Source organism: Dipodomys spectabilis, unplaced genomic scaffold (assembly GCF_019054845.1).
Source record: "Dipodomys spectabilis isolate Male_0828 unplaced genomic scaffold, ASM1905484v1 ptg000178l, whole genome shotgun sequence".
Taxonomy (NCBI): Eukaryota; Metazoa; Chordata; class Mammalia; order Rodentia; family Heteromyidae; genus Dipodomys; species Dipodomys spectabilis.
This window is the reverse complement of record NW_024870855.1, coordinates 6388329-6965044: the sequence shown is the minus strand read 5'-3', so window position 1 is coordinate 6965044 and position 576716 is coordinate 6388329. Positions and strand designations below refer to the sequence as shown.

The window sequence follows — 576716 nt, the reverse complement described above, 5'->3', positions numbered from 1 at the left end:
GAGATATAAACGTGAAAATAAATGCTTATTACACCGGGGAAAGGTCCATGAAAAAGTCACTAGAAGACACTAGGCTTCGCTCTTGAGTGCCAAAGCCGGGCAGACTGATCCTTAGTGCTTCGTCCCAAATGATCAGAGACTATGAATAATCCAGGTAGGTTGCTATGGAGACAGGCAGCATGGCACACACAGACTCTCAGGGCACCGCCTGGCACAGAACTGGCAATTTGCATAGTAGTACATTTATGTTATAAGTACATTATATATGTACATTATAAGTCAATGTACATATACGAGGGTAGATCTAAAACCTTTTATGTAGACAGAGTGTAGTAACCATGTTGTACCAAGCCACTGAGAAGTTCTAAGTAAGAAATTAATCTGCATAGTTTGGGGTTAGCTGGTGGATCTCTCTCAGAGTTGGGCAGAACAAAAACTGGAACATGGCAAAAACAAAGGCAAGCCCTGCCAGTAGAATAACTTTTCCAAATTCTCAATAAACGAGATTTTAAAACAAGAAAGCAGAATTTTCTGGGCTTTTCATAAATTCTTCATAAGCTATTCTTTATTTTTTCCCCAACATAGTCTAGCTGTGTGCTTTAACTTATGACCATAAGAATAAATCATTTATAGTTTTAAGTCAATGGTCATCTTATTAGGCCAGTGCTTGTTATGGAGTTTTATTCCCTACAAACACTGCAAAATGTCCCCCATCCAGAATGTTCTCTACTGATCTGAAACAGACAACTTCCTCTTCTTCCAGTTTTTTTCTTTTTTCCTTTTCTTTCTTTTGCCCCCCCCCCCCTTCCCTTCCTATTGTTGCCAAGACTTGAACATAGGCCTCTTGCTCTTGCTTAACTTTTCTGCTCAAGGCTAACACTCTACTACTTGAGCCACATCTTCTTTTTCAGCTTTTTGCTGATTAATGCCAATTCTGTCCAGTGGCTATTGTGATGGCATGCAGCAATATTCATGTATTTACATATATTCATACTTCCAGGAGAGCAAGGAAGAGTTTGAAAAATTTCATTAAAATATAGAATCCTCCTCCTCCTTCATTAAACTGTAGATCAGAGACTAATGTTAGCTTGAGGTGGTTTCAGTTTGGGAGCACAATCCCAGGGTGGATAACAAGGGCATCAGGAGGCAGTAAAGTAAGATAAGTACACACAGGCAGGCACTTTCCCTGTCTTTGGAGAATAACTGTGGAATGTCAACACTCAGAATCTTGTGTGCTTGCTCAAACATAAGAAAGGCAAACACACAAACCAGTAGTTTCCTGTTAATATCAGGCTTTCTCCATACATGCTGTCTACTCACACTGCCTGCACCCAGTCATAGCTCCCATGCAGTTTTAGGGTCTCCCTAGTTTATTGAAGATACCTGAGTCTCACTGACTTTTCTGCCTGAATTGGCTTTGAATTGCAATCCTCAGATCTCAGCCTCCTGAACAGCTAGATAGGCTTGGGCCTCTGGCACCCAGCTCCTATTTCTATCAGACTGATCAGATCCTTAGAAGATTTCTTTTAAGAAAATAAGATCAGTCAGGCACTGGTGGCTCGTGCCTGTAATCTTAGCTACTCAGGTGGCTGAGATCTGAGGATTGCAATTCAAAGCCAGCCCAGGCAGGAAAAGTATGTGAGACTCTTTTTTTTTTTGTCGGTCATGGGGCTTGAACTCTGGGCCTGAGCGCTGTCCCTCAGCTCTTCAGCTCAAGGCGAGCACTCTACCACTTGAGCTACAGCGCCACTTCCTATGTGAGACTCTTATTGCCAATTAACGACCTGAAAACTGGAAGTGGCACTGTGGCTCAATGTGATAGAACACTAATAACCTTGAGCAAAAGAGCTCAGGGACAGCACCCATGTGCTGAGTGCAAACCCCATTAACGTCCTTCCTGCCCCCCCCAAAAAAATATCAGATCCTGGCTGATTATGAAATTTTCTGAATTATCTTTTTAATTGAAATATGCTTTATTCCTTCTGTCTTCATTAAGCATTAAATGAAAATAGGTGTTTAAAATAAAGCATTTGATGTTACCTACTTTCCCAACATCCCCACACTGGTCACAAGATGCACAGATTGAAAGAAAAAAAATCACGCCTCTCCAAAGAAAGCAAGCCAAATTTTGCTGCTTTCTCAGAAAAAAGTACATCACCCACAGCTTGATAATGGATAACATGCAGTTTAGGGTTGGCTCTGAAAAAATACATTAGAAGAGTCAGTCTAAATTTGTATTATAAGCTGGGCACCAGTGGTTCATGGCTCTAATCCTAGCTACTCAGGAGACTGAGATCTGAGGATTGCAATTCGAAGCCACCTGAGGCAGTAAAGTCTGTGAGACTCTTACTAATTCACTACCAAAAAGCTGGAAGTGGAGGTGTGGCCCAAGGGGCAAACTGGGAGCCTTGACCAAAAAAGCTCAGGGACAGAGCCCAGTGTCTGAGTTGAAGCCCGAGGTCCAGCAAATAAAAGGAAGGAAGGAAGGAAGGAAGGAAGGAAGGAAGGAAGGAAGGAAGGAAGAGAGGGAGGGAGGGAGAGAGGGAGGGAGGGAGGGAGGGAGGAAGTAAGGAAGGGAGGGAGGGAGGGAAGGAGGGAGGGAGGAAACACCATGATCTTCTTGTGCAGGAGCACCCAGTCATCATGGTACCTAAGACATAAACACAGTTTTTGATCTGAATGCTTGCCTTTGGTGTCGTTAAGAAATGCCCCAACAAGTGACCCAGTCAGCATATCTCCAAAGCAAGATTAACTTGGGAAGTTACTGGTAGACAAATGGTGCAAGACCATTTTATTCTTTTCATTAAGCAAAACACTAGGGAACAACGATCAATTTGAAGCTTGGAAACCGTAGGAACTATTTACTGCTAAGAAGGAAAGAACTTGTCTAGACAGAAGCTCCTTATTGAGAGGACCTTGATAACTCAGCCCTTCTGTGAATGCTCCTTTTAATAGATTTATATTATTTGCCAAGTAATATAGAAATATTTTCTTTCTTTTCTCAGCTTTTTCACTGTGGCTGATAATCTACCACTTCAGACATACTTTCACTTCTGGCTTTTTGCTGGTTAAGTGAAGAAAAGTATCAAGGATTTGTCTTCCTGGTTTGCTTCAAACTGTGGCCTTCATAACTCGGACACCTGAGTAGCTAAAATTATAGGCATGGGTCACTGGTACCTGAGCCCACTGGGAGGACTCTCATTCATAGTAGTCAAGACAACAGTGTTCCAACAGACAGTGTCAGCAGAAGTTCCATTAAGAAAATATAGGCAGAAGTGAACAAAACCTATTCCTCTTTTTCCCATCTTTTCCCTTTGCTTCTCAATTCACAGGAAACTTACTCCTGTTACTTTTAATCATTATATCCCCACTAATGCATCAACTAGCTTATATCCACAACCAAACATGATTGTTTTGGTAACTTACACATCAGTTCAATTTGGTATGTTATGGTATGATATGAGCCATTTCAATATACTATTATGTAACTTGCTGATTCACTTCACTGTGCCTTGATCCATTTTAGTACTTTAGAATTTCCTAGCAGAATCCTGGCTCTGAAGGCTTTCACTCCTTTGCTTTCACAATGCTCATTGCTGGCCAGGCTTCTCTGCACACGTGTGAAAAGTTCTCTAGGGTAGATCTCCACAAGTAAAATTCCAGAGGTAAGGCTATGTGTATTTTTAAATTTTAATTAAAATTGCCAAGTTACTTTGCAAAAGCTGTGACCAATTTACACTTGCAACTGACATCATAGAAGTGTATCTGAGCTCTGTCCTCCTGCCCATTGCTGAATCATATTTAGTCGTATTTCCTAAGTGTTAGTGAGGTTGAACTTTTTGTTAGTTGGCCATTTGCTTTTGCTTTTCAGTGAATTTTTTTCCCACCTATTCCATGGATTATTTAATTCCTTTGCTGCTCCTAGCTCACTTTCTTTTCTTTCTAAAGTTGATCATATTTGCTTGTGTTGGAGAAGCTTTTAAACTTCTAGAAGGTAGGTGTCACTTTTAACCTTACCTTTTTCCTTTTCTTCCTTTCCTTTTTGTATTTCTTCTTCAGATTTTATATTGTGTTAAAAATATTTTTATTGTGTTAAAAATTAAAGACTACATGTGGTCAAGCTTCACCTACATGTGAGAGTGCAAACTGACACATACACAAAATAGATACAATAAATAGGTGAAATTCTGACACTCATCCTGGCAAGAACTACCAATGTAAGTCATTTTCATTTTTGACTAGTAATGAACAAGACTTACAGATTCCTTTCTGAAGATACTGGCACATCTTTAAAACATTAAGACATTCTTGCAGGGGCAAGGCGAAAACCCTGAAAGATACTCGTGTTCAAATACAGACTGACAGATTGACTTGTGCCACCCAGAAGGCTGAGCAAACTTGAGCACACTGGGAAGACTCTCATTCATGGCAGTCAAGCCAACAGTGTTCCCACAGAAGGTGTCAGCAAGAAGTCTTTAACGCTTTGTGCCCTCCCACGGCTTACAAAGGTCTCTGTTGGACTTTTACTGTCTCCCTGTTCAAATAGAAAAGCATAGAAAATTACTGAAGGCACGATAGAAAGAAAATGTGTACATTTTAGTTTGATAAAAGAACCTTTCACATCGTGATAGTTGTGTGTAGATTGGCCAGGTTTCTTCCATGTGTTTTATACCAAAAAGGAATTGATAAAACCATTTTCTACAAAACTAAAAAAAAAAAAAAAAAAGATTCCAAGCTTACAAAGTCCACAGAACCCCTCCAATTCACAAGGCACATCTCCCACTCTCCTAATGTCCTCTTCCCTCTCTCCCTCCCTCCCTCCCTTCCTTTCCTTTTCTCCTTCCCTCCTTCCTTCCTCTCTGATATCTCTAGCTTCTCTATCAGTCCAATTTCCATTCCTGTAACAGAACGTCTTCATCTGCGTACTTCTTTTAACCTAACTGCTCAGGACAATACCTGCACGGGACATAATGGTCTAGGTCTATGTTTACCTTACTTTGCTCTTGAATTTCAGCCTTTTCACTCAGGCTGTGGGCTGGGGTGGGAGTGAAAGTCTCCAGGTGTGTGCATGTGAACTAAGTTGGCAAGTTGGGCCATTCACAGTAAATGTAAAGAATTTTCTGAAACTGAGCAATTGGCTTCCTGTCCCTGAGCTCTGCTTTGAATAAGCTGTAAATGCACTTCTAGGAAAAGCCTTGAGGCTAATATGTCTTTTCCATTCAAGAACATCACCACTTGTTACTGAAAAAAAAAAAGAAAAATTTTCCATTATTTTTGTGGACACAAAGAATTATATTCATAAAATCCTACTTGTGGATCTGGCCGCTTTGTGGATCCCACCAGTGAGCAGCCTGCTGAGGTTATTGAATTCATTTTTCTATATTAACTGAATATAAAAAATTGTGGGCACTTGGGAAGGAAACTACAATCCAATATGTTCCCAGTCATCAGGAAGGAGTGGTTTAAATATGTATTATGGGTACAACCTTGAATCTCGGGTCATCTAAAGGTTATGTAACAGAGAACCAGAGATACTGCATACAGGACTCAGGTGGGTTATTGGGAGTGGAAGAAAGAAATAGGATGAAAAGTCAAGCAATAATTCCTTTCCTTTGTGGATCTGTTACACTGTACATCAAACAAAATGGCATCCCCTGGGAAATGGACAGTATCTTGGGATCACGAGGCTGAATCTTTCACTGTATGGCTCCACTCTTGAACCTGGTTAGAAAATGAAAGGACTAGGAATGGTCAGTTTAGCTAAGTTGTATCATGTCTTTTTGAGAACATTAAATGAACAATATACATTAGGAGCCTACTGTCTACAATGAACTTTGTTAGGAGCTAAAGAACAAAGCGCCTTTAAACTTTGTGTGTGTGTGTGCACTCACGTGCACACACACACACACACAAAACCAGTCCTGGGGCTTTATTTTAGAGCCTCAGCGCTGTCTCTGAGCTTTTATTTCCAAGGCTAGCACTCTACCACTTAAGCTACAGCTCCACTTTCCCTCCTCGTACCTTTTTGGCAGCTAATTGGATAAGAGTCTCACAGAATTTCCTGCTCTGGCTGGCTTTGAACTGTGATCCTCAGATCTCAGCCTCCTGAGTAGCTAGGATTACAGGCACAAACTGCCAGCACCTGGCTCACTTTTTAGCTTTTATTCTTCACTGTATTCCTATGATAGGATGGAATGCTGTATGAAAATGTAGGGAAAATGTAATTGTAACCCCTCTGTACAGTATGTTCTCAAATAAAATAAAATTAAATTAAAAAAAAAAAAAAGAAAATGTAGGGAAAAGGGCTGGGAAGGTGGCTCAGTGGTAGAGTGTTTGTCTTGCATGCATGAGGTCCTAGGTTCGATTCCTCAGCATCACATAAGCAGAAAAAGCTGGAAGTGGTTCTGTGGCTTACAAGAGCTGAGGGAAAGTGCCCAGGCCAGAGTTCAAGCCCCACCACCACCACCACCACCACCACCAACAAAAATAGAAAAGAAAAAAAAAGAAAATGTAGGGACTGAAATGATTAAGAAAAACAATAAGAGCCATACATATCTGCTTATGACTTCTTTTTATAATTCATTTACTTTATTGTTATTATAAAGGTGAAGCACACAGGATTACAATTATATGAGTCAGTTAAGGAGTATATTTCCTTTTGTACAGTGTCGTCCGTTTCTTCACTCTCTCCCAGTCCCTCCCTCCCATCTGCGTCCCCAAGTTGTACAGTTCACTTCCATCTGTGTCCATTAAGCCCTACTGCTGCACTTTTTCACCTGTTTTTCCTCGAGTTCTGTACCCTTCTCCCCATCCTCTTGAAGATGTAAACGTGAATACACCATACATTAAGAAGATAGAAGCATCAAGGTATAAAAAATTTTAGGGCTGGGAAAGTGACTCAGTGGTAAGAGTGCTTGCCTCGCATGCATGAGGCCCTGGGTTCAATTCCTCAGCACCACATAAGCAGAAAAAAGCTGGAAATGGTGCTGTGGCTCAAGGGCACTAGCCTTGAGCTAAAGAGCTGAGGGACAGTGTTCAGGCCTAGAGTTTAAGTCCCCATGACTGACAAACAAACGTACAAAAATATAAAAAAAAAATTTAGAAAGGAGCAGTCTTATTTCCGTATCTTGGAGTTCATTTTGATATATACATATTATATTATATAAATGTGAAGAGGCACATAGGCATTGGCGTCTTTTTGTTTCTCTCCTAAGAGTATCCTTTTTAAGTCTCAAAAGAGTATGTGGGTATTTAGAATCCTGTATCAATTTATGCTTATGACTCCTAACTCTAAATCCCATTACTTCATGTCTTTGACAAATGAGAACCTCATAGGATTATTATTGTAAAAATGACACATGATGGGCTGGGAAGGCACACACACACACACACACACACACACACACACACACACACACCCCTGGGCTGGGAAGGCACACACACACACACACACACACACACACACACACACACACACACACACACACACACACACACACACACACACACACACACACACACACACACACACACACACACCTAAATGACAGAAGATAATTATTGTTGTAACAACTACATGAGACTATCTGTGTATGTGGAAGGTAGAGGTGTCTGGGAAGGAGTTCTATATTCTAACTGCATGGGGAATGTGGGTTTGCAGTCATCTAAAAGCAGACAGCACATAGTTGGCTTCCTGTGGTACCTCACTACACAGTGGGCTCAACAATACTCGGTGTGCAAGAATTTCAAGCACTGATCCTTGCAGCAGAGAGCAGCACTCCATTGGCAGAAAAAGGAGTGACTATATTGTCCTATTTTCTAGGGCAGCATACCCAGACTGGATGGCTTTTAACGATAAAATGTGCATTCTCAACATGCTAGAGACTAGCAGTTCAGAATCAAGGTTTTCATAGGTTTGCTTCTGAGATCTTTGTCCTTGTTTGCGGATGACTGTCTTCTTCGGGTATCCTGATAAAGTCCTCCCTCCATGTGTATGCATGCCAGTTAGTATGCATGCCAAACTTCCCCTTCTTGGAAGGGTACCAGTTCTGCTGGATTGGCGCCCATTCGTAAGACCTCAGTTTACCATCACTACCTTATTTGAAGGTCTGATTTTTAAATATAGTCCCATTCTAAGGTAGGAGAGTTAGGACTTCAACATGGGAGCTTTTAGAAGCCACAATTCCACTAACAACATATGTAGAAACATACTCATTTTCCTTTTAGAAAACAATTAAATTTGCAAGATAACACATCTAGAAAAGATATTAGGAGTTATTGGCTTCTCTGTAACAACTATCCAGCATTATGATGAGTGGGAAAATCTGAGCAGAAAGGAAAGAAAGCTTTACAGTGGATCTTGTCTAAGGGTGGGGGGGGGGGGGGGGAGAAAAAGCCCACAGTGACAGTGAATTAATGAGCTGGCCCTATTCAGACACATGACAGATGGGCACAGGATCCAAGTACAAAGATAACAGGGTACAGAATATCTGATTAATTTGGCCAGGGCTGATGAAGGGATTGAGGCATAACTGGAGTGGAACGGAGCCAGATGGACTTCCTTGGGCTGCTAAGAGGTCAGTAGCTGGAGAGATGGTCCCCCAAAACCTAGCTCAAGCTACCTCTCTTTCTGAGGCCCCAAACCAAGAGGACTTACTCATGCCTAGAGGGACATATCCAAATGTCAGTCCCTTCATGTCAGGCCTGTACTTCTCTTATAATAGCTTGCACTGGTGAACCTTAGCAGCTGGACTTCTGGAATGATACGAGAGCTGCCCTTTCCCCTTCACACCACCTACTGTTCAACGTGGAGGACTCGGCATGCTCCTGTTTCTGAAACTTTGAAATTCTGCACTACCCGATTCTTCACTTGCTCCCTAATGATAGGATTTCAAAGTCTATCCTTCATCTGACTATCCTAATTTGGGCAAAATAAGTTTAGAAAATGCACTAAGGAAACCACTCTCATATGCAGAATGCAACTTGGGATACACAGGAAAAATAACCCCTTACCATCATTCAGTAGATGTTTCTAGATGTTTCACTGATGGTCCCTTCCTATTTTTGCCGAGTAATGGCAATCAAGATAGTTGCTATTACTAAGCACTTGTGTGAATTTTAAGTATATAACAAATTACCCACAAGGTTAGCAACTTAACACATGACACTTTTACCTCAGATGGTTTCCAAGGATCAGGAATCCAGGAGCAACTTGGTGGTTCCACCTTAGTCTCTCATGAAGTTGCAGTGAACTTGTTGGCTTCAACTGTGGGCCTGGAAGGACTGCTCCTCGACTCCATGAGATGGCTGTCTGTGGGGGCTTAGCTCCTCACTAAGGGCACTGTCCATCTACCATTTGGCTTCCCTTTCCTTCTTTATTACCTAATCTGGGGAATAATGTAGTACTAATGGTGCTGTTGATCCTGTTGTTCACCAGTGGACACTGGTATAGGTGGGGGAATCGCCACTCAAATGCTCTCAGACGCAGATCAAACAAGTACTTGCGCCATGCTACTCTTCCTTTATTAGTACTAGCTAAGGGTTTTCCAGGCACCACCACACTGAATGACATCAGCATCTTCCCAAGGAGGTGCTACAACCATTTGCTTGTTTTATACATAGGGCAAAGTCTGCAAGAAAGCTAAGTAATTTGCCAGAATTGTTGTTCAGTTAAAGGACAGAGCAGATACATAATGCAGGTGTAATGTCAGAGCCTAGTGCAAGTGTTCCTGCTTTCTAATGTAAGATTTCTCTTCATTGGATGGCTAACCCATCTCAGCCTCCTGAGGAGCTAGGATTAAAGCTGTGAGCCATGGTGCCCAGCTGAGGAGCGTGTGTGTGTGTGTGTGTGTGTGTGTGTGTGTATGTGTGTGTGTGTGTGTGACAGAGACAGAGATAGACAGAGATGAGAGAGAGAGAGAGAGAGAGAGAGAGAGAGAGAGAGAGAATGCACATATTTGTGTGTTGGTTTTGGATCTTAAACTCAGGGCCTGGAGACGGTTCCTGAGCTTTTGTGCGCAAGGCTAGCACTCTTCCACCTGAGCCATAGAACCACTTCCAACTTTTCTGGTGGCTAATCAGAGTTAAGAGTCTTATGGATTTTTCTGCCTGGCTGGCTTCGAGCCTCAATCTCAGCTTCCTGAGTAGCTAGGATTACAGGCCTGAGCCACCGGTGCCTGGCCAGCGTAGTCTGATATTGCTTTTATTTTTTGACTACAAGAATTCTCACTTGGGGGTAGGTGGGGAGGGAGGAGGTGGGGAGGGAAGGGATAGCAGGGGAAAAACAGAGGGGGAGGAAACAATGCTTGATAGGAAATGTACTCATAACCCCTCTGTACAGTATCTTTCCAATAAAAAAATTAAGAAAAAAGAATTCTCAACCCACAGATGTTGACAAGTTTCCTGTTTGCAGCAAATTTTTAGTTAATTTGGTTGTGATGGTGTTAAAGTACATATTTTAGTATAATGAAAGAGAGAATGCAAATTGGTCTGTAAGAGTGAGTCTCTGGTACTAACCATTGTCAGGTTCTTTTTCCACATCCTTCCTAGTGGAGTGACTGTAATCTGGTTTATAGTAGACCTAGATAAATCAGGCTCTTCTTGATGGGCCCGGGGACTCCTTTCTCTCCTAATTGCCTCTAATGTGTGTGTGTGTGTGTGTGTGTATGTGTGTGTGCATGCATGTGTGTGTGCGCGCATGCTGTGGTAGGGGCAGTCTCACTGTACAGAAAACAACTGTGCTTATTGTTTGTGAAGGATGGGTTCCTATAGCAAACAAAATAACGCAGTCTTGGAATCGTCATGTCGAAAAACGAACTTTACAACTTTGGTGAGGGTGGGGGGGGTGGGGGGGGGCCGGGGGAGGGGGGGAGATGGGAAGGGATGGGAAGGAGGAGGCAACAATGCTTGATAAGAAATGTACTCATTATCTTGCCCATGTAATTGTAACGCCTCTGTACGGTATTTTTACAATTAAAAAAAAAAAAAAAAGAATGCAGTCTTGGGATGAGAAGGCAGAGGGGGCCACTCAACAGTAACAGAGCTTGGTCCTCAATTTTCATGACTAACAAATCAGTTGTAACTATTGCAAAGAGATGTGCTGTGCCTCTCTTCTGCATCACGCTCTAGACCTAAGGGACAGGGAGCTCGCTCTGTGGTCAGGCACTCTCCTCTGAGACTCCAGTCACACTTCTGTGTTTTGTTTCTTTACCTTAAATGAATGAATAGCATCTTCCTGGGGATGGGAGTGCTCATAAGAAGCAGCTCAGGGGAATGGCGGATGCAGCCTGGGTCTGCAGTGCTCATCTGCATTCTGCCTTCTCTCCAAAGAGAGCACAGCGCTGCTCTATTCCTATCCATGTGACCAACAACAGGAATGGGTGTGTGTCCTCAAGCTTCGACAGCCTACAGGACAACCGTGAGGCCATGTGACCCATCAGTGACTGGAAGACACAGTGACACATTTGAACTTTGTGTTCTATTAAAAGGCTTCATGGAAGGCCCATCCTCTGCCATTTCTGCCATCCGGCTATCCCTTCTGGGAACCTTGCTCTGATTAACAGGCTACTCCTGTGCTCCTTGGTGACAAAATCCATCCACAAGTCTTCAGACAAATCTGTGCCTCATAAGGAATAGATTTCATGACAGCTGTTGGCCGCAGTCAGTATCTTTCACAATGAGAAGAGCAAACATTTATTCAAACAACAAACACAGAGAACTGGGGAGGGCCAGACACTCACTAGTCAGAACATACAGCACACAGGATCAGTATACAGCAGGTTGCAGACATCAGCCTGCTCGTTGTTCCCACGAGTCACCGAATGGTGACAATTTGCAGAGTTTCATTAAAAGCCTATCAGGAAGATAACCACAGATCATGAGATAAAAGAGCCAGGCCAGAATGCCAGAACTGATGTTGGTAGAGCATAGGGAAACAAGGTGTGAGCTGTGGGAGGAGCTTGCTAGGTGCCTGTGGTGGGTGACACAAGTCTCAGCAGACCACTTCATTTACAAGGACTTACAAGGTCTGCAATATTTATATCTAACTCCAAGTCTCATGTGTTTGCTTGCTAGATGGTGACAAGCCAAAATGAGTAAATGCTGAAATCTTGACCCTGAACCCAAGACCTAGGGAAAACCCCCAATTCATTCAACAGCCTGGAGGAACCTGGAAAAGGCAGGAGCAGATGGAGAAACTGCTTGGAGCTCAGCCTAAGAGGGCAGGAATAAGGCTCTGAACAGCCTGCTGCAAACACGCGTCTGTGGTGCTAAGATGCACGGGCACCAGCTACTTCTTCATCTCCAAAACCACGCCACCTGGCCCATGGTTCTTAGCGCTGCAGATGCTGCAGTGCTGGGTTGGAGAGTTCTGAAATGGAATTTAAAACACAGCTTAGAAACGTGTCTTCTCTCTCCTTTTGCAATCGTAATGTTACTGTAGTGCTGGCTAGGAGGGGGACGACTCTGAAGTGGTGAAATGTCTCTCCTCCGGAGGTTATGTTTGGTTCATGCTGCAACTCAAGGACCCCCCCGCCTCCCCCCCCCCCCCCCCCCCCCCACAGCAAGACCAGTGTGTCGTGGCTCAGGACTGTGACCTCATGGTGAAGGACAGCAACAGGAACTAAAATGATTGTTTGCACAGTACTGAGGCTCAGCCTGAGCCTCCAATGTCCCCCGGTTAATCCACTTGATTGGGTATGCTTTTATGCTTTCTACAGCACACTATACATGCTAGCACCTATAGGTCTATGAATTAACTTCTGTCCTGGAATGTGACAGCACTGCCACCCCTGGGTATCTGAAGGAGACTGGTTCCAGGACTCCTCAGAGACACCCCAACCACAGATGCTGAGCCCCTTATAGAAAATGGCGTAACATCCACTAGTCCTCCACACACTTTAAATCACATTTCGGGACTAATGAGGAAAATCATGGTCTGCACATAGCACAGACACAATGTTTCACTCATTGTTCTTTCTGTTCTGGGGTTTCTGAACCAGGACCTCATGCTTCCTAGGCAGGCAGCAGGCAATCTACCAAGTGAACCATGTCTCTAGCCCTTTGCATTTCTCCATATGGGTTATTATGAGGCCGGTTGTCTGGGCTGCCATGGACCACAATTCCATCTCTGCTTTCTGTGTAGCTAGGATCACAGATGAACACCACTAGGCCTACCTTTTTTTTTTTTTTTTGTGATGGGGTCTTACTAACTCTATAATTCTTTGTATCTCTACCTCCTGTCTTCCAAAATGTTTGCTGGATGTCAGCTGAATGCTGACAGCTGGCAGAGAAACCATAGCGTACAATTCTCCAAGGCCAAAGCCATGAGTGAGTGGTGATGGCAGTGCACACCTCTCCCAGACCGCCCCCGCATGTCTCTGATTGGCAGGTGCCAGCAGCCACTCACCATGGTGGGCACAGGCAGGCACTCCCTGTGGAACATGTGTCGGCAGTGGAAGACCACCACGCTGAAAGGCCGGGCCGCATCTGGGAGGGGGATGAGTGGGCAGAAGAAAGGACAGGTCAGTGCAAGCAGAGAATGGAAGGGCCATGCAAACCTGACTAAGTGAAGTCCTGGCTTACAGGGGCAGCCTTTGGGCTGAGGTGACCAGATGCAAAGCAGGCACTGTAATTGTGCTGCATGATCCAGAGGCAGAGGCTCGCTGCTTGGCCTCTGTGCCACTCACCAAAATAAGAAAAGGAGACAGTTTCATGGCAAATGCAGCAGTAGTCATTAGAAAAGAAAAAAATAGAGAAAATACTCATACCCAGTATGTGCGTGATCCTTTGTGCAACCCAACTCAACCTAACCCACACATAACCACTATGCCCTACACTGTGGTTTATAAAAATGGGTCCCAGGCCAGCTGGGGCTGCCAAGCCAGGGTTGGAAGCCCAGGCTAGGAGCCTATATTCTACCACACCCCTATTTGGACAGCACCTCACCCTGCTTCCTGAGCCCAGCTCAGATCTGAGAGGGCTTAGTGCCCTGGGCAGGGAAAGTAAGAAAGTGAGTGAACACATGGTGCTGAGGGACACACAGGGCCCATCTATTAGAACATGACCTAAAACACTATGAGAGCCCACACCTTCCCCTAAAGCAGTGAAAATTCAAACCTGCTTCCTTTAGAAAAGCTAAACGGAATTACTTTTCCTGTCATTAGTAAAGAATCTTGTAATGTCAAGTAAATGCAGGTCAGTGGAGTCTTCTTGTTTTATTTTTGGTGATACTAAGGTTTGAACGCAAGGACTTGCAATTGTTAGGCTTGCTTGCTATGCTGATATGCCATCAATTAAGCCACACAACTAGCATGTGGTTGGTTACTTTGGAGATGGGAGTCTATGGACTATCTGCTCAGGCTGGCTTGGAACTGTGATCCTTCTGATCTCAGCCTTGTGAGTAGTGAGAATTACAGGTGTGAACCAATGGCCTATAGCTCAGCTGAATCGTTAGCACATCTCCATGCCAAGTTTGCATTTAGACAGCATTTTAATATATCAATTATTCTTCAATTTCTAATTATGTAAGTTCCTGTTCTCACATCCTAATGATCCTTAAGTAAGAGGCTTTTTCATTATGCATGACACAAATAAGCAAACAACAGCTTCTATCTTTTAAAGAGTTGTTGTCCAATTAGATATCGAGTTTGGTAGCCCCTTGACATTGGTGGGTATAAAGCTGCATAGAGGCCATCACTGAGGAAAACCGCAGGCACTCAGGACACAGACGCAGTACTCTACCACGGACGTGTAGGCTGTTCTCTTCCCTCATGCTGTCCAGCTCGGCTATGGACATGCTTTCCACCTTTCAACAAATCCCAACAGCTTAGCACTTCAATTAGCAAATCATGTTATTTCTGGCTTGGAGGAGCTATCATCACTTTTCCCTTGGTTTTGGCCACTGTCTGCTTTGTGGGAGACATATTTTCACAAAATCAAAGCCGGAGGGCACCCAGTAGATCAGACATGATGAGACACCCCTGAGAGCAGCACAGGAGTGAAGTGCCTCCATTCTTTACTTTTTTTTTTATGATTATGAGGGAAATCATGTCCATAAGAACTTGGGTGAATAAAGTACAACTCAGTTGTACTTTATTGTTGTATACAGTATGTATGGGAATGTCACATTTTGATCTGAAAAAAAAAAAAATGTGCTATAGATATATTTTTTGACCACTGGTGGTCAAAACCATGAGTAATGAATCCATCAACAGGTGGCTTACACTCTGTCTCCTGAGCTATGCGACCATCTGTGCCCTGTCCCCACACAGCTACGAGACGATTAAGGAAAAGCACCTGTGAGATATCTCCCAGACACATGCACGGCTCTATGGCTCTTCCACCTGGGATGTAAGTGTGGGCAATGTTTGTTCTACTGTGGAACTATCTTTCTCAAAGAATGGCCTCTAAGCCAGCACACTGGCATTGATGGGAGCTTGTGAGGAGGGCGCATTGTCAGGTCCTGCTTGGGCTCAGAGCAGGCCCTGAGTGGAGTCGCCTTGTGGGCTCCCAGGCTCTGCACACTGCACATGGTGGTTTAGCCCGGCACACTGGGGTGCACTGGGATATAAGCAGAGCCTTTTTTGAAGCTGTGTGAAGCAATAGAGTTCCATATATAGGAACTAGCTAATTTCAAAGTCTGAATGGCAGCCATCACTCACATCTGAGAAGTGAGCTTCCTTACCTGTGGGAAGGATGGGGGACAGGCACGATTCACAGATATTCTCCTCTGCAAGAAAACACACGTGCTTGGGATTAAGCAGGGTCAGTGTGGGTTTGGCATCTTCTGAAAGCGGGACACATGGTGCCATGTGAGTTGTTAAACCTTACCTACCATCAACCAGGACGCCTTTCATTTGAGTTCGGTGCATTTTCTTCAACAATGACAAAGAGTCAGCTACAAGAATCTTCTTGCAGCCTTCACGAAGCAGAATCTAATGCACACATTAAAAAAAAAAAGCAATCTTAAATAGACTCAAATACAGTGGGGAGGGGAGTCTGTAGATAAACTGGAAAATTTGCACACTTGAAATACTCCTAGGGGCTCTCTGGGTCCCCTGCCTCAGTATACACTCTTCTGTTTCAACTGTCACCAGACAGATCTCTGAAGGCCTGACTCAGTCATTACTCACTGCAATTTACTTAGGTAGCTTTTATGATCATACAATGTTTCTGTGGTAATTGTAAAATGGAGTACAAATTCTGAAGTCTAGCCAGAGATCTTTGCCCAGGATAGGAAAACTGCCACTCCTAAAACCCCTAAATTATCCACTAATCTCATAAACCCATCTATTTGCCAAACACATATGTTCCAGGTCCACATGGCACAATGCACTGTGTGTGGGTAGGAAACTGAACAGAAAAACACATGACTGTGAGTGGCTGTGCATCTGGGCAGGATTGTGCTTTGGCTGTAGGACCAATTTGCTTGTGCAGGTGTGCATTCACACCCTGGGGAAGGGAAGGGAAAGAGCAGCCAATCTTGGTCATCTAGGGTAGTCATCTATAGCAACTTCATTTCCCTAAAACCCTGAGGGCAGTGGCCTTGGGAGAATCCAGCCAGAACTGTACCACATCCTAATTATATCAAGGCAAACACTTAGGAAATGTAACTGATGTCTACAATACAGTTCTACACTGGCCTTCTCTAGTCCTGACGAGCAAGAGATTACATGATTTGAGAATGCTTGCATTTATTGAGAAATTGCTTTTGACATCTGTTCCTTCTTCTTTCCCTACCTTTTCAATGACACAGTCTCACTATGTAGCCCAAGCTGCCCTGAAACCATATATATGTATATATGTACACACACACACACACACACACACACACACACACACACGAACAATCACCCTGACTAAAACATAGTATTTGCAAGTGCCAAGCATCATGGTGAAATGCCTTTGTTACAACAATTAGCAAGCAAGTGACAATAACAATTTTAAGAACTTGAAACATGTATGGACTGGGGTGGGGGAAGCAATGGGTGGGTGGTAAGAAGGATGGAGGGCAGTACAGTCCTAAGAATCTATACACACATCTGAAAATGGAATGAGCAAGCTCAATGTGACTGACTGGAGGAGAGGGGGGAGAAGTGAGGTAACATTGATCAAGATGCTTTGAATCCATAAATAGGTACATTAAGTTACTATGATTTTATGAAGCATAAACAAAGACAAAACAACATCAAATAATAACATGTATGTGGAACCCTCTTGGAACTGTATGTCTTTTTTTTTTTTTTTTTTTTTTTACCATACAGAGGGGTTACAATTACATGGGCAAGGTAATGAGTACATTTCTTATCAAGCATTGTTGCATCCTCCTTTGTTTCCCCTTCCCATCTCCCCCACCAGCCTCCTTCAACCTCCCCCGCCCTCCCCACGGCCAAAGTTGTAAAGTTCGTTTTTTGACATAACCACTTGTACATCTCATTGTTACAATGGGTCCACCTTATAATGGTCTCTAAAAGAAGCTTTGAGAAAGAGAATAAACAACCACCAGTGTGAAAGAGCAGCCTTTCTCACAGGAAAAAACAAAAATCCCAAATCTTTTCTTTTATCCTCAAGAGGGAAGCAGCCCAGGGAATCTTCTGAGCAGCCTTCCCAATAGACCAACCTTTCATAGAGGCCTCTGACCCCAGTGGGAACAACAGATGTGTTGTCTTCAGTCTCTGCTACCTTCCCTCTGGGCCTCTCTTCTCTCTTGCAAAGCTACTCCTTGGTTGGAGGTTTATAGGCAGCAATGGATCTCTGGACCTGCTGGCTAAGTAACTCTGGGCCGCCTAGACTATCAGCCAACAGCTTACATAGTATAAGGGGAAGCTCTAGGTATATTTTAAAATACAGTTAGGAGGATAAAATACTTATTTAACAGCAGTTGTAGTGGCTCGTTTTTATGCGTATACGTTCGTTTTTAATATGTTTTTTATTGTAAAGATACTGTACAGGGGGGTTACAGTTATATGACTAAGGTAATGAGTACATTTCCTATTGAGCATTGTTGCCTCCTCCTTTGTTTTTCCCCTACCATTCCTTCCCCACCTCCTCAACTGCTCCTCTCTCACACCAAAGTGGTAAAGTTTGCTTTCAACAGTATCTTGTACATCTCATCGTTACAATGGGTCAACCTGTATCCCTATTTAAGCATTTTGTTTTTTCCCTTACCCTCCCCAAATTAGAAAAGTGTATATATACAAGATGTAGGGCACCAGAATTAAATACAGTGAAAATAGGGGTTATACCGTGGAGGAGGAACATACCAAAGAAACAAAAAAATAAATCACATAGTACATTATAAGTACGTTAAAAACAATAGCAACAAAGAAAAAACCACTTGTGTCCCTGTCTTGGGGTTCATTTCACTTAGCTTCATCTTATATGGTCATACATACATAGCTTTTGACCTTTTCTGCTTGTCCCAGACATATACTAGTTATTGCAAATAAGGGAAACCATGGGACCTATGTTTCTTTGGGCCTGGCTTACTTCACTTAATATAATTTTTCCCAAGTCTTTCCATTTCCTAACAAATCGGGCAATGTAATTCTTTCTGATGGAGGGACAGAATTGCACATTTTCTTGATCCATTCATCTACTTAGGGGCATCTGGGTTGGTTCCATATTTTACCTATGGTAAATAATGCTGCAATAAACATAGTTGTGCTGGTAGACTTGTGCTGTATGGCCTTGTTTGTGATCATTTGGGTAAATGCCCCAAAGTGGGATTGCTGGGTCATAGGGGAGCTCTATGTGGAGTCTTTTGAGGAACCTCCATACTGCTTTCCAAAGTGATTGCACAAGTTTATACTCTCACCAACAATGCAACAGAGTTCCCTTTTGGCCACATCTCCAGATTCTAACTGGGGTGAGGTGGAATCTCAATGTTGTTTTGATTTGCATTTCTTTTATGGCTAGAGAGGCCGAGCATTTCTTCATGTATCTATTGGCCATTCTTATTTCCTCTTCAGAGAAGTTTCTCTTTAAGTCTTTAGCCCACTTATTTATTGGGCAGTTGTTTCTTTGTGGATTTGTTGTTGGGAGATTTATTTTATTTTATTTTTTGGTTGGTCGTGGGGCTTGAACTTTGTGCTTGGGCGCTATCCCTGCACTCTTCAGCTCAAGGTAAGTGTTCTACCACTTGAGCCACAGCGCCACTTCCTGAGATTTAATTTTTTGAGTTCCTAGTATATTTTAGATAGGAGACCCTTGTCTGTTGTATGGCTAGTGAAGATCTTCTCCCAATCCGTGGACTTTCTATTGATCTTGCTAGCTATGTCCTTTGCCATGCAGAAGCTCTGCAGTTTCATGCAATCCCATTTGTACAACCTTTCTTTGATTTGTTGTGTTTCTCGGTCTCTATTAAGAAAATTTTGGCCTGTGCCAAGGAGCCCTAGAGTTTCTCTTATTCCTTCCTGTAATGTTTTCAGGATGCCTGCTTTGACTTCGAGGTCTTTGATCCATTTGGAGTTGATTCTGTTGTAGGGTGATATATAAGGATCTAGCTTTACTTTTCCACAGGTGAGTAACCAATTTTGCCAGTATCATTTACTGAAGAGGCTGTCTTTCTTCTATTCTATGTTTTTAGCTCCTTTATCAAAGATTAGGTGGCTATAAGTCTGTGGGTTCATTTCTGAGTTTTCAGTTCTATACCATTGGTCCTCAGGTCTGTTCTTGTGCCAATACCAAGCTGTTTTGATTACTATGGCTTTGTAGTAGAGTTTGAGATTTGGTGTTGATATTCATCTAGCACTGTTCTTTCTGTTAAGGATTATTTTTGCTATTTGGAGTCTTTTATTGTTCCATATGAATTTTTTGGATTGTTTCTATTTCATTGAAGAATGAGATTGGAATATTGATAGGTACTGCATTAAGTTTGTAGGTAGTCTTTGGAAGTATTGCCATTTTCACGATGTTGATCCTTCTAATCCAGGAGCATGGGAGGTTTTTCCATTTCCTAAGTTCTGCTTTAATTTCCTTCTTCAGGTTTTTAAAGTTTTCATTATAGAGGTCCTTCACTTCTTTAGTTAACTCCTAGGTATTTTATTTTTTGTGGGGCTATTACAAAAGGAGTTGCTTTCTTGATTTCAGCCACATTCTTCTCATTGTTGGCATACAGAAAAGCCACTGATTTTTGAGGGTTAATTTTATACCCTGCTACTTTGTTAGGCATTCATTTTGCATCTACTATTTTTATTAAGAGCCAACTCAGAGCCATGCAGATTTGCTCATGAAGAATGATCAGCGAGCCCAGGATGGTGTCCAAGGCTTGGCTCTGCGGGTGAGCGTGCAAGCACTGTGGAGGTTGGGAAAGACCAGTGCTGACTTGTTGGAGAGGACAAAATGACTTCTCAAAGTGGCTCTCTGAGCATACCTTGCCTGCCCCAGGAGGGAAGGACCAAAGTGCTGGCTGCTGTTCGGGACACATGCCCTGAGCTTTATAACATCCACACTGAAGCCTGATTCAAGCCTAAGTGAGGGGCTTCCAGGCCAGGATGGAGGTCCCCAGAGCAGCGCATGGCACTGTGCCACTCAGGTCTCCCCCTTGCCTATGAATTTGCTCCCAAGCTCCTACTGCCTTCTGGCCTTTCTCCTTCTAGCTTAGTAAAGTTCCCCCTGGGTCATCTGCAGATCTCCAAGTCCCACTGGTTTGGCTTTCTGCAGAACAGGTCCTCCATGTCTTTGGCTTAAGTGCCTCTCACTAAGCCATTTCCCATAAAATTTCCTTAGCAAAGGCTCCAAGATCATTCACGCCCACAGGCAGGGAAAACTTCTCACTACAAGTTCTGTCTGTCACCCAGCACCACACAGTCCTCCATGGACTAGACACTGCTAACATTCTAGTTCACAGGAGATGCTGGAGCCCCCATCCTCATGGTCAATATGGCTGTGGCCTCCGGTTTCCTGAGCAATTCTACTCCAAAACTGTGCCCTATTCCCGAACATGTTTAAAGTGAGTTTCACACTCCTTGGCAACAACTTCTCATCTTCCAGCTCTGGCCTCTTCAGGTGTCACGCATCTTCCTTCTATGTCTGCCTTTCATCCAGCCACACAGGTTGTGGCCTGAGGCAGGCATCCTTCTACTCTGCAGTCTTTATACTGATTGTGGGCCCAAAAACCATGCATCAGAATGTTCCGCTTACAATGCTATCTTCTCATTTTACCTGCAAAATTGAACTGTTCCCAGAAAGCAACTGCATCTATTGTAATCTATTATAAGCCAAACTCATTTTCAAGTAAACTAGCCTGAATATTTAAGATAATGTGTGCAAAATAGTTCCAAGTACTACAGAAAGTACCAACATTCTGAAAAAAAAAGTAATTTCTCAAATCTTTTAAGAAAAAGATTAGGATGCCTGATAATTAAGCCTCTTATTTATATGACAATAATGAGTTTCATTTTTCTTATCACAAATTCTGAATTAATTCAGATAATAAGGGCTCTATTATTTTAGAAACCAAAGGTTGAACAGAAAGTTTCAAAATTGAACACGTTTCAGGTGTGACTGAATGACTTCAACCAAAGGTATTAAACTTTTGAAACACGGTTTTTTGTTCCCTCCAAGTGGACACAAGAGTGATTTTCCCTATAAACAGGGGAGTGGTCAGACCTAACAGCTAGTCAACTCCTCTCTTACCCTCCTCAGCACACTTGCTACATTCATTCCTCAAATGTAAACATGCCTTTTCAACACGCACAGAAAATGCGGAGATAGGTGAAGAATAGTGTGTTTTGATAAGCAGTAAGGTTTCTATGTTCTCTCTTGCAATGCTTTTCCAAATGAAATATAGCTACCATACTGAAAATGTCTGACAGACATCTAATATCAATCTGAGAAGTGTCCAGAGTGAGTCCATTCATTCAGCATACTCATTTGACAAGAAAGGATGCTTACTTGCAAATTGTAGTCTTGCAGAATTTTAACCAAAGAATCTCTCAGACTGGGGATCTCCATCCCTTCCTTAATGCGGTGAATCAGGAGAATGGGGTCAACATGTGTGCCAATGTTGTTTAACAAGCCAGTGATAAATGCTGTCAAATATCACAGAAAATAGTTAACATGAAGGTGACTTTAGAATGCATTCGGAACTAAAAACCCTGTTTCTTTCAACTAAGTGTTAAAAACCACTGGATTTCTGAACCCTGAAGAACCAATTTTTCTTTGTTTCATCTTGGTTCTGAAGAACAGTCTAGGGCTGGAGGTAATGCTCAAGTGGAAGAGTGCTTGTCTAGCAAAGTCCAGACCCTTGATTCAATCTCCAGTGTAAGAGAGAGGAGGCAATTTAAAATAGTTGAAGAAAGCCTTAGATTTATTCATATCTTCAAAATATCATTTATATTGCCAAAGGGGTACAACTAATATAACGGAGAGTTTCCTGTGGTTGAGCTATCACATACTTCTCTTCAATACTGTGCAAGGCTGGAATGTGCAATGTTTACATTTTAAAAACAAGGGAAACAGTGTTTAATTTAGTCAGAGCCATAAAATCAGAAGCAGGCAATCCAGACTCACACCCAGGCCAGAGCAGGTTCAAAATGTATTTTAATATTCTCAGTGGCTATTACTCTATCATGGTAAGTTACATTCTTTGTTACCAAAGAGGGAAAAGTCAGTGTCAATGTCAGATCAAGGCGTTTACATTTGCACCAAGCCTTCCTAACTTAGAAAAGATAGCAAGAAGATTTTAAACCACTCTTGCTAGTCTCTGAATTATTTCTAGGTCTTCCAAAGAGAACTTGGGTGGCTTTAAGGTTATTGCTTTTGTTTATTTTCCCAAATAAACAAAATGGGATACCAAGTGGTCAACCTTATGCAAATGGTCAACCAAATGTAAATGGTCAACCTTAAAACCAACAAATACAGTCGGTCAACCTTAAGACCAACGAATACTTTTGGGACTGTGTTAGTAAAACTCTGCCAGAAAGCCGGGCGCTGGTGGCTCACGCCTGTAATCCTAGCTACTCAGGAGGCTGAAATCTGAGGATCACGGTTCAAAGCCAGCCCGGGCAGGAGAGACCGTGAGACTTCTATCTCCAATAAACCACCAGAAATCCGGAAGTGGCGCTGTAGCTCAAGTGGTAGAGCGCTCGCCTTGAGCTGAAGAGCTGAGGGACAGCACCCAGGCCCAGAGTTCAAGCCCCACGGCCGACAAAAAAAAAAAAAAAAAACTCTGCCAGAAAACAAAAAACAAAAAACACCTAAATACTATAATGAAAATATCTAGTCATGGTCAGAATCCAGGAACAGTTATATATTTCCATGAAAGGAAAACAGCAAGGACTTTATATATTCACAATAAAGGCCTCAGTATACAAATGAAAACACCCACTCCACCCCAACCTTATCTATGCACTTATCCAGTGTGGCTACAGCACGTAATGTCTGCCTCCTGGGGACACAGCCAATACGCTGTGTAGCACCCGTTCTTTATCTCCCTCAGGCAACATAAAGGGGTGAAGCTCCAATCCTCTCACTATGAAGGAACTGGCCTGTTACTGCATACATGTCGCCACATTTTCAATCCAGTGCAACCTGAGATAACTCTTACTCTAGATACAACTGGCTGTGTTGAAAGAAAAGCAGATTCACAGATGACTTCTACTTACGTGGTTTGTCGATGGAATATAAAATCAGATCTTCCCAGAGTTCCGCATCGTCTTGCTCCTTGGCAAATTCAATAGCTTTATCAACGTTGTGCAATTCCTCCATAATCATCTTCAGGGCACTTCGACTGTTACCCATCCGGCCTAGCAGGGGGAAGAAGCATGAGAAAGATACCATTAGTTAAAAAAAAAGAAAAGAGCCTATCTTTGTTTACACCCCCCTTTCTACCCCCCTCCTCCCAACACAATAAGAGAACAAACCCTATTTAGTAAGTGCAGTTGTGGCCATTTAGGTGCTTCATATCAAAGTACCATTCAATGGGCACTCTCGCCCTATGAGGGACCGTCTATCAATGCTCCTATTTAACAGAAGGCAAACAGAAATGGCAGTAACCAAGATCACATAGTGACTAAATGGTAGTTTGAATCTGAGCCCAGGTCTATTGGATTTCTTTTAGATTTTAATCCTATTCAGATAATAGTTCAGTCTCAAAGGCCCTGAGAATCATTCTGCCTCTTGAAGGTGGCTTTGCACATCACTCTTCTGATGTAACTACAGACTGACTTATCAGAGGTTCCCTAATTCCCTCCTCTTCCAAGTTCAACAATCTTGATGAGATGAAGTATTTACTAACTATGCTTCCTTTAGCTCATATACACTTTTCTCACTGATCTACTGGCATTTGGATGGTTTTTTAATAATTTAATAATAATGTAACAGTTCAGCTGTTAGTACAACTTATGCTGAAGGCTTTACGTAGGAGAGGGCTGGCTGTGGGCTTCTCTCGCCCCTGTCCCTGTCCCTTGTCTTAAACAAGGTCTAGTTAGGGATCTTGGACCTTCCCTCTGTGAGCCACCATTATCTTCTGTAATGTCAGAGACAACAGCTGCATCTTATTTTGCTGAGCAACACTGACTTAACCTGGACCCACAAGTTAATTAGAAAAGGATAAAGGTTAGGCATCCCAGACTTCTGTATTTTTGTCCCTACAACCTCTGTCCTGAGCCACTCTCTCCTGAAGTCACTTTGCAGCCATCTTGGGATCCAGCAAGTGTGGGACCACATGCCAGCTGTCAACCCCTACTGTAACAAAGCCCCATCTGCCTAATTCTGACACCACCGGACCTTAGCTATGGCTCTCTGACTGGCTTTTGACTTCGGACTGCTTTGATTATGCATACGTTTCTCACTTTCTCCCCCCAATTCTCCCTAAGGAGTCTCATATCTGTGATCCTGGAAGATAGCTGAAGATGTACTGAAGTACGGTCTTCCTGTGGCTGATTATAATTTTAAATGAAATTATTACTCCACCTATAATTTTAATCTATGTTGTGAGGTGTGAATTTTGTGTGTCTCTTTGTTCTTTTTGTTGTTGTTGTTGTGCTGGTACTGGAGTTTGATCTCAGAGCCTTACACTCTCACCTAGTTTTTTCATTTTTTTTGTTCAAACTTGGTGCTTTACCATTTGAGCCACACCTCCACTTCTGGCTTTTTGCTGGCTAACTGGGGATAAGAGTCTCATGGACTCTTCTGCTTAAGCTATCTTCAAACTGAGATCCTCAGATCTCAGTCTTCAAAACAGCTAGGATTAGAAGGGTGAGCCACAGTGCCTGGCTGTCTCTTTTGTTTAGTCTACATTACCAGTATGTTCTTTCAACAGTATTTCTTCAGTAACTCTTCTTTCTCTATTGTGCCAGAAATGTTCTCTCTTCATATCTTAAATTTTTATGCAATCTAGGCTTGAATGTCTGATACTTTGCTCTGAAACCTACACCCATCCTTACAGAGTTTATATCACACTACCATTCCACTTGTTTATGGGGACCAAAAGAAATAAAAGTACTTACTCAGAAGATAAACCGTCTCTTCTACAAAGTTCCTCTGTTGACAGATCTCCAGAGCCTTCAATAAAAGCAGGTAAAAATATCAGCAGAGACCACCAAACAAGAACAAACCGAGGCTTACCAACTTGGCAGAATGTTTCCATTGCTTTTTCTTTATCAACGTGACAAAGTGGACAATCAAAAGAGAATTTTGCATCTTGATAGCAACCACACTTGGCTGCCTCAGAGAGAGTCAGGGTGCCTGCACGGTTTCACTGAGAGCAGAAGTGAGGCACTCATCACCCTTGCAGAAGGCAGGAGCAAGCCCTTCCGGTGGAGCTCTCTTTATGCTCGGTTATGCGTCTTTTTTCTTACGTTTTTGACTGTACCTGGGGCCTCGTGCTTGCTGGCTTGTTGTTCCACCACTTGGCCACTCCCTTAACCCTTCCTTTCTTCTTCAATTTTCAGTGATATTTTGGACAGGGTCTCCGTTTTTACCCAGGTCTGACCCTGGACTACAAGCCTCCTACTTATGTTTCAAAAGTGGCTGGAATTCCAAGAGGAGCCATACTTACCTGGCTTGCTAACTTTGCCCAGGTTGACCTCAAGCCATGAACCTCCCCCTCTCTGCTTCCCACAAGGCTGGGATTAGGGCATGCACCATCATCTGTTTCTTTTCTGTACTACTTTTCACTACAGTCATTTGTTTAAACCGTCTCCTGCCTCTAGAACATATCCTGTAGTGGCGCTCCAGTGCAGACATGCTGCTCACTGCTATATTTTCCTGGTACTGAGCAATACCAGATGTGCTTGCTGCAGGAGGGAGGGAAGGAGGGAGGGGGGAGAAAATGAAGAAGGGAGGGAAGGGGCACACACTGAGAATACTTCTATGTCTAGCTCACAGAGTTTAAGAGAACACACACACGTGATGATGAAGGAGGATGCAAGAGGAGATCAAGTACAGAGAGGCGGGACTGCACAGACGCAGGAAGCCCCCTGGTATTGAAAGGACACACCACGTAAGGGTAAACAAGCCAGCAATCCTAACTGCATGGGATGCATCACTCTGCTCTGTGCTGGGTGCTGGAGGGTGAGGTTGACAGAGGAGCAACAGTGATGACAAAAGTACACACACACGATGGCCTGAGAGAGCAGAGGGGGAGGGGATCTGGGAGGCTGGCAGACAGGGTGCCCCACTGACCTGCACCTGTTTCAGGTGTCACTTCTTCTGGGAGCTTGGTGCAAGGGATCACGCGAGGCCAAGGTACTTCCCTGTGAGGCATCTCACGCTCTGCCAGTCATGGAGTCACAAGTGATCATGTCTCTATTACTCTCCCTGTATCCCATGTTCCTGTGGATGAACTGTCTGCCTCTGCTCCCAGTATGTTAAAGTGTAACCTAAAGGTTCCCAAAACACCCCCTTTTCCTTGGGAAGGAAACAAGACTACTTGAGGACAGGCTTGTCTGGCACCCAGGAGCGTTTGCAGTCTGAAGCCTATCTGAGGTGTCTGACACAGTGGCCACCTGCTCTATGCAGATAGACAAACTCAACTGGATTGAAGTAAAATTACAGTGCAGGTCCTAGGCACAGTGCAGTACTCAGGAGTGGCTTCCACAGTGTAGAGCAGATTAGCACACATATCCCTCCCTGCAGACATTCTACAGAACAGAGGTGTTCTGAGTTATTGCTGTGACACACCAAAAGGGAAATGTGTCATCGAGTTTAAGGATAACTAGAGCCTCAGACATTAGACTTTCCAATCATGCACTGGTAGCTCCTGATGGTAATCCTAGCTACTCAGGAGGCTGAGAACTGAGGACTGAGGCTCAAAGCAGGCCTGGGCAGAAAAGTCCCTGTGAGACTCTTATCTCCAATAAACTACTTGAAAAAGCTGGAAGTGGCGCTGTAGCTCAAGTGGTGGAGTGCTAGCCTTATAGCACAAAGAGCCTTGGGACAGTGTGCAGCCCCTGTATTCAAGCCCCTGGACTGGTCAAAAAAAAAAAAAAATTGGGGCTGGGAAGGTGGTTCAGTGGGAGAGTGCTTGCCTTGCATGCCTGAGGCCCTGGGTTCCATTCCTCAGCACCACATAAGCAGAAAAAATTGGAAGTGGCGCTGTGGCTCAAGTGGTAGAGCGCTTGCCTTGAGCGAAGAGCTGAGGGACAGCGCCCAGGCCTATGGTTTAGGCCCCATGACCAACAAAAACAAAAACAAAACAAAACCAAAAAAGAAATTAGAATTTACTGGATTATTAAATGTTGTATGAATAGCTGCTTATCACACCTTAAAATATCATCTAATAAGGAATGTAGACTCTAGAAATCTCTAGTAATATTTTGTGTAAAAAAAATTTCTAGAGCTCAATTTTTCTGCTATGGACCAATGGGACCTGTGCCATACTGGAGTGTTCGCGGGAATCTTGTGCTCCCTCTAGTGGCAACAGAATGCAATCTCAGGTTCCTACACCACAGACACACAAATGCAAACCTATAGCAAAGGAACAAAAATAAAAGCAAAAAAAAAAAAAGCAGAATCATGACAAACTGAGTAAAAAGTTATGTGAAAGAAATGTTTTAATACTCTTTTCCCCTAATTAACATAAAGGTGCGAATGAGACTTGGAAGTCTGAGTAATAACCTTATCACGTATAAATTCAGTCATTACTTTAACCTAGCCTTGACTTTGTTAGCCAAACATTTTTTAAAATTCTTTAGTGAAAATCTGTGAATAGGAATTTTTAACTTCCATTTTCCACAAGTGAAGGAGGAAATGTATCTTTCTCTTTTTCCTATTTCTCCCTACTTTAATCTTGTTCCTCTAAAGTAAATCCTCGTTTAAGCTTTAAAAAAACAGAGAAAGAAAATCTGTGAATACTGTTTTCCAGAGTATTACTCCAAATTCATAAAAGCTGCTACCTTGTGAATGTGGCTAGACACAGAGAGAAGTCATACTTTCAGGAATAAATTTGCCAAGGCTTTTAGAAAGTTGGTGCTCTGCTGTTAATGATTCTCAGGCATAATCAAATCAGATTCACAAATGCAGGATTTGAGCCTGAGAACCAAATCTATATGGCAGGAGAAAGGACAGTAATGCATTTCCCACAATGCTTGCAGTATTAAGTAATACTTTAATTCCTACTATCCTACTAAAATTTCAAGCTTGAAAAAAATAATTCTTCCCTTTAATGGAAAGACAAGACCTCAATTTACAAGATCAAAGATCCTTGTTGTGGCCCCTTGACTTCTCAGCTTTAGGCTGAGGGCTGTTTCATTCAGCAACCCAAGATTCACCTTGGTCATGAAAACCACTCTACCTCCTGTCTGCACTTTTGTAGAGATTAAATGAAATCAGGTACATAAAAGAGCACATATGTTATAAATTTCCACAAACTCTGCATCATTCTCAAATGAACAAGAACCAGGTAACTTGAGAAGCTGTGTGAGGTAGGAATCTTAACATTTTTGTACAACTACTCAATAATAACAATTTTTTTTAAATGAGAAAAAAAACTGAAAAAAAAAAAGAAAACAACAAAAAGCACTCACTTAAAAACACAAAACTGTGGGTGATTTTAAATTTAAGAATTGTGGTGATTTTAATTCTCAAGACTCTGGTGCTAGGTAATTGTCCCTTTGATAGGATATCAGGGTATCTATCAGTTTCTGACTCATTCCTGTTGACTCAGAGTTTCATCAGTTCAAAGTAAGGTCAATCTGGTTCTTGAAGATTTCAACCAGTTGCCAATTTGCAATCACTCCTCCTTTTAACCATTACTCAACTCCAGCAAAGACAAATAACTAATAAAAGAGGAAGACAGACTCTTCTAATGCAGAAATATCTGAGAGAATAAATGATGTTACTATTTTAATATTCAAAAGAAAAGATTACATTTGCTGTGCATCTATCTTTATAGAACAGGTGAACCTCTCTCTATTCTATGACTTCCACTTAATGTTAGGTTGAATGCTATCTGCTGGTCAATCCACTTTGTCGTTCATGAACTGCTTACAAGGGTAGCATTCTATTGTTACAACTAAACCTAAATGGAAATAGTTCCTAGGATGATTAAATGTACATAGAATTCTTTTAAGAAAAAAATGGAATAAGATCCATTTAAGAGTCAGGAAATCCTGAGCATCTCTGGGTGTCTGCAGAAAGGGGCAGTGAGCTGTTTTTGACATTCACAAACTTCCCATCGTGAACAATGACAAAGAATATTCTCTAATGAAGACATCAGTGACCCTATACATTCTTCCTCTGTACATTCTTCTGTACATTACCCTGTACAATGTACAGGTAAATGGGAAAGAGGGACTAGTAAGCAGACAATCACAATGCAACAGAGAGTGTTAGAGAAATACAGAAACAGGCAGATGTGTAGAGCAGACAGTGTGCAGGACCAAAGTTATCAGCTCTGGCTTAGAAAACCCGACGCCTGGCTGGAGTGACTGCTGCTGGCTTTGGACAGTCCGCGTTGCTCAAGACTCAGCTGGAGATGCCTCCCAGGCCCTGGAAGACTGACCCAATGCTCCCAATTCTGCTGTCGCTTCAGCTTAGGGTTGCCAGGGCCTGGATCCTGGACTAAACCGTTATTCCTGGGCTCTTCATCAACATCAAATCCATTTCTTGTCAGAATGGCTCACTCACACCTAGCAGAACCAGCTGCAGTGTGAGCAGCAGTCTTCCTCTTGAACAGGGATGGAAAAGGGAGGGAAAGCCAAGGATGACAAATGACTTAGCCCTGATGACAGCTACTTACAAAGTTCACAAATGGGAAAGTCTCCACCTTACCTTTTCCAGTGGGCAGTGAGTACTATCTCGCAGAAACGGAAGTAAGTTTGGTCGGTCATACTCAGCGTAAAGACTGATCTGTTTTTCATGGTAGCGCTGGCCCTTATGGTGGTCTCTCTTGAAGAGCTTATGCAAATACTACAAGGACAAGATAAGCCATAAATACTAATGGGAGAAAAAAATGCTCTATCCCCTACCTCTGCCCTAGCCTCCTCCTGGAATGAAGGAAATGGGGGAAGAAAGGAATGTGTCATGTAGCTGATATCCCTGTTCCTACCATTAGACTTTCCTCGGCCACTGTAAACTTTTCTTCTACAAGTTTAAAGGGCATAGAAAATAGCTGCTCCTGCTTTATTCCCTGATAGTACAGTATATGGGATTGAAGTGGTCATAAGGATATCTAGACTCACAAGCCTTCACAGCAGAGCCCCCAAGACTGCAGGGGACATGGGTTAGCCACTGTCAAATGTGTGAGGATGAAATGAGGATCTGCTCTTTGACCACTCCGCGGCACTGAGTGCAGAACAGCTCTGTGTGTTTCCTTGGCAGGAGGACTCAACATCCACAGAGTATACTTGGCTTTTGCAGTAATTCATGACCTGATTATATTTAATGGCCCTTATGGGGGAAGTAGCCTACTTCTAGATTCCTAATATGAAGCACTAAAATGACCATATTCGATAATAAACCAAAGTTCACATGCCTGTCCTGCAATTAAGCCTTGGATTCTTAGTATTTGTCACACTTTAGCAATTTCAGCGGATTGCTTGCAGTCAGACTGCCGATCTGCACAGTGACCTTTGTGAGAAGTTCCCATTGTAACACCCACCAGTACTGAAAGGTGCTGTGTTCTACTGTTCCATGAAAAGGGAGGAAGACAGTACTGCAGTCCACATGGCTGCAAGTGCCTCTAAGTCTGCACACTTACAATTCTTCAGCTATATACTCAAGAGGGGGTAGTTCTATTTGTAGTCTTCACTGACTTCCTTAGAAGCCGCACTAATTTGTGTTCCCACAACTAGGTATAAAGGTTCTTTTCTCCCCACTCCCTGCATCCTTACCAATACTTCTGCACAATTAATATATACTAATTTAAAATAGAAAAAAATCTTTAAAACAAAGACAAAGAAGACAATAACACTTACTACATGTTGCAACTCTGGCCTGTCTTCTAATTCTTCCACTACCTTTTTAATCTGAAGAAAACAAAGATTAAATGTAGTTGGGAAGACACAAACACAGTGGTAAAATTACCCAATGAACATCTCTTTTCCTTCTAGCTCAAGTAGTTTCAGATGTTCATTCATGAATTGCATGCCATGATTTAAGTGTCATTTATTCCCTGTGGAGGCTTGGTTCCCTAATATGATGGTCCTGAAAGGTGGAGGAACCCTTCTGAAGTAGAAAAAGGATTAATGTTAATCCCAGAGTAGAGTAGATGCAACAAGAGGAGATGGTTGTAAAAAGACCGAGGGTCTTTTGTAGATAAAAGATACAGATAGTTTCCCCTCCTAGTTATCTTCCATGCGACTTCTCTCTTTTACAAGAGCACTGCTGGGCCTCGTATGTGTCTCTCCCTTGCTGCTCCCCCCCCCCCACACCCCATCTCTTGCCATGGGCTGTTCTGCAGGGCCTTGTGACAGCAAGAAGGCATCACCAGATGCACTTGGACCAGTGCACTGAGTCAAAAGAAACATCCTACCTCTCGAAGTTATCCAGTATGTATTATGGTGTTACTAGCAACAAAAAATGGACTTCCAGATATAAAAATAACAAGATACTTACAGAAATTTTATCTTCATTGTCCAAAAGCATGTCAACAGCTTTCTGAAATATAAGAAAATAGTCACTGAAAAACTGCTACATGAAAAACACAATGCAGTGCATACACAACTGCAGTTAACAGTGAGGGCTTGTGGAGGAGCACCTAGCTTTACAATAGCTCTTATATATGACATTTACAGAGATACGTATTTCCGAATATGTTTCACTCTGAGGTCTGAGCAATTTGCATATACTAAGATGATGTTTGGCTGTAACTTGCTAAATAAAAGCATCCTGATATATTCGAAACATCTGCCACATTCTAGCCTCCTCAGGTACCTTTGCCAGTTCTCTTGTGACTCTCAATAGTATCTCATCACTGTAAACACAAAATGAGCTTCTCTTCCAATGACTCAAACCTTCACTGAGTTGTCTGAACAGATGACTACAACTATACATCACAGTCCTGGTAGTGTAACTGAAACATGCAATAAGCCTCTTGGAACTTTTGGGCTTCTGCTTCTAGATTTATTTAAAACTTCTATTTCAGCAGAAAAAGCTGGAAGTGGCACTGTAGCTCAAGTGGTAGAGCACTAGCCTTGAGCTGAAGAGCTGAGGGACAGTGCCTAGGCCCAGAGTTCAGGCCCTACAACGGGCAAAACAAAAACAAAACTTCTATTTCCTCAATAAGATAGACTATGAGGAGAAGTGCGGGGGTGGGGGAAGGAGTGTGTGTGTGGGGGAGAAGATGGATAAGGGAATGAGAGGGGCTGAGAGAGACTATCACTTGGTAAGAACCACTGTGAACTATGAAGGGTGGAGTGGAGTTCCACTGTTCAATCTAAACTATGACAAAATAACACATTCTATATTTCCTGGGCCTAAGTATCACTGAGACCAATGGACACACACATGCTGGATCTGTGAGTGCCAGAAAAGAAAACAGTAACAAGAGGATCTAAACAGAAGTTCACTTAAATTTAAATTCTGGGACATGGAACAAGAGGGTTAAATGACCCAAAGCATATACCAAGTTTCTTAGTTTCTATGAAACATATAGAATGTTTTACTAAAAATTACTTTGGGAATTTTTAGGAGGTACTAGGTTTTGACTCAGGGTGTTATGCTTGCTAGATAGAGATTTTACTGTCCCAGCATATCTCTGGCTAAAAAGTACTTCAGACAGACAGACAGACAGACATCTTTGCAAGTTCTACACCAAAAGGTAATTGTTTTTAAAGAATAATCATATCAAACAAAGGATGCCTGAATACAAGTAATAAACTAACTTATAACACCGAGCATGGGAAGACAAGTCCCAGCTATGATCAGTGAGCATATAGAGGCCAAGCTAAGCGGTCCATAGAGATGTCTAATGATGAGACAGAGTTTATCACTACTAATCAGCACCTTACCTCTGAATCAAAGTCCATTAATAAGACAATTTTGTCCTTGATAGAACTGAAAAGATTATGTTTGTGGATCAACTGGAAAACATCTTTATGTCTTAATGTTAAGTATATTTCCAGAGCATTGCTGTAGTTTTTATCATACGTATACCTGGCAATAGAAAAACTTTTCATTAATATTCACTAGTTCTGGGAAACAGTTTCACCCACCGTCCTTATCTTCTAATTGTTTGAGATTTATAAAAAACTTTTTTAAATTAGGAGTACATGTAGAAAAATGGTAACAAAAAGCACCCTCACCCTTCAGTTTGCCAAATGTTAAGCATGAGAAACTTTTCAATATATATTGATCTGGGGGTGGGAGGAGGGAGAAAGCAGGAAAACATACTCACAATTCTGCCAGAGTTTTAAGCAATGTCTTGTTCTGACTGTCTTTCTTCAGGTGATCCCGAACTGCTTGGACTATTACAGAATTGTTATACAGATCTCCAGGCCATTCTCTGATGAGTGTGGCAAAACCCTAACCAAAGTAAACAACAGAAGAAAAGAACACTACAATCAGGCATGATGGGATGGAGTACACACTTTGGTTTTCACCTTGTCAGTCCAGGATACATATAGAAACTCAGTCACCATAGTCCCTCCTCATTCCAGGGGGTGGAGTTTCCTATCAACACCCAGAGGAAGGCATGGCATGCTGAGAAGTCTCACCAGGTAGGCCTCCTGGGGTTTTGCTCTATAGGCTGGTAGCCAGTGTATTCATGCAAAGAAGGCTCCAAAAACCTCATGTATAGCAGAGCCTGTGGAAGTTTCTGGATCAGCAAAGATGATACATTCTCAGAGGGCAGTGCCCTCAGAGAGGGTGCAGGAACACTGTTCCATGCACGCCTTGACCTGCGCATCTCTTTTCCTTATCTGTGGTGTTGAACATGCTGGCCTGAGTTAATCAAACCTGAGGAAGTTTGTGGAAACCTCCATGGATAGCCAATCAAGATGCACAGATAAAGAACTTGGAGCTTGACCTAGCAGGGGAAGGTACTGGGGGTCAATCTATGGGATGGAACATCAATCCAGATTATGTCAGAACTGAAGTGGACTGCGGATGCCTATCTAGTGTTTGCTGCAAAATAGATGGCCTGCTTGCTGGTAAAACCTTATACTTCTGAGTCGCAGAAGTCCTCCGCTCTGGGATGGTGTGAGAACAGAGGAAAACGGTGTTTTTCCAACACAAAAATACGATAACCCAAATAAACAATGCTTAGATGTGAATGTATGATTACAACTTTGGTCAATAAAGAGCTCAGTTAGCTTTTAGACTGTGAGCTTGCAGGAAGTGAAAAGAGGGCTGGACAATCACTGTATAGTCCTCCACTTACTGTTCCTGGAAGGCAGGCATCCACTTGTGCCTGATGAAATATACGACAAAGCAATGTACCTATTCCTTCCACAGGTGCCACAGCCCACACAAAGGTTAGCTCTGCTGTAGACTACCACATCTGGATGACATCACTAACATCTTCCAGATATGATCTAAGTCACCTTCACTCCTACCGCTCTCTATACACTTTAGGTCTGGGCTGCTGGGTGTTCCCACTTGGGACAGACTCCTCCCACAGTGGCTCTAAACCTGTAACAAGTTAGTCTTTGTTTTCCTTCTACTGTGGCTTCTAACTTTGGTTTGTGTTGGGTTTTAGGACTATGGCTTAAGTCTTAATCCCTAGCTCTATCTTTGGATCCCAAATTTTATGACTCAGAGAGAAACCCCAGCTTTCCTGATTTGACACTGTTTGCCACCCATGGCTGATTCTTGGCCAGTAGCCTAGCCTAAACTGCCTATGTCTTCTGCTTCTCAACTTCTGTGCTCATAAGTTAAAATTTGTGTAGTTAACTTATTGGTTTTGTTTGGTAAAAAAATTAGACTTATTTAGACGTCAGCAAAGAAAGGGGTAAAAATGTCCAAGTTACTAAACAGAGCCATATTATTAATATTAACTAACTCCACTAATTCTTTAGTAGACAACTAGTGAATTAGTTTAAATATTTGAAAGTGAATACAATCTGGCAAAAGTTGTTTCTGTATAATACCAGGATTTGGTAAGAAGAAAATAAAAGGACCAGTAATAGTGTTTTCACTGAAATGTCACTCAATTTCAACTAAGATAACCCTTGAAAAGGATGAAGAGAAACAGTAATAGACATGCATTTGCCATTTAAACCACAACCTTTCTGCATGTTAGCATGATTGCAATTTGACTCTATGGATTTGGGGAGGAAATGCAAACAGAACATAAAATATTAATTAACTAAAAGATTACTTTGGATGAAATTTCTCTTAAGACTTTGCAATGTATGAGAAGAAACAGCCTGTAAAGACTCTACCAAATGGGCAACTATCAGTAGTCCTGAAATAGAAACAATTCTGGTCAAGCAAAGAAAAAAGCATGGCCCTGCTTTCCCTCCTTCCTATCCAAACAAAACCCTCATCATATGACCTACTTCTAATACAAGACAAGCCAGGTGCTGGTGGCTCATGCCTATTAATCCAAGCTGCATGGGAGGAGAGGTCTGAGAATCGGAGTTCAAAGCCAGTCTGGACAGGAGAGTCTGTGAGACTTTTATCTCCAATTAACCACCAAAAGGCTGGATGTAGAGCTCAAGTGGTAGAGCCCTATCTTGGTCACAAACGCTCAGAGACAGCACCCAGGGCCTGTGTTCAAGCCCCAGGAACAGGGGAAAAAAAAAAAAGACAAAATGAATAAGGAGTATGGTGATTGTGATTTAAAGGATGAGTCCATGGCAACCATTCCACACTAAGCTTCTGTCTGCTTGATTGGCTTCATGCACCTTGAATAAAAGTGAAAAAGCACTGCCACCATCGACCTGTGGCCATAATGAGTATTTGAAGGACATAGCCAGAGAACTAACTGTAAGGACAGAGCAAGCAGGGGATAGAACAACGCCTGCCACAGTAAGTCAAAGGTGAAGAAGTGTGCATTGAAGGAAATGCCACAGGCCTGGGAAGGTGGCTCAGTGGTAGAGCGCTTGCCTTGCATGCATGAGGCCCTGGGTTCGATTCCTCAGCACCACATAAGCAAAAAGAAAAAAGCCGGAAGTGGCGCTGTGGCTCAAGTGGTAGAGCGCTAGCCTTGAGCTGAAGAGCTGAGGGACAGCGCCCAGGCCCAGAGTTCAGGCTCCACGACCGAACCACCCCCCCCCCCCCCAAAAAAAAGAAATGCCACAGAAATCATGCCATTTTTAACCTCACACATATTTCACTAATACTATGAAAACAAAACAAGAATTTAATACACTTCTGCTTGGTTATAAATTAATAGGCAAAGACTGGAAACTAGCTATATGGCTGGAAACACAATACAAACACATTATGGGGCATCATTACCTGCAAGAAAAGCATATTGCTTCTTATCTTTTTTAGGAAGAAAATATTTTAGAGAAGTATCTTTATTTCAGGGGAATGGGCAGGTTCAGGGAGATTTGGGATGAGTGGCTGGGAAAGTCTTGCTAATTTTCTCAGGTTGGCTTCAAATTCATATTCTTCCTGCCTTAGCCTCCCAAGTATGGGATTATAGATGTATTCTACTGTACCCAGCTTGGTTTGTTTTCTAATTACTTATATATTGTTAGTAAACTGACTTTTAATGCTATTAGCAGCACAAAATTCTCATCCACATACTATCAAAAATAGAATACTGCTTGTTTATTTCTTGGGGGTAATTTAATTCAAAATCAAACTGTAAGTTGAGACTAATGGAAGCTAAAGTATGAATTATTTATAAGACCTTAAACAATAAAAAGTATCTGTAACTTTCTTAATAGTCTTAACAAGACAGATACTCTAAAATATTCAGGAGCAAAATACTACAAGCCTGAGGTTGAAATTATACTTATTTCTTTTACTTTGGCTAAAAAGTTTTCCAGAGATGATAGCAATCTGTAGGATAACTTTGGTGAAGGGGATTTAAAACAGCCTAAGAGTCAAATCATATGAAAGAACTGTGACAAAATCATGTAAGTCAAATCTCTACATTTTTAAACATCTTCCATATACCACACCTCATAATCACTTTCCAAAAACTCATGTAAGATCATTTCATAGATGAGTGGTTTCAGAACCGGATCTCCTCTGGGCAAATAAGGACTAATGGCCTAGGGGAAGAAAGATAAAAAGTTCCTTTAAAAAGTGCCACGACAAAACTGTTTCCAATCATGCAGAAAACATAAAAGCAGAATTTTCTTTGGGAAACTGTTAAGAAAAGATCCAAAAGAATTCTTATTTTCTAACAACAAATTACAATATATTTTCAAAAGTATACACACACACACACACACACACACACACACACACACACACAGAGATACCTACATGTATGTAAGTATACACCAATGAATAAAAAACAGCCAAGGCTAGCCTTTATTTTTCTTTTTCCTGATCAATGGATAAAACATAGCCAAAGTCAGTGTCTATTTTTTTTTTTTCTTACTGAAAATCTTCAGTAAGAGGAGACTGAGGGCCATGAAGGTTACAACTCAGTAATCAGAGCAGGGGTCATCTTTTCTCTCCTCAGTGACTTGGTGTATCAGTCTTCAACAACTCAATTTTATCTTTTGAAATTAAGAAAAATACATCTGTGTCCTCAAATATTTCCAATGTTGTGTCCAAATTCTGCCTAATGATCCTCTCGTGCCTTACACGTCACCCATCGCTATGCATGGTACTGGGGATGGGAGCTCACAGCTCCTGAGGGAAAACTTGCAGATCCTTAAGTAGATAATGGCAATAGGATGTGGTGAGCAATGCCATAGGGCTAAATAACTGCTACAGAGGAGGATTCTATGGACCAAGGCCTGACTCTACTGGGCAAAGAAATTAGAGGAAGGCACATGGCAGGAGCCACAGGAGCACATGAACACACATGTGTTCAGGGAGGCCCAAGGGGCCCAGACTTGCCAGAGGAGGTCACTGACGGGACAAGAGGCTAGGGAGGAAGGGATGTGAGGCCATGGGAGGAATTCCAATTTTATCCTGTAGGTAGGAGTGAAGTAACAGCCAACAGAAGTCAGAGTCCGAATTTATATTCTGAACAGTGAGTGATCTCTGGACTAGGACTGTCCCTAGATTTCTCAGGAGATCTTGCAATGGCCCCCACAAGGGTGGGAGCAGTGGTTCCCAAGGGAATAGGAGGGGCCCATTGGGACTGATGTGCTAAAACTTTCAAGAACTGGAGAGTAGGTAGCGAGAGTGACAAATTCTCATCAACAGCAGCGGCTTGGAGCTATTACATTGGGAGAATGAGCATACAGCATGTCATAAGCACAGGTTCACAGGAGAAGGACCAAATCTTGACAGAATATGGACTTACTCTAATCTGAGTTAGCAACATCTGCAGTCTATCTACAAGGAAAATCAAAGTCTGGGTCCTGAAGCCCAATGACTAGATAGTCTCTCAGCAGAAGCTGAGAGCAGAAGCTGAGGAGAGATGCTGAGAACGTTTATGTGGCATATATAGATGAAGCAATAACTGGGACTTTCAAAAAAAGTACATATATAATCATGACAGAATATGCAAAAGGCTCACATGCCTATTATATCACAAAAGTTTTGTTTTGAATAAACATAGGAAAAAAGCTTTTTCAGCTTTTTGTTGGTACTGGTATTTGAACTCAGGGCCTCATGTTTGCTAGGCAGGTACTCTAACCAATATGCCATATCCCCAGCCTTCTATTGTTTAATTTTTTGGATAGGGTTTTGTGTTTTGCCCAGGGTTAGCCTCTGACCATGATGTCCTTTTACTTATGTCTTCTTTGCATCTGAGATCACAGGAGCATGCCACTATACCTAGCTTTCTCATTAAAATGGGGTCTTGCTAATATTTTCCCTGGCCGGCTCCAAACTATGATCCACACAGGTGTGCCCTGGGTGTTTATTTTATTGATTGATGGAAATGTTATATACTAAGGCAATTTATTCATTAGAGCTAGGCAGTCAAGTCTTGTCACTTGTCTTCTAGCAGGTAAATACTATTTGAATGTTGAAAACACGGCTAACAAATATACTGTTTTACAGTAATTCTTCTATAAATTTGAAGAAGTCTTACATTTTACAATCTACTAAATAGAAGTATTCTTATTTCCCAAAATCATTAGAATAAACATGAAAACTTTATCCACATACAATGAAAGCTAGAAACAACTAAGAAATCGAATATATCATGTAAATAAAAAGTATATATTTATATTTTCTACAGACAAAATATAAACTACTTCATATTCTGAAACAAATTATTCAAAGTTTATTTTTTCTTTCATGCTACTACTCCTCAGTATAAAACTGACTGCTACTAATTTTATTTCTATCTCAATAAACTACATGCAAAAATTACAAGTCAAACATAAAGCTGTGCGTACCTTAAGCTGTCCAATTTCTTTAAATTTATAAACTTCATATTCCCAGAGTGGTGCATTTTTCCCAAGAATTTTCTGGCATTTGCTGGCAGTAAAAACATCCCCAGGGGAAATGAAGTATATATGAAAAAAAAAGAGTCAGAATAAATGGATATTTTCCACAGTGGTTAATATTAACCTCTCTTTTTTGTTTTTATTTTGTCTTGAGTTTTTTTGTTTTTGTTTTGTTGGTTGTGGGGCCTGAACTCTGGGCTTGGGCACTGTCCCCCAGCTCTTCAGCTCAAGACTAGTGCTCTACCACTTGAGCCACAGCACCACTTGCGGATTTTTCTGCTTATGTGGTGCTGAGGAATCGAACTCAGGGCCTCATGCATGCAAGGCAAGCACTCTACCACTGAGCCACCTTCCCAGCCCAACCTCTCTGAGTTTTGACAAACTTCTATCTCTAGCACCAATGAAATCTCTCACTTTGGCTACTGAGGTTGACAGAAACAATGAAAATTAAACAAAGTATTTAACATAATGATGAGTCTTTTTTAGAAGACTACAATTAGGAGTTTTCCCCAATAACTTTCTTCTCCAGAGCTTCTATTTCTGTAGAGCACTGCTGGTTTGGGGTCCTTCTTGCCTGGAAGAAAACTTACCCTCCTTCAACTGTCAGTTCCTTCCTGAGTGGTTTTGAACATGGGCCACAAAGTCAAACCTCAGGAACTGTTCATGTAATTGAGTCAAACCTTATTTACGCCAGGAAGGAACACACATTCTTTAAACTCCCTTGGGGAGAAGCAGTCCTGAGGTCTTTCAGGATATACACTGCAGTTCCAGGGGCTCTCAGTGGACCACATGACCTCATTCTTACTTCCCGCCTACCACAGACCCCTGAAACCCATGACTCGAGGGTCTGACTCTTCCATCCAACTGCTACCCTCTGGTTGGGAGGCCAATTCTCCTTGTTTGTTCTGGGACAGTATTTCCAGGTTGTGTATAATGCAAATAGCCCAAGAAATTCCAGGACACAATGTCTCCTTCCAGGCAAATGGCAAGTCTGACTACTGTCCAGCACAATGAGGGCAATGAATTCTTCCAGAACAGCCCATTAGAAAAGATGTCCTACATTCAAGGTTCCTATCCAGTAACACAAACCATGGCTAGGCAGGGCCAGTGGGACACTACTCGGCTATGAGAAGTAGGGACTGCAGGTCTGGGGTAAAAGGCTGATCTACTTGCTACTAGTTCTGGTGCAGGAGTGCTCTGGCCATATCAACTCCTAAGATGTTCCTTAGGTCTAATCCCAGAGTCTTGTGTCATCTGCCAGAACCACAAAACTGGCACATTAACTTAAAACTTTATCAACAGGAATATTACACATACTTTCTCCTTGACACACCTCTCATTAAAACATCAGAGAAATCAATTCCCTTTGGGGAAAGTGGTGTGTGTGTGTGTGTGTGAATCTGTTTTGTGACTGGAACCATTAATACTAAAAAAAAAAAAAAAGTAAGCTGCAATGAGTGTCCTCTTTTTATTCACATAAACATTAATAAATAATCATGGAAACATCGTTACCGTGCTGCTGTGTCATAGTCTCCTCTCTCTATCAAGTGATTTATATATGCCAAGCCAATATCCTAGGGAGAAGCAAATGAAAGGATTTCATAATTCAGCTGGGAAACTGAGTCTCAGCTTCTTAGTGAGCTGTGACACTGGGGTCCTGTCCTGTTAGTCTGTAACCTGTCCAGATGCCTGCTGCTTTACGTAATTATGCTTGCTGTGTTTTCTAGCATATTTATTTAAATGTACTTGTACCTTAAAAAACAAATTTGGATATTCAGGTTTAAGAAAAGATACTGCATTGCTATTTTAAAGACTTCTAATCTGCTGCCCTCTTAAGATTTTCTGCAAAGGAAACTAAAAACATGGTCTAACACTTCCATGTTGTCACTGGATAAAACTTTGTTTTTCAGGCTTGCATCTGGAAACCTCCTCTACCCCACGTCTGAAGATCTGTTGTAAGAAAAAAATGCAATGATCGACTATTAGATTAAGAAGAAATATGAAATATTAAACTAAATTCGTTTGGAAAAAACAAGCCATTCAGAGTTCTGAGTTCACAGATAAAAATGCTGAGCTGACAGCAAGGATGACCGCTTTTGAGCATTGCTGTGGATTCACTCACTTCTCTGGGTTCTGAGAGGATTTGGATGGCAGTGCTACTACTGTACATATGGGCGACAGTTCTTGCTGATCTCCCCACATCCTTCTTACAAAGCATTATTTCCAGCATTTTCATGGATGCTTAAACTTGATATACAAAACAAAGCTTGGCTTTACTTCTGTATGTACCAAAGGTATACATGGAAGTTCCTCCTGGATGACAGAAATGGCAGGAGCTCATTTCTTCTTTGCACACCTGGTATGAAATGACATAGGCTACACAGAATTTAGTGTATGGGACAGTCTTTTTTTTTTTGGGTCCGGTCATGGGGACTGAACTCTGGGCCTGGGCGCTGTCCCTCAGCTCTTCAGCTCAAGGCTAGAGCTCTGCCACTTGAGCCACAGTGCCACTTCCGGATTCTTTTCTTTTTGCTTATGTAGTGCTGAGGAGTCGAACCCAGGGCCTCAGGCATGCAAGGCAAGTACTCTACCACTGAACCACCTTCCCAGCCCCTGGGACAGTCTTGTTTCAAGAGTGGAGGGACATATTCACTGTTTATTACATTGTCTTCTGTAATTGCTATGTGGTAAGTCATACTTGATATCTGCAGGAACTTGAGATAAGGAAGGGTGTCTACACTATTTCTCTGAATACAGACCTTTGTAACCTGTTTCAAGGCCCATCCCGCCACCCCTCCCGCCTTGTGCAATCACTGTGTCCTCCACTTCATTCTCTGTGCACCTCGAGTGCCAGACCTCTTCTACCTCTTTTTCCTTAGCACAGGCAGGCCTAAGCATCTCCCTTACATGGCACTTGGCTACAGCCTTCACACTCTTCTACTCACAGCTCACCTGATGGTCTATATTCAACTCTATCATCACCTACTTACTTTTTTTATTCCCTCTAACACATTGAGAATAAAAATCTATCAACAGAAAACTCACTGGGTACATTCATATTACCAAGTTCGGTGTACCTGAGTAGATGAAATTGCTTGGACTTTCTGACCTTACCTCAACCATGTCAGCTTTTAACTCTATACCCTGAATGCTCTCCTCTCCCAGCAAACAGCTTACCTCTGGCAGGTCCGAATCTGCTTTTTATGTCATCATTCCTGGAAGGACAACATTCCTGACAGAAACACCACTCTCCCATGTTGTCTGACTTATGCTCTAGCCCTGGGCTGATCCAAATTCAAGCCCTTGATTGATATATTTTTGTTAGCTGGTATTTTTTAGCTCTCTGGAATCGATTTTTTAAAATTCAAATTTCTTTCCACCAGGATTCCCCATGAGATCGTCTTCCCCATTCCCATCCCTCTGCAGGACTTATCAGTTTCCACTTGACCACCAGATGCCCTCTCTCTCCACCTCAGCTGGCCTCTCTCTGGCCACGTCTGCATCAGACTCCTTTTCTTTGTATTTTCAACATGGAGTTTTACAGAGAAGTTCAAGATAGGGAAGGAGTAGGACGAAAGAGTTTGTGCTGCAACTCAGTTTCTAGTTTCTGTTTACAGACTAGGAAGCTGGCTCCATGTTCCCTGAGGGCCCCTCACACGCAGCAGAAATTTCATGCCTGCTCTCCATCTGCACAGTCACTGCCACAGTTAGCAATGAAATGGGCTTTCTGCCACTGTATTTTTCCAGAACCCACAATGTAATAAAAATGTATTTGATGTCCTAGGTTAGTCTCCATAACAAAATCAACTGAGTTTGTTATCACAGAGACATCAAAGCAATCTAGTTTTAAGAAACCCCTTTTTTGATAAGTGTTGTGGTAATATGATTTTTACCTATGATTTAAAGAAACTTCCATACGTATGACTGGCAAGTTCTGTATTTAAAGTTTATTTCACAAATATAGTTTCCAAATTATCTACAACTACCTCTTAGCAGGTGTAAAAAATTCTTGTTTACAAGCAGAAACTGATTCAATAAAGACAACTTTTTTGATCTCATAGGTGAGAATATTAGTTTGAAGTAAGTTCCTCTGCAAAAAGAAGAATCTGCACTTTCCAAATTACTTTCAGCCTTGTTATTACTTAGTAAAAGATAGCTTTAAATACTGAAACTACACACTTACCAGAATCTTATGTCTTTTAATGTTCCTTTGGCTAATTTCAGCTGCCATCAAGGCTTCCTACATGTATATGGACATGGTAAAACAAGCAGAAGAGAGAAAGAGAAAAGGGGAGAGATGGAGAGAAAGTTAATGTAGTTATAAGTACTATGTTGATGGTATTTTTATTTTCTGGACTACATGAATGAAGCCTCTCTTCCTATGGCTGCTGCTAAAAGTGCTGGAAGTTTCAACACTGGTTCAAAAAGCTCCACTGAATTAAAATAGATGCAAGTATGTAAAATGAACACTTTTGCTTTTTTTTTTGATTGGTTGTGGGGCTTGAACTCTGTGCTTGGGTACTGTCCCTGCGCTCAAGGCGAGCGCTCTACCACTTGAGCCACAGCACTACTTCTGGTTTTCTAGTTGCTTATTGGAGATAAGAGTTTCACAGCCTTTCCTACCCAGGTTGGCTTTGAACCAAAATCCTCAGATCTCAGCCTCCTGAATAACTAGGATTACAGGCATGAGCCACTGGCACCCGGCTCACTCTTGCTATTTCCATGTGAATTAATTTACACATTAGAATACTAGAATCACCTTTCATAGACAAATACAAATATGACAAAAGCTCGTAGGCCAGATCCTATCCACTCCCTCCCTCTCCCACCAACCTTCCCCACTTAACAGTAAACCTCTTGTAGTCTTTTTGTTTTTAAATTTTTGACATAGACATCGGGAAGTTCCTGGTTTCCTACATGTTTTTGGCTTGTGGCACTCTAATTCAACTACGTAAAACTTATAATGTAAAGATCTTCCCATGACTGACAGAAAAAAAAAAAAGAGAGAGCTTTCATGCGATTGTTTCTTACATATTTATAAGATTATGATTTTGTTACTCTGTATGTCCCTCCCCCACAGTATAACCCGCTTTCACTTTTCAGAATGATGTTGGTATACGTGGAGGGGAAGGGAAAAAACAAATAGTTAAAACAGGGATACAGGAGGACCCATTGCAACGATGAGATGTGGGGGGCACGGGGGCGGGGGGGAGGATGCGAAGGGATGGGAAGGAGAAACAAAGGAGGAGGCTACAATGCTTGATAAGAAATGTACTCATAACCTTGCCCATGTAATTGTAACCCTTCTGTACAGTATTTTCACAATAAAAAAATACGTTTATAAAAAAAAAAACTAGCCTCAAAAAAAAGCAAATAAAAAAGATCTTTTATCTTCTGTTATATCTAGGTCAATACTTGCAAGAATCTAAAGTGAAAACTACTTCATATTTCTTCTTTTCAAGAAGCCAGTCGATATGATCATCTTGGTCTCGTTCTTTGGCCACTACGACGTCTCTTGGACTCACAATGTAGAAGAGTGATTCTCCTTCAGAGTAAACTAGAGGGAGAGAAGAGAAGTCACTTGGGTGACTTGACATGACGAATGTGGCAATGCTTTCACAGGACCTGGTAAACTTTCCTATTTCAGTGTAAGTGAAAATTATCTAACTTTGCCATCATGTATACTTGACTCTGCTGGAAGGAAAAGGAGGGAGATAGGGTAGAGAATGACAGAATATATTTCAGTGTCTTCAAATATATATAAGTGCAAAATTACCCAAAAAGGAAGGAAACAAGAGAGAAAGAATGGGGGAAAAAAGGGAGATTAAGAGGAAAATACTATATAAAACTTAAAAAAAAAAGATGGGTTTAAAATTCTGTTTAATACATTAACATTATGACTTCAGGTAAAAAAAAAGTGTCCAGAATTTCCCATGTCTATTGCATATTGGAATTCATCTACTACATATAAACTTTATTTATGGCCATCTATATTACTGTTCTATTTTTACAGAACAATTACCTCACTTAGTGATAAATGTGTCCTTCTCATCAAGGTCAAGGTCATCTAAAGCATAAATGACAGCTATCTGAGCCCAGGGGACATGGTCTGTCATTTCAGCATGCTACGTACAGTGCTAATATTGAGGGTTTCCCACCCACCGAATTCAATTACAAAACCTGTTCTGAAGGGCTTATAAGTGTGCAGCAGAGTTTGCTCTGAATAAAGTACCAAACTTGTTGTGAACCAGTCACTTTTGCCAAGTCCAGATTTGCTTTCACATGTTTTAACCAATTAGGGGCATCATATCAGAAATACCAAACACACAGAATATTTCTCACTACTTTGGCCAAAATAGCAACTCTAAATGTCCTGAAAACAAAAAAAGGACAATTATTTCTAAAGTAAGGAAGAATGTCTAAAAAGGTTACTCGACAATTTTCCTCAATATATTTTACAATATATTGAAACAGATTCCTTGGCGTGACTAAATAGCAACAATTCTCCTTTGTTTCTGAGCAGTCCGAAATGAAGCTATTTACTTCATAAATACTCATCTAAGGCCTGGTGATTTGGTAGGGTTCCTCTCAGTTTTAAGCAGTTGGTTAGTAATAGACAGACAACTCTATCATCCCAAAGCAGCAAACCTTCTGGGGAAATAAAGCTGGAGGCGATATGACAATCACAGAGTCATGAAGCTTGTCCTCAAGTTACATGCCACTTAAATAGTTTGGACAACAGAAAAGAACACCAAAGGAAATAGAGACTATTTCTCATCTCTGTCCTATTACGGCATTTTTTGGGGGGGGGGGGGAACTGTAGTATCTTTTTACTACAGTAGCCTTTGGCAAAAGCTGCTCAGGAAAGCTCTGCAAAATTTTTGGGCCTAGATATTGTGGTATGCAATTGAAGAGGCCTGTTTAGATATTCTCTAAGGTCTTTTCAGCACCTTCATTTCAATTCTGTCTTGCAAGGGCTGAGTACAAAGGAAAAGAGCATAAATCTAAGAAATCATAGGAGCCAGCTCTCTGATATGTCTCACCTAAATGGTAATCCCTGCATTCATTCTCCTGAAAGCCTCTGACAGTCAGAGCATCAGACGAGATCTCCTCACAGGTCTCAGAAAGTGGCTGAATGATGTCCAGTCTAGGCCTGGCACAGTACTCTCTTTCCTAGAGGGATAAAGACAGAAGACTCATCTTAGTTACATCATAATTTACATAGATTAACTCAAGTTATCACACCTGCTGGCATAGAGAAGACCTTCTATCAGTTGGTCCCCCAGCACTGTCTTATAGGATCCTGTCATTTGGGCACTCCACCCCTCATTCAGTGTCAGGAGAATGGCAGCCCAATAGCAATCCAGAGAATTTTTTATACAAATACATTTTGTTTGAAATAAAAATGTTTATATAGCTTTCACTTAGAAACAAACTGTCACCTGACTGTATTATGGAGCAAAAACAAAGCACAAACATCCTTGGTATTGACAATTATTTGGAGACAGGTAGGAAGACACTACTTAGTTTTAAAAAAAACTGACCTTCCCTTAAGGCCTGGTCATAGAAGTGTAAACAATGTAAATGAATCTACAATTACCAGTTGTCATATCTTATCTCTGTTACCTGAATATTCTGAGATCATAAACATACCTGTCAATATACCTGGGAAGGGTTGCTTATATCACAGTTACATGAGTTCTTGGCAGGCTGGATCAAGGAAGAGTAATTTGGAACAAGTTTTATACCTATTTAGAAGAAAACACTATATTCCCTTAAAATAACAGGTTACAGAAGGATACTGCCTTGAAGTTATGCTTTTTACTCTGATTCATTTTTAGTTTCTGTGATTTACACAGTTGTCTGTTTAATTTGCTTATATTACAATCCTGCCACAAAAATCTTAAAGCCCACAATACCTATTATTTCTTCAAGATCTGTATTGTTTAAATTTCATACTCTAGCATATCCACAATATGTCAGCAGTTCTTGTAGAAGAAACAAAAATATAAATGGGTAAAACTTCCCTAAAAATGTAGTTGTTTCTAACTACTTGGTACTTGAGAAGAAAACAATGCGAGAATGGGGGGGGGGGGGGAGCAAACATTCATGTGTTGGAAATGTGGTTCAAGTCTTCAGATTTAAAAACAAAATTCCCCAGGGAAGCTGAGTATCATGGAATTTTTAGAAAATTTCCTCTGCCCTGCCCTGAAATAGACCTGAAAAGTCCCCATTTAAACTTCTTGCGAACTGTATTTGTAAGATGTTATAGATGATGATCAAAGCAGTCAGAGGGAGAAGGATGAATGTGTCTTCCATTTAGCTAGTTTGTATTATAGCCTCTTTAGCTGTTGGTGAATCAGTAAAAACTACTGAAGGTACCAGAAGTGCTGTGAAGAATAGGGGTTAAAAACAACAAAAAAACCGACTGACCATATTTTCTGTTTAAATCAATAGCAGGAATTCATGGCTAGGAAAATTTTCTAAACAGTAAAATGACTTCAGGATAGATCTCTCCATTAAATGTAGCAGGGGAAAAAAAGATTTACACTAGAAGATACAGTGATAACGGAGAACCACAAGGTAGGTTCGACAGTATTCTATGAGGCTAGAAAATCAGTTAACTTTGAAAGCCCTAGAAAAATATCACTCGTTTATAAGTCACTTATTTATCATATTCCAACACTGAATGCTTTTCCTTCCACACACTGAAGAATCCTATAGTCAGCTTTTAAGCATTCTGCATTTCCTTGCCAATCTTGTAGCTGAGTATCTTGGTCCAGTCAATTCTGGTGCAGTTAACTGGGAGTTGCTGGTATAAGGCCTTGGATATGGTATGTGGCATTGTTTGATAGTTTTCATTAATTGCTGTGTGATACTCATTTTCTGTACTTTCTATAATTTTAACAAAGTCCTTGGCCGTTTGGACTTCATTAGAAATAGTTTCTGAATCTTGTACATCTTTATGACTAACCTACTAAACATTGCCATCTTCCTAATAGTGAACTCAAATCTTAAGCATTCATCCACTTGGGCTGTAGGTAGTGTGATTTGTGAACTTCCACTCTGATCTCCAACAACCATTCCAGAAGTTTTTAGGCTGAAACTGGTGGCTTTTCATACATGCAATTAAAGTCTGTTATACTGTTTTAACATAAACAGTACAGAAGCCATTGGAAATGATCTTTCAAATAGGCTCTTAAGTACTGTCACAGGATTCTTGACAAGATTTCAGACCTTCATCTTCTTCCTCTTTCCATAAGTGACAAACTTAAAGGAAATTTTGTTCCTTGTACCTAAAAGTCTATTACCCAGGTGCTCCATTATTAGGACCTGATCTTTATACCCTTCTCTCTTCACAGGTGTGAACTGATCCATATGATACCAGGCAAATGCATGTGCAGTCCCTTCACTGAGGAGATTGTCATTATTAAGTAATAGCTGAACATCATTGAATACTGAATTAAACTCTCCTGGAGGTGCATGGGTGATGAATTTAGCAGGTATGCATACATTCTCCTCATCTGACACCAGATCCTTGAAGTTGGGCCATCTTGGGCTGCACAGAGAATTTTTATGTACCTCTTTTACTCAAATGTGAGGGACAGTAAAATAATGTCAGTTTGCGTCATTATCCACATCACTGCTAGTACATTTCCCAGGAATAGTGACAAGCCAGCTTAAGAGTCACTCTGGCAGATGTCTGACGTCCCAACATGGCAGACAATGGTCACAGATGACTGTCAAGCGTAAGAAAAGTTGCTATTGTGACTGTGAAACTCCATTTTTAATATTATTTGATTTTAGTTAGTTGAACTTTAAGCAGTCATACACAGCTGGTATGGACAGGTTTGGACAGAAGCTGTAGATCAAGCCGGAAGGATGAGCCAACACCTGTTGAGGACCTGTGACAGTTCAACGAACTCAGCAGGTGACTATGTGCAAATTACTCTGGCTGAGTTCTTAAATGCTACTCTTCCTAATTTTAAAGGTAAAGCAATTAATGATCGAAAAGTCAACTAAAAATAAGGTTGAATCAGACTGTGGTAAGGCTGTGGAAACTGAGACTAATAGCAGACCTGGGATTTTCAGGTCAAGTCTATTCTATTTTCAAGTTCATGGTTTTTAATATTTGATATTACAGACCTAAGACTTACACTTGACTTCACTTATGCAAACTAATAACTCCTAAAGAACTTTGGTATTGGTGTGGAGACAAAGAGGAGAAGAAAAAAACTGGGGAAAAAAATCTAGAACTAGGGGGGGGGGGGCTGGGGGGAGGGAGGAAGGAGAAGGATTGGGATTAGGGGGGGAGGGGGGAGGCTGGGAAGGGATGTGAAGGATAAACAAAGGAGGAGGCTGCAATGCTTGGTAAGAAATGTACACATTATCTTGCCCATGTAACTGTAACTCCTCTGTACAGTATGTTCACAAATAAAATTAAATTAAATTAAAAAAAAAAAAAAATCTAGAACTATAGCTAGCTTTGTAAATTTCTAAAGAAAATAGCAAATGTAGGCTTCTTTAACCAATTTTGTTAGCTTCTGAAAAGCAATTACATAATCTTTGCATCTAATACATTGACCCAATTCTAAAAAAAAAAAACCCCAGCAACTATAAAAGATTAGAGAAAAATAGTAAATATATAGTAAAATTTATCATAACATAGAGAAAATGGGAAATTTCTCATCTTGTAAACAGAAAAAAATGGATAGGAAACTGCAAACATAAGACTATTTAAAGTGATCTGCTATAAAAATGAGTACAAAATCAAAATCAGAAAAAAAAAAGTTCAAACAAAATAAAATTGAAATCACCTCATAAGACCCTATTAAAAACTGCTTCAGGGCTGGGAAGGAGCTGAGTGGTAAAGTGTGTACAGAGCATATCAGAGGCCCTGGATTCAGCACAGGGAAAAAAAATTCTCCTTTGTATAGGTAAAGCAAGTTATCAATAATGTGACTTATTTCCTTTTCCAGCTCATGTTTCCAGAACTGAGTGAATATTTTCGTAATTGTGAACTTCTCATGAATAGGAATTTGGTTTTGATGCTCTGTAATCAGCAGCACCTGGTTCTTAACATATAGGTACTTTATCAATGAGGGAAAGCAAAAGAAAATGCTTAAAAAGGGAATGGCTTAGTAGTCAAGAGTGTTAGCTAGATAGAAGAATACACAGTTACTAAACACAAACCTAACAGTAACAACAGAAACCACACATATTGAAACAACAAAGGCATCAATCATCACATTTTGTACATAACACTGGGTGACATAAAATAAATTTTAGTTCATGTAGTTAAACATCTTTTCAATATGCGAAGAGAAAGGGGAAAGAAGATGGCCCGAAGCTGACCTCATTACTCTTGGTAATTAATTTTATTAGTTTTTTTTTCTTTGACTTAAGAATCAAAAGTACTCTTGGTATTGTATCAAATGATATACATATACCAATACACATTTTAAGTCATCTCCAATACCCTGGCTTCCTCCTCTAGAAAGATTCCATTTCCTAATTTGTCCTATGAGGCTGAACTTTCTTTGGTTTGTATTCCTTTCCAATACTCTCTTTTATTAACAAAGGATTCCTTCCTTCTTTCCCCCACCCTGACCCCTGTACCCATCAGTTGTTTATTAGGCTTCTCCTTTTTCAATGTACTGCTTTTTCCCTATTTCTTTTGATCACATTTTCAATCTTCCCGCATTCCTCATCAAAAAGCATTGTACTTACTCCCTCAGGAGCCACTGCTTTTCTTTATTTTCAAAAAATAAATAAAATAATAATAAACTGATGTCCTGCAATAGGGCTAGAAGCCAACCCTATTGATTTCAGGAGGTCTGAGTGTTCACTTAAGTCTGCAGCATTTCATTGCCTAGCAACATGGGTACCCAGAGCTTTAGTTACTATAGTGATGGCTTCCTAATGCAAGTGCTCTCTCAGAGAAATGCTCCAGTGCAGTTACCACTTCAAAACAAGGGCTCCCAGGGATTCTCTCCCCATTTCACTCGTTGCCATTTGGAGAGGGGGGAAAAAAAGGAAGATAAAACAAGGAGAGCACACTTGTCTACTTACTATAAAGGGTTAGAGAATCAATTGCAATTACTTTTATATACAGCATCCAAGAGGAAGCAAGCCCTTTATAATAAGCTCTCTGTGTCTGTGCCTTGAAGCTGCCCCTATACCCTTCCCAGTAGGACCCCTGGACTCTAGCAATGAAACGAGCTGGGAAGAGGTTGCCCCAGGCTTCAAAGGGATACTGGGTGTGGATGACCCTCCATACATCTGAATTGTAAACTTCTTTCCAATGTCACTACAGCAAAATTTAATCGTCTGATGCTTTCTACTAGCCACACATTTCACTGGGCTATCATCTGCGTTGATGGCTGAGAGTTAGCAACAACCCCTTTTGAAGCAATCATCAAGCCACTGGGAAGTAAACAGAAGTGCCTGGACCACAAGAAATAATGAACTGCCCTTTCCATGTTCCCTCTGACCACAGGGACCCCAGCTGTTGTAGCCGATCACTGCTGTCATTTCTGCTAATGCACAGTGTCAGATTAGTTTCTTTGCCTTTCAGCAAGAGGAATCCTTCATTCCTTTGGACTAAAAGACTGAGAGGCCAGTGGAAAAAAAAGTGGGGGTGGAGGGAGGAGGGCGGCTATCTTCCTTGTTCAGCTAGCGGAACACAGGCAGGCAATGAGTAGAGCTTCTGAAGGCAAGTATGTTAGGTTTATAGGGCAATCCATGCCAGTCCTATTTTATAGGTCAAAAAGTGTCATTCAGATTATAGCAGACTCCCCTGAAGCAGTGTAACACTGAGTCTAACACTAGAAAGTAAACCACAACTGCCTTAATATTTGGGGAGAAAATAATTACCGTTTTTTCTGCAAGTTCCTTGACATAGGAGAGTACAACAAGCTGGTCACAGAGAGGTGCAAGTCCACTAATGTAGAATTCTGTTTCAAACTGAGACACTGCAAGCAAAGGGAAAGGAGAGTCACAATTAAAAGGAGCAAAAACCACAAACAACCAGAAATCTACATCAACTGGGCATGCTAGATGGATCCATTTTAAAAGGTGATGGAGAGGTCAATCACTGATTTGATGATCACACCCTGTATACTGGCACTGAATTAACACGCTGCATCCCATCAGTGCTATGCTATGTCACAATTAAAAGACTGCTAACATCAAGGAGGTGTAGTCACATGCCTACTACATTTCACAGTAATCAGTATAGGAAACTCAGGTAAGATGATATGATCATCTAAACTCAACCTGGCACTCATGACGTAGCAACGATGAGGAACATCTCAGGCAGATGACAGCACACTGATTAAATAAAAGAGATGGTTATGGATCTGCTAGGTCCAGGGTCCAAGACAGAAAGTTACACTTTATGTCATAAATATAAAACTACATGAGTGCATCAACTAAACATAGATCAAATACTGAAACACAGCAAGCAAGGGGCTATTATTTTTTAAATAGATGAAAAGAATCACAATCTAAGTTTGATCCCTTTTTCCTAGGAACAGATTGGTGAGCTATCCAAGGCAAGCCCATTCTAGGGATTCTCTAACAATTTGGAGGAGAAATAATAAAAGGCCACCAACCTCAGAATAAGCCAAGCAAAAATATAAAAGCTACTGCTCTCTATCAGTCACTTCTCTGAACCAAAATTAAAATGGTCACAGCATTTCCCTCTTGTATGGCTGTTCAAAGATCAGGTCAACAGGCACTGCACAGGTTAAGGCCTCTGGGTTCTAGAGAATTTCTCCAGCAGTCTGGATCTGAATGCCTGGAACAAGGCTCTGTCCTTGTCCAGGTTCCCCTGGCTATGAAGCAGGGCCAGGGAGAGCGAGAATCAGGGAATGCTGGGAAAGAACTGTATGGCCCCAATTATGAGCAGCAGCTTTGAAAAACAGGTGTCCTTGAGCCCAAGAACTGCCTTCCTTGCTTAGCATTTGCGAAGGTTATCTCCTCCCCCCCCCCCCCCCCCCCCCGGACATCAGCTGCTGCACCTGTAGGATGGGAGAGGAGCCCACACGGGTACTGTGAAGATCTAATGATACTCTGTTTGTAAGATATTTAGCATTGTGCTCAGGGGTGCAAGGAGCAAAATGCACTTGTTACTTCTGATCCAGATTGATCTCTCCTCTTCCATCTTCCCTCCCTTCATCCCTTTCCTTCCTCCTTCCCTCCCTTCCTTTGCCAGTCCTAAGGCTCAAACTCTGGGCTTGGGCACTGTCCCTGGGCTCCTTTTTGCTCAAGGCCAGGGCTCTACCACTTGAGTCACAGTGCCACTTGCAGCTTTTTTTTTTCTCCCGTGACTAACTGGAGATAAGAGTTGCACAAACTTTCCTGCCCAGGCTATCTTAGAACCACCATCCTCAGATCTCAGCCTCCTGAGGAGATGATTATAGGCATAAGCCACTGGTGACTAGCAAGTTCCAGTAAACCTACTTTCTATGAAGAAAATTTATAAATCTCATTTCCAACACAAACCATCTAAGGTTCTAGCACCATGTGGCCAAGTTTTATATCCTGCCCAATAGGAGGAAGAATGAAGACTGAACATATATGGAAAAATTATTTGCTATAAAATGCTTTACTTTTCTATGTCTAAAATATTTTCATAACTGAAATACTAACCAAGTAATAGATTTTAGAGAGCAAGCTGAACTGTAGCAGCAGAGAAGCTACAGATAGTTAGAACCTGAAATAAAATCACCTTGACTGAGGCCAACACCAGATATAGTCCCTTCTGATGGGAGCTTAAGATGGAAATACATGACACTCATGTATTCAACACACAGTCATTGAATGGGGATGAAGGGAGATACTTAGATCTAAGAGAATTTCTCCCAGCTCTCCTGCACACAGGTTCTATTACCTGATCACTGTATTCCCAGTGTCAGTCAAGAGGCTGAAAACAGTATGACTTGATGAATTCTAGATTCTTTGGCTTCTGTGTCCTTCTATATAGATTCCTATGTAGTTATCTCAATTAAAAGACTTAAATTCAAAATGCACTGTATTCTTAAATTGCTTTGTTAAATGGCAATGCCTCAACTACTAACAGATAATAAACACATTTTAAAAGGTAAAAATCTCCCATATGAAGTGAAAACAAAGAAGTCAATGATTAATTCCTTGCATGTAAGTCATCCATGCTGGGAATTGGGAATGTGACTTAGTGGTAGAATGCCTAGCATGCATGAAGCCCTGGATTCCATTCTTTGGTATCACATAAAACAGAAAAAGCTGGAAGTAGCGCTGTGGCTCCAGTGGCAGAGTACTATCCTTGAGCAAAAGAAGCTTAGGAACAGTGCCCAGGCCCTGAGTTCAAGCCCCAGGTCTGGAAAAAAGAAAAAACAAAAGTCACCTGTGCTGGTGACAGACAACTAGAAAATGACACAAATACTGGCTTCATTACCAACAATGTGACTCCAACTGTAATTCCATAGAGACCCTGAAAGACTGCGATGGAAAGTTCCATGTTAGGAAGTCTTGAGCAAATTACAAGCTATCCAAGTAAGGTTAAAAGAGATATAGAGGTATGGACCTTGAGACCTACTATCACACTAGCAATGTGATCCAGGAGAGAAGAGGTGTTATCTAAAACCCAATGTATCCAGACTTTAAATCCCTATGTACAGAGAATCACTTCAGGGTAGGTGACCAGCCAGGAGGCTTATTCTTTATTATCATCATTACTTTTCATTCACCAGTATCAGTATCCAAATGAGAGGAATAGCTTTAGTCTTACTCTTGTGATTTGTAAGGAAGAATGAAAACGTCTCTAAGAAATGTACAGCTACACATATTTCTTCAATCTCAATGCTACTTTCAGTTCATTTATTAAAGGACAGTGGCTTACAATGTATAATCCAGACCTCTTACTACTATTCCTTTCCTCCATCCTACTCAAGAACTCTTACCAAAACCTCTGCTGTGAAAATGGTTTACACTGTTAAAAAGATTCCAATTCGGGGCTGGGAAGGTGGCTCAGTGGTAGAGCGCTTGCCTTGCATGCATGAGGCCCTGGGTTCGATTCCCCAGCACCACATAAGCAAAAGAAAAAAAGCCGGAAGTGGCGCTGTGGCTCAAGTGGTAGAGTGCTAGCCTTGAGCTGAAGAGCTGAGGGACAGCGCTCAGGCCCAGAGTTCAGGCCCCATGACCGGACACGCCCCCCCCCCCCCCCCCCAAAGATCCTGATTGAAGGGGGTAGGAGAGGAATGGTACTTAACCACTGACCACACTAGTAAAGTGTCAGTAATGTGATACTATTAGTACCCACACATAGTCTCTTTCACATAATAAGTACAGATGGACTCCACTTAGATAACATAATGTAAGGCTCAGGAAGGGCCAAGAGTTTCCGTAGGGGCTATAATGAGCAGTCATGATATTGAGATGAATGTCTGCAAGCGGTAATACCTACCAGACTGAGTAAGCACCTCACGGTGCTAAGCACTAAGTGAGGCACATAACTTTGTCATGTCTAATTCTCATCTCCACCTAACACATGGGAAAATATCAGGAAGGTTAAGTGACCTTATCAAGATACCACAAATCCAGCAAATAACTTTGCTTCCCTGGAAGCATTCTGGTTGTTCTGCAAAGGTGGAGTCATCTGCTTTAACAGTGTGGTAGTAATATCATGGTCACCTCCCTCTAGAGAGGAAGAAGATTAGAGCCTGCATGTGAAAGGCATACTGTGAGCCTGAAGCAGAGAAGGCACACAGCACACAGTGCACGGCACACACCAAAAATGTGTGCAGCTAAGTACCAGCTAGAGAGGAGACAATGCAACATTCTTATACTTCACTGGTAATTTTATATTTTTAAAAGTCTAGGTTTTTTTTTTTTTAAACCGATCTATATTGTAAGCATTACTCTTTGGGATCCTAGGTATTGAGATGTGAAGAGTTCTTTTTTCCCCCCTTGGAAGGCAAGAGAATGACAGGAAAGAAGAGAGATACTGAAACAATGACCTTTGTCTTCTTTATCATCTGATCCCTTGGCCTGTTTTGTCTATACTGATAAATCTGAAATACACAGACACAGACACACAGACACACAGACATCCCTCTCTAAAGGAAAACATACACACATCATTGAAACGTTTACTAGTTCCTAAAAGCCAACATATGTTGGTAGTATGAGCTTACAAGACCTTTTAAAAACTGACGGTTTCCTTCACTTAATACGATTGTTCCAGGTCTTTCCATTTCCTTACAAGTGGGGTGATGCCATTCTTTCTGTTGGAAGCATAGAATTCCATTGTGTATATACTACATTTTCTTTATCCATTCACCTACTGAGGGGCATCTGGGTTGGTTCCATATTTTAGCTATGGTAAATAATTCTGTAATGAATATGGTTGTGCTGGTAGCTTTAGTATGGCCTTGTTTGTGGTCATTTGGGAAATGCCCAAGAGTGTGATTGCTGGGTCATAGGGAAGCTCTATGTTTAGTCTTTTGAGGAACCTCTATACTGCTTTCCAAAGTGGTTGAACAAGTTTACACTCCCACCAACAGCGTAGTAGGTTCCCTTTTGGCCACACCCCCTCCAGCATCTGTTGTTATTAGATTTCTTGATAATGGCCATTCTAACTGGGGTGAGGTAGAATCTCAATGTTGTTTTGATTTGCATTTCTTTTATGGCCAGAGAGGTTGAGTATTTCTTTATGTGTCTATTCGCCTTTTTTTTTTTATTGTGAAAATACTGTACAGAGGGCTATTAGCCATTCTTATTTCCTCTTCAGAGAAGCCTCACTTTAAGCCCACTTGTTAATGGGGTGGTTTGTGTTTTTTAGGATTTGGTTTTGGGGATTTAATTTTGAGTTCTAAGTATATTTTAGATATGAGGCCCTTGTCTGTTATATGGCTAGTGAGGATCTTCTCCCAATCTGTGGCCTTTCTATTTATCTTGCTAGCTATGTCCTTTGCCATGCAGAAGCCAGAAAATAATCATATAAAGTGAAAAGTAAGCCAGACGCAAAGAAACATGCTTGCCCTCATTTGTAATAATTAGTACATGTCTAGGATAGTCCTAACAGAGACTCACAATAGCTCAATAACTATGTACATATGACCATTTAAGATGACGCTAAGCGAAATGAACTCCAAGATATGGAAAGGAGGTTTTTCTTTGTTGTTGTTTTTAATGTACTATGTGAAGTTATTTCTTTTTTCTTTTTTTTTTTTAAATCTCTTTTTCCTTTGGTTTATCCCCTGTTGTCACTATATTTGATTTTGGTACCCTGTGTCTTGTATATATGTTTATTTGAGAAAGGGAAGGGGAACAACAAAATGGTGACACAAAGGACCAAGGGTAAACCAATGCAACAGTGATACTCACAAGACAAGATGCTGGAAATGAACTGGGAGTTGGGAGGAGGGAAAGTGGGAGAAAAACAAGGGAGGGAGTAACAATGTTTGACAAGAAATGTACTCATTACCTTATGTATGCAACTGTAACCCCTCTGTACATCACCTTGACAATAAAATTAAATTATAAAGAAAAAAGAAAAAAAATGAGAACTGATTTCAACTACTTTATGAGGATGAGCTACCTAAAAGTTGAATTAAAAAGGGCTTCTTTAAATATTTAAGATTTTCACTAGAGAATTTCAGAAGGAACCTGTATACCATTTGCCGAAAATATTATAAAGGAATGTATGAGAGATTTCAATAAAGTGACTATTATTCATGGAAAAACCCTGATAGTTTCACTTAATGGTACTGTATTTGCAATATAAAATGTTTTTTAAATATGATTTGGTAGAGGAAGTTAATGTGATCAAAATACAGAATAATATGTATACATGGAACTATCACAATGAACCTCCTTTGTACAATACACACCTACAAAAATTATTATTATTATTATTTTTGGGGGAGGGGAGTCCGATTGTGGGGCCTGAACTCTGGGACTGGGCGCTGTCCCTCAGCTCTTCAGCTCAAGGCTAGTGCTCTACCACTTGAGCCACAGTGCCACTTCTGGCTTTTTTTTCTTTTGCTTATGTGTTGTTGGGGAATCGAACCCAGAGCCTCATGCATGCAAGGCAAGCGCTCTACCACTGAGCCACCTTCCCAGCCCCTACAAAAATTATTAAAAAAGAAACTTTAACATTAATTTTGACTCTTCAAGATAAAACAGCACAGATTTAAATACTGTAATTATACTGGTCATGAGGCTAGTGTAGAGCTTTGCCTTGTTACAATGATGCATCAAATTTATATTTACCATCCATATCCCAAATGTGTAAATCCATTTTATAGTCAGCTTACAGTATGCCAAAACTTTTTTATTTTCCACAAGAGTAATGATACATTATCTTTGGTAAACTTCTCCTAATAGTTGTTTCCCAAAGTTACTGAGTCATTCAATAAAGTACCTACTACATGACAAACATTATGTTAGACCCTGGTGATATGAATAGTAAGCGTAAACAGATCCACTCTGTGCTTGCAATGAAGTGACAATCTGGTGGAAAACTCAGAAATGTACAAATGACCACTGGATTGCTGTATGGCCATGGGGAGATGCAGTGCTATCTGTGCCTAAATGAAGGGCTTGGCCCAGGCAGGAAGATCCAATGGGATTCCGCAGGAAAATAATACTTAAGAGTTAGTGAGGTAAAAAGGAGGAGAATGTTCTAGGCAGAAGGGAAGGAGGAATCTGGGTGGGTGGAGAAGAGTAAATGTGGCCGCAGTGTACAGCCCAAGGAGAAGCCTGGTGGTAGTAATAGACAAAGGAAGCCACCTCAGAGCCCAGTGGTCCAACAAACGACATTGTCCCCTTCATCTCAGACCAATGGGATAGGCTGAAGGATGAGGCCACGATCTGATTTGTGTTTGGCTGTAGTGGGGAGTCATTCATGGTGTGTATGTGTGTGTGTGGGCGGGGGGGGGGGGGGGGGGGCGGGGGCAGGAGATGACTAATCGGAGGTGGCTGCAGTGGCCCAGGACAACACTGATGAAGATGAGTATTTCAAATGCTTAGTTGATGGTACTTTGTCAAAGAAATACATTAATTCTCACCTCTCATGATGACTCTATGACACAGTCACTCTTTCTCACGTTGTATAAAGGAAAATGTTAGTGCATAAAGAAATCTCCTCAGGGCTGAGAAGGTGGCTCAGTGGTACAGCACTTGCCTTGCATGCCCAAGGCCCTGGGTTCGATTCCTCAGCACTACATAAGCAAAAAGAGAAAAGCCAGAAGTGGCGCTGTGGCTCAAGTGGTAGAGCACTAGCCTTGAGCTGAAGAGCTGAGGGACAGCGCCTAGGCCCAGAGTTCAGGCCCCATGACCGGACCCAAAAAAGAAAAGAAAAGAAAAGAAATCTGTCTATCTAAAGTCCAGATGATTAATAACAAAACCAGAACCTAAACTCATAGTCACTTGACTTCAAAGACAACTACAAAATTCAAGTCTGAAAATAAGAAGTACAATTGTTTTTGGTTTTGTTTTAAATGAGATGGTTCTCAGAATGAAGTTTCAAAACCTGAAAGTTTCTAGATCTACTTTATCAAAGTACCAAAAGATGAGTTGTGATGAAGAGCAACATGGCTTAGATTTCTACTTGACAAAATAGATGATCATCGCAAGTTTGCACTCAAGAGAAGATATGTAAGGAAGCCATACCTATTTCAACATAGCGACTCGGCAAATCCCTCATTTCACTGGCATGTCGTTCCTTCACTGAGCAGATCTGGAAGACAAATGCACAGATTATTCTATGCATCTCATGGGAGATTCTTCAATGTAAATGTGGCTAAATTAGCCACACAGACATGGAGAAATACAATCTATCCTAGAAATCAAATGATAGAAATTTATTTCAATGTGGCAACCAGTAGCCATATTCCTTAGCAGTTATTTTCAAGGACAAAGAAGAAAAGAGAACTTTAAGAAAGCTTTGATATGTTTCTATTGACCATTCTCTGAAGCTCTATTTAAGGCCTACAGTCCTGTGCAGGGCATATACACTACTGTGTCCCTCCACATTCTACTATCTAGTGATAATATTATGGCTATCGAACTTTGTCCAAATATACCCTGTTTCATTCACACAATGACAAAACCACCCATGATGTTTTCTCAGAATTCACCCCTGTTAGTAAGTGATCTATGACTGTATTTCTATTGCCATTTAAACAAATTTTCAGCATAAGTACATGACTTGAAATAGCAAATCACCATGGTGGATCACCATGTCCACATTAGATCAAAAGTGGCACACATCCTTCTAGCTCATATATACTATCACCAATACATTACATAATTTAACCACCAGCCCATAATCTGTTTTTGTGATGGCCCATAAGAATAATTTTCACATATTTTTTAAGGGAAGAAAGCAACAGAATAGTGGGTGGCCTGCAGACTGATATTTTTACTACCAGGTAAAAGGTACAGGCAAAGTTTACTGACTTGTTTTAAATTACATTGTGGAGGCTGGGGTAGAAATATACACATATGGTATACAAATAAAGCATCCCAATCTATAGCTCAATATGTCTACTTTCCCTCTCTCCCTCCCCCTCTCACATACATAAACACAAACAACACATGTATGTTAACAATGTTTGCTTAGGTTGGTAACACTATTTTATATCTTCTGTGGTGTACTTTCTAAAGAGAGCCTACTCAATTTTATAAAGAGAAACAAGAAAAATTTAAGTTCAGCAAGACTGAAATCTCAATTATCAACCCTCAAAAGCTGTGTCAGTGATCCAATTTTATTTTTCTTTTAGATAGTAGTATTTTATAGCTGTTTCCCTAAGTACAGCTACACTACAGAAAATTCTAAGAGAAAAACTCCAAAGGAAAACAGGCATTATTCAGTGTCATAGCACAGACAATACCACTTACCAGCCTTCTATTCTGCGTAGTTACTGGCATTAACATAACGTAACAATTTACTACAAATTACTTAAATACTAAGTAGTTACTGTTATCACTTACTTAAATACTAATTGACCTCTTTTTTGAGCTTAGGTTTTTATTTCAATCTTTCTTTCATTGTAAGTTTAAGCACAATCAATAAACTTGAATACAAAACTTCCAGGACTTCTGCTTAGATAAAGCCACAGTGAGCAAAAACACTTAAGGTTTCCTGATTAGTTTGGTTAAGTGGCACTATGGCTCAAGTGGTAGAGCACTAGCCTTGAGCTGAAGAGCTGAGGGACAGCGCCCAGGCCCAGAGTTCAAGCCCCACGGACCAACAAAACAAAAAACAAAAACAAGCCTGATTAGTTTGGTTAAATACCATCTAGCATTATTAGTTTGGTTAAATACCATCTAGCACCACTGCTGCAACTTTTGGAATGCATGAGAGAGAGAGAGAAAATTCACTTTGTCTGATGGAAGGCAGAAACCCATGAGTATAAAAGTATAAGGCTCCATTTTTTTTTTCGGTAGTACTGCGTTTTGAACCAGGTCCTGGCACTTGTCAGTTTAGTGCTCTACCACTTAAGCCTTGCCACCAGACTCCTCATACTATTTTTATTTCATCTACTTTTCAGTTTATTTTGTTGAACTTAAGTAATATATTTACAAAAGGAAGCAAACAACTTCTAGTGTAACATATCTATAGTAACTGAGGCACTGGTGGGCATGAAGGAAATGTGAATGAGCTCTGAGGCCTCTTTTGTACAAGAGATGAATTTCATACACTATGGCACACAAGGGTCAGATAATTGTATGCTAGAAACTATTCCCAAATCTTATTACTGATAATAAGGCTAGGCTTCTCCTCCATCAAGTTATTACCAAGCAAGCAGGATGATTTAGTTTTAACCTTTTCTCCCTACCATCAATAACTCAAGATGAAGAAGCCAAGGGTCAAAGCTAAGGGAAATAAAATAACAGAGAGGGAAACCTGATTAACCAACAGAACTAATTCACATGTTTTACAAATAGCTAAGGCACCGCAACTGGGCTGTAGAAAATTAAAAACAACAGCATCAACAGAAGATTTAAAGAGACAGTATCATATTTAGCATAGGAAAGTTCAGATTTACACAGCTTCAGAAAGAAATATGTCTTAAAACATATACAACTGAAAGAATTTGGGCACTCAACGATTAGCACATTATCATAATATTCAGATTAAAATGGGCTCTGGGAAGCCAATCAGGAGCTAACATGCCTTTAGACCACTCTCAACAGACCTACAACAACAAAGACTTATTGCAAGGACTAGCAAGCAACACCACCTTGACGGAGGTTCCCCAGCCAATAATCAGTGTCACACTGTCCTTCCAGCAGAGACTGCAAGGATACATATCTGGGCGCAAACTTATATCATCCCGTGGCACATTGGTGATTCTCTGCTTAGAGATGATGTCAAAAATCTTCACACCCTAGAAAGCAAAAAAGTGTAAGACATCCTTTATTCAGAGGTAAAGTAGAGACAAACTGACAACCAGACCTGGCTACCTGCCACCAAGAGCCAGCACTACAAAATATTGACAGTTTACAGGAGACAGCTAGAAGCCATGCAAAGAATGCTTCAGCTCCACATATACCTTATGAGAACCAAAATTACAAGGAAACCTTAACAGTTCTTACTGGACAAATGGTGTCTTTTTTTAGTGCATGGCACGGCTGACTTAAATCCAATACAAATGTGAAATGCACAGATTAAAAAAATTATTTCCAAAATGATAGATGAATGTCATTTCTAATTGTGTTGTTCTACCACAGATATGAGCTTTGTTTTAAAGGAAAAATTTTGATTTTGAAAATCCACCTATATAAAAAAACTACATTTGACATATTAAAGTTCTGAAATAGAAGCATCAAGCAAGCAGCTAACCAAAAATCTAAAAATGAACCACAAGACCACAGGTTTACTTACTTTTTTGGGGTGACTAGAAGAAAAGTTCTTAATTGCAAGATGAATTCTGGGGAGTTTTTTTTTTTTCCTATTTGAAACTAAATAGGATTGATCTGCAAAAGTATACCTTGAAATCTGAAGATACGTCAGATAAGAGTAAGACTTATTTTTAAATTTTCTATGGCTCCCAACTCATATCTAATAAAACTTAAAATAAGTGTAGCATGGAAAATTATGATCCACTTTCTTAAAGGCAGACCTGTTTTTGCCTAATTATAATAGGAGTAAAGAAAAGCCAGAAATACTCTGTACTTGTTCCTTAGTGAGTCAGTAGGGAGTGGTGTTGGAAGAGTCTGTTTCTCAGGCAACCCTTTAATTACTAAGCTTTGCATGTTCTTGTTTATTCCCCTTGCTCCAGGTGTCTAACTCTAACACATAGTCAAGAACATGTTAGAAGTTGGGCATCAATGGCTCATGCTTGTAACCACAGCTACTGAGGAGTCTGAGATCTGACAATTACAGTTCAATGTCAGCCCAAGCAGTAAATTCCATGATACTCTTATCTCCAATGTAACCAAAGCTACTCAGAAGTCTGAGATCTGACGATTACAGTTCAAAGTCAGCCCAAGCAGTAAAGTTCATGATACTCTTATCTCCAATTAACCACCAAGAAGCCTGAAGTGAAGCTATGGCTCAACCTTGAGCAAAAAAGCTTAGGGACAGTGCTCAGGCCCTGAGTTCAAGCCTAAAGATAGACCTTAAAGCAAAAAAAAAAAAAAAGAATAGGTTAGGAATTTCTATACTAGGAAAGCCAAAAGCAATATGGCTTCTTTAACCTTCCAGGTATATTATTATCAACAGCCATCTGCGTCTTCAGAAATGACCACCATAGCACATGGCATCTTCTTCTTTGTGCAGAGCTATCAATCTGGCCACACTTCTGCCCGTTAAGAGCACAGAGATGGACTTTTACCATATTATTGGCCCAAGCAATCAGATGGCCTCTCCACTTCACACTCCGGATGTTCCCTTCCCCTTCATGCAGAACTGATGACTTCCATCTGTTCATCCAAGATCGTTCAAACAGCAGCAACTAGGAACCAACAGCATAAATACTGATTTAGAACCACACATTTATCAACATGTGCTTATGTAGTTCATATGCATTTTGGAAAAAATTCTCAACTTATCTTAAACTGTCCAGGTCTTAGTTAAAAAAATGGATTTGTGTTGACATTACTACAAAGCCAAGCCACAAGATGGCACCAAAATACCAAGATTCACAGAAAAAAAAGAACATTGATAAAAGATTAAGACTGCAGAAAAGTTCTTCAGATGATTGCCTAGAAATTAATTTATTGTGTAAATTGGTAAATCAGAACCTCAAAAGTTTTCACTGAAAACTCTCTATTAGTCACAGATTAAATTGTAATAATTAGAAGCAATCTGTTTTCCATTTTAACCCAAAACAAACAATTTGACAATGATTCTTGATCAGTAATTTGCATCACAAAATAAAAGATACTTGCTTTGGGATCAAACATCTTTGAAAAGTTCATATAAAGCAGGGCACAGGTGGCTCATGCCTGTATTCCTAGCTATTTAGGAAGCTGAGATCTGAGGATCAAAGTTTAAAGCCAGCCCAGGCAGGAAAGTCCATGAGACTCCTCTACAATTAACCACCAGCAAAATGGAAGTGGTGCTGTGGCTCAAAGTGGTAGAGTGCTAGCCTTGAGCAAAAAAGCTCAAGGACAGTGCTCAGACCCTGAGTTCAAATCCCAGGACCAGCATTTAAAAAAAATATATATCATCATAGCTAGGGTTTGTTTTGTTCCCCACCCCCTGAGGGGGTGAGATTTATGATACTGAGTATGTGAACTCAGGATCCTGGCCGTTATTAGGTTGGCATGACACCACTGAGCCATGCCTGCTTTACCCTGATTATTTCTAGGTGATCATAGGAATGCACTACTATGTGCAGTTACTTACGATGGAGTTGGGAGTCTCTCTTGGAATTTTCTGCCTGGGATGACTCAGCATTACAATCCTCCCAATCTGTGCCTTCCATATAGACTGGGATGACAGGAGCATGCCACTGTGCCCACATATTGGCTGGAAAAGTATCCTGAACTGGTTTGACCAGGCTAGACTTGAAATGTGCTCCTCCTATTCTAAGCCTCCCAAGCTGCTAGGAATATAGGTATGAGCCACTAGCACCAGGCTTATAGTCTTTATTTTAAAGGAAGAATCTGTTAAAAACCCATGGCAAAATTTAAATGCAAATATAACTGGCCAAAACTTTAATACTGATGAAGATACACAATAAAATGTTTTTTCTTGGTACATCCCTTTTAAATTCTTTATGAAAATACATGTACACAACATATAACTTATGGCACATAACCCTAAAATACATGTTTATCCCTTACAAGCAAATGCTAATAACAGATCCCATAAGGAAAATTTTCAGCTCCTATCTATAGAAACAAATTTGGTTCATCTTCACATATTCGACATCTCTCAGCTCCAGAAAAGTAGAGGAGAAAATGTGACACAGGATGAGTAAATTCACATTTTATTTGTAGTTCCTATATATCTTTCTCAAAGTTTATGCTTCTATAGTCAGAAGGGACACAAAAGAAAAATAAACCTTAAAACTAAATAGTATGTACTTTCACAACTAAATATGTCTAGTCACCTTAATATGCCATAAGTATTTGACGCTTTCCATTGTCCCCATGTAAGGTATCTTTAACCCCAAAGCTGCAAGAGTCCTTCCCTGGAGTCAGGGATTTTTATAACCATCTTTAGCCCAGTCTTCCTGTTAGAACTTAGATACCTCCTATATCTATCCAACGCCTGCTATTCATCTCACCCCTCTGGCTCAGATGTCATCCCCCTACACCTGCCATTCAGCCAGAAAGCGTTGGTGGTGTCCTTCTTGATTTAGCCTCTTCTGCCATCACACAGAACAAAGAGCTAGGAAGCCAGTGTGGCCAGCCAAATACAGAGGGATGATGAATGTGTTCAGTATATTGTCATAAAGCAGACTAGAAAGGAACTGAGGTTTGAGGACAGTTGCTGCTATAGAAAATAAGTAACACTTCACTAAAACCAGGCTGCTAATGCACACTCTTTCAAACAGAAGGAAATGATAAGATGAAAACATCTACCTTCCACCTGTGGGCTGAGTCTGGCAGAAGTGCTTGTTAGAAATGGACAGGGCCTGATAAATCCCAAGGAACTGGTTGCTGGTGGAACTTGGCATTAAACTCCTCTACCTTACCTATTTTGCCTAGGAATAACCAAGCAGTATTCAAGGAGGAGAAATAATGAACAAATGCACTGAGAAAATTAAACATACTCTAATTTTCAAGTTAAAAATCCTGCAATACAGCTAAAACTAAGGCCCCAGAAACAATTAGCCTGGGAAGCAGCTGGCCAATCAGATGCTAAAATGCAAAATCCCTGCCACACTCAAAATCAGGGCTGTTTCTGTGAAGAAGTCACAGGAAACAAGAAGGCTTAGGCGAATCCTGGGATGGGGGATGGAAGGAGTCTGACAGCACTCCAACTGCCAGGTGGAGAGGCCAGCTGGGAAGGAAAGCAAGCAGACTGGAAACAGAAGAGCATCTGCGGAAAGCTTCTGTATTTGGGGGAAGAAAAGAAAAGAAACCACTCAGGAAATAAAATCTCCCACTCTGGGATTAAGAAAAATCTAATTCTTATCATCATTATTCATAAATAACAAAGGACAAAATGAAGATTAATACTTTGACCCCTTGTAAGAGAGGAAATCAGAGTACAAGTCTAAGATTCTAGAACGAGAGCACCATACTATAAACATAAATGCATGAGGTATCAGCACAGATGAAAACAAGAAAAAGAACATAGATCTCAAAGTCTTCGATGAAGAAAAACCAGATTCATGTGTGCTGGCCACAGGCACAAACCTAAAGACATATCAGTGAGATCTGTAAAAAGAGAATTAAATAAATGGAAAGTCAGACTATGTTCCTGGATAGTAAGACCCAAAAGTCATTGGAGAGTTTACATTACACTAAATTACCCTGGGATTTTAATTCAGGGACTAAGACAATCTAGAACTGCTAAAATTTCATCTGAACAAAATATTAAAATATGAGGAATCTTTTTTTTTAATTAAGCCATTTTGTGGGAGGGGTAGATTTACATGACATTTTATAAAATAGCTAAATAGTACAGTGAAGAATTGACAGATAAAAGAGAAAGAAAAGAAACAACAGATAGAAATGAGTTAAAACAATGCCATCAGGCCTTCAGCCTGGAGGTGGAGGTAGGGACAGGTAGGAAACAGTGGCCCTCAATCCACTGGGTACCATCTTCCTAGAGGATCATTTAACATTATGGTCCCAAAATCTTAAGAATAACCTAATGAGGGGCATGGTGGCACATGCTTGGGAGGATAAAATAGGGTGGATGGTACTTCAAGGCCAACCAGGCAAAAATAGTTTGCATGACCCCATCTCAACCAGTAAAAAGCTAGGCATATTAGCCCACCTATGCAGGAAGCATAAATCAGATCATTGTTCAACCCAAGACCTTAGGGCCAGGAGGGGATGGTTTAAGTGGTAGAATGCCTGCTAGTAAGGGCTAGGCCCTGACTTCAAACCCCAGCACTGTCAAAAAGAAAAAAGAAAAAGAAATGTCCTTATGCCTACAAATTAAAGCTAAGGAACAATCAGAGCAGTGAGTAAGAGCTACAATGAACTGGGATGACTGACACAACACAGCAGAGCTGGACATGTGAAGAGTATGCACCACTTTTATATATGTATACTCATCAGCATAAAGACATTTGGGACGTATTAAAGAACAGATTACAAACCAGTATTTCTCATGATGCCACTTAAATTACACATGGATATATATCCATATATAAATATAATAAAATATGAAAAACACATTACAAAGTGACCATAATTCTAGAAGGGGGTGATAGGGGACTTTATAACAACTATCCATATTTCTAAGCATCCTATACTGAACATGTGTGCTCTTTTTATAATGTGACTACATGAATGGGGATGATAATCCATTCCTTCTCTTATTAACAACTAGGTTGATTGAGGTAAATAGTTTAAATGAAACAATAAAACAACAAAAAGTTCACTGGAACTTAAGAAAATGTCTGAGGCATATGTGGTATGCATTAACATTAATTTGCATAAACATACTGTTTAAAATAAAACATTAGTTTCTTTAGAAAATCTTCAATAAAACCTGGTTGTAATGCAAACAAAATCCAGACTCACTCCACGGAGCCCTTGTGTTGCAGACTGCAGGCTTCTGGTTATGGGAAGAAGCCGAGGCGGCCAGGCTCTGCTTTGAGTGTCTCCTGCCCTCATTCACAGGAGGACTTCCAGAACAGGGCAGGAGGAAAAGGAAGGGGATGAGTTCTGAACCCAGTCAGTCTGAAAGTTGGTTTCAAAACATCTTGGAGACCCTGCTCTGACACAGAGTCGAAGAACCTGACACTTCTCCTTCAATGACACAACCTCATAGTGTGAGTGGAATCATGACTTACAGGGAACAGTTACTTTTGCCTTTCTTCCCCAGTCCACTTCCAACCCTCTATCCACGAGTCCGTCTGCCCACTCTCACACAAACCCCTTGAATGGCAGCTTATTTTTGTTGTCCTCACATAGGATGCTTCATGATAGTTACTCCAGGGGACACAGAGCCTCCCAGAACAGAAACAAGGACCCAACAATCTGTTTTCCATTTGCTTCTGTACCCTAATCTATGGGAAAGTGGGGCAGAAACACATTCTCTGGCAGGAATGCCAAGGAACATCATGTTTTGGTGATTTTAAGGAAAGATAAACATTCTGCACTAATTTAACTACCACAAAGCTATCTGCCTCTATTTCACTGCCATTTAATAAAATCCATTTCTTTCTTCTAGAAATAAAACTGCCTAGAGACCTACTGAGCACAAATTTCCTACAAAGCATTTTAGGGGTAAGCCATTGAACGAACCACCCTTAAAAGCAGCTGGTTAATTTATTTGGTTCATCTTCCACATCCTGTAATATTGAATTGTCATTATCACAGTACTGAGAGCAATTTAAGCTCGATGGGAGCTAAGTACATAGAGAGTCAAAGCTCTTTCCAAGAGGACTATTTTTTTTCTTGGAGCAAGTATTTTCAGGCTTTATTTCCCATAAATCCACATTCTGGCAGTCAGCACTCTCAGTACTTATATTTCAATAGGAGCCCTCATATCCCAGCAACATACTTTATTTTCCTACGTTTTGTGCTGATAAATCTATCCAGAGCTTCCCTACACTGCAGAAGGCATTAGGATGCACATCCGTCTCCTACCCTGTGTAATAAAGGTACAGATTCTAGCAGAGCAGTGTCTGTTACCACCTATCACCAACTTTCCCCTAATGCAGGAAGAGAGCATGACTGGCCTTGTTTTGTTCATCTGTGATACTTCAAGTTGGTTCCTCCAGGCTTTCTCAATACCAGCAACACTGCTAGCTATGAGGCCAACAGGAAGAAGGAGGAAAGATAAGGCAGACGCATTAATGCCACGCAAGGTTTTAGACACTAGTACATCCTTATACAGGCTTGGGAAAAAACACAAAAGATGACCTCTGCTAGGTCACAGAAGACGTTAGAGCTCAATAAAAATAAATAAGCAAAGAAGCACAAACCCCAGCAAATTAGAACCCAGTAAGACAATCTCAAAGCAGACAAAGAACAGGATGATGGGGAAGTCTTGTCATAAAAGGATGCGTTTAAATACTCAAAATTGGTGACAATCCAGAATTAAATTTAAAAGAGCAAAGAAGACAAGTGAAGTATGTAGGAGTAATATGCAGAAGACCCGGATGGTGGCTCAGAGCAGACAGAAGCCTGGGACCTTGACAGAGGTGAGTGTGGCCAAGAACCCAAGGGACAGGCAAGAGCCTTCTGTCTGCTTAAGACAAAGTTAAAATACACAGCTCTTACAGGTTACCAACAATTTTACTATTTCGAAGGAGAGTCAATTAGCAAAAATTCTAAGCTTCAGTGTCACTATCCTTTGTATTAAAAATCCAATACTACCTATAAACCCATGGCCACGCCAACACTAGTCTTAATAACTAAGCCTTGGGATCATCTTAGGTGCCCATCAGTGAATGAATACAACCAAAATATCCAATACACATGTATGAAAACATCTAGTAAAACCCACTACTCTGTACAATTCATACACACTAAGAAAAACAACTAGACACGACAGATATAAATCTATGTGCCTACCTATCCAATCAGTTGCACCCAGTAGGGGAGATAGGTGCCTATTTAAACTTGCAATCTTTAATTTCTGCATATGTAAACTCATAACTGCAAACATGACTTCAGAAATGACTGATGCATTTATTAATAGTTCTATTACCCATGTTCTCCTTACATACTTCAGTGTCTACCTAAAGTTTCATTCAGACTCCTATATGCTGACTCTTTAGGCACAAGGATAATTATTTTAGATTTACCCTCAAATGAAGAAAAGATTGTAGACCATTCAGTAAGTAGCGATCATTTGTGCTCAAATTGGCAATAAATATCAAGTGAACAGTCAGTCCTCATAACCTTGGCAGGAGAATCACAGCCCACAACAGATCAAGCATGAAGTGAGATCTGACCATGAAAATAACCAACACAAAGCAAAAGGGGACAGAGGTATAACTCAAGCAGTAGCGGGCCTGCCTAGCAAGTGCAAGTCAAAAAACATTACATTGTTAGTGGGAATGTAAATTAATCAAGTCACTGGAAATTTTTCAAAAAACGAAAACTAGAACTGTGATTTGTTCCAGTTATACTACTTCTGGGTGGAATATATACTTGAAAACAGCAAAGTCAGCACACAAAACAATACCCACAGACTCACGTTTATTGTCAAGCTATGAATCGACCTATGTGCCCATCAATAGATGAATTTTTTTAAAAAGTATGGTATACATAAACAAGCTACATTGAAGAATGAGCTCATACCATTTTTAGGAAAATGTATAGAACTGAAGGTTGTTGTCTTAAGAAATAAGACCAACACAAAAATACATGTATTGCATGTTTCTCTCACATGTAGGAGGTAGTAGAAGGCAGGGGACAGTAGGAAAGGGGAAGAAAGACAGGGACAGAGAGGAGAGGCAAGGCTAAGAGCGCACAGATAGGACGGTGGACACAATCAAAGCTCAATATATGTCCATATGTACATTATAGTGAAATCCAATAATTGAACAAGTAACATGCACTGATAAACTATAACTTAAAGAAAAAAAGATTTCCGCTTTTGTCAGAACATGATGTTTGTCAGTCATACACTGGATACAGCTTAAAGGTCCAATAACAGGAGAATAGCTAAGGAAACGAAACAAGATTCATACGATGAAATTATTATGAACTCACAACACAACACTGAGTTAACAACAGACTTCAACAATATAGAGAAATTTCTATGCTGCACAATGTGAAGTTACAACAAAGACCTAAAATCGTTGAGGTTTCATACATTCTTCTACTGTTATCATTATTATAAAAGTAATGACTGCTAATTATAAAAAAGTAAAAATAAATGTTAATAAGGGAAAGAATATTCATAATCCTGTTCTAACACTACTAACAAAAAACTGCCATGAATATATCTACACACAGAAGTATATTTCTGCAAAAAAAAAAAAACACCAACAACATTTAGGCAAGGTACCTTAGCAAAAGCAATTTAGTAAACATTGGGCATTCTTCTTGCTCCCATAAAGCTGACATCCAGGAGCTACACTGGCATTCACAGCAGTCCTTGATGCTGTCCTGAGGGATGCAAGCAACTTCACAGAACACTTAGATGCAAACACTCTATGATCTTGACGATTCATGACAAAAATAAGACCATTCCATAATTATATGAGAACAAATGCTTTCTAATACTGACCACACACACTCTGTATAAAAAGAGAGATTGCTCCTTCTTTAACAATTACAACCATTATCCTTGGCTTAGTCTTTTCTCCTTCTGAATATGACTCACTAAAATACCTCAGTTTACCTGGGCACACCAGTGGCCTATACCCATAACCCTATCTACTTGGGAGGTCGAAACTGGGAGGACTGCAGTTAAAGGCTACTCTGAGGAGAAAAGTTCTCTAGAGTTGTTGTTAATGGAGATCTGGATACAGTGCATGTGGGTTATCTTAGCTATAATGGGAAGCCTAGAATGCTGTCTGCCTAGACAGCAACCTAATCACAGTGCCCTGAGCAGGAAATAGTACTACCTTGAACATAACCAGATGCAGCTCAAATATAAGAGTTTTCTGAAGGTTACTTTGCATTTTACTTTCTATTAGCTGGTAGTATTTCAATTTCAGTATATTGATAACATGAACTGAACAACAACTTTTAATACAGTATGCAGAAAAATACCGTAAAAATACTTTTCTACAATGGCTCTAACATGCAACCATTGGAATATGAGCTTGGTGGTTACCTATGTTTCAGCACTGAACTGTCTAGCACATTGTAAAGTGGATTTTTGCATGTATGTGTGCATGCACGCTTGCATGTATGTGTGTGCATGCGTGTGCATATGCACTGGGGCTTGAACTCAGGACCTTGTGCTTTACCATTTGAACCACATCTCTACTTCCAGCTTTTTGCTAGCAAACTTGAGGTAAGAGTTTCAGGTTTTGTGTGTCTAGTCTGGCTCCAAACTACATTCTCAGATCTCAGCCTCCAGATCCCAGGCATGAGTGATCAGCACCCAGTTGGAGCTCACTGAGCTATGTGAAATATAGGTATGACAGAGAAAAAAGGCGTGTTGCTCTAATATCCTCCTGCTAAGCTTACCCTGACACAGTCCTCAAGCTAGTTTTCACTACATCTGAAAAAACTTGTGATTTTACTCATAAAAAATGTCCACTGGTTTCAGTTGAATAGCTCAAAGGTCAGGGCTGTGAGGATGGTGTGTGCTTGGAGGCTGCCTGTGAGCAAGCACCCAACAACTGGCAGAAAGGTCCTGGAGAGGCAAGTGTCAGACAGTGGACAGAAAGAGCTGCGAAGAACTCTAGACGCAACAGGCTCAAAGACAGGCAAACACATGTGGACACACCTGTATACTTTATGTTTAGTGACTGCAGTGCTAAGAAAAGGCTTCTTTGACAACCTCAATTTTTAAAATATTTTCAACTGGGGGTGGGAGAATGGAAAGATGGCTGACTTCTGGGGGTCTCATGCATAGTTTGGTGAGTACAGACAGGAACACTCCAGTGGACAACTGAAGTTTTCCAAGAGCACATCTGGCCTTAAGTACCCATAATTAATGTGAATTATGGATATCTTTATTTAGTACTTTTGTAGCAGTACTGGAGCTTAAACTCAGGACCTATCACTTGCTATGCAGGTGCTCTACCACTTGAAACACGCCTTCACCTGATGTACTGTTGATCTTCATAATCTTGATTACAGAAACTTTAATACACACATATCCAATCATACCTCACACATTGAAGATACTCAGTTTTGTCCGACAAAACATGCCTCAATAAAGCTGCAAGCATTAAAAATAATCTTGGAATTTTTAAGTTTATTTTTAAATAAATTGCCACTGGATCACTATCCAAAGTGATTCCTAATGCACTTTGTTATCTGCAGCTTACAAACAGGAACATAGAGAGCCTGATGTCACCAGATGCATCCTACAGGTAAAACTTCCCACATAGCTCCATTGCTCAACAGTGACTGCTGTCTTCATTTCATTCACGAGGTCCTTCTGTGTTTGCAGACTGCTGCTTTCTAGCTTACAAAGCAACTCATCTCTGAAGCCAGGTCTCCTTATTCTGCCCCAGACCACCATCAAAGAGCTGACTATCTTGCTCCTAAAAATAAACTGCACTGTATACAGCATTGTGACAATTTAATAATTGGCATAGTAGTAGATTCAGTTATTATAAAGTGTATTGCAGAGGCCAAAGGTAAAGGTCATAAGGAAACTCAAGTTTATCTTGCTGACAAAGAAAGTTGTACAATTAGAAAGAAACACTCTAGACAAGATGCACTTGGCAGGTTTATTTCTAAAACACAAACTTCACTGGCTATGCTCACGTATTGGAATTCTTGCTATACAAGGTTACATTAAAAAAAGAAGAAGAAGAGAAAAGGACACTGGTTCATGTGTTTTTAAAGCTCTCTTTCCAATGGCAATTCTAAAATATGTGTGTTTTCATTTCTTCCCTTCTTTTAAAAAAATGCAACATATAAACAAAACAGAATTTAGAATAAGCTTTTTATTATCATGTGTCAAGCACTGAGTCCTTAAATCCAACTGTCACATTCAGCTCTTAAGATATTACCTTGGGGGCTGGGGAGGTGGCTCAGTGGTTGAGTGCTTGCCTTGCATGCATGAAGCCCTGGTTTCGATTCCCCAGCACCACATAAGCAAAAAGAAAAAAGCTGGAAGTGGGGCTGTGGCTCAAGTGGTAGAGCGCTAGCCTTGAGCTAAAAGAGCTGAGGGACAGCGCCCAGGCCCAGAGTTCAGGCCCCACGACCGGACCCCCCCCCCCAAAAAAAAGATATTACCTTGAAGAGCTAAAATAGAAGTTTACACTAGACCTAACTGTAGCCTAAATAAGCTTTCTCTGTAGACTAAAGAATCTAGAACCTTAAAAACATGTCAAACTAGTTTCATGTTTTTTCTGCCATATTTCTGTAGTTTGTAGCATTATTTTGAAATTCACCTTCTAATTACTTCAAAATGTTTATAAACAGCAAACATAACTAAAACATTAAATTAAACATCCCCCAGCTATTCTTATGAGCATCCTGAGTATCTATTTCATCCACTTCCCGTTCTGGTGCTCTAGAGTCTGAGCCATGTGCTTACAGAAGTTGCATGGAATTTCAAGGATCATATAGATCAGCTTCTATATCAGTGGTCCTAAGGCTAAGGAAAGACTGCCTCTACTCCACATTTCAACTCCATCTGACTAGTCCTTGCTCTAGCCTTGGTGTGGCTGAAATTACTTCTTAGAAGCAGAAGGTCAGAACCTTTCAGTTCTATGACACAAGTGTCATTGATCTGCCATATGCTATACTTCAGGGAAACACTGGGCAAACTGTTCTGCTTATTTATGGTGTTAGTTTAAACTGGAGTTGAAATGGCCAGAGTTGTTACTGGGCCAATGTAGTCTTTGTTTATCTCATTTTTCAGAGGTACAAATGTTCACTGCTGAGTTATGTTATAAGAGCAGCAACCATATCACCATCATTCCCTTTGTTTAGAGGCATCAAAAGTATTTTTTTAGTTTCGAAAACCAAAGCTGTCTTTCTCAATGACATTAGTAAAATGTTTCTTTAAATATCTTCAACTAAATAAGCTATTCAGAACAAATAGAACATACTCATGTCAAAAACATCTACCCTTGTACAAGATACTATGTTGAAAATGAACTTTACAACTTGGCACGGGGGTTGGGGAGGTGGGAAGAGAAGGGATGGTAGGGGAAAAACAAAGGAGGAGGTAACAATGCTTGATAGGAAATGTACTCATGTAACTGTAACCCCTCTGTAAACTATTTTTACAATAAAAAAAATTTAAAAAATCTACCCTAAGTGATCTTTAAAAGACTATGCAATAGACAGAAATTCTCTACATTCTGCAAAGCATTTCAACCTACTACCTATTTTTAAAATCTCATTTAAGTGTACACTAGTATACTAAATAGTACTACTTTAAGTGCTTACAAAATATATTTGCATAATAAACTTTAATGGATCCAAATAAATAAATCATTGAATGGAGGCTATATTTACATGTTTATAAGATCTCAACATATTGAGATAATTATAATAACTGTTTGATTTATTTTATTTTGTTTTGTTCTGGTCCTGCAGCTTGAACTCAGGGCCTGGGCTTTATGCTCAAGACTAGAGCCCTTCTACTTGAACTACACTTCCACTTCCAGCTTAGAGGTAAGAGTCTCAAAGATTTTACTGTTCTAGCTTGCTTTGAACTGCGATTCTCAGATCTCAGTCTCCTGAGTAACTAGGATTACAGGCATGAGGCACTAGTGCCCAGTGCTTTTTTTGTTTTGATGGTGGTACTGAGGCTTGAACTGAGGGCCGTATTGGTGGTGGTCCTGGGGTTTGAACTGAGGGCCTAGTACTTGACAGGTTAAGTGTTCTACCATTTAAGCCATGTCCCCAGGCCTTTTTGCTTTAGCTATTTTTCAGACAGGGCTTCACACTTTTTACCCAGGCTGGCCCCTTCTACCATGCCAACTTTTTTGTTGAGATGGGTCCAGCTAAATTTGCTCAGGCTGCCCAAACCGCAATATGTTTCCTGAGCAACTGGGATTACAGGTGTAATCCTGAGACACTGCGCCCAGCCTTAAAATAGCTTATAAAAAGGAAAAAATGTTTAAAAAACAATAATGTGTCATCCCATAAAAACTTGCACAATAACTGAGAATACAAGTGAGAGCCCAGGAACAAACTGACATTTATGGTAAGTGGTTTTCAAAAAAGGGGCAAAAGTACAAGCCCCTACTTGAAAAACAAACTGAAAAACTGAGGGCATGGCTTATGTGGTAGAACACAGGGCATTAGCACCTTAATACTCCCCAAAGCAGGCAAAATGAAGGAGGGGGACAGCTCCAAAATTCTTAGAGAATACAGCATTAATCTTTATGACCTTGGATTAAGCAAAGATTTCTTTATACAATAGTGTAAGCATAAAAAGATAAATGGAACTTTACCAAAGTTAAAAATATGTGTTTCAAAGGATACTATCAATATTTGGAAAGACAAGTCAATTCATAGGCTGGGAAAAATATTAACAAGTCTTTTTTCTGATAAGAAATATAAATCCACAACACAAACTAAAAAGATAAGGAAGTAACCAAGTGAGACAAGGAAGAATTCTTGGCACCGTGGGTCACCAGGAAATGCTGGTCAATACCACACTGATTTACAGTGAAACTGTACCATAACAGCTGGGACCAAAAAAGACAGATTTAATCAATGTGGGGACTGGGGACATGCCCAAACCCTCAGCTACCATGCTGAAATGCAAAATCACAACACTTCAAAATGCTAAACACAGTTACTGTAGTATGAAACAATTCCACTTGAGAAATGAAAACATATAGTCAAAATTACATACAAATGTTCAAAGCAAAATTATTCAATCGCCAAAGTGGGAAAGAATCCAAACCATGAGCTAATAAGCTGTAAAATAAACTATGGCAGATCCATACAATGGAGTAACATGCATCCGCATAGGGAAATGACAGACTGATACATATCACAACAAACATGTACCCAGAAAGCTTTGATGAAGCCAGACCAAAGGTTATATACTACACGCTTCCATTTATAGAAAGTATTTAGAATATTAAGAAATATCCAACACAAATAAAGAAGATGGATGAGTCATTGCCTAGGGATGGAAGGAGGAATAAAAGGAGGGGAGGGAGTCATGGCTACTAGGTCCAAGATTTCTTTGGGAGTGATGAAAATGTTAATAGGAGATGACATTGATAGTCATACAATATTGTACATATATTAAAAACCATTGAACTTTGTGGTATACAAATTATCTGCCAATGAAGATATTAAAAAATCTAAAAGATGACTTAATATCATGGACATTGGCATGTGTAAACAGATGATGCTTTGCTTTGCTTCAAAATATCACACAAACGCATTTATCTGTTTTTCAGGTGGTGGCACCTCACCAATCTCTATTCTCACAGTTTTAAATGAAAATGCATCGGTTTCCATCCTAGCCAAGTAAATGCATTCTTCCAAACCAAAAACTATTTGATGAAGAAATGCAAGAGGAATTTTGGTTGCTTTTTTTGGGGGGGGTCCGGTTGTGGGGCCTGAACTCTGGGCCTGGGCGCTGTCCCTCAGCTCTTCAGCTCAAAGGCTAGTGCTCTACCACTTGAGCCACAGCACCACTTCCGGCTTTTTTTCTTTTTGCTTATGTGGTGCTGGGGAATCGAACCCAGGGCCTCATGCATGCAAGGCAAGCGCTCTACCACTGAGCCACCTTCCCAGCTCCTGCAAGAGGAATTTTAATTTTTGATTTTCAGAGACAGAGACTAGAAAAGCAGTCACCCATGTAGAAGGGATTAGCTGTCACTCACACAGGAAGAATCAGCTGTCATACAGGAGGATCAGCTGTCACTCACACAGGAAGGATCAGCTGTCACTCACAAAGGAGGGATCAGCTGTCACTCACATAGGAGGGAACAGCTGTCACTCACGCAAGAGGATCAGCTGTCACTCATTTAGGAGGATCTGTCACTCATGTAGGAGGAACAGCTGTCACCCATTTAGGAGGAGCAGCTCTTACTCATACAGGAAAGATCAGCTGTCACCCATGTAGAAGATCAGCTGTAAATCTAGGACAGGTTAAGGCTGTGCGTCCCACACATTAGTACTGTGGACACTTTTATAACTACTCCAAGATAGGACAGCCTTGTAGTTTCATTACCTTTCTCTTTCTCAAACTGTCTTCTAGAAGTTCACACTCTTGAACAGACACACAATGATTACCTTCTTCCCTCCGGTCACAAACTGCTTGCAACTGGATCTCACAAAGTGGGGGTGCACAGCAACGATCTGCAAGAGAACAAGGACCAGCCCTTCTGAGAACAGTTCACTATACACCATGAGCATCATCAATGCCCTAGTGTCAGGCAGTGTGTTCAGCAACATTCTGAATTGACTCAGGACACCTGTCTTCTGCTCTGTGTGAAAAGTCAGCTCAGAGTCCTCAGGCCAGGACCACAAACTGCTCCCCTTCAAGACCTATTCCACTCTGCAGCAGTGGAAATAGGCTGAGCCTCACCTCTTTCCCTGCCCACCCCCCAGCTCTCAGGCATAGTGCTGTCTTCTTCCTCAGGTTACCATCCTCCCTTCCAGAAGTACTCCCTCTCCTTTCCTCCTCTCTCCTACTCATTCTTACCATCCATCAAACACAACGTGCAGAAATTACCCCTACATCTCCTTTCTTTGCCCCCTGTCATGTATCCTTCTGCCTCATTAACAAGACTTTTTGAAGGCAGCATGCTCATTGGGTGTTTCACCTCCCTGACTTGCAATGTACTCCAGGATGACCTCAGTAAGGAGGTCCATAACTTGATAATTATCGGATAGCATACCCCTGAACTGTCTTCCCATCCTCTAACCAACGTGCTATCTTTGGCACTGCTACTGCTTCTATTAGAGGTCTCTCTCTATTGGTCTCTTTTGATGCTGCCCTCTGAATGTCTTCTGGTCCTCCTCAGTCTTCCTTACCATTTTTTTAAAATTTCTGTTGCCTAGGAGTGCTTTGGAACTTCTTTTTAGGGTTATATACTTAAAAACTGGGTATACTCTTAAAATGCTCCCCATCTTACTCAGCTGTGATTATCTACTGTGTCTTTAAAGGAGACTCTCCATCTTGAGGTCCTAAAATTTCCACAGGTTTCTACTGGATGTATTACTGACTTAAATTCAAGACCACATGAGCAATACCCTTATGTGAACTGTCCCTTGTTCCACTAGATGGCATTCCCACACACCACTGCCAGAGCAAGAACCTGACTCAGCCTCATCAACTCCATTTGTGATCACTCTGATCCAGGATGCCTCTAAGTCTACAAAGGAAAGGCTCTCTCTGTTTACTCTGTTCTATTTAGAATATGTACCATCATTTTTTTTATGGAGCTCCTGTAACATTTGGAGTCTCACAGGTACTAGATAGTCTCTCTTCTCCCATCCCTCCAGTATTCATTCTCGATTATATTTAAACCACCCTCCACTTAGCCTTCTAAAACATGTCAGATCTTATCTCTCCTTCACCTACGGTCAACAAACATTTGAATAAACAAGTGAAAACTAACAAGGTCCACATCCTCTAACAAGTCTAATACTTCAGTGTAACTGTTACTTAAAACTGGTCTTCTGCCTCTTGTCATGAGACCTGCAATCTATATTGAATATAGTCACTGTAATTATTTTCTTAAGCTTAGCTTAGTTTAAATCACTCTTGTTCTTAAAACACTTGCTAATTTCTCCTTGCCCATTAGATGGAATCCAAATACCTCTGGCTCCGATACAATGCCAGCTCCCACCTTCTTCGACTGTTGTCTTGCCAAATCAGAGCTTGATACAGCATCTAAACTAGACCATTTGCTACTCACTGAACACAGCTTGAACTTCCAGCTTCTGCACTTCTATTCTTCCATGGGGAAAGTCTGCTTCTAAGTATGACACTACTCACAAATTAAAGCTCAAATATCACTCCAAATGAAGTCATCACTCCAAATGAACAGCTAAAAGAGGCTCTTTTCAGTTTGGGGTTCCTTAAAGCTCTTTTTGTATTTTCCAGTCTTTAGTTACAGATGTTGGTGTGTGTGTGTGTGTGTGTGTGTGTGTGTGTGTGTGTGTGTGTGTGTGTGTGTGTGTGTGTGTGTGTGTGTGTGTGTGTGTAAGTGAGAGAGTAAGTGACTTCTAATGGGTGAAGTCTCCAAGCACAGCCTAAGAGCACAATCCCATCATATGCTTCTTGCCACCCTCACAGTACCCAAAGGTATTGGTGTAGCATAGTGATGAGTGAATCAGAAGTAACAGAATTACCATAATTTCAATCCCTGAGCTGAGAAATTCTTTGAAAAATTAAAGCTTCCTAATACTTACTTTAATGGGACAGTCAAATGTCTCATGAAATTCTTCTCCAGAATATAGTCCAAAAACCTGCACCTGTAAACAGACCATGCCTTTCATCACCATAAGAAGACAAAAGCTGCTGAGTCAGCAGAACATACTATCAATAATTTTAGAAAGTAAGAAAGACAAGTAGAACACTTAATAATTCCGAGCCCCTGTAACCACTACTACATATCCAATGAACTCAATCCATTCAGGGAGACAGTAGCTACTGTAATTAAGATTTTATAGGATTCCATCGATAGAGTCTCCACTATTCTACAAATCTGTTTTAGTAAATGGATTCAACTTTTAAAAATGACACAAGTATGAAAAGCTTATTAATATTCTTTGAATGAATATCTCATTGGCTATTCTTAAAGCAATCATTTTTTTCACCCCTTAAGGAGAACGGAGCTTCTTTCTTGAGTCATTCATATATAAATCAGGCACCTAGATCAATGTGGTTGGTATGAGATGAGATAAACTTCATTTACAATCTTACATGGAAAATACTGAGAATGTATCAGGGAAAGATGTAAGTTCCTCCTTACCAATTCCTACTTTAAGGCTATTGCAGGCTATTTTGTTCATATCTGTATTTTCCATGCAGCTTTGCACATGTTTATGACACAAATCTAACCCTTCAACCATCACCCAAATCAAATCCAAACTGGGTGCAGTAGCATACACCCACAATCCCAGCACCTGGGTTGCTGAGACTAGAAGACTATGAATTAAAAGCCAGCCCAGTACATAGAGTAATTTCTAGGAATCCCTTGGTGTCTATACAGTAGACAACATCTTCATATTAACCACTACCATACAATCTATCACCATGCATAAATAAATCATGATAAGGTTTAAATTTTATATAAACAGAATCACATATTATCTCACTGGTTCTTCTACTGGACATATTCCTTGCACACTGTTGTATATAGCAGCAGTGAATTTTTATCATTGCTATATAGTATTTCAATGTATCACTACATCACAATTCATGTATTCCTTCCACTGATGACCACCTGGGTATTTCCGGATTGGGGCTGTTATGAATAGCACTGCTATAAAACAGTCTATACTACCTGCTCAAGGCTAGTGCTCTACCACTTGAGCCACAGCACCACTTTCAGTTTTCTGAGCGGTTTATTAGAGATAAGAGTCTCATGGATTTTCATGCCTGGGCTGGCTTTGAACCGTGATCCTCAGATCTCAGCATCCTGAGTAGCTAGGATTACAGGCGTGAGCCACGGGGCGCCTGCCTTGTTACTTATACTCTTAACAGCAGAACATGAGAACTCCAGAGGTTCTCAAAGACTTGGAGCTAACTAACAGTAATAGAAGCAATAGAGACCCCAGTGTGATTTCCTACTTAATTAAAAAGTGCAGTTATGCTAACACAACCTGTCTTTCTCTGCATCCACAATGTCACAACAGGTGTTGGGTGAAATCTTAGTCTATTACTAATTTACATCTCTAAATGCTTCAACAAGCTTCATCTCTGATTATATTCATGGTTACAATCCCCAGACACTGAGGGCTGGACCCCACCCTAGACAAATTAAATTACTTCAATTTGGGATGAATGCTATTTGTGAAGGCTCCCTCAGGACAATACACAGCCAGAGTTGCCAAACTTGGTCCTCCTGGGGCCCTCAAAAAGGCCTAGTGAGGGATGGGAGTAAATACCACCATGCTTGTTTAATGAACAATTCTGCAGAAGATAAACCACTTGCCTAAAGTTCTAAAAATTGTAATCACAAGACTTAGGACCAGAACTCAGGCCTTAGAAGCCTGTTTTTCTACATGAGATCTTTATATAAGACAGCCTAAAATCTGCAAGTAAGAAAGACATCATTCCACATGAAGGATTAGAAAAGCAGAACAGAACAACAAAGAAAAGTCTTAACTATCTGCCAAACTTCTGAGATTGAAGCTTCAAGACAGAATTTGAAACAAAATGAAGCAGATTACTCATTTAGATGGCTATCTTGCCTTCTACCTCCAGACAGTAAGAGTAATTTTTAGAAAACAGTGATGAGCACACGGGCTGAGAGTCAAGTGGAGAAAATTAAATTATGAATTGCCAGGGATAAAAGTCCCTTTAAAAGTCATGAGTCCGGGGCTGGGAAGGTGGCTCAGTGGTAGAGCGCTTGCCTTGCATGCCTAAGACCCTGGGTTCGATTCCTCAGCACCACATAAGCAAAAAGAAAAAAGCCGGAAGTGGCGCTGTGGCTCAAGTGGTAGAGCGCTAGCCTTGAGCTGAAGAGCTGAGGGACAGTGCCCAGGCCCAGAGTTCAGGCCCCACGACTGGACCCAAAAAAGAAAAAGAAAAAAAAAAAAGCCATGAGTCTAGGAAAATAAAATAGTACAGTGATGAAGAGAATAAGGTGTATTTGCAGAAGAATGAAAAGAACAGAGGATGGCACCAGCACTGCTCTCAGTTGGCAGGCACTGCATTCCTCCCTCCTGGGGAACCAGTCAGGGTAAAAATCATGAAACAAGCAAACAAAACCCAAAAGAGTACCTGATGAAGGGAGCAAAGTGAGATTAGAATTCAACTCAAAGCTGGGCTCATGCCTTCAATCCAGCACTCTGGAGGCCGAGGCAGGAAGATCAAGAATTTGAGGCCAGACTGGGCTATATAGCAAAACACTGTCTCAAAACAAACAACCATGAAACCTAAGCAGAAAACAAGGAAGTCAACTTCTATTCTTGAGCTTGAGTAACACTCTCCTTGACTACAGAGAAGTAAACTTTATACAGCACATCAGCCTCAGAATGGAGGTGGTTTATAAATCCATTGGTGCTTCAGTACATTTCACTAATGTGAAATCCCAGCCTAATGTAAGTTAGGAAATGAATATGTGGTGATAAAACACAGTTGATATGCTCCTGAGCAGGCCTCCCCAACTGCCTACAGAGGTAAGGTGGGCAGCAGAGTGGGTGGCAGCCCAGGCAGTGGACTACAGGGCTATGCTCCTGCCTCTGGGTGATATTGCCTCTTGCTTCACCAGACTGAATTCCTTTGAAGAATTGAGAATAGATGGAATTGAAGTAATAACCAAAATTGTACCTGAAGTAATACCTCAGTATATGATTCAAAAGGACTTACTGCATTCTAGACAAAATGAAGAGATAGCAAAACTAGTCATAACTTAGCACAATTACAAGGAGAATTTATGAATGCTGCTGTCTAAGCTGCAAGGAAGGACAAAACAAACATACTTCTGAGACTTCTTAAAGCAGTAGGCTGCATCAGACATGTCTCCAAAGGGTCAGAAAAAGGCAACAATCATCTCCAAAACTTTGAAAACATTTCCACCAGAATTTTACACTAGAGGCTAGTTTAGACATAAAGGTAGTATATGTGAGAAATGAGAAATAAACCTGGTAGACAATAAACTAAAAAGTTACTTATAAATGTATGTCAGTAAGGTGAACTTGAAAGGTTGCTTATGAACATATGTTAATAAGTTGAAATTGAACATACACATAGATTACATACAATATATACAATGTGGGCATGTGTGGATCCCCCAATTTAGAACTCAAAGAAAGCTATGAGAGAAGAAGACCAGAAGTGAGTACCAGCTCAATCAACTATAGTTTAATCAACTGCTAGAATTACAGCTCTACAAATGAATGCAAACATCAAAGGTCGTTATTGAAATATTGAGAACTGTTTGCTCATGAGTCTTTTTTTTTTTTTTTGGTCAATTGTAGGGCTTGAACTCTGGGCCTGGGCACTGTCCCTGGGCTCTCCATCTCAAGGCTACCACTTGAGCCACAGAGCCACTTCCAGCTTTTTCTGTTTATGTGGTGCTGAGGAATCGAACCCAGGGCCTCATACATGCAAGGCAAGTACTCTACCACTGAGCCACCTTCCCAGCCCCTCATGAGTCTTAATATAGAAAACAGAGTAAAACTTACAATGGCCCTTCAAAGGTGCATTGGAAAGCAAAAATAAGAAAAGAAAGCTCTAGATATTAGATCAGAAGACCTGTGGCCTTTCTGATTTTATCTTTATGACCACTGTGTCCACATTCTTTTCAACAAGCTCCTCAATTTTCACAATAACAGCTGGTCTATGGTAAGGGCCACTTTACACAAACATGTTCACTGTAAGATTTTCAGTTCTATTAATGCTAAATAAAATATATGACAAAGTCATTTTTCAAAATATGTCACATCCTTTAAAAAAAAAAAACTAAAAATAGACTACCCTATGACTCTACCACTATTGGGCAAATATCCAAAGGAACGTAAGTCAATACAAAAGAAAGACACTTGTATACTTATACTTATCATAGTATTGTTCACCACAGTAAAACTATGGAATCAGCCATTGTGCCCAACAATAGATGAATGGATAAAGATGACGTTGTAAAAACATATTATGGAATATTACATAGCCATAAAAAAGGTAAAATCCTGTCATTTACAAGAAAATGGGTGGACTGTATCATATTGAGCAAGACAAAAAAAACCCTCAAAACAAGATATCATATATTTTTTCATTCATATTTAGAAGCTAGAACTAAAAGATAATTCATGAACTTGAATCTACATATGTATTATTCCTGTATACATGATTAGATAGACAGAACAAAAGTCTAAAGGGACTACTTAGGAGAAGGGAAAGTGGAAGGTAATAGAGAAAGAGGGTGAATAACTTTGAGATATACTGCAACTCAACCAAAGCTGTTACCAATAAGGGCTAGGAGTAGAAGGGAGAGAAACTGGCTCTGTTGGGGGATGAGTACCAGTGAGAGGGAGTTGGACTAAGAGGGTGAGAGAGGATGAAATGGTCAAAATAGACTGCCGGCATGCGTGGAAATACAACTCCACAAAACCTATCACAAGTCTATATAAAAATATAGCAGTGAAAGCCCCTGCTTTCACTGTATTTGATGTTGGTATAATTTGTGGAGGGGAAGGGAAAAACAAATCGTTTAAATAGGAATACAGGTGGACCCATTGTAACAATGAGACATACAAGTCGCTATGTCAAAAATGAACTTTACAGCTTTGGTGGGGGGGAGGAGTGTTGGATGGGGGGGGCAGGGGAAGGATGGGATGGGAAGGGGAAACAAAGGAGGAGGCTACAATGCCTGATAAAAAATGTACTCATTATCTTGCTCATGTAATTGTAACTCTTCTGTACAGTATTTTCACAATAAAAAAATATATAGCAGTTCTACATTTTGCTCAAATATGAAACCAGAGGTGTTTGCCCATAGGTGTCATCATTTCATGCATCAGAGTCTTTACACAGTGACAGTCTTTATATTTAGGATCTTTAATAACAACTCTTTAAAGCTCTGAAAGTGTCTCGAAAACATTTGTTTCTGGGGCTGGGAAGGTGGCTCAGTGGTAGAGTGCTTGCCTTGCATGCATGAGGCCTTGGGTTTGATTCCTCAGCACCACATAAACAGAAAAAGCTGGAAGTGGCGCTGTGGCTCAAGTGGTAGAGCGCTATCCTTGGGCAGAAGAGCTGATGGACAGCGCCTAGGCCCAGAGTTCAGGCCCACAACCCGCAAAAAAAAAAAAAAAAAAAAAAGAAAGAAAAAAAGAAAACATTTGTTTCTAACTCCATAAACAAATATTCTTTTTTTTTTTTCCCCAGGGCTGAGGACCGAACCCAGGGCCTTGCATGCGCCAGGCGGGCGCCCTTCTGCTGGGCTAAATCCCCAGCCCCCAAATATTCTTGTTTTAATTAACCTGGTACCATTCTGGAAAGAGTTCCTCAAATTGAAAAAAAAAAAAAAAGATTACATTTCTTTGCAGTTAAATACTAGGCGCATACATACGTTTCAATAGTATGATTGATTTTTCTCAATTTCTGCACAAACCAGCTCCTCTCCCTCATTATCACGCTCACCTCAGAATTTCACAAAGTCCTGTAAAACCTGATATGCTTTCAAAGACTTTCTGGGAAACACTAGACTGAGATATAGAAAAAAATTTCTTATGCATGAACAACAGAGAGAAACGGGTATCTCTTTAACATTGAGTATACTGTTTTTAATTTACTCATTTTCACGGTCCTCTGAATTTAGAGCACGTAAAAATATACAATTAGATTAGGAAATTTCTATTCAGTAAGGAATACATGAGGTTTATAACAATGTAATCTCTTCTTAAACTTTTACTTTTCAAAAGTAGCTTAAATACACAGTGCATTAGAATTTTATCATTGCAAACTCACATTACAAAAGACTTCCATTGACTTAAAAACAAAAAAGACATTCTTCTAAGTGGAAAATCAATCACCACAAGCACTAAATGCCACAGCTCAACATCAGCAAGAAGCACTGATAATTGTTAGTTATACACTGCAGAAATGATGTATGTCCTCAGCCAAGGAAGTAGGTGCCAGGATTTTAGAAAACTGTACATATATTGATTTTACATTTATTTAATGTGGCCATTGTAAGACACTTTATTCTTCTGATAAACTATGATTGCTTATCAAAAGATTCTATAATTCAAGAGTAACATTCATAACTTGTGTGTGAAAATGAAAACCACCAGCCCACAGAAATCATGCCCACAAAATCCAATTTTGTGGATTTATGGCAGAGAGGAATTAAACTACTGTCTTGCAGGAGCTGCAGGCCAGTCACTGAAGTCTAAGTGGCACCCAGTAATGATTAAGGTGACATGCCACCCTGCCACAGCTGTTAATCAGCTTAATACTAGTTAGATTATTGACATTCTTGTAATTACTTTTCCTAAGGCACATTTGTGCAAAATATATTTTACTTTAATTATGAGCAATCGGAAGCAAGTCCGATACTCAAAGAAAATAATCAAAGGTTCTTTTGATGCAGAGGAATAGGAAGCTGAGTGCAGTTCTGATCACCTGGGGTCAGGCATGATCATAGGCGGCATTGCCAGAGAAGTGGGACCACCTCTCCCTATACCTTGCCATCCTCGGAACACACGCCCATGTGCTCTCCACTCTCATCCAGGCTAATCTGGTTTATCTTCACGGGGCTCTGAAAAACAAACCAAAACCAAAAGGATATGTAAAACCTCAGGAAAAACAGGTATCAACAATAAATGCTTTACTTTATTAACATTCACATGGTAGAATCAGTGGTTTATCTGTTTTCATGCCAGAGTTCATGACATATTTTGTTTTGCAAATAAAAAAATAGTAACATGTTTAACATAACTATAAGTGCAGCTTTAGGGTGTATAGTCTAGAATTCCTGTGCCTTTAATATAGTAGTCTCCATGTATGGCTATGTAAATTTTAAAAGTACTTATTACAATTAAGTCATTTTCATAAGTCAGTTCTTCATTTGAAATACATGTGTCAGTAGTTCAACAACCAAATGTGACTAGGGGCTGCTGAAAAGTCACAGAATTCCCATATTATCTTCTCGATGCAGGAAAATCTATTAGGACAGTGGTGCTGTACACCTACAAAGCAGACCCAAAGCAGAATGAAGCCAAGCAATCAAGTGCTCAGTGCAAGGTTCTTCATTTCAGCCTATATTTAGGGATGTGCTTCATTTTCCATACACATGTCAGAATGTAAGTACTTCATTCCTGGACTCTGACCAAAAGGTTCATGGTCTGTCCTAACCGTGTCTCAATCACACTGTATCATTTCCAAAGACCTGCATACACCTTCTGTTTCCAATCCTGGAAGACAGTAGACCTCTCAGGATGGTACCCCCACCTCCTAATAAGGAAAATAAATCTACATGAAACTACAGAATAGGTACATAGAATTACAGAATACATCCTGACATCCTGTCCAAATCCGTAGCAACATTTTGTGGCTACACCATACAATGGTCTTCCGAGGACAAACTTATTACACCACCATGCCATTGAACAGAAAGCCTGTGTTGTAGCATATATACACTAGTAACACTAAAACAAATCATGACTATGAGGCAGAACATGCTCCTTCCCTCATCTCTACTGGCAACAGACTTTTTTAAAACTTTTTTTCTGTTAGTGATCAGTATTCATTGATTCATTTCCCTGACTACTAATAAGCATAAGCATTTTTCTAAGTCTATGGGCCAATTAATTTGATCTTGTATAAAATATGTATAAAATGCTCATTCACATCTTCTGCCCATTTTTCCTTACAAATATGTTTCTTTTTTATGTTCATCCATACATTGTATATCTAGTCTTCTATAACATGGTATTATATTATTTATTATATTCAAGCCTTTAAATCCTCTCAGAAATCATTTTTTTAGAAATAGATATGCATGTAGCCTACGCTTGAAATGTGATTATCATATAATAAATATTTACATACACACTGCCAGGTACAGTGGCTCAATGCTATAATTCTAGCTACTTGGAAGGCAGAGGCCAGCTTAAGATCAGACTGGGCCTAAAAATTCATGAGACCTCATCTCAACCAATGACATATGCCCATTATCCCAGATACAGAGATAGGTAGCAATGGCATATATGTCATCCCTAGCAACACAGGAAAGTACAAGTAGGAAGACTGCAGCCCAGGTCTACCTGGGTACAATGCAAAACCTCCATCTCAAAAATAACCACTGCAAAAAGGAGCTAGAGGCACGACTCAAGAGGTAAAAGGCCTGCCTAGCAAGCATGGGTCCCCAAATTCAGTACCCAGTACTGCTAAACTTTATGAATTTTCATGTTCAATACTGATTTAAGTACAGAATATGTATATACAGATTTTGGCATTTGGTAAGGTGCAGCCTGGCCTATTTTCGTATTTTCCTTGGCTTTTCTCAAGATTTTAATCTTCTATGCAAATTTTAAAATAAGATGACCTTAGTGTTGCTCAAGTTGATGGCTGTAGTTGAATTCTAACTTTGTTTATCCAATCAGAACGTTTAACACTGCTGGGAATGCCTCTTTGCCTCTATGAAAAGATGTCACGAGGCCAGGTTTTCCTTTAAAATTTCTGGCCATTCCATTTCAGTCATTTTGCTGGATGGTCCTTATCTCTGATTCTACATCTCAATCAAGTCTTTATTTTTCTTACATTTTTATACTTATCTTAAATACTAGTAATCTTCTCCAGGGCAGAAATGACTCCTATCAAATCGGTAGCTCCAAACTGAACTCTCCACATTCCTGACCAACATGTAAGATTTACTTATTTATGTTCTAGCATGCATGCCTAACAGGCATTGTAATTAAAATGTATCCTAAAACTAAGATTCTCATCTTTCTTCCTGGAGAGGGTCTTCTTTGTTTTGAGTTCTTGGTTGGTAGTGGTGTTTGACAGTACTGGGGTTTGAACTCAGAGCCTTGTGCTTGCTAGGCAGGCACTCTTCTCATTTAAGCCACAACCTCCAGGTCCCTGAGAGGCTCTTCGAATGTGGTCTGCATCTCAGTTAATGCCTTCTACCTTTCTGCTTGCTCCAGGAAAAAACCTTGGAGACATTTCTTACTCCTAATCTTGTTTCCTACTCTATATTGGATCTGTAGGTAATTCCTGTCATCTTTTCAGGCAAAATTTATCCAGAATGCTCTTTGGCTGATTTTTGAACTGCAGCCTTTCCCAGAAGTCAACCTTTATAAGAGTATAAGAGATTTCCAAGAGGTCAGCGTGTCCTGAATCTGATGACCAAAAGACTCCCCAGCAGAACTCGTGATCTGAAGAACAGTGCTCTCAAATCATGAAGTTAGGATCACTGCAGGTTCAATGTGACCCAATGTTTACAAATATTACCTCGTTTAGACATACGTCCTTTAGGACACTCTGAAATATTAGCACCAGTTATAATCTGACTGTAAAATATTATTATTAAGTTGCCCCTTTCGATGTTCTGCTAGCTTTCTACAAGTATTTATGGTATTTGTAATCAGAAGATAAATATTTCAAAAACCTGATTAAGCAGCAAACTCATTAATCCCAAAACAAAAAGAAACCAAAATCAAGATTAACCGTTAAAGCCATCTTTCCAGGGAACTACAGCACATATTTTGATTCTGCATCATCGCTATGCATATTCCATTTACATAAAAATTCTCTAACATGTAATAAAGAATAAGATTTAATAAATAATAGGATTTCAAATTACAATTGTCAGTGGTGCTTGCAACCAGCCTGCATCCATAACCATTGCTCTCATGCACAAGAACAACTGCCTGACATATCTGCTTCCTCTGTATCTGGAAACAAAGGTACACACACAAGAAAGGAAGCAGGATGCCCACAAGCTTGAAGGGAAACCTGGCAGAGACAGAGAGATCCTGGTTTTCTGTGCCTTTTGCTGTAACAGCTGAAGAGCGGAGAGTCCCGCCTCACACACAATTTGAGATGCATATTTGCAAAGGTGGGACACTGCAGCAGACATGAAAAAGGGAAGGGGACCAAAGAAGACCAGAGAGAAATGGTCTCAGCTGTATTTTCCATTAGCTACAATTTTGTTCCTAATGGAGATATGTTTGGAATTCTGGACAAATATAAGGGAGTCTGCTCAAAAATCAATAGTGTCAAGCTGACAGTATAGAACACATGAAAGTGTTTCCTCAATAGAATAAAGAAAGCAGGAGGGGTGACGACCAGAACATACCACTAAATCCAAGTCCACTACAGGTGGTCTCAAGTTCTTAAATTTAAAGAAACAGGTTACACCTCATGTGATAATCAATTACCTAATAAAAATGCTTGAAATAAACACACTTAGTATGGATTATGCCAGCTCTTCAGTTAGGAATAAATTCATGGTCATTTGAAAAGCTGCTTTTAATGGTGTTCTTCGTGGCAACTTCTTTTCCCCTGACACTGCCCCTCATCCCACCTAAGCTATTGGCCCCCCAACTGTGAACCTAAGAAATCAATCTGCTAATGTATAATTTGTAAGGCTCCTCTGACTAACAAATGGATAATTGATTCCTTCACAAATGCTACATCCCCATGGACATAGAGTGGAAAGAATAAGAAGCAGGAGACAGGATTTCATTTTCCTGCTCTCAGAGATCCACTGGTTAGCAACCTCACCGCCCAAGGCAACTGCCTGTGCAGCCTCATGCTGTTTAGTCACAGTTAGCGAGCAAGCCACACTTTCACTCCAAGTGTGAAAAGCAAAAGCCTGTCCCTTTGTCCTTGGGGAAGCTCATCTTTCCCTGTACTTTACTCTCTACTGAGGAGACACCCTGGAGGGCTAGCAAGTACCCACACGGACAGAGAAGCCAATCATAGGTATTTTACAAATCAGCAAAACAAAAACAAAAATGTTCATTTTCTCATTCACTTACTTTAAAACCATCGGGGCCCCATCTTTAACTAAAAACTCTCAACCTTTAGTGTCTGTAAGAGTTAATCTCTACTTTAAAATCCTTCTTCGATTCAAGGCGGGGAATAAACTAAACCACCAAGCAATCTAGAAACCAGGAAACTTTTGTGACGCTTTCCTGAAAGTCTCAAATTACTACTGGCTTAGTAAGTTTAAGAGAAGATATGTAAGGCTCCAGGTATGTCCTCAGCAGAAGTTAGTAGCCTTGTGTCCCTGGGTTGCTCCCTTGTACTAGGACAACTGGCTGATGTTCCCATCTCTAAAGTGTCAATTGCTCCTGCTAAAGTCACCAGGACCTTTCTGAGGCTGAAGCAACAGGAGTTCATTCTGCCTTTCTGGGCTTAACTGCCTTGACATTGCTTCCAGCAACCCAAAGAAGCTTGAGTGTGAAGATCACAGCCCAGCATAAAGCAAGACCATACTTTGAAAATAAGTCACCAAGCCGGGTGCTGGTGGCTCACACCTGTAACCCTAGCTACTCAGGAGGCTGAGATCTGAGGATCGTGGTTCAAAGCCAGCCCGGGCAGGAGAGACCGTGAGACTCCTATCTCCAATAAACCACCAGAAAACCTAAGTGGCGCTGTAGCTCAAGTGATAGAGCGCTCGCCTTGAGCTGAAGAGCTGAGGGACAGTGCCTAGGCCGAGAGTTCAAGCCCCACGGCCGACAAAAAAAAAAAAGAAAAGAAGTCACCAAGACCTATCATTCGGCCCTGTCAATGTCTCTCTAATCTCTCTCTCCATATAGCTGAAGCAGATGGTCTCCTAATGGGTGTCACTTTCCCAAACAAGCCAACCACACCTGGATTTCCCAAACGTGCCAGCCTTTACCTCCAACACCCCATTCACTACACAGCTAACACTGAAGTCGTCCTTCTAAAAGTTAGGAATGCTGTGTCCTGTGTAAAGCACAAACTCCTGAACAAAGTGGCCATACACCTTACTGTTCCTCAGCAGTGTCTGTAGGACTACTATCTCAAGATCACTTATCTTTCTTTCTTGGGAAAAAAAAAAAGGCTGTGTGTGTGTGTGTGTGTGTGTGTGTGTGTGTGTGTGTGTGTGTGTGTGTGTGTGTGTGTGTGTGCGTGTGTGTGCGCGCGCGCGCTAGGAATAGATCCTAGGACTTTCCACATTCTGTATAGGTACACCCCCATTGAGCTACATTCCTAGACTCTATGGATAATGTACAGCTACCCCTTTCACTCTCAAGTCCTGATTTAACGATCATCCTACTGACATTCATTATCTGGCTCCACCTACCTCTCCAGGCCCATTTCTAGCCAGACCCAAAAGATTCCAGCCACGTTGATTCCCTGAAATGTTCTCTTTAACTCCATGTCCTTGGCCTAGAATATGCCTAGCACGTCCCTCTTCCACCTTTCTCCCTCCTAGAAAATTCTGTAAACTCAGCAGCTCGCATCCAAAAGCTCAGTGAGGCTGATCAGAAGAATGAGTAAGAAAGAGTCTTTTAAAAGTCTGAGGTTCATCTCATGTAATCACAACCAAGTAAATAAGTAAATGGAAGCTCTGGAAGAAGACAACTAATGAGAGAATAGATGAAAACAGATGCAGAATTTTGTTGCAATGTCATTTTCCTAAATATAAGAAAAAAAATTAAAAACTAGTAAAGCCTCAAAATAAGTACAGTACAAAGAGTTAATGGATGGTCCTCCTGGGCCCCAAGGTTCTCACCATCAACAACTGGGCTTGAGTGGCTGGTAAAGAGCTGCCAGTCCACCCTGTCAATCACACCTCCGCCATGCCGAGGAAATTCCCTAACTGAAACAAATATTCAAGGCGGTGTCCTCTTTGCAGGTTTTAAAGACCATGTTTAAAGATCACTGAATAAATACAGATATTAATTTGAGGTTCTCGGACTGATAATCCAGCTTTTAACAGGAACTGTTGTTTCTGCAGATGTGGACAGTACTTTATCAAGAGTAGACGATTCCAACTTGAGAAATAATTAGTTAATTTATAGATCAGAATAGTCACTTATTTCCCACAAACAGAGCAAGGTTAAGTTGTAAAATGTGGCATAGCTGGTCATGTTACCTGGCTGTGCGGCGATGTGGATGAAATACTGTTATTCCATGAATAAGCATTCATCACCAATCATCAGTTTATCCTTTCAGAAGCTTACTCTTACGTATGTAAGCAAAGTTGATTTCTAAGTGAGAAGTACTTGAGGTAAGGTACATAGTAGTTAAAAACTGAGCATCTCAATATTGCCTTTTTAATATATTACATATCTTCCACTGGAAGTGATATGAGCCACACTGCTAATCCAAGAATTCATAAATGCTTCCCAAATATCATAACCTACTCAATTGTACACAATTCCCTCACAGCGATTTCAAAGCTGAGGTGCTTCAAGTAAAGTAGCTTTATGGTTCATGAGAACGGTTACAAAATTAATGTGAATAACGAAGAGGCTTAAAGTATGAACACACTGCCATATTTATACAGATCTCCAGGCAGCCTTAATAAATATTCTAACTTGCCTGGAAAAAAATTAACTTTTGTAGGTATCTTTATTTAACCACTTAATTGTTAATTCCATCCCAATGATGTACAAATCAAAATACCCATAAGGTAATGATTATGCTTTATTTCAATCCAAACTAATATTCTAAAAAGCATTGAAAACAAATAAACTTATCTGGGAGTGAGAGAAATAGAAAGAAGTTTTGAGAAAGAGGCATTCTGTTGGGAAAGAATATAAAACCACTTACCCCAATCACTATGTCATCACTATTTAATGACTGAGTTTACATTTTCTGCATTTGAGAATGCTTAACATCAGTTTTTGCCAGTCACTCAGATATGCCTAGAGTTTTTTCCCCTTAGCTTTTAAAAATATTTTCTGATAAAAAATGTTTAACTGCTTGCCCTCCAAGAACACAATAGATTTAACTGAGATGTTATAAACTTATACAACCAAAGGCAATGGCCATCTACACCCCCTGTACCTGGTGTCCAAGACCAACAGCCTTGAATGTATGGCTGACTGGTAGAAGGCTCAGTTATTTACCTGCTGCTCACCCTGCCTGGACACTACAACCTCAGCAGAAGCCGGGCACAGAGAGTCCTTTCTGCCTGCTGAAGACTTATTAGATGGATGTTCGTTTTCTAAATCCTAACAACCTTTAAACTCACAGGGAGGATTTGGAAGGGATTGCCTCCTAAGAAGCTGGCACACTGCTGATTCCCAGAGCTGTTTTCCTTTTGTTGAACTTCATCTCTGCCTATGCCTGCCACAACCCTGTGGACAACAGTAGGAGGGTGACTTGTACACAACACCAGACCTGGAGACAGTTACTCACAATCTGAGCACTAATTACTTCAAGAAAAGGGAAGAAAAGGCTATTAATGAAACACACTGCTTTTTCTTTACTCTGTGCTGGACACTAGGAATCTGGTGGTGTACAAAGGACCTGCGGGCCTTGCCCTCATTATGTCTATGAATCTGTGGTTGTCCTCTGCAGTGAGATGGATGAATAGCAAATCTAGAAATGGAGCTTATAGATAGACAGACAGATAGGTCTATTTCTCTCTATATATACATATATCCACCAAAGATATATAGGGAAAATGACAGGAAAAGAAAGGCTGTCATCAAGTCATGAAATTATTTTGAGGGAGTCAAAGAGACCAATTCCCTAAAAACTACATTTAACCAAAGAGCAGCGAATATCACTAAACACCGTAAATGACAGGAAGAGAAGTTAAGAAAGTGGACAAACACAACCTGCTGCCTCCAAGAAGTCTGTGGGCACCATCTGTGATCCCACTATTTCCTAATTAGCATACTACATTCCAGACCCTTACATAACTAGGTGCACAAACGAGCTAACCAAGAACAGGAGTTGAGTTTTACTCCTTCCCCATCCCAAGCACATGCTCTGAGACTGTTTGCTAAATGAATAAGAAGCAGCTCTTAAATACAGGAGAAAAAATGTACTTTTCTGCCTGCAGTCAAAAAGAACGACAGCATCCCAGAGAAAACAGAACTCTGAATGTGTCTATGGGCAGAGACAGGAAAGCACATTGAAGCCAGAACCAAAGGACAAAGTGTGGCTACCGAAGGTGCTGTGGTGCAGAGAGGCATGGAGGTGGGAAGCAGAAGTCCTATATGTGACATTGGAGAGCTGCTTTATTCTAAGGATGTCAAGGAGTCACTGGAGCATTTTCCGTGAGGAGAGGAACAAAATCCCAGCACCACTTGGGGAAGATTACTGGGGAGGCTGTGTGAAGGATGGATTGGCAAAGACATAAAGTGGGGAGATCAGTCAGGTTTTACTGCAATAACCCATGTGAGATTCAATAAAGACTTGTACAAGGGTGGTGGCAATATACAGAACCATCGGAGGAAAGTACAAGCTAAAAGAGCATCAGGCGGATATACAGAGAATAATGGAGGCAGATGAGAGAGATCAAAATCACAGAGCTGGAAGTAAACACTGAAGGCAGAAAGGAATGGAGTCTTTGGGAGAGACAACAGTTACCAGGGGTCTGCAAAGACCATGTCTTAGCAATTAGGCAGAATTATTTTCTCCCCTGGCTTCCGTAATTAGATTAAGAAAGAATAGGAGACTTTGTCTTACAAGTCTACTAGATTGCATAAAAAGAAAGTAATGAAAAAGAAAACAAGATTTTTCATCTAATTAAAAGGCTGGCCTTTGGAAAGACCCTACAAGAAACTATGTTGTCTGCCCATGGAGCCAGCACTCAGCAGAGAAAGCCCAACACTGTCTCTTCACTTCCAATAGTAACTCCCAACACACACATTTTCATGTCACATGACCCTTGACCTGAATTATTTAAAGTAACAGTTTAGCATGTTTCAACATGCAAATGAGATTGGCAAAAGGTTGACATGGTAAATATATGACTTCTGCAGCCAAGATTCCCAGAGACGAGACTGTCTAATGCTATAGTTCCAGAACAAAAATCTCATTTTTCCAGAGAACATTTACTAGAGTATGATCTTTTTTTTTTTTTTGTGAGAGTCGGGCAATGAAAGGTAGACCATATAAGTATAAAAGGAATCATGAAGGTATTATGTGCTTTACATTTAGGTCTAAGAGTCCCCTCCCCCCCCACCCTAGGCTGTCCCATCCTAAGGGGGCACCTCTGAGGATGAACTTCATTACCAAACACAACTCAAGAACTTTAACAATGCAGATGCCCACAGGCAGCTCTGTTTAATTTCTCACTCCACAAGTTAACCATTCTGTCAATGATAAAGGTGAAGTCTGTTAGGAGTGAATTTCTCACTTCTGTTTTCAACTCAATAGCAGCAATGGTAACACATTCTAAAAGAAAGTGAAACCTTCATTTTCTATGAATTAGGAAAAAAATCACATAACTAAAAAGAGGTGGGACAACTAGTTTAAATAACTGAAACTAAATTATTAAACAAAGAGAAAAATGCCTGTTTTTCTAACATAAGAACTTAGCTATACTTTTACCCTAAAAATTACTGTTATAATGCTCTCTGGAATAAAAACACTGTTTTACTAACTTCCAGTTAGATGATTTTCTAAGTAGCTTATTATATCTCAAATGTTCTTAAGCAGCCTACAAGCCCAGCACCCATGACTCACACCTGTAATCCTAGCTACTCAAGAGGCTGAAATCCGGAGGATCAATGCTTGGGACCAGCCTGGGCAAAGTCTGCTAAACTCCATTTGCAAAATAACCAGCAAAAGCCAATCTGGAAGCCTGGCTCAAGTAGTAGAACACCAGCCCAGCAAGTAAGCCAAGTGAGCCTAAGTCCCTGAATTCAATTCCCAGAACCAGAAAAGCATCTTATAAACCAAGTCATAATGTCTCTATTAAAAAAATTTCTGAAGTTGGGCTGGGAAGGTGGCTCAGTGGTAGAGTGTTTGCCTTGCATGCATGAGGCCCTGGGTTCGATTCCTCAGCACCACATAAGAAGAAAAAGCCAGAAGTGGTGCTGTGGCTCAAGTGGTAGACCAGGAAAAAAAAAATTCTGAAGTCACTCACAAGATCTACACTGATCCCACTGTAAAAACCTAGTTACATAATTAAGCAAGTTCTTAAAATACTATTTGCACTGTGTAATAAAAGATACTTAACCCTCCCAAATAATCAAATTAGCTTGGGTAAACTACTGACAATAATAAAGTTGAGATTTTGATGATTAGCTTGATGTAAAAGCAGATGCTTTCTTAGAAGTAAACTGCAAGTATTGTCTTCAATGTTGCTAATTTTTAATGTCATTTCTGCTTGTAGACATTGAACTTGTTAATTACAAATACACTGAGAAAGTACACAACCCTCAAGACTAAATAGCCGCATTAGTAACCAGAAAAATACAAACTAAATCAATGTATTTTCCATTTTCCAGAAGTCTAAGTGGCAATTAAGTTTGTTGTTATTGTTGTTGTTGTCAGTCTTGGGGCTTGAACTCTGGGCCTGGGTGCTGACCCTCAGCTCTTCAGCTCAAGGTGAGCACTCTACCACTTGAGCTACAGCACCACTTCCAGTTTTTGTTGATAAGAGTCTCAGTGACTTTCCTGCCCGGGCTGGCTTTGAACTGCGATCCTCAGATCTCAGCGATCCTCAGATCTCAGCGTCCTGAGTCGATAGGATTACAGGTGTCAGCCACCAGCGTCCAGCCAAACAGTTTTTTTGTTTTTGTTTTGTTAGTCCTGGGTGCTGAACTCTGGGCCTGCATGCTGCCTCTCAGCTCTTCAGCTCAAGGCTAGTAGCTCTACCATTTGAGCCACAGCACCACTTCCAGCTTTCTTCTGCTTATGTGGTACTGAGGAATGGAACCCAGAGCCTCATGCATGTACTCTACCAAGGCAAGTACTCTACCACTGAGCCAACTTCTCAGTCTAGCAATTAAGTTTTGAAAGATAACAACAGCCAGTGTTAGTGATGAGTCACAGGACTATGTTCTCAAACTGTGCTGGTTGTAACATAACTTGGCAGAACCTAATTACAGGAGAATCTCAATAGGATCTGACCTAGTCATCTGACCTCCCTGTCTTTATTCAGGAAAAACAACTGGTCACAAGATCCCCTAACCCACCCGAAGATGCTCCCTCTCAAATTGTTCCAGGATTTAGCATTACTCCTTCGGTGAAGGGAACACAGCAGTCTTGGTTCTTCAACAACTCTACCACGAAGCAATAACAGACCTGTATTTTTCTTTGAGAAACTTGCTCTGTATTAGGGTGGGACCCACGTATTTTATCACTGAGACACCAAAAATGCCCTAATCTGTTTCACCTTCTATGTGTTCTGGATCTCCCTGCCAAACTATCTCCCTTCCTGAGTATCCACCTCGCTTATAATCTATTTCATGCTCTTAGGCATCACTACAAAGTACAACCACAAGGTAGTAAGAGTACCAAGGGTAGTCAGAAGGAAGGAAATCTGCAGGCTTTGAATAACAAAGCCTCATTCTACCTGTCTACTGCTAAGTTTTAAGAGTCATTTTCTACAAAGTTCTAATTACTCCAACCCTGACTTTGAAATCAGTGGAATGCCAGGGAAATTACCTTCTGTGAAGAAATATTGGACCTCAACTATTTAAGGGACAGTTACTCAAGAATGATTACCACAACATTCTCTAAGTATGGTGACACTTTACTCCAAATGAGAGAAACATTCTTCACATTGTGTATGTTTTCTTAGCCATTTAGATGAATAGATGCCACCAAAGTTATCAAGACATTTAATCCACAAACATGAGATTATTTTCAATGCATAAAAACTGGAAGTATGAATTTCCCGGCATCATTTATCAGAAGTTTGAGCTAGTCCCATTTAAATAATTCTCAACTCATTTGACACATCTTTTATCACTCAAAATACTGGACCCAAATACAGAACACGAGAAACTGAGAGGTGTCAATCAGCCTTAGACAAGCATTACAGGAACTTGTATATTTGGGCCAACAATGTACCACTTTGATCATATCAAAAGACCAGGCTCTGCTTCTCAATTAATGATGCCACATCTATAATAGGACTTTACAGATGGTATTTGCTAAGCAGGTACTGTCAGACCAATAGGAAAGCAGGGCTTCTTTGTTCGAGGTTTTAAGTTTTTTAGGTGTGCTAAAGATTCTTTGAATGAACAGTCATTTCTATTTGACACTGGCCACATGATCAATAAGCCACAAATAGGTAGGCTGCTCCATGGAATAATAGCATGCACTACTTGTGTTAACTCTCACAGAGACAGTCATGTGCACACAATTCCCTACATGTACACGCAATAAGTTCAGAGGGGAAAGAATGGGTAATGTGGAGCAACACTCGTGTGGCACTCAACAGTGGAGACACACTGTGAGAGGTATCCTGTTAGGCAACTTCATGGCTGTTGTGACATTACAAAACTCACTTTGACAAAGTAGGTTGGCTAGGAAAGTTTCAAGAGACACAACCTCACAGGACCAAGTAGCCTATGAAGTCCACCCTTAACTGAAATGTCCTCATGCATTAGCTCAGACAACGTTGATCAATTACTATCACTTTCATCAAGTTTTATGCTGCATACTGTGGACATGGAGAAAAAGTATACAAAGAAACTATTCTCAACAAGATAGCTCTCTATGGGGAGAGGGAATTTAGGAAAATAACCTCAACTAGTGGACCAACTGTGCAAGTGGAGGTTAGCCAGAGAGGATAAAGCGATCTAAAATGTAAAACAGGTGTAAATGTTAGAAATGCAACTTAAGAAGCTAAAAGGACCATGAGAGTTTGAGGACTGTCAGTATAGAGAGAAGGGGGAGGTAAGATAAACATTTCCTTTACTCAAACATGAAGAGAAGGGTAATTCCTCAAACAACATTTATAGATCAATACAAGGAAGAGCAAAGCCTATTTATATTGGAGATAATTTTTCTTTGCCAAAGAAGAAACAAAGGGTCAGGAGTGCAGTACAAATGGTGACCACATCCCAAAGTCCAGGGAGAAAAATAAAAGCATAATCATTCACAGACAAGGAGCTGGTCATAAAAATGTCCTTTGAAACCTAGTAAGGACATGACCTGGCAAAAATGTCTAGACATAGAAAGAAGGTCTTCTGTGTATGTACCACAAGAGGAGGCTGAGAGAGTGAGTGGAAAAAGAACACTTAACCAGAACAGCTCATGCCCAATACCCCTCAATAGGTACACCCAACTTGGCACCTCTTATATCTGCAACCATCTTTTAATGTCTCAGATTATAAACTATACACTCTTTATTAATTCCCCTCAGCAATTTGATCTACATCGCCTATTAGCTCACTCTCATCACAAAATACCACACACTGGGACCAGCAGCAGTAGTCTCAAGGGTAAAAAAATTAATACCCTATCAAGGAAAAGAAAGAAGGAAGGAAGAGAGGGAAGGAGAAAGGGTAAAAAACTGAAGATATGGCTCAAAATGAAAGCTTGAGGTCCAGAACTCAAATCCTAGTATAGACAGAGAGGGAGAAGGAGAGAGGGAGAGGGAGACAAGGGAAAGGAGAGGAAGAGAAAGCGAGAAGGAGAGGGAGGGAGACAGAGACAGAGACAGAGAGAGACAGAGAGAACTTAAATACCAGAAATTTACTCTGTCCCAATTCTAGAGGCTGAAGTCCCAGATCAGGATGCCAATGTGGTCAGATTCTGATGTGGAGTCTCTTCCTGGCTTACAGATTGCAATGTTCTAGGGCCTAGGAGTAGCTTTCTGATGTCTTTTTTGTAAGGATACTAATCCTGTCAGGACCACTGGCCCCCTTTCATAAGCTTATCTTAACCTTGCACTTTCCAGTGCCATCAAGGCAGGGATGATAAGCAACTATCATGAGACCAATAGGAAGGCAGGGCTTTTTTTTTTTTTTCCTCAAGGGTGAATATCTGTAAGTTTGTAGATATGCTCTTTTGGTGAAGAGTCACCCCACATGACTTGAACACATAAATTAAGGAGAAGAGGAAGAGAATTCAGTATATAACAGATTGTGATGTACAAACATGCAGTTCCAATACAATGAGGAACTCAGAAGTGAATGACACACAGGAGAACAAAAATCTGGCTGCCAACACAGATGTAACAACCCAAGTGTAACTATCAGTGTATGTCTAATACATGCCTACTGAGTACAAAGCAGCCTCAGAGAAAGAAGAGAATGGAAAGAAGAGAGGCAGAAGTGGCAGGGGGCAACACCTTGAATAGCAATATAAAGTAACAAGTGACAGAATGAGGCCCCCACAACTGGGAAACAGAATTTAGAAGAAAACTTCCAAGACAACGTTCAGAAGAAGGACTTAATAGAGCAGGGAAGAAGGGCACGTTAGAAGATAATAGGATAAAAAATTTATGAAAAAGCATGCCCAAGGAAATACTCAGAATGGGGTGAGTGAATCAAAATAACTACAGAAGGAAGAAACTAAAAGACTGGAAAGGTGCATTCTGGATAACCAGAGTCCAGGATACTTAATTATGTAGAGGTTTAACTGGTAAGAGAGAAGGTTCCTAGAACATTGAAAATGTTGATTAGGCTGAAGGATGGGGAAGATGACCAGAAACAAAGGCACCTATAAGAAGAGTGATAAATAGTCTCCTGCAATCTAGTGAAGATTGATATATATCTGGGTTTTTATCCAAATACGCTAATGACCACAAGTACCAACAGAGATTAGGGAAAAGTCTGTTTAATTATAAATCAAACAGAAACCTAAATAAAACCACCACCTGGCATTTATGGAGAATCTTTAATCCACCTATTATTCCATATATTACTATTAAAAAAGTGGATATGAATCTGAATCTCACTAACATAAAATGCCCCCAAAGGCCAATTTTGTTTTTTTTTTTCTTTTCCTGTGCCTTTGGCAGGTATCCATTTTTAAAGTATTCATCTAAAGTTTCCTGCCATAAACCTTCACATTAAAACCTTGCTATTAAAGGAAAAAAAGTTGGTAAATGGCAGAAATTTGGTTTGATCAGTAGAGTTCTACTGATGAATGCTTTTCTAATAACAAAAGAAATATTTAAAGCATATGATACCATGCTCCAAAATACTACACACAGAGCACAATAATTTCATCATTGGTAAGTACTCAAAGTAAGTACTCTTAATTAGTTAAGGTTTAATTTGCTTAAGGAAAATGAAGAATATTAATTATTTTCATTAGTGATATTATCTGGGCATAATAACATATGAGAAGTTAAAGGGACTTTAGCAGTTAAGACAACTACTGTTCAGGAGTATATATCTTAATAGATATTATTACTATTATTCCTTAACAACCTCAGCCGTTGCATGTAACAAGTGTAGCATAGTTTTCTGTTACTCTGTGACCTAAATAAAACTGAACTCAAGAAGTTATAAACATATAGAACTCAAGAAGTCTAGACATAATCCCCAAAACAATTGTGATTACAATGTCTCATTAATGTACATATGAGTACTTTTAGAATATAATATAGGAATTTGAAATTCAAGATGCATAAGAAAGCATCACCTTTAGCAATGCTCTTAGCAGCTGACATTCTTAATTAACAAAAGAATGTGGTCATAGACAGCTGGCTAATACACAATCCTTTTTATCGACCTTTTCTGTAACTGTAGACAAATATCCAGCCAGAGTACTAACCCACAATTCATTGACATAAAGATCTTAGCACAGGACACCAACACAGGACATTGTGGAGCATACAAGAGACTAATGAAAAGGGTTGCTATAATAGACAAGCTTTGCTCAAGGTCAATCAAAGATATCTAAACATGTATAGGTTGTAAATGCATATTAATGATGTACAAGTTATATAGAACAAGGTACAGAAGATTTCCATGTGCCCCACCCAGATGAGACTATTATTTGACATCTATTATTTATCATAGCTTAGTTTTATCTGTCCTTGATCATCAAAAAAACCATGACACAACTGCACACTAGTGTCCCGTTTCTCTTACTAAACATTAAGACTGTGAAATACAAAAATGCTGTTGTATGCATGTGCTGATCATCTTTTATAATTAATGGGTAATTCTCCATCAAAATTCATCTGTCTCTTCTACTACTGATGAACATTTGTTTTGTTTCTTGTTTGGGGTTGTGAATTAAGGCACTGACTGCTAGTCCCACCTTCTTTAGATCTGGATGGACATATGTAGTGTACGCATTTTTCTTGACTATGCACTTAAAAATGCAACTGCTGGCTCATTAGACAGCATATGCTCAGCTTTATTAAGTTCTTCCAAACAGAATTTCTTCTGAAATATTAGTGAGAAAAGAAATATCTATAATCGACATGTAGAATGATTTGTTTATAGTTTTTTTTTCTTCTTTTATAGCACATAGATTTAAAGGAAAGTTAGATTCTGGTATAATGGTTCTATCTCAGCCCAAATATCAGAATCACCTAGGAAACCTTGATGGTCCTGCCCTTTGTCAAAGGAATTTATAGATCAATGAGGCTGAGGAACTCACAAATCTGATGATATAAAGAGAACCACCAATGCAATGATGAATGAGTTAAAAATGTATTTCTTGGGAGAATAAGGAAAGTTATACAAATATAAGGTATTATTACAGCTAATTTTAATTTGTTTCAGTTATTCTTACTAAGAGAGGAAAACTAAAGTCAGAGCTGTTTGTTCATCAATGTTTTAAAAAACTCTTGTCTCTGTGTGGTGGTGTACATCTGTAATTCCAGAATTCACAGACTGGAAAAAAAGGAATTCATATAAGGATAACAAATTGGAGGTCAGTCTGGGCTATAGAGTAAGTCTGAGGATAGCCTGGGCAGTACAGCAAGATCCTGTCTCAAAAAATGAATGAACAAAGTAAAATAAAGTCCTGTTTCTCTCTCAGTGTGTTTCTAATGAAAAGTTCTTGGTTCAATTTGGCAGTCATTACATTCAAAGAAAACTGGCAAATTCAAGACATAATTATGCTTTTAGTTCTAAAAGAATTCCTTTTGAAGAAGGAAAATACAGAGCTAACAAAAACAGGAAAGACTAAAGAAAAAAATATCTCATCATAGATGAGAAGATGAGGTTGAGATTTTTTTTTTTTTTTTGGGTCCGGTCATGGGGCCTGAACTCTTGGCCTGGGCTCTGTCCCTCAGATCTTCAGCTCAAGGCTAGCACTCTACCACTTGAGCCACAGCACCACTTCCGGCTTTTTTTCTTTTTGCTTATGTGGTGCTGAGGAATCAAACCCAGGGCCTCATGCATGCAAGGCAAGCACTCTACCACTGAGCCACCTTCCCAGCCAAGGTTGAGACTTTTTTAAAAGACAGTGACACTCTGAAATCTATCAATTAAAGCTGGACACAGGCAGTATACCTCTGCAAGCCTAGCTACTTAGGAGGCTAGGACCTAGAGGATCACAGTTCAAAGCCAGCCACAAGATTTCATATCCAAAACCCCCCAGCAAAATGCCAGCTAAAGGCATGGCTTAAGTGGTAGAGCACCAGCAAGTAAGTAAGCAAGATGAGCTAGTACGAGGCCCTGTGCTCAAAAAGAAAAAAAAGAAAAAGTATAATTAAAAAAAGAAACAGTAAATTAAAAATTTAAAAACAGTAATTAACAAAAGAAACAGTATAATTAAAAAAATACACATAGGAATGTCTAAGTATGCTACTTAAAGTCATAAGGTATGCTACTTAAAGTCCAAAGGGGTCAGGTATAGTTTACTAATTTAATGGACACATGTGATGGATGGCAATTGAAAAAAACAAATGCTCAGGTCACCAAGATGCATTCCAGGAGGTAAGGGAGGGAGGCCACAAGTCTAATCCTCTTGCCTGACAAGAGATGCTAAAGCTAAAGAAGAGCCTATAGCTATCCTGATGGATCAGTGTGATTAGAGTATCCCCTCTGCTTTCTAGGCTGTTCCAACGATTCTGTCATCTTTCTGTGGATCCATTTCTTTTCAGCAGAACAAGGCATCCCTTTCCTTTCATACACAATGTGTCAACTTTAGAAGCTATAGTTTCCTTTGTAAACTACACCGGTAACTTATGATGGATCTTGCAACACGTGCTGAGGTTTTCAATGGTCCCAAATGTTCATGTTCACAGAAAAATGGAAGTTCTTTATATTTGTATATCTTAAGGTTCAAATTCAGGCTTCAAATTTAACATTTCCTTCACCCTCAATGATTCCAAATCATAATTCAAAAAATAAAAAGCCTGGTTATTTGCTTTTAATCAATGTAATCTCCTAAAAGGCCAAGCATCAAAATATTCACCCAAAATGTATTAGCTTTATATATTTTGAAGGGATCAACTGATCCAGCAAGGTGATCAATCAATTTTCAATTACAATCTGGCATCTCAATAAGATGACAAGGCATGTACTTACAAGTGATATTAGTCATCAAATGAGGGGTTCAGTGAATTCCTAGAATAGTAAACTAGCACCATGAATCACAAGCAAAAGCATTATTTCTTTCTTTTAATAGTAATTCATCTAGACATTCTATAGAATTATAGAATTATAATTTTAAAAGAATACACATAAGAATATTCTAAATATGGGGCTGGGAAGGTGGCTCAGTGGTACAACGCTTGCCTTGCATGCATGAGGCCCTGGGTTCGATTCCTCAGCACCCCATAAGCAAAAAGAAAAAAGCCGGAAGTGGCACTGTGGCTCAAGTGGTAGAGTGCTAGCCTTGAGCTGAAAATCTGAGGGACAGCGCCCAGGCCCAGAGTTCAGGCCCCGTGACCGGACCCAAAAAAAAAAAAAAAAAAAAAGAATATTCTAAATATGCCACTTGAAGTCCAATGGATAACTATAATTAAAGGATTTTCAATTAAACAGTTATACAAATAGATTTTACATGGAATTTACAAATGAAAAATACTTAGCCTCTCCCACCCAAGAGACACACACACACACACACACACACACACACACACACACACACACGGTATCGGTTAATCTATTTATATATCAATTTATATAGTTATATAGATTATGTGTGTGTGTGTGCATGTGTAGATTTTGTGTGGCCTCTTTAAGGCCACCTTTAAGTGTTTTCATATATACTATGAAGTTTAGATTTATACTCTCAGCACTCTAATTTATTTGACGGACAGCATATTAACAAACTGTTAAACCTAATATTGTATAGTGGAAATTTTCAGCATGTAGTTTAACACATCCATTGTGTTCCAGCACATACTTACCACATCAAACTTCTGAGTGATATTTCCCTGGACGTCAAGTAAATAAACCTTGCCATAATGTGTGCCCAGTGCCAAAAACTGTAGAAAGAATGGAGGGGTCAATCAATGCTGTACTTATGAATACATAATTTCTAATAAAATCATTTTGAAAGTAAAAATACTTAATGCGTAAATGATCTGCAGTATCTCAGAGATATTCATTCCTTGGAGAAGGTTTGTTTCTGGCTTCAGGGAAATGACAGACCAGGACCTACTTTATTTTGATAGTGCAAGCTAGCTGTCAGAATGACTCATGAGGACCCTCATCTACTGACAACTAATAGTGTGTATGCAGTCTATACACAATGCTTGATGGGCTGAGGCAGTAAATTAAAAATGTAGCTCAGAAAGCAAAACCAACCTACAGTTGAACCAAAGGCAGAGGGGAATGATTAAGAAACTACCTCTAATTTATGGCAAATGTGTAAATCTATGCTATCATTTAAGCTCAACACAAGAAAACAGAACACAAACAGCACAGTATTACTTTCTGAATAGATAATCCCTGCCATATTGAAAAATGAACCTCTCAGATGTACCTGTACTGTCATTTAGCTTTAGTATACCTCCATAAAAGTTATCATATAATACTCAGTACAAGTGTTTATATTCCGATGCAAAAAAAAATACCTCCTTTTCTGTCACTAAATAACTATTGAGCTACATATTCATTTTATAACACTAGTTCGTAACTCACATGATTTCATTACTCTTCAAGTTGATCCTAAAGCAGAAGCTCAAGGACCAGCTGAAATATGACATGAGCTTTTTCTTCCTTTTTATTTCTTGAAGTATTGCTCAAATAGTCCAGAATTCGTGGAATTTCATTGCATGTGAGCATGCTTCATTGCAACCTATAATGAAATGCTCGAATTTACAGGCACTACTAAGCATTTCAGTCAAGCAGCACAATCTTTAAAAAAATAGTAATAATATCCTTACAGAAAGTCAAAATTTAAAAGGATTTCTCAAAATGGAATTGCTTAAAATGAAATTTTAGTTCAGGCACTTAAAATCTGAAGCTACATTAAAGAGTAGCTACAAAAAGGGAAAGAAGGGGCTCATTAGAAATTCCTCCCTGCAATGTCTTTCACTCCTGCAAGGTTGCCTTTTTTGAGGAAGAAAAAAGTCCCCCGGGTAAGAAAATCAATACTGGTTAATAAAACATCAGGTGTGCAGACATAACTAGGTATGACGATTCCGCTGCACAGGCCTGCCTGAATGCACTAGGTGCCATGACGATTAGTCATCCAGGGCAGACAGCAAGCCTGGTCAAAACAGGATGCTTGGGCCCTGGAAGGGAAAGGGAGTAGAGGTAAATCTAAGGGGAAATTAGTCTGAATATTTAAATCCAACAGGATTGGTTCCTCCAAAGCAAAATTACAACCTAGAGGACCCAAATGGTGTAATTTTATCTTTACAGTGACACTCTCATAATATTTGAATAGAAAAGCATCACATAAAATACTAACTAAAAATACATGATACTCTATTCTGTGGCTCTTTGTGGTAAAAAGAATGGTTAAAAAAAAAAAAGCTCACTGCACCCTAAGTATCTCACAGTATTGATTCTCCTCATAAATACTGTATCTACTTTGTTAGGAAACTAAGGGAGCTTGGTTCCTTAAAATGCTTTAACACCGTGCCATTCTTGGATACCACTGTGAAGACTATTTTGAATTAATCTCATTTCATCTTATAGGAGATTTGAAGATTCTATGCAGAGTATGTGCTCACATATTCCTTCTCTTTAACTTCCTCCAAATTACTAATTTTATTCACTTAATATTTAAGATAGAAAACAAAATAATTTTTATTACATACTTGTAAACTAAAGGTACAATTACTTCAGAATCTTTTAAATTCATTATGATTTTTATGATATCTCCTTCTAGTTAGAATGTTTAATCATAAATATTAGTTACTGCTACTCTTTTAGAAATAAGCAACTAGGTGTTATTAAAAAACAGGTGAATGAAGTATTTAATAGCAAATTATGGTTGAGTCATATATTCATTTGCTGAAGCTTCTGACTCCTTAAAAACAAGACAAAAAATACAAAATGCCAAATTATCCACAAATTGGAAAGAACATGGATTATTCTTAAATTTACTTTAGAACATAAATTTAAACCCTTCAAATTTTACTCTTCTAGTCATTAACTTGTATTTATTGAATTGTGTGTTTCTATCTGGAGCCTGATTATGCTCAAAAGTCTAGGATGAGCAAAGAATAAATACAATTGCCTTGGCTCCTTTCATGTTTAATTACAGAAACTTGACTGCTTTATAAACTCTCTGACTGGGCCTACAAGAACATGCTTTCACTCTGTATGGCTGGACAGCATGCAGGCAAACTACAGAAGAGGTAGCAGCCCTATAACATCATCTCCCGTTCTCCAAGTGTTTGACAGTAGTCCAAGTATTAGAATGGGGATGGACTTCCATTACACATGAGAAAATAAGTTCTGGCAATTGATGAGACTCTCTTGGTAACAGTCACAGGAGGGTAGGGCCAGAATTAAAAGTTGATATACTGGTTTGAGGCATAGATGATAGAACACTTGCTTTGCATGTACAAAGCCCTGGGTTCCTCCACAGCACTGCAAAAATAAAATTAAAATTAAAATTAAAAACTAAAACACTCACAACTGGGATCAGAATCCTCTTCACAGAAACACAAACCTTAGAAATTAAGAATATATGTTCTAAAGCCAACATTTGATTTTCCCAACCATTAGGCTCTCTGGCCAAGTTAAGTATGGTGTATAAGGGACAACCACTCTCACTCTATGGCTAGACTTCATTTAATAGATGATGAAAATCATACACAGGTTTTAAAACCTGTATTGTCAACACATCATCCTGGCAACCAGGAGGTAGGATGGGTTTAAAGAGCAAAAATGAGAAGCACAAGAGATGTCCCTGTTTACCAAGTACACACAGAAGAAGGTGAGGGCCAACACCAGAGCAGAGGAGAAAGAAAACAGGAGACTAAGGGGACTGCATGGGAGGGGAGGGGTCACCTTTGGGTTAGGTGATAAAGGAGATTGGCAATGCTACCACATGGAATGCAGAGAAAACAGTAGATGCAAGCAGAAGAGGAAAAGAAGATGAGCTCATCACAGACACAGACATGCAGAGACTCAGGTGAGGAGAACAAAAGGATAAGAGGATTGAGGGTCCGCATGTGGGTAGTCACAGAAATCATGAGATTTAAAATGAAGTGAAAGAAGTACAAATTAACAAGAAATGTGGGATGATGGATCCTATTCTGGCAAATATAACATGCCAGGGAATGGCAGAAGTAAAGGGAAATGAAAGATAGTTGGGTATAGTTCAAGTGACAGAACACCTACAAGTCATGGAGTCCAAACTCAGTATTGCCAGAAGGAAGCAAGGGAGTGAGGGAGGGAGAGAGGGAGGGAAGGAAGGAGAAAAAGGGAGAAGAGGAAAAAAAAGAAAAACAGGAAATATGAGAAATTATCAAGAAAGTAAAAATGGATAGTGTTATGGTGATAAAGTTTCCAAAGGGGTGATATCCGTAACTGTTAAGTGGATAGACAAAATTTGGTATGCCCATATGAGTTCTGAATAATAATTCAGCAATAATAAGAAATGATCCAGGTGCCAGTGGCTTATACCGATAATCCTTACTATTCAGGAGGGTGAGATTTATGGACTGTGGTTCAAAACTAGCCTGGCAGTAAAGTCTATTAGACTCTTATCTCCAATTACTACCAAAAAAGTTAGAAGTGAAGCTATTGCTCAGCTGGTAGAACACTAGCATTGAGGGGGAAAAAAAAAAAAAAAAGAACACTCAAGAACAGCACCCAGGCCCTGAATTTAAGCCCTAGGACCAGCACAAAAAAAGGAGGAGGAGGAGGAGGAGGAAGAAAGAGGAAAGAGGGAGAATGGAAGAAGAGGGAAGAGGGAGGAGAGAGAAGGGAAGAGGGAGAAAAAGGAGGAGGAGGGAGAGCAAGAGGGAGGAGGAGGGAGGAGGGAGGCAGGAGGAGGGAGGAGGGGGAGGCAGGAGGAGGGAGGAGGGAGGAGGGAGGAGGGAGGAAGAGGAGGAAAAAAGAAAAAGGAGCCTGACACAGGAGGCCAAATACCATGTAACTTTGTTTACCTAAGATATCCAATTGGCAAGTCTATAGAGACAGAAAATAAACTAGTGGTTAACTATGTCTGGTATTAATATGTCCCATACACAGAAAGCATCTCTAGGAGAGAAGGGAGGAAATGATATGAAGCTGAAACAAACTTGGACAAATCTATCCCTGAAAGAGAAGTAAACTGTGGGTAAGGATAGGTGTGGATCCAGGCCGGTGGTGAAAGGGGTAACGAAATAATCTTGCCTCGTTGTTCCAATATTCTTGAAGAGAAATGACATCTCTGAGAATGGAGCGCATGCCTGTAACCCCAGCATAGCACTCAGGCTGAGACAAGCGGGTGGTGAATCTGAGGCCAACTTGGGCTACATAATTAGACCCTGTCTCAGAGAGAGATCATGAAATAGCTGAAAAGGGTTATTGAGGCTTAAAGGAATGGCAAAGAACAAGAAAGCAAGGGTAATTTGGGGGTAGAAATTTACCTGAGCATACCACAGCATGGCTGCCTTGGTTATATATGACAGCAGTGCCTCAGAGTTGAGCCACTGGTCAATTCTGACAGGCACAATGAAAAGTCAGAGATGTACAGTAGTTCACAGAGACAAGGAAAAAAAAAAACAGATTAAAAGTCAGGACTCCATCATCACAGAACAAGGAACAGTGAACAGGAAAGCTAGGACAAAGGGCAAAGGAAATAGAAAGGAGATCCTTAAGATCTGGCAGCTGATATCATCCAGATGGCCTTAGAGTGGGAGCTGAGACAAGGAAGAGGTGAAGATCACTGACATTAAATGAGGTTGAAGAACTGCAAGGCCAGTCTTCATTGAGTGAAGGGCAAGTATCAGGAAGTCCTGGGATGGAAACAATGGGAAGGGCTCAACCAGTGTTGCTGTCAGAGAGCAGAAGCCTCCAGGATTAGTTTCTGATAAACAAGAGAGGCCAGATCTTCTACTAAAGTACTGAGTGAAAGATTCTGATTACAATGGGAAAAAAAAATCTGAAGCAAAAATGAATTAGTCTGAAGAGGAAAGAGAGAATGATGCAGCATTGCTGGTAACACAGCATCAAGCCAGCTGGTAGATCCCACTGGCCTTTTGAAGAAGGAAAAAAAGAGCAATGGCTGAAACTCTAGCGCTTCCACTATTATGACCACAACACTGACAGTTCTGGGCTAGCCAAGTCTAGCCTGGATTCAGAAAGGAAAGCCACTGCTATAGGAAGGACCAAGATATAGGACATACTCATTGTTTAATATGTATTGCTAATGTGTATTCCTAGTGGCTCCCAAGACCACCAATGTAAGCTCTCCTACCCTCATGAAAGCACTGAACCCCATCCTGTCTCTAATGTAATATTTACAATTTAAGGAATTAAATGATGGGTTCTCAAATCCATATAATCTTTCATAACAATCACTATCTAAATTCTACTTAATAGGCCCTTAGAATGCTCTATGTGGAATGTACTAGGGTATGTATATGAACATAAATATTTGGGACAGTCTTTCATTTTTGTTGGACTGGAAGGAGAGGGAGAGGAGCAGGGGAATATAATTACTATTCACAATATAACAGAACAAGACACACATACACACAAAAATCAAAAGCACTGGAACTCTTGAAGTACAAAGTAGAAACAAGAATGTTTGGACAGTGCCAACTTGCCTTGTCATGGACTGTCATACAGCTAGCTGCATCTTTCTGAAGAATCTCAGTCACTCCATTGGACAGCCTCTCATACTTCAGCTTAGGTTCTTCTTCACTCTCTTCTTCCTAAATAAAAAAGCACAGAAAAATGATTATCACTGTGATTTGTTTTGAAAGACTCACCAACCACACTTCTTAAAGAGCAACAAGAGATGGTCCTCAACCCAAACAATTATCAATAACTGTAGTTAAAGGCAGTTCTCTCAAAATCTCTCATAGTGTTAGGCAATGTGTTAGTTGAAAATGCAATCATGGGAAGACCTAATTCAAGTCAGGGTATCTTCTTCGAAGATGGTACAATCAAAAGGCTGGTAAGATAGTGCTGGCTGTTGGTAAAGGCTTCAGTTCCTTGCTGGTAGGCCTTTCCATAGATCTGTTGTGTCCTCAAAACAAGACATACAAGACCACCCCCTTCCCTACTGTGAGTAACCCCAGAGAGAACAAAACAAAAGCCTTGCTTTACCTGACCTAGCCTGAGACTGCACACTTCATTTCTAGGTTAATGTATTAATGCGACAGGTCAGCCATGATTCCATGTGGGAGAAAAGGACACAAGGACATGAATAACAGGTGATCCAGATACACAAACAGTGATAAAACATTAGAAACAATAAACCTAGTTTTTAAAATCATTATTCCATATATTGTCATAAATTAAATCCAAGGACACAAAAGCTATTAGCTACCTTGTAATAGTATTACAATCAAAGGTAGTATATCTATATTAACTTTACAGTGATATGTTTAAGAACTAATAACAATAAGAACAAAGAAGCTTTACATTTCAATTTAAAAAAAAAACATATGACAATTGATCCAAAAAAGTTACACCCAAACCAACCTATTCTGAATGGAAAATAAGAATCACTCATTAACAAAGTCTAAAGAAACCTGAAAAAAAAAGAACACTTTTACTTATATATCTTCAAGGAAGAAGTAGAAATCATCACAAAATTAACATAAGTAGCACAGAGGATGTATGCATTCTACAGCCAATGTGTTAAATACAAATTAAATCCCCAACAACAGGCTCTATAATAAGATGCCACATGTTGCTCAAGTCTGGACATCAAATGTGCATCCATTGTGAAAAGTTAATTCTAGCCTCTTGACTATTTTGCATAAAAGCACTCATCCACGGACCATTAGATAAAGTTACCAGAAATAAGGTTTGCCTGTCTTATTTATAAGTGAAAGGCAAAATAATTTCTCTCACATAAATATACAAAAATAAATACTTTCACAACACAGTTCACTGAAGCATTCGTGCAAGGTTTCAAAACCATAAATAAAATGAAAACTCCAATATTGGGCACTTGATGTACTATTTCACGCTTTTCTTTTATGTTAAGTTAAAAGCAGGCTAAAGGTGAGTTTTTGAGATTTTTTTTCCTCTATAACACAAACAAAGGAAATAGAAAGTGGTTCCAAAATACAATTCACAGAGGTTATTCTGCTGCTGCAGACTCAATATCACATTTTAAATAAAACAACATTTTAAAAAATCAGAGATTTAATATAGTTTCACTTTAATTTAAAAAAAAATTTAAACTGAAGACCTTCATGCAGTTTGAACTTCCATGGTAAACAACCCAGTGTTAATAAAAAGCAAATCAATAATTTTTGTTAAATTTTAATAATCTTACAAACCTACAAATAAAACCATCAACCGTCTGAGTTGAGATGACAGCTAACAGCGTTACTATGACAACCCGGTGGAACAGAACAAGTCCTGACTTGCAGCTAAGCGAAGATATGAGCAGAGTGACATTTACCCACGCAAGGAAAACTTGCAGCTTTCCTTTCAAAAAGATCAATTTCTCAACGAACATGGATTTTCACTAAGTGTATAGCACTTTTAATTAAAGACAAATCCTTTAAACACCCTATAAAATTCTAGAACATTACCTGAAAATAAATGTCATATCATGACCACTCCTTTGAATTTAATGGGGGGAAAATTACTTAATGGCTTTTGTGGAAAAACTGGTTAGTAGTTTGTAACTTTGGTTTATTTGTTCCTAAGGAGTTAATTTTCAGGAGGAAGTCCTGTTGCAAACTTGGACTTGTCTGTTGTCAAGAATATATGATCATTTAAAATTTGTGTGTGCATGTGTGCATCTAACCAATGGATTCTACATTCCTCATCCTGTTTAAATGTCACCTATACCTTTCATTCACACATTATTATTTTTGCTAAACAAGTTGCAGTCCAATAAGAGTTTTTTTGTCAGTTGTGGGGTCTGAACTCCCTCAGCTCTTCAGCCCAAGGCTAGCACTCTATCACTTGAGCCACAGAGCATGGTTTTTTTTTGGGGGGGGGTCCGGTCGTGGGGCCTGAACTCTGGCCTGGGCACTGTCCCTCAGCTCTTCAGCTCAAGGCTAGCACTCTACCACTTGAGCCACAGCGCCATTTCCAGCTTTTTTCTTTTTGCATATGTGGTGCTGAGGAATCGAACCCAGGGCCTTGAGCATGCAAGGCAAGCGCTCTACCACTGAGCCACCTTTTTTTATGCTTATACAGGTGCTAAGGAATCGAACCCATGGCCTCATGCATACAAGGCAAGCACTCTACCACTGAGCCACCTTCCTAGCCCCAAGGACTTGAATTTTAACTGAAAGTATATCACCATGAATTCGAGAGGCTCTAACTGAAAAATTCTAACATGTGCTTCTGCTTGCTACTGTGTATCCAGAAATTGTTTCTGGATACCATTTTTTAATTAAAATTCAGTTGTGTTTGGTTTTGACAAAATAAAAGGGTACTGGCTGTTCTGAAGAAGGTAGACTATCATGTCAAGAACACACAGAAAAAAATAAAAATAAAAAAATCCCATGTAATTGTAACCCCTCTGTACAGTATGTTCACAAAAAAAAATAAAAAAAAAAAAAAAACACACAAAGCCAGTGGAGGGACCCACATTGGAGGTGACCACTGCTGGACAATTTACTGCCTCTCCACGGAGATGGCCTTTCCCCAGCCAGCTTCCTCTTCCAGAACACCTGGGCTAAAGCATCAGCCATTTTAATCACGAGTGGTTTGCTTGCTTTCGCACCATCAAGTACATCTGACCAGGGGCAAATCCTTTTAATAAATATCCAATGTTCTGAAAGCCCCATACAATCGGGAAACACTAACATCCTCAAAAGAAATTTTCATGGTTTTAAAACAAAGTTTTCACGCAGTTTGAGCTCCCATAGTATAACCACCCCCCCAAAAAAAAAAGTGTTAATAAAAAGCAAATCAATAATCAAGCATGGGTCTGAAGGTATAAAATAAAGGTTTGCTTCCTCTAGGACATTCTCTCTAAAAGTCTAATTACCTTCAAGAGAACTGAAACACTCAACATCAGTAGTCAATCTTACACATTTAATAGACAAAAAAATAGGGGGAAAAATAGCTATCAAAATGGAATATAAAGCATTTGAAATTTAGAGAACTGCATTTTAAAAATCCTCTGATTACAAGTAATTCATTTCATGAAGGCCCTATGATATATTAAAATAATTCTTTTTTCCTCTCCTTTTTATGGAAATGGGGATCCATTCTGGGGATTTGAACTCAGAACCTCATACGGTGCTCTACCATTTGAGCCACATCCCCAACTTGATTTCTGCTTTAGATATTATTCAGGTAGAGTTTTGCATTTTCCTGGGATTGGACTCAGACCAAGATCCTTCCACCTACTGCTTCTTGGGGGAGGAATTTCAGACATGCACTGCTACTGGGGGTCTCGGTAACTTTCTGGTTGGGCTGACTTTGGACCAAGATCCTCCATAATAGCTGGGATTGCAGCTCTGAAACACAGCAGCAAGCTTGTTGACTAAGACAGGGTCTCGCTAACATTTTCCTCAGGCTGGCCTCAAATTATGATCTCTGCCTTCCAGCAAAATGTTTCTTTTCAGTTATCATTTATTAGAGAAGGTAGAGGGAGAACAGAAAAAAAAATTGAAAAATGATTCCATGTACAAACAAAAGTATGTTTAATGGATAAACAAAAATAATCAAATAAGTCAATAAAAACACATACTGTAAGACTCAAAAACATAACTAACAATATTTTAAGCAATAGATCTAACCACTGCTTCTGGGTCTCCTCAACAAAGACAACATGAATAGATGAAGCATATTTATTACTGGGTATTCACAACTATCTGAAACTATACTGTTATCATGAAATATACATGTACAAAATAGGTCAGCTCCAAATTCAGGATATTGAACCTGAGCTTTTCTAGAAAGGGTAGAAGAGAACCCTGATGAGGAAAAAAGAGCCTTCAAGTTAGGCTCAATGTGAATCAAGGACTAATGATCTCAGTGGCTTTCACTTGCTGAAGCAGTGCCTCCCCAGCACACACAATGATGGGTACCTTCTTAAGAAGGTAGCTGCAACTATTAGTAATTGTATGCTTCAGTTCTACTACGGAAAGATCACTTTATTTATGAAAAGAGTATCTGGTGGGAAAGATGGCTTTACAGATCCTTCTGAAGTGTCAAAACACATCAAGAAAAGTACATAAGCAGGCTGAAAGAATAACTTCTGGTTTCCATTAGAAATACAGGTATTATAGCTGCCTCAATGACCAAACTTTTTAAGAAAGTAACATGGAGATAATGGAATTCATCTCAAACTAGGTGGTCAAAGCTCCCAGGCTGCCTTTTGTGAGACTGCTGACAGCTATGCTCTTACATTCTCTATGAATGCAAATAAACCTGTTAAACTTTCAATTTCCAAGCAATGTTGCTACTAAGGAAATATTAATTTTTTTTTTCAAATGATGATGCTGAACAACCTACAGAGCACAGGACATGCCCCCACAGCCCAGAATGCCAACAGTGCTCAAGTTAAAATTGCTAGCTTAGCAGAATTTCACAAGATAACATATCACAGGGACAGTAAAGCCTGTGATAGAGATCCTGTGCTCCCATATCCTGTGGATGAGTGGGAAATGTTTCTCCCTTTTCCCTACTTTATCAACTTGATATACTATTCTTGGTGAAACTTCAAAATAAAGATTTTTTTTTTTTTTTTGCCTGTCCTGAGGCTTGAACTCTGGGCTGGGTGCTCTCTCTGAGCTTCTTTTTGCTCAAGGCTAATGCTCTACCACTTGAGCTCCACTTCTGGCTTTTTCTGAGTAGTTTATTAGAGAAAAGAGACTCACAGACTTTCCTATCTGAGCTAGCTTCGAACTATAATTCTCAGATCCCAGCCTCCTGAGTAGCTAGGATTATAGGCACCAGCCACTGGCACCCAGCTAAAAAAAAATTTTTTTTAAGTATTTTAAAGGATAACTGAATAGCAAGGGAAAATGTGCTCATGATGTCATTAGGTAAAAAGTAAGTCACAAAATCTGTTTTGCATGATCCTAATTTTTGTTAAGAAACATATCTGCAATGCATGGGAATGGAGTACTAGGAATAACAGCACAGCAGTAACCAGTAACCTCCCTAGGCTTCGACTTCTTCATCCCAGGGTGGGGAGGGAATGATGATAGGCCTCTGATCACGGGGTCACTGTGACTAGCACAGAGCAAATAGAAACCATAAGAGGCAACTATTGTCCACATCTTCCAAATTATCTAAAACAAACATGTCATATTATAAAAATGTTATTCTTATAATAACCCAAATAAATGCTGCTGAACATCTTCCTCATAACTCTATCAACTGAATGAAGATCCCTATCTCTCAGAGCTGCTTTCCTCACTGTAATACTACAGTGAGGAAAAGTTAAGCCTGTAATAATTGGAAAGCTCCACTTAAGATTCACAAGATATGCAGTCTTCATAAACCCTGTTCTCTCCTTTGCCCATAGTACTAGAATTTCATGTTCAATTCAAGCAGGAAAAAAAAATAAGGTGAAGGTCCCCATGCCCTAAGCCACTACTATAAACAAGATCAACTCTCATCATTTATTTTATATTGGGAAAGCGATAAGAATATAGAGAAGAAGGGGAAAAAAATGAGAAAAGCAAATAAGCTTTTCATTTCCTTGCAGCCATATGGAATAAACTCCCCAATCTCCAAGATACGCCATTCAGGTAGACAATTTCCTCCACTAAAGCCAACATAAAACATAACCCTCTTTTCCTTTTTTCCCAATAGCTGGTGGTGATCACAAGATCCTAAGAAGCAGGGTTTATGCCTTTTCATTGTTCAGAACTTCACCTAACAAAACAGTGGGTACCTAATAAGACCAGTGAAAACAAACATCTGTGGTAACAGCATACCAAGTTCACTAAGCAGTTCTCCTAAGACCTTCTCATTTAGCTTTGCACTCCAAATCAGAGTCTAGCATCAAGAACTATGGAACTCATCTAAGCGCTATAAGTTTACAGACACAGAAGGGTGGGGGTAGGAGTATCAGATAGAAGAAAGGGGCAACAGTCCATGTAGGAATTACAGAAAAGTTCACAGACATGAAGTTCTAGCATCTTCCAACAGCACTAGCAAATTCTATGTTCAGAAAAATCTACATTTCTTTCTAATTTGCATGTTGTTATATGAAAAAGGAAAATGCTCAGGTTCTTGAAATCACTGTTAAGAAGATTTAAAGTTAGGACACGGGACACCAAACACCCATGTCTTTTCACTCCTAGATGCCATGGGCTGAGCAGACTCCTCTGCCACATGTTGTCACCACTGTACCGCCACAGGCCACAAACACAGACAACTGACATTTCTAAAACCATCAGCAACATTACCTTTCCTCCTTTTAACTCCATTATCCCAAGAGTTTCTTTTGTTTGGTTTGTTGTTTTGCCAGTACTAGGGCTTGAACTCACAGCCTTGCACTCTTGCTGGACTTTTTCACTCATAGCTAGCACTCTACTAACTTGAATCACACCTCCACTTCAAGCTTGCTTTTTGTTTGTTTTATTTTTCTGGTCAATTGGAGGTGTCTCATAAATTCGTATGCCCAGGTTAACTTGGAATCTTGATCCTTAGATCTCAGCCTCTTGAGTAACTAGGGTAATAGGCCTGAGCCACCAGTTATCTCAGGTAACTAATGCAGCATATTTTAAAGAAAAAAATAGTTAAGATAACCACAGAATAAACTGAGGAAATGAATACCATCAAAGTACTACCTATCTTATTTGAAAGCACTATGAATAAGGAAAGAACAAGACAGGTTCTGTCAAGACAGTCAGTAGCTGGCCCCTTCCCTCAGTGAGAAAAAAGTAGATTCTAGAAAACATCTCCCAAGTTGCCCCCATGGAGCAACTGAAGTCATGAGGAAGAGTAAAGACCCTGCATGGGGCCATAGCAGAAATGGATCAGGCTCAGGATTGGCCTGATACTGCATTCCTCTCTCTAAGAAGTCTCCTGAGTTTCCTGGGCCCCAGTTGACAGGATGACGACTGGCCAGGCTGCATCTGCTCCTCCAGCTCCTACCAGGCCAATCAGAACAGGAAACTCCCTCCCAGGGCCACCTTCTATGCAAATGACCTACTGGGAACTTCCCAAGGGCCCAGAAGAGTCATCACCCAAAGTCTCATACTGAAATAAATATTTTTTTCAAGGAAGTATTCAATTAAGATAAATAATCCAGGAGATGTTGTAAGAGACATAAGAAAGAGGATGGTCGAATGTCTTAATAGAATTCACTATTGTCATTCAGTGAGGGCAGAGGCAGAGAGGAAGATGAGAAGCAAAGCTAGGTAAGGGAGGGAGGGAATGAGGAAGAGAAGAGGTTGCTTTATCCAAAATCCAACTGGAATCCATCTCAAAGTCACAAAGTAAACTAAATAATGCTCAGATGTTGGAGTACCATACACAACCCCTATATGCTGGTCAAGTTACTTAAAACCTGAGGTACCTTACTTTCTGGGATGATACATACTTCTAAGAATTTCTTCAAGAATTAAATGTAGTAAGCATACACAAAGCACAGAATATAGTATTATCCAGTGAATGTGAGTCACTAAAAATATTACCCTGTGTGTGATTCAACCTCAAGTTTAGAATGCAGTCTCCCTTCTGAATTAACTTATCATACCACCAGTACATAAAATTGAACAAACAGTAACACTTCTAATTATTTTTTTATACTACTTATACTGCTTTGATTTTACTGCATCATTAAAAATAATGCTTTTAGGGAGGGAGCAATGAAGGGGGTGACATTTTCCAAAAAGAATTATACTCTTTTACTTTTTAAGATATAAAAAGGGCTGAAAGCTAACTTTGGTGTCTACATAGGATCATAAGGAATTTTGTGTTTTGCATATTCTCATTTGTATCAGTTTCCTGCTGGATTTTATACTTTTCCTTTTGCCAGCAACTCTCACAGCCCATTCCCCCACTGTCTCTCTTGAATGTACTTAGATAATCTTCACATTATGGAAAAAAGTAAATTTTGTAAGTTTTGTGATCAATTTAACTATAGATATTTATTATCCTATAAGTCATCTATTTTTGTAACTACCTGTGGTCTGTCATTTATTTCTAACTCATGTTTCTTGCTAATTATGGTAATAGGAAGGGAGACCTAGATTAGAAACTTAATTTGTACTCTTCAGCTAATCTGTGAATATAAAAACTATACTTGTGCCAGGCATGGTTGTGTGCACCTGCAATCCCAGCAATTGAGATATGGAGTTCAAGGCCATCCCCAACTACATAATAAGACCCTGTCTCTAAAAACCAAGTCTGGGATTGTATCTCTGTGATAAGCACTTGCTGAGAATGTCTAAGACCTGGGTCTCATCCTAGTACCACAGAAACAAAATCTTACATTGTTGCCTTGCTGAAATGCAGCCTACTGCAGTGAGAAACAAATCCAGGTGTTGAAATCCACTCTAGGAGATAGAGCGGAGCTAACCTAATGGTTTTTCATTTAACTTTGTGACAGAGTCCTTGGCATCGGCCTAAGAAGGGTGAGGTGAGGTTCTGGTGTTTAAAGGGCATTTTAGGTTTTCCACTAATTTGCCCATCTTTACCTTACACATATACTGTATTTGTTTACAGTCTTCAGGTGGATATAGAATTTAAATGTTTCGTTTAATAAATATTTAACTCCCCTCCCCCAAAAAAGAATTGTACTCTTTACCTGACTGTAATACCTCCGTATATCACTTGTATAATAACAATAAAAATTTAAATAATAATACTATTATTATAAAAATGGCTTACTCCTGTCATTCCAGCAGGAGTTACATAGCTGGCTTGAGATCAGGAGGGAATCAGTTCCAGACCAGCCTGGGGAAAAAAGTTTGGGAGACTCCATGTCAATGGAAGAAACTGGCATATTGGCACATAACTGTCATCTCAGCTATGGTAGGAAATGTAAAATAGAAGACTGGCAGCCCAGGATCAAGCCTGGACAAGAAGCAAGACCCAACCTTAAAAGAATCAGTGGAGCCAGGTGTCGGTGGCCCATTCCTGTAATCCTAGCTACTCAGGAGTCTGAGATCTTAGGATAATGCTTCAAAGCCAGCCCGGGCAAGGAAAGTCTGTGAGACTCTTATCTCCAATTAACCACCAGAAAACCAGAAGTGGCGCTGTGGCTCAAGTGGTAGAGATCTTGCCTTGAGCTGAAGAGCTCAGGGATAGCACCCAGGCCCAGAGTTCAAGCCCCAAGACTGACCAAAAAAAGAAAAGGAATCAGTGCAGAAATAAGCTGGGACATTGCTCAGCAGTAGAGCACCTACCTCGTGTGCATGAAGTCCTGAGTTCAAACCTTAGTACTGCAAGAGATAAAGTAGACACCGAGATAGAGACAGAGACATCCCATTAGCTATTGGCTGGGATGCAGGTTGGGGATAAAGACTGTCTAATATGTACAAGTTCCTGGGGTTCAATTCTCAGTACCCCACCCCCCAAAAAAAGCCATTTTCAAGCATATGTCTGAATCTTGTCATTAGGAAAGAGAAGGGAAATATTACAGTCTCTGGCTTGGTAAGTCCAGGACCCTTTCTGGATGCTTATGAAGACTAAAAGGCTAAATACCTCCCAACTGCCCAATCCCTGGTGATGGAAACGATGACAACAGACTAAAACCTAAGGCTTTATCAGACATTTCTCCACTCCCATCTCTCTCTAATACCATTCTAAGAGATTTATTTAATCCACTGAGGTCTTTGGAGAAAAGTCACATTCTAAAGTAATGTGAGGCCCTGAATGCCCAGGAATCTCTGTATTTAAAACTGGTCAAACTAAAAAGTCAAGTAGCTGTGGATGACAGAAGCCTGTGTGCTATTCAGATTTGTTATAGCATTTCTTGAGTCTAGAAAGAGAGGATTGCCTTAAAGCCTTAATAGTACAGACTGAGTCCTAACTGACAAATGAAATAATCATTTAAACATTTGAGAATGATAATCAGAAAGAAAAATACAAAATCTATAAATACAGCCCCCCCCCCCAAGATGATCAGTTTCAACAGAAACTGACTCCCCACACTCTAACAAAGCTAAATAAAAGTCAAAAGGGGAAAGGCCATCCAATCAAGTCATTTCCTGTATTAGTTTTCTATTGCTACTGTAAAAATAACTATAAACTTAGCAGTCTGAAACAAACAAAAGTTGGTTGCTATCTTATAATTACATAGGGAAGAGGTCCAAGACAGAATGCACTGGATGGCAATCTCTGGAAGCATGAAGGGAGAATCCTCCCCTTGCCTGTCCCTGCATTAATTGAATGCGGCCCTTCCTCCACCTTCCAAGCCATCAAAGGCAGGCTGAGTCCTTCCCACATCAGACCACTGGCCTTCCTCCTGCCTCCTACCCACTTACAAAGACTCCTATCCTATCTCACTAGCAACCTTAACTGTCCCTTGCCCTGTATAAGTATCATTCACAGGTTTGAGGGATGAGGACTTAGATGTATTTGGGGGTAAAGTTGGTGGGCTGTTGAGTCGGATGGCCAAAGCCAAGCCTAAAGCTAAAGCACAATTTCATTTGCTGGTTCCAAAATTAAGTCATGCTCACTTTAAGGGCACAGTGCAGAATCATACAATTCTCAATTTGAGCCTAGAAGCCAAAAGAGGTCCTTGTTTGACAAAAGGCATTCTCAAAGCCCTAGACGCACCATCTGCAAAATAAGGCTGCAATGTCACCACAAAAGCCTTCTCTGAGGACTCAAAATGAAACTCAGCTCCTCAGCCCATTCCATATTGCCCATAGTCAATGCAACCATTTTCTCTAGAATGTGTATTACTAGCTGATGTCATATATTTGTGCTTTTTGTTTATAGTCTACCTTTCTTATCAATACTAATGTATTCTAGCATCTTAATAGTCAATAATATTTCTTTAATAAATAAAATGACCAATCTTGGAGTCTCTTAAAGTAACATTTTCTCCTAGGCAGTGACAATATAAACATTATAAGGGTACAGATGTTCATCCTTTCACTCTAATGAATGCTAAAAATAGAGATTCAAAAATTTTATACACCAGGCGTGAAGTGTGCATGTTTTAGTAACAGCCCTTGTAAGGCTGAAACAGAAGTGTGAGTTCAAACATATCCTGGACTCCCTAGTAAGTTCCAGACTAGCCAGGACTACATACCAACAGCAAGACCCTATCTCAAAAAAACAAAAAATTTTGGATCCACAAAGTTTCTATCAAACTTCCAAAGGAATCTTTATAATATATGCTTCAAAAGAAATGTTTATCCATGCTTGAATGATGCAATAATCAGCTGAACCTGTAAATATTAATAGCTCATTAAATAAAAGAGCAAGTTTTTAATCCAAAAGCTATTTGGAAAGATAGAATATTTAATCCTTTGCTCCATTTTTTCTCAGCAATCAATCTCAACCATTCTAGTTACTAGTTCCTATAACTTTATTTATTAAATACATGTAAAGAATCAATTTAAGATCCAATAAATGATTCATAATGTTCTGCTCATGAGGTGAGATAAACAATTTTTATGTGATATATTTTCTGATTAAAAAAGCTATCTCCTGGCCAGGCATGGTGGTGTATGCCTATGATCCCAGAATTAGGAAGGCAGAAGCAGGAGCATGGCAAGTTCAAGTTCAAGGCCAGCCTAGGCTACAGACCCTGTAAAAAAAAAAATTAAATTAAATTAAGAAAACCCAAGCCAAAAGAGCTGGGTTTATTTTAACAAAACAGAAAAAAAAAATAAGAATTTTCCTTAGGCTAGTCAATTAGAAATAGCATTTCATTTAAAATGAATTCCTCAATTAACAGAAATAGCACATATGATTATTTTACATAGCTGCCAGTCTTTTTGGTTTTAACATGTTTATTAACTTAACCTGTGGTATTTGGAAGAACTAAGTCAGACCTAGATGGACATCATCTTTGAAGGACCCATGAATATTCATTTTCAAAAGATCCAGACATATTTATTTCAAGACTAACTAAAGCCATTCCTGTCCTCTGGTCCTGCCTAACACCTATTACCACAACAATCAGTATGGGAAGGATCTTATTGCTTCAAGTAAAAATTTTTTTTAAGATAGTTTATTTCTTCACTATGCTTTTCAAAAATAAAATACCATCAAGGTAGAATAAACAGTGCATATGCATTAAAAGAATCAGACGGGATGACCTGTCATTAATTGTATCTTACAAATCTGACCCAACTAACCCAAGTTTAACATAAATACAGAACAAGAAAATCTATTGTTTGGTGCTTGTATTTGGGTCTGAAATCAAGACCTCATGTTCTTGCTTAGCTTTCTTTCTGCTCAAGGCTGGCACTCTCTACTACTTAACCAGGGCTTCACTTTCTGATTTTTTTCTGATGAATTAAAGGTTAAGAGTTCCTCCAATTTGCCTGCCCAGACTGGCTTTAAACCGAGATCCTCAGACCTCACTCAGCCTCTTGAGTGGCTAGGATAACAGACACCATCTGCCAATGTCTGGTTTCAATGTAGTCCCTTAAATGACACACTTAGCTATATTGGTTGGAATGCCAGTTCCGAATTTCTACGTTGACTACAAAATCCAAGTTAAAAATCTCATACTTTACATATTGACATATACAGCACTTTCAATTATATTAATTATATTTATCTTGGCTAGTTCACTTAATTTAATTGCAGTTTTCAAGAGTAGTGAAATACATGGACAATGTAGGGTAGACAATATTCTTTTCTCAGATGTACATTAAAATTGCAGCATGAGATAAACCTAAAATAACAATAGTTCTCCTAATATAATGTAAAAGCCCAGTTCATATGAGATGCATTATTTCAAGAAATGATAAATTGTTAAGACACATGGTTGAAAACATTATATATTATTGTTCACAGAAATGGAAATTATATCCCAGCACTTCAATAAGGAAGATGTGCATAATGGAAATGTCTGTCCTGAGAAAACATTATGAAAGCTAATGGGAAGAAGATACAGAGAAGAAGAAGAAAAAAAGATAACCGACTCCTGGTCAGACTGCCAATGCCTCCAAATTTCACTCTGAGAAATGGAATGTGATCAAACTCAGAAAAGAAACCCAAGAAAATAGCTCTCAAGGCTCAAATGCAGAAAATACACATAAGCAACCTGGACAAGGTCCATCAGCAGCTGATTAGAACTCACTAGAATCAGCACCATTCTGTAGAGCTGGGGAGTCCCTCAGAACTCCACATCTACAATACAAGCTAAAGATTACCACCATTTATGGGGTGCTCCCTATGTCTGAGGCACTCCACAAACTGTTGACAAGCATTCATCATATCTAGCCTGCACTTCAAGCCTACAGCAAGTCTATAAGCCCATGTGTCATACAAGGAGATGCAGAACAGAGGGGTATGATGTCCAAGTTAGACACACACAAAGTACAGAAGACAGCCAAGGAAGGCATGAACTCCAGGCCAAGAGGCAGTCCTGGAATATCATTTGAAAATGCATCAGACCTTTAAGGCAAAGCAACCAAAAAAGAGCCCAGAACTGGAACCCACTTTTGCTATACACTACATGTATACTACAGTGTCAAGCTTCCTTGTGGGTCTCCTCCCCTTTGGTTTCCTCTTTTTTTCTTTCTTTTGCTCTTTCATTCATTCTTTCTTCATTCATTCATTGGTAGTACTGGAGATTGAATGCAGGGCCTGAATTGAATTCAGGTGGTAGGTGCTCTACCACCTGAGCCACACCTACAGCTCCTTTTGGGTAGGGTCTTGATCTATACCCAGGTTGTCCTGGGCTTTGATCCTCTCACTAGTGCAGCAATGTGTCATTGGAGATGATGGAGAAGCCATTATGCTTCTTCTCCAGCAACTGGGACAATAAGCACAAGCCACACCCCTTGCTATTTGGTGAAGTAGGGTCTTACAAGCCTTTATACCCAGGCTGGCCTCAAATTGCAATTCCCTGATCTCCACCTCTCAAGTAGTTAAGATTACAAGCTTGGGCCACCACATCCAGCTATGTTTTTCGTGATACTAGAGTCTGAACTAGGGTCTCACATTTGCTAGGCAGGCATTCTACTACCTGAGCCATACTCCCAGCCCTTATATGGTTATTTTTTAGATAGGGTTTCACACTTTTGTCCAGACAGTCATGGATCTACCCAACTGGAATTACAGGGGTACAACACCATGACTGGTGTATTGACTGAGATGGATCTTGCCAACTTTTGTCCAGATTGGCCTAAAACAAATCTCCTCCTAATTTCTACCTCTTGAGTAGTTGAGATTACAATTACTATGTAGTTGAGCCACTGAACTTAGTCTCTTCAACTTTAAAACAACCTTTTCTTTCAACTTCTGTACTGACACTTGTTAATTCTCATCCCTAACTTCATAGGTGTTTTTGTCATTTCTATTCTAAAATTTTCAGATTGAAGGTAACTGATTATAACTATAAATTTTGTATTTTGTCTTGAGACAGAATCTCACTATTTTCCTAGTCTGGTCTCAAACTCCTGAGCTCATTCTCCTACCTGAGTTTCCTGAGTGTTGGGATCACAAGTATGTGCCACCAGGCCTAGTTAGCAAATGCTTAAAGACACTTATTTAAATCGAGTGTTAAATATTATTTTCTATAATAACTATAATTCCAGAAACTTTGTACAGAAGTTACCTGCCATTTCAGTTCATTTGGAAATGATGCAATTGCAGATAAGAAAGGAGCAAAGCATCTGGGTGATAGTTCAGGTTTCTATGTTATTTCACTAAAAGGAAGTGTACTTTTCTTATAGGTGGCATCTGCTTTGGGTGACAGGAGAGAGAAAAAGCAATTCTCTTGGTTTTATGATGGCATTTGTCCCTGGGCACACCTAGTTTCCTGGTCTTTGTTTTGTCCCTTCACCACCAAGTCTGAGGGATGCTGCCCTGTTCTCCAGAAGTAGCACCATTCAGGCCTAAGTTCAAGCTCAGGGATGGCCCCCAAGACCAGCACCAAGAAAGGAGGGGAGGGGGAAGAGAGGGGAAGGAAGGGGAGAGAAAGGAAAGGGTAAGAGAGGACAAGAGAGGGGAGGAGGGGAGATAGGCAGGCAGTCTGGCAGGCTGGAAGGAAAGAAGGAAGGAAGGAAGGAAGGAAAGAAGGAAGGAAGGAGAGGGAGGGAGGGAGGGAGGGAAGGAACTATAATCTCAGTGATTCAGGAATTATTATCGAGTAAAATGAATACAGTATATATGAGAATGTCTTATTCATGTACTATTTTTTAGTAGGTGGGCTAGAAGTACAGCTCAATGGTACCATGGTTGCCCAACATCTGCAAGCCAGGTGAAGAGGGGGGAAATAAATACTGTAAAATTTATAGTGGATAACTTAAAAACAAACTAAAAAATATTTTCATTGTGGCAAGAATCGCTTTTAAAACTTTACAGTAATTTCCTCTGTGTCCACATGGCTCAAATTAAAATACTGTTCAAGATGAAGAGAAAATGTTTTGATTCTTTTCAGGCTCATTTTTAAAGCTAATCCATGTAATATCTTGGAAGAAAACCAGTAAGCATGCTCTTCTCCATGCATGACCCTACTTTACCCACCCAGTCCCCCCTAGCTAGCTTAGACCTTGAGAATAAAAGATTTAGTAAAGCAGAGCAAGACCAAACAGTTCTAAGGTTAGTGTTGTAAACATTATCCCCACCTTTGGTCCTCAGCTCCACCCAGACCTGAGCTCCTCCCAGTCCTGGAGTTCCCCACCATACAGCTGGCCCCTCCCTCTCTGCCCAGACCCACCAGAGCTCCCACCTACCTTACCTCCTACCCCCACCCCCAGCCCCTCCTGCTACCTGGATAGGGACAGATGCCATGTGCTCTCTTTCCAGGGGAAATATGACTCCTCTAATAAACATTGTAATAATCTTTCTCCTGTGCCTGCCTGCCTGCCTCCGCGTGGTCCCCTGGGATGGATGTGATGGAGCCTTTCAAGTGTCAGATCAGAAAACCTTACCTCAGACTCATCTGTAGATTCTTCAAGAGATCCAGTGTCCTACAAGGCAGAGGAGGGAATGGTCAGGAGAGAAAAAATAAAACACATCTGTGTCCTACATCTAAATCCCATGTGGCCTTTCTGGAAGTTATCTGTAACTGCACTTTAGAGGACCCTGTATGCTGGCCTACTGCATACCTCTTACTGCTTATCCACACCCTGGCAGGCATCAGCCTCCTTACTTTGGGGCTGCCTCAGCCTCCAGGATCCACACTTCTATTTTCCCCAAAATTTGACAGCCAAGGACCATTTCATCCAGCAAAGCAGCCTCACTGATCTTGAGGGTGAAATACTATCAACAAACCATCTAAAGTTCATTTTTATGCAGATATCTCTGCATTACTCATCCTCATGCTGTTAATCTAGTTGAATCAAATGACTATCTTGCTTAAACAGTGTTTTTTTTTAAATAAAGAAACTTCCCAGCAATGGCACCTATGTGGTCCAGCACAAAAAGACTGAATAATTTACATGCACACTACACCATTGGCTCCAAGACAAATTCTGCCCTTTAGCAGAGTTCCTCTCTTGCTAAACAATGAATCTTGCTGCCATGGAAGAAACAAAGCAAAAAGGGAAAAATGGACTTGATCTTGCTAATCTCTCACCCATCCACTGAAAGACAGAATTTGCTGACACCATGCGTCCTCCAAGAGGTCAGCAAGATGAAGATTTACTTAACGTACTTATAGATATCAATAGCAATAAAAGGTTACTGCTAATATGCTGACACAGAATGTAAGCATTTTACAACAATCCATGAGATGAGGAAAGAAAGAATGAAAACAAATGGGCAAGGACAAATTAGATTTAATATTTCTTCAAGGAAAAAAATGAAAATTTTAAAGAAAACCGGGTACATTTTTTCTTTACTCACTTAGGACTCAATAACAAGATAAGTTCAACTTATTTGACATATTCTAATGGTTTAAAAACTGTTTATTTCATCATCAAATAGTAAGAAAGCTGAGCGCTGACAGCTCACGCTTATAATCCTAGCTACTCAGGAGGCAGATGATTGCAGCACAAAGCCAGCTTGGGCAGAAGTCTCCAGTTAACCACTAATAAAAGCCAGAAGCGGAACTGTGGCTCAAGTAGACGAGCACCAGCCTAGAGCAAAAAACTAAGGAATAGTGCCCAGGCTCTAAATTCAATCCCCAGGATCCTAGCTTCTTACAAAGCTGCGAACAAGAGATCAACCCAAACAGAGAAGTCTTTGAGAGACCATCTCAATGCAAGAGGCTAGGTATGACAGTATGCTACAGTATCATTTCAGTTATGACAGTAAGCCAAAGGCTTCCAGTGGAACAAAGACCTCCAGAAACAAACATACCTAGACAAACAACTTATCTTTCTTCTTTTTTTTTTTAACCTTCCTTTTGCAAAGCAATTCCTCAAGCTCAAATCATCTATTAATGATCTCTACACCATGACATGCAACTTCCCCATCATATTTATCAGCTGCCACCTGGATTATCTTCCCAAAGCACGGATTATGCTGATGAGTGCCTTTCCTCAAAGAGCCCTCCACAGTCTTCATCCTAAACAACAGAATTCAGATATCCCAGCAAGGTAGTCTGACCCCGATTGTCCCTCAGCCTTTTGGCTAAGGTCAAATGCAGCCAGACAAGAGATTTTTAGCTCTTCTACTCTATCCACAAACTTAGGCACCTCCTGCCATAAATGGTGGCCTTCTCAATGAGATATCAACTGCTCGTGTCTCTAAATCAGCCTGGTAGCAAAATGCTAGCCTGGGATTGGAGGTTGGTGCACAGGTATTGTGTACGGCTCCATGAAAAAAAAAAAACAAGTCGTTTAAGGATTCAGGTGGACCTGTTGCAACAATGAGAAGTACAAAATGTCATGTCAAAAACGAGCTTTACAATGTTGGTGTGGGGGGGGAGGGGGGGAAGGACTGGGGGGGAGGGGGGAGGCTGGGAAGGGAGGTGAAGGGTAAACAAAGGAGGAGGCTGCAATGCTTGGTAAGAAATGTATGCATTATCCTGCCCATGTAATTGTAACCCCTCTGTACAGTATGTTCTCAAATAAAATAAAATAAAATTTAAAAAATAAAATAAATACCTAAGAGTTGGAAAAAAAAAAGAATATGTCTACACAGTTTCCACTGTACTTCACTGAGAACTTAGCAGCTATGCCGGCAATGGAATCCATTTCTCCCCCAACATTATTCCTAATATTTTTCTTTTTTTAATCAGTCATGGGGCTTGAACTCACCTGGGCACTGTCCCTGAGGTCTTCAGCTCAAGGCAAGCGCTCTATCTCTTGAGCCACAGTGCTACTTCTGGTTTTCTGGTGGTTAATTGGAGATAAGAGTCTCACGGACTTTCCTAGCCCAGGCTGGCTTTGTACCATGATCCTCAGATCTCAGCCTCCTGAGAGCTAGGATTACAGGCGTGAGCCACTGACGCCCAACCATTCCCAATATTTTATATGGGGGCAATCCATTTCTGCCATTGCCACCTGCTGCTCTGAACTTGTGATCTTTGTCAAAGCTTCTCTGACCCCATTCCCTCTACTGAGCCAGTCTATGGCCCATCTTAGCACTTGTGCTAATATGAATCCAACTCCCAGAACCCTGGGGGGAGGGGAGAAGGATGCTGCCAGGCAAGCCAGCTGTCTCACAGTCTCATGTTGCCAATCTGAGGTTTAAAGTTTGAAAATCACCAGCTATTTCTAAATGCTCACCTTCTTTCACAGCCCAACCTAGGACTTGCCCCCTTCAGCGAATTGTGTCCAAACTGCAAGCCCAAGCCACAAGGTCCAGATCTGGTGTCCTATGGCCTTTCTTTTTTCTGACTGTTCAGTTCAAAGCACCTAAGACCAAGTCTTATTCTCATCACAACTATTTTAAATGCATTTTGTGGATAAAATTGAAGGCTCTGGCCTTCTGTCTCCCACTGTGCTACTCAAGGTCTTCACTCAGCATGTTTGCTGATGATGGCAAGAAGAGACGTGCAGGGACTGAAAACAGGAACTCTGCTCCACCACTCACACCCAGAATTCTCCCTAATGAGTAACAAGTACCTTGTCCCCACACAGAGTTGAACCTGCCTCATGACAGTTACAAGAGGGGATCCCAAAGGAAGGCAACAACAAACAAGGACAAAGTGATTCCAACAGTGTTTACAACCCAGCAGGCCCACTGTGCGCTCAGAAAACCCATGGAAAGGCTTTCAACCAACATCCATCTCTAATGGTGGAGCCAGAACAGGCCTGACAGTGGTGTGGGAACCAAGCACAGGGGGCCCCAGAGGCCAGGAGGGGTTAAGAGGTAGTCCAGGAGAGAGAAGCCAGGCCCTCCCTAAAGGACTAGTGACACTGCCAGGATTTGGCAAACATACACATTTTTGAGAACTGGGGGGAGAATGAGGGGCTGAAGCATGAGAGCAGCTCCACACTGTGCAGGAGGCTGACATGGGGTTATGCTGTATGAAGAAAGACAGCAGAGACCCAGTCGCAGGGAGTCAGGCTGGGCAAAAGATGGATATGAGATACTCCACATGGTACAGCTACCTTCCCTCCCTTCCAAACTAACTATGTGTCTAGCTGAGCTTATTGGGAAAGAGGATTATGATGGATCCCCAGGTCTGGCCTGGCCTTAGGAAGGAGGAAATATTTTTCAAAACTCAAAGGAACAAGTTTAGGGCACATAGAAACTAGGCAGGTTGAGTAGGAAAGATAATGGAGTATCTGGGGAGCTGGCAAGAGTACAAAAACAAAGAGTACAATGCACTCAATCCACTAAACCCAACTAGTTCATGCATTCTTATTGTACAAAGGAAGAAAAACCTTGAGATCTGCCCCAGTGTGGAAAAGGACAAGACTATACTGACACCCTAAATCAGAATCAGGATGAGCTAATTCGTATCCATTAATATACTTCAGATTCAGATTCAGCAGGTTTAAAACAAGGAGCTTGCATTAGTTAACAAAAACCACAAAGAAGGACGTCAAGAACAGACCAAGGCGGGTGTGAACGAACCACTAGGAAAGGGTCCTGCCCCAGATACAGAAACCCTACTCAGATGGGTGCCACCTCTCCATGGTGGTAACATGACAGGGTGCTATGGAGACCAAGAAGAAGCACATCAGCCCCCAGCCAACTCACATGAAATAGAAAAACTTACAAAGGAATAAGTGCAGGCTAACTTGAGACTACACTTTAATTTGAGGATAAAGAAAAGGCCCTCTAAAAAATCTGTTGATCCTGTATTCATAACTTTTTTTTTATTGTTAAAATCATTTTTCTTGTCCTAGGGCTTGAACTCAGGACCTGGGACTCAGGACTCTTTCACTCAAGGCTACTGTTCTAGCACTTGAACCACAGCTCTACTGTTGGCTTTTTGGTGATTAATTGGAGGTAAGAATCTCATGGACATTCCTGCCCAAGCTGGCTTTGAACCATGACCCTCAGATATCAGCCTCCTGAATATCTAAGATTACAGGTATAAGTCATTGCTGTTTGGTGGTAAAATTGTTTTTAAAAGATTTGTCTTGGCCAAAATATAAACAAAGAGAACTGTACATATATAAGCTGAGTCCAAACTTGGATGATTCATCTTTGTCCTATTCATAAGCTAACCATTTTAACCACATTAATACCTTCTATCATATTTCATACTGGCAAGAAGACTTAGGTACTCAAATATGTATAAGCTAATAACCTAACAGAGTATACATGAGCATGAATGTGCCACTTGATAACCCATAAGTGTCTATAATAAACATAAAATTAAATTTCTATAATAGAGAGGTAAAGTAGAAACTCTCCCATCTAGTCAAGGAATAGATGGTCTGATTGCACAAATACTGTAATGGGTCATGTTCAAGGCTCTTTGTGCCCAGAAAATGAGAGGATATCTCTGTGCACAACTATTAAAAGATGATATAAATTAATTAGATAAGCACTAATTTAAAAAGGATATCCAGAATGACAAAAATGAAGGATGCAGAAGATGTAACCTATATTACGTTTGAATTATTAATATTCTAGTTTCAAGTCAGATAAAAAATTTCTACTGATCCTAATTTACAATTTGACAATTAGGAGTTATTCTAATAAATGCATTTAGACACCAAGAATCTGGAAAGCCATCAGCTCTGTGGAAGACACAGACATGAGTAAGCACTAGTCCTTAATTCTTGAGGACTCAGCAATCCCTGGGGAAAGATAAGACAAATACACAAACAGCCAGACTTCAAGCTGAGCGTTATTCATGAGAAGAGTGAAAAAATTCTGTTGGGCATCCATGATTACGAAGGCCAACTATAAATCGTTTTGGAGCTAAGTAAAACTGCTGGTTAGAAGATTGCCTGGCAGAATGTAGCATATTAGTTCTTTCTGTGAACTATAAAATATAAATACTTTTGCAAACTTCCTCATATATTCAGCAAAAGCAAGGAATCCTCAATTGCTTTAAAATATCTGGTCATACTTTAAGAAGTTACTTTAGTTTTAGACTCTGTAAGTTGTTTCTATAAGTATGTTAACTTTCTGCAGATGTTACTGTTTGGGTCATTTCAAAAACTAAAAGCAGGGAACTATCACAAAAGAATACAACTCAGGGGCTGGGAAGATGGTTCAGTAGTAGAGTGCTTGCCTAGCATGCATGAAGCCGTTGGTTTGATTCCTCAGCACCACATAAACAGAAAAAGCTGGAAGTGGCATTGTGGCTCTAGTGGTAGAGTGCTAGCCTTGAGCAAAAGAAGCTCAGGGACAGTGCCCAGGCCCTAAGTTCAAGTCCCAGGACTGGCTAAAAGAAAAAGAAAAGAAAGACAGAAAGAAAAAAAAAAAGAATACAACTCAGGAAAGTCAGTGTTGATAGGTCCAGGTTTTTGTTTGGCACCAGGGAAAATACCTTCTTTTGCCCTCACCATCTTGTTATCTAAGTTCATTTACTACAAATCTCAAGGCCTAAAACACTCAGGAGAAAAAAAAGGCGTCACTGTCATGACTTCCAAAAAGGTTTACAGTGGCAGAACAGAACAATTAGCAAATTTCAATATTCCATTATTGTCACTTTTGACCTTCAAAAAATTAATGAAAGCCTGCTATCAGTTTTTAATGACTTTCTCCTATGAAATTAACTCAAAACACAAGCTACCACAGAGTGAGCAAAGCCAAACTATTTTTAACTTTTAAGGGACTAACAATATAAGAACACTTATGTGTTGGCTTTCCTTACAAGAAAAAAAAAGGGGGAATAGATTTTATGTCAGTCTCTTTCTGCAATTGACATCAGACCACTGGTCTTTTCTAAGAGCGACACTGACACGACATAGGAGGCTAATGCTCATTCCAGCCCTGTACTGCTGCTTACATATCAAAGGTGGAATAATGGCTAGAAGGATAACCACTTAGGTCATAGGTGCTAATTCTATTTCATAAACAACAAAAACCAAAAAAAAAAAAGTTTCATTACATATTTTTTAAAGCAGGATGCTTTAGTGAAGAAAAAAATCATGAACTCTGGAGACAGAAGACTAAAATCTACTAAAGATGTACGCCTGAATATGTTCTTCAAGTCAAGTGAAGTTTAGCTAGTTAAGAACCAAGTACAACTTAAGTACGAAGCAATAATCCAAATATGCCATATAATTTATACTCTAATAGAATATACACAATGATATGGGAAGTAAATAGAAATTTTACAACACAGTATGTCAAAGAGTAGTGAGCATAGGAAAAAATAATACAGGAAGGAGGCCTCAAAGACTGGTCAGGAAGAGTCTCGGTCAGGAAATGATAGAAAGCCCTGAAGATATGAGGTCCCTAAAGGAAGATTAGCCTTAGCAAAGGTCCTGATGTAGGAACATGCCTTACTGGTTGAAGGAAGGCCATGTGGCTGATACAGTGACAAGAGGGGAGGAGCACAGTGAAAAATAAGAAGAGAAATGTGGCATAAGAGGTGGCAGGGACAAGGTCTTCTAGGCCAAACAGGCTACTGTAAGAACACTGGCAATTACTAAGCATGATGGGAAAGCACTAAAAGGTTTGGACATAGGAGGTATTTGGTCTCATTTACATACCAGTATAAACATGTACCTCAGAATTCTTTGGACAGGAACAAATGCAATGTGAAAGGGATTTCTAAGCTTTTAAAGTGCTGTAAATATGGGAAACTTATCCTCTCTTGATATGATGATATATAGATAAATATCTAGATAGAGCTATACCTCACATTAGACAGCTTTGCAAACATGTCTTCCACACAAGAGTGGTAAACATCAAGGACAAATCTTTCCGTTTCCCTACACTGCATCTAAGAACTTAAATAACTTGTTTTATTTTGTTTTTAGTTGAGGGGAGGGTTGTTTTTATAGTAAATCATGAACAACTACAACTCAATATGACATAATAAGAATGAAGTGACAAACAATCTCATCACTAATCAAACTGAGCAGTAACAGGAAATGGTGCATTCTTAGTGTTTTCCCTTAGACTGGTGGAGTGACTCAAGTGATAGAGTGCCTGCCTAGCAAGTTCTACGCTATGAGACTCTAAGTTCAAACCACATTATCACACACACACACACACACACACATACACACACAAAAACATTTTCCTTTGATCTGCCCAGAATAGAAGAGGGGAGGCAAAATGTAAGAGATTTTGTTATGAAAAACACCAACCAAACTAAATTTCTACTTGGCCAAATTTCTTCATTACTCCTATATATAAAGTGTACATATGGCATTTTTAACTATGAAAGTATCATACAAATGATAAAACTTACTAAATAAGTAAATGTCTGATATTAAATAGCTCACCATCACATCACTTTTTAGAAGCAATCACTCATGGAATAGTGAGGGAAAACTGCTTCAAAGTGAAATGACACTAAAAATGGAAACTTCTGTGATCTCTCTCAAGGTCTGGCCTATTCTCTTTTTTCTCATCCTGATTTAATTTTGTCCTTCCATCATGTAGCCACCATCATCGCTGCATAAAAACAATACATTATTTCATTATACATCTCTACCAGAACTCCAATGCTATGTCACTAGTTGTTGACTGGACACTGCCATCTTTATATATTGCCTTCTTTATATAAAATTAATGGAAGGGAAGGGGAAGAAAGGAAGATAAGAGGAGAGAGGAAGGAAAAGTAGGGAGGGAGGGAAGGAAAAGGAAGGGAAAGGAAAGAAGGAAGGAAGGAAGGAAGGAACTTTAAATTAAGGGGGAATATGTTGTAAATATGTTATCTCCAGTGGAAAATAGCAAAAATAAGTCGATTAAACTTTCACTGCGCCCAGCCCTTTGAAGCACTTTATAAAGTAATTCCACCTCCACGTCTTCTCGAAGGACAGACCAAGTATTATCTCCATCTTGTATCTGAAAGCTAAATAGTTCAGTCACGCCTTTTTCTTTTTCTTTTTAAGAGTAGGCACTAGCTTTGTGCGAAGGCTCGCCTGCTCCAATCAGTACTTAATCCCGGCTTCACTTCCCGTCACCTGCCTGGGCTCTGGACCTACAGCCAACAGGAACAAAACACAACACTCTTCACCTACTCTCCCATCTCCCACGGTGCTCGGGGTTGACCTCAAACCTCAAGACATCCCTTCCCGCTCCCCCGGATAGCAGGTCCAGGGGATGGCAGGGCCTGGCTCCAGGACAAAACCTCACGGACACCAGAGGCTGAGAGGCCGGAACCGAGCAGAGGACGCGACCGCAGGCAGGCCGCCCCCGACCTGGGGGCGGGGCGCTCTCCCCAGGCCCGCCCGGCTCCCTAGGAGGAACTTCCGCCGCCCTTCCCCATCCCGTCCCGGGCCGGCCTCGCTCTCCCGCAGACCTCCGCGCGCCGCCCCGCGCCCAGACTACAGTCCATCTACCCGATCCTTGTGCTCAGAACCAGCGCGGGCAGCTTTACCTGTTCCTCAGCTTCCGCCATGGTGCTGCCGGGGAGTCACATGACCTACCCGGAAGTGAGGAAGCCCCGGCGCTTGGCTCGAGGCCTGCTGGGAAATGTAGTTTCAGCCGCACCTGCCATGGCCACTTCATCTAGCTCGGAAAAGTAGTTGAGCTTGGAGAATGTTGCTCTGGAGAATGGCTTTGGAGAATGCAGACAGAACCATTGCTGATGCTATGATTTGTTCTGTTGTTGTTCTGCTTATAACGTTTATTAAGCACATGCTCTAAGAGCGAGCCCCGGGTTTATAGGTGGCATTAAGTTGTTTAGACCACTCCACAATTCCTTTTTGTTATCCCCATTTGTACGAAAGAACAGCGTGCCCCAGAGGTCACACTAGAGTCAAACTCTGTCCCTGTCTGATGCCAAAATCTCATTTTCATCAAGGTCTGTTCAGACTAATATTTTTGCCACCCTCCACCCCAGTCCCTTTCTTAACTATATTAAATGACTGTAAAGTGATTTTTTTTTTTTACCTTGAAAAGCCAACATAATATTTAACTTGTACTACTGGCTACTTTAAAATCCATCCTTTTGACATAGTGAAGTAAGATGGCTGAGCCTAAATAATTTCATGCAGCCACCCTGGTGCTTAGGAAGGAGACTGGAGGCTCTTCACCCAGCTCCAAGGCCTAGAGGTGAGTGAGACAAGCCATCCTCTAAAGTGCAGATGCCTGGCTCTCTGGGCTGAGCTAGAAGGGCTCTGTTTTGGAGAAATGCAGAAGTCATAGCCTTAGGAAAGCTGAATGCTCTGATTCTGCATTCATTAGCTTCCTAATTGGCTTGAATCACCAGCTTCTGAGTAGCCTCTAGGTAGAGCCTATATGGTAGGTTAAGGCCTATCTTGCCTAGATGGAAAAGTTTCATTGATACCTGAGTATGTTCATTTAAGGTCTGGCAACTTGTCTTCATGGTGGGGGAGGGTGATGCACCTGCCGGCTCCTCTCACATCCCCCACCAAGTGATAGTCCTTCCTGGATCTCTAGAGACAGGGGTGGGCATTTGGCTGAAAGGTTGCTGAATCTGTCAGTCCAGTGCTTGGGACTGGACTGTGTCCTGTGACCCTTCCCCCCCTACCCAGACCCTATTTAGGCCTGGACCAGCTTAGGTGCAGGAACGCCATGCCCTGTGTCTTTCTGATCCAGGCCTGTGTCCTGTCTCCTGGCTCATCTCCCGTCATCATGATGTCCCAATTCAGCTCTTCATCGGAGCTGAATTGGCTTGTTGGTATTATTTTTGTTCTTTCCTCTCTGACATGTTTCCTAGCTGTGTTATGTGGGGCTGCAAGCCTTTGTAAAAACTGTATTATAAAGACTCCAATATTTCATATTCCAAAATGTGGCTTCTGGGATGATTTGCCTTACACCAATAGGAACACTGAACTTTTAAAAAGCTATATTGTTATTTTGCTAAACATTTGTGTGGTGTCTTTTATAGGCAAATATTCAAATAAGATATAAACATGTGGTTTATAGTATCTGTAAAACTGCTGTATCACTACCATCATGAGTTCTATTTTAATTCTTCAGATATCTGTGCTGACTTGTCCGGAAACCGTATTTTCTACTCTACAATTACTTGAGTAGTTGGCTACTCACAGAGAACTTCATAGTGGGAAACCTGTGACAGATGCCTCTATGTCTTTTTTTTTTCCTCTTTTCCTTTTTTTTTTTTTAACTTCCCGTGCCACATTGACTCAGGACTCTGTTTCTCTAAGTCTCTAGCTGTGGCTTGCAGAACCTCTAATTTGTCAGTGGTTTAGAAGCCAAATCAATGACATCTTCCTGATACTTGTCTTCTCCTAAAGCCTAAATAACTTCCAAACCCTACTGAGGTCCCTTTTCCAGACTGCTAAACTCTCAGCCACAGGGCTTGGAAAGTAGACAGACTGAAGCATTTAGGCATACATAGGCAACCACCACTACCCTGAATTTCAGCCTATCCATCCAAGAGTTTCTCATATTTGTTACGAAGCAACCCAGGATCAAACATTCCTTAAGATGAACCCCAAGTCTAGAAAGATATTTATATACAGCAAAGAGTATAGAAAGAATCTGAGTAGTCTCCAAAGGAAATAGAAATAAGCCTAGCTGTTCTCTACTTTCTTCACAAACTGTCAATTTCCTTTTTCCATTATGAGCTAGATCTACCCAGAAACTTCTAGGCCTACAGCTTTTTCAAATTGACAATCTCCTCTGCTTGGTGAAACACAGACGTGATCAGGATAAGGAAGGGAAAGGAAAATAGGCAATTATTATGGCTGTCTCCCCCTCCCCAGCCCCAAGGTATTTTTGTTTTATTGCTCAATTTTATTTTGGAGAGGATAAGCCAAACAGCACCTCCAGAAAAAAAGAGTGATTAAATGCTGCAGAAATTGCCACTGAAATCCAAAACAAGATTTTGCTTTTATTCTCTGAAAATTCTGTTTTTCTTTCCAACAGTCATGGCCCTTTAAACTTTTGAGGCCTGTACAATCCAAGGAAGATGCTGGCTTTTATCTCTCCTTGTAGGCTGGCACACTGCCTGTTAACCTTGCCTGGCCTCTGAAGCCAACCAACCAAGCTGTACCACTGAATCTGGTTCTGTGCCTATGATACTGGTGGGGGGAGGGGGGGCGGGGGGAAGGGAGGGGAAGGCAGGCATCAAAAGCCTTACACGAAAAGATCTGTTGAGACTACAAATCAGCCCCTTGCCATGGTCACTGCTCCTGACATTCCTATCATTTTTTTCCTCCCTGGTAGACAGAGAGCCCTGGGTTTAAATGTAGAATCTTCCCAACAAATTCTTCAAGAGACATACTTCTTTCATCTGTCACTCAGATTCTGCTGGGAGACTTCCTCATCAAGATTGCAAACTAAATTGGATGCTTACTCTGGGCTCTTCTAGGCTTTCTACTTTTCCAACAAAAATTCTATCATCAAGCCAGGTACCAGTGGCTCACACCTGTAACACTATCTACTCAAGAGGCTGAGATCTGATGATCATGGTTTGAAACCATCCCAGCAGGAAAGTCCTTGAGACACTTATCTCCAGTTAACCATAAAAACAGCTAGAAGTAGAGCTGTGGCTCAAGTGCTAGAATTCTAGCCTTGGGCAAAAAGGCTCAAGGACAGTGCCCAGGCCCTGATCAAGCCCCAGAACTGGCACACACACACACACACACACACACACACACACACACACACACACACACACAAATTATGTCATCTGTTTTCTTTACTTAGTTATAATTCAAGATCACTTTCCAAAACATTGTAAAATATGTCCTGAAACATTATTTTAATGGCACCTGTTATAATCGCATTCTATGAAAAATTCATAATTCATATTGTTATTCTTTTTTGTATACTTTGATTATAAATAGGTAATTAGCATTACTGTTGCCCAATTTGTAAATATTTCCTCAGAAAAGTATGTTGAAATATAATAGTTTGGTCATTGCAGCCTTGGAAGTTATCATAAAAGTTATCATAAAAGTTCACTGAAACGGGCTGGGAAGGTGGCTCAGTGGTAGAGCGCTTGCCTTGCATGCCTGAGGCCCTGGGTTCGATTCCTCAGCACCACATAAGCAAAAAGAAAAAAGCCGGAGGCAGCGCTGTGGCTCAAGTGGTAGAGCACTAGCCTTGAGCTGAAGAGCTGAGGGACAGCGCCCAGGCCCAGAGTTCAGGCCCCACAACCGGACCAAAAAAAAAAAAAAAAAAATTAAAAAAAAAAAAGTTTACTGAAACGCAGTGATTTTGAGTTATTGGGTTTTATTCATCTTTTGGATTCATGCTATGTGTTTTTCTAACAAGTAGTTCAAATCTTGTTTGAGTGTTCTTCAGACAAATGAGCAACCAACTTGCTTGTGATCTTGTTTCTAATATTGTTAATAGAGAAGCACAATACTAATTTTTTAAACTTATAGAATGAATTTAATCTTTTCAGAATCCAAATATATTTCACTGTGCCAGGAAAATGTATTATTTTCCGAAGAACATCTTTCATTTTCAATCAAAATTGTGAAGCAAAATATTAAGCACTCCTGCTCTTGGATTCAAATATGATTTGTAAAGCAATGTCTATTTTTCAACTTCAGGTATGCTTGCAGAACAACCCTTTGTTTCCTATGTATCTTGAATCCTTTAGATAGCAGCAAAAACTTGATATATAGTAGAGAAGGAAGAGAAAGAAGAAAGTGAAAGGTCTTGCTGTGTTGACAATGGCAAGCCTCAATTTATGTTCTAAGATTTAACATTGTTATTCGGCGAGAAAACAGAGAAGCCACATTTTGAGAGGTAGAATTGGGAGTCTTTATTTGAAGGCCAGCAAATGCAGGCAAACTCCTGTCACAAAGACCTGCAGCCCTGTAAAAATACTTAACACTGTTAGAAAACTGAGACAGGAGAGCAGGAGAGGAAAGAAAGAGCAGCAGGACCAGTAACCTATTGTCCAAATCCCCACCCCTGCCTCTAAGAATTCAACCATGCCCTACATGGGAGAGGGGACTTCCCTGCCTCCACCATGAAGACAAGATGGCACCAGTTAAACCCAATACCTATCATCCACCACGTGGCTAAGATGGCACCGGTTAGATTCAGCATCTCTACTTCAACATAACCAGTATGTTAATGGGTTGGAATTTAATATACACTTAAAAAAAAACCCAGTAATACAAATGCTTCTAGTCAGGAAGCCACAATGCAGTTGAATCTATATACAATATGAAAATAATAGAAAATATTATTCTACCGTTAAAAGTAATCACTTTTTAACTTCCTACTTTTTGAACCTACTTCCAATATTAGTTTATAAACAAAACCAAATCTATTTACCACAGAGCTCATGTTTATTACTGTGCTGGGGCGTGAACTCAGGTTTCTAGCTTACTCGGGGGTAGTCTGCCACATCAGCCACAAACTTAGTCTTGTTCTTGTTATTTTTTGAACAGGGACTCACTATTTGCCTGGACATGTATGGACCATAATCCTCTTATTTATGCTTCTTCATAGCATGGCTGTCATGTACCCACAACGGAACCCAGCTTCTTATTGGAGAAGGGCTCTTAGGAGCTTTTTTTGTTTTTCCCAGATTGGCCTTGAACTGTGTCCAATCTTACTTTCCCTAGTAACTGGGATTACAAATGTGAGCCACAGTGCTCAGTTTTTTATCTTTATTTTATTGTGTTTCTGGGAGTATCTCTGTCATCTTTTGGGCCAAGAAGGCTTGACTATGACCACTAGGTAGCTTATTCGCCATTTATGACAATGTTATCATATGAAAACAGAAACTTAGTTACAAGACAGTGACTTCATTTCGAAGTGTAAAACCTTTTGATGGTTGCTTTAAGGGAGAAATGACTTTGACCACTCCTAGAGAAGTTGTGTCCCTTGAAAAAGGGAGCGACTGGAGGAGAACATAAGAAGGAAAATTTGTCATAAAATGAGCAAGCAAGCTAATTCCACAATGGAAAAATGAAGCCAGATCTTCCTGCTTAGATAAACCCTATGAGAGTCCCCTGTGGTCCAGTTGAGGTCTGCACCTCCAGGCTCAACCAGGCTCACATCAAGAAATTTCACAAGTGAGGAGGGTGTGGAGTGTAAGTTCTGAGCACACAGAGTTTTCCTTGTCATGACTCTTCCCCCAATATAATATAATAGCCATGTATATAATAGAGGATTTTCATTGCATTAGGTATTACAAATAATGTAGAGATCATTTAAATTATGTGAAGTGGTCAGATTCTATGCAAAACTAGACCATTTTATACAAAGAACTTAAGTATCTGAGCATTTGAGCATTTAACAGTGCCCTAGGATAAATGTCAGTACCTGAACCAAAGGCCTAACATCTCCCTCTCCAGCTGAGAGATCATGGGCTTCTCTGACACTTAAGTCTCCCTACCATTTCTCCTCTCCATTGTGTCCAAGGTCATCTGAAATGCTCTTCCTTTCATGTTTTTCCCTTAGTTGGGAGCCAATAGACTACTCCAAACCAGAAAATACTAGCCTTACCATTCTCACAAGCCAACCTACACAGAAATTCCATTTAAAGTAGTTATGATATGTGGTCATCAGCATTTATTGGATTATCTGTTCAATACCCTTTTCCTAGGAACTACCTCCCTACCAGCCCAATCTTCTGGCTCATCACCCACAGGGTGACTCTGAAGCCGCTCTACTTCTGAATATGCTGTATCAATCTTTATGCTTTGTGTAAGACTTTTGAAATTAAGAGGCAAAGAGGTCAAACTATTCCCTGCTATATGACATAGCATGACATGTTTCCTTGGACTTGAATTCAGGACCTCATACTTGTTTAGCAGGTGCTCTGACCCCAGTACATGTCTTTAGTCCCCCTATCCCCCTGCTTTTTGCACTGGTTATTTGTGAGATAGTGTCTCACTTCTGACCCCTCTGATCTGGATCCAAACCTGCCTATTTACACACTTTCTGTCATAGATGATACCATGTGACACCACACCCAGCTTCTTCCATTGAGATGGAGGCTAGTGGTCTTTTCTGGCCCAGTACTTCCTAAAAGAAGGTCTGATCAAATCAGCTGCTGTACAATTCAGCCAGCATCAGAAGAATGGTTAACTGCACTCTTCCTCACCACCACACGTACATAAAGAAACTTGTAAAAAAAAAAAAAAAAGATGAAGTGGCAATTATATGCATCAATCAAAGGACAGAGACTTTGCCCCATTTCTATGTAGTCTGCGATACCTTTCCTTAATCCCTTAGGGAGGAGATCCAAGATGGTTTCCCTGGTTACCAGAACTCACTTATGAGAGGGCAAAGGTCAGAGAAGATACAACACAAAGAATGCTTCCAGGAGAAAGCCACTCTGTGTGTGTGTGTGTGTGTGTGTGTGTGTGTGTGTGTGTGTGTGTGTGTGTATCAGTTAGATCTCTTTGAATATAAGCATCAGAAAACTAAAAAAAGATGCCTTAACAAAAAAAGATGCCTATGACACATAAAATAACAATAAAAATGCAAAATGGGAAAGAAGAGAAATAATTCATATAAGCAAGAACATTGTTACACTTCAATGAGGCCAAGTGAAGAAAAGACATACTTAATCTGCACTTCCTGAACATCGCACCAAATATGTTACCAAAAATTTAGAACAGCTAAACAACCTTGGCAAGAGAAGAACTCCTAGGCAAGACCCAAACATAGTAAAGATGATAGGAACGTTTATTAAAAAAGAACTATGACAGAGAAAAAGGGAGCGCAAGGCACAGACATGGCCCTGGAGGATAGTACTGCAGCCCATCTTGGCCCTCTTTGTGACATCTTCCTTGTTACTGAGATTGGCCTTGGGTTAAAAAGTGAGAACTGGAGTTCATGAAGTTGGCTTTCTAATTGTTGAGTCTCCTTTCTTTTCCTGTAAGCCTGTGATGCCAACTGCCAAAGATTTAGTGCTCCGTCTTATTTCCTCATTCTTTTCGCCTTCTTACTTCCTCATTCTTTTGTAGTCCCTTGACCCCATTTCGTGGTTAGGCAGGTTTGGGTATATCAGTTTATCCTGCCAACTGTAAATTGTATAGGCCACAATCCTCTGCTTGCTTTTCTACTAACTTTTCTACTAACTCCTCACCTAACTTTTCTATCTTCAGTATATTATCAGTCTGTAACTTTTATCAGTCGGTAGATCATCCCATCGCCTCTTCCACCATTGATAAATAAATTCTACTGCAGGTGTTTGGTCAGTTTCCTTCTCTCCCACAGGGTCTCTCTGCTCTCATACTTTACCTTGCCAACCAGATGGCAGTTTCCTTCCTCACAATTTTCACTCCAGTGCCAGCATTAATTCTCTCCTCTTTACAGAAATAACCTGCCCTTCCGATTCCCTCTCTTCCTCTCCAAACGCCTCCAATAATTGAGGCTAACCCAGAGCCCCAGGCCCTGCATTACCCTTGGGCAGCTGGTGATTAAGGAGCTTCAGAGTGACAACGTCCCACATCAAATCCTGATCTCCTTGCTTCAGCTCAACGCCATTAAGTGGTGCTTGAAAGAGACTGCTTAAGTACATGGCTTTGTGGTCCTTTTTTCTTTCTTTCTTTTTCCTTTTCCCCTTTTCCTACTTCTTCTCAGGGAGACTTTCTAAAGAAATACATTTTGAGCCAAGAGCCTCTTCCAAGGTAAAGAGTATATTTGTAGGTTTCGAGGAATTTAAAAAAAAAGGGGGGGGCATCACCTACCAAGGTAGTTAAAATGGAGCCAAAGGCCTTTCTGGAGGAGGTGGTCTGCCCTTATTAGGGAAGGGTTGGATGAGCAATGAATTTTTCACAAATGGAAAATATTCTACTCTGAAAAGATTGCATGGCATTCCAAAGACTGAAGAAGAGAATTCTAGTTTGGGTAATTGCTCTACAGAATAAGTTAATAATTGAAATGGTGGCATCTTAATCACAGGCAGAGTAGTCCCCTGAACAATGCTCTTCTACATTCTTTCTTTTCCTTCTGTGGATTCAGAAAGCTCTTTTGATGGATCTTAAGGCTTTTATGAACCTGTGACCCAGACTAAGAAAAGCTGCAATTGCTGCAGTGAGTTCCCATAGTAGCCACAGCTCCCTCCCTCCTGCCTCCTAGCCCCAAAATGAACTAAAGGATAAAATTCAGAGCTAAATGCACTAGGAATTGTGCCTGAAGTCTGGCATAATGTTTGATAATATATTGACTAGTCAGATGTCATATTGAGTGAGACTTATTTTGTTGCTTGACAAGAAATAGATACTGAGCTTTAAATACCACTGTAAATTTATTTGTATTTGCATTATGGGTACCTTGTATGTACCCCTCTTCTTTAAGACATCAATGTTATAACCTGACCATATACTACACATCTGACAGCAACCGGGTCTATTCTCAGGCTGGATTTGGAGGAAGAAATTTCAACTGGAAAAATTTAGCTGCTTAACATTGGTGCCTCTGTTAGTAGGGACTATTTTTCCACATCAGTGTATACACTTGTTAGACTTTTCTTATAATCTAGGAGAACGAGAGGAGGGGGGAGAGTGAGAGGGAGTCAGAGACACAGAGACAAAGAGACAGAGAGAGAGAAAGGAAGAAAGAATGGGAAATGCCTGGAAATGAGAAAGAGAAATGACAATTAAGGTTCACTTTCCAATGTCTGATTTTCTACAGACTTCATCTTCTTTTAGTCCCTAAGGACATCACATTAGAACACAATGGTTGAACATTAGAGTTAGAGACATTGTATGAATCTTTTTTCTCCACTTTTTCTTTCATATGTTCTTGATTTTGTTATCCAATTCCACAAACATGAACTAAATATATATGAAGAAGAAACATCCACAGACATTATGTCACAAAACTTTTTGTTTAAAGTGAAAGTTATAAGAATAATGAGACTCCACATAAAAGAGCCAGTGATCTGAATGACCAAGAAAAAAATGTCCAAAGAATATAATACACTGGTATTAAAATTATAAGAGCTAAAATTCATGGATTCTATCAAAACAAGGAAAAAAGTTAAGAATTACTTTGTAAAAATTTTTAGCTCCAAAATATAATAATAATGGAAGAATTACAGTATCATTTTTTAAAACTTGCTACTGACAATGAATGTGACCAAGACCTACAAAGAAATTCTCATCCACAATGCAAGGTGCCAGAATGTATTCATTCTTAATCTTTTCTTTTCTTTTTTTTTTTTTTGCCGGTTGTGGGGCTTGAACTCTGGGCCTGGGCACTGTCCCTCTGCTCTTCAGTTCAAGGCTAGCGCTCTACCACTTGAGCCACAGCGCCACTTCTGGCTTTTTTTCCCTTCTGTTTATGTGGTGCTGAGGAATCGAACCCAGGGCCTCATGCATGCAAGGCAAGCACTCTACCACTGAGCCACCTTCCTAACCCTCATTCTTAATCTTTTTTCCCCTCTACCTGTAGTACTTGCCAATCTCCTCGATAACTTTTTAATTTTTATTAAAAATAATTTCTGTCCTGTATCTTCATTAGCATCAATTAGTTATATAGTGGGGTTTTCATCTTTGACATGTCCATGTGTGCCTAAAATGTACTGTGATCAGAGTTACCCCCATGTCATTTTCCCCATCTCCTCTTTCCTAAACCAATCACAAGCTTCATTGTTCCATTTTCACACATATACCTAAAGTATTTGACTCTATATAACCACTGTTGATAAATGTAATTGCAATAATTTATACAAACACATTATAGGTATATATGTTTGCTTAAAGCAAACCATGTTCCATATCAAGAGTGTTTCATTAACTCTCCTTTATCTATGAAATAAAGTCTAAATTCTTTAGTATGCCATCCCCCAAACTTGTTTAGCACTAAAATTCTTTTACTTGTACTGTTCTCCTGTCAGATTTTGCTGTCCCCAAGTGCATAATTGTCCTGTCTAGTGTCTAGTCTTGTCTCTGCCATTGCTGTGCTTGTGACTTGGGAGAAACAACTCAATGCTCCTATATAAGGAAACTGAGTTTCAGAGACACTCACTACTTTCTCCAAAGTTACTGGCATGGAAAATGGCTGCCATGGTGGAACACAGTCTATCTGACACCAGAGCCAAGCACCTATACATCACTATGAGTCACGTCACTGATGTTCCCAGCAACAGGGAAATAAGGAAGGCAAATCTGAGTTTGTTGTTACCACTACTACTCTCTCTTCTGAAGAGCACCCAGAACTAAACCAAATGCAAGCAACATTCCATGTATCTTGAAGTTGATGACCCAATTATTGATTTCCATTTCCAGATGAGGAAACGAATGCAGATTGTTTAAGAAGCCTGCACAGTTACTGGGGCAAAAGATGCCTGAGCTAGGGTGAGAAATTGAGCTCCTTTGATGGTTAGTCTAGTTTTCTTTCCATGTGAACACTAATTAGATATTTAAGGTTATACCAAGATAAAAATAAAAGTACAATATCTAAATGTTCTAAGAGATTTCCTGGGAAGAAAAATCTAGATTGGCAGGACTGACAAAATATCAGTTCTTTTTTTTTTTTTTTCGGTTGTGGAGCATGAAATCTTGGCCTGGGCGCTGTCCTCCAGCTCTTCAGCTGTAGACCAGCGCTCTACCACTTGAGCCTCAGCCCCACTTCCGGGTTTTCTGCTTATGTGGTGCTGAGGAATCAAACTCAGGGCCTCATGCTTGCAACGCAAGCACTCTACCACTGAGCCACCTTCCCAGCACCAAAATATCAGTTCTTAAAAACACACACTATTGTGCTTTTTAAAATTATTAGCTCACATTAGTGCTGCAGAGAGAGAGAGAGAGAGAGAGAGATTTTCATTACTCCAGTTCCACACATGTTTACAATATTTTCCAATCCATCTCATGCCTATGACTTGTCTATAGGGGAGCATAGATTTTATTTCAAAATCTATGCTCCTCTATAGACAAGTAAAACCAGATTTTAAGTTTTCTAGCAGGTATGTTAGATAGGATTGGAGGCATAAAATCTTTGTGGTAAATTTAAAGGATATTATGTTTATTCTGTAAGGATATATCAGAATATATCTGTTATCAAAATGAAACCATATGTGTATATATACACATATACATATATGTTAGGAAGGCAGGATCCCATACACATACACATAGTGTATACAAACAGATACACATATACATATATGTGTATACATTTGCATAAATCCATGCCTAAATGAATGCATGCATATATGTGTATACATTGTTCCCCTAATCATTTCTACCCTGTTTTATGTTCAGGTCACTTGAAAATATGAGGAGGAGTCTGGAATTTACCATGCACGTCTTTAGCTCTTACTTGAGTAGAAGAACGGCACAATCTAACAAAACTTAAGGAAAAGAAGCTACATTTTCCAGGTTTTTCTGTTGACAGTTCTGTTCAAAACCTCTTACTCATCTAGCACTGAAAATGAATGTAGTCTGAGGCTTTCAAAAGAGAAAGGAGAAGAATTTTTTCCTTCCCAATGCTTGCAAGCCCCTATTAAAAGCCTGTGAGTAAAACTTCCTTCCCTAACAATGTTGCCTTTTTCCATTAAGCAAATATTGATTTCCTCTTCTCCCCTTGATACAAGAGTCCAAATTGCCATGGCTTCTTTGTGTTAAGGACAAGGTTCCCAATTATGCGGTGCCTGGTTCTAGGCTGCCAACAGGGGGTGCTCTCTACATATTTTGATGAGGGGAAAAGAAAAGATGGGCCACGAACGGAACCTTCAGTTTCATTTTTCTTTTACTTTAGCTGAAAAAGTAAAGACTGTAGTTCTTCTCACGTACGAAGGGTTTTTGCAAATGCATTTCGAACTGAAGCCAGCAAATACAGAGGTCAGGAAAGTGGGCCTGAGGGAGCGTCAGTATTTATATATAAAATGGATATTTGATGTTCCAAGGGACTCCGGTCCCTGAAGGATTTGGGCCATTGATCATCAACTTTTCTGGGCTCTAATGGCTAAATTTATTGGGCAATTTATCAATTTCTCACTTTGTGTATGTGGACGCAGAGTGAATAGTCAGAAAATAGGCTCTAATTTTGCTTTCCCCACATCTCTTAGCTTGGGCTACTTCAGGCATGGAAGGCAGAAGGGAAAGATAGTTTCTCATATGGAAAACTTCTTCATATCCAGAAGGCAAACCATATCCACATTTTACTATGTAAAAAATTAAGAATAGTCATGCATTAAAATACTTCGGAAAAGCTGAGGAGGTGTCTGCGTTTGAAGGAGCTCTTACTTAACTTGATTCAGATTCGGTTTGAGTTGATAAATCCTAAAATACAAAATAAAATGTGACATATTCTAATATTGTGCAAGCATAATGTATAAAAAGCCAAATTTGAGTTTGGAAGGAGTTAAGGAATGTGTTTAAACAATGTAGATGAATAAAACATGTTTTTGTTTTTTTTAAAGCCATGGCCTCTGAAGACTTATGAAAAAGATCAGGGGTAACAAGTTCTCATTAGAAGAAAATATAGTTTGTGGCTGGCCTAGTAACATTTATCAGAATATATCATCAAGAAATAATCAGAAGTCGCCAGGTTTCTATCAAGATATTTAAAATAGTTACTATTGCTTACTGTTTATCAGACTAATAAATAAGGTTTCCTGGAGAATTTGTAAAGCCTTTATTTTGATTTACACAGACAAAGACCTCAGAAAGAGTGATGACCATGATCATTATTGGGCAACTACCACAAGGAAAAATAGGCATCACAGAAACCTACTTTGTTTTCTCTTTCTGGAGTCTAAACAACTTCCAGCTAAAAGATATATTTTGATTAAGATAATATTTTTCCCTAATCAATATTTTTTACCTCTGGGTTATTACTTCCTTGAAGGCTTCTCTGCCTTTTTTTCTTTCTAAATTAGTCTATGTAGTTTATGAGAAATCATCAACACTGCCATACACTCCAGTTTACATTAAATCTTTCCCTTAATATTTACTGCTGGTGGCAGGTCTTGTCTCTAGCCTTTATGTTTTGGCATCAAATGGTGAAATGTGTATTTTAGACTTAATTGGAGTGGGGATAGGAGCACAAGAATAGAATTAACCATTAATGAAATAAGACTCTTGTTGACCAACTTTCACCTTTCTGCCTTGGTTGTGTGTGTGTGTGTGTGTGTGTGTGTGTGTGTGTGTGTGTATGCTGATACTGCTTGAAGGAAGGCTAGAGTGCTCTCATTTTGCCTTTGTATTCAAAGCTGACACTAGCACTTGAGGTTCACTTCTACTTTGGGCTTTTTGCTGGTTAATTGGGAATAATAATCTAACATGATTTTTTTTTTTTTTGCCCAGGTTGGCTTTGATCCACAATCCTCAGATCTCAGCCTCCTGAGTAGGTTGGATTACAGTCATGAGCCACCAATAAATGTTACTTGAAATGTTAACACCCAAAAAGCACTGGTAAGTATTTGAGCAAATTCTCTGGGGAATAGCAAAGTAGTACTTATTGTGTAAAGTCTGCTCAGGTTCACTGTAGAGAAGACATGTGTAGAAGGCCATTTTCAGCAAGGGAATAGAGGATACCTAAGATTTGTAATCATTGGATGTGATTTCAATGAAAGGAACGGAGCTAAGCATAATGCCAGAGCATCTGTGACTGGCTGTGGCACAGACCTCAAAGCAGAGACTTCTTTTATAAGCATTTATTTGTCATTTATTAATTTTTATTGTTGTTATAAAGGTGATGTGCAGAGGAGTTACAGTTACATACGTCAGGTAAAGACTACATTTCTTTTTTAGACAATGTCATCCCTTCCCTTGCTCTCTCCCAGTTTTTCCCTCCCACCCCTACCCACAAGTTGTATATAGTTCATTTTCAACATTGTTTGTTGAATCCCACTGTTGCATTTGTTTCTAACACATGTGTTAGTGAATAAATGTCTGTCTTTGATTATAATCATGGCAATATCTGTCCATGTGAAAATTTTCAGTGCTACCAAAATAGTTTTTTCCCCCCTCATGATATAAGATTATGAGTATGAGTTTTTCCTATTGCCTTGCCCAGCACAGGCAATTCATGTTGTAAAGTGCCTTGCATAGCATCAGATTTAATTAGATGCTAAAACATGCTTTTTAGTGATAAGAAGAAAATGAATGATTCTAGTACAAAAATACATGTCTTTTTGACTAGAGCATGCACTCAAAGCTTTTAGGAAACTGTTGTATATGACAATTTCTGCATTTTACACTAGCTGTTTTAGGAATCAAATGTAATATCTCATGCCTTTTGAAGTCACTTTGAAGATCCATGGAACAATTTTATATCATTTCTAAATAAAAATCACAATCTCTTCTGTTCTGAGGCTGAAAATTCCATTACAACAGTAGAATTATGCCCGTGCCAGGTCTCCAGTGCTGATTTTCCTGTCTCTGTGACACAGCTGTGATTATGGCCCAGATGTCCTGTCCCCTTGTAGACTGTGAATCTAACACATGCAAACTAGGAAGGAGGGATTCACATTGGACCAGAAGGCTGGGCTTCTTTTACACTCGGGGATTATTTCTGTAGAGTGTGAACTTCGAGGAGAGGAAGAGATTCTGAGGACAAAAGAGCCTTTGGGGGGATGGAAATACGTGTATGAAAAGTTACCTCTTTCATTTTTCTTTTGCGATTTCCTTTCCTCAAAATGGTTCTCTTAATGTAACATTTGCAAGTTCAAAGCCCAGGCTGTTGGCAAAAAGTGACTATGTGATCAGCCACAGTGATGACTGGAGAGGATTTGCCTCCCCAGAAGTGACGGATGCTTATTAGCCCTTGTTTTCTGAGACCAGTCTCACTGGAATGCAGATCCAAGGTGACCATGCAAATGTATTTGTACATCGAATGTCCTGTGATTTGAATGTGGGCAACTACAAAGTTGAAAAAACAGAAGTAGAAGTTGTGAACCAAAGAGAGCGTGTTGACAAGACATATAGCCGGTGATGCTTCGTTGTATCATCCTTCTGTGGTATCTCATCCTGAGAGGGTAGAACAGTCTGCTTTTCTGCTGTGATGAACCCAGTGTTACTTCCTTCTTGAGTGGGAAGTTCCAGCAATTCCTCCTGATCTTTGGTCTGTCTCCTCAGTAAATGAGGGTATTAACATCTAAATATTTATGTTGGCTCAATGGTCAGGAGTATATGAACCTGAAGTGTGATTTTTCTTCTCCATGGTTGGGTGCATTAGTCATTTTGGTTCCTATGTCCCTAGTTTCATTGCATTTCATCACATTCTTCATTCTACCTGTTCATTATTACCCTCTGCCTTTTCTCTTGCAGTGGCCCTAATGGAGAAGGACCTTTCCACCTTCTCTTTTATTCTAAACGTTCTACAAGGTCCAACTCACCTGCATCTGCAAGAAATCCCCTTCTCTTATTCCAGCCAGCCCATTTTTACAATTTGATTACACTATTCTTTCTTTTCCAATTCTGATCACAAAGTAGCATTTATAAAATTTTCATTCAATGAATGAAGTTTTTGAGTTCAAAACTGGATTATCTACCAACTAGTTATTTTCTAGTAACTCTTCTTTATGTGCTGTGTAACTGAACCAGGTTTTCTTTAATAAGTCTAAGACTCTTCTTGAGTAGGGATACAATTTGGGTGCTTCTAAAAAAAATGTCCATCAGGTTTAATGTAACATGTTCCTAATAAGAGCTCTAAAAAACCGGTGCTGCACAGAGTATTTTAAGCATCCATATCTGAGATGAGATAACTTAAGATAATCCTTAAATATCAGTATTTATGACTTGGATCATCATGTTCATGAACCACTGCCAGGCTTGGGTGGTTCATGCATATAATCCTAGTTTCTCAGAAGGTTGAGATCTGAGGACTTTGGTTTGAAGCCAGTCTAGGCAGGAAAGTCCATGAGACTCTTATTTCTACTTAACTGCCAAAATGCCAGAAGTGGAGCTGTGTCTCAAAGGGAAGAGTCCTAGTCTTCAGCACAAAAGCTAAGGCACAAAAAAAGTAAAGCAGATGATTTGTGAAGGACATTGCAATGAGCGTTGGGCTTCTTGACAGTCAAGGATGATATTTACATGTGGTGGTACCAAGGAAGCCAAATGTATGAAATTTTAGTAGGTCTTTAGAGAAAGAATAATAAAAAATACCCTGAATTGAAATTATACATTCAGGTTGGCAAAATGTAATAGTACCAAGAGTTAGATTATAATTTTTCTGGAGAAAGACATATTTTAACACTTTTGGAATTTTGTTAGTCAGGCATTGCATTGCTGTGATAAATACCCGAGAAAACAATTCAAAAGGAGAAAAGACGCATTCAGCCTGACAGTTTTGGTTCATTGTCTTTGTTGTTTCTGTGCCCATGGTGAGATCCAGAACACGGAAGGCAGCAAGAAGCAGAGCCGGGTCGCTCAGCTCATGTCAGCCAGGAAGAAAGTGAGAGGCACAGACACAGATGGAGAGAGGGAGACAGAAAGAAAGACAGAGAGACAGACAAGGCAGAGGAAATGCTACAGGAAGAGAGAAACAGAGACAGAGGAGTCTAAGAGAGAGACAGATAGAAAGAAGAAGGGACCAGCACAAGATGGCCTTCAAAGATACATCCTCAGTAAAGTACCTCCTCCAAGATACTTCCTGACCTTTCACAGCTCTACCAACTCCTAGTCTGCTATTCAAATTTTTGAGTCTGTCAGTGGATTAACTCACTGATAAAGGCAGACTTTTGGAATAGAGTCACTTTTCTTCAGTGATTATTTTTGTCTTCAAGCAGCTCTGAACACTGCTTGCTTAGGGGGCCAACCCTTTAACACATATATGAACCTTTGGGGGTAATTTTATATCTAAGCCATGACAATGATAAACTTTGTATTTTGCTGACAATAGTGTCATTAATGTAGAGATAGAGAAGATGAAAGAGTGTAACCTGTCTGCCAAACATTTGACTTCCCTGTTTGTTTGCTTAACAATCATGCTTATTCGGTGACTTTTTCACTTTGGCTTGTTTTTCTCTTAAGGTACAGTTTTAGATCTTTTCTTGGGGATGTCACACTGTTGGCTCATATGAGTTTTACTTCCCAGTAAAAAAGCAAAATCCCATAGTTCTGATGCCTGCCTTAGTTTTAAAACATTCAGTCTTATAAAATAGTTTCATGTGCCTGCTCATCCCTGCCTGCTGGAGAGTGTCTGTCCCATGTGTTCAGATCTTGCAGGCTTGTTCTAGTATGTCTACACACAGATTTCTAGCATCATGACATACTGAAGTGACAGCATGAATGAATATGACCCATGTTCCTATAGATATTGGTCATGTGACCCACATAGGAAGATGACTTCCTATCTCCTGAGTAGCCTAGTTAGATTTATGGTGTACCCTAATTATTCATTTACCCAAAATTTATTAAGCAATACTAAATGTGCATTCCAGCACATATGCTATGGGAACATATGTTGACTCTGTCACAGTTGAGGTCTGCCTGCCAAAGGGTTTTGAATTCATCTGAATCAGATTAACTGTGCACAACTATTAGGTTCTTTTAGGTAGATATTTGTAGCCATTAAAATCAACACTTCTACTGTTAGCTAATCCTCCACAATCCATTTTTAGAGAAAACAAACTCACAGAACAAATTCTGCTGCACATACATTTAATTGTTAGGTGATCAATTTTAGCAAGCAGGCTTAGAAGCTATCACACAACTCATTCTGTAAGTTCCAGGAAAGCTGAGCTCTCGGTCCTGTTATGTGATCTGTAAACACCTTGAACAAAAGTTTCACTTCAAGCAAGTATAGCAACAGTCCAAAGACAGGCCAACAACCACTAACCTTTAAATTTGAGACTGAAATTTTGCCCTAGGCACGATGTTGAAAACTTGCAGGTAGATTTGAGGAAAAGAAATAACTAACATGGTTTACTCAATCCATAGATAATAGAGTGATTCACTCATTTACTTATGTTTGCCATTTCTTTTCTTTTCTTTTTCTTTTTGCAGGTCGTGGGGCTTGAACTCTGGGCCTGAATGCTGTCCCTCAGCTCTTTAGCTCAAGGCTAGTGCTCTACCACCTGAGCTACAGCGCCACTTCCGGTTTTCTGGTTTATTGGAGATAAGAGTTTCTAGGACTTTCCTGCCTGGGCTGGCTTTGAACTGCAATCCTCAGATCTCAGCCTCCTGAGTAGCTAGGATTACAGGTGTGAGCCACTGGCGCCTGGCATGTTTGCTATTCTAACATTCTTTCCAAATTACGACACCAGTAATTTAACAAACACAAATCCATTCAATACTCAATATGGAAACTAGCTATATAATTGCTTGAAGATAAAAATAGCCATCACCTCAAAGCTATGGGCTTTCTAGAGTATAGATTAAAACCAACAAACACATATCCATTTCTATCATGCTGTCTCTGCTGAAGCATTTTTAAACAAATTATAGCAATCGCAACACTGGACTATACAATTATGCAGTTTTATAACATTTCTATTTCTTCCAAATAGCATGCAAGTCCAGGAAGAATTTTAGGCCAGGGCTTGCAATCAGGTGCTGGTTACTCATACCTGTACTCCTAGCTATTTAGGAAGCTGAGATGAGAGGATCATGGTTCAAATCCAGCCCAAACAAAAAGTCTGAGAAATTCCATCTCCAGTTAACTTGCAAAAAGCTGAACCGGAGGTGCCACAAAAGTGTTAAAGTGCCAGCTGGGAGCAATTAAGCCAAGTGAGAGAAACTAAGGAAAAAAAGGTTTGAGTTTTTCTCTGTGTTAAATATATTTTTTCCCTCTAAAAAGGTCTTACTCAATAGACTAATACACCTCAACCTCTCCACTGCCAAGATTATAGGAATGAACACTCATGCCTGGTTAAACGTACTATTAGTTAGAAGAAAAAAAATGTAAAATTCTCCCCTCCCATCCTTCCTCCTTCCCTCCCTCTCTCCCTTCCTTCCTGCCTTCCTGCCTTCTTGCCTGCCTTCCTGCCTGCCTTCCTGCTTTCCTGCCTGCCTTCCTGCCTGCCTGCTTGCCTGCCTGCCTTTCTTCCTTCCCACCTTCCTTCTTTCTTTCTCAACCTAAGCAGACTGAAATAAGAGAAAGGCAGAATTTTCCTTAGGATAAAAATTTCTCATTCATACAGTAAAATAGCCTATTTTACTGAAATAGTCTGTAGGGCATAGTCTGAAAAGATCTAGGCCAATAAAAATGAATTACTTTGCATTATAAAGTAACAGAAATGTGCCCCCCCTGCCATTGAATTAAGGGAGTCATTTTGATGCCCCAAGCTTAGACTCTGGAATCCAGAGCAGAAAAAGGAAGGATGGAGATGTGGTATGACTGAGAGCAGAGAGAGCCAGGCAATGGAAGCAAGTGGTGTCTATAAGCAATGGAAAAAGGACCCACTCAAAATCTGCATGGAGCTGACTTTTGGATCTTAGCACAGAGATGTCTAATATTCAGTTTTTATGGAGGCTGATGATTTTTAACCTGTCTATACATAATTCACTTGTTAGCCTAAGCCTTCCTCAAAATGTCTGCTAGAGAAATTGCCATGGTTAGTGGCCCTTTGAGAAAATGAGGGAGGAGAGATGGCATTGAGGATGGGGTAAATCCTTCAGAGATGACAGTAGCCCAGGAGTTGACCAATGAGTATCATGTCACCATGGAGAATTCAGGAGTGTAAATCCAGAATGGGAGATGCGCATGAACTGGAAGTTTCCTCTGGGAACCCTCGAAAATCTTGAGGAAGGCTTGAACTTCCTTCCAATATGATACATGTCAGAAAGGCTGTTACCATGTTATTTCAGATATTAAAGACAGGCCTCAGGAGCCTGGAGGGTATAAGGACACATAGACAGACTTAGCTAGAAGTTAATATTGACTAAAAGTAGATTGAAACCTACCAGTGCATCTCTTGATATTTGTTATATTTTGTTTTACATAATCAGTACTGCTGAGCTTATTGAGGAAATTTCATCCAATATTGACTATCAAGGAAAGAAAAAAAAATATGGTCCATGAAACTACAACACCATCAACTATAAGATGCATCCTGATTTTGGAAATGCTGAAATGCAGAAACAATTAGCCATAACAAATGAAGCAGTATCATATAAGTATTCATGATTTTATTATTTCTGTACTAAAGCAGATAGTAACACAAGCCTGGTGGATTCACAAAAATAATAGACTTGTCAAATTCTGGTCCATGAGTATCAGAAGTTATCTTTTTGAAATTTGACATTTGCCTGGTAAAAGTAGTAGATAGATTCAAAAGATAAATGTATTCTTCTAGAGCCCATATATAAAGCAATGAAAATTACAAATATTTTAGGACATAAATATTTGAGGTCTGATAATTATAAGGCCAGGCCAATCTTGTACAGCCATTCTCTCACCCCTACCCCATCATTTTATTTATTTATTTATTTTTAATATATTTTTATTGTGAAAATACTGTACAGAGAGGTTACAATTACACATTTCTTATCAAGATAATGAGCACATTTCTTATCAAGCATTGTAGCCTCCTGCTTTGTTTCCCCTTCCCATCCCTTCGTATCCTCCCCCCTGTCCCCCCCACCAAAGTTTTTTGACATAACGACTTGTACATCTCATTGTTGCAACTACCCCATCATTTTAAAGAAAAAGAAGAGGTCAGACTCAAATCGCTAGGTTAGACTTGCATTCAGTCCTTAGGAGTGCAAGGCAATGTTTTACATTTTTTTTGTGTGTGACCTAGAACTATTATATAGCTTTCTGTGCGCAATATTTCACACCATTTTTTTTTGCTAAGAGAAAAGGAAAATAAATTACATTCATGGAATTAGAGTACAAATGAGGGTGAGCTATAACCATCTAAGAAATCTATTTTCAATAATGATTAACTTTCATGTATGGACTAATCTTGATTGAAATGTGGAAAGGAAAGAAAAAAAGAATTTTAAAAGACAGAATATTTATAAAATATTTAGCAAACTTTCCCCTGTTCATTTAAATTATGTGTATATTTCTAACACCCTCAGCATTGGGGAAATATTGATTCCATCGATAGAACATATCCAAATCCAGGTTATGTTACTCAAAGAGCATAATAGAAGCGTGGTACAAAATGTCTTTTAATATAAAAATTCATGTATATTTTCCTTCACATATGGCAGCCAGGATATTTTTCTAGGCCTACATATCACCCAACTAGCTAAAGCATATTTTGAAATCTGGGCCCATTCGATTTAGGGATTCATTAGTTTCTTTTCTGTGACCCTAACTTCTACACATCTCCTCTTTATATCTCTTGTCCATGGCAGGGCACAGAAAGTGAGCACTTTCAGCATCACACAAAGATACACATCTCTGTCTCAAATTGCCCCTGGATCAAAAGTATGACTTGAAGATGGGAGCTTCAGAAAGCTCTTTTAAAAGACTATTTTTTTTTCATCAAAAAGTTGACAAGATTGTATCTGAGCAGAGGAAGCAGAGGAAGGTGAGGAAGGTGAAAGTTGAAGGGCTTTGACATTTTATCCTGTATTTTTTTTCAAATTCTTTATATTGAGGGACTATTATTGCTTATGTAGTTTCTTTTAAAAAAGTATTCTTCCCTGATGAGTAGGAATGGAAGAACATTACAGAAAGAAAATATTCTCACTGATGTAAGAATCTTAGAGTGTATGTTTTTCATGGAACTTCAAGGTACATGAAATAAATATTGATGAGGCTGCCAAATCCACAATTGTAGATGTTGATTTTAATTATCCTATCTTGAAAATGTAAGTAGACAAAAAAGTCAGGAAGGATACAACAGACTTGAACAATACTATAAACCAAATTAACTTACTTGACATTTTTTATTTAAAAAATTATTGTTACTTGATAAGAAATGTACTCATTATCTTGCCCATGTAATTGTAACCCCTCTGTACAGTATTTTCACAATAAAAAATGTTAAAAAATTATTGTTAAAGTGATGAACAGCAGGGTTACAGTTACATAAGTGAGGTAATGAGTACATTTCTTTTTAAACACTGTTACCCCTTCCCTCATTTTCTTCTGCTTACTCTTCCCTACTCCACTCCCCACCAGGTTTTCTCCCCATTTTTTTTTTTATTGTCAAGGTGATGTTCAAAGATGTTACAGTTACATAAGTATGGTAGTGAGTACATTTCTTGTCAAACTTGTTACCTACCCCCTCCCTCATTTTTCTCCCACTTTCTCTCCTCAAACACCCCCCCCACCAAGTTGTACAAATCATTTCATACTTGACATTCTTACTCAACAATGGCAGAAAGTGTGTTGCTGTTTTGGGTGCATGGAAGGCTTATCAAAATACGAGTCTACAGGACCATAAAAATTTCTGGATGGAAGTAGCGCTGTAGCTCAAGTTGTAGAGCATTAGCCTTGAGCTAATAGAGCTGAGGGACAGAGCTCAGGCTCAGATGTCAAGCCCCACGGGGGGAAAAAAATTCTGGATATATTGAAGACTGAAATTATATGAGGTATGCCCTTTCACCCCAACAACAGTAAGTCAGGCCCCTCCCCCCCACAGAATGCTGGACAATCTCTAACAATTTGGAAATTAAGTAACACATTTTGGTGACTCATAGATCAATGAAGAAATATAAGGGAAATCAGAAAATAATTTGCATGAAACAGAAACCCAACATATTAAACATTATGAGATACACATAAAGCAAGCTTCTTTAGAGAAAAAAATTCTGTCTCTGAATATTTTAAGAAAGAAGAAAAGTTCCTGTTTTAAGAAGTTTTGAAAGAAGAGGAATTAGCTATCAAAATAAACAGAAAATGATATAATATAAATCATAATTATATTAAAAAGATAAATAAACAACAAAAATCAGTGAACCCAAAAGCAGGTTCATTGAAAGGACCAAAATTGGATATATTTTTAAATAGATTGCCAAGAGGAAGAATGAAAATAAAAATTATTATAATCAGGAATGAAAGAGGAACATGACTACAAATCCTATAAATATTATAGTTTAAAAAAGTACTAAAAAATTGGATAAAACTAGAATTATATATCTACAAAACACAAGACCTTAACCCACTATTATCAGTGTCCTTGTAAAAACTTGTAAGACTTTTTCAGACATCTGAAATCTGAGAGACTCTATTATCATCAGACCAGCATCATAAGAAGTCCTAAAGGAAGTTTTTAGGCAGATGCAAAATGAGACTAGATAAAACTTGAAAATCTTAAGGCCTTAGCTATTTTTTGAACAGCTCAATATTTTCAAGCTGGCATTAGGGTTTCAACTTAGAGCCTCATGTTCTCACTCAGTTTTTTAATTCATGGCTAGTGCTCTACCATTTGAGCCATACTTGGATTTTTGTTGGTTAGTTGGAGATCAGAGTCTCTTAGTTTTATCCGCAGGGGCTGGCCCCAAACTTTGATTCTCGAATCTCAGCCTCCTGAGTAGCCAGGATCATAGACATAAGCCACTGTTATTTTAAATCTATATAGCCTTAATTAAGTTAACAAACATATCTCTTTTGATATGGTACTCTTTTGGCCCAGGATTATTTTTGCTGTTTTTATTTCCATATGAATTTTAGAATTGATTTTCCTATTACTTTGAAGAATGACATGGGGATTTGGAAGAGCATTTCACTGGGTCTGTAGAGTGCTTTTGGTAGTATGGCTATTTTATGATGTTCTGCCAATCCAAGAGCCCAGGAGGTCTTTCCATCTTCTGGTGTCTTCTTCAACTTCAATCTTCTTCAGTTTCTTTCTTCAGATTTTATAGCTTCCATTGTAGAGGCTTTTTTTCTTTCTTGATTACTGAGGTGTTTTGTTGTTTTGAAACTACTGCAAAATGGATTGTTTTATTGATTTATTTCTCAGCGTGTTTATTGTTGGTGTATAGAAACATTACTGATTTTTATATGTTTATGTTACATATTGCCAAAAGTGTTTAATAGATCCATAATTGTGTGCGTGTGTGTGCATGTGTGTGTGGGCATCTGTGAGTGCACACGTGCATGCGTGTGTGTGGAGAATCTTCAGGGTCTTTTAAGACAAGATCATGCTATCAACAAAGAAGGACAAGTTGACTTCTTACCTTTTGAATCCCTTTTGTTTCTTTTACTTGCCTCAATGTTCATGCTAGAAATTCTAGTATTATATTAAGAGTGAAAAGCATGGTTATTCTTGTCTTAGTCCTAAATTTAGAGAAAAGATTTTCAGTTTTTCCACATTTAGTATGTTTGTCTATAAGTTTGTGGTCTAGGTCCTTTATTATGTTGATGCATTCCTTCTGTTCTTAGTTTCCTCAGAGATTTTTTACTATAAAAGGATGTTGAATTTTTGTCAGAGGTGTTTTCTGTGTCAATTGAGATGATCATGTGATTTTTGTTTTTAATTCTGTTTATGTGCTGTATTATATTTCTTAGTTTACATATGTTGAACCATCCTCACATCCCTGGGATGAAATCAAATTGATCATGAATCTTCTAATATTTTATTGAAATTGGTCTGCAACTATTTGGTTAAGAAACTTTACATCTATGTTCATTGAAGAAAATTGGTCTTTAAATTTTTATTGCTTTTGTCTGGTTTTAGTATAGTGTTATAATGGCTTCATTGAATAGGTTTGGTAGTATTTTCTATTTTCTATTTCATGGAAAAGTTTGTAGAGTATTAGTGTTAGTTATTTTTGATGGGTCTTATAGAATTCAGCAGTAAATCCATTGAAAGATTCTTTATTACTTCTTCAATCTCATTGGTTGTTATAGATCTGTTTTAAGTGGTTTATAGCCTCTTGATTCAATTTTAATAGGTCAAATGTACATAGAAATTTATCCTTTTCTCCTAGATTTCCAGTTTATTTGAGTATAGGTTTTGTAAGTATTTCATTACAAGCTGAGTGCTGGTAGTTCATATTTACAATCTTTACTACCCAGGAGTTTTAGGTTTGAGGATAAAGGTTCAGGTTCAACTCAGTCAGATAAAACCATGAGACTCTTATTTCTAATTAACCAGCAAAAAAATGTCAGAAGTGGAAGTGTGGCTGTGTGGCTCAAATGGTAGAGCACTGGTTCTTTATGTAGAAACCAAGTAGGAGCAGAAGACAAGAAGTTCAAGCCCCAATACTGACACAAAAACCAAGAAGTTTTTTTAACATGACCTTTTAGATTTAATCGGTATTTACTTCACGTCTCCTCCTTTCTTTTAGTTATATTGTCGGCAGAATCATCAATCTTGTTTATTTCTCAATGAAGCAACTTAAAAAAAATCAATGATTCTAAAATCTAGAGTTTTCTTAGTCCCTATTTCATTAATTTGAGCCTTCATATTTACTGTTTATTGTCATCTGCAAATGTTGGGATTTTTTGTTTAGTTTAGTTTTAAAAGCATGAGGTGCACCATTAGCAAGGTTATTTTAGGTTTTTCTGGGTTTTTGTGTGTGTCTATACAGGTGCTCATAGCGTAAACTTTCCTTTCCTTTTGTTGTATCCCAACTATTCTGAAGAGTTGTTTCAATTGTCTCACACTTGCTAAGATGTGCTTTATGTACTAAATGACCCAGAAAGAAAGCCACAACCACATGGCCATCTAATTTTGGACAAAGGAGCCAGAAAAAAAAAATGGTCTTTTCAAGAAATGGTGCTGGGGAAATGCATTATCTATGTACAAGAGACTGTAACAACCCCTATCTCCAATTCTGAACAGAAATCAGCCCCAAATTGAAGATCTTAATGTAACTATTGCAGAAAAACAGAAAATGCTGGAAGATCTTGACACAGGTAATGATTTTCCGAATAAGACCATATTTGCCCAGAAAATAAGAGCAGGAATTAACAAGTATGTTGACATCAAATCAAAAGTTCCTACCCAGGAAAAGAAACATTTACTAGAACTAACATACAACTCACGGAATGGAACAAAACCTTTACCAGTTATTCAATAGCTAATAAAACTCACATCTAAACATACAAGGGATGTGCCACAAACTTAAACAAAACAAGAACAAATAACCCAGTTACTAAATAGGCCAAACAAGTTGAACAGACAATTCTCAGAAAAAAATATCATTGGCTAACAAAAGAAGAAAGTTTCACCATCCTTAGCTATAAAGGAAATGCAAATCCAAACTACAGATGATGTGTGTGTTATATGCCTGTATGAAAATGTCACAGTGAAATTTCACTTGTTCAACTATGTGTTAACAAAAAGTCTTTAAAGTCTTTTTAGAAATGTTATTGAATGATGACTTAAATGATGATGAAAGTATATCTGCACAAACTGTAATATGCCCTGTGAAATAAACATTCAGAGTACAATGAAAAAAGAGGGCCGGGCCTAATTTGATTTTCCATTCTTTGGAAAAGAGCTATAGCTCAAGAATGGTAAGGAGTTGGACAATGCTAGGGAGGCAAAGCATTCCAGAAGAGGGACCAATGAGGGCAAAGCTCTGGCAGTAGGGATCCCAGCACATCCTAGCACCTGAAAGGACCTCAGCTACCTGGAGACTAAAGAGAATGAGGGAGAGTTAGAATGAGGCAGGGGCGGTTTTTAAGTAGGGGACGTTATGGGTTGAATTGTGTCATTCTCCCCATCTTCCAATTCATGTTGAAGTTTCTTTGAATGTGACTGTATTTAGAGATAGGCTTTGAAGAAGTTAATTAAATTAAAGAATAGGATAGGACGGGGCCTTAGCCCCCTGCAATTAGGCCCAGACACATAGTCTGGAAGGCCATGTGAAATCAAAAACAACGGCCAACTGCAGGCCAAGGAGAGATGCCCAAGAAGAGGCCAGCACTGCTCCTGTTTATAGCTTCCAGCCCACTGGATCATAATGTATGATTGTTTTTTGATTAGTTGTGAGTTCCGTTGGCTAGTAGTAGTCTACTGAAGAACTTTGCCTCTATGATCATGAGAGAAGTTGGTCTACAGTTTTCTAATTGGATCCCTACCTGGTTTTGGGATGAGTGGGATGCTGGCTTCATAAAATGAGTTTGAAATTGATCCTTCTGTTTCTATTTCACTGAAAAGTTTGAAGAGTACAAGTGTTAGTTTTAAAAGCCGTATAGAATTCAACTCTGAGTGTATCTGGACCAGGACTTTTCCTTGTTGGAAGATTCTTTATTCTTCCTCAATCTCCTTGGGTGTTAGGGGCCTATCCCAGTAATTTATATCTTCTTGATTCAGCTTACACAGTTTCTATATCTCTAGAAATGTATCCATTGTTACTAGACTTTCCATCTTATTTGAATATAGAATTAGAAAGTAGTCCTTCATAATCTTTTGATTTCTTAACTGTTGTAATGTTTCCTTTGGCATATCTAATTTTGTGGATTTGAGTCTCTTCTCTACTTTTTTTTTTTTGGTCAAGTTAGCTAGTGGTCTGTAAATTTTATCCATTTTTTAAAAAAACAGCTTTTTGTTTTGTCGATTTTATCTACAGTTTTTTTTAAAGTCTCTGGTTCATTGATTTCTGCTCTAATTGTTACTCTATTATTTTGGGTTTGGTTTGTTCCTGTTGTTCTAGCAGCTTTAGTTGCATCATGAAGTTATTTACCTGAGCTGTTTCTATTTTTTTTATGTGTTCACCTAGAGGTATGAACTTTCCTCTCAACACTGCTTTTGCTGCATCCCAGAGTTTCTAGGATGATATTTTCATTTGTATTCAATTGTAGGAACTTGAAGTAGCTGTTTCTGAGATTGGCAATTTTGGTAAAGCTGCAACAGGGGTAAAGGAGTAGGAGGTGGGAGGTGTTGGCTGGATAGTCACTGTATTAGAGACCCACCTCATCTGTTCCAGTGTTAGATGCCCCAAGTGTGTTAGAAGTCCCACTGTTTCTGCTGGCTGGAGGTAGAGACCCATAGATTCTCTTCTGACCCTGCTGAGACTCTTTCAGAGTTAAAGGACCCCCTCCACTCCCACCTGGCTCCTCCCTAACTCACGGAGTTGCTTTGTCTCTGAAAATGGTATTCTTGGTACTTGCTGCTCTATCTGCCTATCCAGTTCCAAGATTCAGCTTCTGTATCCTGGATATTTTGTTGCTGTCTGCTGGTGAGGTTGAGTCACCAGTGAGGGGGGAAAAGGGAGCGGGGAGAGGAGCAGAAAAAGAAAAAAATATATATATGGGGAGGACTCTCCAGTTGGAGCCTGTGGTTTCAGTATTGCTGCACTGGACACCTGCTCCATGGTTGCAGTGTTGCTGGGCTGGGCACCTGCTTTGTTTCTTCTGTGTTTGTTTCCTCTCTTGTAGAATCTTCTTGGCTAGTGCCAAACTCTGATTGTTTCTAATTTGTTTGGTGTGGTCTGTTGAAGTGGAGTTCCTTATTAGAGGCCTTGTTCTGCTGGATCAGAGGTAACTCAGGTTAATCCCTGTCATTGCTTGCCACCTTGATTCCTTCCCCTATCCCCTAATTATTTTTAACGCAGGGCCTATCAAAGCCTTTTTTGGGGTCTCTTTATCATGTTCAATATTCAGGGTACAAGCTACTTGAAATGGCAAATATTTTTCTCATCTAGAAAATATTCACCTTCATAGTCTTCATACACAGTTAGAAATAAATAGTATTTTTTTCTGTTTAGCTGTTACCAGTCTAAGATTTCTTGACATTTAATTCACTTCATTGGACTGTTAAAGCAGCACTTCCCTTTGATGCACTTAGCCTGCTGCTCAGTGAGACATCACTGTGCACACAGAGGAAGAGGGGTTAGAAGTATTCATAGCAGGATCTACTTAAAGTAACTGAAGTTGAATGCAATTGCATTACTCAAAGTGAAAGCCCAATGAAATGTTTGTTCCAGGATTCCTTAACAAGATCTTACTTGGAAGAACATGACAATGATTGGTCATTTTATAAAGGAATATGCCTTTTATATCAATAAGTAAATAAATAGCAAGAGATGTCTTGGATCAGAGATTTTTTTCAGCATAGTATCAGCAACTTCAAATACAGTGTTACTCATTTACTCAGAATGGAACTCAATAATCATAAACTATCAAAGGTTTTGTTTTGATATAAGATCTCTAGATAGGCACTGAGCAGCGTAGTTTAGGCAGAGTTGAGGAGCAGAGAATCAAAGGATAAAGTGTAGAACAGCTCCTGGCCTGTGTTTGGGAGAGTTCACAGGAGTATGATACAGCGGAAAGGTCAAGATTTACATATCTCAAAAAAAGAAGATCCAACTTGCAATAAGAACCCAAAGCAAAAGCCACCTGGAAACAACCTCAGGAAGAGCTGCAAGGGCATTATGAAAAGAAAATCAGAACCTTCTATTGAAATGTAATAGAAACACAAAGCAAGAAAAATACTTAAAGTGTAGATCTTACATGGGTGACTGAATGTAGTAATAATGTCATTTATTTGCAAATTAACTCTAATCAAATTCTAATCAAAATATTAGTGACAAGATACTGTAAATTCTATTGCCTTGGTTGTGTGTATGTGTGTGTGTGTGTGTATTTTCAAAACAGTAATACATATCAAAGTAGCCATGCATTTCTTTAATGAAGAAAAAGTTGCTAAATCATACTCTGTTATATTAAGTACCAATACCTTTGTGATTCAGTGGTATATAAGTGGTACGCACAAAGTCATGTATGTATGTACCTTTGTTCATGGTATCATTGGGGACCAGGAGTCCTCTGACTTTGCTTGAGATTGCAGGGTCATTGCCTTGGGCACCTCTGGGAGTTCTGTTCCCATGATAATCTCAATAAGTGGCATTCTCTGACTTGTGCAGGGCACAGCTTAAACTGGTAGACAGGGTGACTCTGAATGTTGAGAGATTTCTTTCTCTCTAACATCAAGGAAAACCTATTCTTATTCTTTATTTTAAACTTATTTATAACCTCAGGAATACCTTACCTGAGGTGATTTTGTCAAGTTGTGGCTAGAACAGCCTAATATTCTCTCAGATTCTCTTATTTCCCTGTAGAACATTTCTTAAAATTGCTAATTTAAAGATTTCTCTGAGAGCTTGTTTAAGATCTGATTCTACATTGCGTCTGGTTGAGAGTAGGAATCATTTTTTTAATATTTGTTACAGTATGTACTCAACATTTAACATAGCATTTAATCACTATTGGACATAAATTATTCTTTGAATAAATAATCAAATAATAGCTTACAATTATTAAAGTAATATCCTCAGTGGCAACAATAATATTTAGAATTGGAGAAGTCTTATGCTTTTTATTTATTTATTTGTGTGTGTGTGTGTGTGAGAGAGAGAGAGAGAGAGAGAGAGAGAGGGAAAAAGAGAAAGAGAGAAAGAGAGAGAATATGTACTAGAGTTGACTTCAATGCCCTAGGTGCTGTCCAGAGCTATTTGTGCTCAAGGCTGGTGTTTTACTACTTGAGTTATGCCTCTATTCCCAGCCTTTTGGTGGTTAATTGGTGATAAGAATCTCACAGACGGGCTGAGAAGGTGGCTCAGTGGTAGAACGCTTGCCTTGCAAGCCTGAGGCCCTGGGTTGGATTCCTCAGCACCACATACAGCAAAAAGAAAAAAGCCGGAAGTGGTGCTGTGGCTCAAGTGGTAGAGCGCTAGCCTTGAGCTGAAGAGCTGAGGGACAGCGCCCAGGCCCAGAGTTCAGGCCCCACAACCGGACCCCCCCCCCCCAAAAAAAAAAAAAAAAGAATCTCACAGACTTTCCTGCCTAAGTTGGCTTTGAACCATGACCTTCAGATCTCATCTTCCAGAGTGCCTAGGATTATTTTACTACTATTTTGAAAAAAGTTGGGCCTTGGTACATTCTGTGAGTGCCCAGTTCACTTTGAGAACCACTCCTACAGTAATAATTATCATGATGATTGTGGCGATTGCAGATAATGGTCAAGCAGCAATGTTTTTTTAAAATTATTTTACTTTATTGTTATTATAAAGGTGATGTGTAGAGGGATTACAATTATATGGGTTTCCCAAAGTCAGAGCAGAGAGCAGTGATGGGCTCTGGTTCCCTTCAGACATCCTTTGAAAAACGTTTGTCTTCACAATGTTGGAACTGGGCATACGTGCTGGGAACCTAGGAATAAAATGACAGTGTTACTTTGCTTTCTTAGGTACAGGGAGAAATAACCATGAAATAAAGAAGACAAAAGTCTCCCTCGTGTACTGTGCCTGGAAGGAAGCAGTCTGTGTATCTGTACCACCATGAGAAGTTATTTGTTAGTGTTTAAGTTCAGACTCCAAAACTACCATAAGTACAGTGACGCTCAGGACCATTTATTTTATTAGTACTTATTTTATTTGTATTTATTTTTCTGAGCATACTCAGGCAGAAAAAAAGTATATTCTAGAAAACTAAAATGCCTAACTGTGACTAAAGAAAACATTTCATGGAAGAGTCCAATGGAAATGAAAAACAACAACAACAAATTAGTTTCTCATGCTTCCATTTTCTATTTTGGTCCTAGTTTCAGTCCATGTGCTAGAAAAGGAAATGGTCGGAGGTCAGATACTGTGTTAGGATATTCACAACTGTTAGTCACCAAGCTATTGAACTTCTCAGATGATCATTGTGAAGGCAATATTGTGTCACTATTTCTCAAGGGGAAACCCAGAGCTCCTAAATCACATTGTAAAAGAACATTGTAAAGCATAGATCCTTGCAAACTAACAGTGTCTGAGCATTATCAAGCCATTCACAATTCTGCAATGCCAGGGTCTTAGTGTGTTGGCATTTCTTTCCTCGTCCCTTTCTACTTTTAAAAATAATCATTCTGCTTTTGCTTGCTATTTTTCCTGTCCTCAATTCTCTAGAAATATGAAAATAACAACAACAAAAGATCCCAGGGTACCGATTCATTATGCTGGTCAATGTCCTATGGAGGTCACAGCCATCTAATATTGCTTAAGGTAAATTGATAGTGATTGAAAAGGCCATTTTAGAGAAATGCTCTACAAAACTTGGAAGTCTAGACAAAAATGTAGTGGTGGCAGGAAGCAGAGAAGTGGAGAGAATACTGAGAAAGCAATGGATCATTCCAGAGGCGGATAATGCAAAATAAACTCTAGGAAAAAACTGACTTTGGAAAAGAGGGCAGAAGAAAGAGGACTATGCTAATGAAATCAGGCAGGGATGTCAATGGCCAATGAGGATCTTGGTGGTATTGATGTGCTCTCACTACGTGGTGTCTTGTTCTCTGGGGGTCTGGTTCTCAGGGGAGCCTTAAAACCCATGCCGTCAGTGCCAGCCAGCCAGGTGGCAAATTGGGCTGTTCTGCCTTGATATATAGTCTAGAAAAAATGTTGGTGGGCTGGGAATGTGGCTTAGTGGTAGAGTGCTTGCCCTGTATGCATGAAGCCCTGGGTTCGATTCCTCAGTACCACATAAACACAAAAAGCCAGAGTGGTGCAGTGAGTCAAGTGGTAGAGTGCTAGCCTTGAGCAAAAAAGAAGCTCAGGGACAGCGCCCAGGCCAAAGTCAAAAGCCCCAGGACTGGAAAAAAAGAAAAAATAAAAAGAAAGAAAGAAAAGAAAAAGAAAAAAAAGTTAGGGTCAAATAGACTAGGGAGTTGAGAGGTCTGGTGAAAACAAAAACCAACTCGAAGAAGTGATGACATTAATCTTTTAGAGAGAAGGAAAAGTAAATATTTGTTTTATTTAAAAAGCAAGGATCAGAAGAGAAAATGAACAAATAGAGAAAACCTGTAAATGAAGAAACTATAACAGAAATAAGAAATAGGTCTCAACAGACAGAAGGACAGATGACACCAAACTGAAATAAATTCACACACACATATGATTGTATAAGTAGAAATATGCCAATTCTAGGGTAAGGGAATTCTCCTTAGAGACTTTGGTCGGAACATCCATCTACTGTCTGACATTTTTGGTCTTCACATGGAAGAAGCATCTAGAAGTTATTACATCTTCTTAACCCCAAAGATTGCAAAACAGTCATTGAATGCCAAGACAGAGATGACCAAGACTTTTGATTTATCAGTACTGCATGTATCTGCCAGTGTCCTTTGGGGTTTAAGGTTCACAAATGCAGGACAATTCTATCTTGAGAAGCTGGGGGTTGAGTTAGGGACAGTGATGAGGCCTCTTCTGGTCTCTCTTCTGGTGAGCTCTGGCTGATGTTGCTGTCTGTGTACAAGAGGTCTAGGCTGGGATCAAGGCATGTCTAGCTTCTCCGGGAGCAAGCCTTAGAACATCTGAAAATGTCCGATTTTATGCAAATTTGATGGACACAGGAGAGAGCAGCAAGGCTGATGGCTATGGGGCTTTTCACTTAAGGAGTTTCCCTTCCTAAATTCTATTCTAGAATTACCTAAATTCTATCCCATTTGATTGCCGTGGCTCAAATCCTAAAAATGTCTTTCACCCACAGTGATGGAGAACAGATGGTTCTGCACATGTTGGTCCTCTATCTGGAACAGAAGCGGTCTTCTTTATATCACAGTCCAAATCCTTGTACCAGCTGCATGGGTTGGTCTTCAATTCCCTAGCAGAATTCATCTGTCTCATCTCTCTCTCTCTCTCTCTCTCTCTCTCTCTCTCTCTCTCTCTCTCTCTCTCTTCTCTCTCTCCAGGCCTACCCATATAGAAAAGTAACTAATATTTGTTGGGTATCAACTGAGTATGTAACTCAGTAAGCTTTCATTAACAGCATCTCCCACAATCCCCGAGGAATTCATTATCTTTAGCATAAAACAGAAACTCAAGACTCAGAGAAGTGGACCCTTGCCCAAGGCCACACCCAATCCTAAGCAATGGATAGAGTAGCTAATCTTTACATTACAGTGCCTACCATGCCTGCTTCTTCCTATGAACTTCAAGCAAACAATCCCCACAGACAGACCTTTTAAGTGCTTAGTTTATTTCCATTGTGTTTTTAAAGCAATGTGTACTGTTTTGTTAGATCGCTAACAAAATTAACCCGGGCACCTAAGACAGACCCCATACTTACTCGCGGAATGGGTCAATTGGTTGAATGGCAGCAATCGTTTTGAATGTTACCTGATTTCATCGGGTAAATTTCCTCTTTAGCTTCAAAGCTAAAGGTTCAAATCACATCCTTGATCATTTTGAGCAGGTTTTTTTTGTTTGTTGGTTGGTTTTATTTGTAAAATGGGCGTAATTGTCCCTCCTCTCGAGTGTCTGTGAGGATTTAGCGAGCTAAAGAACTGTGATGTGTTGAACAGCGGTGCCTAGAGTACAGGCCCTCACCATTTTGGTTAATAACAGGCATAATCAATATAAGCCAGATTACCATCTTCACAAACACAGTACAAGCAAAGAGCAGTGTCCTCGAAACACTACTAGCCCCATTCTCCCAGGTCCCCCTCTTCCCTTCCGGCAAGCCCACCTGTGACCTTCCCCATCCCCTCTCCCGCCAGGCCCTTCCTCCCGGCCGCACCCCACCTGTGTCGGTCCCTGGAAATTAGCCCCGGTGGGGTCATTGGGCCTCTGGAGGAGGGGGTGTGCCACAGAGTGAGGGACCTGGACTGAGCCCACCCCGGTTCTCCGACCAGCCTGGGGCTGGGACAGCAGGCAGGGCCGTGGGGCTCCAGGCGCTGGACTCTGGATCCCCACATTCTGGCGCCCGGGCAGCTGGTGGGCTCCTACACTGCCTCGGGCACCCTGGGCAGCGCCTGTGCTCGCCCTCTCCTTTCCGCCCTGCCCGCGTCTTAGCGCAGCGAGGGTCTGTCTGGGATCTGCGGGAGTCCCAGCCGGGCGATGGCCCGGCCCCCCGCCCCTGCTCCTTGCAGTGTGGCTCAGTCCTGGCCGCCGCCAAGGGCTCGGCTGGGCGGCCTCTGACCCTCTCTCCTGGCCGGGAGGGGGCGGGCTGGACCGGGGTGACCACGGCAACAGCACAGGGTCTGGGGGGTCTCCAGGAGGGCATGGAGTGTCTGGGGTGCGATCCCGTGCATGGGGTGGGAGGGGCGTGTTTAGTAGGACGCGTTTCCCGCCTCCGTCCGTGGTGCCTGTGCGCACAAGTTTCACATTATGCAACACGACTCCTAATGAGTTAAGTCTGTGAGATTTCAATCCTTCCTTGTTTCCGCGAAGATTTCTCTAAAAAATGCTGCAGATTGTTAGTGTATTTCTTATTTGGATTCCCTTTTCATTTAAGCAATGATATTACATAATGCTATAATAGGCGTGTACATTTTGTATTATATATTTCTCTTAATTTTTCCTACCTCCTGCTTTGATTCTTCCGGGGGAAGAAGACCCTCATTTAAGCAACACAATTTTTTTTTTGTTAATTGTTTTTGAACAGTTACAGAGGATATAGTAATGAGCTTGCATTTAAAGCAGTAGACAACTATAAATCTTAAGTCTACAATGTCACTAAATTAATAGATAATGTTTGTGGCTTTGGGCTTGACTTCACAGTATAGAGTTGTCTTGAAAACCAGATTCTGCTCTTAATCTTGAAAGGGTTAAAAAATATACTAGGTTCACGTCCTAGATTAAGTGGCTTATAATACATCAACAGGCTGTCCTAAGGTCTATGAGATCAAATTGCTCAAAATAAATGAAAAAAAAGTTAAAAATATTTGTCATCATAGTGCAGCAGTTTAGATAAGCCCAGAGTAAATTATTTCCTAACCTTTTAGAAGACGAAAAGTTTAGTGACTAGTATTTACACACTTTGAATATTTTATACTTGAATGATCATCACGGTTTACACAAATGATTGTATATATCCATTCCCAACCAACAAATATCAAAGCCTCTGTGTTAGGGGCTGGTTAACATTTCAAGCTTTGCTCTAAAGGTGATTTTTATAGTAAGCAGCAAAGCTGACTGCTATTGTCAAAAGGTCATTTAGCGATTTGGAAAACAAAAATCATTAAGAGACAATTTAAGAGAAGTAGGCTAATAGATTGTAATTAAAAAAATTATTAGATTGTAAAAACCACAGTCTCAATTACCACTCACATGAAATAGTTAATTGTTTTTGTTTTGAACATATATTTCGGGGGCATTAAAGAAAAAAATCTTCCTAGGTTTGTTAAACCTTTAGCAGAAGATTACAGCCAACGTTCGTCTTGGTGAATAGCTGTTTGTCTCACTTTATTTAGTTGGTATTGGATATTTGTCAATGTCATTTCGTATCTACAGAAAATTCTTACGCTTTATGGAGGTAGTGACTGTGTGTGCGTGTCTGCCGGAGGTCACATGATGGTTTCATCGGATTTGGTGAAGCAGCTTGACTTTTTTCCCCTTGCTTTTGGTGATGGTTGTGAGTGCAGAAGTTGATTGACAGATGCATGCCAGAAACCCCCATTCTCCTTTTCAAAGACAGCATATGATGGATTTCGATCTCCCAGCTCGGCAGGACCCTGGGACCATGCATGCTGTAATTGGTCAGGTATGGAGTCAGCCATTTCTCAACTCCCTGTTTTTTTTTTTTTTCCACGAGGGTCTCACCATATGATTCACATAATTCATATTTACTGTACCATCTTTCTATCTGTATCTTCAGCTACCTGCCAGGGTAGTGCTGAAAGGGCAGAAGACAGAAGCCACCTATTAAATCCAGCCAGGAAAGCTCAGCTTAAAACTTCAATGCAATGCTCTTAAACAAAAACTAAAACAACAAAACCAACAACAACAACTACCAAAAAAAAAAAAATCCAAGAATCTGTCTAAATCAAAGATCTAGCCTGTATTTTTTTTCCTTTAAGTGTATTTTAAGATTTTTTTCTTTCTGTTTAGATTGTGATCTCTGGGAAAAATCAAGTGTGAGAAGAGAATCAAGTTATTATGTTTCCTAGGTAGTTGTTAAAAATTTTAAAGTGTTATTTAGTATTTTTAAAAATTTGGATGATATCCTTCTGCCTCTCCCAATAGAAAATCTAAATATTAAAATACTTTTAATCCTGGTAATGTGTGGTTGAGTCTGAGTACTAGTCATGTTCCTGGCTGCTGCAGAGGGGCAGGCTGCAAATTAAAGACTGTCAGAATCTGAAGGTCCAGGTGGTCTGCTCGCAGTTCCTAATGCAATCCAGCACAACAGCTTTAATAAACAGCTCTATGTAGTTCCTCCTCCTTGTATCCAGGGAGGTGAACTCGTCTGGACTGCAGTGATGAAATGCCAGGAGAATATCTCTCAGAGGCCTCCCCAGCTGATTTTTAGAGCTTTCCTGGTCTATCGTCTTTGTCTTCCAAATGGGTCAGTGAGTCCTTCTCTCTCTCTCCCTCTCCCTTTCCCTCTCCCTCTCTCTCTTTCTCTCTCTCTCTCTCTCTCTGATGCTGCTGCTTTCTGTGAAATCGGTACTTTGCGTTTGTGTTTAAATGTTTGCCTTGTAAGCTAAAGGAGAAGAGGAAAGGATCGTGGTATTTTCATTTGCCTTCCAATAACTGAACTGGTGAGAAGAATGATAGTAGTGGCTGCAGCAGGAGAGTGATTTTTTTTTTTCTTCCCTGACGGTGATGGGGGTGGGGTGAGGAGAAAGGGAATATATATGGTTTGGAGATTTTATACTTTTCTACAATATATTTTGATGGGAAATTTCACAGTTATGCTCACTTAAAAATTGTTAACTCATAAATCAGAATATAGTTACGAATATTTATGAACTCTTAAAAGTTTTTTTTTCTTTTTGCCCACTTTCTAATCAAGACAAGCTGCCAAGGTGCTGGCATAAAATGTATTTGCTGTATGTTAATAGCATGGTGGAGAATATACCATCTCACTCTGTTTTCTACAAAATTATAGCAAATCACTTCAGGGTGCTGGAAGCACATGGTTTATTAATACCAGCTTGCCTCATAATGTATTTTTAGATGGAAAATGTCAGATATGTAATACTGTGTTTTCACAGGCTCACACTATTTTAAAAGAAGTAGATGTTTGCTCCAGCAGAAAAAAATATTTTTTAGGACTCGCAAGTTGGTTCTATTGACAGAAAGTGAAGTCTGTGAGCATATTTTCAGGAGAAAATATACAAACTGATTTGACATACTGTTAATGCCTTCTTCCATGTAAGTGTTCTCTGATGAACAAATATATCACATTGGGCTCAGGTGATGGTGGTGTAGAGAATCAAATAAATACCTGATCAAGCAGGTGGCCTTTTAGTATGTAAATCAAGCTCGAGTCCTCGATAACTGTCTTGTCTGTTTAATAAAACTTTTTCCCACCTTCATGATTTTCCTTTCTCTATTTTATGGTGATGGTATTCAAAATTGTGCAAAATTACTATGCCTCTCTTCCACAGAAGAAAGAGACTTTTGTATATATTTCTGGTGAAAAAAATAAAAGAAAATACTTCTAGTTTGTTATTCAAAATTGTTTATTGGAAATCAATTCTAAAGTTTCAAGTATATAGTTTTAAAAGGACTCACTCTCTATTTGACCAAACTAGATTTTTAATTTGTCAGCCTTTAAAATTAATTCTTATTATTACACATTTCAGTCTGACTCTTTGATAAGGCTCCATATGGCCAGGAACTATATATATTAATGACATGTTACAAATGCTTTGTAAACAGTTTCATCCAAGTAGTCATATGGTTTCTGATCTTCTTTCTTGTAAATTATTTGTTTTAAAAGCCCATTGTCAAGACAGAAATTATGAAAGCAATGGTTCTGAAGATTGTAAAAGTTTCAGTGCTAAAAATACACAGGCTAAAATGCTTATTTTTATCTGAAGTGGAAACATTAAGTATTTAAAAGGGAAGAGAAAATAGCATATAGTACAGCATGTATACCATGAAAATCAGAAAATCTAAATTTGATCTATGTGGATAAATACAAAAAGAAAAGTGGTATGCACATTTGAAATGAATTAATTTTATTTGCTAGAGCATAGATAAGAACATTTACTCAATGGATTAAAGGGAAAATAAAGAGAGTATGATTGTTACTACTTTGCAGCCACCCAAATGCCAGAGTGAGGTGGTATAATTTTCAGGTGTTGATTTAGATATCATAAACCTCCAGAGCAGGTGTGAATCGCCCAATTTGGTCATGAGAAGGCTGTCTGTTCTTCCTTAATGCATACTAAAATAATAATTATTTTTGTACTTTTCCTCCCTGTTCTTATTCCTGTTCCTCTATGGCTTTGGGTTGCATATCAAATAACCAGCTCCCATTCAGAATGCCGAACGATTCCCATGAAATAAGATCTGTAGGATTTTTTTTTTCCATTCACCTCTAGGATCAAATATCTACAGTTGTGTCACTGGAATGAAGAGCAGACTCATCAGTGCTGCTGGGCAAGGTCTGGCCCCGGAGCTCACTGGTTTCACAGGACAGAGATTGCTCATATTTGCCTCTCCCCCAGGATTTTCTCTCCCTCAAGCAAGCAATTAGGCAGTCTAGTACTTGGAAGAACAAACTCCCTGCCTAGTATGTCATGATGAAGAAACTTGTTTTTTTTTTTCCCTCTGTTTTTTGGAAATCAAACTGCATTTTTTGGGATTATCTGTAGCCATCCCAACCCTAGGATGTACTGTTTTTACTCTTCCGTTGATTTCCAAATCCAATCCAAGCTGAACATTGGAGGACATAGGGATTTGATTTAATTTTAAATGAAAGGCTTGTATTTGTACTTCTCAGGGTCATTAAATGCTTACAGCATATTTTTTCCTTCAGATATGGGCTTGTGAGTGACAGATTAGTTCATCGGTATTTCGGTATTGCAGACGTCCTGTTTTATTATTATTATTATTATTGTTTTTCATCTATTTTTTTTGTCGGTCGTGGGGCTTGAACTCTGGGCTTGGGCGCTAACCCTGCGCTCTTCAGCTCAAGGCGAGTGCTCTACCGCTTGGGCCACAGCACCACTTCCGGTTTTCTAGTGGTTAAATGGAGATAAGAGTCTCACGGACTTTTCTGCCCTGCTGGCTTTGAACCATGATCCTCAGATCTCAGCCTCCTGAGTAGCTAGGATTACAGGCTTGAGCCACCCATGGGCGCCCGGCTGTTTTTCATATTATGTAGGTGGGTCACCACGTGCAAATCTCCTCCCAGAGCTTTGGTCCCCAGAGGACCTGGCTAGCTGACCATTCTGATAGGCAAGCCTGAAGGGTCCTGGTTGTATCTATAGAATGACTCTTGTAAACATGACAGAACAGAGGGTATTAATTGTTAACTAAAACAATAAATAAGGGAAATTAGATTTAAATATTTATGAAGAGTATCTAAGGGTTTTCCAGGTGTAGGAAAGCCACAGCTGGAATAAGTGTAAATTGCTAAAGTATTAGTAGAAGCAAGAACAGGCTAAGCACTGTATGTTCCAGTAGTATTACAAGTGTAATCAAAAGCTGTTTTCAATTTTCCTTATCTGTTCAATGGGCCTTTCCCCAGGTAGATGTAGACAATGTACAATTGAGAAAGCCAAGACAGTGTAGTCTCTGCGTTGGGATTGGCTCAGGGTAGGTTGTGGGTTCCCCCTACAGGCGCATTTGGCTTGCAGTAATTTGCTCATGCACGTGTGTGTGTGTGTGTGTGTGTGTGTGTGTGTGTGGTCTCACTTCCTGCTCTGGTGTGAAACCCCCAAAATCTACTGTTTTATTATGAAAATAATTAATTATGTATGTTATAGTTTATACTCTCCCTTGTTTTCTGCAGTGTAGCTTCAAGAATAATTTGCTTAATCTAGAACATATTCAAACTGATGCAAGATGGAAGTTGCCTAGGAAAAAGGGGGCCCTGGTGGTAAATAACCCCCTCAGTCTATTCAGATGAATGTTGTGTCTGATACATAAGAAATAAATTGTAGGGACGAACCTTACCTTCTTTATACACACATAACTCGCACATACTCAAAAAAAGAGCCATGGTTGTAAGTGTGGGTGTGCAGTGTTTTGTAGATGACTTCCACATCATACATTTGTATATTTTGGGCGTATATATTCATAACTGCTTGAATTTAATTGAGAATACTTTTGTTACTTGTGGGGCTTGAACTCAAGGCTTGGCCACTGTCCCTGAGCCTCTTTGTGCTCAAGGCTAATTCTCTTCCATTTGAGCCACAGTGCCACTTCCAGTTTTTGAGTGGTTAATTGGAGGACTGGGCTGGCATTGAATCAGAGAATACTTTTTGGTCCATGGCATGATACAACGATCAGTATACAGGAAAAACAAATCAATTAAGGCTTACTCTTTCTGAATAGAAAATTGTGCATGTATTCCCTTGGTAAGTGTTAGACTTACGAAAACTGAATTTATGCTGTGCATTTCTCATTGGTCTTCAGTACTTCACTTAAGAATTTGTTTAGATTTAGAGGTGTCTGATTTTAGCTTTTATGTTTTATCAGATCTATTCCATTTTTATTACCTTTAGAAGATCTTTTTTTGCAGTGTTTTTAAATTGAAGTATGCATTTAAATTTTAAAAAGCAATTTTGTCGATTAAAGTAAAATGATCAATATGGTACCAAGTAGTAATACTGTTAATACAAGTAACAATAACGTTACTAATAAATACTACACAACCATTACATAAAATTAGGTTTTAAAAATTATATTTTATTATCTTTAAGTAGTTGCACAAACAAATTACTATTCAACAAGTCAGTCTATAAGTACAATGCATTTTGACTTATGTCACTCCTTTCTGAAATCAGGTTTTAAATTTTTCTTTGTATTTCCAAGATCTATGAAGAAAGCTGTCCCATGCAACTCGTGTCATTTATTTTTTAATTTAAAAAAGGTAAAGATGGTCTACAGTTACATGAATAAGATGAGTACATTTCTTTTTAAACAGTGTCACCCTTTCCCCATTTACTCCCCACATTTTCCCTTCCTGACTCTCTCCCCCCAAGTTGTAAAGTTCATTTCCAACATAGTGTCTAATGAGTATCACTGCTGAATGAGTCCACCCTTTGTTCCACAATTTCTGTGCTTCCATTTTCTTCCCCCAAATAAACTTATATATAAGACAAAGGGTACAGAAATAAAAAAGTGAAAACAGCAAATAAACCAAAGAGGGGGAAAAAGAAAGAAAAAAGAAAGAACTATACGGTACAATAAAAAAAAACAAAAACCACCTCTTGTTTCCAAAGTGTTATTTTCAATGCCTAAGAATGTAAAGGTTCTGGATTCTTCTCTCTAGTGTACATAGGACAGTCACGTTGATTCTTTTTTTTTTTATTTATGCTTTTTTAAAATTTATGCTTTGATTCTTAGATGTGGCTGTTTTTGAAGGCAGTTTGCATGGCATATGCTTCCAGTGTGTAGAAACTAAAGCATCTAGTAGAAGTTAGCCAAAGACATTTCCTCATTGGTGCTTTCCTTGGTTTGTAACCTCAAATTACCAAACTGTTCCAACATTGATCGAAATGAGAATTTAACATGATTCTAATTTTCCATGACTCTAATTTTCATTTGTATTATCACATATAAAGTGTTGTGTTTTATCTAGCATTTGATTGAGTAAAAAATAAAGTTGAGAGTCAAATTCAAATACTAAAAAGGTACAATGCTTGATAAGAAATGTACTCATTATCTTGCCCATGTAATTGTAACCCCTCTGTACAGTATTTTCACAATAAAAAAAGGTATGACTAAAAGAATGTTAAAAAAGCTAAAAAATATGAACTTTAGAAGAAAATACAAATTATATCACTTCTAAATTATTTTGTATTTATTGCCAAACATTTACTTGGGAGAAAATACCAGTTTTAAATATAAAGTTAAATCAACAATAATCTTTTTCTTCTTTCCTTCCTCTCCCTCCCTTTCTCCTTCTTTTCCTCCCTGCCTCTTTTCCTTCAGTTATATTTTTCCCTTTCTTTTCCTCTTGCTTCCCTCCCTTCCTTCATTCTCTTTCTACTTCTTTTCTTCCTTCTTTTTTTTGTCATTTGTCAGCAAATATGTTTCCGATGAAACAAATCACTGGGTCAAGTCTTTTTTCGTATGAGAAAATTATTCTGTGGAGCCATATTGTCTTAAGTGGATCAAAATTATACTCAAGATTTTGACTTGGTTTGCTATTTGTGCATTTCTTCTGAATTTCAGTTTGGAGGAATATTGTAAGACACTGTCATCACATTTCAGTAAGGATTCATTTTCCTTTCCATTGTTTTCTTGTTTGTCCCAGTTCTATAAAGTGAGCCAATTATGGTGAAAATTCCTTAATTTTTTATTTGACAAATTTCCTTCTTGAGTTGCCCTGTGGTTGTGTTATTTTCATTATCCCATGTACATATGATTATATTGTTACTTCAGAACTAACTTTATAAATACAAAACTATAGTTTATAGGTAGTGGCAAAATAATTGAAAAATATCTGTGATGATTTATATTTAATGATATCCTCTAGGTTTTGTGAACACTTTATTTTCAAGTCAGCTGGTCTCCAGAAAATACCTTTTGTTTTCTCACTAGGTTTAAAGCCTCTGTAATATGAAGCACTCTCTCCACAGAGATTAGCTCTTGAGGATGCTTGGTTCTGATTCTAGTGAGCCACAGCACTCCTTCCTTTAAGCAACCATTTTGCTGATCATAAGATCAAGGGGAGGAAGCAAATAGGAGTAAATGAATATTCTAAATTATACCCATTTTCCATGTATTCCCTCTTAGGTTGTCAATTATTGTAGTGGGAAGGGAGGCCCAATAATTCCTAGCTCTCCTTTCTGGAAGTCAAAGATACAAATGACTGCATTGACAACACTCATAGAGATGTTAGAGTCTCAAAGGCCTTGCTCTGGTATTTTCTGCTCTCCTGTCACTGTCATCTCCCCATCAGCCTATCTTTCCTCTGTAAACTAGTGCGGGTGTGAGGAGTAAGAAGTGAAACGTGAGTGAATGTAGGCTGCTCAGGTAGGAAAGGATACTGGAAAAAAAGACGTGACCTCAAGAACCTGAAGCAAACATGTAGCCGAAAATTCACCAACACATTTGTTTCTTTAGTTAGAACTTTTGTTATTTTCTAAGAATCCTTCATCTTCATCTATCAATAGAGATTATATAAATAGAGGGTAAAATTATACTCCAGAAGAAGAGGAAATACAGCCCAAACAAAAGTCCTCCGTGTTTGCATCAAGTACTAATTCCAAAATTCAGGAAATCTTAATATTCTTCTTTTTTTTAAAAAAAAATAAGATTTTAACCAAAGCTGGGCACTGGTGGCTCACACCTGTAATTCTAGCTACTCAGGTGGCTGAGATCTGAGGATTGGGGTTCAAAGCCAGCCAGGGCAGGAAAGTCCGTGAGACTCTTATCTCCAATAAACTGCTTTAAAAAGCTGGAAATGGTGCTGTGGATCAAGTGGTAGAGTGCTAGCCTTGAGCATAAAGAGGCTCAGGGACGGTATACAGGCCCTGAGTTCAAGCCCCTAGGATCAGCAAAACAAACAAAAGAACACTCTGGAGTGGTGAAACAATAAGATCTGTATATTTTACAATTTTGATTGTGTATGTGTGTGTGTTTATGTGTGTGTGTATGTGCTGGTACTGTGGCCTGAACTCAGGGCCTTGTGTTGTTGCTTGGTTTTTTCACTCAAGGCTGGAGCTCTACTACTTGAGCCATACTCCTACTTTCCACTTTTTGCTGGTTAGTTGTATATAAAAGTTTCTTGGGTTTGTCTGCCCAGACTGGCTTCCAGCCATGATGTTCACATCTCAGTCTCCTAGTAGCTAGGATTACAGGCATGAGCCATTGGTGTCCTGCCACAGAACTTTTAATTGTTCATGATTGGAAATTTTTTAAAAGAAAACCTCTGGTGCTAATGCTAAGGAATTAAAAAAGTATACTTTTAAAAGATTAAATGTCTATTATGTGGTGTTCTAGCATATATAACAACTGGAGCAAAGTCCTCTTTAAAAGAATACTATGTAACTAATATCGATGGTGTTGATGGTTGTAGCTATGTATGAATACAATAAAACTATGACATTGTATACTTTAAATGCATAAGTATATGATACCTAAGTTACATTTCAATAAATCTGTCAAAATAAATGAAAAAAGAATACAATGTAATCATTTATACCAAACTTAGATCTTAGTTCAGAATTCATATACAATTTTTAAATGAAATGTTTTACTGCTGTGATAAATATTGTATCAACAGAAGCTTGTTACCAGAAATCCTAATTATTATTGAAGATATACAGGTGAAAAAGTAGATAATTTCTTAGATTGTCAGCTCCAGTCCTCCAATTCAAGGCTGGCATGGATAGAAATGGAACTGGCCAGGCCGATCTAGGCTATAGCCAGCCAAACTTGTTTCCAAGAGAGCTGGTTAATTTTGCCCACCTTAAATAATACAGGAAAAGAAGATTTTTCAACCTTTTCTTCAAAAGGTTGGGAGATGGGATAAATGTAAAATGCTACTTAATGTGGATGAATAAAGCCAAGAACATCAAACTCATTTCACTTAGTGTCAGCCCTGGTAATTTATCTTTGTGGTCAGGGAAAACTGTGGTCTCTGGGCTGAAACAATTTTATCCCTTTAAAAAAAAACCCAGAATGTTCCAGCTTGGATCTTATATCCTTAGGGTTACAATATTGAATTCTGAATCGGGGAACTTAATCTTGCAGCCAGATTTGACAAGATGCTGGTTGAATGGAAGGCAGAGGTGGTAATTTTAAGATGAAATGCTGCAGGTCAGAATTTGGGGGAAAATAGGAGATTTTGTGGAAATCTGACTGTAATAGACACATTCCACATTTGAAAATTCCTCTCTTTCCATGTCCACAGAGAATATTCAAATGTCTTTGAAAGGGAAATTTCTGCCAGAATCATTTTCTCTGTTTCAGATTTTAAATTTTTACTTTTTTCTGTTTCAAATATGTTATGGATTAATCTTTTACCTATTTTACCTATCTTTTACCTATTTCTAAGTGTATTTCGTGGTGTGTGCCTAACATTGCTGATACAAAAAAATGTCAATAGTAAAATTCAATGGTTTTTGTGAGTGAAGGACAACATTATTTGCTTAAATCCAAAACAATCATTCTTCGTTCCTTGGTAGAACGTTTATGAGCTAGACTCATGATTTTTTTTGAAAACTTTTTTTTTCATTTACAAACAAACTTACATTTAGATTTTCAGAGACTAAAGGATTTTGAGTAAGAACAAAAATGAGGCCATCTGGTAATTAAAGTAGTTCAAATATACACACACAGAAACTCTTGAAGCATATTAAAAAATACTTGATTACTTCATCTCTAATAACCTAAAGATATTTTAAAGTTTTTTCAATTTTAATTTATGAAAAATTTAATGGCATGTAACAAATTGTTCTTTCTTTTTTTTTTCTGCCAGTCCTGTGATTTGGTCTCTGGGCCTGAATGCTGTTCTTCAGCTTTTGTGCTCAAGGCTAGCACTAGATAGAGCCACAGCTCTACTTCTGGTTTGTTTTTTTTTGGTGGTAAGAGACTTACTAACTTTCCTTCCCAGGCTAGCTTTGAACTGCAGTTCTCAGAGATTAGCTTCCTGAGTATCTAGGATTACAGGTGTGAGCCACCAGTGTCCTACTGACTGAAAGTATTCGTATCAACTAAATTGTCAAATAGAAGGAAAAATTCCTTGAGACTTAATTGTCAAGATTATTGTAGGAATGTGAGTACATCATGAATCAGTGTCCTGCAAAGGGTTAGCTGTGGATATGTCCTTACAAAATCAGGGGGGAGAGGAGAGTTAGTTTACAATGTACTTTCAATGTATGGCCATGTGCTAAAACACATCACCTGAGGTAGTTTTCTTCCTTTCTCCAATTCCTTGTCAAATAGAATGGAAACAGCCAGTTCAGGTAGAGAGAAGAGTAACTGAATTAAGTCAATAGAAAATTTCAGGTTCCCAGAACGCAGACACAATTCATGATTTAGGAAAGCTACAAGGTACACTTTAAAAAATTATAAAAGCAGGTTTGCATGTTACCAGCAAACAATTTGAACAGCAGCTAAAAATAATATGCCCTACCATAGCACTTGCCCCACCTCTGGGACATGTAGATTCATGTTCACCATAGAGTTCTGCAATTTACTGGTGATTTTTAAAAAATTGATGGTGAATATCTTCTCATATTACTCTAAATATATTCACATTATTTTCTCTTCAAGTCAAGGTTTTACTATTTTCCGCAGGCTGACCTGAAACTCCTTGATTCCAAGAGATCCTCCTTTCTCAGCCTCCATATTACAGGGGTTAGAGAAGTGTACCATTGTGCCCAGCTCTAAACATGCATTCTTCACTGTGTTATCCTGTTTTATTGACATTCAGTGTTCGTTTAATTTTCTCTTTTGATGAGTATGTCATTTTTTTAGTCTAAGAAGTAGAAAATTTCCCCTTCTTTCCACATAAAAGATTCTAGAATCTTCCAAATAGAATTTGCTTTTCAGAAAAAAACTCACAAATAAGAGAAGGTGAAGTTAAAGTCAAAGGCAGCTTTATAACAGAGTAAAGATACTGTTATGTTGAACACCCAAAGTAATTAAAAGAACAATGGAGATCACATTATCTTCTCTAATAGTAAAGAAATAAGAACAAGAAAGTACTACATAAAAGGGCAGATTTCAGTTATACACATTATGACTTTGAAACCTCTGTATTGTTTCAAGCCAACAACCAAGTTGAACAAAATACATAACCTCTTTTCTTTTAAGGGCCTCAATAATATTTATTCGGATAATTGACGTAGATCTATGTTTCCAATACACCATTCCACCAGTCTATATAGATTAGTGAAAAAGAGACCAGAAAAAATTCACGGTAATTAATGTCAGTTAAATTTCTATTTTCCATATTTCATGTTGTCAGGCTAATCTTTCAATTCTGATTCATAGGTTAAATAATGCAGCCTGGAGAAGGGCGGGATAAAAATGGATCAGATGCAGCTCTTGGATTTTACTAACTTCAGTGTTCTCAGAGGAAAACATGTAGCAACTACTTAAGAGAAAGTATTAGAAGTTATGTTTTATATTTCTTTTAGGATATGTCTCTGTTCGTTTATCCCAATCATATTATCTTACATAAACAGAGAAGAAAATGAAGTAGGTGCTGCAGTCTTACATTTGAATATAAGAGGAGGAAGGTGAGCTGACTGTGAACTATTTCACTGTGCAAATTTCCAGAATCAACGGCATGTATCTGCCTGCTGTGTGGAGGTCCTATGTTTTCTTTTCTTCTGTTGATCTGTCCACGTGTTAGGGCATTTCAACGGGCTCCCTTCTTGATGCTTGAAACTGACAGTCAAGAACAAATTGTTGCTGGGAGCCAGAGGCTCACGCCTGAAATTCCTACCTACTCAGGAGGCTGAGATCTGAAGATCACGGTTTGAAGCTAGCCTGGGCAGGAAAGTCCGTGAGACTCTTATCTCCAATTAACCACCAAGAAAAGCTGGAAGTGGCGCTGTGGTTCAGGTGGTAGAGAACGAGCCTTGAGCACAAAGAGGCTCGGGGACAGTGCACAGGATCTGAGTTCAAGCCCCATGACTTGCAATCAAACAAAAAGAACAAATAACCGCAGCTCTCCCAATAGGCGCGAATCATTCTTTCTGTTTCCTGGAAGTGGAGACTGGCTCCACATGGCAGTCATACTTCTCATGACTGGAAGATGTAGGACTTGAACCCAGATAGTCCTTCTAAAGTACACGGTTTCCCTCAACCACACTGCCTACCTACTGCCCTTTTAAAAAAAATGTCGTCGTCTTCTTTTTTTGTTTTATCAGTCCTGGGGCTTGAACTCAGTGCGGAAGTGCTCTCCCTGAGCTCTTACAGACTAGTGCTCTACCACTTGAGCTACTGCACCACTTCACGTTTCCTGGTGGTTAATTAGAGGTGAGTTTTAGGGACTTTCCTGACCCGCCGGGTTTCAAACCGCGGTCCTCATATCTCAGCCTCCTGAGTAGCTAGGATTACAGGCCTGAGCCAGCAGCGCTGGTCCTGGCTGCCTCTTAGAACTACCAGGGCCAACCTTTGAAAATGTAGTGGGTACAGGACCTCTGTCCAGAAGGTCTGACTCAGATTCTCTAGGTGGGATATGAACAGTAGTAGTTTTTGATAAAGCTTTCCAAGAGCTGGAGGTAGAGTTTAGCCCTACAAAGTGTGCTTAACATATAAGCTTTGGCTTTCTAAGCACCCATAAAAATAAAAATCAAGCAAAAATTAAAAAAAAATTGTTACAGACAATTAATGCCATGAAGATTGAATGACATAGCTCCTATAGATACACATATGGTCAGATTATCGCATCCATATACTGGTGGCTCATGACTGTCATTCTAGCTCACAACTGTCATCCTAGCTACTTAGGAGACTTGGAAGTCAATGGATATAGAAAAATCTGTGGCAGTCCATCTCCAATTATCCAGCAAAAAGCTAGATTGAAGCAGTGGGTCAAGCAGTATAGTACTGGCCTTGAGCAAGAAAGCTAAGAAAGAGTTCCAGGCCCTGAGTTCAAGCACCAGTAATGGCCCAAAAAATAAACAAAAGAACAAAAACACAATTAATAATAACCTCCTAATTCATAAAATATTTCAAGAAACATCTCACTTATTCCTCTCTCATTTCTTTCTTTACTTTTTCTCCTCCTCTTTCCCACCTACCCTTTTAAGAAATCATGACCCATTTATTTCCAGTACTGTACACAAGAAGTTTGTTGTTGCAATCAATATCTGTATCATGTTATCCTGAAAGGTGTTTCTTTAATAAAATACAAGATACTAGGATAGACCGTGACATCAGAAGGTTTGCTCCTAACTGAGAATCACACTGGCCTCAGAGTGTCAATTCCTAGAGGTTCAAGAGCTGTGCCTTCAGCCAGAGCAAACTTAAAGCAAGATCTCTGTGTGTGAGAAATACATTCCCACAGACAACTTCAGAGACATTTTGAAAGGAGGCATATTAGTATGAGTCTGATGGCGCCCTGACTATTTGAGATTAATAATCTCAGAAACACTTTTGTCTGCTTTACTTTTAATTGACAAACATTTTTACCTATGGACCATGAATCTACACAGCATGTACTTGTCTTTCAACTGATTAAAAATTTGGCCTGAATCTGAAATCAGAGTATTAAGTTTGCCAGAAGTTTGCTTTCTCTTTCCATTCTTCACCAAAATTTCAACTCAGTTGCAGACAGTTCATTTTGGGCACTAATTATAATCCTTGATCTGAACATTAAGGATTATGACAATGGGAAGTCAGGAATTCTACAAAAAAGAAATATACTTCTTAACTCAGAGTTGGGAAATTTTTTTTAGTCATGTTGCAGCAATACTACTTCAATTCCATCTCTTTAGAAATTAATCTTTTATCCTGCTCTACTGTTTCTTTCTGTAAATGGCACTTCAAGTATTTGTGGGATGGAAAAAAATCTCTTCTATAACTAATAAGTTCATTAAATTTTTATTAGATGTTAATATTGTGTGTGTGTGTGTTATGGATTAGCTCCAACCAAATTTAACTCTCAATTATGTCCTTTAACTATTAGAAGGAGTTCAGTTATATCAGAGCCCATTGGATATATGGTTGAGAAATAATCTGGTGAATAATCTTGGTGAAATGAACAGCCACATCCTTTCACAGAAGAGTGCTTTCTGTTTTGGAATATTACAAGGGAATGCTTGGTAATGAGAGTGAGTTGTATTTTTCCAATTTAGTTTTTGGCCCGTAGCCAACAATCCTTTAGTCAGGCATAATATATTTAATATCATGTACTCCCAATGTCTCCACACATACATCCTCCTCTCAATGACTATTTTGAATCGCAGGGAGGTCACATGGATGTTGTTCAAATGGATGGGCTGAGTGCTGATACTCTCCTGCCAGGGCCCAGCAATGTGAGGAATTGGGTTGACCCTGGGGGGAGAGAGTGAAAAGCACACTAGGCTCTCCACAGTAGACAAGGACATGAGGTGGTTTTGTGCCTTAAGTCTTCTTTTCATGATAAGAAAAGCTATTCAGGATCTCTTCCTTCAATATTCTTGATCAGTTTTTCTTCTCAGTAGGATCAAATCTTTTCCTGGAAAAAGGAAATGTGTAAAGGAAATGATACCTATCTGAAGTTCTGCTTCGTGAAACATATACATATATATATATGTTGGGTTATTGCTTATAGATCACTGCCATGAGGTTGACATTATGCTGAAAACTAAATAAATAGAAGATTATATCCTCGGACCACCACATGTTATTTAAATTTAGGACAAATTATTAGTTACATTAATAAAAAATAAGAAGGTACCTCCCTCCTCCATTTATTCTTCCTGGGAGTTTTAAGGGACAGTAAATAAGTAAAAAAAAAAACAAAAACTTGTTTTACATGCTCTCCTGACTTCCTGAACACAACTGCTACATTGAATGTTCAGAGTTTGGCTCAACTCTTGTCAGCATCCACATTCTACTTTGAATGAAGAGAATTGTACACTTGTCCTCTATTTACCCTTGATAATGACCTCTAGTGTTTCTCTATGAGTTTCTCTGCTGTCATCCATATCCTGTAATCATAAGCATATAGCCTTGGACCTAGACTCAGATATACAGTTTTTTTGGATAGTGAGAAAATTATCCATTCAACTAATACTTATCAGTATTTGTTCAGCAGATTTCCAAGTCCCAGATGTTTTGGAATTGAAACTAGATATAGATATAGGTAAACAGACACAGTAATCTCTCCCTTCTCTGTATAAGTATAAATTACATGTGGTTATGGAATGTTTATGGGAAAGAAGTTGTCATGACCCAAGACCCTTGTTTGTAACTCAACCTGTCAACTAAGTTAACCGTGTTCAGTAGCCAAATCTTGGTGAGCCTCCTTTTCTTACTTATGTTTGGATCTCTTCTATTATCCATCTCTTTCATAGTAAGATCTCTTACGTCATAGCTCTCTTATATAATAGAGCTCTTACAACATAGATCCCAGGCTTTTTCTGACTGGTCCCTAAGCATAAGATCTTTTCCTACTTAGAAAAATATAGAAGATGGTTCTTGCAAAATGTGTTTATATGCATATCTATTTTCCATGGGCATTTTTGCAATAATTAAGACTTTTCATTTTGCCTCTTTCTTTCCTCATGCCACCAACTCCCTCCCACCAGTCACATGACAAATACCTGCAGTAACCCCTGGACTGTTCAGCCTAGTCAGTAAATCACTTGTGACATTTCTTAGGCCTTGAAACATCTTGAGTTTCGGGTGGTAGAGGAATTCTTCTCCCACATTCTTTGTTAAGTTTGTTCTCACTTGAGCTTGTCCTAAGTGATTAAGGTGTAACTGAGTATAACAGTTCAGGATGACAAGGCCGTGGTACCCACCTACCAACACCAAAGAGCTTACACTGTATTCCATTTGATTTCATTTTCAAAAAACTCATACCTACATTTAGGACTTTATATAGACCATAGTAGACAGTAAATAGATAGGTGATAAGATAGAGACGGTGCTAGACAAGACAGATAATAGATAAAATATAGAGAGATGACATACAGATAAATATATACATACTGAAATATCTTGAGATTTGTAGATGCCATTAGATAACTGAACATGCATAAAAACCGTAGACTTGCGTATCATTTCGAAACGACTCCATGTTCCTGACCACATATATGGCATATATTTGTGTACATTTGAGGGAAGCTAGGAGGAGGACTCAGAATCAGAGGGAAACGGGAAAATACACAACAGAGGGCCCATCAGCTGCAATGGACATTGATGAAAAGGAACTGAGCAACTCAAGGGCAGCGATGGGAGGGAGGGAATGAGAGGGACAGAGGGAACAGCTGACACTAAGCAAAAGGAAAGAAATGTACATACCACCCAATGTGGAAGACATAGTTGTATTGTCAAAGTCATAGAATTCACAAACTTTAGAGACCATGATAATGACAATTTTCCTTGTGAAGGTTAAAATGTGTTTGTGAAATTAACTAAGTATTACTATCCCATAATACTTTGAAATTTGTAAAATTTATGTAATCACTCAATAAAAAGTTATTAAAAAAGAAATACTTGTATTGTCAAAGTTTGTAGAGTTCATAAGCTTTGTAGACTATGATAATGACAATTCACCTTGTGAGGGTTAAAATGTGTTTGTGACTTTAGCTAAGTATCACTATCCCACAATACTGTGAAATTTAGGTAATCACTTAATCTCAGTAAAAAATAAAAACAAAACTATTGACATGTTTTATACAGTAATTTTAAACCAAGGATAGATTTAAGAAAACTTAACCCATAAAGAGTATGATATAAATTGTGTTAGTTGTGGGAGGAGCAAGGGAAGAATGGATAGGCCAACCCATTAAGCCCAATGACCCAACACAGCAGCGAGCATCAGAAAGTTAGCTTTAGAAGACAGATGCCAGAGTTGGACGTAGATTCTAATACCATTGATACAAGCATGTCCCTGGGATGTTTGAAATTTGCTGTCATTTACCGTTTGGCCACAGAGAGAGGAACTGTCTCATTCCTTGTAGAATCTTTAGGTCCCAGTGAAAGTCTTTGTTTATAAGCTACTTGAAACAGAAGCCATTGTTTTTACACATCTTAGCACAGTGTTTTGCACATAGTAGGTACTCAGTAAAGATGTGAGGAATGTAAAGAGTGCATGAGGTTTCCATAAAGGTTGTTTCCCATGGCCAGTCAGAGGTAGTTCTGACTCTATTTCTATTGCCACTCAGAACCTACAGTTACCACAGTGACAATAACTTGGACCCATCAAGCATGTGTATGTGGTGTCAAGTCCCATGTCATAATGCACTATATATGTGGCTGGTTAAGTTGCTGTTGTTGTGGGAATCATAGACTTTTCCCCATCTCAAAGAAGCCCTGGCCAGCCATCCTCTCAATGCAAAAGTAAAGCCTAACTTCCTCTCCTAATCCTAGATTGCATCTCATCACTAGCTCATGTGTTATCTATATTACAACTCAGGCCTTGGTCTCTTTTGTAAGTAATACTATAACACAATCATTTAAAGTCCACTCTTACATTGGCTAGTACTTGTTGGGGAGAACTTTTATATTCTAATCACAGTCTTGGAAAGAGAGAGCAGTTCAAGAGCTGGTCCAAATATGTATTCACATTCTGTGTATGGTAACAGAAGATACATCATTATTTGTCTCCTTGAGGTAGATGATAATGATTTTCCTTTTCTAAGTACAGATTTTGTAAAAGGGGAGTTTCTCAAAAGTTGGAAAAGTGATCAAACTTTTAGTTCTTATAATAGTTTAAGAATGAAAGGCAAGGAAAGGGAGACAATGACCAGGGGAGGAGACAGTTTAGAGCAAGTCAGGCAGCTTCTGACTGCATGTTTGGGGGATAGTGGGCACCCTGGCTAGGGAGATGGGGCCTAAGCCAGTAGGTACACCTGCATTACTTGTAGCTTCCACACACTATCTCAGAGGGAAATTCCTCAGTGTCTGTCTCTGTCTAGATTGGCAGCACTTTATGATTTAATACTGACTTGCATATAATTCTTTTGCTGTATCTAGTGCTCACCTGTGCTGCCCAGTGGAATAAGAACCACATTGGACTAGCCCCATCTATCACTCCCCTCTTTCTACCATGCTCTTCAGCCAAATATCCTCTGGATTGTATAAAGAATGATAGTTACTTAAAATTTTTTGGTGGTACTATTGTTTGGACTCAGGGCCTCAAGTACACTATAAGTTGAAATATATCTCTAGCCATTTTTTGGCTCTGACTTTTAGTTGTTTTTCCAGCTGGAGTCTCATGCTTTCTACCCAGCTTGGCCTTGGACTGTGATCCTCCTACTAATACTTTCTGCCCTACCATGTCTAGTTTTGTTTCCCCTCTACCAATGCTGGTCTCAAGCTACAATCCTCCTAACCTCTGCCTTTCAAGTAGCAATGATTACAGATGTTAACTTGTGCCTATCAGGGCCTGTTATTCCTAATATGATAATTAGACACATTGTCTATTCTGCTCAAGGTTTACAACAGTGTAATCAGGCTAATAGAAGAGCTTCTTCAAAGGTTTTTGGGTTTTTTTTTTTTTTTTTTTTCCATTCTGGACATTTGGAAAACCCAAATTAAGCTCCAAGACCAGCCTCAATGGATAAATTAAACCAATTGTTAAGGCATTGCTGGACCATGGAGTAAGGGGATTTGAACTGTGTTCTGATATCACCTGGCTGGAAGGCCCCCCAGGAGACAAATGATGGCACTGTAGGGTACATTTGGTCTAGGCTGTACCAGGCAAGCTGATACTTTATGCATGTAATTCACAGGAATGGTACTTTTCTGGGACTAAAAAGCCAAAGAGAACTCGTATTAATTGCAATTAAAAATCTACCAAAGACCAAGGCTAGCAATACTGTGCACCTGTTCTACTCCAGGCCTGTGAGAGATGCTGGTGTTTGTCTTCTCATTCCTTAGGCGCCACCCCTGATTTGCCACACACAGAACTGGCCCTCTCCTTCTGCAGATCACCAATAGAGAGGCAGTGTCTGGATTCTCTGCACAGATGCCCTCTGTTTCCCTACAATCCTCCTCTCCCTGTCTCCTTTTGGGTCTATTCCCCAACTCTGCCCAAGGTGGATGACATTTGAAGGTGAGAAAAAGAACAAATCCTATAAGGTAATTCTGTCACTCGCCTCATCTTCATAATCTTCCCTGAGCTTCCTGCACTGCTCACCCCATATTGATTATGTCACAGGCTGTAGCAGACCAAGGCAGGGGGCTGCAAACCTTTCCATACAACCCTTGCCTGTGTGCCTGTTTCGGCTGGGAGAAGAAAAGCCTGCTGTGAAAACAATCAGTGCATTTGCCTTAGATCTAAGTGACTCCAACTAGGTCGATGCTTCATGCTGATGTGTTGAAAACATTTAAAAAATTTCTCAGAGTTTGATTTCCAGGGAACATTGTGGCTGGTGTGTCAGTGTTATTTTTCCCCAAAGCAGCTGACAACTGCTTCCTGCCACAGCTCACAAAAGCAGTAGGAAAAATGGAGGCTTTTTTCGTGATGGATATCTATGAGAAATGCTTTTGGAAGCCAAGAGTAGGGAGCATGTATGTGTGTGTGTGTGTGTGTGTGTGTGTGTGTGTGTGTGTGTGTGTGTGTGTGTGTGTGTGTGTGTGTGTGTGTGTGTGTGTGTGTAGATTTGGTTGATAGATGGATCTGCATGGTAGGTTTGTTTTGATTTGTCTTATTTGATCCCTCAAGTGAGTCTGATCTGATGATGTAAGAAAATAAATGCAAGAAAATGGACTACTTTTTGCTTTGGTTTGAAGTCTTAAATTTTTTTGGTGTGGATCCTGATTTTCTGAATACAAGTCATTGGTCATAATGCCAGGATTGCTTTATGTTAAAGATCTATCCAAACTCTACCGATTCTGTTTCTGTTCACAAGTAATCAGATCTCATTATATTTTGGCATCAATTGGTGAAAGAAGCATCACAAATAGTAGCCATTTTCACCAAAATTCATATGCATTCACAAGGCATAGTTTGGTGGTGTGATGTGCTAAAGGAAAGTTCAATTTAAAAGAGCCAGGGTCAGCTGAGCACTGAAGCCATCCATGTAATCCTTGTCACTAAGGAGGCTGAGATCTGAGGATCATGGTTTGAAGCCAGCCTGGGCAGAAAAGTCCTTGAGACTCTCATCTCCAATTAACCAGCAAAAAGCTGAAAGTAGAGGTGTGGCTAAAGTGGTAGAGTGCAATCCTTGAGCAAAAAGGTCAAGCAAAATCATGAGGGCTCAAGTTCAAGCCCCAATACTGATAGAAACAAACAAAAATAATAAGAAAATGCATAAAACAGTCAGGGTCACAGTCTGTGCAAGTATATTACATCTGCTCACACTTCTAAGTCCTGCACTCTGGTTATTAATAGAGACATCCAGGATTTCTTTTCTTCATTTTGTTTTGAACATCAATCAAGTAAGTTGCACCTTCTAAATTATTTTATCTAGAGAGAACTCACTTGAAATTAAAAAAAAAAATTACCATGTGGCTTGATAGACTATCTTTGGCTGCATCAGAGTTAGAAATCAGTGGCTCATCTGCCAAGTTCTACAAAAAGTTTGTGTGTCAGTTCAGCTGAGAGTTCCTTGCAGTGACATTTACATAAAAATACTGAGGTTTTCTCATAGGTTTTCCTTGAGTTACGTTACCCTCCTTGCTGTTTACAGGACAGAACTGGATGGTTTTTGTGATTATCCAGAGGAAATGGTGGGCGCTCTTCTTTAAGTATTATGTTGACTTTTCAGAATGCCTACCCATAAGATAAAATCTGTGCGTTGTATAAAATTGAAGGGAAAACATCACCAGGTGTCCTCTGGTCCAATAAAGGACATTCCCTTTGACTCTGATTTGCTGCTTTTCCCTAAAGGCTAAGTTCATTGGATGCCAGATTTTCTCCTTAGTTTATTAATTGTTCTCATTTCCGGTTAGTTGTGAATCTATTGGTGACATTCTGAATTATTTTACTGCACACTTGCATTGAATATATCTTCCTCCTCACTTCTCACCTATGTGACCAGTAGAGTTTATGTTCTAAATATAAATTGCATGCAAATGACTTTCTTATGGTATTTTTATTAGCTGTTTTTATTATACCTCATTAAAAAATAAGAGAAAACCTAACTTTGATCAGAAAAGATACTCTAATATCCTTGAGAATTATTTTGCATTTGTTTTTATGGTCTATTTGTATTTAGAAAGCCCCAAATACTTGAGGAATATAAGTTGATAATACTCATACATTTCTTATGAAGAGGACAGTGCAGGGGAGGTAGTTTCAGTTGGGTATAGTCTGTCTTCAAGGAAGGGCCTAGGTCACTGGTGATGGATCTAGGAACAAAAGCTCTCCTTATATTAGGCATATGCTTTTTTTTTTTAATAGACCCACCTTTCAGAATATCTTGTTTTACAAAGTTTTAGAATCATGGGGATAATTCTATCAACTACTGTTTTTTTGTAGTAGTGGTGGGTTTTTTTGGGGGGAGGGTCTAATATAGCAAAAAGAAAGCAGTATTTACAAAACTATTTAGGATTTCTTTCTTTCTAATAAAAACATTTCTCTAAAAGTACTAAGCAAGGGGTCTGGGAAGGTGGCTCAGTGGCAGAGTGCTTGCCTCGCATGCATGAGGCCCTGGATTCGATTCCTCAGCACCACATAAGCAGAAAAAAACTGCAAGTGGCACTGTGGCTTAAGTGGTAGAGCGCTAGCCTTGAGCTGAAGAGCTGAGGGACAGCACCCAGGCTGAGAGTTCAGGCCCCACGACCAACCCCCTCCCCCACCAAAAAAGTACTAAGCAAGTAGAACTGTGATAAGTCAATGAGGGGGGAAAATAATTCTAAAATGTTATTTTTCCAACACCTTTTCTTTTCTTTTTAAAAAAGAACTCCAAGCATGTGCTATAGAATGATTCTTTGTACTTTACTTGTACTATTAAGATCTCTATTTGTAAAGAAGGTAAGCACTCAATTTAGGTACTCAGCTTGTCGGATTACTTTGTGTCTGAATATTTACTCCCTGAGCTGTCTGAATAAGTTATAAAAACATAAGAATAAAATCAGCAAATACTGGCTCATATGTGAAGTTTAGGCAAGTATGTGTTGTCCAGAAAATCAAACATAAATGCAGTGGTAATGTGTGTTCTGGCCAGCAGAAAATGACTCATTATGGTGCAGCAACCAATGCTGGCAGTTCTGGAACATGGCTAGAAGCAAACTTTTCCTGCTGGAGATTGTTCTAGACAGGCTTGTGTTAAATGGCAGGTGTATTCCTGATACCTGGAAAAGCATGTAGGTACAATCGATTTTTATAGAAATGATACCATTTCAGATGTTGTTTTGCAACTTACTTTTTACGCTAGTCTCCTTTTCATGCTCTTTAAAAAGATTGTCACATAAAATTCTACATCTTTGTACATTTCTGGTGTTCTATTGTACATGAAATTGACTATTGATAGTGATGGTGTACTCTTTGGCTACTTTGAATGTCAAGAAAAACTTTATGGCATGTTTTGGAAAACACAAAGACAATATTGAGCAGAATGAGAAGTTTGTGTGAAGGGTAGACATATCCCAGTAGAATATGACGTGTAGTATCATTGATTCAGACAAAACTGAATTATAGAGGTATCACACTTCCCTACTCTGTTGTTCTCTATATGTACTCATGGCTTAGACCTGGAAAGGAATCTCTCTGCGGGTTCTGATGCCTCCCATTTCTGACTTCCTCTCCTCTTGAAGGACTTGGAAAGTCCTTTTACAAATGGTGGTGAGCTCTTTTTCACAGGAGATAGTAGAAATATGCCCTGTTTTAGTAAATGATGCTCCCTTTTCTTAGTTTCCTTTTGTCAAAAGCCATGCCATACTATGTACATAGAGCTGCTACTTTCTTTTTCCCAGGACTATTGACACTTCTTTTCTCTTAGTTGAGTTCAAGAGCTTTTGAAGAAAGTATGCTGTATTATAAAAATTGTTTCCCTATTATGGTTTCTATTTAGATGACCACTAAATATTTAGCATTTACTTATGAATTAAAAAGAATTTCTATAAATTATGTTAGGAATTATGTCAAAATATTTGTTGTTCAAGGGTAGAAGATTGGTTGTTCAACAACTTCCTGTTTTAGGTTTTTTTTTTCTCTTTTAATAAAAACACCAAAATATGAGTGTGGCAGAGTGCTGGGGTATAGGTCAATGGTAGCACGTGTGCTTAGCAAGACCCGGAACCGAGAGGGGGGGAGTGGGAGGGAAGAAGAGAGAAAAAAGGGGGAGAGAGAGAAACAGGTACTAGTCACTCACATATGTAATCCTAGCTACCTAGGAGATAGAGATTTTAGGATCCTGGTTCAAAGCCAGCCCAGGTAGACTAGGCATAAGACACTTAATTCCAATTAACTAGTAAAAAGCCAGGCATGACTGAAGTGGTAGAGCACCAGCCTCAAGCAAAAAAGATGAGTGAGAATATAAGACCCTGAATTCAAGCCCCAGTACTGGTAAAAAACAAATAATAATAATAATAATGATAATAATAATAATAATGTGATATAAAGTAGGAACATTTCAGTTCACAAGCAGAACTTAGTTTTAGAAAAAGACTAATCTTTATTCATTTCCTTTTTCATTCATTCATTGGCTTATGTTTTCACTAATCAACAGGGATTTGTTCAGCCTTTGCTATGAAGCAGGCATTTTGATGAATGCTGAAGAAAAAAGTTTAAAAGTGAACCATATATGGTTTTCCCCTTAGGAGACTTATGGTTTAACTTTTAAAAAAGTGAATAGGTAATATTAATATAGTGATTATACCTTAATTCATCTAGTTAACAAATATTTATTAAATCCCTACTGTGTGCTAAGCATGGCTCTAGGAATTAGAGATTTTATAAGCGTTAAAACCAGTATGATTCTGTCCTCTAATAGAAGAAAATAGTTTAGCTAATCAATTACAAAAGGGTTATATAAAATAACATGGTAAAAAAATATCCTGGGAAGGTGGAGGTATGACAGTACATCATGGTGTGTGTGTGTGTGTGTGTGTGTGTGTGTGGAGTGGGGCTTTTTCTGGTGAGTAAAGACTGTGAGTCAAGGCTGAAGAGGAGCAGAAGCTAGATGGACCAAGATGGCAACAGATGCTCTGAACCACTTCATGGCATAAATATTACTCCTAAGGCTGGAGGGAATATAGCTTAAGGGACATAAAGAAGACTGACAGCCATTGTGGCAGACACACAGAGAGCAATAAGACCTTAAAGATGGACTGAACCAGACCATACCAATCTTGTAGTTGAGTCTGGCACAGATCAGCCATATGGAGATTCTGTCTCTGTCTAGGGAGTGGTGGAAGACAATGAATTTATGATTACTGTGGGAGCAGGGAAGGGTACAGATGCCCAGAGCTGGTCCTGCACTTAATACTCTATGCTGAACTCTGATTGGTTGGTTGTACCCTATGCAAATGAGGCATCAGTCAACCAACCAATCATAGAAGACCTGTGAAGTCACCATAGGCCTGAGCTGTCATCCTCAGTCAGATCTACCTTACATGTTCTCACCTCTAGGGTCATGATCAATTAACTGGACTGAAAATACAAAACTAGAAGGATGGAGGTAGGACATTTCATTCCCTTCTGTTAGGATTTTTTGAAACAAGTGTACAATTTCCAGGGTCTGTTTTTTATTTGTGAATCCAGCACAAAAATCCCCACTATTTTGTAGTGTATTCCAGGAAGCCTGGGCCCTGACTTGTATATTTATTGACTGTTTAATTCATGCTATCCATGTGGGATCTGATTATTGTATATTAATTCCATGGCTGTTACTTTGACCTGAGTTGTCATCTCTTGTTGGAGTTATTGTTAGGTGAGTCATTACAAGCTTTTTTTTTTAAACTAGTCTTTGTCCTTACGCTGTTTCTTGTCAACAAAGCAGCCAAAGCAATATTATGGTAACCTAAAAAAAGATTGCTTTAGACCTGACTTGAAACCCCTAGGGGTATCACCCAGAATAAGTCCAAATTTTTACAATTGCCAATAAGAACCTATGTAACCTTGTACCTCCCTACAACTAGTCTGCTTTCATTCCTTTGATATCACGTTCCCTTGTCCTCTCTGGTGTGTCCACAATGAACAGTCTGTAGTTCAGTAAACTTGCCACATGGATTCTCACCTCAGAGGCTTTGAATTTTCTCTCTTTTCTCCCAAGTACTTTCATGACTTCTCCTTTATATGTAACACTTTCAGTCTATTCTTAGATAACCTGGTGTGTTGCATGGGATGTTTCTAATGGATTTTATATTTGGTTATAACTAATTTCTTTTTCTGTTCTTACTGAATTGGCTAATAGTCTTTTATTTTTAATTTTTACATTGCTATTATAAAACATTAGAAGGGTTACAGTTACATAAAAAAGTAAAGAATATATTTCTTTTTAGACAATATCACCTTTTCCCTCACTGTCTATCAGTTTTTCCCTCCTATCCTCACCCACAAGTTGTATAGTTCATTTTCCACAAAGTGTCCAGTCAATAACACGGTTGCATTTGGTCACCCTTTTTCCTTCCATTTGTGTGCCATTCTTACCCTCCCAAAGACAAACAAAAAGACAAAAACAACCACCACCACAACAAAGAAAAAAACCTCTTGCTTCCATTTCCTGGAGTTCATTTTGATAAACTTTATATGATCAGAGGCACATAGGCATTATGCCTTTGTGTTCTTCCTGGGCTAACATTCTTGAAGCAATATAAGCAACTCTTGGAGATAACAGGCATCATAGCTTTCTTCCCAGTCTGTTGAGAAGTTTTGTAGTTTATATTAAATGAAGAATTACTCTTACTCGTTCAGTTGCAAGCAACAGAAATTCAAATAAGGCTTTGTTAAGCAGGAGGAGTGTCTACTTCACCTAGCCAAGTCCGCAGGGCAGACCGTCTTCAGGCAGAGGTGAACTTGAAGTTTCAAGTAATCCAATCTGGTTTATCTGTTTGTCTCTGTCTCTCACCTTTCTTTTACTTGAATCAGTTTAAGATCAGAAATGTTCTCTCCATAAAGTCATACATACGGAGCAATTAAGTTACAGACCTACCTTTTAGTTCAATTTCTAGATCAGGCTCTAAAATTGCCTATACTTGCAATAATGATCTGAAATTAATAACTGGTAAAAAAAAAAACCTGATCTGACTTGACATAAAGTCAAATATTTACTCATTTTTTGCAGAAAGAAATATTAAACAGCTTGATATTCCTGAATATGTTGGAGGTGTTATTTCATATATAACATGAGCATTGTATTGCTTTTGTAAGGTTTCTAAAATTCTGAGTTCTTATTCATGTTCTCTGAAATCATAGGGGGAGATTATGAGCCTAAAAATTGTCTCTAATCATCTGTTAGTTAAATGGAAAAAGTACAGGGCATGAGATATTTTCTGTGAAAAAAAAATAGCCATTCGTAAGTTAAGACATATAACCTAGTATCTTTAAATCAGTACCACCAGAAGTAGAAAGAGTAGAAGTCCAAAGTAGGAAGGGAAGGGGTGAACATTTTTATTTTAAATACTTTTTCTTTTCTTATGTTTAATTTGCTTTTTTTTTTTACTCTTTAAAGAATCAATTAGCATAAATTATTGCACAAAAAGGGTTTCATTGTAATATTTACAATCTGTACTTTGGTCAAATTCATCCCCATGAATTTTATTCTTTCTTAATCACCTTCACTTGTCAGCCCCCTTTTAAACAGATTTTGTGCACGCATGTGCCCGCCCCCCACGCACGCACACACGCACAATCTAGTTCTATTAACTTAATATGTCTCTTGGGGTTACTCTTTGCAAGGCTCTGCAGTGTAGCCCTAGATTTCCAGGACTAACCACTCACAACTGTCTTCCTAGCATTTCCCTTTTCTCTTTCCTTTTTTTTCTTTTTGGCAGTGCTGGTGATTGAACTCAGGGCCTTGTGTTTACAAGGCAGTCACTCTTACCACCAAGCCATACCTCTAGCCCTTTGCTGTACTGATTATTTGTGAAATGAGATTCTCATCAAAGCTAGGATAGCAAGTAGGGACTCTACCTGTCCCTCTATCAGTTAAGATGAGATTTTGTAGACTTCCATGCCTGGGCTGGCTTTGAACCTTAGAGCTACAAATATCAGCCTACAAATCCTAGCCTCAGCTTGGATTGCAGGTGCAAACCATCAGAAATGCCTAGCTTCCTGTTATTTTTAGGACCTGTTTGATCTACAATTCCTGAGTCTCATCTGTCCTTTACTCTCAGATTTTATTTTTGTTGTAGTGGTTCAGATATATTTTCAAATAATTCTTCAAGATCACATCTATAGACGGTAAAATTTCAAGTCTCTGAATGTCTGAAAGTGACTTTCATTTGCCTTTACTCTTTATGGAGAGTATAATTTGAGGTTCAAAATAATCTTTACTCAGAACTTTCTGGCACCCAACATTTCTCACGATCTGTCTGAAACCAATTTAGACTTACTTTCTTTAAAGATACATGTTGTAATTTCTTTGGAAGCTTTTAGGATCTTTTGTAGAATCTGAGTGTTCTGAAATTTCAGAAAAAATGTGTTTTTCTGTCTTTCTTCTATTCTTTCAGCATCAGATGGAATCCTCAAAATGAGGACTTGCATTCTTTTGATTGGTATGTTTAAACTTTGGGTAATTTCATTCTCTTATTTCTTTGACAAATTTCTCACGTTCTATTCTTACTGACTTATTCCTGGAATTGCCAGCAACAGATATTGATTCTCATGCATTGATTTTGTTAATTTTTTTTTACATTTTCTAGTTGCTATTTCCTCCCCAGATTCTAGAAAGTTCCTTGATTTTTTCCCATCTATGATTCTATCCGGCTTTCAAATGTCAAAAAGCACATGTTGATATTTCACAAATCATTTATTTCATTCATGTACTTTGTTCTACAGAACTGCTCAAAAACTCTCATAAAACCAATTATCTTAATGTAAAATTTCCCTTCTCATCCCTGAATTATTTGTTGTCTTTTTCGTTCATTTGTTCTTTTTGATTCTTTTGAATTTTTGCAATAGTTTTTCTCATGTATCTACTAATTATTGAGTGTTGTCCATTAATATTTACCTATGAATTAATAGGATACTATTGCATGTTACATGACTCTTTAGTATAAATATTTCTATTTCTACATATAATACATATCCTATATATTATATATATGTACATATTAAGCTATTTTGACTAGAAATGCATAAATTTACCTTTTATATGAGTGAATCCTTTATTATTAAAGGTCATCTCTATCTCCCATAAAGAATTTTGTCCTCCTAAGGATTTTTTGCCTGAACTGCTAAGTTTTGCCGAGATTGTTTTTATTAGTCCATGTCTGGCATATACTTTTGTAAGCCTTAAGTTTTATGTTTTCATTATTTTTGTGTGTTGTTTGTAAACAACAAATACTTATTATGTAACTTCCTGACAATCTCTTTACACTACTCAAGTTAAAACTGTTTATGTTATAGAAGTCCTATATTCATTTCATTTTCCTTGCCATTCATTCATCTACCTTATCTGTCTCTATCTATCTATCTTCTATCATCTATCTACTATCTATTTGTGATGCCTTACTTCTTCTCTTCTATCATTATTTTCTTAGAATTACACTCATCTTTTGATGGGTAGGTCATATAATTTTATGCTATTACAAGTTCTGGTTTAGAGGAATCTGAATTTTCATATTTCTATGATTGCATGTCAGTGAATCTGACCAGTGAACCAACAAAGATGTCACTTACTATTTCTAAACCAATGCTGTCTTCTAGATGGCTCATTTTCCCAAATATTGGCAGATACCAATATGTGGTTTGCAACGCTCAGGATTGTATCCAGAGCATTTTCTTTGGACTTCATGTAGAAACTGGAGCTTGTATGTTAGAGCTCTGATATTCTCTAGCCAGAGGACATTACAAAAACAAATGACGAAAGAGACTAGAATCATAATGACCTTTTCTTCATGTCCCCCAAATTATATTTACTTCCTTTTATATCTGAATAAGTGCAAAAGCAGCATTATTTGATTAAAAAGTCAATATGGAGTGGGTGCTGGTGGCTCATGCCTGTAATCCTAGCTACTCAAGAGACTGAGATCTGAGGGTCACAGTATGAAGCCAGTCCAGGCAGACAAATTTGAGACTCTTATCTCTAATTAACCAACAAAAAGCCAGAAGTAGCATTTGGGCTCAAGTGGTAGAGCACCATCCTTGAGCAAAAAAGTCAAGCAAGAGAGCAAAGTCCCATGTACTGGCACCAAAAAAAAAAGTAGAAATTTAGATATTTTATACAAACTTTGACATGTAGCCTGCATTTCTGCAAGACACTGGTGGAGGTAGTTACTGTAACACACCTGGGGAACAGGGTTTCCATGACTTCATTATACCTAGTTGTTCTAATTTGACATACCAATCCTCTTTCCTTTTTTTTTTTTTTTTAATACAGGGAGGCAATACATCAAAATACTGTATCTCATGGAAGACCCTTCCTTTACTAGCATTAATTCTGACCTCTGCTTGCATAAGCACAGAGAAATCCAGTGTGGAGCCGCTGCTTTGTTTGACCCAGTATTACAGGACATGCTGTTCAGCTTGTTCTCAAACCCCTGAAATTCCTCGCTAGCACACAGGCCATATTTTTTAATAACCCCTTTAACACAGAGCAGGGGAGATCTCAGCCACACACAGCTCAAGATGCTATAACCAGAGAGCCTCCTGGGACTCCCTGGTCCATTCCTAGGCTTGTTTTCTCCTGACACACGTCTTCTGTGTGAATTCTTTAGCAAGGATTCTCCAGCCTCAGAGCAGTGAGACCCCCTGATTCCCCAGTGGTGAAATACATAGTGAATGTGTTTGAGCAAAAGGGCTGAGAGTGACACTCGTTCAATGTCATTGAATGAATGCACTAAAACTGCTATGTGAGGTTTCCCTGGTCTTTGCCTTGGGGGAGAGAAATTCCTAGAAGGACCATCAACATCCCATGATTCTAAGCATAGCACATGTAGAGTATTTTTAGGCATTGGGAAAATTTCTGCTACGTATTGATGAACGGTTACCCCAAGACAATATGGACATATTTGACTGAGGAATACCAAAATCACATCATGTGGCTACTCCCAAACTAGATAGAGTTAGAAACATCTATGCGTGTACAGCTATAATGACATTTTCTTGTATCAGATCTATTGGGTTACAAGCAGCTCATAATTTTCTTTTTCTAGTCACAGGCAAACATTATAATGGCACAAACCATAAATCAACATCAGTGCGGAACATTGCTTAGCAAATATCAATGTGTGTGCATTGCAGAATGATCTGAGATTACAAAAATATATCAGAAGTCAAAAGAGGCTGGTGGAGAAATGGGATGTCTTTAGTTTATTGAGATTGTTTGGAGGAGCCTAATGTACTGTCACTGAAAGAATAATTTTTCCTTTACAATCTACTTAGCAAAGATTTATCGATCCTCTCCCCCTTCATAGAGAATTACTGATCCATTTTAGAAAATCAGATTTTCACACCTTTCATGAGAATGTGCCCAGTGTGTTCTCAGGGGACTACTGGGGCAGTTGACTGACACACAGTCCCTTGGAACTTGCACACGACAGCCTAGCATCTCATTGCAGATTTGTTGTACTGGGCAGTAAAATACTTTCATACATTTATATAGAGGGGATTGTGTGGCAAGGACTTATTTTGCCATGCTGGTGGATATATTCAGGGTACTATTATTTGTGTAAACAGTATTTTTCAGATGTGCTGTGGTTTTTTTTTTCCCCTCTCCTTGTCTTCTCACCTGTGATGTTTGAACAGCAAGGTAAGATGAAAGTTATTGTTATTTGTGCTGCAAGACCAGGGGATATTGTGGAATTTTTCAGTGTAGGTGTAAATAACTTTCTTTGAGACATACGTGTCTGATGTCATCTCATTATGGGAGTAACCAAGGTAGCTAAACAGCCGACATGTTATATTGATAATGAAGGTGATTTATTATAATTAAAACAGTGCAGAGAGGAGCTTTGTATCATACATTGTTTCACAGAAGAGCTTATAATAAAGAGCATTATTATTAGTTATGGATGTGGGTGAAGGCTGTAGTTTATTGGGAGTTATGTGAGTATTAGTCAAAGTCTGAAGTTGCTTTTTGAGTTCTGAATCGAGAAGGAAGAAATACTCCATGAAGGGAGAATTTGTATACAGAATTTGTATACTGGCGTGTATATGTTTCCTTGCAACAATAGGAGAGAGAGGGGGGAGAAAGGAAGATAGAGAAGCAAATGACATGCACCCGAGGTGTTCTGGGCAGGGGCAGCTCTAGAATACTTTATAACGTGTCTCTGGAGACAATGGCATGGACCGTAAGTAGCTCCTGTCTGTTGATATAATAATGCACATAAAGTCGGGGTCAGATTGGGTTCGCTCTGAGCTTTGATGCTACTGAAGGTCACTAGGGGAATCGATGGACCAAAATGAGCCTTGAGTTTCATGCAATCAATGTGTGCTTTTTCTATTTAAAGTGGACACTGCTGGGTGTGAGTCCCAAGCTTCAATCTTCGTTGGTCTGTTTTTTAGAGCAAGCATAGAGTGCCAGGCATATGGGTTGTTTATGATCATAATTGAGATGGGAGAGGGGATACAGAATATCTGTATCAAGTTTGCCACCCTTTTATTTGAATGACCAAATTTGGAGTCTCCTGGCTGCTAAGTGATAGCGTGTTTTCTGTTTATGTTTGCTATTTTCAGCCCATCAAACATAAGGAAATGTTTTTAAATGTTAAAACCACAATATTTCTAATTTGTTGCTCTAGTTACTCTGTGTGTGTGTGTGTGTGTGTGTGTGTGTGTGTCTGTGTGTCTGTGTGTCTGTGTCTGTCTCTCTCTCTTTTACCAGGCTTTGCCAATTGGAAGGATTTGCTAATGTACATTTTTAAATCAATTCCTAAAATAATTTTTAAAAAGCTGTAGTTGGAAAGCAAGTGGAAGGGGTGTGTGTGTGTGTGTGTGTGTGTGTGTGTGTGTGTGTGTGTGTGTGTGTGTATTTAATGTGTGCAGCTAGAAGAGTTCTGATTTCTTGTTGATGCTTTAAGTCTTCCTCTCTTCTGTGGCAAGCTGAACCTATTTAAAAGGATCAATTGTAAGTGCAGTTTCCCTACCAGAATCAAAGCTCCAGAGCTGACGCAGGCTCTTCTCTGGGGTCTCTCCATTATGTCATAGGGCTACTAAGATGCTCGAAAGGCTATTTAGGAAATATTACAGAGGAAAACCACTCTATGTTCTGTTTGGGGAGAAGGTAGGTGAGAGCTATAAAAAATGCTTGAAGGAGCATGTCAGTTACTCTTGTTTTTGTACTATGAGAAGGGCTTCAGGGCCATGGGTAGATTCTGCATTTGGCTTAGAGTAAAACTTCACTTCTTCCTGGAAATCAGGCTTCTTATCTACTAAGGAAACTAGGTAAAGAAAACTTATAGTTGTTAAGTAAGAGAAAGCCACAGAAGTTTACATTTAACCTTTTATTAAGTTGAAACATATTTACCACTGAATTGTTACACTGCTTTCCCCCCTCCCCTCTCTCTATTCTAAATTACAGCCTAGCTATTCATTCAAATTTAATTTAATTTGAACTGACAAGATTTTAATTAAGTAAAAGTAGACAGGAGGACAGGTCCAAAAAAGGTCTAAATTTACTTACTGAACTGGAAGAAAACCCAGAGTATAAGACGTGTGTGGTAAGAAGAGAGTGCTCGGAAGCAAGGCAAAGCCTTCTTCCTGTAGGACCTCGTGAGCAGGACAGTTGGAACTGAGACAGGCTCTGTGCCCAAAACATGGGTGTATGCCCAGTTGTACAGTTTGGAGTTTGTCATCCTTCAACAAGAAGTTTCTTTTAATTATCTATCTCTAGAGTTGATTATAGCTCTTCTTAACCATGTTTCTGAGTTTTATTTAATAAAAGTAATCTCCAAACAACTAAAAAGTAAGCCAATGAAAATAGCATTTTAAATCTATTTCTATTGCATAAAACTTTAACCCCTAGGAATCTTTAGTAACATGTAAATACCTGCAAGTTATGGAAAGGATGCTTTATTTGTAATTAATTAACATGAGCAATACCATATACATTTACCCTACATTGCTGAAATACATAATTTGACTTTGGGCAGAGGAATTTGTCCCCTCTTTGCTTGTCTGTGACACTGTGAGACAACACAATTAGAGGAAGAAGATCTTGATAGTTTGTGATTGTGGTTCCTACTTTGCAGAATACTTGTATTTGTGACATGAACTGGATGCTTAAATTTCCCCTGACATCCATTTCCTTTTGAAAAATCATGGTCAATACTCCAAGAAGAAAAGCCTGGTAAAGAGAAAAAAAAGTATACTTTGCAAAGATGAATTGACATTATATATCATTACATTTTGCCATAGTTTATATTTGAACCTCTGATCTTTATTTTTTCTGATATTTATAGGTTATGATAATTTATCCATTTAACTCAATTTCTTAATATGTTAACTTGTAAGGTCATGATAAAATGACAGAGTATCCATCACTGATTGTGATTTTGAAATTTCTCTCACTGATTCCTCATTTGCAAAAAATGAATTGAGAAAATTAGTTCCTCTTTAAAGAAAGACCTGGGGCCCCTTTGGGGGAGGGTGAATTAAGACTGCCAGGATGAAGCTTCTGGCTACAAAAATCACTTTCCCTTCCGATCAGGATACGGAGGTAATGGAAAAACCCTTAATCTCCAAAGCATCCCTGAACGTGCCACCCGGAAAATTAACCTCATTCATCCCTTTCCCCCACTTTCATTTTTTCTTTTCTTTTTTGAGATCTCAGAAAAATTGAGCACATAAATTAAAGTGTCCCCTTCACCGCTCTAACTTATGCCACGCGTATGTACTCAACAGCACCAGCGTCTCCAGACCTTGGCCACATCACCAAGCTCATATTTCCATCCAGATGTGCTGCTCACGAACCAGGCTTTCTGCATCTTAGATCCCAACTGATGTTTCTTTAATTGTAGAGATGACAGCTGCCTTCTCTTTTATCTTAATTTTTTTCTTTGGAAAAGACATTTGCTGGGGCTCTTTCTGGGAAAAATCGTCTTTCCTAGTTAAGTTTGCTTTGTCTTTTGTGTGTCTAGCTGTGTGTAAGATGAATGAATGAGGTGGTTATAGGCATTCCTTCTGCTCTCACTTGTTTTTCATTTTATTTAGGGACCCTAGCCATGTTTCTAGTACTGCAACCCATGGTTGTCCATTTTCCCCCAGAGTTTTGGGGGAAGATTTTGGTTAGTGGTTAAGGTATTACCCTTTCACCCCTTTGCTCACCACCCCATTCTTTCCCCAACTACCACCATGATATCTTAGTAGTTTTCTGAAGGGTATGAGTCAGCAAGCATTTCCATATAATACTTACCACCCCAAATTAATTTAGGCAAACAAGAAATATGGAACAAGTTGTTTTCCATCCATAGCTGATGATTAAAATATATAGTTTCATTACTAGGAAGTCAGAGCTCATCAAACTCAGTCCTTGTATCTGGCCAGAGCATTCAAGCAAAGTAATTGGCAAGTTAATTAGGAAAGAAATATGGCAGGAGAAGGAGATTGTATAGTATGATATTATGGGAGGACAGCACTTCAGTTCATTTTCAGCCATCTTTGGGGTACAGATATGAGTATTTGATTTAAGTAAAGGAAAGATTAGAGGCAAGGTACTACAGTTTAAGAGCCCCTGTTTCAGGTGGCCTGGGTGGTCATCATGTTAATTCTGGTTCTCCAGAGAAGTAGTGATCCCTGCCATTTCTGGAAGGTAGCAATCTGGCTTCTCTAAGATGATTTCTCTGGCTCCAATGTGGATCCTGGTCTTTGCAGGTAACTATTCCATTTGGGGGTAATGTGTCCTACAGGGCTCTGCTGTTCCTGAAGGGATGATTTCAGTTCTCTGTCATAAAGGTGCTATCCAACAGTCCTGTCTGTGCTGGAACTCAAGATGATTGGGAGAGAATGGCTTAGAACAATGACAAGCACAAAATGGCGCCAGAGAAGCCAGACCAGACAGTTGAAGTAGCCAACACAATACAGGTTAGACTGCAAGCAGTTGGTCACTAGGATGAGGATGGCAGCCATCTTTGGGGTTAAGATTGTCTGTGAGGAACGCCTGTCCCTAAATCCAGTTGGAGGCTTCCTATGAGTCAGGAAGTTTCATAACAATGTTTCTGAGACCTTGTGATCTCATCTTCCCTTTTAAGTTCAGTTCCTTCTGCATTTCCCCATTGTTCATGTCTAGCTGCTCAATCTTTCAGTAGATTTACAGTGATGGTCTTTTAGAGTAGAGCACATTCTGAAATATCTAACATTCCCAGGTAATTTACTGAAGGGACTAGTTATCTATGTAGAAACGCTACCCAAGAATTCATGAGTTATAGAAACAAGTGTTTACCAACCCTGCAGTCCCTCTTCTGCAGCATCAGATCAGACTTTTCTAGAAAGAACTGTCTGGAGGACTTAATCTTCCCCTCCCTAAGGTGGGTAAAGCTCAAACAATACTGAGGTGTTCTTTTCTCTTGTATAGTTATCCTATGGTCTGGCAAGGGGTTGGGTTCAAGGCCCCCTCTAGACAACAAAATCTGATAATGCTCAAGTATCTTTGAAAAAATGCCATGGCCTTCTCATGTAACCTATGCCCAGATTCTCATAGACTTAAATAATCTAAATGCTATGTAAATAGTTGCTTAGGCTATTTACTTTAGAGAATAATAACAAGAAAAGAACGGTACATGTTCATTACAGTTACTTTTGGTAAGATGCAAATCTGGTACTGGTGGTGATTTCAAGACCTTGTGCATGCTAGGTAGGCAAACACTCTACCACTTGAGGCAGCCAGATGACTTTTGATCTAAGGCTGGCTGATTATTGTGTGGCTGTGGAAGTTGTAGAGATGAATGGTGATTGTATTAAACTCATTCTTACGTCAGGTCACCGAGCTCCCTCTGCCTATGAAAATTTGCCTTTATTTTTGTGACAAATGAGGTTGGCTACTACTAAGGAATTTGAACATTCCTGGGAACATTTTAAAGCTTTTATATTTCACAGACGGTGATTGCTTTCTTTTGCAAAATTTAACGTACATAAATTCCTAACAGTTTGACTTAGTTTTAAAGAAGAGAAGCAACAGTAAATCCTTTCCCCCATCTACACAAAACAGCATACATCTCTAAAAATTTAGCCTTCAGGTGATTGAATCTTGGAGAAATATCTTCCTGTTTTTCAATGAGACTTAATTTTATTATAACCTTGAAATTAAGAAAGTGCTTATTCTTTCTTGTGAATCCCTTTAAAACCTACTCAGTAGTGCAGTAAATTCCTAAAAAAAATCTTTGTTTTTATTAATTAACTATTTACTTTACTTTTTCCTGTAACCTCAATGAACTTAGTTCTGTGCTTAAATTTTGATGGGTGTAGCATATACCATCAAAAGTAACTTGCATCTTTGTGGTTTGTGTTGGACAGATGAAAAGTTTCTTTACTGTTGGTGGGGAAAATGGGTCAGCACATGAGGGGGGAAATGTAGGGACTTGGTGAAAATGGAAGACAAAGCTGCTTGTAAAATGCTTTTAGTTCCTTGGGAAGAATACATGGGTTAAGGGCATGTATTCAAGCCAGTTTGAATTCACATAAGTTTTGTTGGACAATTGTATCACAATATTGACTCAAAGTCCAGATTAGGGCCTCTGGGGTGTCTCTTTCTCTACTGATTTGCAGTTTATTGGTTCCATGATTCCATTACTCTCTACCTAATTTTCTTGATGTTTCTCTTGCTGTTTTTACCAGGATCAAAAGTCCTGTTTGAGTACGGCAGATATAAGAAGTTCCAGGACACTAGTCACATTCAGTTCATTTGATTCTTGGATGTCATTTTGTGCTCCAGAATTTATTAAAAGAAAAGGAATCAATAATGGAGAAACTGTATTTAATTAATTGCCATTGAAATGACTTTTTTCCTACTCATCTATGTCCTCTAATGACTACATCTTTAATTTTTTTTACATCTTTAATTTTATTAAGTATAAATAAGCCCTTTTATGGTGGATACATCAACTAACTGCATTTGCTTAAGGTAAAAAGAAATGACTCTACTTTTTTTCCTTAGCTCATCACTATAGACATTCTTTACAATTGCAAAATGAAAGAAAGGTACAATAGCAATCCCAAGTAATTCTAATTAGTTCAATGGATACTAGAGTTCCATCAATCACTTAAATGGCTTAGAAGTAGGGATATGTTGGGAAAAGATCCATCGGCATGCAAGTTGCTACCCCAACGTAAAAAAAAATATGTCTTGAGATACAGATCATACCCAAGATTTGGGTTCTGAGACATCTCTGAATAGAACTCCAATGAAAGAGAGGCCTAAAATTTTGCATTTCCAGTTTTTGAGCAATGGGTAAAGGTTAGATAGGGAATGCATTAGGAAATTCAAAGTTTGCTTGTGGCTCCACTTGGTGAGATACAGGATTAAAGTCAGCTCCATGAGAAGACTCCAAATCCCCGTGCACTCAGAGGTCTGGGAATCCTAGGCTTAAGTGAGTTGTAGCAAATTCCCTCACCTGTCTTTTATCGTTTGCTATTTTGACAATGTTTCCATTACTTCCTAATGTCTGCACTGGCTTGCATTCCATGGCAGTTCATTGGTAGCCCTGCCATTTTTAATCACCACTAATTATATTATTCTATTTATTAATGGTCCTCTTTCTAATATCTCTTTTCTTCTTGACTTATCCATGACAACCTCTTTGTTCACCTCTAACTCCTTTGTCTGAAATTAACTCTGTCAATTTCTACTGACTTTTGTCTCTGTTGCAAGCTTCACAGGGCAAATAGTTCTCTGCATGAAAACTAATACGTATGTAGTTAAACAATGAGTATCTTAGCATATCATCATCTCCACTCCCATAAAAACTTATCTATAAGCTGGTGCTGGTGGTTCATGCTGAAATCTTAGGATTGTTGTTCAAAACCAGCCCAGGCAGGAAAGTTTGTGTGACTCATCTCCAATTAGCTACCAGAAAACTGGAGGTGGCTCTGTGGCTCAAAGTGGTAGAGCATTAGCTTTGAGCAAAAATCTCAGAGACAGTGCCCAGGCCCTGAGTTCAAGCCCCACAACTTACCAAAACAACAACAAAACAAAAACAAAAACAACAAAAAACGTATCTATATTTTTTGGAAAATTTAGTGGCATGCTACTATTGCATTTAATATAATCTGCTTTCCCTCTCATTAAAACCTATTTTGAAACCTTACCTTTCATTAATAATTAATGTTTCTTCTAAGACAATAAATGGCATTTCCTAGGAACATATCAGAAATGGAATAAAAATTTATACAGAGCAAAAAAATTGCCTGTAAAATGTAAAGTTGATTCTATAAACCCCCCAACATTACATTTTCCTAAGAAAAATACATAGAAGACAATGCACCAAAATAGTAAAAATGGTTATTCTAAAATGGAATATTTAGAGGCTTGAATTCATAGCCTTGCCCTGGCTCAGCTTGCTTGCCCAACTGGCATTCTACCACTTGAGCCATATTACCAACCTAGTGTTTTGTGATTATTATATAGATGGAGTTTCTCAGACTTTTCTTCCCTGGCTGTCTTTTAACTTAAATCCTGTAGAGCTTAAATACTGGATAGCTAGGATTATAGATGAGAGCCACCAACATCCAATTCTTATGGGAAAGTTTGATGCTTTTATTTGCATTCTTTTCTATTTTGCTATTCTTCTGTACTAATTATGAACTACTTTTATAGTAATAGATACTTAAATCTTAACATAAGAAAACTTTTCTTATGTCATTACTTGGACTTGAACTAAGGCCTTCACATTCTCACTTGGCTTTTTTGTTCAAGGCTGGCACTCTACCACTTGAGCCACACTTTCACTTCTGGCTGTTTGCTGGGTAACTGAAGAAAGAGTCTCATAGAGTTTTTTTGCCAAAGTTGGCTTTGAACCTTGATCCTAAGATCTCAGCCCCATGAGTAATCATGATTGTAAGAAAAAAAAATGATGCCAGGTGCTGGTGGCTCACAACTGTAATCCTAGCTACTCAGAAGGCTAAGATCTGAGGATCGCGGCTCAAAGCCAGCCTGGGCAGGAAAGTCCATGAGACTCTGATCTCCAATAAACCACCAGAAAACCAGAAGTGGTGCTGTGGCTCAAGTGATAGAGTGCTCACCTTGAGCTGAAGAGCTGAGGGACAGTGCCTAGGTCCAGAGTTCAAGCCCACAACTGGGAAAAAAAGAAAAAAGAAAAGAAAAATAATGGTGTTAGTCCTAGAGTTTGAACTCAGTGCCTGAGCACTCTCCTTCAACATTTTGCATAAGACTAGCATTTTACCACAGCTCCACATTCTGTGTGTGTGTGTGTGTGTGTGTGTGTGTGTGTGTGTGTGTGTGTGTGTGTGAGTGTTTAATTGGATATAAAAGTTTCATAGATGGGTCTAGGAAGGTGGCTCAGTGGTAGAGCACTTGCCTTGCATGCCTGAGGCCCTGGGTTCGATTCCTCAGCACCACATAAGCAAAAAGAAAAAAGCCGGAAGTGGCTCTGTGGCTCAAGTGGTAGAGTGCTAGCCTTGAGCTGAAGAGCTGAGGGACAGCACCAAGGCCAGAGTTCAGGCCCCACGAATGGACACAAAAAAAAAAAAAAAGTCTCACAGACTTTCCTACTGGGCTGACTTTGAACTGTGATTCTCAGATCCCAGCCTCCTGAGTAGCTAAGCTTACAGGTGTGAGTGACTGGCACTGGCTTGGATTATAAGAAAAAAAATTAATGCAATGTTCAGTGGAACAAATCCAACCCACACCCAAGTGTGAGAACTAGATTATGGTTCTTTGTCTCCTGACCGCTTCGTTCCTGGGCTACTAGCTGTTTATTCTTTCTGGCATATTTTTCAGTGTTTCTACATTCACACACAAAAGATGTTCACACACATGTTTTTGTGTTGGTTGTGGGGCTTGAACTCAGGGCCTGGGCACTGTCCCTGAGCCTCTTTGTACTCAAAACTAGTGCTCTACCACTTGAGCCACAGTGCCATTTCTAGTTTTTGAGCAGTTAATTGGAGATGAGTCTCAAGGGGACTTTCTGCACAGTCTGGCTTTGAACCCTGATCCTCAGATCTCAGCTTCCTGAGTAGCTAGGATTATAGTCATGAGCTGCACCCTGCTACAAACACATTTTAAAAATGAGAATAGTCCCCTCCAATAGTGTGGGAAATTTCTCATCAGTCATTAAAGGTTGGTAGCTTGAAAACAGCCATTGAAAAAGTGTTTATGTCGGGAAAACAGCAAGCACTAATCAAGGCTTCCTAGTTCAACGGGAGTTGGCTTTCAGGCATTATCCATATTCTATTTTTCATTCTGCAACTTGCTCTTTATCTAGCAACACATAGTAGCTTTGTCCCGAGGTCTCTCAACTCCTGTCTGGTTCGTTCATGGTAATATGATTTTATTCTGTATGGATACAGCTATCTCCCTGTGAACTAATTTTTTGTGCTTTTTCCAACTTTTTATGTCTCAGACAACACTGGAGCAAGCATCAGGCTTCTATTCTGATATATTTATGTGATTGTTTTTGAGAGATTCCTAGAAATAGAAACTTAGTCATAAAGCATGCAGCATTTATTTTGACTAATTTTGGAAAATTGCCTTACCAAATTACTGTTCTGGTTTGTACATCAACCAATCTTCTGTCTTCTGGCCAGTACTTAGTGTTAGCAATATTTTTAATTTTTTTCTGAGTTTTAAAGGAAAAATAATGTTCTTTCAGTACCAGTAACACTAATCATACAGACTTTTTATGTCTATTGGACACTTTCCTTCTACTCTTTCCTAAGAAGATTACTCTTTCCTAATAAGGGTTAAAATTTTGCTTAGTAATATCTAAGTTTCTTTGAAGTTATTAGGTGATGTCTTCAGATTCCCTCCAGTTTTTTTTTTTTGAAGGAGGAACTCCATTCCCATTCAGTGACCTAGAATTGAAATTATCTAATCTTCTTTACTTTTGCCCATGGGGAAAAGAGTGGTTAATTTGACCTGTGAGAATCTTGAGTATTTATTGGGCTAGATTTACAAGTGTGTGGGCACAGTATTAAACACTATAGTTTCTAATGGCACAGCTTCTTGGCTTCTGGGACACAGACTTTAAATTATGAGAGAATTTGAGGAGACGATGTGGGAGAACGGAGGGAACACATTCTCTCTGCGGCCATTTATGTAGAAGTGTCTTCCAATGCCTGTTACGGAGAGAGGAATAGACCGAAGATGAAGAAGGGAACAGGCAGTTACATTGTGAATAATCAAGCTGAGAGAAACACAGAAGGCAAATGCCGCTTGCTATATTGGTCATTCTCTGATTCATGGGAAGATGGCAGCTCTCCATCCTTTGGAAGCTGGGAAGAGCTGGTTGATGAGTTTGGGCCAGCCAATTGTAGGGAGAGATGAAGTGTGTTTCTGCCCAGCTGCAAAATTCACTTGAGGCTGTGAGACCTTCAGCTGCAGTGACCCTAAGCAGTGTTACAGTGCAGCCTTTGTTAGCAGTCTCTGAGTCACTGTGTAGGGGCAACACGCATTGGACATATAGCATGAGCAGGAAAAAGTATTGTTTTAATTCCCCGAGGTTTTGGAATTATTGCTGCAGCTGATCCTAGCCTAAACTGACTGTCACCTGCATCCACACCTGATGTGGGTGAACGGATACCATCAGAACCTACAGCGACCTCGTGGGACACTTCATTATTTTTTAATTATTAGTTTCAGCTTTTCAGTTCCATGCTTTTAGTGAAAACTGAACTGTTTTTAATTGAAGCAGAGGGGATAGAAATCCTTTTTTTCTTTTTGGACTTGGAGACACCTACCAGGAAACGAATAAAACAGGAAATAGTCACTGGGCAAAGAGTTCTTTCAATTTTTTTAAAGATTTCTAAATTAGTGTATATTTATTGCACAAAGGGGTTTCATTATGGCATTCCCATATATGCATATAATATACTTTGATCATCTAGTAAAAGAGATAGACTCCCTCGTCTGCTCCTCTTTCTTATCCTCAGTTTTCTCCCCCATTTCTTCTTCCCCTTCCACAATCCTAGCAGTGTCCATGTCCTCCTCCCACCTCAGAGAAAATAAATAAGTGAGCTTTGTCTTTGGGGGACCAGCCTACTTCACTTTACATGATTGAGCATCTCCAGTTCCATCCATTTTCTTATCATGACATAATTCTATTCTTCCTCATGGCTGAGTAAAGCTCCATGGTGTGTGTATACACCAGGGCAAATGGTTCTTGATGCATGCATGTTCTCTGTAAGTTGGAATCCACAATGCACATTCTTTGTAATCTCAGGAGATCATGGGAGAGTATCAAGCTTCCTAGTATCTCACAAAAGACATCTTCCTTGAGAGGGTTTCTTGTAGGAATTTCCTAAGTGTTTCATAGGAGCAAAGTTCCAAGTGTATTTTGTGCTCTACTGTGTTAAACATGACGTATTTAATGCAGGCATGTAGCTCTGAACTCCATTACCAATTTGTATTTTTTAAATGGTGAGAAAACACATTGGGAGAAAAGAAAAATGGAAAACTCTTGGAAATTTCACCATCTCTCCTGAAAATGGGCTTCCGTGTTGCAAAGTATCAAGGACTATTTGTGAGTGCAATTTGTGTGGCATTATTCCGCTGTCTATAAATATGTCCTGGATGCAAGAAGAGCAAGGAGGGGGGCAGTGCCCTATAATACTCCCTCGGGGAAGTGAGGGACTGCTTTCCAAACCAAGGCAAGTGCTATTGCAGTAATGGGGCATCAAACAGGCAAAATTGTATGTGTTGTCAATGGCTACAATGTAATTTTATTGATTTACAATGTTTAAAGTGAAGACATGATTTCTAGCTTATACAAGGTGTCACATTGGAGTAATTGCAGACCAACTGGATTTTATGACCAGAAAAGAACATGGCAATGCCCACACAGCTTCCTCTGCCTGCCTAGCATTTATGGTGGTTCAGTAATCAGGGAGTTATTATTAGCGATTGTCCTGCTTGGGTATTCAGAAAAGGTGCAGATGCTAGCTGACTTAGCTTTAGTTTTAGTTTACTTAGACATGCACCCTGACTTAGGCATGTTCCAATTACTGTTTTTTTTTTTTACTTTACAATGGGGTGAAAGTAACAACTATCCAGCAGAATCTATAAGTCAATGTCTGTATTTTGATCTTTTCCTGGGATAGCAATATGCCAGAACCATTCCATCTTAAGTATGAGCAATAGCAGAGCCACAGTTCCCAGCCATATGATCATGGCATACTGCTTTGACCGTGGTCTTTGGATATAGGTATTCAATAAATGACATGAGATGTTTAACACTTGGACATCAAATAAGCTTTGTGTTAGATGACTTTGTCCAATTGTAGCTAACATAAATACTCTGAGCATATTAAAGTTAGGCTAGCTTATGTTGCTCAGTAGCTTGGGGATACTAAATATGTTCAGAATATTTTCAATTTGTGATGAGTCTATTGGAATGTAGCCCTAATGGAAAATGAGGACCATTGTGTTTGAATCATCCAAACTATCTTCCAAGTTGTCTGCTTGGTTTAGTTGACAGCCTCTGTTTTCCTCATACCCTGCCTCCAGTGCAGAGGCTCAGAAAGAGCACCTCTCCTGCAGCAGCCAATGGTGTCAGGAGTAATGCTTTTCCTCTCTCTGTATAGGAATCACTGGGTTGGTGGGCTCTGCATGGGCCCAATGAAGCAGAATCTCCAGTGGGCAGAGAAATGAAAACTGCATTCCAAACAAGCACCCCAGCAGGTTCTTATGCACAGTAGACTCTAGCAACTTAGGAGTGAAGAAAGAAGCCACACAAACTACCACTCATATGAATTTTTAAAGAATTGTGGGACTTATTTTCATTATCATTTCATTTTACATTTGGGAGGTGCTTTCGTTCACAGATACTCAGAAATCTGTATATACGTCAGCTTTCCAAAGGATTTTGATGGTCATTTAAGGCACATCACCTTCAAAACTTGTGTGTAAGGATATATGTCCTTGTATTTATCTTTACATAGGAATTACAAGTGTAGCTTACAGAAAGACATGATTTGGAGTTTACCAATTCCCTTTCCAACAATGAAATGCCTTGAAATATTTGAGGAAATTGTGACTAATGAAAGAGTAAGCTGTCACATTTTGATTTTTGTTTTTCTGAAACAAATACAAATGAACAAAACTACTCTCAAAATGTATCAGGCAATAATAAATGTTTTCTCAAATGGATTAATACTGCAAATAATTAAATAAGAAATCTGTTTCTCTTTCTTACAAGTTGTTTTGGTCATCATCGAATGCCATATCTCACAGGCTACAAGTTGCTGATAGAGCCCATGTGTAAGTTGATAAGTATGAGTATATTTCTGCAGAAAAAAGGCTTGTGTAAGTTAGCATTCAGAAGGAAAAAGTATTTTTCCAAATATTGTTTTATGGAGGCCATGATACTTTTTGTAATTATGTCTAGCTGGTAGACGTTAACACGTATTCATCCAAAAGTGTCCAGTAACATGTTACCACCAGTACTTGCTATTTTTTAAAGTAATACTGGGGCTTGAACCCAAGGCTCAGTCCTGCTATTCAGGTGCTCTACCACTTGAACCACTCCACCAGTCTCCACTTATCTTCTCAAGAAAGCCTCTTGCTTTATTTCTAGGATGATCTAGACATGTGATTCTCCTATTTGTGCCTCAAGTAACAATTGCAATCAGCTATTGGTCAAGATGTACTCTAGCAAATTGGTTTTTCTCAGCTGACCTTGAACATGCCATCCTTTGTACAGCATTTCCCAATTAGTTAAGATTACTCACTTGAGCCACCTTGCCTGGCTACCATCAGTTGTATTTGGAGATACAGAAAGCGAATTTCTACTGTGATTCCAGGGACATGGTTTGTGCTTTCTCTGAACCCTCATCAGATGAATTTTTACTCTACTTCTTTTGCTGGACTTCATGTAGCATGAAGTTCATGGCCTTCTAGTTAATGAACTCATGTTAGTGGACAGGTATGTGTCCCTCCCCCATTCCAGTTACATTCCATAAGACACTTGAAAGTTGTTCAACCCTATAGTTATGATCCCTCTATTCTCTACAGCAATAAGCACCACAAACACACCTGTCCATGCATCATGAGACATTGTCAGCACTCTGGTCAGCTACAGGACCCAATGGAAGGCAGAGAAGGAGTCCTGGGCTTCCTATTCCTGTCCTTGAATTCTGCATGGAGTTAAGGCTTCCTATACACAAAGTTGTGGCAACCTCAGCCTTCAATCAGCCAAAGATGATAAGGGCAGAGTGTCCAGGCCTGGTTAGAGTTCTGTGTTCACTTCCTGCCAAGATTTCAGGCACACTGCAAGTAGTAGACTTCATGGCATTCATCACTTCCTGTTTATTTGTTGTAAATCTTCTTGGTCTCTCCCGAATACCTTTACATTACTATCTGTATTCTTACTTTGGGAATAGCCTTTATATTAAAAAAATCCTGACTAAGGCACATATTATATGTGCTAATTTTATTCATCGTAAATGTAAATTTGACAGGGTGGCATGACCATTACCCATGCCAGAGCATTCCTTCACTCAGAATGTTTCCTTTTGCCTATTTGCAGTCAGTTGCTGTTCCTACCTCTAGCTCCAGGCACCCAGAGATCTGCCCTATAAATTTACCTTTACCAGACATTTCACTTATCGCTTCCCTCCCCGTGTGTGTGTGTGTGTGTGTGTGTGTGTGTGTGTGCATGGGTGCTGGTATTGGGGCTTGAACTCAGGGCCTCATGCTCTCACTTGGCTTTTTCATTCAAGACTTGCTACCACTTGAGCCACACCTCTACTTTTAGCTTTTTGTAGGTTAAATGGAGATAAGAGTCTCACAGATTTTCCTTCCCTGGTCACTACTCAGATGTTAACTCCTGGGTAGTTGGGATTACAGGTATAAGCTATCCTGCTGCCATTATTTTCTGTTTTTCCCTAATCTTACCATATTTTATGTGTCCATTCAGAGCTGTTGGTTGCCTGAGTCATTTTTGGACTTTTGCTGATTGATGAGCATTGCTATGACTTCCCCTTGTGTGCGTGGTGTGGGTCTGCTTTCACATTGAGGTGGCATTGTATAAGTGGAATTTGGAAGCCATATTAGTTAATTTGCTTTTTACTTCCAAGCCCTCCGCTAAACAGTTTTCCACACTGGCTATATCCATTTGCACACACTGCCACCAGCAAGTGAGAGATCTACTTTGTACAAATCTGGCCAACAATTGGTATTTTGTATTTCTACTGTGATCATTGTAGAGGATTGTCCCAATACTCTTGTCATTGAGATCATTGCCTGTAACTGACATTTACACTGGGTGTAGAATTATCCAACTACGGTTATAAATCAAATTATCTTTCTATAATTAAACTTCCATATACCCACCCCACCTCCAGCGCTCCCTATTAGAACCACCACAAAGAAAGAGCTGGGCAAAAGAAATGGGAGAACTCAGGCAATAACAGCATTGATTTTTACTCTTCTAGTCAAAATCCAGCAATTCCTGAATACTTGGTGCCTATCAGCTTGTTCTCAGCATTTGGTCCATTTCTGAAGCACTGAAATGGTGGTTTTCATACATTTGTCTCTTTATCATTACCAGCTAGGAGGAAGATGCTCAATGCACCAGTCTACTACCTTTGCCTTATACCTCCTGTAAGCAGCAACATCTTGGGTTACTCATTTATACCCCAAAGCCCACCTCAAGTTATAAGACCCCAATGTAGTGCTCTGCGATGGCTCTCAGATGTCCAGAAATCAGAAGAACACAATCTGTTTTTCTTCTGTATTTAAATGCAAAATGAGCTCCAGAATTTTGCTTCTGGTAAGTTTCTGATGGGCAAAATACTACAGGTAAAGGAGGATATCAAGGGGAGTCGAGAAAGTCGCTGATCTATACCAGTCACTGATCTATACCAACAGCCCACATACCATTTTTGCTCAAGATCTAACTGTAGGGCTGGCTGGCTTTTGTGTTGTCTTGTATTTTATTGTCCATGTTTGAAAAGATTTGGGTAGAAATGCTAGTGGAGGCTGATGCTCAGGAGCCTACTTGTATAGTGACAAGTACACATGCTGTTCAGGGACTGAGGCAGCTGATAGGAAAACTTAGGGACATTTGAGAGATGATACCATTTCTCTACTTAAGCCTTCAGAAATTATTCTCAAGTGTGAAGTGAATTGAAAGTGACTTGAACTTGAAGTGGTGGATAGTGAGGGTGCAGAAGAAGGCAAAGACTAAAGATAGGAGAATGAGTGGATTAGATTCAAGGATAAAGTGTGGGTAGAGACCAAGAGGAAAATGTGGCTCTTAGGATGTTTCTTTATGCTTTATTTTTTGCCCAGGTGTTTTGGTTCTCTTCTTCTACTATTCACTTTGCTTTTATTGCCTCAATTCCTTGCCTATCAATATTTGTTTAACTCTTTCATTTCTGGCATTTATTTTCATTTGACTTTTGTCAGTCTAGCCCATCATATCTTCATCAGTGTCGATCTTCCTAGTTGCTGCCTTAATTTTGTCTTTACTCTGGTGAATTTTTTTTCCTGTTATCTTGAGCCCAGTCAACTCCTGATTCATCTCTGTGGTCTTCTCTCCCATTGAATCTCTGCTTTGTGTTCTTGCTTTAGAGAGATATTGTGCCATTAAGTTAAAAATGTACTATAATAGAGAGTTCTTGGAACTGCCTCATGGCAAAAGCTTGTTCTTCTTATGATCCTTCTTAGTTGTCCCTTGTCATCTTTCTTACAATATTTTGATAAAGTGATGGTTCCTTTTTAAAATTATTACTTTAGAAACACAGATTTTCTTGGAACTCAGAATTAAAAATCACCAGAAGTCATGTATCTCTGTGTGCCTGTGTGCCTCTGTGTGTGTGTGTGTGTGTGTGTGTGTGTGTGTGTGTGTGTGTGTGTGTACCAGTGCATGTTATGCATGCCCATGTGTAGATGGTCTAGGTGGTGCTGTCAGTTGGAGGTTCCACATCAACAAGGCTCTTGAGAACAACATGATTGTTTATATAGGGGTGGTCATGTAGGCTATGAAGATTGTACTGCAGGGTAGATCACAAGCTGGACACTCTAGGTATTTTTCCTTTTCTGGTCTCACTAATAGACTGCTTAAAAAAATCTGACTCTTCTTTGTGATCTTTTCTTCTCATTAGAATCAAACAAGACTCAGAGAAGATTCATGTCTCTGTCAGCTCCAGCCTTCCAGACCCATTGATGAAAAGTAACACTGGTTGTTTTTGACCTCATAGAGGAGCGCTGGCTGTGTGTGGGGTTCTGCAGTTACGGCTCCCAAGTCTTTCCTGCCCTCTTTGAGTTGTTGCTGATTTTTATGATTCTTCTTTTGCTGAAAATGGAATTTGCACTTCTGTTTCTCATTTTCCGCATTACTTTTGCATAGTTTTGAGAAGTTAATTGTGGAAAGCCACATTTATATCAGCATTCTCAAACCAAGCATACTATGCTAAAATGCTTTTGTAATTTAATTAGAAAAATAAAGACGATTGTAGTTTTAGCTCAATTTACATTTTCTTTTTTCTTTCTTTTCCTTTTTTTATTTTGTTGGTTGTGGGATTTGAACTCTGGACTTGGGTGCTATACCTGCACTCTTCAGCTCAAGGCTAGCGCTCTACCACTTGAGGCCACAGCACCACTTCCGGTTTTCTAGTAGTTTATTGGAGATAAAAGTCTCACGGACTTTCCTGTCCCGGCTGGCTTTGAACTGTGATCCTCAGATCTCAGCCTCCTGAGTAGCTAGGATTACAGGCATGAACCACTGACACCTGGCTTGAAAATAGATTTTTAAAACGAAGGAAGTCTTAAAGAAAATGTAAATTAAGTTGGGCACCGGTGGCTCACCCCTGTAATCCTAGCTACTCAGGAGGCTGAGATCTGAGGATTGTGGTTCAAAACCAGCCCGGGCAAGAATGTCTGTGAGACTCTAATCTCCAACTAACCACCAGGAAACTGGGAGTGGTGCTGTGGCTCAAGTGGTAGAGTGCTCGCCTTGAGCTGAGGAGCTGAGGGACAGCGCCCAGGCCCAGAGTTCACGACCCATGACTGACAAAAACAAAACCAAAACCAAAACAAACTTTTCAGCTCCCTTTCTTATCTTTAATTTTATTTATTTATTGTTGTCTGTGGAGGTTGAACTCAGGGCCTGAGCTTTTATATTTGAGGCTAGGGCTCTACACTTGGAGCCATAGTGCTACTTCCAGTTTTCTGGTGGTTAATTGGAGATAAGAGTCTCACAGACTTGCCTGCCTGGGCTGGCCTGGAACCATGATTTTCAGATATCAGCCTCCTCTGTAGCTAGGATTACAGGGGTGAGCCACCAGTGCTGAGTTTACCTTTAATTATTTTTATTGCTTCTATTTTTTCTCAGTTTGCAAAAGAACATTACCTCATAATCGTGTCTAGTTTGTTGACATTGTACCACTACTGGCATTCTTATTGTTTATAGTGGCTTGACACAAGAAATTCAGTAGTTTTGTATACACTGGTATTTTCCTTTATAATCATCCATTTCCTCATCCTCAGAAAATAGATCCCTGTGCTTGGGAAATAGTTCCCTATTCCAGGATTTGTTAATTTTCACATTTTAGTTCTACTTTTTGTAGTCTTTTTCTTTCTTTCTTTCTTTCTTTCTTTCTTTCTTTCTTTCTTTCTTTCTTTCTTTCTTTCTTTCTTTCTTTCTTTCTTTTTGGTAGGAATAGCTCTTTATTCTATTTTAATTTATTCCTATATTAGATATGAAGCTTTTCAGTAGGTGGAAGACAATTTCTCAACATTACTGTGGAAAATCTTTTCTTTCCCACTGAATCTAATTTATGACTTGTCACTGATATTGTCATCATTATACGTTCCCTCTGACATTTTGAAAATTATCATTTTTATCCATCTTCATTCTGTGTCTAGTGTTTATAGTCATTTTAAGGTTCTTAATAGTTATTTTAATCAGAAATTAGGGATGAATGACTGAAAAGTTGGAATTGCATGTACTAGACAAAGTATTGACATGTATTGACAAAGTATTAGGAGAATAAATTATTCATATGATTAGAGGTATAAATATGTATTCATTGTTCTGTTGCATTTTGTTTGTTCATCTGTTTTTGCTAGAGCTGAGGCTTGAACTTAGGACTTTGCACTTTCTTGTTTTGCTGGTCCTCTACCACTTGAGCCATTTCTCTAATCTAGCTTTTTGCTGGTTATTTTGAAGATGGAGTCTTTTAGACTTTTTTCTACCCCAGCTGGCTTTAAACTGTGATCCTCTTAATCTCAGCCTCCTGAGTCACTAGAATTATAGATGAGAGACTAGCTGCAATTTCTTTTCCTATATGTGCAACTTAAACAATTTCAAAGGTTCTTTTCTTGAAACAATCCTGGCATTTTGGCATGCAGCCAGGGCCTTCATGTGCATTTCCCAGTTCATAGCACAGAACACTTTTGAAAATGTACTCAAGGATGCAATTTAATAAAATTAATATTTGTGGCACTCCACTACAGACTTGTAAAGTAAAACTGACTGCTTGTTCTTTACAAAATCCAACTACGAGTTCATGGGTATGACAAGTGTCATTTGGCGTCATTGTTATGATTGACATCAAGACCTTAGCAATTTTATCCATCATTGCTTTTGTATCATGAGTAAAAATATTAACGCAGTGAAAAAGCAAATAATGCTTAAGTTTTATTATGAAATGTTCAGTATTGTATTATTATACTATTGCAATGAGAGCAATTTTGATCCTTCAGATTCCCCTCAAAGGATCTGAAGGATTTCATGAATATGCAAAAACATGTTTTGAGGACTATTGAATGAAAATCTCGCTTTTTCTCATGAAGCAATGTATCTGGAAGCAGCTTGAACACAGATCTATTTTTCCATTCTCTTCTGCACCCTTATTCTTCAACTTTGTTATTGATGAATAGAAAGTAGAATGTAGAAAGCACTTGTCCATCCTATCCTGAGATAAGAAATCTGTCACAAAGGCACTATGTGTGTGTGTGTGTGTGTGTGTGTGTGTGTGTGTGTGTGTGTGTGTGTGTGTGTGTCTGTATATATGCGGGGAGCTACAATTAGCTCTTTGCATACTAGACATGTAATTTCTCAAACACAATATCAGAATGTTAGGCAGCAGAATGAGAAAAAAAAAAAAGGACAGAATGCTAGTTCTACAAAGTCACACACGGTAAGACTTTACCTGATGAATGATCTTTAGTGTTATAATGTTCTGAAAAGGAAAATTCATAGGAGGAGAAAAAAAGGGGAGGGACATTGGGCACAAAACTAAGAGTAATGTAGAGCAAACTAACAGCTGGTCACTGTGGATCTGAGAATGAGATTGAGTAATCCACTTAAGTGTGCTTCCACAAAAGGGGCTAGGATTCCCTTTAGATTAGTCAAACACAGTCTGGGTAGCTTTCTTCTGATGGATCAATTGAAAAAAATTGTTGGACCTTTCCAGTAATACTACAGACAAAAGAAACATAACAAGATAACAGAAAATCTCTCAATATCATTTATGCTACAACTCAGAAAAAGGTTCTAGAAATTCCTTGGCCTACTTGGAAGAACACAAGCCTTCCTGTCACAAGATCATAAATCTTAGCAGGAAAAATAGGGATGGGAGAAGAGAGAGTACATAATTGTAATTGTGGGGCAGTTTGAGGGTCAACTGAGAGGGAGAAGAGGGAAAGAGAATGATGGAAGGCAAATACTAAAACACATGAATCAAAACTCCTTTGTGCAATTATTTAGAGATAATTTTAAAGATCCATTGCATTTTATATGTGAAGATGGCATAAAGAGCCTCACTGAAAGCTGTTTAATATTTGGTTGGGACAGTGACAGCGGGAGAGCAATAGAGGGAGGTTATCTGACTATAGTAAAACACACAAACATGTGTGAAGTACTGTGACACACTGTGGTGAAACTCCTCTGTACAACTAATACACACTGAAAACACAAATGACAGGAATGTGAAACAGGTTCTTTTGAGAGGTTAGGTAGCAGCGAGAGAGGGAACAGAAAAAGTGTGGGTAGATCACTGAGAACTTCAGGGTGGGAAGGTTCTCACTTTTAAGAAAATCAATAAAGAGATTCACCTTAGAGATAGCTTAAGCATTTTCTAATGGACATCAATTAGTTGTACAAGGGAGGTTTATTGTAACAAGCCAATTGATGCATATGCTTTATTATTATAATCACCTCTCTACTATTCTCAAGCCAGTCTCCATTTTCCCAAACATAATGTATTTTGTTTTGCTCTCCTTCTACTTCTCCATTTGTCTGCCCCCTCCCACTAATACCAACACCCCAGACATGTTTCAACTTACTAATATTCTTTTTTTTTATCAAAATACATTAATTGTGCAAAGGTCTTTCATCATAGTGTCTCACACATGCATATACATCCATACTTCAGTCATGTTTTTCATATATATGCATACATGTGATCCTGTAAGTGCTAATGTATATATTTATATCTTGTAAACAATGACCAAGAGAATTTGTTTCATAAGCACAAAGCCAGAATCAAAAGAATGCTGTTGGCAAAGGAACAACAATCAAGCTTAATTTCAGAATATTTCTACTTATAAACAAATCTCAGTAGACATTTCCAGAGCATCTGTGAAGTTTGGAACCAAAAGCACAAACAAGAAATGTAGTCATGGGGCTGGGAAGGTGGCTCAGTGGTAGAGCGCTTGCCTTGCATGCCTGAGGCCCTGGGTTCGATTCCTCAGCACCACATAAGCAAAAAGAAAAAAGCCAGAAGTGGTGCTGTGGCTCAAGTGGTAGAGCGCTAGCCCTGAGCTGAAGAGCTGAGGGACAGCGCCCAGGCCCAGAGTTCAGGCCCATGACCGGACCCCCCCCCCCAAAAAAAAAAAGAAATATAGTCATGGGCTGAGAATATGGCTTAGTAGGAGAGTGCTTGTCTAGGATTCTGAAGCCCTGGGTTTGATTCCTTAGTACCACATAAACAGAAAAAGCTGAAAGTGGAGCTGTGGCTCAAGTGGTAGACTGCTAGCATTGAGCCAAAGCATCTCAGGGACAGAGCCCAGGTCCTGAGTTCAAGCCCCATGACTGGAAAAAACAAAACAAAACAACAACAACAACAAAAGAAATGAAGTCATTTGATGTGTGAGGGCAACGGAAATACATAACCAGATAGATAAGGATTCAAATATCTCATTGCCCACATAATCTTCTTTCACACAAGCAGATGAGGAAAGGTAAACTGCAGAAGGACAAGTATAAAGTAAACCGAGATTGCTTGATGTCACCATTTAAACTCAAGAAGACTAAGGAAAGATGGTAGCTAGTTAAGGAATGGATACAAACAGAATAGCATGGAAAGGAATTTCAGGGTTATAGAATATTTTTGTAGCAATAGCAAATTTGGGGTACAATCTAGAGACTTAGAACAAAGTATGTGTTGGTGGTTGTGTAAAGCTATATAAATCCAATGTTTTGGAAACATCGGAAAGGTGTTTAAGTGGTCTAGTCTTGGCTCCGATACTAAAACATGAAAAGTTGGTGTGCATAGATCAGCATTTAAGTATATGGATTATGTGGTTTACCAATTGAACAACTAATGGGAGATCTAATACATCCTAATTTCTGACAAAGATCAATAAAACACAAACAAATGAAACATTAAACTGACACAAGAAGTAAGTAAACAACTTTAACCAACTAAGCACAATAATCAAAAATTACATTAAAATCACACTGGATATAATAATAAAACTACTCCATTAGGCTAAATGTCATCATCAATGAAATGGGGGAAATAACACAGATGGTTGTTGAGCAACTTGGAAATAAAGTATATATTCCTAACACAGCTCAGTGGTCCACACAATAATTGTCAGTTATTATGTTTCAAAATAACTCCTTGTCTTTAATCTCTACCAAATTCAATGAGAAATACTTAGATTCCACAGTAAGAAGACAGGAAAATGAGTTGAGTGATTTATGAAACAAGAAACTTAGCCAATAAATTTGGAATTTTTAACCTTGCTAATGAGATGTAAATTAATACATTAATAAAATTCCACTTTCCATGTAATAAATTAGAAAAAAATAGAAATATAGTACATAAGAAAGGCTTTACCATGAACTAGGAGCATAAATTTTCCATGACATGATCTTGAAGGCAATTTGGTAATGGTCCACCTTCTTTTAACCTATAATTTAATTCCTGAGAATGTATTTAAGACTGTCACAATTTTATTTTTGTGAATAATTGGATACATCTTAAATCAAGGGACACCATAGTTTCCTGATCATCCAGACTTACTGATGAAAATAACTTTTGTCATGTACTCTTAGCATATGTGTATTTATGCATTTGTAGTTCTTTTACCTCGTGCTCTTAATATATGTATATTTAGTTATCTGTAGGTCTTTTTACACCCTACATTTTTTACCACTATAAAACATAAGTGACAAAGAATTAGAAAAAAATTAAATGAGTGGGAATTCTGAAACTTTCACTCCGCAGCTCAGCCTTGAGAGATCCCACAATGAATGCATACCACATCTCAAAGCACTTTGCAGTCAAAGAGGAAACCACTGTACATCTACCAGAGTAAAAGTAATAAAGCTGTTTTAAATCACAAGTAGTCATAGGATTCCACTGTAGGAACAGAGTAATGACAAAACAGTGTCATTGAGAATCTACATGGTTCAAAGCTGGCTTGCCATAATAACTCTAGGACCCAATGCCAAAAGTACATGGTGGCAGATATTTTTCAAGTGAAAAGTAAATTATAGAAACAGGATACTAGTTGAGCAAGATGGCCCATATCCATAATCCTACCACTCAGGGGGCTGAAGCAGTAGGATTGTGATTGTGAGGCCAGCCTGGGCTACATATATATGGAGACCCTGCTTTAAAATAAATAATATAATATAATATATAATATCATATTATAATACACATATCATATTATAATACAATATGAATGTTAATTTACATATACAAATAATTTCATAAACACTAAGATAAAGATAATATATATGTGTGTTTATATAAGGGAATATATATATAGCCAGATATATACTTATCCATGAGTATATTTCAGAAATGTCTACAAGTTTCCAATGCTAAACTAAAACTAAGGCACGTATGAGTTAAAAACATTAGTTTGAATGTAATATGTTTATTACATTCAACGTCAGTCTTGAAAAGATAAGTCGGAAATACAGAGAAAATCAAATAAATGTCAAGAACCCAAATTTTATAACCCAGAGGAATCAGAAGAAGTTGTAAGTTTTCCTCTTATTTAAATGATCATATAAGTTCTAATTTGTTGCTATCATGTGCCCCTGGGTGCTGGGGAAGCTTGGCTGTCCTTCCCTTCTTACTCTTCTTATGGGATTTCGCCCACTTAAGAGTTCATAAGCATTTTGTGAGAAAATTTGTTTAAAGAATAGATCACGGAGCCATATGGAGATTCTGAGGGAGCAGGTTTGAGGAAGGGTTCGGGAATCTATGACTTAACTCCCTCCTTGCAGGTGGCTCTGATCCTAAAAGATCTGAAAACACAGAGAGAAGTATCATACAGAACATGAGCCTACTACTTGACAGTGGCCACAGAAGGTCTGAGTGGCTAGAATGAATAACACTAGGCAGCCTAGTTCTGAAGTTGGGGCTTAAAATAGCACATTCTTCCTGCCAGAAGTGACCGCCAGCCCATAGCTGCAAGGAGATGAGGGCTCTTAAAAGCAGCAGACCCTAAACAAGGTCAGTACAAGCTGTGAACAGCTGAACAGGGCCTTTCATCATGGGAGACACGGTGAAAATGGCCAGAATGCAAGTTCAAGAGGAGACTCTCAGAGAAGGCCAGCAGAGACCCCTGTTGGGACAAGGCCCAGCTAATATGGGGAACTATCCTGCCTGGAGAGTCCTGACCAGCACTGGTGTGTGTGGTTCTTAAGCCCATTGGGAATACTTGAAGAAACTAAATGACTTTTCTAAGATGGCATCCGGAGCCAGTCAAGTGTTGATAAGAATGGGCTTTAGCCAGTTAAGAGACTTGCTCCCTTCCTCCCCTAACCAGCTGCCTATGTCTAGGACCATTTGGCAATGATCCAACTAAGCCTAACTGGCAAAAAGGAAGCAACCAGTGCTGGTGTTGGAAAGGATGAGAGATGATTGATCTCATTCATTTCTCAAAAGAAATTAGGTTGATTTTTCAAGGCTGTAGGGTGAGACGATAAACAAAACCAATATGGCTTACATTGTGGTGGAATCGATGATTCCAGAAGAGTAACTCTTCTACGGCCCAAGAGAACTTCTGCAATCATGTAATTTTTAATTAAAACATTATCTAGTGCCCAAATGGGCAAGGGTTTTCATTTCTGCTTTCCCCACAAAGCAGGCCTGTGAAAGGCAAATCTGCTCAGACTTACTGAGACTTGCTGAGAACTTTCAGGGTTCTCCACTCAGCCTTAGAGTTCAACCCACAGGCCCCGCTCGACAGTGTTACTGGTCACTTTTCAGACACTCAAGCCAACTCACTTCTCAGCCTCTGAGTCTTAGAGAGCCTCTTTCTCTTGTTCCTGTGATGTCCATGTGATGACTGTCCCCCTAGTCACTGTGGTCTCTGCCCTAGCACTTCTTATCTTTGAGACCACTCTGGTCACCATATGTAGTTGGACTCCCATAGCTGAGTGAGGTTCTGTATTCTCAGTTCAAGCAGCTGCAAGTTTAAAATACATATATGGCACCTGCACAGACTTGCTTCCGTATCATTATTTTATAAACAATAGAGTATAACAACTATTTAAATAGTATTTACATCTGATGAGTCATCCTAACTAAATTGTAGATAATTTAAAGCACCAGTGGGTTCTATGCAAAGGGTTTTGCAGAAAGGATTTGGGAATCTGTGGATGTGGGTGAAGACACTAATCCACTGTGGCTTCAGAGGAATCACTGTGTATATTACACATTCAAACCCCACTGTATCATTTATATCTTTTTTTATAGCAGGGGAGTTTACAGTTCATAGTACTTATCACTAACACATTGATGTTTCCTTCATTCTTCACTTATTGTTTTTTTAAATCAGTTATCATCACTATAATTTCAGCTGCAAAAGAGCCCTGAGTTAAATATGTCTTTCTCAACAGTGTATTGCCATCACCTAAAAGAGTGGGCTGAGCGTACCACTCACTCATTTATTTACTGAATAAGTAATAAAATAAAAAAAAAAAAACCTACTAATACCAAAGTTAAGAAAAGAAGGAAAATCTCAATCATCCTTCTGCAACAACAAATCAAGTTGTTTTCCATTGGATTGTGAAAAAATATTTCCCAAACATTTTCCAAATGTTTAAAAATGGACTATAATGGACTGGGTATTTTTATATCAAAAACTTAGGAATTTGCCTCCCTAATTTATCTAGCTGTTTATTTGAATTTACCTTTTAATTACTTCTAAAAGATTTCTTGCTTTGATTAGAGATTTGCTTGACCTAGTAAGGAAATAGTACCCACAGGTGGCCCCCACAAAGTCAGAAATCCGAGTTCAAAGCTCACAGCTAAAGGACAGTCCCACAGGGTGAGTGGCAGGGGGCTCTGTTAGGGAGCATCGAGGATGGCAGGTACATGGGCCCTGGTCATGGAAGTTTATGAGAAAGCAGGAAAACCTAATACGATTCCATTTCTCATTTGTCTAGAATAGGAAGCAGAAAACTTTTCAAGAAGGCACATATGGAAACACAGAACAGAAGTTCAATGGAGTAGAATGAAAGAAGATGGTAGAGGAACAGAAATGATATAGATGGACCAATCCTTCTAAATCCCCTTAAAAGAGCCAATAGATTTCTTTTTCCCAGTCCTGGGGCTTGAACTCAGGACCTGGGCACTGACCCTGAGCTTCTTTTGCTCAAGACTAGCACTCTACCACTTGAGGGACAGCACCGCTTCCAGCCTTCCTGTTTATGTAGTACTGAGGAATTGAACCCAGGGTTTCATGCATGCTAGGCAAGCACTCTACCACTAAGCCACCTTCCCAGCCCGAGACAATAGTTTATAAAGCCTTTAGCAAATGGATAGTCTATGCTTTTAGGAGCATGGTTCTGACATGTTAAAGTAGGCTTATGTTCCATTTGACAACACATTAGCCATTTTACATACAGAAGCTATGTCAAGGTATTAAGCAACCAGTTCCTATTAAACACCTATTGACCACAGTATGTCAAATATTTCATCAACACCATCATCACTCTAGTTCTTGATGGCCAGCATAACCCCTTTCCTCAGATGACCACCACAACAACTTGTTTCAGGGGCTGATATTTCAGAGTGAGAGCTTATGGGTCATCCATTGCTGATTATGTCTCTAAAGAATGAAGTCTAGAAAACCTGAATTCAAATCCTTGCTGAAACAACACCAGCATGGTGCCAAAATGGTGCTTCAAAGGGAGATATTGTGTCAATGTGTATGTATGCCTCATTCACAGATAGAATAGCACCTTGCATTGACATTGTACAAGAAGATAAAAAGAATCAAAGTGATGTTCTACTTGCAAGAAAATATACTTGGGCACATTGAAGATGCTGCTGCTCTCCTTCAGTAACGTCTATAAGCTGGTGACATTTTTTTTTTGTTTTTGTGTCAATACTGGGGCTTGAACTCAGGGCCTTGGTTGCATTCTTCCTTGGCTTTTTTGCTTGAGGATGGCACTCTTCCACTTGAGCCACACCTTCACTTCTGGCTTTTTATTGATTCATTGGAGACAAGAATCTCATGGACTTCCCTGCCAAAACTGGTTTCAAACTACTGCCCACAGATTACAGCCTCCTGAGTAGCTAAGATTACAGGCATGAGCGGCTGACACCCTACCGATGACATTTTTTTTTTCTGTTGGTTTTGGGCCTGAACTCTCATCCTGGGTGCTATTCCTCAGCTCTTCAGCTCAAGGCTAGCGCTCTACCACTTGAGCCACAGCACCACTTCCGGCCTTTTCTGTTTATGTGGTACTGAGGATTTGAACACAGGGGCTCATGCATGCAAGGCAAGCACTCTACCATCGAACCACCGTCACAGCCCTACTGGAGACATTTCTTGATGTTTTCCATTCTTCACAGCCCCTAGCATAATACCTTGTTCATAATGAACAATGAACAAGGTATTATATTTTAAATTGTGACAGTTTTGTGTTAAGCAGGCCCAGGATCAGAATTAGCCTCAACCTACGTAAACTAAAGAAGACCTAAATAAATATTAATAAAGTCTGTCCTGGTTTCAAAATCTGACCCTCTGTTTCAAAGACCAGACATTTAAAGAAATATTTAAGTAAGCCTGTTTATAGCTTGGGTCAAAAAGAAATGCACAAAGTATTTGTTTTTTCCACAAAATACTTGTTTTTCCACAAAATATTTTAAATAGAAGTGAATAAATAAAAAAAAGAGTTGAGGCCAGGGAAGGGAATCTAGAAAATTCAAAGCTCTCACATCATGTATTGGGAATGAGGAGCTTTAGCTAATCTTTCCAATCGCATTCTCCCTCCCTCCCCACTGCCACCTCCTTGGAATTATATGATCTCCATTCATCTTAAAAGCTCAGAAGCCTTTTGAATTGGGGCAGCGTTCACGGGACAGTGAAGGGTCTTGGAATATTAAAGGGGAGTGGATATGTGAGTAGGAGGGCAAAAAGCAGCTAGGGTTGGGCTGCCATGTGCAGACCAAATGCAGACCCAAGGCAGAGAAAGAGAGGAAACATGGGCCAGAAAGGAAGAGGCTGCCCGGAGCAGTCTGCAGGAATAGCACTCCAGCCTGTGCTGCTGTTACAGTCTCAGAGTGGAGGGAAGGAAAAAAAAAAACCCTATTATTGAAATCAATTAGGCAATGGCCTTTGCACAGAGTAGGATGGCTCCTTTACAGAATGTAAAATCAAATTAAAAGCCAGGTACTGTTTTAATTCAGAGATAAAAAATTCGATGGGATTTACGGCCCTCTGACAGTTACTTATTCCTTATAATAATAAGGCTTTACGATTTATGGCTCAAATTCCCTCTCAATGGACTTTGGAGTCATTGAGGGTTTTTTTTTTAAACCTTCCATCTTTTATAAATATTGATTCTTGTTTTTGTTTTTCAAATAAAATCAATGACTATTTAGTGAGGTATTATTATGTGCTAAGCACTGTCCTAAACTTTAGACTAGGCCCACACAGAGACAAGCCAGGGCTTCTTAGCACTGGTTTCAGACTGAGTTATATTTTGTCTGGGGGATCAAGGCAGGGGAAGGGGGAACAGGGAGGTGAATCATGAATCCCTCTGAAGATCTGATAAAACTAAGGAGATTCTTCACAATAAAGTACACAAATATCATCCGCACGTTGTCAGAGCACCACAGACAAAGAGCGAGGACCAAGAAATAGACAGCTCTATTACTCCATGGCTAGCCAGCTCTGAGCACTATTTGTGAATTATTTATTTCATCTGCAAACCCATCTTAGGAGGCCTAGGTTATTATTACCCCCATTTTCCTCTCAGGGAATTAGAGGCTCAGAGAGAGGGGAGTCCCTTGCTCCAGGCCACTCAGGGAGTTGAAGGTGACCCCAGGCTTAAGCACAGTCTTTCAGGCACCAAGACTTAAATGTTCACACCTAGCACCCAGCATCTGGGAAGTGGAGATTCATAAGATCTGGGGCAAGGCTGACTGCAGACAGCCCACTGTAGGTCAAAGGACATCTGTGCATAAGTTAGACGGAGCATCTTCCAGATACATCAGTGCTGTATTTCAGGAAAATCAACTTAGCAGTTCTACAATCATCAGACTGAACTCTACAGTTGTGCAGTCTCAGTGGGTGTCTCAGGCTAAGAAAAGCTAAACCAGGGCCTAAGTGTACAGTGCTAAGGTATTTGTTGAGAATTTGGACTCAACAGGGAAGATTCTGTGGACCCAGTCAAGTTTTAAACTGGAGTTTTAGACATATTGGTCTGTCAGTGGGAGGCAGGATGGATTTTTCTATTTATTTACTTATTTATTGAATTCTGAAACTATAAATAAATACATTTTCTGTGAACAAAATGTCTTTCTCCTCCACTGTACATCCTTTGTCATTCAGGATAGAATTAGAGGCATACCTAATATTTATTCAAATGACAGAATTAGAATATTTGTAGTGAAAATCATACTTCACATCTGCTCTGTGTATTTGATGTTGTAATTCCAGATTGTACAGGAGAAGGCCTGTACACAGTCACAATGAGGACTGGACCCCACTGTGGGTCTGGCTCGCATTGGTGAGATGGGGCCTCTCTTGCTCCCTCCTTTCATTTCTTCACCACGAAGCAATCACACTGACTGAAAGCCTATTTTGTACCAGATACAGTGCCCATTGTTGGAGATTTCGACATGTAGTTGATGCCAACATTCAAACATCTCAACTGTAAAGTCTAATACCAAACTGTTTTGAACTGGTAAATGATTGACGAATGTAAAAGATGAATATGATTTTATCCAATCTGCGATGCATTATAAATCCCAATATGGACCAACGGTGAAACCTCTTTTATCAAATAAGTTGATGGCTCCATATAAAATAGAGAAGAGGTGCCAATATGGTTTTAGAAGACTGAGACTAGGCACCTTGGGCCTTTCTTGCTTCCCTAGAGTTCCCTAAAGGCAACTCTGTATAATCCTAAAGGCTTCTTAGTGCTGTTTAAAAATCCTGTCACTTGAGACAGATTTTGCCATTCTGAGAATTGCTCATTTCGCTTCTCCAAAAGTTTACTAATATTGAGATCACACACACACACACACACACACATACACACACACACACACACACTTTTACTAGAGACCCTCCGCCAGTCGTGGGGCCTGAACTCTGGGCCTGGGCACTATCTCTCAGCTCTTTGGCTCAAGGCTAGTGCTCTACCACTTGAGCCACAGCGCCACTTCCGGCTTTTTCTGCTTATGTGGTGCTGAGGAGTTGAACGCAGGGCCTCATGCATGCAAAGCAAGCACTTTACCACTGAGCCACCTTCCCAGTCCCTCTGCTAGAATCTTAAAATGCTCAAAACAAGCTTTGTTTTTGATAGAAATTAGATGATTTCTCTTAGCAATTCCTGGACAAGTGTACATTCTAAGTTTACAATATAAATTCACTTTAATCTGAGCTATCGTCTGATTGAGCCCTGATACCTGTTTGAAACCATCGGATTATGAAGAATGTATGAATACAGGGTATGTATATGCAATGTCAATTTTGCTGTGTAACCCCATTATCCAAAGACCAGATCTAGATGAGCCTGGATTGAACTCATATTGATGCTTTTGCACAAAAGCAGAAGAAATGGAATTGGTGGTGCTATTAGATTGCCAATACTAGTGTCTCCCTTTCTTCCCAGATAAGTAGATGTGATGCAATGTCTATGCAGTCATTTTGGCCTCGGGAGCAAAGAAGCTGTAGAAGTTCGAAGTGATCATCCACACAAAATGTGTCAAGTAAAGCGCATGCATGCTAGATGCCTGGTAACAATCGACAACAGACATATTCTCGACTGATGGATTGTTATTTTCTTATCCCAACTGACATGTTTGTGTTGAGCTGTTATGCTTGTTTGTTAGCATGTGTGTATTTAAATACAACAGGGTCTAATGGAGGAGAGGAGAGTCATTGATGAATACCAGTGGTTGAAGGAATGTATTTCCCTGAGGTTCAACTTAGAAGTGGCTCTTAAACAGGGCCTATATGTAGTGGAAATATTCACTAGTACACAAAATATATTGGAAAAGAAATTACTTAATATTTGGCAATTGACAAAAGAAAAATAAATTGATTTTTTATAACTAAGGCAACAAAATTCACTCTTATTCCTATGATCTAGTTTCTTTCTCTTAATTTTCTATAATTTTCATTTTACCTCTTGTCATTGGAAGAAATTAAATGCTGAATAGGATGCTGTGTTTATCTTAAATTGGCTTTGTACTTTTTTTCCTTTTATAAAAAACAGAAAGGTAGTATTTTAAGAAAGAATACAATTCGTGTGTGTGTGTTCACACTGGCACTCATACTTGAACTCAGGGCCTCATATTCCTGCTTTGGCTTTTTTGCTCAAGGCTGCTGCTTTGCCATTTAGGTCACACCTCCATTTCCAGCTTTTTTTTTTTTTCTGGTTTATTCGAGATAAAGTCTTGGAGACTTTTCTAGCCAGGCTGGTTTCAAACCAGAATCCTCAGATCTCAGCCTCTTGAAAAGCTAATATTACAGGTGTGGGCCACTGGTATCTGGCCTTTTATTCCCCTTTGTAATAAATATCAATTTCCTATTGGAATCTAGAAATAGAGCAGTTGCATATAACATTTTATTGCTCATAACCAAATGACTTGTTTTCTTGGATTTTTAAAGGCTGCCTATCTTATTTCCATTTTCCTCCAAAGCTGTTCTGTTAAGCAGTTTCATATTTGGTTTGTCTACAAAAATATGCTAGACCAAGTTCAAGTTCCAATGCAAGATATGTAGGTATTCCATCCTGTGACTGCCAGTGGACATGAGTGCTTTGCTGAGTTAAATTTTGATCTCTTTAGTTTCTCTGACTACGAAATGAGAATGATTGTGCGGATAAATCTCTGTTGCTTAACTGATATCTTTGTTCATCTGATATTTTTCGTAGCTTGTATTGAATTCTATACTCTGATACAGTGCCTTGTGTCCACTCTTCCAATAAAGGGTCTGTGCAGTAATACACTGAGACATTTCTATTTCAAATTGCATTAAAGGATATCAGAAATTAGTATGAAAGCATGTATACTTGTAAAAGCCAAATATAAATGCATACTAGGTGCTCATTGATGAACTCTTTTGTGTGTGAGTGCCTGTCCTAGGGTTTGAAGTCAGGGCCTGGGTGCTGAGCTTTTTTTTATTCCCTCAGGGATAGCAGTCTATCATTTGAGCCACAGCTCCACTCATGGCTTTTTGGTGTTTAAATGGAAATAGGAGTCTCACAGACTTTCCTACTTGGGCTGGCTTCGAATTGTGACCTTCAATGTGATCTTCAGGATCTCAGCCTCCTGAGTAGCTAGGATTACAGATAGGAGCTACAGACACCTAATCATTAACGAACTTTCAAGGAGTGTTAGTTACATAAATTCGTTAGAAATGTCAAAAGCACTAGGCAGATAGGTGGGTGGAAATCTTCTAGTCTGTTGTAGAATCATTAAAAAGGCATGTTGTGATTTGTAGAGAACCTAGACTACATGTTCCAGACCTATCAGGTAATGCTAGGATACACATTTGTAAGGAGAAAGGCTCCTCTACTCAGGTGATTTGGAGAAGCACAAGGTTAAGCAGAGTTAAATCCGTTTCCTCCCTGGTAGGTTTATTTTCCTGCTGTTGTTAACATGAGTACAAGTAACTCTTATTGTGAAATAGCTTTTTGGGACAGATGTTTTATAGCACACCCTTTAGGAAATACTGTTTTATTCCAATCTTTCATCCTGCAGATGAGAAAACTGAGGGCAACAGCCCTTAAGTGACTTGTTATGTTTATCTAGAGGGGAAAGCTGAATGCAGCTGGGTGCTAGGTACTGGATGTTGGGTAATATCTGATATATCCTGTAGCCTGTATGGTATTTTACACACATTTCACCCAAGCAGAGCTAGCTAGAGACATGTTCTATCTTCCATTGTGTAGAAAAGAAGATACACAGCCTGCTCTGGGAATTGGTTATTCAGGCTTTAACCACAGCCTCCCTGGATCATTGGTCCATAATTCAAATTCCAGGAGTTACAAAGTGCATGAGTATTTTTTTCCCACTCAATGCCTACTGTGCAGTATAAAAGGATCTTTGAGATAAATTTACTAGGATTCAAAGTACAGCTTTGCCATTTAGCTATTTCTCTTTGGGTCAAGTCAGCCCACCGGAGTGTCAGTCTTTTAATCCACAAAGTGAAATGAGAATTTTACTTAATTTGGGTAACACTAGAGACTTCCAATGTCTCTGTCTGAAAGGAGTCTAATGAGTGAGATTGTTTTGATTCTTTAACAGTGCCTAAAGGAGACTTAAAAATTTTCTGTGTCGTTTCTATGTGGGTTTCTGTTCTCTTGTTCATGATTACGCATGGTAACTTTTTTGTTGTTGATGTTAAGATTTTGCTAATGAAAATGAGCTCTTTTCTCCTTTCACTGTCTTGGGTTCGTGGGTTACTGATGAGTGTCCTGCATTGACAGGTGTCACCTTTTATTCTGGTCCTTCATTATATCAGTCACTTTCTCTTACCAAGTTCATATGCAAATTGCAAGGAAGCCTCCTTTTCTTCTACTTAGTATTAACAATTTCAGATTTTTTTAAAGTAAAAAGTCTTCATCAACTCTAGTTAGTGATTTCTGTTCCTGTTTGTTGCTGCAGAGATCCTCGTGCAAGATGAAATTGCAGTTCTCTTACATTTCTGCCAGTGTTCACTGGGAAAAGCTTGTCTTTCCCCCAGCAAGAATGGATTTCATAGACTGCCATAGCTCTTTGCAGAGAGTGAGCAACTTCCAAGCTGATGCTCCAAAAAGATGCTCTTCTGTCACTCAAGACTGCACTCAGTGGCCACTGCCTGGGACACATTTTCAAAATGGACCCCCAGTGGTTACAGATGTGATTAAAAGCTGTCTACTCTCTGCCTCACTGGAGAGTTTGCTGTTTAAACATGTCACACACACACACACACACACACACACACACACACACACACACACACACACCACATACATACATGCACACTGCAACTGCCTCATGGAAACCATAAAATGCTTTGTAAAGATGAAAAATCAAACAAACCCTTGAATGACAAACCCTAGATTTTCTAAGTTTAAGTCACTGGGAGGAATCAGAACCATAGATGAGGTACATAAAAGGAATTAAAAAAGAACCACTAATGGTCAGTAAATATATCCCATATGCCAGACCACGCTTTGCACACGTCAACCCGACTGAACATCTTAAAGATCTAAGTGCTCTTGAACTTAGCAGCTTCTTCTGCTCCTCTGTGTGATTCGAGATTTAGTTGTTGTTGTTTTTTCTTTTGGCCTTCACAAATTAAAAAAAGCTGAAGAATATTCCTTTGTGAGTGTACTACCCAGATATTCATTGACACAGGAATAATCATGTGTGGCTTATCCTAGGAATGGCAATTCTCCAGCAGAAGTTTACCATTTACTTTGCCTTAAAACAAAAGCTCCAATGAGCAGTGCAGCCAGAGGCTGGGTGTTTCAAAGGCAAGCATTTATAAAGCAAAAATAAAAAGAATGTTCTAGAATTTAAACCCAGGTTTTGCAACACATCATGCATGTACTCAAGTCACAGTGAGGTAAAACAATTCTACTCCCTTCTACATCCAACCCACTTGCTGAATCAAAGGGATTAAACCCCACGGTCTTTCTTAAATAGGTAGGAAAAAAACCAGGGGAATCTTTGAGAATTGTGTATCTCCTTCCTTGCTGTTTGTTTCCTCGCCATTCCCTCATTCCCCTCCCACAGCCCCCCCCCCCCAAAAAAAAATCCCAGCTATCAAACCCAGTAAAGGAGATGCTAATCTATCACCAGCAAATTTAGGCTGACAATGCTGTGAATTGACTGCATTGATTACATTGATTGTATTTCAAATATTTACAATAGAGTGAGACAAGCCTAATGTATTTTCAAAAGAGTTCAAGGTAGGTACCACGGGTTACAGAAGGGGAAACAATGGAGAAATGTTTGTGGCTGCTATCTGCAATAATCTGATGTTGACAGAGAGTAGTATTTTATTTAGTAATTAACAGTGTAAAGGGGAGAGGAGCTGTCATGTTGGTTCCTAAGCTGGGGAATGTGATGAAAGATGATATCTGCGATCCCATCCTTTCCTCTTGTTTAGGTTTGTCAGGATGAGAAATGTCAGCATTATGAAAGCTCAGCTCTGCTCTTGATATGATAAAACCCTTCAAAAGCCAGTCTTTCTCTCTCCTTCATCCCCCTCCTTTCTCCCTCTCTCTCTCTTTCTCTCTCTCTCTCTCTCTCTGCACATGCTTCTTTTTTTATTTATCCTGTTTTGTTAGATGGCAGAAATATAATTCTTTTCTTTCTTCCTATTATAAGCCACCATTTTTGTTTTATTATATGTTTCACAACCCCTAATACCCCACTGAAAATTACCTTGTTAAATGACAGTGTTTCAAAGCCATGAATCCTTTCCACCATTCCCTCCGAGGTTTGAAACAGTCAACAGACTGTAAAGAATAAATAATAAAAAAGTATTGATTATTTTGATGACTGTGAGATTCAATTAAGTATTAATTTTGCCCTCCAGTGGACCTATCAAGGTATTCAAAAGGGAGGATTCGGCTCAGCTAAATGCGTGCTGAGTGCCTCAGCCTTAAATAGGGAGAAAATGTGTTTACCTACAGTATTTGAAGAAGAAGTGCATTGATGCACAGACTCCAATATTTAAGTGCTGTGCAAATTAAGCCCTGGTGACAGTGACATTGTTTTCAGTGCTATGAGTATTGACTAAAGAAGTGCATTTGATGACAGCTTAAACTATTTGTATTGATTAACATTTTCATAGATTATCATGTGTCATATCAAATTCACTTTTCAGGCATGAATACATTAAAAAAAAAAAAAGCCCACAAGCATAGAGCAGCCAACAGTGATGGTGCAAGCCGCCCACCTGCTCCTGCGCTAGTCACCTGTTTCCTGCTCAGGAACCATTTAGGCATGAACTTGGCAATAAATAGCTCCCAGATCACGGGGGAAAAAGGGCACTTCTTGTATTTTCCTTCCCTTTTGAATTTGATGTTTGTGCCAAAGCATTATTATGTATCTTAGTTTGCAAATGGAATGAAAGATTATCCCTGGAAAATATCTTCTCATTCTCACAAGCTCTTCTAACCAAGCTAAAGATAAAACTGATCTCAGTTATTGAGGGAGGAGGGGTTGGCCTTGCATTTTTATTTCTATTTTGGAAGTGATTTTTGTGTTATCTTTAATGCTGTGGGCGTATGATGCTTTAGGTATCCGAATTATTGAACAATTTGTAAGTATTTGCCTACTTCCTTTTACATGTTTTTGGTTTGAAAAAAACAATATTAGTGTATTTTATTGTGTATTGTTTGCTTTCAAATATTCATTTGATTTAGGGGTCAGCTTTAGTCGCCAATATGAGACCAGGAAAGGCAACTTGTAAGTGTGCTTATAGAATTTACATAAGAACTATCTTGAACTATCTTTTATTCCACTTGAAAGAGGGTTTTTTTATTATTATTTTTTTTAGGTCTCTTTTCTCCCTATCTCTTTGCACTCTGGGCTTTTGGGATAGGGCTTAATTGCTTCTCCCCCAGGGAGAAGGCTTCTTAAAATAGCCTGTGGTTCCTCTATAGGGGGCTCTTTCTAAAGAGGTACTTTGCTAAGGTACAAACCCAGCACTTCCTTCCCCCCACCTTACTGCATTAAAGACAGAACAAGGTGTAAAAACATTCTCACAAAAGCGTAGCCCACAATTAAAGCTGTGCTGCTTAGGTTGCTCTCAAAGAAGTTTTTCTTTCTTCTTTCTTTTTCTTTCTTCTTTCTTCTTTTTTCCCCCTTCTATGCTCCGTAGCATCCTGATTCTCTCACATGCTAGTTGAGCTTTAATAGGGTAGGGAGTAATGGAGAAGTCGTCGGATCTGTAATAGCTCTTCACTTGACTGCAGCCAGCAATAACAGCAGGAGCAGCCAGAGATAAGAGAGAGAGAGAGAGAGAGAGGAGAGAGGGAGACTGTGGATGTGGAAGAGAGGGAAAGAAGAGAGAGGGAGAGGGAGAGAGTGAGAGAGAGGACACACACTCTAAAGCTGCTACTTTTTTTTCCCTCCCCTTCACTCTTCCCCCCCCCCACCCATCCTAGGATCCAATGATAGCTGGACAAGTCAGTAAGCCGGTGCTGTCAGTTCAGAGTGAAATGAATGCGGAGTTGAGAGGTGAGGACCAGGCTGCTACTCCAGACAGCGAGCTCAATGAGCCCCTGCTTGCGCCCCTGGAATCAAATGACAGCGAGGACACTCCCAGCAAGCTTTTCGGTAAGTCTGTCTAGGTATTTTATTCCAGTCCTGGGTTGGTGTCCGGGAGAGCGCAATCCGCCACCACCGGCCCCTTTTGCCTTCCCCTCTGTCGTTCATTCCATTTTCCTCCTAAGTATTAAAAAAGAGCTTGGCATCTTGCAAGAACTGAACCACCCTGGCTGGTGGCAGGTGCTTCTCAGGGGTGTCCTCCAAACTTTTAAGCAGCAAGGAACTTATTCACTGCCTTTTTTGTTTGTTTGTTTGTTTTTTAAACTTGGCAAATATTTGCAGGCAGTTTCCCCAGAATGGAAATGCTTTGCTTTGAAGGAGCAAAAGAAAAGGAGAGAGAGAGAGAAGAGAGAGAGAGAGAGAGAGAGAGAGAGAGAGAGAGAGAGAGAGAGAGAGAGAGAGAGAGAGGAGAGTAATCAGGATCAGTTCCATTGTGAGAATTGGTTAACATTTATTGAATAACTATCGACTCGTTTTCGGTTGCTTCGCAGCCTTTTGTTAAGGGGACAGAGCCGTAAAGAGTTATTATCTGCAGTCAAAAGACAGAGGGGGGAAAAACCCACCGGAAAAGTGTCAATGGAAGTCAGGCTATGCCAGGTAAACAAAGGTGGTGACGGAGAATTGCTCAGAGAAAGAGCACTGTGCACAGCACCATACACAGGCATGCTTCCTCCTTTAAGAGGGGAAAGAGTAGAGACAGTGGGTCCCTTCGCAGCCCTCCCCCAGCCCTCCCATGGCCCTTTCCCCTTTCATGTTATGTTAAGAGTCTCCTGCTAAACACGCAAGCAGCCCCAGGACCTTTCAGAATGCTTTGTTTCATAAACAAAACAAGAACAAGCAGAGTGCCACTCCAGCAAAGACATCTGTCATTCAAACCCGGGACACTAGTCAGGAAGGGGAGTGGATGTCAGGGCTGATACGATTCTCTGATGGGGAAGCACTTTAGGGTGCAGAGTGACATCAGGTTTCCAGAGCGATTGCCCCAGAAACACTGGCTTTTAATTACTTTCAAGTGTGTCTCGCTGTGTGCATATTAACGCACGTCTGAAAACACGCTAACCTGATAGAAATGTATCATGTCAGATCACTGCTGGGAGCTCTGGGGTTCAAAGACAGTCATGAGCATGAACTCCAGAAAACACCACCACTGCATTGATTACATTCATAAGAAAGTCACTAATTTAATGTAAGAAGTGGGCTCATTCTTTTTTTTTTTTAACCTCTAGAAAGCTGCCTTGGTAGCTGGACAGCCCTTGGTCAGTTTCAACAGAGGAGAATCTCCTTAATTTTTAAATGTTAATTTAATCAAACATCAGCTAGGTGTGGCAGAGATGTTCTTTATGTTTTCCATCGGTAAAATCAGGACTTACACTAAAGGATAGAATAGATTTCTCATATCAAGAAATTCTGCCAAGATTTGTTTTTTTTCCCCCTTAAATGCCTATTAGCTTTGATATAAATTTCCTAAACCTAGGTATTAATTTTGGAGCATTTTCATTCCAAAGAAATTTTTTGTTGTGTGAATTATCTATATATCTAACACATCTTATTTTTGGAGGTCAGTGGGAGAAGTCAGATAAAATTGTGAATTACACGAAGGCAGAAGTGGAACTCAAGCCCTTCTGATGTTGAGTGTTAGCACTTCAACTTTAAGAAAGTAATCAATTGTGAGTTACACATAGTTGCAAATACTAAACTATTTGTTCTAAACTTTGTATGCACTTAAAAAAAAATACATTGTGTAAACATGGGCTTTATATATCCCCAACTTGTTTTCTCTCATGTAAAACCACAGAAGAATAATTCGTTTGACTTCTTAGTTTATTTAGATTTCTGCATGTGGGAAACTGTTCTGGATTGCTTTTTTATTTTCTACTCTTCCTGACTTAACGTGTGTGGAAAAATGATCTTTGAGAAATCTGACAGGGTCCAAGAAATTTGAATCAAAAGTTCACTGAAAATATGCTTAGTAGGCTGCTATATCCTATGAAATCCTAATTTTTTTCTAAAATGATAGTGGGCTTTAGAAAGCCTTGAAGTTCATTTTTAGATTTTTTTTTCAACTTCTGAATTGGTGAGAGGATGCAGGAAAACAATCCTCACACCGATGTTGTAGTTATTTGTATTGGCTTGATGCCCTTGGTCTCTACTTTCCAAACACCAGATGAAATCTTTCCCAGTTTCCAGTGAGGTAGAGAACCAGTCAGCTGATTAAGAGTATTTGGAAACTTGAGGGAAAAGTTGGAGCTCATGAGAGACAAAATGGTAGGCAGTGCAGTGAGGGGCCACTCCAGTGCTTTTGTAGCATTTAGTCATAAGGCCTGTGTGCTCTTGAATTTTTGGTTTGGTATTTTTAGTTTCCATAATTGACCAAAACTTTGTAGAATAATTCTCTCTGAAATTTTCCTTTGGTGACACAAAGTAAAGGCCATGTGTAGGCTCTTTTCTTTGACATGTATCTGTGCCGGTCTTTTATCTTTTGCATCTACGTGTAGTTGTGTTTATAAAGAAGAATTTGTGTTCTTCCTGATTGGTTGAGGGAATTTAGGATTTTCCCTATAATATAGACTATAATGAGTCTTCCTTCCTATTGCTATCACACTGTCTTATTGACAACTATGCTTCTCTAATGAAAGGTACAGATTATGCCAATTCTGTGCATCTTGATTTTTTCAGTTTCCTGGGGAGGACTTATTCAACAACAAGCCATAAGAGGAACTCAGACTTCCCAATGCACCTGAAATTTCAGAACAAATAGATTTCTTTGAAGCCTATTCACCTACCTGTGTCTTGTTCAAATTAGCAGTCCAGAGGACAAACCTGTTTCTCTCACAGTATGGCACCTTCAGCCTAAAACTGCAGGAGGAAGGCTAATACTGATGCTCTCTAAGGATAAACAAAAGGAAATTCCAGAAACCATTGGGTGTTTTATGTCTCTCCTTAAATTGCACCTCCGCACTTAACAGCATCCAAAGGGAAACATACGGAGCCCAGTGTTTCAGTGCTCTGAGCTGCTCAGAATACCAGAAGGAGAAAGGAGAAAGCTATATGCCAGCCTAAGTAGAAAGTTCAGGGAAAAGGGCCCTAGTGTTTTTATAAAGTAATTACATCAGAGGTAACGCTTTGCTTAACTTGTACAGCCGAGGAATCTAAAGTACACTTAAGAGAGATAAATCCACATTTCATTGAGAAACATATAGTAGTTCTCTGGGATATCATTAAGTGGTATATTATTTATTCTTGGAAAGCTAACTAGCTTTGTTTTCGGCTCATACATGCACTATGTGAAGGGCTGAACCATGTGAAATGCTGTGGAGAAGCCCAGGCTTGCCTATTGGGGGCGATTCTCAGGGAGTCAGGGTCTGGGTTTCAGGGTATGAGAACAGTGGATCTAATGAGTTAATACCTGACTGGTTATGAACCTGTTGGAAACTATTCTCTAAACTGGCCTTTGGCCAACAGTTTCCAAGGGAAGAAGTTGCTGTGTTTTTCTAGTGACATTTATGGCTCTTGTGTCAATGTGGTGCTTCACTTTTAGTTATGCCCATCAAGAATTCAGTGTTCCACATTCAGACCAGTTGGATGCTAAAATTCAAATGGTAGCTCCAACAACTTGCTTGGGAAAATGGATGCTGAAATGATTTTTTTAAAAAAAGTAATATATATCCCTGGAAAGATGTCTGCAGTAAAGTTTTTCCATGCACTCCCTGCTGAAGAAGTGAGGCCTCATAAAACACACCCTAAATATTTTCCCCCATATATATTTGAGATGTGAAGGCTGAATTATGAACAGTATTTCTCTTGGGAGAATTTTTATTGTTTCAAGTTAAACCTCACAATTGCTTTTCTTCAAGTACCAGCTATGTTGGTGACTGAGAGGTTCCGTGGCTTTGCGTCTCACTTGTACTGGTCCTGTTCAGGAATCTGACACAGAGCTCAAAACCTTGAACTGAGATGAGAAGACCACAGTGTTTATAAACAGTGTACCTGAATTTTTTTTTTAAAAGCCATGGTTAGTGTTTTTTTCCTATGCTATTGCCATTTTCTAGGTTAGAAAAACTTGCGTACAATGGTATTTGTGAGAGTGGCTGCTTTCAATGTCATTTATGTGTGAACTATTAAAAAAGGGTTGAAAGTTAGTCCAGTGACCTCTCCATCTTAGGAAATATACCTCTGTATTGTTTCTCTTTTCCTCTCACTGATCTTTCTCACAGAAACATACATTGTAAGATTGTTTTCCCTCCAAATTGCCATCCAGTTGGACTTGATTAGAATTTATGGCAGTGTAGTCATTTTCAATGACAAAAAGAATACAGGACTAAATTGTCTGTCACCCCTTGAGATGGTGGTCTCTGCAGGTTAGCTCGGAGGTCACAGCAGGCCACTGGGGACAGCTCTCCAGGGAGGAGCTGAGTCTTGGTGCGTAACTAGAGCGCTTCATTGTGAGATCACTGTCTTCATTACTTTATTTAAACGTCTCTCTCTAGGTTTCAATACCTTGGGTATTCATAACATTCTGATAAAATATGCTGGAACCAGTAATCAGTGCAGAGAGCTGAAGCCCCAGGGGGATTTAGCTGGGAGATGAGAAGAAACATCGTTGAGAGAAGTCTTTATTTAAAATATGGTCCATGCTCTTACATTTGTAAAAGTTTCTATGCCAGTTAAAAAAATGTGTAGCTTTTATTTTACTGAAGAATGTGTATTTTTTTTTCTAGGAAAAAATATTAAAACAGCCTGTTTTTAAGACCAATCAATTAATATGAGTGATAGATTGTGTGCCCAACAGTTACTTGACAGCAAACAGTAGAAACCAGTATTTATGCAAGAAAGTGAGATGCATGATAAGATAGTTGTCAGATACCAATTGTGGTTTAATAGTCAAACAAGCCCTTTGTGTACTGTTATCTGACCTCTTCAAGGGAAATATGTTTCTTATATTAAGGAAGTCTAGTATACTTAGGGACTGTTTTTAGACAAATTTGATTCAGTGGAGGGCTTCCCCCATTCCCAGAAAACCATTGTAATGCTGTACTGTAAAGAAATTGACTTTAAATAGCAAGGAGGTATAAACGTTGGAATACAAATAAATCTAAACAGAAAGGGAGTGGTGTTCTAAGTTCTTACCAGATCCATCTTCAAGCCATGCTCATTTCTAAGAGGCACTTCAGAGACAGCAGTGCACGGTGGCAGCAGAAGAAGATTGAAGGTTCAGTGGGAACGTTGGCAGTGTTTCCTTTCCTATCCTTTGCCTTAGGTTGGAGGGGGTTGGGTGAGCTTGGCTCAGGCCTGGCGTTAGCTTAAAGAACAAAGTTTCTTTCTCAAGTGTCCAGGGGATGCTAAGCGGTGGGTCATGCATTAGCAAGTCAAGTCAAAGTACTGATGTACCCTTACTTTTTTTTTTAATTTCAATGGTTATGACTCTCTTATGTTGTGTTAAGTGGCTTCATAAACAGTAAGAAATAAGACAAGGAATTCAAAATTCATCTGAACACCATCGCTTTTTAAGGATCCATCTGAGTTGTTTGAATGTTTCTGAATTAAAGGTTACCTGGAATTACTGTGTTTTTGTAGTTTCCTCCAGGCTAGTTTATGTCATAATTAATAAATATAGGTGCATGGCAGCCTCCAGCTGCTGGGGCTCAGTTCTCCTGTAGAATGCCTTCTTTCTTAATTAACCAATTTAGCTATAGGGTTAGCATTATTCTTTTCAAAAACTGACCGAATGAAACTTTTCTCCCACTTCAGAAATAAGATGGAAGTGGACCATTTCAAACAAATGAAGCTTGCTTGTTATTACAGTAAACAGACAATTTGTGAGGGAACTAGTACTTTTTCTAATTGATGACCTTGCTGGTTTATGTTTGGGAATTAATAATACATCAGACATTCACACATTAAAAAGAAAGTAGATGTGAAGAGGCAGGGTAGAGTTCAGCTCTGCTATTGGGCTACTGATTATCAGACCTTCCTTGGGCACGAAGAAGAGAAAGCACATTTCTCCAGCTAGGCACCTGGTTCCACTTAACATGGGCTTGATTTTTTTTTATGCTAAAGAGAAAGATAGCAAAGTGTTTATACCAAACTGGGCACCCTGTCAGGGGGCAATCTCTATAAAGTGTCCTGCTGTCAGGTTAATAAATTTTTAAGGAATATCCAAAGGCAGAAGCTTCCTGTGGCAATTGCCATTCTCTAGTGGATGGCCTTTTTTCAATATCCATCATCTCTGGAATTCTTAGTTAGGCTTTTCCTAGGCTGTGAAGTTTGCTGGTGTTTTGGTTTGGTTTGGTTTGCGTTTTTGCACGTCATTTCTGGCTTATGTTTGAAACACTTTTTTCCCTCTTGGGAAGAAAACAAATGAGCAAACTTTATTTTATTTTTATATGCCATTTACACCTTATCAAAGTATGAGGTTGTAAATCTCTCAAGGCTGGGCTTTTCTTTTGGAATACTTTCAAGTAATGTTTGTATTAAGAGTTTTATTAATAAAGGAATATCTGGGTATTGGCAATGTGTGTACCTGATGATATCTGATGATTAAACATACTGATCCAACTCTTAATCTTTGAAAAATAAATAGATTATCTGAATCAGATTAAACAACACTGTGAAGCAGTTTTGTCTGGTGACTTCTGTTAACCTCTGTCAGGACACTGTCATGATCTAAGCAAAGTAGACTAAACCTGTTTAGTTTGAAATACAAGTCAGGAAAAAAAAATAGCATTCTATTTCTTTTGGCAAAGAAAGTTTGTCATTCTCAGAGAACTGGAAATAAACATTTTTGTAAACATTCAGAGGTAAAGATTTTAAACCACTCAAGGTACATAGACCTGAGATCTCTTCTTAATAGAGGATACTTTCTCTCTCTCTCTCTCTCTCTCTCTCTCTCTCTCTCTCTATCTCTCTCTCTCTCTCTCTCTCTCTCTCTCTCTCTCTCTCTTTCTCTTTCTCTTTCTCTCTCTTTCATCTGTCCTGGGGCTTGAACTCAGGCCTGGGCACTGGCCCTAATTTTCTCTTTCTTTCTTTCTTTCCTTTCTTTCTTTCTTTCTTTCTTTCTTTCTTTCTTTCTTTCCTTCCTTTCTTTCTTTCTTTCTTTCTTTCTTTCTTTCTTTCTTTCTTTCTTTCTTTCTTTTCTTTCTTTCTTTCTTTCTTTCTTTCCTTCCTTCCTTCCTTCCTTTCTTTCTTTCTTTCTTTCTTTCTTTCTTTCTTTCTTTCTTTCTTTCTTTCTTTCTTTCTTTCTTTCTTTCTTTCTTTCTTTCTTTCTTTCTTTCTTCCTTTCTTCCTTTCTTTCTTTCTTTTTCTTTCTTTCTTTCTTTTATATTTTTCTGTGAAGGTGATATACAGAGGGGTTGATGTTATCCTAGGTAATAAGTACATTTCTTTCCCTTCCCTCATTTTCTCCAGTTTTTCCCTCCTGAGCGCCCCCGCTCCCCACAAGTTGTATAGTTCATTTCAACATAGTTACTAGTGAGCATCACTGCTGCATTTGTTTACTCTTTGCCCTGATTTTTTTTTCACTCAAGGCTAGCACTCTACCACTTGAGCCATAGTTCTACTTGCAGCTTTTTGTTGGTTAATTGCAGATAATAGTTTCATGGACTTTTCAGATGAGACTGGCTTTTAACTGTGATCCTCAGATCTCAGCTTCCTCAGTAGGTAGGATTACAGGTGTGAGCCACCAATTCTCTTTTATTCCTGGTGTATCCTATGAATGTCTATAGTTTATGTCAAATCCTAGAAGAAACTGGACACTCACACTTTTCTAACAGTCTTTCCTTGTTAGGTGCATTTAAGGTTGTATATGTAATAAGAAAATACTTTTTTTACATAAAATTAGCTATCAGAAAAATGTAACTGATATAGCCCAAATCACTTTTATTGGAGGACTGCCATCAAAACTATTTGAAAATATAAGAAAAAATCATTGAGTGAAGTTAAAGAAACTAACTAATGTGATTATAAACAAATGAAATACTTAAAAGGTCTGTTGTACTGAAGAACACTAGAAATAGATGTTATTATGAAATCTGCATTTGTTAAGATGGTTTAAACTGTTTTTAGAAAACATCCAAATATAGCTTAGTCTCATTAATAAAATTTTAGACACTTCTAGTGTATCAATGAGCAGACAAGAAATTAGTTAACAAGTAAAATATTTGTCCTATTTATTTTTTGACATCATCAACTTTTCTTAGAGTTTTATCTTTTCCTCTAAAATAATCAGTGGTTTTCATGTACTTTATGTACTTTCTAAACACCTTGCATCAAATTAATTTTATCCTAGTAATGAGGAGAAACTTCAGTTGCAACAAAAGTTTATGAATGTGATGAAATCTCTATTTAAAAACTAACATCTCACACAAAATTTTAAAATAATAATGGCTGTTGTCCAATTTCTTGTTACCTTTTCTTTTTGTCGGTCATGGGGCTTGAACTTCTTGTTACTTCTATCCTCTATTTTTGTTCACCATGTTGCATCTCTCAGGTACTTTGAACATATCACGGATGTATGCACTGCTACCCATGGAAAACATTCATGGATGTATGCACTGCTACCCATAGAAAACATTTGTGGGCTTTTAATAGTATGTCTTTCTCCTTGCTTCTTCTTATAAGATGCTTCAAATTGTCTTACTAAATTTGTAGGCTGTATGAATTTTCTCTATCAGAAAATTAATAAAGTCTAATTTATAATAATAAGCTAAATAGCTCATACTATTCATATGTCATTTAAATATCCTTCACCTATACTTTTGTGCATTTGAAAAAAGAATAGTTCCCAGATAAATTTATCAGAATTAAACAGCTGGCCCATAAATGATAATGAATTATCATAGTAATGCTTCTTCAGGCAAGCTTGGGATAGAGTAGAAGTTCCAAAACCTTCTCTAATTCTGTTACTCACAAATCAGAAATTCAGTATTTCTCAGAATTTATGCAGTATAACTCAATAAAGCCTTTTGGGTTTTTTTCTGCACTACTTTACTTATACAAAATATACATATACTTTAAACATATAAAAGTTACCTGAGCTAGATTTGGGCCTCAATATTTATCTATCTATGGATATACATATATTACATTTGAAACATCTATCCTTCAGTAAAAGGTATTTGTTTAATAATAAGCACCATTTTTGCTACATATTCTCACAAGAATTGCATGTGTCTGAAGATCTACATTTACACACATAAAAGTCAAGGTAGAATGGTATAGAATATATAATCAAGAAATCACATTTTAACCATTTACTTTTAAATTAGTGTGGGCCTTATTAATTTTTTCTTGAAGTTCTTGGTGGCCACATATGTAGTAGTTTGTCTTTTAATACTGACATGGGTAGATTTATTTAATTTTTTTATAAATTAATGGTTTGGGGTAACTCAGTGGGATAAAGAATCATGGTTTGAATAAAAGAAAGGGATTAATTTGATGTAAAAATGCAAGCATTTGAAGCTGTTTAGAATGCATGAAAGATTATTATTGTAGAATGACTTTTTTTTTGCCAAAATCAACCAAGGGTAGTAAAGAATTTTAAAAATCAAATGACAATAGTTTCTTGTATTGAAATAGGTAAAATGTTCAGTAATAATAGAGATTGAACTGTCCTAGTTACAAACTGGAGTAGTTTTTTCCAAAACATTTATTTCACTTACAAAAAAATATCACAGAATGGAAGCATATCAAAAAGGAAATACAATTTTTTCCAAAGAGATAAGTGATATTTATTAAACATTAAAGAACTAAGAGTTTTACCTAAGTGAGGAAACACACACAAGGAGAAGCATAGGAGAAGTTACTTAAAAATATCATTTTAATAGCTTTACTTAAAATTAACTCTGTACATGACAGCATAGTCTGGGATGGATGAACATTTGGGACAAAATTCGTCTTGAATCTGTGGGACATCTTTCACAAACGTTGGGGGAGAAGTACACATCCCTGTTTTAAGCACTGATTGGCTCATTTTATTCTAATTCCTAAGACTGAGGTAGAAAATTAAGCTGAACCTAAGAAATTGTTCAGACTTCCAGGTAGACTTCTATTTCTTGTCTCTAGTTTGAAACCTTTTTCCCCCCCTCATACTTTGTATTCATAATTATATCCTGTTGAGCCCATTGTGATCTTCAGGCAATCAGAAAAGCCTTAAAAATGTGATATCCCATTTTAAAGGGATTAATGTCTGTTGCTGCCTGCTTAAGAGCTGGTTGGATTGGAGCTGGCCTGTGGTGTTAAGATGGTCTGCTACTGCCCCAGAACAGAGGCCACAAGTCTTGTCATCTGTAGTGCATCAATATGTTTTTATAATGATACAATAACCTGAACCTTGCAATAGTTTATGGTCCTTTTGAGAATTCTTATGGATTCTTAGAGTGAGGGAGGTCTAGGAAAAGATCCTGAAAGCTTTGACCAAATTTGGCTGGGTGACAGCACACTAACGGGACTGTTGATTTAGCTGCCAAGGGATCGGATGGACGGGGCACATCATTAAACTTTTAAGTTAAAACAAAAGCCACAAGGCAAATGGTAGATGCCAGAGGTAAGGGCTGCCCAGAGCGATGGCAGAAATTAAGAAGGGCAGAAGGGTCAGAGATGGGAGGCACAATTCAGCCAGCCTATTGTCCAACTCTATCTCCCATCCTCCTTAGAAGCAAGATTTTGTTTAGAGACACTTCTGAATATTTTAGCACGCATGGAAAAATCGGTATTCCTGTATTTCCTTCCTTGGAATCTGTCAGAGTTGATTGTTGCTCTTTTCATTTTTCCTGGCTATTTTTAGTCAATGGTAGATAGAGAACTTGAATTGTGAATCTGGTACCAGTGAGATAGCAAACCAGAAGTGGCAGGGAAGAGCCAGGAAGAGCAAGTTGGCATCTAGGCCCCTTAACATGTGTAATACTGCTAATTTCTATGGGCTTTTTAAAATACACTTCCACATGAGCTCTCAAAACCCATAAAAGTGTGGCATGTAAAGTAAATCGTTTGTCACTTTGCCGACGACCTGCCATATTTATTGTCAGGAGAAATGGACATTAGTAGTTGGAAAAGCAGTTGTTAAAGGCCAAACAATTTTTTAAAGATGGCAAAGATGAGCGAGGGTTTTTTCCTTTTTCTAACAATGAGCCACCCCTTCAGACATCAAAAGACAAGATAATAAGACACTTCAAGCACAATTCAAGATTATATTCAACATCTAAAGGCTCATCTCTTGTCAGTTTACATTTACTCTCCCAGGGATGTAATGCTTCTATCATCGCCCTGACAAGCTGATTCTGGCAGAAGGAGCCAGGCCCCTTATTTCATGTACTTAGGATGTTTTATCAAATAGCCCACACTCGCTCCCATTCAGCCAAAATGGGGGGGATAATTTGAAGAAGGTCATGCACACAAGTACAAAAATCTCATATTGATTTGTGTGATTAGAAGGCATTAAAATTGCACGTTTATGTTAGTTGCTGAGATGGCTTGTCAGTTTATTTGGTAATACACTTTTGCAGCCCAGAAAAAAAAAAATAAGAGGACTGAAAGCTGACATTGTTTGTTTTAATGTGGCCATATCTGAACATTTAGCAAGTGAACATAAAAATAATTTAACGCTTTTAGCTTAACAATATTTGCAATTAGCATTTAACTAATGGAAACACCTAATGCAGTGTAAACAGCAAAAAAGAGCACTAATGCCTACCAGGTAGAATAAATATAGAGAGGATGTAAGATTATTTTTAAATACTTTTAAAATTGATTTCACATATTAAATATATAGATGAATGGTGACGACATTTTCAATATAAATTCAATTATGAGCCTCTCTTACAATGGTTATCAAATTTGCACTCTTTGAAATTACGATGCCATTGTATTTCTCAGTCTATACCATTTTTAGTATCCAGAGAGGATTCTAAAGATTAAATAAGGAAAATGTTATCATTATTATTACTTTTATTCACTGCCACAATTCATCTTATTTCCTCTTTTATTCTCTAATAGTCACAAAGCTGCAAACGATCTCTTTTGGGGGGAAAGAGAGAGACTGGAGACATGCTTATAGAAGTTAGAAGAATAAATTCTACCTCTCAAAATAAAACAATTGAGGAAAACAAAACAATGATATCCTGGGAACGTATCTATATTGCATCTTTGAAATTACTTTTCTTTGAAATTTTCATCAACTCTCAGTGTCTCCACTTCTTACATTTCTCATCTTTGCTTTGGAAAACCAGCTTTGTTACTCCTAGGTCAGTTCCACTCATGGAGACAAAAGAATTGTAGCGCTGTCCAGTGAAATTATAGTATGTAATAGAAATGGAAACCAACAGTTTGTCCTGTTTATGTTTCTCTTTTGTGTGATCCAGTCTGTGCGTTCAACAATCAACAATGAATTCACCCATCCAACAAACATCAGTGGACTACCTTCTCTGGCTGGGTGCTGTTGTTTCCTGAGGAGTTCCCTAGGCACACATCACACAGTGTGGTAGCCCTCCTCTCGCACTGTGCATATGCCAAGGAAGCAAAAATGCACCTGGGGGATAATATCACATACCGATATCACATACCGACTACCGATACTTCATTTTACTTGATCACTTCTAGCATTTCTCCAGGAAAACTTTGTTTATTCCTTTCTTTTGTGGAGTAGGTAAAAGAACTGGGATTTAGAACTCAGGGCCCCGTTTGCTAAGTAGGTATTCTATCACTTGAGCCACTCCCCAGATCGTTTTGCTTTTTCAGTTATTCTTTTCAGGTTGGGTCTCATATATATGGCCAAGGCTGACTTGAATAATGATCCTCTTACTTCCACTTCTTCCACTTCTTATGTAGCTCGGTGACACCACACCTAGCCCTCTTCAGGAATTCTTTTTTTTTTTTTTTTTTTTTTTTTGTCGGTCGTGGGGCTTGAACTCTGGGCCTGGGCGCTGTCCCTCAGCTCTTCAGCTCAAGGCGAGCACTCTACCACTTGAGCCACAGTGCCACTTCCGGTTTTCTGGTGGTTTATTGGAGATAAGAGTCTCACGGTCTCTCCTGCCCGGGCTGGCTTTGAACCGCGATCCTCAGGTCTCAGCCTCCTGAGTAGCTAGGATGACAGGCGTGAGCCACCAGCGCCCGGCTTTCTTCAGGAATTCTTAACCTTCAAAGACATGCATATCAAAAGTCGTTCCTTGCCCAGTCGTTCAATATGGAAGAAAAAAACAAAAACAAATATGGCTTGTCCGCACAAGGGAGAGAAGAAAAGGTTATTAAGCACTTTGCGGCCAACTACATTCACGACATGTTTACCTCAAAGTTAGTGCATCTGTTGTGAGACACACTTGCCGTGCTTTCACCGCTGTTTCCCCATCCTGTCCAGAGAAAACGGGAGCTACAACGATCTTTAACTCCCTGTTTCCCTTCCCCCTACCCTTCTTCCCAGACTCCTGTGTATCTCATAATGCAACCTGGTGCTGCAATGCTTTGGCATTCAGGCTGCTTGGAATTGAGCCAGGCTCTATCTCTTGGTAGCTGGCTGGGCCAAGTCTAAAACACAGCGAGGCCTCAGCTTCTCCATGTCTCAATGTGTTGATGGATGGCATTATGGCATAGAAAAGTTTCTAGGCTGAAGCAAGTGCTTGGAATCGAACGAATAGCACACATTACTAACAATTGACTATTAATTTATCATATTTAGAAAGCAATTCATTTCTGTTTAGCACTAGGAAGCAGAAAACTAACACTAAAATTCTCAGGCCTTTGGCAATACCCATAAAGGAGCTCCGGTCTTCTGGGATTTCTTGGCTAAAGGACAGGAAGTGCTGGAGATATTTTCCTCCTGATGACAGTGCTTTTGTTGGTGCTGTTGTTCAGGTACAGCATCCATTGCTCTCTGCTGAAGCCCATTCCAGGTTTCCTGCTGTGTTACAGTGAAGTTGATTGGTGTTGAAGATGATAAGCAGAAGTAAGAGGCCCACACACAGGAAGTGCCTCCCTTACCTGTTGGCTCAATGTGTTTTTCTGTTACCTGGCTGCCTCAGCATTGCTAGTTTCTCTAGTGGGGATCCTCCAGGAAGTGGGGATCAGAGAAATATCAGCCATCAGAAAAGGATGGCATTTTGAATAACATCTGTTTTCCCCCCGGTCTCCCATAAAAGCCAAACCTCAAACTAGATGGAGAGAATATTTTTTGCTTCAGAAGAGGATTTCAGTGGGTTGTGAGTTTTCTTTCACCCAGAGCAGATCTCTGTTTCTAAGTGGAACACTTCTCTTCCTGGCTTAGTTTCATGTTAGGCATTAGAACGGGAGTATTATTTCCTCAGGAAATTTTTATAGTCAATCTTAATCAGAATTTTTCTAATCTTTAAGAATGAACACTTCATCTTTAAAAAAACAAAAGTAAGATTGCAATCTTAAAAAATGTGTATCAATGCCACACTTCTAAGAGTTGAACATGGCTCTGAATATTTAAGTTGTTTAAATACACAGGAAGCCATGTTTGGGAAGAAATATGTTATTACTTTTAACATTTAGAAGTTCAGGTTGAGATTATGAAAACTTACTTCCTTTTATATACACCAGAGTAGTCATAATCATTTCTGTCAGGAGAATAACAGCATTTCTGTTGTTATTGTTACCATGGTAATGTTTAAATGACATATTTATGCCCTTGCACATTACTTAGAAAGTATTGGCATTTCAAAAACATATAACATATATCAATTCAACAAATATATAGTGTGGTTGAAAAATTAATTCATGCTTTTACCTTTAATTAATGTACATGTGTATATTAATATTAAGTAGAAGAGACCAACTCTTGGTTAAGCCATGGCAATAACCACTCCTTTTATATACTGTATCTATTTGAGAGTTTTGATTTCCCATCTGAATGTATAGGGTGTATCAAATAACAGCTAGGGTAGCTAGATACCCTAGCTGTTATCTGATCTAGCTGTGGTTTTGCCATTGGGTAACTCAACTTGGATTTGTCTCCACATGGCTGCCCTAGAGGACAGTGATGATGTGGAAGGATGATGCTGGTAAAACGCAGACAAGATTGTACCGTGTTAGGGGCTTATATTTTATGGAGGGAAGAAAACAGCCCTAATTCACACTGTGATAGGAGTTGGGCCCAGAGTAGGTAACTAAGCCTCGTGCAGCCCTAATATGCCATTCTCACATTGTTCCCTTCTAGCTGCTCTCTGAGAGACCTTCCAATGGGCATTGCATTCTCAGCAGAGTCTTACAAGTTTGGAATTTTATATATTTATTAAGCTTCCAATCAGGATTGGTCTTTTCCTTCCTTCCTTCCTTCCTTCCTTCCTTCTTTCCTTCCTTCCTTCCTTCCTTCCTTCCTTCCTTTCTTCCTCTCTTTCTCTTTTTTTTCTCCTCCCCTTCTTAGAAATTTCTCTGCTTTTTTTTTTTAGGTTTCAAGGTAGTTCAAAAATCTTCCCTCAGGGCTGGGAAGGTAGCTCAGTGGTAGAGCGCTTGCTTTGCATGCCTGAGGCCCTGGGTTCTATTCCCCAGCACCACATAAGCAAAAAGAAAAAAAGCCAGAAGTGGCACTGTGGCTCAAGTGGTAGAGCGCTAGCCTTGAGCTGAAGAGCTGAGGGACAGCGCCCAGGCCCAGAGTCCAGGTCCCATGACTGGACCTAAAAAAAAGAAAAAATCTTCCCTCAAAGTTCTTAAAACTCCCATGATCTTTGACAATGCCCCCATCCCCTACCACCACCACCCCTCACCGCCACGGCCGCCACCTGCCCAAGACTGTACAGACTGGAAGAGTGGGATAGGAAAGGATTTTAGTTAAAGGCAGAAAATTTCGACATGCTTTAGCGATCATTTGCACAGTGTGGTAATTCTGGTTAATAATATGTGTGAAGCCCAATTGTATGTTTCAGAAGTACCAAAAGAGATATTCAATGGTCTTACCACAAAAGCATAAACGGGGTGATGTATGTATGTATGTGTGTATGTATGTCAGAGCAATACATTACACCCCATAAATGTGTACATTTGATTATCAATTTAAAATACAATCTGATGAAAGAGTTTGTACCTTACCTTCTTTCCTTGAAACATGAAAATAGGCTTGTTCCTTCTGCAGTTTTCTTTAAGCAAATGTTCCCATGAAACCATCAAAAAATTGCATACTACCTTTTGTAAGGACACCTGGGTCTTCCTCTTCTGATCTTGTCAAGATGCATTTCCCCCTATCAGCTGCCAACCTTTTAGAGAAAAATCTATAGAATCTATATAGCAGTATATTGTTAGCCAGTGTCACCCCAATTCCAATGAAGTGAAGGGGTCAGCTGTTAGTAATCATTTAATATCTTCAATTGTCCTTAGAGCCACTTATAATAAATGTACTGAGAGGTTAATTTTCCCCCTAATTAACACATACTAGTGGATGTGAGCCTGCCTTCCTCCCCCTTCTTGTGGTCAAAATGTTTTGGCTAAGCTCCTTGATTTCCTGCGTTGCAATGAATCTTGCTTTCCCTTGGGTTCCAACTGTTCCCTCATTTTTTTCCACCTCTTTTGCAGTCACTTCCAGTATTTGCCTGGTATTATAATGACTTGTGCATTTGTCTGCTTCCTGTGCTGGGTAGCAGGCCCCTAGAGGACAGATAATGGATCTCGCATATATTAAGTGCCAGATAAATGTTTTTTGAATTGAACTGCTTTTGAATTGGATGTTTCTGGACATCATCCACACTTGGTAAATACTTACTGAATATTAAAGGAAAATAGACTCTACCCACAGGAGTCTACTATCCACCTCAGTACAGAAGGAAGAATGCATGTGTGTATGTGTGTGTCGGTAAAATATTAATAACAACACACACACAAAGAAGTGCTTAACATGAGGCCAAGTCTTTATTGGATATATTTGTATGAAGTATCATGCAATGTTCTGAGAATATGGTCCTACCTTTGACAGAGCCAGTCCCTGTTTTTATGGACTTTGTCGACAATATGGAACTCAAATACTAAGTCAAGATTGTGTAGAAATTGGTGCTGGAAAGTTGGCTCAGTGGTAGAGTGCTTGCGTTGCATGCCTGAGGCCCTGGGTTCGATTCCTCAGCACCACATAAGCAAAAAGAAAAAAGCCGGAAGTGGTGCTGTGGCTCAAGTGGTAGAGCGCTAGCCTTGAGCTGAAGAGCTGAAGGACAGCGCCCAGACCCAGAGTTCAGGCCCCACGCCGGACTCCTCCCTCCCACCAAAATAAAGATTGTGTAGAAATTGAATAACTTACCATTATAAGATGTGTTCTGAGAGGAAAAGCCAATCTGTTGATTGATTGACTGATTGATTGATTGATTGAAGTACCAGTCTGAGGACTTGAACTCAGGGCCTCACTCGCTTTCACCCAAGGCTGGCACTCTACCACTCAGGCCACACCTCCACTTCCAAGAGAAGGGTCAAATACTGTTTCACTCCTAAATACTGTTGTTCACTCCTAGTGAATAACAGAGGGAAACTCACAACATTGTAGGTAGACAAATGGGTGCTGTCTCCTAGAGAGTAATTCTTGAATTTGGTGGTCCAGTGACTGAAGGAAAGCAAGAGCAGCCTGACATGTTTGATTTCTGTCTTCTTCAGAGAGCTAAGTTCTTTTTTTTTTTAATTTTAATTTTAATTTTATTTTTTTTGTGAACATACTGTACAGAGGGGTTACAATTACATGGGTAATATAATGAGTACATTTCTTATCAAGCATTGCAGCCTCCTCCTTTGTTTACCCTTCACATCCCTTCCCAGCCTCCTTCCCGCCCCTCCCCACCGAATCCTTCCCCCCCCCCACCAAAGTTGTAAAGTTCGTTTTTGACATGACAACTTGTACTTCTCATTGTTGCAACAGGTCCACCTGTATCCTTAAACGACTTGTTTTTCCCCATCTCCTCCACAAATTATACTGACATCAAATATAGTGAAAGCAGGAGTTATACTGTAGGGGAGGGACATACAAAGCAACAAAGAAATAATCTTATAAATGCGTTAGAAACAAACGCATGAAAGAAGCAAAACATTAAAATACATATCTAAGGGTTCATTTTCCTAACATCACATTATCTGACCTTTTCTGCTTGACTCATACATATACTAGATTATTGCAAATAAGGGAAACCATGGGACCTATGTTTCTTTGGGCTTGGCTTACTTCACTTAATATAATTTTTTCCAAGTCTTTCCATTTCCTAACAAATGGGGCAATGTCATTCTTTCTGATGGAGGCATAGAATTCTATTGTGTATATATGCCACATTTTCTTGATCCATTCATCTACTGAGGGGCACCTGGGTTGGTTCCATATCTTAGCTATGGTAAATAATTCTGCAATAAACATAGTTGTGCTGGTAGCTTTAGTGTGGTCTTGTTTGTAAACATTTGGGTAAATGCCCAAAAGTGGGATTGCTGGGTCGTAGGGGAGCTCTATGTGAAGTCTTTTGAGGAACCTCCATACTGCTTTCCAAAGTGGTTGAACAAGTTTACACTCCCACCAACAATGAAGTAAGGTTCCCTTCTGTCCACATCCCCTCTAGCATCTGTTGTTGTTAGAGTTCTTGATTTTTAGAGAGCTGAGTTCTTTTACTTGATTCTGTGAGTTACTCCAAACACTTGCAACATATTCTTTTCTGCTTTACTACACTACAGTAGATTCATGTTAAATGCAAGTGAAGAACCATATGCTGCCATGTTCATGATGTCTGGGATGTGTTGAGATGAGGATTTAGAAAATCTAATTGCAGAGCAGAGTAGATTAGATATAGGCTGGTGTTGTGGTGCACACTTACAATTCTAGACACTGAGGAAGTAGAGCAAGAAGATCATGAACCTGGACAAAAAGATAACCAGACTTTCTTTCAAAAACAAAAAATAGAAGGGCTGGTGAGAGGGGAGAGTTGTGGATCAAGTAATAAAGTACTTGCCTAGCATGCACAGGACCCTGGGTTCAATGCTCAGCATCATAAAACTAACAGCAAAAATAGAACAGAATAGTGATGCCAATTGGGCCCATGGCATAAGGAAGATGGGAAGAGCCACACCTTCCTCTAATGGGAAGTAAAGGTTTAACCCTTCCTGGGAAGAAAAGGGCTTGATGCTGGTGGTATGACTGGCCAAAGCTGAAGTCTGCCTTCTCAATTTGCCAAGTTGGCACAAGCTGGAAGGAAATGACCTACACTCAAAATGTGAGAGCCACCCCTCATCATCCTCGCGCTCACCCTCATTCCCAGCCTGAGCTCTCCTCTTCCCCAACACCAAGTGTTCTCTACTAAATGTTCCTTGAGATTCTACTGATTCTTGACATGCAAATACTCTTGTTCCAATTAGGTGTGGTCCTATTGTACTCTGCACCAACCCATCCCTCAGAGACATACACAAGTATGTTCACTTCATGCATAGTTTGTCAATGTGTGCAGGCTTGAGAGATACAATGCATTTTTCTCTTACTTGGTGTCAGCTCTAGTAGTCCAAAGTCAGGGGCTGGAATTACCTGAAGGCTGTTTTTGAACATAGTTGAGGGTTGATACTGTGGATTGGCTGGAACCTTGGCTAGAGGGGTCGGCCAGAGTGTGCTTTGGCAGGAAAGCTAGGCTTCCTCACTGTGGAAGTTGAGAGTTGTAAGGGCAAGCAGTGAAAACAAAAAACAGGCAGGAGAGGACAGAGAGAAGAAATGAGAGGGGAGAGGGAACAAGGGAGAGAAGAGAGTCAGCAGAGAACAGCAGGTAGAATCTGGCTTTCATAAACTAGAGTTTACCTTGGAATAGCAAGATTAGTTTCTCTTGAGTGGAATTAAAGCTTTAAAGCTGTCCAGGATTGAGGGAAATTATCCTCTGTATTTTGATGAGAACCATGTCAACAAATTCATGAGCAAGTTTTTAAATCACCACAGAGTAATATTACTATGACATCTAACCATCTATTCTTTTTACTTTCTAGTAAATTAAAATGAGTAAATGCATTAGGGAGTATCCTCCTATTATTGAATAGATAATGTAATGGATGTTGTTTGAGGCAAAGTTAAATGGAGGACATTTACTCATTTACTGAATAGAGCTTAATATCTCCTAGCTATTTGTATGTTTAGTTCTACTGAAAGTTACCTTTCTTTCATCTGTTTTATTTTCCTCCTACCAATCAAGAGGAGTAGTTTAGATTTTGGAAATTGGGTGTATACTCAATAATCATGAAAAAAGACAGTTTTGTTCTAGGGTATCTGGAACAGATGGAGGAAGGAACATGGAATTCAATCTCTCCACGTTTATGACAGACCATTGGTTATAGTCAATGAAAGTAGATTTCCCAAACCGAACATATTAAGTTCAGTACATTTCTCTTTGGTAATAACAGGCAGAAATTTCAGCTATAATAAACCCTTTCTGAGCCTTTATGTCTACCATAGGCAGTCTAGAGAAGAATAAACCAGCCCAAGAAAGTTGGGATGTTTGAAAGTATTTCACGTAATTATTGCTGTTTTATTTTTTTTTTTTTTATTTTTATTTTTTTTTTTTATTTTTTATTTTTTTTTTAATTTAATTTAATTTTATTTGTGAACATACTGTACAGAGGAGTTACAGTTACATGGGCAGGATAATGTGTACATTTCTTACCAAGCATTGCAGCCTCCTCCTTTGTTTATCCTTCACATCCCTTCCCAGCCTCCCCCCTCCCCCCCTAATCCCAATCCTTCTCCTTCCTCCCTCCCCCCAGCCCCCCCCCCCACCAACATTGTAAAGTTCGTTTTGGACATGACAACTTGTACTTCTCATTGTTGCAACAGGTCCACCTGTATCCTTAAACAACTGGTTTTTCCCCATCTCCTCCACAAGTTATACTGACATCAAATATAGTGAAAGCAAGGGTTATACTGTGGGGGAGGGACATACAAAGCAACAAAGAGATAATCTTATAAATGTGTTAGAAACACATGCATGAAAGAAAAAAACATTAAAATACACATCTAAGGGTTCATTTTCCTGACATCACATTATCTGACCTTTTCCGCTTGACTCATACATATACTAGATATTACAAATAAGGGAAACCATGGGACCTACGTTTCTTTGGGCCTGGCTTACTTCACTTAATATAATTTTTTCCAAGTTTTTCCATTTCCTAACAAATGGGGCAATGTCATTCTTTCTGATGGAGGCATAGAGTTCCATTGTGTATATATACCACATTTTCTTGATCCATTCAATTATTGCTGTTTTAGAAGAGTACCTGTACCATAGTTTTTGTAAAATATTTTAAAAATTAAATGAATTCAGCCAGGTGCTGGTGGCTCATAATTGTAATCCTAGCTACTCAGAAGGCTGAGCTCTGAGGATCATGGTTCAAAGCCAGCCTGGACAGGAAAGTCTCTGAAACTTCTCTCTAATAAACCACTGGAAAACCAGAAGTAGTGTTGTGGCTCAAGTGTAGAGTGCTCGCCTTGAGCTGAAGAGCTGAGGGACAGCGCCCAGGCCCAGAGTTCAAGCCCCATGACCAACAACAAAAAAAAAAAAAAAAAAGAAAGAAAGAAAGAAAAGAAAAACAAAATTAAATGAATTTGACATCTGATAATTGTTTTAACTCAGAATACTTTTTGTTGGGTCATATCTAGGAGACTTACTCTCCAAGTACCCCGAATTCTTAGACAAGTTGATTTCACTTTACCTAATGTAATATAATGTCTAGAAAGAAAGGTCATCACAAAGAAGAATGAAGTATTCTTGGTACTTTAGACAAAGGGATGCCCAAGTAATATATGAGGTTCTTTTTGGCTCTATCAAACCATGTTTGTTCTAGGATGCAGCAAATTAAAATCTACTCAATTGCTATGTGTTACTCAAACAGTGGGCTGACTAAAAAAGGTCATAAACTGAGCTTTGAACTCTTTTCACTATGATGATCATGGTGGTGATGATGGCGATGATGAAGATGATGATTGCATGGACTGGAATTTTCAAAACATCAGTGTTCACAGACACCTTGTAAGGTAGACACATCAATATTTGGTTGCTAGACCTGTACCATATAGTTTATAAAATTAACAGCTATTGATTTTCTCCACTGCTTAAAGACTTATGGTGACTTCTGGCTGATTGTAGAATGAACTTCAAATTCCACAGAACAATTCTTATGATACAGATGATGCTACATAATCTATAACCTAACATTATTGCCATGGATTATTATCTAGAATAATTATTATTAATGAGAATAATCTATAGCCGTGCTGTAATAAAACATTTTTATAGCTTGCTTATCTGTGCTTACAATGTTTATATGGAAACTATGTATGGCAAACAGTTTTTTATATGCCAAAAACCTAGTTTATAACACTAGCTTAGATAATTATGAAGTATTTTATCATATGAATATAGCATAATTGGACAGTTAGACTGCTATCAACTTTTTGAATTGAACATTTTTGTAGCCAGAACTTAATTTACATCCTTAATTATTTCCTTAGGATAAATTAATAGAAGTCAAATTAGGAAATCAGTGACTATGCATGTTTTAAGGCTTTCCAGAAGAATGTGCATTCATATTTATATATCCATAAACAATGTTTGAAAGTGTTTACCTTTTTAATAGTACTGGGGTTTAAACTCAGGGCATTGTGCTTTCTTGGCAGATGCTATAGACAGTACCCTGCCTTGAGCACCAGTTATTTTGAAGATAGAATCTCTCTTTCTGCCTGGACTCTCATACTAGGCCAAGGTACACCTGTTTTAGGCTTTGTATTATAGATAACAGGGACATACCACCACTCAACTTCTGATTAAGTAAAGATCTCACAAACTTTTCTTCCTATATGGCCTTCAACTATGATTTCCCAAACTTTAGCCTCCCAAGTAGCTAGGATTTATACATGTGAACCATCATTGCTAGCTGAGTCTTATCATTGTTTTTATTCTTAGAAGATAAGAAATAATGTTCTCTTTATCTTCAATTACTAATTAGATTTAAATAACCTTTGTGTGAGTTTCAGGTATTGTCTGAATTCTTATTCTTCATTTCTGTTCTTAGGAAATCTAATTTATTATCTCATGCTTTTCTAATTGTTCTATGCTCTTTATTTCTTATGCTCTTTGTATAAAAGGTACCTGTTTTAATTTTTTAAATACTTTATAACCTTTCATTACCTGGCAGATAAGCACTGCTAAGACACATTGCCAAACGGATAGTGGGAAGATGTTTTGTTTTCAAATAAACAGCCCCCAAAGATAAACAAAATATTTATATATGGTAAAGCAGTTAAATATTGGTCCTGGGAACTGAATCCAGGGCCTTGTGAACCCAAAGCCTGTGTTCTACCACTGAGCTACATCTCTAGCTCAGTAATTGTTTCAATCAGGCAGGGTCCTAGCAGAGAAGATCTGGAATACTCAGATTGAGTAAAGTGAGGAATGTTTGGTGAATAGTGATATTTACAAAGTTTGGATGGAGTATAGAGAAGCAATCACAAATACTAGTGGACTATCTCCAACTCAAATTTATAACACGATGTTCTTATCACTCAGGGACCCTAATTTTCTCCTTTGTGTGTAAGGGATTACCTTTGTTTGAGAGATGCAATCATCCCAGGAAGACCCTATGGGAAAGGTAAAAGTGAAAAGTACCTCCTGCCCTTGACAAAACCCACTTGAAATGGAGGGCAGGAAATAGCTTTGAAATAATCCATGTAGGTAAGCCTACAGGAACACAGAGCAATGGGATAAAGGCTGGAATATAACATGCAGGGACAAATTGCTTCAACACAATGGAATAAAGGTCTGATTTTAGAATCAATCTCAATTCCCCAGCTTGCCACTTGACAGCTACTTATACTTTAAATCTGGACCATGAGTTAGTACTAACCTCATTTGCCTATGGTGCTGAACGGAACACTTGGCAAGACTTGGCATATAGCATAGGTAGTATGCATGCAGTTGTGAAGTTAGGAGATCGGTAAAGAAGCTCAGATGTTTTCTTTTTCTTTCCCTTTTCCCTACTCCTTTAATAGTTCCCACTTTGACCCTTGTTGCTAGTTGAGATGTAGACTGGGCACCCACAGTGTAAATTACCAAGGACCAACCCTAACCTTTCCCTCAGTCCTCAGCTGGAGAGTTCATAGAAATGGCTCCTATCTTACATCAAGATAGATGCAGACCTCCCTGTGTGTCCATTCCCTCTGACCTCTGACCCAGGTCCTCTCTGAGATACTTTGTCATAATGCTCCAGCCTAGCAATGTTCCAACTCCGACATTAGGGAATGTGCCACTGGGGAGTTTTCCTAGAATCCTTCTATTTTTTTTCAGAGAAACAATCAGATATAAGAGATGCATCTTCATTCCCTTATTCTCACATTAACTATATGAGATTACTCTCTTACATCTATTCACATCCTTTCATTTCATTGTTTGTTTTCTAAACAAACCTAATGCCAAATCATTAACCCAACAAAATAAATAGATGGAGAGATTTGTGTATTGTGGATGTGATAATACATATTCTTTGTTGTTGTTGGTGGTGGTGGTGGTGATGGTGGTGGTCGTAGGGTTTAAACTTGGGGCCTAGGTACTATCTCTGAGGTTTTGTGCTGAGGGCTAGTGTCTTACTGTTTTCAGCCACAGCACCATTTCTGGTTTTCTGTTGGTCAATTGAAGGTAAACATCACATGGACTTTCCTGCCTGGGCTAGCTTTGAACCATGATCTTCAGATCTCAGCGTCCTAAGTTGCTAGGATTACAGGCGTGAGCCACCAGCACCTGGCTAATACATAGATTCATCTGCACTTTCTAGAAATTTGTAACAAAAAATACATACCTACTTTTGGATCACTAGTATAAGAGGTTCTTAGTCAAAACCAGAAGATAATGTCAAATGAATAATTGGTAAAAAAAAAAAATCATTTTTCTGGACATCCTTAGTTGCCCTCTATTGGAATTCCTAGTTTTGTACTAATTATGACTTTATGAATGAAATGAGAATTACAATTACCATTTGATGCTAATAAATACAAAATCACTACATTTGTGTTTCTTGGTATTGATCCAAGGTACTGCTCTCTAGCTTAGGATCCTATCTCGAAGGGAATAAAATATTTCTGATGGATACTAATATGGTGTGACCACACAACCAAGTGAGACATTCTTTCTACTTGCTTACTGAGCATTTCAGCTTGCTCTGTAAAGTCAATTCTTCCATATGAGCTTCTAATATTTTGTAGAATTGCTTAGTCTATATTATATTTTAATGACATGGGATAAGTGTTGGAGAGATAGACCTAGTGGATCTCTATGAAGTAGCAAATGTCCATGGAACAGGTGACAACACAGATGAAGACATTCTTTTTGGTCAGTTGCGGGGCTTGAACTCATGGCCTGGGTGCTGTCCTTGAGCTAGATGAAGGCATTTCAATGTGAATTGATGATTCCAGAGAGCTCAGAGAGGAATCTTGCCAATCCAGGTCAAGCTTTCCTTAATTACACACACACACACACACACACACACACACACACACACACACATATATCATTATCTTTACGTAGTTGTACAAAGGGGTTACCACCCATCAAATCAGTTACTTTTTTTTTTTGGTCAGTCATGGGGCTTAAACTCTGGGCCTGGGCACTGTCCCTCAGCTCTTCAGCTCAAGGCTAGTGCTCTACCACTTGAGCCACAGAACCACTTCCACTTTTCTGGTGGTTAACTAGAGATAAGAGTCTCATGGATTTTCCTGCCTGGGCTTGCTTTGAACCACAATTCCCAGATCTCAGCCTTGTGAGTAGCTAGTATTACAGGCATGAGCCACTGGTGCCAGCTCAAATCAATTTTAAGGGCAATGCATCTTGCTCAATGTTACCCCTTTCATTATTCTCCCCATCCTTCCCAGCCCTCCCCCTCCCCTCTGCTTTCCTAGACTGTAGCTGGGTTTACAGGCATGAGTCATAGGTGCCCAGGTCAAAGAAGTGACCCTACACCAAAGAAGCTCCACTATATCAGAGGAAGCACATGGCACAAAACCCCTTCACTCAATTAACTGTGGGTAGTATTTTGGTGAGTGTTGAAACTGTTGTCACAAATTCCTTTTGTCTACTCTTTTTTCAGTACAGTTATTCTATAGGCAAAGATAAGTGCAAGACAAGGAAAGAATTTTTTAGTTAAAAGAGAAAAGATATTTAGGCTCTGTTACCAGTGTCAAGTGACTTCATAAGTATCCACAAGAAATTGCTTATACTGTAAGAATTGAATGCGCTTTCTCCCCTACTTTAAAAAATATATCCATCCCCCACCCCTCGAGACCAATTATATTCACCCAATCAGTGTTTTCACTTGAAAAAGTTCGTAGATCAAATGAACAAAAATGAAACTTGACTAGCACCCTGGAATATTAATGAGAACTGACTATGTAGCTATGTAATAAGTGTGTGTTTGAAGGGTTTGTGTTGATTAGCAATGCTAATCAGATTCTAAAGTTTCAGTTCCCCTGAGGAAAGACTACCATTCTACGCCTTTGTGGATTCGATATTTATATTTAACTCCTAATCAACTATTCTTGGCTTTTATAAGACAGTTGAACTGTCTGAATTTTAATTTTATTCTTAAAGGAAGAAAATATTTCCAAGGGATCAGAACACTCGCACAGATATTCTGCTTTCATCCTTGTGTAAGTTTGGATATACATGACAAAGAAGCAAAACACTTAAAAAATGATTGGGAAAATTTCTGAAATATATCATTCTCTTGAACTTAACTAAGTAACTATTCTCAGGAAAGGCCCCTTTAAGTCCCTACTTCATGAAGCTAAGTTTCCATTATTGTCTGTAAAAGCTCAGAGGTGAGAAAGCTCTCGGGTTTGGTTTAGATTTTATATTGTATTTTTTTTTAATTTTCTTTAAGCATCAGGAATAGAAAAGAGAGTCACTGTAAGTAAAATGAATGGCTAGAATTTGCTAGAACCTTGAAACACCACCAGCAAACAACATAATCCTGGGGTTAAGAATCATGACTACAGGAGTCCACCATGATTTCTTCTCAAATAAAAAGTAAAAATCAGAGGATATGCAAGGAGAGGGAATAGTTAAGGAAACAGGATGTTTTTCACCAAGTTATGCTGAGGAGTCAGGAGCTATCAAAGATGGGGTTCTGAAAGGCCTAGCCACTGAACAACTCACCAACATCTAGAAACCTAAAAGACAGTGAAAATCATCCTGTCATTTTCTTACATTTCTTTTGATTGCAAATTGGCTTTTCATTGACAGTCTTAGAAATGCTGCATCTCTACTTTCTGTAAACTAGGAAAGTACCTCATTTCCACAAAATCCACCTAACACCAAACTTCCATTCACACCACATGGAGGCATTTATCAGAGAATTGCTCAACACATCTGTTTCTCATGTGGTTCAGTACTATGAGCCACGGGGTTCACTGAGGGGAAGCCCAGGTGGAGAACAAGGGACAAGTACATTGCCACTATGGAGGAAAAAGTATCAAGGAAGATGCTCTCGTCTAGGTCCAAGCATAGTTTGAATATTCAGAGCTCAGTGTGTGTGTCTCTTAAGAAATGGCTTTATCACTGGAGTTCATTTTCTTTAATATCATCTTATATGGTCATATGAGCTATTCTGCTCATCTGCTAGGGCTATTACAAATGAGGGAAACCATGGGACTATGTTTCTTTTTTTAAAAAATAAGTTTTTTTTAAATTATGAAAATACTGTACAGAGGGGCTACAATCACATGAGCAAGGTAATGAGTACATTTCTTATCAAGCATTGTTGCCTCCTCCTTTGTTTTTCCCCTACCATCCCTTCCAGCCCATCTCCACAACTACATTCCCCGCCACCCCCACCCCCACTTAAATTGTAAAGTTCCTTTTTCGACATAGCATCTTGTACATCTCATTGTTGCAATGGGTCAACCTGTATCCTAATTAAACAGTTTGTTTTTACCCTTCCACTCCCCAAATTATACCAACATCAAATACAGTGAAAACAGGGGTTATACCATGGGGGAGGGACATACAAAGCAACAAAAAAATCATGTGGTACCTTATAAATGCATTAGAAACAATAGAAAGAAAGAAAAAAAAACATTTGTGTCCTTATCTTGGGGTTCATTTCACCTAACATCATCTTATCTGACCTTTTCTGTTTGTCTCAGGTATATACTAGCTATTGCAAATAAGGGAAAACATGGGACCTATGTTTCTTTGGGCCTGGCTTACTTCACTTAATATAATTTTTTCCATGTCATTCCATTTCCTAACAAATGGGGCAATGTCATTCTTTCTGATGGAGGCATAGAATTCTGTTGGGTATATATACCATGTTTTCTTAATCCATTCATCTACTGAGGCGCATCTGGGTTGGTTCCATATCTTAGCTATGGTAAATAATGCTGGAATAAACATAGTTGTGCTGGTAGCTTTAGTAGCATCTGGGTTGGTTCCATATCTTAGCTATGGTAAATAATGCTGCAATAAACATAGTTGTGCTGGTAGCTTTAGTACAGTCTTGTTGGTGATCATTAGGGTAAATGCCCAAAAGTGGGATTGCTGGGTCATAAGGGAGCTCTATGTGGAGTCTTTTGAGGAACCTCCATACTGCTTTCCAAAGTGGTTGAACAAGTTTACATTCCCACCAACAATGCAGTAGGGTTCCCTTCTGACCACATCCCCTCCAGCATCTGTTGTTATTAGAGTTCTTGATTATAGCTATTCTAACTGGGGTGAGGTGGAATCTCAATGTTGTTTTGATTTGCATTTCTTTTATGGCTAGAGAAGTTGAGCATTTCTTCATGTGTCTATTGGCCATTCTTCTTTCCTCTTCAGAGAAGTTTCTCTTTAAGTCTTTAGCCCACTTATTTATTGGACAGTTGTTGGAGGGGTTAATTTTTTGAGTTCCAAGTATACTTTAGATATGAGACCCTTGTCCATTGTATGGCTACTGAAGATCTTCTCCCAATCCGTAGGCTTTCTATTGGGGACCTGTGTTTCTTTGGGTCTGGCTTACTTCACTTATATGATATCCATATGGAGGGGATGAAATTTTAGAATGTTTAACCTGTATTTAAGTCTCTTGTTCAATAAAAAAAAGCATCACTATTGTGGGTAAAAGTAAAAAAAATGGTTTTATCTAGGAAGGGGGCTTTTAGCATGCTGGGTGATTGAACATACCAGTGTATATACAGCACACGTAAACATATATTGAACATGGACGTGAAATGGCATGGGAAAAGTGCTTGGCTTACCTACATAAAGATAAAGATTGTGAGGGAAATGAGTGAATCCAAGTGTTTGGTATTTTTGTCATTATTAACAGCCAGGTGATAGCCATCATGATTATCATATTGCAACTAAGAGTAAAAATCTTATCCACTTTTCAATAACTTAAATAAGAGGCAAGCTCATTCATCCCATCACAGAGTTAGAAAGAATATTTGACTACAGGAATTTAGCATTTACCCTTCATGGGTCAATGAGTGGGTGAGTCTTAAAACCTCGCTAGGTGGAGATAATTCAAATAGAATCTTCCTCCAGCTCCCTTTTCTTTCAAAAGCCTAAAGCTATATTCCATATTTCTTAGAAGAAATAAGGTCAAATCTGGGGAATATACAGATAAACAGTATCATTCACATGGAAATCATTGCTTCAAGTTAATGAAAAGTTGATTTTTCTTGAAAAAAAAAGAGGTGAAACCGATTTTTTATAGGATTAAAGGCAAAGAATTTTATTTCATGAGTTGTCATTGGTAAGGTACAGAATTACAGTTTTAACACCATAAAAATGAAGGTGCTAACCCTTATACCAGAGGAAGATTATTGTCTTTTGATGTTAAATAATAATCTTTGTGCTGCTCATTGGAGAAATTATTCAATGCACCTTTGCTGAAGAGGAATTACAAGTTTTACTTCAAAGTTTGGAACACAGTATTCACGTACTTTTGTGTGTACACATGCAGAGAGGTAGGTAGGTATATAGATTTATTTGTGTGTTTGCGTTATATGCACACATGTATTCTGAATTGATATGTCTAAATCACAGTGGTTTAGGTAGCTAAAATACACATTAACAGTTAAGTATATATTACCAGTAGTTACATTCCCAGTTATAAAAAGACAGAAAAGATAATTCTATATTAGGAAGGCATGATAAGCCTACTCTTCTTTAACAGACAGGAACTATGACAGCTGGATTGGTGCCCAGGACCCTGAAGGCATTGAAGAGAGCCAGATCCGTCCAGGCTGCCTGGTCTGAGCAGCTACAGTGGGCAGTGTCTGGAGGTGTGAGACAAAACTGTACTTTTTGTCTTAATAGTTAGCTTTCCTGAAAACCTTCCAAGCTGTTTTGTAGATACTGACATATTGCATTTCATCTGTCCTTCTCTGCTCCCTTCTTTCCAAACATCGGGCTCTCAGTAGGGTAACTTCCATCAGCTGTCTCTTCTTGCCATCCTCCCATGTTCCCTGTGTGGGGCAAAGCCTATCACTCTCCCCTCACACAGCAAACTTCTTCATGGCTTTGGAAGCCAGACCAGGACTTACCAATCCATAGAGATTCCTTGGGTTCCATGGAAGAAACCAGAAACATTTCTATATTTACTGAAGTTTATATATATATATATATATATATATATATATATATATATATATATATATATATGAACTTCAAGTTGGGGTGTCTATGTTTTGGTGGCCCAAAGTAGAAATCGATGAACTCAAGTTTCCTTTAACTCAGGTCCAAGCCTGGTATTTTGGTATGCCACCAAATTTTGTTGTTGTTTTTGTTCTAAGATGCAGTCTTTCTATATAGTCCAGGCTGGTCTTGACGTTGGTGTCTTCCTGCCTCTGTCTTCTGAGTCCTGGGATTCCAGGCATATATGACCCCACACAGCTAGATGTGACCATTTTTAATAGAGAAGAATGATAGCACTTGGGTAAAATAACATGAAATAGCATATTTTTTAAAAAAATCACTGTGTATGTAGCTATGTTGCTGGAGAAGTGACTATACCTAGGTTAAGGAATTTCTTATTTTATAATTTATCAGGTTCAGTTTTGAATGAGTCTGTGTGTGTGTGTGTGTGTGTGTGTGTGTGTGTGTGTGTGTGTGTGTGTGTGTCTGTGTGTTCTCATCTGTAGGTGAGACTGCTCAGAGATGAGAAGAAGCATTCATTGTCCTGCAGGGGAATGGAAAGTGTACTCTGCAAGTCTGTGTGTGGGCATTATCTTTCTTAGATACTTCGGGCATCGCTTTTTGAAATTCTGAAGCAAGTTATCATTGCTATGATTGCTGTCATTATCGATTGCTATCTTCTGAGTGTTCATGAGTTGTCATGAGTAGCCAAACACCTTGCTGAGCACTTTTCATACATCTAATTGAATTCTTATAATCCTTTGAAATAGGTATTATTATACCCATTTTGCAGATGAAGAGATAAAAAAAGAGACTGTCTAACATTACACATTCAATGAATCAGGATTTGACCTCAGATCTCCTTGACCCTCAAACCCTTCTCTCTTAGCTACTGACATGAATAGCCACCCTCCTTGGGTGTGGAATGACTTCTTATTCTCTTAGCAGCCTCCTTTTTGCTGTTGTTGTTATTGTTGTTGGTCATGGTGCCTGAACTCTGGGCCTGGGCGCTGTCCCTCAGCTCTTCAGCTCAAGGTTAGCACTCTACCACTTGAGCCACAGCACCACTTCCAATTGTCTGGTGGTTTATTGAAGTTAAGAGCCTGGGCTGGCTTTGAACCGAGACCCTCAGATCTCAGCCTCCTGAGTAGTTAGGATTACAGGCGTGAGCCACTGGCACCCGGCTGAGCCTCCTTATTTTTTTGTGAAATGAGTCCCCTTTCCTCCAGTGTCAGATACTCTGATGCTTATCCTCGCTCCAAACAGAAGTCTTTAATTTTCTGGATTACACTGAGATGCTTTTGTGTTAACATCTCCCAAGAGGGCATACACACAAAGGAGAGAAACTCCTAAGGAAAAGATCATTTAAAGCCACTTGAATTTCAGGCAATGTGTCAGGTTTGGGGAAGTTTTGGGAGTGAATTTAAAAAAAAGCAAAACACCTGTTCCAATTTCTCTGCAATGACACTGGGTACTGGGTACCTTTTCTGAATGGGAAACCTAAGAAGGCTCCTATTTTGAAGTGAATTATAGCCACGAGTCCCATGGGTTGGGTTGCATATCAATTTTATACATTATGAAAGATAGGTATGTTTCAAAAGAATTCAGCAGTGTGTACCCAGAAAATTACTTAATAGCAAATGAATTATTGCTTCCACGTTACATGGTAAATCATTATGATAATAAATCTTCCCTGTGGTTGCTTGAAAGCTTGGGCTAGGGGTGGGGGTGTGCAGCGAAACAGAGTAAATATAAATGCTCCCAAGGAAATGCAAACTACAGTTACAACATTATCCTCCCCAGGAAATCAATTCCTGTACTGATACCATCCAGGGTTAGAAAAAAAAATCAAACAAACCAAAACCAAAATCACAGAAGTAGACCTTGAGTTAAATATAGGAAACTGATCGCATGCCTTTCTTCTCCATTCTCTACTGGAAGCCAATAAGCATAGCGTAATGGAATCTGGGAAACACAAACCTACAAGAACAGGGAAGGGAAGGAAGGAAATGACCTTCATACTATATGTGGACATAACTTTTGGAAGAGGGGAGCAATGAGCAATAATTGACTTAGCAGCAGAGAGGTGAGCCTTCCTGCTGCTTGCTGGGTACACCAGAAAGCGGGAGCCAGGTTTCTCTGGGCAGGGAGTGTTAGAATGCTGCTCAAAGCAAGAAGTTGGGTTGCAGAACTTACAAGGAACACTTAGACCGGACCTTTTCTATTTCTCTCTTGGATGGTGACTGGTTCTCCCAGATTGAAGGAAGACAGGAGCTTTATTCTCTGAGGGAACCTGAGACAGAGTTTTGGTTCCAGCCAAAGAGAAGCCACAGGGCTGAACACAAAGGCTCTGAGTAGGTTTAGGTTTATAGAGGTTGGAGCCTCAATTCCCTTGCCCTGCTCAACTTCTAGAAGGCTGTTAGCCATTCCAACACAGATATAGCCCACCACTGCCACGGAAGAAAAGGTCAATATACATCATAAAACATGAATAAGAAGTATGGATACTATTCTGTAAAACTGTGGTTTTACTTTATATATATCAATATATACTTATGATATAAATATATTTATGATTTTATATATATATATATGAGAGAGTACCATGAGAAAGGTTGAAAAGTCACAGCGATTCCTGTGAAGATCACTACTTTGACCCATGCCAGCCTCAACTTTGCCTCTATCTACACCAGTCAACTGTATCCAAGAAAGCAAACTACTTTCAACTTGTTCATGTGTACAATGGCCAGGCTATGATCCTCCTTCTGTGAGTCATCCTAGGATTGCACACAATCATCCTCTTTTGCCAGTTGGTAATCAAGAAGATAAGTCTTCAGTGATGCTGGATTTGGTACCAAACATTTTCAGAGTTAGTTTGGGTACTAGTTCCTGTCAAGTAGGTTTAACAAGGCTTCAACATTGATTTCAGTACCAAATATTTTCTAGTGAGAGTCTTATCTCTCACTAGACTCCTTTAGTTCAAGTGGCACAGTTAAGACATGATTTCTAAATGATTTTCCCACATGAGTTGAGACAAGATCAGCCATTATTTCTCTGCCAAAATACATGCTTCTCACTATTCCTCCTCATTCATTGCGTTATAATATGCACACGATAGGTTTGCCACTTTCTTAGTTAATTTATGCCTTTGGTTGGCCTATCTTTGTTTAGAAATTTGCATAAATATCCAGCACTTCCTGAACGTTGTTCTGAAACCTACCTTTAAGTGATGAACATTCCCTAAGTGTTTAGAATGTGAGTGATGTATAGAATTCACATGACTTGACTGAGTACAAAGAGTGTGTGGTCTGAAGCAGCCTCAACATCTACCAAAACCTGGCCTCTCTGGGAAAATTTGGGCAAGTAGACTTCTAGAGAAACTTAGGAAGCCCTTTAAGTTGACAGGGCATATTCACAGGCCACTGTGTGTGATCAGGTTTGTAAGGAATTTAGCATTGACCTCATAAAGAATAAGTAGTTGAAACTATATTTAAAGAGAGCCTGTGGACATGGTTCAAAAAGAAATGTACTCTTCTCTGAGTTATATAACTGTAGCACCTCTGTACATTGCCTTTACAGACAATAAAATGCATAAAAAAGAATACATTAAAATTTTAAATTTTAAAAAGAGAGCTTATGGATGCATATAATTGCAAGACTCCTGCCTCCCCTTGATGCTTTATTTCTTTTCCCTTTATTTTTAAACAAGCTGCTTCTTAGGCCAATCTGTTTGGGGTTCAATGAAGAATGCACATTGAGAGGATCATCAGTATAGATGCGCTTTGTATTTAATCAGCTACAAGCTGTGTGATCTAAGTGAGCTACTTAACTACTCTGAATCTCCCGTTTTCCCATATGTAAATTCTGGGGTGTCCAGGGATGGAGATGATGAGAGGTGCTGTGCATACATCAGCTGTCACCATGGCTGACAAGAATAATAGATCTCCAGTCAATGTCCACGTGATGCAGATAGATTCATTATCCAGGCTGCAGAAGCTGTCACTTTATCGTGTGCTATGTAATGAGTATGTGGTCCACAAGAAATGAGGACATATGCCCCAACCCCTAAGGAAAGCCAAAAGGTTATCTGCTTCCTCAGAGAAACAGAAAACACACACAGCATAAGAGCCAGAACATGTGTTTGAGTGGATGCATATGAAAATCATACTTTTCATTGTCTTTGAGTTACACTTGGATTAGAACATCTTCCTTATGTGCATACCTGCATACATGCGTGAGTGTGTGTGTGTGTGTGTGTGCACACGTGCACATGCACGTGCACACACCCATGTGTGCGCTGGTCCTTAAACTCAGGGCCTGGGTGCTGTCTCTGAGCTTCTTTGGCTCAAGGGTAGTGCTCTACCACTTGTGCCACAGACACACTTGCAGCATTTTTAAAAGTAGTTTATTGAATATAAGAGTCTCATGGACTTTCCTGCCCAGGCTAGCTTTGAACTATGATCCTCAGATCGCAGCCTCCTGAGTAGCTAGGATTACAAGTGTAAGTCACCAGCACACAACAGAATACCCCTCTTAATTTGTAATCCCATATAGTTACACATAATTTCCTCAGCTATTAGAGAATCATTTCCTTGCTTATGTGGGATGTTTTCAAAACACCAGTGGAGCTTCATCTACTATCTTTGACAGCATGACCAAGATTTAAAATGCATGAATGATAGCTTCATTATCTTTCACTCATTTTCAGAATTTTGTGGGCATCCTTAAGGCCTCTGTTATCAAGGCCTCTCCCAGTTTCTTGGAGTAGTTCTAGCTTTCATCGACTTGACCTTTGTTTTATGTTTTATTCTTTTATTACAGTTGTACACACTGACATTTCAGCAGCTTCACATACGTCAAGAAAAAAGTCAAGTAATTGGTTTTGAAATCTAGAAATTAATAAGTATTTAGATATGAATATAAGTTTCATCTACACAGTGCCAGTGATCACACAAGCCTAAAGAAGCATAAATGCACTCCAGCTCTAACACATAGGCTAATCTTTTTTTTTTATGCCAGTACTGGGATTTGAACTCAGGGCCTGATCATTATCTCTGAGCTTTTTAGCTCTAAGGCTAGTGCTTTACTAGCCAGGGCTCCACCCCTGGCTTTTTGCTGGTTAATTGGAGATAAGATTCTCATGGAGATTTGTTGTTGGGGGATTTAATTTTTTGAGTCCCAAGTATATTTTAGATATGAGACCCTTGTCCGTTGTATGGCTAGTGAAGATCTTCTCCCAATCCATGGGCTTTCTATTGATCTTGCTAGCTATGTCCTTTGCTATGCAGAAGCTGTGCAACTTCATGCAAACCCATTTGTCCAACTTTTCTTTGATTTGTTGTGTTTCTGGATCTCTATTAAGAAAACTTTGGCCTGTGCCAAGGAGACCTAGGGTTTCTCCTATTCTTTCCTGTAATGTTTTCTGGGTGTCTGCTTTGACTCTGAGGTCTTTGATACATTTGGAGTTGATTCTGGTGCAGGGTGATATATAAGGATGTAGCTTTAGTTTTCTACAAATGGTTAACCAGTTTTGCCAGCACCATTTATTGAAGAGGCTGTCTTTCTTCCATTCTATTTTTTAGCTCCTTTATCGAAGATTAGATGGCTATAGGTCTGTGGGTTCATTTCGGGGTTTTCAATTCTATTCCATTGGTCTTCAGTTCTGTCCTTGTGCCAGTACCAAGCTGTTTTGATTACTATGGCTTTGTAACAGAGTTTGAGATTTGGTATTGATATTCCTCCAGCACTGTTCTTTTTTTTTTTTTAATTTTATTTTATTTTATTTGAGAACATACTGTACAGAGGGGTTACAATTACATGGGCAGGATAATGCATACATTTCTTACCAAGCATTGCAGCCTCCTCCTTTGTTTACCCTTCACCTCCCTTCCCAGCCTCCCCCCTCCCCCCCCACCCAATCATACCCCCCTTCCCCCGCCCCCCACACCGACATTGTAAAGCTGGTTTTGACATGACATTTTGTACTTCTCATTGTTGCAACAGGTCCACCTGAATCCTTAAACGACTTGTTTGTCCCCATCTCCTCCACATGTTATACTGACATCAAATATGGTAAAAGCGGGGGTTACACTGTGGGGGAGGGACATACTAAGCAACAAAGAAATAATCTTATAAATGCGTTAGAAACACATACATGAAAGAAACAAAAACATTAAAATACATATTTGAGGGTTCGTTTTCCTAACATCACATTATCTGACTTTTTCCGCTTGACTCATACCTATACTAGATATTCCAGCACTGTTCTTTCTGTTAAGGATCGTTTTTGTTATTCGGTCTTTTTTTGTTCCATATGAATTTTTGGATTGCCTCTTCTATTTCATTGAAGGATGAGGTTGGAATATTGATAGGTATCACATTGAATTTGTAGGTAGTCTTTGGAAGTATTGCCCTTTTCACGATGTTGATCCTTCCAATCCAGGAGCATGGGAAGTTCTTCCACTTTCCAAGAAACAACTGCCCAATAAATAAGTGGGCTAAAGACTTAAAGAGAAACTTCTCTGAAGAGGAAAGAAGAATGGCCAATAGACACATGAAGAAATGCTCAACCTCCCTAGCCTTAAAAGAAATGCAAATCAAAACAACATTGAGATTCCACCTCACCCCAGTTAGAATAGCTATAATCAAAAACTCTAATAACAACAGATGCTGGAGGGGATGTGGTCAGAAGGGAACTTTACTGCATTGTTGGTGGGAATGTAAACTTGTTCAACCACTTTGGAAAGCAGTATGGAGGTTCCTCAAAAGACTCCACATAGAGCTCCCCTATGACCCAGCAATCCCTCTTTGGGGCATTTACCCAAATGATCACAAACAAGGCTATACTAAGGCTACCAGCACAACTATGTTTATTGCAGCATTATTTACCATAGTTAAGATATGGAACCAACCCAGATGCCCCTCAGTAGATGAATGTATTAAGAAAATGTGATATATATATATATGTATATATACATATATATACATATATATATGTATGTATATAGAATATATATTTATATATAAATTCTATGCCTCCATCAGAAAGAATGACATTGCCCGATTTGTTAGGAAATGGAAAGACTTGGGAAAAATTATATTAAGTGAAGTAAGCCAAGCCCAAAGAAACATAGGTCCCATGGTTTCCCTTATTTGCAATAACTAGTACATGTGTAGGACAAGAAGAAAAGGCCAAAAGCTATGTACACATGACCATGTAAGATGATGTTAAGCGAAATGAAACCTGATAGGAACACAAATATCTTTTTTCTTTCTTGCTATTGTTTCTAATGTATTTATATTGCACCATGTGATTTTTTTTGTTGCTTTGTATGTTCCTCCCCCACAGTATAACCCCTATTTTCACTGTATTTGATGTTAGTACCCTGCATCTTGTATATACACTTCTCTAATTTGGGGATGGGAAGGGAAAAAACAAAATGCTTAAATAAGGATACAGGTTGACCCAATTTAACAATGAGATGTACATAACACTATGTTGAAAATGATCTTTACAACCTCCTTGAGGGAGGGAGGGGGTGGAAAGTGGGGTAGTTGTGGAGGTGGGAGGGAAGGGATGGTAGGGGAAAAACAAAGGAGGAGGCAACAATGCTCAATAGGAAATGTACTCATTACTTTGCTCATGTAACTGTAACCCTTCTGTACAACATTTTTACAATAAAAAACGTACCAACAAAAGAGTCTCATGGACTTTCCTGTCCAGACTGTCTTCAAACCACAGTCCTCAGATCTCAGCTTCCTGAGTAGCTGAGATTATAGACATAAGCCACCAGCTCACTAGCATGGGCTAGGCTTGAGTCGTGCACGAGAGGACATAGTGTAGATTCATGAATTAAATCCTGTCTCCCATTCCAGGAATGAAGGGTAGTTGGAATGAAGAACACTTCTGTTACTTGTTAGTTTGCTACAATATTCAGTCTCCTGCTGAGGTTTTCTGATAACACAAATTCTATTTACCTTTGCACATTTTCAGAAATAAAATTGTAGCAAGCGAAAGTGATCAGCAACTTTTCTTTGTCTTCTTTTCTTTTTTTTTTTCATTTTTAGTGTGGATAAGTGATTACATAAATTTCACAAATTTCTCAGTATGGTAAGATAATGATATTTAGTCACAAACACATTCTAACCTTCGTGAGGCAAATTGTCATTATCATGGTCTATAAAGTTTGTGAATTATATAAGCTTTGACAATACAACTATTTCTTCCACATCGGGTGGTATGTACATTTCTTTCCTTTTGCTTAGTGTTAGCTGTTCCCTCTTTCCATCTCATTCCCTCCCTCCCATTGCTGCTCTTGAGCTGCTTAGTTCGTTTTCATCAATGTCCAGTGCAGCTGATGGGCCCTCTGTTATAAGTTTTCCCCTGTTTCCCTCTGATTCTGTGTCCTCCCCCTAGCTTCCCTCAGATGTGCGTATACATATACCATATATATGGTCAACAACATGGGGTCATTTAGTAATGATATGACAAGATGAGTGGCGGTCCTTTGTTTCTTGGATTCTGTTTATATTGTCATATCTCCTTGCATTTTGTATTTAACATCCACATATCAGGGAGACCTGTGCCATTTGTCTCTTTGCTCTTGGCTTACCTCATTCAAAAAGCTGAAGAAAGTTAATTGTGTTTTGAAATACGTAAGAGTAACTTCCAAGATAGCATGAACACCATTGATCTTTGTTATTTTAGTTATTGTCACTCAGTAAGAAGAGGGTAACTTTAATTTTCCAAGTGATTCTCTTCCTACTTGGGGCTCCTATACTATCAGGGCTCACACTGAGCTCTCATATCAGAAATGGGGGTTTAACAGAAGTAGTAGCAACAGCCACAAGTATTAATACCTCTTGGTCTAGACTGAGTCTGATAGCAACATGATTGCAACCATGTTCAGGGAGCCCATATCACGTGACTCACATACAACCCCCTAAGTAACAGTCATGTGTTGTACAAGTATTCTGTCTCTTCAACACAAGATATATTTTCAGAAGTCAGATTTGCTTATGTTTTGGTTGAGACCATTAACTGAAATGTAAATGGATCTTGAAGCTTTGGTTAGGCTTAAGTTTTCCTCTCTTCCTTTTTTTTGTATTTTCTTTGCTATTTGTGTTGGGCAGAATGCAAAGATTTTATTGCTTATAGAAATGTCTGGGACAAGTAGAAAAGGTCAAAAGCTATGTACATATGACCAGATAAGATGCCGTTAAGTGAAATGAACCCCAAGATAGGGACACAAGTGGTTTTTTTCTTTCTTGCTATTGTTTCTAGCATATTTATAATGTACTATGTGATTTTTTTTGTTGCTTTGTATGTTCCTCCCCCACAGTATAACAGCTGTTTCACTGTATTTGATGTCTGTATAATTTGAGGAGGGGAAGGACAAAACAAAATGTTTAAGTAAGGATACAAGACACTATGTTGAAAAATGAATTTTACAATTTAGGTCAGAGGGGGGGAGGGGCGGGGAGAGTGTAGTTGTGAGGTGGGAGGAAAGGGTTCGGGATGATAGGGGAAACAAAGGAGGAGGCAACAATGCTGGATAAGAAATGTACTCATTACCTCGCTCATGTAATTGTAACCCCTCTGTACAGTATTTTCACAATAAAAACTTATATAAAAAAAAGAAATGTTGATAAATTGGACAGAACAATTCCTCTATGTGTGAAGTTCTCCCTGTTAGATGTCTTCTAGAATGTTTATGTGTTGTGAATTTATACAGTATGTAAAAGGATAGATCTTGGATGTAGGTAGAAGAGTATTTCCTATACTCCTTTTTCCTTTCCCTTTCCTTCTTTTTAATCATGTCTTAATTTCCACTGAAAAGATTCTTATTTTCTCTACAAATTCCACACTGGTAAACCCCAAACTCTGCCAGTGGCCCAGTAGTGGTCTTGAAATTCTGAAGCATGAACCTGCAAGGTGGGCTGTTTTGTATCTATGCGGAGCATTAGTAGAAAGATTCCTATACAGCTAGCATCCCAAGCTAGATGGTATTTTTTTAAAGCTGAAATTAGATTCTCTGCTTTGATTATTCCATTGTGGGTCCCAGTTATATTCGAGTGTCCTTCACCCTTTCCTCTTTTATTATTTATAACCTGTACTCTGAGCAATGACCAGTACTAATCTGTAACCTTCTGTCCTTCTGCCTGATTCGTTGCCTTTTTTGAAACTCCAAGATTGAAGCATATATTCTGAGACTTTCTGTTAAAAATATATTACATTTTTTTTCATATTTCTGAGCCTGAAATAAGAATCAGTCCTGAGTTTGCTAGTCTTATTCATTTTCAGCAGGCCAGCTTCAGCAAAAAGGCAGAGAGCAAGAAAAGGAAGAAATTATAAAGAAATCACATTTTTGTATTCATTCTGTTATAAGGTCTCTCATACAGACAAACAAATATACTCTTGCATGTACATTCACTGGAAGTAGTACTTTGGTTTTTGCTCTTGATGATGGGTTTAATGCATTGGCTCTTTGTCTCTTTTCCTTGTCTTATTTTTTCTTGCTCCTTCTTTTCTCCTTCTCCATACATAGTAGCTGGACCTAAATAATATTTTTTGGAAAAACAAAGAGTATCAATTTGTGTATTAAAAAGAAGTGGGGCATAAGGCAGCATTCACAACAAATTCCCTGAGGACCAGAGGCTCCCATGGCTTCCAGCCTCGTGAATGGGGCCAGACGCTTCCACACAGCTAATGACAGAGGAATAGAATCCACTGCCACCGGGAGCTTTTAATTTCTTTACATCGCTCGAGTCACTCTGATGCGATGCAAAGCGACAGCTTTCCTTTCTGCCTGGCTCATTATCAGCTCTTACATGAGACAGTGAGTGTACACATCTTTATCTGCACATGAGGGTTCATCTTTGTAGCAAAGTACACCGAAGTCAGCCCTGGCTAAGGTACAAGATGGTAATAATAATCCAGGAATGTGATGGTTTGTGTGGTGGGGGAGATTGCAAACTTTCTCACATCCAAAAGGGTCAGGGAAAAACAGAGCAAAGGGAAGGGAAGGCCCGGTGATCCAGTCTTTCAAGTCAATGTTACCACCAATAGGATAAAAACAAGACCAATGACATGTGCAGCTTTCCTTAAATGAATATAAAATATGCATAGATAGGTATAATACATCCCCACACGTGCTGACCTAGAGGACCAGTAGGTTAAAGAAACAGGTTGAAGATTGTAAAAACTGGTGAATGGGCTTTAGGTCTGCAATATCCAATGACCAAGGCTAACCACATGGGTTATTTAAATCCTTCTGGCAGCCACATTTTAAATTACGAAATACACAAATTTTTAAAAACTTTTGAGATATTTGTGTTTTCCTTTATTCAGTATTTATTTATTTTTGCCCAGAGCTGGGACTTGAACTTGGTATCTGAATCTTTTGCTCACTGCTTGGTGCACTGCCACCAGAGCCACTCTTCCAACACTTAGTCTTCCTTTTTGTACATAGTTCCCACTGATAGTGCCTCCAATTGGGATTTTACCCCTTACTAGGGAGTTGACCTCAGGATGTGTTGCCCACTTGCTTTGCTTGTTAGGCTTGCTTGCTCAGTTGGTGTCCCATGCCACTTGTGCCATGTCTCCAGCCAAGTTTTTTGCTGATTACTTTGCAGATAGAATGTCTTAGGCTTTCTACCTAGACTGGACTTAGACCACAATCTCCCAGATCATAGTGTCCCATGTTGCTAGGATCAGAGACATAAACCACTGGTTTCTAGCTGAATTTGGCACATTTTAAGTGCCCAATGACCACTTGTGGCTCTGGCTGCTTTAGCAGATTCCACCCCCCACCCTCTCCAGGATGAACAGACCCAGTGCCTCACAGGAAACTCTGGTTCCTTACCCAAAAGAGATGTTAAAATAATAAAGAGAGATTTTGATATTATCTTGGCTTAGGCAAGCAATATCCATTCATTCATTCAACCAGAATTTAGAGTGTATCATGTTCTAGAAACTTTAGTAAGGAACAGGAACATTTTATAGAAATTGAAAGATGAACTGTGGAGCTGGCCTTCCAGTCAGGAAGGAAGGAAGGAAGGAAGGAAGGAAGGAAGGAAGGAAGGAAGGAAGGAAGGAAGGAAGGAAGGAAGGAAGGAAGGAAGGAAGGAAAAGAGGGAGGGACAAATAAATATGAATCCCTGAGATGAAGACAAAGGCTATGAAGAAAAATTGAGCAGGAGAAAGAACAAGAGAGTGCTGGATTGGAAGTGGCTGCATGAAGGGACACTGGGACTGAGATCTGACTGAAGAAAGAATAAGACACTTAGGTACCTGAGGAAGCTCAGTGACCCACTATGAAGACTTATAAACAGGATGGAAACTTCCTGGGAAATTCCAAGGTAGTGTAGGAGGTGACCTATGGGAATGTCCCATTTAGAAGAAGTATTCTAGGCAGTATCATTTATATCTATGCACATTTATATTTTTATTTTTTGGTGAAATCATTTCCTTTTTGAACCCTATATATTATCTCTCCAAGATTAAATTCAAGTTGAGACAAAATGACATTTCTGAACTCTCCACTGTAGCAAGTCTCTAATCCCAAGAAACTCAGCATGACTTCTGTCTCCTAGACATCCAGGAGCTGAATCCCAGTCAAGTACCAAGATGAAGCAGCTAGTGTGAACATGCCAAAAGCTATGATATCTAGATTGTTACACCTAAGGTGGTAAGAAATAGGCAAACAATAGATGTCTGTCTTAACTCAAAGATATATATATATATATATATATATAGAGAGAGAGAGAGAGAGAGAGTCTGTTGATTCAGACTCCTTAGTGTGTACATATATAATTCCAGCCCATTGTCTGTTGTCCCACAGAAATCTGATTATCCCCAGTGCCAAATGTGCACAGGATGAAACTGGGAGTGTTTTATTCTTATTGAACATCTTACTGGGAAGCAAGCAAGAAAGCTAAAATGATACGGTAGGTGGGATCTATGATCGCCATGTGTTTTCAGGGAGCCTGGCAGCTAGATATAAAAATAAGCCTTTTCTTATCTCCTATTAGAATCACAAGTTATTCCTGCTCTCTGATTTAAGTTTTCTGCCCAGTGAAGAAGTACATTTACCTCTGAAAAGAAATTCGAATGAAATTCTGTAGAAGTCGATTGGAGTCTAAGAACAAATCTCTTGCCACATCCTTGTTTAGTAAAAGCCTCTCTAAATGTCGTTAGGAGGAAATCCAGGGTCACGATAAGAGGCGATATTGCTTTTGGAATATCACAGTAAAAATAAATATATCTGCAAAGGCAGCCTGCAGACTCAGGAGTGCAAGCGGAATCAAAGGCTCTGGAAGACTCAAAGGAGAATCTCCTTATCGTGGTACGGGGTCATTCCTTAACGCGGTCACAAAAGCTGTCGGAGTTGTATCTGGCATCACATCTGAGCTTTCTTTGGAGAATGGCTGACTTGTTTTCTCTTTGGAGGAATCTCAAGGAAGCCAGTGATGATGTTGAGTTCTAGGAGAGCAGAAATTGTGTCTATCTTACCTACCACTGGTCTTTGGCCTGCTGTCCAATTCTAGTTAGGTGGATTAGACTTGATTGGAATAGAAATTTGCTTTGATGGCAATTCTGTGTTAGGTAATCCTAATAGCTTGTTTGGAAAAACATTCTCAAAGTCATGCCAAAAATTTAGGCATCCAGATTGTTAATAAGCAAGAGAGAGAGGTGGGGGGAAGAGGGAGAAATTATTTAACTTCTGGCTTTCTGTGCTTTATTTTTTGTGTGTGGGTATATTGTGCCAGTACTGAAGGCTAGGACTCTACCACTTGAGCCACAGATGTGCCTGTGGCTTTTTGCTGGTTAATTGGAGTCTCACAGAGTCTCACAGACTTTACTGCTTGGGCTGGCTTTGAACCTAGGTCCTCAGATATCCTAAGTAGCTAGGATTAATGGTATGAGCCACCAGTGCCTGGCTTTATGCATTATTTAAATACATTTTGAATTATTTATGTTTTCATCAGGCAATAATTCATAATGTAAATTTTTCATAATTTAAATTTTATAATTAATTATTTTAATTTCGGCCCTGAGCTTAAACTCAGGGACTAGATACTGTCCATGAGCTTTTGTGCTCAAAGCTCTCACTATATCACTTGAGCCACAGCTCCATTTCCAGCTTTTTGGTGAATAATTAGAGATAAGAATCACCTGAGGTTTCAATGTGGAGCCTGGGTGCTGTCCATGAGCTTTTTCAGCTTTAGGATAGTACTCTACCACTTGAGCCACAGCTCTGCTTCTTGCTTTTGGGTGATTAATTAGAGATAAGAGCCAGTCTCATGGACTTTCTTGCCTAGATTGACGTTGAACTATGATCCTCAGATCTCAGCCTCCTGAGTAGCTGGGATTACAGGATAAGCCTGCAGCACCTGGCAGTTTTGTAATTATTTTACTGCTTCACATCATGGACTTAGATAAAATATCATTGTAAAAAAGTAAAATGTGTGTGTGTGTGCACATGCATGTTTATGTGTGTGTGTTGACTGTGTCTTAATAAGCCTTCTTTTCTATAGAATTTTCTTTATTGGGGGGTGGGGATGGGAGATACTATTTTATATCAGTCAAATTACTTTCCCCTACTCAGGAGGCAGAGCAACAGGAACTTGCATCTTTCATAAAGGATTTCACTTCTTAGAAATAGGATATCATACGAAGTGGCCATGTGTTTAAACCTAAAATCCTAGCTACTCAGGAGGCTGAGATCTGAGGATCAAGGTTCAAAGCCAGTCCAGGCAAGAAAGTCTGTGAGGCTCTAATCTCCAATTAATCACCAAAAAGTCAGAAGTGGAGCTGTGGCTCAAGTGATAGAGAGCTATCCTTGAGCACAACAGCTCAAGGATGATGCCTGTCTCCTGAGTTCAAGTCCCAGGGCTTGTCCAGACAAGCACAGGGCATCCTGTTAGGCTGAATTGCCAACATGAGGAACTGCATCATGACTGTAGAAACAGCCACTGAGAAGTGCTAGGCTGAGCTCAGGACAGCTTCCAGTTTGTCACTTGAAAGTATCTCCTAATCTTCCCAAAGTTAAATAAGGCTCCATGTTGCAAGCCAGGAAGTCCTTCAGAGGTTGATATTTATTTTTCTTTACAAAACAATTCCACATATATGTGTGGGAAAACTACTAAATCCCAATAAACTTTATTCTTCAAAAAATTGGCTAAAATAAGAGAAAAAGGTATTACTATTTTAGTAATATAAAGGAGTTTTAATTCAACATGTCAGTTTATGAACACAAAGCATCTTAATCAATGTCACCCTTCCATCATTCCCCCCATCTCTCTAAACTACATCCACGCCCTCAGGTCTCCGGATTCCATTTTTGTATATGTACATTGAATGTAATGACTGCCTTCACCACCCTTCCTCCCTTCCTAGTCGACCTCCTCCTCCCCTTGACCTCCACCACAGGAGTTTCACTTCTTGTTGTTTATTTTGTTAAACTGTAAGTTGTTTGGAGGAGTTACACCATTGAACATGTCGCCTCTGTATGCCATGCTTTTGTCCATATGTATATGACGCTATAAATGCTTTCATAATTTTTTCTAAGTCCATCCATCTTTTTTTATTTTTATTTTTATTTTTTGTGAACGTACTGTACAGAGGGGTTACAATTACATGGGCAGGATAATGCATACATTTCTTATCAAGCATTGTAGCCTCCTCCTTTGTTAACTCTTCACATCCTAAGTCCATCCATTTCTTGTGAGTGATGTAATGTCATTCTTTCTGATGGATCACAAATTAATGTGTGTGTGTGTATGTGTGTGTGTGTGTGTGTGTGTGTGTGTGTGTGTGTGTATTATTGATTCACTCATTCCTTGTAGGGCATCTGATCTGTTTTCGTAAGGTGGCTAGCTCAAATAGTGCAGCAGTAAACATAGATGTGCAAGTCTCTTCACTGTATCCTGACTTTAATCTTTTGGATAAATGCCCAAGATAACCCCCGCTTTCACTATATTTGATGTCAGTATAACTTGTAGAGGAGATGGGGAAAAAACAAGTCGTTTAAGGATACAGGTAGACCTGTTGCAACAATGAGAAGTACAAGATGTCATGTCGAAAACGAGCTTTACAATGTTGGTGTGGGGGGGAGGCTGGGAAGGGATGTGAAGGGTAAACAAAGGAGGAGGCTGCAATGCTTGATAAGAAATGTACGCATTAACCTGCCCATGTAATTGTAACCCCTCTGTACAGTGTGTTCACAAAAAAATAAAAATTAAAAAAAATCCAAAAAATAAAAAAATAAAAATAAATGCCCAAGAGTGGCATGTGTGGCTGGATCATTAGGGTAGCTCTATGTTTAGTTGTAGTTTTTCTTTAAGATTACATGTATTTTTAATTGAGTCAAAATAATCATGTGAACCTATTTAAAAAAACTAACATCATTTTGCAAATCATTTTTAGATTATCTTCCCAGTTTTCTCTCTTGTTTCACCTTTTATTTTTTGTATGTGTTTTTTTAAGAAATATTTTTATTATCTTTAAGTGGTTGTACAAAGGACTTGCCATTCACCAAAGCAATGTATGAATGCAGTACATCTTTTAAATATATATATATATCATAAAAGTGGTGTACAGAGGGGTTATAGTAAGTTAGGTAACAAGTACATTTTTTTGAACAGTGCCTCCCCTTCCCTTGCACTCTCCCAGTTTTTCCCTCCTGTTCCCACCCCTAAGTTATACAGTTCATTTTCCACATAGTGTCCAGTAAGTATCACTGCTGCATTGGTTCACCCTTTGCCCCACCATTTCTGTGCCTCGACCCCTCTGAAAGACAGATAAACTTCGGTTTTGTGGAGGCATCTCCAAACTGCCTTCCATCGCCGCTGCACTGGTTTACCTTCCCACCAACAGTGTAGTACGGGTCTGCTCCCCACCACTTCCCTGCCAGCATTGTTGTTCATACGACGCAAATAATGTCTTGAAAACTCATCTTTGCTGGACCATGTCCTAAAAACGCTTCTGAATCTTTAGATGTGTAGGTGAGGCATGGGTGGGGCTGGCAGTCACCCCTGGGGAGCAAGTGGCCTGTGGAAAGGCTGTGTTTAATGGAAAGGACCCACTTGGGATTCGGGGTGGGTCTTGGGCAGCAACCTGGGCTCTGTTCCCACCTGCTGCCTGACGCGCTCTGCGCACGGTGGCTGCGCTCCGGGCTGCAGGTGAAGCCAGCGCGGAGCCACTTTCACAGTCCAGAAAGCATGACATTCCTTGTTACCGGTGGGAGGAAAGGCTAATTGAGAAGTGTGTATAAAGGCTGTAATGAGTAGCATTTACATGTATTGATTAGAAGCAGGGCCTCCATTTCTCATTTATCACCACCAGCAGCTGTGAAATTTTCCCCACGTCGATTGGCACGGCTCAGATTCCCGCTCTTCGACTCTTTTATTGCTTTTTTTCCCCCTTCCCCTTCTCGGCCCGAGCTCTGATCCACCAGCTGCGGTGGCCTGGTAATTACTCCAGCTCCTCCACCAGCTGCCACAATTGCCAAACCGCTGGAGTGAAAAATTCCATCCCGCATTTCCGATTTTTTACATTACCATTGCATAATCATATTTGACGAATAATTAACCTGGGTTAATACTTCAGGGAGCCATTTGCAAGTAAATTGATAAGCTGAGGGCGGAAAGGGCTCAGAGGGCTGAGGATCGGCCTGTGGTTGCGTGGCTGTTTGTTGGAGCCTGGCTGAGATCCAGGCAGCGCCCTTTCTGTCCACCCAAACTCATCAGGGCCACCACTTTTAAAAAGAATCGTTTTTTATTGTCTTTAAGTAGTTTAAGTAGTTTCAATTCAACCTGTCATTCTGTGAGTACACTGCATCTTGACTGATGTCACCTTTCACATCATTCTCGGCCATCTCTCCCCACCGCACCCCTCCCAATTTCCCCAGCTCCATTTGCACATATGTGCATTGAGAATTGTGACTGTTTCCCCCCACCCTTCCTCTCTCCATTCGCCCAGGTCTCCTCTCCTCAGCATCATTCCCGCTGGACAACACCTTTCAGCTCCCTGGTATTCACTTTGTTACACTGTAAGTTAGTTGTTCCCGGGAGTTACACTCTTGGAATCTTCCCCAGTGTGTACCATACTGTAAGAATATGAGAATACTGAGAATATGTGCATGTGACCCTGTATAGGTTTTCATATATATGTCTATATGTTTATAATTTAAATCCAACATATACATAGGAGAGAAAACATGAATCCTTTGTCTGTCTAAGTCTGACTGACTTCACTAAATTTTTTTCCAGGTTCACCCATTTCCCTGTAAGTGACAATACTATTATTCTTCCTGATGGATAAGTAAAATGCTATCCTATATGCCTACCACATTTTCTTGGTCAGGAGCACCACTTTTATGAGCCTTGGACTGGGACTTGGGTGGGTCAGAAGAGCAAAGAGACTAAACCTAAAGTCACCTTGAACAACTGAGATCTCCTGGTTCTTAAAGGGCTGTCCTCACTGTCCATAACTTGGGTATGGAAGGGGCATCTTCAATGTTGTAAATTCACTATAAGAAATCTACTAATGCAGGAGGTTATGGTTATTGTTTAGGAAACTGCTGTCACTATCTGTTTTTCTCTTTTGACTTTTGACTGGAAAAACAGTAAGTCAGATTTGCTCTTCCACCTATGCACGGCAGCCATTTTGGAAGCCAAGTTGTAATACAGAATGGGGAGCCAGAGCATTGCCAGAAACAGTAGATGATGATATATTTCCACATCACAGATAATTGTTGGCCTTTGGTAGATGAGCCTACAGTCCTTAAAGTAAAATTGGTGCAAAGGAGCCGGGCAGAAAGTCAACACTCAGCATTTGTCACTGTGTGGGGTAAAGCAAAGAAAAGCAGTTCCTTTCAGACTCAACTGTAGCACTAAGTGAAATCAATGGCCGAACAATCTAACACAATTGGTCACATATTGATAGAATTAAACACCACTGTTAACGTGACTTGTCATTGATCCGACAAAAATGGAGTTCAGGGTAAAAGTAGCCTGAAGCCTTTAGATCAGCTTATGGAGAGAGATTTGGAGTGAGGATGGGAAAAGAGGGAAAAGAAAAGGAGAATTATTTTTGCTCTGTCTCCTTAATACATGATTTGGGCTTATTTTGTCATTGTTTGGTTTTGTTTCTATTTGTGTCCATTTTTCTCACATTTTTATTCACATCAGTTGCACACGGGGGTTGGTTCATTTGGACATGTCTGTATATACACTCAATGTATTTTAACCAGACTCACTCCTTCCATCTCCCAAATCATTCTCAACCAGCTTCATTGTTCCATGTTCACACCTGTCTATAAGGTATATTGAGCATATTCACCTTCCCTCGCCTTCTTACCTTGTCCTCCAGCTGGTACTTGTGCTTCTATCCCAAAATAGGCCCATTTTACAGATCTTGTCATTGTACTTCAGTCCTTCACTCTGAAGCAACACAGTTTGAGGATCTTCACCTTTTTTTCCCATTGCTGGCACAGAAGAGGAGAAACTAGTTATCTTGGTTCGAGTTAAGATCTGATGTCATGCTTATATCCTTCTGTGTTCAGAGCATCTCCTCAGTGTGTGAGATTATCTCTTTGATAGACATGCTATCTTTTCTTGTGGGGAGAGAAGTCAATCATAAAACATGACATTCTGCTCCATAGCAAAGCTTATAAAGCAGGGGTCTGCTTGCTAACTCCACATTCTGAGGAGCTTTTCTATATTTGCATCCAATCAAATCACTTCGCTAACTCCTGTGGCCAGGAGAGCCTGGCCCTGACATTCCATGGCTCTTGTTGGGGATCTGCCTCAAGCACACATGGAACTAAAAAGAGAATTTTCCCCCTGCCATGGAGCCAGATTGATGTGGTTTGAGTGAAGGGTGGCCACCTGATTGCTCACGTGCTGCAAGAAAAGGGACCAGGTTATCTCAGGGCCTTGTATGTGCAATGAGTAGTCAAGAGAGGGAATATGTATAAAAGGTTCCATCTCTTTCTTCACTTAGTTTCCAAATGAGTGTGGATGCATTAATGAATGCACTCCAGGATTTGAATATGAGATTTCTTTTCCTGTGGTATATCTCTTTGGTTTCTCCAATGCACTCCTACATTTAGGTATGTGCATGCTTGTTTACTGGCTTAACCTATATCTCCCCAATAGATATTGTCTGTCTTGTTCTTTACACTCTCAACCTAATGCCCATCCAAGGGAAGAATCTCAGGTGTGGTTTGGCGATGGTATACAACTATCAGGGTGAGGGTGACATTTTCACCCAACCACAATGTTCAGCTTGTGTTAGTGCTTCATGGCCTCCCCAAAGGAGCTAGAACATAGAAGATACTCAGTATCCATCTTTGAAACAAAGGAGTAGACTTTTCTGACATTACAGTGGACAGAAAACATCACACGTACTATTGCTGAGTGACAAATAAATAGAAGAGCAGTGGTTCTTTTGCATGCATGAGAATTGTCTGGTAGACCTATAAAAACAAACTGTTGAGTTCTACTCGCAGGGTCCTTGATTCAGAAAGTCTGGAGTGAGTGAGGCTCAAGAATTTTCATTTTAATTCTTTCTCAGATGATGCTTCTGAGACTAGATTTTGAGGATCACTGCTATAGGACTGATGATCATAATGCTGATAATGATCATGAGACATGATGCCAGTGTCAGTTTCTCAGTGTTCTTCCTCATTCTTCCACCCTGCCGCTCTAAAGTTATTATTCTAAAGGTTAGATATAAATGTGAACCTTGCTACGAATCTTTTCCTCCTTCCTTCCTTCCTTCCTTCCTTCCTTCCTTCCTTCCTTCCTTCCTTCCTTTCTTTCTCTTTTTTTTTTTGTCAGTCATGGGGCTTGAACTCTGGGTCTGGGCACTGTCCCACAGCTCTTCAGCTCAAGGCGCTCTACCACTTGAGCCACAGTGCCACTTCCTTCCTTCCTTTTTTCTGTCCTCCCTCCTTCTCTCTATTCCTCCTTCCCTTCCCAGCACTTGGGTTTGAACTTAGAGTTTGTACTTGTCTGACATTCTACCATGGTAGCCATGCTCCCAGCATCCTTGCTACAAATTTCTAATGATTTCTAATGGTTTTCTCCACTCATAGAGTGCTTAAAATGATTTGCCATCTTTGAGCATTGTCCACCCTGAATTGTGTGTAGGAACCTGGCACACCAACTCATGTCCCTCGATCTTGGCTGAGCATCAGAATCAGCTGGAGAGCTCTCAGAAAACACCAGTTTCTGCATCTGTTCCACAAGTGCCAGATTGATAGGTTCTGGGTAAATCTTTGTGGGTAGTGCAAGATTTGCAATTACACTAAACTCCCAATTTATGAGATGCAGGCAAGATTATGGTCAAAGGCAAGTTCATAATTGCTTAATCTTTCATAATAAAAAAGAATGAATAAAAATAAATGGAATACACAAAAACCTTAAAGTGTTATAAAGAGAATGATAAAAGAAAATTTATAGACTGAAACAAAAATGAGGGTAATAATAAAATGCAGTTGAGAACTAAAAATAAATAGGAAGGAAAATTAAATTTGGAAAATTAAATTCAGAAAATAGATCCTGAGGACAGGAATAAGATTGTGTAGTGTTTCTGATAAGTATCTGCACAAATATGTACATGCCATGAAATTGGAAAATCTTAATGAGAGAGACAACATACCCGAAAGTAATTATGATCATTGATTTATAGATTATAATATTATGTAACTTAGCAAATACTTAGCAAGTGCTTACAAGGCATCAGGCACTATAATAAGTAGTGAGTGTAGTACTGTAAAATATTCAAAACAGATGAAATCTCCAGATCCTGTGGAGATTATTTGCTATGAATCCAGGCAGGAAAATAACTCAAATGGAAAAGATTAACTGCATCTACAAATAAAGATGCAAGAAAGTAAGGACAAGATGAAGTTATGGCCAATCGCCCATTAAACGAATTATTCTTTATGCTTAATTCTAAGATGACCATGAGTGCTTAATATTAGAAAGTATTTGAATACACTCTGTCAATATCAGCAGTGTTGCTAATTCTAAGGCAGTGGCTGTGCTGAGACAGCAGCCAATAAGAGTAAATATCCATTGTCAATAAAATAATGTGTTGGGATGCTAAGAACAGGAGGCTATATACTTACCATGAAAAAAGATGGCTGAAACCCAGAACAAACATCATACTTCACTGTAAGACAGTAGAGGTATTCCCACTTAAAACAGAGACAAGAGATGATTTCTCTCTGCCACTATTGTTATTTAGCATTGTCTGAGAGTTCAGGCAAATACAATAAACCATAAAAATAAAAATAACTAGAAAAAGAGGAGAGAAAATAATAGCTTTATCATGACAGTATGATTAGACACACCTTGGAAATCCAAGGGAACAACTAAATAATCTTTTGAACTAATAAGCAAGTTCATCACAAACGAATGCCTGCAGAATAAATATACAAGAATCAATGGCATTTCTATATGACAGCAGTGAACATGTGAGAAGATACAAAGCTATGAATTATCAAGGAATGTGTGACATCAATGTAAAAAAACTACAAAGTTTTATTGAGCTATATAAAAGAAGACTTGAATGAATAGACATGTATAATATGCTCTTAGATGGCAGTACCATAAAATAAAATGTTTCTTCTTCCCAAATTAATATTTTTTCATAATTCCATTCAAAATCCTGAGACTACCTGGTTGGCTTCACAAAACTTAAGTATAAAAAATCAAAATATTTAAAGTGGCATGAAGATTTTGGGGAGGAAAGATAATGGAGTAACATTTGTCCTGCCGGATACCTAAATGAGTTATATTGGCTTAAAAACTAGAAGTAGTGATCAAATCAAAGAACATTTACGAGTGATTCTGAGACATTTTTTCTGAGACAAATTTCTGAGACAGTTTTCACATATCCTAGTGCGAAAATTCTAGGTAGTGTGATTAGAACAATATATACCAAAGTCCTAGAGTAGAAAGTTATGGTCATCTTGAAGAACTGAAGGCTAATGTGGCTGGTATGTTGATAAATTGAGCACAGATTGGTCCAACATTTTAAGAAAGCAAATGTACAGATCTACAGGCATGGTAGAGAGCCAGCTCTAAGTGAAAAAGCTGAGCAAGAGCTTGTGGTCCTGAGTTGAAACCTGGACCTGGAACAAAAAAAGAAAAAATATTAAAAAGAAAGTTTAATATGCTTGCAAAATAAGCAATTTTAAATATATAATGAAGGCTCCCTTCTTAACTCAACTATTTCTTCCCAAAAGAATCTGACAAGGCAACACTCAGAGGTACAGATCTTAAGAGTGAATATAAGTTCTTAAGAGTGTAACTTGACTAATAGTAGCATTGCAGATCAAACCAACTTAAGTGATGAGAATTAAGAGACGTGTAAAGTGTGATGCATACTTGTAAGCCCAGTTACTCAGGAGGCTGAGATCTGTTTCTCAACAGCCCAAGTAGACAAATCTATGAGACTTTTCTTTAAAAATTAACCAGCAAAAATCCAGAAGTGGAGTTGTGGCTCAAGTGGTAGAGCAAAAAAGTTGAGCAGGAGCTTGAGACTCAGAGTTCAAGTCTCAATGCTGGCACAAATTAAAAGCCAAAACAAATCAAGGAACATGTCAAATAAATTATGGCATTTTTCTTTTTTTTTATTGTGAAGATACCATACAGAGGGGTTACAATTACATGAGCAAGATAACGAGTACAATTCTTATCAAGCATTGTTGCCTCCTCTGTGTTTCCCCTTCCCATCCCTTCCCATTACTCCTCCTCCCCCCCCCCAATCCTCTCCCCCAACCAAAGTATGGCATTTTCCTAAACTAGAATATTTTAACAATTATTAAAAAGTGTAGTATGACTCAAACATATTGTTAACATTGTTAAATGGTAGGATTCAAAACCTTATATATAGTTCCATCTTTAATCCATGTGCACACTCAAAATAAGATAGAAGTATATCAAATCATTAAGAATGTTATCAAATTTAATCTAATTATCAAAATTCTACAGGTGGGCCTGTAGAATTTTTAATGGTTGAAACCTTTTAATTTTTGAAAATTTCTGGCTAATTATCACAAAACGCACTTTAGTAAATATAACAAAGATAGCTATCAAAGACGCTTTATGTGGTTTTATGCCCAGCTCAGTGCTCACTGTAATTTATTTGGGAATTCCTCAATCAACATCAACCTTAGCAATTCCATGTCTGTTTCTAACACTGACTTATGTAACATCCCCTGGGTGAATTACAATTGAATATATGCACATGGGTCTCCACTGTTTTAATTTCATGCTTCTAAATGTGGTAGTAGGATCTGGTGCTTACTTTTACTAAGAAGTTCTTGTGAGAGGCATAGAAAGCCCTGGAAAATCTGTAAACCCACAGTCACATGAAGAGAAGCCACAGCCAGCCTCGGGGTGAGCGCCACTGGCTCTTCATCAGCGTATATCATAAGAATGGATGCTCTGTACTATTTTGCTATTAATTTAAACAATGATACTTTATCAAATGGAAGGGAACAGTATGATAGAGCAATTAGAACATGGCATTTAGGTATTTGAAACCCTTGGAAAAACTTAGCTCTAAGACCTAATTTCCTTCTATTAAATAAAGAGAGCAGACGAGTAAGAATTCAATGAGTCAATGCAAGTTTACAGCAGTGTGAGGCCTGGGTGTCTTCATTATGCATACCTCACTGAGAGAATGTCGTTATTTGCAGTGGTGTGAGTGGTACACTCTTCTTTCTTTCTCATGTCACAGTCATAGTCTGAGTGTCTCCCTACTGCACTTCCTCTTGACCACCCAGTGAACTATCATTTCCCACCTGTCGGATGGAGAGCTGTCATTCTCTTCCAGTTCAGCTCTATGCACAAGCCACCCCTGTCAGTCACACAGGTCTGTGCACACAAGGACCCATGCTTGCTTCAGTACCCTGTAGTCCTCATCTTGAACTTAGTAATATGTTTTGAACAGTGGGCATGCATTGTTACTGTACATTGGGCATTGAGAATTCTGTAGCCAGCTCTGTGCAAGAAGCCATCCCATCTTCCTGGTCCCTTTAACAAAGGCTGTAGGGTTAAGCTCACTGATAGGATGGAAGAACTAGGCAGTTGAGGTACTAGGGGTGTTTTCGTGTGCTATCTTTGCTCATGTGGAATATGAGAAGCAGTCCTTGCCCAAAGGAGACACCACCTTGGCAGAGGGGGCTGATTTTATGAGTCTTAGTTTATATCTCCTCTGCTATGCTCATGCTATCTGCTACCCTGAGTTATTTATAAGAACACCCCCACATACACACACACACACTCTTTGGCCACAAAACCTAGCTGCCATGCTACATGTGTGTATACATATATATATGCACATACTATATTAAATGATATGTCTACATTTATATCTGTATAGATATTTGTATTTATCTGTTTATCTGTACATCCATAAAATATAGACATATCCACTATGTCTTTATCTATGTAGACATAGATAGAGAGATAGATACATACATATATATATACATACATACATACATTCACACAGATACATAGATACATAGATAGAACCACGTTGCTTCTGCTCTTGGTGGTTGCCTTTTCTATTTTCACTTTCAGTGCTCTCCACGCCCTTCTGTCAGCTTGGACCTAGCTTCCTCGGTGGTTATTTGTGCTTTAATTCTCCCTCTCAAGTGATGTTTGTTATGGAAAGCAGTCTGGGATGGATTTCATGAGGGATGTGCATGCAGATTTGGGAATGGGTTTGTGTTGCTTTTAAATTCAGGGAGAAGGGACAGGAGGAGGTGTGTGGCACATGATGCAGGCTTAATCTGTGAGTTACTTCTTGATTTTCAGGGTTGTCTCTCTGGAAAGTCATTTGAGTCTGTATGGCCACAGTGGACCTAGACAATACTCCAGAACAACCAGTTGCAAGGGGATGGGAACAGCTTTGGCAGCCAGGCGGGGAGGGGGGATAGGAGTGTGGGAGCTGGGGGAGGGAAGGGATAATGGGACAACAATAAGGAAGGGAAAGGGTAACAACGATCGACAAGTAATGTACTCATTGCCTTACTCATGTAACTGTAACCCCTCCATACAACATCTAAACAATAAAATAAAATTTTTAAAAAAAGAAGCAGAAAGCCAGATGCTAATATAATTTCTCCAGGACACAGAAGAACATGGAATTCATAGTAGTACACATATTTCTTGTGATAATTCTCTGACCTGACCCACTGTTTGTCCTGATGTTTCTCCTTGGCCAATGCTGGTCATCAATCTGTCTTCCCCAGGAATGTTGTGAACTATGGTGAGGATGACAGTTACCACTTCCGGAGTGCTTTCTATAGACACATCACTAAATCGCCAGGGACATCTAGCAATTATGTGAGGTAATCAAGTCCTCAAGCTAAACCCACAAAAGAAATAGAGGAAGAGGTTAAGAAATTAACCTAAATTAACATAGCCAATGACACGCACATCTGGCATTCCAAAGGTGTGTCTTACTCTAGAGATCCTGTTTCGTCAAAATGACTATGAAAGTGTACTGCCTAGGATGTGATGTGGTTCTTGTGAATGTGAATATTGAAGGTTTTTCCAGTAAACAATAGAAGGGGTATATGGGGAAAGGGTCCTTTGGGAAGAACAAAAACTTAAGTGTTTGATAGTGGAGTCTTGGATGGATTTATTTGCTGAGGAAAAGGCACCAGTAGAGAAGCAGTTGAGGATGCAGGAGACAGGGGGGTTTGTGATGAGGGAGTCCACCAGAAAGAGGCTGAGAAGGTACATGGAGAGCAGTCAGGATTTGCTGGGTCATTTGTAAGGTGGCAGTCCATACATTGTGATGTATTTGCTTTATTCCATCCCTAATTGTCTCCCTCAGGTCCTAGGAGCAAAGCAGCCCATCTCCAGACATACATGGGCTTTGATGTAGATTGATGATTATGCAATCATTGATTAACCTATGTAAAAGCTGAGTCTATATATAGTGGCTGGAAATTTTATGGAAATTTCTTATGAAAGTAAATTTTTTTGAAAAATTAGATAATTTATAGAACTGAAATAAGAGTTCTCATCAGAAAAAAAGGAGCTCTTTTTGATTACACTACTCATTTCACAAGGACTTTGTGGGGCCGACACAGAAATCTCTCCTTCTATGGGCCATGGGATGCACTGCCTTCTCAGATTCTTACCATGATTCCAAATACCTGCTAATGTGGCATTGCTTTCTCTGCTACTGAACATGAGTTTTCTGCTTCTTCTGGAAGGTTCTGTTCCAGATGGATGTCAGTAAACTGCAGATTTAGCAATGATTGATCTCAGTCCATCATGGCATTTTACAAAGTTGAAGTAACGTCAGGCTGAGCCCTTGTACAATAAAAGTGGTTTTATGTTTCCACTGCCTGTCCTAAAGTAGTTTTAGAGGTCAGCATTAATCAATAAATCATTCTGATCACATGCACCTTCTCGGGGGAACCATTAGCTGATGGTGACAACTTGGTCATCTTGTTGTCCACTTCTTTAGGCCAAAAGTCCGTGAGACTGAGAGTTCAAATCCCTGTTGAGCTGATGTATTTCTTGGTCCTCTGGAAGTAGATAAATGCAGGAGTTTGTGGTACAGAGATTTCTATGGTGTAGCACTTACTGTCTGCCAACAGTATCCTATATTTGTCCTTTTCAATTTTTTTTTAAAGAGAGACAATGCCTCCTCCTATTGTTGCCACTAAACTTTTACCTCATTCTCAAGTAAGACAGGACAATGGGTTTGAAATGGCCACGTGCATTTCATCCTTTAGAATGCAATGCCATGGTAGTGATATTCTGTCAGCTGTGCCATACCCTTAATTGCATGAATGTTATGCAAGTATGGAAGAGAAAAGGAAGCATTTCAAACCGACTGCTTCCCAATCAGACTCTTGGAGTCCAGAATAGATAAGAAATGGGTCTGTGAGTGATTGTCTTGACATACAGCAACAAGAATCCTCAAAGGAATGTTTCTCCTTGTATCTTTTGGCTGGTTAGATTATCAGGAGTGGAGTCAGACTTGGAGTGCCTTATCTTCTCTTAGGAGCCAGGAGAACATGTGAGAGAGAAAAGCTGTTGGCCACACTGTTTATTTTAAAATATGGTACTCAAATGCTGAGGCGATTTCCTAGCACTCATGATCACAGTTGAAAACCAGCCCCAGGCAGAGAAGTTCATGAAAACTCTTACCTCCTATTAGCCACCAAAAAGCAGGAAGCAGTCACTTGAAAGGGAGGGAGTGGAGTCAAGGGGAGAGGGGTAGATGAACAGAGAGCCGGGGAGGGGGGCGGGATGCAGTCAAGAATCCCATGTATATACTACAAAAATAAGAAGAGTGAGGGAAGGGTGGGTTGGGAGGGAGGGGTGCAAAGGCTGAAAGGGATGACATTGGTCAAGATACATTGTATTTATAAACTGCTTTGTTAAATGGCACTTCCTTGGTACAACTACTTAAAAATAAAAAATAAAAATAAAAAAGCCAGAAGTGGAGCTGTGGCTCGAGTGGTTGAGTGCTAGCCTTGGGCAAAGAAGCTCAGGGACAGTGCCCAGCCAGAGTTCAAGAGCACGCGCATGCACACACAGACACACAGACACACACACACAGACACACACACACACACACAGACACACACACACACACACACACACACACACACACACACACACACACACACCAAAAACATGGTACTAATGCATTGTTAAAAAAAATGCATCTAACCATGGTTTTCGGTTGGGAAACGTTCTGTCTGAAATTGAAGTGAAAACTTTTGGAGATATTCCTATGTGGATACTTGGAGTCCATAAAACAAGTCCTCAGCAATCCATCTCCCACGAATCTTTCTCAGATGTTCCTTGAGTCAACCAAGATGCAATATAACCAGGTGGATTGATGGGGGGTTAAGGTACTCCTATTTGACTTTTAGGGGCTCATCATGACACAATGACCACTGCTTATTTCATTATCCCCCCAGAGTTCCTGCCTCTCCTGGGCCCTGGAGAGGTGTGAGGGAAGCACAGTAATACAGTGCTGTACTGAGTCCAGCCTTCTTGTTTCCATTCCAGTAGACACAGCACCCCAAGGGGTAGCAGGAAGCAAATCAGTGAGAGGTGTGAACACAGGAGGTGCAATCCTCCTTGTGGCTGGGCAGACAGATTTCTTTTCCCAAGGTCACTTAGGGATTTGCTACCAGAACAGAAAACACTCTGATGCCCTGGCTCTACATTCTGCTGTCTGCCCATCAGACCACAAAACCCCTCACGGCCTGAGAGACCCACTCAGCACACTTCAATGTCTGAGTTTGGCTCTATAGCTATTTTTGCAGTGACTTTCTACAACATTCTGAAAAAGTAGGGTTTAAATTTCTTACGATCAGAATCATTTTCAAGTTTACCTAGAATCGATGCTGAAAGAGTTAGCCCTGGAAACCTGACAACTCGATAAAATGTAACTTTCGGATCTACCAAGTGCTACCTTTCTATATAGTTAAATCATCCAAATCCAGATGCCAAGTGAAGAAACGGAGGTCTTGTGTTCTCGGCTGCCTGTCACTTTGGGTAAGAAAACACACAGAGTTATATTCTCTTACACTTACTCAAGTGTGGTCTCTTGGGAAAACAATAAGTGTTGCCTTTTGGCAGGTTTATTGGCTTTTAGCCAATAAGAAATGTTTCCTTCGGTGATGTGCCTTGGACAAAGGAGGTTTGGAAAGAATTAATGTCAAAACCAGCAGCCAATATAAGGCTGATGAAGAAGAGAATATACATACATTTCTCTTCTCAGCATATATATATATATATATATATATATATATATATATATATATGATGGAGGTTAGAGTACTGAAGAGAAATTCTGAGCATTAGCTACCAATGATGTCTGTTTCTATTGCTTTCAATATAGATAGATCTGTATTTGAACTGATAGGACATTTTCTTTAATGATATCAAGCTGACATTAAATGTGATACACCTAGTGCCTTCTCTTGTACTGACCAAGGCTCCCAATCATAGTAAGCTCAATGTTTTGCTATAGGATATTTGTGTCCCACCCTCTGGGGACAACAAAGGAGCCAAGAGCATGGGGGTATGGGGAGGGGGAATGTAGGGAATCATTTCAAAACATCTGTTTTTATATCTTCAGATTCTCCATGCCAAATAAGATTTTGTTGTTGTTGTTTTGTTTGTGTGTGCTGGTCTTAGGGCTTGAACTCTGTGCCTGGGTGCTGTCCCTGAGCTTTTTTGCTCAAAGGTAACACTCTACCACTTGAGCCACATCTCTGTTTGTGGGGTTTTGGTGGTTAATTGGAGAGAAAAATCTCACAGACTTCTACTGGGGCTGGCATTTAATCATGATACTCAGATCTCAGCCTCCCCAGTCGTTAGGATTACAGGCGTGAGCCACCCGTACCTGGCTCAACAAAGGATTTTGATCTGGGTAAGTCAGTGAAAGAAAATCAGCTTTGTCCTCATGGCTACCATACTTGACAATTCACTAAGAGAGGAATAGATGCAGTGATTAAGCTGATGACTTGCTTGTTTGCTTTCTTTTTTTTTTTTTTTTTTTTTAGTTTTCCACAGGTCAAATAAGCTTTCAGTACTACTTGTGCAGTTCTCATTTCCCCCTTCATCTTTATATGCTGCTTGCTTTTGTGGAGTAAAATTGAATGTCAAAGTCAATGGTTGAGTCTCTTATCTCGAAAAGAGAATGCAATACCATGCTTGGCCTTTGGGACCAGGGATCTCACTTTGACAAATATCTTCAGCCAGGTTGTCGGGAAGGCAAGAGACCACCTGGGAATCCTTGCCATCAAAGTAAGAAAAGTGAAAACGAACTTAATCTACTCTTCCTTGTCTACTGTTCACAAGAAGGCAGAAAGTACACATAAACAGGAATAATACATATTAGAAATCTATGGTGATCATAGGCTTCAAGAAACAAAGGCAGATTATTTTGATTTTGGTAGATTGTGTTTGAACACAAAAAATATGTGACTATCACACATTCTAAAAAATTTTGTTGTTATCATAAAAGTGATGTACAGAGGGGTTACAGTTATATAAGTCAGGTAAAGAATACATTTCTTTTTGAATATCACACATTATTTGTGAGCCCTGTCACCATGGATTTCAAAATGCAAATATTAATCCACTGAAATTATTAAAATCAGATCCATGTTTCCTACTCTCCCCAGTTACCCCAATACTCTCAAGATGGTCCCTTAATTACACAAAGTGAGTAAGAGAGTAATTAGAATGTGGGGTTCAGGGGAAGACCAGCCCAGGTTCATATCTTTTTCTACTTTTTCTACTTTGCTTTACAACTTTGGTATATCAGCTCTCTTGGGCCCAGAATAATAAAGCTTCATAAAATGTTCATAGGATTTAATGTGCAAAAGTATACACAGCTTTTTGCTTAGTTACTATGTCATGAAGTGCTTCTGAATAGACTATTACTGTCACATGTTCTGAAAGAACCTAAGGGCCTTTATAGCTAGGTCTTTTCTAAAGTATGTGGTACATTGCTAATTGCTGAGATATTTTATTACAATTAATTAGGTTAGAAATTCTGGGTAGAACTGTTTTCTAGGGTTGATGGCTATATGAGCTATGAGTCCAAGTTCTGCTTTGAAGGAAGGCTCTGTGGGGAAGTTGGGGCTCCTGGCCAAGTTGGAAGGAAGATGATGACCAGGGAAGAGAATACTTCTGAATGAGGTATTGATGACTGTCCTAACTCACTGTGTGGCTGTCACTCCATCTATTTGCTGTGAAACCAAGTAGAACCAGAAGAATGGAGGCATTGGGTCTGTTTCTATAATGATCTCGGGGCACAGACACAGGAAAGTAATTCAACATACCCTGTCTAAATGATGGTATGTGCTTGTTTGTGCTTCAGTTTGCAGGACAGTTGGATTTGTGTAAGAGAGGGGCCCTATGTGATCAAATGACCCTAGTGTATAGGTTCTTTCTTGCCCCTGGAAAAGCCCTTGCCTCTGAAGGTAAAAATTGAATTCTGACTCCCCTAAATAAGCAATGTAATACTGTAGGTGATAAACTGGCCTCATCCCCACCTAGATAGAGCAAGATCAGACCAAAGAAAAAGTATTTGGAGGTTTCAAAGGAACTGAGAAACTTTTGAAAAGAAATGATAATTCCAAACCAGTATTTCTCCTGCTATTATTGATTTTTTTTTTTAGTTAGGTACACAAGATTCCTTTTAGTAGAGAGAACAAGTTTTTGTGAGAGAAAGAGGAAAAAGAGGGTTGAGGTAGCAAGGACATTAAAAAAAAATCTGTTTCACCCTAAACCAAAATGCATGGCTTTCTAAACTTCTATGAAGATAGTGGGTTAAAATAGTTTTGTTTTGTTTTTTATTTTCAGGAGGAGAATAAAAAAAGGTGGTTTTTCTGAAGGTTATTCTGGAAGAGTATAATTTTCACTTAGGAGAACTCAACTTGTAAATTGCAAGGTTTGAGGTTACAGAAGGTTTTTGAAAACCTTTACTAGCAAATCTGCATCACATGTGCCACGCAGCATTTATCTTAAACTATTTTTCATGATTACTGGGTGCTATGATTTACTTTTTTGAGGCAACTCGATGCTTTAGCTGAAGTTGAACTGAATAAAGAACAGAAACCCAACTTGATAATACACAATAATTCCGTGACTTTAATTTTTGTCACCTGTTCTTTCTGAAGGACATACTTGATAAAAGAAAATTCATTTCAAGATCTCACCTATTCTTTAATTTCTAGTGTGAATATTTAGTTAGTATATTTCAAATAGAAGTTCAAATAAAAACATAGCAAGCCCTGGTCTCCCAACCACCCATAAAATAAAACAATTCAAGTCCCTGAGAACTCTTCTCTACTTCCAAAATGTGACACCACAAATTTGGTAGTAATATTGTTTATCTTATTAATTAGCTATTAGATGCTTATCTAAAAATAGAGATTAAGCACACATTTTAGCTGCTAGGGACAGAACGATCTCAGGAAATATCCCTATTATGTTCTGAATTATCAAGTAAAACCCAGACTGGAAGTTTCTTGTCTAATACAGACATACAGTAAGTCATATATACAGCTAATCAGGTACTGAATTTGAGTTCTAGTCTTGGAGCTAAAATAATAAAAGAAATTAATTGCATGCTGTGTGTGAGTTTAGTTAAAGTTACATTTTTCAAAAGGCCATTCTAACCACAGATCCCTATTAGATTGTTTAGTTAGCTGACTGATTATGGAAGAATTAGCTGAGTGTTCATTGACTTCTAATGCTTTTCTATTATTCGATAGTTACTTAGCAATTTCGTGTGATTTTACCCTCTTAGCCCTGTCTTTATCACATTTTCGTAGTTTATAACCAGTGCTTGCTTAGATTTATTGGGGAAATATGTAAGAAGAGATTAGGAAACTATATAGCATGAAATGAATGTTGCTATAATTGCTCAGATACTGAGAAAGGAGCTAGAATGAGGAGCTGTACTGATTAAAGGATAATGAGCTTTATACAAACTAGTTGTTCCACATGAAGGATTAGTCCTGGAATTTTAGAGTTTTATGACTGGAAGAAATCTTCAAGGTGATCTAGTCCATCTTGAAAGATGAGAAACTTAAGGTACAGAGAGATTTGTATAACCTGATCACCATGATGAAAGATCATTCAGGAAAGTTCAAGACTAAAATATTTCTCTCAAGTCCCCATCCACTGCTGTCTCCTCCTCTCTGATTACCTTTCTAGGAAGGGGAAGTTGTGGAAAGACATTAAGATTTTATCCTTGGAGCTTTGCCTGACTTCCAAGTAATGCTTTGGTTTCACCTGGCCAGATACCATCTAACGCATCGGCTTATTTATCCTGAAATTTTTAAAAATGTAAAATTCCAAGAAGTCTTCTTTTGTGTCTGGTTTAAACTAAGTCTCTCTTACTCCAGGATCACCAGGCATATATCCTTAGAACTTCTTTGTATTTATTGTAATCTGTGAATATTGTGTTTTACAGCTTGTAAATTGGATATAAAACTGAAAACTAAGGCAGAGCACAGAGTGTTAAAAATGTGTAATTCCAGTGGGAGAACCAGAGAGGAGTAAAGGCCTGGTGCAGATAATGTTAATATTGCATTAAGTACTATGTTATTGCCTGAGATGCTTATTGTTAATGTCTGTGGGGAGGATCTGTTCCAAAGATTTCAATTTCAATAAACAGATTACGCAGTTCCACCATATACAATTAGGGAGCCGGTAATGAAATGGTTATAAAGTCCCTTGTGGGTCTGTCATCTTTTTTTTAATTTTGTAAATAACATCAGAAGCATTCTAGAGGGAAGTGCTTATGCATTTATTTATTATTGATCTTTTAAAAAATACATTTAACATTACCAGTTATTGCAAATCCAGTCTCCATGAGTTAAAGAAGATAAGCTGTTTCAAGATTATTAAATGCTGAATGTATAGGGAATTGTGAAGTGGCATCCTTCATATAAATATATTAAATATTAATAAACAATGATTGCAAGAAACTAATTTACAGCTACACTCACTTGGTAAATGAAACTCTTCAAGATTTTGCCCTTTCATCGAATACAGTGCATGTTTTAAATATATTCCTTTGGCAGATGGTTTGGACAGCTAAATGTGACTTGGTCCTATAGCTCTTCTTCTCTCCTGTCCCCTTTTCTATTTCTCTTCCATTCCTTCCAGTTTTTTCATGAGTGCCGCCATAGTGATTTGGTGACTGTTGGTGTGGACAGAAATGGACTGAGCAAGGAGACTAAGGAGCAGGAGTCAAATCTATCAGGAAATGCAGGAGAGTGGAGAGAGAGGGTTGCCTAAAGAGCCTCTGGCTCTCAGTCTCATATCTGCAAAGGTCAGTAGAATTGTAGAAATAAAATTTAGTATTTCTACAATTTGCCAAAGACAGCTGTCTGACAGATTTGCTGCTATGGATGTTAACTGTGCCAGATAGATTCACATTGGCATCTGTGTTTTATTGATGACAAAATTGGAGCCCAGAGAGGACAAGCAATTTGCTTGAGTAGGTAATTTGAGAGTGGCCCATGTAGACTGGTAACATATCTTCCAAGTACTTACAGCAAATAATGAGTATTGTTTGGCTCATGTTCCCACTGATCAGTGACAGGTGCTTTACATCTTGGAATATCATGGTAGCAAGTCAGTACCATGGAAATCATGGGATATTAGGAAAAATGATAGAGAATAAGGGAAAAGATAATAGATAATGAAGACACACAGCATGCCTGCTTAGGTCCATTTCACTTTGAGAGATAGGTACTAAATAGTTGACTTCCTTCTTATGTTTGGTCATACAGCTTAGTGCACAGGCCATCTTCTCCAACATTCCCGTAACGTGATCTAGAAATGTTGCCTTCAACAGGAAAAGATGCTCCTGACCCACCACCATCATGACACATATGTTGGGTAGTTTTGTTGTTTGTGGGGACGTCTTTTTGCTGATCCACTATACTCTCTCATAGTCCCCATGTTAACCAGCAGTCATTTTTATATGACAAATAGTCTGATGCTCTTGGTGAAAATCTGCAGCTGCAGACCATGGATAAGCACGTAGTAAGAGAGAAACAGGGTGAATGAAGCCCTATAATATTATGGAAACAGTACAAGGGAAGGAGATCCGAGTATATATAAGATTTAGTGAGGGGGCTGGGAAGGTGGCTCAGTGGTAGAGCGCTTGCCTTGCATGCATGAGGCCCTGGGTTCGATTTCTCAGCACCACATAAGCAAAAAGAAAAAAGCCAAAGTGGCACTGTGGCTCAAGTGGTAGAGCGCTAGCCTTGAGCTGAAGAGCTGAGGGACAGTGCCCAGGCCCAGAGTTCAGTCCCCACAACCAGACCCCCCCCCCAAAAAAGATTTAGTGAGTTGTATTAAAATAGGACTTTCTTTACATCTTGATATGTAACAATAAAGGCCGTATAAAAGATTAATATGTGCCAGGCACTGGTGGCTCACACTTGTAATCCTAGCTACTTGTAATCCTAGAGGCTGAGATCTGAGGATTGTGTTTCAAAGCCAATAGGAAAGTCCATGAGACTCTTATCTCCAATAAACTACTCGGAAAAAGCCAGAAGTGGAGCTGTGGCTCAAGTGGTAGAGCTCTAGAATTAAGTACAAAGTGGCTCAGGAAGTGCCCGGGCCCTGAGTTCAAGCCCTAGACCTGGCAAAAATTAAAAGATTAATAAATATTGAGCACTCAGGCCTGATTGTACGCCAACTTGAGAAGGTCTCATTACTGGTACTTTTGTTTGATCTTGGCCAATAAATATGATTATGTTGTATTTCTTCCAGAATAGTAGATAGCTTCTAAGGGAATAAGTCTTCCATTTTGTTCACACAATGAGGCTTTGTCATGCCTGGATTTTGTTTTTTCCAAGATCAGATTGTCTTCATTTAACAAGTCAGATAAATATATACAAAGCAAGTTAGATGTCATGCTCCATGGAGCCAGCTTTCCAAACATTTGCTTTATGGAACGACATTTGAGCAGGATCTGCAAAGCCAACATTTAGAGTTCTATTTCTGCGGTCAGAGAACCTGTGTAGATATGAAACTGAGCAGTCTGATTTTTCTTACAATGGAAAGTTTTAACATATCATTTTGAAAAGAGAATAGTGCCTAGTGTTTCTCAGACTTTCTAACCAACAAAGCATTGCCCCTAAAATATACATTAATGCCAAAAATCTAAGCATTGGGTAAATTCTGCTATAGAACCTGGGTTTTCTAGGCCTTTGGGATACCATCTACATTGGTCGATGGAAAAACTGAGACAGGGTAAAGTAGCACCTACAGCTCCTGTATCTCACTATTTCCACCATTCTCTGGGGGAATGCATATACTTCTGTGCCTGTGTCTTTATTGGCTTTAAGATATTTAGCTTTAACCCTATTTTAGTATGAGTTTAACCTCTGTTTCATAATCAGAGATATTTTATAAATGTGATGTGTTAGTGAGGGTGTAATCAAACAGACTCTGATGGAAAGAAGTGAGCATCAAGACTCCATCTATCTTAGGAAAAGCAGGACAATTAATTAAATGGTTTCTGAAAAATGCCCACATTGACCTTAAGAAACTATTTGATTCTTCTGTTTGAAGCTTTAGTGGTGATAAGCTACGCATGAAAACTAACATTGTAGAGAAGTTTCCAGAAGCAAGTGTAAGAGCACAGAGAACAGACTCTCCAAGTCACTGCCTACCAGAGAAGTGTTACTGGTGAAGATTCAGACTTGAAGGCCAGGTCCCTGCTCAGTTATTTAATTAGGAGGTAACTCTGACCAAGAGCCTTACTATCTCTCTTGGTCTTACTTGCATCTTAATAATATAACTGTTAAAGAAACCCTAGTACTGAATATATATCCAAAAGAAATGAAATCAGTATGCTCCCGTGTTCATTGCAGTCTTGTATTCACAATAGCCAAGAAATGGGAACAAGCTAAATATCTGTTGAGAGAGGAATGAATTAAAATGGGGCATACACACACACATACACACACACACACACACACACACACACACACACACACACACACACATACATACACAGAATGGAACACTGTTCAGTCCTTTAAAGGAAGGAGATAGCTTTATTTGTGACAACATAAATGAATCAAGAGGAACTTTTGTTTTACAAAGTAAGTCTGGCACAGGTTACCAGATGGTGAGGCAGGTATGGACTGAGTTGGCTGGGAATGAGGACTGGAGAGATGTTGTTGAAAGGATTCAAAACTTCAGGGAGAATAAATAAGTTCAAGAAATCCACCATACACTGTTATGAACACAATTGAAAACAATGCACTGTAGACCTGAAAGTAAATAGTGGGTGGATTTCAAGCACTATCACTATTAAAAAAAAAAAAAAAAAGTATACAAGCTAAAGCATATGTTAATTAGCTTGATTTAGCAATCCCGTGATGCATACTTATTTTCAAACATCATCTATGTCCCATAAATATTGATAATTTGTGTACACTTGAAAACAAATAGTAAATAATTTTAAATGCAGTAGTAAAACCACTGATTTTTTTTTTTACCCACATGTATGTGTTTTCAAATAAAATTATTTCTGACAAATGAATAAGAGCATACTTGCTAGGAGAAAAGTGGAGCTCAGAGTTCCATCTACCTGGCTGCATTTCAGTCCCTGGAGGCTCTCAGCAGGACAATATGTATCAAAATAGGAAGCCATTGGTTCCTGAGGTCCTTATTAGCAACAAGGTTCTGTACATGTCAAGTCCAAATTCCTGCTGGGCACAGTGCCGGGTGGGAAGAGAGCCTGTGAAGACAGTCACCATCCAAGGCTATTGGTGGCCATCAGAGCTTGTGCTGAATCAGGTGAAGAATTCACAAAAACTGTTCCTAAGTAGGTGGGCTCAACATAAGGAACCAAGTGATGGAACGTTGACTTGACTCCTATACACAAAGATCGTAGATGAACATGAGAAGGTGACCTAAAGTCTATTTACTCATGAGTGGGTGTGTGTATGTGCATGCACACACACAGACCTGTGTGCCAGTCCTGGGGCTTGAACTCAGGGCCTGGGTGCTGTCCAGCTTTTGCGCTCAAGGTTAGTGTTCTACTATTTAAGCCACAGCTCCACTTTGTGATCAACTGGAGATATAAGAGTCTCAGGAACTTTCCTGCCCAGACTGGCTTTGAACCATAATTCTCAGATCTCAGTCTCCCAAGTAGCTAGGATTATAGGCTGGATTGCATCTTATCTCTTTATGGAGGTTTTCCAAACCAGGGTTGGGTCCTCTCAAGGACTAGGTCAAGTCTTTTCCCCCCTCATTAATTTAATTCCCAGCTTCTTTGTTAAGGACAATAGTATATCTTGCTTTTCTCATTAATCATAATAACTTGCCACCTGTTATTTCTGTTTCTTTGAATTTATCCTTGGCCTACTCATTTGCATCATGCAAAAGATTTATGTTTCCTAAGATTACAACTTCATTAGGATTTGTGATAATGGAGTTTTATTTTTCTCCTGGGAGATTCCAGCCCACCATGACTGACAGGCATCATTCAATGTTTTCATAAGGCTTTTTCATCCTGACTATAATCTAATGTACTTGATTAAAAGGTAAATTGTACCCTTAGAGCCCCTCATCTGGTACTGCTCCAGAGAGGACTAGCTCTCCATCATTAGTTAACCCTTGTAAGTCAGATGATGGCCCTGTTTGAAATGGCTGATGAGATGAAAACTCAATGAACATGAGGGCCTAAGACATGGGAGTCAGCTCATCTACCCCCATTCCTCCATTCCACTTCATGGTTATCAGTGACTCCCAAGGCAGAGGAGAAAAAGTGGCCATGCTAATGTCCATAAACCTTTGGAGTATGCCAAGCACACGAGTGCTTTGTGTTTGATTGTGTAATTTCCCAATCACACCACCTGGAAGGAGTAGGCAGCTTGTTTTGGAAGTGAGGAACTGGAGAGTCGCAGAGCTTGAGCAACTTGTCCAAATGTTCAAGGTTCCATGTCATTTTAAGGATTGGATGGGTTTCACTGAATTTCTGCAAAGTTTTGTTTTTTAAATGTAATTTGGAAATGGTAACAGTTTGGAGAAATAAGTATGAACTCCACACCGTCATTTCTTCATCATGAAGAGAATTTTTGGTAATATTAGTGATTATTGAATGTGTATTTTTTATGCCAGGATTGGCTTAAATGGTAGAATGCTTGCTTAGCAAGTGAAAAGCTTTGAGTTTAATCCTAAATGCAAAACAAAATGGTAACTGATATAATATTTGGTACAGATCTGCAAAAACTTCTTTGTCCCTCCAAAACCATGATTGGTATAGAGAAGAGAAAGCTATAAAGTAAGTTACAAAAGGGCAGCTTTCTAACATAATAACCACGTTCCACATCCCAGAGTTGCCAGTTCTTTGCCCTCAGTCTCAACCGAAGATCATGTGAGAGAAACTATTCCCTTTACAGGAAATGTTAAACCTAATTGCCTACGAGAGTGATGTTTAGCCAGGCACCGGTGGCTCACACCTGTAATCCTAGCTACTCAGCTGGGATCTGAGGATCAAAGCCAGCCCAGGCAGAAAAGTCTATGAGACTCTGATCTCCAATAAACCACCAGAAAACTGGAAGTGGCGCTGTGGCTCAAGTGGTAGCGCACTTGCCTTGAGCTGAAGAGCTGAGGGATAGCGCTCAGGCCCAGAGTTCAAGCCCCATGACCAATAGGAAAGAGAGAGAGAGAGAGGGAGAGGGAGAGGGAGAGGGAGAGGAAGAGAGAGATGTTTTGCAAGGGAAGGATTCCAAAAGGCAAGACTGATATACTTCATTAATAGTTTTCATTGTTTCAAAGGCCAAATAAGAATTCACTCACACTAAACAGTTGAATTATCAAATATCTTTTATCAGGTTGAAGTTCTTTTGTGGGTTAATAAGCTCCAAAAGTTGTATTGTGTTTGGATAAAGAAAAATGAAAAACAAATATTATTAAAAACAGTGATAAAGATTCTCAAAGCTGGAAGGACCCACATGCTTATGTAGAAGAAGAAGCCTAGGAAGCTAAGGAAAAGAAGAAGGAAAACAAGATCATTCTAAATAGAGGCCCAAGGGGAATAAAAGTCCAGAGGAAAAACGTAACAACTGAGTGATAAAGACAATGGAATACTTAATTGGAAAACTACAAATGAGTGAATCTTTTTTCAGCACCAACCTCACTTAACTGCTCCTAGTGACAATTCTTGCTTTGTGATGAGCAAATCAGATCTTACAGAAACCCTCTGTCCATTCCCTCCCTCCACTTTCTCACGGACTGGTTTTTATCACCGGCCTGTGTTTCTGCCATATCTCTATCATAACTTTGACCCTGTACCTCACCACCCTACAGTTTGTATTTAGTTATCCACCAGATTGTCCTGTGTCATCACATTCTCACGCCCAGCGTAATGTCTGACATCAACATCAGTAGTGGTCAAAGTGGTAAATAAATGGACGAGCCTGTCTGCCAATGCCTGAGACATTTTATCATGTAAGTTCAGGGTTTCTAAACTATTATCTCACTGTGGAAAACTTGGCTGGCCTCACAATTAAAATTAACTTTGGAAAGAGTTATTTGGATCTCTTATGGATGTCCCCAGTAAGTTTTACATAAAGGGAGTTAGACTTTCCCAACAAGTCCAGCTTGATTTGACCTGCTGTCTTCCAAACTTATTTGATTCTGGAAACTATTCTTCCACACATGATTGTTTCCATGGAAATAAAGTCCTGTAAGGTACTCTTTGCAAAATGGTCCTTTGGAGACAGTAGATGTGCTGAGGAAGAGGCTAGCTGGGTATCATTTTTGACAGAGCCAAAGTGTCAGCTTGACCTAACTCTTATTATCTGTGAAAGCTAGATGTCTCACTGGTCATTAGAAAAATCATGTGCCAGGGGCACCGGAAGCTTGTGCTTGCCCACTTTCACCCCCAAGATCCTCAGGAGCTTTTCTGTACCCTGTTACAAACCCTCATTGATCCTTGTTTGTTCTAGATACGCTTATGATGGTTGACCTGTTACACATATTGATCAGAGTAGTTCTGGAATGCTCACCTCCCTCTAGTAATGCAGAAAGTCCACTTCCTGGAGGATAAAGGAGACATCTGGATGACTAGTGGTGTCCCAACCTCAAGTGGAACTTATCTACAGATGAATGTTAGCTTTGTGCGTATTTCATCTACTTTCAGGTCTCCCATCCCAAGATCACAGGCATGTATCACCACATCTGTCTTCCCTATGTGGAAACAGAGTACTGTGGGTGTTTCTGCCTGGGATGGAGTACTTTACTGTCTGGGCAGGCCTAGAACTGTGATCTTTCTGATCTCAGCTTCCCATGTGCTTAGTATGTCAGGCACACCCCACTGCTCCCCCCAGCTAAAGGTGGAGAAAGGTTTTGTCATTACCTGTCACAAAGACATTTGTGTAACAACCGTCAAATTGCCCACATGTTGGGGTCTCTGGGTTCTCTTTTACAGCCTCATCCTGACCTGAGAAGATTTAGAACAGACCTCATTATGTTTTAAATGGCTTGTCTACAGTCCCTAAGATAATCAATGGTTCTATAGATTTGATAAGCCAGCTTTATATCCCAATATTCTTTTTACTATCACAACAATCACAAGCTTCCCACAAGGCATTATTCTGCATGCAAAAAAAATATCCCAAGACAGAAAGTCTTGACTCTAATAAAGGAAAAAGACTTCAATAAGTGAAGCAATATAGATTTGTTAAAAACCAACTGGTCACAAGCTCTTTCTCTCCATCTCTGGCCTAACGTAAATGGTCGTGACTGAGTTGCAGACCTGTTGGAAATGGGTCTGGGGTGGATGCCTAGCGAAGGCTTAACTGGAGAAGAGCAAATTGTGCCAGTGTAATTCCTAATACAAGACAGTGGAAAATTGCTAGCCCAATTGAGAGTTGTTAACACAATAGAAAGGACGAAGGAAAACCTGACGTGTCTCTCCTGCATCTTCTTCTTTTTTTGTCCCCATTGCCATTTTCTGAGGGGATAAAATGAGAAGACATTGGGACGAAAACTGCCACACCAGAGCCAGGGTGATTGCTGCTTTGAATGCGGGCAGCTGCGCCGGGCCTCCAGATTGATCCATTTCAAAGCAATGGTCATTATACTGCATTTTACCCTGAGAATGCAGTGCTTTTCTATATCCAGAGTTGTCTCCTATGATGGATGACAGGCTGCCCTACCTCAGAACGTTATTTTTTGTTTATCCATCCTGCATCATGAAATTAACTGAGTTGTGCATTAGGGCAGTATCCTAAGACTAAGTGCAGTGTTTGAAAAGAATGCAAATTATGACTGAGGAGGTTTGAACAGCAGGAAGGAGTTTGATCTGGCTTCCAACAACTGTGTTTCAGATCTGATTCGATCCAGAGCCTAATTTTTTTAATTGTTATTGTTAAGATGATCTACAGAGGCATTACTGTTTCAGGTAATGAGCACATTTCTTTTGGGGTGATGCCACCCCTTCCTTCACTTGCTATCAATTTTTTCTTCCCATCCCAGCCCACAAGTTGTATAGTTCATTTTCAACATAATGTCTACTAAGTGCCAGAACATAATTTTTACACGGTCATTGACTTGTTGCTTACTGCTGATTTTTTTTATTCACTGAGAAAACTCCTTAAATTAGCTGAAACTTCTTTTAATTTTTCCCCTTTATGACCATAACATTTTAATGCTATTTTGTATTGGCAATAAGTTTCAGAAGAGAATTGTTAGGCTTGTTAAGTACATGCATGAGCTGAGACATAGTTATAAGTAAAATATCTGTATGTTTTGAGATAAAACTGCTTCTCATAAACTATTACATGCCATTTTGTGAAGATAAAGCTGAACTCTAAGGTATTCTATTAGCTGTCAGGTTTTTGTTTAGTCGCTACATATTTTGGTGTTTATGACTTTGGAGACTTACGTTGGCTAAAATGTATGTTGTTATATTTTGTCCATCTTTTTCAAAAGAAAAAAATGGAGTCAAATAAAAAATATGCCCAGAGTCCTTGCAAACTATGTGCTATATAGAAAATATGTTAGTAATTTAATTAAATCCATTAGGTCTATGGATGAATGAATGAAATCTTATAGCTAGGAGAACTAAAATTTTTCCAATTTCTTGGCTTTGCATGCATGGCATGGCATTTCAATGTTGTATCATTATTATTTAATTATAAACCTGTATTAATAAAAGCAGACAGCGAAGACATAATCCTCATTAAATTGATTCAAATAAACTACATCTTTTCTATAAAATTATTAACCACATTAGATGACTTTTCAGTAACTATAAACACAAAAGCTGAATTTAAGTGGAGTTTACATAGATCCAAGAAGCATTTTAAAATGTATAGTTAGCCTGTAAGTTCTGCTCTAAAATACCACTCTGCGTTCTCATAGCAAATAACTAAAATGAAGCACTTTTCTTCAATCACAGTAGTTTAGGAGTTACATTTAAAGGCAGAATCTCCAATTTTGAAAGCATAAGCCTATCTTAATTTGGGAATCAAACTGTAAGTTATAAGCTGTTTGTTACTTAGATCTAGATTTTTCTTAGACATTTCTGGCAAGTATCTCTCAGTGAATTAAAAAAAAGATGTATACAAAATAAAATAAAAAAGGAAAAGAGGTTGTTAGGTTTTGGAAAAGGATGTTCAACTATAAAGCAACAAAGATAATCCTTCAATTGGCTAATGGCCATCCTTAGAGGAATGACAGCAAGAAATCCAAATTTAAGAGTGTTTAGCTGTGGGACACTCATGGCTGTCCATCTCCATGCAGTCTTAGATGGGAAAAGATGTTACCTGCCCTCTGCCCTGCTTGAAACAACAGTACCATCAACTCAATTTTCTCTCTGAAAATCACCCACCTTTCAATACACTTATGTGTTAAAAACTTTTCAAGTCAAGAGAAACTTCCTTATATTGAACTGAACATCCTTCATGCTCTTACCAAGGTTATCAGGCAACTTTTACAATTGTCTTATTGTTGGCTTGTTGGTTGGTTTGTTTGAGGTTATTATTTATTTTTTTTAGAGTAGGAGAAGAGAATAGAGGGTTCTTGAAAAAGTAGATGAGGTTGGCTTTGCTAAAACTTTTTTGTTTTCCATCAGTCATGGCGCTTGACCTCAGGACCTAGACACTGTCCCTGAGCTTTCTTGCTCAAGGCTAATGCTTTACCACTTTGATCCACAATGCAACTTCCTGTTTTCTGGTGGTTAATTGGAGATAAGAGTCTCATGGACTTTCCTGCCCAGGCTGGCTTTGAACCATGATCCTCAGATCTCAGTCTCATGATTCCTCAGCTAGAATTTCAGGTGTGAACCACTGGCTCCTGGCACACATTTTTGTAAAAGAAACATTTGTTACTTGAGGTGGGGATGGGGGGGACAGAAATATCAGAAAGGGAAGAAGAGACTAGTATTTTTTTAAGAAAGTCAGTGGGCCTTGTCATGCCAAGAGATAGTTAATATTTTGGTGACTTTTTTTTCTCTTTTTCTTTACACTTATGTGTTCCCATAGTTAAATAATCTCCTATATAAAGATTTTCCAACAATACTGTGACTTTTTGGATACATCTTTTTCTTTTATCTTATTTTGTGTAGGTCCTGGGGCTTGAACTCAGGGCCTGGACACTATTCTGAGGTTTTGTACTCAAAACTAATGCTCTACCTTGAGCCACAATGCCATTTCTGGATTTTTCATAGTTAATTGAAGATAAGAGACTCAGGGACTTTCTTGGCTTTGAACCTCAGTCCTCAGATCTCAGCCTCCTGAGTAGTTAGGATTACAGATATGAGCCTCCATCACCCAACAGAGGCATTATTTTTAATATTTTACTTTTAACATTCCATCTCCTGTAGGTTGTTGTCAATTATCCATGAAACATTATTTTGGGCCTGAACCTCTCTACTAGCTTAATTCCATTGTCAATTGAGTAGCTAAATCTAGATACATATATTATATATGCTGCATTGTTCTGCAGAATCTAATATGGTAAAAGTGATTCATAATTAGGATATCATTATTTTTCAAGGCATTTGTAATCCAGGAAACCTAGGCATATTATATCTGAGATTCAGTTACTGTTGCTAGGCCTCAAAGGAGTGGAGCTAGGGACTCCTAGCAGGCCTGTGTTTGTCCCTTGCCACTACTACATAGAAAGGTTCTCCATTAGAAACACGATAGGAGCCACAAAAGCAAGCCACAACTGTGATCTTAAATTTCCTAATACCCACCGTGACAAGGTAAAAAAGAAACAGAGGAATTTAATTTTAATTTTATGATTAACCTATTATACACTAAGAATGATCATTGCAAACTAGCATTCAATATAATTGAATGAATAAGCTAATATATATATATATATATATATATATATATATATTCATTCTAAGGGTTAGAAATTGTGTGTGTGTACAAAGAACATCTCTATTCAGTCTAGCTACGTTTCAGGGGCTCAGTAGCTACACAAAGTTGCCTGCTATCATTTTGGACAGCTCGGCTGTAAAGAGATAGTGTAGGCAGTAGATAAGGTGGATTCTGTCTGGAGTCTGCACTAGCTCTTCCCCTGACTAGATAACCTCAGGCAAGTTGCTTAACTTCTCTATGCTGTAGTTTAACTGTCTGTGAACTAGGAATTATTAATAGTAATAGTGGCGGTGGTAACAATAATATTGGGGAAAGCTGATGTAGGGGTTGATGAGATAATCCATGGGATCAATATTTGGTAAATATCCTGCACATGAATCTTTACAAGTAGAGCTAATGATCTCACTTTAACTTACCCAATTATTTTCAGTATCTCATGCCCTTGTCCTTTGATCCTATCTCTATTTTTCCTAAACACGAATGATTTAGAAGATACTATTTCTCATGTGCTCAGGAGAACAAATGCACTTGTTCTTGGCAGATAAAGAAGAAAAGCAGCTCACACCATTGCAAGACTTGAGCAATGTTGTTTCAGTCAGAAAGAATGTGCTTGGCTTCGCTGCCAGAGCAGCTCCACTTTGGTTCTCCCTATGTCTTAATATTTGATTTTGAGAGGAACCTTAGCTCTTAGACATGTTAATTTGATGACAATGAGAATGCCGGACAATGTCTGGACGTTGCCTGCATGGAATGTTACTCAATGTATTCATACAGTCCCCTGCAGGGAAGTGTATCTGGTGAATGGCCATGTGCTCCATAGATTGGACCAGTAGGGCAATGCTAGGGAAGGAAGATAAGGGAAGGTGTTTTTCTTTCCAAAATATACTTCTTTGATCATCTTTGTTCTATAGATGTCTGGCTGATAGTAACTTTGATGTCCTGGTTTTGAAATGTTCTTTCATTCATGAATGAGCACAGAACCAATGAAAAGTTAAAAAGAAAACACACACATAAAAACATACACCCTACAGCTTACATTAGCAACAAAAAACACATTTTCAAATTCTGAAACATCAAAGTTTTCTGAATACCATCAAAAACTCAGTAATATGAGGGTTCCTAACATTAAGCCTTAAGAAGTTAAATCAACATGCTCTGTTTGTTAAAACTTGGGAAAACATTGTTGCATTACAGAATAAAAGTCAAAACATATAATTAAAATCCTCATTTTCATCAATATTAGAAGGAATGGCCTTTACTCAGAAATAAAATGATTCTAGAAAACCACAAAAGTAATCTGGAGTCTCATGATTTGCTCACGTGTGTGTGTGCATGCGCACACATGCATGCATGCATGCAGGTATCGGTACTGAGGCCCCATTCTTTTACTTAACTATTTTGCTCAAGGCAGTCTCTCAAGAGCCTGAATAGCTAGGATTATAGGTTTGATTCACCAGTACCACACTAAGATCTGAGGCCATGCCAGGAAGACAGGTTAACTAGCAAAAAGCTGGAGTTGGAGGTTTGGCTTAAGTAGTAGAGCACTAGCATGAGAAAAACAGCAAAAAGCAAGATCAAGGCTTGGGGTTTAAGCCCTATTACCAGCGCGCGCACACACACACACACACACACACACACAAAGAGAAGTTGACAGTGTCAAATCCACTACTTTACATGGTAGGGATGGAGAGCCCAAGGCATTTATATGCAGGTGCCAGTAGCTTGCTTTAAGTTCAATTGGACTCCAATAGTCTGATGCCATCAAATATAAAATTCTCAGTTTTTCTTTTTTCTAAGATTTTTAATATTCTCAAATTGAGAGAGAGGTATCTCTGAATTGATAATAATTTCGATACAGCATTTTATCTAAAAAGTTACTACATTGATGCTATACTTTAAAATTTGATTTCTCTAAATAGAAAAGGCATGTTATCATACTTCCATATCGATAAATCTACATTAGCAAACATAAATTGAAATTGTAAATTGCATTCTGTTATGGCTTTACGTGTATCCATTTCTTTCCAGGCTTTAAACCTTTATCTTCTCTAACTGTAACAATTTTATCATCCCCCTATTTTATTATTTATGAATATATTGTATGTGTTGCTATACTAGGGCTTGAACCCAAGGTCCTACTTTCTAGAAAAGTCCTCTACCATTTGAGCTAAGCCCCAAGCCCTCCATCCTTCCATTGTATATGCCCACCTTTCTGTCGTATTCCACAACAGTCTTTCTTCTCTACCTCCCTACAAAATAAATATTTATTGATTTTTACATTCTGTATTGTGATTATGAAAGTAGACTTTATATTCTGACCAGAATTGGTAGAGAATGCTTGTAATACCAGCACACTGGGAAGGCTATGTATGGCAGAGGACCATCGTGAGTTCAAGGCCAGCCTATCCTACATGAGTGAGTTTTAGGCTAGTCTGAATTACATAGTAAGACTTTATCTCAAAAGAAGTAGTCTTAACTTTCTAACTATTACAGTATTTTATAGTGTAATGAAAATTATATGAAGAACTATCATATTAAATATACTTTCAAAGCTATACTGAAGATAGGGAAACTGACAACCTGGAAAATGTGCTGTTTTAAATTTTAATGTAACAAATTGTCATTTCGAGGTCTACAAAGTTTGTGGTGTTGGCAAATGTGAGTTAAGTCAGAAAACTCCATCCTGTGAGCCCACAAAATCACCGCAACCAAGTTCATGGCCAGCCAACAGACCACTAATGAGTGGTCCCTGGCAGGGCTGCACAGCAGGAGTTGCCCACTTCCTTCCTGGTGCCTTGGCTTTTACAGACCCCTGTGGACAGAGCACAGCCAGCTGAGGCCCCAGTCCACTGCTCACTTTCCCTCTGCTTAAGACTATGATAAAAGAAAGTTTGCTCTTCCTAGCTAGCACTGTTCCACCACAGCATTTCCAAAATGCCCAAGATCAGCTGATCAAGTATGTGTCTCAAGTATCCTCAGCTGAGTTTTATTAGGTGAGTAGAAGATGCTTGCTCACATTGGAAGAGAAGAGGTGGTATTTCCTTAAAAAAAGAAATCAGTGATAGGGCTTCTATTGTTGTTCTTCTGAATGCTTGCATTTTCATGGTGCTGACCTACAGACAGACAGTGGCATTTAGAAATGCATGCTGATAATGTGATTGTGTCCACATCATCATAGCTTTGTAGGTCAAGAAGAAAAATGAAAGCCATTGCTGCTATGCTAAGACAATCATTCCCTAATTCTATGGTTAAGGTGAACTAGTGTAATACCTCAAATGCATCACACTGCCCAGGTTCAAGTTCCAGTTCTACCACTCTGTATAGCTAAGGCAAAGTGACCTATCATCCAGGGACTTGCTTCTTTCTCTTCTTTGTAAAGTGTAGATGTATTCCCCTCTTCCCGTCCCCCAGCTCAGTTGTGGTGGGGTCTCAGTGAATTAGCATCTGGGAAGGATTTAAAGGAGTTGATGTGATTACAAAGATGTATGGGACCAAAGAGATCATGATTACATGTGTATGCATGTGGGCAGAGCACACACATGCATATGTGTGTGTGTGTGCACACTATGTTTGTGATCTATAGCACCAATTCTCAATCTTCAATACACACAGAGACCACATGAAGGTTCTAAAACATAGATTTTTTTTCACTGGAAGATCCTGGGTTATCTAAGATCTTGCTGTTGCTGCTGGCCTAAGATCTCACTCTTTTTCGTTTCTTTTTGTTTATTATCTTTTTTCTTTTCACCAATCCTGGGCTTGAACTTGGGCCTGCATTCTGTCCCTGAGCTTTTTCAGCTCCAAACAATGCCCTACCACTTGAGCCACAGCTCCACTTTGGGTTTTTGAGTGGTTAATTGGCTATAAGAGGCTCTACCCAGGCTGGCTTTGAACCGCGATCCTCAGATCTCAGCCTCCTGAATAGCTAGGATGACAGGTGTGAGATGCTGGTACGTGGCTGCCTACAGACCACATAGTGTGAGTAGGGTGCAGAGAGAGCTAATGAAGAGGAATATTTACAGGAAATCTCAAGAATGAAAAATTAACCCAGCCTGGGTTAGAATCACTCCCGGTCTCCTGGAGAGTTGGCAGAGCTGATGGGGAGTGGGGACGCTCCCCTCAGCCCTGTCTGGCTGCAAGTCATATCACTTAAGGCCTGCCACTTAAGCACATTGTATTTCACTCCACCCATCTTCCAAATGGGGATGATACTTGTTCGGCTACTTCACAGGATGGTTGTAAGGGTCAAATGAGAAAATGTATGTGAAAGCTCTTTGAAAAATTAAAAGTGCTGCCCAATTGTAAAGAGATCAATAGTAGCAGAAGGAGGGGTCTGGGGGAGGCTTACCTAGTAATGGAGAACTCCCCAGAAGGGTAAAATCTGAGCTGAGATTTAGAGGACACTGGAGAGGCAAAATGGCTATTATTCCAATAGGAAAGTGGCTGCTAATGGAGGACAGAGCACAAAGACTAAGGTAAATAATTCCAGGTGTGTGTGTGTGTGTGTGTGTGTGTGTGCGTGCGCGCGCGCGCGCGCGTGTGCGCGCTTCTAAAGAACTAAAGCCAACTACCGCAGTGGTACTCACTAGACACTATGTAGAAAATGAACTATACAACTTGTTGGTGTGGATGGGAAACTGGAAGAGAAGGAAGGAAGGAGAGACATTGTCCAAAAAGAAATGTACTCTTTTATTTTTATTGTGAAAATACTGTGCAGAGGGGTTACAATTACATGGGCAGGATAACAGTACATTTCTTATCCAGCATTGTAGCCTCCTCCTCTGTTTCCCCTTCCCATCCCTTCCCATCCTCCCCCTTGCCCCCCCTACCCGATCCTCCCTCCCACCCGACCGCCACCTCCACCAAAGTTGTAAAGTTCGTTTTTCGACATAATGACTTGTACGTCTCATCGTTGCAATGGGTCCACCTGTATCCCTATTTAAACGATTTGTTTTTTCCTCTTCCCCTCCACAAATTATACCAACATCAAATACAGTGAAAGCAGGGGTTATACCATGGGGGAGGGACATACAAAGTAACAAAGAAATCATCTTATAAATATGTTAGAAACAAAAGAAATGTACTCTTTACCTGACTTATGTAACTGCAACCTCTCTGTACATCATCTTTATAATAACAATTTTTTTAAATACAGGGGGGAAAAAGAGCTAAAGCAAGGCAACATGCATTCTTAATGGCAAAGCTATCTAGAAAATGTAATGAGATATTAGATTTTTTTTTTCAAAAAATAAGCATACAGTGGAAAGGAGAATATCCCCTTCTTGAATCTTACTTTTGTTTTTTATCCACCCCCTCTTTTTAATTTTGATTACAATTTGATTGTCTTTACATAGTTGTCCAAGGGGGCTTCCGTTCAACATGTCCGTTTATGAGTACAATGCTTCTTCATCGGTGTTATCATTTTCCCCAGCTCTCCCAGCCCCGCCCATCCCCTCAAGTTTTTGTTAATTTTATTGTCAGTGTGAGGGGTTACAGTTACATACGTAAGGTAGTGAGTACATTTCTTGTCTAACTTGTGACCCCCTCCCTCTTTCCCTCCGACCCCCAGGCACCCTCCCCCACCCCAGGTTGTACAGATTATTTCCAACATTTTGTCTTGTGAGTATTGTTGACAGAGGACTTTTGAGCTAATACAGACAGAGGGAAAGCTGTGGATGGCAGTGCACACCTGTAATGCCAGCACACAGGAGGCCACGGCAGGAATAGTGATTTTGAGACAAGACTGAGCTATATAGCAAAACTCCATCTCAAAACAGTGAAAACACAATAGAGGAAGTCTTTTGCAGAATACTTTCTTAGCAAGCACGCAGCTAAAATTGCCATATACTCACACACTAATTACTGTCTCCACCAGGCTGCCATACTCTTAGGGAGGGCTTAGCTTATGTCTATACCAATGTCTCGACCCCAGGACTGAAAGGAAACGTGTCTCATGCATTGGTTGTACCTGGTGATTTGCCTTCCTGGGTCAAGGCTGTACCATAATGGTGTTATGAGTGCAGATGCCAGGGTCTCAAGGTCAGAAGAGCCCCACATTTATGGCCGGGCGCCGGTGGCTCATGCCTGTAATCCTAGCTACTCAGGAGGCTGAGATCTGAGGATCTCGGTTCAAAACCAGCCCAGGCACAGAAGTTCATGAGACTCTTACCTCCAATAAACCACCAGAAAGACAGAAGTGGCACTGTGGCTCAAGTTGTTGAGCGCTAGCCTTGAGCTGAAGAGCTCAGGGACAGCATCCAGGCCCAGAGTTCAGGCCCCATGACTGACAGAAAACGAAAAAACCAAAGAATCCTTTATCACTGTCTTGAAATGTTAATCGTTTGTTTTATTTTTTAACAAAAGAAATTGTGTTTTTATTTTGCACTGAGTTCCAGTCCTGGCTGTGATTCCCTTCTCTCTTCACTGAACTAGTGCCTTCTCAATGATGTTTTAACTTCTTCTAATATCTAGATTATAACTCCTTAAACAAAAACACTTAGTTCTGTACAACCCTTTTTCTGCTTTAGAATCTAGAGGATTGCAGACTTTCTGACTTCAACTTATACTACAGAATACATTTTGCATCAGAGCTCAGCCTACGCATAAAAAAATAACCACATAACAGAAATGGAAATTTATTGAAATAGTATTTGCCCCTAATGTCTGCTAAGTACGCTATTATTTCCTACCTTAGCTTGCTCTATTCTGCTGTAACTTCATTATTCTGTTCTTTTAAACAGAACCACTCACAAAGTAACTTCCACCTCCCACTTATCATTTGAAAATCAAGGATGAGAATTACCCTGCCTGTTGACACTCCTGATAAATACTTCCTCACTCTCCCATTATTCTCCCACAGTCTCTGTTATTTCAGTGAAACTGCCCATGCAAGCAAGAGTTTATTCACCCAAATAATATTTAAGATCCTAGTGTATGTAAACGTCTTAGCATATCTTTCTGTCTTTTTATTTGACCCTATGAAAGCAATTGAAATGAGCAGATGCACTGTTGGGCAAAAAAAAATCTCTCCTTCCACCGCCATTCTATGACTGTGAACTTCACATTCTTCCTTCGTCTCATGGAGAGCTTCTCCTCAGCTCCACTCCTGGGCTTCTCCATTATGAGGTAATAGTGAACTACAGGGCTTCCCCAACAGTGTGTCCTTATTGTTCTATGAACTCCCCTTTTCCTGGAGTTCATCCACTCTGTTTTAAATACCACGTGTTCAATGAATGCTCCTGACTCTATGTTTCCACTTACTTCTCTTCCTTGAACATCTGCTAGTCTCAACATCTGCATAATAGTCTCATAGGTGGCAGTTAATGCATATGTCCAAACCTGAACCTTATTCCAGCAAAACTACAGAGAAAAAAAAAAACACTTCTGAAACTTGGGTTGGTAGCAGTCTATGTCTCCTTTTAACCCTTAATTTTCCTATTTTCTTAGTTTTGATAATACCAAGAATTCTTACAGGACACCGGCTCCTATAGTTTCCATTTTTCCAAGAGAACATAATCTACGATATTTATTATTATTACACAATGGAATTTTGTATGGAAATGTATTATTTATTCTTATTTTACTATTATTTATTTATTATTATACTATGGAATATGGTATGGAAATATGAATTATGATGTCATGCTCCATGCCTAAGGAGAAACACTGCCATGCGAAACCACTTAGAATTCAGTACTACAAGTTGGGTGCTGGTGGCTTAGGCCTGGAATCCTAGCCACTCAGGAGGCTGAGATCTGAAGATCACAATTCAAAGCTAGCCCAGGCAGGAAAAGTCTCTGAGACTTATTTCCAACTAACTACCAAAAAGTCAAAAGTAGAATTGTGGCTTAAGTGGTACAGTGCCAGCTTGGGCAAAAAAAGCTAAGGGAGGGCACAAGAGTTGAAACCCTAATATTTCACAAAAGAAAACAACAACAGCAACAACAACACTGAATTCAGTACTCCAACTACCTAATTAAAATCCCGTAAGTCCAGGCCAACTCCCAAATTCCCTATCAAGTCTTGCAGATACCAAGGGGCCTTGATTTTTCCATAGGTAATGAAGAGAAACAAGTTCATATTTGTATTTGGGAAAGGACAGGCTAGTCTCCGTTATAATAAATCATGGGTGTATTTGTACAGCAACAGAATCATCATGCAGATTACAGTGACCCAACCTATATTTGTTCTTTTGCTCTATTTTGTTGTCTTTCCCCACCAAGGTGCAGAAAAATTTGAATAAACACCAATTTATTTAAGTAGGTTTTCTTAGGAAGTGGAAATATATTTTTAAGCCCTTTTGAAAAAATTTTACATGAGATCAACAAGGTCCTACTCCATTAAACAAATGACCTTAATAAAACAACCAAGTCTACCAACTCTATCTAAATCTCTCCCCTACTTTAGAGATACTTCAGAGGTACGATATACCAAGGTGTGCACAGAGCATATTTTCCTAGCTGAGCTGTACACCTCTGAAACCTGAGGATTTGCAAGGGAAATGCAGTCACCATCCTAGCCATGTAGTGTTTGTGTGTGTGTGTGTGTGTGTGTGTGTGTGTGTGTGTGTGTGTGTGTGTGTGTATGCTTTATATAGCCAAGTGTATGGCTTTCATCTCATTTTTGGTCCTCCAATGGGGCACTCTTAGGGAAAATAAAATAGTGTCTTGCTTATAAAAGCAGACACTGCTCTCTCCTCTTCAGTTTCCTTAAACAAGGGTGTGTGAAATCTGAAGCACCCAATAGGTAGGTAGAAGCTTTTGTGTTTTCCTTTTTTGCCTTTGTTTGCTGACGTCCTCCTCACCTAGCACTTAATAAACAGTAATACAAGAGCTGCATTTTCTTTTGAGCCATCCTATGTAGCCAGAACAAACAGAGGACATGGGAAAGGTGGAGAAAAGTTAGATATATAAGCAAGAAAAAGTGAGTTATTGATTTTATTGACTGGTCTGTTAACTTCTGACATTGCAATAAAGTCTTATTTATTTGTATACAGAAGACTCAATTACATAGATACATATCATTTTAACAACTGGGTTATTTACAGGAGAATTGCAGCTTCATAAATAATACAGAGCTGGGATTTCTCAAGCTGATATTTATCCATTGTTACCTAAGGAAGTCGTGATGGCCGCTGGGGAACCTGGGCACAAAGTCATTAGGGCAGAATCAGAATAGGCTGAGAGACGAAGAGGGTAAGGATGGCTGTGAACAGTCCAGCCACAGATTCAGAGCATAATAACCCCAGGGTAATCAGCTCTGTTTTGTCCTCCCTCCAATAACTCGGCAACTGTCCATGGCCACAACTAGCCTCCACTTTGTCCACTCTCCAAGCCGTTATTAATGGAATCTTGGGTGGATCTTTTTTTTTTTTTTCCAATATGAAGGATATTCCTCAAAAGAAGTTTTGGAAAAGTAGGACCAAGCATTCCCAAACATCATCTCTTGAAGGGGCAACTGAGGAAAATAGGGTGTAAACAAAAGCTCCACTTCCTGTCAATTCTTTAGGGCCTTGATCAGCAGATCTTCCAAATCACTTAGTTGTTTAACACTTAGTTTAGTTTACAGACCTTCCTTGCTAGGCTGTGCACCTGAGAGACGCAGTGGCCATATCTGGTCAGTAACTAGTTTCTGAGAACGAGTGAATTAGTTAGACCATAGGTGAAATGTGACAGCGAGAATTTAATACATAAGCTGAAGAAGCAAATACATGACAAACTAATTCTTTTCCTCAGAGAGGGCCAGCACTCACAGTTGGTAGCAGGTTGAACTCAAGTTCCGGCTCATAGGACCAGAATGCCCTAGCATGGGTTTCCTACAGGATAAGGCCTGGAGAACGGCTAGGAAGCCAGCTCAGATCACTGGAAGCTACAAGAAAGTACACAGAATCCAGGCTGGGCACTGAGCAGTCATTTGCTCCTTATGAACCCCTGAGGGTTGTCACTCTTCCCTGTTGCTTTGTCTAAAAACACATAGTCAGTATTTTTAGAGTTCATTTGTATATATCTGTTTACTTAAAACTCAACTTTTTTTTTTTGGTGGTTTTATTTTGTGTTTGGTGCTGGTGCTGGGGCTTGAACTCAGTTCCTTTTTGCTCACTTGAGCCGTAGCTCCACTTCATCCTTCTGCTGCTAGTTAAAGAGAAGAGTCTTATAGCCTTTCTTTCCTGAGCTAACTACGAATAACAGTCCTCAGATCTCAGTGTCCTGAGTAACTAGGATTACAGGTGTGAGCCACCCGTACCCCACTCAAAACTCAAATTCTTTTTTGAGACTCCTATCTATCCATCACGACACCACGTAGGCAGATTCTTACATAGCCACAGAGCCCCTTTTGGTTAACGCCATCTTGACTGAGCATTTTCCTGAAAATTCGACTTCCCATACTAGAAAGATAGATTCTCTCATTCTTTTTTTTTTTTTTTTTTGCACTACAGCTCACCCCTGAGTGTGTATTTGTCGGTGCTAGGCTCTGTCTTGCCCCTTCAGAGCCAGGCACAAAGCCCCCATCCCAGAGCCTTTGCAAACATTGGCTAAGGAGATGTCAGCTTGACTCCACCCCTGACTGCATATGTACACTCCTTCCTGCCCCAGACATGGAAATGCTCCTGGCTAAGGCTCTGAGTCTCAGCCCCTTGTCATCTTAGACAGCTGTGTGTGAATCATCGCCTGTGGCCACCAGTGTTGTCTCTATCTTCCTCCAAAAGCAGACTATGAGAAAGCCAGAATACGTTGGATGTTTATGATGTGCCAGAAACGGCCATTGTGCAATTTATTTATGTGGATTAGGAAACTTAATCTTCATCCTAAGGAAGGAGGCACCATTTTCGTTTCAATTTTACAGATGACAAAACTGTGTGAGCAGAGAAAGATTAAGCAGCTTGCTGGAGGTCACACATCGAGTAAATGCTAAAGAGAAGCAGTTCCAGTTGAGGGCAGGCCTCCTCCTAAGCCTCTAATGCTCTTCTAGATCTTTCTCACCCCGGGATGGCCTTTATCACTCATGGGTGTCCTGGTAGAGGCTGTGTGGTGGCCTGCTCACTCCACTCAAACCCCTACCATTCCCGAGTCATGACTTGGCTTCCATCTGAGAGGCAAAGCCTGGGCTGCACCTGTCTGGTGGTAAGCACAGTGCCTCAGGAGCCTGCAAAGCAGAATGGAGGCAGGACAGGGCAGAAGTCCCAGTGAGGGCCTGTGAGGGCCTTGAAGGCTGGGAGAGAACCGGCTGTCAGCAGTACTGGGGTGTGCGATTAGGATTTGAGAGCTAGATGCTTCTAGGTGTGGGCAGAGGAGTCAGACAGAGGCAACTTCGGGATGTGCTTTTGTTGGGATTGTGAGAGAGTAGACGACTGTTCAGGAATAGATGAGAGGAATCTGAGGAGGCTTTTTGTGTTTTTGATTTGGGTTTGGGGGCTTTGTTGTTCTTCTTTTTTTTTTATTTTAGAGAATGGTCCTAAATTTTATTTTACTTCCGAAATGTAACTTCAAAAGGCCGCACACGGGGTTAGAAGTGAACGTGACCATTTAAGTATCCAGTGCTTCCTGCTCAGAGTCACCCCTTCCATCATCCCCTTCCATCCCATTGCTTCCCTCCTCCACCCCAACTCATTCCATATTTCCCACTTTCTTGATCACCTTCATGCACAGAGGATTCTGGTTGCATTTGCCCCCTGCTCTGTTTTATTCATCCACTCCCTCCCAAGAGTCCCTCTCCTTATAATCACATTTCAGCTCCTGACATTCATTTTGCTAAAATGTTCACTCCACTCCATGAAGACTCATTCCTGCATGCCCTGTTCCTCCCTGACTTAAATTGTGTAGATAAGCATGCATCTCTGTGCGTGATCATGCGGGAAGTTGTGTTTTAGATCTTAGATCCATATACGAGGGAAAACATGAGAATGTGGGGACCGGTGGGAGATTCTCTATTAGAAACACTGTGTGGGAGCTCACCTGAGCTTTCAGATCCTGCAGCTATGCCCGCTCTGCCTGATTGTCTTCCCAGATGCATCCATTCATGCCTACCCATTGGCCACATGAGTTTGATTTCAGATTCCTCTGAAGCTGTACCTTATCAGAGGGCAGTTTCTATGGCCAGTGAGTTCTTTCATGCTTCCCACTTGATTTCCTTGCCAAAATAATTAGTAATGAGATGGTTATATGTCAATACTATTTGCAACAGCACACTAATATCTGATGGCAACAGCCAACATTCACCAAATGCATCAATTTAAGTCTCCAAACGATACTGTATGTGTATTATCGCCTCATTTTGAAAGTGGACAAACATAAGATCGGAGAGGTTTAAGGATTTATCCAAAGCCATACAGATAACTCATATGAAGTAGAGATAGAAACACAGCCTGACTCCACACTGTGGTGTTAGAACATGGGTTTCTGGGACAATGGTGGTTTAGGCAGAGTCTAGATATGTAGTCCAAGCTAACCTGGAACTCACTGAGTAGCTCAGACTGATCTCAAAATTGTGATCCTCTTGTCTTAGCCTCCTGAGGGCTGGGATTAGGGGTGTACATCACCATGCCCAGCTTTAGTGTAATCTTTAGACACCTGTTCTGCTAAGACACTTTTTCTCTTCTTTCTTCTTTTTGTTGTTCTGTTTTCCTTGTTATTGTTGTGTTTCTTCCTGCTCCTCTTCCTCCTCTCTGTCTGTCTCTCTATTCTCTGTCTCTCTGTCTCTCTGTCTCTGTCTCTCTCTTTCTTTCTGTCTCTGTCTCTCTCTGTCTCTCTCTCTCCTTCTGTTTTGGTTATAATATCATGTAAATAACTTCCTTGATCTGATAATCTGACTTTCTAAAGTCCAGATGCATTTGACTCTGCTCCATATTGTTTTTATTGATAAATAAACCATTGATGAATTTCTGGTCACGTTATCCAAGAATCCTTTACAATACTGCCCTACTTGGTTAAAATGATATCTATTCAATGCTGCTCTCTGCATCTTAAACCTAAGAGAGAAAGCTGTCAGACAGGCCACCAGAAACATATGAAATGTTCTGCTTTTAGCAACTGCCAGGCCAAGTTCTTGGTTAGCAAACGTTTCTTCTTGAAGATTGCACCATTGTTGACCTCTCTCATCTGACTGAGAGCCCTCAAAATGGAATTTGACCTTTTTAACTAAGAAAGAATAAAAACACTCTTGACCCTTAGACTGATACTCCACAAGACCCTGATCCTATGTCGTAGAACAGGGAGGATTTTGTGGAACATGGGTCTGAGCCACAGCCATGCTCAGCATGCTACATCAGGACAAAGCCAGGGCATGCTGTGATGACAAAAACATCTTCAGCTCACAGAGGGGCTACATGGACCCATCTTGGCTAGGAGTGGACACGGACCTTATAGCAATTATAGCCTTAGCCTTGCTTTGTCTTTCCCAATAATTCTTTTATAGATGAATTCTTAAATCTTCCATCAGAAGCCCCCTCCCTTCCATCTTCTCCTTAATGAGATGCCTGTGGTATGTATTCTCTCTACTTTGTTGAATCTATAACCAAACCTGGATCAACTACACAGTGGTCTGTGGCTGAAATGCATCTTTACTTTTTTTTTTAAATTTTCTTCTCAAGGTGATGTACAGAAGGGTTACAGTTACATAAGTAAAGTAGTGAGTACATTTCTTGCTGAACTTATTACCCCCTCCCTCATTTTTCTCCCAGTTTCCCTTCCCTGCATTAATATACTTAAACATACAGTTACAAGTTCAAATATAACTGACAGATTGATACACAATATAGTTGAGAGTTGAAATTGTCCCCCCAACCCCGCAAGTTGCCTAAATGTAGATGAATATTCCAGCTTCTCTTCCTCCCTCTTGAAGAAAGGAAGGAAGGAAGGAAGGAAGGAAGGAAGGAAGGAAGGAAGGAAGGAAGGAAGGAAGGAAGGAAGGAAGGAAGGAAGGGGAAAATTGGGGATATGGGTCAGTTACTTACCTTTTCTGAACTTGAGTTCTGATGCTGTGGTGTTGATGTGAAGATTACATAAGATCAGATTCCCAACTTGGGCCTCTCAGTAGTCAATGCTTTTCTCTGATAACTTCTTTTTTTCCAACTTATTTCTTCTGAATAAGTAAGATAACTTATCCAACTACTGTATCCTAGTCATAAATTCTAACTCACCAAATCATGAGAATTTTGAGTTTTTATAATTTTCCCAATTTATTCCATTGTCATTTTATATGCATAGTTTATTGCTATATGGAGGCCAGTGAGTGCTGACAGCAGAATTCTCTTTATCCTTCTTAATATGCATATTTAAGGTAAAAGTGGAAGATAATAGGTGGTATGTGTCTTAGAGAAATGGTAGTGGCATTGGTAGCCTTTCTTCTGTCTTAGTGCAGCATCAAATATTCAGTAGTTTTGCACCAACAGTTTTTCACTTTTTTACCATTGTATTTAAGGGTTAGCTCCATTTCTTATTTTAATTCCAAAACCAAAGTCCACGTAAATGTAGACTCAAGTAAACTTTAGACCAGGCACCAGTGACTCACACCTGTAATCCTAGCTACCTGGGAGGTTGAGATCTAAGGATCACAATCAAAACCAGCCTGGGCAGGAAAGTCTGGGAGACTCTGATATTCAGTAAATCAGTGAAAGTTGGAAGTAGAGCTATGACTCAAGAGCTAGAACTCCAGCCTTGAGCACAAAAGCTCAGGAACAATATGTAGGCCCTGAGTTCAAGCCCCAGTACTAGTGTGCATGTGCGCGCACATGCGTGCGCACACACACACACACACACACACACACATACACACACACACAAATGGCCAGAACAGAAAGGTCTGGGAGCATGGATCAAGTGATAGAATGTCTATCTTATAAGCTGAAGGCACTCAGTTCAAACCCCAGTACACCAAGGCTGCGAAGGTGGCTCAGAGGTAGAATGCTTGCCTTGCATGCATGAGGCAAGCATGGGTTCGATTCCTCAGTACCACATAAGCAGAAAAAAGCCAGAAGTGGCACTGGCTCAAGTGGTAGAGTGCAGAGCTGAGGGACAGCGCCCAGGCCTAGCGTTCAGGCCCCACGACCGACAAAAACAAAAAACAAAACAAAAAACAAACAGTAACACCAAAAGAAAAAAGAAAAGAGATTTAAAAAATATTTGGACTTAGAATATTTGTTTTATTTATAGCCCAAGTCATGCTTTTGGGAATATTTATATAATATATGCTCTGATATAGACCCCAGAATGAGTTAATAAAACAAATGGAAATCGCTATGCATTTGAGAGTGTACTGTAATGGAGTTAAAATAATAATAAAAATAATCTAAACAAGTTCTGTGGTGCTTTTTTTTCTTTGACTTTAAGTGGAACAAAATCTACAGAACAAGAGGACCACAAAATAATGTTTTGCTAAAAGGATTAAAGAATATGCCCTAAGTCTATTAGTGCTATAACACTCGATGAATGCACTCTAGTTAATAGCATCTTTTAGCAATAGATACTTTTTCAATTACAGTGATGATAAGAAATAAATAGACTGAGGGAGAGAAAAATGGTCAGAGACACGAATTGGCCTAGTTCTTTAGCAGTTTGGATTTTTATAACCAACTATCAGGAAGGAAAAAAAGAAAAAGAATCTCACTGACAGTTTGTTGATAGAATCTTAATCTGAGTTTTCATATTTGAGACCTACTTAATCTTGTTAAGGATATAATATTTTGTTCCAACCTCTCCTAAGAAGGTTTTGTAGGTCTTTGATTTGTTCTTAGAGTATTGAACAACTTCCTTTCCTCCTGAGTAATTTTGTGTTGTCCTGCTGTTATAGAGGCTCCATTACTGTAAGGGGCTGCTAACTAGGTGTGATGCTACAATTTCATGCAATGTAATTCCTCTGGGGGTATTTCCTTTCTGTCCTTCTCTGAGTTCCAAATGACCCCACTTTCCCCAATCTGGAGTCGTACGCAAGAGTGATTGCAAATGCTACCCTTTCGGAGTATCTTTGCAGAAATGTAGTTTTATTTCCGCTTTAAAGGATTGAACATTTTCATTCTCCCTTTTTTAAAGTGGCGCTCTGACTACTTTTGCAAAGGATGTGGTGTTCTGAGAGCAAATAAGTGCAATGGACGGTACAGACTCTAATCTTCATGGACCCTCACAAATGGAGAGGTAAAGATATGGCTAGGGAAGAGCAAGTGGGCAGGAAAATTGCCATAAATCACAGCACAATGTGATGGGGCTAGACCTGGCATCCGTTTGGTTGTGTTATAAAAAGAATAAATACGCTTCCCTTTTTAAAGGACGGTCACTCTTTCTGCTGTGAACTTCTGGGCTGGGCCTCCTCCTCCCTAGGTCTGAGTGGCACAGGGTTGGAAGTATCATTGAAAACTTTCCTGTTTCTCTGCGTTCTTGAACTTCTTCTGGCTCCTGTGAAATAGGATTTAAGACTTTACTGCTAATATTGAATGAAAGTTAGGAGACTGGGGTACATTTATAATTTCACTACTACCCAAGTTTTAAAAAAAAAGAAAAAGAAAGGAAAGAAGGAGGAAGAAAGGAAAGGAGGAAGGGAGGGGGGAAATAGTTATAAATTCAAAATTAGTGCATCTCATCTCATAGTTTGCTGTGGTCTGAAATGCCTGCAGATTTGATTGATGTGTAGATTCCAGTGGGGGGGGAGGGGTTCCCTAAGACCCAGGTGCCTGGGCCGGAAGTTTCCTTTTCTTACCAGATCCAGCCAATTCCCACACTTCTGATCTTTGAATATGAAGACTTGAAACTAAGAATGCAGCTACCATTTAGCTTGGCATTGATACTGTTTCAAAGAAGATTGGGGTTGTTTATTTCTTAGGAATTTTGCCAGAAGCATTTGAGAAAAGGAAGGAAGGAAGGAAGGAAGGAAGGAAGGAAGGAAGGAAGGAAGGAAGGAAGGAAGGAAGGAAGGAAGGAAGGAAGGAAGAAAAGAAGGAAGGAGGGAGGAAGAGAGCGAGGGAGGGAGGGAGGAGGGAAGGAAGGAAGGAAGGAAAGAAGGAAGGAAGGAAGGAAGGAAGGAAGGAAGGAAGGAAGGAAGGAAGGAAGGAAAAGGAGAAAGAGAGAAAAAGAAAGAGAAAAAAGAGCCCACACGGAACATGTGTTTCTAGCTCAGTCCTGCCCCTACTCCCCACACACATACTTCACCTTCATTTCCTCCCCTTTGCTGTCATTTCCTGTCCTTTGTCTCCCACTTGCCCAGGCAGGGAACCTACAGTGTGCTGGGTTCACTTTTTCTTAAATGTGGAAGACAATATCTAACCATTTTGATTCTTATACCTCCAGTCCAGCATTTTTCTGGTTAATTGAAAACAGAATCTCTCAGACTTTTATTTAAAAAAAAAATAGTTGTACTATCTTACGTAGTTGTCCAAAGGAGTTGACATTCAACAAAGCATCTTATGAATACAGTATGCCTGCATCAATGTTTCCCCGTCACCCACCCCTCCCAGCAAACCCTCCCCTCGTTTTTCTTAATTTTGTAGGACAATTCACTGAGGGTTTTTTTTACTGCATTCCTCGCCACCCCCTACTTCTCTTCATTCATGGCAGCCTGGGCTGACTAACCACAATTACAAGTGTGAGCCACCAGCTTTTGGCCTGGTGTGTGTAACTTTAGAAGTGCCTTTTTAGATCTAAGAAACTTTGCTTGTGTGGACACACCTTTCCAAGAACACATCCTCAGACGTAAGCACAGCAAGCGGAACCCTGTGGAACCCTATGTGTCAGCCCACTGCAGGGCCCCCTGTGGGCGCCCTGTGGATCCTGTGTCTGCCTGCGGGCGGAGCCTATATCCCCGCTTCCTCCAGGCGCATCCCACCTCCATCCGGCACCACCTATAAAATCTGTGGGTCTCATTGCAAGAAGAAAAGGCAAGTTCATGAAGGAAGTGGGGGGGGGGGAAGGTGAATCACAGTCCAAAATTCAATGTATATCCTACCAAATCAAGAAAAGTGAGGGAAGGGGTGGACTGGGAGGGGTGGGTGAGAATGTTGAAGGAGGTGACATGAATTAAGATGCACTGTATTCATAAACAGCCTTGTTAAATGGCCACTCCTTTGTCACTTAAAGATACTAAAATATTAAATATATTTTTTTTACAAAATAATGCAAGTTCTTGCTATGAGACTGGAAAAGTAGTTTCCTTTTTCTCAGGGTCACCACCTCAGTGCATCCCAGAGGGACACAATCTCTCATGACTGCCATCTACCCCCCCTGGGATACTGTGGATCCCAGCTGGGTTGGGAACACAAAGCCCACAACCCTCCTTCGCTTGGGTCAGAATCTTTAAGGAGGATGCTTAGTGTCTAGGGAAACCAGGGGCAGAAAGAGGGCACCTGGTCCCTATGCTGCCCCCATGAGAAGAGACAGCCCTAGAGTACTGTGAGGGTGTAAAGCTCTGGGTTCAAGTCCTGCTACTGGCACACACAATGAAAAAAAAGTTTACATAAGCCATAAAAGATGTGTCTACATTGTTTCAGCTCACTCTGGTATCTCACTCTATCAGTTTAAGAATCCTAACTCATGACACGGTCATAAGCATCAATATCCATACATGCATATGTATATACACCTATGTGCACAGGCCAAGGCCTGGAGCCTTATGTAAGGGTGAGAGATCCTGTAAGGACAGCCTTAGTGGAGGGCCGCCCTACCCCAACGCCATCCATCTGGCAGCAGTGTGACAGGGAATTTTGTGAAAGTATGTTTGATGATTCTCTTTCCATCTCTCTCCAAGAAGAAGTATTTACAGAAATTGAAACCTTTATTGGCTAGGATATCACAGAAGTCCAGCTCTGCTTTTATTAGATGGAGGTGAAAATAAATGATAAAAAAAAAAAACAATTGTTGGAGGAAGACTGAAGGGAGATTCAGTAAATTTTGAAGGAAAAGAAAAGGCTTCCAAACCTCTGCAGCACACTGAAACTAAATCCATATGTACAGCAGAAATATTTTTTTCTTTTTATTATCTTTAAATAGTTGTACAAAGGAGTTACCATTTAACAAAGCAGTTTATGAATATAATATGGATGGATCAATGTCACCCCTTTCAACATTCTCACCCATCCCTCCCTTACCCATCCCTTCCTTCACTCCTTAATTTTGTAGGGTGTACATTGGCTTATTGATTGCATTCTTCCCTTCTTCTCTTTTTCACTCATCTACCCCTTTCCCCTTGGCCCCACTTCACCCCTTCTGAGTACCCACTTCCTGGTGTTGACCTTAGCTGAACTTTGATTTTGCTTTTTAAGGAATTACACTGTTTGAGATCTCCCTTGAATCTACCACAAGAAATGTTGTTAAATACTTTTTGGTAAATAATAAAAATATCTTTAAATAAACAAGTCCATGTAAGGGATATATAGGGTTCCTTTTATGCTGTATCTAATCATCCTAAATTCCTCCTCTAATTTGTCGTGTGTACATGAAGACTTAAAGCAAAGATCAGTGCTTGGAATCACTGGACATCTAGACTTCTCTCTCAAAGAAGGTTGGACTTTTCTTCACCAAAAGCCTAAGAGTTCCCTGCCAGAATGAAAGAATCCATTTTCTACATGGCTATTATCAAAGATTCTCTGTTCTCTGTGAATGAAGTTGCAAATACCTGACACTGTAATTTGCAAAAACACATAAACCCCCATATGAATTAATGAATATTTAGTTTTGTGAAGGCAAAGTCAGAATCAGACTTCTTGCTTTGGAGCATCAAATTCCATCAAGAGTCTGTATCATGTTCTATACGTGAGCACTTGCGTGTCCAGTGTCATAAAGAAATCCTGACTGGTAATAAAGAGAGGCAAACAGTGGCAGAGACTCTGAAAAGACTTTTATAGACACCTCCACTCTTTTCTTGGCATTTAGTAATCTTGGAGAAATTGAAAGGAAAGGAAGTTTAATTTAAAGGGGCCTTCTGCCCGTCTTTGCTGGGGTTCGCCTGCCCAACATGAAATAATAATGCATTCAACTGTCCATCTTATAATAAGTAACCTTTGTATCACCCCCATCATTGGTGAAAACCACAAACAGGTATGAAATACTAGGAAGAGCCGAGAGATCCCTGTGACCTTCGTGTGATTATGTTTGTGCTAATGTAAAGAGGAGAGATTCTGCACTCAGACATCTGAAGAACTCGAGTCATTAAAAATGAATTGATCGTTAGCACGGGAATCTTGTGCACTGTGCTGTACAGAAAGGGATGTCCGACACATGGGAGAATATCCCGGATGAGCAGATCAGATTTGCAATTGTGTTCTCTTCTTCCTCTGTTCCATTACCAGGTGCTCTTACAATGGTAGAGGCTTAAAGCTTCTGAGTCTACCTTCTTAATATTAAATATCTTGTGTGTGCTTCTTAAAGTGACTTATTTTTGAAAACAGACTGTTTTATTCCTAGAGTAACCAATCAGTGCTGAACCTGGCTTGCCTTTATTCATACAAACCTGTTCTTCCAACAAGGGGGGAGGGAGAATAAAAGGATTTGCAAAACAAAAATGAATTTGCTCTGAGGATCACAATGAGTTTCAGCAGTGATGATCTTTTAGAACTGAGCTTGACTGAATTAAAGCAGGTGGAGTGCGGGTAGTTCTGACTTAATGGGAAGTGTTGGGCTGTGGCCCTTCTTAGCTATGCTGTCCCCTTCTCATCCACACAGAGCAGCGGGGGTCTGCAGGCAGCTCTGTGAATTTCAGATGGGCCAACATGAAGGAAAGATGGTGTTGAAGGAAAAGGTTCTCTGATAAGCAGTCTATACTTTTCTCATTTGCGGGGGTTGGATGTGAGTGGAGGGGAGAGTCCTGGGGCTTGAATTCAGAGTCTGGGTACTGTCCCTGAGCTTTTTTGCTCAACGCTAGCACTCTGCCACTTGCTTTTTGGTGATTAATTGGAGATAAATATCTCACGAACTTTCCTGCCCAAGCTGGCTTTGAAAGGAGATCCTTAGATCTCAGCTTCCTGAATAGTGGCATGATCCACTAGCACCCTGCTCAAGCAGGCATTTTTAACCATTAAAAGTTAGCATTCTCCATCCTATATACCATCCCAGCTCAGCCTTTCAATGTGTACACTACTTATGATCCGTTCTTTCCCCTAAGCATTGCTTCTCTATATTTAGGAAGAATTAATACCTATGGCATTGCGATTCTGAGTTCTACATTATTATTTAAAACCAGTTTGGGCACTCCTTGAATTACCTTGGAGCAAATATGAACTATAAAACACAAATATTTGAGAGGCTCTTCCCCTTGCTAAACTGGGAATAAATCAGGTTTACCATGGGAGAATGCTCACACGTACAGAGCCCGTGGGAAGGCCATGAGGTCATGTCAGCTGAAGATCTCTGCAATTCATGTGATTCTATTGTTTCAAAGAAAGAGACATGAAGCTGGGTGCGAGTGGTTTATGCCTGTAATCCTTGCTACTCAGGAGGCTGAGATTATGAGGATTGTGGTTAGAAGCCAGCCCAGGCAAGAAAGTCTATAAGTCTCTTATTTCTAATTATCTACCAAAACATCAGAAATGGAGCTGTGGCTTGAGTGGTAGAGTACTAGCCTTTAGCACAGAAGCTCAGAGACAGTGCCCAGGCCCTGAGTTCTGTCATCAAATGACAGAAATGAATCTGCAGCACAACCCCAAAACTTTGAGATCTTACAGTTGAAGGACCTATTAAGGAAGGCAATGGAGGATAGGAGAGGAGACTAAACAGTAAATGGTGAATAAATGTGACCAGTGCACATTATATTCAAGCATGCAAAGGTCTTAATAAAACAAGGTGCTTGGTACCATTAACATATGCTAATAAATCCAAGTTTTGTTTTCCCAATTGTGCCCATTGATATAGATCTAACCTCAGATTTTCTGCTAATGTTTATAGAGCAAAATGTTGCTTCAAATCTCTGAAACCTTTAGAAGACGTCATTTATTTATTCTGACCACAGGGCTCCCTTTTGGCTCTGAGAAGCCCCTGTAGGAGATCTGCCTTCCAGCAGACAGATTAGCTGATGGTCCTACAAGGTTAAGTGTGATACATGTGTTTGGGGAAAATTGAGATGTGCATTTAGAAGAAACATTGCTTTTTGATCCAGGCAGGAGAGCATACATAATCTCCTCCAGAGGCTGTGAAAGACTTCATTTTACACACAAAATTGGGTAGAATTGCCCCGGACTGCATTGAATATGGTTTTTGAGAAATAGCTAGCCCCAGAACATGCTGTTAAACACCAGTTAAGGCCTCCGAGCAACAAAGAATAAATGTAAGCAAATGTGATCTGTGCACACTTGCAAAGAACAAATGTACACCCTTGTTGACAGAGTCTCTATATGGAACCAACCCTAAACACTACAAAGTCAAAGAGGGACAGACATTCTTGAAATAGGACACTGAGGGGACTGGCATAATATTGACATTTGTAAAAATTAAGATAGATACAAACTGTTTAAAAACACTTTCCAGCAGGAACTGGATTATGGGCTCACTCTTGTAATCCTAGCTACTCAGGAGGCTGAAATCTAAGGATCGTTGTTTGAAGCCAGCCCAGGAAGTTAAGTACAAGAGATTTTAATCTCCAATTTAACTCACAAATACCCAGAAGTAGAGATATGGCTCAACTGGAAGAGTGCCAGCCCCTTGAAGTAAAAAAGCTAAATAAGAGTGCAAGGCTCTGAGTTCAAGCCCCAGTACCAGCGCGCGCGCACACACGGACACACACACACACACACACACACACACACACACACACACACACACAAATGCACTATAAAAGAAAGGGATTTCCCATTTTTCTCTGTTGTAAAATTTTCTTTTCACGGTCTAGTGTAAAAAAGTACATGTCTGACAACATGAGAAAAACAGTCATTTAAAAAGAAAATAAATTCTGCATTTTTAGCCATTTTTAAATTAGCCTAACCTGAAGATTTGACCCAAAGCATCATTTGGGGATTCCATAAGCTTTTTAAAGTACAGAAAATTCTGCTGAGAATTTTAAGGTAAAATAAGACTTATATTTATAAGATGATTTCTTTGTTGCTTTGTATGTCCCTCCCCTATGGTATAACCCCTGTTTTAACTGTAATTGATGTTGGTATACTTTGTGGAGGGGAAGAGAAAACACAAATTGTTTAAATAGGGATACAGGTGGACCCATTGCAACAATGAGATGTACAAGATGCTATGTCGGAAAACAAACTTTATAACTTTGGCGGGGGCAATAAGGGGGATGGAGATGGGAAGGGATGGTAACAGAAAACAAAGGAGGAGGCAACAATGCTTGATAAGAAATGTACTCATTACCTTGCCCATGTAACTGTAACCCCTCTGTACGGTATTTTCACACACACACAAAAAGACTAAGTAGAAACTGTGAGAATTACACGGCATAAGGCCTTCCCTAACAAAATGTTATGCTTTACAAGTGTAATAGCTAAATCACACGTATAAAAAGTCTGAGAATGGTCTTCTGCATGTTATATGGAAATGGCTGGCATCTTTTGAAGGGTCGTCATACCCTTGTTATTAAATGACAGCGATCATTAAAATGCCAAACATATTTTGACAGAATTCACTTTATAAAATGTCAGCAAGTCTATGTTTTTATTAGTTTGCTCCAAATCAATTTAGAAATTTCAATAGAATGCTTGTAAGTATTCCCCAAGCAATGTCCATTCCTGACTTTCTGCACACACAAAAATATTACAAATTAATCAGATTTCCAGATTTCTGCATAATGGCTTTCCACATTTATTGCTTAATCCTATTATGATATGCTGTTTTGATTGACACATCACAATGGAGATAGAAGTCAATTGAATAATATGTAGCAGTCAATTTTATTTGTAGCTTAATGTGGTGAAGTATTTTTTGCACATTTCCATTATTTATAAGCCTGTCCCTTTGGAGACTCTATAGAAGAATTTGTTTTAAATGAGCCAATAATACCTTCTTTAAAATTTATAAGTGTGACAGAATCATATCTATTTTTTTTCCCTCTGTTCGTCCATAGCATGCCAGCAAACAGGGTCTGAATTGTCTTCCATTTGCTAGTTATAGGACAAACATCAGGAAAGAGAGATCTTGTTAAAACCTTGCTTGGAAGGGGTTCACACTTACCCATGAGAAAACTCCAAGAAAACAAAAGGCTACCAGCAAGGCAACCTTCAAAACTGGCTGACAGTTTTGTTTCCTTCTTTATGCAAGTATTTGTTTCCAAATTGTTTTTTTACTTTAAATTGTTTATTGTTATTATAAAGGTGTTGTACAGCAGGGGTACCTTTTCATAAGTCAGGTGACAAGTACATTTCTTTTAGGACAATGTCACCCCTTCCCTCGCTCTCTCCCAGTTTTTCCGTTCTGTTCCTGCCCACAAGTTATATAGTTCATTTTCAGATAGAGTCTACTGAGTACCATTGCTGCATTTGTTCATTCTTGTCCCTCCATTTCTGTTCCTTCCTTACCCCTCCTCAAAGACAGAAAAACAAACAATAAAGAAAAAAAGAACAAACCTCTTGTTTCCATTTTCCTAGAACTCATTTCGATCAACAGTATTTTACATGATCAGAGGCACAGAAGCATTGCACCTTTGTGTTCCTCCATTAAGATTGTCCTCCTTTGGTCTCAGTGTGTGTGAATGCCTAGAGTCCTGTCTAATTGATCAGGTCCTGGTGTATTTTAGATCTAGCTTCCATATATGAGAGAAAACATGCACTGTTTGTCTCTCTGAGCTTGGCTTACCTCACTCTTAGCATGATTTGTTCTATGTCCACCTGTTTCCCTCTTCTGATAAATTCTTAACCTCTCTGGTCTGTCCTGAAAGAAAACACATGAACACATGCTGGGACCATTAGGAATCTACTGTTCTGATGGAATGGCCCTTTTCCTTTTTAGGGGTATAGACATCATCCTTGACTAGGACATCAGTTGTGTTCAATGCCCAGCAAAATGGCCCTCTGTGGAATAATGTGGGTCTTCCCTCTTTTTGGTAGCCCCAAGCAACTTCTTTTGCGAGATCTGTATTCCTTTTAGGATGTGGGCTAAAGTGGGGAAATGCTTTATTTCTTAGGAAAGGGAATTCCAAAGCCTCAGAATCTGAAATCTGATTGAAAGAGGATGTGGAGCACAGAGGAAAAGGGGACAGCGATATTTGGGGATAATGTGGGTAGGTAGCCTTGGTCACGTCTGAGATCTTACTTCCCTTCGCTTGGTGCCGACAGCCCAGTTCTGTTGTCTGTGCATCAGGGATCCTGTTTCTCACGTGTAAGATGCACTGTTGGGGACTGAGTCTCGAGGTACCACCTAATCCAAGCCTATTACTGCAGCTGGTGCCATGTTTTACCGACTGTCCTTGGGTCTCACCCCTGATCGCTTTGGCCATCCTGAATCCTCTTCACATCACTCATGCAGGTGATGAATGACCTGAGCACTAGCGCGCTTAACAAGCCATTGTCATGTCTGTGCCTTGTGCTCCGATGACTTTGTGACATCGCAGGCCACGGGGTCATCTACACTTCCCAGGCTGGACCTTTTACTAATGGAATACTTGCCTTTTGAATTCCAGGGGCTAGAGGAAGCGCACCGCTCTCGGACCCAGGCACTCCTGACCACCACCAGGCAGGCCAGACACACCCTCCATTTCCTGTTGGGTCACAGGTTAGTAAGCTCTCATCTGCTTTTCACCACAATTGCATTTAGTAGGACTTAACCATCTAAATCACCAAATAAATAATCATGAGTTAAATCTAATTAACTCCAGCAGAGCTATGATAGTGATAAATTTGTATAAGGGAAGCTATAGGGCTACATTATTTATTAAGTACCATGGAGAAAATATGTGTTTGCAAAACTCTTCCTTCTTCTCAAAGGAAGAATTGGTTTTAATCATTTGGAAACATTTTCTCTCTCTCTCTCTCTCTCTCTGTTTCCTCCCTCCCCCCCCCCCAAACCCTTCTCTTTCTGTGCTGATGTCTACCAGTCAGTTTTCTCAAAAGTAAAACTTTAATGACTGGAGTGCAGAGAAAATTAAGTTATTTCAACCTTACTATAGGCTTTTTTTGAAATACAAGATGTGATTTAATATAAAAAAGTTAATGCAATTTTAATGCAAGTTCAGCTTATTAGGTTTGACAATACTGTACATCACACATAGCTCCTGCATTAATAAAGAAATACATTCATTATTTTTTAAAGTCCAATATTTTTTGCAGCCTGGTGTGGGTTATATGGAGATGTAGAACACAATTATAAATAGCTGGGCTTATTTTATTTATTTATTTATTTATTTTTGCCTCTGTTGTCCAATACGAAGCATTTAGTTTATCTTGCTTTTGTGGGAACCGGTATTTAGGTCTTTCTATCCCTGCTTGCCGTCAATGGTCTTCCGAGACAGCTCTGTGCAGGTGCCTAGCAGAAGTCCATCTTGGTGTTCTTATCTCTATCACCACCCGGTGTCCCCGAAAGTGCCAGATCCCATCGCCCATCCCCATGCCCAGGCCGCTCTATGTCTGTGGGCATGAAGCCAAGGAGACATCTATCAGGAAGCCAAGTTGGGCAGAATTGTGCATCAATGTCTTCTTGTGTTGTGTGCACTGTGCGTGCACATATGCTCTGAGGGTCTCTCCAGAGGGGACACAGGGAACAGCAGGTGGCCAAAGAGTGGGTTCAGCCCTTCCCACTCCTCCCTTATCTTCAAATGGAACACCCCGCCCCTCCTAGTCTTCTCCTTGTATTAGAGAAAGGTGTAAAGCGAGTCTAGAGTGTCTCCTAGACTTGGACTGGACCTCTACACACAGGAAATGCACTGCTAGTCTCACTGTACTTCGTTGAAGGATGGTCACACTGTTAGCATCGTGGCTGGCTGCTATATACCGAGCTTTGTACTGTGCCCACCTTTAGTTACGTTTTCCTTTACAACATCACTGGACAAGGAAGCTGGACCCTCCCTAGAAGAGAGGCTTGCATAGGAAAGTTGGCCTGGGATCAGGTTTCACATGGCAGCAACCACAGCACTGCAATCGACGTCCTGGACAATGGGCTGGACTCTAAGGTCAAATGTCCTTGGTGGTCATCTCTTGCAGTCAGAGAGGTGCTTCTTGTGCTACTCTGGCACCGGCCCTCCCCAGGCACCGGATGTGGGGTTTCGACCAATGACTACTGGATTAACTGTGCACATAAACAAACATTTTGTTGTTGTTGTTTTGTTATTTATGGGCTTATGTCAGTTATGGGGGGGGCATGGAGATTTCATCCTTAGGTCTTCACAGGTGTACACCATCTTCCATTCCATTTCCTGCCTGTACCTCACTCCTTGCCCCCTTCCCAGTAAGAAACAACATCCCTAGTAAGTTCTCTTGTTCCTTTTCCATAGGAAACAAATGACTGTATAATATCCTTTTAATTGGGCAGGGAACCTTAGAGTGATAGCAAAAGAAAAACATTTTATCTTAAAAATCTGAAATTCTTATTTTTACATTCCATTTTAGATCTTGTACAGAGATCCTTTGTGCCATTTAATAATTGTCCATTTACTTAAATATCCAGTTTCTTTTCATATATTTAAATATGTATAATATTTTATATTAAGTTATATGTGCGCACATCATATAATATGTATATGTATATAATATACAATATATAGTATAATATATAATAATATAATATTATATATACATATATGCATGCATATATGTATATAATATGTATTTATAATATTGCATGTAAATATATTATATTTTATACATGTAAAATATAAATATCAAAATATATGTGTTATATTTATATATAAAATTTTAATTATATTATATAAATATATGTACAAATATATGTGCCATGTACATATGTAAATATATTTATATTATATATGTACAATATAATATTTACATATATTCTTATATTTATACATATAACACATTATAAAATATGTGCATATATTTTATTTATATAACATATAGTGGACTTATATAGTATACATTTATATTATATATTACATTTTAATATATGTGTAATTTTTTATATTACACACATTTTCTATTTTTCTGAAGTGTCCCAATGATCTACTTTTGTAACCCTGTAGCAGACCAATTAGATTGGTACTATAGCAAACTATTTTTCTATCACTTATATATTTTAAAATATAGTGCATATTTTCATGCATTTATCTATTTTTCTGTTAAATTCTATCTTCAAGTTCTACCCTAGAAGTGCATTCTGAGTCAAAGAGGGATGGATATATTTGCAACTCTCATACCTATTTTCAGGTTGCTTTCCTAAAGGATTAGTGTCATCCAGCCCCAAGTCTGCATCACAGTGCCACTGTAGACTTACCAGCATCAAAAAAAAAAAAAAACTTTTACCTTATTTTTGTTAATTCAAGAGATGAAAATAGTATTTCATTGCTGCTTTTGAACCCCCAAATCCCACCCATTTCAATGAATTCTTTCTGAACCAATAGATAACAAATCATGTAACGGCTTCAAATACATGTGTTATAATCAAATGAAAATTTATTGAGATTGTAATGTACAAGTGTAAGGTGCATGTGTGCATGTGTGCATGTGTGTGTGTGTGTGTGTGTGTGTGTGTGTGTGTGTGTGTGTGTGTGCCAGTACTGGGGCTTGAACTTAGGGCTTCATGCTGGCTGGCACTCTACCACTTGAGCCATAGATCCACTTTAAGCTTTCTGCTGGTTAATTGGACAAAAGAGTCTCACAGACTTTTCTGCATGGGCTAGATTTGAACTGTGATCCTCAGATCTCACCCTCCTTAGTAACGACTACTACAAGCATGAGTAATCTTAGCTACCAGTGCCCAACTACAAGATACTAGTTTTAAAAGTATTTGAACTCCCCAAACCAAGTAAAATTTTCCAATGAGATATAATTTCAAAACATTTTCCACACGAGATAAATCACTTTTTCTGGGATAGAGCGTTTCTCTGTTACTTATGGAACTTTCTGATCCTGCTAAGGTGGGGGTGGGGAAGAAGTGTTGAAAGCCCATGTCTTGTTCACTGTAAACTGAGCAGGAATTCTCTTGTTTTCTTGTAGCCTCTTCTGACGGCACAGCAGTTAGCCTCTGCTGTGGCCGGCGTGATGCCAGGAGGCCCACCAGCCCTCAATCAGCCCATCCTCATCCCCTTCAACATGGCTGGACAGCTAGGGGGTCAGCAAGGCCTGGTCCTCACCCTGCCCACAGCGAATCTCACCAACATCCAAGGGCTGGTAGCAGCAGCTGCAGCTGGAGGTATCATGACTTTGCCATTGCAAAATCTACAAGGTAACTCATGTGTCCATGTGCTGGGTGGCACTGTACCCATTCATTGGCCAGGGTTCTTAGGAGTGGATAAGAAAACTGCCTTGAATAATGGATGTGGTTTAGAGAACTTCTACCCTAGAGCAGAAAGGCTTGCAGAAGAACTTCTCTGTGAATCCTGAGCTTGCTTAAGCCATGGGCTTTGTCCACTCTTATTTCTTCATGTGAATACAGAAGTCCTTTGGGTCTTCTGGAAGCACTTAGGACTAATCATTGAAAGATACATCAAGCATGTAACTGTAAACTTCCTATGCTGGCATTTGAAGACATGAGTTATAATCTCACAAGTTCTTCCATGCACTGAGAAAGTTTAGTTGTGGCCTCTTTGTGGGGGATATTTGTTGAAGGACCTCAAATATAAGGTATTATATGGGACAAATCCTTCCATGATTATTGCCAAGTAGATTTTAGGTTTTCATTATACAACAGATGTATTATTGTGCATTATTTTTGTAATGAGAAAAAATACTTGTATAGTGAACTTTCTGTGTTAGGCATATAACAAGACTATTTTTACTCAGGAAGGATAATCCTCTTGAGATAATGAGGGTTTTGACTGTTTCTTAAAATATTTTGTAACATTGGCTGATGGACTGCATTTTCAAAAGACTGTTAGAGGAAGAATTATGGTAGAAAAAAATGGTCTGAAGACAATAGGATGCCTTACAACTCTGCAAGAGTGTTTATTTGTATCAATGTTAATAATTTTTATTTTTGCAGTTCAGCTAGGTAAGTCATCAGAATAACAATCTAAGAGACTTCGTTAGTTGGTCAAATGTCAGGGCTCTGTATAATTTATTAAGAGCATTAGTCCACATACTCAAAAATGGACCAGGTAAGAAATGGTGAACTCTGGACCTCTTTCCACCCATTGTTGCCACTTCTTGACTCTCATTTTAATGTTTAAAATAAAGTCTCTCTCAATTGTGCCAAGAAACCTGCCATTCATAAATCATGTATGTTCAGGATACACTAATGCACAAACTTTGCTTGTTTCGAATTTGAGTGCCTTGGAAATCAGGAACTCAAGATGAAGCAAATAACACAGGAATACACAAGGTGAAAGCAACGGCTACAAAGTGTAGGGAAAGGCTTTTTAATGTAGGTGGATGATGAAATCTTAATGAAGAAGTGGGCATTAACAAAAAGCAGCCTTCCATTTGGAACATTTGTGCTTATGGGAATATTGAATATGATAAATAAACATAAGCACTCAAGGTTCCTTGGTCATGAATTAATCCAGCTTGGTTAAAATGGACACTAGAGTCAGGGTCAAAAATAAAAGTCTTTGATATCTTTGTTATGTATGGTTGCGTATTGTTCAGGAACTTGGTGTCTATTACTTTAAGAGTTCAAGGTGGACCTCTTCATTCAAGAGTTTTCTTTTGCCAGGGCATGGTGGTACATACTTGTAATCCTAGCACTTGGGATGGAGAGGCAGGAGAATGAGGAGTTTGAGGTCAGCCTGGGCTACACAGTGAGATCCTATCTCAATAACAAACCAAAACAAACGAAAAAAGTTTGTTTTTTACATTTGTTTTGGGTTTTCTTGTTAACATCTAATTTATGAGGTAGTTTATGATTTGGAAATTGGTTCTTCTTGGTTCCTTGACTTTCAGAAAATGAATCCCAGGGCTGTGACCTGAGTAAGTAGAGGCAAGCAAAATGTTAGGTCTGTTTATTTCTTCATCTTTCTGACTCAACTTTCCATTAGCCTCCTTTTCTGAAGTGTTAGAGTTGATGGCCATGCTCTTGCTTACTGCACAGGTACAAGCATTTCCCACATTGTCTACACATTTGAACTTTCAGTGATGTGGAAGGGAGTCAGGGATGTCATCAGAATAACTGCAAATAACCAGGGTATGGAAACTATAACCTGTGCTAATTGACATCGAATCCTCTCCCAATGCCTTTCTCTTTATTAACCTATCAGAGTCAGGATAAAAGAGATTTCCATCTTTCCATTTCTTTGAAATTTTCTCTTCACTTCAGATCATCCCTCATCATTTCTTCACCACTCAGATTTCACTAGTCTAAGAAATTAACCATTACGGTTGGCTGGAAAGAGAGATTTCCCAGAGCACAAAATGGTCAGAATTAATATTTGGAAACTCACAAACAAACTAAATTTCTCAAATGCCTTGAGAAATCCAGAGACAACAAGAAGTGTCCAACATGCCCAAAGCCAGTGTCCACCACTTGAAGTATAACACCAGCTGCCATCTTTGTGATCTAGCAGCCAACTCCACGCTAATTCCATCACCTTCAGGTGACCTGTTGCTGTCTGTGATGATCTGTGTGTCTGCAGCTGTTCAGTTTCTAAGGATATAGCGCAGGTACTGAGGGGATAGTGGGTGGATGGCAGGCAGGAAAATTATCTGAGTGTTCTTGGCCTGATTTGAGGCTGAGCCAATCTAAGATGTCTCCAAGTTATCTTCTCTCTTAGGGATAGCAATCATACAAATGGGCTCTTGGTGCCTCAGCAGAAATCCTTACACACATTTATGTGGTCAGAAAATGGGACAGAGGGACCTTCTCCCACAGCCTCCTCTTTCCCCACTCTCCCCCAACTACTCTATCCACAATAAACACATTATTTCTCACCGCAACCCCAGGCCAAGGCTTTCAGAGTCTTAAGATGGCTGGTAAGCCTGATCGTCTCTAATCGGCTCCTGCCTTCCCTAGTGATTTTATTAAACAAATTTTATTGGTGGAGTTTGAGAGGGAGAGATTGAAGTGTAATGCACACAGCCTGATTGTATTTTCTTTTTTCTTTTTTTTTTTGCAGTTTTTTTTCTTTTTTTTATTGTGAAAATACTGTACAGAGGGGTTACAATTACATGGGCAAGATAATGAGTACATTTCTTATCAAGCATTGTAGCCTCCTCCTTTGTTTCCCCTTCCCATCCCTTCCCATACTCCCCCCCACACCAAACCCGCCCCCTCCTCACCAAAGTTGTAAAGTTAGTTTTCCACATAACGACTTGTACATCTCATTGTTGCAATGGGTTCACCTGTATCCCTATTTAAACGATTTGTTTTTTCCCTTCCCCTCCACAAATTATACCAACATCAAATACAGTGAAAGCAGGGGTTATACCATGAGGGAGGGACATACAAAGCAACAAAGAAATAATCTTATAAATATGTTAGAAACAATCGCATGAAAGAAAAGAACATTTGAATATATATCTTAAGGTTCATTTCCCTAACATCAACTTATCTGACCTTTTCTGCTTGACTCAGACATATACTAGTTATTGCAAATAAGGGAAACCAGGGACTGGGAAGGTGGCTCAGTGGTAGAGCACTTGCCTTGCATGCATGAGGCCCTGGGTTCGATTCCTCAGCACCACATAAGCAAAAAGACAAAAAAAAGGCCGAAGTGAAGCTGTGGCTCAAGTGGTAGAGCGCTAGCCTTGAGCTGAAGAGCTGAGGGACAGCGCCCAGGACCAGAGTTCAGGCCCCACGACCGGACCCAAAATAAATAAATAAATTAAATAAGGGAAACCATGGGACCTATGTTTCTTTGGGCCTGGCTTATGTGCCTGTGTGCCATACTTACTCCAAGAGAGTTCTTTCTTTTTTCATTGTGAAGTGTGAAGCTCTGATTCATCAAACTATCTCGACCAATGGGAAAGGTCTCTGGTCATTCTATAGCCTTCGCATCTAGCTGGCCAATCAGAACATTCTTCTATCTCAAATGCTACAGATTTACTAAGAAAAAAAGTGGTTTCCATACGTTGTGTGTGTGTGTGTGTGTGTGTGTGTGTGTGTGTGTGTGTGTGTGTATACACACGCACAGGTACTGGTACTGGGCTTGAACTCAGGGTTTCTCACTCTTAGCTATTTTGCACAAGGCTGTTGCTGTACCAGTTGAGTCACATCTCCTTTGTTAGTTTTTGCTGATTAATTGGAGATAAGAGTCTCGTGGACTTTCCTGCCTGGGCTGGCTTTGAACCATGATCCTCAGATCTCAGACTCCTGGATAGCGAAGATTACAGGTGTGAGCCATCAGCACCCAGCAGCATCAGTTTCTTAATAAGTTAGAATACAGGGATAAGTTTTTAAAATATTTTCCTCCTTACTAAAGTGATTCCTTTACATCCTCTTCTAAAGAACATAGTCTGGCTCTCAGAGTTTGGAGACTATGATTCACACTTGTATTTAAATGAGCACTCTTACCTTGAACCTGCATAAAGAGCAGCTCTCCCCTACCCCCAATCAGAAGAAGTCATATTCCAGTCTCCTCTACAGTGCCAGCATCCACCTCATATCCACCTCACATCAACTGCCAGGAAATACAGAATCTTGGGCTCTCCATACTCCCACTGAACCAAATCTGCCATTTCTCCTGGTGATTTTTCTATGAACATTAACATTTAAGAAATAAGGATCTAGGAAGATTTTTTTCCAAAATCATTTGAAAAGTCATTCCCTTCCCTTTACTGGTTAGCTTAAAAGAAAAACTGCTAAAACTACAATGTGCAACTGATTTAGAGGAAAAATAAAATGAATTAATAGTTGATCTAGCAAAGGAAAATCCTTTTTAAGGAACTTGAACAAATGTGTCAGTCTTTTGCTTTTCTTAAACTTAGGCAGAAAATATGAATGTAGGCATAGGTGACCTGGACATAAGATGTAGCCACAAAGAGATGTGAATTCCAGAAGGTTCTCATGGCACAGGCCAGAATGACCCACTAATCATTGCAAGCAACATAAATGGAGACTATAAATGTGCTCTGTAGCTGATTTATACCAAAGTGTGAACATTCCAGTTAAGTCAAACACAACATTTAAATTAATGACCAAAAATACATTAGAGCTTACTGTCTAACCTGAACATGGAAAAGCAATTAGGTTCAAGGCATGTTTAAAAATTTTTTGAGGGAAGGAATGACATTGTCCAAAAAGAAATACACTCTTTACCTGACTTATGTAACTGTAACCCCTGTGTACAACATCTTTATAATAACAATTTAAAAAAATTTTTCAAGTGGCGCTGTAGTCCAAATGGTAGAGCGCTCACCTTGAGCTGAAGAGCTCAGGGGACAGTGCCCAGGCCCAGAGTTCAAGCCCACAACTGACAAAAAAATAATTATCTTTTGTTGTCATTGTATTTGATTTTGGTACCCTGTATCTTGTATATACCTTTACTTAATTTGGGGAGGGGAAGGGGAATAACAAAATGCTGAAACAAGGACATAGGATGACCCACTGCAACAATGATACTCACAAGTCACTATGATGGAAATGATCTTTACAACTTTGGGGGAGGGGTAGTGGGAGAGGTGGGGGAAGGAAGGGATAGTAGGGAAAAAAAGGAAGAGGTAACAAGAAATGTACTCATTACCTCACTCATGTAAGTGTAACCCCTCTGTACATCATCTTTACCATAAAATAAAAATTTAAAAATCAAAGCCTAGGATGCATTTCCTGCCCGTAGCTATAGCAGAGAACTCACCCTGCTCTCCTTTGCTTCCTTAGTCCATTTTGAGCCACTATTATAGAATACCTTATGGTAGGTGTTTTATAGAGAAAAGGGTTTGCTTAGGTCATGATTTTGAAGATTCAGAGTTTGAGATTGGGTGGCCTCTTAGGTTTGGCTTCTGGTGAAGGTCTCTGGCTACCTTACACATGAAGAGGCAAAAAGGAAACCAATGATGCACCAGAAAGGCCAAGTAGACAGAGTGCCATGGCTTTATAATCACCCATTCTCATGAGAGCTAACTAGCTCTGCCAGAGCAGCATTAATCCCTTCTGATGGTGCTGCCCCTGCAGCTACTATCTACTAAGTTCACCTCTTAAAGATTCTTCCACCCAGGTGCCAAACTTTCCCTTGGGGGACAAACCATATCCCAAGCATTGTACCCCTAAAACTAATTGGGAATAGTTTGGAGTATAGGCATTTTTGTGTGCAAGTTATTACATTTCCTTGTTACTTGTGGCAGCATTGTTTCTCACAAGGATATTGTTTACATGTAAGAAAATGTGTGGACCTTGAGTGCTGAGTTTTGATAATTGTGCGCATACACACACACACACACACACACACACACACACACAGTCCCCATCAACCACAATCAATACATCACACATTTCATCCTTCCTCAAAATTCCCTTTGAAGGCAATCCCTTTCCTCCAACCAGGCAACCTGCGCTCTCTTCTCTGTCAGCATAGATTAGAACTTCCCACAAATGGATTCACAAGATCTATTCTTGTACCTTAGTGTCTGTCTTTTCTTCCTCAGCGTGACTTTCAGATTCATCTGTGTTGTATACATCTGTTGTCCTTTCTTTCCCTAGTAGTTTTCCACCCTAAAGCTCTAGCAGAGTTTGTTTATTTGTGGATGCCCCCATCTATACCAAACAGCTTGAGGGTACAACAGTGAGCAAGTGTAAACTCACTTTAGCAAACAAGTATGCACACTTCCTGTTGGCCAGGCAAGTCATGTCACCACACAGCAGCATGCAAATACCATGTAGATGGGTCTGTATGGGAGCTGGGTGATGAACCCTGTGCTAGATGTCTCTGGGAAGTGTCCCTGGTTAACAGTTCTTAGCCCAGGTCCTTCCCTGTCTGTTAACTACCTTGGCCACATCTGATGAGGATGTGGAAAGTTCTCTGGGAAGTTTCTCAGTCCACATCCGTCTTAGAGACACTTAGGGGCCAAATGGCTGCCTGAAGTTTCCAGCAGCTAAAAAAATTATAGCTTTTGGTTGGGAAGGAAGTCTTCTCAGAAAGTGCAACACTTCTGGTCATTTCTGCTTCTGGTCAGTTCCACGTGCCAAAGTTTTGTCCAAGACATAGATCCTGATTCCAACTCATCTTGGTTTTCTTACCACCATACCATTCTCTTTGGATTTAGGCAACTTTGATCAACCTTGGTGTGTGAGAGTGTACTGGCCTCCTTGACTTCTTTGAACATGTTCCCACTAACTTTGCACAGGCTGGCATGTCTGCTTGGAGACTGTCCCTCCTCATTGTCATCCTCAGCTCTCCTGTCCCCCTTAGCTGCATTTTTATTTATTTTTTCTCTAACATCGATTACCATATACAAAAATCTCCAAAACTACCTTTCTTCTTTTTCTTTTCTTAAAGCATTTTGATTCCTTCCTACCATGGCCATCAGAGACAGTGGTGGCAGCCTTGGATACTTGGCTGGTGCTACAGAGAAGAATCGGTGTATAGAATGTGTTATATATAATATGTGTTAATGGTATCTCACTGTCCCTAGAATGGAATCTGATTCAGTAATGTGTCTCAAAGACAGAAAATAATGGTGCTTAAGTATAAATGATGGAGTTAGAGTATGAATGGATAGATGGATCGATGGATGAATGAGTTCTGGAGTTAATCAAGTAAAAAAAGTCAATGGAACACTCAATACAGAGAAGAAGGCATAGGGGAATAGAGACTATCAAGTCCTCTAAAGTTTGGCTGTTATTCTAGTGAAAATTAAGAGTTCCAGGTAACAAGAAATTAGATGAGATAGGCTAGAAGGAACTTGTAAATAGAACCATAACCAGATTGACACAAGACAGGTTTGCTTAGTTTTGTTTGTCACCAACACTGAACAGGTAATTTTCAAAACCTTATAGTATACTAGACCACTATCTAAACTTGAGATATGGAAGTCACCCAAGACATTCCTTAAAGAACCAGCCTGGTAGTTGGGAAGTAGGGAACTGAACTATTTTGTACAGAGATCATAAGCCATTGTCTCTGCACTCTACAGAAGCCCAGAGAATGGAAGGACCTGAGCTATGCAGTGTGGGGGAAGAGGAATCCTCGGAGAAGGGGCTAATCGCATGGATTCTGAATGCAGAAACAATGAATATAACTCGAGGGACTATTTAAACTAGCAAAGACTTAGAAACATGATCTCCTTTATGTAATATCTAGCAAGAGGAAAAATTATAGGGACCAGATGCGGTGGTTGTTCCCTCAGGCTGGAGTAGCGGCCATCAGGGAGATGAAGATCTGGGAGCTGACGATCTCTGTCTCAGCCATGCTTGTGATTGCATGACTGCAGGAGTCCATCCAATTTGTGCCATAAAGCGGGGATGTTTACTATGGGAAATTATACAAAAAACATTGACTAAAAATATGTGAGGACAAAACTGCAGATGGAATTAAAGCCAGGAAAAGGTCCATAGGAACAGCAGACTCAGGTTTCTCCTATTAAGGAATCTTGTTGACTTCATTGCTCAGATTTAGAGGGTAGCACAAAATAATAATGATTCTAAGTGCACAGAATTTGATACTGATTGTCTCAAAGGAGCCCAAGGGTGTGCCGGGTACATGCTTGCACACACATGCGCACACACACATGCATGCACATATGTACATGCCATAGCAGGCAAAAAGATAAACATGATGCCTACCAAGAATTCATTCCAGGTCCCCAAAGGTCCTAAATCTGTAGATTACTCAGGCCCCATATATAAAATGGTAGAGGACTTACACACACCTAGGCACATTCTCCCAATGCTCTAGTCCACCTTTAGATGACTATTGCCTACCACATTGTAAGTAAAATATATGTATTTATTACATTGTATTGCTTAGGAAATAATTACTCCCAAACTGTAAACATATACAGGCACATTTTATCCATGGTTGTTGAATCCCAGGATGTAGAACTAGTAAATATGTAAAAATGCCCTACTATACACAGTAGTGTTTCTGTTAGACTCTAGACAGGAAGAGATTATAAATGATATAATTTATTCTTTGAATATTCTGAAGTGCCTACATCAATAGTTGTTACATTTAAATAAAAATATTTTTGATTACTGCTTAAAACATCATCCCTAGCGAAGCATGACAATGGAAACCTATAATCTCAGCTACTTGGAAGGTACAGATGGGGAAGGGAAGCATGGTTCCAGGCAAGCCCAGACATAAAACTTCTTGGGACTTCATCTCAAGCAGTGTCTAAGTGCTGTGGCAGGGCTCTGCCATCCCAGTGACAAAGGGAAGCACAAATAGGAGTATCAGAGTTCAGGCTGGCCACTTCTCACAGAGCAAAACCAACACAGAAAGGTCTAGTGGAGTGATGCAAGTGGTACAGCACCTTCCTAGGAAGCATGAGGGCCTGAATTGAACCCCTAATACCACCAAAAAAAAAGAAAACCAAGTTGCACGAGCAAAAAAAAAATCATTTCTAGCATGTCTAGTGTTCAAGGCAGTCTGTTGCCTTGACTTCCTGACTACTCCAAGTACATTAATTTCTCAGGTAATAATAGAACCAGGAAATACTTTTCATTGTGTATAAAAAGGACATAATGCTAGTTGAATTGTCTTTAATGAGCTTGGTCACAGGATTGGGAGAGAAGTTGTTGGGGTATAGGTGGAAGGGGTAGACATGTGCATGAAATCACCTAGTACTGTGCCTGAGACAGAAAGGAGGTGGGCTATGCTCTGCTTTTGCTTGTAGTTTACTGTTCCACTACCTAGGGACGTCCATACTCAGTTACCTCCTCCAGTGGCTTCACAATCGTGAAAGCAGATGTCTGATACCCCTTACAGAAAGGACAGTGCAGTGCCAGCCCCAGATGCAAGAAGAGAGGACTCCAGCTTTCAGTATGCAGTGATATGTGGTTGGCTGTCACCAAGTACAATATTAAAAACACCTAGTGCATAAGTTCATATTTTCAGCCTGGTTCAGAAGAGCTCCATAGGATGCATCATATACTAACACCAAATCTACCATAAAGAAGTTATGAAAAGTCATTGCAATGTGTCTTACTTTGGCAGTTTTCAAACCTCTGTATCTCTGAGACTTCAGACTTTTATTTAAAAATACCTAGAGAGCCTTTTCTGCAGTACATTATCCTTGAAGCAAGCATTGCTGAAGCACTGGGGCATGGATTAAACCAGAAGCACATGAATGAGGGGTAGGACTAGTCTACTGCGTATTTAAGAGATACTGTCAATGGAATAAAGCATTGTCAAAGGATAATGGTTTCCAGCTGCCACATAAATGTCAAAGCAAAGCCAAAGCATTTATTTTCAAAGCAAAAGGCAGAAAAGTAATGTGATCCCAAGTTTGCACAAAATAAGGCTTTAAATCCATCAGGGCGTTTGATGGCAGCTAACTTCGTGTCTACACTGGGATGTGCAAACTAGATTTGATTCCAAGGCAACCAGCAGAGTTAGCAAAAGCAAGTAGATACATTCTATGATGGCTGCTGCCCACTGATACCTGCCTGTAAGAGGAGCAGTTTGCTTGATGTTCTCAGCATCAGTTACCTAGAGCAAAGGCAAACTTACATGCACACTTGTCCCTTGGAGCAAAAATGAACTTCTCTATCTGGGAGAAGGTGAGGGAAGTGGGAGATGAGGAGGTAGTAAAAATAAGGAAATGGGCTCATGCCTATAATTCTAGTGACTCAGGAGGCTGAGATCTGATGATCTCAGTTCAAAGCCAGCCCAGGCAAGAGAATCTGTGAGACTCTTATCTCCAATTAACCACTAGAAAAATGGAAGTAGTGTTGTGGTTCAAAGTGGTAGAGCACTAGCCTTGAACAAACAAGCTCAGAGACAGCTCCCAGGCCTTGAGTTCAAGCCCCACAACTGACAAAAATAAATAAATTAAAATAAAAATGAGGAAAAGGAAGCTATTCACCAAATCTTCTCTGCCTACATTTTAGAGAGTGGAGATCTAATTTGCTTCCAGAAAATTCTGCCTGTCTGCCTGCCTGCCTGCCTGCCTCTTCCTTCCTTCCTTCCTTCTTTCCTTCCTTCCTTCCTTCCCTAATTCCTTCCCCTTCCTTCATTCCTTTTTTACTTGTGTTGGGGCTTGAACTCAGGGCCTGTACACTGTCCCTTGGGTTCTTCATTCAAGTCTCATGCTCTACCACTTGACACACATTTCTACTGCTTTTTAATGGATAACTGGAGATAAGCATCCTAGCCTCCTGAGAGCTAGAATTTACAAGTGTGATCCATGAGTACCCAGCTAGATTCTCTTTCATTGGCAGAATCTTTACACTCACTTTGGAGCTTTAATTATTATGTACTCCTTCAAGGGCCATAGTGCAATTAGAAGAAATAATTTTTTAAAATCTGTCAGTGAGTTGGCTTTTTAATCTTTTAAGGGCCTGGACACCATGTCTGAGCTGTGTTCAAGGCTAGTACTCTATCACTTGAGCCACAGTACCGCTACTGGCTTTTTCAGAGTAGTTTATTAGAGATAAGAGTTTCCTACATTTTCCTGCCTGGGCTGACTTCAAATGAGGATCCTCAGCCTCCTATGTAGCTAGGATTATGGCATGAGCCACCAGCACCTGGCCTTTTCTTCTTCTTCTTTTTCTTTAAGAATGTGTGTAATTTATGCTCACTATAGTCTGGAAAAACCAATGGAAGTAACCCTCTCAGTTTTGAGATAAGGAGAAGAAGATATTTGTGTTTTGTAAAAGATATAGTTTGGACATCGTTTTAATTTGTTGAAATGATATACCTTTATTCATGTTTTATCTTCTTGTCAACAAAATGAATCTTTGAAAAAACTCTTGCTCCCATGTTAACCTTTTTCTTTGGCTTAACATCATCTTCTTTCAAGTAATATTTGTCAACTACGTTCACCAAGGCTACAGTTAAAATGAGAAAGGAAAAAGGAGAATATAAGTTGTCTGTTATTTGTCCCTGGATTAAGATGAGCACACATTTCTAGATCCATGAACAAGTTTTCATGTATCTCACTCTCCCCTCCCCAGAGATCTGTGATGTTACAGATTCTCCACAGAATATCTACATATATTTTCAACATCGGGCAAAAGATCACTTGAGTTTACTGTGTTTGGAGAATAATTCACATGGGAGAAAGTGGCATTAAATAAATAATAGAGATACAATTTATACTTCCATCTATTTCAAAGCTAATGCCGCTAACTTGCAATGGAATGGTAACACGAAGACACAGTGCCTTAATTTGATTGATTTGTTTTGACAGCAGCCAAATAATTGAGAGTGAAAGGTGTCAGCACAGATGAAATATTGTAGAAGCCACATTCAGAAGGCGACTCCAGCAGCAACAGCAGCTGGAGTCTTATTCCCCTTGATTTGGTGATGTTCCTTGCTTCCAGTTGATTATGAAACCATGAAAGGTGCTCACGCTGCCCCACGTAGGGCCAGATGCAGAGAAAGCGGAAGCTTGTCAAACAGCTGAATGATGGAGACCCACCAAGGGCTCCAAGACCGCCAAAGCACACTGGGAGATGTGACATTCGTCTTTCCCTTTCTCCTGAAAGTTGCTACTCCACTGCCTTTTGTCTCATTTGGAAGTGATTTGGAGTCAGAGCAAATACTGGATCCCATTTTCCAGCCCTGTGATGAGAGATGGAATAAAAAGTGGGGGTCCCTGGCACCATCTCTCAGCCCAGATAAGGCATTTGCTCAACTGAACAACTAAGTGCTTGGTAAGAATGAGATTTGAGGTGCTTGGTTAATACAGAGGCTAAATGAGGAGAGGTTTCACTAGGATGAGCTCCCTGCCTTCAGGCAACCACTGAGCATGGAGGCCCATGGAATGAGCTGTGGCCACACTGGCCAGTCTGCATCTACCCAGGCTGCTTGCTGACTGTGTTAGCCACAGGCTGTGTTTTCCCTTGAAATTTGGGATCTTCTAGTTGTTGTTTTTTTAATTTTGTCAGTCTTAAGGATTGAACTCAAGGGCTTGCACTTGTAGACAAGCTCTCTATCACTTGAGCCACACTCTCTACCACATGAGGTATTGCCCCTGGAAGCCTTGGATCATGATCCTCCTACCTATGCCTCCCACAAAGCCAAGTTGACAGGCACATGGCTGCCACCACACCCAGCTTGTTTGGGAATGGATGAGATGAATGTGTAAAATGAAAATCTCACTAACTTGTTGCCAGGCTGGCCTTGGAACTCGATCCTCCTGAGTAGCTGGTGTTAGAGCTTCCCTCAGCTGTCTTTTAGGGTTGCTTTAAAACTTAAATGTGATCCTGTGTAACAGTAGACTCTCACATTAATAAGTGGATAATAAGTGACAGCTATTTTTATTATTAAGAGCTTCAAAGACCATAGGGTAGCTGTGAGCCACATACAACTACTAAGGATTAGAACTGTTGTTGGAAGAAACCATGATATACTGTAGTGTAAAATACACACATGTATAAACTATCCCATTAGTATTTTATTTTGATAACATGTTGAAATTATTTTTTATTTATTGAGAATTAAGCACAACATGTTATTAAAATTAATTTTTTGATTTTTTTTACTTTTTATTATACAGATTTGTTTATTATATAGATTTGTTTGTGAGTATATATGTTCATACAGAGGATTGAATTCAGGGTCTTGCATTCTCCACTTTCTTACTCATGGCTGATATTCTACCACTTGATTCATGCCTTCAGTCTGGATTTTTCTTATTATTTGGGGATGGAGTCTCCTAGACCTTTCTGCCCAGGCTGGCTTCAAACTATCATCCTCTATGTCTCAGACTCCTGAATAGCTCGGACTTTTACAAGTGTGAGCCACTAGTTCTTGACTAATACTGGGGCTGTGACTCAGAAGATGTTGTATTTACAAAACAAGCTATCTACTACTTTAGCCATGCTTCCAGCCACTTGTTTACACTCTTTAAAGTGTGAACAGACAATTTTAAATTACATACGTGGCTTGCATTATTACATACATACATATATATATATATATATGTGTGTACATATATATATATATATTCTACATGTCTGGCACTAGTTAAAAGCTTAACTCACTAAAAACAGCAACAGCTACAATAATATACATTTCTATATTAGATCCCTAAGCAGAAAAATCTCAAAGGATCCACTTTGATAACAAAGAGAAAGAGAACACATTTTATAGGTTCTCTACTGTCACTTAGAAACTGTTGGGATTTTTATCTCTACAGAGAGGAAATTGCTGCAACTCTATAAGCAGCTTCCTTTGATTGGAATCTAAAATTATCTCTCTCTTTGTAGTTTATTTGAAGTATAGTAGAACTACTGCCATGCACATGAATGTATATATACCTTATTTCTACTTATATAAAAATATTTATATAAATATCTCTATTATATATAACATGTACTACAATATTATATATAGTATATAATATATAATTATATGTAGTATGTAACATTATATATATGTTATAAATATATTTATATAAAAATGAAGTGATCTTTCTGGGTGTGTAGTGACTCATATCTGTAATCCTACATACTCAGGAGGCTAAAATCAGAAGAATTTCAGTTGTAGGCCTCCCTGGGCAAAAAGTGCCTGAGCCCTCTATCTCAATAGAAAAGGCTGGGTGTGGGTGGTACATGCCTTACAGCTCAGTTATGGCAGGAATTGTAAGCAGAAAGATGGTGATCCGGGCCAGTCTGGCCAAAAACATGAGACCCTGTCTCAAAAATAGCAAATGCCTCAACTGGTAAGGAACCTGTCTGCTAAGCATGAGGCTCTGAAATCAAACCTCAGCCCTACGAATAGACAGACAGACAGACAGACAGATAGATACTGATGGGTGGATGAATGGATATAGAGATACAGACAGACTGCTAATCTTTAAGGAACAGATGTTACAGTTTTAGTTAATTTGCTTCCAATCTCCTTCTAATAGAAAAAAAGTTCTGTGACTGATGCTAAAATTCTCCTCCTTCTTTCCCTCCACCCTATCATCTATGGCCTTCCTTTCATCCTAGAGGTGACCACTACATCTGTGGTCCACACACTTATACTTTACTACAGTATACACAGAATACATAAGACTCTTTGGATGTACTGAGATGGTACATAGCACACTGTAAGTATGTTTTGTAGTTTGCCTTTTTCTCTTGTCACTCTGATTCTGAGATTCATTTTTGTAAACATCTTTATTTTTCAATTCGCTCTACTAGGGATTTCAGTAAGAAGTAGGTATCATCTACTATGCCCTGCATATTTCACTAAGGAATCATTCAGCTTAGACATATCTGCACCAGGTACCTGACATAAATTTAGATGCTCCACCATGCAGTACGTATACCTGGGTTTCAATTTTCCACAGATAATTTTTCCCTAACCAGAGCTTTTCATAGAAACGAACAACTTTTTTCCCCTGATTCCCTTGTCTAGGAAATCCTTTTTACTTTGAACATTTCTGAACTTTCCTAAGGAATGTCATTCACACACCTCTTCTTGCTAGGGCCCAGAGAACCAGGGTTCTGAGTTGGTGTAGGAACATCCGCCCCAAAGGAGTTAGGCCTGTATCCATGTCTTCTGTCAAGGACTCAGGATGGCCGTCATTGGCTTCCTGTTCCTCATTTCCAGTCCTTGCAGATTTCCATTTTGTTTGCATATAAGGGTTTTGACCTATTTTATGCATACTTCCTTGATATTGGAAATGGGGAGAGTGTCCATTTTAGGTCAGCATAGGCATCAGCATTCTCCAGAGAAACAGAGCGATAATGGAGACCGACGAGTCTCATGAGAGTCTCTCTCCAAGCCAGAGAATCAGGGAAGCTGAGAGCATGGCTCCTTCCTCGTCTGGAAGCCTCAGAACAAGGACCACCAAGCCAATAAGGCAACTCTCAGTCCAAGTCTGAAAGCTTGAGAATCTGGGAGGCAAAAAGCACTGGTCCAAGCTGGAGAAGCTGAAGTTGGGGTGCCCAATGGCAGAAGAAGGGGCTCCCAGCTCCAGAAGTGAGAGGGAGAATTCACTGAGTCCACAGTTCAGTGAATGGTGCCCTGGTTGGCTGATTCCATGTCTTCCTCAGCCCAGAGACCCAAAGGCTCCTCTTCCAGAAACCTCCTTTAATCCAGTCAAGTTGTCACCTAAAATTAACCATCACTGTCAGTCAACTGGCTTGCCATTTTCTGAGTCTACGTTTTTCCTTTTCTTTATTTTTGTTTTTGGTGGTGGTGGCTGGTTGGTTGATTGCTTGAACAAAGCTACCATAATGGATAAAAGTGATATTGCATTGTGGCTAAAGGAGCTGGGGGTTTTGTTGTTGTTGTTGTTTGTTTGTTTATTGTTGCTGTTGTTGTTTTTATCAGTTTTGGGGCTTGAACTCAGGAACTAGGTACTGTCCCTCAGCCTTTTTTGCTCAAGACTAGCACTCTACCACTTTGAGCCATATAGTGCCACTTCAGGTTCTCTGGGGGTTAATTGGAGATATGAGTCTCACAGCCTTTCCTGCCCACGCTGGCTTCAAACCATGATCCTCAGACCTCAGGCTCCTGAGTAGCTAGGATTACAAGCGTGAGCCACCAGCACCTGGCAAAAGGAGCATTTTTGAAATAGCAATTACTTACTGACTTCCAATACTACTTAATCACACTGACTCATCTTTAATTTTAAACTAATCACAGGAATGTACGCTTTGGAAGTTTCCTAATGTCTCCTCTTCATCTTCCAAATGGCAACTATGACTCACTAGCATACTCATATCATTGAATATGGGTATTTTCAGGTGTTTGCAAGTGTGTTGTATATGCTAGTAAACACTAGGAACTTTTGCCAGGAAAGAAACCCTTGAAGTGAAAACTCTCTTTTCCTGTTGACTTCAATGCAACTGGAGATTTTACTTAACAAAAACGGTACATATAAATGACAGAAAGATTTGCTTGAAAAAGGTTTCCATCTAGCAACTTGCTCTGTAGAATTTAGACCTTTGGAATTCATCAGGCAGCTAAAAATAATAGGGATTTTTTATGTGGAAAGAGGAGGTTGACACTGTTTTTTGTTTTTGTTTTCCTAATCTTGAAACAATTCCTACCTTGATAACTATTTCAGAGCTTTCCTGGATCTGAAGAATTTATTCCATGCCACGGCATTGCCCTAGTCTCTGCTTTGGAAGCCAAGAAAAATCTCTTCCCTGTCCATGGTTCAGTTTAGAAAAGGGCAGTTAGTGGCAATTTCAACTGTATTTATCATCCTAGTAAATTTTGTGCTATAGTTCTTCCTTTACTTTAGTCTAAGTTTTTGCCATGAAGGTCTTCAAGTTATATTAACAGAAACACATTGATTTCCTTGCTTTAGCATTTCCATCCAATCTTACATACTTAGTAAACATTTCTAAGATTTTTTTTTTTTTTTTGCCAGTCCTCAGGCTTGAACTCAGTGTCTGGGAGCTGTCCCTGAGCCTTTTTGTGCTCAAGACTAATACTCTGCCACTTGAGCCACAGCACCATTTTCTGGACTTTTCTGAATAGTTTATTGGAGATAAGAGTATCATGGGCTTTTCTGTCTGGGCTGGCTTCCAACCACAGTCCTCAGATCTCAGCCTCCTAAGTAGTTAGAATTATAGGTTTGATCCACCAGCATCCAGTTTAGGATTTTTTTTAAAAAACAATTCTTGCATGCAATTATTGTATTCTCACATGATGTATGGTGAGAAGTATACTGCACCAGCAAAGTTTTGTGTTTTGTCGTTTGAGATTTTGTTTTGTTTTCTTTCTTGTTGTTGTTTGGGTTTTTTTTTAAGTTTAGTTTAGTTGTTCATTTTTTTGGCATTGTCTGAATCTCTCCAGGCTGCCCAAGCCTTTGAACAGAACAGAGTAGAGGATAAGTCAACCAGGTCACCTCAAAAGAAAAAAAAAACCAACTGTACAAAGGCCTCATCAGAGTCATAAAGTCATTGGTGCTCATAAAATGATATTGCACACTTTTTCAGGAGATTAATGAGTAGGTCATAAAATCACATTAATTTTTGGCCAACTTCCAGCCAGAAAGTTGAGTTTTTCCTAGGTGCTTTTCCAACTGGCAAAGCATTGTTCTGAGAAGGGTTGAAGTTCAAAACACTAATACCACCACATTATTTACAAAGAAAAAAAGACAAAAGAGGAAAAGTAGCTATCTGAATCTATTGCAGGTATAGCATTTCTGCCCAAGCTCAGACCCATCTCTGCATGTGAGCTAAACTCCCCCCAATTCTGGGGGATTGAGATAAAGCAGTTAGGGAAGAATGTTAATGAGAGTATTTGACCCAATTCCTCAGCCAATACACAATGCTGAGAGATATAAATAGTTGCCTTACTTTACCCCAAGTAGCCAATTTGAAAGTATGCTTTCTTAGACACAAGAGTGGTAGCATTATGAGACAGAAACAAAAAAAAAATCACTTCTACTAGAAATCAGAAATAGCCCACATCAGCTGATCAGCCCGCCAAATCCTTACAATGGTTGATAGACCGTTCTCACATAGTAGGCACAAGAAAAATCCATATTCTCCCCCTATTGTATCTTTTCAGGCACTGGTGTGTGTGTGTTGGGGCAGGGAAGGGGGGCTCAGTACATGTGGCTGAGTGTCCAAGTACAACTTTCTCCATCTCTTCCAGGACAGCATTCCATGTTGGCACTCACCTTCTAAAGATCCAGAATTACAGGTGATTTCTGGTTAACAATCATCTGCCAATTGAATTCCAAAAATGAGATTCCCAATTTCTCACCTGGAATATTTCAATATTATGTTCACACACAAATTCCACTGCGAATTTAAAAAGTAAAACTTTTAACTATTAGGAATATCACAGATTACGGAAGGAATCAGGAATCAACATTTTTTATGTTTATCAAACATAAAAATCTACCCAATTTATAATACCATTAAAGGAATGCACTGTTAACCAAGGACTTAAAACTCAACAGAAGACCTCCTTTGTGCAGAATTGTTGATATTATTTCATAACTTTCCAGTTCTTTCCCCCAATTTCAAATCACTGGATCAAGATATTTTTACATACCCAGGACAAAAGTCTTTTCTATCCAAATCTTCCTTTTGGGGGGGGCAGTGAAGTGGGGGTCGGGGAGAGGGCTACTCAGGACCTCATGTTTTCCTTGGCTGTTTTGCTCAAGTCTGGCACTATACCACTTGAGCCACAAGCTTTGCTTCCTCTACCTAAATATTTCTGAGAATTGAGCTTACAATCTTTCTTCTCTTAATAAAGAAAAACCTAGATTCCAGGTGTGTTCCTCCTTACATTTACAGAATTAGCAGGTACAAAAGACACTTTATCTAAAACTCAATCTATTATTTTATTCTTAAAACCTAAACTACATTTTTTCATGTCTGTATATGTAATAGGTTAGTGTGTGTGTTGTATTCTTTCACAAATGTGCTGTCCTTTATGCTGCCATAAAATTTTTACCATGTTCATTACTTTCATTGTGATAAATGTTTAGCCTCGTGTGATTTCATATCTTATAAATACATCTGCATTTGGGGGAGAAATAGAATGCCCTGCATCTTGTGCCAGATTTTAATGTAGAATTAATTTCTTTTTTAAAAGAAGTGTTTTTTTAAACACACACACACACACACACACACACACACACACCATTTTTCTTAAGTACACTAAGGACGTTGGAGAGTTCACTGAAGCATATGCTCCAAGCTTTCAGGAACAATCTGTAGTCAGGCATTTTAAATGAAAATTGATTTGTGATTTACATGGTCAGTGGAAAGAAAATTAACTTATGGAAGGTTGTAATGAAATATTAGACAAGTAAAAAAGTAGATGGTGATCTAGTGGAACTAAAAGTCCCATCTGGAAGAATTCTGTGACATTTTTACATTTATCTGTGTTCTGCATGAGTTGTAATGTTAGTGGTAATTTTATGGGACTGAACTGAAATGAAAGGGTGTTATCACAGATTGCCTACAATATAGGATTGTGTTCAGTGGAGAGGCCTGGATCTTTTTCTCCATTTTCCCATAATATGACTCATTGCACTTTTTTTCTGCTACTGTTGTTGAATGCATTCAGCCTTTTACTTGAGGTTATTAAAAGACATCAAAAGCCCGCAAATACAATCTAACTGCACATTTAAAAGCAACAGTGTGGCTTCTCCTTAGTTCTGCATTGTTTAGGTAATGTCCAAGAAAGAACCTTCTAAAATGTATACAAAGGAAGCAAGTGCACAGAATGTCAAGTATATTTTTTAAATCACTATTTTTAGGGTCTCAAAAGGGGTGATTGTCACCTCATCAAAACCGAGGACATGTTAGCAAAATGGTAAATTTTTATCTTTCCTAGAAATGGGTCATTCCAAAATCCATTTCTGAACCTTTTTATCCCAATTTTGTGAGAGCAATCACAATTGTTTCTATGGTTGGACACGTACATTCTGGGAAAGAAAAGCTAAGACTGCTTCTTTCTGTGTGATTTAGAAGAAATGCTTCTCACATTTTGCTTATAATGAGCTAGTGTAAATTTTGAAAGAGGACCGCGTAGCAGGCCTAACCCCACACTCTATTTTTTGTCTCTTTACATGTGCTCTATTTGAAAGATGGTCATGACTTTTTAAAGTCTATAATTTCTAAATTACTGTCCCTTAACTATTTGATATAATGTAAATACTTTGACCCTGTGCTAGAGCAGACACCCATGAAATTATTTGCCTTAGAATTTCAAAATCCATTTTCTGGCTCTTTTTAAAATAAAAACAAACTTTCATCTCTTCCTTCATGAACCATGACTGACTATTGGTAGAATTTCTAATTTTTAAAAAATTCTAAAGATTAAAGTCTTTGGTTACATTGATACTTGTACTTTATTTAAATAAACCCATTTAGTATGGCAAATCGTACCTTTAGGGTTGTGGAGTTTGAATGGTTCTCTGTTATTTATTTTTTATTACACTCATCAAGTACTTTTCTATTTCTGAAGTTTTCTCATTTCAGTTCTTCCTCCCTACTTTTCCTAAGAAGGAAATTGAGAGTTGTTTTTTGTTTCGTTTTGTTTTGTTTTTGGTTCCGGTTGTAGGGCCTGAACTCTGGGCCTGAGCGCCGTCCCTCAGCTCTTCAGCTCAAGGCTAGCGCTCTACCACTTGAGCCACAGCACCTCTTCCAGCTTTTTCTTTTTTTTCTGCTTATGTGGTGCTGAGGAGTCAAACCCAGGGCCTCATGCATGCAAGGCAAGTGCTCTACCACTGAGCCACCTTCCCAGCCCACGAGTTGTTTTGATAAGTTCTAATTGTTTCTAGTTATTTCAGGCAGAATGGTAGCTTTCTATCTGGCCTTTTACTTTCTATCTAACTGGACAAGTGGTTCTCAGAAGTAGCATCTCATAATATGATACTGGTTGCTTAGGGGGAAAAACTGAAAAGAAGTAATTCTTAGGTCTCATCACAGCATGTTGATTTAGTGTGTTTATGGTATTTCTAGACATTAGTACCTTTTAAAAACTTCCTGTTGGAGGTTAATTGGGCAGCTAAGGCTGAGGCTACAACTCTGTGTAACAGGCTGGAGAGAGATTACTCTGCTTGAGATAAGACAGGAGAAGAGAGTTACCTGAGGACTCAATTCTTGCCTTGCATGCAGTTGCTGTGTTCAGAGCTAATTATCTGCAACATTTCGTTGCATGTAGGCCTAAAGCACATTTACTCAAATCAGGTTAGAAGAGAATTCTGCATTACGTATTCAATGGCAGTTTAAAATCCCATGCTCCAAATAAACTCCGCATCCATTGGTCATTTATGGTTGGTCACTTAAATGGAGATTTTGATCCCAATTTAAAATGGTTTTCAAAAAAAAAAAAAAGCAAAAAAAACAAACAAACAATGCCCATGATATCTAGCTAGACTATCTGTTCTTAGAGGTTTAGGATGGTCAATTGTTTCCATCTTTCAGCTCTATTTTTAGTTGATTCGTAAAAACAGAAATCAAACACCACCACCACCAACTCCACTCATCACCACCAAAATGTCCTCTAACGTCAGAGCACAAGGCTGTCACCGAGGGCACTGACGTAGCATTTAAACGACCACGTGACATCCCTCCCTCCTGTCATGTCTGCACCGCTTCTAGTTCATAACATTTATAGGGAAAAGGTCATGGATCTGTCACCAGCCGTGTCTGTGGCACTCAGAAAAATCAAACAGGCTGGTTAATGATAGCTGGGGCAGCCCACGTAATCACAGGATGCCTCCAAGGTCAATATTCCGTATCGGCTTTCCGTCCTGTCCATCTGAAACAATATACTCGAGTAAATGCAATCAGTAAGTGGTAGCAAATGAATCTTTTACGACATCCGCATTACAGAAACAAGAGATTGGAGAAGAGAGGCTAAGTGGGATCTTTGGGGTTGTAATTGTAGCCCTGGGAATAATTACTTTAATTAATAGCTGTGAAGCATGGGACCCCCTGCTCCCCAGCTCCTGGATAAGTTCACAATGGCTGTGCTGGGAATGGCTTTGGGCCTCTGTAGAATGTGTCAGTGGAGTAAACAGACCCTGGGGTCCAGGCGCATGGGCTGATGGCCTCCTGATGCCCATCTCTTCCTAACCACAAGGACCTCCCTGGTGATCAGTTAGCCATCTGCACAGACCGCAAAGTGGTGAGCAGTGGGCTTGGAACAGGACGTTCAGCTCCAGTGCAGCACCAGGTTCCTGTTTCAAGGGAGCTCTTCATGTAAGCTGCTTCCAGTCAATGGCTCTGGTTAGAAGACAGCAGCCTCGCCACACTCTGGCCTGTGAATATACAAAGAACTCAAGAGAGAGAGAATGAAAGAGGAGCTTTTGTCTGTGTGCTCTCCAGCTATACTTCAGGAGACTGTCTGGGAGTGATGGCAAAGCTCTTATCTGAAGAGTCAGCCACCAAGGAAACTGAAGGAGTTTGTTTTCAGTGCCCTGTCCAGCAACACATGCCCTACATCTCTCCCCTTCCCACTTGCATCAACTGTATGGGTCACTGTGTCCCCTTCTCTCACTTCAAACCTCTTCTCAGGAAAGGTCTTTCTCAGGAAAGGCTCATTCTAAAGCATTATGTCTCAATAAACATAGGAAAGCAAAAACTCAGGCCAGGCATCCATTAGTAGATTTGAGGATTCTTGACAAAGGGAGAAAATCCTTCTCCAGCTCTTATCAGCATCCTATGGCCTACTTGGCACGTATCTTCACTAATAAGACATTAGCTACCAGCCAGCACTTGTGGCTCACGCCTATAATCCTAGCTACTCAGAAGGCTGAGATTTGAGGATCTCAGTTCTAAGCCAGACCAGACAGAAAAGTTCACAAAGTTTCATTTCCAATTAAGCAACAAAAAACCAGACTAGATATGTGGCTTAAGTGGTAAAGTACCAACTCTAAGCAAGAAAGCTGAAGCTCTAGTATTGGGAAAAAGGGAAAGAAGGAGGAAAAAGATATTAATTACCAAGACCCTGATGTTACTCATTGATTGATTAATTGATTGGTTTTCTCCCTGAGAAAGCTGATGATAAGTAACTATTTGTTGTTGTGGTTGTTGTTGTTGTTAGCTGTAGGGCTTGAACTCAGGATCTGGATGTAGTCCCTGAGCCTCTTTGTGCTCAAGGCTCGTGCTCTACCACTTGAGCCACAGCACCACTCCCTAATTGGAGATAATTATCTCCAATTGTCTAATTGGAGATAAGAGTCTCACAGGGACTTTTCTTCCCCAGCTGGCTTTGAATTATAATCCTCAGATCTCAGCCTCCTGAGTAGCAAGGATTACAGGCATCACCTACCAGCACCCAACTGAAGAACCATTTTTGATCAGAGTTTTCTCAGCAATGATCTGAATAAAAGATACCATTCCTATAGAAAGTGTGCGGGTGAAACAGGCCAGCACTTTATAATAGCAGTGGGAGTGTCTCCATTTATCCTGGCACCCCATGAAGTTCACAGATGTCTCTCTACTTCTCCTACCATTTTTGCCCAGTGATGAATGTCATCCTGGCCATTGAGGGAAAGGAAGGGAGATGCCAATGGGAGGGTTCTGTGGCTTCTAGTGCTGACCTGAAGACTCAAATCCAGTTCACGCTTACTGAGCACCAACAAAGTGTCAATCACTTACAACACTCACCTTGCTTAGTTATTACATCAACTCTGTCATGGTTCTTCTCCTCCTCAGTGTTCATAGTGAGCAACCAGGTCTATGTGTGATGAAGAGATTTTTCAAGAAATGATCAAACCAGGAAGCCACAGATTTGCACTGGAGTTTAACTGGTCTAGTTCCAACACCCAGATCCATCCACTGTCCCAGAAACTTGGGAAGTAGGTTCTCTTGCTATTGATTAGGAGGTCTTAAATAACTTCTATAGACCTCTATAAAAAGTGCAAAGTAGCATGATTGTGGAATGTTGTGATACACACAGATGATCAGTAAAAGTTGAGACCTCAAGTTGATTGACTAGAACAACCACTCACTTCAAATGATGCCATTTGTCCCTCACCCACATTAGGGGAAGACTTGTGAAGGTCAGTTCAGAAAAGGAGAAAATCATTGGGGGTCTAAAGTAGTATCAGAACTGACTCAAATAGTTTCTAACATTCTTAAATAAGCAAAATTAGAATGTTGGTCAATATTCAACATAAGCTTTGTGTGACTGACCAATATTTGTTATCAAAATATATTAGAATACAACCTCCACTCAAAATAGGGCTGTTTATTATTGGGGTCCAAAAGTGATAAGGGAAAAAAATGAGCACACAAATTCTCAACTAAGAGTGATTCTTCCCCCTTCTCTAATCCATGGGAAACATTAGGAAATGTCTGGAAACATTTTGTTGTTGTTGTAGTTACAATGAAGTATAGGTGTCCCTGGCATGTTCGGGTTGAGCTCAGAGAAGAGAATAAATACCCCGTGAGACCTCAGAATATTGCCAAAGGTCAGGGGTCATTTTAGAGGAAAAAAAATGACCAAAGATGAAGAAGCTTGACTGCATTTACAATCTCAAAATGAAATTGTGTTCTGACTAAAAATTGTGATAAGCAAAAGAGTCTTAATGTGTTCAGTATGCTTCACAGCTAATGGGACTGGCCTCATCATAAATTTCACTCAGAGATGAAGTTTAAAGTCCAGGAGAGCAGCAAAAATAATAGAGTACACTTTCTGATCACCTACTAAATGCTAGGCATTTACTTAGTCTTTACAAGCCTCAGATTTAATCATCACAACTCTACAAAGGTGTTTTTAACTAGAGCCTTTTATAGGCGACACCGTTATGGCTGTAAGAGATTGTGTGGTAAGGCACAGGTTTTACTGTAACCCATCAAGCCCCTTTTGCTTGTCCTACTGGACACAAAGACTGTGTTTTCTTCCTTTCTTGCCATGACTGAGGCTCTGTGACTGATCCTGGCAAAAGGAATGTGGCTATAATGAAATATGTTCTTCTAGAATTGGCCTCTACCATGCACAAGAACAACAATCCCTGCCAGTTGTCTCTTACCTCAGGTGCACAGCATCGGGCGGCCTGAGACATCTCTAGGCCTAGATGCCTGAATGCCTAAGTATAATAGAAGAGCCCTACTTCTCCTCACTGGGGAATAATGTGAAAGGAAATATGTTTTATATTAAGCCCCCAAGAAATTGGGAAGGTTTTTTGTTTGTTTGTTTTGCTAGCAATTGTATTTAGACTGGAATGTTTTTCTGGTCTTAAAGCCCTTGTTTGGGAAAATTCCAGCATGTTACAAATAAATAATTATTAATCTTTTAAAGACAAATACAAAACTGGTCCTCCAGAAAAGTGGGAAAAAAGTAGAAAAGTCAAACTATATAATATTCGTTGTATTTTTCGCATTATGAAAATACAAATTGATTTAAATATGTTTCTGAAGTATATAAACATTTGGACATTTTACAAACAGTTAACGCTATTATTTTGATTATCCAATAGACATTATTTTTTATATGTTCTTGAGATATTAACTAGATAAATGATTCACTGTTCTTTTTCTTCCATGCAAAAAGAATAAGTAGATTATGAAGATTTCCAGGGAGGAAAAAAAGGTGGAAAGCTTTCTGACTCAAATTAAAGTGATGACTCTTGATGAGGATGGTCAAGGTCATAAACTAGAATGACAGCCATTACATTTCCAGGCTGGAACAAAGAGGAATGCCACTAGAAGACTTTGATTCATGGTTACTAGAGAGAGAACTCTTCAATAGAAAACATTCAGTTTTATAAGAATGTGTACAGCTCCCTCCAGCATAAGGAAGTATTTACATACTTACTAAATGAATCTGAATAGTCTATTATTATAAGATTTTAAGAGAATGAACATAAACTAAAATCATTGGTAGCTTTCCTCGAACTTCTTGCTGCCTATGATTTTGTTGAACTCAACATCTCGAACAAATATTATTGCAGTAGCAATCATTTAATGTTTCCATGACATGCTGAGATCAGAAGTACTTATGGCCCATGTCATTTGTCTGAAATAATGTGCGTGCTCAAGGCAAAGAATCTGCGAGTGTGAGATCAATTTCCATGGCATTAAACTAAGGATTTACCCATGAAATGAAGTTTTGTGCTTTCTCATGGGCATCTACAGAATTTCTTTACTCTCTGTATAATAGTTCCATGCTTTCTGGTAGTATTTTGGGGCTTTTAAGCTTATTGTCCATAATATTTTAACTTACTACTGATCATACTGTGGGGGGTACCTTTATGATATTTTCTTAGAAATTATGTGCAGTTTGTCTGTTAATTTGTTTTTTAGATGATTTATTTACTAGGTACCTCATTCGGTCCTCAGGGAGAATAATTATGTAGTATTTTGAACTGCATTACTACTATGACAGTATTCTAATATGGATAATTATGGAAGTTATAGTTTGGTGAGGCAGGTAGACTTGAAAATAGATTATTTACAAAATGATTTGATAGCATAGGAACTTAAAATGGGATTAAAAGCACAAGTTCCATTATAAGGTCTCTAGTCTGAATTTAGCATTTTCCTTTACAAATGCACTGTCTTCTTAATTAAGCTGCCAATATTGCCAATAGCTTAATTGATCATTGTTTTAAAGAAATACATTGCTGCAAAGCTTCCTCTATGTCCTCATTCTTTCTGAATGGTAGGAGGACCCAGCACAGCAGAGGTCTTCTGTCCAGAGGGGCCATAATGAGCTACAAGTGAGGCCTGGGTCTCTTTTTCCCTTCCCAGGCACCTTCCCCAGGGTGGAGGCACTAATGCCAGTGGCCAGTGTTCTGGGTTCATTACTTGCTCTCCAAAAAAAGGGTTACGTGTGCATGTGGCTCCCACAACGAGGTTTCTGTACTGAACTTCCTGGTGACTTCTTTTTGCCTGCACAGCAGACTCTTTAAAAAAGAAAAAGAAAAAAAAACATAAAACCCGATGACTTTAATTATATCAATCCATCTGCTCGATTGTCCTCCACTTGTATTTTCCAGACTCCCAGTTGTGAAATCAGAGCATGTGGATATTTCCTCTGAGACTTTTCATTAAATGGTATTCAGCACAGAGAAAGGCATTGTTGAATCTTTAATGTTCTGCTACTGATAGATACGTGGACCCCCTGGCATGCTTGTTTAAGCATTAATTTTATGGAAACTCTGTCTTTAGTATATGCTAAGCACATCGCACCATATGCAGTCCATCCCACAGACAAGAAGCCCAGGATATTATCATTTGTCTGTTAGAAAGAAAATGCTTGCTTCCCTTTTAATGAGGAACTAGTCCGTTCAAACATTGAATAGGATGGCCCTCTAAGATTTGTTAGTATTGGAATTATATTATTGATGGGAGATAATGAACCTCAATGGAAACACTTCCTGGCCTCTGATTACCAGGTGAGTGTTTTTGGTACCATCCAGACGAGCATTCTTCTCACTGAATTCTAAGTAATGTCCCTGCCACCCTTGTCCCAGAAAACACAGTGTAGATAGAGCCACACAATGGCTTATTTATTTATTTTTTTGTCGGTTTTAGGGCCTGAACTCTGGGCCTGGGTGCTGTCCCTCAGCTCTTCAGCTCAAGGCTAGCGCTCTACCACTTGAGCCACAGCACCACTTCCAGTTTTTTCTGCTGATGTGGTGCTGGGGAATCAAACCCAGGGCCTCATGCGTGTGAGGCAAGCATTCTACCACTGAGACACCTTCTCAGCCCCACAATGGCTTATGTTTAAGGCTCACCTTCTATGAATGTTGCTGCTCAGAAGTTTAATTTCCTTCATTTATTGGATTCAGTGATCTCTCTTTCAAGGATAGCCAAAAATGCAGTCACCTGTGTTCGTCTCTAAGGAAGATTCTGGGCATAAAGAAATGAGCTGGCAGTGTGATACCACTTTTCTTGGCGGTTTTGCCTGCCTATTGGCTACATTGTAGCCATCTTCTTCTAGGTCCAAAAGCATCTTTTGCTCCAATCATGTCACTCAGACCTTCTGCATCTGAGCAAATCTACTATTTAGCGAAGACTTTTCAAAGAATTTTCTCTGCACAAATGCCAGTGTATCATTGAAGCCACCATTCCTATTTCTGTGACACAGAGCACTATCTAGATAGGGCATCCTGTAACAACACAACTTTGCTGTCTGACCCCAGCTGAATAGAACCTGTCTTCTACCCTTATCTCCAGGCTTCGCTTTCTCGATTTGCTCAGAAGCCTATTCTTTCCACTGAAACCAACAGAAATGTACTTCCCCACTTTCAGTCCATGTGTTTCTAATACTGATAGATCTAGCAAGCCTTGTCTTTCTTGAAGCTAAACTGCATTCCAAAATGGTGATTCATAGTCATCCCCTTGTTCCTATAATTGACTAGTTTTACCTTACTAATAAATTTTATACAATCTGCCTTTCCCTTTTTGAATACCTGCTTCTCAGTTGCACGTTTCTTTTTTGGCAGCCTACCTTCATCTGTGCCAAATCCATAGAACTCATTCTTAAAAACAAGAAAGAAGCAACAAAATTAAAATCACCAGACACTAGTGGCTGTTGCCTGTAATCCTAGCTACTCAAAAGGCTGAGATCTGAGCATCACAGCTCAAAGCCAGCCTAGACAGAAAAGTCCATGAAATTTTTATCCCAAAGTAATCACCAAAAAACTGAAAATGAAGTTGTGGCTCAAGTGATAGAGCACCTGCCTTGAGCAAAAATGTTAAGATATAGCACCCAGACCCTGAGTTCAAGTCCGCAGAACTGGCAAAAATGTTTCTGAAGTCTCAAGCATGACTTTCTGAATACTATCTTATTTACACACAGGATGGCTTTGTGAAGTGGCTATTGTCATCAACATTGCGTTTGTTCAAGATTGCATAGCTGGTAAACAATGGTGCCGAGATAAAAGACACAGTACATTTACCTCATACCACAATGCCCTTCCCCTTCCAGGTCACCGTGTGCCTCCACCATACCACAATGCCCTTCCCCTTCCAAGTTTCCATGTGATTCAACCATACCACAGTGCCCTTCTCCTTCCAGGTCACCATGTGCTTCCACCATACCACAATGCCCTTCTCCTTCCAGGTAATGACATTTCAGCCTGTTTCCCTCAGGCCTTTGATGTTGACATAATTCAGTGTGTATCAGATTGCATTTTATCCTTTTACTCCCTGGATGTTGTCTCCACTGAGCTTTTTAACATACAGAGAACCCTTCCTTAGAATAGCTGTCACCTAGGTCTATTGTAATTTATATGTATTGACACACTACAGGTAATTCACCCTTGCAACTGTCACTTTCCACTGTTACTAGAAGTCGCTAACAAAGGCAAACAGTATGCATGACACCCAGAACCTTTGTGTTACCCAGGGCATACACACATAAGGAAGTGAGCCCATACTTCAGGGTTGGGCAGATGTCTTAACAGGAACATTGTTGGATGATTTTGAAGAAGTAAAGTAGAAACTCATGGCTTGACAATTATTGAAAGAAACTACTGAATACACACATCTGCATTTTCTGGAATTTCTCTTAAGTAGATCTTTTATACTTGGATTACATAACAAAAAAAATGTTTTTGTTAGCTGGTAGCTCATGCCTATAATCCTAGCTACCTAGGAGGATGAGATCTGAAGATTATGGTTCAAAGCTAGCCTGGGTAAGAAAGTCTGTGAGACTCTTATTTCCAATTAGTGGCTCAAAGCAGTAGAGTTCTAGTCTTGAATAGACAAGCTCAGGTACAATGCCCAGACCCCAAGTTCAAGCTCCATGTTAAAAAAAAAAAAAAGCAACTGTGACACTCTCTCAAGAAAGAGTGTATTAGTATTAAAGTATTAGTATAATGTGTATTGAAAAATCAATCTGCCTTGACCATTTCCTTTTGAGGGCCTTAGATATAAAAACCAGAGAACCATGGAATTTTCTTTAAGTGGAAGACACTTTAGAAAGTATTTGTCCCACCTTCTATTTAACAACTACAGAAATGGAGGTGCAAAATAATATTAAGGGACTTGCTCAAGGTTAAACATGATGAAGGGTCCTCAGAGAATATCACTGAAGTGTCTCTCACTAAAATTAATATCAAGGCATCTTTTCACATTTCTGTACCCTTTACTTTTCTCTGCTTTTTCATGGTGTCGATAATAATGGAAACTTATTCCTGCCTTCAGTCAGTGTTTGCATCTCCTCCCTCACCGTGATGGTTTGAAACAGTTAAAGAATCCGCCCCAAGCAATATGCACTTGAATTTGGAATTTGCTGTATGATGTGGCTGCTTTTCATTTTTTACCATTTCACACCTTGTCCGCATCTTGAGCAAGCTTGTAAGTTTCCAGCGCATACATTTCTTGTGATGATATATTGTCCTGCTGGAAAATTTCATTTACTGGCTATGCCCTTTGCTGAACCTGTTGCTAGTCCGGGAACATGATAAGCGTATAAGTAGCATGCTACTTCATTTATCATACATCGTTTTAGACACTCAAATATCTCATATACAATTCTGTATTCTGCATAGAGAACTACCCAACTCACAGAAGAAAAAGATCTTAGAATAAATTGTCAGTTTGTGATATATACCTGCATCCTTTTAATAAAAAATCATCATAGTTTACACTGAATAGGTAAAATACTTCTTATTTTGTTTCTTTATAACCCTGCTAGCCATGCACTATCAAATACTAATAGAAATGATCTGGTTTTTGTGATTTGGTGTACTAGAGGTTTGGAAGATACAAAAATGTTGTCTATTTCCAATAATTAAATTGCACTGTGAAATGAATCAGGGCTTTAAGAATCTCCGCATTTATACTCCTGTTGCCACACATGAAAACTGCCACAAATCAGAACCAGCACTCACAGAAGTTTGACATGGGCTTGAGAGAAACAGAGCACAGAAGGGAATAGAAAAGCATAGACCCCCAGCTCAAAGCAACGACCTCAGAAAGTCTGGTTGTTAAGGGTGATTTTCCAAAGCTGCTGCAGGAGATCAGATCTACCTAATTTCACTAACTTCTCATGTATTGATTTCTGCCCTTCCCCTGACTGTCATTACAGTGTTTTAGTAGCATCTGTGTTTTATGTGGAACATTTTAAAAACATCTACATTCTGTCAGAATATGACCACTGGAATTTTGAAAATGAAACTTGATTTACATTAAACACTGCTTAGACTAATTAGGATCCTCCTCCATGAAATGCAGCTAACAATTATGTGTCTACTGTCTCCTTGTTCTTCTCAGTCCAGGAAATACTTTGGCTGACTAGAACCTACACAGACAGGTGCAGGTGATGGTCACTTACGTAAATATACAAGTATAAATACAGGCTCTTCCTCACCTAGAACTCTGGTTCATCAGGAACAGCTGTATTCCATGGTAGATCTCATCACACGCACTTGTCTACATTTAATCAGACATTTCTGTTTCTGGGCCCTACATTGCAGGAATGTTCACTCAAAAAGGGTGGTGCCTCTCATATGAAATCTCACTAACTTTTTTTTTCCTAAAGGAAGATGTTCCTTTCTGGAACATCTGGATAGAGAAATTAAATATAATATCGCTCATGAAAGCTTAAAAACATCTTGAGTAAGTAGATAGCAGCAAGTCATTTGATTTGCTCCATTTCTTGTTGATAAAACTCTCCAGATCTTGATTCTTCTTCATCTCTACATCCTAATGTCTTTGAGTTGCCAATAAAAGCTATAGACCTTACTACAGAAAAATGCCCTTGTTCCCAAATATACTAATGTGTGTGTGCAATTTCAGTGGGGAGGGGGCACAGTACACTGAGGTTGATTCACAGATCCTTGAATGTGTGGGAAAGAGCACTGAATTCAAATCACAAGCCACAAATGGACAGATTTTATTAAGCATCTTTGCACTCACTCTCAGCATCCATAAAACAAGTACAAAGACAGTGCTTGCCCAGGTGTTGTGTTTGCTTTCCATCACCATGAAATATGTAACTTGAAAAGAGAGAAGGTTTATTTGGCTCAGTGTTTTGTAGGGTTCACTTGTGCAGTCAACTGCCACATTGGGTTCACTGTATGGTGAGTCAGTACATCCTGGTGGGAATGTGGCAGATCAAATCACTTACATCACAAGACAGGAAGCAAAGGGGGGCAAAAAGGGCCCAGGGTCCCATACTCTCCTTCAGGGATATATACCCCCAATGACCTAAAGACCTCTCCTTATGCCCCACTTTTTGAAGATTCTACCACCTCCCACTAGTGCCACCCTGGGGCTTTCAACATCCAAACTGTAGCACATGGAACCCTGTAGAGATTAAAGAAGATGATGAGCGGTGCTGTGACAGAATCCACATAGTTGCTTAGTCAATGTCTGCTTTCCTCCTCCCTCAGACTAGCTTGCCAGGAAACAAAGATGCTGCCAGAAAGCAAGATTGGATGAAGGATAGCCTACAAAACAAACTCATCCACTTCCTGGTCTCTAAATAAAGCTTGCTTTAGAAGTAAGCAAATGAACCACCCTTGTTTAATTGTATGTTGATGGTGGCTGTTTTTATGCTGCCAGGGCAGAGTTGAGTCATTCATTGGCACTAAGATGACATGGCTTACAAAAACAAAAATGTATACTCTCTAGCCCTTTACAGAGAAACTTGCAGGATTCCTAACTCTAACGTTACCAAGGCAGGTCAAGGTCATAGGCAAGCCAGCTGCCTCCCTCCTGGGCAGATGAATCTGTTTATGCTGTCTGTGACAGTACCTTGATGAGGCCAAAATGGGATAGATAATGAGAATTAATGATGGACTGATCTGATAGTTAAGACTCCAGCTCCAATTGGAACAAACTCATAGGTCCACCAAGAGGAAGATGGATGGATGGATGAATTATGGTATGTTTGTACAGTACACTAAAATAAAAGCATGAACTCCTGCTATATACAGAACATGGATCCATCAAAGGAAGTCATATATAGAAAGTTTCATATTGTATAATTACGTGTATAAATTTCTATGACATGGAATATGAACTTATAGTCATGTGAAACAAACCAAAACAGTTAAGCAAATGAACCAGACTTAGAAAGATATTACTGTAAGTTTTCTCTGATATAAAAAAAAAACTTAGAACAGGGGCTAGGAAGGTGGCTCAGTGGTAGAGTGCTTGCCTTGCATACATGAGGCCCTGGGTTCGATTCCTCAGCACCACATAAGCGGAAAAAAATAAAAAGCTGGAAGTGGGGCTGTGGCTCAAGTGGTAGAGCGTTAACCTTGAGCTGAAGAGCTGAGGGACAGTGCCCAGGCCCAGAGTTCAGGCCCCACGACCGGGCCCCCCCACAAAAATACCTAGAACAAGGGGAAAAACAGGAAGTGGAAGGATAATATGGTCGAAGTACATTATCTATACAAATAAAAGACATATCATGCCTGTAATCCTAGTTACTCAGGAAGCTGGGATCTAAGAATTGTGGTTCAAAGCCAGCCCAGATAGGAAAGATGGTGAGACTCCTTATTGCCATTTAACCACTAAAACACTGGAAGTGGAGATGTAGCTCAAGTGGTAGACTGCTATCCTTGAGAGAGAGAGAGAGAGAGAGAGCACAGACAGTGCCCCAGCCCTAAGTTCAAGCCCCAGGACTGGCACCAAAAAATAAATAAATAAAAGGGATTTAATGAAGCCTGCTTTAAGAACATTTTCTGGACAAGTGGGGAACAAGAAAGAGTATTAGAGAGTAGGAATATGACTAAAGTACATTGTGTGTATATATGTACAGGAATGCCACAATGAAACCCCTCACTTCATGAAATCAGTGTATAGTTGCAGAAATATTTTTTAAAGTCATAACAGTTCAGAAGAGAACAGCCCTTGTGAAGAATAGAAGCAGAAACCTCCTAGACTGTTGAGATGCTTTAAACTTTGATCTCATAGTTCAAGGAGATAGGCATGTATGTAACAACTCATTGAACGGTATGCTTAAGTGTGTTCTCTATGTGTGGTGTCTTGTGTCTGAATTGGAACCACATGAGAGAGAGAAGAGAAGGAAAGGGAAGAGAAGGGAAGGCAATGGAAGAGAAGGGGAGGAAGAGAAGAGAAGGGAAGGGAATCCTCTGAGCTGAGGTCTCAAGGTTTTACTCCCAGCTGTCCCACCAACTAGTTCCAGCACAGTGAAGAGATTCTCTTTCTGGGCCTTCCATTTCTCCACTATAAAAATGGCCATATGCAGCCAGGCACCTGTGACTCGCATCTGTAAGCCGAGCTAACTCAGAAGGCTGAGATCTGAGCATCAAGGTTTGAAGCCAGCTTGGGCAGGAAAGTCCGTGAGACTCTTTATCTCCAATTAACTACTAAAAGAGCTTTGGTTCAAGAGTAGATCGCTAGCCTTGGGCAAAAAAGCTCAGAGACAGCACTCAGGCCCTGAGTTCAAGTCAAAAGAAAACAAAAATGCCTAAAGCTTGTATAGCTGTAAATATATTAATCTACAATTAAAAAATCCCAAATGCTCTGAAACAGCAAAGGTGTTTTGTGATGAAATCAGCAGTCAAATTGATAAGTTGGATCACGATACTTACTTAATTTTATTTATCACACTGAATGTGAAAAGCAGTGGGTCTTGATGTAACAATATTAATAATCCCAGGCTATTCAAGAGCTTTTCTGTGCTGAGTGGTATGTAATTCCCATATTAATTTTCTAAAACATGAAAAAAGTCTTAATTCTGCCTCATCTAGACTTATCAGGGAAGGAATTGAGGATGTTTGCCCTCCTGGGGGAGTTTAGGATTGAAGGAACGTGGAAAAGTACTAAAGTCGTATCTACCCCATTCAAAGCTTCAATAAATTGATAGGATTATTAATTGTGGACATGGCTTTCCCTACAGAGAAGCTTGTCACTGCCCTTTTCCTTAGGGCCAGTTGATACCAATTATGAAAAGTCTCATGTGCCCCAAGTTTCTAAGAATCATAGTCTATAAACTTCCCTTTGAACAAACTTTATGGGAAAAGGTGGAAAGTTTATAGGAAAACTATGGCCTCTGAGAAGGAGCAATTCCCTGTATATTGTTCAGGAAAACTTCACAAGGGGTCTCTCATGATAGCAATTGTTTTATACCAGACCTCCAAGTGGATCCTTCTTCCTCTTAGGTGCAGAAATTGCTAAAGTGTTCTTGAACAGGGTATGAGGGTTTCTCTGAAGGACCGGGAGAGGGATTTTATCTAGTGCTGATTCTCTCTGTCTTTAACAAACAAATCGCTATTTCTTGCATTGGGACTGTGCTAATGTATATTTGAAGCTTTGAATGGATTCCAATATCTCTGACATATTTGTGTAAAGATAAATGATCTTTCCATGGGATTTTCAGTATCTGAAAATAATCCACAGAAAAGGTCTCTGCTTTAGTGAAAAGGACCGATGGCACTTAGGACCAAGTGCTGCTTCTTTCTTCCACCACCACTTGATGGGCAGCCTTGGATCCACCACTTAAGACCCTTTTCCCCTCTGTCTTTTCATTTGCAAGTGGAGAGCATCTTATCCATTGAAAGTTGATTTTTAATATTCTTCATAATTCTGAGGATTATGATTGACTCATTTGAAAGGCTAGACACCAGTTTTTACCAATCACTTCAAAAATCTCAAATGTGACATGCTCAAAGATGGACAGAATGAGAAATTTTACAAAGCACTTATTGACTGGGGATAAAAAGACTTTGCCAGGCACTAGTGGCTCATACCTAATCCTGGATACTCTGAGATCTGAGGATCTCAGTTCAAAGCCAGCCCTGGCAGGAAAGTTCATGAGCTTCTTATCTCCAATTAGGCACTAAACCAGAAATGGAGCTGTGGCTCAAGTTGTAGTGTGCTGGCTTTGAGCAAAAGAGCTCAGAGACAATGACCAGGAGCTGAGTTCGAGCCCCATGACCAGCACAAAAAAAAAAAAGAAAAAGAAAAAGAAAAGAAGACCTTGTTTTGTTCACTGTGTTGTCTCCTGTATCTAAAACTAGTAGTTGGCACAAAGTGGGTACTCAAAAGGTATTGTTGAATGAATGAATTTTTAGTAATCCAGCTAAATCAAGAATGATAGTCCCCCAGATTTTGAGGACTAGAGGGCTCATTACCAATCTCTTTTGATTCCTTCCCAAATTTATCCTCCTTAGGATCAAAGAAGACCACCAAGGCTGTGGTTTGGACCACCTTCCACATACTCCATCCTCTTAGGCAGTCCATGTGAGCCACAGCATCCCTTAGCTGAGTGCAAGCTCATTGCACAGACCCTGACACTCACATATGTAGCATGGGAGTTGAAAGCATTTCTAGAAGCATGAAGCATGAGGAAAACCAGCCAAACCATAAGGCACAAAACTCTCTACCCTTTCCCATTTTGGGGTTCAGTGTAGGAGAGTGATCCCTCTGCATCTCCCAAGAAAAGACAAGAGAAGCTAATTATAAAGTCAATTACTTAGTCTTAAGATCCAAGGAATCAACATGAACAGTGTTGGAGAGGCTTTATATTGAAAGAGTGTGAAAAACCCAGCTTTCTCACCATGGATGCTAACCTCCAGAAATGGAGTCCCCAGATTCTATCTGTCTTCAATTCATTAAGGAAATGTAGAATTTGCTTTTCTATCTGCAAAGAACATAGTACCTTTTGTTTATATACATATATATATATATATATATATATATATATATATATAAAACTGATGTATAGGGGCTGGGAAGATAGCTCAGTGGTAGAGCGCTTGCCTTACATGCATGAGGCCCTGGGTTCGATTCCTCAGCACCACATAAGCAAAAAGCAAAAAGCTGGAAGTGGTGCTGTGGCTCAAGTGGTAGAGTGCTAGCCTTGAGCTGAAGAGCTGAGGGACAGCGCCCAGGCCCAGAGTTCAGGCCCTACGACCGGACCCAAAAAAAAAAAAAAACTGTTGTATATATATAGATATCTCTATATATAGATATCTATATCCATCTATAGATATAGCTATATACAGCTATATCTATAGCTATGTGTAGATAGATATATAACTGATATCTATCTATCTATCTATCTATATCTGATGTGCTGTGCAAAGGATAGGAAATGAGGTGGAAATGTCAAGATTATTTTTGGTACCAGGAAGTTGACAGGCTATTGACACTCCAAGACCCACTTCAGTCTTCAAGTTCTTAACCGAAGATGTTTGCTGAGAGAGATCTGAGACATTGGGGAGTCAAAAGACAATAGTGTTTGATAAATGTTCATTTGTTGATTTCGTCTTCCAAGAGTAGTGGCAATTATGAGATGAGAGATAAGATTTCAATCTGTTCTTTGTAGATGAATTTAGGACTATGAAGTAGAAAAGGCAGAAATCCAATTAAAATGTCATGTGAAAAATGGTGATGAGACATTTACAATAAATCTCAGCTACTATCATTAACTTCAGATTGCCACTGGACTAATGATGGTCAAACTTTAGGTACACAGTCACCAAAACCATGACTGAATTCCATCAGTAAATATATCCTGAGTCTCTCCTATGCCAGGAGCTGTTGTAGGCACTGGGATACCAACAGGGAGTCAAGAAATCTAGTTTTTCATGAGGCATTCTACTTGAAGGGAAAGTACAGAGACTGCCTGTAATTACAAATTGTGACACACATTAGAGAAGAGGGAAATCATTGTGTCAGGATACCGAAAATAGAGGATGCAATTTAGATGGATGTGGTTCAGGCTGACCTTCTGAAAGTGACATTTAAGGCATATTACTGGAAGATGAAGTGGTTACACCAGGATTTCTGCTATCAGAATTATTTCCAGCCCTAGATGTAGGATCTTGGCCAAGTTACTTTCCTTGCCTCAATTTCAGTTTCCTCATGTAAAATTGGGATGAGAGCTGGTCATTAGTGGCTCACACATGTAATCCCTACTACTTAAGAGGCTGAGATCTGGTTTGAAGCCTGCCTTGGCAGGAAAGTTCATGGAATGCTTAACTCCAATGAATTATTAAAAAGCCAGAAAATGGAACTGTGGCTCAACTGGTAGAGAAAAAAGGTACAAGGACAGTGTCTAGAGCCTGAGTTCCAGACCCACGACTGGCACACACACACACACACACACACACACACACACACACACACACACACAAATGGGATGAGAAAACTACCTATCTGATTAAGTTGATGGGATGACTCCCGGAGAGTAAGCTCATTCCTATAAGTGGTTTCATACATATCAGCCATTCTCACCATCCTCATCATGGAAAACTGTGGGAAAAATAGAAGTGCTTAGACCCTAACATGTACAGGAGTCAGGACAGTTGTTTTTATTCAATGGTTCCTTTAGCCAATTCTTGCAGAGCTATTTCTAGCCCAAATGAGCAAGATGGAAGCTTTCTCTCTGCTCAGTTTTGAGGTATCTTCCAGCTCACCCCAAATCTAAATAGTCTATTATCACCATCACTGCAGAAAAAGTTTAAGAGCAAGAATGTAGTCTGGTAGTCCCAGATCTGTCACCATTTAATTTTTGGCATTGGTCCTTAAGGATTATTATTTCTGTGTACAGCTGAAGACACAGAGACTCAAATAGTCTGGAACTGTCTTCCTGTCACACAGCTAATAAATTTCAGAGCAGGATTAAGGTAGAGGACTTTAGACCTCAAATCCAGTGACTTTTCTGATCTAACCTAGTCACTGAGACATTACTCATTCACCTATCCTATTCACTGCTCTACTGGGTATTCATCAGCAACTATTTAATGACCAAACTCCCTTTAATAGACACCACAAAGGAATAAACCATCCACTTGCCCAGCTAGCACTGGCTTCAGTGAAGACCACCCAAGAATGCCCATGTTCCAGACCAGCTAATAGGTAGTAGCTGTATCAGAGCCTGGAAGTTTCTGCTGTTTTCCTACAATCTCTAACATTGTATTATTTCTGGGTAGGAAGGTCTTTTTCTGACAGTCTGGGATAGTTGTTTTTCCTAAGAAATTCTAGGTACATTTCATTCCTTAGCATGTATCCCATGTGAAAACCCAATATTAAAGATAGGATTTAGTGTCTTGGTTTTAGTTGACCTCATAGCAATTGTTTTCTAGGAAAAAAAAATCTCAGTGGCATTACCACTCTGGGAGAAGTGGACATATTGTCTTATGAAGAGATATTATTGACACTTCAAGAGCCAGAATGATATTTAACAAGGTAGAAGATTAAAATAGTATTTCTGGCCAATGAGCTGACATTCGATAAAGGGAAGTTGCTAGAATAGCATTCTCCCAATTAAAAGCAAACAGGTAAGAAAAAAAAAAAAAAACAGAGAATCTGTACCAGGGAGATATAGAAAGATATTTTAAAATATCAAGGTGTGTTTAGGGCTGCCCAGAGATGAAAGATGGCCCCTTCTGCTTCCCATTGGTCCCCATGCTCAGCCCATGCCAGCACAAGTATGCCCCCAGACCGCCCAGAGGATGCCCGTGCTGCTGGGTGACAACACGGCAGGCAGCCCCGTGATCATGGAATTCTTTTCTGCATTGATTTTTTTAAGCCCACAAGACCTTTCTTTCTTTTAAACATGTTTTATTTATTTGTTTGCTTATTTTTAGAGACAATGTCTTGCTCTGTTGCCTAGGTAGGCTCAAGTGATCTTTCTGACTCATAATCTCCTGAGTAGCAGAGAGTACAGGCATATCTCCACCTCTGCTGACTTAGCTCAAGGATCCTCTTCCTCCTCTTTCTCCTCCTCTTCCTCCTCCTTCTTCTCCTTCTCTTCCTCTTCTTCTCTTCCTGTTTCACATCTTCCTCCTCCTCCTCCTTTTTCTGCTGCTAGGCTGGTGCTGTATCACTGAGCTATACTTCCAGTGCCGTCTTTATAAGCTATTGCTAAGAAATGGTCTTGTTTCTACGCAGACATGCTCCTGAGCTGAAGTCTGCCTGCTTTTAAGAGTTACATCACTGCTAGAGTCACAGACATGATCACTGTGGACCCACCTCCTCCATGGAAAGAGAGTCTCACAGATTGCTTTGACTTAGCCTGAGCTGGAACTGCAGTTCTCCCGATCTTAAGTTTTTGCACATAGCATGAATGACAGGTGCATGCCTCAGCACCCAGATATGGGTTGAGAAAGGGCTCTCATGAGTTTCCCTAACTGACCTAGAACCATGATTCTTCCATTCTCAGCCTCCCAGGTAGCTAGGATGGCAATTGTGAGCCACCAGTGTCTGCCTTCGGAGGCATTTCCTGCTGCATGCATGGATAAAACTCATGTTGAAAGTGTTTGTTAACTACACATGCAAAATTATCACATGCACAAAATAGCCAGAAGTCTGACATCACTACTGTTTGCTTAACAGTACCTATACAGCAATTTCCATGCCTCAACTACCCAGGGACATTGCTGGCTTTGAAACAATAGCTTTGTTAGTCACACATTGAGCTGAGTTTGCTCTGATCAGAAAGAATAGCATCTCCAACCTCCTCTGGAGCAAGAAGACATGCTTGCTTTTTCCATGGCTCACCAAAATGGAGCTTCTTCATATCATTGTGACCCACACATCTCTATTGTGATGATTCATTTTAACCTATGAGTTTTCCTTTCTAGCCAGTATATATTTGTTCCCTAGCCCAGTCTCTACATTCTCCCCCCTGCCCGGTCCTCTGACATCTGGGATCTAGCACATGTGAGACCTTTATTGCAACAGGGTTTGGAAGATGAGAGGAAATCTCACTCTTCTTGCTGACTACGTAATATATTGTCACAACGCACTGTTGAGTTCTTTATTGTCTGGATTCATTTCAAGGACTATATTTTCATCTCATCATTACATGCCAACTTCTAAGCCTTCCTAAAGCTCTACTTACCAGATTCGATTAGCATTTTAGACCAAAGTGCAGGCATTATCTCTCCCCGCTCTTGGGAATGCATGTTCTCTCTCAACCCCAGAACTACAACTATTATAACTCACCTCCTTAAAAAAACCATATATATATATATATATATATATATATATATATATACACACACATATATATGACATCCACTACAACTCCGAGCTTTTCTAAAATCATTTTCTGGGGAGCTTGAGAAGCTCCTTTTGAAGGATTACATTATGGCTTTGATTTTTATTTATAAAACATAAAGGACTAATATATATCAGTTAGGACATTTTGCTTCCAAAATGCATTGTAGCAAAATAATTGGAAAGCAGTTTTGGTGTGAAATATATGACAGCTTTACAGGGCATAAAAAGCAGCTTTTTCTTTGTAATAGTGTAATTGCCTTAAACCCCACAATCATAATTGTTATCAAAAAATAATCCCAAGGAAAGGCTAATATAAGGTGAGCAGACTATTACGAGAGCCCTAATACACTCGATCCTGTGCGCAGCAAACGCAGCTCTCAATCTCCCGGTGCTTTTAGTGTCAGCCAGAGAGTCCTCAGTCATTTCAGTGCATCAAGCCTGCAGTATTGATTTTTCCACTGACTGAAACAGCCATATAAGCATAAATTTTGCATGAGCCTTTCACTTTGTAGACTCTCCTTTGGTCAGATGACACATGATGCGAATGTGAAGACTGTATAATAACAATGCACGGTCAACCTGCAGACATTAACGTTGGCGTGGGCACTCACCGCTCTGAAGGACAAAAGCCAGAGAGAGAGAGAGACAGAGAGAGAGAGAGAGAGAGCTGCCTCGTGTGTGCTCTCTCTCTCTCTCTCTCTCTCTCTCTCTCTCTCTCTCTCTCTCTCTCTCTCTCTCTCATTCCATCCTGGCACCCACGTGCAATTTTATTTTCTCCCTACTCTCCTGGATTTTCACATATCCTTTGCAAAATCTCCCACAGCACACACATGCACACACACACACACACAGGCACATGTGCGTGCACGTGTGCACACACACACATACACACACACACACACACACACACACACACACACACAGAGGTAAAACTGAGTTTAGTGGGAAAGCATCCCATGGTAATGGCTGCACAACCCCCAATGATTCATTCTCTGTCTCTGTCGCTGTCACTGTCTCTGTCTCTCTCTGTCTCTCTCTGTGTGTCTCTCCCTGTCTCTCTGTCTCTCTCTTTCTCAATCTCTCCTCTCCACCCTTCCTCTTTTCCTCCCCCCATCCCTGCCTTTTGGGGTCTCTCCATGTTGTTCTGTTACCTTCACTGGTTGATGCCATTTCCTTTGTGTCGCCCTGGAGACTAAATAGTGTGTAACAACATTTGATAAGATCTGATACCCTGCTGAGAAAGCCTTATCTAAAGATATGACTCGTTGATACATAGGTACAAGGAAAACCAACCTTCCGTAATCACTACTTCCATTTAACCCACTTCTGCCCTGTTTGACATCTCCTTGTTCATTAATAGCTCTTGATCCCATCTCTTGATGATGGAGAATGTTCTGGTTGAAGTGAAATCTGTCTGCCATCTGACTTTTTTTGCTAGTGGAAATGAGAGGAAAGTCTAATCCTGCACCCATGGGTCTGAGCCCTTCTTAATCTCAGATGGAGTAATTGCTACCCTGTGCTGTCACATTGACTTTAACCATCTCATGAAATCAATTTATATATGATATGAAGATTTCTCAAATTAAGTTGAATTGGCCCAAGGTGGGGGAAGATTATCTATATTTATACTCATCCATATGTGTACACACACACACACACACAACACACACACACACAAACACTGGCAGATAGAGTCGACCAGAAAGGAGAACCCATTTTCTTTCAAATAAAAATCAGGGAACCAAGCAAAGACTTGCTCTATTGAATAACTGCCAATATGCTCACTTTTTCCCTTTGTGTAACCATTTGGAATAACCATAATAACATACACCTTGAAGCTTGCTAACCTGGAGGAAGAAAGGTGTTAAACCCAGAAAAAAGCACTTCCGACTCCTGCAGCGTCTAATTAAAGATACAAGGCTCACACGTAGGTGGTGTTCATTTATGTAAGTCCAACTGCACTCTGATTTGATTTTAAGAGCATTTGTCTGGATGCCTCCATTGCTTGCGATGGAGTCATTTTGATTTTTTTTTTTTCATGTTTCTCTGTGCCTGAGGAAGCTGCCTGCTTTTTGTTACTGGCTTCATCAAAGCTGCTTGCTGTTTGCAAAGAGTTTTGAAAAACGTTCTTTTTCCTTTCCAGTGGATGGCATCTCAGAAGATAGTTCTACTTAAAACCCAAGTTATGAGAGCCACCAGTGTTCTTAGAAATGTGTTTTGGCCCAGGAGAATGAGCAAAATGACCCTTGTGAGTCTTAGAGCAGAGGAGAGCACAGTTTCTGGGCTAGAGTGTGAAGGTGGCAGACTTACTTTCTTTGTTCTTTAGAGGAATCTAAAAATCTGAGGAGCAAATGGAATAAATGTCCTTGTTAGCAAACCTCTTGCTTTCCTCCTTCAACTGAAATGGTCTTGCACACCAACTGGTCAGTATAAGAATGCGCAAAGCCTTAAGGTGAAAATAAATTTAAAAAGATAAATAATAAATAAATAGAGATGGCTTCCCCAGCCTAAGCACTCCGACACTTCTAAAACTTCTCTCCTCACCTCAACAAATTTAGACTCAACTCCGGGACCTACAAGATAGATTTTTCACAAATATTCATAGGGAACTGTGGCAGGCAGTATGATTACTAGTGGAACCACTGCACCAGAAACCAGACTCTATCAGCCTGAAACAAAGGGCATTGTGGGAACAGATCCTGAAGTTTTTAAGTCTTACTTTGTCCTCCCTTCAACCCTCACTTCTTTTACCCTCAAGCTTGGTTGAGAAAACTAGGACAGCACAGATGTGAAAGGACTGGATTTGTGGTATTGCCATGAGAGAGCCTGGTGCTTCTGTAGAAATGGTTGACATTGTTCCTCTCTGATCGATGGCCTATCCAAAATGATGGCCAGCCTGATGCCCTTCCCAATGTGTGGCTGTCTTTGTCATCTCTCTTACCCTTCTCAAGTTGCTGTGCAGAGATGGGCCTCTGACAGAGAAAGACACTAAGGTAGCTGAGAGGTGGAGGAAGTCCCTGCTCCTAGTGGACTTCCCATCACTTGCTGGGGCAAGCATGACAGCCTGCCCCCCTTTGTCTGTCCCTCAGTCTGAACAAGGATCTCCTTCCAGCTGAGCCGAAGGAATCCTGGTTGGGAGGCGATAGGAGTGTGATGATATATCACGCCAGTTGCCAAGTTTAAATCTGTACAGTCTCTCACACATTTTACAGACTCTCTAAAGTCACTAGAAATACATACACACACACACACACACACACACACACACACACACACACACACACACACACACACACACACACACACACAGAATTCTGAGCAGCCCTGGAACTTTCCTAGCTCCTCTGGGTATTTAGAAATGGGTATTTTCGGATACCAACATGACAGCTTCCCTCAGAGCCTTCTCCAATCCCACACCTGTGTGTCTGGGAGGTGTGGGTGAAGGAGGGGAAGGGGGAAGGAATGGGGGCGGGGGGGGGGGGAGACAGCAAAGGAGAAGGAGGTAGAGGAGGAGAAAGACGAGAGAATGGGCAGCTGTTTATTAAATGCCAGGCAGAGAATAAGATATGTATAAATATTATATATTCTAATCTCTGTAACAGTCTTTGTAAGTATCATTCTCTTCATTTATAGATAAAAATCATGAACTTTGGGGGAAGGAAGGAAATAACTTGGCCAAGATCTCAGCCAATAGTTGACAGAATCAGGATTTGCTTCTCGCGCTCTCTGACTTCAAATTCGCACTCTTTTCACCTAACATGGAACACAGCTGCCTGATTCTGGCTCAGGAGAAAAAGGGAAGAGGGAGGCCTAGGTCTGCAGGCTGACCTGGGGTATGGGAGGTAAAGTTGACCCTAGCTCTCGTATAGAAACTGAAGGTTCTGAAAAAGAAAATCCAGCTGACTGACAACTTGAAATGAATGTATCCTTGTCAGTGTGAAATGAAAAGTATTAACTCAAAACACATTTCACGGTTCACACAGCTTTCTCTCAGGTAGAAATGGTCCTCCTATCAGGTTATCAATGACCTTCTTGTGTAAAGAGGGTGCGACATCTGGCTTTGTTTCCTGGTGCTCAGAGCACCAGCTTGCCATTCCTCACCCAAGAATGCTTTTCCCTCAGGTCCTGTAATGGAAACCTTCAAGCAAGAGTAGAAAATAGCACCCATGAGCCCTCAAGGACACCCTGCCCCTTCTCTAGCCTTCACTCTTATCACCCTGTGAGAGATCTTCTATTTCCCCTAAGTATTTCTCCATTTTCTGCCTCTGTGTGGAATGAGAGCTCCAGACAGTAGTGACTATGTGTGGTCCTACCATCTCCCCAGCTCCTGAGATGTTGCCTGTGGTGAGCATTCCATGATATTCCAAGTATGGTGCAATGCTTGTCCAATATAAACAAATCCCCATCTAAGGACGGAAATATCCGTTCAATTGCAGACATGCTTCTCTGAGGCCTTGTGCTCCACAGAATGACTCCAGGAGCTACTTGAAGGGATTGTTTAGAAGCTCAAGAAGTTTTTAGAAGATTCTAGCTGGGTGTTTTCTGTCTTGCCTCATGCCGGAGCCTTGGCTCAAGAAGACCTGTGTACTGACCAAGGTAGAAAACAAGAACAAAGTTTGCCGACTGAAGAGCCTGAGAGCATGCAGTTAACACAACCTCGATCCTACACATGTACACAGATTTGTGATAGACAAGCTTTATAAAATAACAGCAATAATAGCCTTTATTTAATTTTGGTATTTCTATATTTTTGTACATTGCCTTTGGGCAGTGTGCAGTTTTAATAAATAAACACACAGCTTCTAATGACAGAATGAAATTACGGAATCGCTACCAACCCCAGAACATCAGCAGATCACCAGGGCCACTGCCTAAATTAGAAGCCTGTAATGTAGGTCAGAACACTGAGAAACCGGAGACCTCAGTGCCAAGACAGTGGGGAGGTGGGTAGAGAAAGGCATGGGGGGATGGGAAGATGAGAAGAGACATGGACTTGCCTACGGCAACTTCTAAAAATGGGCACTGCAAGCAAACTTCTCTTTCTTTTCTCTTGTAACCTTAGGAAGAAGTTATTTAACTGTTTCCTATTATGTTGGTCTCTTACAATAACCAGACCAGTTATTTTGCCCGTTTGAATCTACTTATTACCAACCTTCTGGCTATATTTCTTGGTTTACCTCCATTCGTTTATTCAATTCTAACCGTATAGCCAGGAACCAGTAGCCTACATCTTTAATTCTGGCTGCTCAGGAAACTGAGATTTGAGGATTGTTGTTCAGAGCCAGCGAGGGTGGACAAAAACTGTGAGACTCTTATTTTCAATTAACCAGCAAAAGTCTGAAGTGGATGTATGGCTCAAGTGGTAGAACACCAGCCTTGAGCAAAAAAAAAGCTAAGGGAGAGTATGAGGTCCTGAGTTCAAGCTCCAGACCAGCGCCAAAGTAATTACCTTGCTTAGAATGCATATTGTAAATACCATATACCAGGAGTTACCATAAGCCTGTGTGAAAATTAAAAAACAATCTCAGGTGGGAAGAAAATCAGTGCAAGGGAGGTGCCCACAGATGAGCTCTGCCTTCCCTCCTTGAACACACCAGCTTCTATGTCAATTTTCTTGCTCTTTCCCATCTCCCTAGCCCACCCTGGAGGCTGCAGAGCCTCTGAGCAAGCACTAACTCATTTTACCTGGATGTGAGGACCCCTCTCCAACCCTAGAACCATGCACATAATGAGGCCGTATAAACAATTGTGTAAAAGATGGAAGACTGAATAACTCAGATGCCAATGAGATTTTATTTTTTATTAGTTTTTTTAAATATTTCCAACAGCCCAATGCCTATCAAACCAGCATTCCTTCTACAAATAGAGTCCAGTTCTGATTTGCCAAAAGTAGTCAGGAGCGAGTATCCAGATTTGTGATGTATGTCAGCTTGAAGGGGCCAAACCCTGTTTCCTGGTAGTTAGTTGGCTCTTTCAGGGGGAAAAGTAAACCCACACAGGTTTCTACCAGTGAGGGGGCATCTCTTATGGTTTGAATATGAAAGTTTCCCACAGGTTCATGTGTTGAAGACTAGAGCCCCACTACTATTGTGAGAGGTGCTGGAAACTTCAGAAGGTGTGACCTAGCTGGAGGAAGTAGGTCACGAGGGCAGATCCTTGGGGCTATTTCTTGCCCCAGCCTTTCCTGCATCTCTCCCTGTTTCCTGGCCACCATTCAGTCATCAACTTTGCTCCTCACTGTAAGCCAGAGAGGAGCCAGGGAGCCATCTGACCATAAACTAAAACCTTGGAAACTGAGTGGAAATGAATCATTCTTTCTTTTTAAGTTAATTTCTCAGGTATATTGTATCACAGTAACAAAAAATGTGACTAACAGCATTCACTAAAAATATTCATGAAAGCTAGGCACTGGTGGCTTATGCCTGTAATCCTAGCTACTTAGGAGGCTCAGATCTGAGGCTCACAGTTCAAAGCCAATCCAGAGAAGGAACGTGCATGAAACTTTTATCTCCAATTAACCACCAGAAAATCAGAAGTGGTGCTGTGGCTCAAAGTGGTAGAGCACTAGTCTCAAGTGACAATGCCCAGACATGAGTTCAAGCCCCATAACCAACAACAAAAAAATATTAATGAACTGGGAGAGAGTGAGAGAAGGGGTCACATTGCCCAAAAAGAAAAAAAAAATTCCTTTCCTGACTTATGTAACTATAACCCTTCTGTATATCACCCTTATAAAAACAATTTAAAAAATAGTTTCCAAAAATGAAGGATACATTTTATATATATATATATTATATATATATATATATATATATATATATATATTAATGAATCTAAGCAAGGTGTTTCATCCCTGTTATCCCAGCTACTCAGGAGAAGCAGAGGTGGGATGATCAGGCCAGATAAAGGTAACAGGCCTTGTTTCAAAAACAAAGACAGGCAAACAAGAATAGCAAGAAAAAGACTGGAGCATAGCTCAAGTACCACCTAGCAAGCAGGAGGTCCTAGATTCCATTGCCAGTACCATCCCAAACAACAACAAAAAGCTCGAAGATAATCTCCTGAGAACTTCAGACCAATCAATCATCAAATCTTGGATAAAAACATGACAGTGCTCAAATCTTGGCAATACAGCATTGAGAAGAATCAAACTACATTAGGTTTCTGCATTTCCCATGGTCCTGTGTTTGTCATCCTGATTCTGTTTCTCCCCAAGCATCTGTTCCTTTCCAGTCCTCTTCCAGATTCTCTTCTACACATCTGTCTTTTATGACCATTTTGATCATCCTCCACCTGCTTTCTAGCTCTACTGTCATCTCAGGCACAGTGCCCACTACTAAAGATCTCACAATTACTAATTTCAAGAAATGTGATCAACCTGTTCATTCATTTGAGATATCATAACACATTTGAAGAATGGAATACAACACAGGTGTCAAGAAGAAAAAGGTTAGTTCAGAACTGCAACTGCAGCAAAAGCTCTCAACACAGAGTGTTTCAAATTCTGACTCATCCATGTCTTTTTGCAGGCCAATGTCAACTACATGATTAATCTAGAGATATGTCACATCATATGATAGATATATAAAATGTCTAAATAATCTTGAGCATGTGACTATTTCCTTTGATACGGAGCTGAGTCTTCAAATTAGAAACACTAGTTTGAAATGCTCCTCAAAATGAAAACTTGGCTTCAAAGTAATTATCAAAACCTTAAAAGTGAAATGGAGGGCTGGGAAGGTGGCTCAGTGGTAGAGTGCTTGCCTTGCATGCATGAGGCCCTGGGTTCAATTCCTCAGCACCACATAAGCAGAAAAAGCCGGAAGTGGCTCTATGGCTCAAGTGGTAGAGCGCTCGCCTTGAGCTGAAGAGCTGATGGACAGCGCCAGGCCCAGAGTTCAAGCCCCATGACTGACAAAAAAAAAAAAAAAGGGAATTGGAATTGCTTTAAATTGAAAATAAAAGTGGAGTTCTCAGTGTGTGATTATCATTTACTATTGTCCATATCATTTTTAATTTAGACTCCGGTTTGGAGATTGAGAAAATCAGCATGGTTAGATTAAAGTGAAGTAGTAAATGACTAAAGCAGCAAAAGGTGCAGTAGAAAAACACACTTTCAGAGAGTGGCTAAGAATAAGCTCCATTCCATTGTGCCCTATGCCTCATTGAATGACAATGCCTCATTCTTTGTTTTATAATTCAAGACACAGAGGTACACCTTTCCCGTCTTTGTGAAGAATCTTACGTACATTCAATGGTCAATATGTTTGGGGATTAATAATAAATGACCCTGGTCTTCATATTTGATGAAATGGAGCAGAATGTTAAGCTACTTTGGGAAGTGGTTTTAACTCAACTTACTTAAAAATTAAATTTAGCCAAATGCCTGGTTTGCATTAAGCAACAGTCAAGTTGTGTTTTCTGGTATTATATCTAGCTTTAGAAGTAACAGTCTTAGGTAAGGAAAGGGATTTAGGTCCATGTGCTGGGAAATTCCAGTTGCCTTTGTTTAAGGAAAGTGTGTGTGTGTGTGTGTGTGTGTGTGTGTGTGTGTGTGTGTGTGTGTGTGTGTGTGTGTATGTGAATCTGACTTCTCCATTCACTTTCCCGCTATACCAAGGATGGTGCTCAAGACCTCATGATTATTAGGGTAAAATCTTTACACCTGAGCCTTGCCCTCAGTCCTTTGGAGAAAGTTGATTTTTCAGATAAGGTTGTATGTTAATTTAGCCTTCGCCAATCTTGAACCTGGTCTTCTTATCTCTTCCTCTCAAGCAGCTGGGATTATATGTGTGGACTACCATGCCCAGCCTCCGTCATCTTTTAGAGTGTCCATGAAGGAATACAACCCAGTGGTACTTTGATCTCAATACAGCAGAACCAGTTTTGGACTTTCAGTGTCCAGAAATGTAAGATGGCACATTGAATGCTATCTATACTCACTTTGTGGTAATGGGTTACAGCAGCAGAGAGCTAATATGCCACATAGGAGTTTACTTTCCAAAACTTGCATTCCTCATAGCTTGCTGGCTTTCCCAGGGTGACCCTCAACAGCTCCCTCAAATTAAGGCTTCTTACACTGGTTTATTTACAGAAGCTCAAGCTAAGTTCATCAACATATGTGTGCCTATTTACATTTGGTGAGACAGCCTGGATAACAAAGGAACATCAGGGAATATTTTGGGACTCCTTCTGTGGGAACACTGATGTTTCCTAATGCTTCGAAGGAAATACAAGCACCTGGAGTAAGGAAGGATTTGAGTTCTGGGAAACTTACATATTGTTTAGCCATTGTAAAGCCTGATTAGAATGTCAAATAACTCAATATGCCTTAAATAAACATTTTCAATTAACAAAAATAAACCATCCCTATAACACAGTGAAACTTTACATTTCTATTCGAATTGGTTTCCTTTTCTTTTTCTTCTTTTGGGGTCCACGTAAAAATCAGTCTGTGGTATCTCATAACAAATCTATAACTGACCTTCTCATAAATACCTAAATTGTTTCTCCACAGGATTGCATACCCACAAACCAGCCCTGGGTGGGGGCAAAGCCATAACCCCATGTTCTTCATGTACCTATCCAGCTTAGAGAGATGCTTGCATAGAAATAAAGAACAAAATGAAGCCGGCAGGAGAAATGGGCTTCGAATGGAACTTTCAATTGCAACCCCTAAGCCTAAAACACCTCAAATAAAAAGATAATATTTATGCATTTGAATAAAAACATCACATAACACATCACAAATTCAACTGAGAAAAATCCACATTCCTGAAACTCTGGGCTCCTGAGGCAGAGTGCACACAGGGGAAATTTATACACGCACTGTTCCCTGTACTTGTGCCATTTTTATTCCCTTCTATAGATATGTTTTCATGTATATCAAAGCTTTCATACATCTATAACTTTTATGCAAAGGCAACAAAAAAAATCTTAAAAGCAAGTACCAGTTCTTAATAATATTTATATCCACAGTTTTGAATCTAAATTATTAGGTCCACTACTATTTCATATCACTGTTTTTCATCAGAGGTGTGCTGAGGAGAAAGTATGGTGTGAAAATGGAGTCAAACCTAGGGAATTAGTCCATCACATATCTTCAGGTAGTAGCTTTAACTCACAGATGATTGCACATAGGCAACTTGATTTAGCTTTAATGAAAGAGAAACAATAGTTATGCGCTCTTTATTTTTTTGTCTTTTAATCATCTCCCCAAATAGAACAGAAGTATCCACAAGCAACAATATGCTGTACTAAGAGATTTTAAGGTGGAAGATCTACCTCTTTACCTTTTGAAAATATTTACTGAGTGTAAATGTGAAAAATAAAGAAAAAGAAACACACACACACACACACACACACACACACACACACACACACCATTTTTCTTGATCCACTCACTGTTATAGGATATCTAGGCTGATTCCGTAACTTGGCTATGATCAATAGCATCAAAAGGAACATGCAAATGTCTCTATTGTGTCCTGATTTACAGATTTTTGGATAAATGCCCAAAATGGTATCACTTAGAGTTGCGTTTTCACGTTTTTGAGGACTCTGCATACTTCCATAGTGATTGCATTAATTTAATTCCCACAAACAGTGAGTGTATGAGAGTTCCTTTTTCCCAACATCCACACCAGCATTTGTTGTTGCTCATATGTTTAGTAATGACCACATGGCCATGGATGTTGAGTATTTTTTCCTGTAATCATTGGCCATCTGTACCTATTCTTCTGAGAATTAGCTCCATTTAGCTCCTTTGCCCATTTATTTACTATGTCATTGATTCTTCGGAGATTTTTGTTCTTTGAGCTCCTTATATGTTCTGGTTATTAGACCCTTGTCTACTGATGAATAGCACAAATCATCTCACATTCAGTAGGCTTTCTTTTTAGCTCAGTAACTATATACTATGCAGAAGATTTTGTTGCTCAATGCATTTGTATTTGTCAATTCTGCTCAGTCCCTGGAATTCTCCTCAGGAAGTTCCTGCCTATGCCAATAAGTTTTATTGTTTCTCCTATTTCTTCCTATAGTTGTTTGAATGGTCTTACACTGAGGTCTTTGATCTACTTGGAATTGATATTAGTACAAGGTTAGAAATAGGGATCTAGTTTCAGCCTTTTTCAGGTGAATATGATTATTAAGCCTAGATCTTTCATATAATAAGTTAGCCAGCCCATATTTATCTTGGTTGGTTTGTTCCAAAGACACCCTCTTAGGATAAATAATGGTCTGGCAATGCAACTGCTCATTGCTAAATTTGCTTCTGGCCTCAGATTATTTCTCCAACAGCTATGTTTTTATATCTTGGGTATAAAAATCACCAATGGCCATAACTTGTGTTTTGGTTGCTTTGTGTATCTTTAGAGGGAAAATTAGTTAATTATTTAAAAGCGGACTGCCGAACTTTTATACAATAGCCCAGATGCAGAAAATCCCAGTGACAGCTCTAATCCACCTTGCTTATCTCACCTGATAGAGAATGCAAAAGGCAAATGGGAAGGAAGGAAGCTAAAAAGAAAACAAGCTAATTGTAGTCCATCCATAAGTGTTAGGAATGGAGAAACATATTATGCTTCTCCCAGAGTAACACAGTGTTCTGGATGAATTGCACCTAATTTTTTTCTCATTATGCGATTTGAAGGACAAACTCATTCTTCACAGAAATTGCTTTAGGGCCTAAGAGCTCACGTTACTTGCTTAATCGTGATTGTTATTTGATAGTGTCACCTGGTAATCACTCTATCAAATTTGGATGATTATCTATAACCATATTAAACAAAAAATTTTAAAGACTATACATTGATTTTTAAAAAATCACAAAAAAAAAATCACTCTGCCTTCATAATAATATGGTCTATGGACTTCAGCAGCAGTTGATTTCTGTTTTCTAGTCTCAATATTATCCTCTACTGAGAAAACAATTAATAAAACAGGGGGCAGTTTTTTAAACCAATATTTATACAGATGTAATCCTGAATATGTTCTTTCTTCTGACTTGGTGTTGAGAAGTTTCCCAGCCCTAGACAACAGATCGTCCAACACAAGGCACATACTACAACCTGGGCTTGAAGAGAGAAAAAACAAAATGGGGCTATGTGCGTGGAGGGCATGAGAAGATGACAGGTTAATTTGAAGAATGGAGAGGCAAGAATCAAGCATAGAGGATAACAGGAAATGGTCCCACCCTGTGCAACCAAGATGGCCACATACACAGCCTTAAGCACTTGAAGCCCAGATGCTGGGAACTTTCCAAAATCAGCTATCTTTTCTGTAGTCAGGAGGAGAAAGGTGTGGAGATGGCCAGGGCCTATGAATTGCTAACTTTCCTGAGCCCTGAGAGCAGCTTTGTGAGCTCACAGAGCTCTGAGCTCTCACTGAATGGAGGAGCCTTTCTCTTATCCAACCTCATGACTCACTCTTCCTTACATAGGAGTTCCTCACATTTTCCTCCCATGCTCCTGACTCAAATCCTTTCTCCAGGCTTCTCCAGATTTTCTCTCTTATTGGTCTCCTCTTCCACTTTTACAACTTTCTCTGTTCCTTAAGGAGATATGGGTCCTGTTCATTTTAGCCTCTTCTCCTGCTGCTAGCTCCGCACTTTCTTATAAAACACACAGAGTCCAGATACCCAGAGTTGCCACAGTCCATGAGCATAACCACAGCCTCAGACAGGCACACTCCATGTGTCCCATGAACCATACATACCATATCCCACGTGTGTACAAATCACACACACTATAGTCTACACCTAACATATACAACACATACATTTATTCCATGTGCACTATGCATGACCCTGCTAAACACATACAAACTACATACCACTACATACATACATACCACTAATACACACTCTACACTCAACACTACCAATCTGTCCCCTATCTCTTTAGCCAACAGCAAAACAGCTCTGGAGAGTAACTTAGGCCACATTTCTGCAACTCCTCATTCCATAGACCGACCAACAGAGCTTTGCCAGACTGCTAACTTGAAGGGAACATATTTTAATAAGACGCCCTGCCTGCTTCATTAGTTCTCTTTCACTCAGACATTTCCAAAAATTCTAACCTTTATTGCATACCTCCCTTGCTACTTCTTTATGGTACTTTACTAGATTCATAATTCTAAGGACTTCCTATTTATACCTACCTAAGCCATTGCATGTTCCCTATTTGTTTGGAGCTTACCTCTTATTTTTGTCTTTCTTAGGAAATCAACATTTGTGGTCCTCACTTTGATAAGGCATGGTTGGCATTTTTAACTTCAAGTATTCCATTAAAACTTACCTAGAGTCTTTAGGAAGGTGCTATTATTAATCCTTATTTACTAATGAGAAAACCAAAGCACACAATGTTGGTAGTAACTCGTTTAACCTGCACAGATTATAAGTGGCAGAGGAAGAATCTGAATTTGGACTGGACCACACTATGCCATACTACCATTTCTTAGCTGATTATCTCTATAGTGCTGTTATTTGTTCCCAACCATACTGTCCAGGTAAATGAGTTTTTGTTTTTGTCATATTGATGCAGAATGGCTTAATCAGAAGATTCACTAATCCTTGTATCTTTGAGGAGTCAGAGGAGGTATGAAGGAAATGAGCCAGCAATTCTAAAACACATTCAGTATTTTCTCTGGATCCCGGGCCTCCTGAGAAATGGGACGTGAGGGAAGCTTGAAATGTGTTTTCTGGGTTGGCTGCTGCAGCAAGTGACATAGAAGATGGCGGAAGACTGGGGAAAGGGGTCTTGGATGAGAGAAGAGTCAAGGGAGTGGGGGTGGGGGGTGGCGGTGCAAGTTGTGAAGTCTGCAATGATTCTGAATCTTTCCCCCAGAGTTAGTTTAAGGCCAAACAGGAGCTTCACACATTGCATAAGCAAGCTGGAAATTGTGGGCTCAAAAGATTCCTGTTCATGGGAGGAACACAGGCTTGTGTTTGAGGTCTCAATGGGACATCAAGAGAAAGTGGCTAGACTACCAACAACCACATTTGGAAAAAGTATGGCCTTTCCAAATGGGATTGAGTAGCCCTGGGCAGCTTCAGTGCTCTGTTCTGGTGGTCACAGTGGCTGGAGATCCTGACAAACTCATGGACTTTCAGGTGCCCTTGGAGCTCAATATCAAGAGCCTTGTCATTTCCCTAGTGGGCTTTGAAAGAATACAAGTTCATTGATAGAATCTACAAAGCCCTCCACACAACAACCATACAGCCTTGTGGAGCAACCTTGTGTTCCTTCTCTTTATGCCTAACTATTTTTGTTGGGGTTTTTAAATCATTTTTTACAGTAAAGAAAAGCATAAGAATATACCAATCAACACCATACTGGGAAAACTTTAAATAGATCAACCCAGAAATGTGTAGAATTCTTATATGAAACTATAAACGTCTTTACTTTCCAATCTTGTGGTCTGCTTTTTTTATAGCATGGCTGTACTTGTTTTGTGTTTTTTTCTAACCCACACGAATCATGGAATCAGACTATTTTTTTTAATGTAAAATGCATTGGAACCTGTAACATATACTTAACAAAATTACCCAGTGCATTTTCTGTGAATAGTATCCGACTCCTTTTCTCTTCTTCTCTGACAACAAGAATGCTATTGCCCAGAAAATCACCCTTTTCTTTCACTTTTATTTGACTGAAAGCAGACAAGTTTCAATGTGTTTCCTATGGTACAGTGTTCAGCTCATCCAATATGAGATCACGTTAAAGATGATTGTGGCAATTTGTTTTCTCTTGTGAAACCACATGCTGTCCCCAGAAATTCAGGCCACATTTTTAGAAATACCTTTTGTGTGCCTTTTCTTATTCTACAGATATGTACACCACTGTAAACCTCTAAATATACAGAAAACTAAACTCATATTTGGTTTGGTATGAAATAAAGGAAAATATTGTTTCCTTCATTCTTTTCTAGTATTATTAAAATAAGAAAGTAGATTTTGAAATTGCCCATGATCTTATAAATCAGAGTTAACTGCCAATAAATAATACATATAAGTAATGTTAATATTAAATCAGAGTAACTTCAATATTTTCCCTAATCAGACATAGTGTATTTTTGTCTCTAAAAGCTTGGGAGAAATTCTTGGTAGCAGTCAAGATGTTTTCTTTCAGCATCTTCTTCTGAATGTATTCTGAAAACTACACCTTTGCCTTTGAGCTTAAGTAGACCTTTGAAGATCAGAGGCATGTGTATTTGCTGATTTAGGATGAGTCAAATAATGTAGTGACCTCCTTCTATTGGTCTTTGGGTTGTGAAACCTGCTACAGAGAGTCCCCTAATTACCACTGTTCAGCTTAAGATTTTCCACCTTTCTGGTGGTATGAAAGTAATACACATTCAGTAGAAACTGTACTTTGAATTTTTATTAGGATGTTTTCCCAGGATAACAATATTCTCATATCCTCTCTCTCTCTCTCTCTCTCTCTCTCTCCAAGCTGGGCTGGACAGCAAGCTACAGTTCCTAGATGAAGGAAAAAACCCTACCCCTACAAGAGGCATATTGCCACTCTATGATGTGAAGTAGCTCAAGTGTATTAATTGAACTGACTTCATGATATTTTCTTCTTAGGATGGGTTATTGGGATCTATGGCCACTGTACAGAGGAACATAATTACATACACCTGCTCACACACACATATCCCCTGTCACTTGCCACTTCTTACTTTCTAACTGACAGTATGGTGACCTGACAGAACACTGGCTATTGTGAACGAATTTATTCCCCTCAGCCCCTGTCACCACCATATTTGGTGAAGAGGAGTGTTCCATGAGGACAAGAACTTTCTTTAGTTCACAATTGTACCCACATAACCTGCATTTGTGATTGAGACGTAGTAAGCTCCCAGTTGGGGTTTAATGTGATAAAGATGCATGTAGGGCCAAGGCCTGCCTTGTAGTCCCCTATTCTTCACAGACAAATTTCTGGTTTCCTGTTTGAGGCAGGAAGGAACGGGACCTTGGGAAGGCTTTCTTACCAATGCCAATGAAATCAGAAGTTTCTAGAAAATCAGAAGTCCAGAAGGCCCAGAGTAAGTGATGAGGAGCAGGAGCCTTAGAGCTGACTTCTGAGGTGCATGCTGCAGTTCCTCTACTTCTTACCTGTGTTATTTGGGCAATTCATCCCTTCCCTGGGAGCCCAGTGATTTATATCCACTAAGCTCTCAGAACAGGCAAATAGGAAGTGCTTCTTGGAAGTGCTTCCTAATATGAAACCGGAAGTGCTGATGTCAATCAGGGAAATGCTCCTTGATGTTAATTTTATTTCTTTTCTTTTTTTCTGATGTCAATTTAAAGGGGAGAAATTGGGAAGCAGAGAGGTGAGAAGGTGGACAGCATTTCAAATGGACTCCAACCATTCTAGTGACTTCTTTACCAACCCTTCCCTCATTATTAGCCTGTCTCCTCCAGAAATGTCACTGGACTAGAAGAGAAACTGGAGTGTTTGTCCTTTAGAGTGAGGGAAGGCTTGGTAACAAATAGGAAATGGAGACCAGGACAAAAAAAAAAAAACAAATTTGTCCATTTTCAAAAACAATAAATTGCTTGATTTGAAAATTCAATATCGATATTACACTACAGATTTGAGAAATGCTGTCTGACCCTACACATGAGCTTGCAGCTCACAAGATCATTCCCTGCACTATTAGGATGTGGTGAGGGTTCAGGCTGGTTCCCAAACCTTGGACCCCCATGTGATGTTGCCAGGCCTGGCCACACCTAAGGAACTAATGGATGGTGCTATATACTCCTTACCTGCCTGGCTCTCTCCTGCAGCATAAAGTCAGAGCCAGGTGGCAGGCTTGGTACTCCACAGGCTTAACATTCTATAAATCAGTGAGTAAATAAGACATTCAACTAATAATGGTGTTCAGAGTATATGAGTATACAGAGAGAGACAGAGAGACAGAGAGACAAAGAGAGAAATATGCAAATATAGTCATCCTTGCATTCACAGGAGATAGGTTCCTAGATCTGCAATCCAGGATACCAAAATCTGCAAATATTCAAGTCCCTTAAATAAATGTCACAGAATTTGTATATATCCTATGCACATCCTTCCATATGTTTAAAACCATTGCTCCATTAATTACACCTAGTATAATGCAAATGCTATAGAAGTAGTTTCTGTACTGTGTGGCTTGGGGAGTTTACAGCAAAAACAAAAAACAAACCCATCTACATGAGTTCAGTACAAATACTGAATCCTTTTGAATTTTTTGATCTACAGTTGGTTAACTCTGCAAATGAGAAACTCTTGCACACAAAGGGTTGACTACATATTTTATATATACATATATGTTTGTACACATGTGTGTGAAGGTGTTAGCTGCTGATGTGTATGCCCTTAACTCCAATGAACTGCTCTAAGAAATAAATCCAAGAAGCCATCCTCAATTGATTGGGAAAAGCACAGTTGTTAAACAACAAAAATAGTCTTTGCTCTTATTGTCAGATGTGGTAAGGAAAGGATTCTTAGAGAAGGCTGTTAGACCTTAAGCTGAACTTTGAAAGAAAAGGTAACGTTTGGCCAGGCAGAGAAAAGCCAGCCTGGTGAAATAAACAGAAAAGGTCAAATTGCATATATCAGGCAGTTCTTGATTTGCTGTTTTATAGAAAACTAGGGACAAATTCCCCTGTCCCTCCCCCATGCCTGAGGTGAGAAATTCAGGCTTATGTCCCCAGCACTGGGATGTGAGTGCCAATCTGCAGTCAGATTTCCACTTAGAAGAAGTCTAAATGGTCATTTCTACCTTCTGCATCTACTTTGTCCAGGGAAGAAATCAGAGTTTCCTGAACCTCAAGAAGATGTCATAGAATCTAACTAATGTGATCGATACTTAACATTCGATTTATCCTAAGCTAAAATAGACAAAATGACACATTCACCTGTTCATTCCAAGAAGAGAATGTGGCTTTCTCATTTTACTGTTATTTTATTTTATTGTTTGATTTTGCTCTTGAACTTCAAAAGATTGTACAAGGAGGGGTTGCATTTTGAAGTGTCTAAGTGACCAGTGTTCCTTGAGAACATGGTTTTCAATCCATTATCCATACTATTATCACTGAGAAACACCACAGTGTAGAACCTTCCATTACTATTAAAACAAGAAGTGAATTTAATAGAAAACTGTTCTGAGCAGTGGTGTTTTTCCTCCAACTTGGTATTTCCAAACTGGACTGCTTGCAGAAAGGCTGCATCTCGGGCCTTGCTGGTCTTCCATCCCACTTGGACTCCATTAAAGTAAGCTTCTATAAACAGACATCAATTACAACACGTTTTAAGGGTTTTAAAATGTAATCCAACAGTGCTGCTTAACCAAATGAATCGCAGGAAGTGATCGCCAGTGAATTAATAGAGCGATGTGCCGACGAGTCACTATAAGTCTGAGTTAATGACTGAAGAAGATCAAATTAATTACATGTGTCTCCAAGGAGTTTCCTGGAGGAATTCGCCCTTATCAGTTAAAAGTCTGTTTAACCCTTCACATTCAAAGTCTCTACATTGTCTAATTGCTAAGATGTCAAGTAATCATGAGGAGACAAAGTCTTTCTGTCTATCGTTGGAAATGTAGATTTTCAGGTGCATCAAAGCACCCACCCCAGTGGGAAGGAAGGCCCTGCTTCACCAGGTTGTTCCCAGAGATTGGAGCACAGTGGGTTTGTGTTTGACTTATCAGTGGAGTTAGGTCTCTTAGCAAAGATCCACAAGAGATTTAAATGACAGTTTCATGGGGGTGAAGTGTCCTATAAAGGAAGCAAGCTGTGGGGTGTGAGTGGCTCACGCATGTATTCCTAGTTACACCAGAAGCTGAGATCTGAGGATTTTGGTTCAAAGCCAGTAGGAAAATCCATGCGATTCTTTTTTTGGGGGGTGGGGGGGAAGGGTGGCCTGAACTCTGAGCCTGGGTGCTGTCCCTCAGCTCTTCAGCTCAAGGCTAGCACTTGAGCCACAGCACCACTTCCGACTTTTTTCTTTTTGCTTATGTGGTGCTGAGGAATCGAGCCCAAGGCCTCAGGCATGCAAGGCAAGCGCTCTACCACTGAGCCATCTTCCCAGCCCCTCTGTGCAATTCTTATCTCCAGTTAACCACCAGTAAAACAGAAGTGGAGCAGTGGCTTAAAGGGAGAGAGTGCTAGCCTTGAGTGAAAAAGCTCAGGAACGGCACCTAGGTCCTGAGTTCAAGCCCCACAACTGAAAACAGAAGGAGGCAAGCTGCATGGATCAAGTGGTTGAACACCTGCCTAGCAAGCCTGAGGCCCTGAGTTCAATCCTCAGCATGACCCAAACAAAGCAAAAACCTGACACACTTCCTGTTCTCCAGCTGTTTGTTTGTTTGTTCATTTGTTTGTTTTTATTTTGGAGACAGGTTTGCTATGTAGGTCAGGCTGGCCTAGAACTCTAGATACTCTTGACTTAAGAATTTTGGATAAGGAATAGGTAAGTTGTGATTTCTCAGGCAAAGCACCTGGTGTGAGCTGATTGCCCAGGGAATCCACAGTTGGCCAACCGCACAGCCTGTATTCTCTGTACTGCTTCTCTGCTCTTCCAAATCACACTTGGCCCCGCCCTGGGCTTTGACCCTTTGGGTAGTATCTCTCTATAATGAGTTTTCGAAATGAAGATCTTATGTTTTGAAAGCAAGCTGATGTGTATTTTATTGTAAACATGATCAAAAATTCCTTGGCACGGGGTACAATGTGGTACAAGCATATAATCTCAGCTTCTCAGGAAGGGGGTAGCGGGGCGGGGGGTGGGGGGAAAGAAGGGGCAAAATCCAAGAAAAATTCTATCTGAAAGACAATCTGAAAATGAAATAAAAAGACCAGGAAGCATGGTTTCCGTGTTAAGCAGGAAGCCCTGAGTTCAATCCCCACCACCACAAAAAGAAACGAAACAATACTCCATGAGGGCTGAAGGTAGTGTGCATGCCTGAATAGAGTAAGACAGTAAAATGAAAGAAATTTAAAAATCACAGAGAAAAGTTAGAACTAAGATATGAAGGACTGCAGGAGGATGGGGAACAAGAAACAGAAGGCAGACACCCCAACACATGAGACCATGTGGTAGGGACACTGAGGTTCATTGACTTCTGAACTCTGTCTTCTCCAAGACATTTTTGGACTTGCCGCTTTCATCCAGTACTTCTTCCTTGATTCATGAATTAAGTCCTTGTGTATTCAGTAAGTGTTCATCGAGTGCCTCGTCTGAACAAGGCTTGTCAGGGAGGGGTATGAGGGAGCCTCAAATCTCTTTCATGTTACTATGGCCCAATTTGCACCCACCCTGGTGTAGAGAACATCCTGGGAACATTCTAGAATTTGTCTGATTTGGAAAAGCTCTTTCTCTGTTATTCTGTCATTTGGAGGTGATATTCCTCTCTAAAAGAATATGTCTAACTGTTGACTCTTCATTATACTTTTAGTTAACTGGAGGTATACTGTTAACCCTAATTAGGTCATTGGATAACACATAAGGAAGTATCCTCAAGTGATATTTTTTTTTTCCGGCACTTCATTTCTTCAGCATATAGGCTGTTCCAGCCCAAGACCCTTATCTATTCATCTTTAAATAAATCAGGGGTGTCTTGCCCAGCCTGCTTGAGAGTCGAGTCTTGGAAAGAGTCACAGTACATCTCCAGGTGTGGCCAAGGGTCTGTTTAAACGTGCAAACTCCAGAGCCATCCTTCCTGGCGACTTTCTCAATTTCATCCTCTGAGCTAACTTGCCATGTTTTTTATGTGCCGTCTACATAGGAAGATGTAGCAGCCGAGTGTGAAAGTCACGGAGTCACGTGCCCAGCTCGGCTGATTTTGTTACTGCTGTAAAGTCCATCAAATATAATGGAAAGTAGATAAAAATAAAATCCCATTGCCCATTCTGTACCCACTGGGGCTGGGATTTCAGTGCCCGACTCTAATTGGCACTGCTTTAGTTCTGTCTTGGTGTTATCTTTATGAGTGTCCAGGCTTCTGGAACAATCACATGAAATAAGTCGGTGAGGTGGTTGACACCTCAAAGCACAGAAGTCTGGAAAGTACTGAGGCCAAAGAGGCTTGATGACTTTCAGTGGATTTGTGTTTTTTTGAAGCAGAGTGATAGAATCATTCTTCAGTTGCTCCAACAGAAGGGACTGGCAAGCGCTACAGATGGCAGTGTTTAAAGGGACTCCCCTGTCACTTTGTAATCTGTAGAATAACAAGTGAGGGACAGAGAAGCTTGGGCCTGAGTCAGCCTTCCTCAGAGAAAAGTCTTCCTAACCCAGCATGGCTCTGCCAGATGCTTGCGTTCAAAACACTCTGCCCATGAGAAACTCTCCTGAGAACTTGAAATCCACTTTACATGTGTACCCAAGTAATTTTTTTGTACTGAGTTACTACTGCAGGAAAGCACCTGCCACTGGCATCAAGAGGGGACTGGTTGTTGTTGAAGTCTCAACTGACACTAGATTGAGAAGGCTTTCCATTGCTTTAAGAAAGTCTCAATTCCAATAGTGCTAGGGGGTATTAAATTGCTAATCCCAACTCCTGGGCCAGAAGTGACCTACCTAGCCACAACAATCTAATGCCTTCACCATGACTTTCAGTATCTTGTAAGAACTCAGGTTTGAGTTCTTACCAATGAAATACATGTTATTTTTTAAAATCATAAATGGTCTCCCTTTTATTTCTCCTTTATATTATAGTTGGTTAACTTTTTTTTTTTTTTAAGAAAGTGTGTCTGTTAGGTAGGAATAGTGCTTCAATTCAGGCTGGTAAGGGACTGTCAAAAAACAGGTTACAAAAAAGTAGGAGTGATAGGATTGGCCCAGGAAAGTCCAAGGCCATCTTTAAGCAGTGTTTATGTCCAGCCAGGCACAAGGCTACATCATTTAACTAGCATCTCGACTTTCCTGGACAACCCCTAGTTCAGGAACATACTTGTTTCAGGGAGCCAGGGGAAGGCCTCAATTCTCACCAGGCATTTCTTTGTCAGGCCAGAGAATCTGCCCTCCCAGATACCTCTTCTTTTAAGTTTGAAGTGAGTTGTGGTTTCCTGGTGTCTTCTCCCAGGGCTACATTGATGGGGGTCAATCCTTGGCTGCAAAGTCATAATCACAATGAGCTATTCTTCTGTGCATGGAAACATGTGACAACAGAAAGAGGTAGTCTTAAAATCTTGGGCTGTTGACTCTATGTCTGTCCCCACCCTGGGGTTTGAAGTCAGGGCCTAAGCACTGTCCCTGAGTGGTTTTGGTTTTTTTGGTTCAAGGCTAGCACTCTACCACTTGAGCCACAGTACCATTTCTAGCTTTTTGTTGGTTAGTCTCACAGACTTTCCCATCCAGTCTGACTTCAAACTGTGCTCCTCAGATCTCAGCCTCCCGAATGCTGGGATTACAGATATGAACCCCAGATTTAGACTACTGAGTGCTCCCTTGGGCAGCCTGTAGATATAAACTCCATCCTCAAAACAAGTTTAATGTGTAGGTGAGGAAACTGAGACACAGAGATAGTAAAGAACCTTCCATAGTCCCATAGGAAGTATATAGTAAGGCGAATTTTAAATACAGGCAGTTTGACTTTGGTTATTTGTGAGTATTTACTTCCAGCAAATGAGTTAACACTTTAAGGAAAGGTTTGTAGTAAATGGTCGCTGTTGTTACTGCTGCTGCTATTTTATTGTCTTTCCTTCTCCTGTGGGGAGGAGGGTAAGAGAGAGGACTTGGCCTTGGCAGGCAATGAAGTCCAAGAAGGGTTTTCATGGCAGCCAGTGAATCTGCCCTGAGTCTGGCCATGATTGCAAATCAGGTTATAAAGTAGCATTCATTCTTACTGGTCACTATTCGGCTTAGGGTAATAAAGGTACTTATTGTCAATCAAGTTTTGTTTTCCTATCAATTATATTATCATTTGAATGTTGAATCATAGAAACTGCTAAATTACAGATGTTGGCTGTTGAGTGTTGGTGGCTGAGATCTAAAGATTGAGGATGAAAGCCAACCAGGGCAGGCAAATCTGAGAGACTTATCTCTAACTAACCAGCAAAATGCCCAGAAGTAGACCTGTGGCTCAAGTGGTAAAATGCCACTGAGGGAGAACACCCTAACCCTGAGTTCAAGCTGGCACATGCTTGCTCATGTGCGTGAGCGCGCGCGCACACACACACACACACACACACACACACACACACACCAGCATTCAGAGACCATCTTCAGATCCGTTAATTAGCTTCTCCAAGTTCCCCTGTAGTGATTTCTCTTCTAGCCTTATCAGAGTGTTTCATTTCAATGTTCTCAGAGACCCCTTACTCTTGAAGGATTCTGGAATTCTCGCTCATAGTCTTGGGATAGTTAATTTACCATCATTTACCCCATGAAACACAAAGCAATCTTGTTCAGCTGGAGTCCAGAATGGCCCCAAGGCCACCTGGGCAAGATATCCATTTCTGTTTATCGGCCAATTACAGTGGGTGGAACGGACCAACAAACCACCTGCTCTTGTATACCTGCAAACTAAGAATAGTTTCTTTTATATTTTTAAATGTTTAAAAACCTCAAGACTGTCTTTCATGACCCATCAATATTACATGTGATGCAGACTGCAGTGTCCAGCAATAAAGTTTTACTGGAACCCAGCCTTGTTCATGCTCTCATGCATCATCTCTAGCTGCTTTTGGGCTCAGTCGCCCAGGTGAGTAGCTGCGGCAGAGACTTTAGGCAGCGCTTTACACAAAAAGTTTGCTAACCCTACATCGAAAGGAATAGCAAGAGGAAATTTTTCTAGGTTGGCTTTGGGGTTTTTTGTTTGTTTTGTTTTAAACAAAGGAAATACAAGTACAAGCCTTGTTCAATCAGGGAAACAAATAACCCTTCTGACCAGGCAGTAGTCTCCACGGCCAAGAAATTACAGGATGCCCGCGGCCTGGCACTGTGCCTGTAAAAGTGTCCGTGGCAGCTGTGGGAGCCATGGGGAGCAGGAGATTAGTGCAGCTGCATGAGCTTTGCAAAAGTCCCCTCTGGTGGCTCAGGAAACCTGCTCCGTGGGCCACAACTTTCCATCAGTAACATGCCTAAATGCTCATTTTCCAACATTATCTCTGCCAGGAGGGATAATTTGCTGTAATGTGGGGTGAGACATCCAGGAGTAGTTCAACCAGTTATTCCATTTATTTCTTCTTCTTCTTCTTTAAAAAAAAAAAAACTAAACTAAAAAATCTTGGAAATGGAAATGTTTTCAGCAAAACCTATTTGGTAGGGAAGGGGAAAACAAAACAAAACCAGGAGATCTGATGATTTCTGACCTCGTGGGAGACTGGGCACCACTGGATCTAAAAGGTTACAAAGAAGATAAGGAACTAGGGTGTGTGTGTGTGAGAGAGAGAGAGAGAGAGAAAGAGAGAGAGAGAGAGAGAAAGGGAGGGAGGGAGGAAGGAGAGAGGGAGGATTGGGTGTTGTTATTAGATGGGATTATGAAAAGCAAGAGCTTCTGAAAACCATTTCAGTGTTAGAATTAGAGATAAATTTAAATATGTTGATGACCTTGTAGAAAACTGGGGTGGGGGGGGGGAGGGAGGGGCAATCTGGAGATACCAAAGAGACTCTTCTGCTGTTTTGAGAAAACATAGCACTTACTAGTTGTTCACATAGAGATGAGACATAAAACCAAATCGAAATTTATGAAGAATGAATCAATTCACCCCCCTGGAAGCTCCCACAGAGGGATTTGGGGGGGCAGGCTGATGGTGCCTTTACTGCGGTAATCACCCCAGCTCCCACTGTCCAGCCTCCTCCTGCTTTGCTGGGGAGCCCTCCTGTCTTCTTTTTCTGCCAACCCTTAAAAACCAGGTCTTGTTTTATTCTCAATGAATCCAAGGGCTGCCTTCAGAGTCAGAGACATCATAACAGCCCAATAGCTAAATATTTGCTGAATAAAGTCAACCACTTAGTTAGCTTGACCTGACAAGTTGAAAAGAACTTTTTGATTGACTTGAGAACTATGTGGAAATAATACACTAAGTATTGTATCACCGAGAATTCTTTAAAATTAAATTTCAAGATCCAGATCCTCAAGTATTTGTTAAATTTAAATCTACAATAGCAACAAGGAAAAAAAATAACTAGTCAATTGGCTATGTTGTACTTTGGGACCCATAATTAAATATTTTCACAAAGACTTCCTTTATAGAAAAAGAGGACTATCCTTAAGTAAAGTTGATTTACTCATTGACATTATATCTCTTCTTCCCCAAACTCTTGCCTTCTATAACAAATAAGGGAGGATTTAGCACTTGGGTTGTATTTATTGAACAAGCAGTAACTCAACTCTAGTTAAACAACAAGCAGTGAGAAAGTTAGAACCACTGATCTCCCTCCGGAATTCCTTCATAGGAAAGATGAAATGGCTCCAAGCAAACTATAAACATTTTTGAGAATAAAAGAATGGAAAATACCAGGGAAAAGTATGAAAATATGATATTTTTGCAGGAAACACACAGGTATACATGTTCTCTCGCTCTCTGTCTCTTTCTCTATGTCTATTAATAGTACTAGAAGTCTCTCTCTCTCTCTTTTTCAATGGCAGTAGTGGAGGTTAGAACTCAGGACCTCATGCTTACTAAGCCAATGCTCTAACATGTGAGCCATACCTATAGCTTCTTTTGTACTGGTTACTTTTGGGGGGATAGGGTCTTGCTTCCCATTTAGGCATATGACTGAACCTCAATCTACCTCATTTCTACGTTCTCTGTGGGGTTTTCAGCTTGGGTGGCAAGCGTCTCACAAGATAAAGGGATCTGGTGGGGTTGGAAAAGGGTGCCCCGTTCACCAGTATTTCCTCCAGTGAATGTGCTCTAGGAAATGTTTCCTGACAGGTTATTATGACTGTTTTACTGTACATATGACCAGCTGTCTGGAAAACAGTTCAAATTATGAATTGTTCATAAATATACTGACATACGTGGCGACAGCATGTTGGAGTACTGAACATTTAATTTGATCTTTGTTCTTTTAAAAAAAATAGCAATATTGCTTTCAGAGTGGGAAAAAGAGATGATATCCTTTGGAAAAAGCCATGTCTCTCTTCTATGTGCTACCTTTCAAATATTTCCTGTTGGGGATTTTAATGTGTTTGACATTAATATCATAACAGGTTTGCATTTCTCCATGCCATTCAAGGAAGGGAAAAAAAACGGCTCTTATTTATCCCTTGGTTAAATTCAGGCAGGATGGTTAAATTCAGAGGCCACCTCCTCCACCTCCTGAGTATATGAGGCCACAGGGTAATGTACCCCCAACACAAGGGATTGCTCTCAACAGCCCAAGCTTAGTGGAATGAACAGAAGGCTAGAAGTTTGACTCCTTCTGGGCCCAGTAGAGCTATTGGATCTCCGCATCACTCTCAAGCCCTCAGTGTATACTCTCCCTTAGTTGGAGGGTAGGGGGGGAGAGCATCCCATGTTACAGAGAAGGAAAATGAGGCTGTTCCAGTGATTGGAGTTAGTCATCGGAGAGTGGTGGTGAAGCCTGGGTTTCACCTCTAAGTATTCAGATCTTAAATCAATCATTTTTCTAATCTGTTATAGCTATACTTACTGGATTTTGTTCATGGGAAGATTTTAACTCTTCTGCCTCCTGTAAGACCCCGCCCCCTCTCCGCAGATACCACATTTCCAACTGAAAACTCTGATGCTGATGCTGATTTTGTGTGTGGTATATGGATTAATAAACAGGTAATTTGCCAACATCATTCCAGAAACCCAAGTTGTATGGCCACCAGATCCATCACACCAGGTATAGCACAGTATCAGTCCAGTCCCCATTTTATGGCCAACAGATCCTCTAACCAAACAGCTCATTAAATGCATGGCGTGGGTCCTTAGCCAGTAGCACAAGGTTAGGAAGTCCTACTTGAGAATACAGACATGCCCGTTGCTTTTATTAAAAATCCTGATACTTGAAGTGGCTACCAGTGGCTTATGCTTATAAACCTAGCTACTCAGGAGGCTGAGATCTGAAGAGCACAGTCCTAAGCCAGCCCATGCAGAAAAGGTCGTGAGACTCCTCTTCAATTAACCACCAAAAAAGCCAGAAGTGGAGCTGTGAGTCAAGTGATAAGAGTGCTAGCTGAGGGGCGGGGAGGGGAAGCACCCAGACACTGATTTCAATTTCAAATCCCAGTACCCCCCCACACACACAAATTAATAAAACCTGGTATTTGTGCAGAATCCAATAGCTGTCCAATGTTTCTATAACTTGATGGTCAAATGTACACATCTTAACATTTTGCACAACTGAAGCACTCTCCTGATTCTTGATTTTTTTTTCAATGATATGAGTTAGATTTAAAAAAAAAAAAACTGAATCAACCTGGGGACTGGGTTGAAATTGTATGAAATGCCATAGGGGACTAGCCTGCCTTGAGTCCTAAGAGATGCTAAAGTTTTACCATCCCCAGCAACTCCATGTTCTCCTGAGCAGCTTTCCTGCTACTGGCACCTCCCTTCTCATCCCCTGAGCCATGCCTGCTTTCAGAACTGCCCATCATCTCAGCACTGAGTCAGCCTCTCCCTTGTGGGAAGAAGCAGGTAACTCTGTGTCCCCACCACAGAGCACATTTGGTTCTCCAAAAAGGCTGATGGATGGGGAGAATAAGTGAATGCATGCATGAATGAATGAATGAATATGTCAGTGCTCCCACTAGCTCTTGTATGGAAGCCATTCTCCAGCTGGCTGTATGGCTTTTTTTCTTAGAAACAGAACTTCAGGCACCAGAGAGCCATGGAAATTTATCTGTGACAAAGGCACTGGGGAGGGAACCTGAAATCATAATTTAGAGGGGTGCTCACCTAGCCAGCTTTGACATAGAGATGGCACGGAGTAATGAAAGGATTATAAAGCTATTTTGTAGCAGAAATGAGGTGCAACTGATTTGGGGTATATATGGCTTGTATGGAGAAAACATCTCGGCTCAGCAGTAAATCTTAAATAATTTGATTACTCGTATTCACTTTTTATCACATCACTTCCTGATGTCACCATTTGAGTAACTATGGTAGAGTTCCATTGTGCTGTCAAGGTAAGGGAAAGTCAACAAGACCATGTAAACTTCAAGTGGTTTCCTAACATCAGCCGCATGTTCTGTTAAGTGGCATGTCTTTCCAGATTGGGCTCGGCTTTCACTCAAATCGGCTAGGCCCTCCTTGAGCATTGCTTGTGATAGAGACATCATTGTTTAGGGCAGGGTGCACAGTTAGAATATGTTGAAATCTACTTTTCTGGAACTTTCACTCAGGGGTTCTGACTCATGTGTCTACAACTGCATTTTCCAAAGTGCATCCTGAGGGAAGAGTGATATGGAGGTTGGGGTCAAATAAGAATGGAGCTCCTAACTTAAAGGTCATCAAGCCAGCCTGCTGTCCTGAAGGCTTCTCTTCTTTAGTCATCTGATGGAATCTATTCTAAGAAGAATGAGCACAGGGCATCCTTGTGCCCACAGCAGCTCTCTTTTCTTACAGGGCATGGTCTAAGACCAGTAGCCCAACAGGCAGTGTTTGTAGGCAGTCATTTAAATGGACACAAAATAAACCCACAGCTCTCCAAACAGCTGAAGAAAAGTGTGAGCAAGACAAGTTCTGAGAGTGATATATAGGTTCTGAGACCTTCTCAACCTACTGGATTTCTGTCTCTCCTCTCATGCACAGCACATGAGACTGAAGTCTAGCTTTGTACTTGCTGGGTTCCCCGATTCCTCTGTGTCTTAGTCTCCCTCTGGAAAATGGGGAAAGTCCACATCACTGAGTTTATTTGAAAACTAGATATATTCATGAGCTCAGAACACTGTACAAGTGTTAGCTTTGGAGGTGCATTCTGTCTTCTCTCCTATTTAGCATCTATTCCCTTTTAAACATGTTTGTCCTTGACTTTCACATCCAGATTCCATAATACCCATAAAGAGAGAGAGAGAGAGAGACAGACAGACAGACAGACAGACAGAGACAGAGACAGAGAGAAATAGGGCTCATCATCCAATGATCTACATCATACCTGTTTATGGTCATTATTTGGTTCCCAGCAGTCTTGTGCTTTCTAATCACCAGTTAAATGGAGGCTTTCAACTCCAGCTCAGATTCACTAAGTCAGAAGTCATATTTCCCTAAGATTCCCCAGGTGATTTGTGAGCATAGCCATGAGGTGATCACAAAAGGCACACCTACACTCTACATACGGCAGGGATTCAAAGGGGCTCACTAGTGTCCATGTTTATTAATTGAACCCATATAAGACCTGTCAGGAAAGCTGAGCACTGGTGGCTCAGGCCTGTCATCTTGGCTGCTCAGGAGGCTGAGATCTGAGGATCACAGTCCTCAGAGAAGTCCTCATGAGACTCTCCAATTAACCTCCAGAAAATGGAAAGTGGCCTTGTGGTTCAACATGGTAGAACACTAGCCTTTAGCAAAAAAGCTCAGGTACCATACACAGGCCCTGAGTTCAAGCTCCTTGGCTGACAAAAACAGAAAAACAAAAGAACAAAGACCTGTACGGAGAGGGGATTTCTGATGAAGTTCTGGATTCAAAGTAAGTAGAAGGGGCTTACCTCACAGTAATGACCACAATTTGTTAAATAAGACCAAAGAGCAGTTACATTTTAAGCACTTCAAGGTAATTAAAAATCTGGCTTTTGAATGATCTTTTCTTTTGCATTGTTTTTAATTGCTTAATCTTCTTTCCATTATAGTAAAAGGTATAAATTGTGTGAGAGAATGTTAACTATCCCATGAATTCTCCAAAGCAACAAGATGCTGTATCTTTGCATAGAGACAGTCTTGAGTTCAAAGATCAGCTCTACCTTTTCTCTTGGCAAATCATCTCACCTCTCTGTACTTCAAAGTTCTCACCTATAACAGGAGTATGGCAATGTCTATCCTGGAGGGCAAAGAAAAGTAGGCTAATATGTTTATGCATATGAGAGACATAAATAACAGAAAGTCAGGAAATATTGGTGTCTTTTTCTTCTTGAAAATCATAATGAGGCGAATAATTATAATATTTACTGGCTATTATTTTTCCAGTCCTGGGACTTGGAAGCTATCCCTGAGCTCCTTTTTGCTCAAGGCTAGCACTCTACCGTTTGAGTGACAGTTCAACTTCCAGTTTTTTTTTTTCTGTGTTAATTGGAGATCAGAGTCTCACATACTTTCCTGTCTGGGCTGGCTTTGAAGTGTAATCCTCAGATCTCAGCCTCCTCAGTAGCTAGGCTTACAGGCATGCCAACAGTGCCAGGCCTTACTGGCTATTTTGACAGTCTATTTTGTTGTGTCTATATCAAAATAGTTGAGGCTAGGTACAGAGGTCTCCTTAGCTTGGAAGTTTTGAAGGCTGAAAGACCAAGATTAGGGATATGTATCTGTTTGGCTTCAAGTTACTTCAATGTAACAACAAAGGCAACAAGACTTTAGGGTGCCTTTACTTTACAATATCTTACTCTATATCAACTTGGTCTTGGAAGAGGTGATGCACTCCAAGAAACAAGTATTAAATACTTATGAATGTGGCACCCTCGATGACCTGACCTCCTCCCAGTAAGCCCTGACCCTTAAAGGCTCTACCACCATTATTTCCTTGAGCATTCAGATCTCCTTGCTGGGTTCATCATTTTCCTTATAATCTCCTGTACCTTGGTTCAAACCTCCAGCTGCCTCTGGTAGATGCCACATTCTGTCTAGCCATAGGTCCTGCTTGGCCTGAATGACTCAATCCAGGTACTTGCACAGGCCCAGGACAGATGGTGTGTCTCAGTGTGGACTCCAATGTAGTCATAAAGCTATATGACCATCTTACAGCCTTGTCCAATGACATATAATCGGCTAAAAAATCTTTTGTGTCATATACATTGCTATAAACCAAGTTTCCCTGATCTTATGGCTGCATTGTTCTGTTTTACCTAAATGTAGAACTTCACATACTTTTCCCCTTGGATACTCACATTAAAATATGCCAATTTTGCCAGATGCCAGGGGCTCATGCCTTTAACCTTAGCTACTCAGGAGGCTGAGATCTGAGTCAAAGCCAGCCAGGCAAGAACAGCCATGAGACTCTTATCTCCAGTTAACTGTTCTCCCCACCCCAAAAAAATAAACAGAAGGGGAGCTCTAGCTCAAGTGATAGAGTACTAGCCTTAAGCTAAAGGAGAGACAGCACATAGGCTCTGAGTTCAAGCCCTGGGAATAGCACAAACACACACACACACACACACACACACACACACACACACACACATACACAAAGCCAGTTTTGGTTTGAGGTTTTGTGGGTTTTTTTTTTTTTTTAGCATTTTGATCCAATGGATATAATACTAGCTGTTGTATTTTACCAATGTGCTATCTATCATGACTCAATCCTTGGGCTGTTTGTAGTTCCAGTGGGCTACTGATCATTCAGCAGCATTGAAATGGTCTACTAAAAGTAACATATCCAGTCGATGTTTAACAGTTTTTGTCAATAATCAGAATTTATGTTTTGTAATTGTTGGCCTTGGCTTTGATAGTCCATTAGAACAAATATCCCAAGCCACGCAGTACAGAATCTAGGTCAGTTGCAGTCAGAGACGTTGTATCTCCATTGTGATTTGTAGTTGAGGGGAATTCTCATGGGGCTTTTTATGTCATCTCTGGAATGTACCTCTCACATTTGCTGTCAGCAGTATGAGCAGAGTTGCTACTGAATTGTCTTTGCCAAGCAATATGGACACAGACTTCCCGTACTCAACACCAAAATGATGACCCAGTGATGCCCCCCCTAAAAAGCAATAGACATAAGAATCAGAGCAACAAAAAATAAAGCCATTCCTCCTTATTAGAAATTATAAATTAAACACCATCTAAAGAGAGGAATGAAAAGTGCATGTGTGTGCATGCATACTTGTCATGAGGCTTGAACTCAGAGACTTGTACTCTTACTTGGCTTTTTCACTCAAGGATGGCACTCTATCATTTGAGCCATAGCTCCACTTCTGGCTTCTGGAGATAAAGTCTCACAGATTTTTCCTGTGTGGGCTGGCTTTGAACCTCAATCTTCAGCTCTCAGCCTGTAACCAGGATTACAGACATGAGCCACTGGTACTTAGGTTGTTCTCCATGCTTTTAGCTCTTACATTCCAGAGTCTCACTATGGCTCCATCCTGTCCATAGTAATCGAGGTTTTCAAGCCAAGCCCAGTGAGCACTTACAAATACTAGATTTCAAGAACCAAACATATTGTATTATAAAACAAAGGGACACTCTAGTAAAAGCTAATCTCCAGTTCTGAGTAACTTGAAATGAGACTAGGATATTCTTGAGGATTTTTTAAAATTATCCTCATTATTTTTTCCTCCACAGAAGATTCTGGGTTGATCTTGGAGCTCCACAAGCACCTTCAAGCACTTTGCAATGCCCAGAAATGCCTGTCAGGACTTTCTGTGCATGACTTCCCTTAGGAACTGCAAGCATATAGTCATGAAAGAGAAATAAAGAGGAACTCAGTGGGCCATAAAAGACTTGAGTCACACCATATCATTGCTAACCAATAGGAAGAGATGGGCTAATGAAAATCACAAATACATATAACATGAGAAGATTAGACAATTTGTTCAAATAATGTCACTGCTAATGTAGATTTATCAATTCACATTGGTTCACGTCTTGGCACTAACTATATCCAGGGAAAGAAGACAGGAGGAGGAAACAGCTCAGGGAAAGAAAGCTAAGACACTCATCCTCCTTTGCTGATGGTTTAAACTTTACACTATTATCTAGCAATGGATATAAGTCTATATTTCACGAGTTCCTCCTATTAGCTGATAACTTACAGCATTTGACAGATCTATGCTCAAAAACCCATACATTAATTCCCATCCGACTAATCATCATTCTCTTTCAGTTTAGAATAAATTAAACATAAGCTAATTAAATGAGTCTTCCGGAGGTGAAATGATTCGGTAGTGTTAACCTACATTCGACCTGCGATGGACAGCATGCGAGACACCCAGAGACATCAATGCATTCTTTTCAGTCTTGTACTCTGCAGTTGTGACCCACTGTAATTACAGAAGAGGGACTTTTTTCTTCATTTATGACACATGATTTTAGATGGTTTCCAGATAGTGCTTCTCATTCTGTTTTGTTCTTTATGAGATGCAAGGATCCCACCACCATCCAATTATGTGGGACACAAAGGTTTACACCTGCCATGATTTAATTACATCTTTGTTCATCCAAACGTTTCTACCTTGCCTGTGTTTTCAAATCATTCTCACTCTAGTGGCAATCTCTCAGTGCAGCTGTGAGAGAAAAATGGCCTTTGAAATGGTGCTTTCTCGGTAATGGTTAAGAAAGGAAGAAGAACCTCAGAAGATGAGGGGGCAGGCTTGAAGCAGGGTTTCATTAATACTGGATGGCAGAAAAGGAACCAAGTCTCAGATAATGAGGAAGGAGTTGCAATTTTTAAAGCTATCTGGTGACAGGGAAAACAAAAATGACATTCAGCTGACGAATGAGCAGAGTTTGACCTAGCCTTTTGACCCTTGACAATCAATCTTACCTGCTACTTCATAAAGAATTATGGCGTTGCCACTCACATTTGGTTCAGTATTTTTACTATTCCCTTTACCTTTTTTTTTTGAATACATGGTCCAAGAAGATAAATGTTTATGTTGGATAGAGCAGAGAGGAGAAAATATGAGATACTCCGAAGGGGGAGGAGGGAAAGCTCAGAAAGAGAGGTGAGAACAACAAGAAGACCAACAGCCATAAAATGGTTTATACATGCAATTCCGAATTGTCAGGGTTATTTTTTATGTGACCGACCAAAATAGCAAGTGGAAATAACTGACGAGCCTCCACACCTTGATGGAAAACAGGAAGAGTAAAGGTGAGCTCAGAGCCCACCTTCTCTCATGCCACCTCTACCCACCCCAAAATGCATCCAATGAATTTTGATGAATCCATTGCCTTCCATGAGCGCTGATTATGGCATGTACTGTGCAGGGTTTTCGGGACTATTATTACAGGAAAAGAAGGGCAGCAAGTCCAGGCCTCTGAGCTGTTTTCATTATCTGCCAAGGTACCAGGATAAGCACTAAACAATCTGTGTTCAGTCCACCTTTGCTGTCCACGGAGAAAGCATAAATCAACAGGGGTGAGAAGTGGCTGGCTAGGGAGCAAGAGGGAAACACCTTAGGAATAAGAGATAAGGTCCTCGTTGGCATTCGGGATGCTTTGTTTTTATATATAATTTGGCGCAGTTTGTCTTGAGACACTAAAACCCAGTCTAGCCAGCCAGAGCAACTTTATGGAGCTCGCCGGGTGCATAAGTTGACCATGGGGAGTTTTTCTGGCCTTTATAGAGTCGAGATTCTTTTTCATGACTGTCCAGGAGATTCTAGCACAAACTCTGTCTCCTAGAAGCAGAAATGCAATTTCTGACCATTTAATCCATCCTGGATCACTGGGAATGTAAAGCTATTTTCTTCATCTAGCCTGAACTAAGAGGATCCGATTAGGAGAGGGAGCTAGTGGGAGCAGATGGAATGGTGCAGAGCTTCTCAGAAACAAAAGACTAAAGCTCAGAGCAGGCTCTGCACGCAGCATCCCTTTCTGTAGGTAGCACCTCGGTGAACCTGAATCGCCCTCTGCCTTGCTGAAGACAGGAAACACCCGGGCAAATAAAAGGAATCCTAGTTGTTGTGTGCACAGCCACCAAGCTCTCTCTGACACCTTTCTGGGAAGGCAGGGATTCAACTTTGCTTTCAATGGCTTCACAGTCCTAGTATTTGTGACCACCCTCTGCCCACTTGTTCCCAGGCCAGTCACCTCTCAGCAGTAGCTTCAACTGTTCAGCTGGCTTCAGAGGTGATGGCCTCCCCTTGGCATAAAGTTTGTTCCTTCCAGAATTACAAGGCTGACAAGATGTTTATGAGGGGGGTTTCTGAGCTGTGTGTTCACAAAGAATCTCCCATCCAAAGAGGGTGAGCTCGTTAATGGAGGAAGTGAGGTCAGCATGCTTCTGACAGTTCTAACAAGATAACAGAATTTATGAAGCACTGTGGTGGAACGATGGAGTTATCTGTAGTCTATTCGTATAATGAGGCCACTGGGGGCCCGTCGCTACTCCCCTTGAATTCGTTTTCCTTCCTTCATTCTTTTTTGTTGTGTTGTTGCCTCGCTCTTCCTTTTCTGAACAGAATAAAACGATTATCCCCTTGGATGCCCACTTAGCTATGGTAAATGGGTTCATTTCTTCCTGGACACTGGTGGGCTTACGGGGCTGTATATGGCCATGGACACAAAGAGTTGGGTGGGCCACTCCTTGGTCCAATGTTGTGTAGCAGCCAAGTGTGGCATTCTCCTTGCAGCATGTTAAGACCAAGATTAACCTTTCCAACTTAACTTGACTCTAGTTTCTTCTAAAGCCTAATGTCCTGTTCACTTCAATGAATAATGACATCCCTTTGGTCACAACTCCAAGGAGCAAATTGTATAGTCCCTCGGGAAACTGGAAAGGATCATGCCAGCGTGGCCACGTGGTCAGGGAAGACTTGGGAGAAACAGCTGAGTCTGCACAAGGGTGGAGCCAAGGGTATGAAAAGCAAAAGAGAAAGAAATCTAATATGCAAAACCATTTTGAATATTCAAATTAAGAGTCAGTTCATAGAATTTATCACGAAATAAGTTTAAAAAGAAAAAGGTAAATGAATGAGTGACAGGAAACAAACAATGCCTGTATTTAAACTGTGGGATTTGTGGTCAATCTGAACATCTCACTAGAAGGAGTTAGTGCCCCTTCACAACCCCACAACCACAACACCACAACTGCCTTGCTTTATATTCTGATTCAATAAGTCCTTGACAACTAGAAGCATTAAAATACGTTTTCCCAGACAAATTGTCAGCAAGATGCATTGTATGTAATCTTTCCTGATAAAGGCGCCGTGCTCATGTCCCCTAAATGCATATTCAATATGCATAACATATACATAGTATGCACACACATTTTCTCATATACTTCAAGTCATTTAATGCTGAAAACAATGTAAATGTGATGTACTTGTCATACCGTACTAGTTAGGGACTAATGAAAAGAAAAGGGAGGCTAGACACCAATGACTCACACCTGTCATCCTAGCGACTCAGGTGGCTGAGAATGGGAGGACCACAGTTCAAAACCAGCCATAGCAGAAAAGATTATGAGACCTCTTCTTCAAACTAGCCAGCCAAATCTCAAGTGGTAGAGCATCAGCTAAGTATGAAGCGGCAGTGGAGGGTGGAGAAGGGAAAAAAGGAAGAGAATTCAGTACAGACACATTAAAAATATTTTTTCCACTTACAATTGGTTGAACCTCCAGATTTAGAACATAAAATATGGAGAGCCAACCATACTTGACAATTCACCGAAGAAAAGGAGAAACGAAGCTAAACAAATACAAAGTCATGCTGGGCACGAGTGGCTCATGCCTGTAAGCCTAGCTCCTCAGGAGGCTGAGATCTAAGGATCCTGGTCCAAAGCCAGCCCAGAGAAGAAAGTCCATGAGACATTTATCTCCAATAAACTACTCAGGAAATGCCGGAAGTGGCACTGTGGTTCAAGTGGTAGAGTGCTAGCCTTGAGCACAAAGTGGTTCAGGGGCAGTGCTGTGGCCCCGAGTTCAAGCTCCAGGACTGACAAAAAAAACAAAACAACAACAACAACAACAAAAACCAAATAACCTACACTCTTCTTTTCCCATTTAGACCCAAAAAAATGTGAGGTAGTAAGTGGTCTGCCACAGAACAAAGTTAATTTCTTTTTGGTTAAAAAGAAGGAAAAGAAAAGCCTATCCTACCTTTGAATCTTTTTCTATATTTCATAGTGACATCTCTATGTGTGCATATAATAGACTGTGATAATTTTCCATACATGACATACTGTGATTATATTTGCCCCTCTATTAACCGTGTTTCTTTCTTGAGCATAGTATAGTACTGGAGATTGAACTCAGAGTCTCATGCTTACAAGGCAGGTACTCTCCATTGAACCACACCACAAGCCCTTTTTGCCTTGGTTATTTTTTAAGATAGGGTCTTGAAACTTGGCCTGGACTTTGATCCTCCTACTTATGCTTCCTCTGTGTATAAAATTGACATGTGCACTTCTGTGCTTAGTCATTATGCCGATAGTTGTGACAACAGGCGTGCCCTAGCAAGCCTAGTTATAGGTGGAGATGGAGTCTTGCAAATGTCTATGCTTGGGCCAGCTTTGAGTTACAATCTTGTTGTATCTGCCTCCCAGATACCTAGGATTACTAGTTTGAGCCACTGGACCCAGCTACCCTTTCTCTCTTTTTTTTAATTATTATCTTTAGGTAGTTGTACAAAGGAGTTTTCATGTAACAAAGCAATTTATGAATACAATATATCTTGATCAATGTTACCCTTTCAATATTCTCACCCATATTTCCCCTACCCACCTTCTCTCACTCTTTTTTTGTTGTTGTTGGTTGTGGGGCTTGAACTTGGGCCTGGGTGCTGTCAAGGCTAACGCTCTACCGTTTGAGCCACAGAGCCAGGTCTGGTTTTCTGGTGGTTAACTGGAGGTAAGAGTCTCCTGGACTTTCCTTCCTGGGCTGGCTTTGAACTGTGATCCTAAGATCTCAGCCTCCTGAGTAGCTAGGATGACAGGCGTGAGCCACCTAGCACCCAGCTTCCCTCACTCTTCTTAATTTTGTAAGATATATGTTGAATTCTTGACCTCTTCTCCTTATCATTTGTCTACTCCTTTCCCTTTAGCCCCCTCCCCTTTCAAATACTTGCTTCCTGGTTAGTTTATGTTTGTTTGTTTGTTTCATTTTGCTAAGCTTTGATTTTGCCTTTCTAAAGAATTACACTATTTGAGTTCTTTCTTGGTTATACCATATTTCAGTTAAAGTATTTGTATACATTTGCATACCACTCAATGGATTTACTTATGAGTTTATAAGCTAAATCTAGTTTCCACTGTTGGTAGGAATGCTAACTTCTCAACCACTCTGGAAAGCAGTGTGGAGGTGGGGTGGGGAGGGTATGGAAAGGGATGGGAAGGGGAAACAAAGGAGGAGGCAACAATGCTTGATAAGAAATGTACTCATTATCCTACCCCTCTGTACGATGTTTCACAATAAAAAAAAAGAAGTAGACATAGAACTATCCCATGACCCAGAAATTCCACAACTGGGCTTTTCCCCAAAAGATTACAAACCAGGGTACAGTAAAGCCACCAGCACAACCATGTTTATTATAGCACTATTCACCATAGCCAAGGTATGAAATCAGCCAAATGCCTCTCAAATGGATTAATATATATATATATATATATATACATACACACATATACATAGGTTCATATATATATACATACATATACATGTATATGTGTGTATGTATGTGCATATGTACATAAATGTATATGTGTAATATACATTTATATATAATGAAATTTTATTCATCCATTAGAAAGATATTGTACCATTTATAAAGAAATAGAAAGACCTAAATACCCTTTCTTATTCCCTCTCTTCCTCTTTCTGTTCCCTTTTTGCTTCCTTATAGCTCCCTTTTACTTTCAAGTCCTCTCTGAGACCTCCATATTCCATATATGAAAGAAAATAGGTGACACTTTTCTTTGGGAGACTGGCTTATTTGATTTAACATGTGTTCCAGTTCCATCCATTTTCCTGTAAATGATGTCATTCCATCGTGCATATATATCATATTTTCTTTATTCATTCATCACTTCATGGGTATCTAGGCTGATTTCACAACTTGATTATTATGAGTAAGGAACTGATAAATGTGGAACTGCAAGGTGTCTCCTTAGTAAGAGCTTTTGTTCTTTCCAACTATAGACCCAGAGATCATATAGCTAGATCCTATGAAAGTTCTATTTTTAATTTTTTTATTTCCATTGTTTCTGAACTCATTTACATCCCAAGCAGCAATGTATCATGGTTCCATTTTCCCCATATCCTCATCAACATTTGTTAATGTTTGTTTTCTTCATAGCCATTCTGACAGGGATGCGTTGAAATCTCAGTGTAGTTTTAATTGCATTTGCTGGATGGCTAAAGACATTGAATGTTTTTTCTACATATTTATTTATTGGCCATTTGTACTTCAATTGAAAGTATTGATTCAGTTCATCTTTGCCTGTTTGTTTACTGGATTATTTGTTCCTTTGGTGTTTAATTTTTTTACAATTCTTTATTACACTGTATATAAATTTCTATTGAATGTATAGCTGGCAAAGATTTTCTCCCCTTCGGCAGGCTACCTCTTCACTCTCTTGACTATTTCTCTTACTATGCAGAAGCCTTTTATTTGGATGCCAATCCATCTTTCAGTCCTTACTCTTACATTCTGAGAGTCATTGCCTATACCCAAATCTTGAAATGTTTCCCTATGTTTTCCTCTAATAGTTTCAACATTTGAGGTTTTCCATGAAAGTCTTTGATCTATTTTGAGTTGATCTTTGGAAAAAAATGAAAGTAAGGGTGTAGACATGGTCATAATGGTCCTGGCACAAAAACAGTCACATAAACCAATAGTATGGAATAAAAGACCCAAAAGTAAGTCCACACAGTTACAGATGTGGTATCTTTTGACAAAGGCACCAAAAACATATACTGGAAAAGATATTCTAGTTTAATAAGGTGTATTGGAAAAACTGGATATCCACATGTAGAAAATACATCTAAATCTCTGTCTCCTACCTTTGAATCCAAGAAACTAAACATGGAGTTTGGCCTGATAATGTGGCACTGGTGTCCACCAAATACACTTTGATTCATCCCAGAGCTCAAAAAAGAGACAGATGAGCTCTTAAAGTCAGATGCCTATGAGCTGGAAGGACCCAAATGGCTTCCAGATAGTGACTGATCTTCACTCAACTACCTAGCATGTGATGGCTGTAACTCTTGACCTCCTCTTTCGAGATGGACTATATTTGACCTTTGGTAAGATGTATATGGATCACTTGCTGGACTGAACACATGACTTGAGGTCACTGGTGATGGGTTAATGAGGGATGCTGGCCTGTGACATCAGAAGGCTCCAGGAAGGATGGCCCTGCAGGTGGCACAGAGTGTTGTGGTATGAATTCTACAGATCATAGAAGATCCCATTGGTGGGTCATGTTACAGATTACTTAAGATCAAAAGATCCTGTAGCTCAGTTTGCATTCTGGTAATCTTAAGCAAGATTTTTTTTTTGGTCAGTCATGGGGCCTGAACTCTGGGTCTGGGCACTGTCCCTCAGCTCGTCAGCTCAAGGCTAGCACTCTACCACTTGAGCCACAATGCCACTTTGGGCTTTTTTCTGTGTATGTGGTGCTGAGGAATCGAACCCAGGGCCTCATGCATGCAAGGCAAGCACTCTACCACTGAGCCACCTTCCCAGCCCAAGATTATTTTAAATGCTTTCTTTTAATTTTTCCAAGCTGTCTTTCACACATGATAAATTCCCAGGTTGAAATGTGGGTTGTATGCATGGCTGAGTTCTATAAACAACTCTGGACCATCAACCTGATGCTGTCTGGGGACTCATGGGAAATTGTGACATCTCACTGCAAGTTAGAGCATCACTTAAATGTCATCTGATATAACTTAATGAGAAAGAAATCATATACATTTAAGAAAAGTGAAAAGCTACAGATATTGTGCATTTTTTCTGGACAGAATTCAGCTTTAGAATTCTGGATTTCATTTCATCACAGGAAAAAAAATCACTTGAAACTTATGTTTAGTAAGTGATGATAGGAGCAACATTGTTATAATTTTTTAAATCATACTTTAATTAAGTACAGATGGTTGCTGATTCATAGTAGTTCAAGTTAAGTTTTTCCCTACTTTACCATGACATGAAAACAGCACACATTCAAATAGAAGTCATGCTCCAAGTTTTGAACTTGGGTCTCTTCCTAGGCTGGCAGTGGACAGAGCCATGCTTTTATTTGATGCCAGTATTTCATTGAGCCACCGTTGCCAGGCAACCACATGATCACAACAGTGATCCTGGTGACCAACTGACACTACAGGGTGCTGAATAGCTCAGTTCTGATGTTCAGTAGGTTGGGGTACCTAGGACATTTCAAGCCATGACATTTTCAAATGACAATGTGCTTATTGGGGTACAGCCTTATCTTTCCCAAGGGACATCTGTATGTTTGTTTGTTTGCTTATATGGTGCTGAGGAATTGAACCCCAGGGCCTCATGCATGCAAGGCAAGCGCTCTACCACTGAGCCACCTTCCCAGCTGCTCTATCACTTGAGCCACGTCTCCACCTCCAGCTTTTTTGGTGATTACTTGGAGATAAGAGTCCTCCCGACTTTCCTGGCTGGACTGGTTTTGAGCTTTGATTCTCAGATCTCAGCTTCCTGAATAGCTGGATTCTAAGCATGAGCCACCTGGCTAGATCAGTCTCTCATCTGACCATCATTCAAACCAGAAAGGAGGAGGGAAAGCAGCTAATTTGTTTAACAAACACAATTATAGTATCAAATAATTTGCACTATGACATGCATTTCTCCTGTGTAGAGTCCAGACTCAATGAAAGTGACGTATCCTAACAGATCATTTCTATACAACCCAGCAGGGCTGGGACAGTCACACCTGTATCCCACTCATGGCCATGTAAATGGGATTCTACCCAAATGAAACCACCCTCCCAGCTTTCTACATCTGGGCTGTCAGGTAACTTACTTAATTTTTCATCACTTATTTCATATTTTTTTTCATCTTTTGGAATAACCAGACAATCTTATCTGCTGACCCTTTGGGCTACTGCTGTGCAATTCATCTATCTTGTAAAGATCTATTGGATCCACTTAGAGAGGGGTCCAAATAATTAATAAGCCCAATTCCTTGAATTGTTGCCACAGCGTTTGATACTAGAAAGACTCTGAAATATACAAAACAAAAACAGCAAGAAGTGTATCAATTTCACAGCAGGGAGGGGGTGGTGCCCGCAGAAAACTATACTAAATAGGTAATGAGTGGCTGGAATTCTTTCAAGTTTGGCATAGGCTTCATTCATCATTGAAAGTTGAAATCTGCAAGTCATAAGAATGAAATGTGGTAGCTGTGACATTTGCTTAAAAATGAGGCAATGTTAGCAGCATTGGTGTTATCTCTACATAGGCAGTCACCTCAACACCAAAGGGGCCTTTGCTGACACTGACGTCCCTGTGGTTGGTAAGAAGGGCTCGGGAGAATTCTCAGCAAAGGGGAAAGAGCTGGGTAAAGTTTGATTAACTTAGCACTCAGCACTTGCCCTAGGCAGCTTCCTGCAGGCCATGTGTTCTTTTTTTGTGGGATAGCCAAGGCCCTTTCATCCTCCCAGCCAGGAGCAGCCTCCTTCCCAGCATCCTGTCTGCCTGTCTCAGCATCCCAAAGGCCACCATGATTTCTGAGTGCAGAACCAGGACATCTACCAATCAATCTCCTCTGAGAAGCAAGCCACACTCAGAGAGGATATGTGACCCAAATAGTAATGGCCTCTATCACTAACGACACCCTCAAACCCCAGCTCACAGCTATGACCTTCACAGAAATGTTCTAAATGACAGATTAAATAAACTAGATTTTCTAAAACTTTAAAACTTCCACACAGCGCAACTGAACAACGTAGTAAATAATCAGAAACAGAATCCAGAATACCATTGAATGCATGATGAAAATATGACCAAACCTCCAAAGGGCTAAAGGCCACGGCAAGCCAGCCAGTGGAAGAGTGACGGGGATCTTAGAAGGCATCTCACTAAACTGGTGCCTCGTGAGGAAATGTGACATGCTGAAAGAAGGGTTGAGGACTCAGGTTCACACCAGGAACAAATGCTGGAACTGGGAGCAGCCACCATCTGCAGCCTTCACTTAAGCGCTATGTTAGTTTTAGACTGCTCCAACAAGTCCGACAGACTACATGGTTAGAAAAGACAGAAATATATTTCCCCACTGGGCTAGAAGATAGACACCTGAGACTAGCATAGTTCTTTCTGAGGACTGAGTGAGGACTCTACTCTAGGCCCTTCTTGGCTTGGATTGTAAATTACCTTCTTCTCCCTGTAGAGTTACAAGGTCCTCCCTCTACATACGTCTGTGGCCAAATTTCCTTTTCTTATGGGACATCAGGCTTTTCAGATCAAGGCCACTCAAATGACCTCATTTTATATTTAATGTTGTTGGATAAAATTGGGAGGATTTTGAGGTTCAAGGTCAGTCTGGGCACAAAGTTCACAAGACCTCTTCTCAACTAACAGCTAATGGTGAGTTCCTATTATCCCTGTAACATCAGAGGCTGACATCAGGAGGAACACAATTTCCATCTGGCCCCAGCAAAAAAGTCCATGAGGTCCCATCTCAGCGGAGGAAGCTGATATCTACTGTTTCAGCTATTACAGGAAGATAAAAATAAGAGGATCCAGGCACACGCCTGGGTAGGAGGCAAGACTCTATTTAAAAAATGAGCAGTGCAAAAACGTAGCTGGAAGCATGGCTCAGGAACAAAGTACGTACCTAGCAAACTTAAGGCCCTGAGTTTCAAAACCCAGTGACACACACATGCATGCATGCACTTGTGCACGTGAATGCACACACACACACACACACACACACACACACACACACACACAGACTCTATTTCCAAATGTGGTCACATTCTGGAATACTGGGAGCTGGAATTTTCACTTATGAACTTAATACAGCCTGTAGCAACGTCTTTACTGAAAAGCTATGATCACTTTTGAAAAGTCATTTTCCTTGGAATGCTGTTTTTAATTCCATAGGAAATATTGTATCCCATTGGTATTTTGACAAAACACTATAGGATAATCTTGCCCTTCTTATTCTGGCCTCTTCATATTTTGATCCTCTATAATACATGTCCAAAAGGCCAGCCTGATGTTCAAAAGTGGTTTTCATTGTCCATTTAATACTTTGGTGACTGACTCCTTCTCCAGCTAGCCTGTGAAATTAGGACTGACAATTTTTCAGAAGTTTTAGTCTTATTTCAGAATCTTCCAACCTCATGAAGAAATGATGGGATTCTTCTCCATGCTGCTTGTAAATCCTGGCATCAGAGCCGAGCACAGTCTCTCCCTCACCCCCCGCCCCCCCCACCCCCCAGGATCAGCCAGCCCCTCATGCAGGGGAATTTTACAGCCTTTGTTCTGGGCTCTGTTCTTTTATCGATCGCATCAGCTTCAGCCAGCCCCATCATTCTCTGGGCTCCATTGTTGCTCACTGTCATCAGGACCTGGAAGGCTTTTTAATGTGTCTCGCTGCAACCCATAGATTCCTACTCTAGCAATTCTGCAGAGGCATGCAGTGTGTGTGCGCGCGTGCATGTGTACACACACACACACGTACGTGCCTGTGTGTGAAACCACCACATCGATTGCTAACTGTCTCCCATTATATTTTATCTTGTCAGGCTTGTTTCATCATCCCGAGCCTGTCAAGAACTTGTTGCATCCTCATTCTGTCAATCAGGACTGCCCAGTCATCCCTTCTCTGCTTTATCCTGCTCACTAATGAAAATGTTAAGCAGGAAAGAACTAAGGACGGGCCTTTGAGGCAGTGCATCCAGGAGCTCTGGCTAGGTTGAAGCTCCCCCGATTAAAAAGTCCTCAGGATTTGCCTGCTTAATGATATTATGGATTTAATGAAGTTAGCAGAAGCCTATAATGTTGCTACTTTATTCCAAGAGAGATATTGTTGACTCTTCTTCCTAAATCCAGATGAAATCACTAATTTGGTGATAGCTTTCTCCATAGCTACTAAGCTAACGTTTCTCAGAGGGGAAAAAAATGAAGAATTCCTCCTATTAATTTGTTTATGATTAATATGTGTCAGCTCTGTTATCAACTTTGCCCCCCTTTAAGCAGTTACATGCCACTTAGTTAATATATAAAACATGAGTTTATGTAAAAATCAAGTTTATTTCCTCAGTTTTCAGTTTTCAGATGCCATCTTCTTCTTGATTGAAAATTTTTACATTTTTCTCAATTACTTACCCGTTCTATGCAAACTCAAGTTGTGAAGCAAATTTTGTTCAACAAACTTTGACTTAAGAGTCACATAAAAATTCTCACTAAACTCCAGAGTAGATCTGCACCAGCACCAAGAATAAAGATCAAAACAAATAGACCCCACCATGTAGATTTTAGGAGTGACAATCAATTTCCTCCACATTCCATGTTCTTGTAGATTTTATTCTAAAGCCAAAATATTTGGGTAAAGTAGTTGTTTGAAACTAATAGAGTAGAAAAAAAAAGAAGAGAAACTCTAAATATCTAGAGTTGTCTAATTCACTGAACCTAATTCACTCACTTTGGGACCAAAAGATAGCAAACTATGAAGTATCCCTCAATATAAAAGATTCTTACAAATTAATAATAAAAGGATGAACTCATCACAAGAAGGAAAGAAGGAAAGAAAGAAAGAGAGAGAGAGAGAGAGGAAAGAAAAAAAAAAGGAAGAAACTGGCCCAGACAAAAAGAACTGTGAAAGTCTATCTTAAAAAAAAAAGAAAAAGAAAAGAAAAACAGCTAAAAGGCAGGGCTGGATGTGTGGCTTTAGAAGCACAGCATCAGGTGAGCAAGTATGTCAATAGATGTAGTGGCCTGCGTTCAAACCCTGATACAAAAACAACAAAAACAAAAAGACCAAAACTCTTTGAAAAACAGATTGGTTCAGTGGTAGAGCTCCAGCCTAGCAGCACTAGGCCCTGAATTCAAACTCCTAGTACTGCCAAATAAATAACCTTTTTTGTTCTTCATCTATCTATAGTTGTGGGAAATGTGTATGATATAAAAATCCAGCATGTGTCTTTAAGGCCAAAATAATAATAATTATCAATGCTGAACATTTAGTGTTGAGATAAGTTCATAGTCACATAATTTTACTTAATCTTCATAGTAATTTTTTTTTCCTTTTTGGTCAGTCATGGCCTGAACTCTGGGCCTGGGCGCTGTCCATTGGCTCTTCAGCTCAAGGCTAGTGCTCTACCACTTGAGCTTCAATGCCATTTCCGGTTTTTTTCTGTTATGTGGTGCTGAGGAATCTAACCCAGGGCCTCATGCATGCAAGGCAAGCGCTCTACCACTGAACCACCTTCCCATGCCCCATAGTAATTTTATTAAGAAGAGACACTTTACCTCATGTTTTCTTTTGGTGCTATTGGGATTTGAACTCAGGGATTCTAGCTTCCTAAGTAGGTTCTCTACCACTTGAGCCGTGCCCTCAGCTTCATCATTTTCTTCTTGAAAAAGTGCTTAAGGGCATCAAATAATTTGCCCTAGGGCTTATAATTAGTAATGTTAATGTCCCTAATTTTGTACTTCTTGTTCTATAATCAGTGACAAGGGCTGGGGCCTTGATTTCAAACCTCAGTACTACCAAATAAAAAAATGAATAAAATAAAATATAAATCAATGACAATTCTTATCTTCATATGTTTAAGTAGAAGAGTGTGTCACTCAGAAGTGTTTTTGTTATAACTCTTAACAGGTGTGTGTGTGGGCTTCATTAAAGGAGATTGCTCACATGCTCAAGTCATAACCATGGTGCATATACAGATGTGACACAGGTGCACCCACTCTGTTAATAGTTGCCAATCTCAACTCGGATAGCTTGAGGTTCTGAGGAACGGTATTTACATGTAGAGAGGGCCATAGCAAGCCCCGCCCCCTTGCTGTGCCCTTCCAATGAGAAAACACAAGCACCACTGAAGGGAGATAGTTGGCTTAAATTGGCACTGTTATTCCTCTCTGAAAATGCAGGATGGTAAACAGGCCTTTGCTAACATTCTTTAATGTGCTAAGAGCATCTTGAAGCCTGATGCCTGTGATTTCCACTGAATGCTTGTAAAAGAAATCAGAAATGAGCTGAAATTTACTCTTCAAAAGCTTCAATAGATGCTTTTTTTTGTTGGACTAAAACACGAGGATCATTATCCCCCCCCCCCCCCGCACCCCAAACAAGACTCCATTTTATTTCTTTTGTTAATAACTTTCATTGCTATTTCTTTCCCCTCCCCTTCCACATCATAACTTAACTATAGGGAAGTGGCACTGTGGCTCAAGAGGTAGAGTGCTCGCCTTGAGCTGAAGAGCGTGAGGACAGCGCCCAGGCCAGAGTTCAAGCCCCGCGACCGACCAAAAAAACAAAAATTCCCAAGACATAACTATAGGAAGAAATATTACATTTGCTGAATCAGCCTAAGAAACCCTAGATAGATGAACAAAATTTAAAAATTCCAGACTTCTAACAAATAGAAACCAGTTCTCAAATCAAAACCACCTAACACATTAAATCAACCACAGTCCCACGGTCCCGCCAATGCCAGTGCCATGGAACCAGGTCCTGGGAAGGACGGGGTGAGGTAGTGCCAGGTGGTGCCATAAGACTCATGGTAGGAATATTGAATGATACCCTCTGGCAGCAACTCAACTGTTCATAGAAGGAAGTACAAATCACATAAGGATATCAAATGAGACCAATATTAACTATGTCCCTACCTCAACTTCCCCCCTCACTGCCCACAGCCACTGCAAGTATCACCTGACCAAAGAAAGATTGGAAGGAAGGACAGGAAGGGGAACTAAAGTGGAAAGAGATAAGGCATGCATCCAAGTGTAGTTCAAGTGTGGGCTAAAACATGTGCTAGTGCAGGTGAGTAAAGCACATTTCAGGTTGGTAGTGCTGAGACCCCTTCCAGAGTCTCAGAGGGATCCTGGGACGACAATCACACACATGCTGTCACTGTTGACAGCAGCCAGTAAAAGTATATCTCATGTTATCCTCTCCATTTGGAGTCCCCACCTCCATATGGATAAAAACAAGACACTTCTGCTTATAGAATAAAAAAAAGGGAGGAAGCCTGGCACAGATTACAGAAAAGGTTGAGAAGGCTCAGTTGCCTTTGAGGAAAATCGGGACTTGAAAATAGTCCCAGGAATTATCCTCAAGGAGCAATCCAGGAGCCTCAATGAGTGACAAGAGCCTGCCTATCAGTGTCATTCTGTAGAGGGACTCCATTCTTAGAAGGACCAAGGATCCTCTCCCTTCCCCCCACCCCCTTCCCTCTAACCAGCCAATGCAGGACAGCCAGGACAGAATGAGAAAGGAATTCCTGAAAGAAATGAGAGACTAGATAGAGATGATGAAGGAAACCCCAATTAGTGGCCATGGCTACCAGCTGGGACAACCAGTCCCCATGTCTGTCCCATAAAGATGACACAGGCAAAAGAATTCCTGTCTGCAAATATGCCACACATTAAAAAAAATAAGTAAATCCTCAGGTTTGCAAACTAAAAGACATAAAGAAAACCAAAGGACGTATAAAGAAAGCCAAAGGGCTCATATAATGTCAAGGTTACCATTTTAATTGCATAAAGCACAGAGAACGCCTACACTTGTCATTTTTACAAGGTTACTTCTCCTGGACAATGGAAGCTTTTATCCAACAACTATATACAAGTGGGTGACATGACACAGAATGTGACTTACATAAACGGGAGAGTTCACACTCTTTTCTTCCAAATATCTCCTCCAGGAGGCACCATCAGGTAGCTAAATTGCGGCCTTTCAAACCCTTCCTCACAGATAAGAAATGCACATACATGTGTCATTTTATAGCTGTGAAGGCACAAGGCCTAATTCTCCTATGGTATGTCTGGCCCTTGACTAACCAGAGCCCCATCCACTTCAAAGAGGCTTTTCCAGGTGGAATGGCAGGTAAGCTGTTGAGAATTTCACTCTTTTGGATGATGTGATCACATAACAAAAGGCTGATGTAACCCTTGGAAAAGGCAAGCTGAAGGTTACTGTTGGACTTTAGCTCTGAATTTTCAGAATCTAGGGCAATACAGAGAACACCACTCCACAGCACAATGCTTCACAGTACTTTACAATGAGGAGAAAAAGAAAAAAAAGGGAAGAAGTCTTGTAAAGGATAGGAAGCCTTTCAGATCTGTGCACTGGATCAAAATCTTAACAAAAAAAAAAAAAAAAGGAAATGAAAAAGAAGCCTTATGAAGTTGAAAAGTAGCTGAAGCATGTACATTTCAATGCATTACAAACACTTAGAAAACAAGGGGTATAGGTAAAAGGCAGAGATGTGTGTTTACTGGTTTACACACAAATGTCTGTTTCTTTATCCATTTCAGAAGACTTCAGAACATAGAGGAGCTTATCCGTATGCACAGACTCTTAAAAATTCATCTTTTCATGATCGATTTTGTGATAGAAACACAAACCTTCAGGTATCATTGCCTCAAATACCAAAATAAATGTGCATTTTAAAATGAATTAATTCTTTTTAAAATTAAGAAAACATCAGCACACGTCAATTTATACGGTATTAAAGCTAAAGGAAAATGTTGCTCAGCCAAAACACATTGGTTTGGCTGAATAAAAAACTAATGAAAATGTGAGAGTCAAGAACCATGCATAACCAAGGTCTCTGCCCCATCTTTAGCCAACCTTTTCCCTCACTAGATGAGCCAATGAAATGTCCTGTCCTCCTTCTCATTGCTCAACCAGTAAAATACCCTTATCTGCAGTTGACCTCTTCCTTCTCCTTATTCTGTCAACCAGTAGAGTGTTCCATCATTAGTTGGTCTGTTCCTCTTCCTTACTCCCCCAACCAATGAAATGCCGTGTGCTTAATTGATCTCCTCCTCCTCCTCCTCACTAATGAAATGCTACCAGGAAGCACAAATAGGAGAATTACAGGCCAGGTTAGCCCTGGGTCAAAAATAAGACCCTATTAAATAACTATTAATTAACTAAAGACCCTACTAATAACTACAGCAAAAAGAGTTGAGCATGTGGCTCAAGTGATATAGCACCTGCCTAACAAGTACAAGGCACTGAGTCCACACCCCAGTACCACGTCAGGTCGGCAGTCCATCACCAAAATGCCATTATGCAGCTTAGGATTGTGTCTATTTCAAAGATAAAGTTGTAAATTCCTTCATCCAATTGTTCCACTTTGCTGTGGTGACTGGCAAAAGGTGAAATGTTATTGCAATATAGAACTTGGTTTTATCAAGCATCCACTAATAGCAGAGGGAAAAATAACTAATAGGCATTTGGATCTTTGGGAATATCCACTGTCTTTATATTGTTGCATGTGATTGGTGAGGGGCAGGCCCAGAGAGTCCACACACAACAGAAGAGTCCTCTGTTAACATACAGATGTCTCTATCTGAGAGCAGGTAGCGCTAATGTCCTTCCCATAGGGAGGAACCAAGAGTCCATTGTTCTTCTCTCAGGATTTAGCAAGATAGCAGGAAGGATTCTCACAGACCCCCTCCTCAGCAGCAAGTCAGTCTTTTTAATAGAAAGAAATAAGAGTTGCCAAGTTGCTTTACCAAATCTTCAGTGCGTTTGAGAGAACAAAATTTTCCAATGGATCCTCTAACTCAGTAGCACGTGAATCAACTGACTCCCACATGCCTGGACGTAGAAATCAGCTGGCCTTGGCTAATGGTTAATTTAAAAAAGTGTCCACTTGGGTTGGGAAGGTGGCTCAGTGTAGAGTGCTTGTCTCCCATGCATGAGGCCCTGGGTCCGATTCCTCAGCATCACATAAGCAGAAAAAGGCAGAAGTGGCGCTGTGGCTCAAGTGGTAGAGCACTAGCCTTGAGCTGAAGAGCTGAGGGACAGCACCCAGGCCCAGAGTTCAGGCCCCACAACCAATAAAAAAAAAAAGTGTCCACTATCCCACACAATAGTCCTGTCTAATATGAGCATCTTTTTCTTTGCTATCCCAACTTTGCTTGGAAGTAATCATAGTGTCTACAACATAGCAGTCATTTTGTAAATCTGTATTGCCTGAACAAGTAAAGATGTATATAAAACTCAGTTTTTGTGCCAATGGTATTTTTCAGGCTTAATAATTTATGAACAAAAAGCTAAGATGATTACTATGAGTATTTTTTAAGTTACTTGTACTATCTAAAATAGTTCTTTTAAAAGAAATAGTAGCAAGGTGCCAGTGGCTCATGCTTATAGTAGTAGCTGTTCACGAGGCAGGAAAGTCTGTGAGATTCTTTTCTCCAATTACGTACCAGAAAGCCAGAAGTAGAACTGTGGCTCAAGTGGTAGAGTGCTAGCCTTGAGCAAAAATAGGGTAGAGACAGTGCCCAGGCCCCGAGTTCAAGCCCCAGGACTAGCACTACAAGAAGGAAGTGGAGGTGGAGGAGAGGAAGGGAAGGGAAGGGAATATAAGGGAAGGGAAGGGGAAGGGGAAGGACATGGAAGGGGAGAGGGAGAGGGAATAAATTATGACATTGTCCCAGGCAAGCAACAATGAACAACTTCATGAAATAAGATAGTGGATAGTTATGAGATGCTATCTGCTATAAAACTCAAATTCGATAGCTGTTCTGTAACCTTTCAGAACTGGTATTTAATGTGCAACTCATGACAAGAAGAAAGGCTCTATGCGTATTGTTTTACTATCAATGCTTGGGAAATTGTGCCATTCCTGCTGTGCGTGTGCTTAATGTCTCTCATGAATGGAGCCCACATTTGCTGAGGGCAAGTGGTGGAGTGTGTCCATGGGAAGGTGGCCTCCTGCCCATGGCAGATTGCCCTGCGCCAACATTGCCACTCAGTCCTTCTCCCAACACATACTCACCGGGCCACACATTCATTACACCTGGCTGCCTTTCACATCCTGCCAGCCCAGACATACTTAAAACTTGACCTTCAACTCCAACCCTCTTAATCCATCTGCTCTATTGTATTTCTACCCAGATTAGATGGAATTTGGGTCAGGCTGGGTTGGCGTGACATTTTTCCCTCGTCTAAGATTATGACTTAATCTGTCCCTCTCAGATCCACCCCAAGTACTTCTCTGTTTATCCAGACCATCTTCCCTGGCTTTCTAAGCTTGTCATTTTCTCTTTGATTTTTTAAATAAATAAGTCTAGAACCTCCTCCAAAGTCAATTGCAGCTCCACAAATGTTCAAAGGACTCCTTATTTGCATGTGGTCACCTAGAAACCTGAGTGTGTTTAATCTCAGGAATTCTCCCATGGTAGGGCTTCTCTTGTGAATCAAAGCAGAAAAAGCCTTTGGTACGTATTAGGTAAGAAGAAGCTAAAGTTAACAACTGACTACTTAAAGATAATTTTTAATTAAAAAAATAAAATAGTCTAATATAGAAGTAGAGCTCTAGTGGTAGAGTGCCATGCTTCAGCACTAAATACATACATACATACATAAAGTTAACAAATGGCTTATCAGAGTTTTCTGTCATGATGATTACAAACTACTTTGTTATCCTCTACCAGATGCAGGTTGTTGAGAGAGAAGGCAGGAATATTTCCAAACACGGAAACAGAAACCTGAATGAAAAATAATTACTTTTCTTAGGAAGCTATTTGGCAAAACTGAAGCAACCAGAGAGGAACATATTATTAACCGTAGTGCAAGGCACGATGTGACGTCCCCTCATGAGCTGGCAGGGAAGAGCAATTCATTCTGGCTGCCTATACCAGTGCCACCTCAGGTGGCAGCTGCTACTCAGCTCCAGTTCCCCCACAAAGCTATGATGGCAAACCTTCTGGACGGTTTCTTTTTTTTTATTATTGTGAGAATACCATACAGAGGAGTTACAATTACATGGGCAAGATGAGTACATTTCTTATCAAACATTGTTGCTTCCTCTTTGTTTCCCCTTCCCATCCCTTCCCATACTCCCCCTATCTCCCCTGACCCGATCCTCCCCCCACCACCAAAGCTGTAAAGTTTGTTTTTCGACATAAAGACTTGTACATCTCATTGTTGCAATGGGTCCACCTGTATCCCTAGTTAAACGATTTGTTTTTGCCCTTCCCCTCCACAAATTATACCAACATCAAATACAGTGAAAGCATGGGTTATACCATGGAGGAGACACATACAAACAACAAAGAAATCATCTTATAAATATGTTAGAAACAATTGCATGAAAGGAAAAACCATTTAAATATTTATCTTGGGTTTCATTCCACTAACATCAACTTATCTGACCTTTTCTGCTTGACTCAGACATATACTAGTTATTACAAAGAAGGGAAACCATGGGACCTATGTTTCTTTGGGCCTGGCTTACTTCATTTAATATAATTTTTTTCAAGTCTTTCCATTTCCTAACAAATGGGGCAATGTCATTCTTTCTGATGGAGGCATAGAATTCAATTGTGAATATATACCACATTTTCTTGATCCATTCATCTACTGACTGAGGGGCATCTGGGTTGGTTCTATATCTTAGCTATGGTAAATAATGCTGCAATAAACATAGTTGTGTTGGTAGCTTTAGTATGGTCTTGTTTGTAAACATTTGGGTAAATGCCCAAAAGTGGGATTGCTAGGTCATAGGGGAGCTCTATGTGGAGTCTTTTGAGGAACCTCCATACTACTTTCCAAAGTGGTTGAACAAGTTTACACTCCCACCAACAATGTAGTAAGGTTCCCTTCTGTCCACATCCCCTCCAGCATCTGTTGTTATTAGAGTTCTTGATTATAGCCATTCTAACTGGGGTGAGGTGGTATCTCAATGTTGTTTTGATTTGCATTTCTTTTATGGCTAGAGAGGTTGAGCATTTCTTCATGTGTCTATTGGCCATCCTTCTTTCTTCTTCAGAGAAGTTTCTCTTTAAGTCTTTAGCCCACTTATTTATTGGGCAGTGGTTTCTTTGAGGATTTGTTGTTGGGGATTTAATTTTTTGAGTTCCAGGAATATTTTAGATATGAGACCCTTGTCTGTTGTATGGCTAGTGAAGATCTTCTCCCAATCCGTGGGCTTTCTATTGATCTTGCTAGCTATGTCCTTTGCCATGCAGAAGCTCTGCAATTTCATGCAATCCCATTTGCTTCTGGACGGTTTCTTAAAGAAAAATGCACAATTCCTATTTTGTAGAAGCTCTCCTAATGTTTTTCAATGCTGCCGACCAATTGACCATGTGTGTGTGCGTGTGTGTGTGAGAGAGAGACAGAGAGACAGAGAGACAGAGAGAGAGAGAGAGACAGAGAGAGAGTCCTAGGACTTGAACCCAGGGCCTGAGTGCTATCCCTGAGATTTTTTTTGTTCAAATCTAGTTAGTGTTCTACACCACTTGAACCACAACTCCTCTTCTGGCTTTCTGGCAGACTTTCCTGCCAGAAGACTGTGATCTTCAGATCTCAGCTTCCTGAGTATCCAGGATTACAGGCGTGAGCCACCAGTGCTTTTGAAAGTCCTATTTCTGTTAAGTGTGGGGGTGGGGTGCCCCTGTCCACAGGTTCTGTGCAGCCATGCACCACCAACTTCTAATTCTGGGCTAGAAATGAGGGCTGTCAGGGGGTTTAGGTTGAGGCTGGATAGGTAGATTGGAACCAGAGCCCAGTTATTTCCCAATTTGAGGCCGAGTACCGTTGCATGATTCCTGACTGTGGGAACCAACATACATCTCCTTAGAAAATAGAGAGCAATAACCATCACAGTTGGGGCTGAGAACTTGCAACACGGCTTGGGGATAACTGATACAATGAGTGAGGAAGAAAATGCAAGAGGAAAGATATAGAGGCCAATTAACAGGCTCTTGCAGATTCAGCCCAGGCATAATGAGGTTGAACTAAGGGAAGTGGACATAGAAAGGAAATATGGACACTATCTGAGAGGGCTGTATGAGGACCATTCAGGCTATCCTCCATATTGTTCCAACTTCCCCTTCTCGTCTCTGAAGTTGGTAGGGTAGCACATCGTGTCTCCTTGTGTTTGAGTGGTACCATGTGACTCATATAAGCCAATGATTGATCAGAGAAAGGGATGGGGAAGGAGGTATTACTTCTAAGTCACAGTATTCAAACTTCTCTGTTTTAAAATATATTTTTATTATCTTTAAGTAGTTGTACAAAGGACTTGCCACTCAACAAAGTAGTTTATGAACATAGTGCATTTTGATCAATGTCATCCCTTTCAACCTTCTCACCCACCCTTCCCAACCCACCCCTTCCCTCACTTTTCTTAATTTTTAGGTTATGTATTAAAGTTTTTGCCCTTTAACAGAGCAGCTAATGTGTGCAACGTGTACAAGGCATCTTGGTCTGTGTCATCCATTCACCCCCTTCCATCCACCCCTTCCTTTATTTTTCTCAATTCTGAGGTATATACAATGAAGTCTTACCTGCATTCTACCCCTTTTCCCCCTTCATTCATCTGCTCCTTTCCCCTTGACCCCACCCCTTGCAAGTACCCATTTCCTGGCACTTATTTTGTTGGACTTTGAATTGTACTATTTTAAGCTCTCCATAGAGTCTATGATACTTCAGCTAATTCATTTGTAACCACTTGCATACCACCCAGTGTGTTTACTTATAGATCTATAGGCACTTTCTAGCTACCACAACTTCTCTTTCTTTCTCATACTGTCCTGGCAATGATCAAGGGAATACTGGGTTTATTTTAGTTCTTCTATCTTGAAATATAAAAACAAATGTTTAAAAGAAATATCATTGTTGGTAGAGTGCTAGCCAATGAGTGAAAGGCTCAGATACTGGATTCAAGTCTTAGTCTTGGACCAAAAAGAAGGAAGGAAGGAAACAAGCAAGGAAGGAAGGCAGAAGGCAGGCAGAGAGGGAGGGAGGGAAGGAGAGAGGGAGGGAGAGAGGAAGGAAGGAAGGAAGGAAGGAAGGAAGGAAGGAAGGAAGGAAGGAAGGAAGGAAGGAAGGAAGGAGGAAAGGATGGAGGGAGGGAGAGAGGGGGGAGAGAGGGAGAGGAGGGGAGGGAAGGAAGGGAGGGAAGGGAGGAAAGAAGGAAACAGAAAATAAGTATTATTATTTATGGTGATGGTCAAGCAAAACTAGGATACATGTGGTCTAGATTCAGGTCTTAGATTTCTTCTCCTGTGAAGTGGGAAGACATACGTACTCCACCCTTTATAAACAAGCAACGAAGAAGAAGAAGAAGAAGAAGAAGAAGAAGAAGAAGAAGAAGAGGAGGAGGAGGAGGAGGAGGAGGAGGAGGAGGAGGAGGAGGAGGAGGAGGAGGAGGAGGAGGAGGAGGAGGAGGAGGAGGAGGAGGAGGAGGAGGAGAGGGAGGAAGAAGAAGGAAGGAGGAGGAAGAGGAGGAGGAGGAGAAGGAGAAGGGGAAGGGGAAGGGGAAGAGGAAGAGGAAGAAGAAGAGGAAGAAGAAGAAGTCTAGAGAAAAAAAAACTAAGTTGCCTACTTAGGGAGTTTAAGGTTCATCCCAAATAAGAAAGGATTTTGGTGCTATCAGGGAAACGAAGAACAGAAGAACATAATCATTCTTAAAAAGAAATCTCTTGCTCTACATTCCTAAGGAATCAGCCAACACATCTGTGTCACTTGCGTTTTTTTAATCTGACCCGACAGATCACTGGAGAGTAGCTATAGGGAATAATCCCCACACTGGCAGAGGGGATGGATGAAATCAACCATGAAAATAGGCACTGGCCCATGGGTCTATAGCCTAAAAGAAATTTGAGTGAACACAGTGTTGTGTTTAAACCAGGCATGGCAGCCATTGAATTGCCTGTAATATTTTCTCCTGAAAAAAATCCTCACTTGAAGTGAAACACAAATGTTGATGCTTCAAAAGTCTACTAAATGAAAAGCAAATTATGTTATTGTGTTATTAGTATGAAAATATAAAATAAGCATGCTTCTTCCTTTCACCCAGATTCTTAACATTATTTTTTAGTGAACATGACTGTACTTCTACTTTAATGAAAGAAGGAAAAAAATTCCCTAAAATATCATGTTCAATAAACAAAACAAAAATGTAACCACATGCCCAGGTTCCAGTGTTTCATTCCTGTAATCTGAGCTACTCAAGAGGCTGAGACCTGAGAATCTCAGTTTGAAGTCAGAGAATACTATTGTTTGTGTTGCCTGAAGTCTCCTGTTTCCTGCCCTAGTCCATGGCTACTGCCTTTTCATCCTATCCTTCTTCTTTAGCCTTAAATCCATTCCATTTTCTTCTTGAGGCTTGATGATTTCTTGCCCTAAGTTGAAACAGTTGCTTTATATGTAGGTTGTGACTTTCCCAGACAGATTTTGTTTTTCCTGAACTTTCTAGGTCTTTCATTGCATATTCTCAAATGCTTTCCAAAGGTCAATGATCTTATCATTTGAAACCCTCTCTTTTTTCCCTAAATTTTCACCTAGAGTCATAATATGCTGACTTGAACAGGCTGCTATCTAGAACTTCTAGCAGCTGTCAGAGTGGGGGCTTCTTCAAGAAGCTCTCCTGGCTAATAAATAGATTCCAGGCCTTTGGTCTTCCTTTCTCACAGTTAGTTCCTGATTTCATTTTGCCAAATTTTCTACTCAACTGCCTAAGAAAAAAGAGATATCTAAGTCTTGGTAACCTCCAAAATAGGCCTTACATTGCCCTTGTGGTTTTTTTGCTGGTAAGCTTTGGTTTTGTTTTTGCCAGATAGTTTAGCTAGCAGTAGAATTCCTAATGAAAGATGCTTCCCATTGAACCCTGAAGATATTGCTCTTTTGTTTTTAGCCATACTTCTACCAATGAAAGGCAATTTACATGGTAGTGCCCCAGTATGATGCACACTTCTTCATAGATCAATATTTCTTTTCTCCACAGAATTCTTGAGGATTTTAAAATATCTTTGTCTTCAGTGTTCTGCAATTCTAGGCAGGAATTACCTAAGTGTAGGTCACTCGTGTCTTTCATGTTGGTTAGCACTCAGTAAGAACTTAAAGAATGTTCTGATGAGTTGGGAGAGTGCTGAAGAGCTCAGTGCTCTGGAGCGAGACTGTGGATGGACTGGTTTCTTCACAGTAAGAAGAGAAGAACCTCATTTGGGGGATACCCATGCCTGCTTTTGAGATCCTAATTCTTCTTCACACATTTTTTTTTATTTCTGTGGAGGATGTACTTACCATAATTTTTCTGAGATTTTGGGAGTAGCTCTGGGCTATTCTGCAGATGGAAAGGGTGGAAAGGTCAGCTTTCCATAGAAAGACTCTGGCAAACCAGTCTAAGACTCAGGGCGCATTTATCCCTCATAATCTTGATCTTCTTTGACACCAATGGACAGACGCAGCTTCTTCACTCTGCTTCTCTGACCGATAATTCTTCACTCTGTACCTTCTCTATGTAATCAAACATCTGAGATCTCTTAGATTTAACCCTTGTTGAATGTGCCCTGTAGTATGTTCCCCAACACGCCAACAAAGGCAGTCATGGTTGGTGCATTTCCAAAAGAAAGCACTAAACAACGCCTGATTTCCAGTAGCCTGTTTTTCTTTCTTTACATTTTTTTCCTAATGACAAAACGAGTCGCTTAAGTGAAATCTGCTCCTATATGGAGGAAAATGGATAGCAGACTGCCCTGTGGAAGGTCAAGGGAAAAGCTTGCCCCTCCCTTCACTTACAGTGATTCAGCAGGAGCTGTTAGAAGCCCCAGGGGCAATGGCTCCCACCCCATGGGACAGTTCTGTAGAATGCAGATTTTTCCCTGTTCTCTGGAACTTTCTTTCCTAACAAGCTCCCTTGGTAATTCTGGTCTACAATTTGATATAGGATGCTAGGATTTACAGAAACAACCAAAGTAAGAAAGAGGCTTGTGTGGCTCAGGCTATGGGTGGAGATTTGTAAGGATGTTGTCATTGGAAATTTTTTCTTCTTTATTTCCCCTGGGTGTTTTAAGACCTCCTTAGATCTTTCTCCTAAATGCAAAAGAAAAAAAAAAGAACAGACTAAGGACATGAGAGGCAGTATTTTGGGCACTGACTGACCATATGTGAGATGATCACACCTCGTCATCTTTGAGGTAGCATGGATTTTTCTAGTGTCTGACCATTGCCAATAATAACAGCTAATTTCCCAGAAATGTGGAGAATACACTCACCTGTCCAAGCTCAAAGGGTGGACTTTGAGACAAGATGTGCAGCAAATAGAGACCTTAGTGCAAGTCTTACAAGATCAGGTATCTGATAGGCAGGCATGCCCTGAAAAATTACAAGTGACAAATGCCTTCCTCAGTTCCTCATTAGTTGAGTCCTATGGGATATACACTCTTCCCCAAATGTCAACTAAGTTACATTACTTTCTGTTGGGCAATTAGAACACGTGCCCTTGGTGAGGCTGGTTGGCTTTTAGAAGCAGGCTTTTGGCTCATTCCTTTTTGCCATAGAAAAGTTTTTCTGATTTTGTGCTTTGTTCCCACCTCTGATTGGTCCTATTTGTCTACAGACATGCCTAGAGCTGTGTAAACATCACTAATGAATAAGAGGTTGTTGTTCCTACCTATCAGGCTTTTGAACTCCATCCACCACTTTCCCAACTGTGCTCACATAGGCCAATTTTGAAAAGCTTGAGAAAATACTGAAGTGGGATCTCTCTCTCTCTCTCTCATTCGCTCCATATATATTTTTTATTGTAAAGATACTGTACAGAGGGGTTACAGTTACATGAGCAAGGTAATGAGTCCATTTCCTAGCAAGTATTGTTACCCCTCCTATGTTTTTCCCCTACAATTCCTTTCCTCCCCACCTCTCTAACTCCTTCCTCCCCCCAACCAAGTTGTAAAGTCCATTTTCAACATAGTGTCTTGTACATCTCGTTGTTACAATGGGTCATCCTGTATCCTTATTTCAGCATTTTGTTATTTCTCTTCCCCTTCCCAAATTAGAAAAATGTATATACAAGATTCAGGGCACTGGAATCAAATACAGTGACAACAGGGGTTATACCATGGGGGAAGAGCATACAAAAACAAAAACAAAAAAAAACCCACATAGTACATTATAAGTACATTAAAAAGAAGAGCAAGAAAGATAAAATCTCTTGTGTCCCTATCTTGGGCTTGATTTTGCTTAGCATCATCATATATGGTCATATGTACATAGCTTTTGACCTCTTCTGCTTGTTCTAGACATATACTAGTTATTGCAGATAATGGAAACCATGGACCTATGTTTCTTTGGGTCTGGCTTACTTCACTTACTTCACTTAATATAATTTTTCCAAGTATTTCCATTTCCTAACAAATGGGGCAATGTCATTCTTTCTGATGGAGGCATAGAATTCCATTGCATATATACCACATTTTCTTGATCCATTCATCTACTGAGGGGCATCTGGGTTGGTTTCATATCTTAGCTATGGTGAATAATGCTGCAATAAACATAGTTGTGCTGGTAGCTTTAGTATGGCCTTGTTTGTGATCACTTGGGTAAGTGCCTAAAAGTGGGATTGCTGTATCATAGGGGAGCTCTATGTGGAGTCTTTTGAGGAACCTCCATACCGCTTTCCAGAGTGGTTGAACAAGTTTACACTCCCACCAACAATGCAGTAGGATTCCCTTCTGGCCACATCACTTCCAACAACTGTTATTATTAGATTTTGCTTATAGATGTTGTTTTCATTTCTTTTATGAATAGAGAAGCTGAGCATTTCTTCATGTGTCTATTGGCCATTCTTATTTCCTCTTTAGAGAAGTCTCTTTTAGTCTTTAGCCCACTTATTAATCAGGCGGTTGTTTCTATGAGGATTTGTTGTTGGGGGATTTAATTTTTTGAGTTCTAAGTATAGTTTAGATATGAGACCCTTATCTGTTGTATGACTAGTGAAGATTTTCTCCCAATCCGTAGGCTTTCTATTGATCTTGCTTGCTTTGTCCTCTGCCATGCAGAAGCTCTGCAGCTTCATGCAATCCCATTTGTCTAAACTTTTTTTGATCTGTTGTGTTTCTGGGTCTTTATTAAGAAAATCTTGGACTGTGCCAAGGAACCCTAGAATTTCTCCTATTCCTTCCTGCAATGTTTTCAGGGTGTCTGCTTTGACTTCAAGGTCTTTGATCCATTTGGAATTGATTCTGGTGCAGGGTAATATATAAGGATCTAGCTTCAGTTTTCTACTAGTGTTAATCCAATTTTGCCAGCACCATTTACTGAAGAGGCTGCCTTTCTACCATTCTATTTTTTTTAGCTCCCTTATTGAAGATTAGCTGACTATAGATCTGTGAGTTCATTTCTGGGTCTTCATTTCTATTCCATTGATCTTTAGGTCTGTTCTTGTGCCAGTACCAAGCTGTTTTGATTACTATGGTTTTGTAGTAGAGTTTGAAATTTGGCATTGATATTCCTCCAGCACAGTTCTTTCTGCTAAGGACTGTTTTTGCTATTCGGCATCTTTTATTCGGCGTCTTGAATTTTTGGTTGCTTCTTCTATTTCCTTGAAGAATGAGATTGGATATTGCTAGGTATCACATTGAATTTGTAGAGACTATGCAGCGATGAAGTCTACATTTTTTTCTTATCATTATGCCCTATATATCTACCTGTATTGCCTTCACATAGTATAAGTTATCAGAAGTAATCTAGAAGCCAGGCCCTGGTGCCTCATAGCTGAAATCCTAGCTGCCAGGAGACAGAGATCTGGGGATTACAGTTAGAAGCCAGCCCAGAGAAATACAACAGATTCCATCTTCAATTAACCAGTAAAAGGCTGATCTGGAGGCATGACACAAGTGGCAGAGTGCTAACCATGAGCAAGAAAGCCTATGAAGCTCAGGGTGCTAAATTCAAATCCTGGTATTTGAAAAAAAAATGTAACCTAGAGATGATGTAAAATATGCAAAGGTTTCACATGGATTATATATAACTATCTTATATGGGCAACTTGAGCATCTATATATTTTGATACCTGTTTCTGGAACTTGCAACCAATCCACCACAATATACAAATCACTATAGACTTCCAATCTCCCTGTTTTGGAAGTAATATTACATAAATTCCATCCAATATAACACTGATATCTCTCAGTATTATAGGATTAATATCAGTGTGGCACTATTTAAGAGTGGAGTTTACTAAAGAAACCTTAAACATTAAAAATGAGAAATGGCTTCTAATTCATAGCTGAAATGTGGAAGTGAACAGATAGGGAAATGCAAGGCTCTTGATTCCTATTTATTTGGGAAGTTTCAAGGGACTGGGGATTTTTTTTAGCATGCTTCTGTCTAAGAAATTCCAAATTTGATAGAATTTTGCTTTCTATTTCCTTTGCAAAATTGTATTTATATTTACAAGATGTATTTCTTTACCTCTCATCTTCTTTCATAGCTCCTATGACTGTAGTTTGAATATCACATTTCACATTGGCCTTTGCTGTGTATAGTCAGCAGACATAGAGGAACAGGCATAATAGGACATAGACACCAGGGAAGAGAGCAAAGTCTTTCATCCTTACCCCAACAAGCATTGTGTTATCCACAAACATTCTTTGTAGTTCATATATGCCCTTGAACCTTCCTAGCTTTATTTTTTTTTTGTTTTCTATGTCTACATTTCATTAATCTTTAGAAAATGAGTCACTTAGAGACACCCCATTTTCTCAGGTTTTGCTTTCATTCTCATATTATTGGGTAGAAGGCTTTGATGGTTTGTTGGATTTGGGAGTTTGGGAGTTTTTTTTAGATGAGAGTTACATTCTTATACATTCCCTTCTGCTTTTCTTCACATCAACCACATACCTGAATATATTTTCTTTTCCATTTTTTCTTACAAATTATTTTAGATAATTCAAAGCACTTTTATGCTTACCAGTCAAGCTACTGTTGCAGAAGAGAAATATCCAAGCCACACAAACCCTTGGACATAGAGCATCAAAGACACATTTTGGACCCTACCTCATTAGTAGGTTCGGGTCTGTTGCACTGACTTTTCTGCCAATATTTATCTGCCAATATTCCCTCGTCTTTCCTATTTCCAAGTGCTGATTTAGATAAATGCTTTTCTAACCCAAACAAAACAGTATAGTATTCCAGTCAACCATGAACATAAAGGCTGGCATATGTGCCTCCACTTGAAAGAAGCTCGGACAGGCTTTTTTTTTTGTATATATTTTTATTATAAAAATACTATACAGAGGGGTTAAAGTTACATGAGTAAGGTAATGAGTACATTTCCTATTGAGTGATGATACCTCCTCCTTTGTTTTTCCCCTACCATCCCTTTCCTCCCCATCTCCCCAACTCCTCCCTCCCCCACCCAAGTTGTAAAGTTCATTTTTAAGATAGTATCTTGTACATATTGTTACTATGGGTCATCCTGTATCCTTATTTCAGCATTTTGTTATTTCCCTTCCCCTCCCCAAATTAGAAAATTGTATATACAAGATTCAGGGCACTGGAATCAAATATAGTGACAACAGGGGTTATACCATGGAGGAAGAACATACAAAAGAAATAAAAAAAAATCACAAAGTACATTAAAAACAACTGCAAGAAGGCTGGGAAGGTGGCTCAGTGGTAGAGCCCTTGCTTTGCATGCCTGAGGCCCTGGGTTCGATTCCTCAGTACCACATAAGAAAAAAGAAAAAAGCCAGAAGTGGCACTGTGGCTCAAGTGGTAGAATGCTAGCCTTGAGCTGAAGAGCTGAGGGACAGCGCCCAGGCCCAGAGTTCAGGCCCCACAACTGGACCCCCCCCAAAAAAAACTGCAAGAAAGATAAAACCACTTGTGTCTCTATCTTAGAGTTCATTTTACTTAACATCATTATATATGGTCATATGTACATAACTTTTGAGCTTTTCTGCTTGTCCTAGACATATGCTAATTACTGCAAATAAAGGAAACCATGGGACCTATGTTTTTTGGGGGCCTGGCTTACTTCACTTAATATAATATAATTTTTTCCAAGTCTTTCCATTTCCTAACAAGTGGGTCAGTGTCATTCTTTTTTTTTTTAATTGTGAAAATACTGTACAGAGGGGTTACAATTACATGGGCAAGATAATGAGTACATTTCTTATCAAGCATTGTAACCTCCTCCTTTGTTTCACCTTCCCATCCTTTCCCATCCTCCCCCTGACCCCCCACCCAATCTGCTCTTCCCCACACACACACACCAAAGTTGTAAAGTTCATTTTCAACATAACAACTTGTACATCTCATTGTTGCAATGGGTCCACCTGTATCCCTATTTAAATGATTTGTTTTTCCCCTTCCCCTCCACAGGTCAGTGTCATTCTTTCTGATGGAAGCATAGAATTTCATTCTTGATTTGAATAAGGCAAGAGGCAGGTGCAATCAGATTCCCAAAGATTATAATTCCACCAAAAAGGGGAGGTCAGGCTCTACCTTTCCAAGGCCTCCAGCTTATAGGAGATCTTGTGAAGCCAAAATGGAGATTGGTTCGCTGATCATCAATCAAATGTGATTTTGTAAATGTGAAGGAGGGGAAATGATAAAGTAGATCTGCCTTTCAAAGTTCTGGTAACAGGGAGGACGACTGGGTAATTTCTGGCCATCATCCACTTCTAGAGTCACATCACAGGCCCCAGAGCATCCAGGGTTTACACTCAAGGAAGGACACAGCCTTGGCTGTATCCACAGATCACACATGATTCCGTGGCCCAAATGCAGACTTGCTGTCAAACTGACCCATTGTGGCCCCAGTGGGTATCCTGGAATCACAGAACTGGAATGTGCTATCCCTCAGAATGGGCACAGAATCATTTCACCGATGCACGTACATCTTCCTGGCAAGAAACCTACATTAGAAGTGTGAGATCTGACAACCACAGAATGGTAACTGGGAGAATCCATTTTTTTTATCATTTTCATCTCATAGGCTCTCTGTGTTCTCTGTGGTTTAGGTCTCATTGAAATCTTCCTAGAACCTCAGTTCATTCTTAACATTCTCCTTCAGAAGTGTCACTACGAATGTGCTCTTGGTCTCTCTAGCTGACCAAGGACCTCAAATTCCTGGCCCTAAAGTCAGTTTTACAATGTCAACCTCTTCATCAACAAACAGATAATCACTAGCATCTTTTCTTAGCAAGATCTGTAACAGATACCTCCAAACATGTTCTTTGTGAATTAATATCACTTTCCTCAAACAGACTACAATCTGGTCGAAAGCAGTATTACATCTCCTCTTTTTTATTTTAAATATATATTTTTATTGTAAAGATACTGTGCAGAGGGGTTACAGTTACATGAGCAAGGTAATGAGTCCATTTCCTATAGAGCATTGTTGCCCCTCCTTTGTTTTTCCCCTGCCATCCCTTTCTGTCCCCCCAACCCAACTCCCTCCCCATTCCCAACCCCCACCCCACCCCTGCAAAGTTGTAAAGTTCATTTTCAACCTAGTGTCTTGTACATCTGGTTGTTACAATGGGTCATTCTGTATCCTTATTTCAGCATTTTGTTATTTCCCTTCCGCCTCCTCAATGTATATACAAGATTCAGGACACAGGAATCAAATACAGTGACAACAGGGGTTATACCATGGGGGAAGAACATACAAAGAAACAAAAAAAAATCACATAGTACATTAAAAAGAACAACAAGAAAGATAAAATCTCTCATCTCCTTCTTAAATCCTACATACTTCCTGGCATAGTACCAGTACCTACCTAGCATTCTATAAATCTTACAAAACATTTCTTATCTTTAAAAAAATAACCACTGGTTAACTGTCTTAAAGAGAAAATTCTTGGACTTGGAAGGTGGCTCAGTGGCAGAGTGCTTGCCTTGCATGCATGAGGCCCTGTGTTCGATTCCTCAGTACCACATAAGCAAAAAGAAAAAAGCTGGAAGTGGCACTGTGGCTCAAGTGGTAGAGCGCTAGCCTTGAGCTGAAGAGCTGAGGGATAATGCCCAGGCCCAGAGCTCAGGTCCCATGACCAGCCCGCCCCCATCCCCCCCCCCCCCCCCCCCCCCCCCCGCAAAAAAAGAAAATTCTCAAGAAGTTCTTAATATCTGGTTCAACATATGCATGTTTTTCGTGTATCTATCTGTGCAAAAGCAGCTATATCACAGGCCATTTCATAATGGATTGAGAAAATGAGTAATTCTTAAAACAAAGATTTAAGGTTGCAAATTAAATGTAAAAAAAATAAGTTTAAACTGGGAGCCAGTAGCTCACACCTATGATCTTAGTTGCTTAGGAGGCTGAGATCTCAAGGACAGGGTTCAAAGCCAGCCCAGGCAGTCCATGAGACTGTTAACTCCAATCTACTACACAAAAACTTGGAAGTAGCACTGAGGCGCAAGTGAAGAGAGTAAGTCTTGAGCACAAAGAGGCTCAGGGACAGCACCTAGGCCCTGAGTTCAAGTCTCAGGATTGGCGAAAGAAAGAAAGAAAGAAAGGAAGGAAGGAAGGAAGGAAGGAAGGAAGGAAGGGAGAAAGGAGAGAAGGAAGGAGGGAGGAAGGGAGGGAAGAGAGAGAGAAGGAAAGAAGAAAGAAAAGAAAGAAAGAAAGAAAGAAAAAGAAAGAAAGAAAGAAAGAAAGAAAGAAAGAAAGAAAGAAAGAAAGAAAGAAAGAAAGAAAGAAAGAAAGAAAGAAAGGGAAAGAGGGAAAGAAAGAAGAAAGAGAGGGAACGAGGGAAAGAAAGAAATTTAGTTTAATGTTGCAAATGGGAATTAATTGCCTTTGTAATTTTTCACTAATTCTAAGTAAGAGAGACACAGGAAAACTTTGCAGCCAAGCCTTCTAGATTAAGTATTTACCTTTGTAAGTATTTATCCATGGATTTGTTAAAGAGATTTTTTAGACTGAGATTAAGGTAAAGAAGGACCTGGGCTTGGTTTTTGTCTGTAATGATGCTTTGGATTCTTGCTGCAGAATCATTCTGTGCTACCCTGACAGATGAAAACAATATGTCAGTCTGTAGTTTCACACCTAATTCTTGCCTTTCACACAAAAGGAAAATCTTTTTGTATGTGTGTACCAGTCCTGAGGCTTGAACTCAGGGCCTGGGCAGTATCCTTGAGCTTTATTATTATTGTTATTATTATTATTATTTACCTCCCACAGGACTTTCAGCAGGGAATTTACTTTCCTCAGCCTTGGTTTCCTCATCTGTGAAGTGAGATTAATAACTCACAGAATCATTGTGGATTACAGGGATTACCAGACATGAAGTGCTTGGTTTCCCTGGGCCCCTAGTGACACAGAGTATTGGGTGCTATCATCAATGCTCAGTTTGGTGCACAAGCAGCAGGTTACACTATACTTGTTTATGCATTTGCTTCTCCCACTAGGCTGGGCCCAGCTGAGCAACGTCTTGGACAACTCATTTGGGTCCCCTACTCACAGTAGAGGGAAAGCCTCCTGGAGCTCAAATGCTCAGGCAATGTGACTCAGACAGAGGTCTCTGCCTCCATGTTGGTAGCTTGGGGACAATTCAGGGAGCCAGCAGGTAGTGGCAGGAGTTGCAGTGTGGAGGAAGTAGAAAAGCTGGAGGTAACTTCAATCCCTGCACAGCAATGTCTCAGCATGTGACTCCACTCCAGGTAGCTGGAAACCAAGCCCAGCTTCAGACTCCATCATCTCCTTCTCAGTTACACACTGAATATCCTTGAGCATTTTTTTGCTCAAGCCTAGTGCTCTTTCACGTGAATCATACCTCCACTTTCTGGCTTTTTGATAGTTAATTGGAGATAAGAGTCTTGTGGACTTCCCTGCCCAGGCTGGTTTTGAACCATGATCCTCAAATCTCAGCCTACTGAGTGGCTAGAACTACAGACATGTGCCACTGACACCCAGATAACAGGAAGGACTTTAAACACGCTTTTGTTCCCAGTTCCTACCCTTCTTAAGGTGGTACTGTGTCTAGTTACCACACTGTGCAATGTTCTGTCACCTACCCAAATCTCTTCCATTTTGAAGCTCTGTGTCCTCTATCAACAGGTAAATAAAATACTAAGTGTAAGCACTGGGCTCTACAAAACTGAGAAGTGTGTACTATCCTCAAACTAACGCCCATGTGCACGTGCGTGTGCACTCACAGGAGCGCGCGCGCACACACACACACACACACATTGTAGAAACTAAGATATCTTAGAAACCCTGAGCAGTAAGTGAAAATGATCCCCTTAATGGCATTGATGAAAGGAGATGACAATTTTGTGTTCTGTTCTGAACTCCAGTCATGCATTTACCAAAAGAATTAAACTCGTTGAACTTTGAAAATCTAAATCAAATCTTGAAAGCTGGAGTGTATTTTTGCAAGTAGTATGGAAAGGAAGAGATGGAGAAAGTACTTAAAAATAATCTCTCTCCCTTGTACACTCCATTTTAAAAAGTAATGCTGCTTTTTTTTTTTTTTTTAAGTAATGCTCACTACCTTGATGAGAAATGTCTGATGCGTTACATTCTGGTCTCAGGATAGACACTTTTTCCCATCAGAAGTGATTTTTGTTTAGCTCCCAGGATTTCACGATCCTCTTCCATACCCAACAGCCTCTGCGAGAAAGAGCCAACGTTTCCTAGAGCAGATCTTTAGCTGGTACAGGTCAGTCATCAAAGACACACAGCCAGATGTTCTGTCATGTCTGTTTGATTCCACGCTTTCTTTCCTTGTAGCTACCTCATCCCTGAACTCCCAACTGCAACAGCTCCAGCAGCTCCAGCAGCTCCAGCAACAGCAGCAGCCGCCTCCACCACCACCCAGCCAGCATCCGCAGCCGGGCCCACAGGCGCCCTCGCAGCCCCAGCAGCCCCAGCCTCAGCCCGCCCCGCCCCAGCAGCCACCGCCTGCCTCCCAGAAGCTGCCAGCCCCTCCAGCTCAGCTCCAGCAAACTCCTCAGCCCCAGCAGCACCAACCCCAGAGCCAGAACCAGGCCTCTCCAACGCGGCAGAGCTCAAGCCCCGCTCAGAAAGCCAGTCAGTCGCCAGGGCATGGCCTTCCATCGCCGCTCTCCGCCTCCCAACCCGCTCCAGGTAGGTTCTCCAATCTCTCCCCGGAGCACAGAGCACCTGGCTCTGGGAGTGTGCTATTCCCCAAGGCAGAGGGAGCCCGGCAGAATCGAGCGTCCAGTTCCACAGTGTCTAATTCCAATTGATCTCAGGCTTAGGGACGAGGAAGCAAGTGGTAGGCGGCTGGGGATGCATGTAAACGAAACAAATGGAAGCCCATTGATGTCGCCCTCCGAAGGATAAATGTTCTCCCTCCCCTCTGTGCCAGGCCCCGCACTGTAAGTGTACTTGTAGCCCGTAATAATTCCATTTTATGATACTTTTTTGAAGGCAGCAAAGATAGCATCCAATTAAAATTATTACTAGCACACTTTTGTAGCCCCTCGGAGAACTGCATCCAGTGTTCGCCAGGCCATGATGGTTATTTCTCTGTATTATGAATACAACAGTGTCTTACCTTGAGTACTTTCTGCTCTTTTGTTTTTATTTTTCTAAAGACTCTCTGGGGTTAAGAGGGCAAAGAAATTTAGTCCTGGTCTTATGTCCCAGGTATCAACCATCACTCCACAGTCTAACAAGTACTCTAAATACATGCCCAGAGCCTCAACAAATATGCATCTTCATAAAAATAACAAAATAGCTAATGCCTTTTCTTTATTATTGTGAAGCTGAGGACATTAAAAATAGCTATACCAGGTTAACCACAGGCTAACCTACTCGTGTTGAATGGAGAGAAGCATTCAAGAATATATAACTAAGCTTCCTTAGATGTGTTTAAAAATAAATCAACTTCCAAATCAAATGACTGATGTGAACACATCAGATCTAGAAGTGAATGGTTCAGTCAAACCATACATTCTTTGACTTACATAATAATGTTTGATTTAGTGTGCTTGGAGGACACTGATAATGTCCAACAGAGTGAGCCCTTAATATACTCACAACAATGCCAGCTCAGCCCCCTTCTTTGCCCTCCCCAACCCACTGATAACAGTAGAGATGGCATTTATGCTAAACCAAAAATAAATAAATAAAACCAAGACAGACTGGTACACACACAAAAGGCAGGTGATCTAAAACTTCATATTTTAGCACTAGCTTTATTAGCTGTTCCATAGTTTTGTTCTGTTTTGTTTTTTATCTCTTTGAACTTGGATTGCCCAAACAGCCCAAAGACTTCCTGGAGATGAAGGCATTTGGGTTACAGGGTAATTGTTTTTTCTGGGCACTTGAGCCAGGGCAACTTTCAACTTGAACATTTTTTTTTCCCCCGAGTCTGGTTTGAAATGTATTTTTACAAATCTTACAAGGACAAGACAATCTAATGCTTGTGACCTGTCACTGAAATGAGCACAAGCTAAAAGCATCTTCACTGGACACTAGGTATCTAATAAAAGAGCAGACAGAATCAAACATACAAAAATGAATGATTATAGCACCCTAATGTTTTCAGTATCTGGAATTCAACTAATTATGCCAAAGAATGACTTTAATGCTCTTGAAGAACAATTAAATTAGCTAGATGCTGCCATCCCACACTTGTAGTCCCAGCTACTGGAGGCACTGAGATATGAGGATTGTGCTTTAAAGCCAATCCAGAGCACAAAAGTTCATGAGATTCTTATCTCTCATTAACCAGCAAAAAGCCAGAAGCAGGGTATGATTCAAGTGCTAGAGTACCAGCCTTAAGTAAAAAAGCCAAAAGAGAGTGAGAGGTCCTGAGTTCAATCTCCAGTACTAGCATTGAAAAAAAAACCAGTTTAAAAAAAAAGAACAGTTAAATTAGATATGTCTATGTACCATGTGATTAAACACTTTCTCTTTCCCAAGGAACAAAATAGGTAAAATTACCAAAAGGGACAAATGCCTTGGAAAGAATGTTACTTAGATGTGACCCCAATTGCATCTAGACCACCATTCTCTCTCATTAAGAAAAATACACCTGAGAGCTATGGCTTTATCAATCTTCCCTGAATAATGACAGCATCTTAGCAGTTGCAAAACCTCCTTGAGCTACTTTCCATGGAAATCTAGGAGCTAGTTAGTTTTGTTTTGTTTTGAAAATGAAGGCTCAGAGCTACCTTACTTTCTGTATAACCATGAGAAAATATTCTAATTTTTTCTCTGTTTAGGGTTTTAATTTACAAACATAATAAATATATTTGGAGTATATTTAAGCATAGAGTCGGTACTACACCAACTTCTACGGATTTTATAGATGACCAAAGGAGTGAGTTGATACAATTTTTTTCAACTAAGGAATAGACTTAGGATTAATTTTGATTGTCTATGTCAGTAGATATAAAAGACCTTTTCATTTATTTGTAAGGCACATGTAAAGGACATGGAGAATTTCATGGTTTTAAATTGTTCCAACATTAGCTGCAGGGTTTTCAAATTTGCAGAGCATAGAACGCTTGAACTTTTAAAAAAGAACTATTTAAAAGGAACTGCAGCAATATTTCATTCTCAAGGTAATGACCATTAGGGACTAGAAAAAAGTGTTTTTGTTTGAAAATTATGAAGGGAATAAAGATAAACTAAATGATCATCCACATATGATAGCTCCATCTTCATTCAGGCTTCATCTTATCACATTATTCAAAATCCATATGAGATATTCATTTAGAACTGTGCAAGGTAGATGTAGGGGAAAACAATTCAGAACGCTCTTTTGCTTAAAACATTTTTCAAGGAAAACAATTATTACTACAGCTATACAGATACCATCAAGTCTTCAGGAAAAAATAATAAATGAAAGTAGACTGCAATGGTATATTTTAGGTAAGGTCATTCTCAACATGAAAACAAAAAAAAATAGTGCTGCTGGTGGTTAGTAACACTTTTTTTTTTTTTTCTGTCGGTCGTGGGGCCTGAACTCTGGGCCTGGGCGCTGTCCCTCAGCTCTTCAACTCAAGGCTAGTGCTCTACCACTTGAGCCACAGCACCACTTCCGGCTTTTTCTGTTTATGTCGCGCTGAGGAATAGAACCCAGGTCCTCATGTATGTAAGACAAGCACTCTACCACTGAGCCACCTTCCCAGCCCCAGTTAGTAACACTTTTGACAGAAAATTTAAAAAAATCTCCAAATAGCTCTTGTCAGGTTTTTCTGTAAAATCGTAGTATAATTTTATTTCACTCTTTTACCCAATTCCATGAAATGATTGCATTTTTCCAACCAGGTTGTTTCAAGACAGGCTTAAGTCTGAAGTATTACTCCTTCTGAGAAGCTCAGGTAGCAGAATAGCTTTGCTCATTAGTTTTGCTCTCTTGAGGGTATAGAAAGGCTTAAGGATCCTGAATGGACACCAGAGGCTGGTCCTGGCCAATCTGTCTATAGATTCTCCATTGAGACTCAAGATCTGCCCATTTGTACCTTAATCTCTCCCAGGAGAAAGGTGTTCTAAGCAGAAAATGCAAGCATGGGAGCCAAGCAGGCAGTGTAAGTCAGTGGATGTGGCTGTAAAACCCAAGATCAAATTCATGGAAACAGCAAGTGTTTTAGATAAAAAGGTCTTACAGGCTGGATTTAGATCTTGGATTTTAGATAGACATCTACCCCATCTGGATGGACATCTAACCTGTCTATCACAGACTGGACTCGGATGGGAAAATGAGAAATCTAAAGTATGTTAGAAACAAGCAAATTGGAAGCAATAAGTACAAGAAACTGTGGAGGGAAAAAAAAAGACATGATATAATCATTCCTGAGTAGGAAAAAAGCAAACAAACAAACATAGCCAACCATTTTTAATTTCAGTGCTTAAATTTGACCTTGGGAAAAAACACTTTATGCATAAGAACAGTAAAATAAATACCTCCTTGTTACTGTCTTTGAAATTCTTGGCTCCCAAGAATGTTCTTTGGGAGGCTGTATTTGAACTGGGGACTTCCCGGGCATTAAAAGTCCTAAGGCATGCATCTTCCATTCTCAATGGCCTGGAGATGGACTAGGCCTGCTTGGATCCCAGTCATGGTATCTGAGGAAGAAGAAGGCTGAAGGCCCTCTTTTACGTCTGCATCTACATCACATCTGCATCGATGTTGAGTTCTAAAGTCGTTTTTAGGTTCATGCTTCTGTGATCTGAATGTTGGTGGGTGTCTGGAATTGCATTAGCTATTGAAAAATATGATCATCTTAAAGATTCTCTGAGCATTCTTCAAGGTCAGGCGAATTTCTTCCCACTCAGCTGGATGGCAGAGTGGCAAGAGAGTAGGGGACAAACATAAGTGGGGTAATGATAGCGGCAGCAGATTTTATCTTAGCCAGAGGGTCCAAATTAAAGTCAAGTTTTTATCCTCAGAGTGTCACTGCTAGACGCTCTGGCCCTAGATTGCTTTTCCACACCTATACATTAGAGAAGCTTAAAAAACCAAATGCTGCATTTAACCTTGGCCTTCTACGTCCCATCTTGCATGGCAGGAAGCAGGATAATCTTTTCCTTTTCTTGTTGTATTTCATATTTTAATAACTATCAGAGGGACACAGGGAGATCAGTGGAAATAAGAGTGAGACAGCTATCAGGGCTTATGTGAAGAATGAAGAGCCTGGTCACCTCCCCAAAGGTGAAGGTGCTCAAAAGACTGTGTAAAATGTGTTTTCAAAAGTATGCATTTGTGGGGATGGAAAGGTAGCTTAGTGGTAGAGCGCTTGCCTTGCATACATGAGGTCCTGGGTTTGATTCCTCAGTACCACATAAGCAGAAAAAGATGGAAGTGGCGCTGTGGCTCAAGTGGTAGAGTGCTAGCCTTGAGCTGAAGAGCTAAGGGACAGTGCCCAGGCCCAGAGTTCAGGCCCCAAGGCAGACCAAAAAAAAAAGTATGCATTTGCTAATGTAAAGATTAGTTACCACTCAGGCTCACTCAATAAGACCAGATTAGAATTTGACCTCTGTTGTACATTCTAACTAGGGTGAGAGGGAGTTTCAGCATTGTTTTGATTTGTATTTCTTTTATGGCCAGAGGCTGATACCTTCATCTGTCATGAATTGGAAGTATTTATTTTTTAGTTTTAAAATGTTGTATTAAAATTTTTAATCTATCCTAATTACTATGTTTTGAAGTGCATCCTGAATCTTGCTACAGAAAATATAAGTAGCAACTATTCTCCAAGGTCGATGGCATTCTGTCAACCATAAATTTCCGTAGATCTTGAGTCCCTCTTTCTAAGTTGAATTTGAAAATATTTACAGTAGAAAAAACAAGTCAATGTTGAATAATGGCGTAGGACAGGAAGGGGACCAGATGTGCATCTTCCTACTTGCTCAGTATTAAAAATCCCACTCCTATTTTATTGAGTTGAAATGTGATGGCGATCAAATGACTCTCTGGACTGAAGATTTTTACTGAAGTGAATTCCTGAAATTAAGTTTGGTCAGAAGGATATCACTATGTAGATGGCGCTTTCCCAGAGCAATCCAAACCATGGGGACCTTTGGAAACCGAGTCCACACAAGATCCAGCTGGTTCAAAAGGAAGCCTACCATGGATAAGCAAATCCACCCCAAACTCAAAGGAGGAATTGTGCTGACTATATCTAGTATACAGGCGGAGATGCATTGCATGCTTATAAACTTGCTAAAATCACGATTAGCCTAAAGACAGAAAGGATTCTGAATTTATTTCTGTTTCTGCTACCATCCAGAAGACTGAGGGCTTCATTCATGATTCACTCATTCAGCAAGAGATCAGATGGGAAACGAGAATCCCTTTACCCAACTGTATTAAACGCTGAATAAAATAAACAAAATATATTTGCCCATCTACTCTACCAGGGACAATTTTTTCTCTTATGAAAGAAAGAAAATCTCCTTTAAAAAACCCTCAGTTCAACATTACTGACATTTCAAAGAATTTATTACAAGCATTTGAGATCCAGGAGGAACAACAAAGTTTATATTGCTTTGAGAGTGGCAGGGGAAAAATTAGTTTAGCAAGAATATACTTATATACTGCAGTGTTCCTTTGACATGCCCGGATTTACCATTCTTGGGCACTGCCCTGAAGATCAGTCAAATCATGCAGAGAGGGCCTTAGCAAAGAGGCAGTAAGTTTGCAGGACTGTGGAAGCTCCCATCAAGTCACCAGACATGGAAGGGCACCAGACATGGAGTGGGGGGGGGGAGGGAGTCTTGTGTGGAACTTTTCAAAGTCAACAGGACCACTATGATGATGACCATGGAAGCAGCTCCATGAGCCATTTGCAATGAGCTCAGAAAAAGCCTGCTGCCATACACCATCCAGTCCCATCATGATCTACAGCAGGGTGGCTGTCAAATTACTCTAATGTGGAATGCTCCTGAAACAGGAGCATTCTGAGTAGAGATGTATACATCTGTGGTCATTTCACATGTCTAGGAGGTGCTAGCTGACTTGGTGCTCTGACGGAGCAAAATCTAAGCAGTAGTTATGGAAACTTCATATTGCCTTCTAGTATTTTTTATCATCAGTTATTCTCCAGCAGGCTTGGAATAAAATCCCCATGGGCTTTTAAACTGACTTCCCAAGCTTTGGCAAGTGACTGCTCCCTAAGTTCTATAGAAAGGCATTTATGGAGCACTTGTGGTATGCATGGCAGTCCAGGGAAGGCTTACACAGCAGATCAGGTGGTGCCTTGGAGAGACTATTGGAAGCAGATAGATCTGGGTTCAAATGCTAAACTCTGCTACCCTTGGGTCCAGTCAGCACATCTTGTGGAGCCTCAGTTTCCTTATTGGCTGGAGGGCTGGTATGATTAAAGATGACTAACAGGAGAGCATCTAAGTTGGTTCCTGATTGAGATCTGGCACCAGTGAGTTTTCCTGCTGTAGCATTCAAATCTAAGGAGGAATGTGAAACAAAAAGATGTGCTTGAAGTTAAACAAAACCAAACCGTCACTGGGTTATAAAATGCATCTGTACGCAATAAAAACATGATCTTCCAACTCTGGAAGAATCTGTTTTAGGCAGAATGAGACTAGCAATTGCTTATGCATTTCTAGCATCACTCTAAGTTAAGAAGTGAAGAAGATTTATGAGAGGTGCTCTTAACAAAGGTTGTTGGTGGGCATCTGAGAAGGTTAAAGCAGGAAGAAATGGAGCAAGCATAGCTGTTTAGCCATGAAACCTGATTTTGCTCCAATACATCACATAAAAACTTCTCAACCCTACAGAATCTCATTTTTGCCATCAACATCAGTAAAAACCAAAACTATCTTTTTTCCTTCTAAACTTCTAATGTTGCATCATGAGTACACATATAGGTAAAGGGAAAAATCTTGATAATCTATGCTCTGTCCGTAGCTTAGGATTTTAGAGGAGTCATCCAATTTCTTTAGGACTTGGTGGATCAGCAATTACATGAAGTTTATATTAGATGATCTTTAAGTCTTTCCCAGCTTCACATTCAACTTATGAAATAGCACAAATAATACAGTGTTAAGAAAGATTCATATACCTTGTGGTGTGTGTATGTCCAATCCACATCACATGTGTAACACTCAACAAATACTCCTGGAGCTGGGTGTCTGTGGCTCATACCGCTAATCCTAATCCTAGCTACTCATGAGGCTGAGATTTGAGGACTGAGGCTCAGAGCCACCCAGTCAGACTAATTCACAAGACTTATTTCAATTTACCAGCAAAGAGCTAGAAATGCAGGTGTGGCTCAAGTACTAGAATACCTGTTATGAAGAAGGAAGGAAGGAAGGGAGGGAGGGAGGGAGGGAGGGAGGGAAGGAGAAAGAAAGAAGGAAGAGAAGAAGGAAAGAAAGAAGGAAGGAAGGAAGGAAGGAAGGAAGGAAGGAAGGAAGGAAGGAAGGAAGGAAGGAAGGAAGGAAGGGAGGGAGGGAGGGAGGGAGGGAGGGAGGGAGGAGAAGAGGAAGGGGAGGGACGAGGGGAAGGGGAAGGGAGATAGGCAAGAAGGAAAGAGAACGGGAAGGGTGGGGAAGGGAGACAGAAAAACAAGAAGGAAGGAAGAAAGGGCGAAAGGGAGGGAGGGAGGATTGGTTGATTGATAAATCACAGATAATTAACAAATGTAGGTGATTGATAGATGACAGACTATGGAAGATAGAGAGATATAAAAGTAATTGATATCTAGATGATAGAAAGTTGACAGATATTGAAAGCTAGATAAATAGATTAAATATAGATAGATAGGTAGATAGATAGTAGGTAGATAGATAGATAGATAGATAGATAGATAGATAGATAGATAGATAGATAGACAGATAGATAGATAGATAGATGACCTAAAAAGTACTGAAAGAAAAAGATAATTTAGATGCAAACTATATACTACTCCTAGGTATTTCTCAATAACATTAAAATACCCAAAGCTAAAAGATATCCTAGAACAGAGATGCCAAATGAACATTATTAACCAAGAAATTCTTCAGTTTCTATAACTACTGAACCCTTTTTTTTTCATAGACTGCTAATTGATATCCTATGGAAGCTATTTCAAAAACCACTGCTCTTTGACTGCCTCTGTAACCACTGTCAGGTCAGCATAACTAAAATAACCTTCCATTTTCTTACCCAGAATGATGTCATGAATCCACAGGCTGGAGCCAAAAGGTTGGGCCCAGGTGTAAAGAAAGTCTAGAAAGATAGTCAAAGGAGAGAAGGAAAATTCAAAACCAAAGTAAGAAGGTGGAACGCGAAACCTGGCCTGGTCCTTACAAGATGGTAGTGAACAAAATCATTTGGTTAAAGATCTAAGTGAATACTTCTTCATAGTGAAGTCTTGGAGTCTGCCTTCAGATGGTCTCTACTCCCTTCCTGTTCTTTATACCTTATTTTTCCTGTTCACACACTCCTGCACCTGGAGTGGAGCAATCCTCTCCAGAGCTGGGCAAGTGGTGGGCATGGTGCTCCTGGACCATAGCCCCCAGGAAATCCTCCAACTCTTCCTGGTTTTTTTGATGGCACTAGAGTGTGAACTCAGGGCGTCTTTTGCCTAGAACTGGCCTCAGATTGTGAGGTTTCCCATGCAGGTGTAAGTACAACCCTGGCTCCCCTCCCATCTTTTGGGGTTTTTTTGGGAGGTGGGGTGGGGGTTTGTTTTTTGGCCATGGGACTTGAACTCTGGGCCTGGGTGCTGTCCCTCAGCTCTTCAGCTCAAGGCTCTTGAGCCACAGCATCACTTCCCGGTTTTCTGGTGGTTAATTGGAGCTGAGTCTCATAGATTTTCTTGCCCAGGCTGGCTTTGAACCTCCATCCTCGGATCTCTCAGCCTCTTGAGTAGCTAGGATTACAGGCATGAGCCACCGGCCCCCGGCCCTCACATCTTTTCACTGAGGAATTCCCAGTGCTCAAGAGTTTGCCCAGTCTCCTGCAAACCTCATTCTCCACACTCATGACATGAGAGAGTTTGGATTCCAAGTTAAAGGTCAAGTCAGTCTAATAATGTGTATGACAAGCCAGAGTTAAATCATCTAAACTGCCAGGCAGTCAAAAACCCATGCCTATATCAGGCTTGTACCCAACTCCCTTTTTTTTTGCTATGTCTATTTTTAATGTAATTTTACTGTTTTTATTAAGGTGTTGTACAGAGAGGGGACCATTTCATAAGTCAGGTAATGAGTACATTTCTTTTTTTGGACAATGTCAACCTCTTTCTCCGCTTTCCCCAAGTTTCCTCCTCCCATCCCTGTGCACAAGGCTATGTCTATTCTTAAAAGTGATTTCTTGGAGGCATTGATATTTTCCTTCTCTTTCATCCTCCACTGAGTATTATGGTCTGAAACCCCAATATTGGGGGGAGGGTCCCCTGGGATGAAAGACAAGGCACAGGAAGACACCATGCTGAGAGCACCAGCTCTAGAGGACTCCTTGGAATAACTGTCTGGTGGAAAGGGCAGGCATCCTGTCCCCGGCCACTCCTGGGGATGCCTGTGAAGCCCCCGGGTGGACTTGCAGTGAAGAGAAGCATTTGTATGCTGCAGCTGTCTTCTCAGAAGTATCAGCGGTGTGTGCAAGCCCAGTTGGGCTCCGATCAATGCAACTTTCCCAGCCTGTCACATTTTTTGTCTGAACTGTCATTTGACAGGTGTCACCCTGACACCACTTAGTTTTCTACACCACAAGATAGTTAACTGTCAAAAGAAAGAAGGAAAGTTAGGGACTCCCTTCTTTTTCTCAGCTGGAACTCCATGGGCTCCCGAAGGCTAGCTGTTCTTTCTCCAGAGTTGAGCTCTTTCCTCCTATTGTGAGTTTGCAGGTGGCATTCACAGAGAACAAAACAATGAGAAAGTGTTCAGAGAGGAGGATGTTTATGTTAATGTGATGTTAATGTTGTGTTCCTGTGAAACCCTCTAGCATCCCCCAAGGAATGCTCTCTAGTCTGGGAGGCTTTCAAAAGTTCGATTGTTTTTTTGTTTTTTTTTTTAATAAGGAGGAAAAATAATCTTGTACTCCTAAGATCCTAAGAGGTAAGATTCCTTCCAGGACTCTTCACTCTGAAGGAAATTCAACAATCAAATGGTCCTTGAGAACTTAAGTTGGACAGAAAGGAAGTTCATAGGCAGAAAGCAAAGATGGGGTGTTTTCCAAGAATCCAGTGTAGTAATGACCACATAGAATCCATTTGGAGAATCTTCAGAGCACAACTCACAAGTCATTGTGCATTGCTAGCCAGCTTCTTGAGGGATGAAGTGGGTATCCTCTTGCTGGAAGGAAGACCTGCATGTAATCAAATACTCTGAGGCTCCTGTAACTGTACTGGGTCCATAATTCCTTTGTTTTCTTTTTTCAAGACAAAAATTTCCAACTCTGACTAGTTGTCAGCATTTGGTGCCCATTGGGATTAAAGAGATTTTGGTATATTCTTTTACCAATGTCTGGGGACTCCCCTGCTCAAAGATCTAACTGTAGCAGGCATTAGCATGTGTTAAATGCACCCTCCCCTCTCCCAGCCCCCACACATGGATATAGCCAAGGTTGGGGACTATCATTTATAGTCTTGAAGATAAGCTTTAGATTACTCATTTCTAAAAGGACAAATCCCTGCCCTTTATACAAAATATCTTGAGTGTGAGCTACAGGAATTGGTGCTAACTTTTGTGATACAGCAAAAGTAGGTTTACAGATCTAAAAAGAAAGGTGTGGTCATGTCAGCCTTTCCCCTCTCAGATTCCCACCCTAGGAGGGAAATATAAACAACAATATCTGTGCTTTATTACCGGCCCCCCCCCCAGCCTCTCCCAAGCTCTGGACTTGGGTTCATATCCCTATATCTGAGGGAAAAAATCTCAAATGTAGAGATATCTGATGCCCAAAATCTAATCAAGGAAATGAGTGATTTTTTTTATGCTTCACATCCTGACACAAACAACTGATGAGTCAGAGATTATATACTGTCTCTTCTACTCTATATGAGGGCTTCCCAAACTTTCTCTGTGTACAAAGCCCACTGGGGCCTTGCTAACTGTGGATTCCATAGATCTGAATTAGAGAGCCCACCCCCAGATTCTGCATTCCCAACTAACTCTCCATGATGGTCTCCACTGATCCTTTGCCCATACTTGGAGCAGCCAAACTATTCAGTGAACCTGTCAGACCTCCCAGGTCCTTTGCACAGATGGGCAAAGGACCAGGAAGATGATCTGACATCATAACCACTGAGTTGCTTGGTTTTTTGTTGTTGTTGTATCTGTGGGTCATGGAACTTGAACTCAGGACCTGGGCGCTGTCCCTGAGCTTTTTTGCTCAAAGCTAGTAGCACTCTACCTCTTTGAGCCATGGTGCCAGTTTTCTGGTGGCTAATAGGAGATAAGAGTCTCACAGACTTTTCAGCTCAGGCTGACTTCAAACCACAAGCGTCAGATCTTAGCCTCCTGAGTAGCTAGGATGACAGGCGTGAGCCACCAGCACTCAGCACCTGCTTTTTTTTTTTTTTTCATTATAGGACCTTCATCTTTATAAAGAGGGCTCCTTTCAATCATATCATGTTTCTCCCTGTATATGAAGATGGTGGTAGATAGAAGATGATCCTGTTGCACGGATCGCTCCTAGCTTCTCTTTCTCCTGTCATCTTATTGTTCACACATCAGTAGCTCTAAGTCTGAGGACAAGGAGCAGGCCACATGATTCTTTATTCTTTTCTTACTTCATTAACTATACTATTTTTGTTGGGGTCATCTCCACCAAATTGAAATGCCAAGTATGAAGAAATTATCGTTGTTTATGTTCACTAACTGAATTAAAGCTGAAACAGCCAACAAAACACCTGTAAAAATCAGAGGGTCTCATCGTAATTCTGAGGCCTTGCTCTGTGGCAGTGGCAATCACATCTTGTCTCCATGGACCTTCTCTTCATGCAGCAGTGAAAGTGGACTTGAGACCATCTGCCTCAGTTAGAAGAAAAGTAGCTTTCATTACCATTACCACTGCTACCACCACCACCACTATCATCATCATCACCATCATCATCTCAATGTTCTATTTTGGGAGCAAAAGTCACCAAGGTATATGCAACACAGAAGCAAAATCATTCTCCAAGAATAGAAGCCATACGGGGAGTCAGAATGTCATTCTTTTAACCTGCTTTTAGTGGGCATGTGTAGAAATTCTTTACTCCCATAAGAGAGATTGGGAGTGTTCCACACAAGGTGATATGCAAATTAAGCCTCACAATTCCAGTTGCACGTCTTCAGAATGACTGTTCCTGTTAGAATGAAGGATTCTGTTTTTGATAGCTGGAGAGCAATGTTTTCTTAATAAAATGGACGATAAGTCTTCCAAAACACCTGACCTTTTGAAGTTCTTGGCCTGTCTTTTTAGATTTCCTATAAGGAGGTATATGGATTCTGTAGGCCAGATAAGTTTCTGACATTTGCCCGATGGTATTGTCCATTGGTCAGGCAGACCTTGCTTATTAAATGATTTTGGGAAGAAATTTCATTACACCTTCATTGTCCAAGACCAAAAACATAACAGAACTTGTCCACAGATCAGCCTAAGGATGCATAACTGAATACTGGGCGGGTAACCTACAACAAAACAAATTGGAAAAGTAAACTCACAAGGCCTTGCTGGCCTGAAGTCCATCATGTACACCTGTGTACTTGTACTCAAAGGTTAGACTATATGTATACATGTGAAACTAGATGTTTACAGACTATCAATCTTCATACTTATATGTGTGTGTATTCAATATTTATACATCTGCATTAATATTTGATATAAGAGTGAGTGTGTATAGAATATACACATATTTATTTTAGAATTCTTTTAGAAACTCGGTAATTCTATAGCATGCACTTATAGGGTCATCCAGGTAGTTTGGAGGAGAATGACATATTGTGGGGGGTTTTTTTTCCTATCCTTTAATGTCTGGGACATATTTTTGAGTGAGAGAGAGAATGACTAAGCAGTGTTGGAGATTATGAATTTGCTTAAGTATGAATGGGTGATTGCGGGCACAAGGGCCGGCCCTCCCCAGAAGGTGATTGACTGAGCCCTGCAGGTCTTCACACCCGATGCCTGGATTTGACTTGGAAAGTCTGCCAAGTCTTTTACTGGGAAATTTATCTTAATTAGATCTGAAAGACCTGCCACAGCAGAATAGTCACACCGATTAAAATGAAAAACAGGAGAAATTACTGATCAAATTAATCATAATGTCGGGTTACAGCTGTAGGTCTGATGTAATTTGCCACTCCAGTGAGTTACATCGCCCGGCCTGGGATCCGTAACACCGCCTGCTCCAGGCGGCCGGCGGGCTCTCATTCTATTCATTTCCCTGGCTTGCTCTGACCTCCTCACTGCAACTGGAAACAAATCAGCCACCAAACAAATGGGGAGGGTGGACAAGAAATGTTCTCTTCCCCAAGTGATCATTCCTTCCTACGATTTGAAAGGAGTGAGCCTTTAAAACTAGGCTCTGTGCTCTTGAGGACCTGTGCCTAACCTCCTAGTTTTTCTCAAGCTGACCTGACATTGATTAGATGCAGACCAGGAATCAAAAGGTCACAGGACAAAACCTTTGGCTCTAAGCAATGGGGGAAAACTTTGAGAAAAATCTCCTTGCCAGCTTGATTCTGCCACTGGGACACAGATTGAAATAATCTGAAGTGTCAGGACAGAGGAAGAAGAATCATAGCCTGAAAGATCCAGCGGTCCCAGATAAACACACCCCTTGATATCTTGCCTGTATCAAGAGGAGATGAGTGAAGTATACCAATTTTTTTATTATCACCTTTTAGTTATACAAAAAGGTTTCATTTCAGTAAATCAGATTATGAGGACAATACATTTTGATCAACATCACCCCTTCTGTCTTCTTCCCTCTCTCTCCTAGCTCCATCCACCCCTTCAAGTTACCTGCTTCCATTTTCACATATGTGCATTGGGTACCGGGCTGTATTTGCTCATTCTTCTGGCCCCTCCTCTTGGCCTTCCCCCTGTCCCTATCAGAAGTTGAGGCTTAGAAGCAGCATCAGGTTTCTCTCAAATTAGTTGTGCTTTATCAGGGAAAACAGTAAGGGAGTCTGTTCTGGTCCTGGAGGAACCACCTGAAGGCAGTTGTCATTAGAAGGAGCAGGGAAAGGAGCTTCTCATTCTTCCCAGTTTCAGGTGACAGGTACTGATGGCTCAGGCCTGTAATCCTAGCTACTGAGGAGGCTGAGATCTGAGGATCATGGTTCAAAGGCAGACTGGGTAGGAAAGTCCATGAGACTTATTGGCAGTAATAGAATGCCAGCCTTGAGTTAAAAACAAAACAAAACAAAACAAAAAGTCATGTGAGAGCATGAGGTCCTGATTTCAAGCCCCAGCACCAACACAGTAAGTAAATTTGATTAATTAATTTTCCAGGTGCTTTTGGAGTTATGAGGCTTCCCCAATACAAGATGGGTGGCCATCTGTGGACCAGTGTGTATTCTCTCTGTTCTGAGTCTGGGGAGGAGGCTCCTATCCTCCCTTCTTCTTACCCATCCTGAGCCTGGTGCATTTTGTGATTAGTATGTTGTAGAAAGCCAGTGGTACCTTTGTGACTCCTGGATCTTTGTATAGATCCTGTGTTGACTGTGGTGAGAACATGGACTCAGATTGGGGGAACATGAAATGTCTTCCATCATGACATTATAAGTGACTATTAAATTAGCTTCGTGGTTTGTAACTTACTTTATTTATAAAGAAAAAATTAAAAGCATAGAACATGACCAGGCATATCACACAGAGTAAGTCTATGTACTTTTTCCTTGAAACTTTTGTTTTAATGTTCTACATATAGACATACATGTATGTAGTTAGTAACATATAGAGACATATATACACCTATATATTGAAAGTCAGAATTAATCGTACATATATATTGTATGTATACATTGAGTTGAGAGATAAAATGTACTTCTTACTATGGGAAAATGTTAGATGAATATTTTTTGGGGGGTCCGGTCGTGGGGTCTGAACTCTGGGCCTGGGCACTGTCCCTCAGCTCTTCAGCTCAAGGCTAGTGCTCTACCACTTGAGCCACAGCGCCACTTCTGTTTTTTTTCTTTTTGCTTATGTGGTGCTGAGGAATCGAACCCAGGGCCTCATGCATGCAAGGCAAGCGCTCTACCACTGAGCCACCTTCCCAGCCCCTGTTAGATGAATTTTTAAACCCTAGCCTGGAAGGCCCAGCTTTTCAGGTAGGAGAAGGTTGGATTTCTTAGTCATGTAAGAGTACAGGAAGCAGCTTTGTCAGCATATTGCATGTGCTGATGAGCTTGTAAACACTACCCAACAGTCAGAAAGAACCAAGTAATGCCTGCCTTCCCCACCCGCACCTGCCAACACATCTTGCAGGGAAATTAAAAATTCAATGTACACCTCTACCTATGTGGTTGAAACTCACATCAAATCAAGAGTGAATAAGCCTACTAAACTTCAGTAATAGATTAAAATCTAACAAAGGAAGCATGGAACACTTGAGTGATTATCTAGGTTAGGTTCCTAAAGAAAGCTGGGTCTCCCAGAGAAGAAAAGTTGAGGACCAGGCCCCCAGTCAGATAAACTCCATTGCTTGGTTCTCTGCCTCAGCCTGGCCCCATGTAGGTCAGGACTATCACCTGTCTCCCTGAGCTGATCCTATTTCTGTTTTCTCCATGATCCAATACATCCTACAAACCACTGCCAAAAGAACATTTCCTGAAAGAACATTTTGTTTGTTATTGTTTTTGTCTTTCCTTAATCCGTTTCCTCCTGCTTTAACAAGATACCAGAGACAAGGTGATTTGTAATGCACCGAAATGTATTAGGCTCGTGGTTGTAAAGGCTAGAAGTTCAAGATCCGAGGGCCACAACTGGTAAAGATCTTCTTGCCCCATCATAAGATAGCAAAAGGCATGATGGCAATGAGAGAGAATGCCTGAGGAAGTGGAAGGAGGGACTTGCTTTTGTGACAACCGCATCCATTCATCTTCCTCTTAAAGGTTGTGGGGGTGGGGGGAGAAGGTCTCTATTGGGAAGTACATTCAAATCCTAGCAACTTCCTCTGGGCCCATCCAAAATTGCTTCTCCCATCTCACTACAGCATCAACCCACCCTCACCCTGTGCCCTGATGTGTCCCACTCAGTCCCCCTCTCGAGGGGATTCTCACCCTTCTTTTCTGCCTGCCTCACCGTAGCTCAGCCCTCAACAAGTAATTGTCCCATTCTCTAAAACTCCTACATTAGGCACTGGCATGTGTTCAGAGAATTTTTTTCATCATCTTTATGGCTGTTTGTTACCTTACTTGAATTCCAAGCATCTTAAAATAGGCCACCATCTCTCTCTCTATAAAAGGCTGCTTATAATTGTTGGACATGCTGACTTCTCATTCAATAACTATTCATTTCACAAGTGTGGAAGCACCTGTTATCAGACTGCCTTAAGTTTATTTACAGACAGTTTTACTTCATGAAACTAAAAATTACTGGCTGGACACTAGTAGCTCACACCTGTAATCCTAGGTCTTTGAAAACACAAGGGTCATGGTTCAGGCCAGCCAAGGTAGAAAAGTTCACAAAGGTTCCTTCTCAACCGGTAGTCTGGTGCAGTGGCATATGCCTGGCATGAGAATGTGAGGATCCAGTACCAGCCCAGGCAGAAGAATCTACAAAACAACATCTCCTTGAAGCTAGATGCAGTGGTACGTGTCTATGATCTCAAAGCAGTGAAAAGCTGAGGGAAAGGAGCAAGTCCCTATGCTAATTGAAAAGTATGGCTACAGGTATGGCTTTGAGTACTAGCTCACAAAAGAAAAAGATTGAGCCAGGCACCGGTGGCTCACACCTGTAATCCTAGCTACTCTGGAGGCTGAGATCTGAGGATCACAGTTCAAAGCCAGCCAGCGTAGGAAAGTCCGTGAAACTCTTATCTCCAATAAGCCACCAGAAAAACTGGAAGTGGTGCTGTAGCTCAAGTGGTAGAGCACTAGCCTTGAGCTGAAGAGCTTAGGGACAGCGTTCAGGCCCAGAGTTCAAACCCCACGACTGACAAAGAAAGAAAGAGAGAGAGAGAGAGAGAAAAGCCTTGAATTCAAACCCTATTCTGCCCCTCCAAAAAAAAAAAAGATGATTACTAATGAAAGTAACAAAACCTAGCAGTAATGATATTTATGCAAATTCCTGGCACTGGAATAAACACTAAACGCTTTAGATCTTATTAAGATTATCATTCTTTCCCATTGTCTTACCCCATCCCTGTGTGGACTACTTCTTCCATGGGCTTTGGGAAATGCAAGCTTGATTTAGACTCCTTTAAATCAGCTGCTTTCATTTGAGAGGAAATGTACATATAAGTAAAGACCATCATTTCCTAACGAATCTGGTTTTTTCCCCCTATCTAACCAAGACATGACAGCTCTCCATTATTCTGAATATGATAGGCCAAAGAGTAGGGTACTTTGAGATTTTATAGATCTAACTGTTCTGTGGGTTGAATTGTGTGGTATTATAAAACCAGGCAAAGTGCCAGGAGCTGGTGCCTCATGCCTGTAATCCTAGCTACTCAGGAGACTGAGATCTGAGTTCAAAGCCACTCAGACAGGAAAGTCCATGAAACTCTTATCTCCAATAAACCACCAGAAAACCAGAAGTAGCATTGTGGCTCAAGTGGTAGGGCACTAGCCTTGAGCTGAAGAGCTGAAGGACAGTGCCCAGTCCCAGAGTTGAAGCCCCACAACACACACACACACACACACACACACACACACACACACGACAAAAAGACCCAAGCAGAGCTGAAATGGCTCTCCCTTCTGAAGTGGCCCTCAGACTCCACCATGGGATGGGAGGACTCCCATAGATAGATACTATCTCCACTGTTAGAGTGCCAAACACACTTAGTATCTATCAGGTGTGAGTGGACTTAAATCACTCAGATGCAGTCTCTAAAACATATACCTCAAATGCGTCTGTCAGGTATATCTGTCAGGCGTCCATCAAATCTACTACAGGAAGAGTTCCAACCAAACAAGAGAGTAAACCAAAAAGGAAAAAAGGAAAAAAGAGAGAGAAATAGTGGAGATTTTCCATAGAAAGAAGTCAAAAGGAATCCCAGGATGGCAGTTTCACAGCAGGCTCAGAAAGCAGCCAGTCCATCTTGGAGTAAGACAATGGTGTATGGCAAGAGGGACATCCCTGGGAAAAGTTGGAGGAAGAAGAGAAGGGAATAAAAGAAAAGCTAAGAGAATACTGGATAGGTTGACCTTTCAGCCAACAGTATTCTATGTAGTTTTACCATTTTTGTGAGTTTGGGAACAGTATGGATTAAAAACAATAAAACTAAGTAGCCAAATAAACCCCCCAAAATGCATTTATTAACTTTGCAAAACCACAAAAACTTACCAAAAAATGTAATTATAGCATACTAATAACCTCAACAGTGAACAGGACTTCCATTGTCATAAAAAGAACTGCTTTATTGGGCTGGGAAGATGGCTCAGTGGTAGAGCGCTTGCCTTGCATGCATGAGGCCCTGGGTTCAATTCCTCAGCACCACATAAGCAAAAAGAAAAAAGCTGGAAGTGGCGCTGTGGCTCAAGTGGTAGAGCGCTAGCCTTGAGTTGAAGAGCTGAGGGACAGCACCCAGGCCCAGAGTTCAGGCCCCACGACCGGACCCAAAACAACAACAAAAAAAGAACTGCTTTATTAAAAGGGGCGACATTGATCAAGATATCCATAAACTGATTTGTTAAACGGTAACTCCTTTGTACAACTACGTAAAGATAATAAATTTTAAAAGGAAAAATATAACACAAAAATAAAAGAAAGAAATGCATATTCAAACAGCAATTGTTGAGAGGAATGAGGAGGAGACAAGGAGTATTCAATCCTCACTCAATAGACAATGTTCAAAATTAGTGCATTGAAGGAAAACAATTGAAGGATATTATTCAAAATGGCAGAGATTAATATTAGAAGGAACACTCAAAATACTTTGAAGAGGAGTTTCAAATAGAAGCAGGTATGAAGATGGAACCTGGGTACACACTCATACACAAACATACACACACACACACACACACACACACACACACACATCTCACTGTCCAACCTTCCTTAGCCCTTACTATTCTCTCGGCCTGGATACCTTTCTGTTAGATATCTGTCTAGCTTGTTCCATCATTTCCTTCAGATGCTGTCTTAACTTTTTGCCTCACCTGAGAAACACAATCCTTTATCCATCCTATATTACAACGTCTGGGTAGCACCTTTCTTCCATTCTTTGTCTTTCTTCTGAGGACTTAGCACTCCCTGACCCATCACAGGGGATTATTTGCTTCATCTTACAACTCCAATGGGAATTTCACACCACGGGGATTTTTGTCTTGTCCACTGCAGTAGCCCACTATCGTGGTGATGTTGTGGCAGGGGTGAACTAGGTAGCTCTTATGCACGCCTACAGCACAGAGTTTCCTAGATCTGCATGAAGGTAGAGTGTGATGTGTGGAGCTAGCAAGAGGATCCAGTGAATCAGGACCACTTCCGTGGTTCTCTTGAATAAATGGTGTTGAGCCCAATGAACTTTACCATCCTGCCCAACTCTGAGACTGGAGTCACTTCTAGATGAGACTGGAAGACACCTTTGTCACCAAGCTAATGAAACTATGAAACAGGCAATATGTAAGAGGGAACATGTGGTAGCACTTTAAATATGAGCTAAAGCTTATTGCATGGACATGGTTTAACGTGTCTGTGAGTCTTGTGAACAGCTCTTATGTTTAATGTGGAAACTAGAACAAGATACATATTTAGTGCTCTGAAGTTCTTTGGCTGGTTTGCTGAGTCTTATAAGGAAATGGTGAAGGAAACATGGCAGCATATACAGAATGACTGCCAACCATGTGTCCCACCGTGTGGAAAGGATTTGCCTGCGTGAGGAGAGGGAAGTACCACCTTGAAGTGTTACATTATTTGGCCTTTTCAATGGTCCCAAATATCAGTCATGGCACACAAACTGAAAGAGCATTTAACTCAGCAAGCTACCCCTACTCTTTTAAACAGTCTGTGGATATGTTAGAGAAATCTCTGATTAGCCAAGTTTACAGTTTGTGGCTTTCTTCAATCAAATGATGAATACCCTTTGTGTTTACAAATCTTTCATGTCAAATAAAATGAAACATTTTTATGTGAAATCTATGCTCTTATCCCTAATTTATGGAAATGGAGAAATAGGTACGCTATAGATTCTAACTGATTCAATTATCATATTCTTAGATGGAAGACATAGGTAGAAATAGGTACAAGCTGGAGGAATGAAGTCTTGTTTTCTCTTTCCTTATACCCAGTGCTTTCTGTTACAGTTACCAAGGAACTAGCTGTCAGATGGACTGATGAGTGGGTTCCCAAAGTTAATTTTTCTCATAATACAATATCCAAATTTACTTTAACACTTGAAAAGACCCATCCATACTAAAAAGAGTCAGTTGCTTAATCCTAAAATTAAAGGTTATTGCATGCAAGAGAAAATAATTACATGCTCAAAGTATGGAAAAAAAGAAAACTTTTTTTTAATATGTAGGTATTTGTATAATTAAAGACTAATCAAGCGTGAAGGGCTGCTGACTAAACCAGAAAATGAAATTGTTGGCAAGCAATATTGTAATGTAAATGCCATTTTTGTTTAACTACTAAGGAGCTGGAGAAATGATATCCTGAACAGATTAAAAGCAAACAGCATTGATAATAAATATTTATCAGATTTCTAATGCAACACAAAGAAGTTTTTTATGTTTTCCATGCAAGAATTTGCTGGCAGTGAAATATTGAGTCACTTTTTCAAGAGGATAGCTAACATGCTTATTTAGAAATACATTTTCAGATTATGTATGTCCCCACATTGATGTACTTGTAAACTATTAACCAGGAGTGGTTACCTTTGACTCTATACTCCTCGCAATGCAGTGATCTGTTAATTCAAATTTAATTCATTAGAGTTACTTAGTACTTGGTAGGGTTTCTAAAGCATACACTGGATGAACATACATCCAATAAAAGATTAATACAATATATAAGGATCAAACAAAACAGCAAGGAAAAAAATTTTAGAATGGGTAAGGGACCTAAATAGACATTTCTTGAATCCCACAAATAGCCAACAGATAATATATTTAAACATATACAGGGTCATATGTACATGTACATAAATGTATTAACCAAATTATAGTATATTCGAGAGAGTATTCCAATGATGTAAATCCTCTAAACAACTAACTTACAGTTTAACAAAATAAATACCCAGAAGCTGGAGTTTGAGGTGTCAGGTAGAGGGGGCAAGATGAAGGGGAGGGGAGTAGATGGATGGAGAGAGGAAGAGTGAACTAAATGCAGTCATAAGAGTCGATGTGCATATGTGAAAATGGAGCTAAGAGGATCGAGAGGATGTGGAGTTGGAAGAGATGAGGGAATGATGAAAAAGGGTGAGTTATAAGAAACATTGTACTCATACACAGACACGTTGGGTTAAAAATCCCATTCTACAGCTACTTAGAGAATAATAATAATAATAAATTTCAGCAGGAAAAAAGAGTATCCCACTAAGTGAAAAAAGACTTTTGTATAATGAAGTCTTCTCTTCACAGTTTGCTTTCTATTTACTGTGGCCAATCTCTTTATTCCACTGTGCTCAACCCAGCTTTATGAAGATCTCCTGCATTCATGCAGATGTGAGCTCCTCAAAGCTGATTACTTGACCTACCAATGAACATATTAATGGAATAATCTGAAGTAGCTTTTGAAACTCAAGTATTAGAAAAGACACTACTCTCCACTCCAAAACCTAATCATAGGCAAATTGTCAGAAGAAGCAAGCCTGTCATTTTTTTTAACCTTCAAAAACAATAAATTGATTCACTTTTCAGTTTCCAATTCAGAATCCATCCATTTGACTTGCCTCTGTTTCTTTGGTGTGTAATGTGTATGAAATCTGATCCAGAAACCAGAAAGCTTACAGACTTACTAAAGTGCATTGAGGAATGTTTAGAACCCGATTATTGTGTATTGTTATGATAGCCTTCAGGCTTGCCGCTAGAAGTTTTTATTTAACTTATATTCTCCCTCACGTGGTAGTAACATGTACCTATTTGCTGAAGATTACTGAACATAACATCAAATGACAATTCAAACCGCACTTTAAAGTTTGTTCTTTCCCCTTTTATGTAACTTTATTCTTGACTCTGAGTGAAGAACAGTCACAAATGTTTGAGTTCTGATTCTAGAGAAAGATCTAAGGTTATTTGCAAAGGTGAGTGGGCCACACAAAGGAAGGATCCCACAGAAAGCATCTGTGTCACATGGAGAGAGCAATTCCTTCCTCGATTTCCAGCAAAGTGGCAGCCACATGTAACGCACAGCCTCCTTCTAGGCTGTCCCCTGGTGGCTCTGTCTGAAACTGTGTAAGTGTTCCTCAGTTTCCTTTGCCAATATTGTCACATCTGGGAATGCAGAGCTGTCATTTTAGTGACTCTGAGTGAAGTTATGATGAGTTTTAGATTGCTGGAAGAACACGTTTGACATATACATATATGTATAGATGTACATATATATGTATATATATATTAATCAAGAACAGAATTCAGATAGCATGCCATTAAGCCAATACCTTCTGCCTTCCTACTGGAAACTGTTCCTATTTTCTATTGGAAGATGGTTCCATCAGAGGGGGTTAAAAGGAGGGAGAATTCAATCATTTATTCTAAACCGTGTAAAGATAAAGTTCCCTAAGAAAGAACCTCTTTTCTGGGCAAGTTATAGGTGCCAGTAGCTCGCTCTTATAATCCTTGTTACTCAAGAGGCTGAGATGTGAGGATAAAAGTTCAAAGCCAGCCTTAGCAGGAAAGTCCACAAGACTGTTCTCTGCAATTGACCAGCAAAATTCTGGACTCAGAGGTATGGCTCAAGTGGTAGAACACTAACTGTGAGCAAAAAAGCTGAGTAAGAGCACAAGGACTCAGCATCTCGGGGAGCTATGTTTCAAGTTCCTGGTGGCATTGTAGATCAGATTTCTCATGAAATCTGGCATTGTTTAATCATTTGAGGCAGTCATTCCTCCATCAGTGGTGAGTTAGCATCTTCCCAAATAGTCTAGGAGCTAGAACACAACTTGAGGATAAATACAAATTTAGAAAAGTAAACAAGCATTCAAAGACACAGTATATTAAGCATCGATAACTTCTATAGGAGGGCAATAAATGAGGACAAAGCATAATAAAGTGCTGGGAGGAAGTTACTATCTGATGTTGGCTAATCAGAGAAGGCATCTCTATTGGGACAGATAACTTCCAACAAGTAGAGATAATTAGTATATATATATGGCAGGTTCACAGAAGAGCAGAAAGGCCAGCAAAACTGGAATGGGGCTGATGAGGGGCAGAGTGACCAGACAGGAAGCCAAAGAAGAAGCAGAGATCCGATCGTCTTGAGTGTTGAAGGCCAATGCAAGGACTTTCACTCGCTCTTGGAAGGAAGTGAGAAGCCCCCAAGCCACTACTCAGAGAATGCCAGGAGTCCAAAGCTGAGACAGGAAGTCCAGTTAGGAGGCTACTACAGCAATTAGGTAAGCAGATGAGGAAGCAATGGCTCATACCTGATGGGATGAAAAGAAAGTATTTTTAAAAAATAGTCCTCAGCATCCTCAGCATATGTTATGAAGAAAAAGCTAATAGAATTTGGCAATAGATCCACTTCAGGATATGAGACAAAGAACACAGGTCAAGGCTGATCACTGAGTGCAGTGATTCTAGCCTAAGCAACATAAGGAGCAGAGGCTGTCCATGTATAGGAATGGAAACACTGTGGAAAGAGCAGAGGTGTGGATATGTTTTGGTGTTAGCATGTCAGTTGGGACAAGTCATGTTTGACAGGGCATTAAATGTTTGAGAGAAAATATTGAGAGACCCATTAGGTAGATGCTCTTGAAAAAGTCTGTGCTAAGGGAATGAACTTGGGAGTTCATGGGATTATGGTTGCTTTGCAAAGCAAAATGCCTGGAGAAGATAGCAAGAGAAAGAGAAGATGGAAAAGAAATTCAAGCAGAGGCCCAAGAGTTCCCCTAATAAGAAAGCTGCCTGGGAAGAGGGGGAAATGTCCAAGGAGACCAAGAAGGGGGCTCATTAGGTAGAGATTGGAGCTCCCAAAATTCAATGTAAGTCAGTCGTTTTTATGAGGGAATGTTAACCTTGTCAACTAGCTATAGAAGCACTGAGCATTAACAGAATTAGTGCCTTGAAGTAAGTGGTTAAAGCCTCAAAGTCATGGTGAGAAACTGGAGTGGTTACAGTAGATACAAAAAAAAAAAAAAAGAATGAAAGAACAATTGGAGACATCAAGACAAAATGTGCATCAGGAGGGTTTGTTTTATAAGATGAAAACTAAGACTTCATTTATATTTGCTATAGTATGGATCTCATAGAGGTGGAGAATTGAATTAAGTCAATCAGTCAAGAGATGTGAAATCCATCGATGTAGTGGGAGGTTTTCTCTAGAGAAGAGTTCAGCATTCTTGTTCGTGGGAAATGAGCACACATCTAGGCGCTGTACAAAGGTATGGAAGGTGGTGGAAGGGAAGTTCTCTTCTGACTGATTCTGCTCTCTCAGTGATATAGGGACCACATCGACGGCTTAGCTGGAGAATGAGAAACGAGGTGCTGGAGAGCTACAGAAAGTGAGAAGACATAAAGCAATCCACCACTAGGATGACCGGGTGACTTCAGGGGTGTGCCATATGGTTGGTTGTACATTTAATGTGTGACTTTCAAGGTGGCCCCAATTTTTCTTCAGTTAAGATCAGTCAGGCTTTGCAGTTGAAGGCAACAGGCAGATAGAAAGCAGGGCAATGAAATCTCAGCTGGGTAAGGAAGGTAGAGACAGTAGATGGGAAGATTCAAAGACTTTAAAGTTGGTTAAAGAGTTGTGGGAGTTTCAAGTGGCTGAGAGAATGAGCTGGAAACAAAGGTGGAAGAGGCTAGATTCTCATGCTAGAAAGGGTAGGGGCCTGGCAACAATGGAGCATGACCTCACAAGGGATAGTTCGAGGGCAGAGGGAAGGACATGCTTCTTGTTGGAAAGAACAACAAACTAAGTCCATGTTGTCAGAAAGACATTGTAGGCCGGACACCAGTGACTCACACCTGTGATCCTAGCTACTCAGAAGACTAAGATCTGAGGATCACAGTTCAAAGCCAGCCCAGGGAAGGCAAGTCTATGAGACTCTTATCTCCAACTAACCACTAGAAAACCTGATGTGGTGCTGTGGCTCAAGTGGTAAAGCACCAGCCTTGAGCACAAAGAGGCTCAGGGACAGTGCCCAGGCCCTGAGTTCAAGCCCCACAACCAACAACAACAAAAAATACATCTTAGTCTAGCCCTCTCTCTTTCTTTCTCTGTCTCTGTCTCTTGTCTCTGTCTCTGTCTCTGTCTCTGTCTCTCTCTCTCTTTCTCACACACACACACCATAGAGAGCCAGGAGAAAACCTTCAAGGAATGAGTTGAGGTGACTTGAGGACCTGTAGATTATTAAAAGAACTGTAACAAATAGTGTAAGACCAAGATCTGAGCTTCAGAACCGAGTTTTCCTAGAAGATGGAAGAAAGAATGGCCTTCAAGCAGCAATGATGAGCAAGCAGGACCCTCAACTCACCTCCAGAACCAGTAGCCTAAGAGAGGAGTAGACAGTAGTCACCTCTATAAGGTCTTAAGGGAACCAATATTTTCAGGGAGGACCAAGCCTTTTACTCAGGTGAAAATATAGAGTATTCCAAGAAGATAAGGAGGTAGGCAATTTGGATGATGGGCTCTATGAAACCACAATGGAGGAATCTTAGGAATTGGGTCAGAGAGAGAGAGCTGGGTGTACAGATGCTGTAGAAGGAGCAGTATCCAGATGTGAGGGTTGACAGGAGTTCTCGGGCTTCCAGGGCTAAGTCAAACGCAGGGGCTGTGGCTGGTCCTGATGGCTGGCAAGAGTCTGCAGTGGAGCCCGGAGAAGGAAGATCTGAGGAGTTTTCCAAGCATATCTAAAGTTTGGGGGCTCACGTTCACTCTGAGTGAGGCTGGAAAAAGTCTCATTTCCTCACAAAATTCACAGGGAATCCTGAGTGCTTCATTTACTCATGCCAAGTACTATTCTAAGTCAAAAATCAAAAATATTGATGCATTCACTTCAGTTAATTGAACTCTTCCCAACAATGACAACTTGAGAACTATTTGATTTTGTTTTTCTCTTAGAAAATTCAGATACACTTACATGGCAATGTTAAAATATACAATTAATACACCTGGGCAGCCATTGATCTAATAGCCACCATGTGTTGAAAATAAATGTAATCGTAAACTCTGAGAATCGCCCACACTTTCAAAGATACAGAGAGGGAATGGGAAAATATCAAAATAACACAAGGAAAATCTTGGCTGTCCATCACCCTCAAATGAGTTCCTCTTGATAGCTGAGTTTTCCCAGAAGTGTTAAGGGTTAAACCTTTTAGTGCTAGCACTATAAAACTTGTAAAATGTAAATCTTTTAAAAGCATTTTAGTCCCATTCCCCTTCTTAAGCAGAGTGTCATAGTAATAAAAGTCTTCTCTTCGTATCATTCCTTGTGGTTTACAAAGCACTTGCACAAACATTATCCTGTATTATCCCCAACATCCTAAGAAAGTAGATACTTCACAGTTTTGACAGATGGGTGAGAGAGACCATTGCAGGGATGTGAATGGCCCCATGATGGGCAGTGGGGGTGGGGGGAGACATAATAGCAACTTCCTGATACCTTTGGGTCATTGTTATTGACATCAATTATAAGGATGTTTCCGGAAGGCCAGACCAAGGAGCACCATGGGAGAATGTAATGAAGGCAGGGATCTCATTGAGGACTGGGAGAGTTTAATAAGACTCAGGGGAGTGGGGAGAGGAATATGAGCAGGAGAAGAACAAAGGAAGGTCTGCTTAATATGCTGGATGCTTGAATCAGTAGTACTTAATTAAATGGATAGTTGTACTTGCTGCCTTTGGATACTACAGCCTCAGTTGATTGTTCCCCTTCTCCACATGTTAACTTGACTGAGCCCAAGGACTGGATATTAGTCCTTCATGACTGTATTTCTATGAGAATGATTTGGATAAGATGACCACTTATGTTGGTGGATGGTGAGTAAAGATTGCCTTCCTAGAGGTGGGAAGGAAGGGATGGTAGGAGGAAAACAAAGGAGGAAGCAACCATGCTCAATAGGAAAAGTACTCATTACCTTGAACCAAAGACTGACTTCCCTCAAGCAAGAGGCAAGCTTTGAACTTGAGCCTTAACATTGGCTCTTCCCTGGGACTCTACCCTGTCCTCCCACCCTGCCAATTTTGGACTTGACAGCCTCCATAATTATAGGCAATTCTTTAAAATAAAGATTTCTCTCCCTAGGTACTGATAGATATAGATGATGTAGATAGAGATAGAAGTAGAATACAGACAGAAGTAGATACAGATGTAGATAAATACTTATACAAACACATACTTGTTGGTTGTTTCTCTAGATGATATAGACAGAGATGGAAACAGACATACAAACACACACACACATACATGCACACACACACATACATGCACACACACACAAATACACACAAATACACACACACATATACACTGTTATTGATTTTATTTTCCTAGAGAACCCAGACTAATATAGTTTCTTTCTTATAAATTTCCAGAAAGATTAAAAGGAATACAATTCTCCTTTTCAGAGTCTTGACCTGAGCTGGATAGAAGGAAGAATAATTAGCCTTACAGCTAATAGAATCAAAGATGCCCCTGTATTAATCAGGGAAAAAGAAGCCAGACTCTAGAAAGAGGTTCTCAGAGTTGGGTCCCTGAGGTACCTGGACCTAGAACAACTGGAGGCCATCTTCCCTCTCCATCTTTCATCCCTTAGTGCTCTGCACAGAGCCAGTTCACCAGTTGTGGTGTTTCTCCAGGCTTCCCCTTGAGCCAGCCCTGTGGCTTTCCTCAGTGGCACCCAGAAAGAGACTCATACTGAATGTCATGTGGTTAATCTGTCATTTGACTCCACTGATAATTCTGCCACATACATTCAAGGCAGATATTGATTCAATTAGCTGGTTTAGGTCCAACCCTGGGCTCATCACCACAGCACAGAATTGAACAAATACTTTATAGAAGGGGCCAGCAATAAGTATTTTAGTCTTTGTAGAGTAACAGGCAAAAAATCAAGGTCCTTCTTTATGTACATATATTTATTATGTACTTTATATACTTATATTTATTTTTATTGATGAAATTGGAAGTGTAATCCCAATAATTGAATTAAGTTCTTCTACGAAGAATAATGGAACTCTTTCAGGTGGGTACTGTCAGGCAGGGTTCTCCAGAGAAACAGAGACAGAACTACAGAACTGGTCACCTGGTTCAAGACCCAGTGACAGACCCAGTCAGAAGGACTCTGTCTTACTCCAGGGAGGTCAGCCTTTTTTTCTATTCAGGCCTTCTACTGACTGGATAAAGCCCACCCACATAATGGAGGTGCTTTACTCAGTCTGCTGATTCACATGTTAATCTCACCAAATAGTAGTAGTAGTAGTAGTAATAATAATAATAATAAAGATCTTCATAGAAACACTAAGAATGATAATGTCTGACCAAATATCTGGGCACTCCATGACCCAGTCAAAACAATACAAAATTGTGCTATCTCCAACACACTCAGTGCTTGTCACCATCAAATCAATGGCAAATGTTTATCTGTCAGATTTATGGTTAACTTGGGTAGCTGTGCAAACACAGTATGTAGGCCAAGAGTGGACAATGAGCAGCAGTGTTCCTACTCTTCCCATGGAATAGCAGCACGGATAATAATGACAAGAGTGGTTGGTCCTACAAGTAAAGATACCGAACATCAGTCTAGTATGTAGTTAGGAAAGCAACCTGAAGCTCCATTTCTTGGGTTTGAATTCTGGCTCTCTCATTTAGTAACTGCAAGCTCATAGACAAGTTGTTTTGCTCTTCGGTGCCTCTGTTTCCTTTTTTTAAATGATACAGCTAAAAGTGTCTCACAAGTTACTCGTGCAGACTATATTGGTTTGTTATCTGCAACAGTGGAACAATGCCCAGTCCCTAAGGAATGCTGAACAGGTACCATCTATGCCAGGGATGGCAGCAATGCTGATGTAAGAAGGAGGAGGCACAGCCAGGCGCCAGTGGCTCACGCTTGTAATTTTAGCTACTCAAGAGGCTGAGATCTGAGGATCTCTCTTCGAAGCCAGTCTTGGACAGACAAATTTACCAGCAAAGAGCCAGAAGTGGAAGTATTGCTCAAACGGTAGAGCTCCAGCCTTGAGCAAAAAAGCCAAGTGAGAGTATGAATTCAAGCGCTATTAATGGCATATGCACGCATGCACACACACACACACACACACACACACACACACACACACACACACACACGAAGAGGTACACAAATAAATTGGGGAATGAGGAATGAGTCATGGGACTAGGACCCTTACTGGTTTCCACGGGTTGTAAGCACAACTAGAAAATTGATTTATTGACCTCTCAGGCTGCCCAACCCTATTAACAATTCAAATGTGAGACCTACTCTTGAATTCCAAGAACAAAGTCATGACCATGTATGATAGCCCAACAATCAAGATTATGAATGTTTGTTTTATACTGAAGACCCCATAGCATCGGAGAAATGTGGAATGGGAGCAATGAGGGATGAACAAATCTGTTACTCACCTTCAAAAATGATTCAGAACCTAGCAAAATAGCCTTCCCACTTTTAGCTAACTGTGTGAGTTTACTGGAGAAGCAATAATTTTACAAAGAGGCTGAGAATTTGGTACCCTTATTGAATAAAGAATAAGCTCCCAGATTTACATGCATTGATTTTCTATCCACTGTCCATCTATGTTCATCATGTGGAATTTCTTCTCAGTCTCTCAAATCTCAAGTCATTGGGAAGAAAAATGTATCCATACCCATGACTTCTGGGATTCCCACTCTTTATAAAATATAAAAAATAGAAAATAAAAAACAGCCAAGTGTTTACCGATCTTCAACTCTTAATTATAGCCATTCCGATGAGAAGATTTTTTTTTTGAAAAGAGAAATGATGGATTCTGAAAAACAGAAAGATCTGGCCTTCTTGCTTTGATGAAGATTTGCCACCCGTGACCCTTTAAATATTGAACTTGGACTATAAAAATATCACTTCTTATTGATCACATGGTTATTAAAGTCAGTCAAATGCTGAATTTATATGTCAAACACTTGTAATGTTTCTGCAAATATTAGGGCAAAGGGAGATGATGATAATGCCACTCACTGTGAAGAGTCACATTAGATTTGTCCACCTCTACGTCCACTGAAAAATAATAAAACTGCCAGGAAGAATTTCATTATCTATGCTTGGTACTTGTCAAAAACTGCTAGGCATCCTCAATCCATCTATATGTATCTATGCTGGTGCCCAGAGAAGGAGTAATACAAAGCCATCTGTCCCCATCCACCTCCACTCCCTCTGCACAGCAGCTGAGATCCAGCCATAATCCTACGCAAACACATTTGTGCGTCCTCTGCCTTAAATACCGTGTGATGCAGACCAATTATTTGGGTCTAGAGGATTGCCTGAGAACTTGATAAGTCAACAAGCAGCAATCAAAGGTCCAAAGCAGACTCTCAAAGGCCTGATTCTTCAAATCCCCATTGAATGAGATTCCACAGTGCTCTGGAGAAGAGGAGGGCCGGGAGAGCCTTAGCTCTACCTACTGTTTTCTCCCAAGACACTTTCCCTATAAGCAAATGCTTTCAAATGTGTAGCATAAAGGAGCTGTCTGTCAAGCCCAGGGCGGCGTCTTCCCCCGTAGCCCTGGATCAGAGGCCCAGGGCAGATCCGGAGACGTGGGGAGGCATTTCTAATGGCATTTTGATGTACATGCACAAAATTGATGTCGGAAGGATCATTGTAAAGTCCCAAACAGTGGAATATTGAGGACATTTTCAGGTGGCAGTCACATTCTGGCTGGGTGAGCCCAGTATATTTTCTCATGTCACAGTTGATTAGGTTCACAGGAAAGTGGAAAAAGTAAAAAATTCTCTTATTATGGCAGCAATGCCGTCTCAGCCTCTTTTCCCTTTGAATGCAACATTAGTTTTTGTCCAGAAGTCTAAGTGCTTTCTACAGTTTGGGGAATTGTAAAGCAGAAACAATTTTCCCAGCCAGGCTGACCTTCACAGTAATGAGAAATGACTGGGATTTCTCTCGATTTCTTGAACATTTGGGGAGGTTTGGGGAAGGGGGAGAGATGGGGGGATGAAGGAATATGCTTGTTTTACCTGATATTATGTTGTGGGCGTCCATTTGGTACTTGGAGCCTAATTTTTTTCCGTTCAGAGGATTACATGGACTGTTGCGCCACATGACCCGCGCGCCAGACCACAAGTGTATTGAAGAACGACAGTAATGCACTTTAAACCTTTTGTTATCACTACAGAGATGGCATTTTGTTTCAGCCATTAAATGAATAAATATTTTTCTATGGGGATGGCTATTTTCATTTACTCTCCAGCCCTTACTGGGGTGATGAGAAGTAGAGCTAGGACATTCCACTTCATTTATGCTGGGACCACTGACACCAGGGGTGCCCTCCCAGACACACACACACACACACACACACACACACACACACACACACTCTCACACACACAGGCTGTATCATGCTCTTTCCTGCTTTCTTCATCCTGGTTTTCTTTCGAGTGCACATGACTATACTGAATTCAAATCAAGCTATGTCACTCACTAGTTATGTGACCTTAATGACCTAAAACCCCTCTGAGCCTGTTTCCTTGCTGGACAACCAGACTTGCCTACCTTCCAAGATTGTTTTTATTTAAAGGGGGAAAATTTTTACTTAGCATGCTGTGTGCCCTCAATCAAAGCCCTCGAAAAACTATAGCTTTGTTAGTGACTCCATTCTGCCGCTATTTTCTTGGCAGTGCTAGAGTGTGAACCCAAAGCTTTATATTTGGTAAGCAGAGGCCCTTCTGCTTGAGCCATACTTCCAGCACCTTTTGCTCTGGTTATTTTTGAGATAAGATTGTGGGGGATAGCCTGGACCATAATCCTCCAGTTTATGCTTCCTGACATAGCTGATTTGCCAAGTGCTTGCCATTGCTCCCTGCTATTGATTCATATGCAGTCTCAGGAACTTTTTGCCCAGGCTGGCCTTGAACCATGATCCTTCCAGTCTGGACTAGTTGGGATTACAGACATGAGCCAGCAGCACTTGGTCCCATTCTATGCATTATAAGTGTATTACAAATGGGTGCTTGATCTGCCTTAGGATATCAGGCAAGACTCCACAATTAATCTACTCTCTGATGTGCTACAAAAAGGTGCCCTTGGATGTTCAAATGAAGATAGATGTGGGTTGAGCCTGAAATTTTCTCTGCTTTTGGGATTGCTACAAATGAAGAAGTCACTAGAAATGGAGTCAGGGAAGTACTCAAGGGAGATGCAGAAAGAAGGGGAGAGTGGAGACTGAAAGATGGGCATGGTCCCAGCTGGTCCTGGCGGCTCCAGGAGGAATCTTAGTGCCTGCCCATCACTGACTAGCTGTGTTGTGTGCCCAGGGCCCATCGAGTTAGAAGTATCATCTGGATGACATTCGTGGATGCTCTCTTGTTTCACAAAGTATAGGACAGTATGCCTTAGAGTATTTGAGAAATACACCTAAGCCATAGATGCCCAACACCAAATTGATGGTCTATTTGAATGTCATTTAATATTTAAATTGCACAATCAGAAAACTAGAAGTTTCCAGGTTGCAGAATAATGTCAGGGCTCAAAATAACACTTGAAAGGTATTCTCATTTATGATAATATACTATTACTTATCAGAGATGGACACAGCTTTTGGTACTTACTTTGGGTATTATTTCTGTTCTATTTTAATGTTATTTTAGGATATTTTATTCTTAGTATAACTTAATGTTTACGACTTATATTTGCACTTAAATTCTGAGATAGTTAATATTTATTTGGCCTACTTATATGCTTATTTATATGCTTAATGATATAAGCATGCATATGCTAAATATACATATGCTTGTTTAATTGTATATTATATTTTTATGATAATACAGATAAAATAAGTTTTAATTGGAAAAATTAATTCGTTCATACAATTGACCCTTAGCATCCCTGGGCACTAGCCTCAGACTGGTTGATAGGCCTAGAGTGGTTGTGTGCTAGTCATTCATGCACAGACACTTTTTCTTATCATTACTCCTCGATGGATAGCTGTTGGGTTAGCAATTACATTGTATTAGGTATCATAGGTCATCTTGAAATGATTTGAGTAGATGGAAGAATAGATATAGGTTTCAGATATGTAAGGTTCTCTGGCATCAACACATCTCAGCCCCCCGGGAGTGCTGAACCAATCCATAAAGACATCAAGTGATGGCTGCATATGTTATATGCAAATAATGTATTAAACATGTCAGTGACACTTTAAGTATACACTTATCTTTGTGTGTATGTGTGTACATGTGGGGCTTGAACTTGGGCTCTGGGCACTCAAGGCTAGAGCCCTATCACTTGAGCCACAGCTTCACTTCTGACTTTCTGGTGGATAATTAGAGATGAGTCTCATGGGCTTTCCTTTCCCACACTGGCTTTGAACTGCAATCCTCAGATCTCAGTCTCCTGAATAGCCAAGATTACAGGCATGGGCCACCAGCACCCAGCTCTACTTATCTTTTAATTATGAAGTATACTGTTTCATTGGGAAGTGAAAATGTTCTCTGTACTAGAGAAAGTCATGACAGGGCTTGCTTGTGGGAGAGATCTTCCCAGGTGTGTAAAAGGATGTCATCAGCAGTGAGCTTAGAGAAGGCCTCCCAGGACTTTATTCAGAAGTCGAAAGTCATTGGCCAGCCTTCTGACCTTCCTCTCTCAGCCCTGTGTCTACTTCAAGGCAAAATCTACCTGTTTATAGTATGTGTTCAAACACAGCTTTCAGGCCCAAAACATGTGGATGTAATCTTAGCAACTCCCTGAAAATTAGTAATGGACTCAAAAGAGAGCTTGGTGGAAAGTTGTTTTTAAAACAAAAATAAAACTGAGTGACTTCTGTACTTTCAGCTACTCAGAACACTGAGAGCTGGAAGAGCAAGACTCAGAGCCAGTCTAGGTAGAAAAGTCTATAAAACTCCATCTCCATTTAACCAATAAAATGCTGGTCTGGAAGCATGGATCACATGGTAGAGTACCAGTCATGAATAAGAAAGCCTAGTGATAATGCAAGGCTCTAAGCTCAAGTCCTGGTATGATCATGTAAAAAAATATTTTAAATAAAACCAAGCTAGCTACCAGAGACTGAGATCTAAGGATCACAGCTCAAAGCCAGCCTAGTCAGTAAAGTTCATGAGATTCCTATCTCCAATTAATCACCAAAAAAGCCAGAAATGGAGCTATTGCTTAAGTGGTACAGCCCTAGCCTTAAGCAAAAAACTTCAGGGACAGCTTCCTGAGTCCAAGCCCCAGGAATGGCACCACCCCCCCAAAAAAAGAAAAAAAGCTGGGCACTGGTGGATCGCCTCTGTAATCCTAGCTACTCAGAAGACTGAGAGCTAAGAATCACGGTTTAAAGCCAGCTTGGGCAGGAAAATCTGTGAGACTCTTTTCTCCAATAACTACTCAGAAAAAGACATAAGTGGTACTGTGGTTCAAGTGGTAGAGGGCTAGCCTTAGTATAGGGAGGCCCAAGGACAGAGCCCAAATTCTGAGTTGAAGCCACAGATATAGAAAAACAAAAAGAGAAAAGTAATAGAAAAAATGGCAAGCAAAAATTCAAACACATTTAACTGATAAAAACTAGCTTTTGTTTAAATAGACTGCCAAAAGCCACAGAAGGTAGGTACTGCTAAGAAGAGCCAGTTTAGGAGAGAAACTTGTCTTCCCACGCACTCTCATTCTCTTGCCTAAGACTCTTCTAGTAAAGTATCCCTGTAGAAATGTGCATTCTCTAAAAGATTCCATGTCATTGCCTAACCCAACAGCAGAAATGAGCTATATCACCCACTCCTGATCAAGGCTTTGCTGTATATCATGGATGACTTTGAACCACCTTGGAAGACAACCCACTGCCTATAATGGTGAGAATATATTTCAAGAGGCAGTCTGTCCTAAAGGACATCTCTGAACAAAAACAGGCTGTAAGTCTGAAATTCTTACATTCCTGCCCTTCTCTCTGTCTCTGATGCCACCATTCTGGGTGACAGCTAGGATGAGAATGCTCCTAAGAGTTTTGCACTGCCCTTCTCTCCAGCTTTTCCAGTCCATTCTCCTACAAAATCCCTCCCTATCCATGCTACAGACCAAGGCAAGCATCTTGACACGGTGAACTATGATAGTGGCTTGGTGTAACTTGGGGTGGCGTGAAAGAGCATGGCCCCAAAGAGTCATAAGAGAGAATTCCATCAAGTTTTAACCTTTCTCCCTCAATTTTCTATAAACTTGTGGCCATTACTGAGCCTTGCTTTCCACATCCAAGACATCTGTGGATCTTGGAAAGATCTGTCTTCTTCCAACACTGATACACTTACCTAGGCAATTGAGTTACCATCCTTACAACTTGGGTCATTCAAAAAGTGATAGACCTTCTCAGATTGCAGGAGAACCAATGTGAGATCCTTAGTAAATTGTCTCTGATCTTCTCGACTATGCTACTTGAAGCTGAAATGTCTCTTTCCTATTGTGATTAACTAATGTAGTTCTTTGAGCTCTTCTCCCTATGAGGAAAATTCATTCAATGTGAAAAATGTCATAGGCAGCTCAATTCAAGGAGAATTATCTAGCCAGAGTCTAACTATTAAGACATGAAGACCTTGGGTAGGCCAACAGAAGTGCTTTTCAAAACCAAAATGACCAAATTTAGCCATTAATGGGACCTTAGAAGTGAAGAGACAGAGAAGCCAGGCCTGAAGAACAAAAGCCCCAAAAGGGTAGGGGAGGAGGCTAGGGGAGGGAAGGGATGGAAGGAGGGGAGATGTTGAGTTCTGCTATGGACAAGCTGGAAATTCTACACCAACCTTTACAACTTGTCTTCATGAAATAAGCAAAGATCTAGCTAGAACCATAGGTTTTGGTATAGAAACCAGGTGGTTAAAATCACTCCTGATCTAAGAATGGCTTTCTCTACTCTGCTTCCCATTCATTCATCAACTCCTGCTTTTGTAATCTCAAGTTTTTAACCATGGGTAGAATTTGAAAGTCCAGGTACTTAACTAACTCTCTTCCCTTCCATCCCCAAACTATCCACCATCTCTGTCACCCTGAACCCACTTCCTCATGGTGTATGGACACACCTTATTTCTAAAGTTCCAGCTCTGATGTTAAGGAACAAACATAAATGGTGCCTTTCCTTCATATGTAAGATCCATTCAGTACAATTCCATCCAGTGTCTCTGACCCCCACAGAGGAAGGAGCTAAATAGCCTACAAGCTTCTTCTTTTTGCCAGGATTCTCAATATTTCCTTTTTTACTTTTTAAGCCTAAAGAAATCTATACCAATTTCTCCTCTTGAATTTGCTGTCCTGCTTCCCCCATATGAACAAGTCTATCTCCCCTAATTTCCAGAGAGAACTGTTCACTTGGGTCTGTGTGCAAAGAGGATATTCCTTCTCCAAATGAAAGCTCTCTTCATTTTGAGGTAAAATGCCCTTCCAGCCAGCACTGTATGACTTTCTAAAAGAGGACATTTACAGAACCTCAAATAGATGAATCGTTTTCTTTCAAGCAGGGAAATGTATTTTACTCTTCTTGCTTCATCCAGGATTGAGCCCATTCATTTCATTTTTTTATGCTTTCCTGTTTTATTTAGAAATGATCTATTCATCCCAACCCAATTGAAGAAATATAGATAACTCGGAAAAAAATTGCTGTATTATTCACATGAGAAGTATAGATTCCCCCACTGAATATTTTCATAGCTCCATTTAATTTGAGCTGTATAAACCTGCTCTACAAAATTTCTTTTTGTGTGCTGTACTCTAAAAAAGCTGTATAATCCAGGGAATGAGAGGAAGGGAGGGAGGAATGAAGAGAAAAAGGGAGGGAGTAAGGAAGGGAGGGAAGGAAACTTAGATTCTAATTGCTGTTGGTCCCATATCTCTTAAGCAAGATATTGAACCTCACTTTCTACACCTGAAAATGAGATACTAGAACCTACTTCCCATCATCTTATGGGGTTAAGTGAGACAGTAAGTATCAAATACCTGGCATGTACTGAACCATATGGTAAATATTATTTCAGGTATGACTTTCTCTTTTGCAGAAATCTTTCCACATCTTTAGTACTGTAAAATAGGAGCACACACTATTTAGTGTGCAGGATATTGTTAAGTGTAGAAGTCTTTTTGTGTATTATAAAATAAGAACATTGGGGCTGGGAAGGTGGCTCAGTGGTAGAGTGCTTGCCTTGCATGCATGAGGCCCTGGGTTCAATTCCTCAGCACCACATAAGCAAAAAGAAAAAAATAAAATAAGAGCATTGTAAATTTTAAGAATTCCAAGTGCCGACACAAAAAGTCACATCATAATAATTTGAAGCTACTTTTGCCTGTTTGTTGTTATTCTGGAGCATGTATGTGGCTGCTTCTGTGATAAATAATTGAACAGAAGCAAGGCAGTTGAAAGTCAAAATGCTGCCAGAAGCTGGTAGCTCACACCTATAATCCTAGCTCCTCAGGAGTCTGAGATCTGAGGGTCACAATCCAAAACCAACTTGGATGGGAAAGTGTATGAGACTCTGACCTCCAATTAACCAGTAAAAAAAGGTTGCTGATGATGCTGCAGTCAAGTGGTAAGGCACTAGCTTTGAAACAAAAATTCTCAGGGACAATGTCCAGGCCCTAAGTTCAAGCCTCAGAATGCATGCGCACACACGCGCGCACACACACACACACACACACACACACACACACACACAGAGTTCCCCAAGCCTGCTTCATGATGCCCTATCCCCAGGAAGTTCTGCTCATACCACACTCATTATTCTCTCCAGTGGCCCCTGAAGAAGCACAGAATAACACTCAGAGGAAGAACAGCCTCCAGCCCTGTGATCCCCTCGCTCCCTAGACAAAGTAGAAATTCAGTCCTGGGAAGTTAATGACAGCATGTGACCTTGAAAATATATGATCAGCCATTTCCCCATTTTCATGGACTTGAGCTCCTCCTCTCCCCTTCTTAAATAAGGCTTTTTTGAGTCACTTCCCATCAGCCCATCCAAAGCTCATTGTAAGAGTAACACAAGGCAGTCTTGCTACAGGTTGCTAAAGACTTTATTAGTGTGAATATATACATACATCTATGTAAAGAGTGAGAGAGAGATGTTTTTCTCCCTCAGCATATTTGCATGATTGCAAAGGACAATGATTCTGTTCTAACTGAAGCTTAAAAATGGCCTAATTATTAAATGGATTCCCATAATCAGTTCATTAGATTCCTGATCGTAACCCAGTTTATGTCTTTAGCAAAGTTACACAACATTTTCTAGAACAGGTATAGGGTGATAACTCCCCTATTAGAAAACTTCTCCACCCCACAATTTGTCTCTTTGAAATTTTTGAGAACTAAAATACAAGCAAAAGAAAATCATGCAAAAATTGTTAGATCCCTATCATAATATAAATTTTAATAAGTTTTTTATTGTGAGAATACTGTACAGAGGAGGGGTTACAGTTACATGAGCAAGGTAATGAGTACATTTCTTATCAAGTATTGTTGTCTCCCCCTTTGTTTTTCCCCAACAACCCTTCCCTCCCACCTCCTCAACTACACTCACCTCGCCCCCCACCCCCCAACCCCCATCTAAATGGTAAAGTTCATTTTTCAACATAGTATCTTGAACATCTCATTGTTGCAATGGGTCCACCTGTATCCCTGTTTAAACAATTTGTTTTTTCCCTTCCCCTTCCCAAATTATACCAACATCAAATACAGTGAAAATGGGTTTTACCATGGGAAAGGGACATACAAAGCAACAAAAAAAAAATCACATAGTATCTTATAAATACATTAGAAGCAATATTATATTTTTTTATATATTTTTTTCAGTCATGGGGATTGAACTCTGGGCCTGGGTGCTGTCCCTCAGCTCTTCAGCTCAAGGCTAGCACTCTACCACTTGAGCCGCAGCACCACTTCCAGTTCTCTGGTGGTTAGAGATAAGAGTCTCATGGACTTTCCTGCCCAGGCTGGCTTTGAACCGTAATCCTAAAATCGCAGCTCCTGAGTGGCTAGGATTACAGACATGAGAAACCAGCACTTGGCTCCACGTATTATTTAAATGAGAGAAGATATTTAAGTTGTGAGCCTGATCCAACCAAACTGGTTGTGAGACCTATGCAAATTAAAAGCCACAAATAACAACAGGAGGAGATGATCTTTGGAGCAGGGTAAGGACACAGGAAAATGACAGTACTTGTTGGAATGGAAAGATGCAGGCATGGACAATTCATAGAGCACAGAATCCCTGGGCCTGTGGGAGTTGCAGGGAAAGGACTCTTAACTGTCCAATAGTAAAGAAGACTCTACCCACGCTGAGTCAGGACAGACCTAGAGGAGCCAAGCACGAGTTGATAGGGTGAGACCTCACTCACCCACAGATCCTAGGGAGAGGAGACAGCACTGGACCTAGAAATTATTTCACAGACACACAGGCCTGGTAGCCCTTGGGAAGCTAATATGACCAACAGGGGAACATCACCTTTCAGGTTTCTCAAAGAACTTACACAAAAGAGAATATGATCATGACCTTGGCATTAAAGCTTGGATTGCTTGGATGAGACCCAGAGCCTTGGCCTAAGGCACCAAGACAGACAGGATCTAAGTGCACAGTTGTTCTAAGAGCACAAAGTTTCTGAAACACCCCAAGTTAACAAGACCAAAGGCAGAGAGCCAGGCAATTCTCACCAACTAATTGATTTTCATGATACCCTGAAGTTATCAAGAAAATGAGGCATTCCATTAAGCTGAGGAAGGTACAAAAAAATTATTGGCATGAAAAGACATGAATTATATATAATGTAGAAAAAAGTTAGAGATTAACCCTCCCTCCAAAAAGTACTTATATTGTCTCCTATTACTGTTTGTATATACATCACCAGGAAGTTAAACAGGATACCAAAACATTAGCGTTATTATCTCTGAGATTGTGGTGCTTTGTTTTCTTTTATTTTGTGAGCTTTTATTTTTATTAGTATATATTATTTATACAAAATAGTGGATCTCACTATGACATATTCATACTCCTATATAATAGTATAATCATATCCAAGTTCCCCTCTCAACCTCTCATTTTTCCCTTTTCTCTTCCCAAGATAGGCCTATTTCTACTTCATGGCTTTCTTTTTTATCTAGATTCTAAGTGTTAGAGGAAGCATGCAATATTTATTCTTCTACATCTGACTTATTTCACATAACATGATAATTTCCAGTTACATCTATTTTCTTGCCAGTGACATGATTTTTTCTATGAATAAATTAGATATAACTAAATATATAGTCACACATATATAATCATATATGTATTTAATGTATGTATATACATATACACACATATATATGGTTATACATATATATGGTTATACATACACAATACATACATACACACCAGATTTTCCTTGTCTAATCATCCATTGATGGGCATCTAGCTGATTTCATCATTTAGTTTTGTGAATAATGCTATAATAAGCATGGATATAGTGGGGCACCAGGGGCTTATGCTTATAATCCTAGCTACTCAGGAGGTTGAGATCTGAAGATCGCAACTAGAAACCAGCCCAGGCAGAAAAGTCCATGAGACTCTTATCTCAAATAAACTACTCAGAAAAAGCCAGAAGTGGTGCTGTGATTCAAGAGGTAGAGCACTAACCTTGAATACAGAGGGTCAGGGACAACACCCAGGCCCTGAGTTCAAGCTCCAGGACCAGCAAAAAAATAAAAATAAAAAAATAAACACGGGTGTGCAGCTATTTTTTTTTTTGGCCAGTTTTTGATTCTTTCCAGTATTTGTCCCAAAATAGTGTAATTGGATCATATGGAAGATCTCTTTGTCGTTTTTTGAGGGACCACCATACTGACTTCCACAGTGGCTGGGTTAATTTACATTCCTACCAATAATTTCTAAGGGCTCTTCTCCCACCCCCGATGACTATGGCACGCGCTCAGCATTTGTTGTTATTTGTTTACTTGATGATCATCGTTCTGACCAGGGTGACATGGACTCTCAATGTAGGTTCAATGTCATTTCCCTCAAAGAAAGTTGACCATTTTCCATGGATTGATTGGCCATTTGTACTTACTCATTTGAGAACTGTCTGTTACATTCATTTGCCTATTTACTTGTTCTTTGATGTTCAATTTTTAGATATTAATTCCCTATTGGATGAATATCGGGCAAAGATTTTCTTCCTTTCTATAAGCTGTCACTTTACTTTTGCACGAATTTCCTTTGCTGTATGGAAGATTTTTACTTTGATGCGATCTCATCTGTCAAATTCTTGCCCTTAATTCCTGAGCTATTAGAGTCCTGTTCAGAAAACCCTTGCTTTTGCTTATATCTTGAAGAGTTTTCCCTATGTTTTCTTCCAGTAGTGTCAGAGTTCCAGGTCCTTCATCAAGGTCTTTGATCCATTTTTTTAACTGAGTTTTGTACAGGGTGAGAGATAGGGACCTAGCTTTAGACTTTGACATGTGGACATACAGTTTTCCCTGTGTCACTTGTTAAAGAGGCTACCTTTTCCGTAATATGTGTTTTGGGCATCTTTATTGAGACAAGTGATGATAACTGCACAGGTTTATTTCTGAGTCCATTATCCCTTTGATCCACATGTTTTTGTGTTAACAACTCTAGTTAACCAACAAAAAAGCTAGAAGTGGACCTTTGGCTCAAGTGGTTCTAGCCTTGAGCATAAAGCTCAGGGACAGTGCCTCGTCCCTGAGTTCAAGACCCAGATCCAGAACCAAAAAGAAAAAAACTCTTTGTTCTAAAACTGATTCAAACCACTTCCCAGTTAGAGGTCAGGGAGTGGAGGATAAATCTGAACTAGCTCTACTGGTTCTTATTCGTTTCACTAACATCTAGAAAAGGAATTGTACTGGTTGTAGCTCATAAAATATTGGACCCTCTATGCTTAGAAAGACTTGCATTGGATTAGGATCAAATGCTCCAGGGCTAGGTCCAGACACCATGGTTGAGCTGTTTCCTTTTTGCAATAGCAGTGATAGATTACTATGTTAAAATCCATGTTAAAAAGTTTAACAAAGTAGCTGGGCACCGGTGGCTCATGCCTGTAATCCTAGCTACTCAGGAGGCTGAGATCTCAGGATCATGGTTCAAACAAGCCCAGGCAAAAAAGTCCATGAGACTCTGATCTCCAATAAACCACTAGAAAACCAGAAGTGGCGCAGTGGCTCAAGAGGTAGAGCGCTCGCCTTGAGCTGAAGAGTGCAGGGACAGCATCCAAGCCCATAGTTCAAGCCCCATGACTGATAAAAAAAAAAAAAAAAAAAAAAAAAAAAAAAGTTTAACAAAGTGCTCTGCAATTCAAGATCTGTACATATTGGTGATTTCATGTGAAATCTGTAGAAATGTAGGTTGACAAATGAACAGAAAACTCTTCAGCATCCATCAAAATCTACAGTTGTCTTGTGGTTCTTTAGCGGGGAAAATAGGCCATGATTTGAGTATAAATTAAAATAGGTATCCAGGTAGCTATTAACATTTTTTGGGTGAGCACCAATTGCTCATGTCTATAATCCTAGCTACTCATGAGGCTGAGATCTAAGGATTGCGGTTCAAAGCCAGCCCAGGCAGGAAAGTCTGTGAGACTCTTATCTCCTATTACCCACTAGAAAACCGGAAGTGGTGCTATGGCTCAAGCAGTAGAGCACTCGCCTTGAGCTGAAGAGTACAGGGACAGCACCCAAGCCCAGAGTTCAAGCCCTACGACCGACAAAAAAAAAAGAGGCTGAGATCTGAGAAGCAGGATTCAAACTGGCCCAGGCAGAAAAGTACATTAAGACCCTTGCCTCAATTAACCAGCAAAAAGCCAGAAGTAGAAGTGTGGTCAAGTGGTAAAGCACCAGCCTTGAGCAAAAAAGCAAAGCAAAGCAAGTATGTAAGGCTCTGAGTTCAAGCTCCGGTATCAGTACACACACACACACACACACACACACACACACACACACACCACAATGTTTTTCATCTCCATGGTTTGTTTTTGCCTCATGGCCTTTGTACTTCCTTTTCTCTCTTACAACTTTCCAACAAGGGCTTTCTCCCATGCTGAGCAATCACTGCAGATCTCTCCCTCTTGTCTCTCCTGGCCACCCAATGCGCTGCATCTATTCTTTATCTCTTTCTCCTTTCATTTCTTCCTAAAGTTTCCCACTACCTAAAACTGTCTTGCTTTTGTCTATCCACTGACTATCTCCTTTCATAAGAATTCAGGGAACCTGTAATCCCAGCTACTCAAGAAGCTGAAATCTGGAGAATCAAGATTCAAAGCCAGCACAGGCAGAAATGTCCTGGAGACTCCATCTTCAATTAACCAGTAAAAAGCTGGGCTGGAGACATGGTTCAAATGGTAGGGTACCAGCTAAGCAAGCAAGTTAAACAAGAGTGAGGTCCTGAATTCAAACCCTGGTACCAGCTTTAAAAAATGCATGTAAGAGCAGGCAACTTGTCCCCTAAATCTCTCTTCCTCCTGATTTTACCTTCAATACATAGAACAATGCAGGCATATGATAGATGCTCAGTAATATAAGCTGAATGAATGAATGAGCAATTCCATTTACTTTCCCTTTGAGGTCATTATCTGTGTTTTTCTCTCTGTGGACCATATTTAGACATAATCCCTAAGGTATCTTAGCTATAGGATTTTTTCTCATAGCTCCTAATAAATATAGAATAGATGCAAAATACATCGAGTCAAGTTGATTCAGAACGTATCTGGAAGCTTTGTATTCTGTAAACAAAAGTTTCCAGGTAGAAGAAATGGATTCTCTTTAGATAATAATCCCTAAATGTCTGTGCAGGCTGGAATGCAGAAGACACTATTTACATATATATAATTTATGTTTCCTATATCCAAAAATGAATCTTAGAGAGCTTATTATTTAAATATATGTATAACACTCATAAGTAGAGCCAATAAAACAAACAGCAAATGAAAGGGAAATAAGATACCAGAAAGCTAAGCTAGCACTGTTTCTATAATTGTTTATTAAATTTGACTCCACGCTTCCCAAGGATGAAGTGAAAAGGAAACAATAGGTTCCATAGAATAAAGCCCTTTCAATTGAAGAGTATCGGTATGTGAGAAATGACTGACCTTTCTCTTTTATGCATTTATTCATTCAACAAACATCCATCACTTCCCTAACAAGACACCAGGCTCAGCCCTAGGAGTAGTGGCAGGAAGAAGGAGCAAGACACAAATAACACTGCTCTTGAGTTGCTCAGGTCTTCGGAGGGAAGGAGGGAAAGCAGACATGACTACAATTAATTGTATTACGGCAAACATTCATTAGAATCCCATAGAAATACTATAGGAATAGCAGGGGAGAGAACAATTTGCTGCATGGAGCCAGAACTTCAAAGGGAGGACTTTGTGCAAGCTCTGAGTTGGGAAGACACTCACCAGTGCCAAGTATTCTAGCCAGAAGCTCAAAGATAGAACAGGTTAGGTTCTGGAGAGGAAAAAAAATAAAAATTTCTCAGTGTCTTCCGGAGCAACTTAATGATAATGCCACAATAACAAGCCTTTTGTGAGCTCCTCCTGGGAGCTGAACCTTGTATGGATGGCTCACAATGCGTTTGTTTCTCTTCATTGACACTGGAAGAAAGGAGGCTTGGAGGGGTTAAGGACATGGTGCTGCCCATCAGCTCCCTCCTCAATGGAGGACATGCTACTCCAACTGACTAGGATGCCTTTGGCTCACAAATATCACTGTCAGTGGCTCTTTCAGGATGGCTCCAGCTACCAAGACCCTGCTCATTCGAAGCCTTATCAAGGCCTTGTCCCAATCCTGAATGGCACCAGCTAACAACCTACTTGCATGACTATTTCAAGCCCAGCTCATTCCATGTTTAGGGACCATCTCAGTCCCAAAGCCTTCCTGGGGAGCTGGCCAAGATGTCAGAACTGCACAGAAAGTCAATGTGTCTTCTGCTCAGCCCCCTCTTCCCTCAAGGCTCAGTCCTAGGAACATTGCTTCATGTCCTCCTTCACATGACTCTGTTCCAGCCTCCTTTCCCATACATAGACCCAGAAGCTGTGGTGGGCCATCGCTGAGAACTCTCCAGAAGTAGCTTCCTGAGCTTGATGCACATTGGTGATGAGACTGAGTCACACATCTGGGCCCTGCCAGGGTTGTCTTCATAAACATCCAAAGAAGAAGGATGGCCCATTGTCTTTCTATTTTACATAAGCACAAATGGAGAGGCACAGAGGGAAAGCACAGTCAACCTTGTGTCTTTTCATATCAGGAACTCAACTGACTCACAGCAGCGCTCACCTGGAAGAGAGAACCATCTCAGGAGCAGAAAAGAGCCTCTGCAGCCATCATGATAACAGACCCTGGTCAATAATTATTCCATGCTTCCACCACTTGAACGTCCTGTCGGCCCCCTGGTTTGATCATCAAAGTAATTTGAAGGGAGAGTGTAATGAGGAAATTCCTTTCAAAATAGATTCTACCAGCCAGACACTGGGGACTCAAGAGTTGCCTGTAAGCCTAGCTATGCAGGAAAGTGAGATCTGAGGATTATGGTTCAAAGCCAGCCAGGCAGAAAATTCTATAAGATTCTTATCTCCAATTAATCACCAGAAAGTCAGACATGGAGCTATGGCTAAAGTAGTAGAGTGCCAGTCTTGAATGCAAAAGCCAAATGAGAGAATAAGGTCCTGAATTCAAGCCTCAGTACACACATACACACACACACACACACACACACACACACACACACACACACACACACTCACGACTCTACTTTTTAGAGTAGCTTTAGGTTCTTAGCCAAAGTAGCAGAAGACACAGATTTCTCCCATCTATTTCTGTCCCAACCCATACACAAACTCCCCTATGGCATACATCCCCAAGTAATGTGGCACATCTGTTTTAATCAACAAGCCCATAATGGCCACATCACTATCACTTGAAGCCCATAGTTTACTCTTGATCTTGTACTCTTGGGCCATATATTTGGGCAAACATGTCAGGTGTCCACTGTTGCAGTGTTATACAGACCCCACTGCCTCTAAAACCCTCTGTACTCTGCCTCTTTATCCCTGTCTCCCCTCCACACCTAAACTCTGCCAACCCCTGGGTTTTTCATGCTCTCTCCACAGTTCTGCCTCCTCTAACGCATCCTGTAGTTGGAATCATAGAGGAGATAGCCTTTCACCTTGGCTTTTTTATTTAGCAATGAGATGTTTCTATGCACCTTTTTGAATGGCTGGAATCCCAACTATTAATTACGCTACATGCTGGTGGGGTTGTGGAACTCTCTATCCCTCCTGGCAGGAAAGTAAAGTGGTAGAGTCCCTTTGAAAGACAACTTGACAGTTTCCTTAGAAAACAAGACGTACTCATAACCATACAACCTAGCAATTCTGTTCCTTGGTATTTACCCAAAGAAGTTGAAAACTTACTTCTACATTTCAAAAACATTTTTTTTAACTGCACTTAAATGTTTACAGCAACAGTACCTATAATTGCCAACACTTGACAGCAAACCAAGATGTCCTTCAGTAAGTGAATAAATAAATCGTGATATGTTTAGAATATTTCAGTGCTTACTCAAATGGAATATTCACCACTAAGAAGAAATAAGCTCCCAGGCCATGAAAAAGCACCAAGAAAATTAAATGCACATTATTGAATGAAAGAAGCCAATAAAAATGATTTTGAAACAAAGAAAAATGTGTCAGGGAGTGATGTTGAATGGTGAACACAACTTCCTAGACTTAGTCTTCTAAGAAAAACAAAAATCAGAAAAGGGGGCAAGTATTTATTTTACTGCCACACTCATCTTCTATCAATTCTGCTAAATTAATGGCTAGCACACAAAGCCCATTTTATCTCCGAAACCATTTCTACTTGAAAATAAGATATTTTCTAATGTATTGCATGATTACTATTTGAATACTAGGTGGCAAATTCATGAGAGAGAAATACATTAAAAATGCTTAGGAAATTATAGGATTGTTTCAACATTTTCTGAAATGGAATGCAATTTTCACCATATTTCCTGTGTTTATTTACCATAATTTTATTGTTCTATTTTGTTCAATTTGTGGATATCTCATATACATCAGTTTACTGGCTCCCTCCCACCTCCCACCTTTGGAGAAAATGTTTGCCACAAAGAAATTTATCTCTAGAATCACATAGAAGCATAGCAAAGAATCACCAGTAGTGACAATCATTTCACAACAATATACACTAATACACAACCCCTGCAATGTATTATTTTCCTCTATACATAAGAAAAATTAAGTGAGATACAAACACATAATTATATGATGTCTTGAAGAAGTTTTCTTCCAGGAGAAATAATTCTACTTTTAGTTTAATTCTGACATGCTTGAAAACGGTTTTGTCAATGGCAAGTTCTAAACTTTATTTTTTTTTAGAACCAGTTTTTTTCAGTCTAGGTTTTAATTGTAATTTTCAATGACCATACTTTGTGTTTAAAAAATGCTTTTTCCTAGGAACTTGGATGTAACCAAGTCAACATCTTTAAACAACTCTCCTTGAGGTTGTAAAAGAAAGCAACCAGTCTATACATGAAAATAAATTTACTAATAATATTACTAAGGTTTGAAAAACAGAAAATGTGTTTATAGAAACTAAGGAAAGTCAAAAAATAAATGTAAATTTGCTTTTTTTGTTGTTGTTGTCGGTCGTGGGGCCTGAACTCTGGGCCTGGGCACTATCCCTCAGCTCTTCACCTCAAGGCGAGCACTCTACCACTTGAGCCACAGCGGCACTTCCAACTTTTTCTGCTTATGTGGTGCTGAGGAATGGGACCCAGGGCCTCATGCATGCAAGGCAAGCACTCTACCACTGAGCCACCTTCCCAGCTGCATAAATTTGCTTTTTAACATATAGATTTTAAGCTACATATCATATATATTTATACATATATGAAATTATATGTTTTTTGTTCACAAATAACATGGTTTCAAGTTAAGGTTTACCAAATAAGATACTCACTAAAAACAATGGAGTATTACTCTGCAGTCAGAATGAAACAAGTCAGCCATAGGTAGAAGGAAAATTTTTGGCTAGCCAGGTGCTGGTGGCTGGGATATGAGAATCAAGGTTCCAAACCAGTCCTAGCAGACAAATCCTCAAGACTCTCATCTCCAATTAACTACAAAGAACTGGTGGCGGGCTCAAGTGGTATGCAAGCTGTGAACAAAAAAAAACAAGAGTTGGGACTGGGAAGGTGGCTCAGTGGTAGAGCGCTTGCCTTGCATGCCTGAGGCCCTGGGTTCGATTCCTCAGCACCACATAAGTAGAAAGAAAAAAGCCGGAAGTGGAGCTGTGGCTCAAGTGGTAGAGCGCTAGCCTTGAGCTGAAGAGCTGAGGGACAGCGCCCAGGTCCAGAGTTCAGGCCCCATGACTGGACCCAAAAAAAAAAAAAAACAAGAGCTTGGTATTCTAATAATTGTCTAGTTTTCACTTCCATGCTGTTTGTTCCCCAGCAGTGCTAGCTTTCCCTGGCATTCTACCCAACTCAGACTACTTAAGAGTAATGTAGAAATAGTACCAACATGGTTACTCAAGGGTAACAGAGATGTGTTTGTGAACTCTCAATGCTCAGGTGTCATCTCCACGATATTTGTTTAATCAATAAATCTTATCCTAGCCAATTTGCATGAACATTAACTAAAGTATGAAAAGAATGGTTCCCAAACTAAGGTAGTGCATGAAGCATCTAGACAAAGATGATAAAGGCTTTCTTTTACAGGTAGCTATCCTAAGTAGATTACAAGCGCATTCTATTAGGCCTCTTGTTAAACCTTATTAGGCCTCTTGTTAAACCTGTGAATGTTCAAATGATAAGTCACCCAGCTCTTCGGAGGAATTATAATAAATTAGTTAAGAAACACAGTTATGCAGCAGACTAGATATAGATATAGATATATGCACATACATAGACAGCTCTAGGAATGTTAACACACTAACATTCATTACAAATCACCAATAGGCAGATGCATTGTGCATTGCTTGCCAAACATCTTTCATTGCCAGACCTTTAACTTCACAGCAAATCCAGAACCAAGATCTCACAAAATATCTTCATGAATTCCTGTCATTATTTTTATCAGTCCTGGGACTTGAACTCAGGGCTTGGGTACTGTCCCCAAGCTTTTTCACTCACAACTATCACTTTACTACTTTGAGCCACATCTCCACTTCCAGTTTTCTGGCGCTTAATAAGAGATAAGAGTCTCACAGACTTTCCTGCCCAGTCTGGCTTTGAGCGGTAATCCTCATATCTCAGCCTCCTGAATAGCTAGGATTACAAGTGTGACCCACCAGTGCCCAGTGAAATTGTTGTCATTCTTTTTTTAAGCATTTTTTTAATTTTTATTTTATTGTGTTGTAAAGGTGCTGGACAAAGAGGTTACAGTTACATAAGTAAGGTAATGAGCACATTTCTGGTTTTTTTTTCTTTTATTTACATTTTTAACTTTTTATTTTATTGTAAAGATGCTGTACAGAGGGGTTACAGCTACATGAGTAAGGTAATGAGTACATTTCTTATCAAGCCTTGTTACCCGCTTCTTTGTTGTTCACCTACTATCCCTCTCCCTCCCACTCCTCCCCCATCCCAAGTTGTAAAGTTCATTTCCAACCTATTGTCTTGTGAGTATCACTGTTGCCTTGGTTCACCCTTTGTCCTTGTCTCACCATTTTGTTATTCTCCTTCCTTTCCCTTCCCTTCCCCAAATCAGATAAACATATCTACAAGATGCAGGGTACCAGAATCAAAAACAATGACTACTGGGGATAAACCAAAGACAAAAATAAAAATAAATAAATAAAAAGAAAGAACTTGATACAGTGCATTGACAACAACAAGGTCAACAACATCAACCCTTCTTGAGGGGTCTTCCAAATCATCACTGTTACCTCAGCCTAGACATCTACAGGCTAAAAGTTCATTTCTCCAATGATATTATGAAATTCCATTTCCTTTTGATAACTTCTTAGTCTTTGCTTTGGATAGTCTTTGAAAGTTCGAGAACCACTGGGCAGCACAGCCTTCTCATTTTATGACATGCGTGGAGTCTCAGCTGCCCAGTGTGGAGCCGGCAGGAGCTGCTAACTTAGGACTAGAACCCGGTGTCCTGGCTTACAATGACCTTTCTGTGTGCCTGGTTATTGAGGGTCTTCCTGGAGATGCAGTCGCTTCCCAATATTGGCCATTATTAGAAAAAACAACAACAATGTTTGCTGATTGGCAAGCTCGCTTTCCTCAGTCTTTGGTGGCCTGCTCTGTTCTCCTTGGATGTGGGAAATTCCAATACAGTCTTGTTCTTGCTCTCGGTAAGATGAAGCTTTATATTTCTTAACCTACATTTGGTTTTATTAATGGGATGATCTCTACAACAACTTTTTATATTTTCTTGGCTTACGGCTCCTACACAGGTAGTGGTTCTTATTGTTAGCTTAATGTTTTTAGAACAACCTATAACCAATATATTTTGTGAGCACAGAAGGATTTTATTTACCTTTGAGCATTCTAGTCATGTGTTTCCTTCTCTTTCATGCACTTATCTTCTGACTTCTACACAGCCGTATTTTCTCTAATAAGTTGGACCATTTGTTTTTCTTAATGGCGTAATTCTCTTTGGGGCACTTTAGCTGCAGCACATCTGACAGGAATGTGGCAGCTACTAAGGTGATGTTCACATCACCTGGGAGCCCTCTGCTGCAAGTACCCCATGCTCTTTAAAAGAAAGGAACTCTAGTGAGCCCACTGGCATGTACCAACTTAAGAGGGCTGTGACATGACCAGAAATGGTATTTTTTCTCTCTATAGTCTGACCTTCTATGATGTATCTGACTCTTATGGTGAATTCAAGTTCTTCTAAGCTCCTGTAGTAGATAAACAAACAATGGGTTGATATCTATTGTTCTTAGACAGGAGAATAACATGTAATAAAAGTAGGATTGTTTCTTCTTGTTGTTGTTTTGGAGTTTGTGGTTGTTGTTTTAGTCAATTTTATTCTAGATCTGATCCATATATACTGCACTGTCTGCATTACCTAAGTACTGGAGTATCTAGCTTTTTTTTGTTGGCGGTGGTGGTCATGGAACTTGAACTCTGGGCCTGGGCGCTGTCCCTGCACTCTTCAGCTCAAGGCAAGCGCTCTACCTCTTGAGCCACAGCACCACTTCCAGTTTTCCAATGGATTTTTTATTAGAGATCAGAGTCTCTCGGACTTTTCTGCCTGGGCTGGCTTTGAACCGTGATCCTCAGATGTCAGCCTCCTGAGTGGCTAGGATTACAGGAGTGAGCCACGGGCATCTGGCTTGTATCTAGCATTTTTAGGGGTTTGTTTTTAGTGGTTTTTTTTCTTTAATAGAATCACTTTCCATTTTGTTACATAACATTTTAGTTTATGTAAATAATTTTTGTTAGGCTGTAGGATTGTTTTGCTGGAGGAATAGCATATCCTCTGAATCAATAAAAGTGATCCAATATTCTCTCTCCCCCTCCCATCTCTCTACCTCTCACACTTTCATTTCTCTCCTCTCTCCTTCTCCCTTTCCCCTCTCTTCCACTCTCTCACACGTGATCACAAACTCATACAAACATAATAAAATTAAAAAACAATTCAGTTAATAAATTTTATGAGGCAAGCCATCTATTATGCGTAATAATAAAATTCAGTAACAGCTAAAATTGACCCATGTATTGAAAACCAAATTATTATGAAAAGCATTTGTTATCATCGTGTGTGTGTGTGTGTGTGTGTGTGTGTGTGTGTGTGTGTGTGTGTGTGTGTGTGTGTGTATGGCTATCCTGGGGTTTGAACTCAGAGCCTAGGCACTATACCATTTGAGCCTCAGCCAGAGCCTCTCCCCTTCTCTGTCTGGCTTTGAACTGTGATCCTCAAACCTCAACCTTCTGAGTAGCTAAGATTATAAGCCTGAGTCACCAGTACCCAGCAAATAGTCTTTCTAATTGGCCAAATTGTCATTTGTTAAGGTTGGAGATTTGGCTCAGTGGAAAAGCACTTGCTTGGCAAGTGCAAGGCCCTGAGTTTGGTCCTCAGCTCTACAAAAAAAAAAAAATGCAATTTGTGAAATCACAGCTGGGTCCCTTAGCATGTGGACCCAGCTGTGGATGCAGTAGCCATCCTTTCTAATCGATCATTGCTATTTTTTTTAACAGAGAGCATTCTATATTTGAAAAGATGATGGCTCTGTTTATATTACTCAAAGCTTATTAACTTTGAGATAGTCAGCAGTTTAAATCTCCCTTCATATAAAATAAAGTGTTTTATGACTTGATGATTATCAATTAGTGTTATTTCCCAGGCTACAAAGCTTTTAAAGCTTTCTCTACAATACTGCAAGCGGAGATGAATATGAAGGTATTCTCATAGCAATAGCTCACTGGCAAGTTGCTCGGGCGGCTCAGGGGGCTCTGCCCACCAGATGACATATGCACATCACTCACATGTGAACTTCCTAATTCATGTCTCCTGTCTTTCTTGTCAGCCTCCAACCCCAGCCCAGAAGGGTCCTAGTTCCATCTCCTGCCTGACTTGTGTTCTGGACACCCGGGGAGCATTCCAGAGGCCCCATGATCTCATATCTATTCTTTCTTCTGCTCTGATTGCGTAGTTTCTCCCCTCTTCCTAGCTGATCTGTGATTTAGACAGGATTGCACTCCTATTAATTCTTTGATGAAGCTTCTCTTCCTTTCCTACTCTTTCCTCTACTGAGCACTGAGCCAGCCAGTTTCCCACTATTTCCACAATCACTAAGCATACCTCCATTCTGGTCTGTAGCCAGCTCTGAATTTTCTGCCTGGATATCTCTGTGTGTGTCTCTCTCTGTATCTCTCTGTCCCTCTGTCTCTGTTTCTCTCTCTCCCTTTCTGTCTCTCTCTTTCCCTCTCTGTGTATCTCATTCTTAGAGAACAAAACCACCATATTTGACATATAATTGATGTTCAATGTTTGATGAATGAACAGACAGACTGTACTTCCAATGATAAGACAGACTGTACTTCTGTGTGCAAATTTGCCCCAAGCTGTACCCTTCCTTCTAATGAAGTCTCTCTCTCTCTTTCTCCCCCGCCTCCGCCCTTTGCTCCTGGCCTCTTTGACTTCAGTCTCCTTCCTCCCCTATCAGACCAACGTAGCCCTCAAAGTGATCATTTCAAAATACAGATCTGAACAGGTCCCACCAAGCTGGTGAACTGCTACCCTGAGCCCCATTCCATAGGAAGCCCTTTATCATACCATAGCCACCCCCACTCCCACCCCATGTCCCCCCCCCAAACAGCAAAAGTGCCACACCAGACACTCCGCATTCACATTTACAAAATCTCTATATATATCTTCACCTATGTCAATCCTGGGGGCTCAGAAGCCTTTTCTCCCCCTCTGTTCACCTCCTGCCAACCAACTCAGCCCATTCCCTAAGACTGAGCTCCAAGGAAGTCTTGCCTAGGAAAAGCTCCCTTTCCTCCAGGCCTGGGGACAGTTTCTTGTCAGCCAAGACAGAAGGAGAATGCTTTTGTCTTGTCCTTAGAGCCTGGTACAAAGCCTGCGCCATGGGCTAGGAACATTTGATAAACGCCATAAAGGCAGAAACTGCCTTGGTTTTCTCTGAGTCTCTCATTTTTCAGCCTTTCTTCTGCTTTAGCACCTATTTTCCTTTGTCAGAACTCAGCAAGTGTTGGGAAGCAACTTAAGGAAATTATGCATGGGCAAGGAGAATACATTGTGCTTTTCCGTGGCAAGAAACTGGAATAATACTAATCATCGTACCATGGCCACAGTTTATGTCTTTAAAAGAGGCATTGTCTTTTCTCTTTCATCACAGGAATGCTACCAAGCACTTGTTTAAAGTGGACGATAGAATAAAAATAAAACAGAAAGAATAATTTTGAAATATCAACAAATTCGCCTAACTAATGTGCCATGACAATAGGCAATTGGTAAGAGTAGCACTGTTGTATGTATGTAAGTAAGAAAATAGCATGAAACTCCATAAAAAGATAGATTTTCAGGTTATTATATGGAGGGCTAGACAGAAAAGGAAATGAGATGTGTAGCCTTGTAGTAACACAGTATTTATCTACATATAACTTGGAGAAAATCTGATTTCCAGTAGGTGTGTTTCCATAATACTGACCTCTGTCCTTGAAACGGCTTCAGAATCAAATCAATGTATTGGATTAACTTGAAAACTAGTGTCTTGCTTCAACTCTGGCCTTGACTATTTTATCAGTAAATTTAAAAACGTAAGACAAATGCATCCCTTGGAGAGTCTTCTACTAGCGTGCCACCAAATGATGGTGTGGTAGCCAAACTTGTTTATTTCTAACTCCCAACACACTTAGTGTCCCTGAGCTCCCTTGGTACCAACCTTGGCGATTGTCCTGCATAACTTGGACCCTAGACATCTGCAACATCTACCCCTCTCCACAGAGCAATTCTAGAATGCTTTCCAAGACGTTCATAGGTGCTCAGAAAGAGGCCTCTTCTGTCCACCTACAATGATGTCCAGGCTTTGTAAAGCCACCCAAATGACCCTGGCTCTTACCCCTGTACCAATGTCCTCCATGACTCATGAGCTATCTAAATGTCCAATGGCCTGATGCCACCACAGTCAGGCCACGTGTGGGAGAGGGTAACTAATGCAGGACACACTGTCACCTCATCTCCAAGCAACATTGTTCACATCCTGCAACACAGAGGCCAGCCTTATCTGAGGAAAGCAGCCCCTTCCATTGTCAGCCATGACACTGTCTACCTGGACTTGGATCTGGTCCAGCACACTGAGCTAGAGGATGTGTCTATCTCCATAACCCAACTCCATCTTCACCACTGCATCTCAGTTATTACAAATTAACAGTCTTCGCCTTCAATTACAGAAATGTGGCACCCGGTGATTTCATCACTATGTGAACTTTAGAGAACCTCCACAGCCTTAGCAGTAGAGATCATTCACCAGCCATGACTTCTTCATGCAATCAAAGACACAGTGAACAGAGATGAATGAAGCTGCTGCATTCAAATGTGCTGTTGGAATTAAGGCACAAAAATAAGAATATGTCACTGGGTGCTGGTGGCTCATGCCTGTAATCCTAACTACTCGGGAGTCTAGGTCTGAGGATCGCAGTTCAAAGCCAGCCCAGGAAGAAAAGTCTGTGAAACTCATATATCCAATAAACTACTCAGAAAATCTGGAAGTGGTGCTGTGGCTTAAGTGGGAGAGTGCTAGCTTTGAGCCAAAGAAGCTTAGGGATAGTGCGTAGGCCCTGAGTTCAACCCCCAGGGCTAACTAACTAAATAAATAAGAACACATCATAGCTAACTTGCTCCATTGTGTTTGTCATATTTTTATAAACAAGAGTCTCAACAATGCAATCATGTAATCGCTGGATTTTTATGGAAAATATTATGACCACCAAGGTTAAGGTGTGTGGAACCTGAATTCTTCACCAGGATATAAGATATTGAATCTCTTGGAAAAGATCATCAGGCAAGACTTGGAGGAAGGCATTCCTCCATCATGTGGTGATATCATCTCAAGTGACATTTCTAAGTTGTTATACATACAATGCCATCAAATGGATCATTGTGGAGACCACTCATGTCATCATCATTTACTGTCCATGGGCAAGCAATAAGGAAATGCAGCAAGTGCATAGATTTGAAAAGATGTATTTATCCTCATGGGACAAGCATTCAATAGCATATTGATATGGAAACATAGGAATACACTACTGCAAATCGTAAAGCTACTTCTTACAAATCGTCGGTCATGGGGCTTGAACTCTGGGCCTGAGCGCTGTCCCTCAGCTCTTCAGCTCAAGGCAAGCACGCTACCACTTGAGCTACAGCACCACTTCCGGTTTTCTAGTGGTTTATTGGAGATAGGAGTCTCACAGTCTCTCCTGCCCGGGCTGGCTTTGAACCGCGATCCTCAGATCTCAGCCTCCTGAGTAGCCAGGATTACAGGCGTGAGCCACCAGCGCCCGGCTATTACAAATTTTTTAATGCATGCCTTCACTATCAAATAATCAACTACCGGGCCAACTGTTTCATAATGTTTGGGCACAAAGCAGGAATTAAACTGCAAAATGAATGTCCTTAAGGGAAATTAATGGACGTTATAAGGTAAATTTACCAAACTCTGGCTTCAGAATCAAAACATTGCTTTCTGTATAAATGAATGTGTTCTAATAATTAGAAAGGGAACCAAAGCAGCAAGTAAAGATGTGTTTAAAATATTTTTCTTTAGTACTTTCCAATTTAAAATACTTTTAAACAGCATACTTGCCTTTTCCGTCATGAAATTTACCTGATCTAATCACCATGTTAGTTAGCTAACAGCTTCCTTCTATTAAAAAAAAAAAAAAAAAAAAAAACGGGCTGGGAAGGTGGCTCAGTGGTAGAGTGCTTGCCTTGCATGCACGAGGCCCTGGGTTCGACTCCTCAGTACCACATAAGCAGAAAAAGCTGGAAGTGGTGCCGTGGCTCAAGTGTTAGAATGCTAACCTTGAGCTGAAGAGTTGAGGTATAGCGCCCAAGCCCAGAGTTCAGGCCCCATGACTGGCCAAAAAAAATAAATAAATAAACAAACAGAAAACTGTATTTCTGAAGAACATCATATGTGCTTGGTCTTGTTCTAATTATCTCATTAAACCAGATGCACTCATGTCTGGACAGAAAAGGATGAGCAAGATTTGGAATCCTACTTTGCTGGTACAAAAGTTTGTTTAAAAATTCTTTAGGGGCAGGCTGGGAATGTGGCTCAGTGGTAGAATGCCTGCCTAGCATGCATGAAGCCCTAGGTTCGATTGCTCAATACCACATACATAGAAAAAACAGAATCAGTGGTGTGGCTCAAGTGGTAGAGTGTTAGCCTTGAACAAAAGAAGTTCAGAACAGTGCTCAGGCCCTGAGTTCAAGCCCCAGAACTGGAAAAAAATGATTTGGGGGGACTAGGAATATAGTTCAGCAGTAGAGTGCTTGTCTAGCAAATGCAAGGCCCTAGATTCAATCCCCAGTACCACAAGGAAACCAGTGGGGGGGAAAGCCAATAAAGTTACTTGTTTAAAAAGTTATTTTGGACTTATTAAAAAATTAAATTAATTAATTAATTAATAATTTTGGGAAGTGCCAGTGGCTTTCACCTGTAATCCTAGCTGCACCAGAGGCTGGAATCTAAGGATTGTAGTTAAAAGCCAACCCAGGGCAGGAAAATCTGTGAGACTCTTCTCTCCAATTAATTACAAAAATAAAAAATAAAACAGAAATGGACTGTGGCTCAAGTGGTAGTGTTAACCTTGAGTACAGAAGTTGAGGGGCGGCAGCCACATCCTGAGAACTGGCACACACACACACACAAAAACACTTTATTATCTAATTCTGTTAAATTCTAGCAGGGGCGGCGGGGGGGAGGGGGGCGGGGGAGGAAGGACAGAGGTAGTGTCATTAGAAATTGATGCCCCTATGAGTGGCTTTTTAGAAAGACTGTGGCTTTTAGAATTCTAGTTTGATGTATTCAGGCCCAGAACCACTATGGATATAACACAAGAACCCTCATTTATAAGCAAGCAGGCACCAGAATCCAGTATGTTCTTCCAGTTGATCTGCTGAAAGCACGTTGGTGTAATGCAGTCAGACTTCATTTGGGCCATCCTTTGCTGTTTAGGTTACATTGACAATGAAAGATCTGAAGCCATAAACTTGGAGCAGCTTCAAAATATCAGTTGGCCCTAAAACTTAAAGATGCTTATTATGTGCATTTATTGTGCACAGGCTCAATGCTGTCCAAATCTACCCTGGGTCTCCAATCAAAAAGAGGTACTGAGAGGAACACTGCTAATATGACATGACTGGAGACAATCCAGAGTGACATGACCTGAGGGAGTGAGGAAAACACTTATGGTTTCCAGACAGTCACCTCCCCCTCCCTGCCACTTATTTTAATGCGTGCACATTACATCCCCGCCCTGGCAGTCATAGGCAGAAAGGCCAAGAAATATAGCACGGCATCTATTGACACCACCGTGGTCACCTCAAGTGCTGTCAGTTCTAGGTTGATTGTACTGTCTGTATGCACAGACAGTGCCTGTCTGTATGCACTGCACCCACAATCCATACTCCACTTGCAGAGCCAGGGCTAGCCAGGCATCTCCCCAGAATCTAGCACCTTTCACAAGAACTCACCAGGGAGCCAGACAAGAAGAAAGACAGTTATCCAGTTTGGAATTTGTTCCATTAAGACAGCAAAGAAGAGCACATTAGATTTCAACTTAGGTCCAGGTTACAGAAAAACTAAACAGTACCAAAAATCTGCCTACTTGTAGTTTCTGAAGCAATCTGGCAATGCAATTGGATTGTATCCATTTCAAATGGGTTGCATGAGACTAAAATCTTCTACACAGTAAAGAAAGTAGGCACTAGTCTAAAAAATAGGCACTAGACAGAAGGGGAGAGAATTTTTGCCAGTCTTTCATCTGAAAAGAAATTAATAACCAGAATATTCAGGGATCTCAGAAAACTAAACTCCCAAAGAATCAACAACCCAATTAATAAATGGGCAAATTGAATAGCCAATTCTCAAAATAAGAAGTAAAAATGGCCATTATTGGCCATTATTGGCTATAAAAGAGATGGCAAATCAAACAACTGAGATTTTTAACTTACTCCAGTGAGAATGGCCATCATCAAGAACACAACAAATACTGGTGAGGATGGGGAGTGAAGAACCTTTAAATATTATTGGTGGGATTGTAAATTAGTGCAACCATATGGAAGACAGTATGGCGGTTTCTCAAAAAACTGAAAAATAGGAGCTGGCCACCAGCGACTCATGCTACTCAGGAGCTATGCAGCAGGCTGGAACATGGCAAACTGAAGTACAAAGCCAGTCTGGGCAGAAAAGTTCCTGAAAAGTTTCTATCTCCAATAAACAAAGGAAGAACTACTGTGCAAGTAAGCCAAACAAGTGTGAGGCTTTGAGTTCAAACCCCAGTACTGACAAAAGGAAAAAATAAAAACTACAATTACCAACAATATCATTCTTGGGCACATATCCAAAAGAATGTAAGTCAGGATACCATAAAGGCTCTTGCACATCTATGTTCATTGCAACACTATTCACAATAGCCACGCCATGGAGACAACCCAGATGCCCTACAATTGATGAATGGATCAACAAAATGTGGTACGTGTACACAGTGGAGTACTATGCAACCATAAGAAAGAAGGAAATTATGTCATTTGCAGGAAAATGGGTGGAACTGGACGTCATCATGATAAGTGAAGTAAGCCAGGTTCAGAAGGCCAGAAGTGGAATATTATCTTTCCTGTGTAGATGCTAGACCTAAAAGATAAATATATACATAAATACAGACAGACTTGTGTGTGTGTGAACATGTTTGAGGAATAAGAGGGGAGGGAAGAACAGAAAATGCATATTGTAATGCATTGTACCTGTGGATTAAGATCACAAAATGAAACTCACTGAGAGCTTCTGAGTAATAAAAATAGTGGGGATGAAAATAAAATAGTGGGGATGAGGAAGTGAGAGTCATGAAGGAGGTCAATTTGATTACTACAATAGTATGAATGCACGTGCTAAATACTCTGGTGAAACTCTTTTGAACAAAGTAATTAACTCATGTCTAGCCCTCAAACCCAAAGATTCAGAAGCCAATTTTTAAGTAGATGCTTTGCTTTTATAGTCAGAATCATCATTTATCCTTCCTGTAACACCTGCATTTCCAGCAAATACCTTGGTAAAGACCACTAGTGTAGTATAAGAATTCCCAATGACCAGTCTTGTACTGGATCTGCATAGTAATTCTACAAATCCCTACATGAACTTTTGACTTACTTAGATATTACAATTGCTTTTTTTTAAAAAATGTGTTCTATCAAATAGAAATAACTGCTTGTTTTCTTTAAAATTCATGGCCAAAATGTACATAATTTAATCTTCCTTTCAGGAGTAGGAAGCGTATTTTGGGATTTTACTATGATGTTAACTTGCATTAATAAAAGAAAGGTAAACATAGCAAATATGGCAACTAACAGATGACCTGAGTTGCCTTACAATGTACCATCTGAGCTGGAAGTTAGGAGGTGCTGTTCCTTGAGCATCTGGATTTAGATTCTTCATTGTAGGTAATCAAGCTAGAATAGTTTTATCTCTATACATGTAGTGAGTCACCTCATGTCCACTCCATTCAGAAAAACAAAACAGAAAGTAACTTGAATTTTAACTCCCATGGTGGCATTTTAGGATAAGACAGGGTTTCTCTACAGGACAGAGTATGCACATTTTTTTTCTTCTTAAAATGAAAATAAATATTATCTGTTAAATTTTTTAGGAGAGAGATAAAAGCAAAAGACATAAAATAATGAGCCTAAGATAGGTTTTTGTTATTAAAACAATGCACTAGGTCCACAGAATCACTGTATGTAGAACTAGTTCTATGATTTGGTTATAAGTAAACAAAGAAGCCAGTAAGACAAGGATATCACATTAATGAAAGAAGAATATTTAGTATTTTTAATTTCCTCTGATGATTTGTATTTTGTTGTTCATCAGATTAGGGCAATTTCTTGAAGGAATTGTCATAAGAAACATAAAAAAGAGAAGAGGAAAAAAGAAATTGAAACAGAGACTGAAGAGGGTAAAGAAGAAAGTTTTAAGAAAAAGAAAAAGAAACATTTTTTAGAAGAGCTTCCAGGACTTGAATTAAATATGGCATTAATTTTTTTTCCACCAAGTCTGAGTCTTGGCAGGTTTCTACTAAAATGCAGGAATTTCATGGATGTGGGACCCAGTGATAGGAAATACATTATTATACACAGCAATTGTTGTACTTGGGAGAAACTATAGAGGGAGAAAAAAAATAACACCCTAGAATAAATACAAATGAAATTCATGTATCAAAACCAATACTGTGAAAATAGTTTAAATGTTTCTTGAATTTATATCTAGTCATTAACCTAAATGCAGATTTTAGTTCAAGCCACACTTCTGCCTCATGGTCAGAAGGCCTGAAAACCTGTGGCGTGGAAAATTGGCAGGATAAAGAATATTGAACTGGTCTCCATGGAGAAATAGATTTGGCAGCCATAGCCTTCTTCCCAGACTGGTCTCTTTCCCCTGTCTCTTTCTTCCTCCCTGTTCTACTGCTGTCCCAAGAAAAGAAGCCAAAAGCAGGCTGTAGGTTAGCTGAAACAGCAACCCAAAGTCAACCTCAGTGGTCACCAAAGGACTTTTCTCATTGACCTTGAATCTCATGGTCAGAAGAAGCCACCAAAAAGTCCCACAAGGCCCTCTGAGAGCACAGAGTATGGGATTTCCTGTTCTATGAACTTTGCTTTTCTTCTTCCCCTGTAGGAAGTGAGGTGAGACAACTACCTCACTCAAGTACCCTAAAGGAAACTTGAATTCATACGCGGAAATAATAAAATTCATTTACAAAAGCCTTACGAATCAATTCACACACACCCTCCCCACCACCACCCAGACTTCCTTGATGACTTCAAGGAAAGCAGACATTTCCTTGGGGTTTACAAAGACCAGAGAAGAAAATCCAAGGAATTCTTTGAAGTCATCTCTCAGCACCCCCTCCCAAGCCAGGTTGAGGCTCCTTCCCTCCTGAGCTGACCCTAAGCCCACCCTCTAACTAGACAGCCAGTGCTGATGAAGAATGCTTTCCCCTCCAGCCCCCTTTCCAACTTCCACCAGCCCACAGCTTCAGAAGGGGCTTGTTGTTCCCCTAGGCTCTTCTGGTGGGTTTAGGGGCCTTTGCATGAGCAACCTGGGGCAGGAGTGACCCCCCCCCTCCCCCGAGTTAATGCTGTGTCCCTGTGCTGTGTCATGGTGGTTTTTACCCTGATGTTTTCTTTCTTTACAGCTGGTTAATAATCCGCTAGCAAGTCAGGCGGCGGCAGCTGCAGTGGCTATGGGCTCCGTAGCCAGCTCGCAGGCCTTTGGCAATGCCATCTCCAGTCTTCAGGGGGTCACAGGTCAACTAGTTACTAATGCACAAGGACAGGTGAGTGGGAGATGGGAGCCAGAGTGCATTTTTATGGCAGACTGAACTCAGAGAGCAAATGAATTGCTTTTGCATGACAGCGACATGGAACTGCATCTATTGGAGACATATAAATAATGTTTACCCGCAATGTCAAAAACAGGAGAAGGGTTGAGAGGTGTTTCTATATTTTAGAAGCAAGGTTTTATTTTTATTTTCTTTCCTTCCCCTACCATGTCAAAGTTTTATTTATTTTTAATTTGCATATGAAGACTTGTTATGACCATAGTGGAGGAAGTTCCCTTCTAGTTCTGGAATGTTATTTGAAACACACAAACAAACAAAAAAGTTAAATTTCGGGACAAAGATTTCAAGTTGGCTTTTATTTAAAAAATTTTTTCACTCTCTGAAGAAAGGAAAGTCATGGATACCATGGGGAAACTGGTAAGTTTCCTTTCCTAATTGCTATAAGGTTGCTAAGCTGGCCTCAATAAAGTCAACTTCTGAATGCGTGAAGAAGGTCCATAAAAACAACAAAAAGAAAGGACATGTTAGACAGATGCCAGCTGCAAGTCTGCCTTGGTGTTCCGGCCTCCCGCAGAAGAGGGGGGAAGTTTCTCTGGTGTTTGTAGATTATCTTCAGCCCATCAGGGCCACTAAACCATCCCCAAGTCAGGAGAGTGCCCACACCTTACAATTTCTAACACCTATGTCATGTTCACCTAGATGACAGTGACAGAGCCTCAGCTCATCCCATCTTCCACCCCCATCTCCCCTCCCCCACACACACCCTCTCCCCAGCAAGCCTCAGAGCTCCTTCAGCAAACAAACCAGAGTTGGCATGGTGCTCATGCCTATAATCCTAGCTACTCTGAAAGCCAGGTTCAAAGCCAAGCTGAACAGAAAAGGCCACAAGACTGTTATCTCCAATAAACTACTAAAAAAAAAAGCCACAAGTGGAACTTTGGCTCAAGTGATAAAGCACTAGCCTTGTACAAAAGAAGCTCAGGGATAGTGCCCAGGCCCTAAGTTCAAGCCCCAGGACTAGTACTAAAAAGAAGGAAAAGAAAAGGGAAAAGGAAAGGGAAAAGGAAAGACAAGGAAAGGAAAGGAAAAGAAAGAGTTGAAGCTCATGGCTCAGGGGTGCCCACCCTCAGTGATCAGTACCGTGGGGTCTCCAGTGTGCTATTTGGCATCCTTGCCCAGATTTTTCCTCTTGGAGTTATTATTTGCCTGGCACTCTTGCTCTGGGAAGCGAAGGAACTGTCTTAAGCCCTAGGTTTTTTTTTTTTTTAATTTTACATAAAGAGTAAACAAAGATGCATTATAAGCTAAACCATCTCCATCTATGTCCCAGAGAAAAAAAAGGCTGACCTTGTTATATTTCCTGGGCGGGTGCAGAATTGTCCCGTCAGGCGCCCCAGGGCTGAACGATGGAGCTTGTCAAAGAGAGGCCTCGTGTAATGAATCATCTTATCACACGTGCACACCACCCATACTAAAGGAGGGTCGCACGCGTGCTGTGCCCTCCACAGTAACCTTTCAGTGTCTGCTTTAACCCTTGTTCTAATCCCTTTTCATCAAAGGATTGTTTTATGCAGCAGGCTTGAAATAGAGACTCTCCAAAGCCTATTAAGATTTCTGGAAGGGTGGGATATTGGGATGAAGGAAAAGTTGTTTTTAATAGCTATAACTCATACTTACATCAGGTCAGGGCTGAATGCAGTTAACTGGAGCTGTGGCCAGAATTAGAACACCCCACAGGCAGGTAGCCCTTCAGATGTAAACGTTAGAGTTCCAAATGGAAACCACATCCACTGATGTGATGTCCCTCTGACCTTTTTTTTTTTTTTAGTCTACTCCAATATTCAAGAGAAATGCAGGATTATTTCCCACAAGTTGAGTGTTTGTGATGGAGAATTGCCTAACTGTTTAGAAGGAATTATTAGCTTACTCCTCTGATATCTTAATGACATATCAGTTTAGCCAATTAGACTGTCAGGGCCCTAGATTTCCAGCCTTCTCTACTCTGAGTTGCAGGGCCATGTCCCCCAGGCCTATCTCCAGAGCAGAAAATTGATTGGTATCTTCTAGGTTGCATAAAAGTTGACTTTACCTTAAAAATTTTTTGTTTTAAAAATTGTATTATGATGGGACTCTCGATTGTGGGGGGGCTGTTTCTTTTTTATGTTGAAAGGGTTTTGTGTGTGTATATTTATGTGTGTGTCCATCCTGGGGCTTGAACTCAGAACCTGAGATCTATCCCTGAGCTTTTTTGCTCAAGACTAGTGCTCTATCACTTTTGGGGGGTTTTGCTGGTTAATTGGAGATAAGAATCTCATATACTTTCCTGCACACACTGAGTTTAAACTGTGATCCTCAGATCTCAGCTTCTTGAGTAACTAGAACTACAGATCTGAGCTACCAGCACCCAACTCGTGTTATGACAGTCTGATAAGGAACATAAAACTCCTAAAGTAAAGAAAAAAAAAAGTACATTCAGTACATCAGTAGTACCTTCTCATGAAGTCTTGTCATTTTTTTATAAACACATGTGCAGAAAGAGTCCAACTAAAACATTTTCAATTGATGAACTGGTCAGCTGTGTGCATCACTCTTTCTGTTGTAATCTTTACAAGTGACTGTGAACCCCTACCACCAAAAAAGAGAAGCAGAAATTAGTTGGTGCGTGCGTGCATGTGCGTGTGCGTATGTGTGTGTGTGTGTGTGTGTGTGTGTGTAAAAGATTATTAGACTTTGCCAGAGAACCATGCAGACATCCCAAGTACAGAGAACAAAGAAAGGCTTATTGCTTGTGTGTGTGTGTGTGTGTGTGTGTGTGTGTGTGTGTGTGTGTGTGTTTGGCTTGTTGTGAATATGTTCCAAAATATAAGCATATGTTGAAGCCAGTTTGCTACAGCTATCCTTGCTCACAATAAGGCAATACTCTCTTCAATTTCAAGTTGTTCAAAACTTCCGTAGAATTTTCCTAGCAAGGTACACATGTGTTTAGAGACTTTTTCATCGGAGTTCTTGACATCAACTATTTCATACACTTGGAAAATGTCCCATTCATAATAACCTTAAAATCTAAAACTAAGTTGCAAAAGCTTATTTTCCTGATATACTAGAGAGGGTTCGTCTGTAGAGAAGACACCAGATAGAGGCTTCTGTTCCAAAATGAGCTCATCCTCAGCTTCTACTGGCCATGTTTCTCTTGGCTTCCTGGAACAGAAAGAGAGTGAGAGGATGACTTTGACTCCAGTCCTACCGGAGATCGGGCTGAGGCTTTCTGGTCATCTTGGGACAAGGGCCTCATCTTCATGCTTCTAGTTCAGATGGAACCTTGTTAGGCAATTGTGGAGGCCAATGCTTCCATACCAAGTGGTCCTGGGACTGCTTCTCATTGGACTGGAAGCTTCCTTCAGTCTGCTGGCTCTCAATAGGAGGAAATCATACCACCTGACGCTTGCTGTTCTGCTTCTTTGTGTCAGAATCTGGTGGTGTTTCCTATAACTTGATCTCAGTAAATCTAAAGAAGAGAAAAGTGTCAGATACAGAAGGATTATTTTTTGCTCCTTTGTTCTCCCAGTCACTATTATAAGCAAATAGAGAGGAAATGTTTAGTTGTTTTCATAGTTTTCTAACTCTGCCTATTCATAGCCATTAATTCAAAAGATAGACAGTAGTCAATAGTTACTAATTCCTACAGATACCATATGCTAAAGTAACAATGTTTATGTCTTACCTAGGGTTGTTGGGTATATTTTTTTTCTTTTTTGGATTTTAAATGATCATTCCAAACTTTGCTCTAACATGGCAAGGTAGCAAATGTCCTCTGGGTAATTAATGGCTATGAAACTGACATTCGTTATGGTGCTGCTGAGAACATTCTAGTTCTCTTTACTTGATTGGGACATATGTGAGAATGACAGGCACTGGAATCAACACTAGAGATGGCATTTGAATCCTTGCGTGGCCTATGTGACCTCGAGTAAAATTTCATGAGCCTTCTCAGCCTGTTTTCCTGACTTACAGAATATGAATAATAAACTCTAAGCCCCTGGGTTGTGAGGATTAACTGAGATAGTATGTGAAGAAAGAAACCTCTGGCCGTGCAATGGCTGCCATCATCATCATCACTGTCTTCATCATGACCATTGCTCAGTGCTTTGTCAAGTTTGGAGATACAGCACAGTAGGCAGTGTAATGCACAGGCCATGAGAATAGGTTCTGGAACCAGAGTGTTGTTCACCATCTATGAGACCCTGGGCAACTAACTTCCTGTCCTCCTGTCTTCTTCTTCTGAAACAATGGGGTGACAAGGGCACCAGTTCCTAGGATCAAGGCGCGTAGAACGGTGTCAGACATGCAATCATCTCTTCTCGCTGCCCGTCCATCGGGATAGTAAGGCTCTCATTCATAATTTCACACAGACTTGTGGGAAAGTCTGTGCATCTGTGAGCAGTGTGAAAGTGTGTGAATCTTAGTAGGGTGTTATTTTACTGACATTCAACCAACTTATCCCAGATAGTTCTATGGGGGGGGGGGGGCTTTCAGGGGGTTGGAAGGGGTGTGTGTAAGGGGAGGTGTGAAGGGGGAAAATGGGGAAAGATGAAGGGAGTGGGAAGGAGTAGGGAAGTATAAGGGTGAGGAGAGGAGAGGGGCGATGTGGGGGGTTCTGAGGAGGATGATATCTGTGTGTCTGTGGTGTGTGTGTGTGTGTGTGTGTGTGTGTGTGTGCTAGTGACACTCCATATGCTCCTGATTTGGCAAGTAGATTTACCATCGATTTGTTCTGCTGTGGAGTTGGTTTCCCTTATGCCCCTGGCAATATCTCCTTATTGGCATTATTACAGAAAAGTAAAAGCAAATGAAATTTTATTTTATCCTGGGGTTAAGGAAGCATTTTACATTTTAACTGAAGCTCAGAATGTTTCCTGATGAAATTAAGCCCTGGCCTGCTGTGGAGATTTCCTGAGCAGTAGCAGTAAAGTCAGAGCCCGCCCCCCCCCCCCCACTTCCATCTTTAAAGGAACAGTCAACTGAAAGTAAAATGCAACTATGTATCATTACTTTGCTGTTTTCTTTTTCTCTTTTTGTTTGTTGGTATGGATTTTTTTTTTTCTATTTTGAGCTAGATCCTTACCTTGCAATTCAGACTGGCCCTAAACTCATGAACTTCAGCCTCTCAAATTCTGAAATTACAGGCATGAACCAACCTTCCAAAAAACATTTATTTTGCATGTATAAAAGAAAACAGCTGGGGCTGGGAAGGTGGCTCAGTGGTAGAGCGCTTGCCTTGCATGCATGAAGCCCTGGGTTCAATTCTTCAGCACCACATAAGCAAAAAGAAAAAAGCCGGAAGTGGCATTGTGGCTCAAGTGGTAGAGCGCTAGCCTTGGGCTGAAGAGCTGAGGGACAGCGCCCAGGCCCAGAGTTCAGGCCCCACGACCGGACCCCAAAAAAAAAGAAAACAGCTCACTGGTGGTCCACACCTGTAATCCTAACCAACCATGAGACTAAAGTCCATGAGACTCCAATGAACCACAACAAGCTGAAAATAGAGGTATGGCTCCAGTGGTAGAGTGCCAGCCATGAACAAAAAGCTTAGGGACAGTGCCCAGGCCCTAAGTTCAAGCCCCAGGATAGGCACAAAAAGGAAAGAAAAAAGAGAAAAGAGACTAACCCACTAAATTTACTCAACACCACACAAACTATTATATGACTAACTGAAGGCTGAACAGAGCATATTTGGCGAGACAGAAGGCTTTGCTGTGGCTAGAGGTTGCTGCTTAAAATGACCACAAGGCCATGATGAAAATGGAGTAGATACCCTTGATTGCACAAAGCCTTTGGCAGTGGCCAGTCTCTATTCCACAACCATGGGCTGGTGAGGAGATAGGTTGGAAGGCAGGAACACCACCAGCACAGAATAAGCACACTCAACCGAAAGGCCATGGGAACAAATTGCTTTCAAATGTGGTTACACATACACAGGAATCAGCCAGGTGCTTGGCTATCATCCTAGCTGCTCAAGATTGGGAAATTGTGATTCAGGACAGCCCAAGATGGGAGAGAGACTAGGGAAACACCCAGCTGGATGTGATACTGCTTGTGATTCAGACTGGTCCAGGCAAAAATAGGACATCTTATTCAAAACAAGGACTGGGGGAAATGGTAGAGTATGTACCTAGTAAATTCATGGTGCTGAGTTCAAACCCCAGTACCACCACCACCACTACTACTATTACTGATAGTAATAATAATTATCTTAAAGTTAATGAAATTTAATGTTCATATGCAGATGTTCTTCTGATTTGAAATAATGAAGTAAAATAACACCTCCAATCGAAAATGTAGCAACTAAGACATGATTTTTTTGTTTTGTTTTGTCTTTGAGCCAATACTGGGGCTGAACTCAAGAATTAGCATTGTCCCTGAGCTTGTTTTGCTCAACGTTACTGCTCTACCACTTGAACCATAGTTCCACTTTCCCTGTTTTGGTAATAAGAGTTCTCAGAGACTTTCCTGCTTGGGATGGCTCTTTAAACCATGATCCTCAAATATCAGCCTCCTGAGTAGCAAGGATTACAGGCATGAGCCACTGGCACCCAGTCAAACATGTGTTTTTAAACGCAAATGTGGCTATTTATCAGCTATGAGACTATGAATATGTTATGTCATTTTCCTAGCCTGTACACACATACACACACATATATACGTTCATATGTTTTTTCACCTATATATACACACACATAGACACATATATCTACTTGGAAACTGTAGAGAGATATAAACTTTACCAAATAAACAATAAGAATTTTAATTTCCATTTTCAGCATTCTTATGTAGGCAGATCAAAGGAACTGGAGAGGAAGTTTCTCTTTTTTTAATTTTTTATTGTTATTGTAAAGGTGATATACAGAGGGATTACAGTTACGTAAGTTAGGTAATGAGTGCATTCCTTTTTGGACAATGTCCCCTCTTTCCTCACTTTCTCTCAGTTTCTCCCGCTAGAAGAAGTTTCAACAAAGTGTCTAGCTATAAGAGAGTCTCTTGAAAAATCTAGCTCATGGCCAGGCTCTGGTGACTCACACCTGTAATTCTACCAACTTAGGAGCCCAGACAGGAAAGTCCATGAGACTAGCTCATGGCACTAGCCTTGAGCAAAAATCTGAGACAGCACTTAGGCCCTCAGTTCAAGCCCCAGTTACAATCTATACTGTGCCTTGCTTGAAAAAATTGGTCTTAAAGGTGTCAGGGGCCAGGGGAACCAGCAAGGTATATTGGCCATGAGCAAACAGATGCATGCTTCAGAGCTAGACCGAAAGCCTATCCCAGTCTTCTGGCAGGCTTTGGAATTAGGCTATAGCAAAATGATGTCAGAATTGATTAATGAACCATGATAAGGCCTCAATGCTTCCAGATCTTTCCCTTAAAGAGCTGTTCCTCCAATGAGGTAAAACTGTTCGGAGAAAACCAGAAATTACTACTGAATTTTTGAGTCTCAGAAACCACTAATTGCAAATAACATTGCCTGTTTTCTGACAGGCAAGAGAAAAAATACTATTAAAATGCCACATTAATACACATATCAATTGTTAAAGATACTCTAATTTACAAATGTTAACCATGTTCTCAGTTGTTACAATTGAGGGAAAGAGTTATTAATTTATAAACAGCCTCAACCAAATCAAGTTTCAGCAAGATTATATCCTTTTTAATATTTAGTATTTAGTAGAAATTCAGGGAAGAAAACAGATATTTATGTTAACATTTTTTCCAACTTGAGAATGGCAGGTAGGGAAGAAAATGCTGGATTATGACTCAGCATTTCAAGAACTACATGAGCTCTTTCGCAAGCTATTTTTCTAGCTAAGCAAAGCCTTATCAAAGAAGGGAACATATTAAATATGTTAAATTAATGAAATTAATATGTTAGCGGTCAACGTCCACATAATCATTCAGGTTCTTAGGTATACCATATGCCTAAAAATGCCTTCCACTCTCTTCTTTGGTCCATAAGTTGTGGACATGATTTATATTCTTTTTTCTTTTTCTTTTTTCTTTCTTTCTTTTTTTTTTTTTTTGCTGGCCCTGAAGTTTAAACTCTGGGCCTGGGTGCTGTTCCTGAGCTTCTTTTGCTCAAGGCTAGCACTCTACCATTTGACCCACAGCACCACTTCTGGCTTTTTCTTTGATTTCATTAGAGATAAAAGTCTCACAGACTTGCTTGCCCAGACTGACTTCGAACTGCAGTACTCAGATCTCAGCCTCTTGAGTAGCATAGATTACAGGCACAAGCCACAGGTGCCCAGCTATGATTCATATTCTTTAAAAGGCCAATAAGAAAGAAAGGAGAACTAGATCAAAGATAAGGACAAATGGAAAGTCTCAGTTCAGAACAATGAGAAAGGCCAGGTTCGGGCTCAAGTGCGCAAAAGTGGGCCATTGACTAAAGCAGTTAGATCTCATCCTTTACCTATAAAGACCTTGCTCTGATTTCCATTTAGCTCAGCACCCAGCCTTTTCTACCTAGAATACATAACAACATAAGTAAATCTTGAGAAGATATTCAAGTGGAGCGTTCAGAATACCCAGGTAAAATCAAGAGGTGATACGGGTTTATTTACAAGCAAAAGGCATTGATCGAATAGAAAACAATGTACAGAACTCCAGATCTGACATTCATAATAAGCCAGTCTCACTGAAGTAACAGGTGGGCAGGGGAGATACATCTTCACATGGCAGGCAGGATAAAAACATGGGCCTTCAAGTCAGACAAACGGAAGACTAAGTAACCCTTAGTACATCACCACTCACCCCTACAATCCCAGACAAGGCATCCCATCTCCCCAGGGACAGTTTTCTCTTCTGGGAAATGACAGTAGTTAGGACTACTATGAATGACAATGATAAATGACTATCATTAGTTCAGCAATGTATCAAGCAGTACTTAACATTCAACACTTATGTCACTCCTTCTCAGCACATTGGAATTTATCCTTACTGAGCGTTGGGTTTTTTTGGTTTGGTTTTTTTTTTTTTGGTCTTTTGTTTGTTATTTTTTTTTGGGGGGGGGGTTGGTTTGGGGTTTTTTTGAGCTGGTACTGAGACTTGAATTCAGGGCCTTGTGTACCTGTTTAGCTTTTTCTGCTCAAGCTGGCACTCTACCACTGGAACTATACCTCCACTTTCAGGTTTTGGCTGGTTAGAGGCACAGGTCTCTCAGATTTATCTGCCCAGACTGACTTCAACTATGATCCTCAGATCTCAGCCTCCTAAGGAGCTAGGATTACAGGCATGGGCATGTGTTTTTAAAGGGACTTTTACAGGAGGAGCAAGAAGACAGAGAAATCCCGTTTTGAGAGTTCATCTGTCCCTCTTTGCTCACATCTGTCAAACACTGCCTGATCATTAAAGATAAGTGAGCAGATTGGTCACCTATGAAAACCAAGGATTTCAATTTAATGAGGAAAAACTGATCAGCATAATTGTAATGAGTTGTGGTCTTTGTTGTGAGAAATGAGAAATTTGAAGGTCTCACCCAAAAGCACATTCAGAGAAAAAAAAAAAACAAAAAACACTACTAGCAGGAAATTGAAAACGTAATGCATGTTACGGTGATGAGGGCAACTTTTTTTTTCTGATTGAACAGATAGATAAATACTGCCTGTCACTATCAAAATACATTTAATTTTGCCATAACAATGGGGGCCTTTCTTTTCTCCAAAACATTGGACAGTAGACCCAGGTAATGGTTCTTGGGGTGGCTTTATTCCTCATCCTAATAGCCCCCCTCCCTTTAGTGGCTCGTTTTGTTGTATTTCTCCTAATTTAAATTCAGCTTTACAGCCTGAATGTGCTCACTGAGGATAAACAGAACCAGGAGATGCTAAATATGTATAGCACTTTCTTGAGCCCTAGCCAATTATTTTCTTCACTAATTCCCATTGAAAAAGAACCTATTTCAATGAAGGGTAAATGTGGGATATTGGAGCTCACTGGTCCCCAATTATTGTTTTTCCTGTATCTCTTATTTTTTTTATTCTTCTTATTTAGGACGATATATAAAATAAATAGTTCCTAGCTCCAGGACTTTATTTGAGAGTATTTCCTAAAGCTTTGAAGGGCAGAGTCAAGGTGTTCTCCCAAGCAATAAATAACCTTAATCTGATTTAGTCAATCTACCATCAATAGGTGGAAACAGAAATACTTTCCAAAATTCTAAGTGTTTTTCATTGGTATTAAAACTTGAAATCTTAGGCAAAGCCATGAAATGACTCACAAAGTTAGGCTATAAAAAAGGGAGGTGTTTTTGCAATTCCACAATGTTGGCAGCTGCAGAGAAAAATAGGAAGAACTCATCATTTAAACTTTAATCTTTGAGAAAAGAGGGGGGAAAGCATGCTTCAGAATTTGTCTCAAGCCAGGTGTGGTAATACACACCTGTAATACCACAGCTAAGGCAGGAAGATTAGAAGTTCTAGGACAGCTTGGGTAACACATGAAGACCCTAACTCAAAAAGAAAGAGGAAGAAAAAGAGGAGGAGAAGGAATAGAATGATAAAAAAAAAAAAGGAGGGGGTGGTGGGAGAGGAGAAGAAAGAGGAGGAGAAGGAAGGAGAGGAAGAAGAAGAAGAAAGAAAGGAAGAGGAGGAGGAGGAGGAGGAGGGAGATGATTAATGTGTCCTTGTTTCCTAGTTTATGGAACTTTCTAATAGAGAAATATAATGAAAGTGTAAAATCACTCAAGAGAATTAGAAATTGAAGTGTTACATCATCTTTACAAATATTTTCATTTTCTCCCACTGAATAAGTAATATTCAAATAAATAAATAAAGTGAGAAACAGTAAATAATGTGAGATGCTACAAATTAAAACCCAGGCCACATGGCTGAAGGAACTGACTTTTTGAGACATTGCACTTACCCTTGAAATAAATAACTACAAATGAAAATGTACACTGCAAAAATTCCAGTTAGGAGTTAGATAGATGGGAAAATTAAAGCATATGCATAGAGAGAGCTTGTAAGAGCTTGGTGGAATGGAATCACTGTTTACCAAACTGGATGTCCACGGAGCCCTATGGTGGCCCAGAGGTTAGGGCTGGGCCTTGATCATGAGCAGCACCTCTGTTCTCTGTAGAGGTAAATTCTCACTATAGTAGGCCTGTCGTTTCTTCTCTCCTGCAGAAAACCAGAGTTTTCCATTTATGTTCTTGTGGATTAGCAGTCCCAATGGACTGACTTCCCCTCAAAACCTCTAAACGAGTGTACTCTATCATTACTGCGGGTATTTTAGCTATTTGCGTGTGTGTGTGCACGTGCGCTGGTCCTGGGGCTTGAACTCAGGGCCTGGGCACTGTCCCTGAACTTTTGTGTTTAAGGCTAGTGTTCTACCATTTGAGCCACAGTGCAACTTCTGGCTTTTTTGGTAATTAATTGGATATAAGGGTCTCACAGATATTACTTCAGGGGTTGGCTTCCAACAGTGATCCTCAGATCTCAGCCTCCTGAGTACCAAGGATTTACAGGTATGAGCCACCGGCACCCAGATTTTTCTTTTTTAACAATCAAGGTGACTTCACAACAAGATTTAGAATAGTCACACAGTCTTCAGACTGCCAAGATCTAGAGCAGAACAACAAACAAATGAATTTTGAAAAGTATAACAGAGAAATAAATTTTCAATAGTATTGACTTTATTCAAAGATTATTTTTCTTGGAAACAAAATAGCCAAGTGCTAGTGGCTCACTCCTGTAATCCTAGCTATTCAGGAGGCTGAGATGTGAGGATCATGGTTCAAAGCCAGCCTGGGCAGCAAAGTCATGAGACTCTCATCTCCAATTAACCACCAGAAAACCAGAAGTAGCACTGTGGTTCAAAGTGGCCTTGAGCTGAAGAGCTCAGGGACAGCACCCAGGCCCTGAGTTCAAGCCCCACAACCGACAAAAAACAATTTTTTAAAAAACTACCATTTTTCAAGAGCAAATCAGAAACTATTTCTATGAACTCAGCTGTCCAGAAATACATCTGAGCATGGAATTCATGTCTGCAAAAAGAGGCCCTTCTGGAGATCACCTGAGCTCTTTTGACATTTGCAGCAGATGGCAAAGGAGCCAGGGGGACTCAGCCAACAGCAGGTGTTTTAGGTTTGTGTAAGGGGCTGCCATCTTGGTTGTCTTGTATGCTTACAGGAAACCTACCTGCTCTCCTTAGATGTGTTGCTGGTGTCAAAAAGTCCAGAATTACAGAACAATTCTATTACTCTTAAAGAAATGGTTTGCATAAATTCACGTGGCTGAGTAATTTTCTGCTCATCTACCCTGGAAATGATTGTAAGTGGCCCAGAGCTAGGCATAGAGGAAGCCCTCACAAAGGATACAGGGAGTGAACAAGTACATGAGTGAGCAAATAAATAAGTCAGTGAGCCATCAATTTGTGCATGACTAAAAGTGCATGAATAAAACACTCTCTTAGAATCATTACAGGAGAGATTCTGCTACGAAAAATGGAGGCCAATTTCTACACTACATAGACATTTGGATAAGCTTTTAATATGTAAAAAATTAATATTTACACAAATATACTCAAGTACATATATATTTTTTTGTTTGGTCATGGGGCTTGAACTCAGGGCCTGGATACTATCTCTGACCATTTTTGCTCAAGAATATTGCTTTTTTAATTTGAGCCACAGCTCCACTTCCAGTTTTCTGGTGGTTAATAAAAGTCTCATGAACTTTCCTGTCTGGGTTGACTTTGGATCACCATTCTCAGATCTCAGCTTCCTGAGTAGCTAGGATCACAGGCATAAGCCATCAGTCCCAGGCCAAGTATATATACATATTTTTAAAGTCCTTAAGTACATATGATACCCTAAACAAAAAATTTCTAATTTATATGTCGATGATAAGCAAAACATTTTTGAAGTCTGGAACAAGATGATACATTCTATTTCCAAAAGGATCCTTCTATCTTCCATTTCCATTACCCAAATTCACATTGCTTGCTGAGGGGCTCCAAGTTTAGAGAGACTGAAGATTTTTTTACCTTGTTCTTTCTAAGATACTCCAACTGCTCTTCCCTTGCTGATAGTCTTTCTAATTTGCTTTCTCCTGGAAGAGGACCCAAATTTTCCACTTTGTATCATTAAATAGTTCTCCTCTTGTCAGAGTTGAAACCAGTCGATGTTGGTTCCAACATATGGCTATCTTGAGCCACTCAGTAATGTAACAGAATCCTGTAGACTGAAAAGCTTACAAACAACAGAACTAATTCCTCGCCATTGTCTAGGCTGCAAACTACAAAATCAAGATGGCAGCAGAATCTGGATCTGGTGAAAGGCCCTCTTGGTTTCCAGATAGCCATCTTCCTTGAAGTGTCTGCAGAGTGGTGGAAGGTTTGCTAACCTCATTCATGAGGGCTCAGCTGTTCTTATGACCTAACCGCCCCCACCTCCCACTTCCCACCTCCCTAAAAGGGTTCAAATAACACCACATTCAAAATAGGTCTCAACATGTAAAGTTTGGGGAGATAAAAAGATTCATTCGCCATGTACCCATGGCTTATAGCTACATAGGAGGCTGAGATCTGAAGTCTGTGGTTCAAAGCCAGCCTGGGCAGGAAAGTCTGTGAAATTCTCTCTTATCTCCAAGTAACCACCAGAAAACTAGAAGTGGTACTGTGGCTTAAATTGGTAAAGTACTAGCCTTGAGCACAAAAACTCAGGAACAGTGCCCAGGCCCTGAGTTCAAGCCCCACAACTGACTAAAAAAAAAAGAAAGAAAAAAAATCCATTCTTTCAAATTGACCCAACTGAGATTCAACAATATCTAGAGATAACGTTTTATAAAACTATATATTCAGGGGCTAGGAAGGTGCTCAGTGGTAGAGTGCTTGCCTTGCATGCATGAGGACCTGGGTTTGATTCCTCAGCACCACATAAGAAAAAAGAAAAAAGCTGGAAGTGACTGTGGCTCAAGTGGTAGAGCGCTAGCCTTGAGCTGAAGAGCTGAGGGACAGTGCCCAGGCCCAGAGTTCAGGTCCTATGACCAACAACAACAAAAAAAAAAACCTATCTGCATTCTTGTCCTCATTGTCGCAACTTTAAGATGAGTAAAAATGTATGCAGAAAGGTGGAGGTAAAACAACACTATAGACAAGGCAGAAACTATAAAATCCAGAATTTACCAATATGCTTTCCAATATAGTAAGCATATAATTTTTTTTGCTAGTTCTGGGGCTTAAACTCAGGGCCTGGGTGCTTTCCCTAAGTTTCTTTTTTTTAATTTATTTATTTATTTATTTATTATTGTGAAAATACTGTACAGAGGGGTTACAATTACATGAGCAAGATAATGAGTACATTTCTTATCAAGCATTGTAGCCTCCTCCTTTGTTTCCCCTTCCCATCCCATCCTCCCCCGGCCCCCTACCCAATCCTCCCCCCCCACCAAAGTTGTTTCTTATGCTCATGGTTAGTGCTCTACCACTTGAATCACAGCTCCACTTCCAGCTTTTTTGTAATTTATTAAAAAGAAAAGTCTCACAGACTTTTCTGCCCAAGCTGACTTCGAACCATGATCCTCTGATCTCAGCCTTTTGAATAGCTAGGATTTCAAGCATGCATCACCAGCGTCCAACACATATAGAATTTTTTAACTTTTAAATTTTCAGTTGTGGTGGCACACACCTGTAATCTCAGCAGCATGGGGGCTGAAGCAGGAAGATTCTGTGCTTGAAGCCAGCCTGGGCTACATAATGAGTTCCAGGCCCAGTTTGGGTTACAGAGTGAGTACCTGTCTCAAAAAATGATAGGTACATAGATAAACACATAGATGGATAGATAGATAGAAGATAGAATGGAGAGAGGCTAGAGATAGATTAGATGAGCGAGAGAGAGAGGGAAAAAGAGAGATAGGCAGACACGTGATAGAATAGGGGGACTAGAGAGAGATTAAAACAAAATCACTTGTGTTGATGGAAGGCACCTTCGCTGTTTTCAAAAAGCTGTGTTTCCTACAGACATATCCTTTTACTCTCTACCATTAAGTCCAAGAATGGACCACAAAGGCAGTTATAATGGCTCCTCATTTAGCTCTCATCCAGTCTAATACCATCAGTATAAATTTATTCTTCTGATTATACCCTGGATCAAATCTTTTTGTCTATGAATGTTTCCTCACACTTGAATGGGGAATGCCAATAAAAGAACAACCACCCTCACAATTAATACTAATCTATGTGAAAAACAATTTAATGCTGCATCTTAAAATAAAAACGTAAGGAAAAGCAAACAAATAAATGCCTGACTCCCAAGTGTAGAACCTGCCAGCTTCCATTGCAACATTTCTAGAGAAGGAATTGTCAACTACTCACAATGAGGCCCAGGCTGCTAACTTCATTTTGCCAAAGGACTCAAGAAAGATTCAGGTCCAATAAGGATGATCATTGTATTAATCCAGTTGACTTACCTGGAAGGCCTGTCAGTTCTCTGAGAAGTGAAGTTTCCTCTACAATGTTGGTGCCTAATGACCTGCAGACCCAGAACCAGCCTGAACTCCATAAACAAATCGCTCTTTAAAACATCTTCAAAATTAATATCATTCATGATGCCATAGGTCATTAATATCTGCTGAGACCCTTCACCTTGCCCCCTCATTTGTAACTCGAAGACAAAGACAGACAGGATAAATGTCTTCTTTCCCAACATCAAACTACTAATAACAACACCTCGCCCCCTCATTTGTAACTCGAAGACAAAGACAGACAGGATAAATGTCTTCTTTCCCAACATCAAACTACTAATAACAACAATAAAACTGTGTTCATCAGTGTGCCTGGGAATTTGGGATCATTTGGTGTTTAGTTAAAGAGGAGAGGAACCCAAAACTCACAAATTGGTGAGTAGTCATGAGAATGTTCGTGCTCACATAATTATTAAATCAGATGAAAATCCTCCCACCCAGCTCTTCTGAATATCTCTTCTTAGATGTGTCTAATGTCTCTTTTGATGGGCACTGACTTGTACTGTTGTATTTTTAATGATTTTTAAAAGCCTCTATAGAACCTCAGCAATAATATTTGAATAATATTCATCTTTAAGTAATCTGGAACTTCAATGATCAGTATTACAAATAGCAGCCATGACCTCTTAGAAATAGTCCATAGTTTAAGGGAAAATATACCTTCTGTTCATGGTTTTTAAAAAACCAGCTTCTACTAGTTTGTGAAACTCCCACTTCCTCTTCTTCCACATCTTCTTGCCTTCCCTTTTGCCTTTCTTCTACCTTTTCAAGCATTCTTAGTTGACAAAGCTCTGATGTGGTGACTTATGTCATAGTGTTCTTAACTTCATTTTTGGGGATGGACTGCCCCTTTCTTTTGTGCTGGTATTGGGGCTTGAACTCAGGGCCTTGTGCTCTCCTTTGGCTTTTTCATTCAAGGCTGGCACTCTGCTACCTGAGATACAATCTCCACTTCTGGCTTTTCACTAGTTAATTGGAAATAAAAAGTCTCATGGACTTCTATGACCAGGACGGCTCTCAGATCTAGATCCCAACCTCCTGAGTAGCTAGGATTAAAGGCATAAGGCTGTGCAGCAAGGGTTATACCTGAGGACATTCTCACTGAACTTCATCCTTCTTCTGTCCCCAGACAAAGTTTAGGATCTTGCTGTCTCTGGGCACTCTTGAGGAGGAGTCTTCTCTGATCATTTTAAATTCCAAATAAGATCCCTGGTTTCCTGAAGGTAACAACACTGCAAACTTTGAAATACCATTCCCAGCAGCAGAAATTTCCAACTTGGCCTCCTTCCTACAGCCTGCTACCACAGGAACAGAAGCCTGGTCCTTCTTTCTGTCCCTCTTGAGTGGATTTCCTCCTCTTCAAGCTCATGAATGATGGCTCTGCTCTAGCAGGTTCAAGGAGAATTACTAAAGTAATCCCCGGAAATTGCCAGAGTAATGGCCCCCTCCATCTGCTGGTCAGAGAGCAGGGGCTCAAGCCCATTCTTGGTGGGATGACTGCTGAGGCCCAGATGGGTCTTGGCCATGGCACATTGCAACAGGAAGCATGTTCTCTTCCAGATCCCCACTTCCATCTCAGAGCTGCCTTTTCTCCAGATCTACTTATCAGAGCTCTCGTTCCCCAGGGGAGTTCTCTATTACCAGAGAAACACAAATTCTTTGTTTGGCCATCAGAGGGTATGCAGCCAGTTCCAAGCCATCGGGTCCTCCTCCTTACCCCCCTCCTATTCTACTTCCTCCTCCTCCCCTCCTCTCTCACACTCTGTTATTCCTTTCCCTGTCTTTTTCTGTCCCATGCCTTCTTAATTCCAAAGCCATAGCCATTCATAACTGGAACTGCAGCTGCGTCCACCATACCCAGCTTAGTTAATGCTGTTTTTATAACATCATTTTCACAGAAATTATTCTTCTCACAAGATGACAGAAAGGTTCCTTTTAAGATCCTGAGATCTGGCCAGGCACTGGTGGCTCAGGCCTGTAATCCTAGCTACTCAGGAGGCTGAGAGCTGAGGATCAGGGTTCAAAGCCAGCCCAGGCAAGGAAAGTCCATGAGACTCTTATCTCCAATTAACTACTAGAAAACCAGAAGTGGTGCTGTGGCTCAAGTGGTAGAGTGCTCACCTTGAGCTGAAGAGCGCAGGGACAGAGCCCAGGCCCAGAGTTCAAGCCCCACGACTGACAAAAAGAAAAAGATCCTGAGATCTCTAATTCATTGCTTTTGTCTATGAGTGTATTTCTCAATGAAAACTGAACTGTAGAATAGCCGGTGGGGTTTGAAGCCAGCCCAGGTAGGAAAGTCTGAGGCTTATCTCCAGTGAATCACAAAAATGCTGGAAGTAGAGCTATAGCTCCACTTGAGCAAAAGAGCTCAGGAACAATGCCCAGGCCCTGAATTCAAGCCCCAGAACCAGCTCACACACGCGTGTGCGCACACACACACACACACAGTATAGCTTAAAATATCTTCCCTCACAATTTGGTATTGAAGAAATGTGCTATCTACTGCTTACAAATTGGTTTAAGATCATTTGTCATATATTCTGGGCTATACTGATTCAACCTTTGGGCATATGGCCATTCCTTACTTCTTGCCCTGGCCAGACATAACTAATCCACAACGGCACTCTTTCTTCTGAGCCTTGGAACTATCAGCGCTCCTGGAAGCCAGAGCCAACCCATGACACTAAACCTACCAGTCCTTCCTTTAGTGTCTTCCTCTAATTGGATGCTTCCATCCTCATCCTCATGCTTTAGCATTCTCGGATCCAGATTTCCTGTGAAGGCCCCTCTCAGCACCCACACATCTCCTGTTCTTCATCTTGGATATAGCTAAATGCAAGAAGACACTATATTGAAAAATGTCATAATGGTGGGATTTCCTTACTCTTTCTAGAAGCAATATCCTAGTTAGGGCTGCTAAAAATCATTCTAGAGCCTAGAATGAAAGTATTATAGGAAGAAGACACAAGTCATCACTTGGAGGACTGAGAGAATAACTGCATTCAGATCAGAAAGAAGGAAGAAGGGGACTAGCTGCTTCGTTCAAGAGTATTCCCCTTCTTGTTTAGCTTCTTGGCTCTGAAGTGCTGCAAGTTCTGTTCAAATAGGGACAATGTGAAGCCAGTGTTAACAAAAGCCTCTTGACCAAAAGGTGCTCAGGTGACACAAATATTCAGTGAACTGCCCTAGCTGATGCGTTGACAGGCCCAAGGAAGCCACGGATTTCCAGCGTTAATGCATCTCCTATTCTTAAAGAGATGGGCAACAAAGTGACTTGCCAACAAGACATCAGCAGTCACACTCTCATAGTCGTTTAGGGGCATATCATTGACAGGCACAACATGTGGCCAATCAAATGACTTCTCCCTGTGCCTGTGCTTCTGACACTCCCCTCCCATGGCTGCTGATGACACCTCCAAGCCAACAGTGAATACAGAGAGAGCCTTCATCTTCTTCCATCCTGACTCATGAATACCCTAGCTAGGCTTAAGTGCAGAAAAGCATTGTCACACAGGAGGGAAATACAGAGGTGTGGAGTGGTCATCAGCTGTCTCAGCTGATTTAAATGATCCAGGTACCAGTGGCTCGCTCCTGTACTCAGGAGGCTGAGATCTGAGGATCACAGCTCAAAGGCAAGGAAAGTCTCTGAGACTCTTATCTCCAATTAACCACCAAAAAGCTATAAGTGGAGCTATGGTTCAAGTGGTAGAGCACTAGCCTTGAACAAAAAAAGCTTAGGAACAGAGCCTAGGCTCTGAGTCAAGCCCCAGGACCAGCACCAAAAGAATAAAAACGAAATAAATTAAAAGGAATTATAATTACCACTGCATTAAAGATAATCTCAGTTGAATAAAAGCTGTGCAAGTTCTTATTGAAATAGGTATCTTATAAATATACAGGCTAATCAGGCTCTGGTGGCTCACGCCTATAATCATAGCTATTCAGGAGGCTGAGATCTGAGGATCACGGTTGAAAGCTAGCCTGGGCAGGTAAGTCCATGAGACTCTTTTTATCTCCAATTAACCACCAGAAAACTGGAAGTGGCACTGTGACTCAAGTGATAGAGTACTAGCCTTGAGCAAAAGAGCTCAGGGACAGTGCCCACAACCAACAGAAAATAAATAAGTAAACAAGTAGGCTAATGAACATTAGTCATTTGACTATTTTTAAGACGCTCTTGTACCATGACCATTATTCCTGACTTGTTCTTGATGCTCTTAGCTCATCTAAGGAAAGAGACAGGTAGCCATGAACCACAACAACCAAGTAAGTCTCCTGTCAGAGAATCCAGTGCTCTTTCAGTCACAAATTATCATTATAATACCAGTATAGGCCTCAGCATGGCTAAAGCATTCGTCAGAGATGAATCATCACTGGGAAAAGAGTCAAGGCAATGACATAGAAGATCACTGCAAATGATGCTCAAGCTATTTGCTGTGGGATTGATGGGGCAATAACTTTACTCACCAAATGTCTAATGTTGCAAGCTAGGCATGGAGTAGGCCATGATTTCTGAGTTAAAGGGGAAGCTAAGGAACAAATCAGCCTCCCCTATGCCAAGGATTCATTGGGGCATTTGGCTTCACACCAGAATGTCTGTAATAGCATCCCAGAGAATGGTGGGCTGGTCTATAGTCTCTTGCTGTTCCAGTTCATTCTGTCCACACTGCCACATTCAGACCTAAAATAGCTCCATTTCAGCTCTCCTCCATCAAAACCGATTCCTCATACAACTGAATGGGATCTGGCCTCTCCAGCCTGGCCTATCTCAATACCCTCTATTTGCAAACTGGTTTGCTCAGCATGCTCACACTCATAGGCAAATGTTGTCAGGATTTACCTAATCCCACCCAATCTCATAGTCTCCACTTCCTCTTAAACCATCCTCTTCTTTCTTCCCCTAAAGTAACGCATTCAGACCTAATATTCCTGCACACCTGCCTGTGTGGACATAGAAATTGTTTATTTTTTTCCATCAATAGATCTTCATCACTCAATGCTTACTTATTCCCTTGAGCTGGTGGAATCTTGCACTGATGTCTATGACCCCTGCCTTATCCCAAATGCATCCTGACTCCTCTGCTTATAGAAGGAAGGTCTGTAGTATTTAGCTACTCTGCCAGAATCCTCAATGTTTTAAAAGAATGCGAATTTGTTTCAAATGTAGAATGTCTTGAGCAAGAGTCATAACCTAGTTTCATGTGTCTGTGTCTGTGTGTGTCTGTGTGTTTGCCCATGCGCACATGTGCACGCACAGGTGCACACATGCAGATAGGCACCAATCCAGAGTCTTGAACTCAGGGCTTGGATACTGTCCTTAGCTTTTTTGCTAAAAACTAGCACTCTTCCACTTGAGCCACAGCTCTTCCAGCTTTTTTTTTTTTTTTTTTTTTTTTGGTGTTTATTGGAGATAAGAGTCTCACTGACTTTCCTACCCAGTCACTCTTTGAACCACAATCCTCAGAGCTCAGCCTCCTAAGTAGCTGGGGTTACAGGCATGAACCACCAGCACCCAACTAGTTGCTTTTATATTTTTTAAATCAGCTTTAAGAAGCTGATCAAAGGAGTTATCATCCAATAAAAGTGTTCATAAACACAGTACTTCTTGGTCAATGGCTCAACAATGTAATCTTCCATCAGAACTTCCGCTAGTAGTCAATCCTTGGCTTTGAGGAACTGAGTGATCAAACTTCCCAAAAAGACAGTTTTAATACTGAAAGTGTCTTATCTTCTTTCTACCTTTTAATTTTTTTTGCGGGGGGGGGGGGGGGGGGTCCGGTCGTGGGACCTGAACTCTGGGCCTGAGCACTGTCCCTCAGCTCTTCAGCTCAAGGCTGGTGCTCTACCACTTGAGCCACAGCGCCACTTCCGGCTTTTTTTCTTTTTTGTTTATGTGGTGCTGAGGAATTGAACCCAGGGCCTCATGCATGCAAGGCAAGCGTTTTACCACTGAGCCACCTTCCCAGCCCCCCTTTTAATATTTTTGACTTAATAAATATACAGAGATGCTGATACTCTCCTTAAATCTTAAAAGGCCTTTAATTGGAAATGTAATTTCCACTTGTAAATGGATAATCATTTGTGAATACGGAGAGTCTCAGATCTTGGTACCTCAGCTTCTCTCATCTCCTTATGACAACATCTGAGAAATCAAAATTCATGGAGGAGTACGTGTGTGGAAATGCTAAGAAGGATCACAATCAGCATGGGCATAACAGGCTCCTCCTAGAGTTTTTAAACAATCCAGTTGTATGTTCATCTTTGTCAATAAACAGGAACCAGTTACAACCTGCTTAAATTGATACCTTGGAGACTAAGAAAAAATATTCCATGTGTGCCAACAAGTGTTGGCTGAGACAGTGACCCGACACCCTGAAAAGGAGAAATGTGTAACTTCACCCAAGGATTCCTGACTTTAGACCTACTCCTTTCCCTGCCCCTCACCTCACAGGCAAACTGTGTATTAAAGGACTCCAGACTCTGCTGGCTCTGTCACCGTAGCTGTTCTATCCTTGGAAAAGTAATGCTCATTTCTAGCAGAAATTGAGAAGAGATGGTGAGCATATAAGAGGCATGTGTGTTAGTAATATCGCAGCTCAGTGTTGGGACATGAGTGTACCTAGGGGAAAGGTTGGTAAGTCATCTGCATTTCCCTTTCTGCTGCTTCTTTCGCTCAGAAAGTGCATCTCATTACCATGGAAACGGCACAGATTCCTGTCAATCATCCCGAGACAGGATGCTTCTCTTCTCATCACCTGGAGTTCTGCACCTGTCACGTGCCATGCCTCATTTGGAGACATTCTCCCTGGCTCCAAACACACTGACATCCTGCCTAAAATAGCACCCACAACTCCACCTAAATGCACTCAGTGTTATAGGCTTTCAGCTCAGGTCAAGCAGACAGAGAAGGAGAAGGCGTAAGCCAAAGACACTAAAGGCAGCCAAAGTGGGTGGGTCAGCTGCCATATAGAGAGGAGAATGGTCCACCACAGCCTAGCACATGAGGCCTGCTTCCCAGGACTCTTATGTTGCCTGCGGGTGTCACAGGAACCAGCCTTTGGGTTGTTTAATGCAAGAGCACTCATGTATAAAGTACGGATGCGCTATGATCTATTGATGCTCCTGACCTTGCTCGCACAGATGGGATGTGCTCATTGCTGATACTGCAGGGCAGGCCTCGCAGGCTTGTGCAGGAAGTCTACAAGCCTGCTGACTCCTTAGGGAATACCACCCACGCTCACAATAATGGCCTGACCTTTATCAGCATCCATTGACAACTACCCTTGATACTTGATATTCAAATCGCTCTTCCAGTAGTACCATTTGGGGGGGGGGGGGGGGGAGAGGGGAAAGGCTGTGGAGGAAGTGACATCAGATGTCAGGTGAGGAGGGAGCTTTCCCCAGCATGATGCAGTCTTACACTTCTCCTGAGGTTTAACCTACAGTCCTGGTGATAAACTGAGCCTGAAGCCCATTTGCTGATACACACACACACACATACACACACACACACACACATAGATATATAGATTATATATAATCAAATATATATTTATATATTACATAGGTATATATGATATCAATTATATATTATAAATATATTATATTTATATTATAATTATAAATACATATATGTGTATGTTTATTAAGAAACTATGTCTGTTGAGTGCTGTGGGAAGCAGTGTTATTTATAAACCCAGTCCCTGGGCAATTTATCAGCTAATGGGAAATTGCAGCTAGGATTTGGGGTGTTGTCTAAGAGCTGGTATCCTCTGATGCCTTCTGGGTAGTGGGAGGCAAGAGGCCAATAGAAAAGCAAGCATTTGAGAGATCCTAGCTTCAGCCCTGCTGTGTACAAAGTCCTGACAGAGGTCCTGGGAGACTTCCCTAATCCCCACCTTGAAGAGATGCTGTGAGAACAATGGAGGCAAGGTAGCCTTGCCTGTGCAAAGGTCCTCGGAGTCATCACGGTGTCACAGCCACCACTTGGCCAGGTCACTGACCCCACAGCTGGAGGCCACCTTTGACAGCCCACCAGGCATGGCCTCCTAACCATGCTGCTGAGTGCAGGGACCTCAGCATTGCACAGAAAGCCTCCTGACTGCCCTGGGGGACGGGGGCAGAGGGCAGTGCTCACAGCACCAGGAAACAGGCCACTGTTTGGGTGTGTGGAGTGTGTGTGTGTGCACACGCAGTGCTGGGACTTGAACTCAGGGCCTGGGTTATGTCCCTCAATTTGTTGAGGGTTTTTTTGGTGTTCTGTTTTATTTGCTCACTTCTGGCTTTTTGCTGATTATTTAAAGATAGGAGTCTCATTGACTTTCCTGCCCAAGCTGGCTTTGAACTGTGATCCTGAGTAGCTAGTATTATAGGTGTGAGCCACTGGTGCTTGGCTCACAGTTTGGGGTTGTTTCTTGTTTTCTTTTGTTTGGAGCAGATAAAATCTGTCTCTAGCAATATGTGAGTGGTCATTGTATCTCCAGGTGCTGTAGACACTGGACACATGCTCCTCCTGTGACATCTTCCTCCTTCTGCAGTAGTCAGATCCATCAAACCCCTCCTTCAGTCTGTCCACACAATCCCTTCACTGAAGCCAGAGGTTACTGGAGACAAAGGGCCTGACCTGTCCCCTGTCTTGGTAACCTGCCATTTAAAATGCACATTCTTTCTGTTTTCTGCTGCAGGCCTCACTTCTGTGTGAAGAGCTTCAAACATGTATTTGTGAGGGGAACTCTGGAAACCTTCAGAAAGCTCAGGTCCCCTTACAAATGTGACCCAGGCCTTTCCATTTCCTAACAAATAGGGCAATGTCATTCTTTCTGATGGAGGCATAGAATTCCATTGTGTATATATACCACATTTTCTTGATCCATTCATCTACTGAGGGGCATCTGGGTTGGTTCCATATCTTAGCTATAGTAAGTAATACTGCAATAAACATAGTAATGCATGGAAAGGCCTGGAAAAAATTACATTAAGTGAAGTAAGCCAGGCCCAAAGAAACATAGGTCCCATGGTCTCCCTTATTTGCAATATCTAGTATATGTCTGAGTCAAGCAGAAAAAGTCAGATAAGTTGATGTTAGGGAAATAAACCCTAAGATATGTATTCAAATGTTTTTTTCTTTCATGCTATTGTTTCTAACACATTTATAAGATTATTTCTTTGTTGCTTTGTATGTCCCTCCCCCACAGTATAACCCATGCTTTCACTTATTTGATGTCGGTATAATTTGTGGAGGGGGAGGAGAAAAACAAATCGTTTAAATAGGGATACAGGTGGACCCATTGCAACAATGAGATGTACAAGTCGTTATGTTGAAAACAAACTTTACAACTTTGGTGTGGGGGGCAGAGGGGAGGGATGATTGGGTGGTGGGGCGGGGGAGGATGGGAAGGGATGGGAAAGGGAAACAAAAAATAAAAAATAAAAAAATAAACTATACATGGCTCACAAAAAAAAAAAAATGTGACCCAGGGTTGTAGAAATGTCACAGCAGGGAAAATGAACTCCTGTTTCTTTGTCTTCTTTGAGATTTGTTTCTCAACCACCATGAGCACCACCCTTTATCCTGCTGGCGTACCTGGAAGGTGGCTGGATGGGATGAGGGTGGAAGGCAAAGATGTAATAGGATAGACTTGCAGTAGGAGGCAGAGCTCCTGGGCAGATGAAGTCCCAGTGAGAAACAATGCAGCTTCCCGGGCTGATGGGGGCCTTGCATGCTGAGAAATCCTTCCTGCCTCTGGTTCTGACAGACAGCATAAATCTTAGGCATTGCTGATGCACAGTTTTGATTTTTTTTTTTTTTTGAGACAGGGTGTGACTATGGAGTCAATGCTAGCCTCAAACTCAAGAACATCCTAACTTGGTCTTTTGAGCGCTGGATTACAGGATGTGCTACCACACCTAACTGCCCCATTTTATTTCATTTTACTTTTTGGCAATACTGGGCTTTGAATTCAGGGCCTTGTGCTTGCTCAGCATTTTTGCTACGGCTGGTGTTCTACCACTTGAGTCATGCCTCCAGCCCTGATTTTTGTTCATTATTTGTTTTTGTTATTGTTATTATCTTTAAGTTGCTGCACAAAGAGGCCTTGATCCAACATGTCAATCTATGAGTACAAGGCATCTTGTTCAATGTCACCCCTTCTATCACCCTCCCCACCCATCCTGACACTATTGTTGGTTATTTTAGACGTAAAATCTCACTGACTTTTCTGCCAAGGTTGGCTTCTAGCCAGGATCCTCCAGGCCTTAGCCTCCTACAGTAGCTAGGATTACAGGCCTGAGCTACCAGTGAGTGCTTGGCTCTCTAATTTATTTTTTAAGTAAAATGCTTTTCCTTTCCTATGGTCCATGTGCCATTTTCCCTTCTCTATTTTTTTTCTGCTTCTTTTATCCATACCCTAAATCTATTCATAGATTCCAAATCAGCTTCTGGTGGTTTCTTACCCATCCAGAGTACCCTGAGATGTCCACCTGCGCTCATTGTGTAGACCCTAAACCAATCCTCTCCTCAACTCCAGTCCTGTCTCTTGCAGATCATTGGGACCATTCCACTGATGCCTAACCCTGGGCCTTCGAGTCAAGCGGCCAGCAGCACTCAGGGCCTTCAAGTGCAGCCCATCACCCCCCAGCTCCTGACCAATGCCCAGGGCCAGATCATCGCCACCGTCATTGGGAATCAAATCCTGCCTGTGATTAACACCCAGGGCATCACACTCTCCCCCATCAAGCCAGGCCAGCAGGTAACGTGACCCACCGCACTCAGCAAAGCACCCCTAGCTCTCTTCTCCTGTCCTGTCTCAATGAAAAGTAATCCCATTGCAACAGCTTCCATCTCACTAACCCTAACATGTCAGTCTTTAAAAAAAAAAAAAAGACACACGGCTCTATTTCTCTTACTTAGTGACTACAGATGATCATTTCAATAGTCCTCTAACCTAAAATAAAATGTATTAAATTCTAAACAGAGATGGTGACCTAAAAATTAAGTAGAATGTGTTCTTATTCATCTATACTGAATGCACTTAGTTTTTAGATTTGTTTGAAGTGGGTTCAAAAGGGAACCAAGACTACTTGTGCTACTGCTTACAAAAAAAAGGGGAGAATGATAGGGCTGGGGGTTTAGCTCAATGAAAGAGCACCTGCCTGGCGAGCGCAAGGCCCTGAGTTCAGTCCTCAGCTCTGGGGGGGGGAAAGCTATAAAAGACAAAAAAGGGAATGAAAAAAAAATAGGAAGTTCTAGCCAGGAACCTGTGGCTCACACCTGTAATACTAGCTACTCAGGATGCTGAAATCTAAGAATCACAATTCAAAGTCAGCCAAGGCAGGAAAGTCCATGAGATTTTTATCTCCAATGAAGAACAAAAAAGTGCTAGAGGTAGAGCTGTGGCTCAAGTGATAGAGCACTAGCTTTAGAGCACAAAAGCTCAGGGACAGTGCCTAGGCCCTCAATTCAATCCCAAGGATTGGGGGCAGGGGGCAAGGAAGCAAGTTCTGCCTGCTTAATTTTGCTAAAAAACCATTAACAACAGTTCTTTTTTTTTTTTTTTATTCAAATACTGAGGACAGCCATGGCTTCTGGTCTCACAAAGCTGCTGCTGCATTGACTCCTTACCTACTCTCTATAGCAGGATTCTGGGACTGGGAAGGTGGCTCAGTGGTAGAGCACTTGCCTTGCATGCATGAAGCCCTGGGTTCGATTCCTCAGCACCACATAAGCAAAAAGAAAAAAGCCGGAAGTGGCACTGTGACTCAAGTGGTAGAGCGCTAGCCTTGAGCTGAAGAGCTGAGGGACAGCACCCAGGCCCAGAGTTCAGGCCCCATGACCAACAAAAAAAAAAAAAAAAAGATAGAAAAGAAAATAAAAAATATATAGCAGGCTTCTGTTCAATGCTAAAAGGGGTGATTCTTACCTAACAGCTCCTCATTCAGTAGAGGACACCCTCACTGCACATGAAGCAGAGAATGTCCTGTGACAGAGTAGGGGAAGGGTAAATTTTCCCAGAGGAAGATAACATAGGAATGGAGGTTGCCTGATGGGTAAGTTAGCCCAGTGAATGAAGGGCTAATGGTATTCCAGGTAGTGGGAACTGCAGAAACAAAGACAGAGCAATGAGAAAGAGGCAAGGATGGTAAGAGATCTCCACTGGAACAAGAGCAGGCTGAGAACAATCATGGATGGGTTCTATGATGCAGCCAGAAAAGTGGGCATTGTATCTGTGTGATGTTGATCTGCAACATGACGGCACAAAGTGTGTCACTCAACCAGGGAGTGTGAGGGTTGAAGAAAGTGAAATTGGGAGGTTAGACTAGCTCCTGGCACACAGTACATGCTCATTTAGTGGTGACTGATCATGGTGGTGATGGTGGCGGTGGTGGCAAAGATGATTTGCCTTGCTACCCTGGGAATCTATAAGAGATTTGTAAAAAATGGAAGGAATGACATGCTCTGTTGTTTTTGGTTTAAAAAAAAAAACAGCTGATAACTGTGAAGGTTGACGTGATGAAATGTCCTATTGTAAACAAACCATTTAGGAGACAATAGTAAAACACAAGCAAAAATCACTAGAGGCATGCACAATTTGCTATTTCACTAAAACCTGGAAATAATAACAGTCCTACTGTTATTTCCAGTCCTCTGGACAGGAGTCCTAGCTCTGGAATCAATGAGCACATTGTTTTTTGGAGCTGAAAATAAATGAGACATCCAGAGAAAGTATTAGGAGCCAGAGAAGAAAGGAAGACCCAGGTGTCCTCTCAGAAAATGCAGCTCTTAAAAGGTGTGGGAAAGGAAAGGGTAGACAAGACAGGGCAGGATAACAAACCCCAGAGAGTGGAGTTCTGGTAGCCAAAAGCTTGAAAACAGTAAGACAAGTATTCAAATGCTATAAAGACAAAATAGGAGAAAGCAAGGGAGAAACATCTGTTCTTCCCTTTGTTGTAACGTTTTGAAGTGTGAGTTATCTCTGCTTTAAACATTTTAAAGTGTTCTTAAGTCATCTGTTAACTGGATGAATCCAGAAGAAGTAGACAAGGCTAAGATGTACCCTAACCAAAGAAAGATGGCAGAAAGGAATGAGGAAGATGAACCATGGGAGGTTACTAGATGGTTTTATGTGTCATTGGGAAACTTGATAAGGTATAGCGGTGGTCAAGGAAATAGAATGCAGAGGAAAGAGAAAAGGAAAACATGGATATCACTTATCTACAAGAGGGTAGAAAAGTCCTTCGGAGACCTTGGCCATTGCCAGTTCAGTTTGTGATCTAACGATGAAAATGATCCTTTCCTGATAGCACTCGGGAAATGTATTTGAAAAATCAGTTTTTTAATCAATTAGTATTTAAAGGTCTGCTTAATAGAAATATTTGTTGGCCACCAACTGTGTGTCAGAGACTGTGCCAAGAAGTTAGGGTATATTGGTAGACAAGACAGATACCATGAGCCTTTCCTACCTGGAGTTTACTGTCTAGCAAGCGAGAAGCATGGTCATAAGATGTGCATAGGTATGTTCTCAGGATCTACAGTAAGAGTCATGAAGAAAGGGATGACCGGAATTAGAAGTATGTTTGCAAGGGAATAGTACCTACTGAAGAGAAGAGAGAAAATAAAAAGCAAGCAGATCTAAACATCTTACTAGAGACCTGAGGCCTTTGTCTTCTTGCTCAAAATCTTAAACCTCTTACTCGATAAACCAAGGTCTCCAGCTCTGCTCTTCCTCCGCAGCTGTATCCCTTGCGGTGAGGACTGGCTATTAAGGCCTTTTCTTCCCCTGCCTCTCAGCTGGCTTCTTTCATTTACTATATACAAGGGTCTATGAGATTACTCCTGTACCTTCCAAATGGAGCCCAACATAAAGCAAGATTCTCTACCTTTCATTGGCTTCAACCCTAGTTCTGTCTGTTCCAATCATGATCATAACCATTCCCAGGGAGAAAATGAGATCTTGCCTCTTTCTGTAAAATCTGCTAAAAAGCTATTTCTGACAGCAAAGACACATTGTAAATTAAAAAGTGGTGAATTAATTAGAAATCACTAACATTTAATATAAAGTAGCTCTCACTCTCACCTTGAATTTCAAAAGTAGGTAAGGGGGTGACAGACTACTTCTGCTACCTAAAATTACCACTGCAGAGCTGAGACATTACCATTTTTATTTAGAAGAAGGGCCTGACCAACAAAGCTTACTACTGCTCAACACCTTGTCCAACCCGGTCACAGACACAATCCCTTCCAAGTGCCCATCAAGTACCCTTCCTGAATTTGCTCCTACTATACCTACCTCCCCATGGAATGGAGCCTTGTTACTATTGAGCCAACAAGTGATCCTCTTCTGATCTAACCATCGTCAGTCACTCTTCACCGCAGAATTAAAGATCTAGCAACAGCCAGATTCGTGGGGATAAACCTGGCCACCTCATGCCAGGTGCAGCCAGTACCCTAAATAGAGGGATCTACTTTACCTGTTCACCTGCATATGGATGCCATGTCTACACATGAGCACTAAAAGAATACATGAAAGCCGGGAGCCAGTGGCTCACACCTGTACTCCTAACTACTTAGGAGGCTGAGATCTGAGGGTCGTGGTTCAAAGCCAGCCCAAGTAGGAAAGTCCATGCAACTCTTATCTTTGACTAACAATAAGTAAATAAATAAATACATAAATAAATAAATCGGCAGTGGAGCTGTGGCTCAAGTGGTAAAGTGCTAGCCTTGAGTGAAAAAGCCCATGGACAGTGCCCAAGACCTGAGTTCATGGTTTTAAGTCCCAAAACTGGCACAAAAATAAATAATAAATAAACAAAATCATGATGCACAGCTGAAGAGAGTGACATGAGCAATGGCCCAACCCCCAACTTGCAGCAGGCACCAGAGGCCTCTTGTTTAAGGCAGGGACCAAGGGTCTATCCTACTCCCAGAAAAGGAAGGAAGAAAAAAAACCAAATGTGAACCTGGTCAGGGAAATGTGAGAAATAAGTGACTTTATTTCTTGGCATCAGCTATAGCTGAAATGCCTTACAACACTAAGTAACACATTAGGCAAATCAGTAGGACATGTGCAAGGCTGAGTCCCAGACAGAAAATCTCTGACGCTAAGGATCATAAAATGCCAAAAGTTCAAAAGTAAAAAGCTCAGAACCAGAGATATAAGGGTAGTGGTCTTCAATGTTTTTTTTTAATATTACCTACTACATTGAAGAAATATAATATGGACAACCACTAAAAGATAAAGGATTTCCACCATCCAGTAGAGACGTTTCTCAATTTATTTTTTCAAGTGATTTATGATAAGTGCCGGATCTCACAAGAGCCTAGTTCTGACAGTAAAATGCATCGTAAATTACAGGAGCAGAGAACTCCCTAACCCAGACTCAGAAGGAAGTCCACTTTCAGGGAGCAAATTACAAGGCTCTCCAATAAGATCACATGAGTGATTCATTTTAATTTTTTTTAAAAGATTACAATAACTGCCTCCTTAATTTAAGTTTTACATTTGCCTCTCCTTAACTAAAAAGAGCTTGAATAAAGTGTATGACTGGAGTGTTCACTACTTTTGAGGATTATTTTTCCCAATAATGAAAGATTATAAAAAACTTGCAAAGCTATCATCAGAAATACAAATACTATTTTGGGAAGAAAAATAATACACTAGGATTGAATAGCCCTCAAGTTTTTACAGCATCACATTAAAGTGTTTAGGGGAACAGCACACAAACAAAAAATGAAAGTCAGAAAAGGACTAGATGCTGGGTGCTGGTGGCTCATGCCTGTAATCCTAGCTACTCAGGAAGCTGTGCCCTGAGGATCGTGGTTTGAAGCCAGCTGGGGAAGTCCTCCTAATCTCAGTCTCCCACATACTAGTCTGAAGGATTCATGACAAGGGGTTCTCCTATATATTTCTGGGATGGCCTTGAATTATAATCCTTCCCATCTCAGCCTCATAAATGGTTAAGATTACAGGCATGATCTACCAGTGTCTGGCTAGAAATGCAAGCTCTTGAACCCTGCTTCTAGACCAAATCATGGACCAACTCAAGACTCAGAGGTGAGTCCTGGCAAGCAGCCGTAACAGCCCTCCTGGTAATTCTGATGAAGGTGAATCTTGAAATCACTGTTATAATTTCCCATCAAGCTAGCCGTAGGTCTGCATCCTTCAGAAAGATACCAGCCAGTTCAGAAAGAACTGGTGCCCCTCCCTGATGCTTCAGCTGCTGCTGGCCTCTGAGCTGTGCCCACTGGGTCCTTGTGTCATATGGAGCCCCAACACATGTGTGCAAGACCAGACCTATTCCCTATTCCAGTTGGCCTTTTCTTTTTTTCCTCTGTGTGTGTGTGTGTGTGTGTGTGTGTGTGTGTGTGTGTGTGTGTGTGTGTGTATGTGTGTGTGTGTGTGTGTGTGTGTGTTGGTACTGGGGCTTGAAGTCAGGACCCTGTTCACTTGCAAGAGCTTTTTCTCTGTCACTCTACCACTTGCTCCATACCTGCATTTCTGGCATTTTACTGATTAATTAGAGATGAGTCTCAGGGCCTTTTCTTCCCTGTCTGACTTTGAACTGCAATCCTCAGATCTCAGTCTCCTGAATGGCTATGATTACAGACATGAGCCACTGGCACACGGCTGTCACTTTGACGCTTGACAAGGAAAAATCTTTTCTAGTTGTTTTTATCTGCTTAGCTGAACTCTTGAGAGAAATCAGGTCTCTAGTATTCTAAAAGAAAAAATATATATATATTTGTAATATATATAAAACATTTCCCTTCCAGAGTAAATGATCTATATACATGTAATATATACATTACATGTAAATTATCCATATACATGTAATGTGTATAGATATATACATTATCTACATATATATATGGATAATTTACTCTGGAAGTAAAATATTTCTTAGATTCTTATAAATCTTAGACCCTGCTCTCCCTTTGGCTGTGTAAACACAAATCAAGTTCTGACCATAACTATTTTATTTTTTTCTCACTTCTTCTGTAAAACTTCATGAGTAAGGCCTTGCTTGCGTGTCTCCTAAGTGAGATTGAAACCTAAGAGCAGACAGACTTTCCTCCACTAAGTTGTGTCTGAGGAAGGAATATTTAAATTGATTATCATGCTATCCAGTTACCACACCCAGGGCCAATAGGATATTGATAGAATGCTAAAACTGAAGACTGCCTCATGATTCAGGAACTCAACACTGTAAACAGCCTTGCCAAGTAATGGTCTTTGGAAGGACAGCTCGGTAAGTTAAAGGGTATAGATCGAATCGTAAATATCCATCACATTTTATGAAGTAGATTGAAAATAGATTTAATCTTTAGTAGGTGTCCTTACGGTATAAAATTAACTAGATTTGATTGTTGGTTATGTGTGCCTAGCAGGTTGCCTAATTACCTTAGTCAGATGTTTGCTGCATGTTAATTTGGATTCCTGTGTCAATTATGGCCATCTTGGGTTCACCATCTCGCTCCACTAAGAATAGCTGAGCAGTAACAGGGGGTCAGTGGTGTTTGAAATGTAACAGCATGCAACTTGGCAGAAGGACCTGTGTGGCATCCCGGGAAGGAGGCTTGGGCCCCAAGATGTAAGTCTGGGCTCTGATGCTTGGCAGCCAGGCATATCTGCTGTGTAAGAAAACCTGCGAATGGGCTGTGAAGGTGGCTCAGTGGTAGAGCGCTTGCCTTGCATGCATGAGGCCCTGGGTTCGATTCCCCAGCACCACATAAGCAAAAAGAAAAAAACTGGAAAGTAGCGTTGTAGCTCAAGCGGTAGAGTGCTCGCCTTGAGCTGAAGAGCTGAGGGACAGCGCCCAGGCCCAGAGTTCAGGCCCCACGACCCGACCCAAAAAAAAAAAAAAACCTGTGAGTCAAGGAGTTTGCTACTAACTGTTACCATACAGGAGACAGAAGGAGAAACTGCTCCCTAAGTGCTTTTCCAGCGCCTTACTTACACTGCTCTAAAGGTAACTATTCATTTAATGGTTAAAAGAACTTTTAAATAATTTTTTTGGCCAGACCTGGGGCTTTGAACTCAGGGCCTGGACACAGTCGCTGAGGTTCTTTGTGCTCAGGCTAGCACTGTATCATTTGATAAATGTTTACAACCACCATACTGATCATATTCCTACAAGAGCCCCAACATGGGAAAAACCCAAACTGCCCAGAGAGAATGGATTATAAATACAGTGTGTGCATGTGTGTACTTATGTATAATACTGGAATAGTATTAAGCAATAAAAAAGGGCTGAGTTACTGCCAAATGCAGTAAAATGAGTGAATCTCAAAAAAAAAAAAAAAAAAAAAAAAAGTATGCCAAGCAAAAGAAGCAAGATACGAGAAGGGTGCACTACTGTATGATTCCATTTCTAGAATCGTGCCCCGTAAAGGCAGAGTGAGAGAAAACAGAGCAGAGGTTGTCTGGGAGAAGGGAGGGGCTTTTGTGGAGTGGCAAGAACAGTTTCTGTCTTGATTGTGGTGGTGAGGGCATGACAGGTAAATGCACTTGACAACATTCCGGAAACTCTGTTTGACATGGGTATGTTTTATTATGTATAAATTATAGATCAATAAAGATGAATGGGAAAACAAATACGCACAGCAGGGAAGCAATGGTAAATGTGAAGTTGAAATGTCCCAGGCTGACTCTCAGATATTAAACAGATGATCACCAAGACTTGGGCCTGTTTTGGATAGTATTGCCCATCAAAAGTCAGGAGCTGATTTATTTTTGCATCCAAAAGCCTGGCTGTCCCTCACTGAGTGTGATGATGGATCTAAAACCACTGGGTACCCAAAAAGTGGTACAGCTAGTCCAAAAACAGGCTGGTCTTCCACTTTCTCAGGATCCTGACAGGCTCTGGTGCCCTCTTTCTAGATAAGCAACATAAAAAGGAGACCGTGCTCCCCTGAAGGTCAAAGTGAACCTGCCACCTGCCCCCTCCCCATTCCTCTTCCTTCTCTCCTTATTTATCCAAACTCTTCTTGACTGGCAGAGTGATAGCCTTAGATAACCTGGAAAAGAATAAAGAACATACAGACATCAAGACAACCTTACTTCCTACCCACAAAAATTTCTGTAATTAACTTAAGTCTTCCTTGTGGCATTGGAATTATTAGCTTGAGCCCCAAGACTAGACTTTCTGTGTCCAGAGCAGCTCTGTCTCCATAGTGAATCCTTTTAACTTCTCCATGTCTCTACTTCCTTTCCTATAAACACTGGGTGGAAATAGCACTCATCCCTGCCACCACCACCAAGGAGAGAATCAAGTAGGGGGAAACCTTCATGCCCTTAGTGACTGACACAAAGTAAAACAAGAAATGGCTGAGAGCTTCAGATATTAGGGGATGGTGTTGTCTTGACTCCTCCCCCATTTCTCTCTTAATTTTCTAGAGGGCTTCAGAGAATCATTTTTACCAACTCTGTAGTAATCCACCCAGATTCTTAGCACTGGGAGAGCAAAGAGGTCTCACTTAAGGGATGGAGGTATGGCTCAAGTGGTAGAGCACCCACCCAACAAGCAAAAGACCCTGAGTTCAAACATCAGTACTGCAGAAGAGGAGGGAAGGAAGGAAGGAAGGGAGAGAGGGAGGGAGGGAGGGAGGGAGGGAAGGAGGGAGGGAGGGAGGGAGAAGTCAAAAGGCCTCACATATGCTCTGCCTAAAGCTTGAACTTTCTTAAAAAAAAACTCCAGTTTCATGTGAGTTAAAATGACAGGGCTCAGCCCTGCTTTTAAGTCTGAGTTTTGCATCCTAGGTGATGGTGTTTCATTTTGTATGCCCGTGTTTAAGAAACCCATCAGGTGTGCAGTCATTATATGAACATGCAGAAAGAGTCCAGCCACACGCTATGACTGAGAAATGCAGAAAATTGGGTGCTCCAGCAAGCCAAGTAGGAAATTAATAATATATTTAGAATTACTTATAAAATGCCTGTCAAGCAAATGACAATACAGACAAAAATAAAAATATGATTCCTGCCTGTAGCATGAATCCTGTACTCTGCCTGAGTGTTATGCTCTGTATTCTTGGAACTTAGAATGATTTCAATCCCAGCGGAAATTTCTGTTCCTGTCATTGTCCCCTCCCTCTAGACCATTTCATTCACTTGTGTATTTTTTACACCCCTTCCCCCACCCTGTAGCTCCACCAACCCTCCCAGACGGCTGTGGGTCAAGCAGGCTCCCAAGGAAATCTTCTACACCTGGCTCACAGCCAAGCAGCCATGTCTCAAAGTCCGGTGCGGCAGGCTTCCTCCTCTTCCTCCTCATCCTCCTCTTCTTCAGCTTTGAGCGTGGGCCAGTTGGTCAGCAGTAAGTATCCTTTCTGGCTCCATTTAAATCATGCTCTCTCTTGCTCTCTCTCTGTGTCTCTCGTGTGTCTTTGTCTCTGTCTCTCTGTCTCTCTTTGTCTTTAAGGTCTCTCTCTCTCTCTCTCTCTCTCTCTTTCTCTCTCTCTCGCTTGCTCGCTCTCACTCTCGCTCTCTCTCTCTCTCTCTCAAATTGTCTAGTGTTCCTGGACCAGTTTTAGGGTGAAGTTCATAAAGTCCATGTCCAGATGGTTTCTTTAGAACATCCTGGATTCGTTCAAGCGAGGGCCAGCCCCCACCTCTACTTTTAAGGGGTTCCTGATGTGCTGATTCAGACCTGCCACTTTCCACTGGCAGGGCAGGAGAGATAGCTCAAGGCTGAAATAAGCCGCAACAGGAACTCAGCTGGCTGGCAGCAGGTCAAGATGCTTTTCTGTGTGCTGAAGCCCCTCACTGCTCTGTTTGTAGGTGTCAGGGGAGGAACATGCCTGTGGGCTGTGGGCTAGTGGGTATGGTGCACAATGATCTGCCTCTTGGCAGGCGTGGGGGCCACTGCCTGGGCTGGATTCAGATGGAGGGTCTGGGAAAGGACCATTCACAAAAAGAAACAAACCTGCCAGTTCCTTCCCCCTCTCCCCCCCCCCCCCCCCAGTGCCCCTCCAACTCCCTGAGTAAATCAGATACTTCATATGTACACGTTTTAGAAATGAGATTTTTTTTATCCTTGGCAAAGACACAATTTGTCATGTGCAAATACTACCCAGTTAAGATGAATATGACAATAGACTGATTTAAATGTCAGTTATTCAACTTAAGGCAATTCTTGCTTATTTGTAAAAACTGAAGAATATATCTGGGCACAGGTGGCTCACACCTATAATCCTAGCTACCCAGGAGGCTGAGATCTGAGGATCTCAGTTCAAAGCCAGCCCAGGCAGGAACATTGGTGAGAATCTGGTCTCCAATTAACCACCAGAAAACCAGAAGTGGCACTGTGGCTCAAGTGGTAGAGTTCTCACCTTGAGCTGAGGAGCTCAGAGACACCACCCAAGCCCAGAGTTCAAGCCCCATGACCAACAACAACAAAAAAAAAAAACTGAAAAACATGTATGTAGATCCCAATTTACCAGGAACCCAAAAATTCCAATATTTGTGAGTCTAAACAGCTAAACTAGGTATCTATGGCTAGCTAGGCATCAGTGGCTCACATCTGTAATCCTAACTATTCAGGAAGCTGAAATCAGAGGATCATGGTTCAAAGCCAGCCCAGGCAAGAAAATCCATAAGACTTTTATCTCCAATTAACTGCCAAAAAGCCAGAACTGAAGCTGTAGCTCAAGTGGAAGAGTGCTAGTTTTGAGCAAAAAAAAGCTAAGGAACAGTGTCCAGTCTCTGAGTTTAAGCCCCGGAACTGGCCCAAAAAAAGACAAAAGAAAAAAAAATAAGGCATCAGTGCCATTAAATGAGGGTGCATGAGTATGCTCAAGGACAAGAGTGACCTTGAATAACAGAAGCCAAAGGAGTCTCACATAGCATGGCAAACCTGGAAACACAAGGTCATTCCCCCCAAAGAAATAGCTATTCAATTATATAAATAATTAGCACTAGAAAGATGCTGGCAGGTAGGGACAAAATGGTAACAAGGCATTATGGGGAGCTGTTGAAATGTCCAGGTCCTGTAGTAGAGTGACCTGGATGCTCTTGACCTTGAAGATGGGTGAATGCTTGGGGTTTCGGGGTTCCTAGGAGTTGCCCATCTGCCAGATATTTTAGGTCATGTAAATATGTAATCTCTCTCCCTCAGTAGACACTATGTTGAAAATGAATTATATAACTTGTAGGCAGGCATGGGAAGGAAAAACTGGGAGAGAGCGAAGGGAAGGGTGACATTATCCAAAAAGAAATGTACTTCTTACCTGACTTATGAAATGGTAACCCCTCTGTACATCATCTTCATAGTAACAATTTTTAAGTAATTAAAATTTTTTTAAATATATATAATTTCCCTCCACTGGGGGGGGGGGGGGAACCTTTGTCTAACTGGAATAAAAACATGGGTAGGGCTGGGAATGGTAGAGTGCTTGCCTAGCATGCATGAAGTTCTGGGTTCGATTCCTCAGTACCACATACACAGAAAAAGCCAGAAGTGGCACTGTGGCTCAAGTGTAGAGTGCTAGTCTTGAGGAAAAGAAGCTGAGGGACAGTGCCCAGGCCCTGAGTTCAAGCCCCAGGACTGGCAAAAAAAAAAAAAAGGATAAAATTAATTTACTTATATTTGCATTTTCCCCAATAAAGAAACCCCTCTTAGGGTTTTAAGAGACAATGATTCAAACTTTGTTCTAATGTAATATTCTGTATTAAGTCTCTGAAAACATTACATTTCTAAATGCCAGCAATATCCTAAATTTAGGATGACTGCTACATGGTCTGGAAAGGAAAGAGACCAAAGTCAAATAAAGTAATAAGTTAAATATGAAATAAAGATACAATAACTCCACAAATAGAATACATAGGTTGAACATGCAATTTAAAAAAAAATATATAAAGCCAAGCTCCAGTTGTTCACACCTGTAATCCTAGCTACTCAAGAAGTTGAGATCTGAGAATTAAGGTTTGAAGCCAGCCCAGATAGGAAAATCAGTGAGACTCTTATCTCCAATTAACCAGCAAAAGCTGGAAGTGGAGCTGTGACTCAAATGGTAGAGCACTAGCCTTGAGCAAAAACAGCCAAACAAGAGTGTGAGTCCCTGCGCTCAAGCCCCAGTACTGGCACCAAAACAAAAAAGTAATAAAACTACTCAGTACATGTTAGATAGAGAGATCGATGCATAGACAGACAGACAGATGAGTTTTCTCTGATCATTTGTCACAAGTTAGACAAGAAAGGATTAACCCTTTAGTCTTTTCAGAATTCAGAAGTAGAGCCACTTACTGCACCAAATAGAATGTCAATGGCATCCTAACCTATGGGAAATCTACATTCTGACATACAAAGATTGGGAGGGGAAAGTTCCTTTACCTCACGCCTTGGAAGCATGACACCAGTCACATTCAGAGCCTGGCTTCTCCTAGCCGGCACTGGCTCTCCATCCTTGTGTGGAAGGGACCCAGCACTGCTACCCATCAGACTCTACCTCTCTCTCTCTCTCTCTCTCTCTCTCTCTCTGAAAACCCAACTACAGAATCAATGTCTGATTTATATATTTATGGATCATATCCCTTTGAGTCAATAATTTGCTATAATGGTTTTCAGGACTCAAGGAAACGTGTCTCCCCATTTATGGTAAAGGATTCAAGGACAGTGAGAGAAGAAGAATGCAGGATGTGGTATGGGATGGTCGTGTGTGAGGAACATCTGTCCCCATGGAGTTGGGGTGTGTGGTCTTCACAGCACATCAATGTGTTTAGGAGCTCTGGAAAATCCTATAGGTCAGGGATGTTGGTGGAACATTCATTTCATAGGCATGATCGATTATTAACTCAGTCACCGGGTTGTTTTTATCACAGCTTGATCTATCCCCCATTTGGGGGCTCTCAAGGAACCCCCCAGAATTGCTTCCCTGGGACATAAGATGCTCTTGCCATCCAAGCAAGCCCAAAGGATTTCTGGTGCTTTCTTATCGGGAACTGCAAAACCCAAATACTGGGACAAAAGATATTCTTAGCATCCCTGTTGCTTCGGATATTATAAGACAGGGTGCGTGTGTGTGTGCGCGCGCGCGCGCGTGCGCGCGGGCGCGCAGCAATCCTGGGGCTTGAACTTAGGGCCTGGCTGCTGTCCCTGAGCTTCTTTTGCTCACGATTAGCACTCTGTCACTTGAGCCACAGTGCCACTTCCAGCTTTTTGAGGGTAAATAATTGGAGATAAGAGTCTCACGGATTTTCCTTCCCTGGGCTGGCTTCAATCCACAACCCTTAGATCACAGCCTCTTGGGTAGCTAGGATTACAGGTGAGAGCCACCAGCTCACAGCTTATTATAAGAATTTTAAGAGCACCAGGAACCAAGAGCCAGGAACCAAGATTCTAAAAAAATTCTTGTTAAATTACAACATCACAGAACCTCTCATCAAAACCAACAGGCAATGAGTCTTCACCCTCATGTTGGTGAATCTGCCACATGACAAGTAGCTTCTATGCCTCTTGCCCATTCCAGGCAAAGGAATGGCAAATTCATGCTGTAGCAACAGATCTTCCCACATGAAGAGCACAGTATTTGTGGGCTCATGCTAGAATAAGCATCTGGGTGAGAACATACCTTGTCCTGGGCCAAACCCTGCTCAGTCTCCATGGCTACCATCAGTACACACAGTTTCTATAGCCTGGGTTTTTAGAATATCTAAAAGAAATATCAGGCAAATAAATGCTCCAAATTGAAGCTTAAGATTCTACAGTGTAGTTTTTTTTTAAATTTTATTTTATTTTATTTGAGAACATACTGTACAGAGGGGTTACAATTACATGGGCAGGATAATGCATACATTTCTTACCAAGCATTGCAGCCTCCTCCTTTGTTTACCCTTCACCTCCCTTCCCAGCCTCCCCCCTCCCTGCCACCCAATCATACCCCCCCTCCCCCCCCACACCGACATTGTAAAGCTGGTTTTGACATGACATTTTGTACTTCTCATTGTTGCAACAGGTCCACCTGAATCCTTAAACGACTTGTTTGTCCCCATCTCCTCCACATGTTATACTGACATCAAATACAGTGAAAGCAGGGGTTACACTGTGGGGGAGGGACATACAAAGCAACAAAGAAATAATCTTATAAATGCGTTACAGTGTAGTTTTTAATGGATTAGCAGGAGGTGGGGCTTGCTGAGTTTTGGGTGTTCATTGTTTTTGTTGTTATTGTTGTTTTCTTCCAGCACTGCCTCTGAGCTTCTTTTGCTCAAGGCTATAGAGTGATACCATTTGAGCCACAGCTCTATTTCTGGCTTTTGAGTCATTTATTGGAGATAAAGAGTCTCACAGACTTTCCTGCCCGGGCTGGCTTGGAACCGCAATCCTCAAATCTCGGTAGCTAGGATTACAAATGTGAGCCACTGGTGCCTGGCTGGTGTTTTATTTTTAAGTACACTTTTTTTTTCATAAACCTCTGACTTTAAGCTAAACCCTTAGAAAACAAAGAACTACTACCTAGTCTCAGAAAACCAAACCTAGAACATAAACACACAGTAATGGCGTATAGCATAATAAAACCCCTGATTTGTAATTCAGGCCATTTTCCAAGACCCAGTGAAGTCATCACATTGCAAGCAGGCTCTTCTCCCACATTCCATCACACATTTCGAGTGGTTTCCTACCCTTCAGAAATACTCAGAAGTATACCCATCATTTGCTTTGAGACTAGCACTACAAGCAGACAGTACTTATGTAAGGTATTTAATTCACACTTGGGCACCTTCCTTAAAGATGCATCTGACTCCTTTAAAAATCGCACTGCGGGGGCCAGGGAAGAATGGTATTGATAAATCACTTCAACTTATTTATCAACTCTGAGCTCATAAGCCAAACCTAACAGCCAAGAGGAGCTACATTTAAAACACAAAAGCACAACAAAACCAACAAATCTGTCCTATGCATTCGATGCTACGTAAGCTGAGAGGCCAGGAGGAAGATTCTACAACCAAGCTATTTTCACATAAATGACAGTTAGCTTCATTTAATTTTTTTTTAATTTTCAGACCATACATTCCATATGTACTGAGGGGAAAAAAAATGATCAAAGCCTTTTGATCGCTGCCTAGTTTCAAGTTCAATTGATCCTTCTATAGCAAGAATCAGATTCCAGGTGATACTTGTCATCACAGTAGCCCAGTATGTATTCTATTGGGCTGACTTAATCCAAAGCAAACTTCTACAAAAGATGCTACTTCTTCTCAATCCAAAAAAACTCTAGCCTGCCCTGACCTAGAGCTGATTAAAAGTGCTGGATCCACCTTGTGGTACCAATCAAGGTGACACAAGATTATCCCTAAAATTAACCCAGCCTCCCCAGACCAAGAAAACAGATAACCCACCCTAGGTGCAAGGTCATACTCTGTGCTAGGCTAAGAGCTAAGATAATGTTCCGGAAAGTCTTCATCTACCACATTTCCAGTTTCCCCTCCTGGAGCACAAAAGCAGACATCCCTCAAGAAAGGGGAACTGCTCCAACAGTGAAACAACTCAGGAGTTCACAACAAACCTCCAAATTAGAAAGAAAAACAATAGTATCATACTCTTTTTGATTACTTACAAGCATCCTTCAGATGCAGCTAAAGATTTCTTCCTAAGTCAAAAGACAAGTGACTTACAATCAAGATATTAGAGCTAATGTTTTCCTGGTGGTAAGTGACCTTCTTTGTATGGAAAGACTCCTGAAGTCTGGGAACCTAGTAGAGCAAATGTATACATTTGGATAAGAACACAAACCTAAGAAGGTCAATGGTGGCTCGTGCCTATAATCCCAACTACTTAGGAGGCTGAGATCTGGAGGACTGTGGGTGGAGGCCAGCCCAAGCAGAAAAGTTCACTAGACTCCATCTCTAACATAAACAAACAAAAAGCCCAGCTAGAGGCTTAGCTAAAGTGGTAAAGTACCAGCCTAACAAGTGTGGTACCCTGAGTTCAAACCTCAGTACTGCCACATAATACACACACACACACACACACACACACACACACACACACACACACACACACACACACACACACACACACACCTGGAAGATTTCTGGACATAAATGTAAGATCCCCATCTCAATCAAGAGCAGGAGATAGCATTTATTTCCATTATGCTAGCTACATGGGAAGTATAAATAGGCAGATCACCTACCCAGCTAGCCTGAGCATATGCAGGAGACCTTATTTGAAAAAGTATTGAGGGCAAAAAGGGTTGGGGACATGGCTCGAGAAGTAGAGCACCTGTCTGCCAAGGTCAAGACTGTGACCCAGTTCCAAAGGAAGGAAGGAAAGGTGGGAGGGAGGAAAGAAGGAAGAAAGGAAAGAAGGAAGGCAGAGAGAGAAAGGGAAGGAGGGAGGGAGGGAAGGAGGGAGGGAAGGAAGGAAGGAAGGAAGGAAGGAAGGAAGGAAGGAAGGAAGGAAGGAAGGAAGGAAGGAAAGAAGGAAGGAAGGAGCCACCACCAATCAACAAATCACATCAATACTGAGTCTCCCCATCAGACCATTATCCGTGCAATTCAAAAGCATTTCTCTTATCATCTCTCTGTTCAAAACCAGGAGAAAAGGCAGGAATTGAAAAATGTGTAAGTGGAGGAAGAGGCATAATGAATGTTCATTGGGACCTTGTGGAAGACACTAGATTCATTTCTCTGAGTTCTCAGTAAAGTCTTGATCATAAACACCAAACTGCTCTATGCATGGGTGTCAACACCCACAGCTTTCAACTCTAGCTACTGTCAGTGACCTAACCAAAAAAAAAAAAAAAAAAGCTGGGTGCTGGTGGTTCACGCCTAAAATCCTAGCTACTCAGGAGGCTGAGATCTGAGGATCGAAAGCCAACCTAAGCAGGAAAGTCCATGAGACTCATCACCAATTAACTACCAGAAAACCAGAAGTGGTGCTATAGCTCAAAATGGTAGAGTGTTACCCTTGAACAGAATTGCTCAGGAACAGTGCCCAGGTTGTGAGTTCAAGTCTCACACTGACAAAGAAAAGAAGGGAAAAGAAAAAGAAAGGAAACCATGGTTCATAAAGCCACAGAAGCCTCTGGCTTCTTTTTTTCTCCCGTCTTGACCATTTACTGTCTGCCATACAATGCTGCTAGATTCCTCCTCCCTACCTCTTAGGGAGAGGCCTGGCCCTTCTTTTTGAACACTGTGCCATTCTGTACCAGCTGTCCTTCTCAGCTCTAAGTTCAAGATTTCTCGCTATTCTTTTTCTTATTGTTCCATTCCCCTTGCAAGGAGGTTTTAACTTTTTTTTAATCCTAATAACCCTCCTTTCCCCCCCACAAAATCTTAGTATCCCAGATAATTGAACGTCTGTTATTGTCTTGCTGCCCTTTGGAGAACCACAATAAATGTGCTAAGGTTTTTTCCTGACCCTGACCCGAAACCAGCCACTGGAGGTGTGTGGTGTAAGCACTGGGCAGGCAGCAGGGCTCAGGAAGGCTGGACATGAGAGCCAGAACGAGCTACAGGAGAAGCCATAATCCATTCCAACTGACCAGGAATTACCAAAAGCAATTCTCCGTCCAGTGCCCCCCAAAAGAACATCATCTAGCTTTTCCGAGAGGAATTGATGTTTCCATGTTGCCAAGGATTCAGAAAACTGCCAAGCTCTAGAAAGCTGGGTTCATCTCTATGCTCTTCACTTGCGACTCCTTCTCTTCGGTGATTTGGGATGAAGAAACAAGCAAGAGGAGGGGGCTCAAGACTTCTGGGATGTCATCTCCCAGAATCCTTGGGGAATACTGGAAGCCACTGCTGGCCTCTGTGCTGAAGCGTAGCCTCCACAAGAGTTGACCCAAACCAAGTATTAACTATGTATTTCCAGACACTGGGCAAGGGGGACAGGGAAGAAAAAATAGGATTTTCATTCACTGTAACAACTAAACCAGTTTTCTAGGTAACCCCTCCAAGCTCCACCCATGCACCTAGATTCTCAGTACTGGCATATTGATCAATCCCTAGCTGGAGCACTGCAGCCCACCACCAACCTCCCAGATCACACCTTCCCTGTTCATCCCAGCACCCATACCAGGTTCATGCAGTTCCCACTAAACAGAATTAGACCCCTCCACTCCCTGAGAGCTGCCCATTCATAAAAGCCAGTATCTCCTCCCTCTGCCGGGCAAGTACACACCATAACTTCTTGAGTACCCGTGCCTCTAATTGTTTGTCATGCATTAGTAGTAAGTGCTAACACCTAATAGACTGTGAGGTCCATAAAGATTGAAACTGCTTCTTAGATGTCTACTGCCTCCTTCCTCCACTCAGCTAGCACCACCAGAAGTCACTTAAAAAATACTTACAAGCCAGGTGCTGGTAGCTCACACTTGTAATCCTAACTAATCAGGAGGCTGAGATCTAAAGATCTCAGTTCAAAGCCAGTCTGGGAAGAGGAAAACAATCCCAACTGTTATTTCCAATTATTCAGCAAAAAACTGGAAGTGGAGATTGGCTCAAGTGGTAGAGAACCAGTCTTAATTTGAAAAAACCAAAGAGCCCATTACTAGCACAAGAAAGAAAAGAAAGATGAAGGAAGGAAGGAAGGAGGAAAGAAAGAAAGAAAGAAAGAAAGAAAGAAAGAAAGAAAGAAAGAAAGAAAGAAAAGAAAGAAAGAAAGAAAGAAAGAAAGAAAGAAAGAAAGAAAGAGAGAGAGAGAAAGGAAGGAAGGAAGGAAGGAAGGAAGGAAGGAAGGAAAGAAAGAGGGGGAAGGAGGGGGAGGGAGGGAGAGAGAAAAGGAAAGGAAGGAAGGAAGGAAGAAAGAAAGAGAAAGAGAGGAAGGAAGGAAGGAAGGAAGGAAGGAAGGAAGGAAGGAAGGAAGGAAGGAAGGAAGGAAGAGGAGGGAGGGAGGGAGGGAGGGAGGGAGGGAGGGAGGAAGGGAGGGAGGGAGGGAGGGAGAAGGAAAGAAAGAAAATAGAACCACTGGTTTGAAAATTCCAAAGGACCTTTTCCAAAGAGATGGGCCTATATTTCCTGGGCTAACCCTGAACACCTGAGTTCAAGCCGTCTTCCAGCCTCAGCTTCCCAAGTAGCAGAGACTACATGGAGTGCACCATTATGCCCATCTGTTTATTTGTTTGCTTGTACTGATGACTAAACCCAGGGCCTTGTGCATGTTAGACAAGAATTCTACCACTTGAACTTTGCCCACACTCCTTTATTTTTGTTGTTGATACAGAATCTTGCTTTATTTTGCTTGGGCAAATATTTAAAAAAGAAGAAGAAAAGAAAAAAGAAAAAGTCACTTAGAGTACAAAGATTTTGTTTCTTTTCCTAACAACCAAAGGGTCTATAGCCCTGAACCCAGAAGAGAAATGAAGTCCACCACCATCCATAGACAAGAACTTGAATTTACGGAAAATGATGGGTTATTGTGCAGAAAGAGGAAGGGAAAACTTTTCACCTAAGTCTAGAGGAACGAGGTGAAGAACAATGGGACTAGCTCGCAGGGAGACTGGCTGCGCTACAGGCAGGATTGAGCAGCACTTTGAAATCTTCCACCTTCCCCAGCCCATGCTGTCTCCAGCTCCGTGTACTCTTTCATTTATTCAGGGGTCAGTAGCCAGGGGGGTGGAAAGTTTCATTCTCCAGCTGTTGTGTCATTTCCCTTGATAAGTCCTAAATTGACCGCGTTATCCAGCACCAAAGGAGCCTTTCTGTGGTAGGCATTTTTGATTATGTGCCCTTTCAGGGGACAAAGGCAGCTGTGTCAGAAAACTGCTATGAAGGAAAAGAGGAGGGGGGGAAAAAAAGACAATATTATTCTCCCAGCATTGTAATCATGTGCATCTGAGAAGCTAATGTGAACCTAAAAATAATAATAAATAAGTAAGTAAATACATAGAGATTAGGCGAGACTAGTATCTGTCAAGCCTGGGGTGCATAGGGATCAGGGAGAAAGAAAGTGTAAAAGATGATTTCCTGTTTCCTTCGAGGCTTAAGTCTTAGCACGAAAGATGCCGATTGCCACACTTCAAATGGAAGCCTTAAAAACAAATAGAGTATGTTTGCACAATGTCTGACCCTGTGGATGGGCAGCATGGAGTGGCATTGAGGGAACTCTCTCTGCTCTTCCCTGGCTGGGTTGTTTCTTGTTTGCTAGCCCAGAGCTCTTGCCCAGAAGAAGCGACAGGGGTACGCAGGCTCTCTTTGAGCTAGAAACATCTGGAAGGCTGCTTTGTGACGGTGTGAGGTGTGTCTGAAAGCGCTGGTCCCCCTACCTGGGAAGAAACGCTCTGGCCCGGCCGCGTGTTGACATATTGATTCCATTTTCAAAACCGTCTCCACAGATCCTCAGACGGCAGCGGGTGAGGTGGATGGGGTTAATCTGGAGGAGATCCGAGAATTTGCCAAAGCTTTTAAAATCCGTCGCCTGTCGCTTGGCCTGACCCAAACTCAGGTGGGACAAGCGCTCAGTGCTACCGAGGGCCCCGCCTACAGCCAGTCGGCCATCTGCAGGTAACCGCGCCGCATGCCACACCTGCCCTGGCTGGCACGGGCCTCCTTTGCCTTCCAGGCTCAGCTCTGCGTCGGGCAGAGCATGGGAACCGAGTGTGGGGTAGCTGTATGTATGCAAAGGAAGATGCCACTGCGCTGGGTGACTCAGGTCAACTCACCAAGAACGTCCAAGGCTGTGTGGTTGGTTGGAAGGACACCCCCCCTGGGCCAGGCCCTCTCTCCCGGTCCCCTGTGCTGCTGGCAGCAGGCAAGCACCCAGGGCACATTGCTCTCACACACACACCCCCTTCCAGAGAGGAATATCAGGATTTCATACAAAAACACACATTAAAAAAAAATAAGAATAAATTAACCATCTCACAACGGACCTTGAAGGATTTTTTTTTTTAATTTGCCTTTCCAAGCACAGCTTTCAAAGTATTTTGGGGGGGTTGTTTTTTTCGTGTGTGTTGTTGTTATTCTTTTGGTGTTGTTGTTGCTTCTCCAAAAAGAAGCAGCTCTGAAAAGGATGGTGAAAATCTGGCCTAACCCTGCCCATCCCCCGCACTACCGCCCAACACCATCCTCCCCCTCCTCCCCCAAAAAAATTGTTTAAAAAAGTAAATAAATGACTAAATCCAGCCTTGGTTGTACTCAAGTTGATCTGGGTTAAGTCGTGGGAAGGAAGCAGACCCCGTGCATGCGTGTGTGTATGTGTGTGTCTGTGCAACACTAATCCCATGTTTATGCATGAGGTAACGAAGGCACTCTGTAAGAGCTTTTTCCTCTTGGGCAATGCCTTATGAATCCTCTTCCATCAGGAAAAGCCAAGGAACCAACTCTAAACTCATTTAAGTGGATTTTGTTCTTGGTGATCCATGAAATGCTGTCTTTTTATCTGCTCTTTATACTTTTAATGTATTCCCCAAAGGACGGAAGTGTACTTTCCCTGCAGTTTAAGACTAAGGTTATAAATAACATCAGTATGGGGTAGTAGCTTGCAGCTCACATTTTGCTCAATGATTTTCCATAAAACCCATTGATTGTTGTTAAATACAAAAAGCACCATAGGATCCTCTCACTTCTATGGTCTCCCCTACTGTTTTTTCTTATAAGATACCTCCCTGTAGAAAATAACCTTTATTCAGTCTATACAAGGATACTACTGCTGGGGAATTTGTTTCAAGGCTTGTATATGTTATTCCAAACAACATGTACCAAAGCCTCAACACTAACAAGCACCGATGATATGAATACCCTCGCTTCCTGGTGGGAAACATTAATATTGTTTCATCTTGACAGCCCAGTGATAAAGGCAGGCACAGGTTTTTCTTTTTTTTTTTTTTTTTTTTGTTTCTTGAAGTTGTTGCTGACTTAACTGTGGCTGCTGAATTTCTCTTTGGCTTCTTTTTAGCCCTAAACTATGATTTTCTTTTATTGAGTAAAGTGCTCTTTAACTCTGGTGCTGAGCGTTATTTGGGTATTTCCAATCAGATAATGTTGATTTCCAAAGTTTTCCCCACTCTAGGATGGAAAGAAATAATGTAGGTATTTTACCATATAACAAGGGAAATATATATATATATATATATATACATATATATATATATATATATATCAAATAAGATATATATATCCTGTAACAAATCATGGATATGGTATAGATCATATCATGAATCCGATGCCTGGACTTTGGGGACCTTCCATCAGCTTCCAGCATTTGGGTAATGTCATTTATGTCAGATTAACCCATTAGTTCATTAAAGTCTTAAAAAGAGCAAGATCTGACACTGGAAAGATTTCAGTGAATTCACAGAGTGGGAAGAAATGTGCTCTGGAGGAGAGTCCCTGGAGTGTCACTGTTCCCTCAGCAGCAGTGGGGACTCTGGGGCACTGTGAGGTCCCTACTCATCAGACACACAGGAAGAAGATGCCAGCAAATTTCCCAACATCCTCTTCACAAGTTCTTGTCACTTGCCAGGATGCTGTCAAGCCGGTAGTGATGCTCCCAAGAGTTCATTCAAGCTCTGAGCCTTTTATGGCGAATGCTGACCATAGGCAGAACATGGCTTTGATGGAGAGAGCTGGCCACGGAAGGCAAATAGACTTCCTCCCTCTTTGACCTGAAGTTAGATTTAAAAAATAAATAAATAAACAAGTACTTCTTCAAACCCTAGTGGAAGACAATGCCATGAAATTCTCATGAAAATTTAATACTATTTCTGCTGCTTATCATAATGTAAGAGACCTAAGAAGAAGGAAAAATGCACTGCCAAAAGTAAGCTTATGGCACATAAAGAAAGCCCAACCTTTCCTGTCTTTTTGCAAGCATCGTCTGTCATAAAACATATCGGCACTAACGCAGGTTTATTTCAGCCCCTGGAAAACAGACTATTATAATAAGACACACTCTGCAGTCACATCACTTATTCTTTTCAACTGCATAGAATACTTTCAAAGACAGAGGAGGAAGAAGTTGTCAAACCTGGAAGGTTGCGGATTTGGATTTAAGATAAACAAATAGATAAAAGGACCCAAGCCTTTTTCATATCTCATTGAGTGTGTGTATGAATTGAGGGCTGAGATGACCTCTGGAAACACCCTATATAATTTTGTCCAGGATGTTTCATTTTTTTTTTCAAGTCAATGCAGCAAAAAATTGCTGATGGTGATTGATCTATATAGAAGACCTCATTTGGAGCAATTGATATCATTCGAGTAGAATTTCCAGATCTCACATATTCGACACAGCTTGATGCCCTGGACACAGAGCGCCATTAGGCTTGGTGGTGAGTGGAAGGCCCGAGGAGACCCTAGCACAGCCAGGCCTGGGGTATTCCATGGTAATTACAGAGTACCCAGCTGTTTAAGCCAGAATTGCAAAGTAACACGTGGGCTGTGTTTTACCTGGAAAGGGGGGGGGGGGTGTTGTTAACTTACACCTGGTGAAAATCGTTACAGGCGAGAGAAAGAGAGTGCTTAAATTAAGACATGAAATGGTGCTTTAAAAAAAAAAAAACAGTCAGGAGGAGAAACTTCCCCCTGTTGCCATCCAACTATTATAGCAGCTGAAACATGTTCATAACCAACAATGAGGAGGGATTTAAAGAAAACCAAGGGGGAAAGATCATTATTTTAGGTGAAACATTGTGATGATGGTTGCTTGGATGTCATTTTCCTTGGGTTCTGCTGATGGGAAAGTAAAGCTGATACCATTAAAATCAAAGCTGGGAGGGAAAAGACTGATTGATAAGTTGTTTGTGTTTCTGTCCATCCATTGTGACAGTATGTGCCTGCGTGTGTGCATGCATGTGTGTTGCATGCCCTGGCATGGAGCATGTTTGGGTGGGTGGGAGCTGGCTTGGGCTGGACTGGGCTGGCTACCTTGCAGCTGGCTGCTAATCTGGAGTGAATTCGCCCTGCCAGGCAGTCAGGCAGGCAGGCAGGAGGTCCACCCTGGCAGAGGACTCAGTGTAAGACTGTTCTTTCTCAATTCTCCCCCCAGACACACCATCCTGAGAAGCCACTTTTTCCTACCACAGGAAGCCCAAGAGAACACTATAGCTAGCAGTCTGACAGCCAAACTGAACCCTGGCCTTTTGTATCCTGCCAGGTTTGAAAAGCTGGACATCACCCCTAAAAGTGCCCAGAAGATCAAGCCGGTGCTTGAGCGGTGGATGGCTGAGGCTGAGGCCCGCCATCGAGCAGGTATGCAGAACCTGACCGAGTTTATCGGGAGTGAACCATCCAAAAAGCGCAAGCGGCGCACCTCCTTCACCCCCCAGGCCCTTGAGATCCTCAATGCCCACTTTGAGAAGAACACACACCCCTCTGGGCAGGAAATGACCGAAATTGCCGAGAAGCTGAACTATGACCGGGAAGTAGTTAGGGTTTGGTTCTGCAATAAGAGGCAGGCCCTGAAGAACACAATTAAACGCTTAAAACAGCATGAGCCGGCCACGGCAGTCCCTCTGGAGCCCCTAACAGACTCTCTAGAAGACAACTCCTAAAGAGATGACCACCCATTTTTCAGGAGGAATGAAATGGCATCCTTAGAATTACACCAAAAAAGAAAGAAGAAGGAAAAGAGGAAAAGGAAGAAGAACAAGAAGAAGAAGAAGAACAAGAAGAAGAAGAAGAACAAGAAGAAGAAGAAGAAGAAATTTTTAAACAACCCCAGGCATTATCACACTATATGTAAAGGAGTAAGAAAACTACTACCCAGAGGACAGAATGGTTTATAATGTACATCCGTTTTCCAAAAAGGAAAAAAAAATAGTATTTGTTTTGGTTTGTTTATTTGCAGATTTCTAAATAAGGAATAACACCACATGGAAAGGTGTGAGGTAAAGGCATTACCTCATGCATCTGGCTCCCCAAAGCCTGTTTGTTTGTTTTTTTTTAAGCAAACCAAATAATAACCACATACTTCTTTTCTGTAGATGATGAAAATATTAAAAAAAAGAAAAACTAAACCCAAAAACAAAAACCAACCACACCACTACAAACTTGTCTCTGTTCAAAGTGAATACAAGCCTGCCACCTGGAGGAGCGGCTGTGCCCGTCAGGGACTGCGTACTGATTCACTCCAAAACCTACTAACCAAAGTCAGACACATGGCACTGCAAACCCCATCCACCCTTCGCTGCGTGTATAATTGTGTTGGCGCGTTCTTCCATCCGTACTCATGGAAGCCTGATTTCTCCCACCTTTCCCACTCTGCCAGCTTGGTGGGGGCCTCTCTTGAAGCCATCCTGTGAGGCTCCCTCTTGATTCATCTTGGGGGGTGGAGGGGGAGCCGGGAAGGGGAGGGGAAGGGGAACTTCTTCCTTTTTCTGGCTTTTGGGGGTTTTGTTTGTTTGTTTTAGGGGGCATCTTGGATCGTGTGCCAAATCATTCGTGGTTTTCTTCTCACTATGACTTGTGGGTTTGAGAAAAGAAAGTGGAGCCTGCATTTCCCCTGCCTTCCCCCATTTCTCCATCTCCCTCCCTCATACATGGCCTCTCGGGGCTCCTGGAAGGGCACAAACATGGGAGGAACCGCGTCTTTTTTACTTAGATCCTACTGAAATGCAGGAGAGACTCCAAATTAAGTAGAGCTGTGCTCAATGAACTGTCAACACTGGTATTCGGCTGTAATTGTGCTCACTGTCCACACCAAGCTTGGGATTTTTCTGTCTGTTGGCCACGTACATGGAGAGCTGACCAAAACTAATTTTGTAATATAAACATAAGCTGCACATGTGGTTCAATACTTACATCTATGTTATGCTTCTGTGCAAAGCAATTTCTCTCAGAAGTCTGATAGCCAAAGAAATGTCTCAAGGTTTCAGTCCAAATACACACAGGCATGTACACACCCATAAGCACCCACACAAAGAAACAGGCAACAAAAAAATGCTAGCAACTAGATCGTCGAGGACCGTACTAATCTCACATTTTCTGCTGCTTCTTTCATCTGAAAGCAACGGCCAAGATTTTTCTTTTTTTCAGGGAAGCAGTCTTTCTTGGGATGCATAAATGGAGCCCCCCCAAAAAAATGACAGGGAAATTTAAACCACTGGAATTGGGGAGAGGGCTGGGTTCTTGAACAGAAAGTGAGTTTTCACAGTGAAGTGTCTCCATTAATGAAAAAATCTCCATTAATGAAAAATCTATAGAAGCAGCTCATATGAGATACAGAATAGCTTTCACTGTTAGAACTAGACGATAAGTTCATTTTAAATAAACAAATAACTTCCCTAAGGCATAGGGGACCATGGTACCTTATGAAGCCCAAAGAATATTCTGAGAATGGCTGGATAGGTGAACATTTGGAATTGTAGCTGATGCTGTCACCCAGGTAGAGACAGGAGACATTCTGTCAAAGGAGCAGGCAAAAGAGAACCATCAATTTGCTTGTCATCAAAATGTCAATATTGATGCATCAGTAATTAATAATACTATTCATGCACTATCTAGAGGCAAATCATGATCAGAAAAAGAGAAAATTCCACCTTGACCTTCCCCACTGAAATTTCACTTCCTGGGGCCCCTAATCCACCCCTCCCCAAGGAGTTCTACTTGCTTCTTCTCTTGGTTCCTTGGTTGTTTGGGTAACTCAGACCGTATATTTGTCTTCTCAAAAGATTCATGTAGCCAAACGCCAGTGGTTCCTGCCTGTAATCCTAGTTACTCAGGAGGCTCAGATCTGAGGATCAGGATTCAAAGCCAGCCTGGGCAAAAAACTGTGACACTCTTATCTCCAAGTGGTAGAATGCTAGTCTTGAGCACCAAAGTTCAGGAACAGTGCCCAACCCCAGAGTTCAAGCCCCAGGACCAGCCCAAAACAAAACAAAAAAAAAAAAGATTCATGCAGCAATCAGGTCACTGTAAACAAGGAAATTTGTAATAATACCAGTAACCCTGGAAATAGGACTGGTCTTAAAGAAATCTTTTTTGTCTCACCTGGCTGAT

At 40.2% G+C, this 576716-nt stretch overlaps 2 protein-coding genes, 1 long non-coding RNA gene and 1 pseudogene across 4 annotated transcripts; 2 read left to right on the top strand and 2 right to left on the bottom strand.

Annotated features, from left to right (window-relative positions):
* Positions 1-11675: 11675 nt before the first annotated feature.
* On the bottom strand, positions 11676-139014 carry Vps41 (VPS41 subunit of HOPS complex). 2 transcript variants are annotated; one of them, XM_042695047.1, is made up of 29 exons: positions 138970-139014; positions 130040-130078; positions 113681-113788; positions 107867-107944; positions 88376-88450; positions 81435-81497; positions 79308-79373; positions 64697-64816; positions 63101-63247; positions 60525-60591; positions 52743-52840; positions 46910-47039; positions 45308-45423; positions 44050-44106; positions 41379-41440; positions 39816-39897; positions 37464-37556; positions 33782-33909; positions 33396-33540; positions 32002-32043; positions 31362-31412; positions 30217-30354; positions 25452-25506; positions 23607-23747; positions 21895-22031; positions 15833-15932; positions 15683-15727; positions 13406-13485; positions 11676-12367 (listed from the first exon to the last, which is right to left on the bottom strand). In XM_042695047.1, the coding sequence occupies exons 1-29, from the start codon at positions 138988-138990 to the stop codon at positions 12287-12289; spliced, it is 2565 nt and encodes an 854-aa protein (XP_042550981.1). In that variant the 5' UTR covers positions 138991-139014; the 3' UTR covers positions 11676-12286. The 2 variants fall into 2 exon arrangements, with proteins under 2 accessions (XP_042550981.1, XP_042550982.1); XM_042695048.1 differs by lacking the exon at positions 130040-130078 and having other exon boundaries at positions 138970-139003.
* LOC122120727 lies at positions 48598-52400 on the bottom strand (annotated as a pseudogene).
* LOC122120828 lies at positions 121997-139601 on the top strand. The gene is made up of 3 exons (XR_006149796.1): positions 121997-122273; positions 131854-131858; positions 139589-139601. It is a non-coding gene; the product is annotated as an uncharacterized LOC122120828 (long non-coding RNA).
* Positions 139602-175607: 36006 nt separating this feature from the next.
* On the top strand, positions 175608-574270 carry Pou6f2 (POU class 6 homeobox 2). Its single transcript, XM_042695117.1, is given in 11 exon segments — positions 175608-175712; positions 244754-244925; positions 346945-347036; positions 350429-350657; positions 460167-460504; positions 460506-460523; positions 523187-523327; positions 549384-549590; positions 558984-559152; positions 570113-570281; positions 573766-574270. Coding segments are annotated over 11 exon segments (2145 nt in total).
* The last annotated feature ends 2446 nt before the right edge of the window (positions 574271-576716 follow it).

Bases quoted from the DNA above. Each gene is read 5' to 3' on its own strand.
- Vps41 (XM_042695047.1), bottom strand. From the start codon at position 138,990: ATGGCGGAAGCTGAGGAACAG. The intron at 63,248-64,696 runs GTAAAAGTCCAT...TTTGCTTTCTAG, and splicing joins TTGCTTGGGCCAATAATATG to GGTGTGAAGATTTTTGACAT. The intron at 30,355-31,361 runs GTAAGTGTTATT...TTGTCCTTGTAG, and splicing joins GGCCAGAGTTGCAACATGTA to TATTTGCATAAGCTCTTCAA.